The sequence below is a fragment of the Sabethes cyaneus genome, chromosome 3 (genome assembly GCF_943734655.1).
Source record: "Sabethes cyaneus chromosome 3, idSabCyanKW18_F2, whole genome shotgun sequence".
NCBI lineage: Eukaryota > Metazoa > Arthropoda > Insecta > Diptera > Culicidae > Sabethes > Sabethes cyaneus.
The window spans coordinates 78527001-79086282 of NC_071355.1; the positions used below are offsets into that span (position 1 = coordinate 78527001).

Here is a 559282-nt window from a genome sequence, read left to right on the forward strand (position 1 = left end):
AATTTCAAGCAAAATTTCCAATTTAATTTTAGGGCCACTTTAAAATGCATTTGTACGTCCAATTTCATGCCAAGTTTTAAATTTCAAATCTAACTTGAAGTCCAAGTTCAAGTCCAACTTCGAGTTTAAATTAAAGTTCAATTTCTAGTTTAATTTCAAGTGAAGCTTCAAGTCTAAAGTAGTAGTAGTAGTAGTGATAGTATTAGGAGGAGGAGGAGGAGCCTTCCATATATATGATATTAATTGTAATGATATTAATAATATGATATTAAGATGAAATGAAGTGAACAATCTCACTAGCAGTCCTACGAATGGAATAGAGTTACGTCATTTGAGTTACCTACTGACAAGGCCGTGTGGCTCAGCTGTCTGCCCAAAATCACAGTTTTGTGATCAGGCAGCCGGGAACCACCCTGCATTGCACCTCCTAGCCTGGGGTCAGTCCCGGCGTAGTGGTTAGCATTCACGCCTCTCACGCCGAGGACTCGGGTTCAAATCCCAACCCCGCAGAAGTCACGAATGGCCCAAGCTGGTTAAAGTGACTATAATCAAACAAACAAACAAACAACCTCCTAGCCTGGTTACTCATTAGAGGATTATCGGGTATGGCCACGTGGAGGCGTTAGCTTATATATATAATTCTCATCTTTAGAAGAAGTTGAACACTAAAAAATATTTTTGGTAAAAATAAAAAAAACATGAAATTTTCAAAATACAGTGTACTCTCCGAACTATTAACTTTTCCGAGTAGTCCTAAAAATGATAAATACAAAAGCGAAAAGTGCTTTCCGGGATATAGGATACACATTTTTATGTATTTGGAAGTTGTAATGGAAAGAAATATGTAGCAAGATCTTTATGAAATAATACTTAGTTCCTTTCAGTAAGTTTAAAATTTTTTATAATTTATAATTAAAATTACTTTTGTTTTTTCTGCGACTACGTTTTGATTATGTTCGCGCTTATTTTTAGTTCCTTGCTGTTCCTTTTTTTGCATTTTAAATTCATCTGAGTTTGCGCTTTTCCAGTATGTTATCAATAATCCTGAAGTAACTATGTGCTCGTATTGAACTATATATACAAAATACAAATCAATGTATATACATCTATATACATCTATATACAAAAGTTTAATTTAATCCCAGTTATGATGCGACTGTGTATGAAACTGTGGTACGGCGACAATAAACTGAAAAATGAGAAATAAAGATAGAAGGTAAACGCACGTGTGTGGACGAACGCTTGGACAACCAAAAATTCAAACTCTCAGAAAAGTTAAGGCAAAAATTGACTTTTTAGAGCGTTGCACGAGAGCTGATATTCGCTTAACTTTTCTGAACAATTACCTTTTCAGAGAGTTAACTTTTCCGAGAGTCTACTGTATTATAACTTATTTGCACTTCATTCGCCAGCAATGAAACTTTCTGAAAAAGTAGTGTATATTGTTACCTTTAACATGTTAAAAAATAAAATTTTTATAAAATGCACTTTTTTAGATATTTAACTTTATTTAATTTATTAATCAAACTATTATTTTCTTTTTTTTCAGTTTTTTTTGCAGTGCACATATTTTTTTAGAAAGTCAATTTTATTATCTACAACTTTGCTGAAGACACTATTTCGATCAAATAAACCTTTTTTCCAATATAAAATATTTAATGGATTAGCACCATTTTTGGTTAGGCACTTTTGAAAAAGCAGTCTAGATCTTAAAAAAATCCAATCTTTGTTACACGGTTTATTTTTACGATTTTTGTATTACCGCGGTTTTTTATGACGGTTTTAAAATTAACACGGTTTTTTATGACGATTTTTGAATTAACACGGTTTTTTTTACATCATTTTTCGAATTAACGCGGTTTTTTCAGCGATTTTTAAATTCGAGCGATTTTTTTGGTGGTTTTGAATTAACGCGGTTTTTTTACGTCGATTTTTGAATTAATACGGTTTATTTTATTTATTTATTTATTTATTATCTAATACATACAGAGTAAGGATTAATCTTTTATGACGATTTTTGAATTAACGCGGTTTTTTACAACATTTTTCGAATAAACGCGGTTTTTTTAAACGGTTTTATTTTACACGGCACGTATCCCCCGTGTAAAAAAAGACTTGAGTGTAAGTGATATGATAAAATGACAAATTTTCCTAAACATAACAGCTATGCAAAGTTTCAGCTAAAGCAAAAATAACAAATTAAAAGCGATTTGCGAAACTCCGTGGAATCACTCTAATGACTAATGTTTTATGAAAGAGTCTAAAATTTCTCGAGTTCGATTAGTTTTTGAGTTACGCAAAAATTTCTGTTTCATTTGTATGAGAGTCCTTATCCCCCTACCACAGGGGTGAGGGGTCTCAAACCATCATAAAAAATTCCTGCCTCCAAAACGCCCCACACACCAAATTTGGTTCCATTTGCTTGATTAGTTCTCTAGTTATGAGTTATTACGCGAATTTCGGAATTAACGCGGTTTTTTACGCGGATTTCGGAATTTACGCGGTTTTTTACGCGATTTTCGGAATTTACGCGGATGTGCTCAAACGTCTATTTTTTCGCGTTGTGTTGAAATTCACAGTTTTTTTATACGAAATTTTGGTTTTTTTACGCGAATTTCGGAATTTACGCTGTTTTTCTACGCGAATTTCGGAATTTACGCGGTTTTGATTTACGTGGGACGTATCTTTCGCGTAAAAAGCGACTTGAGTGTATTTGTATTTCATTTGTATTGGAGCCCTCCCACTATTGAAGGGGGGAGGGGTCATTTGTTTTTTGTATGCCAGAAGGGCATTGGGTTAAAAGGCCACTGCGACAGTCTTAATGATCGTCTTTTGTGGCAGGCTCCGATTGCTGTACAGGGGAGGGGTCATAATTCCCCTTCTAAAGAGGGGAGGGGTCTCAAGTAGTTTTCGATTCTATAAGGAACATCCCGACAGACAGACAGACAGAAATCCATTTTTATAGGTGTAGATTTAATTGAAATCGGAGATGGTATGATCACTTGAGATTTATTAGACTTTCGCTGTTCACACATTACGAATACTGTCGATTTTTTCATCGTTGTTGGTTACTTTTGGTAATTTGGATTTGAATATGGCTTTAAAAAACAATAGTCGAATTACGCAAAAAGATGCGATTTATGCAAAAATCTCATTTTTGACAAAAATGGTCAATAGACCACAATATTTTGGAACGGCTCAAATAATTGTAAACACTGCTTTCCAATTTTGTTTTAACTTTTTTGTTTTAGGCGAAAAAAATTTGCTGTTTTCAGCAAAAAGATACGATTGGATGATCCGACCACAAGCTAGTACCAAAAAATCTATTTCATAATAGGTAGTAGGGACAATTCCCTACTTTTAAATTCCTTTTGCCGTTTTTCTGATTCAAACTACTTAGTTTATACATTTTAAGAGAATTCTCAGGAGATATTCAAGAGAACTAAATGCTGGACGAGCCAGCTGATGAGCTCATTCATTAGAAGAAGACCACTTGTTATTGTCGGTGACTTTTATGCCTGAGTGGTTGAGTGGGTCAATATTTTTATCAATATTTTTATACATGATCTCTGGTTCGAATGTAAATATATATTTAGACAACGAAGGTATCATCACTGTCTTATGCAGAGATGATTAAAAATTATTTCTGGATTTTATTTTACTGTCTCCCTCTTTACTATTTTTCAAATAACTGAATTGAGTTCCATTTTTCTTCCGATAACTGTGTTTCGCCTATATAAAAATATTATTTATAATTACATATTACAAATACTGTTTTACGCTTTTTTCTAGATGTAATCCCACGTACCAAATTTATATAAAAATGTTTTTTCGTTATGCAATCATAGTTATATATTTGTCTCTTTTTGTAGGTTAATCGCTAAAACGTATTCCTTAGGACTAGGAATATTCCCTAAGCGATGCCAATTTGGTAAATGATATGAATACTGTTAGCTCGGGAGATTGGCTTATTGCGCGTTGATTTGTGTTGCAACATCAGAAGCTGGTGGCAAACCGTTTTAGCAATAGACAGCTCATCGATCAATTAGCTAGCACATAAAAGCACCAGATGAAAGCCGACGGGGGTTGTGGTGGTAATCGTCTGCATCTTCAGATGCATCTCCAGCGGACGGGCAGCAGCCTGCTAATGACTGTCGTCGCTTCGGGCTTGTTGTTCTCCGCAATTCATGGTCAAGTTGTCAGCTCAGGTGAGTACGGAGCAGGTTTTTATAACATTGTTTCGTAGTTCGTAAGTCAATGTTGACAGTTAGTTTATGATGAAATCGTGGACAACCGCCAAAATAAAGACCGCCACTTAAAGATAAACCTGAGTCGCGAGATTAGATAACCAATAATAAGAGTAATTTAAATTTCTGCGCTGTGAGACCGGCAATGAATGATGTCTGGATTAGGTTGCAGAATCGGAAATGAAGGCGCAATTATTCCTCCATCTACTGTGGGATTCCCTGAAATTGAAAACTTTTAAAAGTGTCTTAAATAACGGAAAATCTAAGGCATCATGTGATGACTGTCGTCGTTTCACAAAGCGAACGAATAGTGCGTAAAAGAATAATACACCATCGACCAGTGACGTTGGCAAAAGACCCCACAAGGGACCAGGGACTTCCCATGAAAACGTGTCGGAGCATGACAAAATCCCCGTCCGCTTGCTTAGCGTCCCAAATAATGATCTGGATTAATGTGAATTACGTTCCCCGCCGGATATTCCAAAAATTTGTCACTTGATCTCGTGTGATTTATTTCATTGTTTGTAGTAAGAAAAAATTACACCGCATGACTAAACGCTAATCGGAGTAGGGGGAGTCCGGACAGGAAAATCAACTGTTGCTACCTATCCGTCAGCAACGGTTATTAATGATGCTCCAATATAACTGTGCCGGACAGCTTTGTGTCGATTGCTACCGTACATGCAATGAATAGAATGTTATGATGTATTCTAGTAACGTTTCTTCTCAAACCGATACCCTTCACCTGCGATGATCAACCAGGAAGACAGCTTAGAACTGACTCAGTGAGCTAGTGAACTCATTTAACCATTAACTAGTGTGGAACGTATCGACTTGATGCTTGCTTACATCCGGCTATCGTCGATTATCTAATAAAAAATGCACATCGATTATCATGGCGCGCATACTTGGAAGTAGTATTTCAACTAAATTAGACAACCGGTAAATTATGAGAACAGATTTGGTCTGTAGAACTTATTCAGAAACAAAACGAGTTTAAATTTTCTTCCCAAGCTGCCAGAAGTTGATGTTTTGTGGAGAAAATGACCTTATTCTAGTGCACAGATTCAAACTCCTGTTTCAGTCTTGACGGGAATGGTAGAAGAAACTAATGAAACAAAAGAGTTTCTAGTATTCATACGGCGGGACAATCCTTGAAGGGAACAGAGCGAAAAAACACAACAAAAGTGGAAGTTCGAAGGGGTTCATTTAAGAATTTTGGAATAGTAAGTTGGTAGAAAATTTCCAAAATAGGAACAAGTTTTTACTTATACTAGCTTATACATTCCAAAAGAATCACTTCTTTTTTATTTGCTAACACAATAATGAACTCACTCGTAGAAGTCACACCGTGAGGGGTAAAAAACATTTTAAAACACTACCCACGCCACAAGTGAATAACCTTTTTAGCAATAACGGTGATCCATGCGGAACACTTTTTGTGCGACAAAGTAAAAGTAACAAAAAATCCAAAGGAAATCGGAGTTCATGAATTCGCGTATCATCAAACCGACATTACCTATACAGGTCACCTTACTGCTTCGACGAACTTGGAATAAACAATTTATTTCTAATAAATCTTTCGACCGTTCACCTGGTTAGTGAGTTATCTAATCATATGCAACGATAAAATCAATGGAAATCAGCGACTCGCGGTTATACATGCGGTTTATTGGATAAGAGGCACAAAAGTTATAGAGATGCAATTGTAATCTAACAGTCTCCTGTGATGGCTAGTGCATCGTTGGCATTCAAATATTTAGAAGTAGCACCTGGCTACTCGTGTGGTTACATGTGCTATTCACTAGAAGTGATCTGTGCATACAATTTGCATTTAATTCCACACCGCAGAACTAGCGATTGACCCAGTTTCTTAGTTTGTTTTATTCAGTTCAAGATTCTTAGATAATTAATAGCGCACAATTAAAATAATTCCCAGTATCGAAAGCTGTGCTTAGTTCTATTATAGCAGATGACATTATTTTTAGATCAAGTTTTACATATCAAGTCGCGTTATATACGCTTGACAACCAGCGAGTTTGCAGTGTAATGAAGTGCCGTAAATACAAAAGATACAGCAAAGCCTTGTTCAGCAATATTGTATGTAATAACTAGCTCTACAAATGTCCTAAACGTGGCTTTTTCAAATTCTGCTTAGCTGAGGTGGTATACAGTGAAATGTGAAATGAATCAAAATCGCAGCAAAGCGATCGTGCCATGGCTGGTGGAAGGATTCTTTTCCTCAGGCACAAAATCTATGTTTTTGTTGATCAAGCACTTTAATGTCGTCTAAGCGTAACGAGAGGAGGCTTTGCACAGCCCCAAATAATATATGCAGCATATTTCATATGCAATTTTTCATGTAATTACAGGGTGTACCACATCAAATTGCACCACGGAAGAAATGTTGTTGAAAATTACCTAATTGATCGATCCTTTTCAAACATTCAGACAGTAAAATATAAATGAAATATTTATTTCATTCAACTTCAATACCATAACCGTATGTTCGCACCTTTCGCTTAACTCCACTCATAATGCTTCATAATAGCCCAGTATTTTTCGATGGGCCTTAGTGCCGATGCGTTGGGGGGTTCATGTCCTTGGGGATGAAAGTGACTTCGTTGGCTTCGTGCCACTCTAGGACATCCTTTGAATAGTGGCACGAAGCTCAATCCGACCAGAAGATCGTAGGGCCCTCGTGTTGCTTCGACAGACGAAGCAGACGCTTCTGTAGACACTCCTTGAAGTAGATCTGCCCGTTTACAGTCCCGGTAGTCACGAACGATGTACTCCGTTTGCCACATGAGCAGTTCGCTTGCCAAATCATGTATTTCTTGGCAAACTTTGAAAGTGTCTGCTCCCTTATTTCCTCCGGAATATGAAACTTGTGCTGGGCGGTGAAAAACAGTAGCTTAGGAAACTGCCGGAAGTCCGCCTTCCCTTGACGTAAGTCTCATCATCTATGATGAGCCAATGAGGCTTGGTCAGCATCTGGATGTACAGTTTCCGGGCCGTGACTTTCCCATCGTATTTTGCCGTTCGTCATGATTTGGAGCCTTCTGCGCTTTGTACGTATGCAGTTCCTCCCGGTCCTTGGCTCTCTGAACGCAAGACTTGGACAGATTCAATTTTTTGGCCACATCCCTGACCGAAGCATTGGCATTCAGCTTAAACGCTTTCACGACACGCTTGTGGTCCTGATCACTAATAGAACATCCATTCTGACCACATTTCTCCTTCCGTTCGATGCTCAGAGTTTCATTTAACATTTAACTACATGACTCACCGTTGATCGCACAATTCCGAGTTGTTTTCCGTTGTCCCGATGAGATTGTTGAGGATTTTCCAAGTGCTTGCGCAAAATCAATTCGCGACGTTGCTTTTCGGGTGACGCCATTTTTTCCAATTTTCGAAAAACTGACAGTGATAAAAATACAGGGTACACAATACACTCTATACCATTTCTAGCCAGATTTTTCAAAGAAAATACCCAATGGAAAATGTTCTACAGCGTTTTTTCCGTGATGCAGTTTGATGTGGGACACCCTTTCGAGTAGTTGAATAAGCTACTATTCAACAAAAAAATGTTGGTTGGCATTACACTCTTAGTTAGTTCAGTCAAAGTTTATTCAATTTTTACCCATAAGCTAAAAAGTTACAAACCAATCAATGTGTCTGATTATTTTCAAGCACAGTCTTTAAACGATATATAATTTTCCATTTGCTGCGAACTTTCTGAAGACTTGCCTTGGAGTTAGAAAATCGCGAGCAAAATGTAGAGACTTTACACTATCTTAATTAACAATTTTCATTCCCTTAGAAGTCAACCAGGAGATGAATTACTGAACGATTTTTGCAAAAATTTTGCTGATCGTTTACGAAATAAAAGAGTTGAAAAGTGTTCAAAACTTAATTACTTTTTCTCGTTTTAGATTTCGATTTTAGACTTTTCTTTTCCGTAAGAAGTAATGCTAAGTCAAAAAACCTGATTTAATCCACCTAGTGGTGAAAGGAACCTTTGTTATACGATCTTACTTGCTATTTGAGATAGAAATCGACACGTTTGGCTTACATGAAATTTTTGGAAATTGAATAAGTTTACAAAATTTGAACCAAATAGAAGCACTTATAAATTTTGATAGTTCCTTTTCTCATGAAATTGCTGAGTAAGTTGTTACTAATGAGGGTAAGTGCAAGTAAAAGTAAGTTGTAAGATGAAATATTATTCTTTAACATATACATTGAGTAGTAAAGGTCTAGTTTATAAGTTTTTGAATTATGCGTAATTTCTTGTATTGCCATTCTATTTGATTCACAACAATAAAGTTTTCTTGAATAAATTTCATCAATTTTTATTAACTTTCGGTTACTCACGCTGTTGTATTTTGTACAACATGTGTTTTTGAATGCCATATTGTTATAAAGTTACAAATCGTATATTACGTATATACTAACGTATATTCTTCAGTAAACTTGTTATGAGTAAAATGTCAGCATTATTTAATGCACTAATACTTTAAATTGTTAGGAAACAAGATTAGCATAAACCGACATCACAGAAACGAAGCAAGTAGCATGTGAGGTGTACCGCAATTGACCCAACTGGAATTTGTTCTCGTTTCTTCATATGGAAAAAATTGTGTCTGTATGCAGCAAAACTACCAGCAAATGTAAAATGTTTAAGATGTATCCGTTCTATATTACCTGCCAAATGAAACTAATAGCGTGTAAATCGGTTTGGCCATCTCTGAGAAACAGGCGTTCATTTGTACATAGTCAAAACAGGTTTTTCAAGGCTAACTTTTAAACTGCTTGTCCGTTTTCAATAAAACTTAGCAAAATGTTTAGTAATAGTAAGAGCTTTCGTTTGGTACTAAGATTGTTAAAATTGGTTGCGTGGTTCCGGAGAAAACCGTGTCACGTAGTTTTCACATTTTTGCTTATAACTTTCAAACGAAAAGTCAGACCACGAGACAATTTAAATGTGATATACTAGGTAATAATACCTTTCAAACAAAAGTAATAGCGGTCGAATCGGTTCAGCCATCTCCGAGTAACAGGCGATAGAAAATTCGGAGCGAACACACATACACACATACACACATACACACATACATACACACACACACACAGACATTGCTCAGTTTGCCGAACCCTATCGATTGGTATATGTGACTCGGACCTCCGGGCCTTGGATCAATTTCGTGTTTTTCGACCAATTTCTAAACCTTTGTTATATAGTATAACAAAGGTAAAAATAAAATAAACGGACCTTCTTAAAATTGTTTGAAGTGGCACAACTTGTGCATACTTTTTATCCTTTTGTCATCGGTGTAATAACGGGTGACAACTAAAATTTTGGATTTTTTTTCTCAAACTGTCAAAAAAAGACAAAGATACATAAAGAAGATCTGATTTACCAACTAATAAGAGATAAATTATTAAAGATACATTATCCATTGTTGAAAAAATTAGTGTACTTTTGAAAACGGCCGTAATCGGCTGTTCGGTGAAGCTTCCGTTTGATGTCGGAACAGGAGCGTTGTACGGCCGTCATGTCAACTTTGCGAATGTATCTCTTGATTCTACCAATCAACTGTTTGCAGTTCATGGCTCTCCAGTTATTTTTGTAAATCAAGGAACTCAAAATCCTGAAGAAATCTTCGATTGGACGCAATGAGACAGATTTTTCGGGTCGTGACCAGAGTCAAACCAGAGGGCTTATTGTAGAAGGCACGAGAAAGAGTACGCTGTCTTTCTGTGTCCATAATTTTGACTGGTCTTCCACTACCTTGCTTGCGAATTTAGTTGTTGGGCATCTTGGGATATGGTAAACAGACGAAGCCGCAACATATTCGCTTTTTAAATGTTGTACCGTATACTTTTTGCCAAGATTTCTGTGGCAGTTTGTAGAAGTGTACAACGTGCTCCTGAAATGCTTCTTGGTTCGACGCCATTTTAAGCAACACTGGGTAAGCATAAACAAAACAAATATTGACGAAAAAAGGAGAGAGAGAGAGAGAGAGAGAGAGAGAGAGAGAGAGAGAGAGAGAGAGAGAGAGAGAGAGAGAGAGAGAGAGAGAGAGAGAGAGAGAGAGAGAGAGAGAGAGAGAGAGAGAGCTAACCAATAAAAGCAAAGCAAAGCCTAGGTTCTACATTCCGTTATCGAAACTGACCTTCTGTCTGCATACGACAGACTTCGCAGCCAGCTGTTAGGTGCAGGACAATTGCAGGGCCAGTTGCTAACCCATACGTACCATGCTGCATCAATATCCGGACACTTAAGCAGGTCATATGTTTAATATGTTCCGTAAACAATAATTGTATTATAATCAAATATAAAGCCTAAATTTTCAATAATTGACGTGTTTTACAATAAAAACTCAATAAAATACATTAAAATAAGAGAAATAAACAGGCTTGTCTTGTTCATAAATCCGGACACCTCACATCTCAGTGAATCAATATTATTTATTATTTATTTAATATCCGGACACTTTTGAATCGTTTTCCGGACAGGCAAAAGTTTCCAGTATTTTGTCTAAGAAATGTATGCCTATAAGTCAACAACTTATCACTTGTAAAATGTAGTATTAAATAATCATCTCTCTATACAATTTTTTACTTTTAATGTCACTTTGGTGTCATTAACGGTACGATTTTAGTCAAGTGCTACACTGACCCACTTACCTAACCAGAAAACGAAAGTGATTTAGTACTTCTGCATTAAATGCCTTAAAGTAAGTTGGAATTTCAAATATTTTGACGGTTCCATGGATCGAATCTCCTTCTCTTACTACACCTTCTGCCTGGTTGAACGTGTCCTTTCGCATTTTCTAAGAAAAACATTAGGTAGTTACCATCAATTGTCAAACATGTCCGGATTTAAAAACATGGTTTGAAATCCGGACAGTATTATTATTTATAAAAATACACTTTATTTCACCACATTAATCAATGACACCGTCTCAATTAACTAAAACTGACCTTCTTTGTTGATACTAAGCCTAAGAAGTTGATTTCTTCGTAATAATAAGTTCCCAAAACTTTAAATCGCGAAAGCACTACTTTTTAGTAATCTGAAATAACTCGCAGAAAAAAGACAGCATTTGACACCAAAATTACGTTTGGATTTCTTAAAGTTATTTCGCGCAGCCTACTTAACCACCGATTATGTTTAAACGATCTTATATATATTTGCAAAGTAATCCACATAGCTACACCTCATAAATTGTATATATTATTGCATAATAAGGATAAATTAGTGAAGGTGTCCGGATATTGGTACCGTCCGGATTTTGATGCAGCATGGTACTCTTTTTTTCTCTGAGCTCGTTTATTGTTGAGTATAGGGGCCGGGTAAAAAATCCAGAATTTTGGTTACCACCCGTTAGCTTATTTCCATTCCAGTACCAACCTGTTAAACAGCTCAGCTAAACTAGATAAATAAGTGAAATAAATATTATGAAAGGAGCTACGTATCAAAACTAAGTTCCGGCTGACTCAGCTTGTCAGTCAGCTGAGATAAATTGACAGTTTATTATTGACGTTAATGGCCAATTCGTTGGATAACAGTAAGTTCTTCTGTTTCTATTACATAATAGAGCGGAACGGTTACTAACGAGGTAAGACGATTTCCTTGACATTTGCACATGTCACTTATCCAGACACAATTGTAATTGTTAGACGCCGTTCAAGTTCAAACTTACTTGTTTTTATATTATGAATGATCATACGAGAAATGGTGTCGTGAGATTCTCACCCGGAACAATGAGAAACTGGACCTTGCCTGCGGTTGACGCAGCGGTTTGTTTCAAAAGGTAGATCATACCGGCAGAGGTTGATAGCAGCTCACATACTTAACGATCTGATCTGGAGAGCACTCACTGTACTAGATCAAACTGCACCATTTTGACCGTTAATGTGCTCCTGTACGGTGATAGACGAGAGATGCTGGGAAACGAACGGTTTATCGATATCGCCTATGAACGGTAGCAATCGCGTGCGAAATCAGCTGTGGATAGCACGTGAATAGTTTATTAGTGAAACACATTCCTTTAAAAGATAAGTATGCTTGTCATTCACGTCGGTGTTTGTAAGTCGTCAAAGCTTAAGCCTCGACTGGCGCGTATTTTTGGTGTGATGGCGTGTGGTGTATGGCGATGAAATTTATTGCCAAACACGAATTCTTGGCTCAACAGCGGCCGTGATTACTATGCAACCTCCGTAAGCGTATTTTTATATCGCAATTACTGTTTTATTAGTAATTAGATGGATAGGGCTATCCTATCTAATATATCAGGAGTGTTAAAATTTACATAAATACTCGCGCTTACCTAAAGTGCATTAAGGAGAATATCAGCAAAAAGCAATTTTGCAGTTGGATGTGCTGAGATCATTCTATAATTTAATTTGACTTTATCATTGAAGCATTAACCATCCGCTAGACATACCTAAACTATAATTGGAATTTTACGAAGAAGAAAAATATAACACGCTGAGTTGGGAATTGCTACATATTTTATCAAATATGAGAGTAAGTCTTGCTAGAGCGACTTTGTAGGTAACATTTTTTTGACCTAAATTAACCAGTAAAATGAAAGGAATATAATGGTCTAAATTTTTTTCGCAACTCCTGAAAAAAAGACTGGAGGGTCGGGCTCGACATACGTTCTCTTAAGAATCGGGTTGTTACAGTGGATCATTTTTTGTTGCCAGTTACAAATCGACGTAATAATTTTTGGCATCAATTTGGAAATGGTGGTTTTTGGAAATGTTGGTTTGTGTCACCTCTAGTGCTTACGTGCGTTTGGCACATTTTTTTCTGAGGAGGGTCTCCAATTCTTTGTCTGCAATTTTTTCTTTTGACTTTTGTTTTTGATATTGATTTGATTTTGTCACTTTTAAAGTTGTTTGCAGTTTCATTTCAGTTGCAAAAAATCAAATAATCCTGACTAATTTCTCCCAAGTGCTATTCTTTTTACAAATTTTCCATAATGGTAGAAACTTACTGCCACATGATGTTAATGACACAATGTCTTTGTAGTCTCTGCCAACAAAGAGTACTTCAAAATGATATATAAGACATTGAAATGGTACACTGTGTACAGTTAATGATGTGCTTAGAAACATATCTATACTAATTACAAGAAACCGGCATTGATCCATTGCATTGTTGGACCGGTAGCGGAATTCTGTTCCGGCTTATCCTTTCTGGCACCACAAGCATTACCTGCTTACCAGTTCACTTAAGCACGTGCTCAATACCCGTAGTACTAAGAGTGTCACTGTTAAGGTTGCACAAATGGCAATGTAGCTTGAATATGTACGAAATTCCATCTTACCCGTACGTAACTGGTAGGTATGCTCGCTTATCGAACCGGTGGAATCGGCTCATCATATGACTACATAGAAAGACGTGTTAAACGGCTGATCGATTCCATTGATGCGGTCGAAGTACGCAAGTTGAGGTAGTCGCTGCACTAAGACAGAGCAAACATATTGAAAAATGCAAATTCAATGTTCCTAGCTATACCGGCTAGTTTGCTAAATTGCTACGCGTTAACCGCGTTCCGCTAGCACGTTTCTCAGGCATATGTTAACTCGCATGACTCAAGGTTAGGTGTACCGCTTGCTTGAACTTGAACTACCTGATGTTTCAGGTGCTGGCTAGTTATGAATTAAAAATAGGTCACCGATTTAATATTTGGTTTGTTTTTCTGCTCCTCAACAGATTGTGATCCGGAAAAGTGTCCACCGGCAGTCGAAATACCGGCAAGCTTACTGCAACCAGGTGAACGAACCAGGAAAGAGCTGGTCAATTGTTGTGAAGTAACTCGTATGTACTGTGACTACACTGCGTGTCCGGCCGTTGTTCAGTACTGTGACGCGAACCGGACCGTTCCGGCGAGGGCTGTTAAGGGAAGATGCTGCACACTGTACGAATGTGGTTAGTATTGGCTGTACCTTGGAATTATGCTGTGCTGAGTACTCATTTATATATGTGTTTGTAGAAAATTCTCCACTAGATGAATTTTGCGAAGTAGTTATCAATGGTACCGTCACCAGGAAGCATGTTGGCGAAAGATGGTTTAGTATGATCAACAGCACCACGTGTATGAATTTTGAATGCTTGCACAGTGGGACATCGGAACCGTTTGTGAACTCAATCGGTCTTACATGTAGCACCAGTTGTCCTATGGTAAGCCATTAGATAATATAATAGTTTACTTTATGTGTTCATGATCCTTCTTCGTGTGTTGCGACCAAAGAGAGGATCCAGCTGGGATTGTTTTTGTGCACCGAACTGTCAGCGTAGCGTGAACCGGGTAAGAATTGTCACTGTAAACCTAGCTAGCTGGTTTGAAGAAAACGATGTGATCCAGGAGCTCGGAACATTCAACGTTTCCTGTTATGAGATCAAAGATAAATACCTACTGCTGTTTGACTCGCCTGGCTGAGAGTATCTCCAGGTTAATCAACAGACAACGGTCTGAATAACTTGGAAGATTAACAGAAGGTAGCTGACGCAAGACGAATCGCAAAAATTTCTTTCCCAAACGCTCAATCGCAAGTGATTGCGTTAGGTGAGAAGGCGCCGAAACAGGGGATGCATACTCCAAAATGCTTCGGATAAGCGAGCAAAACAGCGTCCTGAGACAATAAACGCCGGTGAATCCGGAATCATGACGCCACATAAAACCAAGCACTGTGTTAGCTTTGGCAGTAATTAGGCTCATGTGCTCGTTAAGCCTCGGCTTCGAATCGATTGTAACACCAAAATCGGGGATAGGGTTGATACGTTCCAGACAATCGTTGGTTGATATTTGCTCGTAATGCGACGTAGTCGACAGGAATGGTGATCACACGATTTTTTTTAGATCGTCGACAAAGGAAGTTTCGACGATGAATGCAGCTCCAATAAGACAATTCACAGCAACATGCCTACAAAACATGAGCGTAGGTGCCATTGATGCGATTGATGCGTTTTATACCGATTTAAAAGCTGCTTTCGATCGAGTTGACTACAGCATACTATTGGAGAAATTTGGAATTAATTTTGCGCTTGTACGATAGTTTCGATCCAACGTGTTGTATCGTATGCTCTATGTATGTATGAAGATAGGTAATCTGCAATCTGAAGACGACGACCTTATGCTCTTGCTTCCGGATGATTGTCACATGCTGATTGAGGACGATATCAAGCTGTTTATTATTGTCAGGAGTACAGCAGACTCCTTAGAACTCCAGAGCTTAGTAGACATTTTCATGCAGTGGTGTTTAAGAATTCTTCTAAGGCTTGTTCGCGACAAAATTTGGACACCCCTAAACATACACAGCTTCGGAAATACGTTAACAATGAGTGAAATATTTTGCAGAGTGGCAGACGTATGTCTGTTCTTTCTGAAAATATAACACTTGTTTATATTACAAGCGCTCAACGTAAAATGGCGTCGAAAGAAGAGCAGGTGCGAAAAGCAATTGTGTGCGGTCGCAATGAAAATCCGGATCTCTCGTTAAGAAAACTTGCCAAAAAGCTTGGATTTCCTCCAAGCACAGTGTTTTAAAATCGTTCGATACTCGCTTGACAACAGCTAGGAAGAAGGGAAGTGGAACAAAAACGGATCTGAGGAACACCCACAAGGATGCGAAGGTAAAACAAATATTACGGAGGAGACCAGATCTTTCTGTACGTACCATTAAAAATGTCGCCAACATTCGTGCACACTTCTAAGCAACGACAAGGCATGAAGTCTTTCAAGGTGAGGACTGTGCCAAACCGTAATGATAATCAAAATACGACGGCCAAAACACGCGCTCGTAACACGCTTTATCTCGAATATTTAACGAAGTTTCCATGCGTTATAATGGACGATGAAACGTATGTCCTAGAAACTTTAAACAGCTTGCTGGTATGTCTTTTTACACTGCCATGAAACGGAATGGCGTTGCAGAGCATTTTAGGACAAAGAAGAAAGCCAAGTTCTCCCAAAAATATTTAGTATGGCAGGCCATATGCAGCTGTGGTCGAGCAAGCAAAACTTACATCACTACGAGAACGGTTAACAAGGAAATATACCGTGAAGAATGCCTGCAGAAACGATTGTTACCATTCTTACACAGCCATGATGTACCCTCGCTGTTTTGGCCTGATTTGGCATCCTGTCACTACGCCAAAGATGTTTTGGAATGGTATGATGCGTCCAGAGTTACGCCCCATCGAGCGGTATTGGGCTTTGGTGAAGAGAGAGGTGTCCCAGCACAAGCAACAAGCAACAACTATAGATAAATTTCGAAAATCTTGAACAAACGCAGCTAAATTGGTTGCCAACAAGTCTGCACTAACCCTCATGGCAAGGTTAAACTCCAAAGTTCGCCAATTTTTCATGCAAATCAAATAAGTAATGTTAATTTGTTTGATAATTATTAACGATACACACATAAATGATATAAAATTGTATCATGGATTAAACTTCTAGCAAATTTGTTTTATTGCAAAATTAAGGTGTCCAGATTTTGTCGCGAACAAGCCTTTACCGTTAGAGTATCGAGAAGTGTTGTGCAATTTCATTTCATAGAAAGTCCATACCAGATATATTCACCTATACCATGTGTGATCGGACAGTAACTAGAGTAAACCAAGTTTGTGATATGGGTGTAACGTCGGATACTTCGCTTTCACTTAGGACCCACTATAGTTAAGAAAGTGTCAAAGTCATCCGACAGTTTGGGTTTATGTTCAAGATAGCTGAAGAATTTCGTGATCTCATGTGCCCCAGACGACTTGCAGAATATTGTGGAGTGCACGTAATGCACTTTAACGAAGGCTCTACGGTCAGACAAGTATGGGCCTAGTCATTCAGTGAACCATGATGTCCAATTTGTCGATGACGAGATTATGTGGAACAGTATCAAGGGCTTTGACAAAATCAAAATAAATCGAGTCAATCTTACGCCATAGAGCGATGCTTCAGGACGCTGCACTATGGTCCAGAAAGCGATTTTAGACGGACAAAAATGATTGCGCCTTAACGGGATATTCTAGCTCAATGAAGTCTTTGGCAACTTTTTGAATGAAAACATGACGCATCTTTTGAAAGGGTCGTCCAATGTTCAGATGATACCGTAACAACAAGTCAAGTAATAATTTTTTAAAGTAGTTTGTTTTATATTTTTTAGTTTCAAAACATCAAAGATAGATTAATTTCACGTAACTTTTCTAAACATTCCAAATTTCTAACTCTTACGTATTGTCTGCAGTGGACCTTTGTTTGTGGACGACCAGTAAAATCATATTTCCTCTTATAACTCATTCATCTCAACAGATAGCTCAATATGATGTTCTACAAAAATTTGTATACGTAAGAGAAGAATATTTTTGCAGAAGACTATTTTGCTTTATCTTTATGAGTTAATAAGTTATAGCCTAATTCAGGTTAAAAACAGACCAATTTTACTAAAGCATAACTCAAAAAGCGGCAAACGGATCTTGATGAAACTTTGGCGATTTAATATACACATATGCATAAAGTTTTTAGCAAAAAATGGTGAAGGTGTTATTTTTTTAAAAAATTATAAAATTCTTTGAATTTTATGATTTACTATAGCTAAAATTGTCGTTTTCTTCATAGATTCACATTCAAGTAATCATGTATGCGACCATGGAATACTATACGCAACAAATATACTGGCAATGACCATGGTTGATACTAAAATAGTGAATGCATTCAAAGAGTTACATTCGCAATCTTGTTTTTTAAGCGAAAAAGCTAAAAGAATGTTTAATAATAACCTTGAATTAAACGATTTTTACGATCCCTTTAGATACTAACACGGACTTTTACTATTATACGCGTATATTCGCAATATGAAGATGTTTTTGAAAATATTTTATAGACTAAAAATAACTGCGATATGAAAAACGACGAAGATGAAGCAGGGCTGCGGAAAACTTATGATTTGCGCGTAATCGAACTACTTACGAAGGAAATTCCACTAATATAACAAATATTTACCATTGACATTCAAGAAGAATTCTATTATGATTTTTAAATCCATTTAAAACTATAAAATTAACAATGGAAATAAATCGGGATTTTTTTTTTATTTTCAATCTTCGTATTCCACTGAAACGTTCAAAAAACTTCAGTCAATTTCAACATTTATCAAATATTACTAGACACCACGTTGATTTATTTCAGCGAATGCACGTGATGCTAATAATTATTAGCAAACATATAACCAACCCTTCAACGGGTAGACTTATGTAGATAGTTTTTGCTTTGAGAGTCTCAGAGCCATATATGAAATTTATTCTAATTGGATAACATAATATCTGTACTGAGAATAGATTGACATTTTGGCATCAGCATTACAACATTCTGACTATGCGCTTAAGAGTTCTTATGTTTAAAATCAAAAATTCAGGAAAATTGTGACGAAAATAATTGCACGAATTTTGTCAATTTTTACTTTTGAAAGCATAGGACATCTAGAACAAAATGTTCGACCTCAAAAATATTCAGTGATGAACTACGCACTGAGTTTTGTAATATTTGGAAAAAACAAGGATTGGATATGAAACCCAAAATAAAGATTTTATAATATGCCTTAACTGTTGCTAGTCCAGATTATTACTTTTGCATGAATATCAAATCTTGACTTTCTTTTGAGTGTAGGGTAAGAACCCCACAATTCGCCCCCTCCCCAGAATTCGCTCTCCCATTGGTATTCCCGTGATTTAACTCAATATATAGTTGAAATATAAGTTGTTAGTTTAATTTATATTCATTTTAACTCAGTTTTCAGTTATTTGAATAGAATTCGTTGTGTTGTTTTATGTATTTTAATGATTTAATGTGGTTTGAAAAATAGGTAATGTATTTAAGACGCGATTTTTCCATTTTCAAGAACGAGCACGAAAAATAAAATTGAGGAAAAGTAATGGAAAATCGTATCTCTTTGCACTTTTTTCGCATCATTTTGGTTATATCTGTTTCAAATTTCATAATTGTGCTTTTATTTTGATATTTTATCGCAATTCTGCTGAAAATAGAACATAAATGCACTGGGCGAAAACTGGGTATTGTAAATCATATGAGTTCCAAAATTCGCCCGGGTCGAATCTGTATATACTTAGCCGAACTTACTGCGTGAACCAGTTTTCGCCCTCATCTATCAAATATATGCAAATATGCCACACATAAGCAAATGCAAGTCACAATCGATTAGTTTGTTCGCTGATTTATGTTTATCAAAATGGTGAGTAAAAAGTAAAGAATAAATAATATTTTGATGCAGAAAGCACATCATATCTTCATTTGAATTCGTCTAACAAAAGAATTACCTGCTAAACATGGGCTAATGGGGTTTCTACCAAACGAACTGTTGAATTAGCAATAATCGACATCGAAATTGATAATAAGATTAAAACCGCACGAATTAATAAGACGCGCATAATATTCTCAAAAATCACAATTTTTCTTGTCATGAGATTAAATCTGTCATGAATAAAACTTTGAAAAGTATTTAATGTGCAATGCAGACAACAAAGAAATAATCGTGTTGATAAAATAGAATATTTCGATAATATCATGAAAATTCTAATAGCTTAGCATTACAAACCCGGTCTAACCAAAAATGCTAGTTAAGAATTCCAAGTTATGTCAAAAAATATCCTAGTTGAGTAGGTAAGATGGGTATGCTTACCAGTTACCAGGAATATTTAATACTGTAAACCGACATACCCATTTACAGACAGTGATTTACTAAACAATTTTTTTTCTTCATCTTTTTATTGACTATATTAAGCAGTTAAGCTTAGTTATTTCTTGGGGAAGAGGTTAGGTTGTGGACTCGAGTCTCACCTTCGATTAGTCAATATATATAGCCGAATATCAAGATTTTCCAGTTCAACTAATTTTTTATTGTTCACTGTAAACATTTACTCTTTCCCAAAAAATTACTAAACAATGATATAAGTAATCAACAAAGGACCAGAAAAAGCACTATTCATTTTAAATATCTTTGACGAGTGTCAAAAGCCTTATTTTACTGCAATGAAAATAAACATTTAGTAAAAACCCACCTTCTCTGTGTTTTTTAGTTTTACTGAATCAGGTATCAGGAGGTGATGATGATCAGTTTATTTCAATTTAGATTAACATTTAACGAATTCCTGATACAAATTGATTGCCATATTAAGCACTGGATAGACATAATCTTAAAGTTAAATAATAGTAACAACAATTCTAACAAAATAATTGAGGTTATTTGGGAAATTTGCAACAAATAACAAGTGGGCGAAATCTGGGTCACATGGGGGACGAATTTTGGATCGCTATGGGCGAAATGTGGTACTAGAGGTTCCTGCACAAAATTGGCTTTTTTGCTATCAAATTTCAATTTTCGCGATTCCTAATAGCCAAAATAGATAGAATATTAATATATAGTCCTACTTGTCTGAGTTCAGGGCTGATTTTATAATAATATGGCGATTTATTCATTTTACAGCATAAAAACCTGATAAAAGGGGCGAATTCTGGGGTCGTTACCCTACTTTCTTGAAAAATAGTCATTATCTATCGTTCTAAAGAGGAGGTTAAATATGTACAGTTTCGGGAATACACAGAACAATCTATATGTATAGCTCTATGGCTGGTATCCTTTGCCTCCGACAGTGCAAATAGTATTTAGATTTCTTAATTATGTAATTGATCAGCGTATATATCATAGTTTTTCTCTCAATGTAGGCATTGATACTAAACGTATCAAATAAACTTCATGAATATTTTTCACTAACAGATTGAAAAGACCGCGATTGTCGTAAGATAAGCGTTTGTATTTGTCTCGATAAAAAATAAATAGTAAAGCAACAAGCTTTGTATTATGTTTTAAAGACATTTTCTAAAAAATAGTTACACAAAATTGTGTTTTAACGCTTTGAAACTGAGCAAGAAACTGTGCCTGGGCAGTTAGGGATGGATAAAACGAGAACTTTAGCAACAGTAAATCATAAAGTTCAAAGAATTTTATCTTTTTTTTTTTAAAAATAACACCTTCACCATTTTTTGCTAAAAACTTTATACATATGTGTATATTAAATCGCCAAATTTTCATCAAGATCCGTTTGCCGCTTTTTGAGTTATGCTTTAGTAAAATTGGTCTGTTTTTGACCTGAATTCGGCTATAACTTATTAACTCATAAAGATAAAGCAAAATAGTCTTCTGCAAAAATATTCTTCTCTTACGTATACAAATTTTTGTAGAACATCATATTGAGCTATCTGTTGAGATGAATGAGTTATAAGAGGAAATATGATTTTACTGGTCGTCCATAAACAAAGGTCCACTGCTGACAATACGTAACAGTTAGAAATTTGGAATGTTTAGAAAAGTTACGTGAAATTAATCTATCTTTGATGTTTTGAAACTAAAAAATAGAAAACAAACTACTTTAAAAAATTATTACTTGACTTGTTGTTACGGTATCATCTGAACATTGGACGACCTTTTCAAAAGATGCGTCATGTTTTCATTCAAAAAGTTGCCGAAGACTTCATTGAGCTAGAATATCCCGTTAAGGCGCAATCATTTTTGTCCGTTGAAAATCGCTTTCTGGACCATAGTGCGCTGTATTAACTGTTCTTAATGATCGGTACCACTGCTCTGTACAAAGTTCTGTGGATCAGTTTTTCAAATACTTTACTTAGACAGTAAAGGATGAATAAACCTCGATAGTTGGCAACCGAATTATAACAGCCTGACTCGTGAATTGGAACTATGGATGCCATTTTACATATAACTAGAAATATCCTTTTTTGGAGCGAGCAGTTGAAAACGGTGGCACTCGGTGAAGCAAGCGAAACGGCTATGGAAATATTTTTTCAACCTTACTATATTTATACCGTTCATTAGGGTGGTACCTAAAACCCTATAAAGATATACATTTATAGGGCTTTAAAATAATGGAAAGATAAAATAATACCAATACATTTGCCTAATATATTACTATGTGATAATATTATGAAGTGTCTTACCCCTCGGCTGCTTCCGAGTTGGAGTGAGTTGTTTTCTCGCAATTGACAGACGAAGGAACATTCACGGAGTTCAAAATACCGTTATTAAAAAATAAAATAGGCCATTTAAATGGAAAATGCCAGTTGGTTTGCATTGCCATCCTACACCTCTGAGTCAATTTTTAAAAAAATCGATCGACGAATTTTTGAGTTACGCCCTTTTGAAGTTTTAAAGGGCAGATTGCTCATATAAAGTAAATAAAAATCTTCAATAACACTTTCAAAATGAACGTAAATCACGGCCGGTATTGATTTTTTAAGCAACATATGCCCATTGCTGACCATTTTAGGAGTTTTACGCTGTATTGGGACTAACCGGAAATGTTCCGGATTAAGTTACCGCTGTGGAAAATAGCCAGTATCGAACATGAATAAATACTTATCATGCGACACCTCAAATTACGCCAGAATTTAAAAACAAGATCACTGACAATTAGATCAACTACCTAGCACCTCATTGGTTATATCTGGACAAGTTCCGGGGACTTCCGGGAACACCCAGAAGAGTGGCCAATTTCGTCCATGAAAAAAGCTTATCGTGCGGCACCTTAAATCACATTAGAATTCAATAACTAGATCAATTGAAGCCACATCTGCTATCCAGGATCAGATTTGGTCATGTCTGGACATATTTGGGGGGCTCCAGAAACCCCTAGGAAATAACCAATTTCGAACATGAACAAAAACTCATCATACGACACCTTAAATCACACTAAAACTTTTAAAATAGATTCAAGTAAGCCAAATGGAGTACCAAGAACTACAATGGTCAAATCCGAACATGTCTTTATTATCAAAAATGTGCCACATTGTGTTATTGACAATGGGAATTGCCCCCGGAGTCCCCCAAATATGTCCAGATATGACCAAATCTGATCCTGGATAGCAGATTTGGCTTCCATTGATCTAGTTATTGAATTCTAGTGTGATTTAAGGTATCGCACGGTAGGTTTTTGTTCGTTGACGAAATTGGCCACTCTTCTGGGTGTTCCCGGAAGCCCCCGGATCTTCTCCAGATATAAACAACGTGGCGCTAGGCAGTTGATCTGATTGTCAGTGATCTAGTTTTTAAATGCTGGCGTAATTTGAGCTGTCGCGTGATAAGTATTTGTTCATGTTCGCTACTGGCTATTTTCCACAGCGATAACTTAATCCGGAACATTTCCGGTTAGTCCCAATACAGCGTAAAATTCCTAAAAATGGTCGGCAATGGCCTTTGTTGCATAAAAATTCATTGCCGGCTGTGATTTACGTTCATTTTGGAAGCTTCATTGAAGATTTTTATTTATTTATATGAGCAATCTGCCCTTTAAAACTTCAAAAGGGCGTAACTCAAAAATTCGTCGATCGATTTTTTTAAAAATTGGCTCAAAGATGTAGGATGGCAATACAAACCAACTGGCATTTTCCGTTTAAATGGCCTATTTTATTTTTTAATAACGGTATTTTGAACACCGTGACATTGTGACCGACATTCTGTTTCTTATTCCGTTTTCGAGATTATTACTAGTATGTGCAGGGTCTGGCATCTTAAGTATAGCTCGCGAATGCAGCATATTTAGCCGCCCCTAACCTCGGGAACAGTTCACACCCCTAGCCTGGTTGGTCCAGTTTGTATATAAATTATTTCCGATTATTCAATATTGCTTTGGAGGGTGGAATACGAAGAGCAACCGGGAAAAGAAGCGGGACTGTCATCAAAGGCTGTGTGAGATATCGCGAAATTTTGTTTTACTGAAATTTAACGAAATCGTGGGAAATTTACCCTAGATGTTATGATAGATCACCAGTTACCAATTTATGGTGAATTTCGTGTGGTTTCATTCGATTTCGGTAGAGACGAAATTTTGCGAGATCGTCTTACTGTCATTAGGTGGTTTTGATTGCCGTTAGGAAACGCGGGAGTCTGAATGGTGTGCGGGTTGAAGTGAAGCAGGATGGTGAACAATGATATAAAATACTGAAAGAATTCATATACCTTAGGGGCCGTGCACTAATTACGTAAGGCATAATGGGGGGAGGGGGGGTTCCGCGAAATCTTACAAAATCTTATTTAGGGGGGAGGGGGGTTTAATCATTTCTTACGTAAGATTTTTACACACGAAAAAATTTATGTTTTTAATAGCAACTCATGTTACTTGTTACAAAAAATTTTAAATTGATGAGTCAAGTTGTGAAGTTTCGAAATCCTTCATGCTGCAAGGAAATGCGTAGCAACCTGCTGAGTATTTTAGCTTTGCCCCCCTGAGTGGGCAGCACTTGGCCTACTTGTTCCAGAGCCATCTGATGTCATCGGTTTATGCTATTAAGTATTCCTACATATTTTGTTGCAATTGCCTATCCAAATCCCGCAAGGCAGCCACTAAATCCCTTATGATATCATGGGAAACATTTATGTTTAAAAGCAGCTTATTCAACTAATGTATAGCTACGCCAATGGAACAAGTGCTTGATAAGCTTCTATACAACAAAAATGTTTCTGGGGATGTATTGTTCTTCCGTTTCCAAAGATCATGCCTGGCATGTGACCAGAGTGGGGTCAATATTTTGCGTCAAAGGACACCGCGGATGGGCATTATAGATCTGTACATTAAACGCAACGCTGTGCCAATTCCAACTTAAGACCATGTCGCGTGTTATCTAGAACAGGCAAAGAAGTTCTTTGTACGCTACTTGACAAGGACACGTGTTCAGACGATTTAGAGTGCATCAATGTGAATTAAGTGAACGCTAGTGAGTTTCTGAGCATACACCAACATTTATTGACAACCTCAATGCTGAAATACGTTCTGTTAGTGAGTGGGCCATAAAGGGATTTACAACAGATAATTGATATTGTTTGTTTTTTTTTATGAATTTGTTTGAATTTTGGTTTTTATGAACTTGTTTGAACTTTATTGACTGTTTCAATATTTTTTCAATGTTTAACTTTTTAAATAAAACTTGAATTTTGATGTTTCAAAAATCTTACTAAGATTTTTTACGGGGGGGAGGGGGAATCGGCCAAAATCTTACAAAATCTTATATAGGGGGGAGGGGGGGTTCAAAAATGAGGAAAAAGCCCTTACGTAATTATTGCACGACCCCTTAGTACGCTTGTGGCAAATGAAAATGCTGTAAGTCTCGAAGTAAAATGACGAATTGCAGCCGCGAATCGGGCTTTCTACGGATTACGTAGCCAACCGAAGTCCGGTAGTTTGCGAATTCGCACAAATTTGGCACTCTACAGAGTATTAATTCTCCCGGTCACCCAATATGGGCATGAATCATGGACGATGAAGGAAGCTGATCGACGAGTGCTTTGGGCTTTGAGCGTAAAGTTCACACTGCGATGGCACGTAGCCAGGATGCCCGACAAAAGAGTAGCCTAAATTATTGTCAGCAGAGCACCAGGAAGAGGCCGTAGACTCCAGGGTAGACCCGTTTCTGGTGGATGTGAGCTATCGAGGATGATGTACATTCACCTGGTGTTCAAGGTGATTAGGGACCGGCAACCCAAGGCCTACAGAACTGGTGGGCCATAATTTGATCGGCACAGGTCCGTCACTATGAAGGGTACCCACGTTAAAATTGCAACACACTCAAATTGCTCTAACTTTTGAACCTTAGGGTAAAATTAATTGAAACTTTGCATGGAGATAGCTCAAAGTGCATTGTTTATACTGTGTGAGTCTTTTTATCAATTGCACATAGATATGAAAAATGAAGTCGAAAGAATAGCTCGTTTGCGAGAAAAAACTGGCTATTGCACACTTTAACGCAGGCCCATTGTTGCTGTTGAGTTCTGCCAATTGATTGTTTTGAGGGTCGGAATGCTCATTTCTCAATGGAGTCTTCTCTCTCTCTCTCTCTCTCTCTCTCTCTCTCTCTCTCTCTCTCTCTCTCTCTCTCTCTCTCTCTCTCTCTCTCTGCTCGCTTCCCATCGTTGAACGCAAGCGACGCGCAGGCAGGCAACTTCTCTAACTATAATTGAGTCAGATTACATTTTTCTTGACATAAACTCCTTATCCCAGAGGTGGGGCTACAACCTTAGGGAATCACATTTCGAATTTAGCCGCTCGCTCTGAGACTAAAGCCTCAGACACAGTGCATACAGATTTTACTGCGTTGCGGAAATTTGACAGAACACTCATGGAAAAACTGTCAAATTGCCGCAACGTAGCAAAATTCGTATGCATTGTGTCTGGGCCTTAACACTTTGTGACCGGTTCCTAATCTAGGAAACAGACGCTTGAAGTAAATTGTATCATCCAAGATGGACAGCTCTCCTTCCCTGCTTGTTCGCGACCCGGGGTAGAGATATCAATTTAAAGGTTTCATTTTTTTAATTATTTTCGAACAAAATCGAACCTATTGTTCTAGATTTTGAATACTTTGTATAGAGTAAATTGTCTAAAATTCAAAAATATATTTACATTTCGATTTTACTTCTTTAAATTTACAGGGCTTCATACCACAGTACTCCGAGAAGCATTGCTGTCCGCAATGTGTTCAAGCGATGTGCCATTTTAACGATCAGTTTCACCGGGAAGGCGAAGCATGGAATAGCCCTGACGGATGCTTACGATACCGCTGCACGAGAGAAGCAGGACTTCTGTCGATAACCTCTGAACGCAGCCAATGTCCTCCATTAATAGATTGTCCAGTGGAACATATCGTGCAACAAAATTGCTGCAGTATTTGTAACATCACTAAACCGGAACCGGTAGAGCCGGTAGAACCGGTTTCCCAGGACAAAGCAGAGTTTTATACCGAACTTGACTACAGGAATCACATGTGTAAAAGAGAGTGCGTGAGAGGTAGAAAACCATTAACATGTTATTACAAGTTTAGTATTGAATGGTATCAAACTATGAGTAAGGCTTGTTACGATTGTCCTTACAATACAACGGATTGCCTGAGACCGCATTGTATTCCGGGAGACGGTGTCAAAAGAAACGTGCTGGTTATCAATCGAATGATGCCCGGCCCTTCAATTGAGGTATGTGAAAATGACATTATCGTTGTTGATGTAGAAAACCACCTCATGGGAGAAAGTACAACCATTCACTGGCATGGTTTACATCAAAAGCGAACGCCTTATATGGATGGTGTGCCGCATGTTTCTCAATGCCCAATTAGCCCAGAGACAACGTTCCGATATACGTTCAAGGCAGACAATCCCGGGACTCACTTCTGGCATTCGCACACTGGAATGCAAAGAGGTGATGGAGCTTTCGGGGCACTTATCATAAGAAGAGATAATGATCCGCAACAGATACTGTACGACCATGATCTATCCGAGCATGTAATAACTGTTCAAGACTGGGGTCACGTAGGAGGAGTCCAATTGTTCACTGCCCATCACCACTCAACGGGAGATAATAAACCTCCGAATATTTTGATCAATGGTCGAGGGAAATACTTCAAACGATACCCGAAAACTGCCAGCATCGCTACCACAACTAAAACCACTCCATTGAATATTTTAGAAAAGCAAACAACTACATCTCCTGCCATCACAAATAACCTTGATGATACTGAACTGATCCAAAGCTCACGAGATAGTAGCCTGAAACTGGAACTCAACACCGCTGAGCTGAACAATGCTAGGATCTTTAACGTGAGCACATCACGAATTATAGTTCGAAAGAAGCGGCAGTCGCGGACAATTGACTTCAACGCTGTAGTCGTTCCTGAGTCGGAGCACATACCATTGAAGGTATTTCATGTAGAGCAGAAAAAACGCTATCGTTTTAGACTCATCAACGCCGAGTTTTTAAACTGTCCGGTTGAATTATCAGTTGAAGGCCACAACATGACGGTCATTGCCTCAGACAGCTTCGATATCAACCCAATCGAAGATGTAGCTTCATTCGTTAGCTACGCTGGCGAACGTTTCGACTTCATCATTCGGGCTAATCAGCCGATTGGAAATTATCTGTTTAGATTCCGAGGTGTGATGGATTGTGACGAGCGGTTCACTTCAGCCTATCAAGTAGCCGTGCTTCGGTATAAGGGCGCCCCTGAGGTGGAGTATGAGGAATGGCCAAATTACGATTTTCCTCTAGAAGGATTGCAGCTTAACGCTTTGAACAAGGGTACTGGCCACGCAGATACATTATCGATTGCCGAGGCTTCGTCCAGGGAACAGGAAGATCTGCTACTGCTCAAGGAAAAGACTGACTACAAATTTTACGTTTACTACGATTTTTATGCCAAGGACAATCCGCATTTTCACGTTCCCAATCTGTATGGATTTAAAGATGGTAAAATCAATTTGATTCAGTCAATGATAGGTATGATGTCTAAGTATTCTTTTTTTTCATACAGTGATCAATAATACGAATCGGTTATTTACGCCTCAACTGAATCATATTTCTATGCGGATGACACCAATGCCGATGATGCCTGCCAAAGACCAATTGGATGAGAGCCTTTTTTGCAACGCTACCTCGTTGATGGAGCAAGGCATCAACTGCAGGGAAGAGTTTTGCCAATGTAGTCACGTTCTGCAAGTGCCTTTGAATGCAACCGTTGAAATGCTGTTGATCGACGAAGGTTTCACTTTCGATGCCAATCATCCATTTCACCTGCACGGTCACGCATTCCGAGTAGTTGGAATGGAACGACTGGGAGCGAATATAACTGCCGAAGAAGTAAAACGCCTAGATGAAGAGGGAAAAATCAAAAGGCGTCTGCAAAATGCCCCAATCAAGGATACAGTAACCGTCCCTGATGGGGGCTACACCATAATTCGCTTCATTGCCAATAATCCTGGTAGGATCATAAACGAAATGATGGTCAAAAACAGTCAGTTGTAAAAAGTTTGTTTTATTTTGTAATTTCAGGTTATTGGTTATTCCATTGCCACATTGAATTCCACGTGGAAATCGGTATGGCGCTGGTACTGAAAGTGGGTGACAAATCAGAAATGGCTTCCGCTCCGGTGGATTTCCCCACTTGCAACGATTTCAAACCCGATTACAGCAAACAGCAGTATTCGAGTGGATGGCGATTATCTGCTCAACAGTATCCCTTCCAGCAGCTCATTTCAGTGATAGTTTTAGTGATGGTGATAAGGATAGGTGCATGATTGTGATATTTATTTGTAAGGTTGCATGTTGTTTTATGTTTAAGTAATTTTTTAAATATACAAAACAGTACAAATTCCAAAACGGTATGATTAAAGGGGAAATGGTTTCAAATTGAAAGAAAGGATCTGAAAAACTCCACCCACCTTGAATGGCTTCTGTTGGTGACGGAAAATCAATCGACTGCAGAAGGTATGTGTACGCATGCGCCCGAATTACTTGTCTCGGCGGTGATTCCATTCTGTTATACATACTGTTATCGTCGTTCAAAACCCAGTGTTTTCAAAATGAATTAGCTTGGAATTTGCCACTTTTTTCAAATGTGATTTGAACCAAGAGTGTCATTTACTAAGCTACCCAACACTTTTTGCTGTGTAATACTGTTACCGAGTTAAATACTATTATATTTACACCGGACGCAAACTTCGCTTACTGCGAGATAGTGGTCATAGTCGACGTTTGGTCTCCGTAAGGACCGCACATATGTATTTTTTCTGACAGTCAAGCAACGCTTAAAGCACTTAAAGCCTGTACTTGTGATCCAAAGCTAGTATGGGAGTGTATTCTCTCACTGACGCAACTGACGGAAAAGAATCAAGTAACCCTTTACTGGGTTCTCGGCCATTGCGGAGTGGAAGGAAATGAAAAAGCCGATACTTTAGCGAGGCAGGGTTCATCTACGGACTTTATCGGCCCAGATCCGTTCTGTGGTGTGTCACCAAGCGCGCTTAAATCCGAACTTCGTGCATGGGAACACAAAACAATAGAGGAAAATTGGAAATCCTCTAAAGGACTAAGACAGTCTAAGAGCTTTATACAGCCAGACCGTAAAAAGCCTATCATTGCTTAATTTGAAGAAAACCGAACTAAGTATAATAATAGGACTATTTACCGGTCGCTGTCCGAGCAAACGTCATCTCAAAACGATTGGTAGGCTGGACAATGATATTTGCCAACTCTGCGAATTCGAAAGCGAAACCGCAGATCATCTGCTCTGCCAGTGCAGTGCACTAACTCTTCGTAGACTAAGAATTTTCGGTAAAGGAACAATGGAGCTTTTCGAAGTCTGGTCTGCAAACCCCAATCGGGTAATAAACTTCATAACAAGTTCAATGCCGGACTGGAAGAAGAGGTATGAATTGACAATGACAAACACTTCCATCAATAGTGTTATGTCGGCAACTAATACTTAGACAAAAGAAGAAGTATACCACAATAGATCAAAATAATGGTCGCAGTAATCAAATCTTCCGACAAAAAAAAAGGACCGCACCTCTACGACGTCCAAAAAGTTCTGTCCATCAACCAGAATGTAGTCAATCTGAGAGCAGGTTTCTCCATTAGAGTGTTTTCAGATATGTTTCCGAATGTTCCGTCGTACAGAATAAGTACTGCAGATAACCATTCCTCCGACTGCAGCGAAGTTGAGCAATCTCAGGCCGTTTTCGGTAGAAGCGAGACTTTCTCTACCAGAAAATGGGCGAAAGAGCTTATCGTGTACATCCTGTACATTTGCGTCCTCGATGCCCATTTTTATGCCTTGTCCTCGACATTCCCCAAATGTCAAATGTCTTTCTTGAAGTTTATAGAATTTCACGTCATCGGGTTTGTCGTTCGTCCATTCGTACACATTGATCAGGCTGTAGGTAAAGAATTTGCCATAATTCTCAAAACGCATAGGTCCACCTAATGCCTCGCTTAATTTGTTTTCCATGTAATACGAATCCGACTCCATACTTTGCTTTATTGCCGCCACTGTAGTAGATGTGATACTTGAATGTCATGCCTGGTCAGGAGTTTGTGTTTTCTGATGGGAAACTCTTCATCTTGAAACAGCCGCACAATGTCCAAAATGATCGGCTGTGGGCACCGACGTAGGCCAGCATCCCCCCGTCCCACATAAACATCCCGCAGTTCCAGAGCGCCGCGTCGGTGATGGTTTGAGGGGCCGTATCCAAGCGTGGAAAGCTTCCACTTGTGTTTATCGAGAAAACTATAAAAACCAACGCCGTGTACTATAAGACCGAGGTTCTGGAGAAGGTTGTGGCCCTAGCACTTCGTGACCTCTACGGAAAAGATCATTACGTCTTTCAACAGGACGGCGCATCGGCCCACACGCCGAATATCGTCCAAGCGTGGTGTCGGGAGAATTTGACAGATTTTCTCGATAAGACTTTGTGGCCTCCCAGCTCCCCGGATCTTAATCCCCTGGACTTTTATGTATGGTCGTACATGCTGGCCAAGCAGAGCGAACATAAAGTGGGCACTGTGGACCAATTTAAGAAGCTCATTTCCAAGATCTGGGACGAGTTGCCCATGGACCAGGTGCGTGCCGCGTGTGATTCTTTTGAGAAACGTCTCAAGCTCGTCATAAAGCACAAAGGGGAGGGGGGGGGGGGGGTGGGTAGCTAGGGTAAAGGTTCTCAACAAAAACATTGCTTTAATAAAAATTGACTCAGAAAAGAATATCTTGTATTTTCATTTTTTAAACACATTTTTAAAGTGTATTTGAACTTATTGAACACCCTGTATATATAGATGACGGCCTTAGTAAGGGGCTGCAATGCCTAGTCTCGCAGACGGGCCAGCCGTCTTTTTTTTGTATGGACATTATAACTACGATTGTAGTTATAATGTAGTTATTGTGTTGTATTCTGCACTTCGTTGTTTTTGCAGTATCGCTATAGTGAGCCAACTGCCCAATATCCGTTTTTATCCTCTTTTTCCTTTTGTACTAATTTTTACTACTTTCCAACCAAACAACGCTCTTTGGAGCTAGGAAGTGCGGAGACTAGTTATAATTTGGCTTTGGACATGAGGCTTCATTACGCACTTCAAGCAAGTACCACTCTTATGACCTGCGCTAGGCTTCATTTGTTCATTTGTACCAGCAGAGAGCCGAGCTGGCTCTTGCTTGCTGTATCAAGAAGAGGCTTCATTGTGGCTCTAGGGCCCCTCGGTCAGCCGTGTTAGATATACCTGGCGAGACACAGCGTCTCATACGTCAGCCGCCCGCTACGGATAAATCACTAAAGGGTGTCCCACATCAAATTGCACCATGGAAGAAACGCTGAAGAAAATTACCTAATTGACCGATCCTTTTCAAACTTTCAGACAACAAAATATAACCAATTATTAAGCTTTTGGCATATTTGTTTCATTCAACTTCAATATCATAACCGTACGCTCGCACCTTACGCGCTTAACTCCACTCAAAAAGTTTTGTACAACCTAGCTGCAGCTTCATCTGTACGGAAATCCACTTTTTCTTTGTGTCTTCCTCAGACTTGACCTCCTTCCGTGCTTCCGTAGTGCCTGCTTCATAATAGTCTAGTATATTTTGATGAGCCTTAGTTCTGGTGCGTTGGAGGCGTTCATATCCTTGGGTACGAAAGTAACCCCGTTGGCTTCGTACCACTCCAATACATCCTTTGAATATTGGCACGAAGGTAGATCTGGCCAGAAGACTATAGACTCTTGTGTTGCTTCTGTAGACACTGCTTGAGGTAGATCTGCCCGTTTAAAGTCCCGGTAGTCACGAACGGCGCACTCCGTTTGCCACATGATGAATTTCTTATCCAAATCATGTATTTCTTGGTAAACTATGGAAGTTTCTGCATCCTTACTTCCTCAGGAACATCAAACTTGTGCTGAGCGGTGAAGTACAGTAGCCCCGAAAGCTGCCGGAAGTTCGCCTTAACGTAAGTCTCATCATTCATGATGAGAGAGTTGAAGATTTTCCAGGTGGTCGCATAAAATAAATTCGCGACGTTGCTTTTCGGGTGACGCCATTTTGCAAGTTCATTCGAATCACACAGAGAGCTTCATCTAGGTGATGGTCTTTCATGCCTGCTGTTCAACATAGCGCTACAAAGTGTTATGAACCGAGCGGATATCAACACGCGAGGCACGATATTCAACAAATCTAGTCAATTCGTCTGCTTTGCCGATGACATGGATATTATCGGCAGAACATCTGTGGTGGTGGCTGAACAGTACACCAGACTAAAGAACGAAGCAGAAAAGATTGGTTTAAAGCTAAGTACGCCAGAACAAAGTACATGCTGGCCGGCGGAACCGAGGCCGAACGACGCCGCTTCGGCAGTAGTATATTGATCGACGGCGATGAGTTTGAGGTAGTCGACGAATTTGTATACCTTGGCTCACTGGTAACGGCGGACAATGATACCAGCCGTGAGATTCGGAGGCGTATTATCAGCGGAAGTCGTGATTACTATGGGCTTCACAAGCAATTGCGGTCGAGCAGACTAAGTCCCCGTACAAAATGCATCCTGTCCAAGACACATATTAGACCGGTTGTTCTCTACGGTTTCATGCCCGTTTCATGGACAAGGCTTGAGGAGGACCTGCGAGTGCTTGGAGTTTTGGAACGACGAGTGCTAAGAACGATCTTCGGTGGCGTACAGGAGAACGGAGTATAAAGGCGAAGGATGAATAATGAACTCGCACAGCTCTATGATGAACCCAGTATCCAAAAGGTGGCTAAAGCTAGACGGATACGGTGGTCAGTGCATGTTGCAAGAATGGCGGACAACTACCCTGCAAAGATGGTGCTTGGCTCAAATCCGGTAGGAACAAGACCACCAAGAGCGCAGCGAGCAAGATGGTTAGGCCAGGTGGAGCGAGATCTGACGGAGAGTCTCGGTGTCCAAGGACTTGAAGCACACAACCGAGTTAATTGGAGAAACATTATTCAACAGGCTTTGTCCTAGGACGGCAAGCCACCTATAAAAACGTGGTACTAAATAGAAATCATTTTCCAAACCCAATTTAAGATCTTTCTATCATTGTAAGAATAGTTTTATTTCCCTTCTCGAAGGAATATAATCACTTTCTAAATGTGTCACAGTATCTTTCTTTCTAACTTTTCTTCGTCGCTTTAGACAAAATCCAAGCATCGTCACCTTTCGACCGAAAAATTGAACCCATTTCCTTTTGTTGTTGCGGAAAATTAAATGTTGGTACCATTCAATTGAACCGGTGCGGTATGCAGACCGACCGGTTGGATGACACGCGGCTAGCACCCTGTGGCGCATGTCACCCACAGCAAATAACAAACGCGTGCACCACTCCACAAAGGATGCTGCAGAATATCTCAAAAGATCGCTACTACTGCACCGGCACTGGCGATAGTTTCCAAAAACAGCCGGCCACCAGCATATTTCCGGGGTTGGTTTTCACATCTCTTGCTTGAATCGGATGCGCGTGTGGCGTGTGGATGATTAAATGCTATTGACATTGCTAATTTTTGAAGTGCCCTATAATTCATAGCGAGCAATACGACTCGAATACAAATATTTAATGATACAGCAAAGTAAGGGAAGGTTGTAACGCCACCGCCAGCGCTCACGGAAGCGCCCTGTTGAACGCGGTTTAATTGTATAGTTTTCCGCATGCTTTGACTTATGTCCGGTTAGTGGGAACCGAACAGGAACAAATAAAACGAGGGGAACTAAATATGTATTTCGGATTCGTTGCACTCTATTATCGAGGTGGTTGGTTGCGATGACAAATTATGATAAATTTATTTATCTTTCTCAATGGATAATTAGTTGCAGTCTAACGAAACTCTCATGAGAACTTGCATGAGAATATAATACCGAGGAAAGTGAGAGCTTTTTCTCTTACGTTAATTAATAACTGTGTTTTCATTGCTAAATAATGTTTTTCAATGACTGAAATGAAACTTTACCGCGACCGAGGATTGCTCATCTGTAGCACCTACTTTTGACGTTTGAATATTCGAAAGTCCTAATGGATTAAATTGTACTTGAAATTGGAACTCGATTGAACTTCAATTGGCAGGGCCGGGATAATTGCGGGGCTAGTGCTATATCCTATTGATTTTAACAGCCTCACACTATTGGCCCTTCTAGTTGCAGCAACCTAATTATGACTGAAATTGGTCGTATATCGGTTGACATAACTGGATTATAACAACTGCGCTAGCAGGGTGAGATTCGAACACATGACGGCGACCGACTTGTTAGACCAGTGTCGTACCTCGAAGTCATTTTGGAGGTTAGTCTTGGACTTCATATCGGAGTTGTAACAGAAATTAAATTACTACATGAAATTGGATTATAAATGGGATTTTGAGCCAGCAAGGCTGAAGTTTTTCTTCTTTTCTTTATTTTAAGATATTTTGTTGGATTAAGATTGAACTAGAAATCGGGGATGAAAATGGAATTAAATATAAACCCGGAATTGGATTTTAAATAGGCCATTAAAATAAAATCGGACTCAAATTCAGTTTTGAAATTGAACTTGAAATATTGGTTTGAAGTTAGACTTGAAGTTAGACTTTAGAATTGCAATTGACCTTAAAATCGGACATTAAATTGTCGTTGAAATTTGACATGAAATTGAACTTGAATTGGACTGTGAAAATGAACATGAAATTGGATTTTTATAAGACTGCGAATTGGACATGAAATCGAATCTCAAGGGGATTTGAAATTGGACTTGAAATCGATGGTAATAAAATGAAATTAGATTACAAATTGGATTTAGAAAGGGACTTTGAGATTGGACTTCAATAGGTCTTCGAAAACAAACATTAATAAAGCCTGCAAGTCGTAGGCGAAATACGTATTTGTGGAGAAAAAATATAAATAGTAGAATTTAATTTGAAAAGCTTTCGTTTTTTATTTATTTTCAGGTTCAATAGGTCTTCAAATTGCACTTGAAACTAGACTTGAATTTACAATAATTTAGACCTCAAGTCGCAAGCAAAATTCGAATTGAATCAAACTTGAAATTGTTAAATATGGGACATTGAAATTGGACCTCAAATTGCATTTAAAATTAGACTTCAAACCAAACTTAAAATTTGACATTAAATTGTATTTGGAATTTCGACCTGAAATCGCAGGTGAAGTTGGAATTAAATTACTTAAAGTTTATTTGAGCTTTTTAGTGTAATACGAAAATTAAATGGAAAAGGAAACTTTTTTCACAATTAAATTCCATAATCAGTTTTATTTACGTTAAACACGTATTTTGACTACGACTTGCAGGCTTCATCAGTACCTCTCTTTATTTGTCTATTTCGCAACAGCGAAATACATATTTGTCGTAAATAAAACTAATTGCGGAATTTGATTCTGAAAAAAATCATTTAATAATTAAATTACATTTGATATTGGACCTAAAATGGGACATTAAATTGGACTTGAATTTAAACTTCAAATAGTACTTGAAAATTGACTTAAATTGGACTTGAAATTAAAGATAAAACTATACGATCAGAAAATTAATTGCGTCAAAATAGATTCAGCCCAAAGAATCTATTTTGACGCAATTAATTTTCTGATCGTTTTACTCAATACCTGGATATTGAACTGGCAGCTCCGGACTTCTCGGTTGCACGTTAAAAATTATTTTTTTATGTATTATTAATTTGTTATAGAAGGCGGGGCACGTGCCCAATATGCCCCACCTTGGGTACACCAGTGACTGTAAGATAAAACTAAAACTTTAATTCGGTTTCAAACATCAATCGACAGTTGAAATTAATCCAAACAAACAGACTGTAGTATTCAACATCCTTCAAATTTCGCGGACCAGCAATCCTTACGAGTTACGATGACATTACTGTCGATGACAGGAAATAACGGAGGAAATAAATCTAAAGTGGTCACGTGGGAAACACACGACCTTGCGTACGGTTTTTGTGAAATTGTTCTATTTACGCTTCAGGCGATAAAATTTACATTATAATTTTCGTCTCACCCTCCCCTATTTTGCTTGTACTTCCTCGTCAAATTATCGGCAAATGCCTTCCTCCGGTATCCGCGTGGAGGTTGCCACTAGCTTTCGCGGGCTTATGGTAGTGCTAGAGATTATGGGCTAAAAAAATACAACTTTACCGTATTTGCCACTTTTCCTTCAAGTACAGTTTGTAGACGAAATAACAACGATTTTACCCTACTCATTGACCCAATTGGATTAGGATTTGTTTTTATTTGCATTTAATATTATATTTATAATGTTTTCCCAGTGGTGGTAAATCGAGCGCAGCAGCATACGCTACCCGCTGGACGCTACGGTTCCGATCGGCCGTAGGGGTGTGGGCAAATTAGGGTGCATCAGCGTTAGAACCCAGCCTCGCACACGAAAGCATATGTTCCTTTCTACCTAAGGGTTCTTTTCTGTTGTCTATTGGCAAGCGGTTGAATGCGCTTTGATCGTTTTTCAAGTCCAATGATAATGATGTTTGCGTGAAAATGCTATTGAAAGGGACATCCGCCAGGAAGCGTGCGTCCTTTGTGGGTGATGAGATACGCATGTATCTGACGGATTAGCTTTTCTAAACTTTTCAATTGGTTTGACATTTTCTAAAAGGATTTTCTTCTGATAGTTGAGGTTTGTGGGTTAGCTGGTTGCACCGTGTGCGGTTTCGTGAGTGGATTAGGCAGGCCGTTGTAACGGCAAAGTGTAAACATTACATGTTGTTCGTGGGAAATCAAAACAAAACGGATTTCAGGGATTGAGATATGGTGGGAAGTAAAATACAGTACCTCCCAAGCAATTGAAAATTTGTATATTGAACTACCCATGGTTTCATAGTTGTCGTAACTGCCAAAATGAATCCAACCTATATGGTCTCGGCCCCGTAGATGGGTAACTACTTATCCGAAACCGGTCGGCAAGAAGGTAATTTTATACTTATTCTAAGAACAAAAAGTTAAGTGTCCAAAGTTACTTAAGATCCTGCCTCAAATTAACATAAATACTGCTCCACGTGCCCTCCGCAGTGCAGAATTTCTTCGGCCGAATTTCAGAAGAACTTATTACGGACAAAACGATTGGCTCGTTTAGAGCTAGAGCTATGTGTTGTATGTTCAATCGTGTATATAGCCACTTTGATTTTAATTTTTCTGCTAATTGTTTTAGACACTTTAGACACTTGTAAAATTTAATTGCAATCTGGTGGATATGTAAATTTAGGGTGTTATAATCATGTAGACGCTGTTGTGGGTATGAAATGGGGAAGGCAAATGAGGACCGTCCAATATAGCTCTAGCCATCCCAAGCCCCTACCTAGCACCTCCACATGGCCATACCTGGTAATGCTCTATTGAGTAGCCAAGCTAGAAGGTGCGATGTTGGGTGGTTCCCGGTTGCCTGATCTCAAAACCGCGGTTTTGGGCAGACGGCGGAGCCACACGGCCATGTGCTAATACGTAAGCCTAATATAAGTTATTTTAGTTATTTTTTTTTCGTTTTAGTTTATGAAGCATCTCCTGCTATATAGTAAAAACTTTGGCCAAAACGAGTTTTAATACTGCACATGGATACCAGAATGAAAAAATTAAATTAATTATTAGAAGCACTTATGGAGCCTCAAAGGACGCAACTCTATTCCATTCGAAGGACTTCTGTGAGATTGTTCTATTTTTACCATATATACCACATTTCATCGTAATATCATATTATTAATAGTGTTATTATTGATATCATAAATATGGAAGGCTGGATGATGGAGTGGATTGCCAACCTGAATCCTTGAGGTCTGAAGCAAATATAGCTTCTCAACTCAAAACAAACAAATCATCATGTGGGTTAATGTTGGTACAGCGAAATTGATTATTACATGGAAAGATCCTAATGCTGGAAGGCGACTCTTAGGCTGTGAACCATTTCGCGAAATTTTTAACTTTTTGGTTAAAATTTGACAGTTCGATGGTTTTCCGAAAATAACCCTGCTCGGGAGCATGGTTAGTTTTAACCAAGTTCTGAGAGCCAATGAGATATGCACAGGTGAGGAAGAGAGCTTCGACAAGTTTCGCTGATTTTTCGATAGATTTGTTTTACATTGGTATGGATGCTTATCGCATTACAAATTTGTTCAAACAACCCGGATTGAAATGAGATGAATTTTATCTATCAAAAAAAGCAAATGAACATCAAAAATTCCTCCGATTTTAACTCGGACAGAAAAAACAATATTTTCATCCTCACCTTATATGCTCTCATTGAGCAAAAAAAACTATCAATCCGTCAAATATGAAATGGTTCACATTCTGAACTGATTTTAACCACTCAAGGAGAAATAACCATCGAACTGTCAAATTTTAACCAAAAAGTTAAAAATTTCGCGAAATGGTTCACAGCCTTATAACCCCGGAATGCGCACAAGTGCTTCTGCTTGTGGGTCCGCCCAATCTCTTTTGGCCCTTCTATAACAGCATTAGTGTGAAATTCATTTGATAATCAAATTTGGATCTACTGTAATTCTACCTACATACAATGGCAAGTCCTTGAAGTGATGGTGGCTTTCCCCTACTACTACTACTACTATAATGATGTAGACGCTGCTGTTGTCAGATGGATTAATGTTAATAAATGTAAATGTAAATAAATGAATTTAACAATACAATATTCAATTCATTTTGTGCCATAATGAAGTTTTCTGGATCAGGAAATAAACTAATTCTCTTTTTAATCAGCAGAGTTTATAAGACCAAAACTCGAAGCAATTTCCACCAACAAAAACTTGCGGCTATAGAAAATTGACAAACCTACTTCAGAACGTCATTTCATGGCTTAATGCAGATATTAGAAATAAACGTTGTCGGAAATTCCGGTATTTAATCGACTACACCAAATGCTGATCTCCTCAAAAAACTATAAAATTTAACTAATACTTCCAGTACACTTCTATTTCTACGAAGCAGTAGGCTAGTTGATTCAACAGTTGTTGTAGCACCAATAGTTACGGTACTATTCATTATTAATGCATATTTTCGTCACCGTAGCATTGTAAATAAAACAATTACGTTCATTATATGAAACAAGTTCCTGGAAGTATTGGTAGTTAGACTACACCATCAAAAATAAAAGCATTATTTGCAAAAACACCGTTTTTCTAAAATCAAACACATCTATAGATACAGCTGGAAGACGCTCATTTCAATAGTTGCGTTACAATGTTTTTCACCTAGCAACCTTGCAACGTATATGGAATAACACAATTAAAGGAATGCCAAAATCCTTTCAAATAACATTAGCGCAACTATTGGTACAATATAATTGAATCGGATAATTCATTTTTTTCTTTATAAAGCTTCACAACAAGCTGTCTTAATAAAGATTTGATTTGACTGGGAAAAGCCGCCTTGAGCAGCATGTTACTCAAAGCGGCATAAAAACCCAGTATCTTTTGATAGAAGAGAGGAAACACATAGTACCGTTCTGATTCGAAAGCTATGCTGAAACTTTCTTCAAAGAAAAATGTTCGAAAACATCTTTATTCTATTCCCATGGTTTAATAGCATGACAATTTAATTATTTTCGTGTTAAAATTTAAAAAATGAGGATAAAATGCTAATTTACATTGAAAAACACTAAAAAACTGCTGTTCGGTTTTGATTCAAACTTCGAACACTTTCATGGTCGACATTCAAAGCTCGAATATTTCAGTCTCAGACATCGAACACTTGTATTTCTTTGAAAAGTATTAATGTTTTTAGTGTCATTCATCTTAAATAAGTGAAACTTCATCCTTTTTCTAAACACTGTTTTTTAAATCCACCTAACAGTATGATTTAAATTTTTCACACAATAATTATTTTTAATCCGTACTTCTGTAGTCAATTGCTAATATTTTCAAACTCTATGTACCACATCTAAAGCAAGTTAACTTTGTACAGCTTTACAATGCAGATAATTCATTTGCCCGAAGGAAAATCCGGAAAAACCGGATATTATTCGTGGGTGTTCGAAGTTTGAATCACACCGCACAACGTGATTCAAACTTCGAACACTTTTTATTTATCTAATATTTTTGAAATAATGCATGAAATATTGTATTTGAACTATGCGAAGTGGGAAGGTAAATGTTCTAAAATTGGTAAAATAATGGAAACGAAAAAACAGCTACTTTTGCACGAAACGCTGAAAGTATGCGAACGAAGTTAAAATCTGAGTTCTCACTTTTTTTCCAGCGCCTCCTGATTTCTTACAAAGAGTCCTACAGTTCAATGTCATACCTGACCGGATAGAGGACATTCTAACGAACACGGTGGTGTACAATAAGCATAATATTTTATCACGTTAGCGATACTAACGAACATTTTATTCTGAAATGTTCGAAGTTTGAGACTGTTCTAAGTTTGAATCAGAACGGTACATGGCATAATAACATACATTTTTCAAATTACACACAACATTCATTAAAAAGAAAATTCATTTTCACGTCGATTATATTCCAGTGCCATCTGCCGAATAGGTTCAAGAAGGCCATAGTTGATCCGGTGCGAGTTAACACGTAGAAGTCGTTGGTTCCGTTGAGGCCGGAGAGGGCAGGATATAGATGAAGTTGTGACAAAATAGCAGGGCAGTCCAGGTCCGGAACGCCCGACAGAATTTTATAAGCAGTCTTGGCTATAACTTTTCGCCGCTGCTCAAGAGGTAATACGCCAACAAGCATACAGAGTTCGTCGTGTGATGATTTCATATTATTAAAATGGCTTAAATAGCTATAGTTTTGTCAATATATAAGAAAAATTTGCAACTGTTCAGAATTAGGCACTGTTTTGAATATGGTGTTTGCACGGTACTTGATATAACTCGTGGTTTATGCGTCTACGCCTCTCTCCATTTCCCATTTTAGCACCAAGTGCACAGAATTTTACGCTTAAAAACCCCAAACATCCGTCGATTACAGCGACTATTAGCAAATTCATAAATTAACCTGCCTCAGGTCGATTGGCACTCAGTTTTAATCGAAGTGCTGTCAATGCGTTCATAAATTAACCGAGATTGCATTTCGGTTAAACTGACAGCATTCAGTTTGAAGCGCAGGTTAAAACTGTCTAGCATTACGGGTTACGGGTCGATCTGTCAAACTGCCCGTATCGTTCATAAATTTCGGGTTCGAGTTAGCACCAACGGGGTGGCACGCTAGGGTTTCAGCGTAACGAACACCTATTTTCATTCCGCTTTCACCAAAACTGGATAAACTGTTGTCGTATTTTTGCTCATTCTACAGAAAAACATTATATGATGTATAATATGTTACAAAACCGCAAGAATATTTAGCAAATTGTACTAAACTGCATAAATAATCTTAAACTGCCATCATTTGGTACAGCCAGTAACAAGTTTTGTTACCCGATTTAACATTGCTTTAGGGTGAACAGGCCATTTTTCGGGTGCCAGTGCCAGTGATGTCGGTTACGCACCAAATATATGGGAGATGACAACCTTGCCATCCCGTTGGGTACCACGAACCCAGGTTAATTTATGAATTCGCTCTATGATTCATATCTGTTAAGGGCCACTGGTGGCGGTGATATTAGTGTTCTGTAGAGCGCCAGATTTGTACGAATTGGCAAACTACACGACTTTAGCTACACGACTTTAGCACGACTTTTACGTAATCCTGGTCGTTAGTCTGATTGGCAGCTGCAATTCGTCGTTTTAACGGGTGGCAACTAAAATTTTGGAATTTATTTCTCAAGCTGTCAAAAAAGATAAAGATATTTGAAGAAGATCTGATTTAGTGAAATTAAAGATACATTATTCACTGTTGAAAAAAAAATTAGTAAACATTTGAAAACGGGCCGAAATCGGCTGTTCGGCGAATCTTCCGTTCATATCGGAACAGAAGCGTTGTACGGCCGTCAATCAACTGTGTGCAATTCGTGGCTCTCTAGTTATTTTTGTACACCAAGGAGTTCAAAATCCCGAAGAAATCTTCGATTGGGCAACCCTGAGGCAGATTTGTGGTGGTTTTCGGGTTAAAATGGGATCGAATGGGTATTCAGGAACGATTGTGTGTTTTTGGCATAATGCGATGATGCTTTATCCGGCCAATATACGTATTATCCATCTGCATGAAGTTTTTGTAGAAATGGAATCAAAATTTTCTTCAAATATTCGTTCTGATACGCATCTTGGTTGATAGCCAAACTTAAGGGCTTGAACCATGGCTTAGAAATACTTCTCTCGGAAATGGCAACGTACAGGCAATGTGCGTCTTTGGAAAAGGCAAGTATCTTTCGTCGTGCAAAACAAAGCATTTTCTGGAATATTTTTTTATCAGCAGCATTGGAATTTCAGAGTCGAAATCTGTTCCTTAGTGTATTGCTCTTGTCTTCTGTCGGCACTTTATTGCGACTCTTTTCAATGTTTTCCAGGTGTACTGGTGGGAACAGTTATTTTTTTTTGCGTTGGCTCACAGAATACTTGTTGAAGGCACGAGAAAGAGAACGAAGTCTTGCTGCGTCCATAGTTTTGGCTAGTCTTCCACTACCTTGCTTACGAGTAGTTGTTGGGTATCATTAGGATATGGTAAGCAGTCGAAGCCGCAACGTTTTTGCTTTTTTAATACTGTACCGTATACTTTTTGCCGAGATTTTTGTGCAGCTTGTAGAAGTGAACAACGCGATCTCGAAATGCTTCTTGTTTCGACGCCATTTTAAGCAAAACTGGGCAAGCATAAACAAAACAAAAAATACTGGCAAAAAGAAGAGTAATGGGCAGAGTAAATGAAATATGCGTGCGTTTCGTTCAGTAGTCAAAATACAAGTCAAGAGTTTTATTTTATGATCGTACCTTACAGCTAAAGTCATGGGTTGCTTTGTTTATTCTATCACTCCTCCTCAACCCATTGGTTTCAAAATTTCCCATTGCTTCACGACATAGAATTAATTTAGCAACAGGCAATGGTTTTGTTAGACCATCGGCTGTCTGTTGATTCGTATTAACGTAGTTTATACTGATGTCACCTCTTTCAAAAGCATCGCGAATGAAATGGTGACGAATGTCAATGTGTTTAGTTCTAGGATGGTAACCACCGTTCTTAGCTACAGCTATGGCACTTTGATTTTCGCAATGGATCACAATCTGCTGCTCACCTTCAATTAATCCTTGTAATCGTTTCCACCAGAGCGCTTCCTGAACTGCAGCTGCAGTAGTTGACTTTCGGTCCTCGTGATCGGACGCCCAGTCAGCATCGGAAAAACCTTGAATCGTCGAGTCTTCGTTCCGATAATATGTTAAACGATACTGCGATGTGCCTCTCAAATAACGTAACAAATGTTTCACTGCGTTCCAGTGTCTTTCACCGGGATTTGCATTAAAACGACTCAACACATTTACAGCATAACAAATGTCAGGACGAGTACTTTGGGCCAAGTACACGAGACATCCGATAGCTTCACGGTACGGTACACTCTTCATAGCTTCGATCTCCTTATCAGTTGAAGGACACATTTCCTTTGTCAACTTCTCGCTCACGTTCATCGGTGTATTAACTGTCTTACAGTTAGCCATATTGAATCTGCTCAACACTGCCTCTATATACGCCTCCTGGTCTAGTGTAATTCTTGCATCTGTTTTCGTAATCCGAATACCTAAAGCATGCTTCGCCGGACCCATGTCCTTCATCTTGAATTCCTTACATAATTTTCCTTTTATTTCCTTCTTCCAGGATTTGCAATTTGTAAAGATGAGGACATCGTCCACGTACACCGCCACGAACAATACTTTGCCTTCGCTGATTCGATAGTATACACAGGGGTCATACACAGTACAATCGAGTCCGAATTTTCGCAGTGCGGCATTCAGCTTTGTATTCCAGACTCGGCTAGATTGCTTCAAGCCATACAGAGCCTTGTTTAGCAGGCATACTTTGCCTTCATTCTGCTTCTCCATGAAGCACGGGGGCTGCTCCATGTAAATTTCTTCCGACAGATTACCCTGGAGAAATGCTGTGATAGCATCCATTTGATCTATCTGCAGATTCCATCGTGCTGCCAATGCAAAGAGATATCGCAAGGAACTATGACGGACGACTGGGGCGTAAGTTTCCTCATAGTCTATCAGTAAATGAAATATGCGTGCGTTTCGTTCAGTAGTCAAAATACAAGTGAAGAGTTTTATTTCATGATCGTACCTTATAGCTAAAGTCATGGGTTGCTTTGTTTATTCTATCAAAGAGATAGAGAGCTAAAACATACATACTCTCATTTCTCTCTGAGCTCGTCTGTTGTCGAGCATGAGCGCCTTGAGGTCTCATCCACTGTTCTGACGCATGATTTTGATCTAACAGCGTTGCACGAATTTAGCTAATTGACTAAAAGTTGCACACCAGTTAACGCACGGTATATTTACAATAACTGGCTTAAGGAGCTGTTCAAAACATAACTTGTTCATAAACCCATTTTTTAGTTAAACAGAAAACGATAATGAATTAATCTGTGTTGTCATTTACAACATTCGCTTCTACTTTGCATACCGAACGAACCTGTTCTGATCAGAATTAAACCGTATGTGGTAAACCACACGCCGATCGAAATTCAGAATATGGAATCTGATCGGAACGGACCCGATCGGGATGTAGAATCGATGCGTCTCTCGGAGAATCTTTGTTACAAACGTATTTTACGTTCAGGACATCAAATTGGTCCAGGTGCAATGTTCAAACGATTAAATCGATTGAAGTGAAAGGGTGGTTGTACATTTGTACAAAATATTAACTTTCAGGACATCGACTTTGTCAACGTTGAATCGAAAATAATAATCCCTGATCAAGTGGGCGGGTAGCGGGAGACTAACTTACTATTTTTATAAAATCAAGATAGTCGGATTTGCTTGTGCATTAAATTATCGGCTGAGGCCAAAGTGTACTTACATGCGATTGGCTAATTCGTTTACTATTGATGTCCTTTGCTATTTATGCTTATTTCTCTAGTGAAGAGTGACAGTACTGTATTATATCCTCTATATCAGCAAATGCTTTGAATGACTCCTGATCGATTGATGAAAAATATCTCTGAAATCAATTGGAAAATGGCTGAGTTACAAGCGTGAATCGTAACAATTTTTCGTTACATATTCATTTTTCAAACTTTTGAACTGCACCCCAATATAGAAAACAAAAACGTAGTTCTACATTCAAAACTCACCTCGATATTACGGTTTTTGTACCTTTATTAATCCTATATTGGGGACATTTTTCCCATCCTGCTTTGAAGCTTCACGCTTCCTGTGATGTTTATCAGTAAGAGGAACGTTCATTGCGATTAATTGTCATATATATCTCATTTTATACAATACGCTGCGTGAAGCTCCCCCTTCCTGATGCAAGCACAGGAAGCATGCGTGTATAAAACCGCAAAATAGATAAGTACAGTCCATATCACTTAACGATGTATCGATGTGGGAAAATTTCGGCACCAATTCACTATTTCCATTTTTTGGTTCGGTTCTGTTTAGCGTTTTTTTTTTGTTTTATTTTTAGATTTGTTTTCTATGTCACTTAAAATAATGATCTTTTAATCATAAAAACAATTTTTTGGTTCCTTGAATGTATGTTTTCCCGCTCGCAAGTGACAAGCATTGCATGACCGCTGGTAGAAAACAATTTTTATTAGGGGTACTGATCTTTTTCAAAGTTCAAGGAACACTATAGGCAAACAAAAAACAGAATAACAAAAATTAGTTTTCTTTTCTTCCACATGAGTCTTTGCTCGCGAGATGCTGTTGCACTACAGTGATCTCCGATTCGCGGTTTGTTCTTGCTTAAGACTTGTTTTCTGGTGATATAATGACGTTCACAAATGATGCCATGGCGAGAACTTGTTACGTCTTTCTCGTTAGCATTTCTCTTCTAATTTATTTGGCTTTCTTCCTCATCATTTGCGAAAGGAATTTGCGGTTTCGAACAAAAAACAAAACAAAAATTTTCTGATAGAAAGCATTGTTTATCGACTATTGAAGACTATTATCTAATGCAGAGTTTGTTTCCACGCATTCCTCTCTTGGGTGTCTTTTCTTCGTAACGATCAGTTACAATTGAACATTGTTTGTTCGTTGCAATATGTACCTAGGTACGTTCGCAGTACTGCTAGTTCATCATGCGGAGTTGAGTTTTGCTGTTTGGTTGGCATATGTCGGACGTTTTGAAAGGCTGGCGGCTTCCGAGTACAAGTTTAAATGGATTTACAGAAGGAAGCTTTGTATGCGATGAATGCTAATGCTTTGATGCTTACTATTCTTCTTCAATGTGGTTGTGGAAAACGAACAATTCGCTTAGTAATTTAAAAAGCTGGATTTCTACATTCAAATTGACCGACACATGCTTGCCAAATGGATAATGTTTGTCTGTTTTAAGATATTTGTGTTTCTTCCGTCCCGTCGTCTCATTTTAAGTTTACTTTCGTTTGGTTTCCGCTATGCTATCTTTTGATTAACATGTTTAACATGTTTCACGTGTGCTACACCACTTTGTAAGTTGCATTCGCTTCTCTGTTGTCAACTTTTATGTTTCCGTTTTTTTAGCACCGATTACTGTGACATTTTCTTTCTTTCTCTCAATCATTATCTTTGCTCTCATTTCGAGCCACTCGTCATTATCGAGTGTATTGTGTTTGTTAGTAGTTCTTTTGGCTAGTTATCATTTCTTTTAATAAGTTACAATTGTTTTATTGGCTAAAGTAATTCGATTTGCTCGCCTCTTGTTCTGCCTTTATGTTCTCTTTTATTCGCCGTGACTATTTTGACGCATTCATTCGACTGCTACTGGCATTCTTCATTTGTCTGTGCAAATGCCTCATTTTATTTCAATGTATAATAAATTTTCTGAAACTCATTCGTGCCTGCTTTGCTTTTCTTTGGGACCTTTTTACTGAATCGAAAAGTGACCCTACGCGGCTGGCACGCTTTAAACATTCGTACACCTTTTTCTGGTGTCATTCAACGGTACCTGCACGAGTGCACGTTTTATTTTTATTACATAAGCCTTGCTCTGCTAATTAGAGGATATTATCAGCTCAATACAATCCATTTCTTCGGAAATGATAGTTTACAGAGGAAAAAACCCGTTTCGAGTAATTTTGAATTTTGTTGCGCTTACAATTGCGGTGAACGTTGGTAATGTGAACTTAAATTGCTTTGTCGGGATGTAACATCACTGGTCTGTCTGGACCCAGACCTAAACAGAAGGTGAAGCGTTGTTCAAAAACACATTTTGATAATGAAACTATTAGCTTGAATTGATAATTGAACGATTAGCTTAAAGTTCTGGACTACATAAAGAGAAAATTACAAGATTAGTACTACGATCCTGGTGACTCTAGCAGAAACCAGATAGTAGTTTTTTAAAATTTTGGGTTTGAACACGCTACAATGATTAATCTGTTGATGTGCCTTGACAAACTGTAAAAAAAATTAGAAAACGTTATTGTTATCGTCGCAGCTTACATACTGTAATATTGCAGAATATTTCTTCACCGATTATACCGATTAACTCCATTTTCCGATCACCGAATCAAAGAAGTCGATTTTTAGAAGATTGAATCGAAAATCATAGTTAATAGGAAGGCTCACAAAGTATGCTGATCTGACTGTGGCTTTTTATTTAATCTTCTAAAAATCGTTTACTTTAGCTGGGTAATCAGAGAAACGTGTGTTTGTGCGGGCATATTGTAGGTTAAACCGAAGACCAAATATTAATTCTGAAAACCTTTTGGAAACGTTTAATAAGCTAAGGTGATCTTTGAAACTTTAGCTTTTAAAGATATTTAAGCTGATCCACTAACCTTATCAACGCGCATCGCTCGAAAAAAAAGGTTGAAAATTACAAAAGATACGCAGCATTCTTTTCCTAACTTGCGACTGACACCAAATGAATAATTTCGTGAGTTTGGTATCTTTAAATTGTTAAATTAAAGTACCTACTTGTGCTATCTATCAAAACTATCTAACAGGTTTTATAGGTTTTAAAAAAGGGAAGAAATATTTAACCAACAAAACCTAGTTTTCTATACCAACGTTCATTCGTTTGTAACTATTTTAATTTAGAATCCAAATGTTGCTTCGCATAATAAATTAAACAAGTATATTTACTCACAGGTGTAAAAACAAGATAACAAATATGCCTGATTGTAGATTCCTGATCGTTTTTTCCTTTCATTTCATTTCTAACGAACGATTCTAGATATTAGCAGGTTACCATATTCCCGATCTAACCTGACTTGACCTGTTTGCTCTTTTCTTTGAACGGATATTTCGACGATATTGAACGGCCAATATCTTCACTAGTAGTGTTCACTTTATGCTCCTCAATTGTAAACGAATTTTGATTTGATCTACTATTTTCGCATTAACAGCGCGTGCACCTTTACTAACCGGTGCACCCTATCGCGTCACTTTCTTACTGATTTTTCACGTACGGTTTAATTTCTGTTCTTTTGTTTTTTTGTTTCTTTTATACATCGCTCTAACACACTTTTATTTACTGCTTGTTCTTGGTAGTTTAAAATAAAATGCAGCGCGCCTTCCCACATATCACCAGCCCCCACATTCATTCAGTTCTAATGTACATGTCGTTATAGCTACTCTAGTATAGTGTACTAACGTATTTTGCGCCGCAAAACAATCAAACAACTGAAAGTAGTCTAGTAGATAGTAGTGACTCTCTCCCATTCCCTGACCATCGGAATCAGCAGTTATTTACGCATCCCTCATCTCATCCTGCACACCAACTGAACCGTATAGCGGTGTTCGTTCTTCGACCTAAGTCAGTTTCTTTGCTCGCTTCTAACCGGTACAAGTGAAACAGATGACACATCAAAAAACTTAAAATGCAGCTAACTCGATTTTTTTGTTACTTCAGTTCTTAATAGACTTTCCACCGTAGGGTGAGTAGCTGCTCTGGTGGATACTGGTGGTTACTGTGGCCACCGTGCTGTGCTGTGGGTGATGATGGTGCTGTTGCGGATGTTGGTGCTGATAGTGTTGATGATGATGTAGGTGAGGATGGTGGCTATTATTACTGCTGGCAGCGACTGCGGCTGTGGTGGCGTTGAATTTATGCTACTGAGCGGATGGATGCTGCGCAACGTGCATTACGTGTAAGTTTTGCTGGTGGTGGTTCTGCTGCGGGGCTCCCGGGGTCATGTTCGGATAGACCGTCGGCATAATCTGGGGCGGTCCGGCAACGATGGGACACATCATCGGATAGTGTTGGGGCTGCTGCTGGTGGGCAGGAGCGTACGTAGGCGGCCCACCGGCAGCGGGCGATGGCTGCGGTCCCGGATGGTACTGCTGGTGCGGTTGGCCGGGCGAGGGCGTTGTCGACGGTGGCGTTGGCGCCAGATATTGTAGCTGAGTTGGCTGTGGAGTTTCGTGATAGATTCGATAAGACTGGAATGGCGGTGCCTGGAAATGCTGCGGATGAATCGTTGGCGGATAAGGCGGGAACATCTGGATTGGTGCCGGAGCCAGCAGCGGCTGGCCGGTGGCGGCAGCAACTTGAATCTGGGACGCGGCAACTGGAACTGTAAACGAAGAAAGCATATTAGTGTCTGCGTCTAATAATGTGTTAGTTTTGCTTGGATTTCAAATTGAAATAGTCTTCGGTGTTCGCGCCTTTTGCCTTTTGCGCCGATTGCCTTTTCATGGGTGGACGATTGTTTTTGAATTTTTTAGTGCGCTAGCTAGTAAAAAATGGATCGAATCATATTTGCTGACTTCGCTGATTCGAATTAGATTCTCTCGCAAGACGATTCAACGTACCTATTATTAATATACATAGCTGGCAGCTGATTGATTTTCCTGTACTCTAATAACCGACTGCGAAATCTGTCGATAAAGAAGGGCCAAGTTCTTAAGGACGTTTATACCCATGGCTTAGTGACCATGCCAGTAATACACAATTGCATTTGTTGTTTTAAACTGAACAATACTAAACAGGAGATTTTAATGCAAAGCATCTGTATCCTGAGTGCGTTATTACGCACCTGGCTAAAAATAGGAGGTAGCTAAGCTAAAATAGCTTCGGTAGGGCTTGCTTTTTATTGCTCATCTGTTTCTAAAATTTGTGATGACTTTTTCTCCCCTGCATTTTCGACCAATCGCATTAAGGGGGCACAAAATTCACAAAATTGGACCACGGACCTTTTGTGAATTTTTCAGGGTATGAAATCGATAACATTCAAATGTTCTGCTGCTTTTTAAATGAATTGGCGCTATTCGTTTGAGCTTGCTGGTTCGATTTTACGTCAAATTTGACAGCAGCTGTAAGAATTACGCCATCAAACAGTTGTATACTTGAGAAAGTTTGTTGCATGTGGGATGTAGATAGGCAAAGACGTTCGTTTTTTTTTATCTGCAACGGAAGATAGGAAAAGTTCTGACTTTTGATACTTTTATTTTATATGATAAGCAAAAGAGGGGGAACAACACGCTGCATTCGTCATACTGTGCAGCATCAAATACATGTATAGTGTCCCGCGCAAACTTTGCTTAAAAACTTGTCGTCAACCTCTATTACCACCACTATCGCTGGTGGCTTCAGCTGACAGCTGTCGTGGCAAGGATCTGGCTTCAACATGATTTTTGAGGATAATAGGGCCAAATAGAGCTTTTCCCGAGGTTACAAGATGCGACTATTACCTGCAATTCCATTCCCTGCTCTTTTTTTTACAGACGAATAGATATCCTGTGTTGCCTCCCAGTTGGCTTCGAGATATGACGCTGGTCTAATAAGCCAGTCGTCGTATGTTCGAATCTCAACTCGGAGAGGCTGTTAGAGTCAATAGGATCGTAGCAACTGGCCCTGCAATTGTCCTGCACTCTAACAGCTGGTTGCGAAGTCTTTCGTATAAAAAAACACAAGGTCAAGTTTCGATAACAGAATGTAGCACCTAGGCCTTTGCTTTGCTAGATATCCTAATCTATCAAAGACCCAAGGAATCTCGCAAGGGCATTGCATCGGTTATTTGTCAAGATTTGGGATGCGGAACAACTACCGTAAATGCAGCTAATTCCAATCAGTCCCTAACTCCGATCACTCAACCAAAGTAGATTTTTAAAAGTTCGAATTAAAATTCATAGTTCAAGGACATGCTTTAATCATAAGGAGGGGGGCCCTGTAGCCGCAAGGTTACCGAATCTGCCTTGACAAGCGAGTGGTCGTGGGTTCGAATCTTAGTAGAATCAGGCCATTCAATGTTAAGTGACTTTACCATGGTGTTCTGAACTATTCACGGGGAAGCCAATTCAGTGGACTGTAACTTAAAAAAAAAGAGGTTTCTTTTCTTAACAAAAGACCGACACGACCATTTTGTAAGAATCACGTTTCAATTTTAATTTTTCAGGAAGTTCATTTTTGACACATAGCAAAGAACAGTGCGCCCATATATGCACAGAAATAAAAGTATTAGCAAGTTGTTCATCAAAAAAAGTTCATTTAATTTTGCACTGAACATCCTCCCCCCTTGGGCTCAGCCCAACACTTCACCTTATATCCTGTTCTTCATTGTCCGTAATCGGGAGCACGGCTACCTTTGTCGTTGGTCTGCTGTATACACCAGAATTAGTGCGCACCTTAACAACGCGAACTATTCCGTCTTGGCCTGGATTCACACCGACGATTCGCCCAAGATGCCAACTCTGAGGGGGAGTGTTATCCTCCTTTAGAAGAACCATCATACCACTTCGTACAGCTGTAGGCACCTTGTTCCACTTATTACGCCTCTGAAGCTCGGTCAAGTAATCATTCGACCACCTCTTCCAGAATGACTGTTTTCGTTTTTGAATCAATTGATACCTGGAGAGTGCGTTTTCCCTGATGTCGTCATACAAAGGTTCAGCAATAGCAGTCATTTCGCGTCCTATCAAGAAATGTCCAGGACTAAGTGCTCGATAATCGTAAGGATCATTCGACTGTTCACACAACGGGCGTGAGTTCAATACAGCCTCGATTTGTATCAATAACGTGTTCATTTCTTCGTAAGTTAGATAGGATTCATTCAACACGCGGTATAGATGGTATTTTGCACTTTTGACACCTGCCTCCCACAGGCCACCTTGGTGAGGAGCCTTGGGAGGGTTGAAACTCCAAGATATGCCTCGAGCCTGGCAGAAATCGTCGAGTTTTTTCTCCAACACTTGCGACTTAAGCAGCTCTTGTAATTGTGTTAATTGCCGACTCGCACCAATAAAGTTTTTACCATTATCCGAAAACAGTTCAGCTACATGACCTCGTCTTCCCACAAACCGTTGCAAAGCTGCAAGAAACGTGTCACTTGTCATAGACGTCACAAGCTCGATGTGTATCGCCTTTGTGCACATGCAAACGAAAAGTGCAATGTAACCTTTTACTGGTGCCTTCATCCGTCCCTGCTTCAATAGCACTGGCCCTGCGTAATCTATCCCGGTTTTAAGAAACGGATCAGTCACAGTCACTCTTGCTTTAGGAAGATCGCCCATGAACTGACTTGTTTCTGTCGGCTTTGTTCTAAAGCATTTTATGCATTTCCTCAACACTCTACGGATAGCTTGCTTTCCCTTAATCGGCCAAACTCTGCGACGAATAACTGCCAACAATCCATTCTGTCCCAAATGTAATTGTTCACGATGAAGAGTTTCTATTAACATCTCAGTGAAATGATGTTTTTCTGGAATTATCATCGGATGCTTCTGGTCATATGATAGGTTGGAATACCGTAAACGTCCACCAACTCTCAACAATCGATCCTCTCCATAAATAGGATTGAGATTCAGCAATTTTCCCTTGACGAGTTTCCCATTTTTAATACATTTGATCTCACCGTAAAATTCAACATTTTGAACCACTCTGACAAGCATCTTAAAAACATCTCGAAAGTCATATCCGTTCAGTCTACCACTGCGACGTTGTCCGCTCAAGGATCTGCAGTTCATTATAAATCTATTTATGTAACCAGCAATTCTTTCCAATCGACGAAAATTACTAGTACTCAAGATCAATGCCATAATACAGTTATCATCAACAGCATCACTACCATTTATTTCTATTGTGGGAGTATTCGATCCACAACAGCTAATCCCAGCACCACAGAAAACTGTCAAGTCGGTTTCCTGCGACCGCAGGAAAGCGGGGCCCTTCCACCACAGCATGTTGTTTGCTAGCTCCGTCGGATACATGCCACGAGATATCAAGTCGGAAGGATTCAATTTCGTAGGAATATATTTCCACTCGTATTTATTTGTAAGCTCACGTATTCGGGAAACTCGATTCCTAACAAATACCGCCACATCTGGTTTCATATTGTTGATCCATGCGAGCACGATTTGTGAATCCGACCACAGCACGACACGACTAACTTCAAGCTCTAATGCGTCAAGTACAGCACTTACTTGCTCCGCCAACAATTTAGCCGCACACAGTTCCAGTCGCGGCATGGTCATTTCAGCTGGATTTGAGACGGATCCTGGTTCTCGTTTTGTTTCTTTTATTGGAGTTACCCTCGATTTTCCACAGAGTAGATAAAGTTCCGCTGACCCATCCTGCTTTAAATTCCTTAAATATATGCAACTCCCGTAAGCTTTCATCGATGCATCGGAGAAACCGTGTATTTCATATCGAGATGCTGCATGTATATTCACTAACCTTGGAATTCGCATACTGGCAATTTTCGGCAACTCATCCCTCAATCGTTTCCACGCAATTAACTGCTCATTCGATAAATGTTCATCCCAAGCTAAGCCCTCACGCCACAGATCTTGCATAATAACCTTTGCGATAACGATTATCGGTCCAAGAAGACCCAACGGATCGAAAAGTTTCGCTATCTCTGACATCACCTGTCGTTTTGTAACATTATCATATTTACTTTCCACTGGGTTTACTCGAAACGCAAAACTATCATCTACCGGATCCCAGAGAAGGCCAAGAGTCTTTATTGTTTCATTTACTTCATTGGTTTTGAAGTTCAACTGTTTTTCTTGAAGCTCCGCAGGGATATCGTTCAACAGAGCAGCATCATTTGCACACCATTTGTGCAATCCAAAACCGCCTCGTCGAAGCAACTGAATCAAATCCGCTTGCAACTGTTTTGCTTCATCTAATGTGGAAGCTCCCGTAAGCACATCGTCGACGTACACACTTCTTTTTATAGCCAGGCTGGCTACAGGGAAATCATCCTTCTCGTCTTCCGCCAACTGGTTTAGAGCACGCGTCGCCAGAAAAGGGGCAGCCGCTGTCCCGTACGTCACAGTTGTCAATTCAATTTCTTGCAACGGGTCAGTTTTCTTTTCGCGCCACAGGATTTTTTGAAATTTGGTATCTCTCTCATCCATTAATATCATCCGATACATTTTCGGCACATCAGCTGTAAATGCATAGCGATAGAACCGAAATCGCAAGACAATGTCGAACAGGGTATCCTGTGCCGGTGGACCAATCATTAACAAATCATTAAGCGACGTTCCCGATGAGCTTTTCGATGACGCATCAAAAACAATCTTAACTTTGTTGTTGAGCTGTCTGGTCTAATAACACAATGGTGTGGCATATAGTAAGAAATTTCGTTGCTGCCTGCCGTATTCGGTAACAACTTGCAGTGACCTAACTCAATGTACTCCCTAATGAACGCTGAGTAAAGATTTTTTAGTTCTGGATTTTTATCTAATCTTCCTTCTAACTGATAAAAACGCTTCTCAGCTTGTCGTCGCGAATTACCTAATGTTCCAGCATTCGCACGGAATGGCAATCTTACTACATACCGTCCCTCATCATTGCGAGTGAATGTCTCTACAAAATGCTGTTCGAGATCGTCGTCTATCTTTGAATCACAAATCTGATTGTCAACCGTCCAAAACTTTTTTAGGATGCTGACCAATTCTTTGTCTGCGTCACGAACACTCGTTACATGGTACGACCGAACCGCTGGTGTAACGGCTGAAGAGGCAACAGGTCCCGAAACGAGCCATCCTAGTTGGCTCTCTTGTAACGTTGGAAGGTTTTCTGTCATTTTTACCTTACCTGCCAGTAGAATATCGTAAAAGGCTTCAGCACCGACAAGCATGTCGACGCGAGATGGCTCGTAAAACCTTGGGTCTGCTAGGTGTAGGCCTACTGGTATTGGCCAGCCTTGTACATCCACCCTCGACGCAGGCAACGCACCAGTCACACGTGGTACGACTAAATAATCCAAGCAGAATTCTTGATCAGAAATGTTCGATTTGGCTTTGCAGTGCACACTAAACTTCACTACTGTTTTCATTCCGTTTACACCAGTTACAGGAATATTCACATAATTCTTTTTCAATCGCAACATATCAACCAGTCGTTTCGATACGAAATTCGCCATTGCTCCTGAGTCTAAAAGTACACGGCATTTGTGTTCCTCACCATTTACATCAAAAACACTCACTACTGCAGTAGCCAACAACACTTGCTTGGTTGGTTTTGCAGCATCACAAGGAATCAAACAGTTTGTTACCGTCGTATCATTTTTCAATTGTTCATCACTATTTTTTTCAGTTTCTTTTACAGTACACTTTTTCTCTTCCTGAGAAGCTGGCTCTTCTGGATGTAACAATAAGTGATGGCGTCTAGAACATTTTGTACATTTCACACTGTTTTTGCAGTTCATTGTTCTATGCCCTCTTTTTAAACACGCAAAGCATAGTCCAATTTGCCTCGCCTTATCGTAGCGCTCCTTTACGGCCAACCTCTTAAAAGTGTCACATTTTTCCACCAGATGATTATCTTCACAAACTGGGCAGTTGTCAATTTTCTGAATCGCTGCCGTATGGGTCTTCGCTGCAGCTAATTGAACAGGTCGTGCCATCGGAATTCCACCTCTGCCTTTCTGGATGCTTTTGTAGTTTTCACACCGTTCCAAAACGTGCTGTTGATTTCTAAGGACAGAGATCATTTCTTTGTATATCGGTAACTGTCCGCGCTTTACATTCGACTCCCAAATTCTGCGTGTATCTGGGTCTAACTTTGTTGAAACGAGAGTAGTTATAATCGCTTGAGAGAGCTTGTCCATTTTCAAATCATGAAACTCTAGCGAACTAACACACTTTTCCACGTCATCTGTAAGCGATTTCAATTGATGAAACGATTCGTTTGTCATTGACTTCAGGTTTAGCAGCTTCAAAACTGTATCGCTAATCAAGGCTGGCAGATTTTCATATTGCTGTGCGAGACTAACCCAGGCTCCTTCGTAATCGTTGTCTCGAATAATTTGCTGATCAATAGAACCTTGTGCCCGCCCTACCAGAGCCTTATCCAAAAAATGCAGCTTTGTGGCAGCAGAATCACCCGTACACTTATCTGCAATGTCGCGAAACATTTGTTTAAATTTGAACCACTGGTCGTACCGTCCGTCAAAACTGGGCAGCGCAGCCTGCTGTAGCACTATTGTTGGCGTTATTCTTACCGACTGCGAAACACTACTGCTGCTTGGTTGACAGTGGTTGCTATCGGGAAACTTAAGAGCATTCTGAGACTTTTCATGTGATTCAATCATCTCACGAATGGCAATGCTAGTAAACTCGTAAAGTTCTTCAAACTCCACAAACTTTGATTCAAATTCATTTCGCCTGGTCGGATCAGCAAGATAAATCTTGTTTTGGAAATCGTTGTACTCTTGATAGGCTGCGTCAACTGTTTTCATGTACAATTGCAATGCATGCACACGAAAACGCTGATAATCAAGACGCGCATATTCAATGGCGTTCCTTATGCGATTCACTTTATTTTTTGCTGACTCACAACACACACTCAAAGCATCAATATTGGCAACCATAGCACTTTTCATTTTTGCTGCTTCCTGCTCGGCCTTCTGCTCACTGACCGACGACTGTGGTACTCTCGGCGAGGGAGAATCACCTTCAGCAGCATCCAAATTTAGCTTCTTCTTATGTCCAGAACGGTGAACCATTTTTTAATCTATTCATATGGGTCACTTCACGATTCCGCGTATTTCACTATCCGGTTCGAACGCGACCAAGATGTTCTGAACTATTCACGGGGAAGCCAATTCAGTGGACTGTAACTTAAAAAAAAAGAGGTTTCTTTTCTTAACAAAAGACCGACACGACCATTTTGTAAGAATCACGTTTCAATTTTAATTTTTCAGGAAGTTCATTTTTGACACATAGCAAAGAACAGTGCGCCCATATATGCACAGAAATAAAAGTATTAGCAAGTTGTTCATCAAAAAAAGTTCATTTAATTTTGCACTGAACACATGGGTTTATTCTCAGGCCCCTCCACATCCTTCCTACTGCATTCTGCATTTACTAACATGAAAGCCTCCTGCCAGGGCAAGTTTATAAGAGTGGTACTTGCTTGAGGTGCGAATGAAGCCTCTTGTTCAAGGGCAAATTATAGCTTGTTCCGCTTCCTGGTTTTAGGAGCGAGATTGGTAATGCATAAGTAGTAAGGAACACATATATACACACATACACACCCTCACTCTGTGCTGAACTCTGCTTTACCGACCATGATCAAGCCTTTAGCCGGGACTGGTTATAAGAATGATACTTGCTCGAGGTGCGAATGGGAGCCTCTTGTCCAAGGACAAATTGTAACTAGTCTCCGCACTTCCTGGCTCTAGAGCTAGATTGGTTGAAAAGTAGTAAGAAGCGTAGAGGGAAAAAAGGGTGAAAACACACCGACACTTTAAACACGGATAATAAGCAGTTCGCTCACTCTACTGCGATACTGCAATAACAACGAAGTGTGGAACAACACTTGGATAAGATCACAATAGATCAAAATGCTGGTGGTAGTGATAATATCCACACACAAAAAAATCATGAGGATTCTCATTCAATAAAGTTTTTGATTCAATCTTCTAAAAACCGACTACTTTAGTTGAGTGATCGGAATTAGGAGCTGATCGGAATTAGGAGCTAATCGAAATTACCTGCGTTCACGGCGATAAGCTGGATTGTGAGAACAACCGAGCGCCGCCTGAATGTCGCCTACAAACGCCTACTGGTTACTTAAGTCGTCTTCCGTCGACTTTCACTAATAGATTCGTGGGACACAAGAGCCTTGAGCTATGGAAAATTCTGGACGAAAACGGTTTTCCGAATAACCTTACTAGATTTATCATGGCTACGATGGATGGAATTCAGTGCTGTGTGTAAATTTCGGAGGGATTGTCGAACCTATTTGAATCTTGCGGGGAACTTCGACAAGGAGATGGTCTTCCCTACATTGCCCTTGAAGGTATTATAAGACGAGCAGTGATTAAAATGCGGGGTACGATTTTTATAAATTCAGTCAGTCTATCTGCTTTGCACACGACGTGAATGCTGTCGGCAGAATCTTTGATGTTGTAAATCGAGCGAGAAGTTAACGTTGTCTACTCCTACCCGAGTGAGTATGAGAAGCATAGGATCTAACGCTTACGCCGCACACGCAAGCGTAAAACAAACAAGCGTTGCTGTGTGCAGACATTTCTACCTACACTCGCGCACGCACATCCTCACATTGTCTTGCTACATAGCTTATTCGCGAATCAAATAACTCAAATGACAAATTGCTCATTAGCTGCCTGTGAGGCATATAGTGGCGGACTTCATTCTCGCCTTTAATTCTACCCACGGGCGGGTGCGCAAACCCTCGCAAGTACCTAATCGGTTTTAGCAGCTCGGGCTGCAACGAAGAACGAGAGCGACGACCGTAGCTGTTAGCTAAACGAAGCAAAGCCTAGGCGCAACATTCCGTTATCGAAACCTGGCCTTCTGTTTTTATACGACAAACTTCGCAGCCAACTGTTAGATCGCAGGACACTTGTAGGGTTAGTTGCTACGATCCCATTAACTCCAACAGCCTCTCCCCGTCAAGATTCGATCATACGACGGCTGGCTTTAAAAAAAACGGACGGTGTTGGACTACGGGGGGAGAGAGGGTTTACGAGGTTTCGGACGTCCAATCACAAAAATCAAAAACAATTTAAAAAATCCGGCAAATTCAGCTATCATTCAGCTGCAGCTAGATATGAAGATGTCAACAGGAAGGTAAAAGAAATGTGGTAAAGGTAAATGTGCAATGTAAAACGCCTAATTTAAAAAAGAATTGGCACAGGACGTCCGTGGGGGTGAGGGGTTAAGGTTCAAACACGGGTCATCATAAAAGTTTGTTGCTATTATTTTTTCTTTCAAAAGAATCAGTACTCTTTTGTTGTATTTGTGAAAGCTGGTAATAGTATATGTGAGGTTTGCACAACCAAATTTCAGGTTTGAAAATGACGCGCGATCAGGAATACTCCCTACACCCAAAAAAATCGTCACGTCCAGTTTACGTGAAAACATAGGTAATTCTCATCCACCGCACTTTGCATCTAACATTAACGTGAATTCAACCGCTTAATTGGTTTTGAGGTACAATGATGTCCTAACAAGCCAGTCGTCGTATTTTCGAATCTCAGCTAGGCGAAAAGATTCGGGCCTAAACGTCTTTTCTAAGACTTGACCCTTATTTATCGACGGACTTCTCAGCCAGCTATTAGAGTACAAGACAGTTACGGGGCTAGTGCAACAATCCTACAGACTATAAAGCTCTCGACTCAAGATTCGAAAATACGACGACTGGGTTGTTAAACCGGCATCATACCTCGAAACCAGCTAAGCTAAGGTTTACATGAATATTATATGCAAAGCTAGGCGGTGCTGATAGACAGAGTCAGTAGGATTGTTGCACTAGCCCCGTAACTGTTCTGTGCATCAATAGCAGGCTGTGAAGCCTGTCGATAAAAAAGGGTTAAGTCTTAGAAGGACGGTTAAGCCCAAGGCTTCGCTTTTTTCACTTGAATTATTGGTGGCTTGCTCTCATACTAACCGGTGTACGTGCGATCCCGGTAACTATTATCAACTTTCCTCACATCGTTTTCGTAAAGCTTTTTTCATAATTTCTTTACAATCATCATCTCTACCGGTTATCGGACATCAATTCAATTCCCGGATCCGCTTGCTTGAGGCGTTTATTTACCTCTCGTAGTAAAGTTTTAGCCTTAGCTTTCCGCCTACGCATCGTAAAAATTTCAAAAACGTCAGTTGAAAATGCTTCAACAGACTCATACAAAAGCATCGCAACATTGAAACGAGAACGATGGTAACTCGTACTATTTTTATGAAGACGTTTGCTATTGAAAGTACCATGAAAAAGCTAATTAGATTTACTATGATTCTTGAATAAGCAACATGTTCTCAGACAATTTTACAACCTTTCATGGTAATGTCTAGAAATTTTTATTACGAATCTATTATTTTTGTTATACATTGAAATAACGCCGAAAGTAACGTATAATAAATTTGACTAAACAACGCTAGGGCTAAACAGAAATCTTTTTAGCCAATATTTACTGGTGCATTCTTTCATTTTTACGTTCTAATATAGTATACCCTACCATGAAATTTCTTTCTGTGTAGCTTACTCTTGCGAGAAAACCCTGAGAGAGAGTTGCGAAGACGGACCTGTTTTTCTCATGCTGTGGCTGTTCTTGGTTTCATTTTCGGGTTGACAAATCAAACTTGTGCGTGAAATCCTCATTGTGCATGTAAACTGTGCGTTTTAAAATGATATATTTTGGTGCTAGTTGGTCCACGGGTATTTCACATTTTACAAAAAAGTCAATTTCCAGTGGAACAAACAAGACTAAATCAATTTTAAATGTGTGTTTTTCAAAAATCGCCAACTGTGAGTTATCAATACTTTTCCATTTTTGACCAACGATAACGGCTGGCTGCATATGAAGTAATTTGCGGTTTCGTCACTAACCAGAATGACATTAGCTGAGGATCGGTTATGTAGGAGTGAGAGGGGAGCGAAGAGTGGAGGAGAGGATCCGGGAGTTTTATATTTGATGTTTTTGATATTATTCCTACTGCAAACAGCCTCAGCGAGGGCCTCAGCTAATGTCAAAAAATCCTTATATGTGTGCGTGGTGGAATACTTCATGACAGATCGTACTGGCTGCGTGAGTCTCTCTCAGGGAGAAACCAATCCAGCATAGGAGCCAAGTTTATGGCTTTTGTACATCCACATTTATTTTGGATCAAAAAAATAACGGTTTAATGATTGTGTTTTACATGGGTTTTTAAATCAATTTTGATTTTTTGATTTTTCAGTAGTAAAATATTAGATTATAATTACCTAAATGAAGAGTAATTCGAAAAAAAACAGCGATTTGATAAAAACTGTCACAAAAGTATTGGCTCTAAAGTTGGCATCGCTGGTTTAATGATAATTCCGCTCAAGTAGTAGGGTAGAGGATCCATATTTCGCCAGGAGCCATATTTCGCCAGTTGATGAATCCAAAGCCCTTTTGCATATTTTTGATAGAGTTAAAAGAAATTATTTGACGAATTGGTAAAATTGAGGATATAAATTTTACCAATTCGTCAAATAATTTCTTTTAAGTCTACCAAAAATATGCAAAAACGCTTTGGATTCATCAACTGGCGAAATATGGCTCCTGGCGAAATATGGATCCTCTACCCTAGAAGAGAGTACAACGTATTCGTGTATATGTAAACAACACAATCGCGGTGTACAGCAAGCTTTTTAATTTTCACTACTGTTTTTCATTGAGAGGATTATTGGAAGATACAAAATATTTTTCAACAAAAGTGGATATATATTTTCTGTATAAACTGTTTCTTTTTTCAGAAACAAGTTGTAGAAATTACGGTAGGGCTATTCAAAATCGGGAAGAAAAAGTGCTTTAGTGGTGTGTGCATTGTATGCGTATGTACACACTCAACGGAAATCATGAGCATCATGAAAATTAATTGCCTGTGTTTGAACCTTAAGTTGATGTGGACGAAAAATTGCCTCATTACCTCGTTTTAAAAAAAGGGTATCGACTGGATTATAAAAACTACCGAGGCATTACATTGCTTAATTTTCCCAAAACGGTGCTCTTCCGTATCCTGTTCTGTAGACTGAGATCGTTAGCGAAGTCCTTCGTCAGCAAATACCAAGCTGGTTTTCGTGAGGGTCGCTCCACGACGGATCAGATGTTTACCTTGCGTAAGTTGCTAGACAAGTTTCGGGAGTACAACTTGCAGACTCATTATCTGTTTAAGGCAGACTTTAAGACTGCATAGGATTCAATCAAACGAGTTGGAGCAAATTATGTTAGAACATGATTTTCCGACAAAACTCGTTACGTTGTTTCGTGCGACGCTGGATGGGTCAAAATCATGCGTCAGAATAGCGGGTGAGACCCCAGTCGCTTTCGTGACGTTGGATGGACTGAAGCAAGGGGATGCACTCTCTAACTTGCCATTCTACGTTTCCTTGGAACGTACTATACGAAGAGCAAAGGTGGAAATAAACCATACTACCATCACGTAAACTCGCATGCTTCTTCGTTTTGCCGATGATGTCGATATTATTGGAATTAACCGTAAAGCAGTGAAGGTTTTCAGGTCTTTTAGATGAAAGGCAGCCGGAGTGAGACTTACCACCGCCATAAAGAAGTACATGGTTGCTAATGGTGTTGGTGCCGAGGTAGAGCTGGATAAGGAACGATATGAAGTAGTGAAGGAATTCGCATACCTTGGCACACTTGTGACATGTGACAACGATATAAACCACGGAGTAAAACAACGAATTGCCGTCAGGAATACGGCTTTCTATGGATAACATAGCCAGCTGAAGTCCTGTAGTCTGGCCCTTTACGAACATGAATCATGGACACAAAAGGAAGTTGATCGACGAGTGCTTAGAGTTTTAGTGCGTAAAATTCTGTGATTAATATTTGGTGGCAACATGGAAATCAGGGTGTGACGCAGACGCATGAACTACGAGCTGTATCAAGTATACAAATATGCTGATATAGTGAAAATAGTACAATGTGGCAGGTTGCGGTGGTCTGGGCATGTTGCCAGAACGCCCGGTGAAAACTATCCAAACTAGCCAAAACTATCTTTAGTAGAGAATCGTGATTTCGGGGCAGACCTCGCAACCGATAGTTGTGCGTTGTCGAGGACGATGCTGGTGTTTGTGGGGATAGGAGAACGGTAGCCCAGGACTGACAGTACTGGAGGACCATAATTCGTTCGGTGCAAGATCGATAACGGGCCGTCGTCATTAAACTAAAGTATGTAGACATACAAGAAATCTGAGAATCGCTCTTACATTTTCTTTAAAAATTTTTTGACCGTCGAGAAAAACAAGGCTATACAAGCATGATGAAAACGTTTACATTGAATTATTATTGTAAACATAGCCAAAACTGTAAAGTATTCGATGTATAGCTTTACTTCAAGATATCTACAACCTCTACAGATGATCTGAACTTACAAGTCATCTGTGCTACCATGAGATAGAGAGTGTTACTAAATATTTTTCACAGGAAAAAAGTTATGTAGAAACCAACCCAAAGTTCCCGTTAAATAATTTAGATAGTGAAATCAGATTGGAGTTAATTTTTATGACAGATGAACATGGGATCAAATAAGTAAAGAAACATAGTACAGTATAGCAATACCAGATCACAACGCTAATTCACCAAGAACAATAGTTCTTATTGATTTATAGATGTTACATCACATAAGACAACATATAGTTTTTTGTTCTCACAATTGGACGTCAGACATATTTTTTTTGTTTGCAAAGAATACATACGAGCTTCAAAGCATTTGACCCAAATTTGAGGGTTTACCCAACCTTTGCCCTCTGAGGTCCATGATGTTTCCGTTGGTGACAGTGAATCTGGTTGGGTATGAAGAAAATGAATTTGTTTTAATATATCACTTTTTCGGCGGTGATTATGCAGTATTCACGAAAGGTGGATTTGTGCATGCGTGGTTAGAAACTTGTTTTACAGGAACAAAACACCGAGTCTATTAAATGTTTTTAGCAGTCCTCAGGCAAACTTGTAAAATCACCCCGAAGTATGAACAAGTAATTTGATCAATGTGCAGTTCCTTTAGCAGTTGATCGGTTAAAAGATTTCATCAGTATTAGAATTGTTTAGTATCCTGATCATTAGACTGAACTGTAGAATTGGATCCTTGAAAAGATATAAAGATGAGGTAAAGCTACAAATAAGTCACCCATATTAAGCACCTGCTTGCAGTGGTAAAACATCCACAAAAAGTTGACCACATTGAAGAAAATTTGAAGTAGAAGTAGAAAACGGATTGATAACAAAATAATAGAAATTTTCCATCCCATTAGAAGGCAGATTGAACCGCACAAGAAACGCTTACGAAGAAAACCCATAACCACAAATCCAAGCACAACAAAACACGTGCGCTTCACGAGTAGTAGTTTTAGTTGTCATCAGACTGTTGTTACCTTTCCGGATCCGCGTCGGCTGGCCGGCGTGCGGATGTTGCTGTGCCGGTTGGAATGCGGTCTGCGGCGGTTGCATTACGTACGACATAATGATCTGCTGCGGGGCCACATGTTGCTGGCCCGGGTAGGCACTTTGCTGCGGCTGCGGCTGGGGTTGCTGTTGCTGCTGCTGTTGAGCCATCACTGGTCCCGGCGTTTGCGGAGTGTGAGGGCTAGAAGACGTGTGACTTTTAGAAAAACAATTAACGAGAAAATCGATTAGTACTTGGATGAGCTCCCTGTTTGCGTGCGGATGGTATTTTGTTAGTTATAAAAACACAGATGTATGGAACGTGTACAAGCGATGGAAGGCCAACACCATTGGAATGGATATGTAGGTAAGAGTATTGAAATGAAACCTTCACATATATTGAAAAGCACCCATCTCCATAGCTATACCGTAAGCAAATCTGTTCAATACTTACCGAGACGGGTTCGGTGTACTAGGGCTACGGGGGGTAAACGGTTTCGCCGCTGGATTCAGCGTGAAAGTCTTCTTAGGTGCAACCTTCACCGTACCGTCAGCATTGGTAACGCCAGCACCACCACTGCTATCCACCGATGAGCTATTTTGACTGCCTCCATTGCTGGTGTTGTTGCCAGCAACGCTTCCATTGCTACTGCTAGCTGATGTGTTAATCTGATTAGGAACTCCACTATGTACAGTGGATTGAACCGTTTGTGGCGGGGAAGCAGACGTCGATTGATGTTGCTGCTGTTGTTGTTGGGATTGTTGTTGTGGAGGAGGTTGAGATTGAGGCTGTTGCTGCTGCTGCTGTTGGGGCTGCTGAGATTGCATTATGTGCTGTGGAGGTTGATGTTGATGGACCATACTGGATGGTGTTTGGGAGGATTGATTCTGCTGTTGTTGTTGTTGTTGTTGATGTGGCACGTGATCTACAACCGAGTGTTTCGGAACCTGGGAAAGAGGCGGAGAGGACTCCATGGGAGGTTGATTTGGTGGCGAATGATCCGATTGTTGCTGCTGCATTTGTTGAACATTGTGTTGTGGAGGTGGCTGTTGATGAACGTTCTGCATCGGTGGCTGCTGTTGAGGCGGTGCCAATTTAAAGTCCTGGCCAAATTTGCGCAGATTCTCCACGTCCATGTCTCGCGATCGTACCACCACTTGCCTTTGGGGCTGTGGCGGTGGTTGCTGCATTTGCTGTTGCTGCTGGGGCGGTGCAGGTCCTGTTGCAACACCAATGATCGGAGGCGGAAGAACAACATGATGTGGCTGCATTACCACTTGTGGTTGAATTTGTTGTTGCTGCTGATCGGAAGTGACCACTGTTGGAGGTGGCATATGAGTGGCCACAGCATGGTGCGGATGAGTGACATGCATCGGGGGTTTGCCCATGGACTGCATCTGACCCGGAGGCATTTGCTGGGGACCCAGTGAGGGTGGCGGCTCATTATAATTTACCGTTGCAGCATTTGGATATTGCCGCGTACGTTGAGGCAAGGGTTTAGTGTTACTATTTACATTCATGCCACTGCTATTTGACATATCTCCTCTTCCGTCACCGTTCATTTTGTTCATGTTACTGTTACTATTTACAACCGATGACGGGTTGTGTTGCTGCTGCACTGACTGCTGTTGCTGCTGTGGTTGCTGCTGTTGATGGGGTTGATGCTGAACATGGCCATATGGCGATTGATTGGCATGCATTCCATACTGGGAACCATGCGGGGTTGGTTGCTGCATTCCTCCAGCATGCTGATTGCTGGGGGGTTGTTGCTGTTGTGGTTGAGCTTGTGCCTGCTGCATTTGTTGCTGTTGTTGCTGCTGTTGTGAAGTCATTGACATGTTTGGATAACTATTTTTGTGTGGCGGCGCCTGCGGGCTTGGGGGCTGTTGCTGCTGTGGTTGTTGTTGCTGTTGCTGTGGCGGCGGCGGTTGCTGTTGTTGTTGTTGTTGCTGTTGAGGAGGTCCACCGTTATTGGTCAATGGCGGCGGAGTGCTCCGGACAGTCAATTTACCCGCCTGGCCCGGCTTACGCTTTGCGGGCACAATGTATTTAGCATTCGATGGCATCACTGAGCTATTACTGTTGTTTTTATCGTTCATACTATTAGAACTTTGTGCTGGCGAAAGAGTGCTCGCAGACGACGGCTGTGGACTGGAATTAGATGGCCGAGATACAGCCGCGAAGGCCGATTCTTCGTCACCGTTTTCTAAGTCGATACGATCCTTATATATTGGATTGTTTTCTATTTCGTTGGCAATTCGCTCTGCTTCTGTTTCCTGTGCTTTAAAATCGTCGGAATCTTTCTTCTGTATCTGCACTGTGTATCCGGAAAGTGACTGATCAAACGTTGACTGTACACCGTAGATCGTCTCGTTCTTGTGGAACATATCATTCACGTCCCACCCGTTAGCATTGGCGTCGAGTTCCAAGTTGAATTCGCAGTCGCCATTCAGTGTGCCACTTTCGTCCCACGGTTCGAGCTCGCGTTCCTCTGGTCGGCCGTTACCGTTGCAACGGGAGATGGCGGTGTCGGTCTTGAATGTGTCCCTGGTAGCGTAGTCTAAGTCCACATCTTTGGCAGCAATACTGACGATATCACTGGGCTTGAAAATGAGCCGGTCGACAACGGAGTCTACGATAATTTTGCTGTCGTTATCTGGACCGATCTCAATACGATGCGCCATTTCCAGCACAACCTGTGGAAATAGAAACAAAGGAGTTATACAATTGGAATTGATAAAGTGTTTTTGAAAAAGGTAGAGGTAGAAAAACATTTTTTAATTGTTTAAAATTCGCGAAGGACAGACAGTTCCACAAAACTTTATCCTCAAAAAAGGTCATGATTATCATCAATACCGGTAATTATAGTACATGGGCCTAACGCTTATATAACAAAATTTCAAAGGAAATGGAATGAATGAGGTCATACCGGCGGAGACTAAGCAGTCATGTAGGAGTAATGTTCACTCATGATGAGCTCGTTCTTTTTGCAGGAGTCGATAAAGATATTGAGGAGTCACTGCAACTCGATGTGCTTAACAATAAGAAAACTTCCTCAAATGCTATTTTCTATTTACCCAAAAACTGTGCGTCGAATGCCAGTTAGGGAAAGCCGTTCGTTAACTGGTATACGGTATCATGAAAGCAGACTGTATACTGCAAAAGAAGCTATGAGAAGGATGGAGGTTGAGGATGTTTGAATGAACATTATAATTTAACTGAGCCATTATTTCTAATAAGCCGAAAATATGTACAGAACACGGGCATATGGAAAATTTAAGCTTGATTTTTTAAGCGAAGATTTCTTGGTATTAATTACAATACAGTGAATTATAAATTTCCATAACTTCCTACGGCACATTGAACATTGAAAATGAAGTGCCAAAAACTCTATTTTATTCAACATTTGTTTGGATTTAGTTATTAGAAATAAAAACATTTACTCAATCCTAAACATCTAAACCTGGTAATTTTGTTTAGCTTCTGTTTTTTTTTCAAAGCAGCTATAAAGCTCAACAGAGACATTTTCGTGTTTGGTTCGTAATGCAGTCTGTGGTTCGCAATAACGACTTATTAATCCTTCTGTGGATACGTTGATGATAGTAAATGACGTCTATGACGTGAGCTTTCAGAAGCTGCATATTTTGGGTTCTATTTTTTCGACACAAAGAACGTGCAACCACAAGACTTCATTCTAAAACAACTGTCGCGTTTAATGCCAAAAATCTCCCCTCTGTCGTCTGTGCTGTCGTTGTATATAACTGCATCGACACATAAGACGACCTCCTCGATGTGTGTACCTCGATGTAGAAGAACTAGCAAAATTCTATACTCGTTCGTGGTGTTTTTTTTCGCTTCACAAAAAATGGCAAACTGCATAGAGTGTTCGCACAAAGGGAGGCCCCAGCAGCACGCCGATGCGATGCATCGCTGGATGCTAAGACAAGGTTATGTGTATAACACAAACGGACCTTCCGTTCCGAGTCGAGTCGAAACACTGCGAACGAAAGCTGCATTTATGCACTGTAAGACACACTGAAGAAGCATAAAGCAACATACCTTCTACACATATCCTGGCGAATGGAAGCTCGATGGAAAGAAACGACCAGACTTCGCCATTTGACGTTGCAGCTTTGTTGTCGGGGGAAGAGAAAGAAGGGGTTTATAGCCCGCACCATCTTTCACATTGCGCGAAAATCAATAACACACAGGACTACATTTTACCATTTATTCCTTTATGTTCGTAATTAGAGAGAAGGAGCAGCGATTCGCGATTGCAATGCTGGAGAAAATGTAGGCTATCATTCTTTCGTTGGCAAAATAGAGAAACGAAATCAGAATGGAATGATCAGCTCGAAAATTTGCTGTTTAGAGCGTTTAAGTAATTGCTCCGCAGCCAGACGTGATAGCTTTGATGGCCTGGGCACATTTGCATAAAAAATAATGTTTACGAATATAAGCTATTGTGAAAGTTGTTTTCTGTTTTTAAGATATCATTCAAGTGATTTATTTTCTTAACGAATTAAATCCAAAATAAAGTGCTTCTGTCAGCAATATTTCATCTAGAATATATATTTTTTCATTACTATTAATTTTCTGGACGTTAAATAACAAATGAGGTCCATTTCAATTTCGATTTCAGCACAATTAAGGAGTAATAAATATCAATAAACACAAAAACAAAATACACCTTGCACGTACCTGAAACTGTGACGAAAATGTCCGGAATACGCCTTCGAAAATAACACCGGACGCCGTTTGGACCTGCACAACGTTGCCGACGTGTGATGTGGCCGCATGCATGAAAAGCGAGTTGCTGTAGATGCCGTCCGCCGTGATCGAACGCTGCCGTTGGGTCCTGTGTGGAAAATGATATATAGAAGGAACAAGATTTAGGTAAATTCTATACATTAATCCGTGAAATTATTTCAATGAAGTTTGCATATTGAGTATCAAGGATATTTTCTACAGCGTATTTTCGAACCTTACCAATTATCAACTACCTATATAAGCTGCAGCAAAAAAAAATTGCTGATTTTAGTGCATTCATTTAATCCGGATCAACTAAGAACTACCCCCCAAAATCAGTCAAATTCTCAATTTTGAGATGCTATTGCATTAAATAGTTAATGTGATAGTATTTGTCAAACTATATTTAGTGGCCTTTACAGTGTGACACATATGTATTCGAGCAAAAACAAAGTCATCTATTTTTGTAAATAAAGGGTGAATTTCGAATTTCACTTTTAGAAGTTGTTTATCCATAGATACAGAACGCAACAAACAATCATTACTCTATTAAATTGCATTTTGCCTGGATAACACACTTCAAACGCTTTTTAAAGTCGTTACATGCGGCACGCACTACTTGCATCGGAATATCATCCCATATCTTGTTGATAACTAACTTATCTTCATCCAAATTATGATATTCATAATTTGCTGCATGTACCGCCATATACAAAAATCCAGAGGTTCAAATCAGTAGAACTTGGAGGCCATTCCTTTTTCGATATGAAATCCGTCGAAGTGGCTTTGCACTACGTCTTCACACGATTTGCAGCCTGTGTTGGCGTTCCATCCTGTTGAAAGCTGCAATCTTCTTCACCATACATTTCCCGAACGTAAGGTATCAACTTTTGTTCTAAGACCATTTCTAGATAGTATTTTGCATTAACTTTCACACCCTTGTTAATAAATAATAGAGTAAGTTTCCCTTTCTTTGAAATGCCTTCCCATGCGACGACCGCTGATGAGTTTTGGTATAGTGATGCATTCCGTTTGCGCTTTGGAACGTCCTTGATCGAAACCGACCATAACCGATCATTTTGAGCATGATGCGGTGTTTGAAGAACAAACAACTTCTCATCAGAATAGATCACTTTTGAAACACCGTACCGACAGAGTACGGTTTTTGTTTTTAAATGCTTTCATATCCTGATTCTTTTAGAAAAATTCGACGAAGAGATTTCCTTTTGATATGCAGCTGGATTGTCATTTTCCGTCACTCCGAGGTCACGAAAAATAGTACCGCATGTAGCACCGTTTCACAATTTATTTATTATCAACGACCATAACTCAAACTCTGGTACAAGGACACCGAACGAGACACAATACGAAAATAAAACTAACGTCATGTAAGTCTTAAGTCATGATGCCACACACACATGGTCTTCGTTTGATTGTATTAATTGTATATGCCGCTGCAAGCATAAAATGATTTTTGTACGAATATATATGTGTCACACTGTAAACAGTGTTGCTAAATGCAGGAAATAGCAATTTGATTTTATTTCATAGCGAGAAGTATAAAATTTGGCAAGAACTTGCTTAAATGTAGCCGCGCCAATGCTGCTAGGGAACAGCTGTCGTCCCAGTTTAGCGATTGAGACGGAACAGGACTCCCAAATCTCAATGTGCAGGTAAGTGCGATATCTGCTTTAACATTTCTTACGTTGACGCGTGCTCTACTACTAGCTCAATGCTTGATTTAGAAAAACATTTTTTTAATTGTTTAAAATTCGCGAGGGACAGCAGGTTCCACAAAACTTTCTCCTCAAAAAAGGTCATGATTATCATCAATACCGGTAATTACAGTACATGGGCTTATATAACAAGATTTCAAAGTAAATGGAATGACTGAGGTCATAACTGATTACCCGCCGGAGACTAAGCAGTCATGTAGGAGTAATGTGCACTCATGATGAGCTCGTTCTTTTTGCAGGAGTCGATAAAGATATTGAGGAGTCACTGCAACTCGATGGACTTAACAATAAGAAAACTCCCTCAAATGCTATTTTACAAACATATTTTCAACCTGCAGCTGATCTACTACCAGAATGTGCGTGGACTCTGAACCAAAATAGACACTTTTACCGATCTGGCAGATTCTGACTTCGATAAACTCATTTTAACAAAAACCTGGCGTGATGAGATGATCCAATCGTTGTAGTTATTCGGTAACGCTTTTTCTTTAGATGCGCTTGTAAATCGGCAGAATAGTATGAAATTTCACTGAGAAGATATTGTTGATTGCCATTCCGAAGTTATTTAATCGAATTTTCTCCGATTTCCACAACACTGGAGCAACTATGAGTTAAAGCCATAGCGGGCAATCCATAATTGACAACAAGCGTTGTTGTGATTACAACCAGTACAATTTAGCAGCCTAACCTTGTTTACCAAGGCTCTGAACATTTTGCGGTTTGAATTGTGTTCTGAAATGGTGTTTTTACGGACTACGAAAATTAATCCGCTGCTAAAAATAGGAATAATCGCTTGCTAGATCTGGTACTTGCTGATTCTGTTGTACAATTTGCTCGAAGCGACTGAGCATATTTGATTAGTTGTATTATAGAAGGGCTCTGGGTGCAAAAATGCCTTTTGTAGATAACCCCGATAGCTGTCACAGTTTACGAATTGCTGATACCCATTGGAAGAGTGGAGCTAGACTGTGCCGCAATTAGGTAAGGCTTGTTCGTGACAAAATTTGTACACCCTTAACAAACACAGCTTCGGAAATACATTAACAATAAGTGAAATATTTTGCAGAGTGGTAGACGTATGTCTGTTCTTTCTGAAAATATAACACTTGTGTATATTACAAGCGCTCAGCGTAAAATGGCGTCGAAAGATGAGCAGGTGCGAAAAGCAATTGTGTGCGGTCGCAGTGAAAATCCGGATCTCTCGTTAAGAAAACTTGCCAAAACGCTTGGATTTCCTCCAAGCACTGTTCACAGTATTTTAAAATCGTTCGATACTCGCTTGACAACAGCTAGGAAGAAGGGAAGTGGAACAAAAACGGATCTGAGGAACCACCACAAGGATGCGTAGGTAAAATAAATATTACGGAGGAGACCAGATCTTTCTGTACGTACCATTGCTCGTAAAATAAAAATGTCGCCTACATTCGTGCACACTTCTAAGCAACGACAAGGCGTGAAGTCTTTCAAGGTGAGGACTGTGCCAAACCGTAATGATAAGCAAAATACGACGGCCAAAACACGCGCTCGTAACGCGCTTTATCGCGAATAGTTAACGAAGTTTCCATGCGTTATGATGGATGATGAAACGTATGTCCTAGAAGACTTTAAACAGCTTCCTGGCATGTCTTTTTACACTGCCATGAAACGGAATGGCGTTGCAGAGCATTTTAGGACAAAGAAGAAAGCAACGTTCCCCCAAAAATATTTAGTATGGCAGGCCATATGCAGCTGTGGTCGAGCAAGCAAAAGTTACATCACTACGGGAACGGTTAACAAGGAAATATATCGTGAAGAATGCCTGCAGAAACGATTGTTACCGTTCCTACACAGCTATGATGTACCCTCGCTATTTTGGCCTGATTTGGCATCCTGCCACTACGCCAAAGATGTTTTAGAATGGTATAATGCTAATGGAGTGTATATTGTACCGAAGGAGGCGAATCCATCTAATTGTCCAGAGCTACGCCCCATCGAGCGGTCTTTGGCTGGGGTGAATAGAGGGCTGTCCCAGCATAAACAACAAGCAACAACTATAGATAAATTTCGAAAATCTTGGACAAACGCAGCTAAATTGGTTGCCAACAAGTCTGCACTGACCCTCATGGCAAGGGTAAACCCCGAAGTTCTCCAATTTTTCATGCAGACCAAATAAGTAATGTTAATTTGTTGGATAATTATTAACGATACACACATAAATGATATAAAATTGTTTCATGGATTAAACCTCTAGCAAATTTGTTTTATTGTAAAATTGAGGTATCCAGATTTCGTCTCGAACAAGCCTTACTACATAGTTAATAAACCTAACAACCTTTTTGGGATTGAGTTTCCAGAGTATGGCTTTAATAGGTAGCTGTACCTGCAAGACGCAGGAGCTCTACAGGAGCGAAGCAGATGCGTTGAACTTTCTAGCATACCAAGATGGGACTGATCATCTTATTACGCTTAATGTCGATCACCTCTCACTCGACGTTATACTCTGTTTACAGGTCCCTGTCATGTTCGAAAATGTTGTTATAGTTTAGATTTCCGCAGAGCGGATTTCGATGCTCTACTGCGGCGTACTCATGTTGATTTGCAATCCTATCCCTACGGGATAAATACCGTAATTGCGCCATGACGTATAATTTAACTATCGGGCATGAATGCCCATACGGAAAATCATTCTATAGAAACGAGCAGCATCTTCTACCTTGCAGCCTTGAGTATAAACGTCTTTTTAAAACTTGGTCAACTTTATCGCCACAGACTTCGCAGCCGGTTATTAGAGTAAAGGACAATTACGGGGCTCAACGATCCTACTGATTACAGAAACATCACCCAGCCAAGATTCATACATACGACGACTGATTGGTTAGACTAGCACTGTTTCTCGAAGCTAACTGGGCAACTTCTGCTCCACAAGCATTTCGAAAATCTCGCCAATCCGAGCGAACAAAAAAGGTTTAAACGTATTCTATGGAAAGTGGGAATAGTGTAATGAATTTTACCGAATATTCGTATGGATTGATTTGCTTATGAAAATAGGATTTAGGTATGAGAATCCGGCAACTCTCTGAATCCTCAGTATACCTAAAACTCGATAAAGGAATGGTCTTCACTGAGAAACAGGAATTCTTGGGATACTAAAAGCGCGATTCCCAGTGTATAATGGGAGCCATCAAGCAATACAAAAGTGCCTGTAGCGATTCCAGAACGTGCAACAGTTTTCTATATAAACAGCAATAATGCTCTAGGAATCGTAGAAATACGAAGAAGTTCTGGTCTTTTGTCAACTCTAAACATGCTCTAAAGATGCTGATACCAACTCTAAACAAGCAGAAGATGACCAAGAAGAAAGTCAACAGTGAGCGCGAGATATGTGACCTCTTTGCGATACAGTTCAAAGCAGACCTTTAACCATTTTTCTGTATCCGCGAAACAAGTCGTCTCTGCTGCTCGGCTGGTGCTCAAATACCCTCGCTAGATCTCTTTCATTCCTGCTTGATACTTCAATCCAGGAGTGTAAGTTTGCTACCGAATGAAAGCCAGCGATAACAATACTTCTTCTGAATATACTAAGCGCGAGGATCGGAAGAGATCCGAGTGTTCAGAAACATTCTGCAACATTTCTGGCGTACCACAGGGAAGCAACATTGGACCACTGTTTTCTCTCTGTTTTAAAATGAACTAACAGCTCCTTGGTGCAAGTATTTTTGTGCCTGTACAGAACTCCAATGTCTGGTAGACAAATTCGCACACATGCCACTGATAAAACAAACCCATTACTTGGAATTTGAACTACAAAATTTCGGGACATAAGCAGCAAGGCGTCCTGCACATTCGTGATCACGCTATCTTTCTGGAAATAGTGCCCTAATTTTTCATTTACAGTACCAAGATACTAACTCCACAACCAAGAGAGGAGTTGGATTTATTTTCAAAATCGCCAAGGAGTTCCATGACGCTTAGTGTCTTCGGTCACTGTACTGTTTACTGGAACGGTCTAAATTGGATTAGATTTATCTACCGAATTGGTTATCAAGACTCGAAGCAGTTCAGAAAAAAAGTGATGTGACGTCCAACATTTGCCACGATATGAGGAACGTTGTCGCTTGCTCAATTTAGAAACTCTTGGAAGGAGACGCTCAAGCTCTTCACTGACTATCACTGAGTCAACTGTATATGATTTTTTTCTGGACTTTATCCCATCCGTGGAATAATACTTTCAGGAAATATACTAGCAACCATCAGATGCACTATTGTCAATGAAAATAGCCCATTCATCCGTTTCGGTAATTAAGGAACTGCAGGCCATTCACACTTTTATAATCAACGGATCCACTATCATTCCTTGGTTCCTTTTGTTACTAGTTCTAAGCGGTAAACAGTCTAATTTTTAATTTTTTATAATGATTTTTTATAATCGGCAAAGAGAATGGTAAAAGAAAGTATGTACTGAAACAAAGCTGTAGATAGTGTCTCAGGAGAGAAAATGCGTGAGGGACAAAGAGGGAAAAATTAGGAAAGGGAAGATCATTGCAGTAACGCTTATTAAAGTTTGTATAAGGTTCGTCTTTACCCAAGCTGAGGGATCCGCGGATCGAACCAAGCTATAGTGGGAGCCAAATATAACCCTTAACTTCTCTCCCAGCTTTTGTGGATTGCAGATATTGGTAATCATTTGAACCACAGCGGACTGGATGAAAACGAACCTCTGCGGAATAAAACGCTGCTCCTGAAAAACCATGATTTTTAAACTTTATGTACCTTTTTCTCAGAAACTACACAACGTATTGGAACAAACTTTTTTTTGTTTTGTTGGTAGTAGCTTGGCAAAGACTTTTATAACTTTTCAGTTTCGTAAACAAAACACAGCTTGAGAAAAACGAAAAAGAACAAAAATAGAGGCCTGAAAAAATAAAATTTTGTTTTCTTTTTCTTTTTTCTCTGGCTGTGTTTCGTTCACAAACCTCAAAAGTTATAAGTTTTTGCCAAGCTACTACCAACAAAATAAAAAAAAGTTTGTTACAATACGGTGTGTAGTTTCTGAGAAAAAGGTACATAAAGTTTGAAAATCGTGGTTTTTCAGGAGCGGCGTTTTATTCCGCAGAGGTTGTTCCACGCCGCACTGGAATGCTTATGTGTATGATCGTTTTTCGGCCACTTCCCGTGGTCGGATCATTACAAATTTAGTATCAAAATCAGCGGAAAAGACTGCAGAATCAGAGTCTGAAATAAAAAAAATAATGATTTTTTAAAAATTTTTAGTCGTTCATGTCCCCTTAACAATGGCGGGCTGAGTTATTTTTTAGACACAAATTATGCTTCTTTCCCCGTCTGTTGTAGTCAAACCACCGAATGAGAAGTTTTACTGACGGGACGATGAGATTGTACAGGCACTTGCTACTTACAAGGTAATGTACGTGACGTTGTTCGTCCGTTAGTGTCTTAGCCGCGATTCTCAACGCAGGTGTTTAGGGGTCTAGGTCGATGTGGTTCAAATGTTCACCAATACCTGTGATATACAGGGTCTGGGGGAGAAGCTGGATTCGAATCCGGTTATAATTGGCTCCCCTCATAGTTTGCTTCGATTCACGTATCCTCTAGCTTGGGTGAAGAGGAACGCTATACAAACTTAATAAGCGTTGCTTCCATGACCTACTCCCTTACCTAAATTTTCACTCCTTTTCTCCACTGAAATACTATCAACACCTTTGTTTCATTACTTTCTTCTACCGTTCACTCCGTCCATTGTGAAAAACTATCGATATAAAAAATTAATTAAATGCCACGCTGGAAAAAATAATAACTTTTGCGGATAATGTTAACTAACTTAAGCTAAAAGCAAACATCCGTTATATTGATTGCATTTGCATTATATACTGAGTGTGTTTTAAAAAGTTATGTTTCTCTACAGGCATGCTTCGAAGAGGACCTGCAGTCTCTTGCAGTTCCACGGGCTAGTAAATATGACGGCATGTAGATCAGAAGCAGAACAGACACAATGCCAATCTATGGCAAATCGCATAAACTGAAAAATACTGAATATTTTTATCCAGCTCGAATGGTCTCCTTCTGAAAGCTGATGAAGACATGTATAACGAACGTCAAGAAATAACGTGTCTGTCTTTTGCAGTATTCCTTTGCGGAATAGTCTTAGTCTATATGGTAAAGCAAAACCTTTCATTCCACGTGTAATACATATATCGAAAGTGTTAGCTTTCTAAAATAAAAACTCATAAATATTATGCGACACCATCCAGTGTAAGAATCCCACCGCGATATGGCGTCATTTTGCTAGAGTATATCGGCATATAAATATGTATGACAAATCGGTTCCTACCATTGTTGTTGCACTTAACTCAGCCATCTCCAGATCAATGTGGTGTCAAAAATCATGAATATCGTATAACTTCACTAAATTGTATAGTTTCATTTGAGCGAACTTTTGCTTCGTTTTCCGTCCGATTTCCTGTTCAACTTCATAGACGCACTTAAACGCACTCCGGATGCATTGTATTATGCATGTATTCCTTTTCTACTTATAGTTTTTAATTCTATTTTCGCAGAGTGCTGCACTTGTCGTTCACGCTTCATACATATACACGCGGAAATGTTTGTTCTCACGCCACATGTCAGGCTATTGTCAGAAGTAATGTCATAAAACAGTGCCCCACTGCACGAGAGCAGACTCGGAGGTCCTGGTTAGCTCTCGACTGCTCACTATCATTCACAAATGCTCTCACGCTTTTCACTCCTTCATTCGCACGGATCTCTCATTCACTTTTGCAACCGGCTCCCAGTGCCGCTACCTTCCGCCACGCTACTTTTGTCGTGTCGTGGTGGTCGCGGTCTATAGCAATTGCGGCGTTTTCCCTGTCCTCTGATGTGTGTGTATACCACGGCGCCGTCCTCATAAAATCCGCTTTTCCACACGCCACTTGCACTACTTGCGGATCCTTTTCTTGACCACCTGCCACCACACAAGCCACAAAAAGGGTGGATATGCTCTATTTTTTTGTTGGTTAATATATCCACGTTGGCAATTGATAAAGCAGTAATTAGTAATCCTGTTTATAGATCAATCAGGCGAGAATGGCTCCCGTTTTTTTCCCTATCCAATGAAAGCCAACGATGGGCTGCGAAAATTTTCATTCACATGCACGCTCGGCCATAGTGGATTTTCCGTCTCCTGACGAACACATATTCCGCAAACAAGCACCCATTTTGTCACGATATTTCAAGACAGCGATTCATCTATAACTATTTTGCTTAACACTCTATATATAAATGAATTAGTGCCTAGTTAAATGGTAACTATTCGAAATGAAAAACTGCTCGAGTAACAATAATCGCACAATTGTAATGATTTTCCTCCTCTTTCCAACGTCCGACGTGAACACTCTTAGGCGGATAGATGTAATAGGCAGAAGTTAAAACTAAAACTCTAAATATATCGCAGTTTTTCTTCGTCTTCTTCCCGTGTGCGTGCAAATTCCTTTAGTCCCTTCCGTCTCGCTATGTCAAGCCGAACCAAAAAGCATCCAAAAGAACAGCGTTCGATTTTTCCACTTGTTTAATTAGTAAATTCACCTAAATTTATATTATTATCACAATCAAGTTACAGCGTTCAGTACACAATGCACCTAGGATAACGAAAAACAAAAATGGAGGAAAAGGATCTCCGCGACGGTATTGTATTGTCGTTTTCCTCAACAAACGAAATATGCCACGCAGTAGTTTGTCTGATGGCAGGAAAGCCGTGGCGGACTGATTTAGCTTTTTTTCCGGATTCCGATCAACAAACAGACGGGTCCGCGACGAACCGACCGACTGTCCGAGTCCAAGAAACAGACTACGAGTGAACGAGCGAGCGACTGTACCACCGTCTTTCTGATGTGACAACGAGCCAGACAAGACGCTGGCCGACCGGTGGGTGGCGCATGGTAGCAGCAGCAGCAGCAGCGGTATACGGTCGGTCGGAAAATTGGAACACGGGAGAGTCGCATTCATCGGGGCAGGCGAAAAAAACAGATCGATAGCATGCTTCAGCTGTATTATATTGCCATGAATTTAGAATGGTTCTCGCTCTCGCGACATCGAGCGAACTCTGTGCTGTGCCGTTGTAAATCCCGATGGGGTCCATTTGCGACGGGCGTGAGCTGTTTTTCCTCCATTTTGGGTGTGTGTTTGTGAGCGATGAGGAAGGTTATTCTCATTACTGCTGGTTCACTCTGTTGTCGATGCGGCCACCAACCACGTTGGCAAGCGTGTTTAGAGATGGTTGACTGTGACAGTGACATGTGATATATTAGTGCCGGTCAATCGTGAGCTGGCGAGGGCGCTTGGTGCTTGGTGAAGCGAATGTCGGCTTCGGCATTTTTGCAGTGCCGGAACTAGCTATTTTTCTCTTCATTTTTAATTTGTGGTGTTTTCAACGATTTAAGTTCGAAAGACTCCGCGATGCAAAATTTAGCAGTTAACATAGCTAGTTTTTTTTCGAAAAATGTGCTAACGAAAACTTGCAAACACAACACACACACAGTGGGGCACTATGGACCTATACTTGGACAAAACATCATATTTTTTAGATGTTGACTATATTTAAGAAATATGTTAAAAATATTAAATATTATCCTAGTACAGTGGACTCTCGGAAAAGTTAACTATCTGAAAAGTTAATTATTCAGAAAAGTTAGGCGAATATTACCGCTCATGCAATACTCTGTTTAATACAGAGTCGCATCATAACTGGGATTAAATTAAACTCTTGTACCGGACAGTTGCAACAATATTTCAATACGGGCACATAGTTACTTCAGGATAACATACTGGAAAAGCTCAAACTCAGATTAAATTCTGATTACAAAAGAAGGGAGTCTTAGTCGTAGTCTTCGAAAAAACTTGAATAATCGACTATTTTAAACTTACTAAAAGGAACTAAGTATTATTTCATCTAGATCTTGCTGCATATTCCTTTCCAATACAACTTCCAGATAGGGTTTTTTCTAATTCCCGTCGTAATAAGTAAAACCATTCTAATTTTCATCATTTGTTGGATGGATTTAATGAATACTCCAAAAGTTCTTGTGCTGATTTGACTAAAATACACTTACCTTCCGATTCGTGAACTTTGAAATCACTGAAAAGTGACTATTAAAGCCTATTATTGAAATTACGCAACTGACTTTATTTCTAAAATCCGTCGTACCGTTTTAAAATTCGTCCATCAAAATTTTTCATCGTCCGAACTAAAAATCACAACAATATTTACGAAGCTAACGCGCATGAATTTCTGTACAAAATTTCTGCAGGTCAGGCAAGTTTTCCTGGCTGTAGAATAACGACAATGCCTTGCGTGAGTTATTTTCATTTATGAATGACGGAAATTAAAACGATTAGTCGACATTATCTTCTTCGTCGCACGAAAAAACGTAGGAAATTTGGCTGGTACGAATTCTTTAATGATAAAATGTATTTAAATAGATCTCACCCCACTTTGATTGATCGCGTATGACAGACAACTAACTATAATATTAAGGAATAACTAGTTTTGCATTGTGTGTCATAAAAATGCTGATATTTTCAATAATTTGTGTTGGATAGGACGAGAATAAGCAATTACGACGATGTAGCAACATACCCTACATAAAAATGTGTATCCTATATCCGAGAATGTATTTTTCACTTTTGTATTTATTACTTTCAATGACTTTTAAGACTACTCAGAAAAGTTAATACGCGTGCAGGGCGCTATATCTCTGCATATTAGTGTTGATAGGAGGAAATGCTTATCAACTTAGGGACTATATTGGCACACTTTATTGCGCCTGATTTTTAATTTCAGGTATAATAAATTTAACTTTATCCCGAGGTTTTCAAGCCACCGTAAATCTCGCATGGGCATAATATTTATCGATATGAATTTTCAAATTATGGTTCATTATGTAGTACCATTACCATTATATTTTATTTATAAACAAGTTGTATTTTTGATCTTAATTTTCTTAATTTCTGGCTTTACAAGAAAATTTCCGAATATCCAGGTTAGCCTCATACAACCGATGCTTACATACCGAGAATTTTTTCGTATGGTAATTTAGCATTGTATTTGTTGATAGCACATAACTTTCGGTGTGGTAAACTGATTTCAAATAGTTTTTTCCTATATCGGTATGTCGGATCTCCACTACCTGTTTCGCCTTGGCCACGTAACCAAAAACGTCCTCAAATCGTACGCGAGCTCGAATGACAGTGATCGCACTACCTGCCTCGGTGGACCCAGATCAATTCCTTTCTACTAATAACAACTCCTTCCTGTGGCACTTGTGGATAATGCAGAGGATTCCTCGGTCTCTAGTAGCAGCAAGTTTCGGACTAATATTCCATTCCCTCCCAAATTGACCTGCATGGGCGGGGCCAGCTTTGCTATTGATCAACACAAAGAATTAGATCACCAGAAAATGCACACTGAGGATGATTTGCTACACCCAAGCTTCATTCTGATGGTTATTTGTGCAATCTCAGTTGATCTAGATCGATCGCGGGCAACTCTCGGGCGGTCAGACTATGCTATACTATGCTTTTGAGACTACTCAGAAAAGCTAATATTTCGGAAAAGTTAATCAACCCATTCCCCAATCGATTAACTTTTCCGAGAGTCTGCTGAACACATTTCCTAAATGTAGTGCTTATTTCCTTATTTCACAGAAGTACGTCAAAACAGTAAATCCTTTTTAAGATGAAGGAGGTGTATAATAAAAATTAACTGCAAGACTATTTTCAAAAACTTGCCTAAAATTATTTTTAATCGATAAGTGCTTAAAAAGGTAAGGACTGATTAAATCCAATTGTGACTTTTACGTTTTTATTGCACTCACAATATATCGCTAAGATGTTCTAGGTTTTATTTTTGTGTTTTTAGGTAGCGCATCGACAATGTTTTCAGTTGACTTTAAACTGTAAGGTCAGATCAAATCTTTAGATAAAAAAGTATTACCAGATGATTACAATAATTAATAAAAAATAGTAAAATCTTGAAAAACAAGCTGATAATTGTTAGACTTTGGTCTTAATAAAGATATAGTAAAATTACAATGACACCTAATACTTTCGTTTTGTTTTCGTACGCTTATTTAGTAGATTTAACTTAGTGGACCAGAATGGAAATTTAAGTGGAAGCTTAATTGTTCTGTGAGGCAATGCAAATGAAAAAGTTGATAGTTGATAGATGATAGTCTACATTATGAAAGACCGTTCTTTTAATAGTTGACGTAAGACAAGTCTTTTTCGTGTCATTAACGGATAAATAAAGAAAACTTCTAGCAACATATCACTATCTTATCTAACATATCATAATAAGGCAACATATCATCTGAAGCTATTTTGTTCATTGTTTCTGAAGTCATCTGTTTTAAAGCAGTAGGTTGCGCGTTCCAATCTACCACACCTCTCACAAAAAAAGTGTTTCCATACAATGAAGTCCGGAGAGTGGGAACTATAAAGCCCCGCGTTCGAAGTCTTTGGAGAGCTGTCAGTTTGTCGAAGAGGTACGATGGACCCTGGCGCTGAATTCATCTATGCAGATAAATGCTCGTTCTCAATGCACAAAAACTTCGAAAGGGCCATCCAAGAAAGTTTTTCTGGAGTAGGCGAACGGAAGTGTAAAGGTTTACGTTATAGATATAACGAGCACAATCTTTTAGAGCTACTTCCAGTTTGGACATCATAGCTGAGCGCATGCTAAGGTGTATAACATCTCCAAAGATATAGATAATATAACTGGTGCTAAACTTCCAGTATTAAGTTTCTCGAACATCGCAAAACTAATTTTTTTACCCGCTAAAGCTTAATTCCATTCAGAAGAATTATAGAGCATTTCATTACGAACAACTTTGCTGAAAACTGGTACGTATGCTTTATCTTATATATTATCTATGATATACTAACTTAGAACTGAAGATATTTGATTTATAGAGATCCTGAATATAACAGTTTCCTCAATAAAAAACCTTTTCAATTTGGGTTTCTAGTGAACTGTTTTCAGAAAATAGCTAAACCTTATTTGGAAGTATATTTTTTCAGACCTCTACAATGACGTTACTTTTCTATAAAACTACCCTTTTTAAAATGAAATTGATATTTTAATTCATTTACAATACGTGGGAAATATACAAGCATATTGAACACTTTCACTAAACGGGATAACTACCAGTCGTTTCCTTGGTTCTTTTTACGTAGGATACAAAGATAGGTTCAAATAAGAAGAACAGCTTTGTTTCTTTTTCATTAGCAGTTTCCCGACCAACATCACTACACTGAAACAAGAATCATGGTAATTGTTACCATATTAGAGGGTAAAATTAAGAGGACACACCAGTGAATTTTTGCAGAAAAGATTTCTGTTTAGCTTAAGCAGTGTTCTGATCAAAACTACTATGCGTTACTTTCGGCGTTACCCTGATACATAACAAAAATAACAGAATCGTAGTCAAAATTACTAGATATGACCATGAAAGATGGTTAAATTATCTGAGAACATATTACTTGTACAAGAATCATGGTAAATTTGAATAGCTTTTTCATGGTACTGACAAAAAGCATGCGTTTTCTGCAAAATTGTGCGAGATACCATGGTTTTTGTTTCAGAGTATGAGCATGAGTGCTGGTCGCCCCATGATTTTGCATTTCACTCCAAGAAAGCATGACTTCCTTAACACTAAACATACCGACTGCACTCTACCAATATTTTTCGCTAGCAGACCGAAAATGCCGCGATTGTCGACAGATTAGCGTTAATAATTTTCCCGATAAAAAGAGAAATAATAGAGCAGCAAAGTTTGCATTATGTTTTAAATATATTTTCTAATAAAGTTAGTTATGTGGAAAAGCAAGGGGTCAAATGACCCCTCACGGTATATTTACTGTTAATGAACTTAATTTGTAATTTGTTTGTTTATTTGTTTACTTCATTACCTTTTTCAGTTCTGCAGATCATATCTCGTAAGGCGTAAGGACGACCTTCCCGAGAATTCGCAGTCCTCACTGAGTTCGACTGCTGCAATGACACAGTATGTGTTCACACATATACAGTATGCGACATACATATATCATCTGTCAGCTTATCTACATGTTTTAGGTGATATCTATTTGGACAATGTCCGCCCAAATGACCGTACTCAAATGTTCTTAATTCAAACTGAGTTAGCTGTATGTAATGCTCTTGCATGGCGTTATGAACTGCTATGGTTGCCATAATGTTGGATGAGCTTTCCAATTGGCATCAATCATCGATGATTCCCAGTTTTTAACCTGAGTAGTAAAAATTTCATCAAGATTGAAATCTTCGATTGGGTGCATCGGACTAGCGGTTTTTGGGTACAAATGGGATAGAATGGGTATTCCGAAACGATTGTGTTTTTCTGGCGTAATGCGATGATGCTCTCTTCGGCTAAAACACGTGTTGTCCATCTGCATGATGTTTTTGTAGAAACGGGATCAAAATTTTCTTCAAACATTCGTCTGGTACACATCTTAATTGATAGCCAAACCAGAGGGCTTGTTGATAAAGGCACGAGAAAGAGAACGATGTCCTTAATTTTGGCTAGCTTTCCATTACCTAGCTTGTGAATAGTTGTTGGGGTTCTTAGGATATGGTAAACAGTCGAAGCCGCAACGTATTCGTTTTTTAAATGTCGTACCGTATACTTTTTGCCGAGATTTCTGTGGCAATTCGTACAAGTGTACAACGCGCTCCCAAAATGCTCCTTGTTTCGACGCCATTTTAAACAAAACTGGGCAAGCATAATCTAAACAAAAAATATTGACAAAAAGAGGAGATAGAGCTAACACATACATACTCTCATTTCTATCGGGGCTCATTTGTTGTGGAGTAGAGGAGCCTCGAAAAAAATCCAAAATTTGAGTTATCACCCATTAAATACCGTACTCAAACATGACCGGGAGACCCTTATGCTCGATCGGTCGAAACCAATCAGGCGTAGAGGTGGAACATATGACCGTGATCTACGCAAAGCATGATGATTCAAGTGTCCACAACAAGCCTGGGACCTCTGACGAATTTGTATGCGAAAAGGTTTGCGGTCGTATCGTGCCAGCAAACTCCCCAACAGGACACTGAAACAAAACCTGGTTGCTAAAACCCGTGCAAGGAAGCTGTACGAGCGAGTATTGACCAAGTACAAAGGATGCATTTTGATGGACGATGAAACATACGTAAAAATGGATTTTGGACAAATACCCGGTAACAAATTTTACCTCGCCAAGCGTAAAGGGGGTGCTGCGGATGGGTATTTACATAGATTAATTTGCACGTACGTTGAGGATTTGGCAAGAAATCTGTAGTTGTGGAGAGAAGAAAAAGGCAACAGTAAATGCAAAAGTTTACAAGGAGTGTCTTCAGAACAGGATATTGTCATTCATTCGATCGCACAAAGGCTCGGTGAAGTTCTGGTCTGACTTGGCAAGCAGTCTTTACAGCCGAGAAGTCATCAAATGGTGTAAGGAGGATTGTCCAGCCCATCGAGAGATATTGAGCAATTATCAAAGGCAAACTGAAGAGATGTGTTAGAACCATCAAGAAACCAGTCAAATGGATTAGTTTCGAACTCTTTTCGAAAACAGACACTGAGGAAGCCTGCAAGTCGTAGACGAAATATGTATCTGTCAAGAATAAATATACATATTAGAATCAAATTGGATAAGTTTTCTTTCTATTTAATTCCAGATTATACGGTTGTTTAGTATAGAATGTATGTAATTTCCAAATGCACCTATCAAAACCCCGTTTTTCCATGGCTTTATTTAATGAATGGGGGGATGCGTTGTCAAATGCTCCATTAGTATCAAGAAAAGCTGCAAGTGAGATTTCTTTATAGTCAAAAGAGTTCTCAACTTTGGAAACCAACGTTAAAAGTATCATTTCAATTTGCTCAAAGGTCTTTTGTTCAAGTATGATAGTTTAATATGGCGATCAATGATTATTTCCATCCTTTTTAAAATCACAGATGTGATTGAGTCTTGTCTTTACCATGCTTACCACGTTAAATTTCAAACGCTAGGATATAATGGGTTAATTGAGCTTGATTGAAGTTTTTGGAGCGTCTTAGTGGAATACGAAACCTGAAATTAAAGAAAGCTTTTTCCGATGAAATTCCACTAATAATTTTATTCACGAAAAATACGTATTTTGCCTTTGATTTGCAAGCTTCATCAGTTCGAAAACAGACACTGATGAAACTTGCACGTTGAAGGCGAAATACGTAATTGTCGTGAATAAATATTAATAGTAGAATTTATTTTGGAAAAAGTTTTCTTCTTTTCTTTAATTTCAGGTTTCGTATTTTACTAAGACCCTCCAAAAATTTCAGTCGATATATATTCCGTGAGCCCCTTTTTCATCTAAGACACCAGTTTTGAATAAATTCTTACCATATGTGGATACAATTGGGCGACAGATAGGGCTGGTCGCACACTTTTTTAAAACTGTTCACTTTCAGGACATCAAATTGGACTAGGTTTATCGCGGTCCTGAGAAATCTTGTTAAGAAGAGAGGATTTTGTCACTTTTTCTGGCGTACTTGCCAAGCACAGTTATCAAATTAGTATAAGTCTGAAACGTCGTAAATAGCGATAGGCAAAACGGCTCATTCGTGTGAGCGGCTCTGAACAGTTCATTTTCTATTGCGAACCGATTCAAATCAGTGGCTCATGGTTCACGGTTCGTTTGTCCGGTTTGTTCGCTGTTGACAGTTCGGCAGATTACGATCCACGAACCAAACTTCGTGTCACCTTCGGGTCAGGGATGCCACATATAATTCTGTTCCACTGTATAATTCCACATATAATTTTTTGTGGGAAAAATCTGGTCATCTGTATAGCGAGGAAAAATATCTGCGCAAAAATCTGTCCAATGCAAAACATTGAGAGTGAAAGATGTCTCATGTAAAAGATCAAAAATTTGTTTAATCTGTGTAATTGGCGAAAGTCTGTATTCTATGCATACAGAATCTGTACAGGCGATTTCCTTCAAATATCTGTTAAACACAGAATAATCTGTGCATGTGGCAACCCTGGCTACATCTATTATGAGTCGATCGATATCTGAACCATGGAAATCCATTTATAATTTGCAGATATTGGCGGTCAAAATCATTCATATTTTCGTGACGCTCGCATTCTTTGATTTTTTGGAATGACACCCTAACACAAACCTTGTCGTGAGACGTAGTTCTACGTCAAAAAATTCAGAACTAGGTAGATTTCAGAAGTGCAACGCATACTTTTGCGAATTCTACTAGTCTGCTCGTTATCAAGTTATTGCTACCAAATCTCTTATCTTGTCCCAGAAAGATGACCGAAAGAACATTTACAAAATGCCTTTTCCTATTTCCTTTGTTGTTTACTTTCTAATCCGCTCAAATGTATGTTATCAGCTGAATAGCTTACTAGTGATTAAGAAACTATTTAATGTAACAATAGATAACAATGATGTCGAATTGTCGAGTTTTGCAAAATTAAGAAAGAATGCTTGTTACTCACATTTTATTAAGATTATGTCAATGAAACATACTGCGCTACATATTGATTCATCATACTGCGCTCTCAAAATGTTGTCTAGGGCAAGGTTAGTCAAGAGAGGTTTTCTGATGTTCAAATTTGTTTTTCACCCCCGCTGGGTTACCCTTGACGATCACCGAAATTTTCAAAGCGGAAACTGTTGAATGTATAAACAACGTCGATGGTTGCTAACCAATCGTTCCGCGCACTTCTGTTCTGCAAACTGCGAAAACTAGATCACCTATTTTAACTCACCTTGGTCTAGGGAACTCAAGACTAACAATTGGAGAAGGCCTAAGTTCAAAATGCAAGCAATAAGCAAACCGAATGAGATTTCACTTTTCTATGCTGGTCTAGTTATAGAACATCAATCACTCGGTATTTTTACGCCCTTTCATAATCATAATAAATATTATAATGGAAGACCAACATTACAATAGGACTAATGTCCAATATTTAAAACAACGATTGAGAGTTATTTTTACTAAGCCCCGTCACACGTTTTGTTTGTACGTCGGACTTCGATCATCATATCGAATCATTCGTCTTTATCGTGCTACCGTAACAGTGGAAGCATGTCCTGGACTCAAAGCTAGATAGTGGGCTTAAACCGCTGCTGACTATCGAGTGAAAAGGAGGAACAATATGCTATTTCGTTTTTGTGCGCTGGGATCTTGGCCACTGAAACATGATTACCTACCAATTGGGTGCCATAAACCATTTCATAAGGCGTTCCCGATCAGCTGATCGCCCATTTTTCTGATACTTTTTCAAAAGTACGGAAGTTACATTGAGTGTAGTGTCCCTCTCTTTCAATTATTACAGTGACATAAATGTTTTTCATAGAATAACGCAGCTGGTAGGGATGCTAACAACCGATTCACGCAAAGTTAATGTGATAAAGTGCATTTGCAGTCCTGTAATAAGCGGACGAGAGGAGACAAAAAAAGAAGCTATCATTGTTTTTACGTCCTTTTGAAAAAGTATCCGGCATTTTATGAATGACATTTTGACAGAATGCAAAGAATAAACACTATATAGAAAGCAAATGAGAAGATCAACAAAAAGCATATACTTTGTCTCCGGTATGTCCGTAACATGGGTAAAATTCTCTAAACTAAGATTCAGTTGTGTTTTCTAAGCAAATAGCAAACGAGATAAATTTGACAGATAAGGCATGTTGAATTTCCCCAGCGAAGCGAAAACTACAAGCATTAGGTTTGAACTTTTACACTTCACTTCTTAATATGACGCAATCGCACAGATTCTGTGTGTAAGCGCTAAGTATTGCTCGGATACAGTTCTCATTAGGACCGCAAAGTTTTTCTAGAACCACTTAGATTATAAATCATTAGAAATGTGACGATATTTAGCTGCCATATTTTTCGTTGCAAAAACTAATGTACCTATTATGTTCCGGCAAAATGCCGATGCAGTTGAATCAAATATGCAGCTCCATTCGCATGTCGCAATCCAAAGTTAAATAACCGTTCGGTTATCAGGAAGGTACGGATAACAAACAAAACAATGGAACCTACAATTCACCTCACACATGGTAATAACACACAACGAACACTGGCCGCTCGCTACTCTCGTTCGCGGCGGTCTAAAGCGAACTGCCAAAATAATATTGCGAATGATAAAGCAAATTTTGTCTGCACTTTTTGTGAATGCTTCGAAAAGTGCAAATTCACCGCGTGCTTACACAGTGGTTCGATTGATATTGGAAGTAGAATGGTGTTAAATGGCAAAAGGGTAATGCGAGATCAAAACCTACCTTGCCGGACCGGGGCGGGCCTTGCTCCGCTTGTTGTTCATGTCGCTGTCTTCCGTGGCGGACGAGGACGATGAGGAGTGGCCCAGAGAAGAGCCTTCCCTATGGTTTCGCGTCGGGACCGGAATTTTGGCTGACGGCTTGCCGATCGGAGGTCACTGACGACGGGATCACACTCTCAATTCGGTGTGACGCGCAGGTTTTTGTATAAAGGTAAACTATTCTTCTGGTCGCCTTACACTTTTTTATTGTAACGCGTAAAACTTTTTTTGGTTCACCGTAAAAATTAGCAAATAAAAAATGTATTTCGTTACAACGTTTCAAGTTCCTAATGGGTTTCTGAGCGACGAGCTGTTGCTTGCTTTTATGTAATCTTCTTTCGCTGTGTGTCTTTCTCAAGACGAACGATTTCTGGCTGGCAGTAGCGCCAAGTTACTTCAACTTCTTTATGCTACGTTTTTATATTGCTCACTGCTTGCACTCTTCATTTGCAAATTACCTTTTCCCTTTCGCAGGTAGGCAAATTACGAAACAAGATCCAGCCTGATTTCGCTTTCTGACTCACAAAAATAAACCACGACACTTAGCTACGCTGCTTCCTGCTTTTGGGAATACTGACTTTTGACAAGAGACACAAAGTGAAAGCAATTTAAAATTCGCGAATTCAGCAAACAAAGCACTAATCTGTTTCTTGTGTCGTTCCTTATTGGATTTATCCAGAAAATAACTTTCGGAATGGGCGCTCTAACAATTTCCCGCTGATGGTGCGAAGATCCCTTTTTTATTCCTATGCTTATTTTTGCGTGGCTGGCGAACTTCTTCCTTTGCCCAAAGATGACTGCTTTTCACGGCGCGCTCCAAAGCAAAAAAGTGCTTTTTCACTGTCAAATTTACACCGTTTACACGCGTTTTTCCGCAGTACGAACAGTGTTTTTCACTTTTCACGTTTGCTTCCGTTCGAGCGAGCGCTGTCGATCCAATTTGAGTACGTTCAGAAAATGATAAATTTTCGACAATCGAATGCGAGTAGGAGAAAAATGCCTTTTCCACTCGCAGTTTCACTAATAATGAATGACGACGGCCATCGCGCGTGGTAGTATACGTGTGTTTTCCAATTTTTACCTATCTCATTCCATTCGCGATACCTAGAAATAAGGTAGTGTTGGTGCATAAGAAAGGAGATATTCGTCTGATGCCAGGCACAGAGGCCAGATAATTTAAAACTGATCTAATCGATCTGATTTACTCGAATGTCGAAAAAACTGCTCGAAAACTGAGAAAGAGCGTATACTTTCCAATCAGCTATTCCGCAGGAGTGCAAGCAGGGATACCAGATTTGCAGATTTGTCTGCAAATTGCAGATTTTTGGAACGGTCTTGCAGATCATTATAAATTTGCAGATATTTGCAGTTTTTCTGACTTTTATTGATTTGGTGCAGATTTTTGTTCGAAGCTCTTTCAACTTTCACAGACTTCCTAAAAAAGTGTGCAGATTTTCGCAGATTATTTTTAAACCAGAAAATTCGAGTAGCCAGAAAACTGCTCGATTTTTTCGGTTTTCGAGCAGTTGCAGACATTTTTTTTAGAAAATATGGCATCTCTGAGTGCAAGTTTAATGCTGAAATGATATGAGCAGATCCAAGCAGAGTGCCTAATTCATGATACCTGAAAATGTATAAAAGAATATATTAAATACAATGAAGTAATTTGCGGTTTTGTCACTAACGAGAATGACATTATCTGCGGATCATGTATGTAGGAGTGAGAAGGGAGCGAAGAGTGGAGGAGAGGATCCAGGCGTTTGATATTTGATGTTTTTGATATTATTCCTACTGCAAACAGCCTCAGCGAGGGCCCCAGCTGATGTCAAAAATTCTTTATATGTGTGCGTGGTGAAATACTTTATTTACAAAATGTTTCCGTTTTACTAAAATCTGTACGCTCGAAAAATCTATCCAGCTTTTTACGCGCTATAATGGCGGACGCTACAAATTGTGTTCGTAATATGTGAACAATCTTTTTGACAACTCTGCATACATCAAAACTGGGCACTCTTCTCCTGTACGGCAGTATTGCTCTTTCTTTCGTTTACGCAAAAGAAGGAAGGCAATAGTTTTGTTTACATTTCGCACAGCTTTGCTTTCCTTCTTTGACGTAAAGAAAGAAAGAGCACGGTAGTGTTGCAAGAGAAGAGTGCCAGATTTGATGTATGCAGAGTTGTCAAAAAGATTGTTCGCATATTACGAACGCAATTTATAGCGGCCACCATTATAGCGCGTAAAAAGCTGGATAGATTATCCAGCTTTTTACGAGCCATAATGGCGGACAGGTTCGTAATATTTGAACGGCATTTTTGACATTTCCTCAATACATCGCACGTTTTCTTTCCCTACATTCCTTTTGTTTTACCGTGAACGCGCGGAAAGAAAACGTGCGATGTATTGGGGAAATGTCAAAAATGCTGTTCAAATATTACGAACACGTCCGCCATTATGGCTCGTAAAAAGCTGGATAGATTCTCATAATTTATGTGAAACACATTTGGCATCCATGAATGCAGTGCAAGCAGTGCAAGGTTTTTGGCGTCGTTTTTGGCCAGGCTGTCAGCTAGCAGCAGAGCTGCCATAAATACAGATATTTGTGCATGCATAAATTTGGGACTCTACCGTTTTCTCCGGAGTATTTAATTTTCTCGATCTAATCTTTTAAATAACATAAATAGTTCATGAAGTACTTTAAATTTCAGGAACATTGGTAGAGCCAGATATATATCATAGCAACTGAAATAATTGATGGGTCCCAAATTTATGCAACAAAAAATATCTGTATTTGTGGCAGCTCTGGCCAGCAGCCATCAGCCAATAAGCTAATGAGCTAGAAAGAGGTGAGGGAAAAGAATACGTTTGACTAGAGTGACTATATACAGAGTGGCGACAAGTCATCCCAAATGTATGCAATGCGGTTTTTCCAAGGTTTTTCTTTCTCTTTCCTGCATACGCGTTGGATAGGCCGTCTGCTCGATTGGAATGACACTGACAGATAATTATCATTCCAATTTTGACATTGTCGCCACTCTGTATATAGTCACTCTACGTTTGACTACCATTATTTTAATAGGACCGAACTCCGGGGGATCTCCAGTAAGGCGTATAAGTGCGTCAGAGATTACTTTTGTAATCACTTACGAATTAATTAGGTAATCAATGATAATCCGTAGAGTAATCAATGATAATCTTAAGTAATCGCTGGTAATCATGATTAATTTATAGTAATCACAAGAGATTGATTAGTGGTAATCAGTAAAGTAATTATAAGTAACTTTTTTCAAAGGTGCGTGGTAATCATTGCTGTTGGAAACCCCTTGCCGAACTCCAACATCCAAACAAAACGAATAGGTTAACGAATATGTTTTCGCGACGTATATATTTCGGCCAACTGGGTATAAAAAACATTTTGTTCGGTTAAAATAAGCAACAATAAAGCTATTTTTTCTTGTGTGGACTCATTACTGCGACCAAGCTGTAGATCTATTGTAATATCGCCCGTGTGTTTGCTGTAACCTGCACCGCATATCTTTTTTGCTGCTTTTTACGAGCCGTAATGGCGAACGTGTTCGTAATATTTGAACAGCATTTTTGACATTTCCAAAATACTTCGCACGTTTTCTTTCCGCACGTTCACAGTAAAACCACAGACAAACAGACATACCTCTTGGAAGAAAAATCAATAAAAAAAAATCGTACCTCACATTTAGCCTGAACACCAACACCATCTATGATGGACATTCCCAAATATCAAATAGCAACAGGAGTATTCCTCGAAGTAGTAAGTATTTTTTATGGAGAATACCCCTTTTTGCGTCAAAAAGCGCCACTTTGACCAAAACGGAGACATTCCCAACTAAGCCCAAATTTGAAATGACGGTTTAATCGGTACAAAGAAAGGAAAACGAGGGTTATGTCTGTTTGTCTCTGGTAAAACTAAGGCATTGTACAAAAAGAAAACGTGCGATGTATTAGGAAAATGTCATAAATGCTGTTCAAATATTACGAACACGTCCGCCATTATGGCTCGTAAAAGCTGGAAAATGGCGGACGCTATAAATTGTGTTCGTAATATGCGAACAATCTTTTTGACAACTCTGCATCCATCAAAATTGGGCACTCTTCTCCTGTACGGCATGTGTTGCTCTCTCTTTCGTTTACGCAAAAGAAGGAGAGCAATTGTTTTGTTTACATTTCGCACAGTTTTGCTCTCCTTCTTTGGCGTAAACGAAAGAAAGAGCACGGTAGTGTTGCAAGAGAAGAGTGCCAGATTTGATGTATGCAGAGTTGTCAAAAAGATTGTTCGCATATTACGAACACAATTTATAGCGTCCACAATTATGGTGCGTAAAAAGCTGGATACCCTTTTCGTTAATTCCTCAGCTATAATTTTTTATTTTGCTTGTTCGCTATCCAGTTTTTTCCTACTAGCTGAGGTCTGTAAGTGTCCGATACCAGGGGGCTCTCTGTGTGAGCTTTTTGGTAACGGGGGTGTGTGGCGGGTTATTAAAAAAAATTGGCTGTGCAGAACGCAGACAAAATTCTAAAAACTAAACGCGCTTTCAAATTATACTCTTTTCCTCTATTTTTAAATAAATCGTAATTTTTCTGCGAAGTAGAAACCATTGTTGGTTGGTATCATTTGAGTAATTTTGCGTCCTCCATAATAAACAATAATCAGTTGATACAATTAGTGTCATTTTATGAATACAATAATCAGTTGATACAATTAGTGTCATTTTATGAATACATAATAATAAATGGAATACCGTGTACCCCCGCTGGAATGACCTTCCTTAATCTGAACATTTTTAATCTGAACCCCGTTGGTATGAATGCGTTCACATTAAAAACTGATCAAGCGTCATACACAATCGACGGTTAAGTTGACCGGGCAAATTAAAAAAAAGCAATACCGTGGACCCCCGTTCGTTTGACCGTTTTTAATCTGAACACTTTTTAATTTGAACCCCGTTGGTTTGCACGACGTGCAATTTAAAAATGGTTCAAACGTCATACTCAATATGACATCATTTGCTTATGCAGACAATGCTCATAAACACGATATGTTTGTGCTGATCTAGCGTGTTTAATCTGTTTCACATTGCGTTTTCCCAACGATTATGGTAGAAATCCGATCGGAGAATGAATATTCGCTGCTTGCAACTGCCTACTGAATCAAACCAACAAAACAATAACAAAAAGCAGGGCAGCCGGTTCACACAAGTTCCAGCATATTTAGGGTTACCAGTTGTTCAAATTAAAAACTAACCCCGTTAGTTTGCATGATGAATCGTTCAAACGAACGGGGGTCCACTGTAAAACTTAATACGTTTCCTCTTGCTCAGCAGCTTTGGCATATAGCTCAAATGCAACTTATTTCTCTCCAGCACTCAAAATAGACTATTTTAGTTGATACTGTCGAGCCAATTTCCACTTCTACGATCTGGATGTTCAGAATTCGAGCATGTTTTCAAAACGTTTGTTTTCGTCAAATCAAAGCAACAAGGTCATAGGGTGCGCGCCTTGCGCGTATGTGAAAGTGAATGGAGTTACCAAATATTCAGATAAAAAACGAATTCGCCTGATCTGAACGAGGTGTTTTTCATATTAGCGGGGGTTGACTGTATATAAAATGGAATTGAATACAGCCTGAATTCGTTAATTGGGCCACGACTGCACTCCAGCAGATTCGCTAATTGGGCCGACTGACAGTTGTTAGAAATTTCTAAACTCGAAAATTCCATACAATGTTGACATTCAAGTTGTCACATAGCCCAATTAGCGAACACCCAATTAACGAACCGCCCAATTAACGAACCACCAATTAACGAAACTTTGCTGTATCAAGATAATGAAAATAGCATGGCGACGACATGGCGACATGACTTTTCTTCAGCTCTCTTTGTTTTGGCTTTCATAACACCCTTCATAAATCATAAGCACAGAGAACAGATTAACAGGCTCGAAGGAAGTAATCCATTTTTTGTGTGTAAAATCTGCCGGTAGCGCCCTCCAGAAATAGTTTGCCAAACGCAACAAAAAATATCCATGTACCTTCATCAATATTTCTTTGTGCAGGAGTTACACAGCAGCGATGGCAGCGACATCAAGATTTAGTTTGCCACTTCCCGCTTAGGCGCGTCCGGCAGAAATCGAACAAAAATCTGGTAGCGAAAAACTTTTTCTGCCAGGCATTCTGCCGGATTTCTGGCCGCCGTCACCCGTGAAAACTAGCAGAAATGCAACAACCGATTCTGGCAGAAATTTCGCCTAACGGTTTTCTCTGCCAGATTTCTGTTCGATTTCTGTCAGCCATGTCGAACAGAACCGATACCGAAACCGATTCAACCGGTTTGTGTTTTTTGCGTAACTTTTTGATTAAAAAAAGCTATCATCATAAATATTTAAATACAATACAGACATTTGCGCATTTCACAGTACTTTATTGTTCATTCTTACGTTCAGCTTATTTTTGTTAGTTTTCGGTGCATTTCAGAAGCTGAAACCAGATGAGCGGGACCTTTGCTCTGAAAACAAAAAGAATGCACGGAGCACGCACGTTATTGGAATCGACCATTTGAAATGTTTCGTGAGGCTTTAAAAACAGAAACTAAATCCCGCAGAAACAGGTTGAATATTATTTTCTTACCTGTAATGCAGAATGTGAAGCACATATCTCCCGTTTTAAAATGTCATTTTTGACATACAGCGAGCGAAAAACGAAGAAGACGAACCGGTTCTGAATGTGAAATTTTATGTAAAATGTTGATTTTTCTTCCAAGAGTTATGTCTGTTTGCCTGTGCTATAGCTATCCAGCTTTCCACGAGCGCTAATGGCGGATATTGAGCACACGTGGGCACAATCTTTTGACATGCATTGGAGGAGCGTCGAGTTCGCCCTGACGGAGTTACTATGGATACATTCATGATTGTTTGTTGTTCGAATGTAAAAATATAAACATTGTTCAATTTTGCAGATTAGCTAAAGAGGAACATAATTGTACGGACAAGAAGTTTTATGGATTGTGACTTCGCAGTTTTCGAACATTTCAGGGAAAATGTCCAAATACGCAACGGAAAGTTTCTTATCAAGTCGAGACGCTGTTCGAGAGTAAACTTGACAACGGCTCGACCAACATGAAGTTAATGTTTGCGTTAATGTGTAATGTTTCGAATGTTTAATCCGCACGATTGTGAAAAAGTATTCTGAGTCAGTGCCTTCAGTAAATTATGGCCGCAAACCACTATAAAAGTTTGAATCCGTTTAGTTATGTTCCACTTCAGCTTATCTGCAAAATCAACCAATGTTTACATTATTATACTCGAACAACAAACAATTATAAATGTATCCATAGTAACTCCGTCAGGGCGAACTCGACGCTCCTCCAATGCATGTCAAAAAATTGTGCCCACTTGTGCTCAATATCCGCCATTAGCGCTCGTGGAAAGCTGGATAGCTATAGCACAGGCAAACAGACATAACTCTTGGAAGAAAAATCAACAAAAATTATCGTACCTCACATTTAGCTTGAACACTAGCACTGTCTATGATCGACATTCCCAAATATCAAATAGCAACATGGGTGTCCCTCGAAGTAGCAAGTATTTTTTATGGGGAATTCCCCTTCTTTCGTCAAAAAGCGTCACTTTGACCAAAACGAAGACATTCCCAACTAAGCCCAAATTTGAAATGACGGTTTAATCGGTACGAAGAATGGAAAACGAGTGTTATGTCTGTTGGTCTGTGGCAATAGCTTGATTGAACCAGGGGGGATCTATCGGTAAGGAATTGTGAAACTCACATGTGAAGGGGCAGGCAGGTGACCATAATTTTCAATGCCGCTCTTGCTACTTTTTTTCTTACCGATTTGCTGCTCTTGCCTGCATATGTAGCTTTCGAAAAGTTTCTTAGTTTGTTTTATTTACGCTAAAAAGCAGATAAATGCATTATCGGGATCAAAACAATACAAACGACAATTGCGCTGCGTGTTTGGGTTTGAGTTTCTGTCAACTGCAGCAGACAAAAATAGAGTTGCGAGTCCCTTGGCTCGAAATCAATCCACACGCCGTTTGGTCCATGACAGTACAAACGTCATGGACCAAACACCATCTGCGGTAACGCACACATGTATGGAATTTGACAGCAATAGATCCCCCCTGGATTGAACAAAACAGTGAAAGTATTTATTTGCGATGAAATCTCAAACCCCTCGTAAACCCGAGAATGCTGATTTGATTTTAATCTTTCTGTTTTAATTTTCCTCATCAAAAATAAGAAGAAGAAGAAGAAGAAGAAAAGACATTCTCTGCGCTACTTACACATTCTTCATCACTATGAGAATTAAGTTCATGCTGGTTTCCTAGATTTTCACAAAATGGTTCATTTTTCAGATTCACTATCACCCCTATTCTGTATTTCGAACGATCCTTTATTTCGTTCGACTTGTTTCGAACGAGATGTTTTGCCCATTTGATTTTGCTGGCGAAAATTTCGTTCGAAAAAACTTTCGTTCGAAATACCAATTCGTTCGAAATATAGAATAGCCGTGTATGATTAGTAACCATGCTGCTCCGTTGAGTAGAGCTCAAAAGAAAGCTTTGCTTGAACACGCAAAATGGGAAACTTTATTCTTCAAACAATACTTTTACGATTACACCTTGTTCGGATTCTGCCGTAGACCATAAGAGTAAAAAAAGAACGGAAACTCGGTTAAAAGTAACATTTCTTATCTTTATTTTATATAGTATCCGAAAAATTACTGTCGTTACTAAAATGTCTTTTTGTTTTAAGTCTTACTGTTTGTTAATACCCTAGAAATATGATCTACAAACATCTATCGCCTAAGCATATCGCTAAACGTTGAAAACGTACCGCTCAATTTGAGCTACTTTATCACGAGTAAAATCAAATTTTACTGATAATTCCTAGCGCTAGTTGATTCAAAACAACATTATATCTAATATATTTAGATGTAAAATGAAGAACAGAAACGAAATAGTAAAATACACAATTGCTCTATGATTGCGTGTGTCGAGAGTCTTAAGAATTGCATCGTGATCTCCCACCGTAATGGCACAGAATGGATTCTATACGTAGTAACGTGCACTAATCTTTTCTCAATATTTTTGTCATAATCGTCGTTACAGCTCTATAGCAAGCTCCAATTTTTGTTAACACAATTTTTGTTTTGTTAACCCTACAAGGTACTGCTAACTAATTGAGTAAAAAGTTACAAATAAGTAGCGGTTCGTTTTGTAGAAAGTGTTAAGATTATCTTTTCATTTGGTTAAACTTTTGTAGCCCCAGGATCGTCGGTTATCAGCGAAATTAAGCGTTTTCTTTTGCTGCTGCTTAGTTCAAGCTAATATTCACCTAAGTCTAAAGAGTTAGACAACATTTCCTCTTAGTTGCTATTGATAAAGTCTAATTTCATCAGCCTTGCTCTAATCGACTACCTCTACTGCAGGTATTTACGAATTACGAATTACGAAATTGTTCTAGGATGGAAGAAAATGATGATTAGGTTCGTTTCCAATACACTGCAAAGCATTCACGATGGTGCAGAAAACTTGCATACAAGTTTTTCTACTGGCTTCGACCGTTATTAATGCTATCGCTTGATGGACTATCGCAGTTGAATCAAAACAAAAAAAAAAAACGATTAATGAAAATTAACAAACACACTATTCCAGCTTGTAAGTTGTTCCGAATTCCGTCCGATTTCTCACAGGGGATCAATACTTTTCCTCCTCCAGTTCCAGTTGCCGCGCATGGCGGATGTTGTTCAGTCCGTGCGAGTTCCGCTTGATGGTGGCCGTGTCGGTGTCGTTGAACGACTTGGCTAGTACCTTCGGTGTGTTGTTACCGAGAGCCCCGTTGACATTGTTCGACTTGGTCAGGGTGGTGTGGCCGTTGGCAATTTTCGAACCGCTAGCATCGTTCCGGCCATTGAACGAGGACTGCCGCTTCGGTTTGTGACTTTCGGTGTACTGCAGTGAGGGAAGACGACAAAAAAAAAAAGATTATAAGAAATGCTGTTGTTTTATGTTCACAAAATCAAAAGGATATTGTTCATTTATTTTTTGAAAATAGAGTCAATAGAGTCAAAAGTATAAAACCAAAAGTTGATCAACAATCAAAAGATAAAACCCAAAACTTAAAAGGCAAAACTCGAAAGTAAAATGTTAAATTAAGAGTAAAGACGAGAGTCAAAATTAAAGTTTGAAATTCAAAAGATAAAAGTAAAATGTTGCGTGAGAAACATCGAAGAATTCGATAGCCAAAAGTCAATGTTTTATTTAAAGTCAATTGGAAATTAGAATAAAACTTGCACTTGCAATTGGACTTGAAATTGGACATGAAATCAGATACGAAAATTTACTTCAAATTAGACATGAAAGTGAACTTTAAATTGGACTAAAGTTTGACTAGCAATTCTACTTGAAATCGGATAAAAAGTTAGATACGAAACTAAACTTGAAACCGGAGCTGAATTAAGTCTTTAAATTGGATTTAGAATTAGGCTTCAAATTTACGGGCCCTATTATGATAAGTCATGTCGAGCAGCTCGACTCGACTCAGTTACTGTCGAGTGTCGAGTGTGGGAAGAACGGCTAGCATAGCGGCTCAATGCTCGACCAAAATATAGCAAGCTCAGGCGTCATTTGAGCCACTAGCTGATAGCGGTCGACTCAGTCGAGTTACTCGACAAAATGGCGTCACGTGTGACTTTCATAATACCAAAAGTAGGTCAGTCGAGCAAAGTGACACTTAACGAGACTTAGTTATTAGGGCCCGTGAAATCATACTTCAAATAAAATTTTACAGTTTACCTGAAAAATTGACTTTGAATTTGACTTAAAATTAGACTCAAAATTGGGCTTGAAATCCTACCAAAAAAGTGGACCTAAAATTTGGCTCAAAATCGAAGTGGGCTTAAAATTGATCTTGAAATTTTATTTGAAACCGGACTTGAAATTGGACATGAAATTGGATCTGAAATTGGGTTTAAATTGGACTTGAAACTTGGATCTATTTTTACGCAATTAATGTTTTTATCACAAAAGTATTAGGCGAAAAATTAACAGGTGGCAACTAAAATTTTGGAATTTTTTCTCAAGCTGTCAAAAAAAGGACAAAGATACTTATATGAAGAAGATCTGATTTATCGAAATTAAAGATACATTATCCATTGTTGAAAAAAATTAGTGTATATTTGAAAACGGTCCGTAATCGGCTGTTCGGCGAAGCTTTCGTTTGACGTCGAAACAGGAGTGTTGTACGGCCGTCATGTCAACTTTGCGAATGCATCTCTTGATTCTACCAATCAACTGTTTGCAATTCGTGGCTCTCCAGTTATTTTTGCACACCAAGGAACTCAAAATCCCGAAGAAATCTTCGATTGGGTGAACTAAGACAGATTTTTCGGGTGGTGGTTTCAATAACGATTGTGTTTTTTTGGCGTAATGCGATGATGCTCTATCCGGTTCCGGCCAAAACACGTATTGTCCATCTGCATAATATTTTTGTAGAAACGGAATCAAAATTTCCTTGAAACATTCTTCTGGTGGATCTTAATAGATAGCCAAACCAGGGGGCTTGTTGTTGAAGAAACGAGCTAGAGAACGATGCACACGTCCTTCAATTTTGGTTGATCTTCCACTACCTTGCTTGCGAATAGTTGTTGGGCATCTTAGGATATGGTAAACAGTTGAAGCCGCAACATATTTGCTTTTTAAATATTGTACCGTATACTTTTTGCCGAGATTTCTGTGACAGTTCGTGTAAGTGTACAACGCGCTCCCGAAATGCTTCTTGTTTCGACGCCATTTTTAGCAAAACTGGGCAAGCATAAACAAAACAAAAAATATTAACAAAAAGAGCAGAGAGAGAGCTAACACATACATACTTTCATTTCTCTCTGAGCTCGTTTGTTGGTTAGCATAAGGGCCGCGAACAAATTTCAAAATTTTAGTTGCCACCCGTTACATTCCCCGAACTTCCGGGGTCGGACCTAAAGGAGTACTTGCGAAATTTTTATGTTTTGAACACACATAAAACACAAACTGGGACACATGGCCCAATGACCCTTGCTTGGATAGACCAGTGTTGGTATTGATCATTCCTCGCAGGCTGCCTTCGTAAGTTAAAGAACTAATTAAAGAAAGTTCGATGGCTTCGACGGTTACATGTATTCTTGTAGCTCGACCGGAAACTCACAATTTGCGCAATGTCTTTAGTTGAATTATTTTCCTGAGCAGGACCTGGCAACTTATAGAAGGGCGTAGGCAATAGTTCCACGCACGTCATCATTATATCTAGTTGGTGTCGAGACACCGCATGGTACTGTAGCACAGAAGAAAGGTGCCAAAGCGTTTCTCCTCCGCAGGGGTTTCCTCTAGGGAGTGTTTGCATGCGTTGAAAAACCTCTCAGTTATTCCACTGATTTACCGGCGCAGTACGACTCAAACTAGTCACCGGCACCGGTGAGCTGTTTCCCATTATCTGTAACCTGTGTTTCCGATTAACTGTGCCTGGCGAAAGTTCCTCGAATGATTTGCAAGATTGTTATGGTGGTGATTTCCTTGGTTCATGCGACTTAAGGCCATCTGGTGTACGTAATGACCAGTATTTATGAGAAACTAGTTCCCTCTCAAAGGACCGTCGTTGGCAGATGTATACGCTGCAACGGTTTTGCTGGTGTCTGTCATGATTTCACGGTTGTCTCCTGGTTAGTCTAGTCTACGTTGTCGCACTCGTTTCACCAACCGACATGCTTCGCTACCTCGTCATCGATGTTTGGGCAGTACATGTGCTGACGGATAATGGAACGCATTTGTTCAACTCCAGGGTAACTGTTGGAGAACGCACTGCCTGAATATTGACAGAATGAGTAATTTTTCACCGCATAGGAGTTATTCGGCTACGTCGGAGATACACTCCCGTCTTAGAGCCGTTGAACTCTGGGATTAGTGCTGCTGCTTTTTTATAGGCCAACCATCGTCGATGAAGTGAATGACTTGCTACAGTTAAATGAAGCCTTTAGTTCCGCTTTGGATGGTGATTCGTTTACGACAGCGCGAACGCTGTGCTCCAGTTCGATATTGGCTATTACGTAGACCTGGAAAGTACGTGTGAACGAAGCTATCCTTGGAGATGTAATGAGTCTCGAATTCGTAAAAGAGAAGGGTTAGGATCTACCATTGGAACACGATAGTGAGGAACGTGCTGCTCGAGCAATAACTGCTGCTGATGCTAATACCATTGGAGCTCATTGGAGGTGTCAATGGCAATTGGCCTTCTTCGAGTCAAATATCTGAGGGGCAGTTTGTGGTCGAACACCAATGTGAATCGTCGGGACAACAGTACGCTGTGCAGAACTGTGTCACGAGGAATATCGGTGGAGTCAGGCTACGTAACACTTGATGTTGTTGGACCCGTTGAAGAATGTGTTGACACAAAGATATTCATAATGGGATTGCGGGGCGCCAGCAGTACATCAATTGAATAGATTCCCGCAAGCAATCGAATGACATGCTGACAACCTTTCGTGCTTGATCGAAGTTTCATCGGCGCACCCCTGGCGTTCGACCCTCTGCCACAATATCACCAAGAGAGTTCTTGGTACACTTTACAGTGGATACCATGGCATCTATTATTGGTTGAAACACCTCCGGATCTTATTTGACACCGCGCGACCATCGGTATATTGGTAAAGGTCTTTGTGCGTGTTGAGTGCGAAGACTGGTTGGCGTCCGATTCGTCAATGTGGCTAAAGTATCGGAAGTTGGGCATTTTCGTGAAGATGCCTTCGGCTTGGTTTCCACACGACGGCAATCGGTGCATCCCAGTCGGAAAAAATAACTTTTCTGACGATTCCGAGACTTTCGAATCTAGGTTTCTTTTTCATGCTGTACGACACCGGTCGTTCGTAGGATCGTCCTTTAGTACCACATATTTTACTTACTTATGTGTTCCTGTCCGCCGATCCGGCGGAACAAAGGGATGCGATGTTCACCGCCGACGGTTACCTTCCATGGCTTTTATCTGTCGCCAGGACAGGTTCTCGTCTACAGCCCGGATGTCGTTGGCTAAGCGGTGTCGCCGTGAGCAGCCTCTGGGGGCAAAGGCAATGACTTTGTACGAGATATAGCGGAGTTTTATTGCACTGGCCCATTTTCGTACTAAACACAGCGGGGAAATGGACCCGAAGGTCAGCAATGTCGTGAGTCTGTTGCGCATGCGAACAAGGTGATACGTTGATTTCCATCAGATCGATGATCAAAATGTCGATATCATGGTATTAATATCTATACATAATACATACCCTCTTTGGTAATATTATTGAGGGAGATGCCACAGAGAACAGACATCCATTCCGGAACAAATTTTTCGGGAATTCTTGGATAAAATTTCAAATTAAAATCACCTAATATTCTAGCGTCACCACCACTATAGTTTCCCAACTAAATGATTCTTTTGATTTGGACACTGACAAGCTTTGGCTCCTCTGGCGCTAGTATATATGGACTTTTAGCGTTATGCTAGCGCCAGAAGCTAGCTGTTGTGAGTTTAGTGTAGAATTTTATGCGCCTTTAGTGACATCATCACTATAGTTTCCCTACTAATTTGACATAAGTTTTATCCAAGTGGGGACCTTTCGCTTGGATGTCTGTTCTCTGTGGAGATGCTGCACTACAGCGATGAAACAAGTTGTAGAAGCTCTCAGGGCACTGTTCTGGCCCAACAAAATTGGCTGTACTTTTCGTACTGTACTTACTTAATAGTGTACTTTTGGATCAGACGACATAGTTTGACGTATGACTAATGTGAGATAATATGTCCGAACCATTACCAAACTGCATTTGCAGAGGGACACCATTCACCATTCGCACCGTCGACATACAGCTCGACGAATTTCCAACTTCGATGGATGTTTTTGTTAACTACTTATATTTCTTCTTCTTCGGCGGTTGCTTGTCCAAGCGCTCGTCGACGATTGCTTTTTTCCTCCTCCTCTAACAGCATAGACCCGGGGTGGCTCGTGCTGTATCGCGAACTTGTCTTAATTGAACACGGGTTTGGGCTTCTCGTCGCCAATTCATTGAGTGTCTCGAAATCCGCAAGCTTGCTTTAATCTGGTCGAGCCATCTAGCTCGTTGGGCTTCTCTATTTCTGGTGCCGGTGGAGTTCTTGAAGAGAACCGATTCCGCTGCACTGTCGTCCGGCAATTCGTGCCGTGGCCGGCTCCCCGTCGTCTCCCAACTTTCACCAGGTGTACGATGGGAATCTCTTCAAGTAGTGTCTGCAGCTCGTGATGCATACACATGCGCATCTTCGCTTTCTGTTTCTACTCCCATAAGAATAGTAGGCAACACCTTTCATTTAAATAGTGCGTACCTATATACATATTCCGTAAGTAAAGTTATGGTCTCAAGTCCGTAGAGGACTACCGGTACGATTAGCGTTTTACATATCGTCAGCTTTGTGCGGCGGCGTATGCCCCTTGATCAAAGCGTCTTGCGGAGAGAAAAGCAGGCTCGACCTGTAGGTTGAATGCGTCGTTGAATTTCCTTACTCGTATTGCTATCGGCGGCGACCAGAGGTCTAAAATATATGACCTTATTAACCACTGCAAGTGCATTACCATCAATAGTCACCGTCCGTGGAAGACGAATGTTGTTTTCTCTGGTTCCTTGTATTTGGGGTTTGACGCATTCACTTTTATCCCAATCCTCTCGCAGTATCCTTCTTTTGGCATAATGCCGTTGTGACGTCAATAGTGCGTGAACAGAAACCCTTGCTGAAGCCAATTAAATCCACCGAAAGGTCAAAAAGACGTTCTGGCCTCTGGGATCGTGTAAGGGAGTGCCGTTGGTGAATCAATACATGGACTCTCTGCTGGTTGACAGCAGTGAAAAGCACTGCCGAGGAGTTTTCAACCATATCGGTGTTCTCCTTGAAGTTAACGATTTTATTGTCTACGTGCAGGTTGACAGTTTGTCAAGGGGACATAAACGACTAAAACTTTTGAAACATTTCATTATTTTTTTAATTCAGATTTTGATACTGCAGTCTTTTCGCTTATTTTAATACTGATTTTATAATGATCTAACTACGGGAAGTGGTGCACTTAAGCATTCCAGTGCGGCGTGGAACAACATCGACGGAATAAAACGACGTTCCTGGAAAACCACGATTTTCAAACTTTATGTACCTTTTTCTCAGAAACTACACAACGTATTGGAACAAACTTTTTTTTTTGTTTTGTTGGTAGTAGCTTGACAAAGACTTTTATAACTTTTGAGCTTTGTAGAATCCGAAATATAGCTTGAGAAAAACAAAAAAGAAGAAAGATGGTTGAAAAAATAAAATGTTGTCTTCTTTTTCTTTTTCCTCTGGCAGTGTTTCGTTTACAAAGCTTAAAAGTTATAAAAGTCTTTGCCAAGCTTCTACCAACAAAACAAAAACAAAGTTTGTTTTGATACGTTGTGTAGTTTCTGAGAAAAGGTACATTAAGTTTGAAAATCGTGGTTTTTCAGGAGCGGCGTTTTATTCCGACGATGTTGTTCTACGCCGCACTGAAATGCTTATATGTAGGATCTTTTTTAGACCACTTCCCATGGTCGGATCATTACAAAATTAGTATTAAAATAAGCAGAAAAGACTGAAAAATCAAAATTTGAAATAAAAAAATAATGAAATGTTTCAAAAGTTTTAGTCGTTTATGCCCCCTTAAGAAGTGAGATTCGCATCTTCGTTAAGTTTGTTAATTAGCTGCATCACGATATCGCCGTCTTGCCTTCACTCAACGCTTGAAATGTTCTTCGATGAGCTTTGATTTCTTCAGCTTGAATCCTATATAGACTTTATTCACTCTGCATAAGTAGGCGAAAGAGACCTTACCATCCTCCTTGGTTGTCTATAGGCGGTTGTAGCATTGTCGAAAGCTGGCAATAGACGCGCCAAACAACGATATTAGTTTGTCTTCTGTTTCACTGAAGATAAACTCACGAGCGAACTTTGGCAGAATAAAGCTATTGTAGCACTTGTGGTCCGGTCTTATTAGTTTTCATAGAAGGAATCGTGCCTTAGCAGCGTCATCCAGCCTGTTGGAGTCCATCTTAAAGAGATCGTTGTAGCGGGCAAACCTGTTAATACGACATATGAAAAACAACTATTTTCCTTGGAAATCCGCGCTAATTTTTGGAAACTCCTCCATTATCTTGTTGGCACTGTCGCAATATAGGATTTAGAGACAGGTAGCTTATGATTAGTGATTAAAGCTTTATAACTTTATTTATTTTAACGATAACTACAAGTTTTGTATTTTACTGGTTTCGACTGTGAATAGTGTTTGGTTTAGGTATACGGCTTTTGCACTGCCCATAAACACATAACAGTCCCATATGACTTTTCACCATTTTTTAGATAAGCCTGGGAATCATCTTTAACCGTTATGTGTGCGACAAAAAAAACACCTTTAGCAGGGCGACAAGGGTACCCGGGTACCCAAAATTGATATTGTTATAACATCAACAATTTTATACCGATTTCGACGAAATAGGTGTCATTTGATTCGTTAATTTATCTAGTTTTGAATCATTTGGCCATTTGGCCACTAAAAGACATACGGGGCCCGAAAATCCGGAATTCCGACAGAGTGTCCGCTGTGAGGAAGAGAAATGATTGTATTGCAGGAAAATCAGTCATGCGGATATAAAAACTCTAAAAATTCATACAATGTACTATTTCATACAATGAGATGAATCAGGTTGGCCATTCCGGAGTAGGTTCCTGTGGGGTCATGGGTGGCCAGTCCAGGATTGGAGGTAAAACCTAGCAATATGGGTATCAAAGTTCTTGGAATTAGTTCGGTAGGTGATATTTTTTATATTTCGATGTATTTTGATTGGTTATTTCGAAAATGGTTTCTACGGGGTCACAGATGATACCGCAGGATTCAAGATAATGCTTAGCATTATCAGAATCGTTCAAAACGTAGAACCATCCGTTGTACATTTGGAACCAGTTCCGAAATTATCAATCGGTACTAAACTGACCATTTCAGTTCAAAACATCTAAAAGATCCGCTAAACCAATTCTAATATTGGATTAGGCACCCAACTCGCCATCTGTATCCCTACAGGAACCAAATTCTGGAGTGGCCAATGCGATCTAAAGTCACCAATTTATATAATTAGATGAAAAAAGGGTCCACAGTGTCAAGTTCAAAGCTAATGGGTTTACTGAAAGCTGATATTCTTTCAAAACATGCGGCCTTCCACGTTTTACCGGATGATGCTCCGGAATTACCGATTCCCGGAAACTACTTGTCATTTGATGGCCAAATGCTTTATCTAATAAAAACTAGATAAATGTACGAATCAAATGCCACCGGTTTCATCCAAATCGGTTCAACATAACTAAAGTTAAGATAGATAGCAAATCATGGGTACCCAGGTACCCTTGTCGCCCTCCTACGTAATAAAAAAATTCAAGTGACTCTCATTGCTAAACCCCTTTATGGATATGCACCAAAAAAACCTCAATTACTTAAGATCAACGAGTTTTACGATATCGCAAAATTTCAATGACGTATGTTTTAAATTGAATGAGTTATAACTATTTTAAAACTGAAAAGGTACCCGGGTACCCTGTCGCACACATAACGGTTAAATTACCTATTCTTTCAATATTTCAAACAAAAAAGCTATGTTTGTTCCCAAAATGTTGAAAAAAATATTAAACTATGTCAGTCCCATATTACAAATAAACGCATAACAGTCACAGTAGTGAAAATATATGAATAAGCATTTGATTTTGGAAATTCCTGAACCGATTTGACTGCAACAACTACCAAACGAAAGATTTTATGGCCTACAAGAACACTATTGAAGAAAATTTGGAGCGGATACACGGTTCCGAAGCTATAGTCGGAACAAGTTCCGGAATATATGGAACTTGACTCACCTTGAATCACAATAATTCCATTATACGACACCTCTAAGTACTTGAATTTGCAAAACTAGACCATTGATATTTGTATAAAGTGTTCAAGACGTCATTGACCATATCTAACCACATATCAGGAAATGCTCCGGATACCCCTACAGGGATCAGTTTCTGAATAGAACTAAAATACAACATGTGACATCTCTAAGTACGCGAAAGTGCAAAACTAGCTCAGAATAGTTCATTTGTCGTCATATAATATGTCCAGGATCATATTGGTCACACTCGGACACGTTCTGGGAGTGTTCCTGACACAAGAAAGCGACCAGTTTCTGAGGTGAACAAAACCTCTTATGCGACCCCACGATAACAAATTACAAATAAAAGCAGAAAATGCTAGGAACTGGAAATTTATCTTCAGAGTTATCCTTACTCTCGTCAAATTTCAAATAGTTCAGTACAGACATTTGAAACAGTTGAATTAAACGTGCACGTGAATTATCAAAACAACAACCACACGTGGTCGTGAAAATACTCCACCGGCAGTCACCGGTTCACCGGCAATGCAGGGATCAAGGCATGCTGTGAGTGTGACTGTTATGCGTTTATTCTTGCTTATTCAAGCACAAATAAACGCATATCAGTAACTTCGGTAGTTTTTATAAGTTTTGGAACAAATTGTAGGTCACTTGTGAACAAATTGCTTGTAAAAGTATTCTATAATGTACATTCAAGAAATATTATGATGATTTGGACGATTTGTTTCCGAAATTTACACAATATTTAAGAAAAAATTGTAGCGGTTTCAAATGCGTTTTTCGCCGCTGCACGTTTTTGCATATGTGACTGTCTTCCATTTATGGGCAGTGCAGTCCACGAAATGATTTCAAAACGATATTTGTTGTATATCCGACGTTTCGGCCGTTGGTTTCGGCCTTTTTCAAAGGAAATCTAGCAATTGTTTGTTTTATTGACAACATGTAACGTACAAAATTATAATTTTACTCACATAGGTATCGTTTTACGTTAAGCGCACTAGCTCTGCGGTCTATTGTTAGGAGATTTTTAGTCCAAGTTTTAAGCTAATTTAGGAGATATAATTAGAATAAGGTTTTGATAGAGTAGTGCTTGTTTTATAAATTGAGATTATACCATTTCTTTTGCAAATTGTAGAGGATTGTGCATTTGAATGTTTTCTTTTTTCACTTTTTGCTAACTTTGGTTGCGTTTGCGTACACTGTGCTATCTAGCTTATTTAAGCTTTGAGTTATCAGAGCTTTATGTGTTATCTAGAGTGGCTGATTTGTTGTGGTGGGTGTGATTGGTTTACAAAGTTTTGGAGTTTGCTGTGGTGGTTGTAATTTTGGTCTGTGGGGTTGTTGTCGTCTGGCTGTCGCTTTTTTGATTTTGGTTTCGGTTTTTTATAGTCTTGAGTTGGTGTAGGAGCCCCGCGTATATGCAGCTTATTCCATCTACATCTGTGCGGTCCTGGACGATACCAAAATATTAGACCGCACTCTCAACCCACAACTCCTACCACTTTTAGAAAGCTTTCATATCAACAACACAACACATACAGTTAATCACCGCACAGATGTAGATGGAATAAGCTGCATATACGCGGGGCTCCTACACCAACTCAAGACTATAAAAAACCGAAACCAAAATCAAAAAAGCGACAGCCAGACGACAACAACCCCACAGACCAAAATTACAACCACCACAGCAAACTCCAAAACTTTGTAAACCAATCACACCCACCACAACAAATCAGCCACTCTAGATAACACATAAAGCTCTGATAACTCAAAGCTTAAATAAGCTAGATAGCACAGTGTACGCAAACGCAACCAAAGTTAGCAAAAAGTGAAAAAAGAAAACATTCAAATGCACAATCCTCTACAATTTGCAAAAGAAATGGTATAATCTCAATTCATAAAACAAGCACTACTCTATCAAAACCTTATTCTAATTATATCTCCTAAATTAGCTTAAAACTTGGACTAAAAATCTCCTAACAATAGACCGCAGAGCTAGTGCGCTTAACGTAAAACGATACCTATGTGAGTAAAATTATAATTTTGTACGTTACATGTTGTCAATAAAACAAACAATTGCTAGATTTCCTTTGAAAAAGGCTGAAATCAACGGCCGAAACGTCGGATATACAACAAATATCGTTTTGAAATCATTTCGTGGACTGCAAAAGCCGTATACCTAAACCAGATAACTACAAGTATAAAACTTATAATTTTTCGGAAGGTTCCATTGTTTATGGCTTTTTCATTGTATCAGAAGCTATATCAAATGTATTAAGAATTGTATAACATTTCTGATAGCACTATATGTATGTGAGGCACATGCTATGCCGTACCATTATTAAAACTATTACCCTATAATCAATTCGCTGCATACTCGCAACATGCCTTTATTCATGAAACTGAATAGATCGGGTAGCCAGTATTAGGATCTCGTGGTATCAGCCCGCAGGTGAAGTGACCGGAGTTCACACGGCGATTATCAAGGTAAGAAACATTACAAATATCCTACAAGCCAGAATTGGCCGAGCAATTAATTGTGTGCAAAACGCACACTATATGACGTGATTTTATCGCTAAAATTAGATAGATGAATAAACTTACATCTTTTGTCGGCAGCGAAGAGTACTGGTTTGGGTACGATCCGTAGCATGGAGATCCCTGAATCGCCTTAATGCCTTTAGCCTTTCTCTTCATCAGTAGAATAGTTATATAGGCGGTGGCAAAACAGCAAATGATGACAAGTACTACAGCTACTACGACTATTAGCGTTATCGGTGATGAACCGGAGGTCAGGACATGTGGAATTTCTAAAAAAAATTGAGATAATGAAAACCATCTATTGCATGTTAGAATTACATCCGCTTACCGTTACTCATTTCCGGGTGGCACTTGCGGATCTCTCGATCGCTACCCTGACACATTTTTGGATCCGGAACCGATACTAAGCACGACCTGGTTCTAACCCTTTCACCATCTGTGTTGCAAGGCGACCAGTCACTCCATTCGTTCCAACCAAGAAAAGCTACATTCAATGGAAATTGTTAATAATGCAGATTTATTAATTAACAGCTAACTTACAATCACAGCTGGGCATCTCGCACGTTTCATACTGAGTGCTTTGTCCTTCACAATCATTTCCGAAAATCACATTGCCAGACATCGACAAGCACTGACGCGATCGCGTCCTAGTACCAAGTCCACATGATACGGAACAAGGCGACCAATCGCTCCAGCATCCCCATTCACCTGCGAGAAACCAGAAGAAAATTAATATCTATAAAGGAATAACCTAACTCAAATTACCTTTACACGGATGATGATTGCAGGTTCTCACCATCTTGTTCGCTCCATCGCATTCAGGTTTCTCACAGGAGCGTGTTCGGAACTGTTGTCCCGAGCCGCAGGAAGCACTGCAGCTGCTCCACGAGCTCCAATCGCTCCAGCCTTCTTCACCTTCTCCAGCAGCCGATCCGCTATGTGATGAGTCACTCAACGATCGTTGGCAAGATCCATCAGGATGGCAAACTCTGGTTTCCTCCTTCGGTATTATTTTAAGCAACGATGAATCCGCGATCGGCGCTTTACACGTGTATCGGTATCTCTTTTCGATATAGCTACCATTCGGGAGAGTTCCATTCAACTGTGTCAGCCAGGGAGTCCATGTTCCGGCACGTTTTACATCCGGACATGAATTAGTGTTGCATACTTCGTAATCTAAGTGACATCCAGGGCATTCCATTCCGCCGTTCTGTGGAATTGGATCGTCACATTTCCGCCTGCGAATTCGGTAACCACTACCACACGGAGCACTGCATTCTCCCCAAACACCCCAAGGTCCCCAACCTCCGTCGATCGGGGGCTGCTTGGGTGCTGGACATGGCGGCAGATGTGAACAGTATATTTCCGCTCGATCTGGACCGACGCAAACTCTTCCACCATGCGCTGGTTTCGGATTGCCACAAGTCCTTCTGCGCGTTTTGACAGCCATTCCGCACGTTTGCGAACATGCAGACCATGCACTCCAATCCGTCCAGCCTCCGTGCACCGTACAGTTTGATACTGCTATGCTGATTCCGGTACAAGGCTTTCCCCCATTTTTTGGCGATGGATTATCGCATGTTCTTGTACGGCACAGACACGAGTCTGTATTACCGGCTAGTTCTTCGTTATTGTTAGCTGAGTTAGTTTGGCCGCTGCCTATTTGCGCACATTTGTTCCATTCTGACCAAGCAGACCATCCTCCGTCCACTGGAGCGGTTAATACGGGACACTCAGTAGCATTCTGGATCCAATACTTAGCCAAAGGGTCTCCATTGGGAGCGATAGTGCAAGCTTCCTGCAATTCATTCCAGCCACAGTAGGGATCCATCGAATTCAGACAACTTAGCTTCGATAGATGCCTATTGCAGTGGTGCGAAGATATTCGACTGATTGCGGAATCTGTTCCAACGTACAGGGAGTCAGTTTCTTTCACATACTGAATTGTACGGATTTTGGTATCGCTGGCAGGCTCTGGTCTCCAAATTTCCACTACGCAAGTACTCTTCGTACGCGGGAGAACGGAGATCTTTTTAATGAAACCACTATCGGTTGCAACGTAGATGATGTGAACCCGTTCGTGTAGCTTTGTGGGTATGACATCAATCGCAATGTGACTGAATCGTTCGAGTTTGGTGTGATGAAGTGGTTGACCGGTCATTGGTTGTACGGCTTGATCCATCAGTTGGTACTTGGAAGAATCGATTAAGGAAACGTGACGTGCACTTGGGCCGGCATTGCATTCGTAGTGATCCCGATGCTGGGTATCCTGACGGTGCCATGCAGAACCTAGCGATTCCTGGTGCTTGAAGGCACCGGAGAAAGCGGCATGAATGGCAGACATGTTGTAGGCGCAGACGGCTGATCCATGTATGCTATTGCTGCGGGTGAAAAAAAAACGTTTATTAATATAATAATTACATGTTTATTCCTTTATTTACTCTGGTGTGGTGAAGGTAGTATACAGAACACCCTCCTCTTGGCTGTACACCATTCCCTGTACTTCGTTGAAGTAGAATGGATAGTCGCCTGGAATTGAACAATTCAACCTTGCCTTCACGAACGAAGTCCAGTTTTCTTTCAAAATCTGTGTACCTCCTGGATCGTTCTTACAGATCCTAGCAATTCTTGAGTATATGATCTTCCCACAGTTTATGTATTCGACGGCTGCTTCACGGAAAACGAAGTACACAAACTCCCCCTTTTCAAAGCTGCCGACAAACTGCGGATCATTCAGCCACTTGGAGTTGTACTGATTAGTTCGCAGCATTCGGCTGCTTTCTTGTGTTACATCAGCTCGTATGATTGCCGGATCCGAACCGGAGAAGTCGGTTGTAGTACCGACGAACAGCTTCCCGTTGTCGGCCATGTGTGCCGTATTGTTTGCGTGCGGGCTAAAGGGACACTTGGCAACACCTCTGTCAATTCGAGTTGCAGTCAAGTTTTCCATTTGCCGCCACGAACAGGATGGACTAAAGGCATAGGTTCCACAGGCATACACCCGGTTGCCGAAGTTCTCCAGCACCATGATGTAATTGCGACAGGCATCCTCGCTTTGTCCCTTGTCCAGACAGGTATTGCGCATCACCGGGGTCACCTCCCATGGCATCCGCTCCCGCACGTCCAGATGCAACGAGAGCCGGTACAGGTTGTCCCTGGCAAGGTTAAAGAAAAAGGAACACTGTTAGTTGATAATCTGTTATAAATATAAAATTTCATTATTTGTGTAGATGGAGGCGTTTAAAATATTGATTTCTAGTATCCAAATCTTCAAATTCGTTATATAAACACACAAATGACATATGACGGACATAATGACGGAACCAGTTTTACCTAACGTTAGTGCCAAAGGCTCGAGATGCAAAATTTGTATCAAAAGAGTGCTTAATAGCGAAGTGCTTGCGACAGCCAAATTCCAAACAGAAGTTTCCTTTAGGAAGATGTCGGAGACTATCAGCTTGGCGAATATTCGTCCGCTCTACTAAGCGCGGATCGGTTAACGGCTGTCCAAACTGCATTGCAGAACAACCACACGGACAAAATTTAGGAACTGCAAACTCTAAAACAGATGAATGTTCGTCGCTTGTGCCGCTGTGAGTAAATTGCCTGGAGAGTATGATATCGGCCCTCAAACCATAGCGTACTTCCGCTCAGGTATAACACATAAGGGACGATCCGGGATTAATAGTTTAAATTGGATATTTCCAGAACATCATAGATACCACGAGTTAGAGGATCATTCGGCTGCTCCAAAATAAGACCGACAACTTCTCTACACAAGCATGACAGATAAGCCATTGCAAGTGATCAACAACACGGTCGATGGAAGTAAATCAATAATAATTTCCCAGCTAGATTACTGATCTTCTTGTTGAATTTTATGCTCAGTAAGACTCGCATGTGTTAATCGGATAGAAATCCGGCCAATAAACGCTTAGGGAGTTCTATGGCAAAAGCACAGAGCACTCCCGAGGTAGGGTAATCCAAAACCAGAACAGTAATTCTGTTACACGCGGTAGCTTCCAACGCACGGTGGTCCGGATTCGAAAAAATGCGAACATTAGCAATTGGGTAAAAAATGCGTAATTTTTCTAGGGTGGTGTCTTCGGAGAAATTTAATAATAAAATATAGCGCATCTTTCTACACTATTAGAACGAACAAAAAAAAATTTTTTCTCTCATAAAAGTTGCAGAACATACATGCTCAATAACTTTGCACACGATTTTTTCATTGCTTCCGAGTGTTCTACAAATATTATAGATCAAATATTTGCACTGCGGCAGATCCTCCAAAATGGGCGTGAATACAGAGTTCCGATGCACCATTTGTTCGTTGACTTTAAAGCCGCATGTGATACCATCGACCGGAAAGAGCTATGGAAAATCAAGGATGAGAACAGCTTCCCCAGGAAGCGCATCAAACTGATTCAATGGATGGTACACAGTGCTGGGTTCGTATTTCGGGCAAATTGCCGAGTTCATTCGAATCACACAGAGGGCTTCGTCAAGGTGATGGTCTCTCATGCCAGCTGTTCAACATAGCGCTCAAGGTGTTATGAACGGATATCAACAAGTGGAGCACGATATTCAACAAATTTCAAAATAGTTAATTCGCCTGCTTTGCTGATGACATGGATATTATCGGCAGAACATCTGTGGTGGTGGCTGAACAGTACATCAGACTAAAGCGCGAAGCAGAAAAGATAGAGTTAAAGTTAAATACGTCTAAAACAAGGTACATGTTGGGCAGCGGAACCAAGGCCGACCGACGCCGCTTGGGCAGTAGTGTAATGATCGACGGCGAAGAGTTTGAGGTAGGCGACGAATTTGTCTACCTTGGCTCACTGGTAACGGTGGACAATGACACCAACCAACCGTGAGATTCGGAGGCGTATTATCAGCAGAAGTCGTGCTTACTAGTGGGTTTAACAAGCAATTGCGGTCGAGGGAACTAAGCCCCCGTACAAAGTGTACCTTGTACAACCTGCTAATTAGACCGGTTGTTCTCTACGGGCCTGAAACATGGACAGTGCTCGAGAAGGACCTGCGAGTGCTCGGAGTTTTCGAAAGATGAGTACTAAGAATGACCTTCGGCGGCGTAGAGGGGAACGTAGTATGGAGGCGGAGGATGAACCATGAAGTCGCACAGCTCAATTACTCAGTATTCAAAAGGTGTCTAAAGCTGGACGGATAGGATGGGCAGGGTAAGTTGCAAGAATGCCGGACAACTACCCTGCCAAGATGGCGTTTGCCTCAAATTCGGTAGGAACAAGACGACCAGGTGCGCAGCGAACAAGATGGTTAAACCAGGCGGAGCGAGATCTGTCGGAGAGTACTCGATGTCCGAGGAATTGGAGAGCGATAGCCCACAACCGAGTTAACCGGAGAAACCTTGTTCAACAGGTTTTGTCTTGAGGCGGCAATCCACGTAAGTAAGTGTGTAAGTATTATCGGATATTTCAGGGAGAACAGGGCAGATAATGCACGAGTACGGTTTTCCGAATAAACTGATGGGATTGATCAAAGCTACCCTACGTGTTTCGGGGGTAGACAAATGTTGGAACGCTCAATCTAGACAATCTACACCAGACTAAAACGGAATCTAGGAGGATTGAGCTAAAAATGAATACGTGGAAAACAAAATAAATGGCAGGTAGAGGCTTCTGAGGAAACAAACACCACCCATGGACAGTGACTATTCAAGTGGTTGATGAGCCCATATATTTGGGATTGCTGGTCACCGCCGACAGTAATACAAGTAAATCGGGCCTTCCCGTTAGTCCTTTACGGATTTGAGACTGTAGTTAGTCCTTTACGAGCTTGAGATTGTATCCTTACACCGACTTGCCGTATTTGTATGAAAGGCGTTACGACCTATATTTGATTGAGTAAAAACGGAGAGTGGTGTAGACGTATAAATCACGAGCTGCAGGCAATACCTGGAGAGATTTCCATCGTCACTTGGTGGCGAAAGTCGGGAGGTTACGAAGGACTGACCAAGTTTCAAAAGCGACGAAATCTGTTCTTTTTAAGAACCCCTCTAGCACCAGGAATAGAGGGAACCAACGTGCTAGATGACTGATTTGCGAGTTTCGAGACGACCAACGAATTTTGGCCATTTTTTTAACGGGCTCATCACTACGACCAGTATCATTGATCTATTGTGATATCGCCCGGGTGTTTGCTGTATGACCCGCACTGCATTTCTTTGATATAATCGCTATTGAGTGGGCGATATGCTTATTGAATTTTATGCGTGCTTGTAATGCGTGCGTGTAATTGGGTTTTACCCTTCCTTCAATGCTCTCTCTACTTTACCTACTACTACTATCTACTACTTCTCTACTCTACTTTACCTCGACCTAAGCCTAAGATGTAAGCCTCGACCTAAGCTTAAGATCTAAGAGACCTACCTAAGATGTCGACTTGATGTCATTTGTTATTTGTTTACCGCCCGCGATGAAGGAGTACCGCAACGTTGTAGTAAAGTTGTTTGCGAGAGGTAAGCGACCCGGCGACATATTTCGACGGTTGAAATCCCACGGGGTGAAACGCAATTTCATCTATAACACCATCCGTCGGTACCGGGAGACGGGCTCGGCCAAGGACCGTGCTAGATCCGGGCGGCCGCGTTAGGGAAGGACGCCAGCAGCCATCGAGGTGGTGAGGGAGCGGGTTCGTCGAAAAATGAACCGCTCGATCCAGAAGACCGCTGTTGATCTGGATGTGTCGATCGGGATTGCTCACACTATTATGACGAAGGATGCAAGCCGTACAAAAAACGCAAGGTTCACGGGGTAACGGAGGCTACAACGAAGAAGAGGCTAGACAGAGCAAAACTGATACTTTCGCGGTCAGGAGTTCGTGCAACAGCCGCACAATGTCCAAAATGATCGGCTGTGGGCGCCGACGTTGGCCAGCAACCCCCCGTCCCACATAAACATGCCACGGTTCCAGAGCGCCGTGTCGGTAATGGTTTGAGGGGCCGTATCCATTAGCGAAACTAGCGCTCATTTCTAGGGGGGCTAATGCTTCTGGCATTTTTTTTCAACTATTTTATTTGGTCGCCCAGGTCCATTTTCTAGGGGGGGCTAAAACTCTCCTATGGTGGGCTTAACCCCCCCCCCCCCCCCTCTCCTAGTGCCGCCAATGGCTGTATCCAAGCGTGGGAAGCTTCCACTGCACTGGTGTTTATCGAGAAAAAGGTGAAAATCAATACCGCGTACTATAAGACCGAGGTTCTGGAGAAGGTTGTGGCCCCGGCATTTTGTGAACTCTACGGGAAAGATCATTACGTCTTTCAACGGGACAGCGCACCGCCCACAGGGCGAATATCGTCCAAGCGTGGTGTCAGGAGAATTTGACTGATTTTCTCGATAAGACTTTGTGGCCTCCCAGCTCCTCGGATTTTAATCCCCTGGACTTTTATGTATGGTCGTACATGCTGGCCAAGTACTATGGACCAATTTAAGAAGCTCATTTCCAAGATCTGGGACGAGATGCCCAAGGACCAGCTGCGTGCCGCGTGTGATTCTTTTGAGAAAGGTCTCAAGCTCATCATAAAGCACAAAGGAGGGAGGGGAGGGGGGGGGGGGGTTCTTCCACAAAATATGTCGTAAAGGTTCTCAATAAATGCTGCTTTAATAAAAATTGACTCAGAAAAGAATATCTTGTATTTTCATTTTTTAAACACATTTTTAAAGTGTATTCGAACTTATTGAACACCCTGTATAGAATTCAGCATGAAGGAAGGGTGATGAGAGGCCTGAGAATAAACCCATGCAAAAGACGCTTTGACATCGAATGGCCTGGTTCTACTAAGATTCGAAAACACGACCATTTGCTTGTCAAAGCAGACTCGGTAACCTTGCGGTGACGATTTGCCCAGGACCAAGTACTGCGGATGGTGCGGTGCGATGGCCTGGTGGTCCCAAGACAGATGCAGCCGCACGGATCAGGAAGGTCAGGGGTGTCTTTGCAGGCTGCGAAACATATGGCGCTTAAACCAGATTAAACGCTACATACGAAAACCCGAATTTTCATCTCTAACGTTAAATCCGTATTGCTGCGCGCGTACAAAATATATCCTGCGATATATCATTCGTGTCTGGAGACCTGACAACTAGATATCCAACGACGAACTCCATCGTCGATATCATCAACGGCCGATAGCAACAGAAATTCGAGGACGTAGGTGGAGGGGGATCGGACACAGCTTGAGGAGAAGAGCAAACGAGATCTGCAGAGATGCACTATACTGGACATTGTATTGGGGGTTACCCTTCATTCAAAGCTTGATCTACTTTACCCACATATTCCTCGCTGCCAGTACTATCCCATATTATAGCCGTCCCTGGCGAGGACTCATTCGTACCTCTGACCAGTACACTTAACTATAGGAGGGACATTTGCTCTGTCAAGAGGCGTCAAAGGGTAAATATAGAATTCAGCATGAAGGAAGTGTACTATCCGTACTCTACCCTAGCCATGCACATCATCATGTAAATAAATATTCGGCAACAGGTCAAAACAAAACAGATAACTCCGACCGTATTGAGACACACGGCGGGCACCGAACGCAAGCACCAGCGCCATGCATACACTTCACAAGTGCACGCATTCTGCTGAGCTGGCTCTCCGACCCGTCGGTCGGTGGCCTATGTGACCCTGGGTTCAGTATGGATTCGAATTACAATTCCAGAACCAAATGTATCGAACAAAGAATCTTTCTGTCCCAGTAGTCTATCTCTTTTTAGCTTTAAGAATGCATTTAGAATAAGGAAAATATCGATATGCATTACCGATATTTTCCACCAAAATTTAACTATAAAAGCAAACCCTTCAAATAATAAAGCAAGCCATTCTGACTTCAGACTTAGAGTACTCAATGCGACCCCAATCGGGCTATCGCCGACGGAAGAAATAAGTCCCTTGAGCAACCCCGAGATCCGTTGATCTACCACGGGCTATTGCTAAAGTCAAATAGCTATAGTAAATCTCGGTAAACCGTCCAGTGTACTCCAAACAGTGTACTTTATAGAAGGGTACATGGAGGGACCTGAGAATAAACAACAAATTGCTTGATTCTACTAAGATTCGAACCCACGACCACTCGCTTGTCAAAGCAGACTCGATAACCTTGCGGCTACGGAGCCCCCCATGAGATGCCATTACGTTACTGATGTTTGTCTTGAATTCAATCCGGCACAATTTGTTTGTATCCTCCCCTACATAAACTAATTTGCCACTGTCAACTTTCTCTTCTCAAATAAATAAACAAATAAACTGTGGTACTGGATTTTTAGCCAGAATACTGGTACAGGTGGCACATGCGTTAGTTTCAGCTTAAAAGCGTGTAGAGAACGGATTGCAATTATTACCACGAAAATATGGTGTCCTGTTTGGGGCCTGGTTTCGGTTACAAACAAGGCTCTTATATATTAGATTTAGGTTGAAACCCCCTGATGAGGAATATCATCATCAATATGGAATTATTGGATATTAAAAATCGAAATTACACTTTTCATAAAAGTCTATATTATAAAAATTTTCAGATTAAGTTCGGAGATTTAAATTTCAAAACAGTTACCTTCTTTTTAAAAATTTCAAGCATACAATTTTTACTTTTAATAGCCAGTAAAAAAACAACTCTATACCTATAAAAATGGATTTCTGTCTGTCTGTCTGTCTGCCCGAATGTTCCTTATAGAATCGAAAACTACTGAACCGATCGGCGTGAAAATTTGCATATAGGGGTTTTTGGGGCCAGGGAAGGTTCTTATGATGGTTAGAGACCCCTCCCCCCACTAAGAGGGGGGGGGGGCTTTCATACGAATGAAACACAAATTTCTGCATAACTCGAGAACTGATAAAGCAAATGGAACAAAATTTTACAAGTGGGTGTTTTTGGAGACAATAATTTTTTCTATGGTGGGGGGTTTTGGATGCAGGAATTTTTTTAATGATGGGTTGAGACCCCTCACCCCTGTGGTAGGGGGATAAGGACTCTCATAAAATAAAACAGAAATTTTTGTGTAACTCAAAAACTAATCGAACTCGAGAAATTTTAGACTCTTTCTTAAAACATTAATCAATAACAAGACCACCAAAAACTATCAATAGTAACATTAGATAATTCAGCGCGAGACGGCCACAGGCCGCGAGTGTTGCCGGCGACCTGCCGTCGGAAGCGCCGTCCACTGCGGGGGGCAGCCCCCCGTAGAGAGCACCTCTATCTAGGTTTATTTATTTTCCTAGATCTACTGACCTCTATTACTTTCCTTCAGTTGGGTCACCCCAGCGAAATGGTACTTTCTACGAAAAGATTTTTCGTGAAATGGTACATCCCGCGTAAGGTTTTTCGCGAAATGGTGTTCTGTGAAACTCTCTATTCCGCGTTATGGTCAACCGAGAATTGGTGTTCCGCAGAATAGTATTCGACGAAATGGTTTGTAATGATGGCGAATATTTAAATGCTATCCGCTTTATTTTATCAGGCTAAGCAATGGGGGGAGTTGTTTTCTACTTTACTGTGAGGAAAATTTGTATATTAAAACACCCATGAACTCCCGAGAAATTTGCAAAACTCGAGATTGTGACAAAGGTCATCCGAGATTCACGATTTATGTACAACACAGTTTAATTTGTGGCAATACTAAGTTTGTCCGGTCAGCTAGTTTAGTATATTTCTTTTCTTCGCTTCCATTCAAACAAAGAACTAGTCGTTTTATATCGTTGACAAAAATACACGGCGAGTTGCAGCGGTATAATTTATGTTTAGTGATCGTTCAGCGTCAACGACTAAACTTACTGTTAGCTACTAAGGCCGGCTAAACTACGCTACTAAAGACGAACAAAAACGCCTGTAATTTGCTATTATTTTAATCGTCTTGATTAGCATGAAATAATGAAATTTGAAAAAATTACGATTTCAAAATGTCTTGTTAGAAGCAAGCCTAATTTCGCTAGAGTCATTTGGTTCCGGCAATACGTAGTAAGGCACAATCAGAGGATCGAAGAAATTCAGGAGTGATTTATAACATATGCTCTCATGACTCTCGGATGGAACGGAAAATAACTACTGCTCCGTGTTGTTTGACGAATATCGAATATCGTGTTTTTCACAAGCAGTTTTTCAGTCAGCTAACCTTTGGACAGGAGCCATTAACGCCGCTCAACGATAGTCCAGCCAGGCGTGCTTTGTTGGCGGGCGTAGAACCTTCGCGCCACCGTTCTGGTCTGGAATTTATCTATAAAACGAACCAACTTCCCGCTTCAACAACACCTTCAATGCACTATTAACTATCAATTTTAACTATTGACAGGAGCTCAGATATAACCAGATGTAGGCTGACGACTATATTAGTGCTTTTATTGTTTATTTTATGGCGTGCGATTTTTGTGTGTAGGATTTTTCTTATATTTTTATGTTCCTATAATAAGATTTAGGAATAGGTAAACGGAAAGCTTTAAAGGGCTAAAAACAATATTCAAATACAAACACAGATACAAGTGTTATGCATTTGTATTTACTCAATACCTGTTGAAGCATTTGAAATATTCAAATAGTGTCATTCAAAGCAATTTAGAAGCAATTCTGAATTGCCAGACCTCCTCGAATTCGTCATATTTACCAAAATGAAAAGTATTCATAGGATGATGCTAGAATGAGCCTATCACGGTTATAAGGTAGCGAACAGAATCTTCCTCCATAAGCTACATTTGCATGAAAAAGCATCATTGTTGGTGATAAATCGCCATTCTTCGAGGCCTGTTTCATGCGAGTCGTAGTGTTATGACACGTACACGTGCAACGTGTACCGCTCTAAAGTTGTTGCAATCGGCTCGCTTTAAGGTGATGTAGCCGCGCTGTCACGCTAAGCTTCAGATTAATGTAAGAACACTTTATTAACGTCCATTGTCCAGTTGTTGAACCGTAAATTAGTAATCTTTTAATGTGTCTTTTAGCTCACAACGGGTCGTATATTCTCCGAAGCCCATTTCAGTGCACTTTTGCACCGGCGAGTGCACGCTCAGAATGGAGACGCGTGGTGGTCTAGTTCGATTCGTAGGTGGGCTAATTGAATAGGCACCGTAATATACACACACCTTCGGCATCGTTTCAGAACACTTCAGCCGTGTGAGATGATTTTCTACAGAGGCGTTAGATTCATTTTCTACAGAGGCGTTTGGTTTCGATTTGTGAAACAGACTGAAGCTGGTTCGGAGGCGTACCGACGCTACGAAAAATGGATTTTGTGCTACAGGTTGACGTTGCCGGCCGGCGCACCTTGTTGCTGTTTATGATTATGAGCTCCGTCAAAATAGGAGATAGCCTCTCCAATTCTAGAACAAATTTATGTATGGTGGCTGGAACGTAGCTTTGCTAAAACCCACATAAAAATACCCATCTACTGTAAACTCTCACGAAGCAAGCATCTTGTTAGATGGTCCTCAAATAATTCATTAAAATACAGCCATAACTCAACCAGTGAAATGCCCGGAGCCAAATTTCCAAAGCAAAATATTATGTATAGAAAGTCAAATGAAAAATTCATCTCTTTTTTCCCATATGAACCCGGACATTAAACAAATCGCCTTTACTTTCGAACGAGACAAAAAGCAGCACAGCCGCCGCGACCAGTTTCTCATTAATTCAACTATTAGACTCACTTTTCGTTGGGTCGTCGGATCGTCGCCAGGCAGGTCATAGCAGAAAGGATTAGTAATGCAAGAGGTTTATCGCTTGCTCGTGCCGCTTCTATTCCCTACGTCACGCTACCATTGGTGGGAACGCGCGGAGATTCTACGCCCAGAAAGCTTGCAAAGCACCGGAGGTAAACAAACATAAATCACCAACAGCTGTAAGTTCGCCGACTGATTGCCGATTCCGCGGCACACGCGGTGGCTCCGACTAGTGGAGCTCAAGACACGGCGCTCGGTTTATTGTGCCTTCCCAGTAGGGAGCTAACACAGATCTGGCCACGTTCTGCCGTCTGTTCTAGCTTGGGGGCTCATAATGTACCAACCTTTGGTTTGTATGCCTGACAGATTATTGACATAATCAAATCGTTTAGCCATAATATTGCGCCATCTGTATGCAATCATTGGTCGATTATGTCGGTTCGAACAGCGACTGTCTGTGAACTTACCAGCTCGAGAACAAATTACTGGCTATTAAAACGCTACACTAATGATCACGCGTCTCCTTGCCTTGGTAATTACATGCCGAGCAAATGTGTAGTTCGGTGGTAGTACTCGCTTTAACTGGCATTAAAATCTCCCATAGATTGTGGCTCCACTCCGCAGTTCGATGCTAACTAGCTCACGGGACCGAACGGAGTCTGGTGGGTTGGGCGCCACATCGCAACGTATGGACCTGCCAATAAAGTACCGATTTTAGCCTACTCATCTGCTTGAAGCCTTCTGCGAGTTTCCGAGCTGCTGCGGCGCGTACTGTTTGGTTGCTTTGCGGTCTGGGGCACACGCCATTAGTGAAAGACACCACGCGCGCCGACGAACGCCTACACTGCCGACAGGCAGACGGCCGCTGCCGGACAGGCACGATCAGTATTTTGGCGCCGAAATATGTAATTTTTGCTTCCCACTTTAACGTGTCGGTGGGCCTTTTCGATTGTTGTTTTTGTTTTTTTTTCATGGTGGTAGTTTTAAAAAACTGGGCTGGTAACGCTGGGTGTGGGCCAGAACAGCATACTGACACGATGGTTTCGGCGCGTAGGTTGTTGCTGTTTCTACTTGCAGTGGCCTGCACGGCTGCTGTTTGATGGCCATGAACCGTAACGTCTAGAAATCATCGGTTCGGTGGCGCATATTTAGTGGCATTTGAGCCTATTTGATTGTGCTGTCATTTTCTGCTGTTGTGACTGTATAAATTATATTGTTTTGATATGATTTACATTGACTGTATCCGCGACGCCGTATTGGCACTTCATTGTGCAGACAGAGACATATAATTATAATAAAAAATGCTTTGAGACCATGCAGTGACCAATGTTTGTTAGAATGAATTACCGATTTGTTCGATAAGTTCAATAAAGAATGTTACGATGGAAATTTGGTCAAAACAAAGCAATCGCGACCGGTTTCGGTTCCCGACCCACTAAAACCCTACCGGAGTCTCTAGCCTCAATCCTCCCTGGCACCACCTTATCGGTATAATTACAGGGAGAGGTTATTGTGGTTAACGCACCCTCTTAGATAACTACTGGACTATGGTAGTTAAGCTGTTTATTCGCCGTTGATCGGCTCTCCAGCGGTACTTGTAGCTCAAGTACAATCTGGGTAGCAGCCGCATTGACCGCTCCCCAGACGTCCCAGTTTGAACACATCCTTTGGACTAAATTATCCGGAGTAGTGTCCTGTCCGCTCCCTGCCGTTATGTTGCTTCTCGCGCCCACGAATCGAGGGCATATGAAAAAAGTATGTTCTGCTGTTTCCTCTACATCTACGCATTCGGGACACGCGAAGTACTCCGCATGCCCGAAGTTGTGCAGATACTGCCTAAAACAACCATGGCTTGACAGAATATGTGTCAGATGGAAGTTGATTTCGCCGTGGCGCCTGTCGAACAACCCGGATACTTTCGGGATAAGTCGATATGTCCACTGGCCTTTTGTGGAACTAGGCCATGTCCGTCTATACCTATAGGCCTCATACCCGCTAAGACGCAGATTGCGTCTGGTGAAACTGCGATACGTCTTGGCCACTCTCAAGCACATAACACGATAGGTTACTATCCAGCTTACCTAGCTTTTGGTTCCTAACGCCGATGATTACACCGACCCGCCATACCTAAGTATGGACTGGACCACATTGGCTAATAGCCTTCGCTTGCTGCCATATTCGGAAGAGCTATTAGGCATGATACGAGACAATGCCAAAATAGCTGTGGAAGCCTTCTTGCAGGCATAGTTGACGTGGCTCCCGAACTTGAGCTTGTCGTCGACCATGACGCCCAGGAATTTTAAGGACCGCGTTGACGAAATAGTCTCCGACGCTGATCTTTGCTTGCTGCACGGATTGTTGCTTGCTTGCGGTTGTTCCAATTTTCCAGGCATCCATTTATTAGACTAATCTCAAGTTTTTAGTCTTGACCTTGAAATGCGGTCATACATATATATTAATATTTTTTTTTGAAACGATGGTTCTACAATCGATGAAGAGACGGTAGGGGAAAGAAACGATTTTTTTGTGAAGGACGGGGAAGAGCGAAAAGGTGAGGAGAGGGGGGGGGGGGGGTATTGGTAGTTATGCTCAAGTAGTCGTTTTGACTTCTGCCTTTTGTCCAATGCTGGAAGGTGCATGAGTCGAACCAAGCTATAATCTGAGATTATAACCGGATTCGAACCCACAACACCCGCCAAGGCATATGGTTCGCTGGTACTTGTACCTTTGAACCATAGAGGCGCTGGACAAAAGGAGTCTACTATAAAACCAAAAGCAATGTTGCGAATTGAACGAGAAGTCAACAATGCCTACTCACACGCGATAGAGTATGAGAAGCATAGCATTCAATGGTTACATCGCCCACGCAGTCGTAAAAGAAACAGCCCCCGTTGCTGTGTGCAGACATTCTGCTACCCACACACTCGCGGAAGCACAGTCTCACACCGTCTTTCTGCGTAGCTTACTCGCGAGTCGAAAAACTCATGAGCAATCAGTTGCCCGTGAAGCTAATGAAGAACTGTGATACAAATTTTGCATTACTGTTTCTTTTCTTCATCATCTTCGCCTTGGATTCTATTTATGGGCGGGAGTGCGAACCCTCGCGAGTAATTGATATCAGCAGCTCGGGTTTCAACGACGAACGAGAGCGACAACCGTAGCTGTTAGCTAAACACACACTCGCAAAAATTCTTTGCAGTGCATGAATATATAAGAGCGGGGGTCCGAAAGAATGAGTACGCGTCTGTGAGGAAATTAGACCACACTAGTGTGGGCTTCGCAACACCGATCCGAAAGTAAAGCTTGGGTGCTACACTCCGTACACCTTCTGTTTTCATACAACAGACTTCGCAGCCAGCCGATTCTGCAACCTTGCGATTACGGAGCTCCTAATGTTACATTCGGGCTTGTGTTACATTCGTGCTGGTATTACATTCGGGCTCGTGCTGCATTCGGGTTTGTGTTACATTCGGGCTTATGTTACATTCGGGCTAGTGTTACATTCGGGCTAGTGTTATATTCGGGCTAGTGTAGCATTCGGGCTAGTGTTACATTCGGGCATGTGTTACATTCAGGCTTGTGTTATTCGGGCTAGTTGCTTTCGGGCTAGTGGTTTTCGGGCTAATGTTATAGAATCGTATTGATCACCTCAATCTCATTTCATCCCCATCGATTACCACAACTACTGCCTAAGTCGACCTTGTTACAGTCGGTTCCGCTCACCAGCGTATACTTCATTTTAGGCGTAGCTATCTTGAACCCAATCCTCTCTGTTTCGCATTTTAGTTTGGTGTACTAACCTACCACCGCCTCACCGTGGCAAAGCAGATAAATTGATTGGATATATTAAAAATCGTGCCCCGCATGTTGAATTCCGCTGGTCTTATGACACCTTCAAGCGCAATGTTGAATGGCAGACAGGAGAGACAATCCGCTTGTCAAAGTCCCTTGCAAGATTCAAATGGGCCCGACAATCCGCCATCAATTCTAACACAGCACTGTATCCTATCCATTGTAGCCATGATAAGTAAGTAAGCTTCTTCGGAAAGCCGTTTTCGCCTAGGATTTTTCGTAGCTCTTTTCGGTTTACACTATTATATGCGGCTTTGAAATTTAATAACAGGTGATTCGTGGGGACTCGAAATTCACCACACTTTTGGAGGATCTGCTGCAGGGTGAAGATTTGATCCGTTGTAGACCGACCGTCCATGAAGTCGGACTGGTAACGTCCAACGGATCTGTTGGCTATCGGTGAGTAGTCGTTGGAAGATAAATTGGAAGAGCATTTTGTAGGCGGTATTCAGGATACTGATCGCTCGGTAGTTCTCACAATCTTGCCTTTTTTGTAAATATGGTAAATAACCTCGTCTTTCAACTCCTCCAGCAGTCGTTCCGTATCCCGATTCTTACAATCAATTAATGCAAACAGCTGGCCAACTTGTCTGGGTCTATTTTGATAAGTTCCACTCCAATACCATTTTTCCTGCTGCTTTGTTGTTCTTCAGCCACCGAATGACTTCTCTAACTTTGCTTATCGATGGCAGTGGCACATATCTGATGCTTGCTGCACCAATGAAGCCACTTTCTTCACTACCTGCAGGTGAAAGACCGTGGACATTCAGGTGTTCATCATTGTGCTGCTTCCACCTTTTGATCACCGTACTATCCTCTGTAAAAATACCTCGTCAAACCATTCGTTTCGTCGATTCGGTGCCACATGACTTAAGACGATCTAAATCCTCCGCTACGCTGTTAACAGCTGTTTTAACGGCATTTCAACAGTCAAGAAGGGCTTCGTCCAGCTCTCCAGCTCCCTCTTTCGGTAGCACGTCTTCGAGCAATGACGCGTAGCTTTTGGTGACATCCGGTTGTTTCAGTCGCGTTAGATTATGCCTTGACGGGCGCCGGATATCGTATATTGTTTACAACAGATAGTTTTTGACTTATTTTAACCATCACTAGGTAGTGGTCCGATTAAATGTTAGCGTTTTGACAGGTTCTGGAGTCGATAATGTCTGAAAAGTGGCGACTATCTAATGGAAGGTGGTCGATTTGTGATTCCGTCCGGTTAGGTGACCTCAAGGTGTACCGATTAAGTTTTGCGGCAACAATTCACTTATCGAACTAATTCACTGGGCCGAATTTAGGAGTCGTCTCCACGCTTCTTGGTCTTGGGCTGCCACTCTTCAGATGCCCCTAGCACCCGCTGTTCTAGCATCCTTGTTACAACGCCCATCCACCGGATACGGGGCCTGCCTCGAAGTCGGCGGCCTCTTTCGGATTCTCTGCTGAATGTTGTAATCGCTGGTCTGTCGTTTGGCATCCTTACTACGTGGCCAGCCCACTACAGCCTGCCGTGTTTTAGTTGTTTCACAATATCCGCATCTTTGTATAGATGGTATATTTCGTGATTCATGCGCCTACGCCACATTCCTTCTTCTAATATGCCGCCAAGAATTGATCGCAGGTTCTTACGACTAAAAACGCCAAGGGCTCGTCGATCGCCCACTTTTAATGTCCACGTTTCGTGGCCTTAGAATGCCAAAAATTAGCATCTTATAGAACGCGAGCTTCTTACGGAATTGCAGGCTACGGAACCCCTAAAAGCAAGTGAGATTTCATTATAATAGTACCGCTTTTCTGCCCCCTTCAATGCAATATTGAACTACAAATTCGATAGCCCGTCAATTTTCTTCGAACTATCTAAGGTAATAAATAATCATCTAATCCAGTAGTGCCCGGGCATAGGCATGGTGCGGGCCAAATCAGACCGCCCTATGAATGCCGCAATGGCCGCTTGCCATTCCTGCGCATAACAAAACGTAAAATATGCGGCAGCAAAAACTTTTTTCTGGGTATCACCACAAGATTTAAACCGGAAAGCTTGCAGATCCACAATATGCACGAGACATTACGACTAAACTGAGTGACCCGTGTGTCATCCAAAAATTTACTCATAAGTCCACCATGCCTCAAATCAGTCCGCGCGGGCTGCACAAATTAACTCAAAGGGCCGCGGTTTGGCCATCACTGATCTAATCGCACCCACTATTCTGACGCGTGACTTTGGACCATCAAGGGTAGCAAGAATCAGTTTTATTGGAAATTCACGTTCAAGCAAAATCCGCCACAGCCCATTTCGTTTAACTGAATCGTATCCCACCTTGAAGTCTACAAATAAATGGTGAGTCCTGCAAGTTGAGTCCCCGGAATTTTTCGAAGGTTTGTTGTTATTTTTCCTAAATTCATATAGATTTTTGAATAAAATATTAAATGTCGAATAAAAGCAAAATTTGATACCTAATTTTATACCTAATAATTTTACACATTCGTATAACTAGCTTTCTAGGAAAGATAAAAGCGTTTAATCATACCAATCTACCCCAACTGTGCTGCGGCTGTTTGCCAATTCGTAAATTTCCCAACGCAGTCGAGTGACGGAAATAAACTGTTAGCCCAAAATGTTTTAATAACACTAGGGGAATGTCGTCGTGGTTGGGCCGCCTTTTTGACATTCGCCCATAACTTCCGTTTCAAAAAGAATTTTAGAAATCTAAATAGATCGTTGGAAAGGTCTAAGAATAAGCTATATTTTTGGAAAATCTTGAACTGATTGCTTAATAAATAATAAAGTTATAGACATTTACGTGAAGATAAAAAATGTTGTCATACTCGGGCCACGTTGTACAGGTTGGGCCACCGCTCTTAATCTAAGAAATACGTATTGAAATTCTATGTAGAGACATCAAAAGAATGAATTTCGTGAGCAACGGCTCTTATAAGTATAAATATCTTATTTTTAATAACATCTTTGCGAAATTTTTGGTGATCTTGTAAAATCAATATTACTACAATCGCGTTTCCCGAAGTGTACTACTGCAATGAAAAATCAACAACAGTCTAGGTTTTTATTATACTAATTTTGCTTTATTTCATCACATTTCCCGCGACTGACGTTCTCTAGCGAAAATTGCGCTTCTGTACTTAAAATTATGGTGGCCCAACCATGACTACACAAGTGGCCTGACCTTTACAATAAGCGCTTTTGTGGCATTTACCCCCTTACCCTACCCAAACACCTAACTGGACGGGATTTTTCAATAGCCTTCGAATAGAGCACAACACACTTAATAAATTTTCAATATTTATCCCGATAATTGCATTTCATGAATCATTTCTTGAAGAAAAGTTAACTGCACCTGCAAAACTTTTTTTGTATTGATTCAATCAGTGAATTCAGTACGCGTGTTTTGAATACACGATCGAAACTAACAATATTGTGAAAAGTTAGCTGTCACAGTAACAAGTTTTACATTGCTTGTACATACATATCACGAGTTACTAAAACTGAAAAAATCGTGGTGGCCCGACCATAACAGTGGCCCGACGATAACGGCATTACCCTATCTATAGAAAATTATCTATAATGCAGAGACCTTTCACTGTTGAATTTTAATACGACTGAACTCGGGATCCTTCGTTACAATGTTGCTCCGCACTGAGAGGTGAATTAAATCAGAGCATATTTTTTCCGCACCTTATTTGTGGTTCTTCTGTCTGCAGGTTTGTCTGTTCAAGACGAGATGTTCGTAGTCCGGCCCAGCTGGTTTAAACCCGTGTTTTCGAGAGCAGCTAAACGTACACATTGCTGTGCTTCTTTCGCGTGTATCGAGTACGTTCCGTATACAGACTGATCTTTTTTTATCGTGTGTCAAAACAGTTTATCGCAAAAATGATAAGTTACAACGGAAATGCTCTGGCCATCATCATGTTAAAATGGTGCGCAGAGCGGAGGAGCCAAGTGCGAGGAGTGAGGCTCAAAAGTTCACTGCCTTTGAGAGGGTCGATCGCGGTACGCGGGGTTCAGCATAGTACGTCGTTGGACCACTTCTTGAGTGAACGAACTCTGACTATAGGACAGGTTCAAGGATGGCAAAGTTGTATCGTGCCGACATCGGGTAACGGGTCGAACTGAAACGAGACAGAGATCCGACAGCCAATGGTGTGTTGTCACGGAAGTTACAGACCATTAGCCGGTATAATTTCATTGATGATATGACTAATTTGTTGCATCAGCACCACTACTCCGGCTGTATTTGTTATGATCGAGCAAATTGATTGGCTTTATCCTTCCGCTATAAAGCATGTTGATGTCGGTACTTTCTTTTCTCCCATGTCACTGTCCTAACAGCTAACGAGATAGGCAATTTTTAGCTAATTTATCATTGAATTCATCAACCCACTAGTTGGTCTTCACATGACAAACTAGCTTCCAAGTAAGTCTGAAGTGCTTTGTTGTGCTCGGACGGGACTAATTTGTGTCCCGGAATGGTTGGCCATAAATCAGAACTCTGTACAGGAATTGATCATCCGCAAATCGATCGTTCTGTGCGTGGCAATCTAGTCGGTCGGTCTAGTTTTCGACTGTATAGGCGACTGCCTTGAGGCATCCATGATAAATTACTCAGCATATGACATAGAAAAATCAATTCGTTATTGTACAAATTACTATTTAAGTCCCGCACAGCAGACTTCACTCGGCGGCACAGCTTGAATCGGTTTGTGTGACACGCGAAGGCCACTTCTAGAAAACCGGCTGCATTCAACTTTCCATGCCAGAGTGCACTCGTATTGCACAGATGCATTGTGTTCTTTTATTCAATAGTGCAAATTTTCAATTAAAGACATCGATTGATAGTGGCTTTCATATACCTAGATGTCATTTCATTTAATCCAATTATCATATTCACACCGCTCGCTTGAATAGTTTGCTCTTCTGAAAGGAAAATTATTGCAAACGGCGGGTGTTGAGAAACCAGTCCTTACTGAAGCAAGTAGCCAGCCTCCATCCAGCGGGTTCTCATTGGGGATTAATTATAGAATGATCCATTATATTTATTGTTATATTTATGGCACAACGTGTCACTGTTGGCGTTTCAAATGGAATGTTTGCTGATGAGAACTCCAGTTAATGATCATTGCTCAGTCAAAAGATTTATTGCCTATGAGGATTACCAACGTTTCCATTCACCATTGGTTTTCATGCAGTTAACGTGTCTGTTCACGTGACTTTTAGCAGAGGATTGCACTGTGTCGGATTTCTGTTCTATTCTATTCTATTCTAGAATAGAAGTGTGCCTATAATATGAAGAATGTCAAATATATAATTCTATCGTTTATTACTAGTATTGAATGCAAATAGCGTAAATAAATTTTATTATTCATTCGGTGGACAATTTTCCGGTGAACAATTATTTCCTCATTTCAAACTAAAAGTGATAAACGTTGCTCTAAACATCGATCACAGTTTTAAATTAGGATCGGTTCAAACATGAGATATTTGTAAGTATTATTAGTTATTACTAGGTTTTTGATTAGTCGAGGTACACTTCAATAAAAAAGAGACATAAATTTTCTCTTGCGATTACGTTCGAAAAGAAAAGTGAGGCTGACAGCCTCATATTTAAATTATAGTCGTGAATGTTGGATTATTGTTATTCCATTTTATGTCTAAAGGAAGTTAAAAAACACTTTATTGCTCAAATCTTACTTTTACTTTTCTCAATTTCAACAACTATCTATCATGATTGAGCCTTGTCATAGATGTTGAAACGTAGCTACATCAAAGTCAATAAATTAAGAGAATTGAGATTATAAACTTTGAATGTACGCTGATTACCTACTGTTTTTTTTTGCGTGAGGCTATCATATTGACGAGTGCCGTAACGTTACCACACGAATGACTGCCAATATCCTGGCAAAACAAACGATCGGACATGTCGAGAGCCCCGAAACTTTCACTCCAGGCAATTAGTCAACGGGAAAGGTCCGAACTGGCACGTAGACGGGAAACCGAACTCTAGCGGCAACTAACGTTAGGTATTTTTTTTTTGTTCCTGCTCGTGCCAACCGTCACTGGCAATGAGCAATCATCCGTATAATTGACCATCAATGATTTTAATTCTGCTTGGCTGACCTCGATCTTGAACGACCGGGGTAGTGTCAGTGGGCCTGGCCGGGCGGAGGTTAGTGGTTATCGATAATGTGAACATCGGAAGCAGTTTCAGTGATTGACTTTCGCCTCAGCTTGCTGCTCTCTGAGTGAAGTTACGTTACGAGTAAATTTTCGTTTGAAACATGATATATTGATGTTGTCAGTGGTCAAAGTCGTCTTCACTTTCATTTATGGGCTTAAATTTAGGAGGCTTGATGAACATTTATCATTATGTACGACGAACACGTCGTTGACTGTGGCACGGAATGTTACGTAGTCAGTCGGCCGGTTTGCCGGTCTCTAGGTTCAGAACTAATGACACAAGATTGCGCTGGAGGACAAATGGACGGAGAAAACAACGGACAGACATATTCAAACAAGCAAAATATTGGCTGCTATTTGTTAGCGAATTAAAACGCTGCGGTGGGTCCCGCTCGTCGAGTTTGTCCCGTAAGTGCGGATGTAACGTATCCTCCCTCAAGTCGCTCCGGGGGTCTTACCGGTCGCACTCGGCTAACCGCATGTGGTTTATGTACGCGATTGGAGTGAGATCAGGCGCCATGCAAATGGTGATGCAGCTAGTGGGAATGATTGTTCGACGGGTTAATCTATTCTGTGCTCGTCCGTCGGTTGGTTGGTTATAGTTGGTTATATGAGTATGCTCTTCGTCGTACCGTACGAATCGGTAGAATTTACGGCGATGAAATATGTTGGACAAGAATATAGCTTTCGAAATCAACAGATATCATTTGTTAAAAGATTTATTGAAATTTTACCATTTCGCTGTATATTTGTACATGTTCAGTAATCGAAACAGCTTCAGGATACAAATAGTATGTTGAGATTGATATTTTTATGGTAATGGGTGAAGAGAGAAGTGAATATTGAATGGAGTGAAATAATTAGAACAAGGTTATGTAACTACTCCAATTCTGACTGCGGTTTCCTCAGCCAAACAAAATTTCATCTCGTAGTATCAAGGTATTATTTTAGAGAATTCAATATGATTTATTTACGTTGACGTGTTTCTTGAATTTCTCCTTTGAATGTTTGAGGGGAGTGCAAGAACAGATATGGCTAATTCCCACGAATTCCAAGGTCAAAGCCCAGCTAATGGCGTATCATACATTTGAGCGATTACACAGACAAGTATAATCGTACAATTAAACAACAAAACTGCAGATTCTGCAAGACTAACTATATCTTGAGCAGCTTACTATCTGGGAAAGAATTCGTCAATACAGCGAATAGGAGATTTACTCATTTACTTACGCTATGAATTTTAATGCAGCATTATTTTTTGACGCAATACTCTTCTTTTATGTTAACTGACTTTCATTTGAACTTGACGATTTTATTTTATTCACATTTTGAGTCTTCAGACCGTTGTTTAAGGATGTATAACTTTTAAACCACTGAATCGGTTTCTAGTGAAACTGGATACGGCAAATGAAAAATATTTCTCGGGTATTTTTTAATTTCAACCTAAGTGGCAATGCGAGATTATCTACGTGTCTTCTCTCTTCCGCTTATTACAGTATTAACCCACCAGTTTTGCATGAATCGGTTGCAGGCTGGCGTTAAAACGGTAAATTAATTAGTGGATTTTGAACTGGCAACGCCAAACACTCAACAGATGGCATTTTATTTGTGTGTGTGTGTGTGTGTGTGTGTGTGTGTGTGTGTGTGTGTGTGTGTGTGTGTGTGTGTGTGTGTGTGTGTGTGTGTGTGTGTGTGTGTGTGTGTGTGTGTGTGTGTGTGTGTGTGTGTGTGTGTGTGTGTGTGTGTGTGTGTGTGTGTGTGTGTGCAGCTCATTTTCTATCGCCTGTTTCTCGGAGATGGCTGAACCGATTTATGCGTTATTAGTCTCATTTGAAAGGTATTATTGCCTAGTATAACACTATTGAATTGTTTCGTGGTCCAACGTTTCGTTTAAAAGTTATAAGCAAAAATGTGAGAACTATGTGAGACGATTTTCTCCGGAACCACATGAGCAATTTCGATGATCTTAGTACCAAATGAAAGCTCTTGTTATCGTAGAAATTTTCAGAAGGTTTTATTGAAAACAAATGAGTAGTTTAAAAGTTATGCTTAAAAACGTGTTTTGACAAGGTAATAATTATCACCTGTTTCTCAGAGATGGCCAAACCGATTTATGCGCAATTAGTCTCATTTGAAAGGTAAGCCGGACAGAGGTTTTTTTTATTGGACTTTTAGTTTAAAAGTTATGAGCAATTGAAGTTACACGTTAAAAATTTACAATAATTTATAGCGATTTCAACCAAGATAATTTATCTTGATTTAATTATTTTAATATTAAACGAGAGGTCTTAACACTGCAAATGTATCTGCTAAATTTCATAAGGGTTGGTTCTACTGGTCAAAAGATAGTCAGAAATGATTAATGAAATTGATTCAAGAAAACTTTAATGACCAAACCTTTAATGAGACCAAACCTCAAAAACAGAATAATAGAGTAAAAATGTGTAATTTTTCAACGGGTGTTTGCTTGGAGCAGTTAATTAATAAAATATAGCACATTTTCTTACACTTTTAGGGTGACCATGAACCCGCCTAATAGGGTGACACAATTTTTTGTTTTATAAACGCGTCCAAAAAATAGCGTCTTCACAAAAATTGGAAAACACACTAAAATAAGCAACTTTGCTGCATACAGTGAAACTATCTATCTCTTACTGGTTGCGAATTTTAATAATTTGCTTAAAGAAACCCCTAAAATCAAGCAAAGCAAAGCCATGGGTGTAAACGTCCTTCAGAACTTGACCCTTCTTTATAGACAGACTTCGCAGCCGGTTATTAGAGTACAGGAAAATTACGGGGCTAGGGCAAAGATCTTATTAACTCTGTAGCGGCACCGATCAGTCGAGATTCAAACATACGACGACTGGCTTGTTAGGCTAGTATTGTACCCCGATGCTAACTGCGCGGGCCACTTTAAAATCAGTTCTGCTAAAAGAATTGGCACACGATGTTTTTATTGCTTTCCTATGTTCTATAAAGTTATTTAGTAGGTTAAAATATACTCTGAAGATTGTTTATCGCTAGGATGCATATGAATGATAAACTAGCACAGCGTTAACAAACAGTGAAATTAAGTTCCGAAGACGTGTCGATTTCTATATGATCATTTCCAGCGAAAAACTTAGCGTCTCCTCTCTTACGCTTATTACGGCGGCATATGCATGATAAAATTTAATGCGCATATGCTGCACAACTACGGAAACTGCAGAACATTCATTATTTATTCTCTCGGATATTTTATAACGGTCGCAATAAATCAAATTGATCAGGAGGATCTGACAGTAAAACTTTCACTTCCTGCTCATGGCTGTATATTTTCGAGTTGATGAAGCTGTCTGGGTGATTTAGCTTTTCAGCTTTTGCTTAGGCTAACAAAGCGAAAGCTTCACTAAATAATGTCGGTTGCCATCAAGCAGCGGAAAGCATAATCAGATTTATTGCTGCTTTCAGCAGAGCGTTATAAACCTACGTGAGTTTATGGCCTGACTCTTCAAGAGGTTATAAAAACCTTTTGCAGGGTGGGCGTGTAGTTTTATAGCGGTCATCAGAAAATTCTAGAGGAGCTAATAGTTTTATTGGCGGTTTTATGAAATTGGTCATTAAAATCACTAGAGGAACGTATTAAAACAAGTTGCTGCTTGGGCAGCGCCCCAGACAGTAATTTAACTTAAAGAACGGAAGTCTGTGAGATTTGAGTTGTAAAAAATTTTTCCTTCCATCAAGTTAAAAAGCCTCAAGTTTAATTTTTTCTGAAGATTTCCTAGAAATGGTAATACGTTGACAAGTAGAAGAAAATTTCTCCTATTCATAAAGAATAGTAAACTAAATATAACTTTAAACGTAGTAAACGGTGTTACGATCAAAATTTGGTCGACTTAAAAACACTTTAAAAACACAATACTTCCTTCATTTTGTAAGTGTGTGCGAATAGAATGACGGCTATTTTGATTTTGACATTAGTTCTTTAGATTAGGTGAACGTTATCCTGAATGGTTCGACTTGGGTTTAATTAAAATGATGCGCGAGAAAAAATCAATGCACAACCGATTAAAAAAAGATCCAAATCCAAATCTTAAGAAGGAATACAATAGTTTACATAACAGATTTAAAGCAAGATACCGTGCGCTTCGTCTTCAGCATGTTAACAATGTGCAAGTTAATTTGAAAAGTAATTCTAAAAAGTTTTGGAGCTACGTCAATCAGAAAAGAAAGGACAAGGGGACGCCTGTTAATGTTACTTATCAGGGGAGAAACTCGAGCGACAGTCAGCAAGCGACCGATCTTTTCGCTACTTATTTTAAAAATACTTACCGAAACGAGAACTTAGATCATTTCGAACATCTATCAGTTCTTCCAAACAATTTCGAACTGTCAGAATTGTCACTGGAGGAAATTAGTAACAAAATCGATAAACTTGATGCAAAGAAAGGTTCGGGCCCAGACGGAATTCCGAATGAACTACTTAAAATGTGGAAATCAGGAATAATATACCCCCTGCATATTTTATTCAATAAATCCCTGCAACATGGATATTTCCCCGGCTGGTGGAAAATTTCCCATATTGTTCCTATTCACAAAAAGGGCAGTAAATTGAATGTAGAAAACTACCGTGGAATAGCCATTTTATCAGCCATTCCAAAATTATTTGAATCCCTCGTTTATGATCGCCTTTATCTATGGTTGGAAACAAAGATTAAAGATCACCAACACGGTTTCTTAAAGAAAAGATCAATTGCGACCAACCTAGCAGAATTTGTGTCAAGAACTAAGATCTGGATGGCAAACGGTTATCAAGTCGATACGGTATATACTGACATGTCAAAGGCTTTTGACGTTGTGAGTATCAAAGCTTTGCTCGCCTGTTTGAACAAAAATGGAATCGTTGGAAATATGTTGACATGGATTTACACATATCTATCAAATAGGAAACAATTCGTCAAACTTAATAGGTCTTGTTCCGAAACCTTCGATGTAAATTCAGGAGTTCCGCAAGGGAGCCACCTTGGCCCCTTGTTCTTTATTGTTTTAATGAACGATTTACCTGAGTACATTAATGACGCGTTCGTGCTAGTGTACGCCGACGACATGAAATTGTTTTACCCGGTGAAGAACAGTATTGACTGTTGCAAGCTACAGGCTGATTTGGACAACTTCAAAACATTTTGCGTCAGATGTGGTTTGATGATCAACACTTCGAAATGTAGCGTTTTAACTTTCTCGCATAAGCTCTCGCATGTCACACATCACTATTACATAGGAGATTTCGATTTACAACGATCGGACACAGTACGCGACCTGGGGGTGATTATGGACAAGAAACTGTCTTCCAACGCACATATCGATGGAGTGATCTCGAAAGCCTTCTCAATGTTCGGTGTAGTAAAACGCTATGCAAAAGATTTTGATGATCCGTATACAATTGTGACACTGTACACAGCTTTGGTACGATCAAGTGTGGAATACGCAGGAATTGTTTGGACACCTCAGTATAATATCCACAAACAGCGATTGGAACGTGTACAAAAGAAATTTGTTCGATTCGCACTTCGTAACCTGGGTTGGCGTGATGGTTTAGCACCATATGTAGATCTGTGCAGATTAATAAATCTAAATTCGCTGGATTGCAGACGAAAAATAAACGATGTACTGTTCCTGAAGAACCTCCTAACAAAACGGTTCTATTCGCCATATCTTCTTAGTCAAGTAACGTTTAACGAAGGTAACAGAAATTTGAGGAGAGTTCGCCAGTTCCAGTTACCCACGAGAAACACGAACTACAGCATGAACGAACCGGTTCGTCGCATGATGTCTATGGCAAATGACGTACAGAATGTAGCATCGATATTAGATTCTAGACAAACAATTAAAGATAAGTTGAAAGTGCATTTTATGTAATTTATGTTATAAGTTTTTTATGTCTGTGATTTTTTTAATATCCTGTGGATGAAGGGCAAGACCCATATATCCGGATTCCAATAAACAATAAACAATAGACATTAGTTCTTCAATTATCAAAATGGCGTTCAAGTAAGACGGGCAACGCATCTTATTTTGCTCGCTGATTGCAAAAATCCGAAGCTCGCACGTCGATTTAGTGTTATTCAGTGTTATTCAAAATGGCTAAATTAACTGTCACCAACACAATAAAAATATTTGGGGAATGTTTGTCGATAGTCGAAAACCTAAATCAGGGGAAACTTGGAACCAGTGCTTAAGAGTGGGCTCTTAACCTTTCATTGCGCCAAGAAACTATTGACTTATAAGAAGACAGTGACTTCAAATCACGACAATAAATAAAAAAATCGGCCGAGACTCGATCTCCGGGAGCTGAACACAACGATTCTGACGGAGTTCGATTGCATGCTGACGGATGATGAAACCTACGTACAGCCTTCAAACAGTTCCATGGGTAAATGTGTTGTACGGTAACCAAATGGGGAAAAGTACAGACATTTTCAAGCATATGAAACTGTCGAAGTTCGCTAAGATATATCTGGTTCTGCCGGTTATTCATGCTTTTGGACATATACAATGCAGCCGGGACCGTCATTCTCAAAAATTAACATGGACAAGAGTGGAATAACATCTGTAGCCCGATTGTTCCATGCTGTTTTGGCCGGATTTGCCATTACGGATCATAGAGTGGTATGCCGCCAGCAATGTGCTGGTGATGCCAAAGAACAAGAGTTGTCCCAATACGCTAGGGTTGTGCCCAATCGAGAAATATTGATGCCAAAGATCCAAAATGAGTTTATTGTACAGAATATGATGGCAGGAGTTAAACAACAGTCCAGGCTGATTAACCTCTAAAAAGAAATAGATCAATCTCTTGTTTTGTTGTCTTGACCTTTGAAATAATGCCAAACATTAATTTACATTAAGACACTACAATTTTGTAATTAGTTACTTCTTTTATATGAGCTGTTCCGAATTATAGTGGTCTATTGACCATCCAGCAAATTTTACAGGAGATGCAATTGTCTAAAAAACTGTAAAAAATTCCATTCAATTATTTCCTCCAAACCAAGTGTTCTAATGTGCAGGGTATAAAGCGATGCAACCTAAGAATACATAAAAATCTCAAGTTTAGTTAAAAGACGCAATTTATACATATACATGGACCACTATGATTTCATATATAATTTATCTGCAATCCTCAAAACGTTCCGCAACATAGTGGTCTATATCCATACGCTTTGTAACTTTGTTAATTTAAAGTACAAGTTACAACCGTGGGGCAAAAAGGCAACATTGAAGGCAAGGAATCGCGGTTGTCTTCAACCGCCTCTTGCATGCAAACAAATCATCTACCGGTTTTCAGGAATCATCAAAACCCGACGGCTATCTTTGAGCATACGTTCCGACGATCGAACCCTAAACAATATCGAGCACTCAGCTTGTACTCTTTAAACAAATACCGGTTTAAACCAACTAGAGAACTAGGGTATTAACTAGAGAAGTAGGGTATTAACTACATATATCAGATTGTAACGGAGTAATTTGACTCACAAAAATTAATTCAACTTTAACTAATTACTTTAATTACTTTTTTGTAACAAAGAGCGTAGTTTTGAAATATTATTAATTAAATGAAATACGATTTTTCCTGTTTGGCAAACATCGAATAAACGAATTCGATACAAGCTAACAAAGGCTCTGAAGGAAACTTCAAGTAGTTGTCCAAAAATGCGTATTTATAAAAAAAAGTAGGTAAATTAGCATATTTCGGGATTTTTTCACTTAGTCGCAGTTCGTAAGCATCGGCGATTTGACATGCACGTTGTTATTCCTGTCTGCATTTGCATAAAAAAATAATGACAGCATGTGACGGATGCAGTGCCAAAGCTCTGAATTGGACACCTCATAAAGCAGAATAAAGCAATTTTAATGAAAATCAAGGATGTTCAACATTTCACCATCCCACCTGATGAAATCAGTAGGTCAATCTTTCCAAATGCAGAAGAAAATGGTGCGCATGCAAGTGCGATCCTCTTTGGGGTTCACCGGACTACCGTGAATCGCTTATAAATTGTTCGCTCTTTTCATTCATGACAGCCCTCAAGATAGCCTTATTTTTAGGTAGTAATAACAGCTCGGCTTGTATCACAGCTCACGTTGATCCAAAATAAGTTCGGTTGCTGTTAACCAGCATCAGAAAAAAAGTTTAAATAATAAATAACCATTGCAATTTGTGTGCAGCACGGTAAAGTGGGCTATAAAAATATCAATAAAAGGGCACCAAACAACCGAAAACATTAATCATCGGTCTGGTTGAACACGCGTTTTTCCGTTCCTTTGCTGTCGCTGCCGATCATTTCTCTTTTCCCTGGCCAGCAAAAGACAACTTGGAGGAATCTCGGCACTGTGGTCGAGCTACGTGACCAGCCGCAATGGAAACTATCTTTTTTCTTCGTTGTCATGTTGGAGCATTTTTGGAGAACCCTTATCTGATCGATTATCGTTTTCAGCGCGCCTGTTCCTGACGTGGCGGTCATTACTGGTGCATGAGTTATGATCAATAAGGATCGATTAAATTAAGATAATCGTAACTATTGCGTCGCTGATGCGACATGGCCTCAGGAGGACGGGTTGTTTTGATCGGGTGCCGGGATGACATCACCAGTGCAGCGTCGTCGTCGTGACTGAGTAAGACACTTCGTACCGCATTGTCCGGGCAACGTTCCGAGGAAGTCATCAAACTTTTCGCGGAGGGTCTGCACTGAGAATGTTATTTTAATGGTCATCATTCGTAACGGTTAAACACAACGATCAATTAGTAATCAAGCTTTTAAGCAGCACATAAAGTGAATTGTTGTATTCGTTTAGCTGTTGTGGATACAAAACCCGGAACTGCTCACCTTTCAAAGACGTCAGCAGAAGGTGATTTCAATTGACCGAAGAGTTGAAACATCCAACCTAGCAGAAGGTACCCACTTAGAAGGACTATCCACATTAGCTACATTCAGCGGGCACTCGACTTAAAACGAACAATTTGTGCCATTCATTAGCAATTACAGCCGTCGATTGCGTTTTTCAATCTTCTGCGTTTTGAGAGGATTTCTTGATGGGACGCAAACCTGTCAACGGAGCTTCTGGCTCATCGCAGTAGATTGACCGAACCAATTAACTGCCAACCTTTTTGCTCCCCCTCGGGTCGACCGACCACGAGTAAGTATGCGGCAGCGTAGGATGTTTCGGTTGGATGAGAACAATTCACTTGATTATTTTTGCCTACAAGCTGGATGAGTCTGGATGACTCGGTACGGAACCAATCGCTGAATACGAAACAGGATCGTAAAAGTGGATTCAGCGCGTCTGGCAGTAATTAAAGTTGCTGTTGATTGTGGGATTCTGCCCGCGGATGGCTGACTTGAACTGACACCCCGGCCGGATGGTTGTACAAATGCAATCGCAAAAGGTGGGCAGAGAAACTCTCCGGGCTCCAGCGGCACTAATGGTGCAGTGCAGTAAAAGGTTGGAAACTTGTAATTTTCGATTAGCGAGAATCGTATTAGACGACGCTAATGGCCATCTCCTTGAGGACTAGAAATTTAATAGTGCAAACTGGTAGTTGCTATTGTTAGGTTACGGGTAATTTAGGAATTCACCTTCGCTGTTTGAAAGTATTTTTTTATACGGCATTAGATAACTAGGAGAGAGAGAGATAATAAATGCTAGATAACGATGCAAATCGTCATTTATATAAGGCTGCTCATATTGCTTTTTGTTTGTGTTTATTTAGTACTGGCTACTAATGTACCAATCACCGACGCTCGGGGAGAAAATGCCGCTCGAGGCGCTAAATAAATGAACTCTAGCATCAGTGCCAACGACTTCGCTTTAGAAAGCGCAAATTTTAGAAATATTTTACATGAGAAATTTTCCGGTAGCTGCTGGGATTGGATCGAGAGCAGTTGGTGGCCACAGTGTTTTGGCCACAGATACATAAAACAAAAGTAATAATTGAATGAGCTAGAGCAGGAAATAGCTCGAAACGTCCGGGAAAGCTGCAATTTAAACCGGTTTTTACTTTACTTTTGCATCTACGACATTAAACGAAATATTATATTTATAGATGATATTATAGATAATATTTCGAATCCAAAAGTATTTCACGCATTAAAATGTCAAAGAAAAACGCGACTGTATTTTCTGTTGTTTATGAGTTACAGGTAACTTACAGCCGAAAAACTCGATTTCCATGAATATTTACCAGCTCAAAAACTAATATTTCAGGCATTCTGCAACCTAAACCAAATTTTCTTTTATAAAAATCTAAATAAATTTACTTAGCAATTCTGAAAAAATAATTTGGAAATTTGGAAAAAGTTCGCAGACATACAAAATTTAGCCATGACTCTCCAATCACGGTGTAGCTTGAAATACCACTCGGATAAAGCTGCGTACCTCGAAGGTTGATAGGAAGCCGCGGTTAAATTCACGCTTAATATTGGTAGAAATGTTGCCGGTGTTATTTCAAATTGAGTACAAATTTTGCTCCATTATTACCGATGACAGAAGACCCCAATCATTCGAACACTTTTACCCCGGCGGTTGATCTGCTTTGCCATGCACATAATTCCAAATTCAAACATAAGATTCTTTCCCTGGTTGGTCCTGGTTCCTGGTTGGTTGGTTTCCTGGTCTTTCCTGAGTGAATAATGCGTAAAACAAACCCCGTAGTCTCTTATCCAGCAACTCCTATCGCTACCTCCTTGTGGTACCAGTCAGGTTACGAGCGATCTTAGTGGAGTTCGGGTAATTAATATCGGTGGAAACTAAGGTCGTATTCTGACAGGAAAGGGGGAATTATCGTCCTCGTGTCTGTGTGAAACGCTAAACACGATGGTCCTCCCGGTGACACAGGAGGTTGGTGTAGGCTTTACAAGCCATTCGTAAAAAATACAAGTACAGGAAGCATATAATGCAAATACGGACCGGAACAATCGGCATATACCAAGGCAACGAAAAGGGACTCAAGATTGTAAGCTTGGAACAAGGAAATGCAAGTCTTTTAATTTCCTGGGAAGTACTAGCATCGTTTCCGACTTATTGTTCGGCATTGTAAAGGTATGCTGGAAGGGGTCTACGGTACACCATTTACCAGAGCTGCGGCAATACACACGAGCTATGTACAGTTTTGATCATGATGGACGACGTGCAAAAGTGCGTGATTGGGTGGTGGCTAATCGACAGCCATAAATCCCAAGTAACAGTTTGGGTTTTATTACACTCTTATGATGGCATTCAAGACCACAATTGGTCATGAAAACCACCATAAGAATACAATAAAACTCACATTGTTGCTTGGGATGCAAGGTTTAGAGGATTAGAGGCGGTTTATTCAACATTAGCATAATGCTAAGTGCAATAGCCCACATTTAGGAAGTGATGAGGATGATAAGGATGTTTTTACGCGTAGTTTGGACGTGAATGCCTGTCCAAGACATGACGTCAAAGTCATCATGTAAGACGTCAACGCTCAGATTGGCCAGGAGGAGGAATTCAGACCGGTTGTTGGAAAGTTCAGCATACGGCCATTGACTCATTGACTTCGCCGTCTCCAAAAATCAGAGGGGTTGTGTACAAGACACGACCGCATATAGGTGATGCAGGACTACGTAAGTCTCTTTGCAGTGATAGTAGCATGAGCCCATGCTTGTAATCATTCGATTCTTCATGTATACATGCTAAATGCAACATATATACATGCTACATGCGTTGTATGTAACATTTATCAAAGTAGTAGCATTGCATACGTTCAATCCTCAAAAGATTTCAGTGTTATTTCTATGTGCATTTGGAAACAATTTAACAAAATCAAGAACACAAACTATTGCTTTCCTGCTACCTGACAGAAATTAAAGATTGTTTTTATTGCCCATGGTTTCCCACGTTGAAGGGATTTTTCCAATTCAATCCGATTTTATCAACAGCACATCTTTTCACTACACTTTTAATGAAACAGCAAGCATGTGTATTCATACAGAGTCATATTTTTATAACTGAACACTACAGCTGTAGCACATTTTTCCAACACAGATTTAAAATTCGCCCAGGTTTAATCGTCTCGCAGTAAAGAATTTGCGATCTGTTGGGACAACGAGCTTGTGTCATTTTTTCTGGCACACTTCCCTAACACAGACATCAAATTGGACTAGGTTTGGTCGCGTTCGTAAGAAATCTGTTAACACGAGGGGCCTTTGTCACTCTTTCTGGCGTACTTCCCAAGCAAGGACATCAAAATAGTCTAGATTTAATCGCAGTGTTAAGAAATCTTGTTGAAATGAGGAAGCTTTGTCACTTGTTTTGGCTTACTTCCCAAGCACAGATATCAAATTGGTATAGGATTAGATCATCGTAAAGAATCTTCCAACCAATCACGAAGCGAGAATTCTGGTAAAACATAGGTTCATTATTATTTTCAATTTTTCAATAGTTCAACATCAAGAATCCTTACTTTTCTTCATTTGAGCCAATTCTTAGAAGATTTTTCAATCGATTGGTGTAAGAATATTGAAAATAGTTCGGGAAACCACTAAGCTATTAGCGTTCAAAACCTGACCACTTTTCGAGAAAGATTTTTTGGAATGACACCCTATACCTTCCTGAAAGACGTAGTCCTACGTCAAAATAGAGCCATACGAAGTACCCACTTGGAACACCTGGAGATCACCACAACAGACGGACTCGCAAATCGACACCGTTTTTATCGATGGAAAGCCTTCTCGCATAGCATCCACGTTAGAACCTATCGTGACGCAAACACCGATTCTTACAACTACCTTTTGACGATTAAAGTGCGCTTTCGTTAGCTTCCGACTTTTCGAATTAAACGAAGCCTCTTTCGAAGACTGCTGGGATAGCGTTGAAACAGCCATCAACAGTGCAGCGAAAGGCACCATTGGTTTCGATGAGAGGAGTCGACGTAACGAATGGTTCGACAAGGAATTCCTAGAAGAGAAGAATGCAGCGCGGGCGTTCCCGTGAAAACGTGGTACGATATAGACAGAAATGAAGGCAGCAAACCCAGGTATAAGAAGTACCGCCTGGAAGCAATGGAGTGTGAGGACATAGAACAGCTGGATCGTTCTAAGGAAACGCGTAAATTCTAGAGGAAACTGAATGTATCCCACAAAGGTTTTGTGCTGCGAGCAGAAACAAGTCGGGATAAAGACGGAGGGATCTTGTCGGATGAACGTGAGGTGATCGAAAGGTGAAAGCAGCACTACAATGAGCACCGGAATGGCACAGAGATGGAATTCTAAGACAGTAGGGAGAATGATTACATTGGTACAGCGGATGATGGTGATGGTCCGACCTCCACAATATGAAGTGGTCGCAGCCACTAAAGCTTGCTTCATTTAGAATTAGAACAAACTTTTGCTCATATTGTGTCGCTCTTGGTGGACGGATTTGGAAGTTCTTGTCGGAAATTTTGTTAGCTTCACCTATATATCTTTGGCATTCCGCAAAACGACTGTATTTTGTAAACAAACAACATGGAAGCCGAAAGAAAGGGAAAAAATGTGCACAGTTATTTGGCAAATCCATTGTGGTCTGCATCTAGGCTAGCTAAATAGCAGAAATTGCCCCGAAATACCGTATAGCGCGTTATCAAACGGTATAAGGAAACATTGACGCAGATTCGGAAGCCTTAAACTAATCATCGGAGTGGAACTGTCGACCGGAAACTACGTGGGATTCCAGTCTGTCGAACCGTGATTTGGCCGGAAAATTCGGTGCTGCCCATAGTGCCGTGAGGAGAATTCGGCTCCGGGAAGGAATCAAGTCGTATCGAGCTAGCAAACAGCCAAAACGAACCATAAAACAGAATAGTGTGGCCAAAATCCGTGCTCGAAAAATATACGACCTGGTGCTAACCAAGTTCGACCAGTGTCTTCTGATGGACGATGAAGCCTGCGTCAAGGCTGACTTCGGGCAAATGCCCGGTCAAAAATTTTACTTGGCAACGGCTCGGGGGGATGTTCCGAGCAAATTTAAACCTGTTTTGCCGAGAAATTTGCACGAAAATTTATGATTTGACAAGGCATTTGCAGCTGTGGCAGAAAAACGAAAGTTTTCGTTACAAATAATACAATTCCATCGGAACTGTACCAAAAGGAGTATCTCCAAAAACGAATTTTGACGTTCATTCGATCCCACCACCATCCCGTGATGTTTTGGCCAGACTTGGCAAGCTGTCATCACAGGCAAGTCGTTTAAGAATGGTATGCAGAGAAAGGGGTCCAGTTTGTTCCGAAAGTCCTTAACCCAGCCAATTACCCCCAGTTCCGCCCTATTGAGAAATACTAGGCAATTATGAACAAGAGACGCAAGGCAAAGGGAAAAGTTGTCAAATACATCAATCAGATGAAGACCTGGTGGAATAAGATCGCCAAAACGATGAACGAAGAAAGTGTACGTCGCCTAATGAGTCACATTACAGGAAAAGTTCGAGAATTTCTTCGAAACCATGACGAATAATTTTATCCGTATTTTTTCTTAAAAGTATGAAGAAAATGCTACATTTGGGTAAGAAAAGATCTTGAGTTCAATAATAAATAACTGACATACACGGAATTGTTTTTGTTCCAATACTATCTGAAGCAAGCTTTATGTATCTCAAGACTAGATTTGACTAGATTTGTTCTATTCTGTTCAAATCTAGTCAATTCGTCTGCTTTGCCGATGACATGGATATTATCGGCAGAACATCTGTGGCGCTGGCTGAATAGTACACCAGACTAAAGCGCGAAGCAGAAAAGATTGGGTTAAAGGTAAATACGTCTAAAACAAAGTACATGCTGGCCTGCGAAACCGAGGCCGAACGACACCGCTTGGGCAGTAGTATATTAATCGACAGCGATGAGTTTGAGGTAGTCGATGAATTTGTCTACCTTGGCTCACTGCTAACGGCGGACAATGATACCAGCCGTGAGATTCGGAGGCGTATTATCAGCGGAAGGCGTGCTTACTATGGGCTCCACAAGCAATTGCGGTCGAGCAGACTAAGTCCCCGTACAAAGTGCACCCTTTACAAGACGCTTATTAGACGGGCATGAAACATGGACAATGCTCGAGGAGAACCTGCGAGTGCTCGGAGTTCTCGAACGGCGAGTGCTAAGAACGATCTTCGGCGGCGTACAGGAGAACGGAGTATGGAGGCGGAGGATGAACCATGAACTCGCACAGCTCTATGGCGAACCCAGTATCCAAAAGGTGGCTAAAGCTGGACGGATACGATGGGCAGGGCATGTTGCAAGAATGCCGGGCAACTACCCTGCAAAGATGGTGTTCGCCTCAAATCCGGTAGGAACAAGACGACCAGGAGCGCAGCGAGCAAGATGGTTAGACCAGTTGGAGCGAAATCTGGCGGAGAGTACTCGGTGTCCGAGGAATTGGAGAGCGGTAGCCCTCAACCGAGTTACATGGAGAAACTTTGTCCAACAGGCTTTGTCTTAGGACGGCAAGCCACCTAAGTAAGTAAGTATGTATCTCAAGAACAACAAGGCAGCTGGTAAAGATGGCATCGTATCGGAGCTTATCAAGATGGGCCCGGATAGGTTGGCCACCTGTCTGCACCGGCTGATAGTCAGGATCTGGGAAACAGAACAGCTACTGGTGGAGTGGAGGAGGGAGTTATATACAAGAAGGGCAACAAGTTTGAGTGTGAAAACTATCGAGCGATCACAATTCTAAACGCCGCCCATAAAGTGCTTTCTCAGATCATCTTTCACCGACTTTCGCCGCTAACCAGTAGATTCGTGGGAAGTTATCAAGCCGATTTTGTGAACGGGCGATCGATAACGGACCAAATCTTTGAGCTGCGACAGATACTCCAAAATTGTTGCGAATACCAAGTCTCTACACACCACCTATTCATAGATTTCAAGGCCGCCTACGATACTATCGACCGTTTGAAATACGCAGGAGACTTCGACGAGGTGATGATATTTCCTGTCTCCTGTTCAGCATCGCGCTAAAAGGTGTTACGAGACGTACGGGTTTTAACAATCGAGACTCGATTTTCAATAAATCTAATCAATTTATCTGTTCCAGGCGGTTGCTGAGCAGCATATCAAACTGAAACGTGAATACGTCTAAACCCATGTATCTGTTAGCAGGAGGAACCAAGCGTGATCGAGCTCGCATAGGCAATAGTGTGATAGTCGACGGGGAAGAGTTCGAGATGGTGGACGAGTTTGTATATCTCGGGTCGTTGATAACGTCGGATAACAAATGCAGCAGAGAAAAATCAGAGGGGTTGTGCACAAGACACAACCGCATAGGTGACGTACGACCACGTAAGTTTCTTTGTAGCGATAGTAGGATGTATCCATGTATGTAATAATACGATTCTTCATGTATACAAGCTACATACGTAACGTTTATCAAAGTAGTAACATTGTATACATTCAATCTTCAACCGATTTTGGAGTTATATCCATGAATTGATTGAATCTATTTTATTAAAACGAAACCAAGTCACATTAACCCGAACAGTAAATAAATTTATATGATCTGTTTCTACGCTGAATAGTGCTTTTCCTCTGGTAATCGGTAGACGGTACGCGCGAGTTTTCAAAAAGTTGAAAATTTTGCGCAACTTTTCTGCGGCTTACAAAAGAACACTGATAATAAAGCATTTACAACCTGCAGACGTTTTGGAAATCGTCTGTGACCAGAAAACGTATTTCCGTCATTTTGTTGGTCGTCCGCGATGGCGAAAAATTCAACTTTTCCCTCGTTGCCTGTGTTATTATGGTATTAACTGGGTAAGAAATTATAATAAACTCTTCAATCGCTGTGTGGCCCTTAAAAGGACCGATTGTTTGATTGTCACGACTCCAGCTTGCAATAAACTTGCACTAACGCACTTAACGTAATTCTCTGTTCAGTAAATTGGAGTACTGGTAACCGCTAACCAAGCACGGCTTGTTGCAACGGACCAGCCGGAAAGCCTCAGCAGCTATGTGATCAACGAAGCCGTTCGTGTATGATCCTGAATTACGATGATATAACACTCCAAGTGGCCAGCTGCAAGTGACGTGGGATGCTTCTGGTCGTTTTGTTGTCGCGTGCAGCATATTTCCTGCCAATTCCACATATTCCATTACGGCAGCGAAACGATAGCTCCAGCTCCAACACACGCTCAGCATACTTTCCTTTCCTCAGCAGCCGATGAACACGACCAACCAACACGACGATGTGCACCGTAAAGCAAACATTGTGTCAAATACAACCTTTAAAATTATGCCACAGATGTGACTCGAAGACTGTTAGTCCGATCCGATGTATCGCCAACGAAAGCCGCTGACGCTGACCGAATGACGATGCGCAGTAAAAGACATAGCAGCAATAGCTGAAGCTCAACAATTTTCAATCGGATTCTATAGGGCGTAAATAAAATACAATCATAAGGAAGTTTAACCCATAGCTCATAACGTATACATTTCTGTCATCCGTGCTAGGGAAGCACTGACGAGGGAAGGCAAAAATATAAAAATTAATCAATTTTTCAATAACGCGCATTGAAAATCAATAGTTTTCTTTATTTTCAATATTTTCCAAATTGATTTTCCGATCAATTGGTGTAAATATCTTGGAAATCTATTGAAAATTGACTGAATTATAAGCCGAAGCGTGAAAACGCATTTCCACTTTGATGACGTCGTTTCTAACAACCAATCACGAAGCGAGAATTCTGGTAAAACATAGGTTCATTATTTACAATTTTTCAATAGTTCAACATCAAGAATTCATACTTAGCGTTCAAAAACCTGACCACTTTTCGAAAAAGATTTTTTAGAATTACCCCCTATACCAGCTACCTTCCTGAAAGACGTAGTCCTACGTTAATACGCAGACGTATTCTTGCCGGAAGTCGTGCTTACTGTGGACTCCACAAAACCCTATGGTAAGCTTCACCCCCGTACCAAATGTACCAAGTACAAAACGCTAATAAGACCGGTAGTCCAATACGGACACGAAACGTGGACAATACTTGACGGGGATTTGAACGCACTGGCTGTTTTTGAACGTCGTGTGCTTGGGACCATCTTAGACGGTGTATGTGAGAACGGTGTATGGAGGAGAAAGACTTTTTCGGCGAACCCAGTATCCAAAAAGTTGCTAAAGCTGGAAGGGTACAATGGGCAGAACATGTTGCGAGAATGTCGGACAACAATCCCCATAAAATTCTTTTCGCCTCGAATAAGGTGGATACCATACGCAGAAGAGCACTGTGTGCTCTGTGGTTAGACCAAGTGGAGCATGACTTGGAAAGTGTCGGACAGTCAAGAAGTTGAGGACGGACAGTCATGGACCGAGTTTGTTGGTGAAACATTGTTATGCAGGTCAAATCCTGAAGGACATAGCACTAGGATAAGTAAGTAAGTGTCATATTGGGGCCTTCTGAACTTGAACGAACGTAATCAGATTCAGATTTAGTTTTTTTTTACATGGGGCTACATCTTACCGTAAGGTGTCATTCCATACTTTAGATTCTAGGTACCGTCACGACAATATGAAAGATTTTGAGCGCTAATAATTAGGGGAGTGTCATCGTGGTTGGGCCACGTTTTGGAATTCGCCCATAACTTTCGTTTCAAAAGGAATTTTGGAAATCTATATACATCGTTGCAAAGGTCTAAGAATAAGGTATATTTCCGGAAAGTTGAACTGATTGCTTGAAAAATAAAAAAGTTATAGGCATTTACGTGAAGACAAAAAATGTTGTCATAGTCGGGCCATGTTGTACAGGTTGGGCCACCGCAGAAAATCTAAGACATACGTATTGAAATTCTATATAGAGACATGAAAAGAATGAATTCCGTGAACAATGGCTCATATAGGTACAAATACCCTATTTTAATTGCATTTTCGCGAAATTTTGGAGATCTTGTAAAATCAATATTGCTACAATCGCCTTTTCCGAAGTGTACAACTACGATGAAAAAAACAACAAAGATCTAGGTTTTTATCGTATTAATTTTGCTTTATTTCATCACATTTTACGTGACTGACACTCTCGAGCGATTATTACGCTTCTGCGCTTAAAATTATGATGGCCCAACCATGACTACTCAAATGGCCCGACCTTTATAAAGAGCGCTATTCTAGTATGTATTTCACCTTAGCCTTCCCAAACACCTTACTGGAGGGGATTTTTCTATAGTCTTCGTGTGCAGCACAACACACTTCATACATTTTCAAAATTTATCTCGATAATTGCATTTCATGAATCATTTCTGGAAGAAAAGTTCATTGCGCCTGGAAAACTTTTTTTGTAAGATTTAGTAATTGAATTCAGTACGGGTGTTTTAAATACACGATTGAAACTCCCAATATTGTGAAAAGTTAGCTATCACAGTAAGAAGTTTTACAATGGTTGTATCATAGATATCATGAGTTACTAAAACTGTAAAATCGTGATGGCCCGACCATAACAGTGACCCGACGATAACGACAATCTATACCTATAAAGAAGGATTTCTGTCTGTCTGTCTGTCCTGTGTTCCTTATAGAATCAAAAACTACTGAACCAATCGGCGTGAAAATTTGCATGTAGAGGTTTTTGGGGCCAGGAAAGGTTTTAGTGATGGTTAGAGACCCCTCCCCCCACTAAGAGGGGGGGCTCCCATACAAATGAAACACAAATTTCTGCATAACTCGAGAACTAATCAAGCAAATAGAACCAAATTTGGCATGTGGGTGTTTTCGGTGACAAGAATTTATTCTAGGGTAATTTGAGACCCCTCCCCTCTTTATAAGGGGAATTATAACTCCTCTCCCCTTTAAGAGGGGGGGTTTCCATACAAATTTCCTCATAACTCGAGAACTAATCAAGCAAATGGAACCAAATTTGGCATGTGAGAGTTTTAGATGGCAGAATTTTTTTTCTGTGGTGTATTACGACCCCTTTCCCTTTTAAGAGGGTGGGCTCCCATACAAATGAAATACAAATTTCCTTATAATTTGAGTACTAATCAAGCAAATGGAACCAAATTGAGCATGTAGAAGATTTTTGAGTCTTGAATTTATTTTATGATAGTTAGAGACCTCTCACCCCTGTGGTAGGGGGATATGGACTCTCATACAAATAAAACAGAAATTTTTGCGAAACTCAAAAACTAATCCAACTCGAGAAATTCGAGACTCTTCCATAAAACATTAATCAATAACAAGACCACAAAAACTATCTATAGTAACACTAGATCATTCAGGACGAGCCGGTCGCGAGTGTTGCCGGTGACCCGCCGTCGGAAGCGCCGCCCACTGGGGGGCTTGCAAAACTCGAGATAGTGACAAAGATCATCCGAGATTCATGATTTATGTACAACACAGGTTAATTTGTGGCAATACGAAGTTTGTCGGGTCAGCTAGTACCCTATAAATGTCAATTATAAATGGATTTTCATGGTTTAGGTACTGATGGGCTCATAACAGGTGTAGCAATTCTGTGGTTTCTATTATAATTTTCATTTTTAATCATGAATGCGAAAAAATTAATAAATTCAACAAAATCAACGACAGTTTCGTAAAAAAAAAATCCAGCAACAAATGGTCTTCAACTGCGTGGAATTATTTAGTCAAAAATATTCGATTAATCTGTTACGTAACTCGTGGCTTCTCCTTCCCCTATGTAATAAAAAGTAACGCAAGTTCCAGCCGCCTCCTTCTACCCCTGCTGTATGCGATATGACGCTTGATGAATCTTTATAGGTTTTCCAGGTCGTTTGTACATTCGAATTTCCGCGTTTTGTAAATACTGGTGTCTTCCACTTCTTCTCAAGAAAAGTGTGAAAATCTTAATCAGTGAATTTATTTGCAAGTATTTTTCGAACAATGATACCTCCCAAATCTGGCTTTAGTTTTCAAAAGGTCGCATAATGCATGCAAAATGGTTAATTTGGCGACCTTCTGAAAACTAAAGCCAGAAATGACTTTTAGAAATAGATGAGCAAGACTGAAAACCGATGGAGAACGCCATTCTGAAGCCTTCTTAGGTTAGATATCACCAATCCGCTTTCAGTAAAAGGTGTGACGACGCACTCAGAGTACTTTAAAATAACTTTTATGATTCTACTGATTGACTTTGATTTCCTTTCAAATCTCTTACTGACTACTTTTAAAAGAATCTCAGTTGTACACGCAATTCCAGGTCATTAGTGTACATTAGCTTACATCAACTAGCATTAATGTCACGAACATCGAAAAGAATACAGCACGAAAAGAAGTGGGCCCAGCAGTGGATATTGCATTCTAGTGAAACGCTTGAATCGCTGAACAATGTGGAGTAAATGCAGAAATTATTACAGAAGTAAATATGATTAGTGCATAAACGCATGCACGACTAACGCATAAAATAAAATAATAAATGCAGATATTGTAAATAATTATTGCAAATCAACGGAGGTATGGTGTTCTACAACATTAATTAGAACTTGATAACACCTTCAAGGTCTTTGAGATGTCGATACAAAAGTTGATCCAACTGGTACAGTTATTTGTAGCGGAAACTTGCATTCCATTCAGCCTTAAATGATAAGAGCACATTCGATATTTTAAGCGCTTGCCAGTCGCTCTTTCATTATCATTTTCCAATTGTTGCCGCTGTTATATCATGATCGATAGGAACATTTCCGAAAATCTGGTCGACCATGCATGCCATCACCATCATCATCATCGTCGTCGTCACGAATCTGGATACCGTCTGTGGTGACACGGTGAGCCGACAGTCAAGATCACTCAGCAGCAGCGGCGAGACAGCGCCAACATTCACCGCGCACAGCCTTTTAATCGGCGAATGTTGTCCGGCGCACCAACCGCAATAAAGACTGCAATATCCGACGAGGGAGCACTGCAGCAGAGGCGCCATCATCGTCGGCGTCGCAGTTATAGATAGGCGTGCTTCGCTGACACTTCATAAATCATGATTAATAGCATGTGTGACATTTGGCTGTGCCGAGAGTACGAATTTCCAACGTGTGAAATATTAAACTACCGGAGGAGCTGGCGGCCTAACCCATCCAATAACCACTGGTGAATGAATATATGAATGAAAATTGGAGTAAATTAGGCAACGTCGAAGACACTGATTACGACTTTGGGTTCCCAGAAAAGGATGAAATTAATTAGCAAGCCATTCCGGATCGAATTTGCAATGCAGATTTCGTTCTCGAAATTGGCTGAAAAGCTTACCAAGGATTGATCGTTTGTCATTCGAGGTTCACATTGAACTAGTTGGGCACGATATCCTAACGAGACATTTCGGAGAAACGATGTGACTGTTAGTCAGTCAGTGTGTTAATGCTGGGACCATTTCCTTGGTCGGCCCCGTAAGTCAGTTTAACAATACGACACTTTAAAGGGTCTTTTATTTCTCATTCATTACCCTTTATCGTAGAGATTTATTACTCAATTCAATGAAATGGGGAGAATATCAACATGTTCGTCACAGACAAGCGGACTGGTTGTTTAAAGTGCATTATAATGATTTATTCAATTTCAATTATCAACTTGTGGAATGAAGTTAGTATCTTGTACTAAGTCCATGTTCTCTGATTCATGCTTTTTAAATAACACACAGAGCTTACTCGTTATCTTTCGCCTATCTCTGTTTATTTCTCCATGGTCGAAGAAGACGTGTTAAATTGTACAAATGTGATTTTGTCTCGCAGTTGTAAATCAGGACAAGTCCGTTTGGTTTCTCGCCTTACCATTATAAGGCACTCGTGTATGATAATATTATCGTTATTTGTGTTAATTCAGGTGCAGGACAGTTCTGAGTTCTGCCTTCCATTCTCCCAAGCATCAACAAGTGTGTTACACACAAAACCCTGGGAAAAATTTTGTCAAAGTTTCTGATTTTTTTTAATAAATCCAATAATCTATCAATATGTAAGCCGGTTTTCGAGTCACAAACTATTCGAGTTTAGAATGTTAAATTACCGTATAAGAAACCGTTCAGATTTCCACACTGTATGTCGATCCCCTTTGGCGGGGCACACGCTTCTTACCGTATTTTAGTTTAATGGTTATTATTTAAGGCTTAACTTTGGTCATTAAATTTATGATTTACGACTGCGTGGTCAGCCTTGATGCTCTCGTAAAACAAACTACCGGACAAAATTCACAACTCTATCTTGGTAGCAGCTGGTTGCAATTACTCAAGCGCCCCGCCATCTAGTGGTACATACCATACATGACGCAAGGCCATCCGTTTCTATTCTCGACGTCGACATCGACATCGACGCGATGCTTCAAAACTGACAACAATTAGCCATTGCCCGTTTATCGAGAAGGGGGTGTCATTGTTGCGCTACAAAACCGGCGTCAAGAGGCGACACTTGTTCGCAACCAGTTCCGAATCGGGGTCACATTCAACAATAATTAACAAACAAGACCCGGTTGAAGCCTTTTGACGTTCCGTTGTTGGCGTGGCTGTTAGACCTTTGGCCGGATCACGTTCACCACACATCGCAGTGAGGTATTTCTTCTCTCGTCTGAGGTACAGACATTTACATAGCGAGCATGAGTTGAAGTGATTTAATTAGACGTTTATTATCACTTGCGGCTATGAGTTGCTAATATTTGCTAATGGATGCTGGAGGTCACTCAAGGTAGTGTGTAATGTGGAATCACCTGGTGGGACTCGGCGATCGGGTGAACGAAGATCGGCGGTGGAGGGTAGCGGCTATATTTAGTACGTGATGTTTGTAATATACGGCGATTAGCATACCGACCCTAATGAGCCTATATTGTACAATAGATCACCAATTAATTGGTGACAGTTTTATGATTTCTATCACGGTGTCACCGTGTGTGCACCCCGAAAGGTAGGAAAAGTGAAGGGGTATGTGTGTGTGTTGGAACAAATTTCATCAGGCTTTATTGTCAATTAAACCGGTATCGTATAACTATTTTATGTTCTCATTCGTGCTACATTAAAAGTCTCATTATACGCCAATCTTGTACTAGGTTCGCGCTATCTGAAATTATTATCCTAGCGGCGCCAGAGATTTTATTTATCATTGCGATATGCAAAGTTGTCATTCTTGTGTGGTTCTTCGGTTCTGGTCTTTTGGATAACTGTTGTTATGAATTGCCATAAAAATATGATAAATTTAAGCCACAGAAAGAATCCTGTTGTACGAAATTACTTATAAACAGTTTATACCTTTCTTGCGGTAGTTCAACTCATGTTTATAAAAGAAAATGCTTATACTCGAGAAAAATTTACACACTATGAATAATCGAAAAATAGGGGTTTGTTAGTCAAAATAATACCTACTCATGAAAACACAAGTTTTTACTTCAAAAGACCTGATTCTTTGATTAATTTACCTGAAACAATAAAGAAAAATATCTGATTAGACATACTGTGGATTGTCTGATTAATTTGTGATTTCTATTTATATTCAACCTATATCACTGTAAAACCCTTTGAGCTATCCGTGCTTTAATCCTTGTTTTTGTGTTAATAAAAAGCAGACAGGCCCGCAAACCGTCTACTATTTCTGCAGATAGGAAAAATGGTTTAATAGCTAGAAATGTAGCGATAACGAAATGCGTTTGGTGCGGAATAATGTGTCACAGTAGCTGCTTTAATATGTTAACAATGACTTGCATTTTTATTACTACATTCGGTTTGAAATTTTTGTAAGCTTTAGAAAAAAACTTTTTCTGTGATTGGATTAGACATTTAATTCTGTTTTCAGCCCGGCCCTCCTACTGGAGGGCGACCCGGCATTCCTACTGCAACAATTACTATGATTTTTAATTATTCTGGGTAGGGCATAGGGTGGTATTTCTAGCATCTGTCTGATTATTCGGCCTACTGTTTTTGTATTCTACGAGCTTGAAAAACCAATAGGGTAGATGTACCAGTAATAGGTGGTGTACCAGCAATGGTGGGAATTCGAAACATTTCATTATTTTGGGATCTCACACCGGGATCACAAAATAATGAAATATTTTGAATTTTCCTTATTACTGGTACGCTCACTATTACTGGTACATCTACCCTATTTCACTACGAGACGAATTTGTTAATCTCTTGAGATTATCAGTTTATCAGCTACATCCAAGTTATCTGAAATAATTGTAAGCTCTGATATGTCTGATGACATGAGGAGCTACATATCCGACCAGTACGGATTTAACGTTCGCGAGCTTTACAGCAGTTTGTCAGGTGACTAAAATGAAGCGGGTTTATCATCTACATTTACAAATAAATCGGTTGTACTGCAAGGTAGTATGCTTGGCCCTTTTCTTTTCGTCATTATTTTCAACGATGCAGCAAATACCGTAGGAAATGGTGGAAAACTTGATGACTTAAAGATTTATCTGACGATTCGCACTTGCGTGCATCGTAACGTGTGCTGAGACCGTCATTCGTGCTAGTAAATGAATTTCATCGTACCAACTTCGGCTATTTTGTACACGTGGCGATCAACGTAAGGTTAATCACTACTATTGAGCATCTGATTGAATTTAACGAACCTTCTTACATGTTTGAGCGTAAAATCACTAGATGTAATTCACTCGATTCTTATGTCGATTTTTAAAAACAAATTTTGGACAGATAATATGAGTAAATATAATAAAATAGGGTTAGGACCCGCACATATTTACACTGATAATAAAGTATGGCTTATGGTATGAAAACGAACATTCGTTTTACGAATATTTTCGTTGCTGTCTACCGCGAAGTACCTATAGTCGTAAATTCAGCCCTGGATGTTTCGTACACATGAACAAAGCTATATTCGTACGAATTATTGCATTTTAAAAAATGATTCGTGAATTCTAAGAATGTACAAAAAAAAACTCGCGATAAAAATAAAACTAGATCTCGTTATTTTTCGATATGTGTCGATATTATATTGTATTATATCTTTTTTCTCCGAAAAACCCGAATTTATCCACCTAGCGGTGTGACCTAACCTTTCTACTGCAACAATTTAGTTTATGTATTATGAAAATTTCTAACCATATGAGTATATATAATGGGTATGAAATGGAGAAAGCAAAAAAGAAAGCGACCAACATAACTCTTGTCATCTCAAGCCTCTACCTAGCACTTCTACGCGGCCACACCCGGTGAAGCTTTATTGAATAGCTAAGCTAGGACGCCCGTTACTGCGTGGTTCCCGGCTGCCTGATCTCAAAACTGTCATTTTGGGCAGACAGCTGCACCACACGGCCTCGTAGCAGATAAGGCTAATATGTTATTCTAATGATTTATTTCGTTTTAGTTCATCAAACACCTCTTGTATAAGTGAAACTTTGGCCGTAACAAGTTTAAATAATACACATGGATATCAGAAAGAAAAATTATATTAATCATTGGATATTAGATGCATTGATGGAAACTCAAATGTCGCAATTATTATTTCATTCGAATCATATACTTCTATGGTCGTACCGAACCTAATACTGTATTCAACAATGATTGCCTAGAACCATATGTTTGATCAAAAATGATCGTACCAAATGGTTTAATTCCTCTATGGTGATACTGAACCATATATATCACTCAACAATGATCATATGCATATCCAATCATTTAATTTATTTTTATTCGTACCGAATTTAGATTTGGGATTTGAGCCCGGGTGCTCGGCGTGAGAGGCGTGAATGCTAATCACTACACCGGGACTGACCCCGAACATATATTTCAATGGATAACGCAACTTTATTGTATCAAACTGTTATATGATAAAATAAAAGAAAAATATTTTTTCGCTTAAAATTCATTCGGTAAATCTCGGCGTTGGTTGAAAAGAAATTCGTTGAACTACACATTATATTTCTCTGATGTTGAACTACGGAGGAGAGAAAAAATCCAGCCACCAAAACAATCAGTGTTATCCCACTCATACATAAAACATTACAATGCATAAGATATTGCTTACGAACTTCTGTAACACAATGTCTAAAATCCATGGGCTATTTGGAAATTGTGGATTTGGAAAAAAGCATTTGTTAGACATTTTGAGTATCTCATCGAGTACTGTATTGCCCTGTATTGCCGCAGCAATTCCGCACCAACAAATGTTTGTACCTGTTCTTCTTTTTTTGTTTTAATAAACGTTGGGTCATTTGCGTCTAAAAGAAAATGAAATGCGGCTGCATAAGTCAGGTCTTTGAACGCGATCGGAATCTGGGCGACACCGATGATTGCCCGCACGATGACTCACCGAACTTTGCATACAGTTCATCGCAACGGTAGCACAGTGTATCACTGCCGAGACGGTATATTGCACGAGGCATGTTCTGATGTTGGGATAAGCGATACGCTGTACCAGGGATGTTCAACCCCTATAGAAGTATTGATAATAGCTCAGGGGAGACAAGGCGTGAAGGGGAAAGAGCGGAAAATTAGGTAAAGGAGGGTTATCGGAGCAACGCTTATTAAGTTTGTATAACGTTCCTATTTACCCAAGTTGGAGAATCCGTTGATCGAACCAAGCTATAATGGAAGCTAATTATAATCTAATTTGAACTCAACTTTTCCCCCAGGTCCTGGGGATCACAGATATTGGTGATCATTTGAACCATCTGAAGAACGTCATCCACATGAGCGCCCTGGTACAATAGAAATGTGTAGGCTGGTGATAGAGCCTCATAGCCTACACACCGACATGAATAATAACGACTAAGGATGGTCCAAAATATCCTTTTTCCACGTAAAAATATCGCCAAAGCCACAAAGCGCTTTCTACGAGATGCGGATATTGGCCCCGACCATCACTGAGTAGCAGTATATGTGCACTCAAATATGTTAACCATATACTGACTTTAGCAGCCGAGATCTGGGGTGGCTCTTGCTGTATCAAGAATTCCATTTTACTCGGTCCTGGGTTACTCGTCAATTCGTTGCGCGTCTCGACACACGCAAGTCGGCTTCAACCTGGTCGAGCCATTTAGCACATTGCGCCCCTCTATTCCTGGTGCCGGTGGGGTTCTTGAAGAGAACGGATTTCTCTGCACAGTCGTCTGGTATCCTTGCGACGTGGCCGACCCACCGTAGTCTCCCAACATTCGCCAAATGTACGATGGGAATCTCTCCAAGCAGTGCCTGTAGCTCGTGATTCATACGCCTCCGTCACTCTCCGTTTTCCTCCGTTTTGTACTCCGCTAAAAACAGTTCGCGACACCTTTCGTTCAAATACGGCTAGTGCACGAATATCCTCCGTAAGCAAAGTTAATGTCTCAAGTCCATAGAGGACTACCGGTCTCATTAGTGTTTTGTACATCGCCGGCTTTGTGTGGCGGGGCATGCTCCCAGATCGAAGCATCTTGCGGAAGGAAAAGTAGGCTCGATTTCCAGCTTGAATGCGTCGTTGAATCTCCTTACTAGTATTATTGTCGGCGGTGACCAGAGATTCCAAATATACGAACTCATTAACCACTTCCAGTTCATCACCATCAATAGTCACTGTCCGTGGAAGGCAAACGTTGCTTTCTCTGGAGCCTCTTCTTACCATATATTTGGTTTTCGGTGCATTGATTTGTAACCCTATCCTCCTAGCCTCCGTTTTTAGTCTAGTGTAGATTGCCTCCGCCGTCCCAAGGTTTCTAGTAATGATGTTGAGGTCGTCTCGTCATCGAAAGATAGAAGCTGGTTACTCTTGTTGAAGATCGTTCCTCTCGTTTCGATGCCCGCTCGCCGGTTCACACCTTCAATAGCAATATTCAATAACAAACAGGACAGCCCCCTGCCGCAACCCTCTGCACGATTCGAAAGGACTTGAGAGTGTCCTCGAAACGCGCACGTAGCACATCACTCGGTCAAGAGTAGCTTTGATCAGCCGCGTCACTTTTGTCCGAAAAACCGTACTCGTGCATTATCTGCCATAGCTGTTCTCGTTCAACTGTATCGTGTGCTGCCCTGAAATCCACGAAAATATGATGCGTCGGCACGTTGTGCTCTCGACATTTCTGGAGGATTTGTCGGAAAGTAAAAATTTGATCCATAGTAGCATGGGCTCTCATAAAGCCCGCCTGATATAGCCCCACGAATTCTCTTGCTCTTGGGGATAGACGACGCAACAAAATCTAGGAGAGCACCTAGTAGGCGGCGTTGACCAACATGATGCCGCGGTAATTACAGCAATCTAGCCGGTCGCCCTGTTTGTAGATGGGACAGACTACACCTTCCATCTACTCCTCCGGTAGTTTCTCCTCCTCCCAAATCCTAGAAATTATCTAATAAAGTGCCTTTGCTAGTGGTTCTTGGCCATTTTCGTAGAGCTGTGCCGGGAGTCGGTCCTTTATGGCGACTCTATTATTCTTCAGCTGACGAATTTCTCGTCGGATCTCTTCGAGATCGGGAGCCGGTACGCTGTTGTCGTTTGTAGGCACTCCGAGGTTAACTTCCATTGCGTCTCCTGCTGCTATATCGCCGTTGAGGTGCTCATCGAAATACAGCTTCCATCTGTCGACCACCTCGCGCTAGTTTGCGATTAGATCCCCTCCCTCGTCTATACACATGTCAAGTTTAGGTGTGTAGCCCTTGTTAACCATATACACCACACGATAAAGCCGTCTTTCTCGGCTAAACATAAAGCAGCTAGATGACCCGTAATCTGTCGAGAGCCACGCGTGAGTATGAAATGAGGCACTGCCTTCTTCCGAGGAGTACTTCAACCCTCGAAAACGGTGTAAGCAGAATACGCTAGACCATCGAAGAGACTGCAACTGGTTGAGAAATGCTGACAACGGCAACACTGGTTTATTTGCAAGATTTGGGAGGAGAAGAAGCTACCGGAAGAATGAATGGAAGGGGTTGTTTATCTTATCTAGAAAAAGGGCGATCGGATCGACTGCTGCCTGACGACTTCTCGACTATCGTGGCATAAAGCTGGTAAACACTGCCTACAAAGTACTCTGCTAGATTCTGTTACGCCGACGGTCACTAATACTACAAGGATTTGTAGGGGATTATCAGGCGGGCTCGCGCCGCTAAATTTTTACCATCCAACAGATCTTGCAGTAATGTCAAGAGTACAACGTTTCGCCTTTTTATTGACTTCAAAGCAGCATACGATACAGTCGATCGAGACCAGCTACGACGGGTAATGTACAAGTACGGCTTTCCGGACAGCCTGACGCGTCTGATCGGAGCTACATTTGATCGACTGATATGTTTGGTGTATATTACTCTGTATATCCAGCAACCAATAACCCTGGTAAGGAATCGGGCCTACTTTGCGCTTCACAAAACGCTATGATCAAGTAGTATGGGTCGCCGTTCAAAACTCACGACGCATAAAACCCTTATTAGACCGCTAACTCTTTATGGATTTGAAGCAGAGATGCTGCTTACAGAGGACATATGCGCCCATACCGTGTTCGAATGCTGCGTACGATATTTGGCGGAAAACTGAACCCGGAGTGCGGCGGAGGTGCATGAATCACGAGCTACAGGCACTGCTTGGAGAGATTTCCTTAGTACATCTGGCGAAAGTCGGAAGGATGCCGAACTCTCTACAAAGACCCCACCGGCACCAGGTACGGAAGGGCTCAACCTATAAAATGGTTCGACCAGGTCGAAAGTTATTTTCGAGTTCTGCTGAGACGGGTGGGAAATTTGCGATTTGTCTACAATCGACTTGAATGGAGACGACTTCTGGAAATAGACGAGCCTGTCTGGCTTTTTGCTGCTGACGGCCACTTTGATTCTGTTTCATTCTAACGATTCATTCGGAAGGAAAACAGACATACAAGGGGTTGTCGGGGGAACTGAAGAGGGGGTCTCATAATGAGGGAAGAGAAGTGTTCAAATAAAAAAGTATTGTTTTTCGTTTTTTGCAATATGGGAATTTCCGACACGAAAACAGAGTGGCGGAAAAACAAAAGGAAATGGTTTCTGTCAAGAGGGGAAGTGCAACTTTTCTAAATACATACAAGTGAATACATGTCTGTATGTAGCACAACAAGCTCGTAGTCGGGTTACTGCTAATCTAACTGTTCAATTTAACATAAACTAACTTTTCAGGTGACGGTTTTTAATTGGTAAGAATTAAAAAAATCATCATGATTCGAGGCGTGGCAGCAAATTTGACAGCATTAAATGGTCTAAATTGATTTCCTCTGAAATTTGCTGGTGAACTAATGGTGAAAAAACTAATTTGAAGAACATGAATTTTTACTATTATTAAATTGGTATAATGACGCAAATTTCAACTCGCTAGCTAGACTCTCTTCTAACTTACGATTTTTATAATTGACAAGAACCACCACATCCACCAACAAATAAATATTGAGTAAATTTGTTTTCCGAAGTCACTGTTAACTGAAATTAACTGTTTAGCTCAGATATCCCGTAAAAAGACTTTCGCTTGAGAACCACACCGCAAAATGGATAATGCCGGAACTCGGGCACGGTTCGATATCAGATTGAACGCAAATTAGCTGTCAAAATGATTCGATTGGTGAATAATTTCACAGTATTGCTTCTGGAACGGGGCACTGGGGATTGTATTATGACAGTAACCGGCGAAGAACGCGTGACTTCAACTTCAGCAGGGCCGGCCTAAATCATGTTTGCATTCGGTACAGGCAAGTACAGCCTCTCGCAGAAGCAGTGTTTAACAACGAAGCGAAGTGAGCACCAGTGAATCGGGCCGACCAACGAACAGACAAACGGATGGAAATTAAGCGGCTTGTTAAATTGATTTCACGATTACGGTCGAAATTTAGTGCCCACCGGAGGTCATCAGAATACCCTGGGATTTCTGTTTTAGGTAAGGAAGAGCCCAGCGCTGTGTTCTTTTACATTTCCATTTTGGATGGACTACCGAGCGTGAAACATCTTCCAGGTCTGGGTGTCCCTTCCGCTAACAAGCCAAGCCAATAAAGTGGATACAAACATTTTAAAATTAAAATCTGTTTTTCTTTCCACGCTTTCATACCAGCGCAGGCAGCGGCGTAGCGATGAATCCTGCCGATTGGTTATTTTGGGCTTACAAGAACCTCGCACCGATCTGGGACAAGGGAAGATAGGCATAAAGAATTCTCTTAATGAACAGTATTTCACTCCTAATTAAAGATCGCGCCCATTTCGCAGTGCGCTCCGCTGGCTTTCGGGAAGTGGAGGCTAAGCCTTGAACGAGAAAAAAAACACAACCAGCCAGCAGAATGATTTTTTAGGCTGTCTGTGAAATCGTTTAATTTTTTGAACAGCCAATTTGGACGGCGTTTATCGCTTTATAACGGTTGCCGACGTCCCACAATGGAGTCATTCTTCGAAATCGTCGAGAGGAGGGCCGGACAGGTATCGCCGATCGCTATCGGTATGCAATTAGTGACGGTTTTTTTGCTGCTAAATTTAACTGGGCAGTTGCAAAAAATAAAATGCAACTATCGTTACATTCGAAGTTTTGTTATATTGTATTCGTGTGTATTCATATGCATCTCGCTTAAATTTGAAATAGTCAGATAAGTAAGCTTGAATAATTTCGACTCGCAGGTAAATGTTGGCAAAATTTGAATTTATCAGCTACAGCTTACAATAAACTGAATTCGATTAATGATCAGAAGGAAAATCAATAGGTTGCAGTATTAAAGTATATATGCGTAGTAACGAGGTGATAGGCAAATTAATGAACGCCGCGTAGTGGGTAAAGCACCTGTTTTTATCACAAAACAGGATTAATGTTAGGGCATAATCCATCAAGTTCGAATCAAAGTGATAGCAATTTGACACCAGACGTGTGACTAATTAGCCGGTGAGTAAACCAATTAGCTAAAACGAGCTGATGAAGTTTTAATGACTCAGGATGCCCGCATACTCACTTTTTTTGTAATTTAATAAATCAATGTTCTGTTATAAGTCAAGCTGCCGTGAAATGCAACTTGACAGAATAGTATGACAGATATCGGGTTTGCATCGGTTTTACTTATCGTTGGTATCCAAATGATAAGCATTATTGATTACAATCGCTATAAAAAGGTAACCCGAATCAGGAAATTTCGTTAGTCACAATCATTTTATCCAGTGCGTGAGTTTGAAGGCTGCCAGTCGAGCAAATTGAGAGAAAATGAAATTGTTTACAAACCTTCTGATTGTGTTTTTGGTGGCAGTTTCCATCCAGGCTGGCCCAATTGTTGTAACTAGAAATCTAAATCCTGTAACGGATTTGCCATCGGAAGTACAGAATAATCCACTGGCTGATATGACCATCAATGCGGAAACTATCAACAATATGTGGGTTGTCGTCGCAGAAGTTGTCAACATAAACGGCGGCACGATAGATCCGGACCTTCCAATAACTACGGTGACTCCGCCTATAACGACTACAACACCGATTGTTACAGTTCCTGGTCAAACAACCACAACTGTTGCGCCACCTCCGGGTCCTACCGATCCAATCCTCACGCCGCCACCCATTGGAAGAAAGTGAAGAGCTAACATCCCGGAAGCATCTAACTAATCTCAAGTTGTAACGATGCACGAAATAAAATTTTATTCATCGCAAATCTAAAGATGTGTTTAGATTGTACAACTTTTTCTGATTTTTTTCCAATTTAGGCATTAAATAATAGTTGATAGTGAATTCTATGAACTAGTTATTAGAAGTCATAGATGAGTGAATAGTAATATTGTACGGTAATTTTCAACTGCTAAGCAATTAAAATTGACAAAGAGATGAAAAAACTGCCAATACTAAGGCAACATTAATGATTGATGATTAAACAACACTGAAAGAACGGTAGGGTTAAATACAAATCAAACAAAGAAAAGCAAAACAGATATAACATAAAAGTTGGATTTAATTTTTTAAGAATAACAGTATACAATTAGGGTATTATACAAAAAAAGGGCTAATAAAGTCGAGTTCAACCTAATTTAAAGTTAGACAACGAAGGTAAAACATAAGCTGAACATATTTATTGCACTCTAATTGCGATCAATTTTGTTCAGCCGAACCATAAAAAAGATGCAATAAAATCCAAATTGTTACTTAGGATGTCAGTTCTGCCGACGTCGTAGTATTTCAGAACGCAGAAAAATCTAAAACAAAACAGAAACAATCGTAATGCAGTTTTTCGAACTAAAACTGAACACGTACGCTCCTTACGGAATGTGGATATTGACTCGGACCACTACCTAGAACAGTGCACGTGCGCTCAAAACTATCGACGGTTTATACCTCGCGACAAAGTCGCCCTCCTCGGCTGAACATTCGGCAGCTAGATAACCCGCGAACTGCCGAAAACTACGCGCGCGTACTGGATGAAGCTCTGCTTTTCTCTGTCACTCGAAAACGGATGGAGTAGGATACGCTCGGCTGTCAACGAAGCCGCAACCGCGGTGCTAGGTGTCGAAACCTCGAGTGCACGAAATGATTGGTTTGACGGGGAATGCCAAGAAGCGATAGAGAGGAAAAAATAGCTTGGGAAAACTATCTGAGCATATCCACGAGAGAGAATTTGGCCAAGTATCGACGAGCGAGGAATGAGTTGACCACGATGCTGAGGAGGAAAAAGCTCCAGAAGGAAGGCAGAGATCGTGAGGAGCTAGAACAACTATTCCGGGCTAATGACACCCGCAAGTTTTACGAGAAGGTGAACCAAACTCGCAAGGCCCACACACCAAGACCTGTCATGTGTAGGAACGAGGGAGTGGATCTAATCACAAACGAGCGCGAGGTGGTCGACAGGTGGAAGCAGTTCTTCGATGAGCCCCTCAACGGCGATATAGCAGCAGGAGACGCAATGGAAGTTAAGCTCGGAGCACCTACAAACGACAACAGCATACCGGCTCCCGATCTCGAAGAGATCCGGCGAGAAATCGGTCTGCTGAAGAATAATAGAGTCGCCGGAAAAGACCGACTCCCGGCAGAACTCTACAAAAATGACCAAGAACCGCTAGCAACGGCACTTCACTGGCTGATTTCAAGGATTTGGGAAGAAGAGAAACTACCGGAGGAGTGGATGGAGAGCGTAGTCTGTCCCATCTACAAAAAGGGCGACCGGCTAGACTGTTGTAACTACCGCGGCATTACGTTGGTCAACGCCGCCTACAAGGTGCTATCCCATATTTTGTTGCGTCGTCTATCCCCAATAGCAAGAGATTCGTAGGGCAGTATCAGGCGAGCTTTTTGGGGGCCCGTGCTACTACAGATCAAAATTTTACTCTCCGACAAATCCTCCAGAAATGTCGAGAGTATAACGTGCCCACGCATCATCTTTTCGTGGATTTCAGAGCAGCATACGATACCGTTGAACGCGAACAGCTATGGTAGATAATGCACGAGTACGGTTTTCCGGACAAACTGACGCGGCTGATCAAAGCTACTATCGAACGAGTGATGTGCTAGGTGCGCGTTTCGGGGACACTCTCAACTCCTTTCGAATCGCGCAGAGGGTTACGGCAAGGGGATGGACTGTCCTGAATGTTATTCAATATCGCTATTGAAGGTGTGATCCGGCGAGCAGACATCGAAACGAGATGAACGATCTTCAGCAAGAGTAGCCAACTCCTAGCCTTTGCAGACGACCTCGTTATCATTACTAGAGACCGTGGGAAGGCGGAGGCAATCTACGCCAGACTAAAAACGGAGGCTAGGAGGATAGGGCTACAAATTAATGCGTCGAACCCCAAATATATGGTAGGAAGAGGCTCTCGAGAAAGTAATGTTTGCCTCTCACGGACAGTGGCTATTGACGGCGATGAACTGGAAGTGGTTGATGAGTTCGTATATTTGGGATTTCTGGTCACCGCCGACAATAATACGAGTAAGGAGATCCAACGACGCATTCAAGCTGGAAAACGATCCTACTTTTCCCTTCGCAAGACGTTTCGATCAAGGAGCATACGCCGCCACATAAAGCTGACGATGTAGTCGACCGGTAGTCCTCTACGGACTTGAGACAGTAACTTTACTTACGGAAGACATACGTGCACTTGCCGTATTTGAACGAAAGGTGTTGCGGACTATTTTTGGCGAAGTACAAACGGAAAGCGGAGAGTGGCTGAGACGTATGAATCACGAGCTACAGGCACTGCTTGGAGAGATTCCCATCGTACACCTGGCGAAAGTTGGGAGACTACGGTGGGCCGGCCACGTCGCAAGGATGCGGGACGACTGTGTAGTGAAATTCGTTCTCTTCAAGAACTCCACCGGCACCAGGAATAGAGGGGCCCAACGTGCACGATGGCTCGATCAGGTTAAAGCCGACTTGCGTGTGTCGAGACGCGCAACGAATTGGCCTAGGACGAGTAGCCTAGGACCGAGTGCAATGGAGAGGAATTCTTGATACGGCATGAACCACCCCGGCTCTCGGCTGAATAAGTAAGTAAGTAAGTAAGTAAGTGCATCAATCTGTAAAAGTATAGCTTTGGACATCTTTTATAATTTGGGACGAGAACTTTTTCGTTGGGTTTTAATTTTTGAAGCATTATAGTTTTCCTGTTTAATAATCAGAGCCGGCTCCAGCTTCAATTTCGTTGGTATATCTGTAAGTATGTTCGCTAGTTGGGCCCAACTAAAACGAAACTGGATGTCAAAATTGGTTGTCAAGTTAGAACTGACAATCACTCGTCAATTCTTTCAAGGGGTAAGCAAAAGCGTATCAACTTGTAATTCGCTTTAATTTTCAATAATCAATTTTTGAAATTTTCACAGATTATCTAAAAAAGAAAAACATCCGCATATTACCCATTTCGTTTTACCAAACTCCGATTAGTTCAAAGAATTCAAGTCGCGTAGCTTCCGCTACATTGTTCTCAACGTATTGAATGATTAAACTTGGCTAAGTCTACGGCTATGCAAATCCACTTTAATACATCAGCTTACTTAGGTCTTTTTGAAAAAATAGCTTTTGTATACGGCAGACTTCGCAGCTAGAGTACAGAACTATTGCAGTGCTTCTTAGTGCAATCATTATTTAGATATCTGGCGTAGTAATATATTCAACTCAATAATATGTATATGTATGTCCATTTTACACCTGTTCTCAAAACAAACATTATCATTTTATGCTTCAAACAAACAAAAATCCGATATTAGCTCAACATCGATTCAATGTTTTACAAAATTGTAACACCAACAAAAAACGATGCAGGCACCCCTCGTAAAATATTTCCCTTCCCTTCAGTTGGCCCAACTAACGAATCACTTTCAATAGTTGGGTCGAGGTGGTGGCCCAACCAGCGAAAGACGACTGTATATTATATTTTGCTTGCAGTCTAAAAATTTATTACATTTTTGTTTTGCAATTTTGTTAGTTGAATGATATGTACAACTTTATTTTCTGCATAAAAAAACATTGTATTTACTGAGAAACAATGAATGGTGTCCCAAGGGCTTAAGTCTACCTGGTCTCCCCTATAGCAGAAATCCAGAGTTGCGCCCCAATCGCAAATCACTCCGGAAATGCCTTTCCAAGCCTCTTGTTCAGAGCCCATGCTTGTGAAGTTGAATGAAAAAATTAACCTGGTTTTATCTTCCTTAATAGGTATGCCAATGACGAACTGGCTTGATACATAGAAGAAAATCCTTTAAAAACCATCGTCCTACACTTTTCTTGCACACTGTTGCAAGTAGCTTGCATGTTGCGGAGTAGCTTGCATTTGCAGCCCAGCAAACAATTTGGTTTGTATATCTAGGTTTCAACTGAGAGATACGAAATCATATCCACACGAAAAAGTTATATTTCACGCCAAATAAGAATATATAAGTACCCAAGCGGAGATAATATACGTACAAAAATTTTGACAATCATTTGTAATTCTATCTTGCATTCTATACAACAGTTTTTGGAACACGCAACTTAATACTCCTTAATATGCAATCAAGATGTAACTAAATGTTACAATCAACTATATTGCTGTATAATTCACAGCCATAAGTTGTACATGACGACACGCACGACTACAAAACATTTTATTGTACACTTCGCTTTGACATACTCTAATCATTATGTAATTCCAATGTAAAACTAACATGCATACGACTTAATTAGGACTTTCTATTACGATCTTGTGTTATCTGGGAGGGTTTTATACTGTAGAGTTTTTACATTTGTATGGTTTTATATTGAAAACGCGAACACCCAAGCGCCGCGGTGTGGCCATGTTGCGAAACACTCTTTTTCGAAAACTGAGTGGTTTTTGAATGGACGATGGAATTAACGCGAGTGTCTCGTCTGTATGTCTGTGGGTATGCTATGAATGTGTTTCGTTTCAGAACGCAGAAAACCTTTTGTCAAAGTCTGAGCCTACAAGCGTGCAAAGAAGAATGTGATATGAAAAACTTCTAAAGCGTGAACAAAATGTTCATACTCTTTCTGCGAAACTCCGGAATATTATCATACTCGTGTTAGCGCGACAGATTCAACAACTCAGGATCGGTTAATACTATTTGATGTTAATAATATTAGATGCAAATAGATAATTCTAAAATGCAAAATTGAGCAATGGTGTTATTCAGTTGTTTTAATTGATTTAAAATCTTGTTTCATATTTGTTGCTTTGCTATAATACGATGCAATGCACAACAAATAATTCACATAGAATTTTCCTTTTTCAACAAACACCAAGATCTCATTAGTCACTATTATAATGTTCGCTGCACTGTAAATTTCTAAACAAAGTATTTGGACCTATTTGTTTCGGGTAGACATTTCCATTTCTATGGTTGAAATGCTAAATACGAAGGCACGGTTTCCGCTCGGAAAATCATGTATCATGGGAACGGTAAAAGCGGTAGTTTTCGCGATGAAAGAATTTTTTTAGAAAACAGCTTTAATTTCACGCGCGGTGTCATATTGTTCCGTTCCGGTTGCTGTAAGAAACGTAGTCGTTGGTATTCTCTAAATAAATTTAGTTTATAATGTAGCTTATGATGACCTTTTTTTTGTTATTTAATAAAACCATAATTTTGTAACAAATTGATGCGACCTCAATGAGAGGATTAAAATTATAAAAAAATGAGCAATAAACAACTATCCTTCTAACGCAATTTTCAAGTTGAGCTGACTTATGTATGACTGGTTCAAGTCGTTAATAAGTTGCTTCGACTAAAAATATGGTGAATGTGCTACTTGGGCAAGTACGTGACATGACGGTGGAAACTGAGACAAAAAAGATGAGTAAATTTCAGGTAGTAGCTATAGTAATGTGATTCACAAGTTCTAAAATACTGATAGCTTATAATAAACAGAGTGATAATTTATTTGATCGTAATTATTATATAATATTTATTAGCTTATTTTATTTTCATTAAATAGCAGTTTAGTAAATTATTTTTGATTTTGACTACCCTGATGTTATCGGAACCAAGCATCGTTTCATAAATGCTCAAAGCTCGGTGGTAGTAGTGTTCTCCCTCTTCATATTTTCCCTGGTTTTGACAAAGCATTGCTATGCGTTTAAACTGCTTGGCAACGGTTATATGGGTTTCCCCAAATATGATTTCTTGATATTTCAACAAACTCTTGGACAGTGATTCTGCATTTTGATATACACCAAGATGGTTGTGCAGTACTGTGAGTATTTTTAGAGTCGCTTCTACCGCTGTGTGATTCTCGTCTAGTGTCCTTTTTTGTATCTTTAACGTATCATTTATCACCACCAATGCTTCCGCGCAATTGTTCCGTATTATATACTCGGTCGCCAGTGCATATAACATAGTCTCCACTACAAGGTGGGGACATGAACTACTTTTGTTAAAAATTTTCAAAACACTGTAATACACTGGTAATCCCATTTTATCCCATCCTAGAGAAGTATATCGTATAACCAAATCATGCAATATTTGTAGCCGTTTGCAAGGATAGCACATTTTAACAGGCGGCTTTTCAGGTGGGCTCGTGTTGTGCGCTTGTTCCACAACGTTACTAGGAGATAATTCCATCGCGGAAGATTGAACCGCAGTAGGGTTTTCGATGGCGCTGGTAGGATCTTGATTTTCAGCATTTAGTTTCGCTGAGGCTTCAAACTGTTCCAAATGCGATGCCTGAAAAGGAAAGTACATTATACCCTATTGAGTTTTTGCACTGTTTTAAGCCACTTCACCTGCACTTGTTTTGGTTCAAGTTCCGATTCTTTCACCTTACCGCGGCACGGAATAATCCTTGAGAATACTTTGTTTAACTTTTTGAAATGCATCGTTCGTAAATTGAAATTTAAAAAATTCAAAAATTTGCAACAAAAGGCTGCAGTTTCAAACGCCCAGAATTTGTAAAAAAAGCTACTGTTTAACAACTTGTTCAAATAACAAGTGATTCCGTTAGGCCGTTGGTGGTGGACTGCGTAAAAATAATGACAGGTAATACTAACGAGTAAGCCATGCCTCACTATGTAGGTAAGCCGTAAATATGTACCATGGAGACAAAATGGGAAACCCAGTCAAAAGCGGTTGTATTTTTTATTTTGAGGTAGGCAGGCAGGCTTTAACATAGGTAAGCTTTTTAAAAACTCTTATCGTGACACTAACAATAATCAGGTAAAAATGATCACGTTGGTTTCGAATGGTCACCAATACAAATTCTGTCGTAAATTCTTTGGTAAAACACATATGAGCCGTCCCGAATTATAGTGGTCTATTGACCATTCAGCAAATTTTACAGGAGACGCAATTGTCTAAAAAACTCTTTAAAAATTCCATTCTGTTATTTTCTCCAAACCCAGTGTTCTAAGGTGCAGGGTATAAAGTGATTCAACAAGACAATACATAAAAATTTTGTCAAAATATGCGACTTATTCATACATAGACATACATTCGTACATAGACCATTATGATTTCTTCTATGACCATTATATAATTTATTTGCAATCCCCAAAGTCTTCCGCACCATAGTGGTCTATATCCATAGGATTTGTAAATGTTAATAAATGATGCAAAACCTCCATAACACGGGTATTGGTGAAATAGTATGACGACTGGGTGTGGAATATCGTGCTTTGACGTCATTGTGGAATCAAAGATAGCGACTTTCGATTTTCTAAAAATGACCGCGTATGACTAGAAACAACGACAAATCCTCACAATATGGGTGTCAGATGAAAGGGTTTAATGAGCAGAAGTCGAATATTGTATTTCAACGTAGTTATGAATTCAAAAATGGTCATATATCGATTATTAACAAGTCGTATAGGCCACTATAATGCGGAACACAATGGTCATTCTGTTCCATACCAAAAATTCAACATAAAAAAGCAGGTTGCAAAGCTACTTTTTTGAAATTTTTATTGTTTGCAAAGTACATCTATACAAAAGGATACGATTTATGCAAAAATCTCATTTTCGACAAAAATAATCAATAGACCACTATAATTCGAAACGGCTCATATATTCTATATAGGGGGAAGTCGCCTAAAGCCGGACACTAGGATTTCTCAAAAACAAAGCTTTATAAAAATATTCGGAAAGCATGTAACAGTAGTAAACTGCAAGATATCATGGTGTCCCAATTATGACACCTTTGTTTCAAAAGGTAAACAAATGAGAACTGTCGAACGGTTCAACCAATAAAACAAAGAGAATCGAGTAAATTTCATAAAAGTGCAGTTGAAAGTATTTATTATAAATAAAAGTTGTCATATTTCTGAACGTCGGCTTGATGAAGTTGTTTTCTGACATAAAAATACAAGATTTTGATGAAAAAACTTAATTTTATAAAACGTGCCGTGTCCTCTATGGCCGGACACCAACTTGTCCTCCATGACCGGACAGTAAAGTAATCAGCGAAATTTGCTTACTTCGTATAGAATTGCTATTTCTTTGATTCCTATGTGAAATAAAATTAGTTAAACAATACAAAAAATCAGAAAAAAATGCAGCAAAATATCAATTTGATGTCAACCTATCAAGGTGCCTTGTAAATGGAGCTGCCGCGTACGTTTTCACGTGCATTCCGCATTGCAAGTACACTCAACCAAAAAATTATGTGAATAGAAATTTATTCAACTTTTGTACAGCAAACCTGCAAGGACTGGACTCACAAGATTTGTGCCGGAGTTTTAAATTGTTCTAGGATCTCTTTCTTCTATTGATGCAGATCATTTTTTCATGTCCGAGCATAGAGAACAGGTTTCGAATTGAGCTAATTTGTATACAAAATACAGTCTACTTTCGAAATTAACCGTTTTGCTTATAATATTGTTTTTCTCTACATTGAAGTGAAAATAGATGTAATAAACCCGGTATTTTTGAGTTTTATCTGTAAAACCTTAGGTGTCCGAGCATAGATGACATCCCCCTAATAATAATTCAATTTAACGGAAAACGAAATACATGCCACAGTATAAATGTAGAATGGTTAATTTGTAACTTCCTTATTGAGCTCCTCTATTGCTGACATCAAATCTAATTTCAAGTTTCAATTTCAGTCAGGACATTAGACACAGTAATAGACCGTATGAATAAAAGAGTTGGAGCAAACTCTCCCATAAGATTTATACAGGAAAAGCAAAGCAAACTGTTTTATTCATACGGCCTAATGGCACGGGCATCATTGCGACGGACAACTAGATTATCCAAATTTATTAGGATGAACAAATTTAGCAAGATAACCGGGATGGATCCCTCCATTGAAGGGGTCGTCTACTCGATTACATATAAAAAATGCTGCTTGAACGATGCACTATGGGCAAAACCGAGCAAAAAAAAAACGGACCCAATTAAGATACGGCCTGCCGGCTGATAAAATATTGGTGATCTTATGTAAAATTTACCGGAGAATCGCGTGGTGCCAACCCCTTTCCTGTGTGTCATCGGGAAGTGCCTCATTTTGCTCAATTTCCCCTATTTTTAACTTTTTTGGCGCTTTTTGGACTATACCAAGCCAGGCATTGAGAAAACAAAGTTTAAACCCCAATAAATTTGTGTAAAGAAGTCCGCAGAACCGAATTGGGTTTATCCCATTTAGCTTAGAGCATATTAATTTTTTTGGTTAAGTTCCCGTTCCCAAACCGACGATACCAAACGGGAAGTCAACCAATAAAATTGATGTGCTCTTAACTAAAGGGAATAAACCAAATTCGATTCTGTGGACTTCTTTACACAAAATTATTAGGTTTTTAGGTTTTTTTTCTCAAGGCCTTGCTTGGTATAGTCCAATATTAAGTGCAAAAAAATGTTGAAAATGGGAGAAAATGAGCAAAATGGGGCATTTCCCGATGACAAACAAGAAAGGGGTTGGCACCACGCGATTCTCCAGGAAATTTGACATAAGATCACCAATATTGTATCAGCCTGCAGGCCGTATCTTAATTGCGTCCGTTTTTTGCTCGTTTTTGCCCATAGTGCGATGGTTTGCTATCTAGCAGCACACCTATATGTTTGAAACAGTCAATTCTATCAATACTAGTTTCCAAGAGCTAGTAGTTAAAAGAGATAGGTTCTTTTTTTGGTGAAAAAGTGATGATAGTACATTTGATCGGATTAACTTTCATACGGAGCAAAACTGACAAACTGTTGCTGAAGCACACGGGCATCGGGGAAAGAGCTGATTTGATAGAAAATTTTCAACTTTTCGGCGAAACGAGCGAAATTTAAACTTTTAGTTTAAATTTTAATTGTGGAATAAAACGAATATCAACGGTCCCAGATGGCTACCTTGAAGAATATCAGATGAAGTAGAAAATTTACCAGAAATATTATCACCAGTTTTCACTCCAAGCTGACGACTAGTAAGATACAAATGTAATTAATTGATAACTCTGCCGTAGAGTCCTAGCTTTCCGAATTTGGCTATGGCGATTTCGTGGTTAATACTCATTATAACCATTTCATCTGGGAATAAATAAAATAGTGATGTCCACAATATATTTCAGAAGTAGCTGTGTGTCTACATGCACTGCCATGCGTAGAAAATACTTGAGTATTGCGTAATTAATTAAATTTTTGTCTTGCTTCACGGTGCTCTTCTGTTTCTAAAAGTCGTGATAACATTTTATTTCGCTTTAATATTTTTTAGAAACGGTGGTTCTATAATTGATGGAGGGACGGTAGGCGAAAGTAATGAAATTTTTTTTGGAGTGAAGGGGAAAGAGCGAGAAGGTGAGGGAGGGGGGGGGGGGGTTGGTTGCTGTGCTTAACAAGTTGTCGTTAGGACTCCTACAAATGGTTCGAGATTGGAAGATAGATGGTAATGCCTATGGTTAGAGTATTGTTCCAATTAATGCGGGTCCCGGGGACACCAATCAAAATTGATCTCATTGCTGTCGTTTGATAAACCGTAAATTGCTAGTTTTATGGTGCTATGGTGCTGTCAACCACTTCATCAAAGTGAACTGTGCTTTGCAGAAAGGATGCTATTATTAATCGGTTTTCGTTTATCTTGATTAAATAATAGGGTTTCAAAAATTGCAAAACTTTAATAGTGCATTAATTTTAGCCACCTATGATTATTTAATGCGCATTTGCTGCTCAGCTACGGAAAAAGCTGAAGTGTTATATAAGGGTAACCGGGGTAACAACGCCCGCCGGGGTAAAACCGCCCACCATGGTTTTACAGGGCCTTGCTCAAATTGGTGTTAAATGTTGATGACAGTCATATTACTGAATGCGTACGCAATATTTTACAATACCTTGTACAGCAATATCGTATAAACTATCGGAGAAATAAATAAAAATAGATTTTTCGTTATAATCGTTTCGTTTTTTATAACTTTGTTCCCGCAGAACTTAGGGTTTATTTTATTCAAAACGTTAAAACTTTCAGTAAATCCAACCCACATCGCTTCTCTGATCCTGTCTTCATCCGACAGTACCTAAATTAGGTAACTGTTCATGCAGTTTTGTTGAAATAAATAGTGAAATGTGTAAATCGGTCATTTGGGGGTAAAACCGCCCACAACGGACGGCGCAAGACCGTCGTGTATAATGCTAGTGCGATAAGGAGATTTTTAAAATAATTGCATAGTTTGGACCAAAGAATCTCAGATTTACATAAAACAATATAAATGTGCTTAGTTTATAGCTGGTAGACTGTTTGAAAAAATCTAAATTGCCAATTTTCCCTGCGGGCGCTATGGACATTTTCTTGTTTTCTCGGATATAGCTTTTTTTTTTAATAATTCCTCCCTCTTGGAACAAATAACATGGAATAAACATATTTTTTATGAAAATATAGCAAATTATCTTAGCAATGGAACAGTAATATGTATCTGCTTTATCAATCAGAACAATTTGAAATGTCAAAATGACCTACCGGATCAATTGCAGGAACTTTAATACCCATATTGTTATATTTTATCTTAGATCTTCTCTAGTCCTTAAAGATTGACTCCAGGATGCCTAACCCGATCCATCTTGTTGTCTAAGGAAACTACACGGTATCAATTTCAAGACTGTTTGTACCTATATTACTGATATTCTTCCAATACGAGTGGTTGCCGGACACTCTTTCGAACTTGCGAATCTCGGGGAACTATGTATTGTTTGATAGCAAACTGATTCAATTTGTTTAAATTAGATAAATTCATGAATCCAATGCCATCAGTTTCATTCAAATCGGTTGAATATTGTTAAAGTTATACGCTATGGCGGTTTTACCCCGTTAGTGGGCTTGTTTCACCCCGCATGGAAAAAATACTCTATTTTTTGGACGTGTTTCCAAATCGCAATAAAAAATAGAATATCATTACAGATATTTATGTTTTTATTTTTTACATGTAGGTAATAGTTCAATTGTTCATTTAAAGCAGATAAATTAGAAATTGAGCTACAACTTTTTTTATACAGGTGGTTTTGCTTAGGCGGGCGGTCTTGCCCCGCTTACCCTTACTCTGTAGGATATTTTATTTTGGTCGCTGAAAAACAAATTGATCAATCGATTTTTACGTAGTAAGCTTCATGCTTTATAGCTTTGGAAAGTTAAATTTTCAGCCAATTCAGAAAAAGTCATTACGAATCAATTCGCGATTTCGTGTGAAATGTCTGATAGTAAAAATTTCATAGTTTTTTAAATTTACATTCTTGAAATCCTCCTTCAAGTGCGAAAATGTATACCTGTTTGGTCCGCTTATGCTACAATAATATCTTTATTCCTATCAGCAGTTAATGGATCAGAATTTCACACCTTTTCAAAACTGCTGATTTCTTCATAAATGTACGCATCACATAATTTCAATATTGACACGCTGTACTTGGACTCACCCATCTTCAGATGTTACACATGTGAAGTCATATTGCACAAACAATCTGAATCATTTGGTTTGATTCACGTTTCCTTCATATTGGCAAGAATTCTTAGAACAAAGTTGATTTACTCTTGTGCTATCTAAACTTTTGATAGATACTGAAGTGGCGACAAATAATTCCATAGAATTCGCATTGGATTGATTGTTTCCTGGTTCGAAAAAATCAATAAGCTCAACCAAAAGGTACCGCCGCGCCGTCGACTCGACCGACGGCGGTATTCCTCGAAGGAAAACCCCCTTTTGGGTGTTCAAGAGCTTTTTCAATCTAACACTCTATAGCCAACAATCTCGTTCGAATAAATCACTGCGCGTGCAACTACCGGACTTGTAAAACAATTTAGCATGATTCGTTCGAGATAGCATAGAGGTACCGTTTGGAAATGGAAAGCCACCACAAAAGCTCTCATTTACATTACAGATTTCACCGATCTGCACTATGCATACAGGGACGGCGGATAGAAACCGATTTGAACTCAGCTTGATTCGATTCACCCGATTCGTCGCAGCCGTCGTGGTTCAAACCAATGGAGATCGAAATCGTGAGATAAACTGTTATTAATAAAACACACTCCATATTTTATGCTAAATTTGCATGTTTACACGAGCTGCCCGCGCGCGTACGGTCTGTGAGTGAACTACGGCCCCGGCTGCGGCGCTCCTGGAGACAGAGGTTGCCGCCAGATTTGGTTGCGATGTGGCTTATAAATTGGATTAACATGCCAGTGCGATGCGTGACATACCCCTAGAAAGTGACTAACTGGAGTCAATTTAGGGTTATTAGCGGGGTTTATTTATTTGTACGTCGGAAATGATGAGGTACCGGAATGTGTCAAGTTCGGAATCCGTTGCTGGCATAGTTGCGCTATAATTTTCCTCGAAACATGAGCAGTTTCGGAAAGCCTTTAACGATGAAATGATAGCCTTGCGTTTGTGGTGAGAGTAGGTTTTGTGAAATGTTGATAAACCACAGCCACGAAGGCATCACCGATCAAGATCATCGATCCCGTGGCAGTACAAAGTGACTTGAATGATCGAATGAGCACTGCAAAAAGTTGCAATCCACACTGCATCACCACCGAGGCGGAACAGTAAGAACACAACTATTCGAGTGGGAAAGAGTAAGTAGAAAAAAAAAACAACCGCAGTGATCGAGCCTTGCCGAATATGGAAGTGGTCCGCCCATATTTTTACGCGAACCTGAATGCAACGCAATTTCTTCCACTCACTGCTGTAGCAAACACCGACGACGACCACGACGACGACGGTCCCGCTAACTGTGCCGCCCGAGTGCATTGAACAGACCATTGATGTGACAGTTTGACGGTGAGTAAATTGAGCAGCGTTTCAGGAAAAAATGACCTCATCCTAGCAGGTTGGAGAAAATTATTAGCGAAATTGCTACATAACACGTCAAAAGTGGTATAAAGGCGGGTAATCCCAGTTATGACAGAAACAATTGCTATGCTATAAAACCTTTTCAGTAAATTATGTTGTCTTGTAAAATTAATCTAATCTGGTCTAATAAGCCAGCCGTCGTATCCTGACGTACTAGTAATGGAAATCCTGGCTCGAGGATGGTTTGCTGATAAAATACGATTGCGTCGTTATGGATGATGAAATATACAAAACAACAATTTGAAAAAATCTTGAACAAGAATTGTATACCTCGTTATTGGCATGCCCAGACACAAACAAAACGTGGAGCACCCGACCTTTCAGAAGAATGTTTTCGCCTGATGGAAAATCGTGTAATCGTAGAATGACGAATCAATTACCTATTACTTATCCTAAAACTACTGGTCGATTAGGTTGAAAACTCCGAACTTTCGGGTGCATCTGGATCTAAAATCGAAGTTGAAGTTGAACCAGAAACTACACTGAGAAAACGTTTCGTATAGTTTCTATGTGTCCCACACATAGATTTTTGCAATGTGTCCAGTAAATGAATATTATGTGCCAAATAGTTATCATTTATGTGTTTTCAAAAGTTATCATTAAAATTTGCACATACTATTTATATGCGTATAATTTTTATGTGTACTTCTAGGCGGATTGTGTTGATATGTGGCACATGATAATCATATCGATTTTCATATGGAAATTTACCATTAGTTGTGTGCAGATTATTTTGAGTGTAGACTTGGAGCTGGATTAGAATTTAGAATCGAAATTAGAACTGACATAGGATATTAAACAAGATTTGAATTTGGCCCAAGAACTTTACTTCATATTGAACTGGACGTTGGACTTAAAATTGGATTTGAACTTAAATTAAACCTAAAATCAGAGTAATTTTGACTGAAACTTTCACTTGGAATGCGACATGAAATAAATTAAAATTAGAGATAAAAGCAAAGCCTTGGGCTTAAACGTCTTTCTAAGACTTGACTCTATTGTCGGCTATTAGAGTACAGGACAGTTACGACGCTAGTGCAACAATCCTACTGCCTCTATCTAGCAGCACCGCCTAGCCGAGATTCGAACATGCGATGATTGGTTTGTTAGGTTAGTACCTCGAAACCAACTAAATCGGACTTAAAATAGAATTTAAAGTTTTTATTTGAAATTGGATTTGAAATTTTATTTGAAATTGGCGTTAAATTAGGTTTGCAATTGGATTTGAAATTATAGTTGAAAATTAACCTAAAATTGGAATTGTAATTGGACACAAATTGAAATTAAATTGGACTCAAATTAGACTATAGATTGAAAAGCAATAGAACTTGAAATTGAGCCTGATATTAAACATTAAACAAAACTTGAACTATGACTAATTTGGACTTGAAGCTTTACTTTATATTGAACTGGAAATCAAACTTAAAATTGGATTTGAAATTGGTCATAAATTTACAGTAATTTGAACTTGAAGTTATACTGCAAACCACATATAGACATGAAATTTGACACATAGGCTTACTTGAAATTAGGATTGACATTTTTCGTATTATTCTGTCATCCGTTTGACCTCTTTTCTGTTCCGATTTTTCTCTTTTCCAGACCCATTTTTCTGCTTTTTGATTCGTTTTTTCTCCTTTTCTGTGCCATTTTCTTGATTTTAGCACTTTTTTCCCGTTTTTCGTCTTTTATTCTCGTTTTCACTTTTTCCTGTCCCGTGTTTCCTGTTTCATTGTTTCGTTTTTCTTCGTTCCTCTCCCATTTTCTCTTATTGTATCATATCATATTTCTCATATTTTAAACTCGTTTTTGCTTATTTTTCCCCGTTTGCTTTTATTTCTTTACTTTTTTCCTTTCTTTTGATCTAGTTGTGGTATTTTTCAACTCTTTTTCAAGACCCGTTTTCCGTTTTTTGTTTTGTTTTTTGCTCCCTTTTCTCTCGAGCGTTCCATTTTAAACTCCCTTTTAATGTTTCTTTTATTTTACCCTTTTCGTTAGTCAGTTTTTTCGTTCATCTTTTCTGTTTTTTTATTTTCATTGCCCTTTTTTTCCTTTTATATATCGTTTATCCAATAACAAGAAACTCTCTCTCTCTCTCTCTCTCTCTCTCTCTCTCTCTCTCTGCCAACGTCAAAGCATCGCAAATCTTGGCACTACTGCAATGCTGTGCGTGTGTGTCTCGCTCTCTTCTTGCTCGGCTTGTCGCCCTTTTCCCGAGTTCTTATTTTCCTTTTCCGTGTTGCGTCTTTTTTCTTCAGGCTGTGTTTCCCTGTCTTGTTTATTTTCGTCATTTTCTATTCCTTTTCGATTTTGTCTTTTTGTTCAGCCCCGGTTTCGCTTGTTTTGCTTTTCTACCCCGTTTTTCGTTTTCGTCTGTTTCGTTCTTTCTCTTGTTATCTCCTGGTTTTCCTCCTCTTCCTTCACGTTCAGTTTTTATTTTCCGTTTTTATTTATTTCGTCTTCCGTTTTCATTTTTGCCTCGTTTTTCTGTTTTTCTATTCTGTTCTCGTTTCGCATTTTTTCGTATACTGTCCTTTTCTTTTACTCTTTTCTTTTTCTCCGAAAAAAACGAGATAAATTTCTTATTTAAAGTAGTACCTGTGAAGAGGTTATCCTTATTTGCTTTCTCGTGTTTTTCGTACGTTTTTCGTTCGTTTTTCTCATTTTTCCTCTTCCGTTCTTCATCTGTTTTCGTCCACTCGCTTCGTTTTTTATTTCGTTTTTCTTCTTTTCGCCTCCCGTTTTCTAATTTTTTTCTTTTTCTTCTCTTTTTGTGTACCGACCTCTTTTCTGTCACGTTTTGTTTTCGTTTTTCTTTTTTGCACGCCAGTTTTGTATCTTTCGACTTTTTTTCTCTCTCGTTTGATCGGTGTTTGATACGTTTTATTTCGTGTTCTTTTCTGTTTTTCCTCCTTCTGTCTCATTTTTCCTATTTTGGCACTTAATTTCAAATTGGTCTTAATAATGGAAATGAAGTTATTTTAAATTGGACTTGAAATTGGATTTGAAATCGGACTTTAAATTACGCTTGAACAAGTCCAATGTTAAGTTAAGTTAAATTTCAGGTTAAATTTCAAGATGAATTTCAACTATGATTTTCAATTCAAGTCAAATTTCATCCAATTTCTAGTCCGATTTTAAGTCCAATTTCAAGTTAATTTCGATGCGAATTTCTTGTCCAATTTGCTGTTTAATTTTAAGTCTAATTTAAAGTATCATTTACAGTCAGTCTACAACAATTGTGGGTCATTTTAGATTTAGCTGTTAATTTCCGTTTCGAAATCACCTAATGACTATACAATTTATTAGTGCTACTTATGGGTAATAATTTTAGCAATTAATTAGTATAAAATTCACGCATTAATCGGCAGATAAAACTAAAATGATCCATAATTGTGTGTGACCCATGATTGTGGACTGACTGTAATTTCAAATTAAATTTAAAGTCTGATTTCCGTTACAATTTTATGCACAATTTAAAATGCAAATGTAATTTCCAACTTGAAGCCCAGTTTTATTCCAATTTCAAGTTCAATTTCAATTCCGTCAATTTCAAGTTCAATTTCAAATCAATGTACAAGAGCAATTTAAAGCCTAATTTATATTGTTTCAGATCTAATTTCAAGTCCAAATTAAGTACAAGTGCAAATCAGATTTTGTTACACTTTGCAGCTCTTTTGAAATCAAAATTCAGTCTAATCTTAAATCCAGTCTCTAATTTTCTGTCTGTCTATAAAATTTAATGTAAAAAATCCTCATGTTGAAGAAAGGAGGCCCGAGTGTCGAATCTAATTGACCAGAGTTTAGATAGATAGATCTGCCATCCTACGATTACTTGTTTTTTGCTGGCCAAATTGTGCTTATTCCATCTTCTGATTGTAGAAGATTGCAAAATAAATTCAGAGCTTCTGAAAAAGTTTGCAAAGCAATTTCAAGCCGCGGTCTTAAAAGTGATGCTTGCGTATCTTTCGGAACCATGAAACAGATACTTTACCAACAGAAGTACCTTCAGAATAGGTAGCTACCTTTTCAGAAACAGTATGAAGTTAATCACCTCTTTTGTCTCGGCTTGGCCAGCTGCACTATTCAAATTCGACCAAACAGTGGCACAGCGACAATGGCGTCGCTGTGGTTATGCAGCGGCTCGATTGAGAGAGGAATGATTACTGGTCGTTTGTAACATGTAAAATAGAGATGGTCGGGTTTCATATTTTCCATGCCCGAACCCGACCCGAGCCCGAAAATTTTTTTGCTGTCAAACCCGGACCCGACCCGAACCCGAATTTTTATTTTCTGTCAAACCCGAGCCCGACCCGAACCCGAAATTTTATTTTCAGTCAAACCCGAACCCGACCCGAACCCGGATTTATTTTTTTCGCTAAGCCCGAACCCGACTTGAACCCGAATTTTTTTTTCGGCTAAACCAAAACCCGATTCGAACCCGAATTTTTATATTATGTTAAATTTGATCCCGCCCTGAACTTGAAATTTATATTAATTTTTATAAAACTCACACCTCGATTTAAATCTCGGAAGTTTTCTTTTCGTATTCTATATAACGTTCGAGCTCTAATATTCATTTGAAATTATAGGTTTTTATCACCCTTCTATTTCTTTTGGAACTGAATTGAAAATTCTAAAAAATTAAAGTATACACTAGAATCGTTTCTTTTACTTTTTGCGGGAATATCTCTTAAGTTTTCTATGAAACCTGTAAAAAGCGAAAAGAAAAATTTACATGAAATATTATTTTGAAATACTTGGATCTTGTTTCATTATGTTACACCGGTATCTAATAGCCGAAAGCTAGTTCTTAGTCTAAAGCACTAGCACCTTAGTTTAAAGGTAGCAAACATAAAAGGAATTGATTTTAACACTAAACATATCGACTTCACTCTACAAATATTCGCGAGAAGACCGGAAATCCCGCGATCCCCCTTCCCGGCAGAGCTGCCATAAATACAGATATTTGTGCATGCATAAATTTGAGACTACCGTTTTCTCCGGAGTATTTTATTTTCTCGATCTAATTTTTAAAAAACATAAATAGTTTATAAAGTACTTTAAAATTCAGGAACATTAGTTAGAGCCAGAAATCACAGCTACTGAAATAATTGATGGGTACCAAATTTATGCATGCACAAATATCTGTATTTGTGGCAGCTCTGCTTAATGGTATGTTCAGTGTTCCTGAACAGTTCAGACAACTAAACTTACAACTATTCCGAGGCGCGAAACTTTTTGGAAATCGGAGTAGAAACCAATAATTTATGATAGCCGACAATTTTAGTCTTCTGTCAGTCCACCCTATCACTAGTTTGGGCGCAGTTATGACATGATCCAACTAACGAATTCTGGCGAATTCTGGAATATATAACTGTTGGTCTAAACTCGATCTAAAACTGAAAACACTAAACCGTCTAAAATGCAACCAGTCCAGTGTAGCTGATATCTGAGTCATGCTAAATATCATTAAAGTGGAGATGGTTCGGTTTCTCATTACCCAAACCCGAAACCCGGACTTATTTTTTTCGCTAAGCCCGAACCCGACCCGAGCCCGAATATTTTTTTTTGGCCAAACCCGAACCCGACCCGAACCCGACACCTGGTAAAAGTGTCAAACCCGAACCCGACCCGAACCCGACGGGTTCGGGTTTTTTTCGGGTTTCGGGTCTGAAAACCCGAGACCCGACCATCTCTAATGTAAAACTATAGAGCAAGGCTTGAACTGCAAGCGACAAGAAGCATCAAAAGCAAAAATGGGATTTAACTGCCAAATACCCAGGTGTAAAACAATGTGGGCCAAGTGTGGGGAAAATTTCAAGGCCCGGGCTATTGTAAGGCGGAATAGCTAAAGCAATGGTTTAACAATAAATATTAAACCCAGGAGTGTATAATTTTATTTTACCAAGGTTTTCATGGTGGAAGTCTTTTATGTTCAACCTTCACACACAAAATAATTCGATGACCAATATGATGAAAAGAAATCTGCTGATCAGAACACCGCTGACAGAATTATTTACCTTCCTCTGCCAGCCCTTCAAAAGTGAGTGAGGTTTTGCGGTTTTTGTTTCTCGCTCGCAGAAAATCCGGAGGAAAACTGCTTATGCCATACTTCAGGCCACAAGGAAACCCGGTGCGAACTTGAATTGCCTTTTCAGAACTTGTAGTCTTGCACGAATCACCTCGCGTGGTCTCGCTCACACACACAAACACACATACGCACAGCATTGCAGCAGTGTCGAGATTTGCGATGCTTTGCAGTTGGCACTTTTTCTTTTGCTTAGTCTCCAGGCGAGAGAAGATGAAAATTGGTGCAACAACTGTTTGCGCCGATCTCTGTGGTATTGTCCGCTAGGGGCTTTCGACGGAAGCGACATTTCTTCGCCCAGATGAACTCTTGTGAATGATCGATGGCTGGCGGTTTATGGTCAATGGCCTCCTTACCAGAGCTCTATCGAAGAATCGTTTTTTCTCTGACAGTGTCATTGTGGTGTCCTTTCGAGCGCATTGCTAGCAAGGGGATTTGAGCTCAATTGACCCCGATTTTTGCGGTTTATCAATAGCAGTTTTTACGAGCATCCATCCATGTCTGCAGAAAATAATTATTGCACACTCCATTGTGCAGATATGAGATAGCTCGGCTGCTTTTTACGGACATCTGGTCAGAGTAGACAAAACAGGATTTAAGACCCTAGGTTTTTTTTAACTGTAACATCGGCACTTTTTATGGGATTTGTATGGTCTGCAATCAATATTACATCTTTTATTTGGTTAAAATTGATTTTATCGGAACAGGTGTTCGGAGGTCGGACCAGTTAGAGAGTATTTTGCGTTATTGAACATAATGTAATGTAAATAGTAGGAAATATCGAACCAAATTATGATTTAATAGCAGCTTCCACCTCATCATACCCGAAGTGGTTCACTGGTTGATCGCCGAAGGGAAAGTTGTCGAAGCGGAATGGATATTTTTCGGCTTCAAAAGTCGTAAAATCGAAATAGGATGCAGGACGGATTCCGTGCATGGCCCAGCAATGAAGTTGTTACTAAAGGAGTAATAACACTGCGGGATTGGGAACTGACCCGACCCGACGGTGGGCAACTAAATCTCTTTTCGTTTTTACTAATGGAAGATCCTGTTTTCCTTAACAGGCGGTAATAATTTATTTGTAGGTTTTACGTAAATAGTTATTTTACTGCAGACCATCAGCTTTTTTATTAGCCATTATAGGCTTCATTTTTGGGAAAGTGGTGTTCTCACTACACTTAACTGCCGAAAACGTATCATAAGTTTTGAGACATGACCGAAGATATGAAGGATATCGGTTTGGCAGCGAAAATTTAAACTGCCATTCACGTGTTGAACGGAGCAATTAAGTCTACCGTTCGAGCGTATTCGGGTTTAACTGTACATTTAAAAGCACTTTTTAGATACGTTCAAGGAATTTTGGAGTAATTAAATTTAATACAGCTTTAGTTTAAAGGCCTAATTAAGCTTTACACTACACGCATTAAGGGGTCATTTTTATGCGGTTTAGTCCCACCCAACGATACATCGTGCTTCAGTGTTATTAAAAACAAAAAAGCAACCAGAAAAGATCATCGAGGATCTCCAGGCTAACCTACAAAAGAACATATAATATAAATTACGTCTGTACAATCCCGCAAAATATTTTAGTAATTGGCAATACACATTGAAATCATTTTTATGCGATTTTTCACGGGATTATTTTTTACAAAAATTTAGAAATTTACGCGAGTATTTATACAAATTTCAAAATTTATGCGTTTTTTCACACAAATTTTGGGATCTACGCGAATTTAGAAATTCACGCCCCCCCCTAACCTTTCCACTCTTTCCCCACCATTTTTCAAAAAAAAAAATTCATTACTTTCCCCTACCGTCCCTCCATCAATTGTAGAACCATCGTTTCAAAAAAATATTAATAAAATATGTTTGACCGCATTTCAAGGTCAAGACTAATAATTCGAGGTTGGTCTATTTTTATACTAAGCTAGGTTTATCTGCACCGGAAGTGCCATTTCCGGACATTGTACTGCTAACTTTGTCTTAAGCTAGCAGTACATTATTTTTCCCACGAAACTATGGAGCATTAAATTCGTCGTTAGGAGCATTAATTAGCATTAATTGAGCATTAATTAATTGAATAGGTGACGGAGAGCGATAATTTGATCCGTAGTAGCACGATATACTTTATATGCAGATGAAAACAATGGCGGTCCCAGATGACTCCCACGAGGAACACCAGACAAGCTAACGAAGCTGCTGTATGACTCAGTGTTTCCTGATTTGACACATAGTGAACAATAAAGGAAAAAAAGTAAAAGAACCATTCAGTAACGCGAATCGAAGCTCCATTTTTTTGTTAATAAGACACAATGACCCACAACGGGTTCGAAGCCAGTTATAATCTCAGATTATAGCTTAGCTCAACCCATGCACCTTCCAGCATTGGAAAAAAGGTAGGAGTCACAACGACAACTTGTTAAGCAGGCAGGTAGCACTTATTTACAATTCAATGAAACTCCGTGTCTGTAAAGAGCTCATATAAATAAGCGACTTTCCATATTTAATTTTTCCAAAATTGGTCTAGACTAACTTCTCATTTTTTTCTCTTTTTATGAAACATATAACTCGAAAATTTTAGGCCCTACAATGATCTATTGGTGACTTTTAAAAAATATTTTGAATTTACATAGAAAACATATAGAAAAAAAAAAAATAATAGAATAGAAATGAAAACAAAAGCATTTTAAAAGCTAAAAAATGTTTTTTCAAAATAGGTTATCTCAGAAATTGAATAAATTTTCTTTGAAGATAGATAATTATGTGAACCACAAAACTTCCATACATTGCAAAATGGGGAACGTTTTCTAACAATAATCGTGCATCAAATGCATTCTGGTGCAAAATGTGCTACGAATGTGCTCTCGTACCAAATGTGAATTATTTGTAATAACAACTTCCGCGGTTGAAAATAATACTGCGAATATTTTTAAATGGTATGAATTTTTTTATCAGCTACGAATATAGCTATAGGGTAACGGGACCAGTTTTCGCCAGGGCACCAGTTTTCGCCAGGGCACCTGTTTTCGCCAGGGCACCAGTTTTCGCCACCCTAGGGGTTCACAAGTGTTTTATTGATATTTTGAATGCCATAATTAGCATAACATATTCAATAATTTAACCAGTGAACCTGAGAACCAGTGATGCGGTTGTTTCTTAACGAAAATCCATTCTGTTTTCAGTATTCAACTGAAAATTAATTCTATTTTTCGGTAAAAATATAAATATTAATGAATTGTCAGACTAGAACAAGATATAAACGGTTGTTCTGGGGGTGGCGAAAACAGGAGCACAAAAATGGCGAAAACTGGGTCTTGGGGATCGAAAACTGGTGCCTCAACATGCATCACAAATTTTACATTTACAGCGACTTTTTCAAATATTTGAGCTTAATTTTTATGCAAAAATGTTTCTGTTTAATGTAGGTTAAACAAATGTCATCGATATGGAAGTATAAGGCAAAGAATCTCGTTTTTTTTTATTTGCTGTCTGAAAAAGTGGCGATTGCTGGTGTCGTTATCCTACAAATATATTTTTTATACGAAATTATGTTCTTAGTGATAGGAGAAGTGCACGGAAATAATTCATACGCCTAGTTATACCAGCGCTACACGGAACAAAGTTAGTTATAGTATCTTTAAAATGAGACTGGGAGCACTAAAATCAGCCTAAAAAATCGTTCTAATTTGACAAAGATTCGACAAAAACGAAGGCAATTGTTGTGAAACATCTGCGAGCTTTAATTAGGTATATAAAAAGTTAATTTTCGGCGCAAACAACAAACTTTCCCCGGCAAGGAATGCAGAAAATCACGGCTGCAACCCCAACATAGTACACGCCAGCTGGCTCCGCCAGTAATTCACCGATCGTTAGATTAGGTTCCAACGGGTGACAGCTGCAGGTCGGACATTATTGATCTTTACTCTCGCTGCGCGTAACCGTATGCACGAGATAGTAACGAAAGGAGCCCTGCATCCCATCGGAGCTGAAGCCACTGGACCGGTTCTGTAATTACATTAATCATACATTTCTTCAATCACATAAATCTCGATAACGCCTCGTGCGTCCTCCGCAGTGCTCGTGGCCGGACGGACGGACGGTTCGTGGCGAAGCATGCCCATGGATGATGACCAGCAAGACGTGCATATATATGCAATTATACGATTAGGTCGTGTAACTCATGCCGATTGCTGGCAGTAGGGATGTGCAAGTTCTGCACTGCTGGCAATTGAAGTAAATTGCTCCGAAGTTCATCCTGTTCATCCCTGGTGCCACCGGAATACACCGCTGCGTGGCTCTTGAAGGTACCACAGAACTCCTGCCGGACTACTCTAATCGGGCGGAGGTTGAAGCAGATCAAATTTATCAGGCTCGGTTATCTTGCTTGAAACAGACACTCAACTGCCGTGAAATACCGTCTGGAAGCTTGAGGCGCATACTAACCGGGAAACTTTACAACACAGACCGGGTCAAATTGGGAACAATGCGCGCTCATGAGATCATGTATAAAGTCTGATAAAAGAGAGGGAAGGTTTAATTTCCGAGATTTATGTGCGAATTCATTATCATTTTACACTCGAAAGACGAGTTGAAGCGCTGCCTCGTGGGTGCTGCTGCGCTCGAACCAAGTTGAGCAGGTCGGTAGCCTGACTACATGCATAGGTGGGAGGAATTACGGTTATCGCATCTTGTAGATCTCGACAAACTTTCTCGGACCGTGCGCAGACTGCAAGCTGCAGTGAGTTTGTTAATGTAAAAAGATAACGAAAGGGTGCAACATGTCAATCTCGCTTGCATATTGCACACCATTTCAAACCATACAAGATCGAGATTTAGTTTATTTTCAGATCGTATTATGGTCACAGCTAATGCGTCTATTAACCAGAAGGACAACTAGTTTGAGCACGGCTGCTGGACCAATGTTTGATGAAATATGTAAAATTTTAAATCTTCCAGTTTGTGCAGCTTTCACTTTCCTGCTGCAACTGCCGTTTCGAGGGTTCCAAATGTCTTTCATCATCAGAGGCAGAGTCCAAACGAATAGGCAATTTACAAACCGTAGTCAAGTAGTTGATGATCAAACAATGTGTGGTCACAATGAGCACGGGCAAATTGTCCCAACTAGTGAGGCATTAAACAAAATGAGGAAAAAGAAAACATTAAGCAATTTTGCTTAGAAGCCGTGGGCACAAAGTAGCAGGTACTTGCCGGTTTCGCCGGAGTGCTTACCTCGGATAGTAAACAACTTATCGTTCATCAGGAAAGCAGGATCGGTAAGAAGGGGCACACGTGTCGGTTACCTTTAGTCAAAACGGCCTTGACGATCTGCGTGCTGAAGGTTTCTTTTAATAGCTTGCTTACCTGAAAACAGACGTTAGAGAAAAAAGAGGGTGAAAGTTAGTAATTGTTCGGTGGTTAAATAAGCACATTACAGGTAATATCAAAAAACTCCCTTCCGGGAACTTTCACACCACACCACAGCTGGTTGTGGTGAATAAGCAAACGGGTAACGTCCTATTTCCTGAAGGTTTTTTTTTCGAATTGAGATGAATGTGTTTTATAGCTGATACTCAAATGCTGTTCCCGTTCAATGAGTCACGAATGCCGCCTAAGGATTTCCTTAAAGTGAATGGTGCTCAGGTAATAAATGCTGGAAAGCTTTCAATGCCAATTTGGGTTTTCGGTACACTCACCATGGTGGTGTGCCGCGGTGTGTCCCGACTTTTAAGAACGATGGGGTCATAACAATTTTCCAATGAGAACCCTGGTCACGGCGCGCGATGATATTTAGTCTTCACGAATCAATTTAAAAGTTAAACAATTATAACTGTAATATAAGTTTGGCAAACGTTGGCAGAAAACAGAAAATGTGTGAAAGGAAAACATAAATAATATTGGAGATCACAGAGAAGCAGATCTGCACAGAAAAGATCTGCTTTAGATATTGCACCTGGCAGCAATTTTAAGAGTCCTACGTAAATTCGTTTTTTAATAATAATTATCCTGTGCTTACTAAATACATTGAAAATATGCTTGTCAAGTAAGGAGGGATGCAGTGGGGAGGCAATAACAAAAAACTGATGGTTCAAATTGCTAAATTTCAAACATGTGTGGTAAACGCAGAAAATAACCACGCTAATAATTTTCGCGTGGGACTCTGAATAGGTGGAAACTCCGCAATATTCATTTCAGACTTCTTTAGATGACGTTATCTATAGATAACAATAACAATTTATAACTTAACAATTTTCAAAAAGTCATTTGACCATAATTGTTAATGTAATCAAATTTCGTCTCTATCGTTTTACAAGTTGGAATTAATGTTGTGATATATCTAGTAGGTATTATTCAGAAAAAAATTAATACAAGGTATATTTTAATACCCAACTCAAATTTGTAATAGAGTTTTTTTTGTGTTTTTTAATCGTCTCAGTTTGAGTTGCTATAATCAGTGCTTGAATTGTATTTTTTATAACATTTCTTGTAGTTGGGCTGAACAATATCGCTTTTTTCGCTTCACTTTTGTTTTATTGTAAACTTTGTAATTTGTGTTATTTTTTTCCTTAAATTTCATTAAACGCGATTTTCCAATCTCATTTGAGTATTGCGGTTTAATAATTATTAGGACAGCTACGAATTTCGCGTTCAGATTGCAGAGTTGGGGTCAGTGAATATATTGAATCAGTGCTTGACCTTGAAGCTATGCCGCAAATGTATTGCATTGCATTGTATTGCATTGCATATGTACCGCTTGTCCGCATCCGCCCAGAATAGAATATGTTTTACGTGTTTTGCGAACGCTATAAGTTTAACACACGCACACTGTTAAACCAAAAAATGAGTAAATTTAAAGGTCCCTTAACCTTCTACAACACTGTAAGCTTTGAAAACGAAAAGAAAACGATACGTTCGCAGAAAGCTTGATAAAGATTGAAGCAATTAAAAAAAAACTATTAAAACATATGCTTTACGTACTGTACCGTCAAACGGGGTAACTTGCAACAGCGGGGTAACATGCAACAACACTAGATCGATCCAATTTACTATACTTTTTGATCTGTTACTTCAATTTTTAATCTATATCAGTCACTGAATCTTGTTGTTAACAGTTCAAAGAAGCCATAGATGTTGTGCCATAGACTGTTATGTTGATTTTCTGCTGTTTTGGTGATTTTTAAAAAATTCCACAAGATGGTGTCAAATTCATCGTCAATTTTTCGTCAGTAAAACGTTTGTGTCGCCCACAGGCACTTCAAATAAAAGAAGCCTAATATACATTTTTTATAGCCAAATTAACAATAAGGATTGTTTCCTTAATAATCGATTTATGATGACTAGTTTTGTTTATCTTACTTGTTACCACATTATTCGTAAAACAAGTACTTAAACGGGGTAACATGCAACAGCTGGTTGATATAAAAAGCTGTGTTCCGTTAACTTCAAGAGGCAAGTTATCATTTAATTTTGCATCAAACAATACTAAAGCACACCTGAAGAGTGTAAGATACTTTCGGTAAGTCGGAAATATGCCAGTTTTTCTCTGGAAATACTGAAAATGGCCATAGAAGAGGCCAAAAAGAAAATAACCTTACTGGGAGAATCGACCAGCAATATGACTGTGTCTAATTACGATCACTCGTAACGTAATGAACATTTATATATTACGTAACCAAGATATCGATGATTTTTAACTCTCCCGCTCCATTTCATGACGTGATTTTGCATAGTGGATATAGGACGTGTAACACAACTCTCGCTTCCCTAAGTGCGTTACGTAATATGTAAATGGTCCTTAAAGAAGGCAGCTCTAAAGGATGCAGACAAGGAATATCAACTGCATGAATAATATAAAAAGTTAGTTCTGTAATTTCCTTTACGGGGCTCATGAATTTTTTTCACCAACGTGATTTAGGACATTTATGCGTATATTCATAGCAAAAGCATTAAAAATCGCAAGTCGGATTATCATTTGCATATTCAAGTCAAAAGAATTTCATACAAATCTTTAAATTCGTTCAATTTCCAAAAAATATTGCTTGTTGCAAGTTATCCCGTTTAAGGGGTTCGTTACCAGTACCAAATTAGTTGAAAAATTCTACAACAGCCAATATTGATTGCATATTTTTTCTCAATATGTGAAATTGTTCTATACTAGACCTAATAACTTTGTGTTAATTGAATGTCCTCAAATGTACTACAGATAAGTTTTCACTTGCACTCATAGTTGAGAACTGTTGCAAGTTACCCCGTTTGACGGTAATAATGAAGGGTGTGGACCAGAATCCCCTATACAAGTTTAAGATACTCGATCTAAACTTTAAAGTGAAGCACTGATTTTATGGCTCCACTTGCCCTATTTTACCCTATTGACTCGTGAAGTTAGGGAAAAATAAAGCTTAAATAAGCAATAATTTTGACTAGAATAATGTGCTCTTGTAAAATGCAACCAACAAAAGTTAAGTATGAAACACTAATTTTTAAAGAAGGTTTAAGGAATATGCTCTATAGTTCTGCACTGGATAGAGACAGAAATGTAATTTCTTCGGCAAATTCGCTTGGTTTTACATTTTCTAATACTTTACTAAAGAAGCCATGTCTCTAACTATTAACACAAAAAAAGGGCCTCTATGGTTCAAAGGTACATTAGTACCAGCGAGCCACATGCCCTGGCGGGTGTTGTGGGTTCGAATCCGGTTATAATCTCTAATTATAGCCTGGTTCGACCCATGCACACCTTCCAGCATTGGACAAAAGGGAGGAGTCACAATGACTACTTACTAAAAGTAGCTACTAATACCCCCCCCTCTCTCAGTTTTTTGGGGGTATTTATACGATCAAAAGTGCTGAAGACCCGAAATGCTAAAATGAAAGCAAAAGACACTAGGAAAAAAGTTCCACTTTTCGTCCTTTTGGACCACTGTGCAGTGTCGCCAACACTCCCCACTGGATACGCTAACCCCGGGTGTGCCTACTCGCCGTCGGACCGGACGTCTAACTCGGTGTAGGATATGCTTATTACGCATGTAGAGTGATGTGAAACTTCTGCTGTTTCTCGTTGAGGACGGTTTCGTGGTTCGAGTGGTAAGTGGAATTTGTAGTGGTAGATTCAACAACCAGGTTGGTGGTGTGGTGTTTTTGATAAAGAATAATCGGTTGCCTCGCGTCAGCAGTGGTATCCGCTCTTGCACTTGCTTGTGCCAGGTCTCGGAGATTATTCGCATACGATCGTGGCTACATTGGCTGTTGCTTCGCGTCGTTGTGCAGTAGTTCATGGTTCCGGAAGGTGCATCCGTTTTTACCATACAGTTTGATATTACAGGACTCAGTGTGCGTATGTGCGACAGAGTCCGAACTCCCTTACAACAGTCCATCGTGATTCCCTAGAACTTGATACTTCCAGAAAACGTTTGGCATGCAGCAACAAACTTACAGGTTTTCTTGCATACGGAATTTCTTCGACGCAGCTGAAGCCGCCGCAGTATTCGCGTTTCCTTTCGATCCCTGCGCCTCGTTCGTTCCTAGTGGACTTCTCGTCGTTCGTCATCGATGGAGAAACGACGACGCTAACAACCTCCGTCAGAGCATGTATTCATGCGCTGAAGGTAGCCAGGATGACTGATTTCAGCGTTTGACGATGCTGCGATGAGATTGAGCGAGGTTGGTAGTTAGCCGACAAGCTGGTGCTATATTAGACATATACTCCTGCAACCCACAAGCGTCTACGGCGGCGTAGAAGTTTTGGACGTGCATCGTTAAATCAACCAACCATTCCAGCTTGTCTTCCCGGATTGGTGCTACAGAGCTCACCGTGCCGATCAGTGATTGTATAATTACCTCAGGCAAGCCAAAATGCATTTTCAGAGTTGCCAATATCGCAGAAACATTGGCAGAATACTTCAACAGGCTCTTCACGGAATCATATGCTTTGTCATTTAGACTTTCGGCTCTCGGCTAGGCGGTGCTTGCTAGTTAGAGACAATAGGATCGTTGCACTGGCCCCGTAATTTTCCTGTACTCTAACAGCCGGCTGCGAAGTCTGTCGATAAAGAAGGGTAATGTCTAAAGACGGTATAAACCCATGGCTTTGCTTTGCATTTAGGCTTTTCAGCAAACGAATTATATTTTCACCCTCGGTGAATCTGCACATCTAGGTCGTTCGTTTGTATACAATGGTTATGAAAACAACCACTTCTCTACTTCACAATTAAAACGAACTACACTCTCTACTCCAGAAAAGGTTTCCAAATTTTTTGAGACTGCTGGTCGGGCAGCAATCTAGGAATGCGCGACCTGAAACTGGTCGCACTCATCCATTGACGATGAGTTTACTGAGGAACCTCTATGTCCATGGGCCGGAGTCCTACGGGTAAAACCCAGCACCCTTGGATGAAGTTGTGTTGACTGCGATATAGCATCTGGAATTAATTGGCTAGTCTGCACACGTTGTGACACTCGGTACGACTTGTCCTTTTCCGAATCCACATGAAGAATGGGTTGTGCTTCAGGCATGTGGTTGGAAGAATGCGCGAAACCAACTGTTGTTCCAGCAACCGTTCAATAGTCGATCATCGTTCCTGGGTGGTTCCGAAGAAGCACGTTCAACTGTCTCCAGGGGGTTTGGATAAGCGGTCTCGACCCATTCTTCGATCTGATGATTGCGACTCGATCCTTCCCCACTCACTTGGTCCGCTAGGATTTTGTACTTGCTGTCAAGATATTTCTTGTACTTTAGGGCTGCCCTCTTTTCAGTGAGAAGATATAGATATTTCCAGCAGAGTCTCCAGGTCTCCACTGCATTGATTATCGGCAAATTTATTCCTGGCAACCGCTTTGATTGCTGTTACTGCTGCTGGTACTGAATCCATAGCTGCGGATCGCTGAAAATTTGGCGGAAATGTTATCAGTTTAGTTGACTTTTGCGATGCGGTGATTGAAGAAATCACTGGATTGTCGCGGATGTTAGTCACGATTCTCCCGGTTGGCTTTGGCCGGTCAATACCCGGTGACCTGTAGGTACTAAGATCTTCCTTTGTTAGTGTTCCGTTTGAAGCTGTTTTTTTTTCGCAGAACCGATTTCACAGGCACGCAATTAGTGCAATTAGTTTAGCTGTTATTGGCAATATCTTCCAAAACACTAACACAGGAAAAGTGTAACCGTCCATCACATTCTGAACCATTTCCTCGTTATCAGAACTGTGATATGCTTTACCGGCAAAAGCCGGTAGGTGGGCCAGACAGTTTATAAGGATGCCGGACGATATTGTGGCTAAAACGGTTCTCTTCAACAATCAATTTTGAGCAAACTTTGAGATCTGTATCATGTGATATTTCATAAATTTGCCATTAAACAACTAACAAATGACCCGGTTCTGTAAAGAAGAAGAACAGTTTCAAATAAAGTAAAAAAAAATTTTGGCGGTCATCTTGGATTTGGTCGCCATATTGGATTTTATAAAGAAATAGCCGTTTTCACCATGAATCCCTCAACTGATTTACATTTTAAGATCACCATTGGAAAGCTGAGAAAAAATTGCTATAAAACAAACTACAAACGACATGGTTTTATAAAGAGGAGAGATAGGGTTTATAAACTAAGTGAAAAAATCGGCCATGTTGAATTTTATCAATAAATCGTCGTTTTCGTCATGATACCTCCAATTGATTTTAATTTTAAGACCACCATCGGAAAGCTGAGAAAAATGCTATAAGGAACATTCTTATTCTTATTTTTTAACCATTTTCAACCAATTAAGCGTAAAAGTTCCAATATTTGAAGACCTCGTGTCAGTAGTGGCCCCGTTTCAGCGAGAATTACTCACGTAAATTGCCATTCCGTGCAATGTATGCTTCTATGTTCCACCATATCTCCGGAACATCTGAACCGTTCTCCAGCAAGAGCAGATTCTCGGGCATGAACGGCCTTAAGACCTAACTCTTCTATATCGAAAGACCTCGCTGTCGGCAGATAAAGTACAGGGCAATTGTGTGCAACGTGGCCGTGCGAGTATAACGATTCTATGACTCTATAGCAGCACCGTCCAGTCGAGATTCGAAGATACGCCGACAGGCTTGTTAGACCAATGTCATATCTTGAGGTCAACAGGGAGGTTCCGTTCTCCAACAAACTTCAAGCATATATTTTCTTGACATAATGTGTTACGTTGTAACAATTATCGTTGTCAAGTGACGAACTTCAATTGAAGGTGGCCCAATCTAAGTAGTCTTTTTTATGCACAGAATGGATGGTATATGGTTGAATAATGCGCCTCAGAACCACCATAAGGTTCCACAGCCTCTTATTCAGCAACTCCTATCTCTGCCTCCTCGTGGTACCATCTGGGATACGTTCCTTAGTGGAAATCGGACAACCGGTGGAAACTAGGGTCGTATGCGGACAGAGAAGGGGGCACTTCTGCTAAGGCTAAAGTGTAAGCTCTCCGCCTGCAGGACGGTTCTTCTTGACTCCCAAGAACCAAAGCAGAGCGTCCAAAGCCCCTAAAGGAGATGGTTGTAATAGCTGTTATCCATGGCTATTAGGTAAAAACTTGGATGGATAAATCCCTAATTCAAATGTGGCGCGACCCGTGCCGAGGGATAAATGGTGGAGGGGGTTCTATAAATTCTCTCGCCGCAACGGAGCCTGTGGAGTACCAGGGCGCCCTCCACAGTAATTTGCCCTTGCTGCATCAAGCCGGTCACTGATGCAGTGGACGATTTCTTACCGTGTATGCTCTCTCTACCGAAAAACAAAGAAACAAATGCGGTGGAGAGGAGAGTAGTGGAGGAACAGGACTTGAACGATGCGCTAGCAGAGGTTCAGTTCTGATCCTCGTCTATCCTTAACACGCCGACCCGTTGTGAGTCGACAAACGAAGATGTGGCTCTAACTCTCTACTCACGGGTCGACATTCACTCTACTTGATCTCTGACTGGAGGGTGGGCTGAAACAAAAGGAGAGCCGAACAGTTATGGCCAGTAGGATGGCTGTACAATCGCTCAAACAATCTAAAAATATATAATGTCGAGTATCCACCCCTGGGTTACTCAAAAGATGCTGAGTCTCAATAAGAGAGATCTCAGCAAGTTTACCGGTCTTGCGACAAGACATTGTCCGAGTAAATATTATCTTCGGAATCTCAGTATCGTACAAGATGATATTTAACCTCGGAACACTTGCTCTGCAATCGTGGAGCACAAATAGTACGCAGACTGCAGTATCTCAAAAAGGGGAGGTCTAAAATAATGGACGCAGTGGTAAGAGTACCCAAAAGAGGAGGGATGTACATAATGACAACCTGGCCACTAACACCACATCGCTGAAAATTTCCTGGCCTGTAACGAGGAAATCGTATCAGTCAATTGAAGCCACCTTCAGGGTAGATCCAAAATACAAAAAAAAAATTGGTTACACTTAGGAAACTCGTGTAAAGGAGCGCCATTGATAGGCTGACTAAATTTACAAAGAGTGACCACAGGGTATCGAAGATGAAGTTCCAATTCTAGGATGGGGAGTCTCGACTTTAGGTTATTCAAACATAGGCGCAAGTTTGAGCCTGGTTCAAGGTCAGTTGAAGTGCTTTGACCCAAACTCAGATCCGTGGATGTTTACTAGCATAACGCCAGCAGCATTGTCCTAGTTCGGAAAATAAATCAATTAATTATATATTTTATACGTCGGTCACTTCAAGGGTTACGCACAACTTTCGCGTCGTCATAAGGCAAGCTTATGATGAAAAAATTGAAGCTACTTGCAATTGAACAATTAGTAAACAGTGGATTTTGTCCTCTTATCAGTATGTTCGTATCTTGCCTGATGAATGCTCGATACACTTAGTAATTTTAATGATGAAAAAGGCCGTATGTAAATTTTTTAACGATCAGCGCGACATAACGTGTCCCAGTGGCTACTGTAAATCAATCATCGTGTTTTACTGACCCTTATTAAATTCATAATAACAATTACCATATCGCTGTGAAGTCGGTAGAAGTGCGTACAGAATACTTGTTTAAAAACTAGCTTATCCCTTTATGGATGCTGTTTGCTGGGAAGCGACTTGTTTTACAAGTTACCGTGAACTCAACTTTAGCGTACTTTAAACTGAAAGTCCTCCGAAAGATGGGTTTGGTTTCCCGTTCTGAATTCGCAAAAATACAACGAAGAAAGCACAATCCAGTTACGACGTACAATTTATGCCATTGCATGTCTGTGCGACTGCACCATGTAATTATCCCGACAGGGTAATTATTTTGTTAAAAATAATTCCATCCGCCCCCCTGGAGGCACGTGATGCGCATAATATTTTGGAAGTCATTCCTCCGCGCTCGGAAATGTTTTATGCGAGTGCTGCAGCAGAGGGATGCTGGCTGTGAGCGAGCATGATTTACAACTTCATGCTCGAGCGTACTTGCTTAAAAATCCATAAATTACGGCCCCACTTTGTCAAAGTCCGAAGGGACCGACGAAGGTGCCGAATGCGGGCGGGTAGGTACGCTGGCTGCATTGCCACCTTTGCAATTTTCGGTAAGGCGATCCTTCAAAGACAATGCTCACATGGGTAAGTATGTCGTTGTGTGCATATTTGCGGTTGCCGGAGAAAGTTGGACAACATGAAGCATATGTTGATTGTTTTGTTAGTATCGTATTGAAATTACGTTGGAAAGTGGCGCAGAATTGTTCAAATAGTTAGATGGGATAAAGATTTCTATTTTACTATCTGGTATTTATCAATTGGTATTTTATATCAATTTTTTTACACCTACGTTTCGATTCCGATTTGGATCTTCTTTAGGGCTGATAACCTTTGTCTAAATACTTTTAGCCTACAGTATTTTCTTGTGATATGAAGCCAAATATCGTACACTGGTGTAATAGTGATGAAATTAACAACGTTAACAAATGTTAGAATCCGTAGAAGAAAGTAACGAGTTCGTCACCAAAACCATTGAAATCTTTTGTAATGTTAGCCCTTATGTTGAGTTTTTCCGAAACTAGGTTCAAAGCATATTACTCAAAAAATCTTTCTCTGTAATGTGTTAACCCGAAGCAATAAACATTAACTGACATCCTCCGAATGCTTCCAGCATCGTCGGTGATTTATATCCGCCCAAGCAAGAAAAACGGAGGAAATACATTTGCCATTACTACTACCCAGTGTTGTTCCATCAGCTGCAGAAGAATAATTAATTATGCAAGAATTGTTTTTTTGTCATCTCGTGTTACTCAACTGCTTTGAAATGAAATTAATCACACCGCACATTGCAATGCACTGCACTATGATGACGGTATGCACCTTTATCTCGGTAACAAGAACAAAAAAGAACACAACGAACATCACACACAAGAACTGGCGACTTTCAGCCCGGTAAGTGGCAATAAATCCTGAAGTTACCCAACCCGCAATGTAATCCTAGATCGTTCAACTACGCAACCGAAGCAGAGCAGCTGCAGCAGCAGCACTAGGAAATGTCAAGCCTTCAGGCTCAATTACTTTTCAATAAGCGAGAACCAACCGCAAAAATGCTTCATCCCCATCAGACGCTATTAATTATTTCGTGTCTTAAGGATAGCGTTCAGGCGGCAAAACTGTAGCTCGGGACTTAAAGGCAAAACTTGTAAATTAATATTAATAGCTCGGGAGCAAAAAGGCTTTCCATGGACCGGTCAGTGCAAGTTCCGTGCACTGTTTCGCGCGCTTCTAATGAGCAGCGAACTTGAGCGCAAATTTAATGAAGCAGCCAGCATTTTTCGCGTCCATTTTCTCCGCTCCGCTCCGCCGCTGGAGCTGCAAATGGGTGCGAAGTGTAAACGAAAAATCTAAAACTAGCTTTCCGAAGATGAGATAAATAGTGTCGTTTGTATCGATTTCCACTTTTGAGCAGCTGTAATATGTCCCGCGGAGATCGGTATCGATGGCCGTATGTGTTATTGCGGACGCGTGAAACCCGGCCGGACTGGGCGCGATAAGAGACGGCTTTCAGGTAGGTCGTAAAAATAGATGCCCATGCTGCGTGCCAACGCGAGTGGCAAGTCCTCGCCGATGTCGAGGCGAGGCACGAATCGATGGGCGCTGATGATCATGTTCAAACGTTACTGTTAATGGGAAATTTTGCTGCGGGGTGCATTTGGCTAACCGCCAGATTAAAATTAATTCTGTCCGGTGCGATTACAATGTTGCCTGGTACTGAAAACGGGCCAGGCTATTTGCTTCCATTTGATATAAATAGGAAAAAATGTAGTTGTTTTGCCATGTGACTTACTTATAGATATCAGTTAATTTCACAAAAAATTACGGGTAAAAATCATGATTGAAAAAAAAAACTCTGGTTTGTTTCTACTGGATTTATTCAAAAGATCGTTAATTAGAGTCCCTAGGTTCCTAAAGCGTCAACAACACGATTCCGCTTAAAGCCGCTAATAAAATAATTATTTATCAGTTTAATAACAACCGACCATACGAACGGTAGCGTGCGCCGATAAGTCATGCCAGCTAGTATCCATTCCAAACAAAACGGCCGGCTGCGCTCCACCAGCCAATTAATCTATAACTAATCTACTGGATGGACAATTATTTAGCATATTAGCGTGCGGTCGAGGAGGCTTTTCAATACCACGGCAGATCAACGATCGGGTCGGATAATTAATTATCACCATCTGAAGGCACACTTTATCGCATGAATTGTGGCGACCCGATCCAGCGACTGTCAGCTTCCGTTTCGATAATATCTTTCACACCTCCTCCTCCTCGTCGGTCGTTGTGCCTCGCTCAGGTGCCCTGCTATTCTACGACGCGCTCCTGGTTGCGTGACCGAACCGTACCCCCACTCGGTTATCGGCTCCGCGTCGTCGTAAGTAGCATCCGCCGAACGAGGCGGAGTTTTGAAAGCTCTCTACGAATGCGTGCTTTGAAGCTGAAATCAATCTGCGCCGAACAATACCGGCTTCCTAGAATAGACGCATTCGAAATCCATAAGGAGCTTATCGCTGATCGCCGACTTTGGCTGGCTGGTCGGAAGATTCCGAACTTCGTGTGACCTTTGGAACACTTCAAATGCCGCTTATTGATCGTCACCGGGAGATTATAGTGCTTAGGGCATTTTCCATAAACCGATTCAGACCAAAAGAATGTGAACATAAAGTGATAAATCACCATATTACGATGAGAGACAGCTCACGGTTATGGCTTTCCGAACATTATTGGTAAAGAAGCCATTCGAACGGATTACGAACTGTTCGAATGGGTTCGTCTGTTTTGATCCTATCGAAGGCGGGAGTCTCCCGACCGGCTACTGATGCGGCCGATGGGCAATCAATCATGGCTAGAGGATTTGATGTGCGTGTTGCCTTTTCAAACGGTGAATTTAACCTGAAACCATCATCCGTTATCATTTACAAAATGCGAAATAAATGCGAAATTATAGGAATATTATAATTTTGATACATTTTGGAAGCCTAACATTACCAATAGTCATAGTCAATTTGGATTAAACCAGAGCTAGTCTTTTTCTCAGGGAGCAGAACAAGATAAATCCTACTTTATCGAGAATTCAGAACATAAAAAATGCTTATGTCCTTTGGGGGTTATATTGCGGCAGAGCATTTTAACGTTAAATCTTTAATATTTCCGCAATTAAGAATAATATATAAATAATTGAATTACATACTCACGTCGGATGATACGATTTTTGAATAAAATATTCTGAATATGGAACTTAACGATGCGAATATGAGGTATAGCTTGGATCATTCCTAAATCGAGCACTTCATTTTGGTGACAGCGGCGTTCTCAGTGTAACAAAACTAACAAGGAAACATCACTACCGGTCACAGGCTTAGAGCTTAACTATATACACCATAGTGTAGTCCTGTCGATCCAGAACATCACTGCACTGCTCGTATAGGTGTAGCCTATGAAACTTTTTTGAGTAAACTTAACTTGAAATTTGTATGGCAATGTGACTCAATGGAGGCGCATGGTACTTTGTGAATATCCTACACCCTCAAGTAACAGAACAAAAACAAAATGATATTTGCTTTTCCAAAATTAGTTTTTTGTCCATCTAGAAGTGTTATTAAACTTTTCTCCTCGTTACGCTACACTTTTCATGTTATGTTATACCGCACTTTCCGCTAAACGGGACTCCGCAATTGGAAAGTGCGACTGCACAGAACTGTGATCAAATTACGACATACTGAAATCACTATCGTAAGAAAGAGAAAGAGCAACAACGGCAATTGGCATTATGGTTAATAATCTAGATTTGGCTGGCAGGAATATTAATTTAAATAATCTCTGACTTAAAGCATGAGTTGTATTTGTAATAAATCGGAGTTTATCGCCGCAATTTAAACTAGGAAGCTCACGTTTTACAACATCTTCCTATCCCGATGTTCGAGCAAATCGTTGTAGCAGTAGTGTAGCTCACAATTAAAACGTCTCAAAAAGCAAAAATTCGTACAAGACTCTCTTTCCCCAATCACGACGAATCTCCTTCCATTTACTACCTACTTATGTTACGGATACTATGTCAAGGCGTTCCCAAACGGATGCAATCTACACCGACCAGAGGACTTTTGATAAGTTAAATCATGAAATTTCGATTGCCAAACTCGACAGGATGGGACTTGGCGGCACCCTACTGGTCTGGCTGGCTGAAGACCTACTTGGCTGATCGATATCTGGATGTTAAAATCGGAGAATCAATATCCTGCGAGTTTATTGTTACATTCAGTATTCCACAATGCTCATATTCGTGCTATATTTCAACGATTTAAACTTTCTGCTACGAGGACCCAGGCTTTCTTTACTGATGATCTTAAGATCTGTCTCGCGATCAATAAAATAGAAGACGCCGTGTTCCTGCAACAGCAACTAGCTTTTTTAGATGGTGTAACGAAAATAGAAAATTGCCATACAAATTTCAAGTTAAGTTTACTCAAAAAAGTTCCATAGGCTACACCTATACGAGCAGTGCAGTGATGTTCTGGATTGACAGGACTACACTATGGTGTCATGATTAAGCTCTAAGCCTGTGACCGATAATGATGTTTCCTTGTAAGTAAGTAACAAAACCCTTTTTCTTCATTTGAATGTGTCTACTGGCTTTGTCAGCTCCTCCCCCTGTTTTCCATCACCTTTTTTACGTTGTCCCCTTGTCAATGACTACCCTACCCCCCTTTCATAAACCTCCACTAGTCATGCAGCCAGTTGTACAACTGCTATCGGTCCAAATGCAAGGGAAACGCACCCCTTTACCCATATCAAGCTGCTTCCCCAATATAAGAGACCAACTTCCTTTTGTCAACCCCTCTGCGCTGATTCTTTTATGTAAAAGAACATGTGTATCAAGTTTGATGAAGAACTGTTCAAGCCTTCCGGAGTTATGGCGGAGCATACATTCATACTCACATTACTCCCCCTCCCCCTTATTGCCACACTCTCAGTCAGCTCCCTGTCATAACCCAATTCATCTGTTGGCCCTCTGAAAATCTCTCGCAGAACAAAAATAAAGCATTTTATCCATATACCCCTGCTCGGTAACCTCGCCAACTCCATAACACCAGCTTCCTCCTTAATACCCTTGTCTTTTTATCTGGCAGTCACTTGCGCAATTGTAATCAGCCTAAATGCAAGAGAAATGAAACCTCTTTTACTTATTTGGGCCTTCCTCCGTTTATTAGGGACCACCATCTCTTTTTTCAACCCCACTACAAGGTATACAGAGCTAAGGATTGTACGAAAGGGTGACGTAGGACTATATCAGATCATTAGATCATTTCTGGCATATCTGTGAATGCCATTGTTTAAGTGAATAATCTTCTTCATTGAATGCAATGGTGGCTTTGAAAATACGTGGTCGGGGGTTCATAAGTACAACGCCTGCAACCATTGAGACATAGAGGCTTCTTTTAAAAATACTTGTGTGCATCATAAAGGTTGAAATAGTAATGAATGACCAGCCCTCAGATTATTGTATTAAATATGATTATGCGTAGCTTGACATGCTTCAATAATCTTACTTTAACTCGTTTGTGGCCTTTAAAAGGGCCATTGGTTATAAATAACATTAAATCGCAACATCGCAAATATGATGTGCCATTCGAATGTCCTTCTCTTTTGACATGAATGGCAACAGGCACGTCAGTTAGCGGCGTCGTTTTACTGTCTTTTGCTCCGAGAAGGTTCTACTAGTTTACTTTCACAGTTTACCGCTTTTTACATAGCAGAAAATATGGCACATACGCAAAAATTTCTGTTTTAGTTATACGAGAGTCCTTATCTTCTTACCATAGATGAGAGGCGTCTCAAACCATCATAAAATAAATTCATTCCTCCAAAAACCCCCACATGACAAATTTGGTTTCATTTGCTTGATTAGATCTCGAGTTATGAGAAAATTTGAATATTATTTGCATGGGAGCCCTCCTTCCTAAAGAAGAGAGGGGTATCAATTCACCATAGAAAAAAAATTTGCCTTCTGAAACCCCCATATGCCAAATTTGGTTCCATTTGCTTGATTAGTTCGAGATTTATGAGGAAATTTGTATTTCATTTGTATGGGAGCCCCCCCCTCTTAGAAGTGGAAGGGGTCTCAGTACACCATAGAAAAAAATCCTACCTTCAAAAAACCCCCAATGCCAAATTTGGTTCCATTTGTTCCATTTGCTTGATTAGTTTTCGAGTTTTGAGAAAATTTGTGTTTCAATTGTATAGGAGCCAGCTCCCCACCATAAAATTGTTCTCTTACCCGCTCCATAAAATTGCTGATCATTTTATCTATCCAACAACATATAAATTGTACAGTTTCGTTCAGTAGTTTAGTAGTTATTAGCGTTTGAAATCTTTCATTCAAACGTTACACTTCTATTTTCGTTTTCACAAAGTGGTACCCAGTCTCAGTATAGTAAACAAAGACGTAGTCCTACGTCAAAAACATATATGCCAAGTTTAATGAAGAACTTGTGAAACCGAAATCGGTCTAAATGCAAGAGAAACGCAACCCATTTTACTTATTTGGATCTCCCCCCACCTTGTTAGGGACTAGCCCTCCTTTTGTAAACCTCTCTGGTGAAGAACGGTCAAGGCGTTCTGGAGTTATGGCAGAACATATAAACATACGTTAACTGGGTATGAAATGGGGAAGGCAAATGAGGAGCATCCAATATAGCTATAGCTATCCCAAGCCCCTACCTAGCGTCTCCACGTGGCCATACCCGGTAATGCTCTACTGAGTAGCCAAGCTAGGAGGTGCGATATTGAGTGGTTCCCGGCTGCCTGATCTCAAAACCGCGATTCTGGGTAGACGGCGAAGCCACACGACCTTGCTAATAGGTACCGATCAGGAGGCCATAACAAGATTATATCTGTTTTATAACACATTTTGATATTTTTAACATATTATGTTACAAATCGAAAATAAACTAATTAGGAAGCAAATTCAAGTTGTGGTCTTGGGTTCGAATCTTAGTAGAATCAAGCCATTCGATGTCAAGTGACTTTAGCATGGGTTTATTCTCAGGCCTCTCCATTTACCCTTCCTTCGTGCTGAATTCTATATTTACCCTCTGAAGCCTCTTGACAGTGCAAATGTCCCTCCTATTGTTAAGTGTACTGGTCAGAGGTACGAATAAGTCTTCTGTCTCAGTGGCCTTTTAACCCAATGCCCTTCTGGCATACAAAAAAAAGTCCTCGCCAGGGACGGCTATAATATGGGATAGTGCTGGCAGCGAGGAATAAGTGGGTAAAGTAGATCAAGCTGTGAAGGAAGGGTAAACCCCAATACACGCAAGCACGCATAAAATTTAATAAGCATATCGCTCACTCAATAGCGATTATAGCAAAAAGAAATGCAGTGCAGATCATACAGCAAACACCCGGGCGATATTACAATAGATCAACTATACTGGTCGCAGTAATGAGTCCACACATGAAAAAAAAAATTCATTTCAAATTCAATTTGAGGCTGCTCACTCCATAGCGATACTGCAATAACAACAAAGTGCAGAACAATACCTGGATAAAATCACAATAGATCAAAATGCTGGTCGTTGTAATAATATTCACACACAAAAAAATGATTCAATATTACAAAAAAGTAACCACTACATGTGCATGGAAGAAGTCGGTCGGACTCCGTCAAATAAAAAAGAAAAATTATCCTTGCGTCGGACCGACTCCGGGTGACAAACTATTACTGTGAGCAGCCGATTTGGAGACAAAAAGAGAAACGAAAAAATACGTCATCTTACGCTTCCAGTCAGTTTGCAGTTTAGATTCTTTTTATTTTTTTTTTTTTTTAATTCTACATTAGAGAGGTTTTCAGCCTGCGGCTGGTTCGCCTCTTTTAGATTCTTCGATCTGAACGTGCAAAACGGGAGAGCGACTGTTGTCTTCTCCTGAGAGGCCGTATGAATTATAAGACGGCAGCAGCGTAAGCGGCAGATTGACAAGATTCAGCAAACAGTCAAATGATCGTTCAAAAAGCGCAACTTGAATGCGGAAAGCGTACGCATTCACGCAGTCACATTCAACTTACGATCGCTTTTCAAGTCCTGGTTCACAGTGACAGTTCGTACCCGGTTCGCGCTGCCAGTTCGGTGCACAAAAAACAGATCCCAGCTGATTCCTCTCTCTCAGGTTATTATTAATCGGTTGTGGGACATAAACCACAAAGCAACTAGAATATTTTTGCTAGAAATGGAAATTGACTATAATTGAATATGTGTATTTATTTTGTTTAAATCTGGCAATCAAAAATTACTAAATTTACTAAATTTCAATATGCGCAATGAAATTCAATACGAATATATTGCACAACGGTGCTGTAAATATATTATTAATTCTTTCGGATCAAATCAATTAGGATGATCTGACAGTAAAACTTAAACTTTTCTGCCTACAATTATATATTTTAAAGTGGCAACAAATGGTGACATCTTAAATTCGTAAGGCTCCCAAGAAGCTCTTTTGGAGCCACTCTCAAAATAAGAGGTGGATTAGCCGCAGGCTGAAAGCCTCTGAATCAAATGAAAGTATCTCAAAGTTTCAATCCACCTATTACTCGATTTGTAGTTATAACAACCAATAATTCCTGAAAACAGACTAAACTCAACGGGCAAAATTTATTCATAATGTTATAATTATTAGTACGACAGTACGCGCTGTACGACAAACATTACGTGGGGAGTTGTCGAATGGTATTAAATTGCATTTGCAATGACAACATTTTCTGGTTGTATCGAGAGTGGGTTTTTGCATCCCGAAAGCCGCTGTCCGTGTGTGGTTTGGTTAGACAGCACTACCGCGTCGACTTGTCCGCTTAACGTAGCAAATCCTACGTTTCAGCAACGGCAACCTGATTCTTGACTGCTGAGGCTAGGTGGCAATGTAGAATGAGCGAAGCTGTAAAGTATAACAGCATCAAGCGCGATCGATCCACTAGGCAGCAGCGGCACGTAAAACAGGAATCTTCGAGTGCAAAGTGCTGCTTCACACATTGCACTACACGGTGGTGGGTGGCTTGGATTTTGCAAAGTTTCGTTGGTTTCTAAACAAATACTATAAGTCACTGCTGATTTAAGAGACACCTTTTGATCAGAACCCACAGCACAGCAATCGAACCGGTCGTCACCAAGGATTGGACCACTCACTGTGTAATGCATACAGCATCCTAGTCCTAGCCACAAGGTACATTGAGCAGAACCCGAACAGGTACGCCACTCAAACAGCTGATGATTTGTTCGCTTGTGGCTTCGCTTAGAAATATAATAATTTGTCGCATAAATAATCAAATCAAATTGATTAGTGCGGAGCCGGTCCGAATGTAATCGTATCGTATGAATGATTTGCCGCCAATACGATCGCGACTGGTTTCCGCTTGGGTGAGTTTGATAAGCCCGGGCAGGCTGCTCGACTGAAACAGTGAACTGAATAAACTATTCGCTACTGTTTGAAAGATGAATCAATTCGAAAGTTATATTCATCTTTCATTTTACGATGATGGTGAGACGCTGTAATTAGACATAAAAGTGCACAGCTAAGTGATTCGCGAGTTTATTACTAGTCGGCATAGAAAACGTATCGTGTAAAAGTTTAATTTATTTAATTGAAAATATCAGTTACTTCAACACCGATGTCGATCATGAAGGATCGTTACATCAATAAAAGTGTGTATATAAATTTTGATTTCATCCTGTTTGTATCTATAGAAACCGGAAGTCGCCAGTTGCAAATTAAAACTAGAAGAAAGGAAAACACAACGTAGTCGCAGTTAGAAAAAATGTGAGACGCTTTTGAATTTCGATTTGTCTTAACAACGTCCGTGCAAAAGCCGGTCGACTTACTGACAAGAAATCGAGCGCGTGTATTTGACTTATATGCGTTGCTTTAAGGAAACCGAGCTTTAAGATTGATAACCATAGCTTCCTGTAATTTACAGCTCGCTCTGATGATTAATAGGGTAGTTTCTTGGGTCCCAGTAACGTGTTTTTGCTTTAACTCTGCTCGTTAAGCGTTAGTTGATTGCGACTCCCAGCTGCCGCTGAAATAATCTCGCCGACGACGATAGAGTTCCTTGGCGTATCTGGAAACTGGTATCATTTCAATCGTGTTTGTTGATGAAGACGATGAATGATAGCCGTTTCGATGGGATATTGCTTGCAACTGAATGTTGCCTGCCACTAGCATATGACCGTCACAGTAATAAAATGTGATGGCTATGCACACGATGTGCTTCTGTTATTCGATTAACGAATAAACGCTTTACTTTCATTTTCTCCCTTCACAGAGCTTCTACTGGAACCAGCATGTTGCATTGCAGCACTTGCAGCATTATAATTTGCACCAAAATATGCATAAATTCAGCGCCGGAGTCACCTCGATAGCCCCCTACGTGGACTAGATCAAGTTTAAAGTTCTGTCACCATCGGCAGCTAGGCACCCAGTAGATTCAGGGCGGCCACTATTTCACGCCACGCCCACTTGGTAGCAACTGCATCCATGCTGGAACCTGCCATTGCCCAAACAAGCGCGCGGACCAAGCATCGTGAAGGTGCCAATGCAGCGCAACGAATGTTATCCTGCATTTATTTATTATTTTGTTTCTAATTATATCAATCTATCAGACAGACCTAGAACAACCATCCCACGGGTGGCTGTTGGCTGCAAAGTGGTCCCTGGTCGCCGATCAAAGCCACATGAAGTGCACATATTTGTAGTTGGTGTGCACCAATCGATCGAACGTCGCGCGTGGTCTTGAAACAGAAAATGTTGATTCAAGGGGGCGACATTGCGCACATTGCTGAGATAAGCTACATTTGGCGACTGGCCATGCAATGTCTCATATCGCAGTAGAGGCCACACGAAAATAAGTGGGCTTTTCTCATGTGATGTTTGCTGATATTTTTGAGTAATACTACCAGCTTTATCTAGCTAGATGCAGAGACGAATTTGCCTGGGTGTAGTGTCCGACGTACGGCGCGGCGGCGCGTCGTCGTTCGACTACGGAACTGACAGTTAAATGCAGCCGACCGTGCGAAGTTGATAGTTAAAGGAACACTTAATGGTTTATTTTCGACCATTCAGCGTAGATAGGAAACACCGAAGAAGGAGGCAGAACACTTGAGAACGATCGAATAATTTAGCTACTGTCGTGGATCTCCTCTTCTTCATTGTAATTTTGTTAGTTTCTTTGTATGGTGTGAAAAAACATCGAGCTTACAACAATGGCAGCCATAAACATTGAATATAAAAATAAAATAAACATAAGCATGAACTATTTGAGAATTAGGAATGGAAAATACATTGAAATAAATTAGTCTACTTTGAAATTTTTAAATGCAATTTAAGGAAGAATAGTTTACCAGTAAAACACAATACTATAGAATGGGTAGAATATAGAATTAAACAATGTACAATGTTTTGACAGAAACTAAAAAAGGGCATGTAATGGTGTTTCGAATAGAACTTTCGTTCTTATACCGTGTTCTGACAATAATCTTGATTCTCAGTGTTTTACTGCAAAGCTCAGAAGAGGAATTGATTTGCCCCCTCTCTCTGTTACCTTCTCTGAAACACAAGGAGCATGTTTTCTTTTGCAATATACAGTAGGATTTCGATTTTGGCATGATTTGAAAAATCTCCGACCACGATTTTCGTCTGCTGCACTGCCTTTTTCCATGTTGGGTTTTTTAATCACTGCGACCATTTGTTAGATCTATTGTGATATATTCTCCGTTTTATTATAGCTATGCTGTCGAAATGACGCACCACTATCAGAAGCGATCGTCATTGTTTGACTAATAGCGTTTGTCCAGTCCGGTGATACACTTCGGATGAAGTGCACTTCTGTGCTGGGAGTTTTTTCTCCAAATATTAGAGCGTTCTAGCAGCCCTCTTTCGAAGAACCTTAATCTTTTCTTGAAAATTTCCGAACATCGGCATAACAGGTGTTCCGAGTCTTCTTTTTCTATGTCACAGAAGCGACATATGTCATCTTGAAGTTTTCCCATAAACTTCAGATGATAGCGGCTCGGACAACGGCCTGTTATAACACCAGTATAAATGCTTAGATCTGTCTTCGAAAACTCCAGGATATTGCGAGTCATTGAAACGTTTCAAGAGATAAACCATTTCGACTGTCTAGCGTTGAAAGTGTTATTCCAAGCTCTTGTCGCCTTCTAGTAAGCTTGGTCGACGTGACTATCTAAGCTTGATCGGTCGCTGACGACTACGCCCAAATGCTTTACCTCACGCTTCGAGTCGATGAAAAAATCTCCGACCACGATTTGATTTTCGCCTGCTGCAAGCTTATTTTACCGAATCCAGATCTACCAGATCTGGTTTTTGTAGTGAGTATCACATCCTCTCGTGATTCCCCCATTACTAGGTGCACCACATAGTTCGCAAAGCAGAAAATCTTCGCACCCCTGGGTAGGTTCAGCTTCAGTACTCCGTCGTTTATCGCATTCCACAAAATCGGCTTGTAACTCTCCTTTTTCCGCTGTCTGGCTCGTATATCAGTGTTCGGTTCTGAAAATAGCTTTTCATACTCCTGAGATACACAGGAACCTTCATGTTACGCAGCAAGCGGGCGAGTACTTCCCAGCTGGCACTGTTTATAGCATTCATCACAGTCCAAGTTGACCACCGCAAAATGGCGATTTCCTACGGTTGCTGAAGCTTCCACCACCTTTTGGACGAGCCGGTTTCACTCTCTGTGTACTTGGTAAACTTATTCAGGATTAGAAATCTGCCAACCGTATCTAACAGGTATATGGACCCAAACGCTGATGGAGCTTCAGCAAGTTTTTCCGGTTTTGGCGGCAACACCAGCTTCTTTCTCTTCCAGATACAGGAAACTTACCTTCATCTGTGCATTTCTGCAACGTTGTTCTGAGCAGGTGCGTGACGTTAGGCATACGGACATGAGGCATAATGCACGTTACGCATAATGGACGATAGGCAAAATGGACGGTAGGATTAATGGGCGGTAGGCATAATGGATGATAGGCATAATGGACGTTAGGCATAATTTACAAAACTTCACTTTCCTTTGAATACGCATTTGAGCCAATCATCACTCCGCCGCAATACAATGAGAACCGGGACAGCCCTTTAACATAGATTCATTTGGTATAATGGTGTTTAGAATCAGGTGGTTTGGCATAAAAATATTGACATACATATAAGCGACCCTTTCGCAGAAAAATATTTGGCATAGAGACCTCTCGGCATAATGCCGTAAAAATATTTTATAACCTTTCATAGATGATTCAGGGCGAGACGACCGCAGCCCGCGAGTTTTGCTGGCGATCCGTCGTCGGGAATGCCGGGCACCTGGGGGAGGGGGGCAACCTAGCTGTCTAGGTTTATACGCTTTCCCAGGTCTACCGACTCTTGTCCGTTTTCCTATTCCTCGCATCGATGCACCGGGCTGGTGCTAAATGGCCGAATTACAAAACGCCGAACCCCTACTTGGCTGAATCTCGTCGAAAAATATTTTTTCGAATAATATTGATAAAAATAATGTTTAAAGGGCAATGTTAAGCCGGAAGCGGGTGGGCTGCATGAAGCCCCTCTTGAGCAGGGCTTCGACCGATCCTTTTTTTCTACCGCAGTCACACCAACGCGCATTCAAGTTCACACCGTCCGTTTAGAGGTGGAATACGAACGCTATGCATAACACAACTGGCAGTTTGCTCAGTCAAACGTCGATCGCACGCAGCAGAACGACCGCGCTCTAAAATTTGTTGACATTTTTGTTTCGATCAAGTTGCCTTTACCGTTTGGAGCAGCGAATGACTGCAAAACAGTTAAATGATTGGCAATCACCACGCTAACGAAAAGCAACCGCACAATCGTATGATTCAATACTACAAAAAAACAACCACTACATGTGCATGGAAGAAGTCGGTCGGACTCCGTCCAATAGAAACGAATATTTTGCTTGCGTCGGACCGACGTCCGGGTGACAAACTATTATTGTGAGCAGCCGATTTGGAGACAAAAAGAAAAACGAAAAAATACGTCACCGTAGGCTTCCAGTCAGTTTGCAGTTTATATTCTCAAAGCGTAAAGCAAAACGGGAGATCGACTGGTAGCTTTTGCTGAGATGCCGCATGAATTGTAAGACGGCAGCAGCGCAAGCGGGAGATTGACTGGATTCAAAAAACAGTCAAATGATCGTTCAAAAAGCGGAGTTTGAATGCGGAAAGTTCGCATTCACGGCAGTCACATTCAACTTGCGATCCCTTTTCAAGCCCTGCTCTTGAGGACTGTTGGTATGCCGTGAAAACAGCCAATAACAGCGTAGCGGAGAACGTCCTAGGCCGTGTGGCACCGAATCGACGTAACAAATGGTTTGACGAAGAATGCCAGAAGATATTGGCTGAGAAGAACGCAATGCGGGTACAAATGTTGCGTAGAGCCACCCGTCAGAATGTGGAACGATACAAACAGAAGCGGAGACAGCAAACCCGACTCTTCAAGGAGAAGAAGCGCCACCAAGAGGAGAAGGAGTGAGAAGAACTCGAGCAACTGTGCCGCTTTCACGACACACGGAAGAGACTCAACGAATCTCGCAAAGGCTTTGTGCCGCGGGCCGAAATGTGCAGAGATAAAGATGGAGGTATCTTGACTGACGACCGTGCGGTGATCGAAAAGTGGAGGCAGCACTACGATGAACACCTGAATGGCGTACAGGCGGAAGACCATGATAGCGGAGGAAGTGACCACATTGGTGTAGCAAGCAACGAAGATGTGCCACCCGCATCGATAAGGGAAGTTAAACATGCCATCCAGCGGCTGAAAAACAACAAAGCAGCGGGAAAGGATGGCATTGGAGCGGAACTCATTAAAATGGGCCCGGACAAGTTGGCCGGCTGCTTGCGTCCACTGATTGTCAAGATTTGGGATACGGAACGACTACCGGAGGAGTGGCAAGACGGGGTTATCTGCCCTATCTACAAAAAAGGCGATTAGCTGGATTGTGAGAACTACCGAGCGATCACTTTCCTGAATGCCGCCTACAAAGTGCTGTCCCAAGTCATCTTCCATCGACTATCGCTAATAGCCAATAGATTTGTAAGAAGTTACCAGGCCGGCTTCATGGAGGGTCTGTCTACAACGGACCAAATGTTCACCCTGCGACAGATCCTTCAGAAGTGCCGCAAATTCCGAGTCCCACGCATCACCAATTCATCGATTTCAAAGCCGCATATGATAGCGTAAACCGACAAAGCTATGGAAAATTTTAGACGAAAACGGTTTTCCGGGTAAGCTTACTAGACTTATCATGGCTACGATGGATGGGATGCAGTTCTGTGTGAGAATCTCGGGTGGATTGTCGGACCCATTCGAATCTCGCAGGGGACTTCGACAAGGAGATGCTCTTTCCTGCCTGCTATTCAACATTGCGCTTGAAGATGTTATCAAACGAGCGGCGATCGAAATGTAGGGCATGATTTTCAATAAATCCAGTCAATTTATCTGCTTTGCTGACGATGTGGATGCTGTTGGCAGAACATTTGAGGCGGTGGAAGATCAGTACACCAGACTAAAACGCGAAGCAGAGAAGATTGGTTTGAAGATAAATACGTCTAAAACGAAGTATATGCTGGCGGCCGGGACCGAGCGCGACAGGGCCCGCTTGGGCATGGGACCATGGTAATCAACGGGAATGAGTTTGAGGTAATCGATGAGTTCGTATACCTTGGCTCACTGGCAACAGAGGGCAACAATACCAGTCTTGAGATTAAAAGGTATATTGTCAGCGGAAGTCGGGCCTACTACGAACTCCACAAACACTTGCGGTCCAACAATCTGAGCCCCCGTGCAAAGTGCACACTGTACAAAACGCCAACTTGACAGGTTATTCTCTACAGGCACGAAACGTGGACACTGCTGGAAGAGGACCTTCGAGCGCTCGGCGTTTTCGAACGGCGGGTGTTAAGAACCGTCTTTGGCGGAGTGCAAGAGAATGGTGGATGGAGGCGAAGAATAAACCACGAGCTCGCGCGTCTCTATGGCGAACCCAGGATTCAGAAAGTGGTTAAAGCTGGACGGATACGTTGGGCAGGACATGTTGCTAGAATACCGGACAACTATCCTGCAAAAATGGTTTTCGCATCGAATCCGGTAGGAACAAGACGAAGAGGGGCACAGCGAGCGAGGTGGCTAGACGATTCTATAACATTAGCCCGAATACCACTAACCCGAACGTCACAAGCCCGAATACCACCAACCCGAATAGCATATGCCCGAATGTAACACATGGCCGAATGTAACAGTAGCCCGAATGTAACAGTAGCCCGAATGTAACACTAGCCCGAATGTAACACTAGCCCGAAAGTAACAGTAGCCCGAATGTAACACTAGCCCGAATGTAACACTAGCCCGAATGTAACAACAGCCCGAATGCAACACGTAACCGCAATGTTGCAGAATACACTTTGACCAGCGAATCTTAAAATTAAAACCATTCTATTTAAGGATGGGATTATCCTCATCGATTCTCATTTCACACATTACCGAGTCACCGTTTGTGCTTTGAATTTTCTATTACCTCAATCATGCTACTTATAGAGTTTACCGGTATGTACGGTACGTAGTTTACCGTAGTATATACCACTAGAGGTACGAATAGAGTACCACTATATGAAAGGAGTTAGAACGCACCAACCAAGGATTATACAGTTATACAGTTGTTAAGTAGTTGTATATTTATACAGTTCAATTTAATTATTCTATCGAATACAACGTATTTACATTTATTTGTTACAAACAAATTGAAATAATTTATGATAAAATTTATAAATAATAATAAATTAAAGTAACTTATGAGCTAATTAGAATAATTGCAACACCTGTGAGGTAATTTATAATATTACTTTTGTCGTATGTTTCAACAATCTTTGAAAGCTTTTCATCCTTTATAAGGATTTTCTTCGCTTTTTTCGCTACGGGCTCTGCTTGTAATGACCGTATAAACTCCGCATTTGTGTTTTTTTCTTCCAACTGAAACTGCCTGAGTAAATGGTAAAATTTTGGGTGACCTTTTCTGAATAGCGAATTCCACTTGTTGTGCCATCCTTCTAAGTTGTTTGATGTCCTAGGAATATTTTCCTGGACATTTCTGAAGGAGGACCATAATCGCGGGTTCAAAATTGGCCCACGAACCTTCCGCCCATGAACATAATACTCAGAAAAATAATTTAAAAATGGTTCTAAGACCGAATCGCATTCGGCACGCAGCATATCAAACGCATGGGGAACATCCTCAGGTGGAATGAAGGCCAACCCTACGACTTTTTTGTAATCTAATTGAATCTTGTAGTTTCGACCGTACTGAGTTTGTAGTCCAAGCGATTGGATTTTTCTAAACAAATTTTGCGTGAAATGGAAAAAACAACCGTGAAGAATTGCATTAGAAAATGCCTTCTTCGCGGCATTGATTTCGGCGATCTCAAAATCCATCAATATATAATCCGGATCAAGCTCGCAATCGGATTTTCCAGCAATATCCGTTAATGCGGTGAATGCGGCGTCGTAGGTCGCTTCGCTTTTCTTCGGTAGCAAAAAATAGACTAACGGTAGGAATCGTCTAAATTCGCCATCTCCCACACTTGCATGTATCGTAAACAACTGCGCAAAGCTTTGAGGGGCCGTCTGAAACGTCCCATCCATGATCCATATGGATGACTTGGATAGTAAACGGACGTGTTTGGCCGTGCAAAACATAAGAATTACCCCATCAGACGTTTTCACAACACTTTGCAGAAATGTTTCGCCATCTAGTGTGGTGCAGAATCGGTCGTCTATCTCGTCGAAATCTTCACACTCCTCTGGCTCTTGCGCTAATTGAAATTGCCGACGTCGCTGAATTAGTCTTCTTTGAGCATTTTTGCTCATTGAAGCTTGAACCTATTATAATAATGATAATGACAATAATGGTTGTAAAATTTTAAAATAATTTTTTCTCTTTCTTTTAATAGAATTATGCTGTTTTATTTTTTTGTGCAAATTCGTTAACTAGCGTTCATGAATAAAAGAAAGAAAAATTTGTCATGCAGAGCAGTCCCCATACATACCTCGATCGGAACCGCAGACGAAACGAGCCTCATGACTTGTTCTGGTCACTCAGTGGTTTCCAGCGACCGCTTACCAAGCTCTGCTCGAAACTGCGACGATTCTGCTCTGAGCGGACTCAGTTCATGATTATGTTTCCCAGTTGCAGTTACGAATGTATGCCCATTCGCCATCCGAGAAATTGCCCTTCCACAACATGTGCCATTTGGATTGGCGTGGCGTCTGTGCTCGCAATCCCAATATTTCGCTTCATCTGTCTACGAAATTAAAACAAATCTTTTTTACCTTTGTTATACAATATAACAAAGGTTTAGGAATTGGTCGAAAAACACGAAGTCGATCTGAGGCCCGGAGAGCCGTGTCACATATACCAATCGATCAGGTTCGACGAATGAACAATGTCTGTGTGTGTGTGTGTGTGTGTGTGTGTGTGTGTGTGTGTGTGTGTGTGTGTGTGTGTGTGTGTGTGTGTGTGTGTGTGTGTGTATGTGTGTATGTGTGTGCGCTTCAATTTTCAATCGCCTATTTCTCGGAGATGGCTGAACCAATTCGTCTGCTATAACTTTTATTTGAAAAGTATTTTTACCTAGTATATCACTATTAAATGGTTTCGTGGTCTGACTTTTAGTTTAAAAGTTATAAGCAAAAAGGTGAAAATTACGTGACACGATTTTCTCCGGAACCACATGACCGATTTCATCGATCTTAGTACCAAATAAAAGCTCTTACTATTGGTAAACTTCACGCCAATTTTTATTGAAAACAAACAAGTGGTTTAAAAGTTATGCTTAAAAAACCAGTTTTGACAAGGTTCAAATGATCGCTTGTATCTCAGAGATGGCCAAACCGATTTACGTGCTATTAGTTTCATTTGGCAGGTAATATAGCCGGATAGATCACTATTGAATGGTTTTTTGATTGGATGTTTAATTTGAAAGTTATGAGTAATTCAATACACCACACCAAAATTAACAATAATTTATAATGATTTTAACCAAGAAAAATAACCTAATTTCAATTATTTTAATATCAAACGAGAGGTTTCCACACTACGAATATATATGCAAAATTTCATAAGAATTGGTTTTACCGGTCGAAAGATATTAACCCTCGAACACTCGCGCCAACTTTTATAACACAGTTACTCGCGCGCCCAAAACCAAAGAAAACGTGCGCACTAGAGTTTTGACTAGGAAAACTTGGTTTTAAGTTTATCGAACCTTTGGAAGAGTTTCTTGAAATTGAAAGCTCTATCGTCTGGTAGAATTTGAATTTTGATTAATCTCTCTAAAAGTGAAATAAAAAAATTATTTTCCTTCAGTTTCAATATAACACATTGATGTGTTCTGCAAAGTTTTAGAGCATATTATTACAAGAAATTTTGCTGAAGACAGTAACCTTCTATCTCTTCAACGAAGAGATCTTATTTATTGTATATGAATTTGAAAAATCAGTTTTTCTATTTTAGCTCTTTTTGTAATTGTTGTATGACTTTTTCATGTATTACAAAGTTGTATAAATAATAAAAATACACAACTTTGCTGAACATAGTATACCTCTATGTTTCCTTGTTTACGAACTGTAGAACTTTGATTATAAAAAATACCCTGATTTTGACCCCGAATTACTCGACCACCAACAGACGGATACATTTTAAACATTTTACATTTGCTGGTAGTTTTGCTGCACACAGACACCATTTTTCCATATGAAGAAACGAAAGAAAATTACAGTTGGGGCCAATTGCAGTACACCTCACATGCTACTTGCTTCGTTTCTGTGATGTCGGTTTATGCTAATCTATTTTCCTAGCAATTTAAAGTAATAATGCATTCAATAATTCTGACATTTTGCTCATAACAAGTTTATTGAAGAATATACGTTAGTATATACGCAATATACGATTTGTAACTATATAACAATATGGCATTCAAAAACCTACATATGGTGTACAGAATACAACAACGTGAGTAACCGAAGGTTCATAAAAATTGATGAAATTTATTCAAGAAAACTTTATTGTTGTGAATCGTTACAGAAAATTATGCATAGTTCGAAAACCTATTAACTAGACCTTTACTACGCAATGTTAAAGAATAATATTTCATCTTACAACTTACTTTTACTTGCACTTACCCTCATTAGTAACAACTTACTCAGCAATTTCATGAGAAAAGAAACTATCAAAATTTATAAGTGCTTCTATTTGTTTCAAATTTTGTAAACTTATTCAATTTCCAAAAATTTCATGTAAACCAAACGTGTCGATTTCTGTCTCAAATGGCAACTAAGACGGTATAACAAAGGTTCCTTTCACTACTAGGTGGATTAAATCAGGTTTTTGAATACTTCACATAACATAAAATATTGAAATGGAACTTACTGCCTTATTCAAGTAATAAATGAATCCTTCGTAGCACAATTTAGTTTTTCCTTTGCACGTTTGAACAAACTTCGATACTGCAGATTCATTGAAACCAGAGAAATTTTCTGTGTTACTTCCAGACATTTTTGTTTCGAGTCTTGACGGAAGAATTAATAATTTGATATGAAATTCTTTTGTAAAATAACAAAGTGCCACAGATATCCATAGTTACTGAGTCCCATAGATACGGCAATTTTTTAATTTTTGGTTTGACGGTTTTTGACAGCATCAGCTTACTATAACTTTATGTATCCTAAATAACACATCATAGTTTAACTGAGAGAATGAAACTAATAGTTAGTAAATAATAGGAATATGAATAGCAAAAAACAGAAACGATTCCTATAGAAGAATCAAATATTCTATCATGATTCTAAATCATCTAGGAAAAATTGTTATATATATAATGTCACAAATTTTTTGTTGTGCATTTCGCAATTAAGTTAAAATATTTTCCTTTTATAAAAATATATCTGATTTTGTGAATGTAAGAAACGTTATTATTAACTTTTAACTGTTGGCTGCGAAGTATGTTGTATAAAAACAGAAGGTTATATTTTGGCTTTGCTTTCGGCTTTATTGAATCCCAAGAATACTCAAGAATATGATATTCAACAATAGTAATTAGTAATTGTAATATTAATTGTTATGTAACCTTGATTTACCTGATACCTATAAGTACTGAAACAAAAGACCGCCGCTTATTCAGTTTGAAAGTCGCAAAAAGCGGCTTCGCCGCTTTATATTTTACAAAAGTTAAATCGATGCGAGGACTAGGGAAAACTAACTAGAGGTCAGTAGACCTAGGGAAACGAATAGACCTAAACAGATGTGATTTCTGCGGGGGGGCTGCGCCCCCGCAGTGGCCGGCGCTTCCGACGGCGGGTCACCGGCGAACACTCGCCGTTGCCTACGGCCGGCTCGCCCTGAATCATCTAGGAAACGTTTGCTACTAGCATGGTACTAACATGAAACATGAGTTCGAAAACAGACACTGAGGAAGCCTGCAAGTCGTAGACGAAATACGTATCTGTCAAGAATAAAATATACATAGTAGAATTAAATTGGATAAGTTTTCTTTTTATTTAATTTCCATGGTAAAAAGGTCTAATAACTTATCAAAAGCCTAACACACTCAACTGAATTTACTTTCGTCACCTCACTTCCATTGAATGCCATTTTTCTTTGCGATTTATTGGGAAAATTGCCAAACATTCGGGCTAGTGTTACATTCGGGCTACTGTTACATTCGGGCTTGTGACATTCGGGCTACTGTTACATTCGGGCTAGTGCCCTTCGGGCATCTGGTATTCGGGCTTGTGGTATTCGGGCTAGTGTTATAAAACCGACTAGACCAGGTGGAGCAAGATCTGGCGAGCACTGGGTGCCCGCGGAACTGGAGATCAGTTGCCATGGACCGAAACAGATAGAGAAATTATACTGCGCAGGCCTTGTCGTAAGACGTTAGGCCAATTAAGTAAGTAAGTAAGTAAGTAAGTAAGTAAGTAAGTAAGTAAGTAAGTAAGTAAGTAAGTTTAGCTGGTTAAACTATCATCAAAATATACACAAGAGATATTTTTGTGCAGTATTAATCTGAAAGAGAGTAGCCGGCTGGGATTATTTTTGTGCACCAAACTGTCAGCACGAGCCGCTTATAAACTGTCACTGCGAACCGAGTTAGCTTGATTGAATAAAACAGGCGAAATATTTATTTGCGACGACATTTCGATGGTTTGGAAAACACACAATATGATCACGGTTACTTATTCTAGAAACAAAACAGCTGTAAATATGCTATCACAGAACAATTCTACTTCATTTTATCACGGAAGAACACAAAAATTCCCCTCTGGTATGGAAATATAAATTAATTTTCATTCACTAGCAATTTGCAGCATTTTTCTTTTAATTTCAGCATATGGTGCTCTACTTACACGATTTACACTACTACCAATGAGTGAGGCAGTTGCGCCTGAAACTCTGCTATCGTGTTGATATAGCTAGTATTTGAATGACAACCACTTGCTTCTGGTGCTAGTGTATATGAACGATTCAATGATACACTAGCGCCAGTAGCAAGCTGTTGTCACTCAAATACTAGTTATCTTCAATGAGCCGACATGTAACCAATACCGACACGTTATCCATCGGTCTCTCTTTTGATCTGTTTTTGAAAAACATATAATCTCTGTGCAGGCTATTTCGGCCGGTCGGATTTAAAAAACACAGACACCATTATAGAAAACGGGCCCAATTTAGCCGCAGCGACTTCATCATTGCCCGCGACTATAACTCAAATTCAGTAGCGTTTCATTAAGACCAAAATACACGCCGATATTCAGTAAATATTATTCTATCAACTGATATAAAAATCTTGTCTCGAATGAATATAGTTTCAACGTAATTCCTGAATATCGTTTAGGCTACCGCTGAATGGCCGGAAATTCCTCTCCCGTATCCTATTCGGTACAACATACAAAAAGCGAATATGTTGCGGCTTCGACTGTTTACCATATCCTAAGATGCTCAACGACTATTCGCAAGCAAGGTAGTGGAAGACCAGCTAAAATATTGGACGGAGAAGGACATCGTTTTCTTTCTTGTACCAACAACAACAAGCCCTCTGGTTTGGCTATCAATTAAAATGTTCACCAGACAAATGTTTGAAGAAAATTTTGATTCAGTTTCTACAAAAACATTATGCAGATGGGCAATCCCAAGTAACAATTTGAGTTTTATTGCACTCTTATTGCGGTGTTTATGACTAATTTTGGTCACCAGAACCGTCATAATTGTGCAATAAACCCGAAATTGTTACTTGGGATATGTGCTTTGGCCGGATAGAGCATCTTCGCATTACGCCAATAAAACACAGTGGTTCCTGAGTCACTCATGCGATCCCATTTGTACCCAAAAACCACGACCGGAAAAATCTGTCTTACCCAAGTAACCAGTAAGTACTAAACACTAGTGCTTTGACAACATTATATAAGCATACAGAACTATGATTAAAAGCTTATTTTTCTTTATATACTTGTATAGAACTCACATAATGCTAAAAAGGCAAAATAGCAGGTTATTAAAATACTACGCCACAAGCATTCAATAAACATTATTAGTGTTTGTTTGGGGCTTAATCCAAACGTCATTTTGTCTACATTATCGACGTATCGAAAAAGTATCGACGGCATATCGTTTGCTTGCTTGGAAAATAAAAATAGATTCGATCGGGATTTAAAAAACTAAAAAAGCAAGCGATTTTTTTGCTGCATCACAAGGGGAGCAGGATAAACAGAACCATTTTTTGAAATGCTGAATAATGTTACCACCTAGACAGGGTTCGAACCGGGAGTTAGTCATGCAACCTCATTCGTTCCTTGAACCTTTGCTGTCTAAACCATAGCGGACGTGATTGAGTGAGTTGAAATTAGTCGTATTTAAATCTTGGTGATAATCCCTCTCATATCATAGCTACTTGTCCTGCATTACCAATAGGGTACAAAAAGACGGCATCCGTTAGATGGAAGAGGACACGAATAGTGGTCGTAGAATAGCAAAATAAGAAGTCAAGCACAAGCCGTTTATCAACACTTACGGCTCGTTTTAATGCAATTGACTAAATTCATTATATTGTTACGTTATATGCGCATATATTGCTTCCTTTAATGCTGATTTACGTTAATGTTTCTATGCATCAACAATGTTAATATACGTTTTATAAGCATTAAGATGGCTAATATATAAAAGTTTGGCACTAGAGATGCAGAATTATTTCCAATATACGGTTTTGGATTAATGCTTATGGTTACTTGGATAGTGCGCCCAATCAAAGATTTCTTCGGAATTTTGAAAACCCTGGTGTACAAAAATAACTGGAGAGCTACGAATTGCAAACAGTTGATTGGTATAATCAAGAGATGCAATCGCAAAGTTGACATGATGGCCGTGCAACGCATCTGTTCGGACATCAAACGGAAGCTTCGCCGAACAGCCGATTGCGGACCGTTTTCAAATGTACACGATTTTTTTTTCAACAATGGACAATGTAGCTTTAATTTCGGTAAATCAGATCTTCTTCAAGTATCTTTGTCTTTTTTTGACAGCTTGAGTAAAATTTCCAAAATTTTAGTTGCCACCCGTTAACACCGTTACCACCGAATTCAGCAGATTGTTAGTATAACAATATTGTTACAGGTCATTATAATTTCATACACCAACAAACTGTTCATAAAGTTTGTTTAAAATATACCTTTTGTCAATGAGTGCTGCTTATTTACCACAGGTTCACTATCTATGGTAAACAAACATTCGGTCCGAATGACTTCAATTGAAAAGTTTCATTTTAATTCAGCAGCGACTTCCACTGGCACGATACTTGACATCAAATCGAGGACATTGCTTGAGCGTGATAGAAGTATACCTTCCGCACTCGCATCGAAAGTCAGCAATTCCATAATCTGCTTATTAATATAATTACAACGCCATAATGTATGACGATTAAGAAAGAAAAAACTTTCTTCGATAGCTAGCTTAGGATCAAGGAAGCAAACAAACAAATAACAATGTTGTGGCTGGACTAGAACGCCCCTCCACGGTCAGATCAGATGACCGACTTTGTGGGCTGGTTTCGCATTTGCATCGAGCTGGAACTTGGCCATCGGATGGCGCCAGCTAGCCAACCACACAACCAACCGACCAACCTATCGACGGCGACGGACTTCTGATTGTGCCGCCACGCCGTTCGGCCGAGACCGGCCGGACTGTGTTGTGCCTATTGCACTGGTTGCAAAGTGCTCGTGGCAGAAACAGGTTGATCGGCTAGATTTTCGATCGAAAGACTTCGGATTGAGATCCAAACTGTTGCACGCCGGGTGCTATTAAATTGCACTTAGATCAGTCATCACTACGGCTGCTGGGGCAAATTCAAATTGTGAATATTCGATTGACTACACACAAAAAAAAAAACACTTTTTTCGGAACGTAAAATTTGCGCGAAGCGATAAAAAGTGAACATTCAAATATTGAAATATTTTTTTATCAAAAACACCACAGGGGGATGGCACACTCTACAAGCACTGCAATTTTTTTATCCAGCGTGTAAATTTTGGGTGTGCGGCCCGTAGTGGTCTGTTCGGCCTAAAGAAGAGATACAAAACTGCACCACGAACATGCACATACGATCGAAGAGACCGGCCGATCGATGGTGAGCACTCTCGAGGTGTAAGGGTAAACATCTTGAGACTTACTAGTTACTTCACATACGGCAGATAAGCGCTCGAAAACCATTACGCTAATAATAGGCTGGGTGTTACGTTACATAATGGACGTGTGGGATAGCTGCGAGGATACCAACTGCCATGGGGCGGTGGCAGCAGCGAGCGGCGTCATGGAACCAGGTCATGAATTCATATGTGAAGAAATTAGCGCCCATGCAGTCTAGTTTTTTTCGCGCTGTAATTCGAGGACTATTCTGCGATGGTTGCAAATCTGCCTAGCTACTCATAGAGCGGTTTTCATTGTTTTTGTGCAGAAATGAAGAACAATAAGTTAGATATTTTACGGTGTCAAAAGAATTATCGTCTGTTATTTTTTGTAATGCATAGAGGCAAAACAAACTGGCAAAATAATATCATTGCAGGGTTAATATTAGATTACACAGTTTTTTTTAACCTCAACTTGGTTTCAAAAAGAAAATTTTTAATCACAAGGTTACAAGTTTGTTAGAAGCGTGAGCACGAGGATTTGGATCATAGTAGAATTAGATCAACCAAGAGCTAATAACTTAGGAATAAATTAATTCTACAGGTGGCTTAGAGCGCAAAGTCAAAAGTCTTAGTACTACATTTCATTTTTCGAACTTGTCTTTCAGTATTTTTTTAAAATTATTTTGGCAACGGCAAACTATTGCATTTCGGTAGCAAATATTTTCACTAATTTTTGGGTTAAACTTCTCAAACGCTCTTCTTCGTAAATTTTGGTTATTGTGCTGGAAACAAAGGTCACCGGAATTAAAACGTTCCAACAACCTACACAAGCGCGTTGAGTATTTACCGCCGCGAGTCAAGCATATTTAGCAGCCTTTCTTGCCAATAAATAGTGAGCTTTCTTCCAACTTCCCACTACTCCACGTTTGTTAACGGGAAATACGAGAAGTGAGAAACATACTGGATATGGCTATTCCTGCCACAAATATGGGCAGTTTCCTATATGCTGTGCTGGTTGCTCTTGGGGAGGCAAATTTTTGGAAATTATTAACTTAAGCTGTATTAATATAGTGAATGTTATCTTAGAATGCAGTCATCACATAAACCGGCATTATTCCGTATGTCTCTGTTTTGGAATTATCATCTATGACTATATTATGTTAGTATTATCGTATTTCAGACCTTTTTATTCCTTTTCTAGCGATTACCCATGAGTTTTTGTTTTGATTCAGCTTGTCAAGGTTGCAGTGCTCCGTTACGATCACTTATGCTCATTGGACCGTATTGCTTCATAGAAGTAAAATCTGTAAAGGTCGTGTAGGTAACTTTTATAGAGCTGACTATAATCTATTATCTTTCTAAATAGAGTACTGCATTTTCAATTTTTGCTGCTAAAGGTCTGTAAACTTTATTATTGATATATGAACGTTTGTTCATCAATGAAAAAATTATAGCCTTGCTACAGTGTAAATACAGAAAATAATACAGCAGAAAGATCATTGATTTTGCTTCTATGAGGCAATACAAGTGAGTTGCAGCTTGTTTTGTAAAACATGGCTAATTAGGGACGATTTAAATATGATGTCCACCCAACTTTTGCTTTTTTAAACCCTCTCCCCTCTGTATGAGTTTATCACAAACTAAACCTGCCCTACCCTCCGCCTTGTGGACGACATTTTAACTCAAAAAACAAAAAATGAAAAGGCGTATCGAATGTAAAAATAAAATTTTCTTCTCTCTGCAGGTTGATAAAATTCAATTATCTTTAATTGAATGGAAATAGCGCCCCACATCTTACTTTAAACATCAAACCTAAGTCTTCCTTTTCCCTTATATTTGAGTTGATTTAGAAAAAACTAGATGCATATTTTCTTTGTAAATCGAGGGTATCATAAAAAATGGCAAAAAAAATTAATGGAAACCTTTTCGAGCCAATTTTTTTTGTTTTCCTCTAAGTATTGTTTAAGGCTTTTTTATGTATTTGAAAGTTTTGAAGTGCCCTTCAACATCAAAGACTATTTACATAAATACATACATACATACATACATACATACATACATACATACATACATACATACATACATACATACATACATACATACATACATACATACATACATACATACATACATACATACATACATACATACATACATACATACATACATACATACATACATACATACATACATACATACATACATACATACATACATACATACATACATACATACATACATACATACATACATACATACATACATACATACATACATACATACATACATACATACATACATACATACATACATACATACATACATACATACATACATACATACATACATACATACATACATACATACATACATACATACATACATACATACATACATACATTCATATATGTATTGTGATGATATAAAAAATGGTTATGTTAAAATGGCTTGGCAGTGCTGCAGGTTGAGTAATCCGAATTTTTGCAAGCAAAATTTTTTTTTTGCAGCGTTATCTATCTAGCAACCATTTTTTTCGCAAATTTTTGGGGCCTTCACGGAATTTATTTTTCTAAAATCATATATTTCGCTATTTTTTCTGTAAGGCCAGGTTTCATTTTGAGTTTTTTGCTCAGTAGAAGCTCATTTGACTACTGCGCCCCAACGATACAGAATTCGAAAAAGTAGTGTAGAAGACAATTGTAGAGATCCCAAGCAACCATGTGAGTTTTATTGTACTCTTATTGTGGTCTTCAAGGCCTATTTTGATCTTAAATGCCATAATAAGAGTGTAATAAAACCCAAATTGTTACTTGGGATAATCATTATCTACAATATTGCTGAAGAAAGTATAGTTTTATCTTTTGTGTTTACGGCGCTATGAGACCCCGTTGGTAGCAAAAAGAACGCTCATTTGGTTACCAACGGGGTAGCAGCCATATATAACGCCGTAAATGCAAAAGATAAAACTTTAGTTTTTTCAACAATATTGTAGTTAATAATTGACCCTACAACTGTCCTTTACACAACACTACTTGTTCGAATACTGTTTCGCTGTAATCAAATGAGCATCTACTGGGAAAATAACCGAAAATGAAGCCTGGTATAGACAATAGAAATACATTTCCAATGATGTATAACACTCGTAATTAAAACATTCTGACTAAGTTTTATGGACCGAAAACAAAAATGTTCTCAACCTGCAGCCGTCTTCCCTAGATAATAATTCCATTCGATTAAAGCTTGCTTCGATCCGTGGATCCCCCAGCTTGGGTAAAGAAGAACGGTACACAATTTCTTGAGCGTTACTCAATACGGACCAATGAGCTGTACCTTACCTCCTTTACCCAATTTTTCACTCTTTCCCCTTGTCCTGTTCTGTTTGGATAGTAGCAAAATTTTTGTTTGACCTTTTATAAGGCCGAGGCAATTATATTGCCACCAACGAAAAATATTTGTTTTGCGTCTATAATGACATCAATATAATTATAGAAGCAAAATCAAACATTTTTGTTGGTGGCAACATAGTTGCCACTGCCTTATAAAGGGTTAACTACTTTCTTTTACTCTCTTCTCCGTGGATTGTAAAAAACTACTGTAAAATAAAAAATCAGTGAGCTTGTGTACAAGACACGACCGCATATAGGTGACGTAGGACTACGTAAGTCTCTTTGTGGCGATAGTAGCATATATCCTGCATATAATAATACGATTCTTCATGTATACATGCTACATACAGCATATATAGGGTTTGTTGAGACTGCAAGTTGAGAATATTCAATTATTTTCGAATGAATGTTAATAGCGCCTCAAATTTTACTTTAACGTCAAACACTATTTAGTTAGACATATATGTATTTATGTATTTGATTTGATGATACAGGTATACCTCGATAGTACGTACACCTTTCCTTCGTTTAGCGTACGTATTACCGAAATGTACGTACTATCGAATCTTTTTTTTGGTCTATTTTAATCACCGTACGAAAATGCTACAAGTACAAGTACTATCGAATCACAATTTTTGGCTTTAAAGCATTGTTGTATTGTGACGTGCTTAATATTCCATGAAATTTTGCAAATTTGCATACACTTTTGTATAAATATATATTTTAGTGGTATTGATTTAATATAGCAGTTAAATTTTATTTTTTTTTTTAATCAATGATTTTGCACTTTGCGAAGCTTGGAATGGAACAAATAAAGTGTTGCTGGAAAATGTACGTACTATCGAGGCAAAATATACGTATTATCGAGGATACGTACTATCGAGGTAAAATTTACGTATTATGGAGGGTACGTACTATCGAGGTATACCTGTATCAAAAAAATGTTATGTTAAAATGGTTTGGTTGTGCTGCAGGTTGAGAAATCAAAATTTTTGCAAGTCGATAATTCTTTATGGCGTTTTATTCATTCTCATGATCGAAAGCTACTAAAAAAGTTAAAGTTAGCAAAATGTTTGTTAATGTTTCCTAAAAATAAAAAATAAGAAAACTTATCCAATTTAATTCTACTATGTGTATTTTATTCAATGACAGATACGTATTTCGCCTACGACTTGCAGGCTTCCTCAGTGTCTGTTTTCGAACTGTTTGTTTGTTAATGTTTGCAAAATGTATTGTACCTTACTGTCTTATACTGAGTTGACAGTCAAATAAACATTAGCATCACTACGGGTCCCAAGGCAGGAGTCTTGTCTTGTCCATCATTTTCGAAAGAATTAATCTAAATGTAATGTTTGACTATGGAATTCGTACGTAGTCCTACGACAAAAAATATATTTCAAACAAAAAATTATACATTTTTGAGCTTTTGAGATATTTTGCAAAAAATAGTTTCTGTTTTCTAAAATAAAATATAAAAACTGGGAGTCTGTCTGGTATAAACACCATGAAAACACAAAAAATGAATGCTTTCAACATTTTTGCAAACATAGAAACCTTCAAGCTCCAGTTCAACATTTTTTTTCCGAAAAGCTCATTTGATATTAAAATAATTGAAATCGGTTTAGTGGTTCAAAAGTTATGATTTTTAAAGCAGAATGGTAAGCAAAAATGGTTATTTTTGAGACCACCTTGACTTAGAAAAGAGAACCCCAAGTGTCAAATAAAAATGGGGTCAAAAATATATTGAAAAGGAATAAGTACACGAAACTTGAATCAAACCAGTGTAAATTCATTTAATTGATGTCCAAAATGGCTAATGACTGATATGATTAAAATAGACGTATACGTACAACTAATATCAACAATATATTTTTTTTTATTTAACCCATTAAGCCCCACACTTTTTCCAGCAGAGATAACAAGCTGGAACTTTGAGGAAAGTTTTAGAGTAAATCAACTAAGAAAAAACCGCAGACACATGTGTTTTTAATTTTGACCCTATGTCTCGCACCGGCAGGCAGGCGGAGAGGGGGGGGGGGGGGGTAGCAGTTTTAACAAAGCTTTATTGTTCTGGAAAGATTAGAGCATTCGATTCGAATCCAGGAGTACTGGCATTGATGTTTCCGTTATCACCGGTTTTGCCTCCACCTTCCGGAGGCCAAGTTGCTAGATTGAGCTGGATGAAGGTTAACAGCACTTGTTATGTTTACACAGCTGTAATTTTGTTATTTGTAACATCTAAGCTTTGTGCAAAAACAGGTAAATTAGATTTTTGACGTAATATTATGTCTTATTTTGATAGAGTGGCATGCTGCGGAAACAAAAACGATCGTGACAAGAAAATGTGATAGATTTTAAACGAAAATAACTCAGTCAGTTCTGTATAGATTTTTACAGCTAACTGCTGGAAGTTTTACATAAAGTCGAACACATAAGCTTACAGCCAATCACGTTTGAGCATTTTCGGGTCTGAAATCGATATATCCAATGCATTTATTTGGTGGATCTGAGAGTAAAATCCATCGTTGGAAAAAATCAAAAGATTGGAATGAACAATTCTTAGTTTTATTACGTTCCTCTAGTGATTTTCATGGCCAATTTCATAAAACCGCTAATGAAACTATGACCTCTACCGGGACGTTCTGATGACCATTATAAAACTGCCTTCTGACAAAGTGGCCCACTTTTCAACAGGTTTTTATAATCTCAAGTTAAAAGCTCAAGTAGACGTATCACGCTCTGCTGAAAGCAGCAATCAAACCGGATAAGCTTTCGCTGCTTGAAAGCCACCACCATAATTTAATAAAGCTTTTCGCTTTTCACTCTGGTAAACAGCTTAATGAGTTCGCCAGCTTTGTAAATTTGAAAAAACATCCATGTGCAGAAAAGTTAAAGTTTAACTGTTGGATCACCCTAATCGATTAGGTTTATAGCGATCATAATAAAATATAGAATATTTAATCAATGTTAAGGAATCTTCGTTGGTTTGCAACATATGCCCATTAAATCTTATCGTGCATATTGATATGATGGGTGGATAAAAGCAACGCACCATTGAAATTTTGCAATTTGTAAAAGTTGGTTGTTTTAACAGAACAAATATATTCAGTTAGTCAATCTCAATTTCTAGCAAAATTATTTTAGTTGCTTCCTGTAATCGGAAACCTGACTATATGGTATAAAAATATCGCAGAAAAAATGATTTTGGTGTTGAACTCTAATATTCATCATCATAATAGCAGTAATAAATCTGTTTGGTTGGGCCGTTACCGTTTTAAAAGCTCTATAAAACTAACAGATATATTGCGGTTTGACAAGCAACCATAATAAGATCAATTTTGATTGATGCGCCATATTGTACTGCTACACCACACGTATGGTAAGTTTAAAAGATACGTGTGCAGCCAACTAATTTTATCGTGATAATATAAGTAACCACAATAAATTTGCATTATTTACTTCGAAAACAGATACTGAGGAAGCCTGCAAGTCGTAGGCGTAATACGTATCTGTCAAGAATAAATACACATAGTAGAATTAAATTGGATAAGTTTTCTTTTTATTTAATTCTAGGTTTCGTATTCTACTAAGACGCTCCAAAAATTTCAGCCTCCATAAGGACAGTTTTTTATTGATACGCCAATGTATTGGTACGCGTTCTCTGGGGAATACTCAGAATTGTTTTGTAAGAGATGTTACATATCCAACTAGTTTTCTTGTGGTTATATAAGCAACCGCAATAAGATTTGTGATGCGGGTTTACGGATAGCTTTATTCGAGTTAAATAGTCAGCTATAAGTATTAAATATCATTCGTTCTTCTTGGCAATGGGTAGGTCCACTATAAAGCTTTTGGTAATTGTTATTACGCAATAAAATCTTCATGAAACTTAGTAAAACCAATCAGCTGTAGATTTGTTACCTGGGAGCAATACGATTTGCTGGCAGTTTGTTGTCCGTGTCATTGTTTATATTAATACTAGCTGTAAACCGCGCGCGTCGCCTCGCGTCTAATTGAGAGCAAATTGGAGGTTACGTTACTTTTGCTCGTCTTGAATGCATTCTGGTATGATTGGTTTGAGTCTTTGCTTAATGTGGGCGGTTTTGGCTACAGACAAGTTTCTTATATATATATATATATATATATATATATATATATATATATATATATATATATATATATATATATATATAGATGTTATTTTAAAGTAAAGTAAAGTTTATCATTTTCTAGGGCTGCTTAGAAACTGTGAGATTCTAAGAAATTGTTAGACCAATCAGAAACAAAGAATAACAGGAACGTTCTAATTTTATGTACTGTTATACAGTTGACAATTTGACATGCACATCTCATCCTCTGAGTGTGTGACAAGTGCGCTATTAGGTAAACAAGCAAAACTTTCATGAAACAGGTCACAAGAACACAATTCCGTCACGTGTGCCAAGGCCAAAGATTACTGTTCGATTAAGCTAGTATGCTTTCTGCAGTGCACCAGGGTTCTAGCTTCATCAGGACGGCATTCCAGAGAGCACGTGGGTCGTGGAAATCCATTAATCATTACCAGGTTTGGCTAACGCATACTTGCCTACATTAGCATAGTTCCAGCACTTCGGGAATTCCGATGGCGCTCCGCAGATTTCGTAGCACTCGTTCTCGTTGTCGTCGTCGTCGTCGTCGTCGTCGTCGTTGGCGATGTCGTCAAACTCGGTGCTCATGTTCCGATCTTGATAAATCACAGCGTGAACAAGTCCAATGACAAATTTATTATAGCCTCCAGAATAACTGGCGTAGAGTTGTCTCAATTTTGCACAACACCAACGGGACTTGCCGATAGTGGGCGATGAATACTAATGCTTCATTGACCCCTTCCGACGTCGTTGTTATTATTTCACTGGTGGTGCGTTGGACTAATTCCTGACCGTCATCGAATTGCGTTCCTTTGTTTTGTTCCTAATACATCAGGTGGCTTCAAATCTAGGCTCCCGTCTCTTTCACACGCGTACAGGTTGTGAACCGCAAAATTATGAAATATCCGCCGCCAAGTGTCTGTGGTCACCTAGCTTGTAGCTAGGTGACTGGATATACGACTTGACAGTAACCGGTGCTGGGTGAGAAATTACGTACACCCCGCGTTCCATGTGGGGCAAGTGTTGGTCTCGGCTTACCGAATCAGAGCCGTTTATTTAACGGGTAACCTACGCAAAATTTGCAAGCACCGATTTAGTCCACCCAACCAGCGATCGATCCATCGATCGATCGATCGATCGCTGGTTGCAGCGATGCTATCTGCGGTGAATGTTGTATCATAGACATTTAATCTGATCGAATTTATTTATATTACATACACGAAGCTGGTACAATTTGTTAAGGAAATCGTTCAAATACTGTAAATTGCCATAGCTGATAGAAGTGTTCCTAGGGACCTCTTGCATTCAGGGTTGATGTTTTACGGAAAGTTTTATAAATCAATTCATGTATGATTGTTCCAATTTTTTTGAAAAAGAATAGAATGTTCTGTATGAGAGTCTAAGTTCTCCTCCCCAATCAGTATCCCCAGTATCAATGACGAGAAGAAATAAATAATAAAGTGTAATACCTTCACATTTAAAGTAGACATTCAACATTATTTGATAATATATGACCAACCTGAAAGTAGAAGAGAAAGAGAAAAATTCAATTAATATTGTAGTATTTGGCATCGAGCAGGTTTGAAAAGGTGATCGGAAAATAGAAAATTAATAACACAAACAACAATTAATTTAACTTTGCTCCGACATATTGTAGCTCCGCCCATTGAAGCGGTGTTCGAAGTGGTGGCAGCGTGGCTGCGTCACGATGCTTCTAAGCACTATGCATCTCGCGGATACACAAATCATGTTGGGAATAAAAAGATGGATTCAAGGTTCGGATAAAAGTCTACTTTTTACGAGACTGCCTGGGAAAGGTGTAGAAAAAAACCAGAGTGCACCACCAAACGCTAGCAACCAATCATTGGTTGTAAAGCTCCGTCGTCCGGTCACACGTGGAATATAAAGTGGCAAATTACAGCTATCAACTGGCAGGCGGCGATGGAAGGAAAGTGGAGAAAATCCGATCAGGTCGATCATAAATCATTGCACTGTAGTGCGGCCCGTTGTGGTGGCGATCCGTTGAAAAGTGTTTAACACTTTGGGGAATGAATTTCTGTTGGCCTTGAGGTAGGCGGTCTGATTTGGCTATTATTAACACATGGTAATAAAATTGAAAGTTGATTGGTGGTTACAAGCTGCCGGGGCGCAAGGAAGAGGGAAATGATCTACACTCAACGTCCATGTTTATGATTGTATGGCTTGAATTGATTGACCACGTCGAAAATTGAACGTTAAGTACAGGATAATCCCGCCATATATTATCTCGCATTGAATTACAGTTCATTGAGTGGATAGCAACTAGATGCAACATACTATATGAAAGTATTTATAAATATAGTTTGAATGGATACTTTCATTATCAATGTAACAATTGAAAGCAATTGTATCCAAAAATCGAAACTCATGCCATAGAATACCTTTATTTGAATTTCTTTAAGCAGTGTACTCTTTCAGAAAAAAAAGAAATCTGGCATCAATTAGGCCCAGTGGATAAAAATCTGTACCAAAAATTTCTATAAGCTTTTGTTCGTAAAAAGAAACGTTTTGTTTGGAGGATGACTTCCATTAATAGTTTGTTGACCCTTAAACAAAACATGTCTATGTCTACGGAGCAGCCATAGGTAGCAACTTTCAGTATTTAGTATTTTTAGTTTTGAAAAAGGATGAAAAATTGTAACCGAAATTAACGCGAAGAAATCTTTGCTGAAGCTAATCCACTAATCCGCTCGTTGACTTATTTTTAAATTGGTTTAGAAAAAATTAGGTGCATGATTTTTGTTTTTTAAGAACATTAGGTATATCAAATTCGACAAAAAAATATGTTTGGTAATCTTTCACAGTGAATATATTTTTGCTTTTTTCTAACAAGTGGTTAAGCTTTGAAGTGCTATTTGAAGTTTCTATATCTCTATACGTGTTTTAGATGAAACGGCATTTTCAGTTGCTTCTGTTTATAATATGGATGAAACAGGTTGCTCCACAGTTCTGAATAAAATCGGTAAAATTATTTTGTTTAAAAGTGTCAAACGAGTCGTGGTTCGATTGGATGGATGCCACAAGCCGAATTCACAAAATATATGGAGCATTACATTCGCCACAGCCACTCATCAAAAAAAAACATCCATTTTACTTGTATGGGATAATCACACATCACATTTGTAAATCGAAGAAATTGAAATGGCAATAAAAAATGGTGTCACGCTCGAATCCTTTCCCCAACATAGCAGTAATAGAATACAACTTCCTAACGTGTCTGTCTATGGCCTCGTCAATGCTTACTATAAGTCACAATGCAATGCCTAGATGAAAAATAATGCTGGAAAAGTATTAGACATTCGCCAAATACCCGGTTTCATTAATATTGGATGTGTAACTTACCCCGAAAAACATTAAAGCCGGCTTTGCTTCAACTGGAATTTGCCCCTTTAATCCAGATGTGTTCTCTGATGCCGATTTCATACAAAATGACGATTTCATAACGAATTTTCCGCTTTCGAAAATTAAAGTTTACCAGAAGAGCAGCATTGGATTTTTGTTTCGTCTAAACGAACAGAAATTGGTGAAAATAAATCCGCATCGATTTCTTTGCTAACAACATCGACAATTTTTCGTCCTGAAGGTTTGGCATCAGTGCTTTCAAACATTGGACCAGTGCAAAAAGCACCAATTTAAAAGAGGTCAAATCGCAGCCGAAAGCCACTCCAAAGCAGTGTTCTCACGTCACCCGAAAAAATTCCAGCTTTTAAGGAAAAGCACCAATAGCGTAAGACTCCGAAGGCGCAGAAAAAGACAATGGCAACGAAAAATCCAAGGAAAACATCAGAGAGGTTGTGTCCAAGACACGTCCGCGTATAAGTGTCGCAGGACCACGTAAGTCTCTTTGTTGCGATAGTAGCATATATCCATGCATGTAATAATACGATTTTTCATGTATAGAGTAGGCGGGGCATGAGTGCGATGTTTGAAGTGGTCACGAATTTTCGTAAGATATAAAGAAGGACCACAACAAAATATACTTTACAGTGATGCAGTAACACAATGTCTTTACATTCAACTATAAATCATCTGGAATAATAGTGTTATGCAAAATATTCTTCTGAATATTCTTCATTCTTCGGATCAAGGGCCGATCAAGAGGCGAAGCTCTAACCCATGAAATTAGCACAGCAGTAGCTAACAAAACCTGATTATTTTCAATCTGCGGTATGTTTCGGTAAGGAACATTCTCAATTTGCACCTTTCGTATTTTGCGCTGGGGTATTGCAGCCTCCGTCAGATCGAAACTTTTCCAAACGTTGTTTTTTGTTTCATCAGTGGAGAAACATTGTTTTCCTTCGGCCAACATCTGCACACAGTTTTCTGCAGATCTTCCATTTCTAGGACCTGTAATATAGTGCCTTAAGCTGTATATAATTAGCTATACATTTTTACCTCGTCCATGAATCGCACTTTTGCCCCGTTCGTGAATCGCACTTTTACCCCGCTAGGCACTTGACGGGGTTTGATTAAATTATGAAAAAGCGATATATGTTTTATAAATTCTTTTCACCGTATTTTCAAAACAGTTATTGAGTGATGTAAGATGCTGCTACAAATTTTCAACAAGTAATATCCTCCTGTCGATATCGTATTTGCCGTATAACGAAAAATTACATCAAAACCGCCCTAAAATAACATTTGCACATAACTCAGCAATTATGCTTCGTACGCAACCAAAGTTTACGTTAGAATCAAGTTGTCAAAGTAGTCACCCATCCCAATGTAGTCAATTTACTCGGAATCTGCACCGATAAATCATTGAATCGCACTTTTACCCCCATCGCACTTTTACCCCTCCTTACTCTACATACTACATGCAGTATATATAGGGTTTGTTCAGACTGCAGGTTGAGAATATCCAATTATTTTCGAATGAAGCGCCTCAAATCTTACTTCAACATCAAACACTATTTAGTTAGACATATATGTATTTGATTTGATGATATCAAAAAATTGTTATATTAAAATGGTTTGGTTGTGCTACAGGTACAGAAATCCAAATTTTTGCAAGTCGATATTTTTTTACAGCATGTTATTCATTCTCATGATTGAAAGCTACTAAATAAGTTAAAGTTGTTTGCAAAATGTTTCGTACCTTACTGCCTTATACTGAGTTGACAATCAAATAAACCTTGGGGTGGTTTTGCACTCTGAGGTGCTTCCCAAGCACAGATATCAAATAGGTATTGGTTTAAGCGTCGTAAAGAATCTTCGACCTATTAGGACTAGGAGTTTCTGCCACTTTTTTTTGCAAACCATGATGGCGTTTTTTCTTCGACCAATCAGGATACGACGATTTCTAGTTGGACAATGCTTCATTATTTTCAGTTTTTCAATAGTTTACACTTACGAAATAATAGCGTTCTTAATTTGAGCCAATTCTTAGAAGATGTTCCGATCGATTGGTGCAAAAATATTGAAAACCGATCGCGAAACCGCTAAGCTATTAGCGTTCAAAACCTGACCACGCGAGAAATTTCTCAACCTGCAGCAATATTTTTTCCCTCGCGCATCTTTGGGACCTTCAGAAAAATTACTGTAGTTCGTTTGGAAAATAAATTTCAACGTAGAACTACGTTTTTGTTTTCTATATTGGGGTGCACTTTAGAAGTTCGAGAAATTAGCATGTAACGAAAAGTAGTTATGATTCGCACGCTTATAACTCAGCCATTTTTCAATGGATTTCAGAGATATTTGCATCAATCGGTCAGAAATTTTTCTAAAAATTGGTAAATATAACAAATATACAGTAACTTCAGTAACTGACATTCGAACTGGCAGTTTTTCAAAGGTGAAGAACATAGCAAGATATATATTGAATATGGCAACATGGCCGTAGCGCAATAGGCGCACCGTGAGATAGATGTCGCTAGTGTTTCGTTCAAAATTTTACACACAATTTGGATGAAATTTTGTATGAACATAAATGTCTGTTTTCTGTGGTAAAGCAGCGATAGTGGCAGTAGTCGAGCCGATTATTCTTTTTGTAGATGACACAGATAACTAGTTCTATCCATTCCTCCGGTAGTTTCTCTTCTCCCTAAATCTTGGAAATAATGCAGTATAAAGCATTTACAAGCGGCTTTGTTGGTCCTCAGTAACCCGATTTTTCGTTGTCAGGTGGAGGGCCATTACAATCTTCCATGAGCATGCCCAGGTTAACTTCCTCCGTTCAGCCTCCTTCTGCAATTTCGCCGTTGAGGTGTTCATCGAACAACTGCTTCCATCTGTTGACCACCTCATGCTGGTTTGTGATCAAATTCTCTCCCTCGCCCCTCATAGCAGGTTTCGATGTGTAGCCCTTATGGGCTTGGTTCACCTTCCGGTGAGAACTGCGCGACTTATTAGCTCAGTATAGTTGTTGTTGTTGTAATTCTTCACGATTTCATTCTGGTGCTTTTATTTCTCAGGATCGCGGTTAACTGGCTCCTAGCGGCAATGCTCCGCTAGACCAACCTCGTGTTTTTGTCTTGACCATTACAATACGGCCAGGCATCTGTAGTTTTTATAATTGATGGAGAAGCCGGTAGAAGAAAGTAATGAAACAAAGGTGTTTAGCAAGGAGTGGCACAAGACGTGAAGGGGAAAGAGCAGAAAACTAAGAAAGGGAGGATCATTGAAGCGCGCTTATGAAGTATGTATACCATTCCTGTTTACCCAAACTGGAAAATCTGCTGATCGAGCCTATAAAAAAGCAAAGTCTTGAGCTTAAATGTCTTGCTAAGTCTTGACCCTTCTTTATCGACAGACTTCGCAGTCGACTGTACAGCACAATTACGGGACTAGTGCAACAATCGTACTGACAACTTTGGCGCCGCTATGTCCCCTGTCTGGGGTCTATCCAGGGTCTGTTTGGGTCCCTAAGTATGACTCTATATCAATATGTTATAAAGTAATTTCAATCAACTTTAGGATATGGGGACGGAACAAACTAACTTATTTTGGTTCAAATCAAAGATGCAATCAAATGCAGCCAGTATAAGTCACTCAATTTCCATTTATGAATATTTTTTTCCTTTTTATGAAAAAACACGAAAAAATATTTTCAGTGCATACGAAAATATGGGTTTAAAACGTCTCATCCCTTTAAGGTTTAAGTTGTCGTTAGAAAAAATAGGATTTGGATTCGATTTTGAGTAGGGTACGGCCGGGAATTCCCAGCACGCTACTAAATTCAGCATACATTACATTAGCCAAAAAACTACACTTTCCCAAATAAAAACTTTGCCGCTAATAACAATACTGAAACGAATGTAGCACTCATAAGCTTTAATGTGTTATAACTATTTTCATAGAAATATAAGTAATTTGCTAAATTTTGTTCAATAAACATAAAAACCACTGTTTTTCCACTGACACGTAATCAGGCTGAAAAAACCAGCAGCAATCGCTTACGCGTATCCGCTCTCGATGATGGTTTGTAAAACACACAATTATGATCACGTTTACTTATTCTAGAAACTAAACAGCTGCGAATATGGTATCACAGAACAATTCTACTTCTTTTTATCACGGAAGAACACAAAAATTCCCCTCTGATATGAAAATATAAATCAATTCGCATTCACTAGCACTTGCAACATTTTGTTTTTAATTTCAGCATATGGTGCTCTATTTACACTACTACCAATGTGTGAGACAGTTACCCCTGAAACTATTCTATCGTGTTGACATAGCTAGTATTTGAGTGACAACCACTTGCTTCTGGTGCTAATGTATACGCACGATTCAATGATACACTAGCGCCAGCAGCAAGCTGTTGTCGCTGAAAAACTAGTTATCTTCAAAGAGCCGGTATATAGGCTATACCGACACGTTATCCATCTGTCTCTCTTTTGATCTGTTTTTGAAAAACATATAAACTCTGTGCAGGCTATTTCGGCCGGTCGGATTTAGAAAACACAGACACCACTATAGAAAATGGGCTCAATTTAGCCGCAGCGACTTCATCATTTCTCGCGACTATAACTCAAACTCAGCGTTTTATTAAGGCCAAAATACACGCCGATATTACGTAAATATTATTCTATCAACTGGTATAAAAATCTTGTCTCGAATAAATATAGTTTCAACGTAATTCCTGAATATTTTGCAGGCTACCGCTTAATGGGCTGGAAATACCCTCCCGTACCCTATGTTAAGAAGAAAATAAAATTAAAGCTTTTGCATTTCTCGATTTACGACATTCGATACATAACAATAAATACCGTACAACAGTGGGATTTTTTACGGAAAGATTGATTCATTTAACGTTTGTTAGCCGTTCTAAGCGTTTCCAAGTTCTAATGGCAATTTTTGACATTAACCCTCTAACGGGTAAGACCGTCTGTAGACGGCCTTCGCTTTTGGAGCTCCAGAGGCGCATACAAAATTTATTTATAGTTGGCAATACGCAAAAAGTGTTCAGAACAGATTTCTTGACATTTTGATACTAATATCATAACATTCTGACCATGCATTCAAAAGTAATCATCCTTCAAAAACAAAAATTCCGAAAAATTCGGAAAATAATTAATGCGCGAATATTCCCTTTTTTACTTTTGAAGAAAAAGGACATCTAGAACAAAATGATTGACCTAAAAAATGTTTCTATGAGTAAATTTCATGCATTATTTTAATTTTGTAATATATCTGAATTGAAAAAACATCTGGGCAGAGCGTTAGACATGAAAAAAGAAAAAGAGAAATTGGACTTTTTCTTACCTGGCGCTCCTCCAGATAATTATTTTTGTATGAAAATCAGAACTTAAGGTTTTTTTGTGTGTACTTTCATGATAAAATAGTCATTAGCTTGATCGCATCGTTTTTACGGTGTTGCCCGTTAGAGGGTTAACAAACAGTTGAATACGAAAAAATATGAATAAATTGACTAAGCTACGCGCTGTTAGGCGGTAGTTTTTAAAACCAGCAAGGTAATGCAGTTTTTTCCGCTCCTTGAAAGACTACACACAGCGTTGAAAACGTAAAACCCATTATATTGATACTTAAAACTTAATACTCAAACTTATAGCATCAAGCAAAACATCCTGTGCTTTGTACTCCCGCCGGTGGAGCACACCGTTCGCGATCAATATTAATATAAAAAGGAAGGTTAAGCCAACTCAGACGGCAGGCGTGTATTGGTTATTTTTCAAATCAGTCGAGCAGTATTTTAGAGACGCGTTCAATTGCACCATTTAATACCGTCGAACCGTCGAACTCTCGGTAAATGTGAAACAAACCAACATCACGCATTAATGGGCCTACGCACATAAAACTCTACGGCAAACAAGGGTAAGCGAAAATACTGCTCGCCCGTTTATTTGATATAAATATATTTCGAAAGCGAAACAAACGTGAAATAACCATAACTTCAAACCTATATAGATTGTATGTTTGTTTTTACCAGTCAGGCAGTTCAGACGCGGATACAGAAAAGAGCGTAGGCTTACACTGCACTTTCGGGTACGTCGTATATACGAACGGTTTCGCCTTGCAAACCAGCCTTGATTTAATTCTACAGCGCGTAACCCTGTCATTATCAATACTGGGCACATGCGGTTTCTCCTCATCCTCCTCCTCCAAGTGCAGGAGTACTGGAATGAGACGGGTACATCTGCGGTGGCGTCCGATATAAGAAACACATCTCCGGCCACGATCAATGTCGCGTTGCTGCTACCTTCAACAGCCCGTATTTTAGCGAGCCCAGGACAACTATGAACAAACCATCTGACCATCTGTTCAGCTTTCGCTCAACCACGTCATTTGTTATAGGAAATCTCTAACGCAAATAACACCGATCTTATGATCTAGATCAAAGTAACACTCGAGCAGCCACGGAAGGGTAGCAAATTATATGCAGCGTTGCGAATTTCAAGATCGCGCAAACTTGCAATTTACTGCATAAACAGAAGAAAAAAATACACAGACAGCAACGAGAAGAAGAAAGTACGGTTACACCCCATCACTCCCGCGGCTACGTTCCAAGCAGCTGATTGTCCCAGTCAGTGGCAGAAGGAGTTCGAATCTAGGCCGTACAGATCTTTAAATACCACGCCCTCCGCAGTTAAAGATTGGGACCAAAATTGGAACTCGCCTTCCCCTTCGTCCACCTACAATGCAATTATTCATTCCACGTTGCGGGACAAACATTTATCCGGATGTATTTGGAGCACTATCGTCGGTTGTAGATCTTCGTTTGTGCCCCATTCACCGGATGCACGCTGACCGCTGCGCTGCGCTGCTGGTCACTCGAAGTTGGTAAGTATGAATGTAGAATGCGATGTGCATTGGTCGCATTCAAGCGGCACTTGAGCAAGCCGAAATAAAGTAGTTCAACCTTATCACATGACTCAACAGCCTACAAACGGGCTGAACGATTAATCACCACTCAAGTCTCGGACGAGGCCACCGTGGTTGCTAGTCGAAAATAAAAGCGAGCTCTTCGCAATCTCCGGATTTCATCTTCTTATGGACATATGTTCGAATTTAACGATGTGAAGCATTGGGTTAGACTACGAGCGCGGGTGGCAGGGCAGCGGTGCGGTGATGCCAGATTTAATTTCGTGAACAATTTATCCGCTCCGCAATGCTGCTCGAAGTACTCGAAAGTTATGCGATGTCGTCGTCCTCGTCGTCACCGTCGTCGTCGTCGTCGTCGTCGTAACAGTAGTCCTACGGTGGTGACAGTTTGTGGTAGCGAATGATGCGGGACACCAGATAAGCTCATTATGATAATGATAGGCAGCATGATGTAAGTAAGAGGCTGTCTCGCGACGTGACCGGGCGGGTTGCAAACTCGTGCGAGCGGGCGGCGAGTTTTGGCTCAGGTGTTTCACTTTCAATCACGAACCACGAACTGTTGCGTCACGTTCGGAAATATGGAAACTGGAAACTGGAAACAACAGGATTATCAGTTGCCCCACCGCACCGCGACCGGTACATTATTGCCGTTGTGTTAGGCGTCGTACAAACTACTGTTTTCGATAGCATCTTCGTTGAAAAGGTTTCATGTACATACGCCGAAGTGTTCGAAGGAAGGTCGCGCGCGAACTAGGAGTGTCAAGAGCTCAATTTACAACCAGGGGAAACAGTCTTGTCTTGGCAATGTGATCAGGTCCTGGTCCAGACTTGCCAAAAAGGCCAGAATACATTCATTACATTGATTCATTTATGAGCACCTTAGTACCGACCAGGCTGGGCACACTGGGGCACGTGCCCCACTTTCTCTGCAAATTTAATATAAAACAATAATTTCTGTAACCCAGAAGTCCGCAGTTTTTAAATTTCAAGTTTAGTTTCAAGCCTGATTTCAAGCCAAAATACAACTCTAATTACATGCCAGACTTCACCACTAATTTTAAGTCCAGTTTTAAGTTTAATTTCAAATACAATTTAAAGTGCAATTTGAATCCAATTTCAAGTCTAATTTTAAATCCTAAAAGTAGGATTCATTTTCATTTTCTAGTCTAATTTTATGCCCATTTTAAGATTAATTTCAAGTACAATTTCGACTTTGATTTTATATCATGTTTCAAGTATAATTTGCAGTCCGATTTCATATCCAATTTTAAATCTTTTAAAACCAATTTACATTTATTTCCCATTTCAAGTCCTATTATAAAATGATAGTGGAAAACTCTGAAGAAAAGCCGGAAGTTTATGTTCTGTCACATGGAATTTTTTTTCATTGTTTTGTTTTATTTGTTTCTGACTTTGTTGCGGTTCAACGTAAACTTTTTGGTAAAGTGAAGGAGTTTTTGATGCGAATAATGATAAACTGAATGAAACTGGAAAATTTCAATGGCAAGTGGGGTTCCAACCGACACTCTCTCGATTGGTACCCAAGTGTTTTTGCAATTAAACTACAGCCGCATCCTTATATTAGTTAGTTTCATGTCAAATTAACTAATGGTTATTTGAGCGTCTTATTAGAATACCTGAAACGATAAAAAAGAAGAAAAATAAAAGTATAAATAACTTTTGTTTTTCTTCTTTTTTATAGTTTCATGTCTAATTCTGTCCCGCGCTCGATGCGCTGCTCCGCCGATGGTAATTATTTTTGTACTAGCTGAGCCCGAATCTTACGATCCAGAAAATATAAATGTCTGTTCAGAAAACTACAGATACATTTCATTGGTCAGTGTTTGCAAAGATCTTTGTATTAGTTCTTAAAGTTCTTATGTTGCATAATATAGCTCTAAGATGTTGTACATAAAGGAGACCGGAAACTGAAACAAATAGAAACAAATTGGATTTTTTTTAACTGAATAAAAACTGTGCTGATTCTATAGGTGGGTCGCATAGCTCTTTTGTGTGAATGGCTTTGAACCGTCCATTTTCTGTCACGAACCGATTCATATGGTCGGTGTTAAGCCAGGTAGAACCAAGTGACAAAATTCTGACTTCGAAAAAAATGCCAAAAAAGCCTTTGCTACTCTGTATCGTTTATAGCTATCAATCGTTCGAAATCATCTCATAACTCTGGCTGTTTGCAATATTTATGTAGTCTGATTAGAGTAAAATGTTGTTTAGAAAATTCTTGATAGTCATTCTCATCTTCTAAAATTTTGCGACTTGGTCCGGTCTGATTTAACACCGACCATATGACATCTCGACAAGCAATTGCGTTGAGCAGGCTAGTCGAGCAGTCGAACCAAGAAGTCGAGTCAAGCAGTTAGGTCGAGCAGTCCGATCAAGCAGTTGAATCAAGCTGTTCAGTCAAGCAGTCCAGTCGAGCAGTTGAATCGAGCAGTCAAGTTTAATACAGTCTAACAGTTTAATCGAGTAGTCGAGTCGAATAGTCCAGTCGAGTAGTCCAGTCGGGTAGTCCAGTCGAGCAGTTGAATTGAGTAGTCTTGCCGAGCAGTTGAATCGAGCAGCCAATTCGAATAGACCAATCGAGTTGTTGAGTCAAGCAGTTGAGACGAGTAGAGCAGTTGAGTCGAGTATTTCAGTCAAGCATTTGAATCGAGCAGTCGAATAGAACAACTAAATCAACTAGTTGACTCGAGCAGTCAGGTCGAGTGTTTAAGTCGAGCAGTGAAATCAAGCAGCTCAGTCGAGTTAGTTTAGTAGTAAAATCGAGCAGTTGAGTCGAATAGTCCAGTCTAGCAGTTGAACCGAGTAGTTGAGTCAAGCAGTCGAATCGAACAGTTAAATCAAGCAGCTGAGTCGGGCAGTCAGGTCGAGTGTTTAAGTCGAACAGTGAAATAAAGCTGTCCCGTCAAGCAATCCAATCGAGCTGTCAAGTCGAGCAGTCGAATCGAACAGTTCAATCGACCAGTCCAGTCGAGCAGTCCAGTCAACCAGTTGAGCAATCGAGCAGCCCAGTAGTAGACCAGTGAGGTAACTGAGAATAGAACTCATTGCTATGAAAATATGACGTCCTGTCAGAGACCTGTTTTTAATTACCGACAAGCCCTTTATGATGTCTTGTCAGAGGCTTGATTTTGGCTACAGACAAGCCTCTTATATAAATAGATGACTGCCCTTTGCTTCTTCGGAGAATAGCTCTCCCTGACTCTGTCGCGGTCCAACGTAAACTTTTTTGTAAAGTTCTTCTTTCCTCTTCCGTTATCCACCTTTTCCTGTCCAGTCTACTCTTTTTTGCCTTGTTTTCCAATTTATTTCTCCCGTTTTCTTCTTTTCAATTTTTTTCTGTTTTTATGTCCCGGTTTTCCTCCCATTTCGTACGTTTTTTTTCGGTTTTCCTTTTTTCCATGCCAGTTTTTTTTTATTTTTCTCTTGCGTTTTTCCTCTTTTTCTAACCAGTATGTCCAGTTTTCGTCACGTTTTTCCGCTGCACTTTTCCGTTTTTCTCCGAGAGCAACAAGAGACAGACTAATTGAAATTAAAGAATTTTAATTCATTTCACGATTCAAAAAAGGAGGAAAACAAGCACGAGGGAACACGTGACAAACGGGATAGAAAAACAGGAAAAACGCATGAGAAAAATTTAAAAAAACTTGCATTAAAAAACGAAAGAAAATTCGCACGAAACGGGAGGAAAAACAGAACTTAAAAAGAGAAAAAACTGAAAACAGATAACGGGAGAAATAAATGGAAAAATAAGGCAAAAAGAGGAGACTGGACAGAAAAAGAGGGATAAGGGAAGAAGAAAAATAGGAGAAATAAAGAATAAATGGTAAAGAAATCGCGAAAAAAGATAAAGAAAATTAGGTCAAACTGAACAAAATGGAAACAGAGCAACACAAGAGGAGGAAAAAAGGGATAGAAAAAAAAATTGACAACGCGAACAGGAGAAAAATGGAAAGAATAAAATGAAAACGAAAGACAAACGGGATAAAATGATAAAGAAAAACAGAACGTAATTGAAAAGCAGGACTTAACAAGAGGCAGAAGGGAACAGACTAAGACGAAAAAATAGCAAAAGAGTTAACGGGTCAAAAAACAAAAGTTAACGAGATACGAAAACAGGAAAAACGGGCCTGAAAATGAAAAAAAAAGAAAAGAAAGAGAACGAAAAATCGAACAGAAGAAAAAAAACATGTGAAAAATCCGGACAAAAGAGGACGAAAAACGGGACAAAAAACGGAGAAAAAGAAGAAACAGTGAGCAGATAACAGGAGAAAAGAAAGAGAAAAGAAGGGAAGAGACAAGAAAGCAAAAGCGGAAGAGAAAACATGAAAAACCGAAGGAAAAAGGAATAGCGAGCAATAAACAAGTAAACTAATGGAAGAAACGAAGAAAACGGGAATAAAACGTTAAACGGGATGTAAACGAAAAAGATGGGACAAAATGGGAATGGAATGGAAAAAAGGACATACAAACAGAAAAAGAAAAACATGGAAAATGTATTAGATAAAAAAGTACAACGGGAGAGAAAAAAACTAAAAATGAGATACAAAAAAAAGGAAAACGATAGAGAAAAGAAAAAAGGGAGCCAAAAGCAGAATAAACGCAAACAAACGTAAAGAAAAAACGGGGCATATAAAAGAGGAAAAACGGAACAGAAGAAGACGAAAAACGAGAAGTCAAGGAGCTCAAATGAGTTAGGAAACGACGAAAACTGGAAACGAAAAAAGGAAAAAGGAAAGAGAAAAGACGGAAAACGTGAAAGAAAAACACAAAAAGAAGTGAAATGCAAGAGGAATATCTTAACGGTAAATAGGGAAAAATGAGACAGCAAGCGAAAATACGGAACAAGGAAACAGAAAACACGGGACAAAAAAAGAAAAACGAGGGAAAAAGAGGAAAAATGGAAGGAAAAAGACGATAGGGGAAAGCAAACACCAGGACACAAAAAGTGAACAAAAACGTGTTGAAAGTTGTGGGTTCAAATTCCACCAAGACAGACAATTATTTCTTACAGTTTGCATACAATTTTTCTAAGTTCATCCAATGTTCGTTCTTCACCATAAAATACATTTTCCCGTATAAGAAAGTGAAAAATCTAAACTGCGAAAGTGAAAAATGGAACAGAAAAGAGGTAAAACGTGTGGGAAAAGATAAAAAATGCCAATCCTAATTTCAAGTAAAACTTCGTGTCTAATTTCATGCTCAAGCCCAAGTTCAATTCTAATTTAATGCACAATGTCAAGTAACATCTCAAGCCCAATTCCTTGTCCAATTTGAATACAATTACAAGTTTAATTTAATTCTAATTTCAAGTTTAATTTTGAGTTAACAAAACTCTGATTACATGTCCAATTTCTAGTACAATTTGAATTCTGATTTCAAGTCTACTTTCAAAGCCTAATATCAATTTGAATTTAACTTACGTCAGGTTGCAATTCCAATTTTATGTTCTTTTATAAACTTCATATCAAATCCAATTTGATGATGATGATGATCTTGGTTTTAGTTTTGGTCTTGGGTCTTGGGTCTTGGGTCTTGGGTCTTGGGTCTTAGGTCTTGGGTCTTGGGTCTTGGGTCTTGGGTCTTGGGTCTTGGGTCTTGGGTCTTGGGTCTTGGGTCTTGGGTCTTGGGTCTTGGGTCTTGGGTCTTGGGTCTTGGGTCTTGGGTCTTGGGTCTTGGGTCTTGGGTCTTGGGTCTTGGGTCTTGGGTCTTGGGTCTTGGGTCTTGGGTCTTGGGTCTTGGGTCTTGGGTCTTGGGTCTTGGGTCTTGGGTCTTGGGTCTTGGGTCTTGGGTCTTGGGTCTTGGGTCTTGGGTCTTGGGTCTTGGGTCTTGGGTCTTGGGTCTTGGGTCTTGGGTCTTGGGTCTTGGGTCTTGGGTCTTGGGTCTTGGGTCTTGGGTCTTGGGTCTTGGGTCTTGGGTCTTGGGTCTTGGGTCTTGGGTCTTGGGTCTTGGGTCTTGGGTCTTGGGTCTTGGGTCTTGGGTCTTGGGTCTTGGGTCTTGGGTCTTGGGTCTTGGGTCTTGGGTCTTGGGTCTTGGGTCTTGGGTCTTGGGTCTTGGGTCTTGGGTCTTGGGTCTTGGGTCTTGGGTCTTGGGTCTTGGGTCTTGGGTCTTGGGTCTTGGGTCTTGGGTCTTGGGTCTTGGGTCTTGGGTCTTGGGTCTTGGGTCTTGGGTCTTGGGTCTTGGGTCTTGGGTCTTGGGTCTTGGGTCTTGGGTCTTGGGTCTTGGGTCTTGGGTCTTGGGTCTTGGGTCTTGGGTCTTGGGTCTTGGGTCTTGTTCTTGTTCTTATTCTTGTTCTTGTTCTTATTCTTGTTCTTGTTCTTGTTCTTGTTCTTGTTCTTGTTCTTGTTCTTGTTCTTGTTCTTGTTCTTGTTCTTGTTCTTGTTCTTGTTCTTGTTCTTGTTCTTGTTCTTGTTCTTGTTCTTGTTCTTGTTCTTGTTCTTGTTCTTGTTCTTGTTCTTGTTCTTGTTCTTGTTCTTGTTCTTGTTCTTGTTCTTGTTCTTGTTCTTGTTCTTGTTCTTGTTCTTGTTCTTGTTCTTGTTCTTGTTCTTGTTCTTGTTCTTGTTCTTGTTCTTGTTCTTGTTCTTGTTCTTGTTCTTGTTCTTGTTCTTGTTCTTGTTCTTGTTCTTGTTCTTGTTCTTGTTCTTGTTCTTGTTCTTGTTCTTGTTCTTGTTCTTGTTCTTGTTCTTGTTCTTGTTCTTGTTCTTGTTCTTGTTCTTGTTCTTGTTCTTGTTCTTGTTCTTGTTCTTGTTCTTGTTCTTGTTCTTGTTCTTGTTCTTGTTCTTGTTCTTGTTCTTGTTCTTGTTCTTGTTCTTGTTCTTGTTCTTGTTTTTGTTCTTGTTCTTGTTCTTGTTCTTGTTTTTGTTGTTGTTCTCATTTTTATTCTTGTTCAAGTTATTGATAGGTAATAAAAGATTCGCCATCCTACGATTACTCTATTTTATAGGCCATAACATTCTTCCGAAAGGACGGACGTCCCAGCTTTTGTATATGTCTGAGAACACTAGTGCTGGAACAGATTCGCATATCGGCATAGTAACAAGTCGCTTAATAAGTTCGTAAGATAACTTTTATGAAAATTTAACGTTAATGCGACTCATGGTGAAAAAAAAAACAACATAATGAAGTTGTTATTTTACAACACCTGCCGTTCATTTTTTTGTCTCACGAGTAAACGACCAGTTTATTGCATATGAAGTTAATACGGAAAAAAGAATAGATTCAACAAGTGTGGAAACACAATAAAAATAAATCGGAACTGTCAGCCATTTTTCACTGCTGACTAGATTCAATTATAGTACCGCGGAGCCCAAGGTATCTCTCACCGTATGGCAATAGCAATTTCGAATAGAATAAATCGCCAACTATAAATAGGTATATTACTCGCAAGTGATAAAAAATCGCCTCGGTCCGGACGACTGTATGTACGACGGAAATCGACTGTGGCCGCTCTCGTTCATACAGCACGCATCGATTGCAAATTAGAGCTAATGAAATAATAGAGCATTTCGTGGCGGAAAAAATCGCCACTTGGGTAATTTATTGCGCGGGCTGTGCGGCCTCTCGAGGGGACACATGTTCACTAACGGTGGGTACATATCGATACCTATCGCTAGCGGTCACTTCGACAACAACCCGTTCGATGGCGGCAAATCGGGCCGGCCTACGCGTGCAGGTTATCAATTTTCTTGCGAGCAAGCATGACTTTATGACAGTTCGCAGTAAGTTTCGCGGAAAGCCGTCTGGCAGCACAGCGCGGCGGTGCGGTGCGGTGCGCTGTGGTGGCAACGGAGGGCACGCTGTCATGCAACATCCGCAGTGCCGTTCGACAAACAGTGGCCATGTTTCGGCAATAGGCAATTTCTGCACCTGGTCTCAGCTACAACTAGCTTGTTGGTGAAAATTTATGGCAGCCACCTTGCATGCAAGACTGTTTTTGCAGCGGTGGGCAATCACGGTAGAACCGGAATGCGGCGTAGTGTACGTTCGCGATCGAACAACGGAACAGGTGGACACGTTCTACGTTCTGTTTGCAAGAAAAGCACAGGAATTTGACATTTCTAGTATGTCGGAACTTGCGTGGACGGTGTTGACCCCACTGTGGCTCCAGATGGTTACGTGAAGGTGTCTCAGATTTCAGCTGAAAAAATGACGCAGTGCGAAATAATTTTAATGAGACTTTTTTTTGCTGTTGTTCACTTAGCGTCTGCAACAGTAATTGGTTCTCGTTAATATGCCAAGCAATAAGACTGCTACGCACAAATTACCAAAAATAATTGCACCATTACTGTTTAAGCCCAACCCCATTAATAACAGCCCATCAAAAGGACTCGCACTAGCGGCCGCGCGGTTCGTTTCAGTCGGTGCGGGGGTAGCCGAAATGAATTGAATCCAAAACAGTCGTGGAAGTTGAATGGATTTATGAACAAGCCATTATTACTTTACAACAAATTTTTATCCAATCTTAAATTACCCCGGGATCCCCTGGGGCAGCTTCTTAGTACGACTAGTCGCCGCATCCGTGTGTAGAAGGTGGCGGGGAGGGAGGGGGGGGGGCAGCGAAGAAAGGCAAGAAGTCACATACTGTTTTCCACTAATCATAAACCATTAATTTCAAACTTGAAGCGCGCCTTTTATTAGTGCTGTGCTCATACGTAAGCAATGTGCAACATTTGAAGTGCGCTTTTTCGGCAATTCCGACACCAGCGGGGAGGCGCGCTACTTTGTTCGGTTTCGGGCCCGACCGACACGATGGTTGGTCACCGTTGAAAAATTGCCACTCGAAACATTTGCATGCGCCAGTGATGCTCGGATGATGCCAGAGCGACGTGTACCTACTTCAGAGAGCGGGGTAATAAAATACACCGACCGAGCTATTTACGATGTTGAATCGTTGAGCGTTGGGAATCCTCTGAATCTTCAAAAAAGTTTGTTTGAAAACTTGCTTGGTAGCTACTGCGCGTGTGATGGGAAATGTTTTGGGAAGTACGTTACAGATTTTACCAACTTTGCTTAATTTTTTATATCATTTTCTAATTCTAATAATTCTGAAAAAATCATTTCAACTGAAACTTGCTTGCTGGCACAATTATATCTCGTTACTAAAGATAGTGGAGTAAACATAGATAATCGCAGGTTTCAAAAATCATCACAATGCAGAAAGATTTTGTGATTCAGTATGATTCAGTACCTGTATAGTTTCCTTGCGCGAGTGTTGACCACAGTGTTCTGTTTGTCATTCCGGTTCGGTGCCTATTGAAATTTGTACATGTATAGCCCAGGACATCCCATTGGTTTTTGCATAAAACTTACTGAAGCGTTCGCCTTTTTTGCCACATTTCGAATCGAAATGTTGGTTTGTGCACGAATTGGTTAACTACCGCGAGCGCTCAAGCTAAGTGGTCGATATTTGGACAATTTCATCAAATATCCTAGGCAGCGAGAAAGATCTTAAACAAAGCATGCTCATTAATTAGGATTTTGAATAATCGACTACTTTAGTTGAGTGATCGGAATTAGGAGCTGATCGCAATTATATGCGTTCACGGTATCATTTCGGCATTTTCCGGGTGCAACCGCGTTTTCTACCATTACCACACTTCCACTTGGTAATCTGATGCGTTCTAATCAATTGTGATACGGTTGAAAGTGCGATTCAGAGCCGTCCATCCATCCATCGAGCCTTTGGATTTTCGAAGAGAGTGCCAAAATTTGCAATGCCCACTTTTTCTTGTTCCAAAAATATCACTGTAATCGCTTAATTGATTTTGATGACTATCTCGAAAACATCTGCATTTAGAATAGTAATTATAATGACGTTTTTTTTATTGTAACTCACATAAAGAATTGTTATTCAAATTAAAAATTAATCTCTAGTTTGAAAAAAGTCCTGCAAGTCATTGTTTCTCGCAATCCGTTAACAGATGTTGCTTCATTCCAGAATGAGCTTTAAAAGGATGCAAATTACTTTATACACAGAAACGTTATACACTGAAGACGCTTTTCACACCGATTTTTTACGCGGTTTGTTTTTTACGTGACTATTACTCGTAAAACTCGTAATTTACGCAGCTTTTTTACGAGAATTTGAGCGGTTTTCACTTACGCTGAATGTAAATTTACGCTATAGTTTTGGAGCAATTCATAGTTTTCAAGATACGATTCTTCAAACACACTGCCCAATAATTAGAATTATGCCTATATCGCTAAAAGGTGCATGTTTGCTTCTATGAAAAAAACCCGAATTAATCCACCTAGCGGCGTGACCTAGCCTTTCTACTGCCACAATAATCATTATTTAATTTCTCAGGAACATCTATAATTAACTTGACTATATTTTTAAATATCCGTTCCGTATTCCTCAAATTCCTTATTTGCCAGTAAAATTCACAACGTATTGCGTAGAATAATTATATTTTCTTTCCTTGGGTGCGTAAATACTTGTAAGCGTCATTTATGTTATTTGATGAACACCTTATTTAGTTTTATAATCGGTCGGCCTTAACTTTTGGGTTTCAGAGCCACATGCGAAACTTGTTTTGAACTGACAATATGAAATATATGTTCATAGCAGATTTTTTGATATTTTTTTTGAGTGGTTTTAGCCCAAAGGGTAGATTTTTTTTGACCATGCGTCCAAAGTTAGCATCTTTGAAAAACAAGAGTTCAGAAAAATTATTATATACTTCACTTTTGAAGAAAAAGGATTTCGACAACAAAATGATTAATCTCAAAATTTTACTATTAGTTTGCTTGGCTTCAATTGTGCAATATATCTGAATCAAAAAAATAACTGAATAGAGCATTAGATATGAAAAAGAGAAATTGAACTTTTTCTTAGCTGGCGCTCCTTCAGATAATTATTTTTGCATGGAAATCAAAACTTGAGCTTCTTTTGAATGTACTTTCATGAAAAGATAGTCATTAGCTTGATCGCATCGTTTTTACAATGTTAGAGGGTTAGGAAAACAAGATGAGGTCGAAAAATAGTGCAAAAGCTGAACCATAAACATGCTTGAGAATAGGAAATATGATCGATATGATTTCCAGTGCTTGTCATTTTTTATTTATTTATTAAAACATGATACATGACATAAGACATCTGTCCTTTAAAATGTCACTAACGAAAACAAATCTTACAAAGTTACTACCGTGCAACGTTTACTTCCTATTTTTCATATAACATTTCTAAGCTCTAGTATCTATGGATTGAAAAGAGCATATATTGATGCGCAAAATTTGTTTGAAATTTGTATAAATTTATTTGGAAAAATCAACTCACTAGTATTTTGATCCTATACACTAGGGATGGGAAAACTATCATTAACTACTGATAGTTATCAGTAAGCAATAATATCACTAAGCATCAGTAAGCTTTCGCTGTTATTGATGTTTACTGATACAGTTACGTGGTTCTGTTAGAAACCTCAGTAAGATCAAACTTATTGGTCGGTAGTTGCGTACGATAAACGAGAATGACACAATATGTCGTCTCCATTCAAGTGGATCGTGGGCTACTCATCGCCCATTTCCCAGTCATCTAAGAAGTCGCAAATCACCTTCAACCTAGCACGTTGAGCTCCCTGTTCTTGGTGCCCCTGGGGTTGTTGAAGAGAACTGTTTTCATCGTACGCCGTCCGACATCCTTACGACGAGTTCACGCCTCCGTAGCCTACCGACTTTTGCCAGATGTACAATGAAAATCTCTCTAAGTAGTGCAGCGGCTCGTGATGCCTATGCCTTCGCCAATCTCCGCTTTCAGTTTGTACCAAATACCGTCCACAGTACCGTCCGATCGAACACGACGAGGGCGCGTAAATCCTCCGTGAGCAGCGTCACGGCTTCAAGTCTATAAAGAACTATTGGTCTAATAAGGATCTCCTTACTAGTGTTGTTGTCCGCGCTCTTCAGCAATCCCAAATGCACGATCTCATCTAACACTTCTAGTTCGTCGCCGTTAACGGTTGGTTTCCTTTGAGCGTCTTCCTTTCATGTATTTGGTTTTGGACACATTTATTCTTAACCCAATCTTCCTAGACCTCAATCCGTTTTCAGTCTGTCCTAGATTGCCTCCGCCGTCGCAAGGTTTCTAGGTATGATATCAAAGTCATCTGCAAAGGCTTCGATGCCCATTTGTCGGATCACCCCCTCAAGAATGATGTTGAATAGCTTGCAGGATAAACCGTCACCTTGTCTCAACCCTCGCTACATTTCGAAGGAACTCGAGTGTGTCCCAGAGATCCGCACGAAACACATCGCACGATACAATGTAGCTAAAATCAGTTACGTCAGTTCATCTAGAAAACGGTGTTCCTGCATTTTGTGCCATAGCTGGTCTCGATCGACTGTATCGTATGTTGCTTTGAAATCAATAAAGATGTGATGCGCGAGCACGTTGTACTCCCAACATTTCTGCAAGATCTGCAGGATGATAAAAATCTAGTCCGCAGCTGCGCGAGTCACCATCAAGTCCGCCTGGTAAATTATAAAGTAAACTTACAATGCATAACGAAGCTATAACGAAATATAACGATTTCCTTTTTTTTGCTTCAATGCCGTGATGGGTAAAATTACTGATATTTACTGATTGTTATCAGTAACGTACTGGAAACTACTGATAGTGATCAGTAACGATTTTTAATGATAGTTCCCATCCCTACTATACACCACTATACTTATATACTTAAATTAACTGCTTTTCTCCGCTTTTTGCTTTTCGAGTACAATTGTGAGTAACAGCAAGTGAAGAAAATGACAATTGAAATCTAAAATCAAAGAAAAGAAAAAACTTTGCAATTGAATCCCGCTATTTAATATTTATTTGCAACAGATACGTAGTTCGCCTACGACGTGCAGGCTTCATCAGTGTCTTATTTCAAAGCGTATACGTATCTGTCGCGAATAAATATTAAATAGTGGAATTTAGTCGGTAAAAGTTTTTTTCTTTTCTTTTATTTCAGAGTTCATATTCCACTAAGAGGCTTCAAAAACTTCTGACTATTGACATGTTTCTCACTTTTCTTGAATTTCATTGCAAATTGTCATCACATACACATACATACATACATACATACATACATACATACATACATACATACATACATACATACATACATACATACATACATACATACATACATACATACATACATACATACATACATACATACATACATACAGACATACAGACATACATACATACATACATACATACATACATACATATATACATACATACATACATACATACATACATACATACATACATACATACATACAGACATACATACATACATACATACATACATACATACATACATACATACATACATACATACATACATACATACATACATACATACATACATACATACATACATTTATACATGTATGTATGTATGTATGGGGGTAGCCACCATCACCTCAAGGGTTTCCCATTGTATGCAAGTAGAATTACTGCAGAATCGAATTTATCTACCCAGCAACTTTCATGTTAATGCTGTTCGTGAAGGACCAAAATGGGGTTGGGTGGATCTATAAGCAATGTCGCTTATATGATTCCACGGGAATATAAGACACTCCTTCCAGCATAGACCTCCGGTTTCTAGATACATAACTTCGCCGTGCAAACTTATCTTGCGTGATGATTTGTGTGCTAGAAGGGCGCGTCAAAATCCTCTCCGACCTTATATGACTTGGGCTGGTTACCACATCCCTCATCCAGTCTTCGATTCATTTGGTACCCTGATGCTCCCTCCCCTCCCTTTTATTGATGTATATGTAAATGTAATAAATAATGAATAATATGAATATATAATATAAGTAAAGAATATCTATTATAGTGGCAATGATTCTACACTTGTTTATGTATCGCAGTCATATACTAATTATTAAACTATATTTTAAAAGTGCATCCAATTGTAGAAAACTGTACACTGTATTATTAGCCGAGTCAGCCACCCGATATGCCATCAGTCGGCGACTGTGTAAGGTTTAAAACGGACAGCACACAAGAAAATCATCGCCACACATCAGTCTTTAACCTAAAAAACAAACAGTCAAACCACTACTTATCTAAGCACTCGTCGGATCGGAACGTCCTCTGTCCACTCTACACTACACATCAGACCATACACATGCGGAGCATGGTACCCGTACACACTAACTGCATAATGATCTCTTATTCCCACCACTAGCAAGCGAAAACACGAAAAGACGAACGGCAATGATCCGGTTTATTCGTCAGCGGCTTCATCGGCAAGTGAAGTAGCACAGCGACAGAAACTATGTGCTAGCAAAAAAATTAACAAGCCCCAACTGCTTCACTAACACTGATGCACTTTGCATTCTAAATACATTATTACACGAATTGCCGAAACGGAATTTTCTTGCGCTCTGTAAAGACGCACATAACTGAGCGGGCAATGTCATTGCTTGAATACACAGACATGCATAACCGACAAGGAAAAAGCTGAAATAGCTTGCTTTGGAATCGCACTTTTCATCACCTCTCAATTAGCCCAAAACATCACTCATTCCGGTCCGCGGAGTATAAACTCATCGTTAATCACTTCTTGGGTATACGAATTCCAACCAAAGGCACTCGCGTGTATTAAATCACAGCGAAAACTACTGATCTTTCGATTCTGCGACTCACGAAAACGCACAAGCGTCCGATCTCTCTGCTTTCCCATTCCGAACTGTACATACATACATTTATACATACATACACACATACATACATACATACATACATACATACATACATACATACATACATACATACACACATACATACATACATACATCGTACACATTGAATACAATCAACATTTGATTGATACGTTTTGATTTCACACGTTTTAACGGTTTAATATACGGTGCTTAAGTGTTAAAGTTTGAATAACTTTTGAATGAACCGTCCGATTTTAAATAACTCGGTTTCGTTTGATAGATCTCAGCAGTAATTTTCAAATAATAATAAAATGTGTGATGTTTTTCATTGAATTAATTCTTAAATGTTACAAAAATATGTTTTAAATACTATTTTTTCACATTTCTTTATGTAACTTTCAAACTACATGTCCAATCATCATGAAATTTGGAAGTTAAGGGTTTTTAAGGCTCCTCTTTCATATGCAATCAAATCGGTTCAAATCGGTTCAAATCGGTTAAGGGATCTATGAGATAATGAAGTCCCATATTTTTCGTATTTTTATACATAACTTTTGAACTAAAAGTCCGATCAGTATGAAATTCAATAGCGACCAATGGGACATCTAGACCTTTCATTTGATACTAAGAACATTAAAATCGGTCCAGCCATCTCCGAGAAAAATGAGTGAGATTAAAAGCGTTACATACACACACACACACACACACACACACACACACACACACACACACACACACACCCACACACACACACACACACACACACACACACACACACACACACACACACACACACACACACACACACACACACACACACACACACACACACACACACACACACACACACACACACACACACACACACACACACACACACACACACACACACACACACACACACACACACACACACACACACACACACACACACACACACACACACACACACACACACACACACACACACACACACACACACACACACACACACACACACACACACACACACACACACACACACACACACACACACACACACACACACACACACACACACACACACACACACACACACACACACACACACACACACACACACACACACACACACACACACACACACACACACACACACACATACACACACACAGAAAATGCTCAGTTTTCGAAACTGAGTCGAATGGTATATAACATTCGGCCCGCAGGACCTTCTTTCCATTTTCGGTTTTCCAAATGATTTCTATACCTTTATACTATATATTTATATAGTAGAAAGGCAAAACGTATGTAAAGTTTAATCCAAATCAAAGAGGTTCACTTCAGCTTTCAAATTTTTAGGATGATTTCCCGTGGAATTGCTCAATATCTGCCACAGCTCATTTCGTTTGACTGAATCGTGCACAACCTTAAAGTCAACAAATAGTTGATGACTTCTTTTGGGGGTTTTGTCACCGTACCTTGATTATTTCTGATATTTGTTGGTTATTTTCGGTTAAATGATGATTACATTAAAATCTTTTTTTACACGTGACGTTTCAGGCTACTATTCTTCGACTATCATCAGAAACTTATTAAGCGATAGGAATATTCTCCTTTGTCACATAAGGAATGAGTCTCCTTCTGCTGGGCTAGCGGTGCCTGCACTTGTTACTGCCTGCACTACACTGATGTAAGCGTCTGATGATAGTCGAAGAATAGAAGATTGAAACGTCACGCGTAAAAAAGGATTTTAACCTAGACATCATTTCACCGAAAATAATCAGCAAATATCAGAAATAAATAGTTGATGAGTTGGCAAGTTGTCTTCCCAGAACTTGTCCAATAAATGACGCATCTGACTACACAACAGTAGTGACCCTCAAAAAAACCACAGCCTTTTCCGAGGAGTTGCTTTAACTCTCGAAAACGGTTTGGCAGACCACATTTGGTCATCGGAGAGGCCGGTACCGCGGCACTAGGTAATAGATACGGGGTATACGAAATGATTGATTTGATATGGAATGCCAACCAGTAGCGGAGAGGAAAAAACTGGTTTGAAAAAATCAGCGTCTCAGAATTACCATTAGGAAATACTTGGTCAAATACCGACGAGCAAGGAGCGAGTTAACCATGATTCTGAGGAATAAAAAGCGCCAGAAGGGAGACAGAAATCGCGAAGAATTAAAACAACTACTCCGAAGTGAAAACACACGCAAGTTTTGCGAGAAGGTGAACCAAATTCCAAAGGTGGTCGACTGTTGAAAGCAGTTTTTCGGTGAACACCTCAAGGGGGATACAAGGACGAAGTTACAGAAGGAGGCAAAACATAAGTTAACCTAGGAATGCCCATGGATAGTAATGTCCCAGCACCTCCATGATCTCCATGAAGTCATATGAGAAATCGGATTGCTGAAGATCAACAAAGCCACCTTCCAGCAGCAGCTCATCTACAAAAAGAGTGATAGACTTGATTGCTGCAACTATCTTGACGTAACGCTAGTAAACGCGGCCTACAAGGCTTCGCCTAGATCCTGTTACTCCTCGGCTGTTGCCAATAGCATAAGGTTTCGCAAGGAATTATCAGGTAGGCTTCATGGAGGCTCGCACCATTGCAAACCAAATTGTTACCATCCGACAGATGTTGCAGAAATGTCGGGAATACAAGTTGCCCACGCAGCACATCTTTATTGAATTCCAAGCACCATATGATACAGTTGATCGACACCAGCTATGGTAGATAATGCACGAACACGGTTTTCCGAACAAACCGGTCTTTCGTGCGTACCTTGGGGACCCTCTCGAATCCCTTCGACACGCGTCGATGATCGAGACAAGATGACGGTTCAGCTTGCAACATCCCTTTGGAGAGGGTGATCCGACAAGCGGGCATCAAAACGAGAGGCACTACACCAAAGGCAGCCAACTACTAGGCTTCGTAAGTGACTTTGCTGTCACAGCCAGAAGCTTTGCGACGGCGGAAGCAAACTACGCCAGACTGAACGCGAAGTCTAGGAGGATTGGGTTAAAAATAAATGCGTCGAAGATCAGATACATAAAAAAAAGAATAACGCGCGCCTCCCACGGATGTTTATAGGAAGCTAGACCAGAGGGATCAGCATTTAGATCTGTTGTGGTAGGATGGTTGACGGCGACGAACTAGCAGATGTAGATGAGTTCGTATAATTGGGATCGCTGGAGAACGTGGTCAACAATACTAGTAAAGAGATTCAGTGTCGCATTCAAGTAGGAAATCGGGTCTACTTTGACCTTCGAATAACGCTATGATCAAGAAGCATACACGGCCATTCGAAGCTGATAATGGACAAATTCTTCATTAGACCGATAGTCCTTCATAGACTTGAAGTTGTGGTGCAACTCACGGAGGACATACTTCCCGGCGCCATATTCGAACGGAAGGTGCTGCGGATGACGTTTTGCGGAGTACAAGCTGAAAGCGGAGAGTGGCATAGGCGTATGAATCACGAGTTACAGATACTATTTAGAGAGTTTCCCTTCGTACATCTGGCAAAGTCGATAGGCAACGGTGCGCTGGACATGTCGATAGGATGCCAGACGATACTGCGGCGAAAGTGGTTCTCTTCAACAACCCCACAACAGGAACAGAGGAACTCAAAGTGCATGATGGCTCGACCAGATCAAAATTGATTTGCGGCGTTTGTGATGCTTAAAAAATTTGCGACCAGTTCGACAGTCCAAGATCGAATTGAATGGAGACGACTGTTCGAAACAGCTGCCGACGACGACGACGACACTTATAGCCCATACCTTAATGAACAATAATTAAAGTTAAAACAAATTTACAAAAATTTTTTCAAGCGTCTTCATTTGATTTGCTTCCATCTTGGCCGGAACATAGCTCACAACCATGAAATTCACAGGATGTAAACGATACAGTTTGAAGAAGTGTGCCAAATACCTAGTAGAAAAAAAAGTAATGGCCAGTTGTACTATTTGTAATAATTTTGTGTTCATCCTTTAAAACAACACTGATTTGCTAGCTTGATAAAAAGGAGAAAACTACGAACCTAGCAAGTGCTGCTTCAATGATCCTCCACATGTCTATTTTTCCGCTCTTTCACGTCTTGTTCCTTCTGTGGATGCAATATAACACTTATAACTTTCTTCTACCATTTCCTGCGTAGAAGGAAATTCCTTGATAATTTTGAAAAATGATTAAAGACTAGATGCCTATGGATGGAAATTAGATGAAATTCTTCGGATCAATATTCATGCCTGGGGGAAAACAACAAACGATTTATTTTACCCTTAAAACTCACCGGAGCATAAATAAAAGTATGTCAACTCAACTTTAAAATTGTACCTTCAGTTGCTTAATCCAATTTTAGACATACGGCTTCTTTCCATAAACATCCTAGAACACAGCATACCGATACCGAACGGTTGCAGCAGTAAACACGATTGTCTCAGCCTCCTACTGATCTTGGTTCAGCGGGTCCCCGGTTAGATTTTCTGGGGCGATCGGTTTTATGACATACAAATATATGAAGTAAAATATTATTGATTGGTGTAAACTTTTAAGATTTCCAATTTAAGATTTAATAATCGGGATAACAATTTACAGTTTGTGGTTTTCCAATCTTACAAATCTGCAATTGAAGTTGTGCTACCATGCCCAGTGGGTTCAATTCGCGCCGATCGAAAGTGCGCGAGCGCCCGGCCGGGGCCCGAAGATCAAAACCCATTAAAAACCACTTTGCCATAGTGCTGCAGCGGCCGGCGCCTGCGTCATAAGTGTGAACATATTTTTTCAGCATAAAACAGCTCACCCCATATCGTTGCCATTCACTTGTTTAAAATTGTACACAGAGAGTGTGTTTGCGGTGCGATTTGTCACCGCCAAGATTTCGCCAGTTCGGACGCAAAGTAAAAAGTTCATTATTTACAACGCCGAGGTGTCACGCCAAACCTGCCGAAAGGCAATTTTTTAGCCCGAGGCAGTAGGTAGGTAGGTTCGGTTCGAGAACCAACGACTTTGACCATAAATTGTGGCCTTATGGTAATCCGCAGCATCGTTGCCGATGAGGTCTATTGTTAACGCGCCATGTGATAAGTTATCGGATTTACTATTAAGTGTGCATTTGTCCCGAGGGTTGCTGCCGGTCGGTAGCGTTTAATTTTATGTTGTCTTTTATGGAGTGCGTGGCGGGATTTGGATTCGAAAGTCTAAAAATGGATAAGCTACCGATTAACGAAAGCCAACCAGAAAAGTGGTTAGTAATCGGAAAATAAATGCGAATCCCAAAAATGGAAAAAATATTGCAAAACGAAGAGCCTCAATTCAGTTCCATGTATTTCTCTTGTAGCATGAGCACAAAGTTGTCTATAAATTGCACAATCTATACAATTTCTCAATCAATTATACAGCGTTGCTGCAGGGCCCCATGGGCTCTCGAGCGCGCTGAACGTTAAAGTTGTTTTGCTCGAGCGGGGGTGTAACGAGGCTTTTAGTTCGTACGCCTTCGGTGCACTGGGAAACGTGCAAAACACAAAATCTGGATAATGTCGAAAAGAAAAGCTAGTTGATTTCGACTGATTCCCAAGAAGCTCGCGGTTGTATCCTCCCACTATTGACAGACCCATAAGTAACGCAAAGATTTCGCGGCGCCCTCCGGCTGGGATAGTTGTTCAAACATAGCAGCAGGCTCGACTGGCGTATGCCAACTGGCTGATTCGAACAAGGTGATAATTAGAACAAAGTAACATGGCGGTGCACAGACGCTCGAATAATTACTGCATCAGATTGGAGCTGCAATTACCATGCGGTCACTAGATGTTATTTAGACAAAGTACTGAGAGAAGAAAAGAGGCCACTGGCGCAGGTTACTTTGTTCGATAGATCGCAATCGAGAGGGACACCATCGCCACCACCACCGGTCGCTATAACAAGGCGCCAGCAGCCTAGAGCCAAAAGGATGGTGGCGCCCTCTATTGCGTACCAATCTTGTCCACCACACCGTCCGGCTCGATAATTAGACGTTAGATCGAATTCAACAGTAGCGTTTGTACGTGGGTGCAGACAAAATTAGCAACTGCTAGGTAAAATTTTAATGTAGAACAAGCAGAAATAATGATCGGATACTTTTAATTGCTTGATTATAAATCAATGGGTATGAGTATATATTTTAGTAGATAATGGGACAGAGACAGAGGTATCCAATCCATCGGGTTGTTTGTACATCATAATAAACAGTCAGCATAATAAAATAGAGCAATCTACCGCGCGCGCAAGATTAACGATGAGATTTGACCTGCCCGAACTCTGCCTGAACAACTTCCTCGAACGACGGCACGAACGACATAAAAAGGTCATTGCGGTCATTTAAATCGCGATCAACGATCAAGACACCGCGCCACACCAACCACCCTGAAAAACACTTTTGAGTTGAGAACAAGTTAAGCTTCGTACGTGGATCACAGCAGCCAGCGCTTGGAGTGCTCTGTCAGGTCCCAGGCCAGCACGGAAAATGGTCGGTCATGTCGGTTTGGTGATTGTTTAACCATTTTCAACACGTTAATTACACGTTTTCTACTGATCGTCATGTTCTCGGCGAGGGTGAGAGCGTGTCGTTTCCAGACCGGCAGCGAAGAGTTCGCATGACAGTATAGACTACACTGCACTGGGCTGGAGTTCGGTGTAAACGGTATAAACCTACTCCTCGGGTGAAGTCTTGACGGACTGTTGACTGACTGCGGCCAGCAGACTGTCAGGTCACGTCGGTCAACGTTGGACTCACGAGTAATTAAATCAAGCTCGATTGATGCATTCGGCAAGAGATTTTCTGTTTACTGCTTTGACAAGATTGCAGCGCTTATTGCAACGTCTTATTTATAAGTCTACTAATTGAAGTGCTCACTGAAAAGCTAATTTCATTGAACATTGATTGTTCGGTGATTGGAAGTATTTATTTTTAGTGCTGTGACTTTTAAAATTTAATTAGCAAAAACTTAATAATGTCTGAGTGAGTATGTGACTATACTGCTTCCCCCACTGTGGTTGGTGGCTTCGGCGCCAATTCCGACTAGCTGGCTACATCCGCAACCTGTGACCGTCTCATCCAGAATCATCCATAAAGCGTTCACCGCATCTTGGTTGTAAGTTGACGAGCCACTTCGGTTCCTCATCATTTTTTTACCCATTCATTGCATAATTGTGAATAATAATGTACTATTTATCAGATGTTTGCAATCTTGGCCTTTAAGTCATTAAATTTAGTAGATGCACAAATAAGTTTTTTTACGTAAACGTTACGATCCCAATTTCGAACTGCTTCAGCGCTCAAGTTTTTGTCTAAAGCTTAGCCTTTTTTGAAAGAGAAAATCAATACTTTAAACCTTGAAGAAGCCCTAAAGAACTGGGATCGAAACGTCGGCTTGAAAAAAAAAAATTTGCGTCTGCCAATAACAGAACGGCCGAAAATCCTAATTATTTCACGGATCTTTTTTTGAAAATGGACATCAGCATTGCGAGATCAAAATACTGATTCTATTGTGATATTGGTAAGTGTAAGTCCAAATTTCTATTTGCCAAAATATGGGTATAATTGGGAAAGACATTCGCTCACTCAGAAGTACAGTAACAGTTGGCGGTTCGCAAAAATATAATACTTTCAGTAAATTTGATTCTATCTGCGTGGTACAGAGAGTACAGGCCCTGTACTACAGGGCGCTTGGACAGACTCTGAATCCATAAATTTTGAGTAATCGCAAAAGTCAATCAGATGATGCTTTAATTCGATGCAATTAGTTGTCAAATATACAACATGGTAAAGTTTTAGATCGTCAATATAAATTAAAAATCGGTCTGATGATATAACATTTCCGACGTCGATGAAAAACAATAAAAATAGCTGGAACAACTATTCCGGGCTAATGACATGCGCAAGTTTTACGAGAACGTGAACCAAACTCGTAAAGGCTACACACCTAAGCCTGACATGTCCCTATAGGGACGAGGGAGAGGATCTAATCACAAACGAGCGCGAGGTGGTCGACAGGTGGAAGCAGTTCTTCGATGCCCATCTCAACGGCGATATAACAGAAGGAGACGCACGGAAAGTTAACCTTGGAGTGCCTACAAACGATAACAGCGTGCCGGCTCCCTATCTCGAAGAGATCCGGCGAGAAATTCGTCCGCTGAAGAATAATAGAGCCACCGGAAAGGACAGACTCCCGGCAGAGCTCTACAAAAATCGCCAAGAACCGCCAGCAACGGCACTCCAATGGATAATTTCTTGGATTTGGGAGGAGGAGAAATTACCGGATAAGTGGACGGAAGGTGTAGTCTGTCCCGTCTACAAAAAGGGCGACCGCTCTAGATTGCTGTAATTACCGCGGCATTACGTTGGTCTACGCAGATTTTGCTGCGTCGTCCCAATAGCAAGAGCATTCGCAGGGCAGTACCAGGAGGGCTTTATGGGAGCCCGTGCTGTTACGGATCAAATTTTTACTGCCCGACAAATCCTCCAGAAATGTCGAGAGTACAACATGCCCAAGCATCATATTTTCGTGGATTTTAGAGCAGCATATGATACAGTTGAACGAGAACAGTTAGGGCAGATAATGCACGAGTACGGGTTTCCGGACAAACTGACGCGACTGATCATAGCTACTCTGGAGCGAGTGACGTGCTACATGCGCGTTTCGGGGACACTCTCGAGTCCTTTTGAATCGCGCAGAGGGTTGCGGCAAGGGGATGGACTGTCCTGTATGTTATTCAATATCGCTATTGAAGGTGTAGTTCGGCGAGCGGGCATCGAAACGAGAGGAACGATCTTCAGCAAGAGTATCCTTCAGGGACGGCGGAGGCAATCTACACCAGACTAAAAACGAAGGCTAGGAGGATTGGGTTACAAATTAATGCGTCGAAAACCAAATATATGGTAGGAAGAGGCTCCAGAGAAAGCAACGTTTGCCTCCCACGGACAGTGACTATTGACGGCGATGAACTGGAAGTGGTTGATGAGTTTCTATATTGGGGATTTCTGGCCACCGCCACCAATAATCCGAATAAGGAGATCCAAGAACGCATTCAAGCTGGAAATTGAGCCTACTTTTCCCTCCGCAAGATGCTTCGATCTGGGAGCATGCGCCGCCGCGCAAAGCTAACGATGTACAAAACGCTAAATCAGACCGGTAGTCCTCTACGGATTTGAGACAGTAACTTTGCTTACGTGCACTAGCCGTATTTGAACGAAAGGTGTTGCGGACTATTTTTGGCGGAGTACAGATGGAAAGCGAAGAGTGGCGTAGGCGTATGAACCACGAGCTGCAGGCACTACTTGGAGAGATTTCCATTGTACACCTGGCGAAAGTTGGGAGACTGCGGGCCACGGCGCAAAGATGCCGGACGACTGTGCGGTGAAATCCGTTCTCTTCTAGGACCCCACCAGCACCAGCAATGGAGAGGCCCAATGTGCTAGATGTCTCGACCAGGTTGAAGCCGACTTGCGTGTGTCGAGACGCGCAGCGAATTGGCGACGAGTAGCCCGGGACCGAGTACAATGGAGAGGAATTCTTGATACGGTAAGAGCCACCCCGGCTCTCCGTTACTAAAGTCAGTAAGCAACAGTCCCAGATTACCCTCTTGTGGTACGTTCAATTTCGAATTCGTGAAGCATTGTGATTAAGGACCACCTATTTTTACGGATGAGGTGCTTTGAACCCACACAAAGGGGCCAAATTACTTTAAAATTTACTATATATTGATTATAGTCTTTTGTTTTAAATGGGAAAAAGACCCGATTTTTGCCAATGCGTTACGAAAATCGCTAGCACCAAGTTTAATCTAACTTTGTGTTTACTGGCGGGACGACGACACTATGCAGGCCCTTGCGACTTACAAGGTACTGCGGGTGAACTCTGTTGGTCTGTCAGCGTGTTAGCCGCGATTCTCAGCGCTAGGTTTCGGGGGAAGGCCCCGTTCCTGTGAAAAATTGACCAAACCTCGTGATTTTAGCCATGACCTTGAAATGCGGTCAGGCATATATGAAAGTCCCTTAATCAATTGTAGAACCATCGTTTCAAAAAATATTAATATATGCCTGACCGCCTTTCAAGGTCATGACTAAAATCACGAGGTTAGGACAACTTAACTGCTCGATTCGACTACTTGACACATTTGTTCGACTTACTACTCGACCCGACTGCTCGACTTAGCCACTTGATCCGACTGCTCAACTCAAATGCTTGACTTAACTGTTTGATTCGACAGCTCGATTTAACTACTCGACTCAACTGCTCGACTAAACTGCTGGACTGGACTACTCGACACAACTGCTAGATTCAACTGCTCGGCTTTACTGCTTTATTCAACTGCTCGACTGAACTGCTCGACTCAACTTTTCGGCCTAACTGCTCGACTGAGCCGCTTGACCCGACTGTTCGACTAGACTGTTTGGCTAAACTGTTCGATTCAAGTGCTCGATTTTACTACTTGACTAGACTACTCAATTCAACTGCTCGACTGAACTGCTCGACTGGACTGCTTGACTTAACAGCTTGATTCAACTGCTCGACTCACCTGCTTGACTTCTATTTGCATCGACAGCTCGACTTAACTGCTCGTTCAACTGCTCGGCTGGACTACTCGACTCAACTGCTCGACTCAACGATCGACTGGACTACTCGACTCGACTGCTCAACTTAACTGCTCGGCTGGACTACTCGACTCAACTGCTCGACTCAGCTGCTCGATTAAACTGTTCGACTGGACCGCTCGATTTAACTGCTGGATTCAACTGCTCGACTCGACTGCTCGACAGAACTGCTCGACCTAACTGTTCGACTTAACTGCTCGATTGAACCGCTTAACCCGACCCTGACTAAATTGTTCGATTCGAGTGCTTGACTCAACTGTTCGACTTAGCTACTCGACTGGACTACTCGACTCAACGGCTCAACTGGACTGCTCGACTGAACTGCTCGACTCAACTGATTGACTGAACTGCTTGATTTAACTGCTCGATTTGACTGCTCGACTCAATTGTTCGACTCGACTGCTCGACCCAACCGCTTGACTCGATTGCTTGATGTGACTGCTAGACTCGCCTGCTCAACTTGATTGCTCGTCGCGATATCACATGGTCGATGTTAAATCAGACCGAACCAAGTCGCAAAATTCTAAAAAAATGAGTTAAAGATAGCAAACGATCAAGAATTTTCTGACCAATGTTTTATTCTAATCAGTCTACATAAATTTTGCAAACAGCCAGAATTATAAGATGATTTCGAAAGCAGCAAACTTTGAATGCATTTTTCTCGAAGTCAGAATTTTGTCACTCGTTTCCGTCTGACTTAACACCGACCATATGAATCGGTTTGTGGCAGACAATGGACGGTTCAGAGTTACTTACACAAAAGAGCCATTTTGCCCACCTTTAGAATCAGCACAGTGCAGATAATGTTTTTATTCATATAAATATAATCCAATGCGAGCATAAAAACTATTTGTTTCAGTTTCCGGCTGAGTCTTTTATGTACAACATCTTAGAGCTATATTATGCAATATAAGAACTCAAAGAACTAATACAAAGATTAAACTTCTTCACAAACACTAGCCAATGGAATGTATCCGCAGTTTTCTGAATTCTGAATTGATATTTTCCGGATCGGAAGATTCGGGCTCAACTAGTGTATCAAATAATATATCATATCAAGCACAATTCAGTTTTGGCATTCCTTCGACCTTTCATCGCATAGCCAAGGTTATGCCCATGTTTAAGCCTATGTCTAAAACTAAAACTATGTTCAAGTTGAAGTACAATTCCAAGCCCAAACTCAAGTCTAAGTCAAAGTCCTGGTTCAAGTCCAGGTCCACGCCTAGATTGAATCCTAGGTCAAAGTCCAGGTCCATATTTAGGTATTGATCCAAGTCCAAATACACATCTTGGTCCAAGTCCAAGTACAAGTCCAAGCCCAGGTACAGATCCAGATTCAAGTTCAGGTCCAAATCAAACTCCGATCCAAGTGCAATTCTAGGTCCAGGTCCAAGTCTAGGTCCAAAAGTACAAGTCCTAGTCAAAGTTCAAGCTCATGGCCATGTTACAATTTAAGTCCACGTCCATATCCAAATCCATGTCCAAATCCATATTCAAGTGCATGTCCAAGCTCAAGTTCAAGTCCAAGTCTAAGTCCAAATACATGCCCAAGTACAAGTCCAAATCCGAATTCAAGTCCTAGTCCATGTCACAATTTAAGTCTAAGTTAAAGTCCAAGCCCAAGTTTTAGTCCCAGTTCAAGTTTAAGTCCAAATCCAAGACCAAGCTCAAGTCCAGGTCCAGGTCCAAATCCATAAACAAGAACCAGTTCAAGTTCAAGCTTATGTCCAAATCCAAGTCCAAGTTCAAGTTCAAGTCCAGGTTCAAATCCATGTGCAATTCCACGTCCAAATCCAAGTCCATGTCCTGATCTAAGTCTAAATTCCAGTTTATATCCAAGTTTAAGTCAAAGTTTAGGCCCATTCCTGGTTCAAACTCAAGTTCAAGTCCAAGTCCAAGACCAAGTTCAAATCCAAGTCCAAGTACATATCCAAGTCTAAATCTGTATTCAAGTTTAAGTCTAAGTCCAAGCCCAAATCCAAGTCCAAATTTAAGTCCAAGTCCAAGTTTATGTTCAAATCCAAATCCATGTCCAAATTCAATTTCAAGTCCAAGTCCAAGTCCATGTCCAAGTCTAAGTCCATGTCCATGTCCATGTCCAAGTCCAAGTCCAAATCCAAGTACATGTTCAAGTCGATGTCCAAGTCCATGTCCAAGTCCATGTCTAAGCCTAAGTCCAAGTCCAAGTTTAAACCCAAATCCAAGGCCAGGTCCAAGTCCACGTTTAAATCGAAGTCCAAGTCCAAGTCCGAGTGCAAGTTCAAGTATAAGTTCAAGTCGAAGTCCAAATCCTGGTACAAACCCAAATCCAAATACAAGTCCAAGTCCAAATCCATATCCAAGTTCATGTCCAAGTTCAAGTTGAAGTCCAAATCCAAGTCCCAATTTGAGTACAAGTCCACATTTAAGTTAAAGCTCAAGTCCAAGTCCAAGTCCAAGTCCAAGTCCAAGTCCAAGTCCAAGTCCAAGTCCAAGTCCAAGTCCAAGTCCAAGTCCAAGTCCAAGTCCAAGTCCAAGTCCAAGTCCAAGTCCAAGTCCAAGTCCAAGTCCAAGTCCAAGTCCAAGTCCAAGTCCAAGTCCAAGTCCAAGTCCAAGTCCTAGTCCTAGTCCTAGTCCTAGTCCTAGTCCAAGTCCAAGTTCGAGTCCAAGTCCGAGTCCAAGTTCAAGTCCAAGTCCAAGACCAAGTTACATTTTAAGTCCACGTCCACGTCCATGTCCAAATCCATATTCAAGCCCATGTCCAAGCTCAAGATCAAATCCAAGTTTAAGCCAAAATACATGTCCAAGTACAAGTCCAAATCCGAATTCAAGTCCTAGTCCATGTCACAATTTGAGTCCAAGTCAAAATCCAAGTTTAAGTCCAAGTCCAAACTCAAGTTCAGGGTATGAAATGGGGAAGGCAAATGAAGTAGCGTCCAACATAGCTCCAGCCATCCCAAGCCCCTACCTAGCGCCTCCACGTGGCCCTACCCGGTAATGCTCTATTGAGTAGCCAAGCTAAGAGGTGCGATGATGGGTGGTTCCCGGCTACCTGATCTCAAAACTGCGGATTTGGATGACCGCTGAGCCACACGACCTTATTAGTAGGTAAGCTTAACATAAGTTATTTCAATTATTTGTTTCGTTTAAGCTTATGAAGCAAGCACCTCCTACTGTACAGCGAAAACTCGGGCCGAAGAAATAATGCTCATGAATATTAATTAATAATGGAAGTACTCATGTAAACTCAAATGATGCAACTCTATTCTATTCGAAGGACTGCTGGTGAGATTGTTCTATTTTTGGCCATATATTTTCATATAATGTATATTCATATAACACATATTTTATTATACTGCCAAATACAGGCCCAAGTCATACAAGGTCGGAGAGGATTTTAACGCGCCCTTCTAGCACCCAAATCGTTACGCAAGATAAGATTGCACGGCGAAGTTATGTATTAAGAAACCGGAAGTCTATGCTGGAAGGAGTGTCTTATATTCCCGTGGAATCATATAAGCGATATTGCTTCTAGATCCACACAACCCCTGTTGGTCCTTCACGAACAGCATTGACATGAAGTTGCTAGGTAGATAAATTCGATTCTGCAGGAATTCTACTTGCATACAATGGGAAACTCTTGAGGTGATGGTGGCTACCCCCATACATACATACATACAAGTTAAAGTCCAAGTTTAAATCTAAATCCAATGCCACGTTCAAGTCCAAGTCTAGGTCCAAATCCATATCCAACTACAAGTTCAAGTTCATACTTATGTCAAAAACCAAGACCAAGTTCAAGTCCAAGATATTAATTTAATCAGTTAATTAACTCGAATTTGTGAAGAATATTTTGAAAAATCAACCAGTTTTTGCGTTTTTGAATACATAACATTGAACTCCCCGCTTACCCGCTCCCCGCCTCGTCATACATTACCGAAACACATAAGCTTTAGCATACTTGAAATGAAACGAAACAAAAATGTTGATTTAAAATGGATCAATTGAACACAAATTACGAAACGATTACAAAAAGTTATGCAAAGCCTTGTGGTGGGGTTCATTTTATTCGCATCCATATTTGGCTATACCCCATTCGAAGGAAACCTGCAATCAGTGTCACTGTGTAGAGTGAGCTACTGCATTCAGCATTGACGAAGGCAGTTCAATAGTCTGACCTGACCTCTTGACTTATTTTTTACCTCCAAAGTCATACCACGCTACGCCACGCCGGGCCACGCCAAGTTGGTACTGCTGGTCTGATTGAGATAAATAGTAGGATAAGGTCACGCGCTTTATTTACTTGCAGAAGGTGATGATTGTCGCTGACAGGACACGATGAACGAAGGAGCGTCCATGTCGGTCGCAATTTGATCATCGTTGACTGTCATCACTGTCCAGCGTCCAGCGGCGCAACGGAATGAAAACGGTTGACCTACTGACGGTTGCATTCACGAAATGGTTTATTGTTGTGATTTGCAAAGGCGATGGCTCAGGATTGGCGACCTAATAATAGAAATTATTCCTTTTACCAGACAATTAAGCAACAATTTACGTAATCATCTCGTTGGAGAAAAAGAGAGAGTAACCTCGGACCTTTACCGTCTATCAGCTTTTTGTCCAAACGGGCAGATCTTTGAACTAAAGTCGTTTTTTCTGCATAATACACCTGAGAAGGCGTATTATAACGATACGATAACGGTTTCGAAGACAGCAGTGTCTAAGCATGACTTTAAAGCTGACGGGTAAATTCACTCGATTCAATATTGACGGCCCTGTTGTCGGACTGGGGTAAATCACGGTGACATCAAACTATGAACCATGAATAAATCTTTCCATGCCCGATACATAATTCCAAAACGCTCGGAAATAATACCTTTAAAAAAATTTAAAATAGATTACCTACTAGAAACATTTTACTCCCAACCCCGGTGCACACAATTAACTCCAGCTGCAGTAGAAAAAGAGTTTGCATTTTCGCTATTTTCACGCCTCATTCGAACACAGTCTCACCACGAGTAACGTTCCGATTTTGACCGCTGGCCAGTCAGAAAGGCCACTTAGCAAATTATACCGCTCTGCGCTTGCTGGTTAGTTTCGGGAAGTGAAAACCAGCACCAGCCAGCCAACCAGTCAGCCAATCGACCGCGAGAAGCTATTATCATCATCCGATGCTTCCAAACGACGAAGGAGGAAGCAGACTGATGAAGGCGAAAGTGACTCCGTCTGCCAACTCCTTGCCAGTTGTGGACCGAGCGAGGCCCGGAACTGATATCCGGAAGAAAATCAACGGAGCACAAAGGATGGGATGTAATCTTTTGAGACATGTTTTATACTGTACTGAAAACGAAGCTGCGGTATTGAATTCGTGCGATGATAATTTCCAACGAACAAAGCTTATTGTCCTTTAACCGAGAGTGAATATATTACAAATTGTTGCACAACAGTCCTCGTTACAGGGCAGGTACTGGGGTTTGCTTGTGTATTCTCGCCACTGCGGTTGATGGAGAAGCAATTCAAGGTTTAGTTTATCTATAATTTTTCGATTAGCCCTGAATCGCTTGATTGTGCTTAACGGTTAAAACATTCCCCAAGTTGTAATTCCCACTCGAAACAGAACAGACCATCTGAAACGGAATATCATCTCATTTCGCATATTTTCTAAATATCATATTTTTAATTTCTTTTGTTTTTCATCTTTTTGATTCCACGTTTTTCCGTGTTTTCTGTCGTACTTGTGCTCCCAAGCTACAATATGGGTTTTATTGTACTCTTATGGTAGTCTTTAAGACCAATTTTGGTCTTAAATGCCATCATAAGAGTGTAATAAAACACAAATTGTTACTTGGGCTGTTTTGGGTTCCCTTTTTTCGTTTCCTCTCCGGTTTTATTTCCCGTTTTACGTATTTTTCTTTTTCATTATACCTTCTTCCTAAATAAAATCCGTTTCTCCTGTTTTGCTTTTATTCTTTTTTTGTCCCTTTTTACCTTTTATACCCTCTTTTTCCGTTTTTCTTGTTTCCTCCAACGGGTTTTTCTCTCCTGCTAGCCTTCTTTTCCCTTCATTCTTGTTTTCTGTTTCCTTTCTTGTCTCGTCTTCCCTCTTTTTCTTTCTTGGTTTTGTTTTTTTCTTTCGTTGTTTCCTCTTTTACTGTTCCTTTTGTCGTCTTTCTTTATCCCGTTTTTCACCCTTTTCGTGAGCCCTGATTGTTCTTTTCTGTTTTTCCTCGTTTTCAGGCCCAGTTACCCTCTTTTCATATCTCGTTTTTTGGCATTTTCTGTCCCGCTTCGATTTTTTTTCTTTTGTCGATTCCGGTTACCGCTCTGATCCGTTCTTCTTCTTTCGTTTTTCTGTCTCATTTTTCCTCTACTTCGCGCTTTTCGCTTCTCCATTTTCTTTTTAGTATTTAGTATTTATTTATTACCCAGTAGCGTAAAGGTAAACCTTTTTCACATTTGCTACCTGCGGATGTCTTAGTATTGTACATCAAAAACTTAACTCTAACAAAAAAACTTAACTACTAACATTAATTGCGATTCCAATAATCGAGGCAGCCCCTCTTAAAAACTGTTTCAGAAGTTGATCGTTTAACAATCGGGGGTATTGCGTTATAGTTTATTACACCTCTAACGAACAGTGAGCTTGAGTAGCTAGTCGAGTTGTTGGGAGGAGCTATCAGGTTCTGTAGCCGACGCCCTTGGGATGGCAACAATTTCTCAAAGAGTACTGGCGGAGATTGCGTTCTGATCAGCTTGCGTAGGAACACACATGAGCGGTACGCGTAGAAATTCTCAAGTGGGCATCCGATCAGGTTTTCCTGCAGTTGAGTTACATGCGCGAAGCGGTTCAACCCGTAAACAAAACGTACACATGAGTTCAGCGCGACTTTTAGCCTGTCTATGGAGCCCGCACTTGGTTTAACGTGCAGTAATTCGCCAAATGTGAAGTGGGGTAAAATCAACGCTTTGAACAATTTCAGGCGTGTGCTGGTTGGAGCAGCAGAAGCAGAACCGTAGAGCGTTCGAAGGCTTGCGTAGATTTTCCCGCATTGCTGATTTACTAGCCTGTCCCATTTTAGATCCGTCTGGAAGATGAATCTAAGATTCTTCGCACACTCTGTCCACTCAATAGTTTGCCCGTCCATAGTGACAGAAGGCAAAAAGTTGGTCTGATCCGTGTTTCTACGGCGACTCTTCAGAAACATTGCTGTACTCTTCGATTGGTTGACGAACAACTGGTTACGTTGAGACCATTCCATTATTCTCGCTAGATCTTCGTTCACCATCCTAATCAATTCATGAGAACAGGGACCAAGGCGGCGGATATACAGCTGAACGGCATCCGCATACATCTGTATTGAGCAACATCTTAATACGGAGGGTAAATCGTTGACATAACAACAAAAAAGCAGAGGTCCGAGTACTGAGCCTTGGGGAACTCCAGATGTTGAAAACCCCACTTCGGATTGCTGATCTCCACAGAACACGGTTTGGGCTCGTTCCTTCAGATACGACTCTACTAGGTTAACAGCAGAAACGGCAAAGTTTCTGCTTGCTTGCTTCTTTTCTTGCTTTCGTATTTTTGCTTTTCTTCCTCCTTTTGCTTCTTTTTTGCTTCTTTTTCTGAAGAACAGTAGGAGACGGACTTAATAAGATTAGACTTGAAAGTAGATTTAATATCGGGCTTGAAATTGATGTTAAAATTAGGCCATGAAATTCATCACTTAACATCGATTGGCCTGATTCTACTAAGATTCGAACCCACGACCACGTGCTTATCAAGGCAAACTCGGTAACCTTGGGGCTGCAGGGCTTCGCCTTTTCCAAGTGTACATTTAGAAGTCAGCCATTTGTATTATTCGGTAAATATTTATTAAACCTTCAATATCTGCTTAATCATAACCCGCTCGCTCTGCTTATCAATCTAAAATTATTTCATGATCGAAGTTTTGTCCAAATTGTGCCCATGAGTGTCGATTAAAAAGGAACCCACCGTTGCGTTGCTACGTTGTTGCACTCGTATAGCATCAACGCGGCCTGTCCCGGTGCTGTCCGGCCGGTCTCTATGAAGTTCGGAACAACATGATCGAAACAACATTATCATTATCGCGGTGACGATCAATGGGCTCATCATCGACACCATAATGGCTGCCGAAAAATGAGAAAGCATATCATTTTGCAACATTGGACCGCGGTAGGATCGAAGCGATGCGATGGGTTCTGCGTTTTTCATAATTTCGTCACGAATAGTCCCTCTTCGGCCTTCAATCAAAATTTACTCGCTGGTGGCCTATATGAGGTCCCTTGAGATTATTGTTATTACCCATATGGAAATTATGATTGCAGACACCGGGGACGTTGTCGCCACTTCAGGTCAATTATTGTGATTATAATCCAATCCATTTTACGGGGTACATCAGAACCTAAGAAGATAAGTGCCGGGTAGGGTTGCACTTTGTACCCTGTGGAAATTATATTTCAATACATGTTTTTAAAGTTACACGGCATTCATTACACTCGGCATAAATTTTAACTTCAGCAAATGCTACCACGCAAAGGTCCGTACGACCCTTCCAGAGTGGAAGTACCTAAATCATTCCGATAATTTCAGCTGAAATCAAGACTTATGCCCCTCTACGCGTACTGGTGATAAGATCTACCGCTCTGTCACGGACAATTGCAGCTTCGGTGCAGTGAACAAAAACAAAAAAAAAATACGGGGAGGCACTAGATTAACCCTAAAAAGGGGTCAACGAGATATCCGAGATGGCTGCTGCAACTGGCAGACCATTATAAACTTAAGTCCATCCGCGGTCGGCAAACGATAAATTTCCGTTTAATGAATATGATTATCACATATTAAAGCCATTTCTCGGACGTATAATTAGCGAAAATATCACTGCCATTTCGTTGTGGCTTTGTTTCTCTTCTCTTTCTTCATTCCGCAGATGAAAAAAAAATCCTGGCCAAGGTGGATCGACGGCAGCTGACCGATGAGATTGAAACAAAGCAGGATCTCTCTGCATTGAAAAAGAAAGGAAACGTGAACTTTCTATTGGCCAGTCATCAAAGCTCTTGGGTAATAAATTTTAGATTTAGATAATTTCGTCAATCATCATATGTCGAAGAGTGGTGAGCATAATATCCGCCTGTAATGAACCTACAATTGTGTGTGAATATCACTGTCGTGATAAATCTATCATTTCCGTTTGAAATTATGACGGTTTCGGCAATCCAAAAGAAAATAAAAACCACCAATCAGCGCATCGTCGAAGATTCATAAATCTCGCCTTCGAGGAAAAGTTTCTCTTTTGCTGCTTCTGCTACAAGAAAGCCCGCAACCAACGCATATGGTCGGACTGTAGGTATATATTCTCTCTCCTGATCCCTTCGGAACCTTGCCAGTGCGAGTTCCGAGCGCAGAATCAAGCGTGCACATACCTTAATTTGGTGTGCCCTAACGAGGGCCGCTAGCCGCTCAAATTGCAGTTTTACTTCGGTCCTTCGCCGGCATTGCCAGCTGGCTTGCGCGCATTTATGACGATCATCCGGACAAGATTGTCCACGGTTTCGCTGCAGTTTTCACCGACGATTAACTAGCCCGCGGTGGTTGCCGGGAAGTCTCTCGTCGGAGATGTGTTGTTGTCGTATTATTTTTTTTCGCAGCCCGTACGCTGCCCAACTGTTCAATCACGCGCCATGCCAACCCGCGACTTTGTCGTATCCCCCCGTTTGTGGTCGTCATTATTGGAGATCACGAAGCGATGTTAGACGAGGTGCTTTTACTGTGAAAAGTCGATTACCTAAAACATTGTTTCCCGATTCAATCAGGTCCCACGAGGTTAACGGCGTCTTTTGCGACTAGAGCAGAGTGACCGTGCAAGAAGAGAGCGAAATCGTTCATTTTTTTATGAGCTTGACGAGTGAATTTTCATCATTAGCAAGATAAGAGGACACAGAACCGAACCGTAAATACGTGAGCGTTTTACTGTAATTTACAGTGTTAAGTGGCTTAATTCTCCAATCGAATAAATGTTCGTTAAACGGCTTTTCTCAATTCATTTCGAGATCTATTACTATTACTGAGTTGGATTTAATGATGCCAGAAATTTGATATTATGCTCAATGAAAAGCTATTTGAATTTTCAGGAAGATTTATTGGAAACTAGCTGACCCGACAAACTTCGTATTGCCACAAATTAACCTGTGTTGTACATAAATCATGAATCTCGGATGATCTTTGTCACAATCTCGAGTTTTGCAAGCCCCCCAGTGGGCGGCGCTTCCGACGGCGGGTCACCGGCAACACTCGCGACCGTCTCGTCCTGAATGATCTAGTGTTATTATAGATAGTTTTTGTGGTCTTGTGTTGACTAATGTTTTATGGAAGAGTCTCGAATTTCCCGAGTTCGATTAGTTTTTGAGTTTCGCAAAAATTTCTGTTTTATTTGTATGAGAGTCCATATCCCCCTACCACAGGGGTGAGAGGTCTCTAACTATCGTAAAATAAATTCAAGACTCCAAAATCTCCCACATGCCAAATTTGGTTCCATTTGCTTGATTAGTTCTCAAGTTACAAGGAAATTTGAATTTCATGTGTATGGGAGCTCCCCTCTTAAAAGGGGAAGGGGTCGTAATTCACCATAGAAAACATTTCTGCCATCTAAAACTCCCACATGCCAAATTTGGTTCCATTTGATTGATTAGTTCTCGAGATAAGAGGAAATTTGCATTTCATTTGTATAGGAACCCCCTTCCTAAAGTGGGGAGAAGTCCCAATTCATCATAGAAAAAAAATTTGTCTTCAAAAACACCCACGTGCCAAATTTGGTTCCATTTGCTTGATTAGTTCTCGAGTTATGAGGAAATTTGTAATTCGTTTGTATAGGAGCCCCCCCTCTTAAAGTGGGGAGGGGTCCTTATTTACCATAGAAAATATTCTTGCTCTCGAAAACTTTCACATGCCAAATTTTGTTCCATTTGCTTGATTAGTTCTTCAGTTATGAGGAAATTTGTATTTCATGTGTATAGGATCCCCCCCTCGTAAAACGGGGAGGGGTCCCAATTCATCATAGAAAAAAATTTTGTCTTCAAAAACACCCACATGCCAAATTTGGTTTCATTTGCTTAATTACTTCTCGAGTTATGAGGAAAATTGTGTTTCTTTGGTACAGGAGCCCCCCCTCTTAAAGTGGGGAGGGGTCCTAATTTACTATAGAAAATATTCTTGCCCTCGAAAACCTTCACATGCCAAATTTGGTTCCATTTGCTTGATTAGTTCTCGAGTTATGAGGAAATTTGTATGGAAGCCTCCCCTTTTAAAGAGGAGAGGAGTTATAAGTCCCCTTATAAAGAGGAGAGGGGTCTCAATTTACCATAGAATAAATTCTTGTCACCGAAAACACCCACATGCCAAATTTTGGTCTATTTGCTTGATTAGTTGTCGAGTTACGCAGAAATTTGTGTTTCAATTGTATGGGAGCCCCCCCTCTTAGTGGGGGGAGGGGTTTCTAACCATCACTAAAACCTTTCCTGGCTCCAAAAAACCTCTACATGCATATTTTCATGCCGATTGGTTCAGTAATTTTCGATTCTATAATGAACATACGGACAGACAGACAGACAGACAGAAATCCTTCTTTATAGGTATAGATTTTCTGAAGGTTCACTTGTATGAAGGATTGCATGATTTCTCGCCTTTCCATTTTCTGTGTGATTCAATTTCCGTATTTACACGGTTGCAGCTCAAGAATAAGAATCCAACAAGAAAGAACACAGTTCGACTGTACAGAACGGAATTGGATAGCATCATAACAACGAGATTACTTTTCGATCGTTATTACTACGGATAATCGGACGCTTGATACAGAGTAATTTGAATTTTAGTAAAGCTTAAAAAAGCGACGGCTTTTATTATTATTTAAATGTTATTTTATGTCCTAATTCTTGGAAAATTTTCATTTTATTTGGTTCTTTTTTGTCAAGTCATAGTCTTGCTCTGTTTTGCTATATTGTCTGTCAAGTTTTTAATCAAGCTTTAGCCACCAGTCTTGAAATAGCGAAGTATATATGCATAGTTAAAATTCGATAAATAAAATGTAAATGTACTCAACTAATGTTGTAATATTTTGAGCACATAAACGAACTAACTTCTCCTTCCAAGCAAAAAATAAACATCTTATCGTAAACCTAGCGGAGAAGAAAAGATATCAATCGCTTCGCTATTCACTATTTACTATCGCTATTTACTTCTTCCAAATTCTCTGTTTATAGTCCAGTAGTTTCCAGTGGGAAAACAGCCTTCAGTTGATGTTTTTCGAATCACTGCTGTAAAAGATCACAGCATGCAATGAATTTATAGATTTAAATCACGCCGTTTAATCAAGGTTCCGATAAATATTATTCCCCCACGTTGAAATTTTTACTTCGAGCCCTTTTTATCAGTAGCACATATCCTTGATTCTATAACATTAGCCCGAATACCACTAGCCCGAAAACCACTAGCCCGAAAGCAACTAGCCCCAATAACACAAGCCCGAATGTAACACATGCCCGAATGTAACAGTAGCCCGAATGTAACATAAGCCCGAATGTAACACAAGCCCAAAGGTAATACCCCAGCTAGCACCAACTCGTATATCAATGTACGAAAACTATCGTAAATATCTCCTAACAAACTCGAAATCGTATCTAAAGCTGGATAAAGTGGGATCAAGTTGATTTTCTGTCGTAAATAACGATAATGACTGACATACATACGATTTTCAGCACAAAATCGTAGAGTAGTACGGAGTGACTCGCGCTTAATCGGATATTATCGTATATAAATACTTATATAGTCGTAACGCTCAAAATTATTCGTAATCACGTATATCGCCTCCAAAATAGTACGGATATGCCAATTTTGCGCATGAAATACGATTTATTTAGCATGTATATCTGTACGTAATGCTGATTTTTACCTTTTTTATACATATGAAAATGCTAGCTGGGACCAGTACGAATGCAACACAAGCCCGAATGTAACATTAGGAGCTCCATAACCGCAAGGTTGCAGAATCGGCTGGCTGCGAAGTCTGTTGTATAAAAACAGAAGGTGTACGGAGTGTAACACCCAAGATTTGCTTTCGGATCGGTGTTGCGAAGCCCATACTCGTGTGGTCTAATTTCCTCACAGACGCGTACTCATTCCTTCGGACCCTCGCTCTTATTTATTCATGCACTGCAACGAATTTTTGCGAGTGTGTGTTTAGCTAACAGCTATGGTCGTCGCTCTCGTTCGTCGTTGAAGCCCGAGCTGCTGATACAAATTACTCGCGAGGGTTCGCACTCCCGCCCATGAATAGAATTGAGGGCGAAGATGACGAAGAATAGAAAAAGTAATGCAAAATTTGTATCACAGTTTTTCATTAGCTTAACAGGCAACTGATTGCTCGTGAGTTTTTCGACTCGCGAATAAGCTACGCAGAAAGACGGTGTGAGACTGTGCGTTCGCCAGTGTGTGGGTAGCCGAATGTCTGCACACAGCAACGGCGGCTGTTTCTTTCACGACTGCGTGAGCGATGTAACCGTTGAATACTACGCTTCTCATACTCTCTCGCGTGTGAGTAGGCATCGTTGACTTTTCGTTCGATTCGCAACATTGTTTTTGGTTTTATTAAATCCCAAGAATACTCAAGAATAAGACACACAACAATAGTAATTTAACTGCTGTTATTAATTGTTATGTAAATGTTATTTGAAAACTAGCCTCGCTCTAACCTAGCCTATAAATACTGAAACAAAAGACTGCCGCTTATTCAGTTTGAAAGTCGCAAAAAGCGGCTTCGCCGCTTTATATTTTACAAAAGTTAAATCGATGCGAGGCCTAGGGAAAACTAACTAGTGGTCAGTAGACCTAGGAAAACGAATAGACCTAAACAGATGTGATTTCTGAGGGGGGGCTGCCCCCCACAGTGGCCGGCGCTTCCGACGGCGGGTCACCGGCGAACACTCGTCGTTGCCTACGGCCGGCTCGTCCTGAATCATCTAGAAAACGCTTGCTACTAATCTGGTAAAAAGGTCCTAAATCTTATGATAAGCCTAACTCATATCTCGCTTAAGATTTAAAAATTGCTGAGCTCGAAAATCAGCTAACTCTAGTCAAGTGATTGAAATCTTACAGTGTAATAACGACAAAGCAGAAATAATTCGTTACTATATTGAATTAATATCAATTTAATTTTAATTATTGGTGACAAATAATATTGAAGTTATAGTAAATAAATTGTAAACACCGCTTGTTGAGTGTAAAAGCCAAAAAAGCGCTTTCGCCACTTTTTATTTTATAAAAAAGCCTTGGATTTATACCGTCTTTAGACATTATCCTTCTTCATCGACAGACTTCGCAGCCTGCTATTAGAATACAGGAAAATTACGGGGCCAGTGCAACGATCCTACTGACTCTATCTAGCAAGCACCGACAAGGCGAGATTCGAACATACGACGACTGGCTTGTTGGACCAGCATCGTTCCTCGAAGCTAACTGGGCGGCATTATTTTATAAAGGTAACTTGATGCGAGGACTAGGGAAAAATAACTAGAGGTCTACTAGATCTAGGAAAACGAATAGCCCTAGACAGATGTGATTTGTGCGGGGCCCCCCGTTTTCTAGTGTTACATTCGGGCTAATGTGACATTCGGGCTACTGTTACATTCGGGGTAGTGCCCTTCGGGCGTGTGGTATTCAGGCTTTTGGTATTCGGGCTTTTGGTATTCGGGCTAGTGTTATAAAACCCATATCCTTACCACAACACAATAATTTTCATTTTACTAATTTTCTAATGAAATGGCAAACGTGCGCTTACATATAGAATCAATCAACACCGAACACCCGAACAACCCGAACCGAACATTCGGTTGTAGCACACTTTTCTAACACAGATATCAAATTCGCCAAGCTTTAATAAGGACGCCAAGATCACTCTGTCTGGCGTACTTCCCTAACACAGACATCAAATTAGTCTTGGTTTATTCGCGGTGTTAGGAAATATGGTTGGGACAAGGACCCTTTGTCACTTTTGCTGGCGTATTTCCCAAGCAAAGACATCAAACTGGTCTAGGTTTAATCGTCGTAAAGAATCTACGGCCTGTTGGGACTCTATCACTTTTTTCCTAAAAGCAAGTGATTGAAATCACAATGGTGCTGTGATCTGTGGTGCCTGCCTGTAAAGTAAGGCGATTACGAAGAAAATATATGGGGATATCTGACATTGAAACTTTTTATTGATTTTCACTAATTACCTAGTGTTTGAAAAAGAAAAATATAATATAAACCAAATTATTGCATATTATGAGTCGATCGGTGTCTAAAGCTGGCCTACACTTTCGGAAGTAGCTGGCTGAAATTCAATTTTGCCATCTACTTGGTGGTCGATTATAGATACATCATAATATTTTGCATTAGCAGCTATGCATTCTTCTTCTCCCCAGAATCCTGGTCTACTTAGCTGTTTGAGGTATCGGTTAACTTTTTCTCCGATACTAAAATTGCCGGCTACGAGTTCTGATGCGTTGGCTTCAATATGGATAAAATAATTATCCAGATTGTCTCGAATCTCAGTTACCGCTGTCTCACGTAAAAACCGGCTGTAGTCCTGGTAAAGAGGATGTTGTGGGGGGATTCTGAATAGCTGGTGAACTATGGACCCAAACAAACAGTTACCCTTCCCTTGGAACAACGAGAAGCCAGTACAGATTACCGGCATTGACACTTAACTGGTTCATGTGGTTCAGGTCAGAATATCAGAATCAAGAAATGTGGAAACTGTGATGCTTGAATGGCGACAACGTTGTATGTGATATAGGCGAGATTGATAAAACTAACTTTGACAGTACAGCACGATGCTACGGTGTTTTCAGGTTTAAAAGTTTATAAATTGCGTGAAGAAAGATAGGAAGATTTACGCTCATACGCTGTATGGGAGACTCAGATAGATGAGATCCTGGAGCTTCGTCTTCAAGGTGAATATGCCAGGCCATACAGACGTTTGGGAGAAATCTAATAATCAGTGTACCCGTGTGTGGGGGCCGTGGTGGGCATTGGTTTACTTTATGACACATTCACAAACAACGTAGACAATCTTCAATTGACCGTACAACAAGATACAATTTCAGATCGACTGCGTACACTAACTTACAACCGTCACCAAGAACTTCTTCACAGCCGGCTATTAGAGTACAGGGCAGTTACGAGGTTAGTGCAACAATCCTACTAACTCTATATAGCAGCACCGCCTAGCCGAGATTCGAACATACGACGACTGGTTTGTTAGACCAGCATCGTACCTCGAAACCAACTAAGCGATGTTCGATAAAAAATAACAAACATCAATAACCGACCTGCAACACTATTATACAACAATAATTTATTCAATCCCTGTAAATGCTACCCTCTACGTACTAATAATACGGTAACAAATAATTCCATAGCCATGAAAAAGATCAACTAATAGGAACCCCAAATGATTCAAACAATTCGTAAATCATTCAAACTACAAATCGGCTGGGACAGCTACGTACTACAACCGGACAGACGACCTTGACACCTATATCGGCCGTAGGTGCGGCACCTGCTCGCTGCTACTTGCCACTTTAATAATAATAGACAGCAATAATAATCAAACATCTGCATGTCATGTTTATCGTTCGCTGCATAAACTTTATCGGAGAATGGGAGAGCGGGAAGAAAAGGGTGGCGGGTGCACGAAAATCACTAATAATAATTCACACCTGTTCACGGATCGAATCGAAGATGGCACTTTGAAGTGTGTCTATACCCTTTTGTGTTTCCACAGAACGATCAGCGCGCGATGCCGGTTCTTCTAGTAGAGCTCTGTCACTTTGCCACTGTCGCCAGTTTCGCTTTGCTATCGGATCGCTTCATCGTCCGTCGATCGCCGCGCTGCGCTCAGGTTAATTTGACATTTTCTAGCACTGGATACTTCAAGCTTCGGACTCCTCCATAATTGGCATCGAGTGGTACTTGATCACGGTCGGTACAGTACAGGCACACGGAGCGGAGATTGGACCATCTTCAGAGGTAACCGATAGCCGCCATAACCACGTTGACCGACCTTGATCCAGATGCAATAATGCGCGCAGGCTTTTAATTTCCCTTGAAGCCGCCGGCAGCATTTTCACTTTCGATCGCCGAGCCGCGCGCTGCCGTCGCCACCGCCGGGCCTAAGTATTTTGTGTATTAAGTGGTAAATGTTCTGCTATTAACGAGAATGGACTCGACAGTACGGTGCTGGCGAAACGAACCTAAGTATTCAACATGTTGCGCAACATTCGACCGGTGCCGAGTGCCCTATCAGCTGATGGCTATTTTGTGTTTATCTTCCAAGACGGTCCGTCGCTTGATGGGGCATTAAAAGCTTTTGTTATCCGTCGAAATACAGAACGCGCCGGCGCGGGGTTTTGACTCGCACAAGGTTGCCCCGTGCCGCCGACGATGTCGAAGACATCCCGAGAGACGCGAGTGCGTTTGATGTTCCAATGTATGATAGCTGCCAATATTTGTCAGGTTGTGTAGAGACGCAATTATTTATTATAGAAGCGTTTTAAGATGAAAATTGAAACTATGGTTTCTGTTAATTGTGATTGGTCTAATTGTCTTTATTACTAACCAATATTCGACCAACTTTTTATTGAAAGTAATATTTTATAGTTTCCTAGTTTGCCGATGTTGCAGGCGTCATCACTAATTAGGATGGCAACAAACATTAAAAAACATAGAAATTGTATTGATCCGTTGTTCATAAGTGGACAATAGCGACAGTTTTTACTGCACTTATATGTAACGAGTCACACCTCCACCGTGTATGTATCTTTTATGCGATTAGTTTCTCCATTTCTCGACAAATATGAAAGGGTTTTTATACACTAAAATACGGAAGGTCTGAAAATTATCGTGATAAGTTTTCCAATTATCCAGCAGAGAACTACAGAAACTAGCTAATTAGTAGGAAAGAAAACAAATCGTGTCAGTGTAGCCTTATTATGTGCTAGCTTTTATAGGCAGCAGATAGAGAACTATCATTAAACAATTCAGTATCGTACAGACTTTCTAAATCAGTATTGTACAGACTTTCTAAAGCTTGATCTAAATTGAAATTGACTGATACATATGGTAGTTTTCTATAGTCAGGCTTGATTGGATCTTTCTACTTCGTCTTTGCTCTTTTGACTACAACGTCTCAGTCAAATAAAAGTCGAAATAGAAGTTCAAACATTTTTCGTGACCGTGTAAATTTTTTTATAAGTGCTATCCGATCGACGCAAGCAAGTCTTTTGACATCGTGTAATAAATAATACGTAGTCCTACGTTATTAAAAATATTAGCTTTCGAATAATTCTATAACTATAATCTTTTTTTAATGCACGTCAAGGTTGCAGTGCTCAATTACGCTCACTAACGCTCATAGGACCGTACTACTTCTGCCAATGTCGTGTATGTAACTTTTATAGAGCTGAGTGTAATCTATTACCTTTCTGAATAGAATACTGCATGATATTTTCAATTATTGCTGAGGTCTGCAATTTTTATTACTGATAAATGAACGTTCGTTTACCAATGAAAAAATTACAGCCTTAGTACAGCGTAAATACAAAAAATAATTCAGAAGGATTATAGATTAAATCCAGCAGTACACATGTTACATACAGTGAACGTAAATGATCGCTGCACCCTTGCTGCACAAAATGGCGACATCATTTTTTCGTCAGTTAGATCATGTATACGAAATTTGATAGATGTTAAAACATATTTTGGAAAGCGAGTTAATTTGTGTTGCCAGAAACGAATTGATCATTCGATTGATAATTTTAAAATTTTGCACGGTTTTGCTGCTATCATCGGAGCATATGATGAATTTAGCGAATTTAGCTTGATCCACTCCGTGAATGTCATTAAATGTCGACGATAGTAGGTATAATTGAAACAAATTGGATTTCTAATTTTAGTTCTAGCAGAAACGCAATATCACTCATGAACAATGAGAAAATCAAGGTGCCAAGTTGTTACCTTGAGAAACTCCAGGTTTATTGCTTAATATGTACTTAATCCTAGTTTCACATGTAGTAGCGGAACTGTGGGTAAAATGAACAAGGGGGGGGGGGGGGGTAAAATGAAGGGGGCAGCCAAATTCCCAGTAAACCGATTAAAATCAGTTTCAGATCAATAGGTATCTTCTCCTCAAGCTGTTTGAGACAATATGTGGTGATCATAAGCTTTCCAATGTGAAAATAAAGGAAAAAGTAAAAAATATTTGCAGAAATCTGACGCCGATGGTAATTTCCACTATTAGTAAATAAGCTATTTTGGCGAAACAAATTAATTTTCGACTATTGGTATCATTCAGTGTTGTTTGCTTATCACTATCCTGCGGATCTGTCGAAAATTCCAAATATTTTTTATCAACTGTTTGTTTATAATAAACACTTGAAAACAATTGGTGTTTTGGGGGTAAAATGAATACCTCACTATGGGGGCAAAATGAACAGTGTGTATCATGATGTTTTACTTTTCATTTATCAGCAGCTACGAAATAATTGCAATTCAAGCAACAAAAATGATCGAGTCTCTCGAAAAATGACGGAAAATGACCGAGTGCTGGAAAATCCTGCGAGTTAAAAGTCAAGCATTGTATGAACGTGGCGAAGATACATTATGTTAACTTTGTGGAGTCCCCTTTTTTATCTACAGGAGTGTTGAATACCTACGGCTTATGTAGAACAATGATAATGTAAAATAATGTTTGATTTATCCAAACTGCATGTTAACTTAAGTTTTCTATGACATGTTCATTTTGCCCTCACTGCATGGTCATTTTACCCACATGAAAAAAATCAGCCTCGAATGTGACGCGTTCGAAAAAAAGGAATTTTTCATGACAAATAGTCTTTTTTTAAACATCTTTATATATCGCTACGTGGAATATGAATTCAGCTTTCAATTCATATAGTGCGATCAGCATTTGGTTGGTTCCTGGGGGAGAAAATGGCGAAATTGCTAAGGCGCGAAAAGCATTTTCCCCCCAGTACCCCTAGTCTATCGCTAAGATATGAGTGGAGTCAATCAATCATTTTCTGGGCTGCACCAAGTCCAGCGCTTTTGTTTTGGGTCCAAAGACTGCTTCCGAAAAACGAAAAGATACTTACACATACTTATTTTTCCTTAAGCTTTATAAAATAACATGGTCGAACGTTAGCTGCTGCCATTATAATTTGGTCACCGAGCCTAACGTTATCCTACTGACTCTTTTTACCTTTCTACTATATAAATATGTATAGCAATCACTTGAAAAACCGAAAATCGATAGAAGGTCCTGCGGGAAATGTGTGTGTGTGTGTGTGTGTGTGTGTGTGTGTGTGTGTGTGTGTGCGTGCGTGTGTGTGTGTGTGTGTGTGTGTGTGCGTGTGCGTGTGCGTGTGTGTGTGTGTGTGTGTGTGTGTGTGTGTGTGTGTGTGTGTGTGTGTGTGTGTGTGTGTGTGTGTGTGTGTGTGTGTGTGTGTGTGTGTGTGTGTGTGTGTGTGTGTGTGTGTGTGTGTGTGTGTGTGTGTGTGTGTGTGTGTGTGTGTATGTGTGTGTGTGTGTGTGGAACGCTTTTAATGTCACTCACATTTCTCGGAGATGGCTGGACCGATTTGAATGATCTTAATGTCAAATGAAAGGTCTAGGTGTCCCATAAGTCGCTATTGAATTTTATACTGGTCGGACTTTTAGTTCAAAAGTTATGTATAAAAGCACGAAAAATACGGGACTTCATTTTCTCGTAGGTCCCTTAACCGATTTGAACAAAATTGATTGCATATGAAAGGGGAGCCTTTCAAAACCTTAACTTACCAATTTTATGACGAATGGGCTGGTAGTTTGAAAGTTACATAAGGAAATATTGAAAAAAAGTATTTAAAACAAATTTTTGTTGCACATAAGTTATTCAAACTTAAGCATTTAAGTACCTTGTATTAAACCGCTCAAAACGTGTAAAACCAAAATATATCAATCAAGGGTAGATTGTATTGAATGTTTGTATGATGTACGTGTGTATGTATTTATATACGTATTTATTTATGTGTGATGTATGTATGTATGTATGTAATGTATGTAATGTATGCGTGTATGTGTCTATGTATTTGCAGTTTTGCAACTTGCTTGAAATACAAGAAAAAGTGAGAAACATTTTATTATTTCATACCGTTCTGATTCAAACTTAGAACAGTCTCAAACTTCGAACACTTCAGACTAAAACGCTCGTTAGTATCGCTAATATGATAAAATGTTATGCTTATTGTACACCACCGTGTTCGTTAGAATGTCCTCTATCCGCTGAGGTATGACATTGAACTATGGGACTCCTTGTAAGAAATCAGCAGGCGATGGAAAAAAGTGAGAACTCACATTTTAACTTCGTTCGCATACTCTTAGCGTTTCGTGCAAAAGTAGATGTTTTTTCGTTTGCATTATTTTACCAATTTTAGAACATTTACCTTCCCACTTCGCGATTATTAGGTAGGTGCAAGATATATATAGCTTAAAGCATAGTTCAAATACAATATTTCATGCATTATTTCAAAGATATTAGATAAATAAAAAGTTTTCGAAGTTTGAATCACGTTTTGAGGTGTGATTCAAACTTCGAACACCCACGAATAATACCCGGTTTTTCCGGATTTTCCTTCGAGAAAATGAATTATCTGAATTGTAAAGCTGTACAAAGTTAACTTGCTTTAGACGTGGTACATAGAGTTTCAAAATATTAACAATTGACTACAGAAGTACGGATTTAAACTAATTATTGTAAATCATACTGTTAGGTGGATTTAAAAAGATAGTGATTAGAAAAATGATGAAATTTCACTTATTTAAGTTGAATGTCACTAAAAACATTAATACTTTTCAAAGTAATACAAGTGTTCGATGTCTGAGACTGAAATATTCGAGCTTTGAATGTCGACCATGAAATAGTTTGAAGTTTGAATCAAAACGAACGCCAGTTTTTTAGTGTTTTTCAATGTAAATTAACATTTTTTCCTCATTTTTTTAAATTTTAACACGAAAATAATTAAATTGTCATGCTATTGAACCATTTATGGGAGTATAATAAAGATGTTTTCGAACATTTTTCTTTGAAGAAAGTTTCAGCATAGCTTAAGCGTTCGAAGTTTGAATCAAAACGGTAGTCAATTTCTTCACTTGCTGTTACTACCAATCAGACAAGAAAAGCAGAATAGCGAAGAAAACCAGTTGATTTAGGCGTATAGGTATAGTGGTGTATAGGATTGAAAATGTTAATGAGTTGATTTTCCCAATTTTGCGCATGGTTGCATCCGCTTAGTTGGTTTCGAGGTACGATCAGTGATGTTAAAAACTCAAAATCTCAAAACTCATCAAAAATCAAAATCAACTGTGAATCATGTCAACTTGATCCTATGCAGAAAAAACTCACGCGTGAGTTTTTCTGTTTTCATAGCAAGAAGCACAAAACTTACACATATTTCTTCCCGCTTGATTACATTCTGCTTTGCTCCAACTGCTACCCGGAGCTACACACATATACATACAAATTCGTTGTTGAACAGCATAGGCATTCTCTCGTGCGATACGTAACGGGGAGTGAGCGTGAGAGAATGAATCTCTAAATAAATCGTAAAGTTCAACTAAAACACACATTCAAACTACATGTTTATCTAATTCTTATTAGGCTTTTTACTTTCTAGTTAAGAAAATGTCGATTCCCGCGAAGGAAAAATGTGAATTCTGCCAATTTGTTTGCCATCTTAATACATGAATGTGTGCTAGCTTTGTTTGCTGCTGATGTTTTCTTTCTGCTGATTCATATGTGAGTTCGGCGCTTTTGATCAAGGTTGAAATTTCGTGGTGCTTGAAATCTCATTGAGTTTTTTGCTGCTATGAATTTTTAAACACTGGGTACGATGCTGGTCTAACATGCCAGTCGTCGCATGTTTGAATCGCGGCTAGGCAGGGTGCTGGATAGAGTCAGTAGGATTGTTGCACTAGCCCTGTAACCGTTCCGTACTCTAATAGCCGGCTGTGAAGTCTGTCGTTAAAGAAGGGTCAAGTCTTAGAAAGACGTTTAAGCCCAAGGCTTTGTTTTTTTGCATTGAAAAAGACAAGCGCTGAAAAATTATTATATTTCCCAACCTCAAGCATGCTTATAGAGCTGCTTTTGCATTATTTCTTTGACCTCATCTCGTTTTCTTAACCCTCTAACGGGCAACATCGTAAAAACGCTGTGATCAACTGAAGTTTTTGGAGCGTCTTAGTAGAATACGAAATCCGAAATCAAATTTAAAAAAAAATTCTAATTAAATTCTATTATGTACTACTACTAATAAACAGTAGAATTTAATTGGAAAGTTTTCTTTTTAACTTAATTTTATTCTGTGATCAAGCTCATGATTATTTTTTCATGAAAATACATACAAAAGAAGCTGAAGGTTTGATTTTTATGCAAAAATAATAATCGAAGAAGTGCCAGCTAAGGAAAAGCCCAATGTCTCTGTTTCGTTGTTTATATCTAGTGCTCTACCTAGTTATGTTTTCATTTTAGATTGTAACACGGGACGGTTGAGACCAGAGCCTGATACTGGAATCAGCGGGTGGCTTAAGCGCCACTCTCAATAAGAGACCACCCACCTTGTTCGCTTTGCCCAGCTATGAGACCCTCTCCTTACGGGCGGGTATTATTTTGTTTCAGGATTCCGGCTGTGAAACGGTTTCACCGTACCGGGACAACGTCAATAGTAAACCAAAAACCTTAAGGAAAACCTGCCAGGGATGACAAACCGCAACACAAAATATATCGGTTTGGTTCCTTCGACTCTACACAAAATATATATAATTTCTCATCACAGGGACAAGTCTCGCCTGCAATTCATCCGAAAGCGCTTCAAAATAGAGACGGGGGCTGAAAGATTAGGCCAACCCTGCCCGCTTTCAACGTAAAGCATAAAACACGACGAGAAAGTAGAACGGGAATCGTGAAATTCTTCTCTCCAGCAAATCCCAAAAAGCTATTTCTTTAGATCTAAAACAATCGATAGTAACCTATAGGATTTATTAGCAGCGAAAAAAATACATTTGCTTGGTTTCATACGGGGTTCGAACCCAGACCCTCCTTCATCAAAATATATTCATCACTATCTGCCTATCTTCGTTATCACAAATTCTTGCGCGCTTACTGACTAGGCTACGGCCGTTACATACGATCTGCGCTTCCCAGAGATTGTTATAAGCTATACTGTCGACATACTATCTTCTTGCGTGCTGAGTGCGGTGAGTGCGGTAAAACGTGCTTGCAGACTTCAGCGATCATTTCGCTGACCTAGGATTTGATTGTTCATTCGGCAGTGCAAAGAAAAAAGATCGATCGATAACGGTAAAAAAGATTCTGTGCACTGGGTATCATCTTTTAAAGTAACTCGGGCGATGTCTCAAACGGTGAGCAAAAGGAGAACCGTCGACGAATGCGGTTCGAACTCAGGCGATGTTAACTGAGACGGATTTTCATGTGGGTGGCTTTGCCCACTGGCCCAGCTCGGCACTCAGTGGGGGAGGTACGGTACGGTACCACTAATCGATCATGCACATGTCGTTAGAAAGAAGTTTGGAACGTACTCACATAAATTGTAACCATGGATTTTATGCGTTGCTGGATTCCGATGCGATGCTGCGATGTAACTTCCAGCGGAGATTTGGCGATGCTGTTTGATATGCTGCTCCCTGCCTAGCGACGAGTTGACGAACGTCCCTCTACCGGCCACGTGAGGTTGTGCCGGGAAATTTGCCAATAGAAAGTGGAGTGGAATGCGGTTGGTCCGTTGAGTGCGGTGTATCGGGAAACTGCAGCGGATAGAATCTAAAGCCAGAAAAGCACGTATCCAACGGGTCGGAATTAAAATCAGCACTGCACGTGGTCTGAATTAAATTTTTACCTCTTGTTCTAATTCGATTAAGCACGATATCTTCTCAAACTTTTCACGCACTGCGAGCCTATCTAGCGAATCTAATCTGGGAAAGAAAGCTACTTTAAGGTACACTGTGTTAAATAACTTCACGACTCAAAATCTACCTCAAGAAATACACCGCGGCGCTAAACGAAAATTGTAACCGATCCTATCTTTTCCACGATCCAAGACAAAGTGATCGAGTCAAGCTTAGTTTCCCTCAGATAAATGATAATCATAGAAATCTTCGGTTCCGGAACTACGCAATCATTTACGAAGTGTCTTACGAAAGTTCTACCGAACAAGTTGGTTGAAGGAGCCGTCCCCTTAAAGTATCCCCAAAGCATTGATTTCCTACATCCGAAGTTCAGATTCGACCGAACCGTTTCTCTTTGAAATCCCGAAACAAAAATTCTTCCTCATGCTTTCCCCTTTTCCTGGGCCAGTGCCGAACAAGGGTTAACTCATTTACTCCCATATCAAGCTTTCAACCCGTCACCGAGTTCTAGTGGGCGCGTAACTCAACTTTTAGACCGGCGCTCATGCGCAAGGTGCTCAATGGCACTCACTCACTCTCTTGGTACAGCGTGTGAGATTAAATATCTGAAAAGCTTTCATTCGAAGCAAGCCGAGGGGTTGCTCGATGAGATAATCATAGCAGTAGTAATATTCTAAATTAAGTAAACTTTTGTTTTTAAATTAATTTTAAATCGTGGTAATGCTACAAGATATATTACATAATTGAATTCAAGCATTTAAAACACTCATAGAAAATTTTTGAAGTCAATCTTTTTGTTCTAGATAACCTTTTTTCAAACATAAAAAAGGAAATATTCGCGCAATAATTGTTTTCGTAATTATTCAGAATGCTTGTTTTTGAAATATGATCACTCTTGAGCGCATGGTCGGAATGTTGTGGTAAAAATATCAAGAAATCTATACACACATTTTGTAAATAAACAATTCATTCCTATAACTCCAAAAGCTAAGGCTGTCTACAGATCATTTGTGTATGTGCTTACATATATGTTTAAATCACTTAAATTTTATAAACAAGCAGGTGTTGATAAAGTAAATTGTATGACGCTTACAAATATTTACACACCCTAGGAAAGAAAATATAATTATTACACGCAGCACGTTCTTGTGAACTTTAGAATAAGGATTTTGAGGACTAAGGAACTGATATTTAAAAATATAGTCAACTTAATTATACATGTTCCTGAGAATATAAAATATAATTATTGTTGCAGTAGAAAGGCTAAGTCACACCGCTAGGTGGATTAATTCAGGTTTTTATTATTGATTTAACCTAATAACGATCGATTGGATTAGAAACGATCATAAAATCACAGGAAATGAATAAATTGCAAATCAATGGAAGCACCGGAGATCAATTGTAAAGTGTTATCACGACTACGGAAATAGGTTTTCAACTACACTCTGCACAAATTACAAGCTAATTGGGATATTCAACACAAAACGATCGTCATTTAATACACAATCTATTTACCTATATAAGGACAAAAAGCTGTGATCTTTATACTATGATACACTCCTTTCCTAACAACTGATTGTAATTGCATTGTAATCCACCGTCTGCTTCCATTGACTGCGAAAAAATTTCCAACCTGACGGTATAACATTTGCAAACCAAAAAATAAAACAAAAAAACAAAACCACATCCGTTGTCCAATTCTCTCGAAAATGACCGAAAGCACATCACGGCAATTACCGGCCCGTTTCATACCGCTTTTCATTTAACGCCGTAATGACCTTAAAGCAGTACTAAATAATTCACTTAAAAAGGTCGTTTCAAGTATGTTGTACTGCGATTGGTAATAATACGTTTTACGATCGTTAAAACTTATAGCCGTAATTCCTTCGTGTGTTTAACCTTTAATGCCTGTACTGTGTATCGGTAGGTGAGGGTTATTATTTTTGGGTCGAAATTAATTTAGTTGAGGGAGAAAAATTTAATGATTTCTATGCAAAAAGGAAGTCTTCTTCACTGGTATCAAATGAACCAAATTTAAGTTTAAAAATACATCGCATAGAACTGGGTTTAAGATTACTCACATCTAGTTGGCAACTAATCAAGTTTGAACGACTTTTAACTACCTTTCGGTCTTAAGACTGCACATTCTGCAAAATAAGTTACAGTGCGAGTGTCGTCATCTGTAAAACGCACATCGGAATTAAGTGGCTTTTGAACTGAACAAACGTTAATGCAAAGTTCCACAACCTGGTTTTGCTATCTCAATAGAAGCCTTTATGACACAGGATAAACCCATAAAGTTATAAATTTACAATATGATGACACTGGGTAATAGTAGAAAAATCCCCTATTATCTCAAGCAAACTAAAGAGATTCCAGGGCTGCGACTTTGCCAATCCATACTGGATGTAGCCTTGCTGACCTAGTTTATTCTCCAGCACGCGGATCGAAACTTTGTGGGTCTGAGGGGGAAGAGCTCATCATATAATAAACTAAGTGTTAAATAAAATCAGATCACAACGCGGTACCTTTTATCGACGACCCAATATTATGCTGACTCACACAATCCACTCCACACGAGGCAGGAATTCGACCGCTATAGAGTTGATGCGAGAGCATCCTCTCGTGGCCAGTACCTACGAGTATAGTGTCGCTTTAAAGTGGTGGGTCCTAGAGAAGTATCTGATTAGATGGCGTGGTTCATTTCTTCCACTTCGTTGAAGTCTCCAAGTGTTGATTTTCCCGCTCCGATGAATCGGACAGATCAGCGACATTCTGCTGATCGCATGTCGGAGCCGGCAGAGCACAGCTGCGCCGTCTGCTGGAAAGCAAATAAATTAATCGAACCTTCCTTTTTGGTACCTACCACAGCAACCACCACATGCCAAAGAAAGCAAACGTTCGTTGTCCAAGTTCAAGTGGACCGGGCTGGCCAATTGCAAAAGGAATAAATGAAACCATTCCTTGTGATCGTGGTTGACACGAGTTTGATGTTTGATTAGAGGGTAGCTTTCGAGCGTAAATAGTAAAACGAGGAACGGCTGTTCGCGTTAGGTTGGTTCAAGGCGGCTTGAATACACGATTTAGCTCAAATCCTATTTTTGTAAAATTAAAACATGTTGAAAAATAGCGAATTCGCAAAGAAAAATATTTATGGTTGTTGCTAATTCAGCAAAATTAAATAACAAATGTATTTTACGACGTTAGCTAACATGGGATTATTTGGAAGGGTTTGCACTTGTAGGAAGTTGAACCACAGTTGTACACATTGACATTGAATTCGTGCAAATCATCGAGTTCGGGAACATTGATCGGTACAAATTTGCACAGATATCAACGCACAATGGAATGTTTTTATTGTGCCTAATCTAAAAAAGAAAGTTAAGAAGAGATTCGAACTGGGTCGAAAGGGTGGAGGATAAGCTTTTGCACACGGATGGATGGAACTAGTGAGGACCGAAAAAGAAAGCAATCAATTACCTCTTCTGCTTTAAAAAATAATCTTGATTAATTCAGTAACTCTTCTCAACTCGTTCGAATTCTAAAGAAAGAAGAAAACAAAGCAAGAAAACAAATGTAGTTTTTATTTTAGTACACAGTTTTGCTAAGTCGATCTTGCAGTTTTACCCGGCTGTTCGTCGAAATTCAAATAACGCTCATAAATTGCGAGTTCACGTGAACGCGAATCCGAATTAAAATATGTTAGAGGTTTATTTGCACCAGTCCGGAAAACTGATTCGACTGTGAAATCTATAGCCTAAAAAGGCTGTGTCCCGAAACCGGAATGCTGAGCCAATCTATTCCATAACTTATAAATATTGATTTTGATGCAAAAAAAAAACTCAAAAATCATTGTATTGAAATCTGCGTGCATTGTTTGGTGATTTCAGCCAAAGCATGAATCAGTAATATCGTATACATTTCCCAGTATCGTAAAGAACAAAAATGGTTCGATAATGCCCAGGAACGTACGAACCCGTTGGTGGTGCGCCTCGTTGTTCGGAAAAACTGCACCATAATTAACACCTCTTGCGGCTGTCCGATTGAACAATTGCAACCGTGTTTAGCTCCGAGCTACCGTTTTTTTGTTGTTGCAGGTACCTACGTGATATACGATTAGAGGTTCTAAAACTGCCGGCACAATCCCTCGTGGGAAAACTGCACAATAAAGCGTACCTTAATGGGATACAATACCGAAACAGCTGGTATCCTGGCTAAGCCACCGGGCAAGCCGAGCGCGGAGGATTTCGGTTCGATTTTTGCACCACTCGGTGCTGGTACTTCGAAGTTGAATCGATCGATTCGGTTCTACTGTCAGTCGCTCTGTCATTGAGTCATTGAGCCATTGATTGGGCTTAGGTGCAGCGCAACCGTTGCTGGCGGACACGCCCTAAAAACTGCCACTCAAAGCAAACAATCAGATCAAAGCTAATGATCATGTCCATAATTTTGCATTATAAGCGCAAGATTATGGCGACTCCATCGCGATTGCTGTATGCAAAACACTTGTTGGCAAGTTTGCTACGTGCCATGTCAGGTCGGGGGGATTACCCCCGTGTCTGTTGTATGCGCATATTGTTCCTCGTACATCAACAAAAACCCTGCTGCTGTCCCTCACACCCGGGCTGCGCGTCAATCGCAAACATTCATACGGCACTGGCTGGCAGCAGCGTGGCCCAATGTAAATAACAGTCGCGATTTCGGAAACCGGCTCCAGGCGACATGGCCGGAGTCAGACTGACTGACACCAACTGTACCGCACTGCAATTGCAGGCCAACATTTGTTTGTCAAAAGCGAGAGTGACGAGGTGAGATTTTTTGTGGGTTTCGTTTGTTGTTTGCTCGACCGATTGTTTGTTGTGAGTTTTTCTGCTGTTTTCGCCCAGCTGCGGGGAAGTACCTACCTACATTACTAAAGTTCATACTAGAGACAACAACTGTGACAACTTGCGAATGCAATTATACCTTTTTAGCCAGTTTATGTTGAAGTTAGAAACCCCATTTGAATGATCAATACAACTCTGTTCATTATAGCGTTGGAAAGGTTCACTTTAGGCTCAATAATTGTGAATAGTTTACTATAAATTATTTGTACTCAAAACAGATGGTTGACGTTAATCCTCTTGCTTCCGTACTGCTCGTCAGAACACTCGATGTAAAGAATTCTTTAGATTGAATGCCCAAGTAGCACACATTAGGTCCATTTAGTTGAAGCAACCGGATTACGACTGAAATGAGTCATAATTCTGTTATCACAACTAATTTGTAACAACCGTGCTAGTAGGGTGGATATGGCTGAGGTAAAAGCGAAACGGAAAACAGGTTCATGTAGCACTTCACGTTTATCTTACAATGACATATTTTATCAAGTGCTAAACAGTTACACCAAAGTAAGTCAAACTTTCAAATGCACTCACCAAATAACTGTGTCAGTCGACTAGTAAAACGAAACTCAAAGGTAGAAAATTGATGTTTGACGCCCTTTTTGAAATTGAGAACTAACTATCATCTGAATCAGCATGTTAAAGTTTTGAAGACTAAACCTTGTGTTTTTAGTCTTGACCTTGAAATGCGGGCAAACATATATTAATATTTTTTTGAAACGGTGGTTCCACAATTGATGAAGGGACGGTAGGGGAAAGTAATGAAAAGTTTTTTTGAAATGGGGAAAGAGTGGAATGGGGAGATCGTAGCAAACGCGTGCGGATGGACGCGAAAAAATTTACCGTCACGTTTTTCATTGATTTTCGAAAAAAAATTTGCGGTTGAATTTTTTTGAATAGTGTCGTGTTTAAGAAATATTAAATTCAAGTGAATTTCGATGTGAATGTCTTTGCTGTAAAACTTCCGAATATTCAGCGGCTTATGCGAAACCGGACAGAAGTCAAAACTATAGTGAAATATCTTCTCCATACTCGAAGTTGCTATCTGGAACTAACATTTTGAGGATCTGTTCCCGATATTTCTCGAAGAATGTGCCGTCTTGAACTTCCAGTAGAATATAATACCGGTCAATATTACCCACTGAATCGAGATTCGTCGTTTTATTCATAGTATTCCGGAAATATTTAAGGACATGGTCGATTCAACTGACATCGATTGGCAATATAACCTGAGTACCAGATTTGAAATCGGGTGAGGACGTTCCTTGTATTTATTTATTCTTTATATACTCTACTGTGAAATCAAAGTACAATGTATGGCAAGTTTAGAATCTTCTATTTTCCCGGAAGGGAAAGTCTTCGATTTATACCCACAGTTATTGTTAAATTAATTTTTATATATTCCAAAATACTTAATTATCTACTTTTGCGTTTTCAGTGAGCGAAAAAAGGCGCAAAGGTTCAAAGGTACAAGTACCAGCGAGCCATATGCCCTGGCGGGTGTAGTAGGTTCGAATCCGGTTATAATCTCAGATTATAGCTTGGTTCGACCCATGCACCTTCCAGCATTGGACAAAAGGTAGCAGTCACAACAACAACTTGTTAAGCGTAGCTACCAATAACCTCCTCCTCCCGTCACCTTTCTACTCTTTCCCGCCCGCACTTTTTCACTCTTTCCCCTCCATTTCAAAATATCAGAGGGGTTGTGTAGACACGACCGAATATATAGGTGACGCAGGACTACGTAAGTCTCTTTGTAGTGATAGTGGCATGTATTCATGCTATATGCAAAATATATACATGCTACATGCGTTGTACGTAACATTTATCAAAGTAGTAACATTACATACGTTCAATTCTCAAAAGATTGTGCATTTGAAAACAATTTACAAAATCAAGAACACAAACACATTGCTTTCCTGCTACGTTACAGAAATTAAAGATTGTTTTTATTACCCATGGTTCCCCTCGTTGGAGGGATTTTACCAATTCAATCCTATTTTATCAACAGCACATCTTTTCACTACACTTCTAATGAAACGGTAAGCATGCGTATTCATACAGAGTCGTATTATAACCGAACAGTACAGCTGTGGCACATTTTTCCAACACAGATATCAAGTTCGCCGAGGTTTAATCGTCTCGCAGTGTCGCAGTAAAGAATTTGCGATCTGTTGGGACAATGAACTTGTGTCATTTTTTCTGGCACACTTCATCTGTTGGCACGAGGGGGTTTTGATACTCTCTCTGGCGTACTTCCCAAGCAAGGACACCAAAATGGTCTAGGTTGAACCGCGGTGTTAAGAAATCTTGTTAAAATGAGGAAACTTGGTCACTTGCTTTGGCTTACTTTCCAAGCACAGATGTCAAATTGGTATAGGTTTAGATCATCGTAAAGAATCTTCCAACCAATCACGAAGCGAGAATTCTGGTAAAACATAGGTTCATTATTTTCAATTTTTCAATAGTTCAACATCAAGAATCTTTACTTTTCTTCATTTGGGTCAATTCTTAGAAGACTTTCCAATCGATTGGTGTAAGAATATTGAAAATTGATCGGAAAACCGCAGAGCTATTAGCGCTCAAAACCTTTCATTTTTCGTGACGCTCGTATTTTTCGATTTTTTGGAATGCCACCCTATCTCAAAACTTGCCGTAAGACGTAGTCCTAGGTCAAAAAAAAAAACTTCGTTACTTTCCCCTACCGTGCCTTCATCAATTGTAGAACCACCGTTTCAAAAAAATATTAAAGTTTTGTAGGTCGCACGTCGGCGACGAAAGAGTTTACAAATCATTTGCCGCTTGTCATTGGTAGGGTAATGCCGTTATCGTCGGGCCACTGTTATGGTCGGGCCACCACGATTTTTTCAGTTTTTGTAACTCGTGATACGTATATACAAGCAATGTAAAATTTCTTACTGTGACAGCTAACTTTTCACAATATTGTGAGTTTCAATCGTGTATTCAAAACACGCTAAATAGTTACCTCTACAAATCACACGTACTGCGGACGCAATTCAGATTGCGAACTAATCCAAAAAGCTTTTGGACATTCGTAAACACTAAGAGGAAAGGATCTTCTATTCCTTCTAGTGTATTCTTGGGCGGAACGGAATCATCAACTGTTACTGAATCTTGCGAATTGTTTGCTGATCATTTTTCTTCTGTGTTCGCCAGTGGATGTACCACGCAGTCTGATGCTGAAATAGCTACGTCAGGTGTCCCCGACGGTGCTGTTGATCTGGACATTTTTGACATCACTCCCGAAATGGTCATTTCTGGTGCAAAATAATTGAAGAGCTCCTACTCGCCTGGTCCCGATGGTGTTCCGGCTATTATTTTATGTCGCTGCGCTACTGCTCTTGCCGTGCCTTTAAGTCGAATTTTCACCAAATCGTTTGAGCAACGGAAGTTTCCAACGCTGTGGAAACAGTCCCATATGTTTCCCGTATTTAAAAAAGGAGATAAGCGAGATGTAAGGAACTACAGAGGCATTACCAGTCTTTCTGCTGGATCAAAACTCTTTGAAATCATCGTAAGTGGTATAATTCTGAACAGCACCAAAAACTATATATCAGTCGACCAGCATGGTTTTATGCCCGGTCGTTCTGTGGCGACGAACTTGATGGATTTCACTAGTACCTGCATCTCACAGATAGAAACTGGAACTCAAATTGACGCTGTGTACACAGATATTAAGGCCGCTTTCGACACAGTAGATCATCGAATACTCTTGCACAAGCTCTCTAAACTCGGAATATCTGATAGATTGACTTCATGGTTGAGCTCATATCTAACAAACCGTACTTTACGGGTCAAGCTGGATTCCACAGTTTCACGTGCATTCAGTAATACCTCTGGTGTTCCGTAAGGCAGTAACCTGGGGCCTTTGCTATTCGCCTTGTACTTTAACGACATAGCCATTCTGCTTGGTTCCGGATGCTCACTGGTATATGCCGACGATCTAAAAATCTACCTCGTTGTGAAATCTATCGCTAATTGCTACCGATTGCAAGCGCTGTTAGATACCTTTGCTGATTGGTGTAGTAGAAACAAGCTCACAATAAGCATTGCCAAATGTGTGGTTATAACATTCCACCGATGCAATACGCCCATCTCATTTGATTACCGGATAAACGGAGCTATTCTCGGACGCGTCGATCAGATCAGCGATCTTGGAGTTCTGCTGGATAATAAGCTCATGTTCAATCAACATTATAATGCTGTCATCTCTAGAGCTTCGCAACAACTTGGGTTCATCACAAAAATTTCCCGAGACTTCACAGATCCTCATTGCTTGAAGGCATTGTACTGCGCGTTGGTACGGCCAATATTTGAGAATGCCTGTGTCATCTGGAATCCTCATAGCCTGTGTTGGAAAGCCAGAATTGAACGTGTTCAACGAAGATTTGTTCGTATCGCCCTGAGACATCTACCCTGGCGTCTACCTCACAATCTTCCCCGCTACGTAGACCGATGCCAGCTTTTGGATTTGGAGACATTAGAGAGTCGTCGAAGGATTCAACAAGCAACTTTTGTGGCCAAGCTGCTTAATAATGAAATAGATGCCCCGGCTCTGCTGTCCCGTATTGATTTTCGTGCTTCACGTAGACAGCTTCGCTCATCAAATTTACTGACAACCAGATTTCATCGGACTATGTACGGGTTTTATGAACCACTGACGTCATGCATCCGCACCTTCACGCTGGTCGAAGAATTATTTGACTTTGGAGACGTTTCTTCACGCGCCTTTAGTAGAAGACTGACAAGGTCTAGGATGCTTTGTTGTAGATTTAAGTTTATATTCATGTAGATAATATCAAAATTGTCAGATGAATCGACCAAAATACAAATACAAATACAAATACAAATACAAATACAAATACAAATACAAATACGCGTACTGAATTCACTGATTGAATCAATACAAAAAAAGTTTTGCAGGTGCAGTTAACTTTTCTTCAAGAAATGATTCATGAAATGCAATTATCGGGATAAATATTGAAAATTTATTAAGTGTGTTGTGCTCTATTCGAAGGATATTGAAAAATCCCGTCCAGTTAGGACGTAAGGTGGTAAGGGGGTAAATGCTACAAAAGCGCTTATTGTAAAGGTCGGGCCACTTGTGTAGTCACAAGTTGGTGGGACACCATAATTTTAAGCACAGAAGCGCAATTTTCGCTAGAGAACGTCAGTCGCGGGAAATGTGATGAAATAAAGCAAAATTAGTATAATAAAAACCTAGATTGTTGTTGATTTTTCATTACAGTAGTACACATCGGGAAACGCGATTGTAGTAATATTGATTTTACAACATCACCAAAAATTTCGAAAAGGTGTTATTAAAAATAGGATATTTATACTTATAAGCGCCGTTGCTCACGAAATTCATTCTTTTGATGTCTCTACATAGATTTTCAATACATATTTCTTAGATTAAGAGCGGTGGCCCAACCTGTACAACGTGACCCGAGTATGGCAACATTTTTTGTCTTCACGTAAATGTCTATAACTTTATTATTTTTTAAGCAATCAGTTCAAGGTTTTCCAGAAATATAGCTTATTCTTAGACCTTTCCAACGATATATTTAGATTTTAAAAATTCTTTTTGAAACGGAAGTTATGCGAATGTCAAAAAGGTGGCCGACGACGACATTCCCCTAACCAGAACATTTCCGCGGGTTAGTAAGATCAGAACTACACGGTAATACAGATTGACATTCATTTAGATTTACTTATTTCTTCATCTGGCTCAAACTTAGCTCCTTTAGCACATGAAAATTAGCTTCCTTAATAGATTGAAGTTTTTTGACTTCTGTTCAAATTTATGGGCAGGTTCAGGGGCGCACGCTATGTTCGAAGGCACTTACTATTTAAGTTGCATGCACCTCAGATTTCTCTTCACAGTTTGTTAGTATTGGTCAAAACAATTAATTTAAAGAAGGTCTTAAAATATTCTATCTTGGATTTTTTACAAAAATCAATTTTCAAGGTTATTTAGGGGTCATCCCCTCTCAAGTTATCATATCCGTTGTATTCGACTACCTCCGATTTCAGCCGAATGTGGCAAAATGGCTCTCTCCGACCCCACGTGAATTTTCCCAAAGTTTTGAACGGATTGATCAATCCCCGATCGAACATAGCGTGGGGCGAGCTGGGAGCCAAAGGGTCCACCGGATCTTTCAGATTAGGGGCCCCATTTTCCAAAATTCTCATGGCAGCAAATATCTACCAAACTTAGTCTGTTCAGCCACCGCCACAGATATTCTGCCGACAATATCTATATCATCGGCAGACGAATAAATTAGATTGGTTGAAGATTGTGTTCGAGTGTTGATATCCGCTCAGTTTATAACAAGCTCCCTTTGGGATTCGAATAAACACATCAATCCAGTCGAAATCTGTATACGTGTATACAGCACTGCTTACCATTCAACGAAGCTCTTATCAGTTCGATCAGTTTTACGGAAAAGTCGTTCTCGTCCATGATTTTTCATAGCTTCTTACGGTCGATGGTATCATACGCAGCTTTGAAATAATTGGGAAAATTGTGCGTGTAAACTAGTAAGCAGTAAGCCAGTAGAACGAAAAGTCGATTTCAAAGCATGAAAATTTGGTAATAAGCTATATAAGCTGTAAGCTGCCGGATGTCGCCGAAGCAACCGAATGTCACCGAAAACTACGCGTTATCTCTCGAAACCGCGCTGCCAGAAAAGGGTGAGTTGAATGAAGCCCCTCTTGAGGATTGTTGTAACGCCGTGAAAACAACCATGCCAGCAGATATTGGCTGAGAAAAACGCAGCGTGGGTACAAATGCTGCGAAGAGCCACCCGTCAGAATGTGGAGCGATACAAACAGAAGCGGAGACAACAAACCCGACTCTTCAAGGACAAGAAGCGCCACCAAGAGGAGAAGGAGTGCGAAGAACTTGACATGCGGAAGTTCTATCAGAGACTCAACGAATCTCGCAAAGGCTTTGTGCCACGGGCCGAAATGTGCAGAGATAAAGATGGAGGTATCTTGACTGATGACCGTGTGGTGATCGAAAGGTAAAAGCAGCACTACCGATGAACACCATTTGCGGTCGAACAATCTGAGCCCCCGAACAAAGTGCACACGGAACAAAATGCTAATTAGACCGGTTGTCCTCTACAGGCACGAAACGTGGACACTGCTAGAAGAGGACCTACGAGCACTCGGAGTTTTCGAACGGCGGGTGCTAAGAACCATCTATGGCGGAGTGCAAGAAAACGGTTTATGGAGGCGAAGAATGAACCATGAGCTCGCGCATCTCTACGGCGAACCAAGTATTCAGAAAGTGGTTAAAGCTGAACGGATACGTTGGGCAGGGCACGTTGCTAGAATGCCGGACAATTATCCTGCAAAAGTGGTTTTCGCATCGAATCCGGTAGGCACAAGACGAGGAGGTACAGTGAGCGAGGTGGCAAGACCAGGTGGAGCGAGAACTGGCGAGCACTGGGTTCCCGCGGTGCTGGAGACTAGATATGGTCGGGTATGAAAATTTGAATACCCGAACCCGACCCGTACCCGATTAGGAAAAAAATTAAAAACCCGTGCCCGACCCGAAGCCGCAAGTTTATTTTTTTTTGATACGCGAGCCCGACCGCAACCCGTCGGGGACGGGTACGGGTCCGGATACCCGACAATCTTCAGTGTTAAATGAGGTCAATAGATACCCAACCCGACCCGTACCCGGTTTCAAAACCAAAAATTAAGAACCCGTACCCGACCCGAACCCGCAAATTATTTTTTTTAATACCCGAACCCAACTCGTACCCGGCGGGTACGGGTACGAATTTTCCGCTACCCGACCATCTCTAACTGGAGACCAGCTGCCAGGGAAATCGAAATAATTATAAATGCAGTGCTTATCTTGCCACACTGAAGAAGGTAACAAACCATATGCGAAATACGCCTATCCGTAAAATTACTTGGTGAGTTTTTTGAGTGGATCTAGATAAAGTAGATGGCACAGATCCAAGTATGATAGGAGGCTCTTGGGATTACGCCACGGTAGATGTCCCAGAGCAAGCCGGATAAATTTTCTTGGCACTCGTTCGTTTCGATTTCAAGGATTTCAGGCAGTGGAGATCATTGAAATTATGGATATCCAACAGTAGAGTGGCATAACAATGAAAAAAATGAACCCATATTGCTGCCTTGCGGGACAGTACCTCCAACTGGGGAATTGTGAAGAAAACAAGAAATACGATAATTTTGCATGGTCTATCTAGTCAAAAACTGCTTTTAAGTCCATGTAAATGACACCAACTGATAGTGGGTAAGCATGATCGAAGGTGCATTAATTAGCAATTGAAATCGCAGTAGATGCGCTCACTTACCGTTCGTGATTGGGAACTACGTGGTAATACAGATTTACATTTATTTTTTTCTTCTTCTAACTAATTAGACTGGAATTGTACTACTACGGATTAAATATTCACTCTCCGATCCTCCAGAACCCTCCAGAAATGTCGAGAGCACAACTTACCTACGCATCATATTTTGGTAAATTTCAATGCAGCATATGATACAGTTGAACGAGAACAGCTATGGCAGATAATGCATGAGTACGGTTTCCCGGACAAACTAACGCGGCTGATCATAGCTACCCTGGAGCGAGTGATTTGATACGTGTGCGTGTCGGGGACACTCTCGAGTCCTTTCGAATCACGCATAAGGTTGCGGCAAGGAGATGGACTGTCCTGTATGAGGTATGATCTTTAGCAAAAGTAGCCAACTCCTAGGATTCACAGATGACCTCGACATCATTACTAGAAACCTTGGGATGGCGGAGGCACTAAAAACGGAGGCTAGAAGAATAGGGTTACAAATCAATGCGTTGTAAACCAGATATATGGTAGGAAGAGGCTGCAGGCAAAGCAACATTTGCCTACCATGTACAGTGACTATTGACGGCGATGAATTGGAAGTGGTTGATGAACTCGTATATTTGGGATCTCTGGTCACCGCCGACAATAATACGAGTAAGGGGATTCAACGATTCATCCAAGCTGGAAATCGAGCCTACTTTTCCCTCCGCAAGACGCTTCGCTTGAGGAGCTTTCGCAGCTGCATAAAAATAACGATGTACAAAACGCTAAATCAGACCGGTAGTCCTCTACGGACTTGAGACAGTAACTTTGCTTACGGAAGATATACTTGCCGTATTTGAATGAAAGGTATTGCGGAATATGTTTGGCGGAGTACAAATTCAAAGCAGAGAGTGGTGTAGGCGTAAGAACCACGAGCTGCAGACACTACTTGAAGAGATTCCCATCATACACCAGGCGAAAGTTAGGAGACTAGAGTAGGCCGGCCACGTCGCAAGGATGCCGGACGACTGTGTAGTGAAATTCGCTCTCTTCAAGAATAGGCACCAGGAATAGAGGGGTCCAACTTGGCTCGACCAGGTTGAAGCCGACTTGCGTGTATCGAGACGCGCAACGAACTGGCGATGAGTAGCCCTGGACAGTGGAGAGGAATTCTTGACCCCGGTTCTCGGCTCGTGGAAGCTACGAACAATATAAACCACATTTCGAAATTACATCACCATCGGTCTATTCGCGCTGGTTCGAGATCGTTCGAGATCGTTACGAATCGGAAAGCAACTCGTCACGACAACCAGACTTAATCAAGTGCCTTTGGACCAGCCCGATAATGCTAGACAAATAAAACATTATATCACCGAGCAGCGGAGAAAACAACAAGGTTAACAGCACTCCTTGATTTTATTTGCCTTCTGTCTGACGAGACACGAGCATCCGACGGCGGCGCTCCAAAAATGGTAGCTCCGTTCGTCCTTGCGCTAATGGACAGTTATCGACGACCGCTCGAAGGGTGGAGGATCTTCCCCCGGAGCCAGCGCAAATAATGTACAGACATGCTCATAACACCGAGTAAGTATAGCTATAAATGTTTTCGAAAATTTCATTCCTGCGGCTCCGTGGACCTAAGGCAATAATTAATTTAATTAAGAGGATGTACTTCAACTAAGACCTTACTTCCATCGGCCTTCGTCTGCGGCAATGGATGGAAAATGTAAAAAATCTGGTTTTGTCTTTTTAGGAACTATCTGCTTTTCTACCTCCACATGAAAGCGGTAAAATTTACGTTTTTCACACAAAAGATTTATGGCTTCTCGTTCGCATTTCGAAGATTTATATCCCACCAAAGAGACACGGTTGCGGCGGTTGGCCCTGTCCGGAAAACCTGTTCTAGCCGGGATGTTTATTCGAAGGAATTCAGGCTGCCGTTTGCACATCGGTTTTTCGAACCAGGGTGACGCGCAAATCAAGTCGCAAATCAGACTTCGCAAACATTGGTATTAATTTCAACCGCGCAGTCATATTACAGTGTCCCCTCTCGCTCAGTGTTCAACAGAAACTGCGCGGCAGTATAGAAACATGTGTAACAAACAACGGAAACCGCAGTTAAATAAACAAAGACACTGCATAATTACACCACGAACACAATATTTGCACCGTTTGCACTTGCACGAGTGTGGCCTCCAGCCACGGATTGTTGCCCCGAAATCGACCCGGCCCATTACTAGGTGACACGCATCAGCTCTGGCGTGGTTTCCGATTCGCGAAAGATATCGTTTCGTCGTCAAATCGGAGGGATCTTATTGATTTACCACCACTGGCTGTTGTAAGTGAGACAAGCTCTTACTGCAACAGATTGTGGTTACCGCATATGTAGGTTTCTTGGAAAACGTGTTGAGACGCGTGAGATTTGGAAATCAATTTCATGGAAAAATGAATATAATTAGCAAATAAGCTTTACCATCTTTAACCAAGGAAGGCCATATTTGAGCGGAAAGCCAAAGGTGTGATCCGTCAAAATTAAAACCTATCAATTTCATCAACAATCGTAATATACCTAGTTACAATAAGCGCCCAAGCATCGCAGTTTAGCGTTGAGCGTGGCGAGTGTGATCGTTCGTCAATAAATAATCGTTAATTACCGAAAGGCGAATGATCTCAGCAGGTATCGAAAGGCTGTCCACGCAACCCAAGCGCCCAGTGTGCCTAATGGAAGCCGGAGGCATTTGAACTTACCGGGGCTCGGGCTTGGTAAATTGTTTTAGGCGTTTCGCTGACAGCTGCGCTCTGCTCAAATCGGTTGGAATATGTCAGCGGAACGACCGAAATGAACGAGGTTTCGCATTAGTACGTAACATACCCGGCCGCCGCCGGGTCAGTGAGAAGTTCATAAATTTTGCCAGCCGGTGGTGCTGGAGTCATTTGTTTGGCATGCAAATTTTCTCCGCCTGATGACAGTGGCGAAAATGAACGGTTTATATTGCATTCCCGAGGTTTGGTTTCACCAGCTTTTTAGCATTCTTCTCCACATAATGAAAAAAAAAACTAAAACGAATGACGAAAACAACAAGAATCTATAGTGTTGTAAAGTCACATTTTCAGCTAAAACCATTTATTCACGTCAAAATCCGGTAGAAAAGTATGTAAACTTTCACGTTTTATTATTTTTTTCTGCAGTACAGTCACACTTTTCCACCGTGAGGTCTGCCCATGCGAAGATAAATGAAGTTAAGCAGCCACTTTTATGATGTTCCACCTGATTTGGGTCTTTAGCTATTCAAGTCCGTGTTCGCGAATTTCAAATTGAATCCGATGCTGACGGAAAACCAGTTGTCAGCTTTCGTTACTGACACGCTCTTTACGGTGCAGGCAATTTCCAGACTTAATGGAGTATTCACGTGGCCAGGGAGGATCGCTGCTATCTGGATTACATTGGCCCCTAAGCCGGACGTTTTGACTACGTCCGTGTGGAAGGTTATATTGGTTTTCGGAACGCTGCATTTCACGAACGCTCGTTGAGCGATTGCACATTGCACCGTATACAAATGAACTGACTTATGGCAAGCCTCATTGGGGTCTGTTAATCCATATCACGTAGTGTCTTTCAAAATATCACATTGTGTAACTGAACTCCGCTTATATGGATCCACGGTCAACCAGAAATAGTGGCGATTTGCTATCGGTACTCAAATTTTGACAGTCAGCCAACTATCAGCTAAAGGTCAACTGGCCCAGGCCAACCGGTAGCAGCTCCCGTCCAAACAGGTTAGGTACCTCCCGTCTACATTCGAGTGAACCATTTGACGTATATGCTCAGGTTACCCCGATTGTAAATTGGCTCAACCAGCAGCGGCGTCTCGCACACTGGGAGGTGGCCACCCGTCGCCCAAAGATCTAGAGCATACAATGTTGGTTCTTTTTTTTTGCTACCCAGCTCATTCAGGAGGTGGTGGACTTACTTACCTTGCACCGACGATTACTTGATCACGCGCCACATCGAACAGCAGCCGGGAGAATGACGTAACGTTAGCATCCGTGAAGCGATCCGACGTCGGCAGCAGGTCTATGGTTTTGGGAGAAAGCAAACAACAAAAAGAGTTGTTAGTAAGGAATGCTAAAGAAACTTGGTTTTGCACGCAGTATGGAATAATGTTGATAAAGAATGTCTTTTCATTAAATTTGTTATTAGAATATTGGAAAAATTGGTTATTTTCTGAGCTAGATTAAATATTTAGCTTTATCAGAAAGATATTTTTGTAAGAATTTCAACGGAGCAAAAGGTATTTTAATGCCCGTCAATCAACTCCCTGTCATCGGATTCCACCAATAAAAGATTAATTTAATCGTGGCGGGTTTCAGAGATATCAATCTTTCTTTGTAGACCGAGAAAAGTAGAATAAAACGATTTTTATCTGATCAAAACTGCTAGTAACAGGCATAACCAACACTATACCATTATTAGAGTCTAATAAAACCAATTTACACCGAAAAAGTCACCATTTGGAGATAGGCTGCTCGTAGGCTGCTTTAACTGATCGAAAGCTGTTCAACTGTTGAATAAGCTGCTATTTGAATCACATGTACATGTATAGTAAGTATCAATGGGGTTGATGTAGTCACAAAATGCCATAAAAGAAATCTGAAATCTTAGATTTTGGAATGAATTATTTTCTAATGCCGCAATGATGGTTTCGTAGTTGGTCTTGAGGTAACTACAGTCAGGAACTGAAACGGTTACATTTTTTCTTTACATTTACCAGCATGCAATGCCATATCAGACTCTAAATAATACCATCGCTCTGTACTGTTTCTGTATCGATAGTGCCTATTCCTTGCAAATGTCAAGACTAGCCCGAAAACGTACATGATAATAAGCAAACATTTTCGTATGTCAGCCGAACATTCATACAAAATGTCGTGTAGAAATGACATGCATTTGTCGCTTTTTGATTACAGTTGTAGTTGTAATAGTACGGAGCAATGATACACTAAGAAAACTTTTCGTGGAGTTTCTATGTGTCCCACATACAGATTTTTGCAATGTGCCCAAGAAATGATCTTTATAAGCCAAACAGTTATCATTCATGTGCACGCGAAAAATTTGCACACACTATTCATATACGTATAATTTTTATGTGCATTTCTGGGAGGATTGTGTTTATATGCAACACATGATGATCATAAGGAATTTCATATGGAAATTTACTATCAGTTATGTGTAGAATATTTTGAGTGTAGGTGTATTGGGGACCTTCCTATTTAAAACCGTGTTGTTTGGGGAAAGCTGTTTGTTTGGTTTACGTGCGCATCAGCAAAAGAGAATACAAAGTTTCTCCAAGACTGGTGACATTTTCTCCCCGATATCGAAGAGTGTATGACACGTAGACCAAGAGATATTTTCGTTGTTCTTGCATTTCTTTTCGGTGCTTGTGTACCAGTAACATGTCGCAAGACTGGTAGCAAGAAAGAATGGTAAATGTCTTCAAATTTTTGTCACCAACCAGTACATTTTACGTCTTTTGTCTCGTGATAGGGCCGCTATCTTATATGTAGTGTCGAAACTAGAGTTGGGATATCAATATAATGGCGCACATTTTATCGATAAAATTGTCTGAAAAATATTGATAATAATAATGGTTGATCTGGCAACATTTGCTATTAACTGCCAAACATTTTCAATCGCGAACTAAAACAGTTGAAAGATGATGCCCGAAGTTTGGAATTACTTTGTCAAAAGCAGTGCTGCATTCGCAAAATGCAAAATAAGTCAAGTCGATGTACTTTGTAAAGATAATACAACAAATTTAAAAATGCATTTGCAAAAGCATTCAGATAAAGAAAAAGCAATTGAATGTGGTATTTCGAAAAACAAAAGCGAAGCCTCTTGTTCGGGCGGCACAAGAGCTTGGAAGCATTTATTCAAAGAATCGGAGCTGTGGGCAGGTATGCAAATATTGGTTTAAATAAATATAACATTAGTATTTTTAAACTGAAATAAATTTGCAGATAATGAGTCTAAAAGTAACGTTATTGACAATGCCATTGCTTATATGGTTGTAAAGGATTAGCAACCAGTGAGTGTCAACAGTCGAAGATGAAAGCTTCATCAATCTCATTAAAGTTGTTGCCCCAAGATGCCGAATTCCGCAGAACAAACTGATCACTATCATTGACGAAAAATACTGCAAAGATGTTGACAACACTAAAAAATAAAGGAGCATACACTGTGGCTCTTACTGTATACATATGGACAGATAGTCTTACAACTCGCAGTTATTTGGGAATAACATGCCACTTCACTGATAGTTCAATCGTTACTAGTCTTCAAACAACCTTCAAAGCAGTTTCTGATACTTTTAAGGCAAGTAAGCAAATTGGATGTGCAGCACATGCATTTAATCTAGTGGCAATGAAGGCAACTTATTACCCGACCACGAGGTCATAACAAGGTTATATCAGTTTTAACACATTATGATATTTACAGGGAATCAAAATATCATTGTTCATACGCAAAAATAACCAACAAAAACGAAGAGCGCTAAACAAGTTATTCTCTGCCTATAAAACAAACATACATATCAACCAAAATGTATCACGATAACATAATATTAGGAAAAAGGAATGTCCCATAACACCAGTGAGAATGATAACTTTCGGTGAGAATATATTTTGATTCACACTCGCTCTCACAAACGCTTGTTGTTGGTGATGCAGGTATACAATAAAATATGTCTTTGTAGCAAGCCGGCTGGTTAAAGACAAGACTTTATCAGCAACTTGAACAAAAGAGACAAACAGCAAAAACCTTGAGAAAAAAAACCAGCTGCCAGCGTGTTTGCCGCGATCAATCGGGGGCTTTCCCCCGAAACCCCGTGCTGAGAATCGCAGCTAACACGCTGACAAACGAACAGCGTTCACAGGCAGTACCTTGTAAGTCGCAAGGGCCTGCATAGTGCCGTCGTCCCGCCAGTAAACACAAAGTTAGATTAAACTTCTCGCTGGTGCTGGTGGAGGAAGAGGCACAATTTGTGTCTAAAAATAGCCCAACCCATGTCGCTACATTAACCCCTCTAAGGTCTACATCATTTTTAACACCGCAAAATTCACTAAAATGGCCATAGCTTTTTTATCTTTCAATATTTTTACACCAAACTTGAGAATTTTGCCGAAAATATTTTCTATTTTCATAATATCTATAGATAATGGCCATATATCATATGGTCCCAGAGTTATTCCGGAGTTCCTTGGGGGACCGAGACATAGCTTTTTTAGATAAAGCTTCTAAATATTGAATATTTGTTTAAAATCTGTTAATTTTTGTAAACATATCATCGACTGCGGACATATCAATTACTTTGCTGCAATTATGAGCCATGGTGCGCGCCATCCGGATCCGGGGAGATACGTTAAATGCGCAACCGGTTTCCATAAAATGACATTTCAGCATCAGTAAAGTATGTCGCGTCGCCTATCAAAAAACATCAGCACTCGACAAAATAGCGATTGGCGACCACCTCATGTCTCTCAGCGGCCATATGGTTGATTCCACGTCCCGGACAAGTTCCTCCGAAATCCGTTCCGTGCCTGAATCAGAAAAGAAACCCTCCCCGGGCCCGGAACCGGTCATACGGCCTCTGAGAGACATGAGATGATCACCAATCGCTATTTTGTCAAATGCTGATGTTTCTTTATATGCGACACGACATACTTTACTGATGCTGAAATTTTCCTTTATGGGAACCGGTTCCGGATTTATAGTGTCCCCCCGGATCCGGATGGCGCGCACCATGACTCATAACTGCGGCAAAGTAACTGATATGCTCACAGTCGATGATATGTTTACAAAAATCAACAGATTTCAAACAAATTTTAAATATTTGGCGGCAACTTCATCTAAAAAAGCCTTGTCACGGTCCCCCGAGGAACTCCGGAATAACTCCGGGACTATATGACATATGGCCATTATCTATAGACATTATGAAAATAGAAAATATTTTCGGCAAAATTCCCAAATTTGGTGTAAAAATATTGAAAGATAAAAAAATTATGCCCATTTTAGTGAATTTTGCGGTGCTAAAAATGATGCAGACCTTAGAGGGGTTAATAAGGGGAGTTGTGCAGTCTCCTTTTATCCAGCGCCTCTGTGGTTCATAGGTACACGGGGTACCAGCGAGCCACATGCCCTGGCGGGTGTTGTGGGTTCGAATCCGGTTATAATCTCAGATTATAACTTGATTCGACCCATGCACCTTCCAGCATTGGACAAAAGGTAGGAGTTAAAACGACTACTTGTTAAGTGTAGCTACCAATACCCCCCCCCCCCCCCCCCCTCCTCCTCACCATTCAACTATGGTCGAAAAAGCAAAAATTCCAGACTGAAATCAATATCTCGAAAACCATTGGCTCTACATATTTCATGTATTCAGAAGATTTTGTTTATAAAAAAGACCTATCTTTTGGTATAATTAGTCAATAGGGTGCTGCACTTTTACTTGTTATAAATTTATTAACTTTTTAGTCTTGCGATATAGAGCGATACTTTCTACGACAAAGTAATAAATATTTTATTTTTCAGAAACTTTACTGAAGAAACCAAATTTGTATCTCATCTGTGTATCGCTATACAACGAATTTTCTAGGTTAAGTTAGGGTGGGTCTTGAAAAAGCAGTTTTTTGCTCTAACTTTTTTATTTGAAACCCAATTTGGAAACTGTGGTCGGATGACTTTTAGAGCATAAAATGATGCATTTTTTTAAACTTCTTGATAGTTGATATCTATTGTCTGAAGGAAAATATAGAGGTTTTCGATTCAAAATATTATAGTTTTCCATGGCGTCTCAAACTTCCGTTGGCACATATTTTCGAAAACGGAATGAATGGTTTAAAAGGATTTGGATCTACAAAATTCATGTAATGACATTTTTCCACACTTCTCCTGTTCTGTAGAAAAACGAATTTGAAAAGTGAGTATTTTTCCATATTCAGACCGCTGTGGTCCAAAGGTTCAATAATATCTACGAACCGCAGGGCCTGGGGAAAAGGGTCGAATTCTGTTATAATTGACACCCATTATAGCTTGTTTTGTTCCATGGACTCGTAAGCGTTGCTTCAAGGGCCATCCCTTACCTGTTTTTTCGCTCTGTAGACACTTTAAACACGTTTGTTTAACCGTCCCCTCCATCAAACGTGTTTATAAAGGGTGTTCCTCATTAAATTGCACCACGAAAGAAACGCTGTAGAAAAGTAACTAATCGACCGATCCTTTTCAAACTTTCATGCAACAAAATATAACCCATTAGTAACCTTTTGGCCTATTTATTTCATTCAACTTCAATATCACAACCGTATGCTCGCACCTTACGCTTAACTCCACTCAGAAAGTTTTGTACAATCTGCAGCAGGCTTGCCATTTGCACACTCATTGTGCAAAAAGTGCAACTTTTTTCAATCAACACAATGAGTAGAACTGCTGCCACAATGAGAAATACATCCACGCAATGAGAAACAGACCAAAAATAAAGAGAAATATAAACAAACTTTAGATTCTCATTGTGCGAAAAATGAGAAACTTTCGAAATCGCTCGTACTGCAGCAAGTAACGGCACGGGAATTACATTATTGCCATATCTATCATCCACCAAGGTCTAGACTTTTGAAGGTAATTGAAAATGGATTTGATGGCTTGAAAGTTTCTTCAACTTATGCTCCGAATACACTTTTGGGACCGGAAATTTAAAGATTTATACTTCAAAACCATGCAGGAAATCGAATTGACCTATTATTTCATAAACCGGTTATACCAAATTAAGTCGCCAACAGAAAATCGCAGGTACAATACGAAGGCGTTGAAGAGCCTGCTACAAAGTTTTTTATAGGTGGTATAATGGTGCAAACATATAAAAATCGAAATATAACTCACAAGAAATCAACTGCCGGGGTCAGTTCCGGCGTAGTGGTTAGCTTCACGCCTCTCACGCCGAGATCCCGGGTTCAATTCCCAACCCCGCAGAAGTCACGAATGACCCAAAACTGGTTAAAGTGACTATAATTTAAAACAAAAAAAAACCAACTGCCGTGATGGAAGAGTTAATGCAAATATTTCAAGTGTCGATAGAGGACATTTGACGAAAAACATTCTTCTACACACATGATCAAATATCAAACATGACAGAGTTATCAAACATTTTTATTTTAGGCCCTGCTTGCCTTAAATTAACACTAGTATAAAAACTATGCTAGGTAGGTAGGTCGTGTTACTTTCATTTGAAAGCTGAGAAAATTTTGTATTAAAAATTATCCTTAAACCTCCTACTTCATAAAATTTAGTAACTTTTTAAAGGTTGGATTTTTGCTGAAATAAGTGTTGCTCAAGGCGTTTGTGTCAAATTTCTCCTTAAAAGGTGAGATAAAACTGATTGCTTTTATTTACCAATTTAAAGCTCTAGTACCGATCTACCATTTGTTGTATGACGTGAAACGCATATTCCTTTAAATTTCTTTGCTATTTAATTTCAAACGTATCGTGTTGGATGTTGAATTAGTATCTGAAAACAACCTGAATTCATACATCACGCAGAGCACACTAGATCACTGCGTGCGACGGACACGGTCTGACATGTATAAAAAATAACAACAGCAACAACAATGTTTTTCATACATTTAGGGAGCAGATTTGATATGAACTCTAGCAATATGCAATTAAAAGTTCTTTGAATTGGTTTTTTGTCATTTCGAAGTGTTTTGAAACGTGGTATGAGTTCCTACAGGATCACGAATGGTACGACAAAGTTTAATAATTATACGCATCCATTATATCGCTAAAACCAGTTCCAAAATGTTCAATCGAAACTTGAATGCCAAAAAGGTCCACGAAACTAATTTTAATTTTGTCTTGGACTCTTCTCAGACCACCCGCGAGCCTACGGGAGCAGATTTCGAAATGGCTAATCCGATTTGGAGTGACTGATTTACTTTTATACATGAAAAAAGGGTCCAAATTCTTAATTTCAAGACTGTTCTAACTCAATTTCAATTTCAATATGTATTGAGCCTCCCAGTTGGCATCGAGGTATGATGGTGGCCTAATAAGCCATTCGTCGAGTGTTCGAATCTCTACTGGGAGAGGCTGTTAGAGTCAAAGGATCGTAGCAACTGGCCATGCAATTGTCCTGTACTCTAACAGCTGGCTGCGAAGTCTGTCGTATAAAAACAGAAGGACAAGTTTCGATAGCGGAATATAGCACCTAGGCTTTGCTTTGCTTTATGTTTTTGAAAAGTACACTCTAAATAGAGATTAATTATTCAGTTAATTTAAAAATGGTAAAGATCGATATGAGACCCATATGCGGTTAAGGGCAACGTAGAGGCATTCTCATTTTAATAAACTTATGTCTCCTATGAAAATTGTAACAGTGCGACAAAGATTCCTTTCACCTTTATATATAAAAAATTCTCGCCTATTCAATTCATACTTAGGTATTTAAGAAACACTCAAAAATAATTCTTCTAGTTGGGATTACAAATCTTATTACCCTGAAATCGGTTCCATTGGATATAGCACTATAATGGGCCTGCGTTAAAACTGCTGTCATCCCGCAAAACTTTCATTCCGATGAAAGTTAATGAAAAGCCTCCTGTCATCGGCGTTGTTGTTACTACGGTGGCCACCGCTGTTGACCGGTGGTAACGGTATGCTGAAGGTATTCGCAAATCTTCGGAATCCGGAATCAGTTGTAAAAAATTGCGTTGTTTTCTTTCGGCAGCAAAACCGGACCGCGATCGGACTCCCCACATGCGGCCGTTTGCCGCCATCGTCGTTAGCGCAGCCGTTACCGCCACCGCCGCCGCCGTAACCACCACCGCACCGTCGTCGTAAGCCAATACGGTACGGATCATTTGCAATGTAAATTTCTGTCACCATCACGTAAGAAGCCGTATGCAAAAGCAAACCTGTTCGGTTCGGGAGACTTCTTGAAAGCTTCGGCGGCGGCTGGCCTTATTTGCGTAATAAATTAAGACGAGTGAACATTGTTTTGTATTTTTTTTTTTTGCAGTGTTCTTCGCAGTGATGGACAACTGTCTGCGCTGTGTGAGCCTTCGAAGCAAGTCTCGGTGGAAGGCACAACAAGGAGCTCTTCGGTGTTGGAGAGAGTGGGAGAGATCAGATGGCTTAATTTTCACCGAGTGCGTTCCATTCCGGTCCAAGGCGCCGCTGAGTGATGCTTTGCCTTTCGGTGTTTGTCTAACAGACTTTGTTTTAACTTTTTTTTCGTTTCAGTTGTGGAACAAACACTCGATTCTGACCATATGTTTCAAAAAATGTTTCTTTTTACCAAGTAGTAAAGTAAAACCAACGATAAAAAATATTTATAGCCCCAACAATTACCAACACTTTATACTAGATAATATAGATGGACTGCACATGCGGTTCTACGTCGTGCCATGTTAACTCAAGTTGAACGTTTTACGATTATCAAACCCCGGGAAAACTACTCCAGCGGAGCAAAGTCACTGCAGCACAGTGAACCAGAATGGATGTCCCTGACCAAAATGACCGTATAAGGATGCGTACTGAACATGTTAACGTCCTCCCACCGGCAAACGGCAGAACGGTCCGCTGCTGCTGAGCGCCTGAAGAAGTAAATAGTGGCAGCAAACGAAGGCGACCGATGAAAGAAGAACCTCCGGAGGTACCGAATCCGACCCGTGTTGCGTCGCTTCTCATAGCGAAATAAATATGTTCAATGTTCGCATGGATAAAACAAAATAAGTTAATTAATGCCCTGCGTACTGCAAAACGGCGCACGATTGGCGTCCCGTGCACTTATTTGCACAGAGTCGTCGACGGCAGGCAGCAGCGTTGGACTATCCAGCCTCCGCGCGGCAGAGGTGGATATGTGTTTATGGTATTAATTATTGCCGCGGTTGCAGTTGTAAATTACTGCTGCCTCTTCGTAACTTTGACGAAGGTCAAAAGAGGCGCCAGGCGCCCCGGCGAAAATGACTATTATTGACACAGGGGATGGATTGACCGCGATGTATCCTGCCCTTCACTTGTGAACTGCAAACGTGTAAGTATTTCCATCGAACAAAACAAGTTTCTAAAGGACCAATTTTCTGCAATGGCAATTTATCGACTAAAGCTTTGAAAAACATATGACGGATAGTGGGAAAGTAGAAATGGGAACATATAACAGATGTGTTTCCAGTAAAAGAAAAAAGTGGTAGAAGAAAGTACAGAAACAAAGGTGTTTCATAGTATCCCTAGAGCGGGACAAGACGTGCAGGGAAAAGAGCGGTAAAATACCTAAGAGAATCAAATTACTTTTTACCGAACTAGGCGATCCGCGGATTGAATCAGGTTATAAAGGGAGTCAATTATAACTGAATTCGCAGCGAACTTTTCTCCAAAGCCTCCATTAATCGCCGATATTGAGTAACCCTTGAACCTTAGAAGACTTGAAAAGCAATCTTTGAAACGTTTACATAAGTGTGCGACAGGTATTTAGGACCTCTCGTCATTGGAGGTCATTAAATCACAATTATCCGGTTCTTTTTAACTAAAATATATTTCTAAAGCCCGCAAACCTACCACTCCAGAGCAACAATTCTAAAGCCACCACTTGGGTTTACTTAAATTTTATGAAGGTTTTATTGGGGTATTAATCATTATGTACCTTCAGATGTCTGTTTGTGGTCTACCAATCACTTTCATTGATTCGTGATCGTTAGTTTATGCGCTTTAATTTGTTTAAAATACCGTTTATCGTTTTGATATGTCGTTTGATAGATTCTACATTGGCTGTGTCGCTGTGTCTGAAAAGTGGAGTACAACCAGTTCTTTGCAAATATGTCGCATATTTTGTGGTTTCAAACCGGCATCAAACAAAGTACCATGTCACAGGAAGCAACTAAAACAATTTGGCTAGAAACTGAGATTGACTAATTAATTATATTTATTTTGTTAAAACAAACAGTTTTTCGAAAATTGCAGAATTCAAAATCAATGTGCACCATAAAATTTAATGCGCATATGCTGTAAACCAACGAAGACTGCTGAAAATTTATTAACTATTCTATGAGATCTTTTATTATGGTCGCTATAAACCAAATCAATCAGGATGACAGTAAAATTTTAACTTTTATGCATACGGATGTATTTTCAAGCTGGTGGACATATTTAGCTTTTTACTAGGTCAAGCTGTATGGTTTCTAGCTTTCTAGCTTTCTAGCGAAAAGCTTCCTTAAGTTATGGTGGAAGCTGTCAAGCAGCGAAAAGCATAATCGGTTTTATTGCAACAAAATACACAATTTATTTATTTATTTGTCAAGCATTTGTAGACTACATATAATAATATTATTAGGCTTTTTATGCTTTCGGCAGAGTGTGATAAGATTACTTTAGCTAATAACCGGATTCTTAAAGAGTTTATAAAAACCTTCTGCAGGATGGGCCTTCCCTTGGTTGGAAGGCAGTTTCATAGCGATCATCAGGAAGTTCATTAGCTCATAGTTTTATCAGCGGTTTTATGAAATTGATCATGCAAACCACTAGAGGAACGTAATAAAACTTAAAATTGTTACTTGGGTAGTTACTAGCAGGCCTCATCAGTGTCTGTTTCACTAAATGTAGCATGAACATGACTAGTGATACAAAATGACGAATTATGATCTGAGATAATTTTTGCCTTAACTTTTCGGAGAGTTTGAATTTATTGGTTGTCCAAGCGTTCGTTCAAACAGATGTGTTTTCCTACTATTTTTATTTCTCATTTTTCGGTTTATTGTCGTCTTTCCACAGTTTCATGGGCCGATTGCATCAGTAGTTCAATACGGGCACATAACTAGTTACTTCAGGATTTTTGATAACATACTGGAAAAGCGCAAACTCAGATTGCATTTTAAATGCAAAAGAAGCAATAGCATCGGGAACATAACAACAGGGAAGCGCGAACATTTTCAAAACGTAGCCGAAGACTACGAAAAGAACAAAAGTAAACTAGTATAATTGGCTATTTTAAACTTATTGTAAGGAACTAAGCATTATTTCATGAAGATCTTGTTACATATTTCTTTCCATTACAACTTCCAGATACTTAAAAATGTGTATCCAGTATCAGTATTCTTTATCAGGTTCAATCTCAAGTGCAATTTATTGTTTGATCTTAGAACCAAATTTAAATTTAGTTTCAGGCGCATTTTGAAGACCAACTGAGATCCAATTTCAAAGTCCCAGTTTCAAATCAGTTTATAGTCTAATTTAATATCAATTTCACCATCGATTTCAAGAGCAATTTCAAGTTTCATTAAAGTCCAATTCAAGTCCATTTTCAAGTCCCATTTTAAAGCCAATTTCGAATCTAATTTAATTTCAATTTTAACTCCGATTAGGTCCAATTTCAAGTGTATTAAATGACCCCATCATTTTAAGTCCGATTTCAAATCTAATTTAGTTCCAATTTCACCTCCAATTTTAGGTTTAATTTCAAGTGCCATTTAATGTCCGATTTTTAGATCAAATTCAAGCATAGTTTCAAGTGCAATTTGAAGTCCAATCGAGAGCCAATTTTCCTGTTCCATTCTAAAGCCAATTTCGAGTCTTGTTTAATTTCACTAATTTAGTTTCAATTTCACCTCCGATTCCAGATCTAAGTTCAGGTGCAATTTAATGTTCGATTTTAGGGACAAATTCAAGTCTAATTTCAAGCGCACTTTGAAGTTCAATTGAGATACAATTTTAATGTCCCATTTTAAAGTCAGTTTGTAGTCTAAATTAATTTTAATTTCACCATCGATTTCAAGTCTAATTTCAAGTTCTCTTAAGGTTCAATTTAAAGTCCAATTTCATGCCCCATTTTAAGTTCAATTTCAGGTTTAATTTGATTTCACTTTCACCTTCGACCATAGGTCCGATTTTAAATGCAATTTAATGTTCGATTTTAATTTTAAATTCAAGTCTAGTTTTAAGTGGCAGTTTGAAGTTCCGCTGATGTCCAATTTTAGGTCCATTTCGTATCTAATTTAATTTCAATTTCATCCGCGATTTCAAGTCCAATTTCAAGTTCTATTAAGGTTTAATTTCAATTCCGATTTCATGTCCAATTTAATGTCCCGTTTTTATACTAATTTCACCTCTGATTACAGATTCAAGTGCAATTTGATGTCCGATTTTAGGGCCAAATTCAAGTCTAGTTTCAAGTGCAGTTCGAAATCCAATTTAAACGTTCTATTTTCAATTTAACCATCAATTTCAAGGCAAATTTCAGGTGCAATTTCAAGTTTCATTAATTCCAATTCCATTTTCAAGCTTAACTTAACAGCCAATGTTATGTCCCATTTTGGGTCCGTTTTAAAGTCTCATTTAGTTCCATATTAACCTCCAATTTTGGGTAAGGGCTGTTGGAATTGGGCGCTTTTGGTGAAAACCGATATTTCGGTATTGGCGTAGAAAATACCGGTAATACCGGTAAAATACCGGTATTGGCAGATTATTCGAAATCAATAGAAATATCGATGTTTTTCAGTAAATCTTTTTATTTTGAAACATTAGCTTCAGTATTGTTGCTTAGCAAAATAGAATTGGAGCAGATATAATACACTTAGCGATTTAATTCTCTTACTATAGAACGAATTTTATTGCCAACACTTCCAACAATTGAAAAAACTTCCGCTTTCATCGATGTCTAGTAAACGGCTCTAAGCACATCAGGAACTTTCCTTTCATTTCTTCAAATTTATAGTTGGGAGACCCGCCTTTAATTATTTACAAAATATCTTATATTGCTGCTTGCAGCATAATTAATGCCCCGGTCTCCTACAGTCTCTCAACAATTTTTTCTCCATCCCCAAACCGGAACTCCTGCATAACGGCATCCTCTTCATCATCGTTCACAAATACCTTCTCTTCTCTGTTATCAATTCCACTATTCGAAGATAGTGGGATGCAGATTTCATCTCCTTGTGTAATCAATGTATCACTCGAAAGACTTGAAAAATATTCCAAATTCTTTCCTGACAGATCCTTTGCTGGCAAGAACGCTCAAAACGCGCAAAGATCGCCGTATTCTGATCAGAGCCTGGCATCGTCGAAACAAATAAATGAAGCTAACTTTCCCTTACATTCGCTTCATATATGAAGCGACTTGTTTCATTTGTTGAACAGAACGTTTCGAGCAAGCTTCAGCTGAAGCTACTGACTGTGTCAAATGATGACGATTGACAGTCATGCACGATTTGTCGATGTTGAGTAGATTAATGTAGGAAATGTTACTCAAAATCAATTCAATTGCATTCAAAGTCTAGGTTGACCTTTTTCTGAATATTTGATAGAGAAATGCAAATGAAACTTTAGAACCGGTCGTTATGATGAAGTGAAAATCGTTTCAATGAAGCTGATTGGAGCCAGTTTTGAAACGAAGCGGCGCTGCTTCTGTTAAAACTGAAGCTTCATTACTTCATTGTTGAATAACAATTTACCAGTGTTGGGTACCGCTAATTCGCTAACCGAGCAATCGCGAAACGCTAATTAGGCTTCATAATTTATATTCAGACTAGCCGAATTGTTGCTCATCCGTAATTCCAAATGAAGTGCCGCTGTTAATTTTGATATTAATAAACTGTAGAGCATTTTATCCATTATTATAGGTTTTGATCTTAGTTTTATTAAGAAAAGTGATGTAATAAAGATAAATTAGTAATAATTTGTACAGCGATAGATTACAATGCAAGTTGTTGTGATATGTTCAAAAATAAACTGTGACTGTTAATTTGCAGTTTGCGATTAGTGATTAGCGAAATTTCCTCGATTATCGAGCAAATTGAATTGGTTAGCGAATTAGCGGTGTCCAACACAGCAATTTACTATTGTAAGTGACGTTTCTGGGCCCTGATCTTGTTTCCTAAATTCGTTATTTGAGAGCTAAAATAATTTGCCCCACAATTGCACTCTCTTCATTGTTAGTAGTCGAAGAATCCAGTCGGCATTAACACCAAGTTGTTTTTCTAAGAGTTTTATAATCTTTTATCAAATTTAGTTCTTATTCGAATAAGGAGTTGGAAAAAACAAGCAGATTAAAAAATACCGGAAATACCGGTTTTTTGCCTTTCCAAATTTCTGTATTTCGGTATTCAAAAATTGGCCGGTATTACCGGTTTCGGTACTACCGGTACTACCGGTTAGACAGCCCTAGTACAATTTCAAGTACAGGGATACCTCGATATAAGACAACCTCGTTATAAAACAACCTCGATATAAGACAATTCGATATAAGACAATTTTTACCTCGATATAAGACAAATCCCTTTGATATAGTTGGTAACGACACCAGAGCAAATTTTCCATTCCAAAAGCGGCGCCATAAAGATATTCATTATTTCAAAATAATCCAAAAAATTGTAATCAACTAATAGCGGAAACAATATTAAATGGTTCAAAAAACGTAAACACATAACACAGAGCAAAATTGGCTACTGCTAATACCAAATTTTTGTGAAAAAATCATGTTTCGATATAAGACAACTTTTTGAAATTATAAATTGTCTTATATCGAGGTATCCCTGTACCATTTAATGTCTATTTTTAAGGTCAAATTCAAGCAATGTTTCAAGTGCAATTTGAAGTCCAATCGAGATTCAATTTTCATGTCCCATTTCAAGGTCAATTTCAAGTCTAATGTGATTGTAATTTCACCGCCGATTTCAAATCGAATTAAAGGTGCAATTTCAAGTTCCATTAAGGTCCAATTTCATGTCCAATTCAAGCCTATTTTCAATTGCATTTTGAAATTCAATTTAGGTCAATGTCCCATTTTAAAGTTAATTTCCAATCTAGTTAAATTTCGATTTCACCACCGATTTCAAATACAAATTTAATTCCGATTTTCAAGCCAATTCCAAGTCTAATCCAAATCCATTTTCAACTGCGATATAATGTCTAATTTCAAATCTATTTCCTAATTTTAGGGTAAAGAACTAGTTTTAAGCAGTCTAAGCGGGTCACTGATTGTTTTACCTTATTACAAGCGATGGGTTGACTAAGTGTGGGATATCAGCATACCAATCTTCTTGCTATCTTTAGTTCTTCAAGCTGTTACCATTGGAAGACACTATTATTGAGCTAAACTTTTGATTTTTCGCTTTAAAAGTTGGAGCGGCGGAACTAATTTTGAACAGACCGAATCTATTTTCACCCGCAAGGTGCTTTTTTAAGCAATCCTGAAATCTGAATTTTTTTTACGTCCCCTTAAAAAATCCCACGAACTTTTCCCCCTATTCAGTAAGTTCGCGTTCCTATCCGCGACCTATTAATCGGCATCTGATGCGTAATCGGCATACCGTATCGGCATAGATGCGTAAAATGCCATCTGTCTAAATTGTTTATCGGGGCATACACTCACCGGCAAACGGTAATCGTCGTCTCTTTTATTCTCTGGTGTTCTTATGGGAAACTGCGAGTTTGACGTCTCACTCGCTGTTCATAAGGATGGTGGGAGAACAAAAGAGGTAAACATATAGCAGTACAAACGATCCGACTCAGAACAGTGTTGTCAAAGCAAAAAACATTAAAACACATCGTTGCTTTATTAAAACACTGAGAAAATCTTTGAAAATTATTGAAAAAGCTGTCTTTTGTGTTGTTTTTAATAAAGAAAAATTAATTATGAACATACATTTCTCTTGAAAGTATTGAACCACGTTTTCACCATAGGAGGTTTCAGTTAATTTCAAACTTAAAATTCTTATTTCCAGAACCAAAACAGTGTCTTGGCAACACGATAGTTCATCAGTTGTGCTGCAGCTCCTGCTACTGGTGAACAGGTTCCGTCAATTCAGAATTTGTTTTCAGTTTTGTTAGAAAATAATAAAACTTTCGGCTAGTGACAAAGCCTTAGATAATAGAAAAAAGAGACTGAATAATATGGTATGTGACAATTGAGTGCTTGACTTTTAGAGTGGTTGTAATCAGTGCTGAAAAATGTGATGGATTCGTTAGTAGCGAGGTGGCGATTACCTCCAGCAGCTGAAAAATGTACGTTTTTGGACAACAATTTTTAATTCATCATATTTCTTGTCGGAAACCCAATAAATTGTATTTGTGTGAATCAAATGTATGGTTAAGTGATTTGTAAAGATGATCCTATCAAAAGATTTTGAAAATATGAATAAAAAAGTGCATTTTCGGCTCATTTATGTTCAACTGATTAAAATAGGTAACACTGCTTAACTCGCTCCTTACCCTATATCCGATAGCAGATCCAACTTAAGTCAAATTCATTTCTAATTTCAAAGCCTGATTTCAAATCCAATTTTAAATTCAACAGCAAATCCAAATACTACTCTAGTTTAATTCCAATTTATTGTACACTCAAAGTGCCATTACAAGTATACCCAAGCAACCATGTGAGTTTTATTGTACTCTTATGGTGGTCTTCAAGACCAATTTTGGTCTTAAATGCCATCATAAGAGTGTAATAAAACCCAAATTGTTATTTTAGTAATTACTATCTTTTTCAGGTACAGTTTGAAGTTAATTTTTAGATCAATTTGAGTCCAATTTTAAATAACATGGCAAGCCTAAGTTGTTGAACTTTTGTTGTTCGAAGTTGTTCGAATTCCAATTCGAATCCATGTGCTAATCTTATGTCTAATCTAAAGTTCACGGGTAGTTCTACACTAAAACACACTACCCGTTATCTCTAAAAAATTTAATATGAAAAGTCTTAATGGTGGAGCTCCGAACTTTGGAGTTTTTAATAAAATCGGTTAGAATTTTTGCGATAAATCATTTAATTGCATCCCATGATACCGTCCAGTGAGCTTCGAGGTGCGATACTGGTCTAACAAGCCAGTCGTCGTATGTTGGAATCTCGGTGGCGATATGTCAGTAGGATCGTTGCACTTGGCCTGTAATTGTCCTGTACTCTAATAACCGACTGTGAAGTCTCTGTCGATAAAGAAGGGTCAAGTTTTAAAGACTTTTACACCCAAGGTTTTGCTTTTTTTTAATCAATTGTACAAAAAAATTCGCCGCTCTACGATTACTCGACAATTTTCAAGACAAACTGCGGTTTTGAGAGATCGGTGCTCCACCTTCTGTTTAGGTCTGGACATGCCAGTGAGTATAAAGTTCAGTTCATAGTACATGATGTCGATGACTTATTTAGCAAAATGAAAACTAAGTTAAGTGTCCTTTAAATATTGTTTAACAGCATGGCTAGTATTCTGTGTTATATTTTTGATAGCAAAAGTAGTAATTCAACTTACTTCCATGGCGTGGAATTTTTGCAATCATATTGATTAATCGCAAAATTAACCAAAACAGAATCCCACATCAAGGTATCAAATTTTGTTTTCATTTTGTAGTAAAACTCGGGTAGTGGGTGCACGGCTGGAGAAAATTTCAAAATTAACTCCGATTTATGTTTGAATGCTACTTTAACCGATGTTCGAAAATCACGAGGGCAAACGTAACAACTGATTGTGAAAACTCATAGTTTGTATAATATCACCGTCGAGCGCCCTGAACACATCCCACATAAGGATGTAAATTGGAGACGGAATAGTAGGTAATCCGATTTGTCACCCAGCAGAAACCAGCAGCGAGCGTTGGGCAACATCGTTTGTAGGAAGTGATTACCGTCGGTGTTGAAAACCCACTGAAAAAAAAAAACACGAGGAACAAACAAAGCCATCGCGACTTAGGTTAATTGAATTTCGAAACCTGAAGCATGTATATCGCTGCTGGCGACGCGGGCACGACCCTACGTAGAGTCTCCCATTGTGTCCCGCCAGGTCGGGCAGGAAGTGAGAGCATAAACTTACCACACGTGATTTGCTGATGATTGCTGCCTGAAGTCATACGAAGATAGGAGGCAAATGGTGTCAACATATAGCAAGTCAGCCGTAACTCTTTTCCTCAGTCGCATCCAGCAGCATCGGCAGTAGCATCAGTTAGTCGAGCAGCAGAAGTGGTAGTAGCCGACGATTGCTTCTTGACGAGGTGAGTTGATGTGGGTGGCACATTGAACTAGCAACTTTTCAATAACCGGTAATAAACAACCGTGTGCTAGTGAGCTGTTGATGCTGCTGCTGCTGCTGCTGCCGATGTCGTTTGCTGATGGGAATCGAATATGGTGATTAATAAACAAAACGAGCAAAATTGTTGTTGAATTCCAAGATAATCAATTATGAAGAGCTGTCGAAACTTATTCAGGCTACTGTACTAGGTTATCAGTAGGAAATGTAAAAATTTAAGTTTTGAATTAAAACTAATCAATTCAAGACAACATAATCAACGCTGTGGGTATGATGATCTACATTCCGGAGCACTGAAATATTTAACAATAGCGTCAAACAATTGTTTATAGGTTCCTCATAAACAAAACGCAATCCAAAAAGCCTGAACATGAAGAACCGATATAAGTGGGAAATGCAGCGCGGAAATCTTGAAATGATCCCACTTTCAAACTTTTCTCACTCAAACGAACGGATGCTGCTAGTACTGCTGCTGCTGTTTGATAGGATCATAAATTTGACCCGCAATCCAGACTGGCTTTCCCACTACCTACTGCTGCCAGTAGCAGCAGTGGTTCGAGCGACGGACGGGACTAGAAGTGAAGATTTTATCACTTTATTTAAATTGTAAACCCTTCCAATAATGGCCGTGAACGGTACTACAGTGCTGGGTACAATAGAATGGCACTGGACTGGTACCGCTCAGCAGAAGTACTGTTTCATATTATGTGATATGCATAAGTATCGACAATTGTTCCAGGAGCAGTAGCATGCGAGGCTAGGCAGCAGTGCAGCAGCACACGTGATTGCACATTCAGGTCCTAGCCAGTAGGGGTCTGTCGCGATCTCGGAGTAGCGGGCAACCGACCGCCGTGAGTTATGCTCCGCTTTCGGTAGCTCCGTGGTATACAGACTTTTGATCGGGATTTTATTATTAAATGCATGATGAGGGTGGATTTATTTATTGCTCCGGGTTCAGATGGTACACTATGCAGAGTGTATTGAAATTTTGTTGAAATAAAGAGCTGGAATGACGTGAGAAGTCGAAATTGTGACGAAAACTGCAATCAGTTTTTTTACTGTGTTTCAAAGCCAATCCCGTTGGTTCAGTGCCTTCGTTTGGATTGTTTGTTAAACTTGCAAACAATGGCGCATTATTTTCCCGCTCACCCGCTGATTCATAGCGCACGATATAGTAGGATGAAAAATTGCTAACGAACCGTTAAACTTATTGCTGTTTTTTTCGATAACGGACGCTGATTGATGCTTCCGGAATTCGTATTCGACGCCACTGGGGCCAACAATTTTAATATAATCTACATTACTACACATTACTGCAAGTTCCGGAAGTTGAAAACTGTACAATAACCTAAAGCTCTAGATTTATTATCTATCTTCATATTTTGAAGCTCTAATAAAACTCTGTATCGGTTAACATTTATGATTTAAAATTTGTATGGCAAAGGCAATGACGAAACGATTTGCAAGCGAGGCATTAATTTCTACAACATACCAAACCGATCCGAAGCAAATCAACTCGACGGGTAACCCTAGGTCAAGTTGAACTTGACTAGGTACCAGCTCTAAACTATCAATATTGATTCACAGTAGGTCAAAACAAAGAGCTTATCAGCGTAGGTAAATGTATGCAAATGCATTGTTGTTGCTTGTAGTGTGACGAACTGAATCATCTCACGACATAGCAACAATTAGCAGTAATTTATGCTTTATTGCATTCTATTAGCAGCTTATATCACCAATTTCTCAGAATCACCGACGTAACTAAGAGCTCCACGGTAAACTGCTGATGATCGTTGCAAAAGTACATTTTAGTCTGCTGCCTACGTGGCAAAAGCAGTGAGTGTTCCAATCTAGTTAACAATACTGAATACTTTCACTTCGCTGTATCATTCTACCAAAGAGGGATGGTGTGACATAACATTTCTTTTCATATTTGAACCGTAAAAATCAGTTTTTTTGTTTTAGCATCTTAATTTATTAGTAGGGACATCTAATTTTACATACGGGAATTTAATTTTTCTTAATGCTACTATCTGCATTGGTCTTACAAAGACATTTTATAACCAGTTATAGCAATTGGGTTTAAATTCCCATGAGCTACAAATGCTCGTCAGCTCTTCTGAAAGCCCATACATGCTTTATAAATATTTAGCATTTAGACGTTTCAGCTTGAAATTCAAAATTGATTTCTTCAACCGTTTTCTATTACTTACTAGCTGAGTGGCCGATCTTACTCGGGGCACCTTTGTCTCACAGTCACCTGTACGTCAGTTATTGTAACCGAAATGCTTATAATGCAAAAATATAACGCTTGTTCCTCTTTCGGACGTTCCTCCCCATTTGTTAACTCCCCCTCTTTTGCTGATGCTGATGATGCAGTGCTGATTCTCTTATGCCAAGGAACATGTGTGCCAAGTTTGATGAATAACGGTCCAGGCATTTCGGAGTTATGACCTCCTCCTGTTACGAACACTCCCCCTTTATTTCTGAGTTATAGTCCCTCCTATTAGTTTCCCTCCGCCCTTTGTGAACTCCCGTGCTAATTCCCTGATGTCAAGGAACATGTGTGCCAAGTTTGATAAAAAACCGTCAAGGCGTTTCGGAGTTATGGCCTCCCCCTATTAGGGACCCTCCCCCACTCGTTTTTGAACTCCCCAGTGCTGATTCTCTTCTGCCAAGGAACAATTGTGCCAAGTTTGATGAATAACCGTCCAGGTATTTCGGAGTTAAGGCCTCTCCCCTTGTTAAGAATCCCCCCTTTTGTCATCCCCCCAGTGCTGATTCTCTTATATCAAGGAACATGTGTGCCAAGTTTGGCAGAGATCAGTCAAGGTGTTGTGGAGTTATGGTGGAACATACAAACATACAAACATACTCACGCTCACTTTTATATATATATAGATATCAGTATTTATCAAACTGCATATAAGCTTAATATTGAGAAGAAAGTTTTGGTGCATTCTTCAAATGTTTGCAATGTCTCTTAAAAATATTACTCAAATTATTTTGGAAAGGGTGGAAGTGTCTGATGCGAAGAATGATTAATCAGTTCATCCGCATTCTTCGCATCAGATACCTCCTCTTTTCCAAAATAGTTAACGTCATGACCACGTATAGAGTCATATAGGGTGACGGATCCATATTTCGCCACCTTTATCCAAAAAATTTACATGAAACGAAACAGAACAAGGTTCTATAAGTTCAGATATTTCATAACATGAAAAAATTATACTTCTGACATTTCTTTTGCTGATTCAATCATCATATTCATACTAAATTGTGTATTTTTCTCGTTATATTGATTATTTAAATGTGTATTCTGAACCCAAATCTCGCCACCCGGTTGCCAAATTTCGCCAGCCTCTGGACCCAAATTTCGCCACTTCAGAAAAACCCGATTCAAATAGCTGCAAATGTATAAATGAATACTCTATATTCTTAATAAATCTAGTTGGTAAATAGATTTTGCTTCGTTTTCAAGTGATTGTTCATGAAACGTTTTTGAAAACCAATAAAATACCAATAAAACCACAAATAAACTAATGAAAAGCACCAAAATAGTAGAAATATTTTTACATATTGACTAAAATTCACTCATAAAATAACTTAATTTTCTCTGTCTCCGGTAAATATATGCGAATCGAAATTCTAGTCAAATAGCAATTGTATCATATAGGCCTTAGGAAACTCTAAGTAAAGCGACTGCATTTTATTCAAACAATTAAAAAGAATTAAAAATATTTTCTTTTGCATTAACCCCTCTAAGGTCAAACTGTCGCAGTGGCCTTTTAACCCAATGCCCTTCTGGCATACAAAAAAAAAACACGGAATCCGGAATAATTCCGGACATATGGCCATTATCTATAGATATTATGAAAATAGAAAAGATTTTCAGGAAATCCCCCAAATTTGGTGAAAAAATATTGAAAGATATAAAAGTTTTTAAAAGTACCATTTTAGTGAATATTGCGATGCTAAAAATGATGTAGACCTTATGGGGTTAAGACAATTCATAAATTAAAAAATATCAAGAATCAAAGCACCTTGAATCTACTTAAGCATAACTTTCTCCTAATATTTTCTGTCAAATTGTCAAATTGTATTAGGGGGAAGTCCTGTATGGCCGGACAGGCCTCTATACCCGGACACAAGCGATTTCTCAAAAACAAGGAATGATAAAAATATTTGAAAGGAATAGGAAAATACTACCGTTTAAGTACTATTGTTCCATTCTTTTCAAATATTTTTATCATTCCTTGTTTTTGAGAAATTGCCAGTGGCCGACTTCCCCCTAATTATCCTTCGAAAAAATGTTAACTAAATGGTAATATTAATTTGTTTTTATTTTATATTTTGCGGGAAGCATAAAGTGTGTCAAGTGATTCTGGTTAAGAATGGCATACGCACAAAATTACAGCTTCTGCTTTTTGTTATTTCCAATTAAACTACAAATTTCGGGGATCGGCAAACTCTGTAAAATCTCAAATAGCACTTCCTTTTTTAATCACACAAAATCGCCATTAAATTTTCTGTTACAAACTTCGCTGACTTTAATTACACTTTATTGAAACACGATTTCCCTTTGAAACACTTCGTTTAATTTTAAAAATGTGTTTTGTATTCCCGAAGATTCCACAACAATAATTCACTTGTCGTCCCTTTGGCATTGAATAGCAAGGAATTTCGTGGAGTCAATCCACGAAATCCACTTGCTCTTAATCCACTTTTAAAACGGTGTACCGTTAAGGAAACTGTAATATTCAATATAAATGTTCGATATTTAGTTAACTAACTTTTTTTTCATTGATTTTGTTCTAATTTCTGCAATTTTATAAAAGAAATGACATAACTAGAGACCATTCAACGAAAACGGTTTAAAAAAAAATCAAGTGGCGAAATTTGGATCCATGGCTAAAAATGGATACCATATTTCGCCACTTTAATTTTGGTGAATTTTTCAAAATTATCCAAAGTTTAAAGTGAAACCGGTATAAAATTAGCTGAAATATTGTACATAGAATCATATTAGTCAAGAATAATTGAATAATGAAACAGTTTGAGTACATTTTTCCCCAATAGTATTTTCGCCTCTCGTTTTGATTTTGTAAAAAAATATACACTTAGTATGAGATGGTATTTTCAAATTGTAATTAATACATGATAAATTAATAACAAGCGAAAGGCAATAATTATTTGTGGTAGTATATGCCCTTAATTTTACCAATTCGTCAAATAATTTTTTAAGTCGACCAAAAATATACAAAAAAAGATTTGGATTCATCAAACTGGCGAAATATGGCTCCTGGCGAAATATGGATCCTCTACCCTACACGTAAATAAAAAGAAAACCCGGTGGTTGTTTAATCTCGATACTTTGCCAGAGCGCCTGTCAGTAACGCACGGCTTATTTCTATCGCACTGACCGAGTATTGTTTATTAATTAAAAGTCAACAGATTTTTCTATCCTACTGACTACTTAAAAACTAATAGCAAGAGCTCTAAATCGGGTTTTCAGCACGTTGCGGCTGACGTCAAAGTCGAAGTAGGACACAAAACGGTTGAAGTTCCGTTGTAAGCCGGTTATAGTACCGAAAGTACTGTAGTTAGTTCTCCGGTGTAGTATATGCAAGAAGGAATTGTTCCGCGTTAAGTGAGACCGAGTTAAGATGTCTAGTCTTCATAGAATCCAAGGACAGTCAATCCGGGATGTGAGAACATCTGATACGAAGACGGCTCTAGTTACGTCCCGACGTGTTTGCAGGGTGTCCAAGTTGATTAATCTGCAGCGCTGTTCGTAGCTTGGTAGCCGGAACGGATCATTTCATGGTAACCTACGGAGGGCAACGCGGATGAACCTCTGTTGTTCCGACTCTATTCGAATGACGCCGTTTTGGTAATACGGGCTCCATACGGGTGCGCAATACTCGAGGTTGGAGCGAACCAACACACAGAAGAGTGATTTCAAACAATAAATATCGTTGAAGTTTTTGGCGATGCGCATGATGAATCCCAGGTTTCTGCAGGCGTTGTCGACAACGAATGAAACATGCTGTTTGAAAGTCAATTTAGAGTTCAGCAGTACCCCAAGATCCTTGACGCAATCTACACGGCGTAAGGGTACGCTTGATAATCGGCAATCGAATATTATTGGGTTCAGCTTTCTCGAGAACGTTATCACTTCACATTTGTCGGGGTTTAGTACCAAGCGATTGTGTTTGCACCATCCAGCGAATATCAACAGTTGCTCCTGGAGTGCGAGAGTGTCCATAGAATCGTTAACTTTCGAAAACAGTTTCAGGTCGTCGGCGAACACAAGCCGAGGACCTTTGAGCATTAAGTTGACGTCGTTGAAATAAATAAGAAAGACCAACGGTCCGATATGGCTACCTTGTGGGACTCCAGAAAAAGCGGTGAAGGCCGGTGAGGTGAAGCCATTGATAGATACGTTGATAGGACGGTTCGTTAGATACGATTTAAACCACTGAAGCGGCCCTCCAATACCCAGTTTGTCCAGTTTTGCAACGGCGATTTGATGATTTAGCTTGTCGAAGGCGGCGGAGAGGTCAGTGTAGATAACGTCCGTCTGGGATCGGTCGTCAAAGCAGTCCGTTACGTACGTAGTGAGCGTTAGTAGATTGGTAGACTGCTGGATTGGATTTATTGCTGGACGAACGAGGAAATTGGCACGATCACAACGAGCTCGAAGAGTTTCGATAATGCACACAAGGCAGAGATACCTCTGTAGTTGTCTATGTTCCTTTTGTTCCCCTTCTTATGAACTGGAAACATGTAAGCGGATTTCCAAGTAGAAGGAAATATGCCTGAGCTAATCGAGGAGTTAAATAGACGTCGGATTGGAGCAGCCAAGGCATCAATGCAGTTCTTTAAAAATATTGAAGGTACGCCATCCGGTCCACTGGAAGTTGAGCTTTTCAACTTCAAAGCGGCTTGCTTGATCATAGAATCATCAATAGACAGGTTAGTGAGAGAGTCGCTGAGATTTGGAACGCTGACTAAAGCAGTCGATACTTCTGTTTCGGACAGCCTTTCATCGACAAAGACGCTGGAGAATTTCCGCGAGAACAGTTGACAAACCATATCCAATTTAGTCGCAGTGTTACTTCCAAGGAACATGGCTGATGGAAGACCGTCGTCTTTTCGTTGTGTACTAACATATTTCCAGAACGACTGGGGGTTACGCTTCAGTCTTCGCTCAACGTTGTTTAAGGGTCATTCCACGGGAAATTTACAGTCAAAATTTTTTTTCTCTTCGGAATATTTTTTTTACGTTCTTTGTTCAAAAAAAATCGACACGTATTTTTGTATTTCGATGTTACTGTTGGAATTCGCAAGATATGATTTTTTAAAGTATTGTAATCCGAAAAAATCACTATTTTTTAAATACTGATTGTAAACGTAGTTTGTAACATCAAAAAATGACTTTCTACCAGATGTGTTCACTATTCCACAAGCTTTCAAAATTGGTATACAATACCTCCTCTCGATTGTTTTTCAATAGTTAAATAGTGCATTTTTATAAACAATTGCAATTTTTTCAAAGTTGGAACTTTTTTTTCTCGATTTTTTTTACTTTAAAATATTTGTTCATCTTTCTCGAAGAAGCATGCAAAATTTGGAAATGGAGAAATTAAAACTCTAGAAGTTATGAATTTTTATGTCTCAGCGCGTGTGTTAATGTGAAGCGAGCGGTAATGCTCAATCGATGTTCTAACCCACGGGCAGCTTCATAACGAGGCCGCCTTTGATGCTATTAAGTGTAACGTGTCGTTGAAGCACGCGTGTTCGTCCGCTCGTTTGCATTAACGTGCGCGCTTCGATATAAAAATTCATAGCTTCTAGAGTTTTCATTTCTACATTTCCAAATTTTGCATGCTTCTTCGAGAAAGATGAACAAATATTTTAAAGTAAAAAAAATCGAGAAAAAAAAGTTCCAACTTTGAAAAAATTGCAATTGTTTATAAAAATGCACTATTTAACTATTGAAAAACAATCGAGAGGAGGTATGGTATACCAATTTTGTAAGCCTGTGGAATAGTGAACACATCTGGTAGAAAGTCATTTTTTGATATTACAAACTACGTTTACAATCAGTATTTAAAAAATAGTGATTTTTTCGGATTACAATACTTTAAAAAATCATATCTTGCGAATTCCAACAGTAACATCGAAATACAAAAATACGTGTCGATTTTTTTTTAACAAAGAACGTAAAAAAAATATTCCGAAGAGAAAAAAAATTTTGACTGTAAATTTCCCGTGGAATGACCCTTAAGTATTTGCGAAAGCAGTGTCGGCTTAACTTTTTGTAACGCTTGTTGAGAGCCTGATAGTGGTTTCACAGATATTGGGTTTTATACCTTGAAAACCTCCTCAAGGCAGCCTTTCTTTCAGATTTAAGGCGACGTAGCGTGGCGTTTATCCAAGGCAGGTGCGGCTCTATGCGTATCGTCTTTTTCGGCACGTGGCGGTCGATGATATAATTTAAAATGTGCGAGAAGGTCAAGGCGGCAGCATTTACGTTGTTCTCTTCCAAGGCTGCGTTCCAGTCGATACTTTTTAGTATACCCAGGGTTGCCACATGCACAGATTATTCTGTGTTTAACAGATATTTGAAAGAAATCGCCTGTACAGAATCTGCATGCATAGAATACAGATTTTCGCCAAATTACACAGATTAAACAGATTTTTGAGCTTTTACATGAGAGTGAAAGAGATGGAAATAGTCAGCAAAATGGCTCTCTATCTCTTTCACTGTCATTGTTTTGTAGTGGACAGATTTTTGCACAGATATTTTTCCTCGCCGTACAGATTGTCAGATTTTTCCAACAAAAAACAGAGAATTATTTGTGGCATCCCTGAGTATACCTTGGATCGCATCAAAATCGGCACAGTTGAAATCGTAATAGACAGACAACGGTGAGTCGGTCGTTTTGCATGGTGTATGTTGATAGATCGGAACTAATAGCGGTGGATGATGGAGAACATCTTTAACGAGTGCAGCAGGCGCCAACATACATTCTGTAGCTTGACTGCAAACACTAGCGAAGCAGAGATCCAAGCAGCGTCCGTTTTCATTGGTGATTTTGTTAATTTGCTGCACAGTGACTGTACTATAGCAGTCGAACAACTCGGTGGTGATCGGGGGAGGAGTTACAGAGCTGAAGTCGACGAACAGATAGCCGTTGCCGCGTTCCCGCCAATTAATCCCGGGGAGGTTAAAATCTCCCAGAATTAGCAAATCATTAGAGGCAGAGGCTGCCGAAGAAATTGTGGAGACCGATGCCATATGAGCCTTGAGGAGTACGGCGTCCCTTACTCGATCCGGTGGGAAATAGACAGCGCACAGGTATAGAGAGCGATCGGATAAATTTATAGACACCCAAACTTGCTCAACAGGTAACCAGTCGTTGTGTACTAAGACAGAGGCCTTGAGTAGATAACATCTATCTTCTCGACGGTAGAAACAAAGAGCAGTCATACAAAAATAACATCACTGCATAGGAGAGTGCGGGAATGATAGAATTAGGAGAATAAAACAAAAACTAGGTATTAGACTACGTAATATAACGGGTGGCAGTAGTTTAGTGAGTAAAACATTCGGGTACCAACCAAAAGGTTATGCGGTTATGCTTTATCCGACCAAAATACGTATTGTCTATCTGCGTGATGTTTTTGTAGAAACGGGATCAAAATTTTCCTCCTCAATTCGTCCTGATGCACATCTTGATTGATAGCCAAATCAGAAAGCTTGAACCATGGCTTAGAAATACCTCTCTCGGAAATGGTAACCACTTTCTGAGCAAAACAAAGCATTTTCCGAAATATTTTTTTTATCAACCAGCGGCGTTAGGATTTCAGCGTCAAAATCTCTTCTTCAGTGTATTCCGGGGCTCTTGTATTCTTTCGTCATTTTATTCCGACTCTCTTAACTGTTTTGCAGATGTACTGGTGAGAACGGTTGAACTTTTTTACGGTATCCCGTTGGCCCACGGAATCCTTCTTGTTGAAGTCACGAAAAAGAGAACAGTGTTCTTCTGCGTCCATAATTTTGGCTGGCTTTCCACGACCTTGCTTGCCAGTAGTTAGGACATGACAAACAGTCGAAGTAGTTAGGACATGACAAACAGTCGAAGTCGCAAAATTTTTGCTTTTAAAATGCTTTAGCGTATACTTTTTGCCGATATCTTTGTGCAATTCGTGGCATAAACAAAATAAAAAATACTGGCAGAAAGAGGAGACAGTGAGATAACCGCTCACACCGCTCAGCTGTCATCTCTAAAGCGAGCCGCCAATTGGGTTTTATCTCGAAAATTGCAAAAGATTTTACTGATCCGCACTGCCTAAAGGCGCTATATTGTGCGCTTGTACGCCCTCTTTTGGAAACCGCTGCTGTAGTTTGGTGTCCACATCAAGCATCTTGGAGTATTCGAATCGAGCGCATCCAGAAACGTTTCATCCGGTTAGCTTTAAAGCATTTACCATGGCGCAACCCATCTGACCTTCCTCCGTACCCTGACCGATGTCGACTTCTGGGATTAGATACATTACAACGACGACGAACCATTCAACAAGCAATACTGATTGGAAAGCTTCTAAATAGTGAAATCGACTCCCCCTGGCTGCTTTCCGCTTTGAATTTGCGAGCCCCGCAAAGGACGCTACGTAACGATACACTACTTTTGCCTAATTTCCATAGATCATCTTTCGGATATAATGAACCAGTCACGGCATGCATTCGCGCCTTCTCGTTGGTGGAAGAATTGTATATTTTTAACGAACCCAGTTACTGTTTTAAAAATAAGATTTCTAGATCTTCCATGATATGAGTTACTATATTATACCAGTATATTCATTAAGACTTTAAGTGTCAGATGAATCATGAAGACAAATAAACAAATAAACAAAAAGAGTCATAACATATAGGGTATGGGAGGGTATTTTCAACAGATTTCTAAATTCAGCCTATTTGCCTTTACTTTCGCCAATAAAAATATTTTATCGTTATACAATTATAATATGCTATAACTATTTTCTCAAGGCTGTATGTAATCTACTATTTTTTATTCAAAGAACGTCAAAATCAGTTCTTCCACTAGAACTAGGCCATAGGCCGAAAAAATAGATGCCATCGTTTAATGGGCTGAAAATACCCTCCCGTGCCCTACATACTCTCATTTTTCTCTGAGCTCGTTTGTTGTTGAGCATAGAGGCTTCGAAAAAATTCCAAAATTTTAGTTGCCACCCGTTAGAGGAAAATCATGCATTTTCTGGATTATACAGTCTAAAATCGTAGTGATAATCACTCAGAATTCTCAAATCAAAACCAAGTGAGTAAAATTTTGAATCATCAAAATGATCTCACATCGTTTCATAACCAGCTGAACCTTCTCGGTTTCGCAATACTCAACCAGCGGTGTCCAACTGTTCACATGTGACTTGCATATCATTAGTCAGCAAGCAGAAACATAATTATCACTGTTATTTTTTCTGTTTGGTCATTCTCTGAGGTAACACTTTTCTATCCTCATGGTCTCCAACGAACAATCAACACTCAGCTGGTCCGGTATCAGCTGAGAGCCCCTTAAGCCGCATTATTTGAAAAATTGTCATTTAGATACCTAATAACGGACCATCACAGTGGAATACCTATCTCTAACACAGTGACGATTGTCAGGTGTTGCATGACCGTGCATAACCTGCGCACTGGTTGAAGTAAAAACCTCTCATTTACAGTTGAGGTATGTATCAACTCCATTACACTCCGCCCAGGCCAGCTCTGCTGAGCCGCGCAAAATGATACAGAATGCATAGCTTTTTACAAAGTTGCAACATCATCAACAATAATTATAAAACCTACAGATAGTAACTATCCACAATATCTAAAATGGAATCTTGATTTATCAGTTATCGAGATAATCTTTGACACCTATTTGTCGATAAATAGTTAACCGATATGTGATCTCTATAAAAAAGCTTCACTGCATCCTTTACATATTAAAATCAACACTGAAAGCAATGATGTAATAACTTTTAACGAACAAGCGTTGTCCGTCTGAAATGTTATCGCCTCGGGGTCTCAATTTGCCGGAAGATGACATCACTGTCGATTACAATAAAAAAAAATCTCTCTCGCTGTCGAAGCAGCCACTGGGGAGACTTCGTGCCACAGTATCGCGGGCTACGTGACGTTAGTCACAACTCATTGCTCACGCGAATCCGTCCTCTGCACTGGCCCGCTGGCTGGTGGAGGAGCGGACTTCAATTGCAAATTCTTATCGCGCACACAGCAGTAACACGATTAGTCCAAAGCAAATATTCGACCTTGTCGTACGAAATGCACGATGTTTTGGAAAAACCCGTTGTCACGTTGTGGTCTAAAGGCCATTGGACTGCGTTCTGGTTGGAATGAGTCGACGAGAAGTTTTTTTCGATCGATAAACACCCATAAAATCGCAGTGATTAGAAGTCTAGGAAAATTTTGCGTCACTGTTAGAGTAACAGTTAAGGGAACAGTCTTTATTAAATTGTCTTTTTCTGTGATATGAATAATAGAATGGGTTGAGTCTGGGTATATTTTTTGATGTTCTGAAAAAGAATATTTTTTAATGCAGGACCATGGAAAGAAGCCCATATAGAAGCAATTTCCAAAAGGGCGGGCGGTCTGGTGTTTTACTTTGACGTGATACAGATCATATATGAGAGACATGAATAGCCTCGGTTAAAAAAAGCATAAATAGCTGTTGCTCGAGGGTAGATTCCTACGAATGTGCAGAAAGATCAAAAGAAACAATATATCAAAAGTGTGTGAAATTCCTGTTGCAGCAATTTTGTAAAAGAATATTATCTTTTTTGCATATCAACTAGAGTGCAACGAGAAAATTGCAGGTGCATATCTCATTCAACTGTACCTGTATGTTCTTTGGGATAGTTCTTACCCTTTCCTTCGACACAGCTAGTAAAACATCCTTGTTGGCCCCATCTTCATTATGCAAAAGATTCCATGATTGTAATGATTGAGACCGCAGGAATCAGTTTCCATGCTTGGGAAATCCAAAAAAGCGTACTTCTAGTACTTTTTGCACGAAATCTACATGTCTTCTTCGGACTTCTCGTATCATAATGTAGCAGTGAGTGTCTTGATCATTTAAATAATGTTCTAATCTAAATACTACATAAGAGTCGGGGTGTTGGAAAGTAAAAACGCACAGAATAATTATAAAATACAAGAATGGTTGTAGCAGGCCGCGTAAATTATTTCAAAATTGCTTGGACATTGCAAATTGCATTTTTCATCTCATCTTTCATCTTTCACCTTTCATCTTTCATCTTTCATCTTTCACCTTTCATCTTTCATCTTTCATCTTTCATCTTTCATCTTTCATCTTTCATCTTTCATCTTTCATTTTTCATTTTTCATTTTTCATCTTTCATCTTTCATCTTTCATCTTTCATCTTTCATCTTTCATCTTTCATCTTTCATCTTTCATCTTTCATCTTTCATCTTTCATCTTTCATCTTTCATCTTTCATCTTTCATCTTTCATCTTTCACCTTTCATCTTTCATCTTTCATCTTTCATCTTTCATCTTTCATCTTTCATCTTTCATCTTTCATCTTTCATCTTTCATCTTTCATCTTTCATCTTTCATCTTTCATCTTTCATCTTTCATCTTTCATCTTTCATCTTTCATCTTTCATCTTTCATCTTTCATCTTTCATCTTTCATCTTTCATCTTTCATCTTTCATCTTTCATCTTTCATCTTTCATCTTTCATCTTTCATCTTTCATCTTTCATCTTTCATCTTTCATCTTTCATCTTTCATCTTTCATCTTTCATCTTTCATCTTTCATCTTTCATCTTTCATCTTTCATCTTTCATCTTTCATCTTTCATCTTTCATCTTTCATCTTTCATCTTTCATCTTTCATCTTTCATCTTTCATCTTTCATCTTTCATCTTTCATCTTTCATCTTTCATCTTTCATCTTTCATCTTTCATCTTTCATCTTTCATCTTTCATCTTTCATCTTTCATCTTTCATCTTTCATCTTTCATCTTTCATCTTTCATCTGTCATCTTTTATAACTGGTAAATCACTGCGCGAGTACCTTCCCAAGGTAACAATTCTAAAGCCACTTGGTTTTACTTGAATTTTATAAAGGTTTTATTGCGGTATTAATCATTACCTTTGGTTGTCGTATGGTATTATGCAATACCAAGAAAATTCAAGTCAAAGCACACATATAGCTAGTTCTAAAACTATAATAAAACTGTTAATTAAGCAAATTTATTGTGGTTGCTTATATTACCAAGGCCTCCCAGTTGCCCTCGAGGTAAGACGCTGGTCTAAGAAGCCAGTCATCGTAAGCTCGAATCTCGGCTCGGAGAGGCTGTTAGAGTCAATAGGATCGTAGCACTGACCCCGCACTGTCCTGTATTCTAACAGCTGGTTGCGAAGTCTGTCGTATAAAAAACAGAAGGTCAAATTTCGAAAACGGAGTTAGCACCCAGGCTTTGCTTCTTTTATATTACCAAGATAAAACTTGTCGACTGCGCCACTTCTCTTATAAACTTACCATACGTGGAGCGTAGCAATACAATATAGGTAGTGCACCAATCAAAACTGATCTTGTTACGGTTGCTTGTCAAACCGGAATAAATCAGTTAGTTTTATCGAACTATTAAAATGGTAACACCCTGACCAATCAGACTGATGACAGACCCTGACCCCGACGATTTCAATATTCAGCCGCTCCATCTCCTCCAACGATCGCTTCGAGTAGTGGGACGACGCCAGATCCGGCCAGAACATCGCGTCTTCGGCCTCATGTCAACCACAGCAGCACCTTCCTGGGGAACTTGGTGTGTGAAATGAACTTCACCTCGGAACTCACTTCCTTCGTGCGGGAAGTAAAATACGAAGTGCCCTGCCAGTCGTTGCCATCCAAGGCGAGATAGGTCTCGTCGTCCATCACCACCGCCATGTCGCGATTCGCTGGGAAAATCGTCTTGACCATTTTGACCGCTGCCGCTGCGTCATTGCCTGCAGCTCCGAGCACAGTGGACGGGACTGCCACTGCCATATGTAGCCACTTTTTCTTCGGTCTTCCTCTTCAGTACCTTTGGGGCTTCTTGTCGCTCAGGGTCGTCGGCCGTCCGGAACCGGGTTTTCTTTCGATGCTCTGATTGCTGTCCAATAGTGCCAAGAAGTATTAGATACCGGAACGGGCGTATCCGGCATCCACAAAGTGCCGCACGATGTCCGTTTTCGACGCGGCGGGGTACCGTTCGTTGAACGCGCACACTTCTGAACGGAGTAACGGCACTGTTTTCGCCATCACGGTTACAGTTCGACTGATAGAGTGTAGAATTTTTTTGCAAGTAAGCTCATATAATTACCTTCCATGGGAAATTTATCCAGCTCAATTAGCTGTCTTAGTTTTTTTTATCACCATCTTAAAAAAGTCCATTTTTTTAATGCATACATTATTATCAATCGGTCTTCCTGTCACAGGAAGCAACTAAAATGGTTTGGCTAAAAATTGAGATTGACTAACAGAATATATATTTATTTTGTTAAACCAACCAGTTTTCGAAAATTGTAAAATTTCGAAGGCGCGTTGATTTTATGCACCTGTCATATCAATATTCACGATAAATTTCAATGCGCACATGCTACAAACCAACAGAGACTACTGAAAATTTATTAATTATTTTATAATGGTCGGTATAAACCAAACCGATCGGGATAATATGACAGTAAAACTATAAGGGATTTGATGCCGCAGGTTTCGCAAGCTACCATTAAGTAAAATAAACGCGAAACAAGAAAATTCGGACTGAAACAATCGAAATTGTCTCACGCAACAAAAATGGGAAAATGTAGAACTGCCGATTTCTCAAATCCCAAGAGAGCTCTCGAGTGCTCTTCAACGTATTGAAGAGCCGCAAGCTCGGCGTTGCAGCTCCTGAGCAGGGCTTAAAAAGGGATCGCAAGTTGAATGTGACTGCCGTGAATGCGAACTTTCCGCATTCAAACTCCGATTTTTGAACGATCATTTGACCGTTTTTTTTAATCCAGTCCAACTGCCGCTTGCGCTGCTGCCGTCGTACAATTCATGCGGCATCTCAGCAAAAGCAAACAGTCGATCTTCCGTTTTGCTTTGCGCTTTGAGAATATTAACTGCAAACTGACTGGAAGCATACGGTGACGTATTTTTTCGTTTCTCTTTTTGTCTCCAAATCGGTTGCTCACAGTAAAAGTTTGTCACCCAGACGTCGGTCCGACGCAAGCAAAATATTCGTTTGTATTGGACGGAGTCCGACCGACTTCTTCCATGCACATGTAGTGGTTGTTTTTTTGTAGTATTGAATCATACGATTGTGCGGTTGCTTTTCGTAGCGTGGTGATTGCCAGTCATTTGACTGTTTTGCAGTCATTCGCTGCTCCAAACGGTAAAGGCAACTTGATCGAAACGAAAATGTCAAAAAGTTTTAGAAGCCGTTCGGTCTGCAGCGTGCAGTCGGCGTTTGACTGAGCAAAATGCCAGTTGTGTTATGCGTAGCATTCGTATTCCACCTCTAAACGGACGGTGTGAACTTGAATGCGCGTTGGTGTGACTGCGGTAGAAAAAAAGGATTGGTCGAAGCCCTGCTCCTGAGTGCTGCGCTTGAAGGGCAGAATCACGAATGGCCGACTTTCAACAATTTTTATAGAGTATCGTGAACGCAGGTAATTCCGATCAGTTCCTAAATCCGATCACTCAACCAAAGTCCAAAGTAGCCGATTTTTAAAAGGTTGAATTAAAATTCATACTTCAAGGGCAAACTTTGATCATGAGGATTCTTTTTAATTATGGTTTTTGATTCAGTCTTCTAAAAAAAGACAACTTTAGTTAAGTGATCGGAATTAGGAGCTGATCGGAATTACCTGCCTTCACGGTATAGATGGTTGAAAATTCTTTCTTCAAATGATTTACGTTCGTTCTGGAGACTGGACGGATACGATTTGCAAGGCATGTTGGAAGAATGCCTAAAAAGTTGATCTGCGAAGATGGTTTTTACTTCATATCCGATAGAAACAGGACGACCAAGAGCGCAGCGAGCAAGATGGTTGGACCAGGTAGAGAGAGGGTTCTAGCGGCGAGTCCAAGGAAGCAGAAAGCGGTAGCCCACAATTGAATTAATTGGACAAATTTTGTTGATCAGGATTTGTTTTAGGATGGAAAGTGAATTAAATAAGTAAACTTTCATATTTCATCATTCCTTTATAGAAAGCACTACCTAGCTGCCATTTTTCAAGGAAAGCTTGAACCATAGATCTATGACTTTTTGGAGTTGTTGGCATCCAAGAGAATGAAACATTTTTGTAACCATTGTATGTAGACTGTCGCAGTGGCCTTTTAACCCAATGCCCTTCTGGCATATAAAAAAACCCTTGTATGTGAAGAGAATGTTCTCAGAAGTTTAGCTAATTTGAAGCTCATAAGATTTCGAGTCATTCAGAAAGTTTGGTGAAGATTTTGTTAACACTTCAATTTCTTTTTAGGAGAATTTATATGGGCTGGTACCGAATGGCCGAAACACAAATGGCCGAAACACAAATGGCCGAATCACGAATGGCCGAATTCCAACAACAGTCACAGAAGGCCGAATCACGAAAGGCCGAATTTTCCCGGAATGCCCAAATCAACAAAATTTTTATTACACATTTTGTGAGACCTTACACGCGAATTTGAAACATCCTCTCGAAAAACCTTCAAAAATTTTCCCCTCTACTGCCTTTTGTTCCCCTCGCAGCTCTGTGATGATCAGCGTCAATGATAGGTGAAGGAAAAAAGCTTTTCGTAAAATTCTGTACCTTAGGTTTCAGAAAAACAAGACATACTCTGCGTCTTATTTTTTATTTTGATAGATATAGTATAGATGATTGATAGTTGTTTCTTCCCCTAAGCGCGAACGATTTACGTTTATTATAGGGTGCGAAGCCTATTGATCGCGTTAGTAGCAAATATTTACTAGATGATTCAGGGCGAGACGGCCGCAGGCCATGAGTGTACGCCGGTGACCCGCCGTCGGAAGCGCCGGCAGCCCCCCCACAGAAACCACTACTATAGGTGCATGCATTTTCCTAGGTTTGCTGACTAGTAGGGATTATTTCTTAGTTAAGTCCGAACGAGCGGCAGCGAGTAAGGACAGCATATACCCAACATTTGTGCAGGTTGAAGGCCGTGATTATTTTCGGCCGAATATGACGATCGGCCATTTGTGTTTCGGCCATTCGTAGGTAATACATTTATATACAAAGCCTTAATCCTCTGATATCCAAGGTTTTTCTAAAATTTCATGATGTGTTTAACTTTCGCACGAAATAAACGCTTCAAATTAACGTAATATACCAAACTATGTATTTGAATGGAAATATTAGACTATAATAAGAAGGTATCAGTGAATATTAACATAAAACCATTAATTATTACGGATTACGGATACCTCTAACTCTATCGGCCATGGGCACCAGACGGTTAAGTCTTATTTTTTTTTAAATTGTTCTATACTACCGGCGAAGAATTCAATTTTGTCATGAGCACAATATGGAATATATTCGATATGTACATAATAAAGAACAATGGTCCTAATATACAATCTTGCGACACACCATTTTCTAAACAAAATATTTATCGCAAAGTTCGGACAAAATTTGTTTAAAATCTTGCTAAAAGAGTTTAGATCTAGGTTTATCGGCTGTTAAGCAATAATTTTGAAGGGATGGGAAACGAGAGAATCCAAACAATTTTCAGTAAGTATTGCCGCAGAGTTTTGGTTTACGTTCATTAATCAATGGTCTCATTGCATCATAACATTTTGAGACTCTCCGATCCACATTCGTTTGAAAGAAGTAATAAATTATTACACTAATTAGTTTTGCTTTAGTTGTTACAACAGGCCATAAATTTATTACAAGTTTGCAAATATGATAAATTTTCAATACATATAAATACCTCAAGAGAATAAGTGTTCATAAGGCATAACTTCGTATAGCAATAAAAAAATCCTCTACTGCGTTATTAAAAAGCATCAATTGAATAACTGCTACGCTTGCAGCATCTCAGTGAAAGGTAGCATAATAAAGTGACGGCTTGTAAAATGTCTGGTCGTTTGCGTAATTTGAGTTATTTTTTTGTCGAATCACGCAAGAACAACATATCAAGCCGCACGCTTGAGCCCAATGAATGAAAGAAGAAGATAAGACAAACCATGCGAAAAACGATCGCATTGATATGTAAATATTTTGCGATTATCATAATTGCTGCAATTTCTAACGAGTGCTACCGCGCGTACACAGACTTGCCTCGTCGTTCCCGGCCGGACCTCGTAGATTAGCGGATTTTTTGCAACAAGTTTTTGTTGAAACATCGCCAAGCACTATAGTGATGCTATGCGAGCTGCTGTCCACGCAAGGATTGAGTGTATCGCTTTGGCTGCTTGAAAGCTGGGTTTCCGGTGGATCAAGTTAGCGTTTCCAAGGTATTTAGCTTCACATTAAATCGGTATTAAGAGAAGCGTGTGAATAATTCAGATCGGCCTTTTTTCCTAAGAACATGGTATTTAGACCTCGTACTTCCATTGTAGAACAATGATTGCCGACCTTTTTGTTCCTGTGACCTGGCCAACATTTTCTTGTACACGCACGTGAAAAATGTCAAAATGCTGCTAAATCTCCTAAAGCACTAGTGAAATGCCGCAAAACTTGCACCACGTAATTTCTGAACTGGATTTGATGAAATTCCTCGAATTAGTTAAGATCCAGTTAAATGCAACTGTTATCGGCGGAAGCCTTCTTCGTCGGTGCCGATTGCGCACGTGACCATATGAGACATATGCTGCTGCCGCCGGGAGGAATGCACCCCGAGTACGGTATATCGATTTCTTGTTTCAACATTTTTCTCTGTTATGCTGTCCCCTAGATGGATGGCACCTGACAAGTTATGATGCATTACTACTAGGTACAAGCCGGAGACGCTGTCGACGGTGACGATCGTGGTTGAATTTTAAGTGATTACCGGGAAAGCGGTAACCGTGCCGGCAGGAAAACGGTTCTTCTTTTCCGTGATCATTACCACTACCAGCACCGGCGCGCCTGAAATGGGGTCAGTCCGTAAATGGAGTTCGACTCGCAGCAGCCAATTGGAACTGGATTTGGTCCTAAAAATGGTTGACAACAACTCTCGAATCACGAAGATTGCATGCAGTCACGTTCCTCCGAAAAAAGTGTTTTGACTGCGCTACTTACCACGTACTGGGAGCGCAAAATGTGAGATTGAATTTAATGAATAGTAATTAAATCGACTCAAATTACCATAAAAGAAACAACAGCAGCGATCCAGTCTATTGAACACTTCTCGCTCGGTTGTCCGCGAAGCTCGTTCGCGGTGAAGGTCGTCGGACATCCGCGCCGCTGTACCTTTCAACAAGCTAAGGAGCCCTTCTCTTGTGAAGAGGCGTTTGTTAAATTGCTTAAAAATTTCTGCAAAGGACGGTCACTGGCTTCGTATCCCTCAGAATGGGGGCATCCTTGGAGAAAAAAAAGAAAGGCCCAACGAAATGTGCAGCGCGAAGAAAAACGATTACATCTTCATATCCTCGGGACGGTCATAATTTAATTATAGCGGAACGGTGATTGAACTTATTAATCACTACCGTTCGGTGCACCGTACTGGACGCGGTATGGAGAATAAGGAAAAATAAACGAAAATATGAATAAATGATTGAAACCGGAATCGATTCTCACGGTTCAAAGCAAAGGGCCGGGAAAGTCCGAAAGGAAGCCTATCTATTTTAAGTAGCAATAAGTTTGGTTTCGTATGAGAACCATATTGTTATACAAGCTGCTCTGGTCGGCATAAAAGATTACGCAGGTTTGAACGTACCATTTCGATTACCCAGACCATTACAGATAGTTCTTTACTGATTTCTGAAGATTTTTTGGTTCCTATTCACCTTTTGCGATTTACATGAACACGGCATGGGAGCTTACCTTGATAGGAGATATACCGAAAATCGTTTTCGGAAAATCCAGGCATAACTTTTATTGCGACGATGATCAGTATTCGGACCATGGGCCGAATATAATCAACGTATGTAGATCGATGCCTCGGAGACATCCTGAAAAAGAAAATAAAATAAAAATTTATTAATATAACAATTAATTTTAGTAAAAACTATTTTTAAATAGATGAGCAACTGAATCGTAACTTGTTTATATTTGAAAAGTAAAACTTATAGTAGGTATATTTCAAACAAGAAACAATAAATAATTCTAGGTTGAAAAAATTGTGTTATCTTATCATTTCTGAAACTACTTTGCACACTTTATAGAGCTCCAACGTATGATAAATATGATACCATCTTATGTCAGCCTCGATAATAATCGGATGATGATCCGGTTTATTCAACCTACATCCATGAGGTTGCATTTAGCTCTTCCCATCCAGCTTCATCGATACAAAGTGTTTACAGGTTTGCAGCAATCAGCATGGATCAATGTCATGAAGTTAAAAAAAAGTAGGTACAGACTTGCATCGCACAAGACAGCACCAAAGGGACGATCTGTCTATTTACGCACCGTCGTCCGCCGTTGCTTGTCGCTGCCACTGATAAGACGCACTGTTATCAATATTTGTTGTGTTTTCACGCTAGCACAACGCAACCAAACCACTTGATGTCTAATTCCAGGAAAATAGACCGTTTTTTTATTACAGCATGAATTGCGCCATAACTTTTAACGGTTTTATGGACCGGCACAGTCCTTTTTTGTGTTCAACTCTGATTGTACAACATTTGAAACTTCACCGATTTGACATCAAACGGCTGATGATGATGATAAAATTCGATAGATTTAAGCATACACCACTGCCAAAGCATGTCGCGAAAGAAACTCCACACCCTTGACACACCGGTTTGAAGTTAGTTAGGTTAAAAAAGGTGCCTAATGTTGTTGTTGTGGTTGAACGAAACCGATCGATTTATACATCATATTTACTAATCTCTTTTCCTGTTTATGTATTTCTCCACATCATGCTCCTCGTACAAACATACGCCGGCGCAAAATGCCCAATAAAATATTCTCACGATCAGTCAAAGATCACAATCAGCATACCGGTTCGGTTGGGAGGATTGGAAGGAAAAACGGGAATCTTCACTTCTGCGATCGATCCATAGATCAATATTTAAACTGAAAGACCTGATAATAAAACGATGATTTTTGAGTTGAGCTTGATGTTTTGATGCAACTTTGTTAGATTGTCTACCAGTCTCTTGAAGGGCAGCCAATCGAAACGTAAACAAACTTACGGACGATGTTTTACGACGGGTCAATGACATTGTTATGTTGCTGTAGAGAATGCATTTTACAACGGAAGAAAAAGAATTTATGTTGATTGATTAGAATTGACTGCTTTGTTAGTGAAACGAATTGAGTAATCGAAACCAACTGCGGCTCAAAAATATAAGTATTTTTTGATTAAAAAGCATGAAAATAACGAATATTGAAATTATTGTTATTTTAATAAACTTGAACAACTGAACAACAACTTAGTTTGTTAATATATGTTAAAGTTGTATCTAATTGCAGCAGTAACTTAACAAGGATGTCAAACGTTACCAAATGTACTGAATAGAAAAAGTGATTTACACATAGGGCTGTCTAACCGGTAATACCGGCCAATTTTTGGATACCGAAATACCGGTTTTGGAAAGGCAAAAAACCGATATTTCCGGTATTTTCTAATATCCCAGTTTTTTTAAACTCCATATTCGAAGAAGAACTAAGTTTGATAGAAGAATGTAAAATTCATAGAAAAACAATTTGGTGTTAATGCCGACGAGATTCAACAACTGCTAGCAATGGAGAATTTGAAACTGTGAGTTAAATAATTATAGCTCTTGAGCACGTTTAAGGCACAGTAGAGCGCCTTTGCTGTAAAAATGTTTCATTGCATGAGCCATGCTCTCAGATAATGAATTTAGGAAACAAGATTAGGGCCCGGCAACGTCCCTTACAATCATAAATCGTCACTCAACAATGAAGTAATGAAGCACCAGTTTCAACTGAAGCAGCGCCGTTTCGTTTCAAAACTGGCTTCAATCGACGTTAAGGAAACGGTTTTCACTTCATTATGACTACCCCTTAGTTTCATTCGTATTTTTCTATCAAATATTCAGTAGAAGGCCAGCTACTTTGAATGCAATTGGATTAAATTTGAGTAACATTTCCTGCAATTTGACGCATATTACAATAAACCTACTCAACATCGACAATCGTGCCTGACTATCAGTCGTCGTCATTTGAAACAGTCACTAACTTCAGCTGAAGTTTGCTTGAAACGTTCTGTTCAATAAATGAAACAAGTCGCTTCATGTATGAAGCAATCAGTTATTTGCTTCAACCATACCGGACCGTGATCAGACTACGGAAATCTTTGCACTTTTTAAATTCTTGCTATCAAAGGATCGGCCAGGAAAGAATATGGAATATTTTTCAAGTCTTCCGAGTGATACCTTGATTGAATAACCAGATGAAGTCTCCAAGCCACTATCTGCAAATAGTAGGATTGACAACAGAGAAGAGAAGATACCTGTGAACGATGATGAAGAGGATGACACTATCAAGGGTTCCGATTTGGGGATGGAGGAAAAGTTCGTGAAGAGACTGTATAGGAGACCGGGGCATTCATTATAGTGGAACCTACAATCCTGGGATTTTCGAAAATTGTTAAAGGCGTGTTTCCCTACTATTAATTTGAAGAAATGAAAGGAAAATTCGTGATGCACTTAAAGTCGTTCGTTAGACTTCGATGAAAGCGGAAGTTTTTTCAATTGTTGGAAGCGTTGGCAACAAAATCCATTCTAACAAGGGAAATAAATCGCTAAGTGTACTGCTTAAATTCTACTTTACTAAGCAACAATACTGAAGCTAAAGTTTGAAAATAAAGACATTTACTGAAAATCATCAACATTTCTATTGATTCCGAATAATCTGCCAACACTGGTATTTTACCGGTATTACCGGTATTTTCTACGCCAATACCGAAATACCGGTTTTCACCAAAAGGGCCCAATACCGGCAGCCCTATTTACACATGAATATTGAAACGGGGCTACTGATACGAGGTCTTCAAATATCGAATTTTTTGTACTTGATTGGTTAAAAATGGTTAAAAATGAGAATTACACTTTTCATTCCTCGAAACAGTTGACACCTCGTTCACCAATCGGTCCGACACTTGAAAATAAATGAATTTTTAGCAAATCTTAACATCCCCACAATGTGATATTTCCGAAATTTGCAATGAACACATAACATAGTTCTATAAAGAAGTAAAATACAATTTAAAAGATGCCTTCGATCGCATCAATCATCGCATATTGATGGATAAATTATTACGACTGGGTGTATCGCAACAGTTTGTCACATGGTCACAAGTGAAAGTTGGCTCAAAGGTATCGTCCACGTTCACGAATCAATCTGGTGTGCCGCAAGGCAGTAACTTAGGACAATTTTTGTTCATTTGATGCTTTAACGACGCTGCCTCTGTGCTTGAAAGAGACTGCAAACTGGTTTATGCTGACGATTTTAAAATCTACTTGACGATTCGTTGCATCGAGGGTTGTTATTGCCTTCAACTTCTCTTGGATACGTTTGTAGGTAGATTGGTGCAAAGTGAATAATTTAACTATCAGCGTCTTTAAATGCGAGGTTATGACGTTTCACCAAATCAAATCACCTATTGTTTTCGAATACAAAATTGACGACCAGGTACAGAAAAAGGTTGAGCATGCAAATGAAATCGAAAATGCGTACCTAATTTGGACCCACATCTACTCTGTTAGAACCTTCGCATTGAACGAGTGCAGAGGAGGTTCACAAGATTGACCCTGCGTAGTTTACCTTGGCGTGACCCGGAAAATCTACCTCCGTATCCCGATCGTTGTCGCTTGCTTGTTCTAGATACATTAGAACGTCGACTTTCACCGGAATAAACTGATTGCATCGTGTTCTACAATGTTCAGTCGTGTTAAACAATACTATGAATTTGGTGAACCTAAGCGAAGCCATGAGTATAAACGTCCTTTAGTACTTCACCCTTCTTTATCGACAGACTTCGCAGCCGGTTATTAGAGAATCCACAGGAAAATTACGAGGCTAGTGCAAAGATCCTATTAACTCTGTAGCGGCACCGCTCAGTCGAGATTCGAACATACGACGACTGGCTTGTTAGGCCAGCATTAACCCGGAGCTAACTTACCGGTTTTGGTTAACCTTTGCATACATTTAAACGAATGATGACAAGCTCTAGCTTATTAGAGTGTAGTTCATTAAGACTGACATGTAAGATGAATTGTAAAATAATCAATTTTCAAAGTATTGAATCAGTAGAAGCTGCACAATGAAAATGTCATGCTACTCCCAAGCACCATTCAATTGGTTCTCTGTGTAATCTTACTGGTTCGGCCAATCATGGAGTGCAACTACGGAGACGGGCAGTCTACATAAGCTAAGCTTTTGCGTCGTTTATTTTCTAAATTTTCTATATGATACATTTTATTTTTGACTTTTTATTTTCAATGTATTTTTTATTTTGTCATTTGTCGTTTGTCGTTTGTCGTTTGTCGTTTTTTTTTGTTTGTCGTTTGTCGTTTGTTGTTTGTCGTTTGTCGTTTGTCGTTTGTCGTTTGTCGTTTGTCGTTTGTCGTTTGTCGTTTGTCGTTTGTCGTTTGTCGTTTGTCGTTTGTCGTTTGTCGTTTGTCGTTTGTCGTTTGTCGTTTGTCGTTTGTCGTTTGTCGTTTGTCGTTTGTCGTTTGTCGTTTGTCGTTTGTCGTTTGTCGTTTGTCGTTTGTCGTTTGTCGTTTGTCGTTTGTCGTTTGTCGTTTGTCGTTTGTCGTTTGTCGTTTGTCGTTTGTCGTTTGTCGTTTGTCGTTTGTCGTTTGTCGTTTGTCGTTTGTCGTTTGTCGTTTGTCGTTTGTCGTTTGTCGTTTGTCGTTTGTCGTTTGTCGTTTGTCGTTTGTCGTTTGTCGTTTGTCGTTTGTCGTTTGTCGTTTGTCGTTTGTCGTTTGTCGTTTGTCGTTTGTCGTTTGTCGTTTGTCGTTTGTCGTTTGTCGTTTGTCGTTTGTCGTTTGTCGTTTGTCGTTTGTCGTTTGTCGTTTGTCGTTTGTCGTTTGTCGTTTGTCGTTTGTCGTTTGTCGTTTGTCGTTTGTCGTTTGTCGTTTGTCGTTTGTCGTTTGTCGTTTGTCGTTTGTCGTTTGTCGTTTTTCGTTTGTCGTTTGTCGTTTGTCGTTTGTCGTTTGTCGTTTGTCGTTTGTCGTTTGTCGTTTGTCGTTTGTCGTTTGTCGTTTGTCGTTTGTCGTTTGTCGTTTGTCGTTTGTCGTTTGTCGTTTGTCGTTTGTCGTTTGTCGTTTGTCGTTTGTCGTTTGTCGTTTGTCGTTTGTCGTTTGTCGTTTGTCGTTTGTCGTTTGTCGTTTGTCGTTTGTCGTTTGTCGTTTGTCGTTTGTCGTTTGTCGTTTGTCGTTTGTCGTTTGTCGTTTGTCGTTTGTCGTTTGTCGTTTGTCGTTTGTCGTTTGTCGTTTGTCTTTTGTCTTTTGTCTTTTGTCTTTTGTCTTTTGTCTTTTGTCTTTTGTCTTTTGTCTTTTGTCTTTTGTCTTTTGTCTTTTGTCTTTTGTCTTTTGTCTTTTGTCTTTTGTCTTTTGTCTTTTGTCTTTTGTCTTTTGTCTTTTGTCTTTTGTCTTTTGTCTTTTGTCTTTTGTCTTTTGTCTTTTGTCATTTGTCTTTTGTCTTTTGTCTTTTGTCTTTTGTCTTTTGTCTTTTGTCTTTTGTCTTTTGTCTTTTGTCTTTTGTCTTTTGTCTTTTGTCTTTTGTCTTTTGTCTTTTGTCTTTTGTCTTTTGTCTTTTGTCTTTTGTCTTTTGTCTTTTGTCTTTTGTCTTTTGTCTTTTGTCTTTTGTCTTTTGTCTTTTGTCTTTTGTCTTTTGTCTTTTGTCTTTTGTCTTTTGTCTTTTGTCTTTTGTCTTTTGTCTTTTGTCTTTTGTCTTTTGTCTTTTGTCTTTTGTACGAAGGACTACTGGAAAAATTAATTCTCAGAAAAGTTACTAGTTCGGAAAAGTTAAGTGAATATTGGCTCTTATGCAATGCTGTATAAAATTAATTTTTTCCTTAACTTTTCTGAGTTGCTGAATTTATTGGTTATCCAAGCGTTCGTTTATACACATGTATGTATTGTCCTTCTATGTTGATTTTTAGTTTTTTGGGTTCAATGTCGTCTTTCCAAAGTTTCATATATTTTATAAAAATCTTGCCACATATTTCCTTTCATTGGAACTTCCATTGACATTATAATGTGCATCGTATATAGATTTCGCTGTTTATTTAGTATTTTCAATGTTTTTTTCTCACAGTATTTTGTACTTTGTACTTCGTACATTGTACTTTGTACTTTGTATTTAATGTTTTTTGTTTTCTGTTTTCTGTTTTCTGTTTTCTGTTTTCTGTTTTCTGTTTTCTGTTTTCTGTTTTCTGTTTTATGTTTTGTGTTTTCTGTTTTCTGTTTTCTGTTTTCTGTTTTCTGTTTTCTGTTTTCTGTTTTCTGTTTTCTGTTTTCTGTTTTCTGTTTTCTGTTTTCTGTTTTCTGTTTTCTGTTTTCTGTTTTCTGTTTTCTGTTTTCTGTTTTCTGTTTTCTGTTTTCTGTTTTCTGTTTTCTGTTTTCTGTTTTCTGTTTTCTGTTTTCTGTTTTCTGTTTTCTGTTTTCTGTTTTCTGTTTTCTGTTTTCTGTTTTCTGTTTTCTGTTTTCTGTTTTCGGTTTTGTATTTTGTATTTTGTATTTTGTATTTTGTATTTTGTATTTTGTACTTTGTATTTTATATTTTATATTTGGTTTTTTGTTTTGATTTTCGATATTCGATTTGGTTTTCGAGTTTCAATTCTTTTTATTTTCAATTTTCCATTTTCAACTGTCAATTTTCAACAATTTTCAATTTTTCCTATTTCCTATTTTTCTTATTTTCAATTTCCTATTTTTCGATTGTGCCTTTTCAATTTTAAATTTTCTTTTTTTTTCGTTTTTTATTCTGAATTTTTCTATTTGCTATTTTATGGTTGCAGTTTTTTATTTTTTTTTAATTTTACATTTTCCATCTCTTATCCATATGATCGATCATCTATTCAGCTACATCGGAAACCGCAACTTTTGGCTGTGATGCCTTAAATTACCCTAAAAATACACTGTAAGGCAACTCTTCACCAGATCGAGGAGAAGATTGACGCTACTTTTTGGAGGTAGTAAGCTGCATTCTGTACAGGTCCTCGATGATGGTAGCAACAAGACTTATATAGACACGTAGATCCGGAAGGCCGGGATGGACAGGATGAAAAGGATTGAACAAGTTCTGCAGATAAACACTCGAAATGAACACGCAAGGACAAGCGGAGGCTCATCATGACAGCCAATGACATCCAGGCTGTTGACAAGAACGTTTCCTGACGACATGTGAAAGCCATCAAGAAATAAGTAAAGAATCTCTCGCCTTTCTTTCATGGAATTCCTGACCCAACCTCCATCTTATACAGAAGGCGTGACCCAGAGATTTATTGTCTCAGAAAACCTCAGCTGCGTAATGTTACCAGGAATTGAACCTAAACCAGTTGTAATATGAGGCGCCTCTGGCCTATTACTCCACATCCCCCGACACTCACCGGTTTTATGGTTTAGCCCAACCGATTCTGCTGCTCTAGAAATAAATTATACTGTCCTCTGGTACTAATTAACAGACCACAGATTATACGATCGCTAATTACTTAACATTTATTGGTACAACAGTCGTACCAGAGAGCGGAAAAACAGTTTCAATTTGAATGATACTTATTATGAGATTCCACCGGACCGAGCAAAGTTTTACAATTTATTGCACCAGTCTTGTCCGCACGTCCTGCTGTTCGGACATAACCGAATAAGTGGTCTATGTTTAAACCAATTACGGTCTTATTGCCGCCACTGCAAATAAGAATTTCTGCACCACTTCTGGCTTGAACTCATTGCAACGGGTGTCGCGAAATGCGTCGCTGCAAGGTGTTAGTAAGCAGTAATGCTATTCACCTGACACACAGATTACACGGACCAATGAACGCCTTAGCAACAATGGCTACCCTTAGTGACAGTCGTTATGACACTGACCGGTACGGTGATGGAAACTTACATTGCATCCTTAGACCTGCCCGATGTTTTTTATAGATTCCTGGTATAATTAGTGATTCCAGTTAATTGCCAACCTTAACATGGCTTAAGGTTGTAATTCTCAATAGCTGCATTCATCACTTCATACCCATGGTGAATAATTAGCTACCAGGCATAGGTACTGTGCTTCGTTAAGTTACAAGCTTTTTCGAAATGTATTCAACTGTGTTCAACTGTGTTCATCAAACAATACAATGCTTTCAGGTCAAGAAAGTGATCTTCAGCAGAGCATGGATCTTTGATTATTACCTTTCCCCAAACATCGAATATTGCTGAATCAAATTTTCTGGTGGACGCTTGCATTCGTATTTGTAGGGATGCTGGGGTAAATCATTCCTTCTTTTACCTCAGAGTAAAACGTTACGAGTGCATTACATTTGCCCCTTGGTACTCATATGAACTAATATTTATCTTCTACATTAGAGGTATCTTTCGCTCAAGTAGTACTACAATCGATCTCCCTGTAAGCCGCCTGCGGCTTTGCCTCTACTAAAATAAACATAATCCAACCGTTTGTTTGTCTACACGCTTTGCACTTAGATTTCGTTACATATGTATTAATAGCTAGAGGCATTCCCAGCTTTTTTTTCTTGATTTTCCACATGCGACAGCACAATCAGCATGGGATCTGCTGCTGCACTCACTGACACAGTCGGTTATTCCGGAAAGTATGAACGGGTGCTATCAAACCTGCCGTCGCGCCATCAAAAACCAACGGCTACTCGTGACTCGACCGGGATGACTGCAGTAGAAAAACTTCCGCTCCGTTCCGTTCCTAACGGGCAATGGACAATTTGTATTCAAATTTGTTCGAGTTAGCATAGCTTATGCTGTTATCGGTCCGAACCAATCTGCTGGAAGCTGCGGGCAATGATTTAATTAACGACAACCGATCTTCTGCCAACTCCTGTGTGTGCGTGTGTGTGTACTCGATGGATCGATTCACCTCAACAGCAGATGGTAGCAGATGCAGAAGTTCACGTGGATGATTTCTTTTCCAAAAATAGTAATTGATATTTAAAAAAATTGTATTGTAAAGTTGAATCGGGAAAAAGTGTCTATCGAATTTTGACCATAAAAAAACAGATTTATTACCGGAATTGTTTGTCACTAAAGGTAATAAGAAAATAATTGCTCTTGAACCAGGTGTATGATGCATTCACATTGAGTACACGTTCATTACTTGACTATAAATTGCGAAGTAGTACATACGTCGCAATTTACCGAATCCTAATAAGCACTGCAAATGTTTAAACAATATAATCTCCCATTGCTCTCTGTTTTCCTCCAAACAATTTCCATTTGCCTTCTTGTAGTCCGTGGTAAGCTACTGAAATACATCCCAATCAAAATGCTTTGCCGAGTGATTACTGTTTTACGATAGTTTCACAACGGTGACTATAAAAGCAAATCTTCAATCATCTTTTTAACAAAGTTTCCTGATGATCGCCATAAAACCTTCCCCTTTTGAGCTTGATCTTGTGGTATGTCTGGAGAATAGAAACAGTCGCGAGTGCTTTGTAACTCACAACCTCAATGTGTGCCAAGCAATTAGCAAAACCAGTTGTAATCTTTCATTTAGTTTTCTATCAACGTAAAAATTAGTTTGTCATTAAACAACAATTCCGCGCTGACCATTCCGGTGCTTTCGTGTTTTACTATCGCCAGCTTTTACTATTTTCATGTGCCAACCTACAAGGTGCGCTACTAAATCCGGATCTAAAAACCCCGCGGAAATGTGCCTCTAGCAGTTGGTTGGTTTTCTTCCAGGCAAAAACATAGGTGGTGTGCAAGTAAACAATATTAATTTTAAAACCGTTATAATGCAGCAGCAATTTTATAACAGTTGTCCGTCCGACTTTGTTTGTTTTTTTTTTGTTTTTAATTTACCAGCTTGGGTCGCGCATGGGTTCTGCGGGCTTGAGAGTTAAACCCGAGTCCTAGGTGTGAATGTTAAGTACTACTCCGTGAGATGATCCCAGAAATTACCATTTTGCCTTTAGCGATTTTTTCAGAAAATTTATAGTTTTCTATAACGGTAGTTTTTACAAGGAGGTGAAGGAGGAGGAGAAAATAATGAAACAGAGGTGTTTATAGTACCTCCGGGGAGATAACACGTAAAATGGAAAGAGCGGAAAATTAGACAAAGCAGGGCCGTCGAAGTCACGCTTAGAAAGTTGTGTAACGTTCTTCTTTACTCAAGCTGGGGTGGTTCCTCTTTACGTCTTGTCTCCCCTGAGGTACTATAATCACCTTTATTTCATTACTCTCTCCTACCGTCACCTCTGTCGATTGTAAAAACTTCCGTCATAAAAAAATTAATTAACTTAAGTCAAGACAAAAACACGAGGTAAGTCTAAGGATTTATAGGCGGATACGAGCAATACTAATGGCAACCGTTCGCTACCTTGTTGTGATTATTGGAACCGCGAAAAAGTGATGATTGCCAAAATGTTTGCTGGCACCTACAAGATGCTTATCTATAAAAGTTATATTTGCTTGAGTTAATAACGGTGGCAATGATGGAATTTGATGAAAAAGGTAAAAAAAAGAATTTCCTTTCATTTGATATAGATTGCTTCTGTTTCGGGAGATTATTAGAGCTTCGCAAGTATATTTCTGTTTACGAACTGATAGGTTATATGTTTGGTTCTAGGTGCCGATGATGCTAATCACGAAAATAAATCCGATAACATTTGAAAACACAATGTATTACATTGCAAACTGAAAATAATTGGAGATTTTCTATCCAGGATATGTAAACTATATAGCTGATTCTATATACTTTTGTTTCATGTGAATCAAAATCAAACATTTAACATTTTTCTGCCATGAAGTTAAACAGTCAAACGAAGTGTGTTGTGGCAGATAATGGTAGAACATGGTCAACCGTAAAGCAGTAAAAGAGGCAGCGGTATGTTGAGTTTGGGCTAGCAAAGGGTGAACATGTGCATTCCATAACCTCTGTTCAGCTCAGCAAACCATAGATCGTATAATAATGTGTGAAAATCATCTTAAATATCGCTAAACAAACTCGAAATCGTACATAAAGCTTAATAAAGCGCACGCTAGTTTACATTTATTCGTAGAAAATGATAGTAACTGATTCACATACGATTTTCGTCACAGAATTGTAAAGCATTATGGAACTAATCATGCTGCGTCGGATTTCATCGTATACAAATACTTATGAATGTGAATTGTTTTCATATAATTTGCAGCACGTATATCGCCTCCAAAACAATACGCATATGCTGGTTTCGTGCATCGAATGCGATTTTTCTATATGTATACCTGTACATATATCATATTTGTTATTTTGATATACGTACGAAAAGGTTTGCTGGGTTAACTCCTATTCCTACCTCCACGAGGTGCCGGCTGGGGTACGCAACTTCGGTTGTCGTATGCTAACAGGAAAGGGGGCACAGTGGCTCCCGCCCACATTAAGATGGCAGCCCCATCAGCGGGATAAGAACCTTAGGTTAACAGCCTACTGTAGCAGAACATAAAAAAGTTACCGAAAATGAAAGAAGAAATCTCTCTGGATTATTGGCAGCGACCTTTAGCATGAAAACACGGACACGAATCGGAACATGGAATATATTGACCCTTGCCCAGCAGGGCAAACTGGCTCAACTTGCAAGGGAAGCTAGCCGCCTGAAGCTTGAAATCCTGGGGCTGAGCGAGGTGCGCTGGCCGGGTACTGGCAAACACAGGACATCATCCGGGCAAGTCTTGCTCTACTCTGGCATACGAGGTGAAAATGCTACTCGAGAAAGAGGATTTGGATTCCTACTGAGCCCAGGGGCACATGCGGCCCTGATGAAGTGGGAACCAATAAACGAGCGAATAATCGTTGCCAGAGTCAGAACACGGGTTAGGAACCTTACGGCAATCCAGTGCTATGCGCCAACAGATGCTGCCGATCTGCAGGAGAAAGAGAGTTTTTACAGCCAGCTGAACAGCGTGGTTGAGAAAATCCCAAAGGGGGACATCCAAATTCACATGGGCAACTTCAACGCGAAGAGTGGCTCAAACAACGTGGACCTTGAACGTGTCATGGGACGCCATGGCCTAGGAAAGATGAGCGAAAACGGGGAGCTGTTTACAGAATTTTGTGTTAATAACAACAGGGTCATTGGTGGATCGCTCTTCCCCCATAGACCAGTACATAAAGTCCCGTGGGTTTCCCGCGACGGCCGAACAGAAAACCAAATCGACCACATCTGCATCAGTCGGAAATGGAGAAGGAACCTTCTTGATGTACGCAACAAACGCAGCGCTGACATTGCATCCGACCATCATCTTGTTATCGCTGAGATACGTCTGCGCGTCGCACGTGTCCAACGACGGGAGGAGAAAGTTGGCTGCTTCTACGACGTCCGCCGATTAGAGAACCCTGAGGTGAAAAGGGCCTTTGTTGAACAACTTGAATCTCGAGCCTTGGAGTTGCCACCTGGTGGAACCGTCGAAGAGCAATGGACCAGCATCAAGAACGCCTTCATCACGGCCAGTGATGAAACCCTCGGCAAAGCGCGCAGTGGGCGGAGGGAGTGGATTTCGGATGAAACTTGGAGGAAGATCGACGAGCGGAGAGAGGCGAAAGCCGGCATTGAGCGAGCGCGGACCAGATCGGCTAAGACAGTTGCCCGTCAACGATACGCCGAACGGAAGAGGGCTGTTAAACGTGCTTGTAGGTGGGACAAGAGAGCCTGAACTAACTCCCTAGCCGAATAAGGAGAAACCGCCGCCGCCAATGGTGATATCCGTTTGTTGTGCGATATTTCTCGCCACCTTAGTGGTGCCAGGATGAATACAAAGATGCCTCGAAAGGACAGAGCTGGTCAGCTATTGACTGACCGTACAGAACAGCTTAAGCGATGGACTGAACATTTTGAACAACTCTTCCGAGTTTCAAATGTCAGAGACCAACAAAACCGGCAGCGTATGACGCCTACAGTTCGTCGAATAAATCGCGTGAACTCGGAGGCGCCATCGCTGGATGAAATTGTAGCAGCCATTAAGAGTATGAAATCCAATAGAGCACCAGGGATAGATCGTATTTCAGCCGAAATGCTCAAAGCTGACCCATCTTTGTCAGCCCAGATGATACATCAGCTTATCAGAAATATTTGGGAAACCGCAACTTTTCCGGTGGACTGGGATATACAGGGCATATTGGTCAAAGTCCCTAAGAAAGGAGACCTAACGGAATGCGGTAACTGGCGTGGCATCACGTTGCTCTGTATTACTCTCAAAGTACTCTGTAAGGTAATCCTCAACCGGATCCAGGAGAAGATCGACCCTACTCTCCGGCGGCAGCAAGCTGGATTCCGTGCTGGCCGATCATGTGTAGACCATATCACAACGCTCCGCATTATATTGGAGCAGATCAACGAATTCCAGGACTCTCTTCTGCTGGTGTTCATTGACTTCGAAAAGGTGTTCGACCGACTCAATCACGAAAACATCTGGGGCGCACTTAGGCGTAGAGGAGTTCCAGATAAGCTAGTCCATCTCATCGAGGCTCAGTATGAGGCGTTCTCGTGCAAGGTTTTGCACTACGGCGTCTTGTCCGATCCATAAGGGTAACAGCTAGCGTGAGACAGGGCTGCATTTTAGCACTGCTTCTGTTTCTCATCGTTATGGATGAGATATTAGCTGGAGCAATTGACAGTAGACCAAATCGAGGATTGCCTTGGAATCCTCTAACGATGGAGCAGCTAAATGACCTCGACCTAGCCGACGACATTGTCTTGCTCGCATAACGCCGAAACGGTATGCAGAGCAAGTTAGATGACCTCTCCGAGAGCTCCCAGGTAGCAGGTCTCACAGTCAATGTAGCGAAAACTAAGTCTATGGTAGTGAACACTGACAATTCCACCAGCTTCACAGTAGCGGGACAACAAGTTGAGCAGGTAGACGCCTTTCAATATCTTGGTAGCCAAACAACGCCCGATGGTGGTACCAAGACTGATATAGCGACACGGATCAGGAAGGCCAGGGGTGCCTTTGCAGGTCTACGAAACATTTGGCACTCAAACCAGATCACTCTACGTATGAAAACCCGAATCTTTAATTCAAACGTTAAATCCGTACTGCTATATGCCTGCGAAACGTGGTGCGTCTCAGCGGAGACAACGCAAAAACTGCACGTATTCATTAACCGGTACCTGCGATACATCATTCGTGCCTGGTGGCCTGATAACTGGATATCCAATGAGGAACTCCATCGTCGGTGTCATCAACGGCCGATAGCCACAGAAATTCGTGAACGTAGGTGGAAGTTGATCGGACACACCTTGAGGAAAGGAGCGAACGAGGTTTGCAGAGAAGCACTCGACTGGAATCCACAAGGACAGCGTAGAAGAGGCAGATCCAGAGGCTCATGGCGACGGAGCTTAGTCAACGACATCCGGGCTGTAGACGAGAACCTGGCCTCCTGGCGCCAGGTAAAAGCCATGGCGGGTAACCGTCAGCAGTGGAGATCTCTGATTTTATCCCTTTGTTCTGCCGGACCGGCGGACATGAACACATAAGTAAGTAAGTAAGTAAGTAGAGAATTACTGCTTCAAAAAAAGTCATTTTGCTCTAAGTTCTACATTAAAAATGGAGAATTGCTTGATTTAAAACGCTGTATCTCGGGATCGGCAAAGAATACCTCGGGGCGATGAGTGATTGTTATGTAAAAAAATCTGCGGAACACGATGAAGTTGAAATTTTTGAGATAAAATTGTCTTCATTAAGAGAAAAATGTAAATTTAGTTTTCAAATTGAATTTAAAAATGTTTGGCAGCACTGGTGCTCAAAAATAATATCTTTTTCGAATCCCTTAGATGATTTCTTTTGAAATTGTGAAAATAGTGTTTTCTAAACTTAATATTTCCGGAGATATAAGCAAAAGAAAAAAAGAGGTTTTGACAAAATCGGGTATTTTCCTTAAAAATGGAGGCGCTCCCATTAATCGAGGGAATGCTCGATCCGTACCAAATTATAGATTTTTACTTTCTGACCGAAAACGAAGAATCTGGCAAAATTTGGTTCAAATCCGTGAAAGTCGATTACACGTTTGAACTATTTCTCGGTCACTTGGCATGGAATGACCCATATACACATTCAATTATTTGGAACATATTCAATTAATAAGAAATCCGATATTTAAACTATTTTTGCTACACATGCGTAGCTAACTCAGCAAAGCTAAGCCTAGGTTCTACATTCCGTTTTCAAAACTTGACTTTCTCTTTTTGTTTATTGTTTATTGTTTATTGTTTATTAATTAAAAGTCAACAGATTTTTCTATCCTACTGACTACTTAACAACTAATAGCAAGAGCTCTAAATCGGGTTTTCAGCATGTTGCGGCTGACGTCAAAGTCGAAGTAGGACACAAAACGGTTGAAGTTCCGTTGTAAGCCGGTTATAGTACCGAAAGTACTGTAGTTAGTTCTCCGATGTGGTATATGCAAGAAGGAATTGTTCCGCGTTAAGTGAGACCGAGTTAAGATGTCTAGTCTTCCTAGAATCCAAGGACAGTCAATCCGGGATGTCAGAACATCTGATACGAAGACGGCTCTAGTTACGTCCCGACGTGTTTGCAGGGTGTCCAAGTTGATTAATCTGCAGCGCTGTTCGTAGCTTGGTAGCCGGAACGGATCATTCCATGGTAACCTACGGAGGGCAAAGCGGATGAACCTCCGTTGTACCGACTCTATTCGAATGACGCCGTTTTGGTAATACGGGCTCCATACGGGAGCGCAATACTCGAGGTTGGAGCGAACCAACGCATAGAAGAGTGATTTCAAACAATAAATATCGTTGAAGTTTTTGGCGATACGCATGATGAATCCCAGGTTTCTGCAGGCCTTGTCGACAACGAATGAAACATGCTGTTTGAAAGTCAATTTAGAGTCCAGTAGTACCCCAAGATCCTTGACGCAATCTACACGGCGTAAGGGTACGCTTGATAATCGCTAATCGAATATTATAGGGTTCAGCTTTCTCGAGAACGTTATCACTTCACATTTGTCGGGGTTTAGTACCAAGCGATTGTGTTTGCACCATCCAGCGAATATCAACAGTTGCTCCTGGAGCGCGAGAGTGTCCGATGAATCGTTAACTTTCGAAAACAGTTTCAGGTCGTCGGCGAACACAAACCGAGGACCTTTGAGCATTAAGTTGACGTCGATGAAATAAATAAGAAAGACCAACGGTCCGAGATGGCTACCTTGTGGGACTCCAGAAAAAGCGGTGAAAGCCGGTGAGGTGAAGCCATTGATAGACACGTTGATAGGACGGTTCGTCAGATACGATTTAAACCACTGAAGCAGCGGCCCTCCAATACCCAGTTTGTCCAGTTTTGCAACGGCGATTTGATGATTTAGCTTGTCGAAGGCGGCGGAGAGGTCAGTGTAGATAACGTCCGTCTGGGATCGGTCGTCAAAGCAGTCCGTTACGTACGTAGTGAGCGTTAGTAGATTGGTATACGTTGAGCGCCTCCGGGTGAATCCGTGTTGCTCATCAGCGATGTATTGCTGGACGAACGAGGAAATTGGCACGATCACAACGAGCTCGAAGAGTTTCGATAATGCACATAAGACAGAGTTCCAACAGACTTCGCAATCAGTTGGTAGAGTACAGGACAATTGCGGGGCTAGTGGTCCTATATGGTCCTATTGACTCTAACAGCCTCTAGCAGTCGAGATTCAAACATAAGACAACTGGATTGTAAGACCAACGTTGTAGCTCGAGGTCAACTAGGAAGCATAGCATATTCTAACTTATAATAACCTAAATTCTACAAATAAATCCATCGCAAATCAGGCACTGCGACTCAATTGTGACAGCATGTGCTACTTAGGCTGCAGTTACCATAGTAGTAGTTACGGTTCATCGATTCATTTGCCAGTGGCTTCAGGTTCAGTGCGATTTCCCGATTCAGTTTTTACCCACTGTACTATGCACCGTGTGGCAGTTGTCAGACATTCGCCGTGGCTGTGTACTGTATATACAACAAGTACAGCGATGCATTGCCGGCCGGTAAACTTGAAGCGCTGCCGTTTGATTGATATGTGCATAAGCAGCACAGGAAGAAAGCAAAACGTCTAACTGTTCCACGACGGCGACGGCCAGCGACCGAGTAGCTTGGTTCCGCGCACTTCTCTCCTGTCCGCCATCATCGCGTTCTACGCCATCAACAGCCTTCGCAATAATCAGTTTTCTCACAACTGTGATAACCGCACCACTCACTCGCTCACGCGTACCATCCAAAGCGGCCTACGAGTTCGCATGTCTTGGCCGCCGTGTGGCCGCTCGCTGTTTATTATGAATTGTTTTCGTATGCAGTTTGCGCTGCCGGGCACCACCCGACCGACCGAGTCAACTCCGTTTCGAAGATCGGTCTGCTTGATTGGCTCTCCCCTGGCACTTGCGACGCGTCGTGCGTCGTAGGTCTTAAAGTTTCCGCGAAAAGCAGCTACTCCCGGAGGTTGAAGAATTGCCCATAAGTAGAGAAAGAGGAAAGCTGCTGAACGGTACAATATGCGGTCCCGCTTTTGATTGACGTGAAATATGGAAAACCGGCGACCGAATCTTGCGTGCAGCCCTCCCGAGCTGCTTCTGGGTTGAACACAGTTTAGCCTCCGCGTGCGCGCCGAGGGTTCGTGGAGAGCGGAATTGTTTTGATGGGAACCAGACGTGGCTAATGCGAAAAAAAAACCTTTTCCAGGGGTAGCTGGAACAAATGGGGGATTTATGGCCCAACTTTTCACCCGTCTTGCAGTATGCATATAATTCAAAACACGATTGACTGGCCGATTGTGAATTATGAAACTTCCATTAGGTTGGTGCACCAACCAACCTATGTGCACTTTTCGATTACGAACCCTGCAGCGGCACTTCCTGAGTGCTGCAGTCCGCTCCGATGAAAGCCAACGCAGCTTCGATCCCATTAATTAAACACATCAATCAGACGCAGCTGTGATTCCGAAGGCCTGTCAGTCATCTCACCAGCGCAACGCAGCACAGCCCAGTCGGAGAATCGCGCTTCAAAACAATTCACACTCATTGATAGCGATCAGCGACGCATCAGCATTCATTGTCCGTGCCGTTTCTTCGACCGTCGTTTGATGATGGGTCGCAAAGCCGCGCCGCACCGCGGAATATCACTATCAATTAACGAAGAAAAAGTGCTCGATTATTTAGCACGAGTTCGCCGTGAATAGATTAGCTAATGACCTCTGAATGTGTGCAAAAGTAACGGTAAACATCGTTTAAAAAAAGACCAGCTTTCGCTTCGTTTTATTTCGGTTTAGACAGTATGGCGGCGATGGCGGCCGGTAATTTTTCAGCCGCCGTCCGAAACCTGTCTTATCACTGAGTTCGCAAGTGAACACCACAACTGGTGGGTGTGCGATGGGTTAATTATTATCCACCGGTGCATAGAATCGGGACAGTGTCGATGACAAAATAGTTTGGATGATTGAGCGAACGTTACCAGAATTGTGACTTTTGGTTCGGAGCGGCCCGCAGCAATTAAGATAAAGTTGGTTGTCTAGTAAACGCGTGGTGATAACGGGAACACCGCATGCGGTTGTGTAATTGTCAAGATAGCGTTTTTTAACGGGACACGATTTTCTCAGATAAGGAAAATCAACTGATAAGTGTAGGTACTGTGTGCCGTGTGTTGATCGGTTATGTTCAAGATAGCTGGCTAAATGGGTCTTTTATACGAGGACGGCATGGCCTCAAATTGGGTTAGCGCTAGCGCACAACAATTTCGTAATCAACATCGTGGCGTAGACTAATCCACGCTGCTGTAGCAAAAAGGCGGGAATTGCTTCACAAAAGTTTCTTCGACAATCAAAGGTCGTAAGCCAATCACTTAAAATACGATTGATTGTTTATCAGTTGACAAATGATCGTGTCTAACTCGACTGACAAGTGTCGGCAATAACTACCACTTTTCTTCAGTGCCATCTATATTTTCCTACCTGGCCCTGAAAGTATTGCACCGTTGCAATAATAATTTACGTATTTTGCAAAGTGCTTGAAATTGACTCGAACATAAATTTTCTTAGCAACGCAATAAATGTCAATCAGAGCGATGAGAATTTCAATTTTATAGGAAGCAAGAACTCCCCTCTGGAGGAGCTCTTCCCAGATCCATCCATTCCAAGTAATGAATTTCTAAGAAGTTTGCAAATCTAGTTTCAATATGAGTGGATACTTAAAAGCATCTTCGGACTGTTCGAAACGTTTATGTCATCCATGGATGGGTTGGCTGCGTAGGCGATCCTACCGGTTCCCCTACTACTCAAGACGCGAATCCACGATGGGTATTTGCAAACTAACTGGTAGGTAGTGAGCAGACAACCTAACAGGCGGTATGAAATAAACTCCATTTTCGCCCAGTCCATTTCGGGATGAAGGTTTATGCATATCGTAATCGGAATACCCACACTGAATTCAATTTCTCCTCTGTTTACCATATTTGTGACTGCTACTTTTATGAGCCCAACCGAACCTGAAAGGTTTGAAAGATGTTCGATGATGCGATGATAAACTTACCCCAACACGAGCATAACATTATTTCAAAAAGTCATTCTTCGTCAATCGGTTTTAAAGAATGTAATCTCGATGTTAAGACACACATGCATGGCAGCTTTTCAAATTTCTTTAGTATGTTGTCATCCAGATTCAATCCAGATGAAAACTGAGATGATACTCCCACTTTCGAGCGTAGAAGATTATTGCATTCATAACCAATCCAATATCTTTATTAGCACTCATTCGAACTACCGTTACCAACCGCCTATCTGGAGCCACTAATCGAATCAAGCTTATGCGGTTAGCAGATTTTTGATCCCAACTGTCAGCACTGCTCAGATGGGATCGGATGCAAGGCAACCATCAAAATGTATCGAAATCTGTAGCGTCTCGGGTATTTCGACACTCCATCCAAAAAAAGACAGATATAATCATTATAGCTTTAGGGGCTAATCGATCAACCAGACGATGTTGACGCTCCGATTTCGATGCGTTTTCGGCTTCTAATTAAGAACACATGCGATCCACATAGACGAATAAATTTTTTTGAACGATTAAAATAAACAGAAAGAAAGAAAGAACCAGGAACGTGGTTTTATTTTTCACAAGTATGAACATACATAATTTCATATTGATAAATAATAGGCTTTATGTTAATAAAAACCTGCTAGAAACTTTACCAGTAGGGCATTAGGAAGTGTGCTTTAATTTGAAATCTAGCAAATTGATTTGAAAGTTCATAAGGAAGCGAAAATTGGATCAAATAAAAGAAGCATTTTTTTCCCAAAAATGGTTTGAATTGAGTACTATAGGACATTAAAATTTTGGGATCTCAGAATTTTAAACCTTTTAGAATTTAAGGATTTTAAGATTTGCAAATTTTTGTATATAAGGATTATAATATTTAGAGGATTTTAGTACTTAATCATTTTAGAATCTACTGTGTTACCTGACTCACTGCGCATAGCGTTGTATTCGCGGTATCGTGTTGGTTCGAAAGGTTTCGAAAAATATCGCCCTTGTATCGAAAATATCGTTGATTTTGATCACTAAAAATAACGTACTTAAACGTTATATTGCAAGTGCTAGTAGTACGCAATAATTGTATTGTGAAACTGAATTGTTATTTATGCAACTTTTTACAAGTTAAATGCAATAACAAAAGCACAACTTATAAAAAATCGGTTGTTATCGATATTAGCTGCATATGCGTTATAAACGAATAAAACGCATGGTGACGTTTTATTTCAATAACACGCATATTCGCAGTGAGTCAAGTAAAACAGTAGGGATATTTGAATTTGAGTATAGGGTAACCGTGGGTAAAACCGACACCCTAACAATTTTCACAGAAATTCCATATTTGTACGTTAATTATTGTCCAACAAACCTCCCAGAATCTTAGTTTAACTGTAAATCCTTCATTCCATGAGGTCTATTTGATACACATGTTTTTGCATGTTTTTGAAAAGAAAACTCTGTATACATACATAGATATATCTTCAGGCGTAATAAGCAGCAGTGCGGATAAACTCGACACCCTGCCAGGGTAAAACCGACACCAAGTAAATATCAAATGAAATCTTTTCTTTAAAAAAGTTATGATTCTCAGGGAAAGTACCAGGAAGCGAGGAAGAATCAACCCTTTCCCCTCCTTTCCCCCTTATTTTTCATTTATCCTTGAGTTCGTCTTTTTTAATTCGACGATCAATAGCACTTTTGACATTTTTCACTTGTTTTTCGACCCGGTGTTTTTTACCAAAACATAAAAATAAACGCATTAAATTTTAAAAACTTACTATCTAAAAGCCTACAGCGGTTTTACCCTTACTAAAAGCACAGACAAACAGACATAACACTCGTTTTTCATTCTTCTCACCGATTCAACCGTCTTTTCAAATTTGGGCTTAGTTGAGTTGAGTAATCTCCGTTTTGGTGAAAGTGGCGCTTTTTAACGAAAGAAGAAGAATGCCCCATAAAAAATACTTGCTAGTTCGAGGGATACAGCACTCGTGCGCTAATTGCACGTCCTCTAACTGCACCGTCTTTTAATTGCACGTTCGCTAGTTGCACGATCGTGCAACTAAAAAACAGTTATCTGTCAAACTACACGTGGGTTTCCAGGTGGTTGCTATAAACAAAAATGCAGCGTTGCCGAATGCAAACTCTCTATCTCTGCATTACGTAGATACATTACAAATAAATTCATGCAAATTAGGCTAAACTTTGACTAATTGAACACATATTCATTAAGCTTTTAGTTCGTTTGTAAAAATTTAGATGTTCTTCCCAAAATTTAGCGTACGTGTGAATGCATGTGAAGAGTTCTTTACAGTGATAACGCATCACGTTTTACAATAAATATTGGCAACTATCGTGCAATTAAAAAACGAAATTCGCTAATCGCATCGCCTCATTCGTGCAATTAGCGAACGAGTGCTGTACTCCTGTTGCCACTTGATATTTGGGAATGTCGATCATAGATGGTGCTAGTGTTCAGGCTAAATGTGAGGTACAATAATTTTTATTGATTTTTCTTCCAAGAGTTATGTCTGTTTTTCTGTGCTAAAAGTGACGATTTTACCCCGAATTGACTCAAAATTGCAGAATAATCATTTAAAGCAGCAATGAACGAAAAAACTGCCTGTATTTTCACAAAGTAGACTAAAGAATAACCGGTGATAAATCAAGGATGCAAAAAGCATCGAATTCTACAAATTTTTCCTTCTAAAACGCTTAAATTCCACTTGCGAAATTTTACAAAGACTGCTGGTCTTATTTTGCTGTTTGTTTTGACAGTTATGGAACTTCAGCAATGTTAAAATGACTCGAAACGTAAGAAATAACAAGGGTAAACAATTTACAAAAAAAAAAAAACACTAATAAACTTAAAAATCGTGGGGTGTCGGTTTTACCCACAGTGTTGGGTTTACCCGGAAGCCCAAGATTTTGGGGTATTAAAATTTTAAAATTTTATGATTTTCATATTTTAGCTTTTAGAGGTTATAAGAATTTAAAATTTCAGCATTTTATGATCGTAGGATTTTAGGATTCTAGGCTTTTAGAATTTTAGGCTTTTAGTTTTTCAGGTTTTGGACATTTAGAAATTATGGATTTAAGGGTTCTAGAAATTCAAAACTATAGGATTCTCATGGTTTTGGGATTTTAAGGTTTTATGATTCTAGCATCTTAGAATTTAGGATTTTCAGGATTTTAGGAGACAAGGGGTTAAGGATTTCAGAGTTTTAGGATGTAGGAAATTTATGATTTATTTTATGATTATTTTTTTTATTAATTATTTATGATTATATTTTCTTGAGGATTCTAGGATCTTAGGATTTAAAGTTTTTAGGATTTTAGAGTTTTAGAACTTTAGGATTTTGGGATCTTGGGGGTTTAGGCTTTTAAATTTTTAGTTTCTACGATTTCATGGTTTGAAGATTTTAGGATACTGGGATTTTAAAATTTTATATTGCTGGGATTTTAAGATTTCAGTTTTTACATATTTAAAACTTAAGGCTTCAAGGCTTTCAGCAGGTTGGATTAGAGATGTTGGGACTCGACAAGTTTAGGATTTGAAGTATATTAAGAATTTAGGGTTTCAAGACTTCAATATTTTAGGATGCTAGAAGTCTGAGATATATAGAATTTTAAAATCTTCGTATTTATAATCTAAGGATACTGCGATTTTAGGATCTCACGATTTCTGCATTAAAGGATTTTATAGTTAGGATTTTGCGCATTCTATGATTTCAGGAAATTACGATTTTAAAATTTGGAGTTTAAGGATTCAGTATTTTGATATTTTCGGATAACAGAATATAAGGATATTACGATTTTGGGATTTCAAAATTTGTGGATGTTAGGAGTTAAGGATAAAAGGTTTTAGGAATTATGCATTTTAAGATTTTGGGACGTTGGGATTTCAGTATATTAGAATTTAAGGAGTTTAATATTTAAAGTATTTTACGGTTATCAGAGTTTTGGGATTTTATGATTCTTGGACTTCAGGATTTGAATATTTTCGGACATCAGTATTTTCAGATTTAGAGAGTGTAGGTTCTCAGGATTTTAGAATATTCGGATTTCAGGATCTCAAAAAGACAGGAAAAGAAGCATTTTAGGATTTGAGAATTCCAGGATTTTACAATTTTAGTATATAAAGAATTTAAAGTTTTTAAATTTTACGAATTCAAGATTCTATGATTCTAGGATTTCAGCATCTTAGATTTTTTAGATTTCGGGATTCTAGGATCTAAGGTTTAAAGGATTTTAGGATTCTACCATTCCAGGGTTTCAAGATTTTTGGATTTCTGAATTTTAGGGTTTTAGGTTTTCAGGATTTTACAAATTAAGAATTTCACGATTTTTGGATTAAAGAATTGAATGGTAAGGATTTCAGGACACTGGCATTTTAAAATTTTTTATTGTAAGGATTTTGGGATTTAAGTTAATATAGAGTTTAGGGTTTTAAGCCTTAAGGATTTTGGGAATTTAGGATTTTGGGAGGTTGGCTTTAGGATTATACGATTATAGGAATTTAGGATTAAAAGTGTATTAGTATATTTAGGGTTTTAGGATGCTAGAATTTGAGGATTTATAGAATTTTATAATTACAAAATTTCATAATATAAGGATATTATGACTTTGGGATCTCAGGATTTCTGGATTTCAGTACTCTAGACTTAAAATTTTGTGCATTACATTAATGGATATTACGGTACAGTAGACTCTCGGAAAAGTTAACTCTCTGAAAAGTTAATTGTTGAGAAAAGTTAAGCGAATATTAGCTCTCATGCAACGCTCTAAAAAGTTAATTTTTGGCTTAACTTTTCTGAGAGTTTAAATTTATTGGTTGTCCAAAGCGTTCATTCACACACGTGTGTTTTCCTTCTATCTTTATTTCTCATTTTTCGGTTTATTATCGCCTTTCCACAGCTTCTTACAGAGTATCATCATAGCTGGGATTAAATTAAACTCATGTACCGGACAGTTGTAGTAATAGTTCAATACGGGTACATAGTTGCTTCAGGATTTTTGATAACAAACTGGAAAAGCGCAAACTCAGATTGAATTTTAAATGCAAAAGAAGGAACAGTAGGGAACAAAAAATAAAAATTGTCAGAACGTTGTCGTAGACTACGAAAAATCAAAAGTAAACTAGAATAACCGACTATTTTAAATTTATTGAAAGGAACTAAGTTTTATTTCATAAGGATCTTGCTACATATTTCTTTACATTACAACTTCCAGATTCCTAAAAATGTGTATGCTGTATCCGAGAATACATTTTTCGTTTTTGTATTTATCATTTTCGATGACTCCTAGGACTACTCAGAAAAGTTAATATTTCGGAAGAGTTAATCGACCCATTCCCCAATCGATTAACTTTTCCGAGAGTCCACTGTATTAGGACTTCAAAATTTTAAGATTTTAAAATCTAGGGATTTTAGGATTTCCGTGTTTTAAAATTTTTGCATTTTAGGCTCCTAAAAATTCAGGATTTCAGGACTCCAAGATTTAATGGATTTAGGTTTTTCAGATTTTAGAGATTGTAGGAATTTAACAGATTAAAGATTTTAGAAATTTAGCCTCTTAGGGTTTTAGGGCATTGAGATTTTAGTATATCAGAATTTGAGGAGTTTAGGATTATACGATTTAATCTATGTTAGTTAATCAGAGTATTGGGGTTTTAGGACTTTAGGGTATTAAAAATTAAAGAAATTACGGACTTTGGTTTTTCAGATCTAGAGAATTTTAGGAGTCAAAGGATTAAAGATTTTAGAAAAGAAGCATTTTTGGATTTTCGGACGTTGGGATTTTAGTTGGTATATTAGTAATTAAAATATGAAAGATTTTGGATTTAAAGTATAATAGGTAACCAAACCGCCAAGCAGCTTCGAGGTACGATCTAACAACCCAGACGTCGTATGTTCGAATCTCGGCTGGACGGTGCTACTTTTGAGTCAGTAGGATCGTTGCAATAACCCCGTAATTGTCCTGTTCTCTAAAAACCGGTTGCAAAGTCTGTCGATAAATAGGATAATGTCTAAAAGACGGATATACTCAAAGCTTTGCTTTAATAAATCAGGGATCTTAATATTTAAGGATATCAGGATTTAAAGATTTTCGGATCGAAGCATTTCAGGATTTTAGAGTCTTATGATTTTTGGATTTTAAGTTTTAAGGATTTCAATATTTAGGGATTTCAGGGTTTCAGGAGGTTTGGATTTTAGGATCTTAAAAATTCAGGATTTTAGGACTCTAGTATATTATGGATTAAAGATTTTAGGAGTAGAGGCATTTTCAGGTTGTATAATTATTGGATATTTCAGGATTTTAGAATATTAGGACTTTAGCACTTTGGAGTTTAAGGATTCAAAAGATTTTAGGATTTCAAAGTAGTATAATTTTAAGATTTCTGGATTTTAGTATTTCAATATTTCTTATTTAAAAATTTTTTTATTCGAAGATACTAGAATTTTGAGATTACAGGAACTCATGATTTCAAAATTTTAGGATTATAAGTTCTTAGCATTCTATGGTTTCAGGGTTTTCAAGTTAAAGGATTTCAACACGAACAAACAAGACACATCACTTATGGTTCTTACAAAACATTAAAAGTACCTTTATCGCTTACCGCTAACCGGGCAGACAACAAATCACAATACGTATGCAGTCGACCACCGCTCCGTAGATGGGTTGGATCTAACCCGAAACCGGTTAGCGAAAAAGGTACTTTTAATGTTTTGTAAGAACCATAAGTAATGTGTCTTGTTTGTTCGTGTTAAGTTGTTCTTACGTTAAGCAAAAGAGTCAATTTATTAAGTTAAAGTTAAGTTAAATTTAAGTTAAAGTATTTCAAATTGTGCGATTATGGGATTTACCAATTTTAGGATTTCTGAATTTGAGGATTTGACGATTTAAGGTTTTAAAGATTTAAGAATTTTCGGGTTAAAGGATCTCAGATTGTGGAATTATGGGATTTACCAATTTTAGGATTTCTGGATTTGAGGATTTAACGATTTTAAGATTAAACTATTTTAAAATTTTGCAATTAAATAAAGCCGTAAAATCGTTAGATCGTAAAATTCAACAATCCAAAAACGTAAAATCATAAAACGATAATATCTTAAAAAGTTATGAATACCTAATATTTTAAAATCGTACAATCGTAACATCTTGAAATCGTAAAATCACAAAATCGTAAAATCATAAAACCGTAAAATCTTGAAAATCAAGAAATCGTGAATCCATAAAATTGTTAACTCGTAAAATCGTAATATCATGAAATCATTGGTTAAATCATGAAAAGTCATAAAAACTTAAAATCCTAAAATCGCAAAATTACGGTTTAATAGTAAAATCACAAAAATCGTGAAGTCTTAAAATCGTAAAATCAAGATATCGTTACAGCGTAAAAATCAAAAGTTCATAAATCCTCTAAAATCGTCAAATCGAAAACAAAAAATCATAAAACAATAAAATTTTTAAATCGCAAAATCATGAAATGGTGAAATTGGAAAATCGCAAACACTTAAAGTCCTTAAATCCTAAAATTGCATGGTCGCAAAATCGTCAAATGATAAAATCATTAAAATTCCAAAATTGTCAAAATGTAAAACCTCGAAATCGTAAAATCATTGTACCGTAAAGTCTGAAAATCGCAAAATCATCAAACCTTTACGTTTCCCAAAAGCCTAAAACCATAAAACTGTAAAATTTTAAAACCGTTATATTACAAAATCGTTAAATCGTTAAACTCTTAAAATGTTTAAATCGTTAAATCGTTAAATCGTAAAATTGTAATAGCGTAAAAGAGTAAAATCGTAAAATCATGTAACTGTAAAATTGCAACATCATGAAATCGTAAAAGCGTAAAGTCTCTAAATCGCCAAATCATAGAACTGTAAAATCGCAAAATCATGAAATGGTAAAATTGTAAAATCATATAATGGTGAAATCGCCAAATCATAAAATCTTAATTCGTAAAATCCCAAAATCGTAAAATTAAACGATTCCAAAATCGTAAAATCATAAAACCGCAATATCGCAAAATATTACAATTGTAAAATCTTCAAACCATAAGCATTGTAAACTGGAGCTTGAAACGAGAATATAAAAAACATTCAAACATTCTAAACAAATCACTCTGCATCACCCGTATAATTCTCCTTCCGATTAAGTCGTTCACTCGATAGAACCGTTCACTCCCCGGTAGCCGGCACACACACCGCAACCGGTACCACCTAATCTAGATGATGTAAATTGACAGAGTACAGCTTCTTCTCTTTACCTCCTGGCCAATACCTTGGCAGCTAGGCGGTATCCTCACCGTGGTAGTCTTCGTCGTCGTCGTCGTCGTGAGATATCGTATTCCCTCCTAATGGGGTTAAAGCGGAAAGACACAAAGGCCAAGAGTTCGACCGACGACTTGTTAGAGCAAGCAGCCTCCGGTGGCAGAGGGGTTTCGGGAATCGGAGACTTAAAGAGCCTCCGTGTACAAACAAGCATATGCTGCCTCGCATTCGTTTGCATGATGCATTTGTTATGCTGCTTCCATATATGCATGCTCTGCAAAGCAATCTATTGGCGCGCGCGGTGCAGATAAATATGCAAACAGACAGTTAGACAGACAGACGGACAGATAGTGGGACGGGATAGACAAAAGCGTGGAAGCGTGGATGCAACGAGTAATGGCATAAGGTCTGCCGAGTAGGAGCAACTCATTTTGCACATGGTAACGGCGACATAGACATGTAAAAATAAACGCGAGGTTGTACACGACAAAGAGAGCCTAAGGGTGGTTTCGAATCCCGGAGCTGCACTTTGACAATTCGGGAAGCGCGAGCCGCCCTATAACCAGTTTTAACATATGCATCCCAGCTGCATCAAAGAGAAAGAGAGAGAGGTCAACAGACGAGCGGCTTCAGAAGCCTGTGATGTTTTGTAGACGGTCGTATAGGGACAGACCGACCGACGACGGCATCTAGTTATGAGTTAGCATAGCTATATGAGCGAATGACACGTGACAGCTACCAAAGGATCCGGATTGGAAGAATTAGTCGTGCTAACGACTCTGCATTTGTTACTCGATTATTCTGTCATTGAAGTCAATTCTAACATTATTTTTAGGCTCTGAAACGTGATAAGAGCCCTACCAAAGTCTGCCTGATCTCATCAGCATACATACTTGCACGAGGGGGCCAGCTAATGTTCTGGTTATGCGATTGGTAGACCTCTAATTGCGGACTACAACGAGCCGCCATGGGAGCTTTCTGTCTGTCAACTCGGCTGGAACAAGCAGTCTTTAACTTCTCATACACAAAAACATCATCGTTCATCTCGACTAAATAGTCAAGATGAAAGAGTAAAGCTTTCGGCTGCAGATGAATACGAAGTAAGCGCCCCGCTCAGACGAGACCGCTTGAGTGGTGATTAATTATTGAAGGGCATCTCGAAACCCACCGGGGGGAACAACGTGCGGTAACGATGGGATAGTGATTAAGGGCCTGGTGCGTGGTTTTACGCGCGATTGGGAGAATGTATGTGGTACATTGTTTGAAAGATTGAATTTTTCTACGTTTTCAAGGAGATGATGATTTGTCAGGCCAGGGGTTATTGAACTTGTGTTCTACCACAGCCAAATGTCTAATTGAAAACAGAGAAGAGAAAGGTAAGTTTAACGAGATAGGTATAAATGTATCTTTCATCAAACAAGAGTTACGGTTTGAGTCCGTAATGAATTAAATTTCATCTGATTCGTTTTGTAATTTGGTTAGTGAATAGGTTTCTTGTGATTCGAGTAAGGCTTTCGATAATAAACTGTCCCCTCATGAGACGAGTGAAAGCTAGTTAGAAAGAAATTAATTGTAAATAGACAAAGGGTTGTACACTTTCGCAATTAAAACCGGTAGAGATTTAAATTTACATTTTAAGAGAAAATAAAAAATAACAACCTGACTTACGGTCTATAAAAAGTGCTAATCATCGCAGTAGACCGTTGTAACGATTTTTATCGGTAATTTGCAAAAAATTTTGTATGACACAAAGGTGTAATGAGTAAACGGCTCAACTTGACCCTTTCCGCTTTGGCTCTCCGATTGGAACGAAACTTTCAACATGTCTTCAGTATAGGAGACCATTCAAAAGAATGACAGGTCAGTTAACCTTTATGGCTCAAGATTGCGCGTTGTATTTTCGCATATGAATTACATTTGAAAAAAATAAAAGATATCTTAAAATTTTTGATTGTAGCGGAATTGCTCTATGTCTAAGAAGTTGTAGACAATCGATTGGACTTTCCATCTTTAGGTCTCACGTATTGTCAATTGCTTAATGCTCTTATAACAGCTTCATGGCCTCAAAAATGCTCATAGAAGACCACTTGTAAACAATATTAGGAAAGGTTGATGTGCCAATCATCATCAAAATGGGTCCAATACCGTTGATACAGGCAAAATTGATCACCGGTTACCAAGAAACAAAAAACGCATTACTCTAAATTTATGATGTTTCATAAAGCTAAATACGCATATATTCACATAAAAGGTAGTTATTTCGATGATTTTCGAATTAACGCGGGTTTAGGATGATTTTTGAATTAACGCGGATTTTTATTACACGGTATTTATTTACCTCTGTGCAAGAAAGACTTCAGTGTACTCATAAATTTGTAATCATAGGCTTATGCAGCAGCAATGAATAGAACTGAAACATGTTTTGTAAAGTAACTATTTGCTTGTAGACTATCTACATAATCGCGTGATTGTGAGTGTGGTCGGCTACGGGAACTCACGGGAATATGCCGTGCCTATTCTGCGCTCTTACAAAACATGGAAAATTGCACAAAAATTTTCCGTACAACTCACGATCGTTTTGAATATAAGAACTGAAGAAAAAAGTCTCCAATTCTCCTGGCGAGGCTGGCCAGTAAATCCGAATTTTGCACTGCCTAACTTGCCTGTAAATTTTGCAAAGGTTGACTATCAGAATAAATTTGGCACTGCAAAGAGGCTTTCAGCTGGTTAATATAAAATTCAACACGAAAGTAGGGTACTAAGAAATAAGAGCATAAGAATTCTACTGAGATTCGTCTATAGAGCTCTCTAAATATGCGTCTCCCATAGGTAGTGGCAGCGAAATATGAAGAGTTGGAATATATGGATGCAACAGGCAGAATTTGATAGAAAATTCTTTCTATTTTTTCTAAAATATTCAAAGATTTGTAGTGGCCAGAATGGAGTTTTTGATCATTTGAAGACCAACAATTGAAAAGGACCCGAGTCCAAAATGTAATCAAACCGATTGGAGTTATTTCAACAGGCTTTGTCTTAGGACGGCAAGCCACCTAATTAAGTTAGTATTTCTTGCTGACCTAGCATGGGAAAACGAACCCTTACTTGGTTAGTTTACTTTTTAGACTTGGACCCTTTTCAATTGTCGGTCTTCATTTGTTTTTTTTTCTTATTTTATAGTATGAAAATTTATAAGAACAGAGATCCGTTAATTCGATGTATGGTCATTTCCGTGAAATCAGTGCTAATAACGTCTATCATTATGACCATTTTTAGACATGACTCAAGACTGACCTTCCGAGGTTAAACATCAACGACCTACAGAACCTTCAAGCTGCCGAAGACAACACGCAGCCGGTAGAAGAGGCACTACCGGAGGAGTCCCTCGAACATAAATGATGCGATAGGAACCCTCAAGATGAGATTTTATTTAGTAAACGCATAAGGAAAGATGGAAGTGGCACTGCCTTCTTCCAAGAAATTGGGTGTTTTAACCCTCGGAGTCGGTTGGGGTAGACTGCTCTCGGCCATCGGGGAGGAGCCACGGAGTATACGAAATGATTGATTTGAAGAGACTGCAAACAAGCGGTGGAGAGAAAAAACTACAAGGTATACAGCTCTATGGGTTGTACGAAAGGGTGACGTAGGACTATATAAGATAATCAGATTAAAGACTAATGTAAACTGCATTTCTGGCATATGTATGTTTTTAAGAATCTGTGAGTGCCATTATGTTGTAGACCAGGATGAAACTAGCTCACCGTACATGTATGTGAGCCGCGAAAAATGCCCAACGAGAAGAGTGCTCCAACTCACTAACAGATCGGGATTCGGGGCCTAATTTTAATTAAATAACTATGAGTTGGTGGCCACTAATCGAATCCTTGTAATCAGGTCTTTATTCGCTCTAACGGATCATTTATTGTACTACTTAACATTAACTAGCGTGAACATTAAGTAAATGTTTATAAGAAAAGAGCGAAATATTCAGATTCAATCCTTCATTGAATGCAATGGTGGCTTTGAAAGTACGTGCACCGGGTTTCATAAGTACAACGCCTGCAACCTTTGAGACATAGAGATTCCTTTTAAAAATCAGTTGTGTGCATCATAAAATGGTTTGAAATGGTAATGAATAACCAGCCCACAGATTACTGTATTGAATATGATTATGCGTAGCTAGATATATCTATACCTATAAAGAAGGATTTCTGTCTGTCTGTCTGTCTGTCTATCTGTCTGTCTGTCTGTATGTTCCTTATAGAATCGAAAACTACTGAACCAATCGGCATGAAAATATGCATGTAGAGGTTTTTGGGGCCAGGAAAGGTTTTAGTGATGGTTAGAAACCCCTCCCCCCACTAAGAGGGGGGGCTCCCATACAAATGAAACACAAATTTCTGCATAACTCGACAACTAATCAAGCAAATAGAACAAAATTTGGCATGTGGGTGTTTTCGGTGACAAGAATTTATTCTATGGTAAATTGAAACCCCTCCTCTCTTTATAAGGGGAATTATAACTCCTCTCCTCTTTAAAAGGGGGGGCTTCCATACAAATTTCCTCATAACTCGAGAACTAATCAAGCAAATGGAACCAAATTTGGCATGTGAAGGTTTTCGAGGGCAAGAATATTTTCTATAGTAAACTAGGACCCCTCCCCACTTTAAGAGGGGGGGCTCCTGTACCAAAGAAGCCCAATTTTCCTCATAACTCGAGAACTAATTAAGCAAATAGAACCAAATTTGGCATGTGGGTGTTTTTGGAGACAAAAATTTTTTCTATGATGAATTGGGACCCCTCCCCGTTTTAGGAGGGGGGGATCCAATACACATGAAATACAAATTTCCTCATAACTGAAGAACTAATCAAGCAAATGGAACAAAATTTGGCATGTGAAAGTTTTCGAGGGCAAGAATATTTTCTATGGTGAATAAGGACTCCTCCCCACTTTAAGAGTGGGGGCTCCTATACAAACGAAATACAAATTTCCTCATAACTCGAGAACTAATCAAGCAAATGGAACCAAATTTGACACGTGGATGTTTTTGGAGACAAAACTTTTTATATGATGAATTGGGATCCCTCCTCACTTTAGGAGGGGGGCTCCCATACAAATGAACAACAAATTTCCTCATAACTCGAGAGCTAATCAAGCAAATGAAACCAAATTTGTCATGCGAAAGTTTTCGAGGGCAAGAATATTTTCTATGGTGGATTAGGACCCCTCCCAACTTTAAGAGGGGGGGCTCCTATACAAACGAAATACAAATTTCCTCATAACTCTAGAACTAATCAAGCAAATGGAACCAAATTTGGCACGTGGGTGTTTTTGGAGACAAAATTTTTTTCTATGATGAATTGGGACCCCTACCCATTTTAAGAGGGGGGGCTCCTATACAAATGAAATTCAAATTTCCTCATAACTCGAGAACTAATCAAGCAAATGGAACCAAATTTGGCATGTGGAGGTTTCTGGAGGCAAAAATATTTTCTATGGTGAATTAGGACCCCTCCCAACTTTAAGAGGGGGTGCTTCTACACAAATGAAATACAAATTTCCTCATAATTCGAGAACTAATCAAGCAAATGGAACCATATTTGGCATGTGGGTGTTTTTGGAGGCAACCATTTTTTCTATGATGAATTGGGACCCCTTACCTTTTTAAGAGGGGGGGCTCTCATACAAACGAAATACAAATTTCCTCATAACTCTAGAACTAATCAAGCAAATGGAACCAAATTTATCATGTGGGTGTTTTTGTAGGCAAGAATATTTTCTATGGTATATTTTCTATGGATTTCCCCACTTTAAGAGGGGGGGGGGCTCCTATACAAATGAAAAACAAATTTCCTCATAACTCGAGAACTAATCAAGCAAATGCAACCAAATTTGACATGTAAGTGATTTTGGACGCAAGATTTTTTTCTATGGTGAATTGAGACCCCTCGCTTCTTTAGAAAGCGAGTTATGGCCCATCTCCCCTTTAAGAGGGTGGGCTTCCTTACAAATGAAATGCAAATTTCCTCTTATCTCGAGAACTAATCAATCAAATGGAACCAAATTTGGCATGTGGGAGTTTTAGATGGCAGAAATTTTTTCTATGGTGAATTACGACCCCTTCCCCTTTTAAGAGGGGAGCTCCCATAGAAATGAAATTCAAATTTCCTTATAACTTGAGAACTAATCAAGCAAATGGAATCAAATTTGGCATGTGGGAGATTTTGGAGTCTTGAATTTATTTTACGATAGTTAGAGACCTCTCACCTCTGTGGTAGGGGGATATGGACTCTCATACAAATAAAACAGAAATTTTTGCGAAACTCAAAAACTAATCAAACTCGAGAAATTCGAGACTCTTCCATTAAACATTAGTTAATACAAGACCACAAAAACTATCTATAGTAACACTAGATCATTCAGGACGAGACGGTCGCGAGTGTTGCCGGTGACCCGCCGTCGGAAGCGCCGCCCACTGGGGGGCTTGCAAAACTCGAGATTGTGACAAAGATCATCCGATATTCATGATTTATGTACAACACAGGTTAATTTGTGGCAATACGAAGTTTGTCGGGTCAGCTAGTTATATATAAAAATGGATTTCTGTCTGTCTGTCGGGATGTTCCTTATAGAATCAAAAACTACTGACCCAATCGGCGCGAAAATTTTCATCTAGAGGTTTTTGGGGCCAGGAAAGGTTTTAGTGATGGTTAGAGACCCCTCCCCCCACAAAGAGGGGTGGCTCCCATACAAATGAAGCACAAATTTCTACATAACTCGAGAACTAATCAAGCAAATAGAACCAAATTTGGCATGTGGGTGTTATTGGTGACAAGAATTTATTCTATGGTAATTTGGGACCTCTCCGCTCTTTGGAAGAGGAATTATGACTCCTCTCCCCTTTAAGAGGGGGGGGGCTTCCATACAAATGAAATACAAATTTCCTCATAACTCGAGAACTAATCAAGCAAATGGAACCAAATTTGGCATGTGGGGGCTTTTGGAGACAAAAATTTTTTCCATGATGAATTGGGACCCCTCCCCAATTTAGGAGGGGGGGCTCCTATACAAATGAAATACAAATTTCCTCATAACTCGAGAACTAATCAAGCAAATGGAACAAAATTTGGCATGTGAAAGTTTTCGAGGGCAAGAATATTTTCTATGATGAATTAGGACCCCTCCCCACTTTAAAACGGGGGGCTCCTATACAAACGAAATACAAATAACTCGAGAACTAATCAAGCAAATGGAACCAAATTTAGCATGTGGATGTTTTTGTATGCAAGAATATTTTCTATGGTGAATTAGGACCCCTCCCCACTTTAAGAGGGGGCTCCTATACAAATGAAATACAAATAACTTAACTTCCTCATAACTTAAGAATTAATCAAGCAAATGGAAGCAAATTTACATGTAAGTGGTTTTGGAGGCAAGATTTTTTTCTATGGTGAATTGAGACCCCTCGCCTCTTTAGAAAGTGAGTTATGACCCATCTCCCCTTTAAGAGGGTGGGCTTCCATACAAATGAAATGCAAATTTCCTCTTATCTCGAGAACTAATCAAGCAAATGGAACCAAATTTTGCATGTGGGAGATTTTGGAGTCCTGAATTTATTTTATGATAGTTGGAGACCTCGCACCCCTGTGGTAGGGGGATATGAACTCTCATACAAATAAAACAGAAATTTTTGCGAAACTCAAAAAGTAATCGAACTCGAGAAATTCGAGACTCTTCCATAAAACATTAGTCAATAACAAGACCACAAAAACTATCTATAGTAACACTAGATCATTCAGGGCGAGACGGCCGCGAGTGTTGCCGGCGACCGCAGAAATCACTGCTGTCTAGGTTTATTTGTTTTCCTAGGTCTACCTGGGCTTCCTGGAACGAGCGACAGCGAGTAAGGAGGATCGCGAAATGGTACTTTCCACAAAAAAGTTTTCCGTGAAATGGTGAAAAGGTTTTGCACAAAATGATATTCGGCGAAATGTTGTACAATCATGGCGAACATTACTATCCACTTTCTGGCTATGCAATGAGGAGACATGGGAGTTGTTTTCTACTTTACTGTGACGAAAAATTGCAAATTTGTATATTAAACTGCCCATTCCTGGTAACTAATAAGCATTAACATAAGCAGCAAATCAGCGTATCTGGCGTTTTATACTGCACGTTGTTCTATATTAGCTTTTTGACTGCATAGGTGTTGTAAATTGTCATCCAAAATTGTATTCCAATTCTTCGTGTCGGTAATTAGCTGTAAATTAGCATTGTCAGCACTATAAGAAGGTTATCAGTAAAGTAGCTGTATATTTTGCCAAAATAGCTTTTAACTAGCATTTAAGGCGACTTAAATGCTTATTGGCCTGCATTTGAATAGCATTGGTGATGCTTATTAGTTACCTGGGATGCTTTCATAGTTACGTAAGGCCATTGCAAATCATATTTAAAGTTTTTGTCATCCCCCCCTTGGAAATTGGCTTGAAAAATCGGGGGGCAAAAAAATAAATTGAAGGATATGAGTCAAATTTCTTTTTATAAAATCAATTGTCTGTGAGCGCTACATTCTGAGAAGCTCGAAAAATGAGTCTCCGAGTTGAATTAACGCTTCTAGCACGAAACAGAAATGGAAATTCGAGCAATGGAATTTCCGAAAATCGTCCAAAAAAATTTTCCTTCGTTTTTGTCTTTTTTCGTATATTTTTGCATAGAAAATAATAACGTATATATTATAAGCAAGAATAGATTCGGTTTTCACGTTTAAACCTTAAATAAAATTCTTAAAATCCATGTTTTTTTTGCTCGATTAAAAAATTCACTTTGTTTTTTTTGGTCCCCCCTTCAGTGGCCGAACACCGGAAGGACAAAAACTTTATAAAATATTGGTAATGGCCTAACTGCCAAAATGAATCATCTAAGGTTGAACTCCTCAGAAACTTGCAAAACTCGAGATTGTGACAAAGATCATCCGAGATTCATGATTTATGTACAACACAGGTTAATTTGTGGTAATACGAAGTTTGTCGGGTCAGCTAGTAGCTATAAAAACTAACAGATTTCTTGCGGTTTGACAAGCAACCGCGATAACATCAATTTTGATTGGTTCGCCATTTTGTATAGCTACACCACACCTATGGTAAATTTATAAAAGACGTGGTGCAGTCAACAAGTTTTAGTGTGGTAATATTGGTAACAAGAATAAATTTGCTTTATCAAAAGTTTTATGATGGTTTTCTAGCTAGCTAGCTATAAGCGAAGACCCCTGTAACAAGAAGACTGGCAGCTCTGCTAATATTCGGTAGACACTGATTGTAGCTTGCTCTGCCGGCCAAGCTGGTCCCTGGATACAACTGTGTGACTGAGTGCTAATATTCATACCGCCATGTCAACATTGTCGAATAAACACCAATACAGAATCTTGGAGAGCTTACTAAGACTCATGTAGAATTGACCACCTCCGCTAAAAGAAGCGCCGCAAAATGGTTAGACCAGGTGGAACGAGATATAGCGGAGAGTAGGGGAACTGGGGGGAAAATGAACACCCTTAGCAATTTCGCCATTTTCTTCCCCAGGAACCAACCAAATGCTGATCGCACTACATGAATTGAAAGCTGGATTCATATTCCACGTAGCAATATATAAAGATGTTTAAAAAAGGACTATTTGTCATGAAAAATTCCTTTTTTACGAAAGCGTCACATTCGAGCCTGATTTTCTTCATGTGGGTAAAATGAACACGCAGTGAGGGCAAAATGAACATGTCATAGAAAACTAAAGTATACATGCAGTTTGGATAAATTAAACATCATTTTACAGTATCATTGTTCTACGTAAGCCGTAGGTATTCAACAAGGCTGTTGGAATTAAAATGGGAGTCCACAAAGTTAACATAATGTATCTTCGCCACGTTCATACAATGCTAGACTTTTCGCTCGCAGGATTTTCCAGTACTCGGTCATTTTCCGTCATTTTTCGAGAGACTCGATCATTTTTGTTGCTTGAATTGCCATTATTTCGTAGCTGCTGATAAATGGAAAGTAAAACAACATGATACACACTGTTCATTTTGCCCCAATAGTGAGGTGTTCATTTTACCCCCAAAACACCAATTGTTTTCTAGTGTTTATTATAAACAAACAGTTAATAAAAATATTTGGAATTTTCGACAGATCCGTGGGATAGTGATAAGCAAACAACACTGAATGATACCAATAGTCAAAATTTAATTTGTTTCGCCAAAATAGCTTATTTACTAATAGTGGAAATTACCACCCGCGTCAGATTTCTGCAAATATTTTTTACTTTTTCCATTTTTTCACATTAGAAAGCTTATGATCACCGCATATTGTCTCAAACAGCTTGAAATACTTCGAGGAGAAGATACCTATTGATCTGGAACAGATTTTAATTGGTTTACTGGGAATTTGGCTGCCTGTTCATTTTACCTCCCCTGTTCATTTTACCCACAGTTCCCCTACATAGTGTCCAAGGAGTTGAAGACCGATGGCCCACAAGCGAATGAATTGGGGAAATTTTGTTGATCAGCCTGTATCTTAGGATGGCAAACCAATTGAGCAAAGCAGTACAAATAACTGGTTCAACAGAAACGATTTTAGGGAAACAGGAAATTTTTCGAGGCTTTCGATTAAATCAATTTATAAATAAATTAATTATTTAATTAGTTAATGGAATATAATTCACCAAAGGCAAGTGCAGTTATTACCAAGTCATGCATATTGAGTGTTAATAACAGGTAATATTCCAATAAAACGAACTTTATTACTAGGTTACATTAACCAGTTCCATTTGCACTATAATTATAGGATGGAAAGGCATATTGTTAATCGCTTTAACACACTGAATATAATGAAAAAGCGTAGTGTAATCCAGCAAGCAGAGGGTGTTTCTCTTAGAACAAAACGATTAAATCTAGAACATGATTTCCGCATGAGGTTTCGTTTCGTGCCTTCAGATTGAATGCCACGAGTACACAAATAGTTTTGTGTCACTCCGGCGGCAGAATCAAATTAACGTTTTTCATAATCATTAAAAAAATCATTTTTTCAATAATTTTACTGCGCTTCGCCCTCTTTTCTGGGGAGAGGGAAAACAATAAAAAGCTGATATATCCTTCATAATCGGAACGTTCCCGCTCGATTGCTTTCCGCTGATTCTGCTGGATAAACTGGCGCGCAAAAGCGAATGAAGTTCTGCATCGCTTCATTTAACCCTTCCGAGAAACTTGACTCCGCCAAACGTAAATCATAAGCAGACTTTTAAATCGGATTAACGACAGTTGTATGTGTACAGACACATAAACTCGGTGCACTGGCTTTCGTACTGGCAAGTAAAGCATAAAAAGTGGTTGATCGGCAGCAATCGCAACGCAGTAATTGGAGTACTAAAATCCACAAAGGCTTCATCAAAGCCAATCACCTCGAACGAGCTTCACCTTGTCTTGTCTGAAGTCTGATGTTCGTACAGTTGCAAACTGTAGCTACCGAACGGGGTGGAGACATCGGGAAAATTTACGTTTCGAAATTCGACGTGCGGTTTGGCGAAAATTGATACTTTTGCTGTGATTAATCACTGGCAGTTATTTCGGACGAAACGGCTATATTTACTTCAAGCAAGGAATGCTACGAATCTTCGCGGATGTGCGCTCTAGAAGGCGCAGCCTTAGCTCTTCAGTTCTGTCTAAATATTATGTTTGACTTTTCCAGTTCGAAAAATTAAATAATATGTTAAGCTGCAGAATATGCTAAAAATGATTACTTTCAAAAGGGTTCTTTTTACGTGAATCATAAGGCGAGTGTATCAGAAGTTTATCGAAATTTGATAGCTCAAGCTGTTAGTTAACTTCTTCATGAATGAATTTTTGCAGCTGCAAAAAATGATTGTTATTAAACGAAAACGTGTCCATAGCATGGTAAAATTTAATACCCAACACGTGACCAAATCATAACAATTCATCAGTCACAAAGCATAATATGAAAAAAAAAGAGTACCCACATATGGATTCGTCAATACTGCCAATAGTTAGCAGTTTGGCCCACATTCGAGTGCAAAAGCGCAATAAAACTAAGGCATTATGTAATTTGCTAAACTAGTTCGATTAATCATTCTTCCAAAACAAACAACCATAAAGCGAAGGAGAAACAAAAGCCGGGCCAAACAAATCCTCTACCTAGCCGAGATCGGGAAATATTCGCTAATTGGAACAGCATTAGCTCCGTCTTTTTGAAAGTTGCCTGTAGGTACGGACAACAAAAAACGCAATCATATGATCTGTACGATTTGACGGAACACGTTTTCCTATAAAGTTCAGATCCGATGAAATGACACTCGTCCGCAGCGATTATTTAAGCCCAACATTACCGCACATGTTGAGCGCACGCTAATTTTACTTTTCAACAGGAGAGTTACGGCCTTGCCAATCAAATCGAATGTCTAATTTTGGAGTAACAAATGGCCAGTCTATGTATTTTTGGCTGGAAGATCTGCACTGACTCTTAAGACAAGTCGATTTAAGTTGGATCGCGGCGAACTGCAACCATTTTCGGGTTCATTGAAGGTCTTACGCGGATGTATGTATCTGCAAGCGGAGGTTTCGTTCGCTGGAACGGGAAGCCGAATTTGGATTCGGTGCAGCAATCAAACCTTTTTTGATTTGATAATTTCTGCGAAACAATAAAATTACCGCATTAAATCCGACAGGCGACACCGTTCGGACACCAAAGATCTCCGCAATTCGACTTCTTCAAAAATGGCAAAACCGACGCGCACTCTGGCGAGCCACAAAAGCGAACGTCATTTGCATATTTTAGGATGTACGATCTTTCGCAACGAGACACACGCGAGTGGAATTGCTTTTCGAGCGAAATTTGCTTTTCAAGGCTTACCCCCCTCGAAGGGATGACTTGTGTGGTGTGTTGCGTGCAGTGAAGGAGAGACCACTCGTAAAGGAATTGTGCATTGTAAGTACACAATCATAACGACCGGCTCCGAAAAGGTGGTTTCACGCAAAACTTTAGTTGGTCTTTTGTCTAAGTTGTAAGTACTCATGTCAGGGGCCGCGATGATGGGTGGTAACTTCGCCAGTAAATACTTCAGAACTGTGAGAAAAGGGAAATGCGAATAAACCTATGCAATGGTTTACAAAATATCAACTCAACAACCGGACATATGAATTCATTCCGTGCAGGAAGTTTAGCAAAAGAATGTCTTACCAATATTTTACTGCGCTATGATAGTATAGTTTATTATTAAATAGCTTTTAGAAAATTAGTATTAACATGTCTTCTAGGAAAAGTAGTTCTTTCAATGTAACGGGTTTCCAAAATATGCGAAAAACGAGCCATCTTTAAAGGGTTAGAACAGCGGTTCCCAAATGGGGGTTCGCGAACCCCCAGGGGTTCGCCAAAACTTTAATTCGCTGCAGAACAGTATAGGCAAATCCGTCAGGGGGTACGCGAACCGAAAAAAGGTTGGGAACCGCTGGGTTAGAACATAAAAAAGACACAATAGTTACTGGTGCTTTTGGATCACACTTTTGAGAAAATTTCTATTGAGAACATTAAAGAGCTTTGTAATCAGGAATACTGCATTCAAATGGTTGGACAACTAAAAAACCTCTTTTACTGATCTCGTATCTAGTCCAGTGGGTTGCAATCTCGGTGTGCTCCAGAGAAGTATATTAGGGCCCCTTTTGTTTATTATGTATGTAAATGATCGCGACTCGCTCTAGTAACAGTGTTACATCCAGCTGTTTGTTAGACGCATTTAGTACAGCTTGTTTGGGACAGCTGAACAGGATATTCAACGAAAATGGCCGTTTGTTAGATCTCTGTTTTGTAAGCAAGGACGTGACTAATATTAGCTTGACACATGCACCATGTCCGTTGGTCAAAGATTGTAGACACCACCCGCCTTTGCTATTATCTATGCATTATGAAGCTCGAAGTCCAATCATTAGTGCTAGTCCCAATAGTATATTTTATAATTTTAGTAAAGCTGACTACACCGGTATGAATGCCTTTCTCACATCTGTTCCTTGGAATGAATTAATCCGTGATCGTGACGTCAACCTGGCTGCTTCCACTGTTTGCAATGTTTTACTATATGCAATTGATCAGTTTGTTCCAAAGCGAATAAGAAAACGGCCTGCTTACCTTGCCTGGTCAACTCGTTGCCTAAAACGTCTAAAAAAGTTGAAAAAGAAGGCATTGAAAAAATTCAGCTTATTGAAAACTGCAACATCGAAAGCCCTGTACCTTGAAGCCAATAGGAAGTACAAAAGATTAAATAAGCGTCTTTTTCATATTCACCTAAATCGCTTGCAACGGTCACTCAAATCTAAACCAAAAGGATTCTGGCGTTATGTTAACGATCAACGAAAAGAGTCTGGTCTTCCTACATCCATGTATCACGGAGACATAGAGGCGTCGACAATAGATCAAATAGCATCGCTCTTTCGTGAACAGTTCAGCAGTGTTTTCCTTGATACTCCAGCCAGCCCGCTTGTTATCACAGAAGCAGCTGAGAATGTGCCATCCTTACCTGGCGTTGGCCCCCATTACTCGATCACAAGTGATATCGTTATAGCAGCAGCAAAACGTTTGAAATGTTCTTCGAATGCCGGCCCCGATGGAATTCCAGCCGTTACGCTAAAGAACTGCATCAATGCTATTGCATCTCCACTTGCATCAATATTTGACTGCTCATTGGCCACTGGTGTTTTTCCTAGCTGCTGGAAAAATTCTTACGTTTTTCCGGTTCACAAGAAGGGATGCAAGCGATCCGTATCCAACTACCGAGGAATTGCCGCTTTGTGTGCCTCTTCGAAGCTTTTTGAACTAATTGTTCTTGAATTTTTAACGCAGAAATGCTCGCCATATATCTCGCCAGATCAACATGGTTTCATCCCAAAGCGATCGACTACCACCAACCTTGTGGCATTCACTTCTTTTGTCATTCGCCATATAGAGAAAGGCTCGCAAGTAGACGCCATCTATACTGATTTGTCGGCTGCATTTGACAAAATGGATCATGATATTGCATTGGCTAAATTCGAGAGATTGGGAATTTCTGGTAGCCTACACTCCTGGTTGCGTTCGTACCTGACTGGACGGAATATGTCCGTTAAGATAGAAGATTTTGTTTCGCCTTCGTTTCCAGTTAAGTCCGGAGTTCCACAAGGCAGCCATCTTGGCCCGTTTCTTTTCCTGTTATACATGAATGACGCAAACTGGATCCTGGATTGTTATAAAAAATCTTACGCTGATGACCTGAAACTTTATTACGTCATCAACAAACCAAGCGATGCCCTCTCTCTTCAACAACAACTCGTAGCATTTGCAGCATGGTGTAAAACAAATCGGATGGTTTTGAACGCTTCTAAATGCTGTGTTATTTCTTTCGGCCGCAAACGATCACCAATGCTTCACGACTACATTCTCGATGGTACATCTTTAAAACGTGAGAACACTGTGAAAGATCTTGGTGTACTTCTTGATTCCTCACTGACATTCAAAGATCAAGTGTCATATGTTGTCTCCAAGGCCTCGTCGCAGTTGGGATTCATCTTTCGATTCGGCAAGTATTTCCAGGACGCTTACTGCCTCAAAGCCTTATACTGTGCTTTAGTGCGTTCAACTCTCGAATTCCTCCGTCGGTCGTTTGGGCACCGTTCTATCAAAATGGGATCATCAAAGTCGAGGCCGTCCAACGCAAATTTGTACGCTATGCACTACGACACCTGCCATGGAACGACCGGAATAACCTACCTCGTTATGCTGATCGCTGCAAGTTAATCCACCTTGACTCACTCAGCGTTAGGAGAGATGTCGCCAAGGCTTGCTTCATCAGCGACTTACTAACGTCCTACATTGACTGCCCTGAACTTCTAGGCCTCTTGGACGTGAACATCCGCAGACGTGCTCTTCGTTCCCATATGTTCCTCGATATAGGGAGATCCAGGACAAACTATGGGATGCATGAGCCAATAAAAAATATGTGTCGTGTATTTGAGAATTGTTTCGAGTGCTTCGATTTTAATTTGTGTAGACGTGTTATTAAAAGTAATTTTGTAAGAGCGTTATCGGTGTGATGTTAAAAGATGTTTGTATTATTTGTAAGTAAATTTAAGTGGAGTCATTGGGGTTGTTTTTAACCTGTTGACTGTATATAAATAAATAAAAATAAATGACTAAAAAATAAATGATATGTAACGAGTTTTACGTTTTATGACATCAATCATTTTGTAGATGGTACCATGTTGTTCATTGCTGCAACTAAAGTCGTTTTACTCTTGAATGACGATTTACGTTGTCTAAGTAAATGGCTGATGTATATATAATTATAATGAAGTACAACTAAAACAAAATTTGTGGTCATTTCGCGGAATTGATTAAACGAAAATGTCGCAGTGATGATTGATTGATGATGATGATGATGAGACAATTGAACGCGTTTGGGAGATTAAAAATATTTAACCTGTGATTATTGATGACAAACTAAAGCTCAATGCTCACAATGACAATGTCATCAAGAAAATTCTGTGCCGTTTGAAAAACGATATACCTTAACCATTGATAATTTGAGCGTCTTAGTAGCATACCTGAAAAGAAAAGAAAGAAAACAGAAATTAATAGATCAACTACGTGTTGTTGTCTTGGTCTTTATAATGAAATCAGACATTAAATTTTTTTTTATAACGGTAGCTTTCAAAATCAACGGAAGGGACGGTGGGACAAGACGTGTTTGAATACTATAAACACTTTTGTTTCATTACGAACTTTCCATATGTCGATTGTAAAAACACTGTTTTGAAAAATCAAAACTTAACCAATACTTCGACTGTGTTTTTATATTGAAGAACATTTCACATCGGAATGGAAATAGGCCTCCGTTATTAAATTATAACATGGTACTAGAATTAAAGGATAAAATTATTATTTATTTTCTTTCTTGTGATTTAACTGTTGGTGAAAACCAGCTATACAAACTGTCAGCAAGCAACGTCTTGGATAGCTAATATTCATCTTATGACATCAAATTTTAAAAGAAGATTCTTTCAACTTCAAGCACCCAGTTGATTGCTTATTTTGTATTAGCTTGGCGTCTTTTTTTGCGCTCCTTTATTATGGCATTGATCAACTCAAATGGCGAATCAATTAGATAAGAATCCAAAAACTATATCGGATTTAAACGACAAAAGGAACAAAAGAAAGTATTGTAATTCTGACGCTTCTGCACTGCTGCCATTAATAAATTATGTGAAAATTCAGCTTCTGATAAAAAAGTAGAATGGTTTTTGTTTTGGGAAACAAACGTAGGCTTGGCGTAAGACTACGAATGTTTACATCTATAGACACAGTCCCTTCCCTTAATGTTGATACTATGAATCTTTCAATAAATTTCTTATAAAGAGATCACATATGAACATTATTAGGTCGAAGTGTATGCTACAATTCGATACATCATTAATCAATTAATATTCATTAATTTACTATTATCTGTTGCTTAGAAGATTTCTGATGCAGCTTTTTGAATGGTTCTTTGAATCTTTACTTAGAGAATTGCTGGGTCACATCAAATGCATGCCTATTCCTCGTTTTCGTACAAGACTTCAGTGCAAGGCTCACGTGCTTGCGGATGAAGTCGATATCACCAAAATCAAAAGTAGAGCAGGGAAAGAAGCCTTTAGGCCATTTATTGAGAAATTGAGACTTACCATTAACACCGCCAAAACGAAGTACATGGCGTGGAAATCCAAATGGTGTTGGTCCCGAAGACGAACTGAATATATTCTGGTATGCTCGTGACATGTAACAACGATGTAAGTCGCAAAATAAAACGACTAATAATTGCAGCTGCGAATTGGCCTTTACGCAGATATTACATTTTGTAGCCGAAGTCCCGTAGCTTGCAAATTCGCATAAAATTGACGCTCTAGAGAACACTAATCCTCTCGGTGGCTTTTTACGGACTTGAATGGACGCTAAAAGACGCATACTTGGGGTTTTAGCGTACAATTTTGCAAAATCCAAAATGCTGCACTCCAGACGCATGAACCATAAGCTGTATTAGGAATGAAAATATGCTGTTATAATGAAGATAGTATAGTGTGACAGTCTGCGCTAGGCTGGTCACGTGGCTAGAATGCTCGACGAAAGAGTAGCCAAAATTATTTTAAGAAGAGTATCAAGAAAAGGCCGTAGACTTCGGAGTAGACATCGCACTGATAGATGTGCGCTATCGAGAATGATGCACGTTCAGTTGATGTTCGAGGGAGTTGAAGAAAGGTAGCCCAGGATCTGGAGGACCATAAGTCATTCGGCGCAGGATCGATAACGGACCATCGTCACTGAAGTAAACTAAGTATGGAGCCGACAGTGCAATATTTAAGATTGGTCAAATGACTGCGGATGAAATACTAATTCTACTTGTAAATACTCAGAATTGAAGTTAGTAATATTTTCGGAACTTGGGCCCCAACAGCCCTCCTTAAATGATTTCATGAATCATGAGGCCCCAGCAATTGAACATTCGCGAGTCGTAGAAAAAGTTTAATTGAAACAGAAATTTTGGTTTAAAGTTCGGGGCCGTAACAGTCCCATTTGAAGCTGAATTTTCAATCATCACATCGGTTGCTTTCATAGATCATGGGGCCGAGCAGTCCAGTCGAGCAGTTGAATCGAGTAGTCTAGTCGCGCAGTTGAATCGAGCAGTCTAGTCGAGCAGTTGAATCAAACAGTCTAGTCGAGCAGTTGAGCCGAGCAGTCAGATCAAGCGGTTCAGTCGAGCAGTTAAGTCGAACAGTTGAGTCGAGCAGTTCAGTCGAGTAGTCCAGTCGAGCAGTTAAGTTGAGCTGTCGAATCAAACAGTTAAGTCGAGCAGTCGGGTTGAGCGGCTAAGTCGAGCAGTTAAGTCGAGCAGTTTAGTCGAGCTGTTGTATCAAGCTGTGAGTTAAATCGAGAAATCGGGTTGAGCAGTTGAGTCGAGCAGCCGATTCGAAAAGTCCAATCAACTACTCGATTGGACTTGTAGTTCAATCAAGTAGTTCATTCGAGCAGTCGGGTCGAGCAGTTGAATCGAGTAGTCCAGGCGTGCAGTGGAATCAAGCAGTTGAATCGAGCAGTTGAGTCGAGCGTCGAATCGAACAGTTGAGTCGAACAGATGAATCATGCTGTCCAGTCAAGCAGTCCAGTCGAGAAGTCGAAGTCGAGCAGTCGAATCGACCAGTGCAGTCGACCAGTGCAGTTCAATCGTGCGGTTAAGTTGAGCAGTCGGGTCAAGTAGCAAGTCAAGCAAATGTGTCAAACAGTCGAATCGAGTAACTAAGACGAGTAGTCCAATCGAGCAGTTAAATCGAGCTGTTCAGTCAAGCAGTCAAGTCGATCTGTCCAATCAAGCAGTGGAGTCGAGCAGTCGAATCGAACAGTTCAGTCGAGCAGTTCAGTTAAGCAGTCCAGTCGGGTAATCAAATCGAGCAGTTTAACCGACCAGTCCGGTCGAGCAGTCTAATCAACCAGTTGAGCAATCGACCAGTCCAGCAGTCGACCAGTGAGGTAACTGAAAATACAACCCATTGCATTGCTACGAAAGCATGACGTCCTGTTAAGGACCAGTTTTTAATTACCTACCGATAAGCCTCTTATGACGTCCTGTCAGAGTAATGTAAATCTTATCTATACCTATAAAAAAGGATTTCTGTCTGTCTGTCTGTCCCTATGTTCCTTTTAGAATCGAAAACTACTGAACCGATCGGCGTGAAAATTTGCATGTAGGGGTTTTTGGGGCTACGGAAGGTTCTCTCGATGGCAAAAGTCCCCTCCCCCCACTAAGAGGGGGAGCTCCCATACAAATCTATGCCTAAAAAATTAATTTCTGTCTGCTTTATGTTCCTTATAGAATCGAAAACTACTGAACCGATCGGCGCGAAAATTTGCATGTAGGGGTTTTTGGGCCTCCCACTAAGACGGGGGGGCTCCCATACAAATGAAACACAAATTTCTGCATAACTCGAGAATTAATCAAGCAAATGGAACCAAATTTAGCATGTGGGTGTTTTTGTAGGCAATTTTTTTTTCTATGGTGAATTGAGACCCCTCCCTTCTTTAGGAGGGGAATAATTATCCCTCCCCCTTTTAAGACGGGGGGCTTCCATACACATGAAATACAAATTTCCTCATAACTCGAGAACTAATCAAGCAAATGGAACAAAATTTGACATGTGGGTGTTTTTGGAGACAAGAATTTTTTCTATGGTGAATTGAAACCTCTCCCTCTTTCGCGAAATGGTATTCTGCGAAACTCTATATTCCGCGTTATGGTCAACCGAGAATTGGTGTTCCGCAAAATGGTATTTGGCGAAATGGTTTGTAATGATGGCGAATGTTTAAACGCTATACGCTTTATTTTATCAGGCAAAGTAATGGGAGGAGTTATTTTCTATTTCACTGTGAGGAAAATTTGTATATTAAAACACCCATGAACTCCTCAGAAACTTGCAAAACTCGAGATTGTGATAAAGGTCATCCGAGATTCAGGATTTATGTACAACACAGTTTAATTTGTAGCAATACGCAGTTTGTCGGGGCAGCTAGTAGATTATATAAATAGATTATCGATATAATCGGTTGGGAGGAAAATATTTCTATGAACTCATTTTACGTTCAGCGCATCAATTCAATATTCAAATAATAAAATTGATTGAAGAGAAGGGGTAATTTTACAATTTCACAAAAAAAATTCAACAAATTGCTGAAATAGCAATAAAAGCAAAGCCATAGGTATACACGTCCTGTTGAGATCTTGACCCTTCTTTATCGACAGACTTGGCAGCCGGCTATTAGAGAACAGGACAATTACGGGGCTAGTGCAACGATCCTACTGGCTCTATAGCAGCACTTCCCAGCTGAGATTCGAACATACGACGACTTGTTAGGCCAGCATCGTACCCCGAAGCAAAGTGGGCAGTCTGAAATGGTCTTCAACCGTAATAACTGGAAATTTAGTAAGATTATCTTTATCAGCTACAAACCATAATTTTGTATCATAATTTTCATTAGTATAAACCGACTCACTGTTTTCCACCTTCAACAAGTCCTTTCCTCATTTGGCAACTGCCTTTTTGGTATTCATAAATTTAATATTTATGCGATCCCAAATACACGAACGCCTCTACCACTCCTAGTTCGTCGCCGTCAACGGTTACCGTCCGTGGGAGGCGCGCGTTTGTTTCCTTTGAGCCTCTTCCTTTCATGTATTTGGTCTTCGACGCATTTATTTTTAGCCCAATTCTCCTAGACTCCGCGTTCAGTCTGGCGTAGATTGCTTCCGCCGTCGCTAAGTTCCTGGCAATGATATCGAAGTCATCTGCACAGCCTAGAAGTTGGTTACCCTTGGTAAAAATCGTGCCTCTCGTTTCGATGCCCGCTCGTCGTATCACTCCCTCAAGAGTGATGTTGAACAGCATGCAGGATAAACCGTCACCTTGTCTCAACCCTCGCCGCGTCTCGAAGGGACTCGAGAGTGTCCCAGAGATGCGTACGAAACACATCACTCGATCCAATGTAGCTCTGATCAGTCGCGTCAGTTTGTCCGGAAAACCGTGTTCGTGCATTATCTGCCATAGCTTGTCTCGATCGACTGTATCGTATGCTGCTTTGAAATCAATAAAGATGTGATGAGTGGGCACGTTGTTCTCCCGACATTTCTGCAAGATCTGTCGGATAGTAAAAATTTAGTCCGTAGTTGCGCGAGCCCCCATGAAACCCGCCTGATAATTCCCTACGAAACCTTGTACTATCGGTGACAACCGGTGTAACAGGACCTGGGAGAGTACCTTGTAGGCGGCGTTTACCAGCGTAATACCACGATAGTGAAGAGTGATGTTGAACAGCATGCAGGATAAACCGTCACCTTGTCTCAACCCTCGCCGCGTCTCGAAGGGACTCGAGAGTGTCCCAGAGATGCGTACGAAACACATCACTCGATCCAATGTAGCTCTGATCAGTCGCGTCAGTTTGTCCGGAAAACCGTGTTCGTGCATTATCTGCCATAGCTTGTCTCGATCGACTGTATCGTATGCTGCTTTGAAATCAATAAAGATGTGATGAGTGGGCACGTTGTTCTCCCGACATTTCTGCAAGATCTGTCGGATAGTAAAAATTTAGTCCGTAGTTGCGCGAGCCCCCATGAAACCCGCCTGATAATTCCCTACGAAACCTTGTGCTATCGGTGACAACCGGTGTAACAGGACCTGGGAGAGTACCTTGTAGGCGGCGTTTACCAGCGTAATACCACGATAGTTGCAGCAGTCTAGCCGATCACCCTTTTTGTAGATGGGACAAACCACTCCTTCCATCCTCCGGTAGCTTTTCCTCCTCCCAAATCCTCGAAATAGCCCAGCCACTGGGGGAGACTGTTAGAGTCATTAGGATCGTAGCAACTGGCCTTGCAATTATCCTGTATTCTAACAGCTGGCTGCGAAGTCTGTCGTATAAAAATAAAAGGTCAAATTTAACGGTAACGGAATGTAGCACCTAGACCTTGCTTTTCTATACCACATTGTGTTATTGTACTTCCCTAGGGGCTCCCGGAGTCCCTCAACTACTTTAGGACGCATCAGACGATTCTACTTGATAATAACCCAGAATTTCTAGATTGGTCGCAGCTGTGGTGTATTTGGGGGGTTAAGATCTTTCGGCACGAAATCGACGTTATTTCCTTAATACCACTCCAGCGCGTCCTTTGCATAATAACATGAATCCAAATCAGGCCAAAAGATCATGGGACAGTTGTGAGACTTCAGAAGAAGAAGAAATCGCTTTTGGAGGCTCTCTTTTAAATACACCTGTCCATTCAAATTACTGTCTCAAGTCCACAGAGGACTACCGTTCTGATTAGGGTTTTGTACATCGTAAGCTTTGTGCGGCGGCAAAATTAAAGCGAAAAGTGTATGCCAAGCCTGTAGTGTCTCAATATTCAGTGTTCGTTGTCTCACTCTTGCCGCCTATTGGGGAACAGTGAGCTAAAATGGCACCTTCACTGTACTGTGTTGGACTATCCTGTTTTTATATTGTTACCTCATGTATTTTGAGGCTTATACGCTTATAGCTTCTTTTTGTGAAGGTTGATCAATTTCATTTGTATTTCGACATTAGCCTAATGGACTAAAAATTAGTTAAGACTCGACCCGATGATGAGCCAAGGTCGGCATTACGTTTCTCATATCGAACTGAACATTCTCTTCGTCTATATTTTCCATCCATAGGCCATCCATATGTAGGCGCTATTTCAAAAAGAGCGAACAAAGAACCAGAAGAAAATAAGCTTGCACACTACGTGTGCTACAAATTGACCGTGGCGGAGATCTATCTGACAGAATCAACCCACAGAGGAAAGGAAAACAAAACGCCTCAATGATTCAACATAATTGAACCACCGCAGTGAACACTTGTTGCTGCATGGCTGTAGCAAAACGCAGATAAATTGGGCTCACCAATTAGGAAATCCCGCCACTGGAAATCATAAGGCAATCTAGAGTAAATAGAAATCGACAGTAAATAGCAGATCGACTACGAACGGACACCCAAAATCCGTCCAAAGGTAAAACGCAACCAAGCTTCTGGTTTGTAATTTTACAAATTGTTCCAAATTGCTTCAATTACCTCACTGTTCAAATTTATAGCGAATTAGTGTATCGATGGGATTCACCAGTTCCGCACGAAGTGCCGTCAAATAGGTTCAAATCTGTTCATCCAGTTTCAAACCCGGTTGAGTACACTAATTCGGTATTAAACTGAAATTATTATATTGGTACGATCCGAACAGATGATTTCTTCTTTTTGTTTGCGAGAACCTCCATTATTCGTATTCGCTTCTTCACCTCACACACCGAGTTTCTTTTTTCAATCCGAATGTTTCATTTTCTTATGGCTAGTTTCCGCACTTGTTCTAAGCCCTGCAGTCGCTGCAGAGAGCCACTCAAGATCAAAGACGTTCGAAGGGTGAGTCCAACAAATCGAAAACGATTTCCTCATCCGTCTTGCGATACCTCTCTTTCTCGCTATTGATCAGATTTCACGGGTTCAACGAACCTCTCGGCTCTGCGAATTTTAGCTTCGTCTAAAAACTATATCACGTGTAAACCTAGCACCTGCACACATCCATCGGCGTGTATCCCAAGCTTTGATTGAACCATTTCACAGGAAAGCATAATAAAACTATAATAAGAGCATTTAATATGGTTCGGTTCGCTTCTTCATAGATTTTCTCTTTCTTTTTTTTCATTCGTTCAGCCTCCTAATCTCAGGCCATTAATCAATCAACACCTGCAAATGTGAGACAGTCGTGGCGTATATTTGCACGTTTCGGGGAAAGCCCGGAACAAAGAGGCGGCTTGTTCGAGTTCACCGCCATTACCGACAGAGATAGGCGTTTTGTATAACAAATGTCAAGATGTGGCCTTTCGATAGCGTCCACCGGAGAAAGTCATTTGGTTTTATCCCTCCGATTAGTGGACCGTCCCTCCGTCCGGCATCTTCATTGGCATTGGTCACCGACATCCCGTATGATTGGTGACCCCGAAGCGACATTTCGAACGCTTTTGCATGTCAAATGACTCAATTACCACTTGGTCCAGATTAGAAAACGGTACATTTATCAGATTGCTGTTTGGCATCGGGTTCAAATATTTCTGGAATGGAGCAACATTTTTTTCCCTGCTGAAGAACCGGTCATTGGCCACAATTCATGAATTTAGATGCTATCATATACGAATTGTTTGTTGGAAATATTTAAATCTTTGATAAGTGAATAAATCGATGCAGAAAAGAATTTATCGTAGATTCCAAATTGACTTTCTCTGTACAGGGAAGTAAATCTGCAAACAAGGAAATCCTCTTCCTTTCACTCAAAAATAAAACAATTCGAGAGCTGTTGCAGGAAATCTGTAAGCCTACGTTCTCCTTCACCAGACATTCGAAATGGTTCGGAACAAGGAGATTCACCCCAGGTCTGAACTCTGAAATACTGGTAGAAAGAACAATAATCTCCGGTCTTCAGCAATCAAGCAAAGAAACACAGAAACCTCACCGATGCACTTCACTGCGATAATTCCCAATCAGACTGACGTTTCTGCTGTAAGCGTGAGTTCTTCTTTATGTAAATATGTCAAGTGGAGCACGCTGGCTGCTCCGAACGAGTACCGTTGGTTGTTGTTGTTGTTATTGTTGAGACTGACGGAAGAAGCAAAGCCGACGCGATCTCCGAGAAATTCTTCGAATGCGACGCCAATGACCTACGTGAACGCGGTGTGTGGCAAGCATTTCATGGTTTACTTTCGGCTGCGGCTTTCATCGTTCCGAACATGGCAGAAGAAAAAAAGCTTCAAACTCACTACCGTCCGGGTCGAATGAATTTACGGCACACAAAGTGCGTTATCATCGCGCGGAACCGTACGAATGAGAGCTCTAACAAGTGTGGTCATGACCTGATAATCGGAGCGATCGCAGGCAAAAAAAATTCATCTGTTTACTCCATTTCATGTGATCCATGAAATTCTTCAGTAGTTAATTTGATTTTAAACTGTAAGGTTATGAAACCACAAAATTTATTACGCATAAAAACGTTGAAAGCAGAATCCACGCGATAGACGAACCATTCGCCTTTAGGCTGGGTATCGAAACCTTGAACCCCGCTACAACCTTGTCTCGAAATGTATATAATTTTGCGAAAAAAATCATATAAAAAGGCACCAATTATTTTCTGTTGCGTGTACCAAAGGTTCTTCGTTTCGCTCTTAGACAGTTGTTAAGAAAAAAAAATCTTTAGCCAACGAAAAACGTAGTCATTATAAATTTTACTTTTATGCATGTTTGTGTGTGCTAGAACCCTCCCAGTCGTTCACCCGCTGCCGCGCTGCTATATGGTCCGACCAGGACGACCTTGGTTTCGCAGCGTCACGTGTTTTTGTTTTTCATCGCAGGGCAGGGCTTTACAGTTTATATGTACAGATTTTTACCTACTTAACGTACCATCGCCGTACCATCCTAAACGAAACGATTTTTTTTTTTGTGTGAAGAAGAGCTTTGCTGAAACAAGATGAAACACACTGATGGAATTTGCACACTAATTGAGCAGCAAAATTATTGTGGAATGATAAAATCGCTGCCACGTAATGTTAACCTTATAATAGCGCTTTTACAATTTATTTCAGTCACTGTGTAATTTTGTGTATTCACTTAGTGCTAATTTTAGGTAAGAAGTTTCAATTGCAAAATGTTTACTTATCTCCACTAGCGTGCCCACGCCCAGGCTTAAACCAAAGGTGGAGCACCTGACCTTTAAGAAGAATGTTTTAGCCTGAGAAACCGGAATAATCGTAGGATGGCGAATCTATTGTTACTTATCACAAAAATACACAAATAGGTTGAAAACTACGGACTTTTTGGTGCAATTAGATTTAAAATCAAAGTTATAAGTGGATTAGAAAATAAACTTGCAACAGGACTCAGGACTTGAAATCACCAAAAACAAATCAACGAATTCATGTTATAAAAGAAAACGGTGAGAAACTCAAACAATTGAAATCTGAGTTGAAATTTGACTTGCAATCGGACTATCTTCCGTTTTCATCTCTTTCTCTTTCGTTTTACCTTTTTCTTTAGTCTGTTACCCGGGTTTTCTCTTCTTCTATTACTGTCCCATTTTTATCCCCTTTTTCTCCTTTCGTTTTCCTCATTTGCTCGATCAGTTTTATTTTTCTCTTTTCTTTATCTTGTTTTCTATTCGGAATTCCTCACGTTTGTCCGTTCTGCCCATGGTTTCCTCTGTCTCTGTTCCGCCTTTTCCTGTACCGTTTTTCGCTCTTTTCCTGAGTATTGATTTTCCTCTGTTCCGTATTTCACCTTTTTTCTTTCGTTTTTCTTTTTTCCTGTCTAGTTGTGTTATTTTCTGTCCCTTTTCGACTTTTTTCGGTCTTAGTAGCCGGTGGTTTTTTCCGTTTTTAACTACTTTTCCCGTTTGTTGTTTTCGTTTGTTCTGTTCCTTTTTCTGTCTAATCTCCCATTCGTCTCCTCGTTTTCTCTGCCGTTTTCTTTTTTCACTTTTTTATTTCCCGTTTTTCCTCCCATTCTATCACGTTTTTAGTTTTATTTTATTTTTTCATGACAGTTTTTACTCCTTTTCTCTCTCGTGTTTTCATCTTTTTCTTTCAGCAGACGGCGGACTCCTCCTAAATCCATAGGTAGTCCATTTGTAAATCGGCTAAGCATAAATATAGGACTTTATCGAGGCCCGTGCTACTACGGATGAAATTTTTATTCACCGACCAATCCTCCAGAAATGCCGAGAGTACAACGTTCCCACGCATCATATTTTCGTGGATTTCAGGGCAGCTTGCAGGCGAACAGCTGTAGCAGATAATGCACGAGTACGATTTTCTGGATAAATTGACGCGGCTGATCAACGCTACTCTGGAGCGAGAGATGTGCTACGTGCGCATTTCGGGGACACTCTCGAGGCCTTTCGAATCACGCAGAGGGTTGCGGCAAGAGGATGTACTGTCCTGAATGCTATTCAATATCGCTATTGAAGGTGTGATCCGGCTAGCGGGCAACGAAACGAGAGGAACGATCTTCAGCAAGAGTAGCCAACTCAGAGCCTCCGCAGAAGACCTCGACACCATTACTGGAAGAGACTTCAGAGAAAGCAACGTTTGCCTCCCACGGACAGTGACTATTGACGGCGATGATGAACTGAAACTGGGTGACGAGTTCGTATATTTGGGATCTCTGGTCACTTCCGACAATAATACGAGTAAAGAGATCCAATGACGCATTCAAGCTGGAATTCGAGCTAACTTTTCCCTCCGCAAGACGCTTCGATCAAGGAGATTACGCAGCCGCACCAAGCTTACGATGTACAAAACCCTAATCAGAACGGTAGTCCTCTGTGGACTTGAGACAGTAACTTGAATGGACAGGTGTATTTGAAAGAGTGTCTCCAAAAGCGATTTCTTCTTCTTCTGAAGTCTCACATCTGTCCTAAGATCTTTTGGCCTGATTTGGCTTCATGTTATTACGCAAAGGACGCGCTGGAGTGGTATAAAGGAAATAATGTCGATTTCGTGCCGAACCCCCCAAATACATCGCAGCTGCAACCAATCTATAAATTCTGGGTTATTATCAAGTAGAATCGTCTGAAGCGTCCTAAAGTAGTTGAGGGACTCCGGAAACCCCTAGGGAAGTGCAATAACACAATGTGGTATAAAAAAGCAAGGTCTAGGTGCAACATTCTGTTACCGAAATTTGACCTACTGTTTTTATACGATATACTCCGCAGCGAGCTGTTAGAATACAGGACAATTACAGGGCCAGTTGCTACGATCCTATTGACTCTAACAGCCTCTCCCAGTGGCTGGGTTATTTCGAGGATTTGGGAGGAGGAAAAGCTACCGGAGGAATGGATGAAAGGAGTGGTTTGTTCCATCTACAAAAAGGGTGATCGGCTAGACTGCTGCAACTATCGTGGTATTACGCTGGTAAACGCCGTCTACAAGGTACTCTCCCAGATCCTGTTACGCCGGTTGTCACCGATAGCACAAGGTTTCGTAGGGAATTATCAGGCGGGTTTCATGGGGGCTCGCGCAACTACTGTCTAAATTTTTACTATCCGACAGATCTTGCAGAAATGTCGGGAGTACAACGTGCCCACGCATCACATCTTTATTGATTTCAAAGCAGCATACGATACAGTCGATCGAGACAAGCTATGGCAGATAATGCACGAACACAGTTTTCCGGACAAAATGACGCGACTGATCAGAGCTACATTGGATCGAGTGATGTGTTGCGTACGCATCTCTGGGACACTCTCGAGTCCCTTCGAGACGCGGCGAGGGTTGAGATAAGACGACGGTTTATCCTGCATGCTGTTCAACATCGCTCTTGAGGGGGTGATCCGACGAGCGGGCATCGAAACGAGAGGCACGATTTTTACCAAGGGTAGCCAACTTCTAGGCTTTGCAGATGGCTTCGATATCATAGCCAGGAACTTTGCGACGGCGGAGGCAATCTACGCCAGACTGAAAGCGGAGTCTAGGAGAATCGGGCTAAAAAAAATGCGTCGAAGACCAAATACATGAAAGGGAGAGGCTCAAAGGAAACAAACGCTCGCCTCCCACGGACGGTAACCGTTGACGGCGACGAACTAGAAGTGGTAGAGGAGTTCGTGTATTTGGGATCGCTGGTGACCGCGGACAACAACACTAGTAAGGAGATCCAGCGGCGCACCCAAGCGGGAAATCGGGCCTACTTTGCCCTTCGTAAAACGCTACGATCAGGAAGCGTACGCTGCCGCACGAAGCTAACAATGTACAAAACTCTTATTAGACCGGTAGTTCTTTATGGACTTGAAGCCGTGACGCTGCTCACGGAGGACATACGCACCCTTGCTGTGTTCGAGTGGAAAGTGCTGCAGATGATATTTGGCGGAGTACAAACTGAAAGCGGAGAGTGGCGGAGGCGTATGAATCACGAGCTAGAGGCACTGCTTGGGGAGACTCCCATTGTACATTTAGTGAAAGTTAGTAGGCTACGGTAAGCCGGACACGTCGTAATGATGCCGGACGACAGTGCGACGAAAATAGTCATCTTCAACAACCCCACCGGCACCAGGAACAGGGGGGCCCAACGTGCACGATGGCTCGACCAGATCGAAAGCGATTTGCGACTTCTGAGATGACTAGGAAATTGGCGACGAGTGGCCCAAGACCGAGTTGAATGGAGTGCTTGCAACAGCACGAGCCACCCCGGCTCCATACAGCTGAAGCAGAAAAAGCCTCTCCCAGTCGAACATACGACAACTGGCTTATTAGGCCAGCATCATACGACCTCGAGGCCAACTGGGAGGTTATGGCAGCACATTGTAGTATATTTTTGATAATTAAAGCATGTCCGGAATTGGCCATTGTGGTTCTAGGCACCTAATTTGGCTAACATGGATCTATTTTAAAAGTTTTAGTGAGATTTAAGGTGTCGTATGATGAGTTTTGGTTCATGTTTGAAGCTGGTCATTTCATAGGGGTTCCCGGAGTCCCCCAATCATGTCCAGGTATGACTAACGTGTTCCTAGATAGCAGATTTGACTTTCATTGATCCAGTTTTTGAATTGCAGTGTGATTTAAAGGGTCGCACGATAAGTTTTTGTTCAAGGATGAATCTGGCAACTTATTTGGGTGTTCCCGGAGGTCCCCGGAACTTGCCCAGATGTAACCAACGTGCTGCTAGGTAGTTAATCGGACTTCCGTTGATCTAGACCAACCTCGTTTTTTTAGTCTTGACCTTGAAATGCGGTCAACCATATAATTAATTTTGAAATGGTGGTTCTACAATTGATGAAGGGACGGTAGGGGAAAGCAATGAACAATTGTTGGAATGGAGGGGAAAGAGCGGATAGGTGAGAAGGGGGGGGCGGTGATTGGTAGCTACGCTTAACAAGTAGTCGTTGTGACTCCTACCTTTTGTCCAATACTGGAAGGTGCATGGGTCGAATCAATCTAATGGGTTGGAAACACGCGCTGAGAATCGCGGCTAACACGCTGAAAGACGAACAGCGACACGCGCAGTACCTTGAAAGTCGCAAGAGCCTGCATAGTGTCGTCGTTCTGACAGTAAAAACAAGTTAGATTAAAACTTCTCGGTCGGTGGTTTCTACAGTAGACGGAGGAAGAGGCACAATTTGTGTCTAAAAATAACCCAACCAAATACGTCGCTACCTAGATAAGTGGGTTATGCAGTCTCCTTTTGTCCAGCGCTTCTGCGGTTGAAAGGTACATGTGTTGTGCGGGTGTTGTGGGTTCGAATTCGGTTATAATCTCAGATTATAGCTTAGTTCGACCCATGTACCTTGCAGCATTGAACAAAAGGTAGGAGTCACAACGACTACTTGTTAAGCGTAGCTACCAATAACCCCCTCCAACCCCCCTCACCTTTCCGCTGTTTCCCCACCATTCCAAAAAAATCATCACTTTCCCCTACCGTCCCATCATCAAATGTAGCACCACCGTTTCAAAAGATATTAATTCCATTGATCTACATTTTAAATTATAGCTTAATTTCAGGTGTAGCATGATAAGTTTTTGTTCATGTTCGATACTGGCTATTTCCTCCAGCGATAACTTAATTCGGGATTTGATTGACCAAACTCGACCTTGAAATGCGGTCAGGCATATATTAATATTTATTTTGAAACGATGATTCTACAATTGATGAAGGGACGGTAAGGGAAAGTAATGAAGAAGGATTTTTTCGGGAATGAAGGGGAAGGGTGGAAAGGAAGGGGGGGGGGTAATAGGTAGCTATGGTTAACAAGTTGTCGGACAAAAGATAGGAGTCACAACGACAACTTGTTAACCATAGCTACCTATTACCCCCCCCCCCCCCTTCCTTTCCACCCTTCCCCTTCATTCCCGAAAAAATCCTTCTTCATTACTTTCCCTTACCGTCCCTTCATCAATTGTAGAATCATCGTTTCAAAATAAATATTAATTCGGGATATTTGCAGGAGCGCAAAACTTCAAAAAGTGTCGCCGATTAAAAAAAAATAATGTCGGATGTGATTTATACTCATTATGGAAGTGTCATTGAATATATTTTATTTACTTTATATGAGCAATCCGCCGTTTAAATCTTCAAAAGGGTATAAAAATTCGTCCAACGATTTTTTTTAATTAGCTCAGAGGTGTAGAATGGCAATACAAACCAACTGGCATTTGCCGTTTTAATGGCGTGGGTTTGCTTTGATGAATTGTTGTTTATTGACCGCAATCGGAATAAGATCAACTTTAATAGGTGCGCCATATTGTATTGGTACACCCCACTTATTGTAAGTTTATAAGAGATGAGTGTTGCAGCTGACCAGTTTTATCGCGGTCCTAAGTAATTTTTGACTTGTATCGTCCTGATATTGCGCAACACAATGTTAAAGCCAGATAAAACCAAGCGGCTTTGGAATTGTTACTTGAGTCATGAATGCATCGGGTCCTATACACTAAAAAAAAGCACCGAAGTTGGCAAAATTTGGCCGAGATTTGGACAGCCGTAAACGTCGATGTGCACCACCGAAATTTTCACCGAACGCTCGGCTGTCCAAATCTCAGCAAACTTTTAAGTGTGTACTGCGGATATGGTGGAACTAATTGAAAGGTCTCACAAACTGCAGCAGTTAAAGAAATACTTTGTTGGCGAATACTAATGTGGTTTTCGAAAAAGACGTTTCACAATGGAGCAAATGTTGACCTTACGATAGCTCCTTGACAAATTTCGAAAGTTCAACTTGCAGACCAACCGTCTGTCTATAGACTTAGAGGCAGCGTAAGGTTTAGTGAAGCGAAATGAGCTACCAGCGGCCTGAAAGAGCCCTAGCCCCAGCCCTAGCCCTACCCAGAAAACATTTTTGTTAAATAGCAGTTTATTCAACCATTGTACAGCTAATTACCGGGTAACAAGCGATTGATAAGCTGTTATTCAGCAAAAATGTTTGTTGGGTAGTGATGAAGGCTATTTCCGGTTTCAGCATCAGATTGGTACAATTCGCGAAAAATCGCAAAATTATCGCATAAACACCAAATATATCGATCAATCAAAGCCAGAATTTTGCTTATTCATTGTAGACACGATTTTTGCGAAAATCTTTCATTTTTTTTAAACACTTATTTTCGGCTCCTGTCTCTGAGCTGCACACAATAAACTTAAACTTATCGGCAAATTTGATTGCTGGTTGGCTGTCGAAAATTATACTTTTAGGAAGCTGCATCCTGTGTAAGCTACGATTAGGGCAGTTGAAAAGATTTCTCTTTGTATGATCGAATGCATGAATTGAATATCGACTGAGCCCATCAGCTACCTGTGTTCCAGATCCTGAGGTGTCAAATTTTCAGTTTTGAAACAGCACAACTTTTTTCCTTCGAAAACAAAATACACACCAAATCAGCAAGGCAAATCGCCCGGCATAAGCCAGGGAATGAAGTGCAATTGATTGAAGTTCTGATTCGTTTTACCGAGAATGGAAGTAGAATTGCTGACTAACCGTGTATCAACTCCAACTTTTGGGTTGTTAGTTGTTTGACTGTCATGATTTAGTGATATTTGCGTGTAAGCGAATCGTTCTGCTTAGTAACAAGTGTGGAGGGAATAAATAACTCAAACCCAAGTACCATTTTCGGATTTTGTAGATTTTCCCAGATGATAATCTTTTAGCAGCAACGGCAGCAACATCGGAACGCAATCGAATGTAAAAATCGATGCGACTTGATTAACACGACTAAAACCATCGAACGCTACAGAAACATGCAATGCAAATACGATCGATCAATCGACCTTCACGACCTTCTCGTAGTTCCGTCCAGCGACAATCACGACCACCGTCAATCTAATCGATAGGCACTCACTGAGCCGAACATCAACTGCGGTTGTAAATACCGACGATAAAAAAATCAGATAACATCAGCAGCAGGAAGATCATCGAAGATGAAATCATCCCACAATTAACCTTGACCGGGCAAATTAAGCGTACCTGTACAACGTTGGAGCTATCTTGGCTCTTCCATATGGTCTTCTTGAACATTCATTAATTATTATATTCGAAAACTTTCTAAAATTAGCTGAAGAGAACGGATATAAAAATCCAATGCTCAATCTAATTAAATTTAGATTTAATATCCCAGGAAAAACCAATGAGGAAGAGACTAGATCGGAATGGATCGATAAGTACGATTCAAATTATTCAATATGGATGATAATTTGGATATAAATGGGTAATATAAAGCTTAAGTCTGGGTGACGGAAGCGTATGATTCTCACCTTTCTTAGAATATTTGCGTCGTTGAAGCTGACACGAACTGTTCTGTTTACAGCTTTGACCCCTAATCCTGGGCCATCAGGTCAATTTCATGCACGTTGTTAAACTGTACACTTTCCACTACTAACGAACAGCAAATACGTCGTCGTTTCTTCGTGCAAGCGCACAATTCCTAATCCCTCCGGCAATAACCGCGATCTAACCTACAACTTCATCACATGCATTACAGCACTCACACCTCACTTGTTTTACGATTAATCCTATTAGCGACCATAACTCACACGGCTAATTCGATTCGCCGCAGATTTCTTTCCGTAGAAGCACGCCCGATTCCCGAACAAAGCTTGGACCCCAACTAGGGACTTGTTTATTATGCCTATATTTCTTCCTGAAACTAAAATTTCGTCGTTGCAAATCGCTCTGCTTTAACGTAGCTCCGTAGATGTTTCACACAACCGCACATTCGCCCGTCCGGCGCATCGAAACTTGCCTTGAAACTGTTGCGGCGCGGTCAATCGCCGGATTCGATGATTTAATAATTATTTTATGGGCTCCACTTTACATAAGTCCGTCCGGTACTGGCACTGCAAAACCAAACCCGTCTGGAAGGTGCTTATGGTGGTGATGGTGATGGAGGCGGTGACGCGGCGGGGTGGTAATGTGGTAATGTGAGCAGAGCTGTCACTACCAGCTGATTGTCGGTTCGATGGACGACGGATCGAGCTTCGATGGATTGGAAATAGTGCACTCGTGGAAACGTTTTTACCGCTGCAATAAAGAGATGAAAGATGGATTAATATTATAACTCGATTACTTTCAACGTAGGACTACGCTTTTGTTTACTAGACAGTGGAAATAAGAAGGAAGCTGTAATGATGAAATGAGAGATTTCAAAGGCTAATAGTTTTCCTATACCTAGTTAGCGCGGAAGCGGATAGATAAATTTCCTGCAAGTTTATAGCATGATAATGTTTCAATTGCTAATTAGGCAGAATTGATGAAAAATTGAAATGGGAAATTGCTTCATACTTTTACCCCATTACCATTGCAAATTAACATCAGCTAGTCACTATGATATCACTTATTTCTGCTTAAGTAGAAAAGTAATGAAATTTGCTTTTCTTTGAACGTTGATCATTAAAAAACAACGTGTGACCACTTTCCAAGTCGATCATTCGCGATTTCGCTTACTTGAGTTTCGATACGTAAAAATGACAAAATCTGATCGTTTCGGTCTTATGTTAAGTCAAGTTTTATTTCCTTAAAATAATAGTTTAAATCTAAATTGGTATATAAAGTTTGATATTTAAAATCATATAATGTCTCATTACGATGTTAATTTATTTTTATTTACTTGTAAAGTAAATTAAATGTAATATTACTTGTAAAAGTACGAAACCAGCTGTCGATAAAATAGCCCTCAAAGCGTTTTCTGCTACTTTGATTGGCTAGCTCATAAAAAATCAATCTGAACTTGAAGGTTGAAAGAAGTTTGTATGCTTAGCTTGCTCAATTTGAACCGCTAGTATTTTTTTGCAACAATTTACAGACGGAATAATGCCTTCAGGCCACATAAATTCTAAGCCAGATTAGAATATTTATAATAGTTTCTGTTTATTAATTTTTTTTCTTATTTCGTTACTTTGTTCTCTAAAATAGAAACATTTTTCAAAGCTTAACTCAACTGATTCTGTACGAAATTTAGTTGCTGAAAATGCAATCAGCAAATCAGTCATTGCCACGAGAGTATTTGAAACTTACAGTATTTGTGTGCTGCTTGGTTTCTAGTCCTTTACAGAAAAGAAAATAATCTGAATTTGCCTGTTACGACGGCGATATTCAGACCGTTTATGATGCGAACCTCTCTTGGAGGTGACAAGAGAAAACCTTGGCAAGTGGCCGGCGACAGCAACGGAGAAATCTAACTGCATCCTTTTGTTCTGCAGAAGCAGCGACGCACCACATCATGGACATATAAATAGTTAAGTCAGTAAAAGTTGGAAAGCTTGGATGCAAAGTCATTCACTATTTCGAAATAGCATAAAAACCGATTCAAATCAGCTGCTGGCGAAAGAAATCTTTTCTATACTTTCTTATTTGTCATTTCAGATAGAAATCGACACGTCTTCGGAACATAATTCAACTGTTTGTTAACGCTGCGTTAATAGGTGGATATCACTTTCACAGACAGCTATTCACGATTAATAAATACGACGAATAATAATACTTTTTGTTACGCATCAAAATCATTAAAATTGGTTCAGTAGTTTTTATAGTCGTTTTTATAGTCTTTACAATAGAAGGAGGGGAATTTGGAAGAAAGTAGTGAAACAAAGGTGTTTGTAATATCTCCAGGACGACATTGAAGCTATGCTTGATAAGTTTGTATAACGTTTCTCTTGACCCGAGCTGGCGGATCCACGGATCGATCCAAGCTATAATGGGAGCCAATTATAAACGAATTCCAAACCAACTATGTCCCCAGGTTCGAAAGTCGGATCGCAAAACAATTCAATAGCGATCAACGATTTAAGCCTAGCATCCATTATGTCTAGTACAATAGGCATACTGACGTTAGGCATAAATACATTCGGTTAGTGCAATGATCTTACTGACCTGACTCTATCAGCACCACCCAGCCGAGATTCTACCACACGACCACAGGTTTGTTAGACCAACATCGTACTTCGAAACTAACTGGACGGAATATTTCATTATGGCCGGAATAAACCACATCGATCAAGATGATCTGACAGAAAGACTTTAACTTTTCTGCACACGGATGTATTTTCAAGTCTACAAAACTGGCTGAATGATCTAGCTTTTTACCAGAGCAAGTTGTATGCTTCACAACTTGGTAGTGACAAGCTTCATTAAATTTTGGTGGTAGCTGTTAAGTAGCGAAAAGCTTAATAAAAGCTTACTGCTGCTTTCAGAATATCGTGATAAGACTACTTGAGTTTATTAGCTGTTTTAAAGGTTATAAAAACCTTCTGAAGAATGGACTAGTTGGTCGGAAAGCAGTATTATAGCGTCAACAGAAAGTTCTGGTGGTTAGTAGTTTTATTATCGGTTTTATGAAATTGGTCATGAAAACTACTAGTGGAACGTAATAAAACTTAAAATTGTTACTTAAAAAGTGCGTATTCATAGAGAAACGAAGTTTTGTAAATTATGCCCAACGTCCGTTATACTTATCGTCCATTATGCCTATCATTTGTTATGCCTATCATCCATTATGCCTAACGTATATTATGTCTAATATATTTATGCCTAATGCATATCGTCCGTATGTCTCACGTCGCGTACTCGAGTAAAACTGTAAGCAAGTAAAGTTATTATTTAATATAAATAATAGCTGGAATCCTTATTCTAATTGAATTAATTAGCTTTACTCTTCTTACGCGATAATGAAAGACTGTTGTACATCTAAAGCTTCAGAAAAAAACAATGAAAAAGCGATGAAAAAACAACGAACAGACGACGAAAAGAAAACATAAAGACAACAAAAATGTTAAGAAAAAATGACGACCCAAGCAACACCATCGTGTCAGATGAAAGATGTAAATAATCGGGCGGAACCCAGCTAGCATTTTTATCTATACCTATAAAAAAGATTTCTGTCTGTCTGTCTGTCCGTATGTTCCTTATAGAATCGAAAACTACTGAACCGATCGGCGTGAAAATTTGCATATAGGGGTTTTTAGGGCCAGGGAAGGTTCTAATGGTTCCCTCCACTAAGAGGGGGGCTCCCATACAAATGAAATACAAATTTCCTCATAACTCGAAAACCAATCAAGCAAATGGAACCAAATTCGACATGAGGATGTTTTTGGAGACCAGAATTTTTTCTATAGTGAATTGAAACCTCTCCCCACTTAAGGATGGGGGGCTCCTATACAAATGAAATACAAATTTCCTCATAACTCGAGAACTAATTAATCAAATGGAACCATATTTGGCATGTGGATGTTTTTGGAGGCATGAATTTTTTCTATGGTGAATTGAGACCCCTCCTCTCTTTAGGAGGGGAATTACCATCACTCTCTCTTTTAATAGGGGGGGCTTCCATACACATGAAATACAAATTTCCTCATAACTCGAGAACCAATCAAGCAAATGGAACAAAATTTGACATGTGGGTGTTTTTGGAAAAAAGAATTTTTTCTATGGTAAATTCAAACCTCTTCCCACTTTAGGAGGGGGGTCTCCTATACAAATGAAATATAAATTTCCTCATAACTCGAGAACTAATTAATCAAATGGAACCATATTTGGCATGTGGGTGTTTTGGAGGCATGTATTTGTTCTGTGATGAATAATGACCCCTTACCTTTTAAGAGGGGGGGCTTCCACACAAATGAAATACAAATTTCCTCATAACTCTAGAAGTAATCAAGCAAATGGAACCAATTTTGGCATCTGGGGGGTTTTGGAGGCAGGCATTTTTTTAATGATGGTTTGAGACCCCTCACCCCTGTGGTAGGGGGATAAAGACTCTCATACAAATAAAACAGAAATTTTTGCGTAACTCAAAAACTAATCAAACTCGAGAAATTTTGGACTCATAAAACATTAATCAACAACAAGACCACCAAAAACTATCAGAAATAACATTAGATAATTCAGCGCGAGTCGGCCATAGACCGCGAGTGTTGCCGGCAACCTGCCGTCGGAAGCGCCGGCCACTGCGGGGGGCAACCCCCCGTAGAGATCACCTATATCTATGTTTATTTATTTTCCTAGATCTACTGACCTCTATTACTTTCCTTCAGTTGGGTCACCCCTGCGAAATGGTACGAAAGTAGAAATACGAAAAGTTTTTCCGTGAAATGGTACATCCCACGTAAGGTTTCTCGCGAAATGGTATTCTGCGAAACTCTATATTCCGCGTTATGGTCAACCGAGAATTGGTGTTCCGCAAAATGGTATTCGGCGAAATGATTCGTAATGATGGCGAATATTTAAATGCTATCCGCTTTATTTTATCAGGCTGAGCGATGGGAGAGTTGTTTTCTACTTTACTGTGAGGAAAATTTGTACATTAAAATACGCATGAACTCCTCAGAAACTTGCAAAACTCAAGATTGTGACAAAGATCATCCGAGATTCACGATTTATGTACAACATAGTTTAATTTGTGGCAATACCCAGTTTGTCGGGTCAGCTAGTATGTATATAAAAATTAAAAATCAGCATTACGTGCATATATACATGCTAATAAATCGTATTTGATGCGCAAAAATGCGCAGATCCGTGGTATTTTGGAAGCGATATATGTGATGAGGAATAAACATACGCATTTCACCAATATAAGTAATTATGTACGACAATATCCGATTAAACTCGGCCCGCTCCATAGTGCTATACGATTCTGTGCTGAATATCGTATGTATGTCAGCTATTATCATTATATACGACTGAAAATCAACTTAGGCGGACTTTATTAAGCTTTAGTGACGATTCCGAATTTGTTAAGAGTTATTTATTTTCGGTTATTGATGTACGATTTGGTGCTAGCTGGGAAAGTTTATCTATGTACTTTGCAGGGCATCAACCGTTGGCGTATGGCAATGACCTGCCGCTAATTGTTTATATAAAAAGCAACATTCAAATTTTAGGACCACATCGAAAAGAGGACCTCCAACTGAACGATCAAGTTATAGTGACCTATTTGAAAGCAAAGTACCAAACAAAAGCAGCTTACAAGCCAAATGTTATAGTCAACCGTTGAAAATGTTGAAGTGTATATAAAAGCAATCAGTGCGACTTAGCGACAACAGGTAATGCCGTTCCAACGCCGTTTTACCAAAAAATGACCTCGCTAGTCGACTAACGCCTTCAATGTTTCAACTATCCTCTATGGAGCCAAAACCCTTTTTGGTGGAACGGCAAAGTCCGAGTAACGTTCGAGTGACCGGCGCAGAAAGAACGGCAAGAACCGCTGATTGGCGATTTCTACACGGATCCAAGTCAGAAGCGACGATTGGTGGAGAAGACGGAAGGTGGTGCAGGCGGTCTGTATGTGTGTACAGAAAAGGGGTCCTGCAGAAGAAAAGTACAGGCAATTAGGTTAAGAAAGTGGGTTGTAGAAAGTTCAGAAAATGGGTCTGCAGAGGAGTACTGGTCTGATTAGTATTTTGTACATCGTTCGTGCGGCGACGTATGCTCCTTGATCAAAGCGCCTTGCGGAGGAAAAAGGCTAGGCTCGACTTCCAACTTGAAGGCGTCGTTGAATCTCTTGCTCGTATTATTATCAGCGTTGACCAGAGATCTCAAATATATGAACCCATCACCCATTTTCAGTTCATCATCGCCGACAATAGTTACTGTCCGTAGGAGGCAAACGTTCCTTTTTCTGGAGCCTCTTCCTATCATATATTTGGTTTTCGACGCATTAATTTGTAACCCATTCCTCATAGCCTTCGTTTTCGTCTGGCGTAGATTGCATCCTCCTGTGATTTCATCCCCCTACCGCAACCCTGTGCACCTTCGAAGGTACTCAAGAGTACCCCCGAACCACGCACGTAACACACTTGCTTCAGGGTAGCTTTGAGCAGCCGCGTTAGTTTGTCTGGAAACCCGTTTTTGTGCATTATCTGCCATAGCTGTTTGCGCTCGACTGTGTCGTATGCTGGCTTGAAATCCACGATAATATGATGCAAGAATACGTTGTACTCCTAAAATTTCTGGATGTTTCTGAAGAAGTTTGGTTCGGTCAGCGGATCACCCAGCGTTGCTTCAATGACCCTCCCTTTCTTAATGTTCCGCTCTTACCTCTTCTGAATAATATTAACACCTTTGTTTCATTACTTTCTTCTGTCGTCCCATCCGTCAATTGAAAAAACTACCATTATAGAAAAACAGAGGGATTGTAAACATGACCGCATACCTGACGCGAAACTACGTAAGTCTCTTTGCAGTGGCTCTTTGCATTCTTCAGGTATACATGCTATGTGCAACATATATACATGCTGCATGCGTGGTATGAAACATTTATCAAAGTATTAACATTGTATATATCTAATCCTCAATATATTTCAGAGTTATTTCTATGTGAATTTTAAAACAATTTAACAAAATCAAGAACACACACTATTGCGTTCCTGCTATCTTGCAGAAATTAAAGATTGTGTTAATTACCAATCTTTCCCCACATTGAAGGGATTACCAATTCAATCCCACTTTATCAACAGCACATCTTATCACTACACTTCCAATGAAACGGCAAACTTGCGTATCCATACAGAATCATATTATAACCAAACACTACAGCTGTAGCGCACTTTTCCAACACAGATATCAAATTCGCCACAAATATCAAGGTTTGATTGCCTCGTCTTTTGTAATTTTTCTGGCACACTTCCCTAACACAGACATCAATTGTTGAGACGAGGAAGCTTTGTCACTTGTTTTGGTTTGCTTCCCAAGCACAGATATCAAATTGGTATAGATTTAGATCGGCGTAAAGAATCTTCGACCTTCTAGGACGGGGAGATTTTGACACTTTTTTTTTCTAAAATCACATTAAAACTAGGATGGCGACTTTTCCAACAGATCACGAAGCGAGAATTTCCAGCCAGGACAATCACTTCATTACTTTCAATTTTTCAATAGTACGTGCTTAGAAATCAAGTGGACGCGTAAAAGATTTTCTTATCGATTGGTGTAAAAATATTTGAAATTAATCTGAAAACCGCTAAGCTATTAGCGCTCAAAATTTTTTCGTGACGCACGCATTTTTTGAATTTTTTGAATGACACCCTATCCCAAAGTCCAACGTCAAAACTAAATGCATGCCTGGCCTCATCATAAAAGTCAAGACAAAAACACGTGGTTGGTCCAACTCTCTCATGCCAAAAATTAACGGATCAGAAGATTCTAAGAGACGGTACAGAAGATCAGATCAGATCAGAACAGATTGTAGCCTTCCTGGAGATGTTTCTTGTGGAATGAGTTTGGAATTATGAATCAATTACTTTTGCCCCATAATGGGTATTTTATGGACGGACATGGTAAGATAATAACACGGATATAATTCGACTAGCTTGTAAGCTGTTTCAATTCCATACTTTTCAAACCGAACTTGGAAAATGTTTCAGTGGAAATAATGGTTGATTCCCATTCACGTATTCGAAAGTACCGCATTTCTAAAGCTTTATGTGACGCTGTTTCAAAATTTACCAATAAGTCGTATGGCTCTTTCTCGGGCCAAACCAGACAAAAGATCGATCAGGTCAATGTTCTCTGTTGCGTTTATCACATTTTTTCCATTTTCCTATAAAAAAACCCGTTCAGTAATTTTTTATTAGAAGAAGAAAAAAGTCATCAGTAGAAAAACAAACCAATTGCATGCTATCATTATTTATCCGCTAAATACCCAACTCCTCTTGCCGTTCGTTCCTGCCTTCCTCCTGTCATCTGACGCATCCGTCGAACGTTACCGTGCAGCTAGCGCCTCGAATTAATCACCGGGGAAACTTATTAACCCAACAAATCGATTAATTCCTTTGGCACCAGCATCATCTCTGCTGGTAGGTATCTCGTACCTCGTCAGGTCCATATTGGCATTCCACGAGCCGCAAGATGGTCACGGTCGGCACAGTTGCTACTTTACAGCCCCTAATAGTTTGCCGCATCAGCAACAGCAGCACTGGCGAATTCAATAGGCCATAGTTTGCCAGTTTTTCTTCATTTAAGAACATTATAATCATGGAAATCCATCCGTTGCGGATCGTTCATCGCCGAACGAAAAGAGCGAGAAGGAACTATACGCGTCACGATGCGACGAATTGGCATTTAGGGGAGGCTGGGTTGGGACAGTTTACAATCTAGTAAAAAAATTCCACCGTTGTAGTTGCTACTATTTAAAACTATGGTTTAATTACAGGTAAATCGCACTTGTAGCCGAAGAAGTTTCGTCGAACCTCACACCACACACGCCGAGTCTCTTTACTGCACCCAAGGTCCCAAGCAGCCTCACTACGGCCGATCGGTGATGACCTTTCTTCCCGGCCGCATGCTCTCTCTCCACCTCCACCGCACCACCGCATGTAATCACGCGCAAACGACTTGTTCTCAGCACTACTTCATTTGTTATAATTATTACCATTTATTTACAATATTTACTGAATACGGAGTTTCACTCTGACAGGCGCGCAGCGGCAATCCCTTTCTAGCGATCGGCTCTAGCTTCCGCAAGCACTGATTGGCCAGAACGCAGTGCATAGCAAACGGCTTGGTAGAAACGTAACACGAGTGGGTTAATGCGTACCACCACTACAGGCTGAACAAGGCTGTAAGGTCTTCGGGTAAAGATAAGAAAACGAGCTTTAATATTAGCAACCCATTTATTTAGTAATGATGTCAAGAGTCTGTAAGTAAGGAGATTTTTTCCTGTCGAACTCGTAAGTCGTGAGTTCGATTCCTAACCATCGATTTTTGTTTTGTATGAACGAACAGTTGTCAATAGATAACACTTTAAACGGCTGTTGAATAAAATAGCCTGTGGACCTCTATCTCAGCAGTGTGATTGTACTTTATTCGTAACTTTTGCTAATTTTTCCAGTTATTAGCAGTTTTTCAGTTTTAGTTGGATATTTTCACAGGTAATATTAAGTGCTACCCGATCAGACAAACATAACAACATTATATCAAATCATGATATTATGTTATGACGGTTTGTCTAACGCGATTTGCTGTAATCTTGATCTCGTTAGTAGTTAAAATATCAAAAATTCTATCAGAACTTCTTAGCAGTTGTAACGTGTGTCAGGATATTTCTAACAAGTTTTGTTATAATTTTGTTGAAATATAACAAAAACTTCTTTGCCTTCATCTGCTATATCGACATTTTATTTCGACGAAATTTTCAAAAAATAGTACAACTATTTATCGGGAACATTCACAAACAGCACAAAAAAACTTTCATACATTTTCAAAAATCGTTCCTGCTTCAACCGCCCCGAACTCACGACATACCACACAGATTGTAACAGTCTTAACCTCTATACCAGAGCTGCTCTTGAATGAAGGAAGCTTAAATGCTTATATGATTTGGCCGATAGCTTATTCGGGGTTATCCGTTTTTGATTCGAGCTGTCTATAAATAGATCAAAAGCGTTCGGTCCAAAGCCGTAATCAAGAAGAAGAAGAAGAAGAAGAATTGCCATCAAATATGGTCGTTGTTAAATCAGACCGGACTAAGTCACAAATTTAAAGATATGAGTTAATGACAGCTAGCGATCAAGAATTTTCTAAGCTGTAGTTTACTCTAATCAGACTACATAATATTACAAATAGCCATAGTTATCAGATGATTTCGAACGATTGATAGGTATGAACCATAGAGAGCAGCAAACTTTGAACGCGTTTTTCTCGAAATCAGCGTTTTGTCACTTGGTTCGGTCTGACTTAACACCGACCATATATAAGAAAATAAGGCCGTCAAGATTTTTTTTGCAATGAGTCTCATATTTAAGTTTTCGAGTCTATAGACTTTTCTGCTCATTCAACTACAGAAAAGAAACTATTTCTCAGTAACTATGCACCTATTTAGACAGTTTTTTTTATTTTGTTGGTAAAGTTTTGGAGAAAACTTTACAAACGTCTTTGATAGGAAGAAATATACACGTTCCACAGGTTTTGGCGCCATTTTGATTCAAGACTCATTTTTAAAAATTGTTTAAATATATTTTCGTATTTATTTTCATGTGTATTATGTTTGAAAGATTGTATCTCGAAAACTATCGATTTCACAAAAAATATGTCTAAGTAAACGTTGTAGGAAATTGATTTCTGACCATTATAAAAATATGCACTAAAAAAATATTTTACCAATTTTTCAAAAATCTCAAAATAAAATTTAAAATAAAATTTAAAATCAAGATATCAAAAATACAGGTATACCTCGATAGTACGTACCCTCATTAGTACGTACCCTCGATAGTTCGTACCCTCCATAATACGTACATTTTACCTCGATAATACGTACATTTTCCCTCGATAGTACGTACATTTTCCAGCAACATTTTATTTGTTTCATTCCAAGCTTCACAAAGGGCAAAATCTTTGATTTAAAAAATTAAAAATTAACTGTTATATTTGCAAATAAGCAAATTTCTTGCAATATTAAGCATAATACAACAATGTTTCAAAGCATAAAATTTTGATTCGATAGTACGTACATTTCGGTAATACGTAGTCTAAACGAAGCAAAGATGTACGTACTATCGAAGTATACCTGTATACCATTTTTGAAAATTTTTTAATTTTTTCTGGAAAAAATAGAAGTAATTTGCAATTTTTTAAAAGTTATTCTGAGATGGAGCAACTTTCATGAACGAACCTCGTAGAACAACGACTTTCAGATGTTTTTACAACTGGGGATTTTCAAGTAATATATGAATTTGTAATACAAATAACAATTCTTTATGTCATTTACAATTTCCTACAACTTATCCGAATTCACCTTATTGATTCAACCATTCGCTTTTGAGTTGTCGGTATTTTGAAAACTGTATTCTAAAAAACTGCACACGCTGATTAGTTAGTAACTTTTTACCGCGTAAGTAAACATAACAAAAATTTTGACTAAAAATAGTTGAAAGTATGTTGTTTATATCGGTATAAATCAAACGGTTTTCAAACGGTTATTAAAAGAGTAGTCAGATTACGATCACGGATCATCCCGAACCAACGAAACCTATCCTACTAACAAAACGCAACTCCTTCCTGTATTCTTTGCGGGGATGCAGAGATTAACACGGTCCCTAAAGATTACGCTAACATTCCTTCCCCAATTGCAATTGCAATTGCAATGCCGTGGCCGGTGCAGTTATTGATCCTTCAAATATCGAGTCACTGAATTTTGCACAGTGAGAATGATCGGTCACTCCCAACCCCATTCGTTTGATTCATTGTGCAGTTTCACTAATTCGGGTCAATCACAGAGTGCAACCATTGATATGTGCAATCAGTCTAAGCTAACAAGGAAACATCACTATCGGTCACAGGCTTAGAGCTTAACCATATACACCATAGTGTAGTCCTGTCGATCCAGAACTTCACTGCACTGCTCGTATAGGTGTAGCCTATGGAACTGAGAAAACTTAACTTGAAATTTGTATGGGCATTTGACTTAAAGGAGGCACATGGTACATTGTGAATATCAGGAACGTTTAAGTAACAGTTCAAAAAGAAAATGATATGGTTTGGAAAAGGATGATTTGATTACGCAATAAGCATTTCTAAAATGCTTTTTTTTGTTCACCTGGAAGTGTTATTAAACTTTTGTCATACTGATAATACGTTAATTGCGGTTCAAGTTATTCGTTTACGATACAGGACGGTATTTTCTCTCTATTTAACTAAATACGGTGGCATAATTGAGACAAACGTTCAGAGATGTTTACAATAGTTTTACTGCTGGATAACCGAAAAAAGCATTCTTCTTTACCTTTTCTTTGTTACGTATCATGTTGAAGAAAACAGCAATTGGAAATTTTCAAATATACTCCAGCAAATCTGGTTTGACGGACAGCAAAATTGCCAAGCAATGGATGAAGAGGTGGCTAGGTGTTGGGATCAACATTCCGATACATTGTTGAATGGTCAACAAGATGGAACGCTCAACAGAAATTGAAGAACGATTGAAGATGATGGACGAGCCCTGGATCCACTAACTTTGGACGAGGTTATAAAGGCAGCGAGTTAGCTGAAAAATGGCAAAGTAGTTGGAAAGGATGATATCCTTGCTGAACTTTTGAAACTCGGGAGCGAACTTTTGAAAGAACGGATGCAATCCATCAGGTTATACTAAAAGGTATAGACTGAGAAGGAAATTGCTACGGACTGGTTAGAAGGTCTCATGTTCCCTATTTACAAAAAAGACCTTTGACTCGAATGCAGCAATCATCGAGGCATTACTTTCCTCAGTTATGCATACAAAGTTCTCTCCCGTATCCTGTTTCTCAGAACAGACTGATGCCGTTGCAGGAAACCTTTGTTGACGAATACCTGTGTGGTATTCAAGAGGAACGCTCCAAGACGGACCAAATGTTCACCTTGCGACAAATCCTCGATAAATTCCGGGAATTCAACTCGCAGACTCATCATTTGTTTATAGACTTTAAGGCGGCGTACGGTTTAGTTAAACGCAATGAGCTGTGGCAAATTATGCTCGAAAATGGTTTTCCAACAAAACTGGTTGAAACGTTCTATTCAATATCATCGGTGTTAACCGTAGAATTGTGGAAACAGCGAACACGCGTCTTAAATCATGAATCGCATGAATCATGATATCTACCAAGTAAACCAAGATGCGGATATTGTGAAGCGACTGAACCACGGCAGGCTAAAATGGGCTGATCACGTAGCAAGGATGTTGGATGAGAGACCAGCGAAAACAAACCGCGTACCCATTGGATGAGCGTTGTTGACGTAGCTGCTAGAGCAGCAGGTGTTAGGGACACTAGACATGCTTTGGTACCAAGGCTTGAAAGTTTTTAGGGTATCATGGTATTCATGGTATCGGAACGTCTTCATTGATGAACATCCATATAAATTTAATACACCAGCGCAATTTTGTCTTGATTTTTCAAGATACGCAATATGCAAAAAACAATCTTGCACGAATTTTTGCTTTTTCAATTATATTATACTAGCTGACCCGACAAACTTCGTATTGCCACAAATTAACCTGTGTTGTACATAAATCATGAATCTCGAATGATCTTTGTCACTTCTCGAGTTTTGCAAGCCCCCCAGTGGGCGGCGCTTCCGACGGCGAGTCACCGGCAACACTCGCGACCGGCTCGTCCTGAATGATCTAGTGTTACTATAGATAGTTTTTGTGGTCTTGTTATTGATTAATGTTTTATGGAAGAGTCTCGAATTTCTCGAGTTGGATTAGTTTTTGAGTTTCGCAAAAATTTCTGTTTTATTTGTATGAGAGTCCATATCCCCCTACCACAGGGGTGAGAGGTCTCTAACTATCATAAAATAAATTCAAGACTCAAAAATCTCCTACATGCTAAAGTTGGTTCCATTTGCTTGATTAGTACTCAAATTATAAGGAAATTTGTATTTCATTTGTATGGGAGCCCACCCTCTTAAAAGGGAAAGAGGTCGTAATACACCACAGAAAAAAAATTCTGCCATCTAAAACTCTCACATGCCAAATTTGGTTCCATTTGCTTGATTAGTTCTAAAGTTATGAGCAAATTTGTATTTCGTTTGAATGGGAGCCCCCCCTCCTAAAAAGGTAAGAAGTCCTAATTCATCATGGGAAAAATGGTTGCCTCCAAAAACACCCACATGCCAAATATGATTCCATTTGCTTGATTAGTTCTCGAATTATGAGGAAATTTGTATTTCATTTGTGTAGAAGCCCCCCCTCTTGAAGTGTGGAAGGATCCTAATTCACCGTAGAAAATATTTTTGCCTCCAAAAACCTCCACATGCCGAATTTGGTTCTATTTGCTTGATTAGTTCTCGAGTTATGGGGAAATTTGTATTTCATTTGTATTGGAGCCCCCCCTCCTAATGTGGGAAGAGGTCCTAATTCATCACAGAAAAAATTCTTGCCTCCAAAAACACCTACACGCCAAATTTGGTTCCATTTGCTGGATTAGTTCTCGAGTTATGAGGAAATTTGTATTTCGTTTGTATAGGACCCCCCCTCCTAAAGTGGGGAGGGGTCCCAATTCATCATTGAAAAAAAAATTGTCTCCAAAAACACACACATGCCAAATTTGGTTCAATTCGCTTGATTAGTTCTCGAGTTATGAGGAAATTTGTATTTCATTTGTACAGGAGCCCCTCCTCTTAAAGTGGGGAGGGGTCCTAATTCACCATAGAAAATTTTCTTGCTCTCGAAAACCTTCACATGCCAAATTTGGTTGCATTTGCTTGATTAGTTCTCGAGTTATGAGGAAATTTGTATGGAAGTCCCCCCTCTTAAAGGGGAGAGGAGTTATAATTCCTCTTATAAAGAGGGGAGGGGTCTCAATTCACCATAGAATAAATTCTTGTCACCAAAAAAAACACCCACATGCCAAATGTTGTTCTATTTGCTTGATTAGTTCTCGAGTTAGGAGGAAATTTGTATTTCATTTGTACAGGAGCCCCCCCTCTTAGAGTGGGGAGGGGTCCTAATTCACCGTAGAAAATTTTCTTGCCCTCGAAAACCTTCACATGCCAAAGTTGGTTCCATTTGCTTGATTAGTTCTCGAGTTATGAGGAATTTTGTATGGAAGCCCCCCCTCTTAAAGGGGAGAGGAGTTACAATTCCCCTTATAAAGAGGGAGGGGTCTCAATTTACCATAGAATAAATTCTTGTCACCGAAAACACCCACATGCCAAATTTGGTTCTATTTGCTTGATTAGTTCTCGAGTTATGAGGAAATTTGTATTTCATTTGTATAGGAGTCCCCCCTCCTAAAGTGGGGAGAGGTTCTTATTTATCATAGAAAACATTCTTGCCTCCAAAAACACCTACATGCCAAATTTGGTTCCATTTGCTGGATTAGCTCTCGAGTTATAAGGAAATTTGTATTTCGTTTGTATAGGAGCCCCCCCCCCCCTCTTAAAGTGGGGAGGGGTACCAATTCATCATAGAAAAAAATTTTGTCTTCAAAAACACACACATGCCAAATTTGGTTCCATTTGCTTGATTAGTTCTCGAGTTATGAGGAAATTGGTATTTCATTTGTACAGGAGCCCCCCCTCTTAAAGTGAGGAGGGGTCCTAATTCAACATAGAAAATTTTCTTGCCCTTGAAAACCTTCACATGCCAAATTTGGTTCCATTTGCTTGATTAGTTCTCGAGTTATGAGGAAATTTGTATGGAAACCCCCCCTCTTAAAGGGGAGAGGAGTTATAATTCCCCTTATAAAGAGGGGAGGGGTCTCAAATTACCCTAGAATAAATTCTTGTCACCGAAAACACCCACATGCCAAATTTGGTTCTATTTGCTTGATTAGTTCTCGAGTTATGCAGAAATTTGTGTTTCATTTGTATGGGAGCCCCCCCTCTTAGTGGGGGGAGGGGTCTCTAACCATCACTAAAACCTTTCCTGGCCCCAAAAACCTCTACATGCAAATTTTCACGCCGATTGGTTCACTAGTTTTTGATTCTATAAGGAACACGGGACAGACAGACAGACAGACAGACAGACAGACAGACAGAAATCCTTCTTTATAGGTATAGATTTCAATTCACATTTGTAGTTTCAATTCAGAACACCAATCATGCATACCGGAATTAAACAGAAAAAAAGTTTAATAACACTTTCAGGTGAACGAAAAAGGGGTTTTAGAAAAGCTTGTTGCATAATCTAATTATCTTTTTCAAACAATATCATTTTCTTTTTGCTGTTGCTCTGTTGCTTAAACGTTTAGGATAGTCACAATGTACCATGCGCCTCCATAAAGTGAAATGCCCATACAAATTTTAAGTTAAGTTTTCTCAAAAAAGTTCCATAGGCTACACCTATACGAGCAGTGCAGTAAAGTTTTGGATCGACAGGACTACACTATGGTGTATATGGTTAAGCTCTAAGCCTGTGACCGATAGTGATTTTTCCTTGTAAGCTAAGCTATATGATGATTCTAACTTGACAAATATTGATTCACCTCCCTAAAGTTACAAAATTTCTTTCTTATATCTCTTTTATCGGCGAATAAAACAAAAATAAACCCTGCGATAATGAAATAATTTTTTTATTTAAAAAGCATCATCATCATCATCATCATCATCATCATCATCATCATCATCATCATCATCATCATCATCATCATCATCATCATCATCATCATCATCATCATCATCATCATCATCATCATCATCATCATCATCATCATCATCATCATCATCATCATCATCATCATCATCACCATCATCATCATCATCATCATCATCATCATCATCATCATCATCATCATCATCATCATCATTATCATCATCATCATCATCATTATCATCATCATCATCATCATCATCATCATCATCATCACCATCATCATCATCATCATCATCATCATCATCAACATCATTATCATATAATGATGGTTTGGCATTTTTAGTCGCTGTTTTGTCGTCTTTCTTTCGCCTCTTTTGCATCTATTTGTAGTCTTTTTGTCGATTTTTATTGTCACTTCTTTGGTGTTTTTCGGCATCTTCTTATCGTTTTTTGCCATCTTCCATCTGTTTTCCATCGATTTTCGTCCAATTATAATTTCCTTTTTGTCATCGTTTCGTAGCCTTTTTATAGTCTCTTCGTGTTCTTTTTGTCATCTATTCGCTGTCTTTTTGTCGTTTTTTCACCGTAGTATCGTCAGTATTATACAAATTTGTCGGTCTATACTCTAATTGACCAGAAAAAGCAGAAAATGAATCAAATAATTACCATCTTATAATTTCAAGGAAAGGAAGCGTTTCTGTTGTATGAAAACTGAAGTTTTCAGTTTAATAAATGATTTAACGAAAAATTAGCAGTCATTAACGGGAAACTAGCAGTCATTAACTTTTCGTCGGCAAGCCCAATTTCGGAAGCAGTTTTGGACCCAAAAGCTGGGTTCTGGTTGTAAACATGTAAATACTGCCTTCTTCTTGCCAATCTGAACACAGCGAATAGATTTTCATGAACAATTTTTTTGTTTCAAACAAAAAAAACTGCTTTTGAAATTTTCATAATCGATGACGACTAATTTCACCTTAAGACTGTTTAAGCATCGCACCGGAACTCCATCTTAAATTTTCGTTTCGATATCAATCACCAGTGCATTCGTGTGCTGCAAATTTCTATGAATGTAACATGAGTTTTCAGCTTTTCTTAGAAAAGCAAACTCACTTCCATGTTTAGTTTATAAACAGAACCGCACGTCTAATGTCTAACACGAGTTGTTCCAGCAGCAGTTTTCCGTTTGCGTATAGTTCATTCATCAACACAAACATATAAACAGCTACCAGTCCGAAACATCGGACCAGCAGATTTATTCCACAGAAAAAATGCCCATTCATCAAGTGTCATCAACCGAAATGAGTTAACAGACTAACGACAAAAGACTCAGTAAAAACCCACCACAAAACGGAACAAAAGGCTAAAGAAACCAAAACAACATCATTGAATTTCGCGCGCCAAACCTTTCCGGAATAAATTGCACAAAGCGAGACAGAAAAGGAGCGAGAGAGCGAAAAAACCAATTCAGCCACGAAAAAAAATCTGACAATTTAGCGTTTTTTTAATCACCCAGAAGGCCTGCGGGCATCGAACGAACGGCCGGTAGACTTCATTGTTTTTGCCGTTCTCACCAGCAAGGAAAGGTCGTAATTTCGCACTAAAAGTTAACTGTTTCAGGCGAGGTTTGCGGAAGAAAGGTCACATAAATCAACTGACTCACAGTTTCGATCAATGTCTGCGTTCGTTGATTCTCGGGAACGGATAAACCGATTTAACCGCTTAGTTAATTATTCGTGGTAACATAGATATTAATCGTTCGTAATCGGAATGCTTTTAACTACATTTTAAATATATCACATCGAAGACTATAACATTTTTTTTTGGTATTTTAGAATGAAAATCAAATGGTGACATTCTCTGAAGTCACGCCGAAAAACGATACTAGGGTAAGCGTACCAGTAGTGGCGCATTTAGTAGTTGAATTTCAAATTTTTGGTCAAAATACAGTGATATTAGAACAAATATACATGCACACGCGCACGATATGATTGAAACATTCTTAATCTTACTAAAAATGACGGTCAGAATCATTAAAATTTCGAATTTGATTAAAGAGAAAGATTTTTTCTACTATCATTGGTTTGCCTATAGTGGTGGTAGGGTTGCTACCGAGGTCCCTAGTTTGGAGGCATCGCGAGCCCATAATGGAGGCAACACATTAAACATTCAATGACTGCATTAAAAATTTATACAAACTGCTCTGCTTGTTTGCATGAGATTACGTACTCACTTTATATGTTCGTCAAATTTAAATTTCTTGAATTCAATAATAAATAATATCAGAAAAAGATCAAATTCAAAATCTATGTTAGCAGCTATGCAAAATTAAATTTTAATCAGAAAATCTTAACTAAACCAGTGGAATATTTCTACAAATTTCATTTTACCACTAAAAGAAGAGACGATTATTCCAAGTAAACCTGTAAAACCCAGGTGCAGATTATATAAACGTTATTTAGAAGCACAATTGCGTTTTATCTCATAAAGGGCGTATTTTATTCAAGTACCACCACTATTGGTACTACCTCCACTAAGGGTACGCTTACCCTATCTCTATAAAAAAAATCTTACATTTAAATCGATGTGAAATGAGAGGTCTAATTGGGTTGTTATTACATCACTTATTGCAGCAAATGTCTAGTTGAACGAGATATAAAAATACAGTAATACCTCGATATAAAACAACTTTATTTTTATTTTCGTTACGTTATATCGAAGCAAAAACCAAATTTATTCCTATTCGAAGTTCGAATTTCGAACGTAAATGATTGCAAATGAAAGGGAAGCCTTGCAAACCGTTAACTTTTAAATTTCATGATGATAGGTCTTGTAGTTTGAAAGATTCATTAGGAAATGCGAAGAAACGAAGAGTGTGTAAAGATTTGTTAATTGGAATTTCAAAATCTAAATAACGAAATTGTATCATTACTCGCAATATTTAAGAAATAGAAATAATTTTTGCAAAATGACAATGCGAGGTCACACCACAACGAAAGTTAATACAGTTGTTTTTATTGTATTGCGGGTTTTCGGCTTTCCAGTTTTTATATTGAAAACGGCTTTTTTATACTTATACTGTTAGGCAGTATAAAAAAGCCGTTTTCAATATAAAACTGACTGGAAAGCCGAAAATCCGCAATACAATATAGGGTACGGGAGGGTGTTTTCGGCCCATTAAGCCATTGCTTCTATTTATTCGGCCTATGGCTTAGTTCTAGTTGAAAAACAGGTGGTTTTGACGTTCTTTGAATACCAAATAGTAGATGACTTACAGTCTTGAGAAAATAGTTATAACATAATAAAATTGTATGTCGGCAAAGTATTTGTATTGGCGAAAGAAAAGGCAAATAGGCTGAATTTAGAAACCTGCTGAAAATACCCTCCCGTACCCTATGTACCTCAGTCGGTCTTAACAGCGTTGTTTTTATTAATTTGAAAAAAATACATTATATCGAGGTAAAAGTTATCTAATATCGAAGTTGCTTTGAATCGAGGTTGCTTTATATCGGTATTACTGTAACGCACCTAGAACTGGAAATAACAGTTTAGTTCGAGGCCAAATTGTTCAAATTCCCATTTTAATTATGTGCCTAGAAATGAAGTTAAGCTTTCAACGATCCACACACACACACAGTATGTTTATTAATATTTGATCTTACATTAGACTAAGTAAAGAAGGCATACATTCACTGTAAGGGGAATTTACATTGTCTTTTTCATCGTTATGCTGCCGTCGAGTAGCCTTGACAGGAATCTTCCAATCCTTCCAGGCGGTAATAAATTGCGCGTTTTTCGCTAATGTTTTTGAAGGACGACCACAGGAGTACGCGGAAGAGTGTTTTGACGTGTTCTTTTTCCTCCTCTTGTTTCAATCCTGGGAAGCAACGAATCATCAAACGTAATTGACTATGACTACTCTAATGGCAGTGCAGTAAAATTAAGATATAATTTGTTTATTATATCATTAATCTAATCTTATCCGGTTTGGAATTAAATGAGGTGTCTTAAGCCTGACTTGCGATTTTGTGCACTCTACAAGCTGTCCTGCGACTTGCATGTCGAATCGCTGGCACGAAACCATATAAAAAACAGACAAAAGATTGGTACAAAAAATGAACAAAAAACATATGCCAATCGCTAACAACGTAAGGCGATAATATGATGCAAAAAATATGAGTTTAATACCGAATGGCACATATTCAGGAGGAACCATTGCAACAAACAATAACTCGCCCGAAGGCATGAACGGAACAAATACAATGCAATCGCGAGCGGTCAAAATTCGCAAACGTTTGTTTAATTATTGTCAACTAAAATCAGCATTTTTACACCGATTTTAGTTCCAAATCCTGCCACTTTACGTTAACAAGATGGTCAACCTTTAGCGAGAACGAAGCACCAATTGTTTTTGTTTTATTTCATTGGTTTAAAAAAAAACTAAACGAAACACATCTTTATCTCGCGCTCGGTTAACGACGACGTCTTCGTAGCCGGTCGTTATCAGCACGCTGCTGCACTGCACTGCAATCAAACTTGAGTGACGTCGTCGTACGCCCATTCCAACGGGAAGCTGCACTCGAAGATGAAACAGAATGAAAAGGAACGGAGGAAAAACAGCAAAGCCAAGAAAAATGATCAACTGCCACGGAGTGTGAGACGGTCGCCTGGATTGGTGTGGATGGTCATCCGGCTCTCGGCAGCCATCCATGCCCCGGTCGTCGGCCATTGACCTGCGAAGTGCGTCGTGTCGGTGCTGCAAGAGTAAATGCTGTATTGTACCTACGTTGCTAATTTTCAGGATATTCAAACTACGAATACCCATCGGGTTGGTTTTGAAACAAATACCGCGATTGTACGAGGTTCCGATCAAGCATTCTAGATTATTTATCAAATAAATAAATTAATGTATATTCCAAATATGCTTGCCATTGTGAGCGTATGTGAAAAGCATATTGAATAAAATTATTTAAAAAAAGCAGCTCACGATGCGCTGATCTTTCCAAAATAAATTTGAATCGTTTCAGTTGCAAGAAGAATGCTTATCAGCGTAAAGACAACATTCTTTAATGAGTGCTCGATTAGCTTAATTGTTCCTGTTTACTGAGTCTGATGAGCATATCAACAGCAATTTCCCGTTCCTAACGTCTGTATAGTGATACAGGTTCGAATCAATTATTTAAAACGACATATTTCAACAATTACAATTATTTTTAAAATGACATATTTCAGTTCTTACTTTCGATATTGGCCTTATAGGAAAATGGTCAATATTTAGGTTCGTTTCCTGGTAGTTGGTAGGGGCGTTCAGCATCGTGTGTTTTCGTGCCTCGCCCGTAGCAAAAACGTTTATAGAGGGCGATCCCTAGTACCGGATCCCTATAATACTAACAAATTGAAATCTACGTCAAGTATAACTTAAGTTGTTATTCGTTGATAGAAATTTCGAAGGTTCATATCATATCATATCATATCATATCATATCATATCATATCATATCATATCATATCATATCATATCATATCATATCATATCACGTTACATCATATCATATCATATCATATCATATCATATCATATATCATATCATATCATATCATATCATATCATATCATATCATATCATATCATATCATATCATATCATATCATATCATATCATATCATATCATATCATATCATATCATATCATATCATATCATATCATATCATATCATATCATATCACATTACATCATATCATATCATATCATATCACATTACATCATATCATATCATATCATATCATATCATATCATATCATATCATAATGCTAATGCTAATTAAAGGGATGAAAGCGATGGTGTGGGCGTTTTAGTTGGGAGAAGAAATTCAATAAATTAATAATGTTAAAGCACAACTAGGGTAAAGAACTGGTTTTAAGCAGTCTAAGCGGGTCACTGATTGTTTTACCTTATTACAAGTGATGGGTTGACTAAGTGGCGGATATCAGCATACCAATCTTCTTGCTACCGTTAGTTCTTCAAGCTGTTACGACTGGAAGATACTATTGTTGAGCTAAACTTTTGATTTTTCGCTTTAAAAGTTGTAGCGATGGAACTAATTTTGATCAGACCGAACATATTTTCACCCTCAAGGTGCTTTTATAAGCAGTCCTGAAATCTAAATTTTTATACGCCCTCACGTCTCCCGTGGTTGGAATTTCCAGAATCGAATCAGTCTTTTGGCAACACGATAGTTTACAAATTTCACTACCGTTTCTGCTACTGCTGAACAGGTGCCATCGATTCAGAATAGAATTTCAGTTTTGTTAAGAAATAATAAGATTTTCGGCTAGTAACAAAACCTTAGATTATAGAAAAAACTGTTTTGAATAATTTGGTATGTGAATGTTAAGTGCTTGACTTTTAGAATCACTGAAATCAGTGTAGAAAAATGCGATGAATTGCTTAGAAGCGAGCCTGCGATTGTTTTCAGCAGCTGAAAAATGTATGTTTTTGGACAACAATTTTTAATTCATCATATTTCAAAATATGATCAAATCAAAATTAAAACGTGGAAGAAACATATGAGTACGGTTATTTCACGTTCACATCAATGCTGTTTTGCATGATTTGAAATTCACATGCGTTGCCAGATGGAACGACATGTGTAACGCTTTTCACAACAAATATCCTTCGATCAAATGAGTAAAAACTGTGAAATATTTCTAAAAGCTTACAGCATAATTCTTTTGGGACACACGTTGATTTGCAGTGTAAAACATTGACTGCGAGTTTACTTGAAAAATATTATCGTTTCACGCGTATTTCTTATGAAACATTTCATTTCACGATAAACCGAATAGAAAACTTTTAATACTCGAATGGCTTGAGAAGAAAAATTAACAAAATTTAATATTTGAAATCCACGTGTCAGTTCCATGATCCATCCATGGATCAATCACGAATGGAATGTCTATAGACCCTAGTCAAATTATGGGAATACAGCTTGCAAACTCATCATCCGTTTGTGGATTTTAAGGCGGCGCACGATTCAATTAAACAAATTAAGCTGGGCGCGGTTTTATTTATTTATTACATTAATGCCATTGCAAATTATTTTTAAAGTTTTTATCAGCCCCCCCTCTCCTGCCTTTTGAAATTGGCATGAAAGATCAGGTGGTAAAAAAATAATTTGTCGGATATAAGTCAATTTTTTTTATAAATCAATTGCCTGTGGGCTCTACAGCCTAAACAGCTCGAAAAATGAGTATTAACGCTTCTAATATGGAACAGAAATGGAAATTTCAAACAACCGAATTTCCGAAAATCGGCAAAAAAAAATTTATTCGATTTTGTATTTTTTCCTTGGAAGATGATAACGTATATATAAAAAGCAAGAATAGATACAGTTTTCACGTTAAAACTTTGAGTAAAAATGCTAAAAGTATTTTTGTTCGATTAAAAAAATTTCTTTGGTTTTATTACGTCCCCTCCCCCCGCCCCCCTTCAGTTGGCCAACACCGGAAGAACAAAAGCTTTTTTAAATATTTGTAATGGCCCAATTTATCTAAACAAAGTTTTCAATAAATAAATAAGCGCAAAATTTGAAAATAGTAGATCTCTTTAATTCCGTCACAAATTTCTACTATGTTTCGTTAAAATCGAATACTTCTTCAGTCATTTCAAAGGTCATAATGCAGGCGGTGCTCCCGAGCAGAAGCGAATAGCAAAATAATATCAAAATGTGTTAGGGGAAGACGGGGTAAGACGGCCACCCTAAGCGAATAAATTGCTAGCATGAAATGTGTACGAAAATTTACATTTTCTTGTTCCACACATGGAAAAGCATTCATTTATCTACCATTAAAAATTATATAAACAATAAATTAGTTTATTTTTCCGTGATTTTTCATCAATTTTCAAAACGTCTAAAAATTACTCGTTCACAACCAGGCGGGGTAAGAAGGACCACCAAAGGGGTAAGACGGACCATGGCGGAGTAAGGCGGATTGTGGCAGATTTGAAGGTTTCTTTGAGTTGTAAACACAATTTCAATATTATTAACTAAGTAAGAACAAGTTCTTAAGGGGTTTTTAGGTACATGCTAAAAGAAGGTATAGTTTAATTTAGACACCTGCTAAAAGAAGGAACTTTACTACTAGTTCAATTTTGAAAATAAGAGTAGACGTTATTTTACTCCACTGGTTTTTATTTACTCTTTTCTTGGCGTTATTTTTGTTGATTTGTCAGCAGGACGTTTACTCTTCGAATACCATTAACTTTAGGTGAAGGTAAAGAAGGCAACGTTAAGTGAATTGGAATCATCGAATTTTGATTCCGTTAGATCCAAATTTACATTGATTGTGTTATTCGAATGGCACTTGTTGGCTTGTGGCTTCTTTTGACGTGGGAGGCTCTGTGTTAGACAGGATGATCTCAGATTCAGGGATAATTTTTATTACAGGTGTACTCTATTTCGAAAAAGACACTGATGAAGCCTGCAAGTCGTAAACGAAATGCGTATCTGTCAGAATAATAAAATAGTTAGTCAAATTTAACAGGAAAAAGGTTGGTTTTTCATTCAATATTTTTAAAATCTATTAAGACACTAAACAGAAGAACTTTAGGCAGTTATGAGCACTATGACGTATGGCCCTTTTACCCCGTGAAAAATGGCCCGTCTTACCCCTAGCTAACAATTTACATTATTTTGCTTTTATCTCTCAATCCGTACTATTTTATATACATTTTCCGCCACACGCAGAACAAGAATTGCCTAATTAAAGTCAGTGGTAAGAAAAAAGCCAAAATATTTAACTTCTTTTTGCTAAAAACCTTAAATTTGTTGCTGCTGAAATTATATCGCATGAAGACACTGCGAACGAAAAGTTTGTTTTGATTCTAGTTTTGACGTTGGATACGGCCGAGTGCCACAGGTTGTCTCGAAAGTGTTTAGATAGGCTAATAAACAAAACATACTGGGGCATGTGTACAAAATTTAAGGATTTCTTGACGAAATCGATGTGGTCCCTCTTACCCCGCCGGGCCTTCTTACCCCTTGTTCCCCTACTGGAAATCGAATAACTCATATCAAAGTTTGGTCTTGTTTTGGCTGACATAGTTGGTAAAATAACAAAAAATAATATCAAAATTTTACTCCTTTAAGGCTAAAAGGATAACTACTTGTGTTATTTGAATAACAAAGCAATAACATGACTGTATTCAGAGTTTAGAATAACATATTTAAAGTTATTAAGGTTTTGAATAACAAATGTACTAGTATATGAGATATTAAAAAATTCTTTTATAAAATATTTATAATCTAAAATTTCTTTGATCAATAAAAAAAAATGTATGATATATATCGAATGTCATTTTAAGGCCAAAATAAGATACGATAACAAAATCAGTTATTATACTCATTCCACAACCACTGTTTTAAATATCTACTCAATAACAAAATGTGTTATCAATATATCTCCTTATATCTATTCAATAACGAAATATACCATTATAACACAGTTTGATATTGTTTTTGCATTATTTTGCTCTTTGCTCCTGCTCGGGCTGGGTTCTTGATAACTCCTGAATTTAATGATTAATGTTTAAAAATCGACATTTTCAGCAAGTTAGGGTCCATTTTATGGTTAACAATGCGAAATGTCGCGCCGCTCTCTTCATGCAAAATACACTAGAATTCTATAATGGACTCGGTTTCTATCCTATTGTAAACCGCAAGGTCCATTAAAGGAAAATGGACATTCCAGTCTGTTTTAAAATACGTGTAAAATATAGACCATAAATTGATATTTTTAGACTTAATCGAAAGTTACTCGTATTGTAAATGCCATCGGTTGCGTGTTTAGCGTTACCAATTTAAAACAATTCGTGGAAGAAAACTACTCAAGTACTAACGGTTCCACTAAAGGCTAATTTACCCTTTTAGTACGACGCTCGAGCGTATCGATACCATGTAGACGGCAATGGTTGGGATACGGCGATACATAGGTTAAGGGGTTATATACAGTTAGGAGGCTTAAAAAAGTGGATTTTTGAAGAATTTTTCTAGAGAAAACCCTTTAACTCATTAAAATGAAAATTTATATACATAAGATGTAACTTTTTAACATAAGAATTAACTTTTGGCTGTATTTTAACCCTCTAACGGGTAAAACCGTCTGTAGGCGGCCTTCGCTTTTGGAACTCCACAGCCATATACGAAATTTGTCTTGAATTGATAATATGAGAAATATGTTCAGAACAGCTTTCCTGAAATGATGATACTAATACAGTAATGACCCGATTTTGTCATCCCCATGATGAATTTTGGGGTGACAAAAACGGGACAGTGACAAAATCGGGTATTTTTTCAATTTTTATTTTTTTGCAGATAACTTAGAACGAACTACATATATTTCTTTCTGATCACTTTTAGGACATTTCGCACTTCCATCTACCTCTCTGTGGACATTTGTCACCTGTTCACAGCAGTCCCACAGGTATGAAAACACGCGTTTTTTAATTGCGCCGAAATGGTTGATTATACTGGTTAACTATGTTCATAGAAATTTCATAGCGTGAAAAGCTCTTTCTTATGGTATGAACCATTCTTGGATTAATCCTCCTAAAAGTAAGATAGAAAATTTATTTTTCAAGCAGTAAGAGATAGAGCAAAACAATGTTCTACAAAATTTTTGAGAAGATTATTATAAAGAACTTTGCCAAAGAAAGTGACCTTCTAACTATTATAGTTGTGGAGATAAGAAACAACTTTTGTGAAAACTCCACGATAATCAACACAGCTCTTTTCACAGTGTCTTAACACATTTGACATGTTTCAAAATGATTTTCAAACTAAGCTTTTGATAAATCAAAAGCGTGAAAAAATCGGGTAAAAAACGTGACAAAATCGGGGGTGACAAAATCGGGTCAAAAACGTGACAAAATCGGGGAGTGACAAAATCGGGTTACCACTGTATCATAACATTCTGACCATGCGTTCAAAAGTTATCATCTTTGAAAAACAAGAATTCCGAAAAATTCGGAAAAAACTATGGTGCGAATATTCCCTTTTTTACGTTTGAAGAAAAAGGACATCTAGAACAGAATGTTCGATCTCGAATTTTTCCTATGAGTAATTTACATGCTTTTTTTCAATTTTGTGATATATTTGAACTGAAAAAATATTTGGGTAGAGCGTTAGGCATGAAAAACTAAAAAGAGAAATTGGACTATTTCATTCCTAGTGGTCCCCCAGATAAATATTTTCCCATGAAAATCAACACTTGAGCTTCTTTTGAGTGTACTTTCATGATAAAGTAATCATTTTCTCGATCGCATCGTTTTCGCGATGTTCCGGGTGGTGAAGTCATTCGAGAAGACCCAGCGGCGTTCAGATAGCGGCAGAAAATCGGAGATAACTGACCTAGTGAAGGCCAGCAAGGAGCTGAGTTTGTTCAAGCGTTGGCTGAAATGCCTTCAAGAATCGGAAGGCACCGAACCGCAACGACAAATAAAACACGAACACCAAAACCCACGCCAGGAAGCTGTACCGAAAGTGGCTGACAATGCGGAGGTACGCCATGAAGAACGATAACACTTACAGCAAAGCAAAAAAACACAGTTGGTCTTTTCAGAGGAGATTAGGACGAACAAGGCAGACAAATTCGCCAAAAGGTTCTTGGTTTGGAAGGCAATCTATCGGTGCAGCCAGATGAGCCAACCGAACATCACGACACTGGGTACCGTCAACGGGTAAATCTATCATCAGTTGGTGCCCAAGTGTTTCGAGTGAGCGTGGGTTAGAGTCCCACTCAGCAATTGAACTACGCAATATATTTTTGGCACCACATCGAAGTTTCGAAGTATTATCAAGTGAACCATTCTTTCTCACCAAACGCTCCTCCACCTTTAATAAAAACTGACTTACGTTGGACCGCGACAGAGTCAAAAACATGTAAAACAGGAAAAAAGTATGGATTTGTCACCGGAATAGGTGAGTCGCGCATTCAGAGTACGCTCACACTAAAATCCCAGGTCACAAGCGCGTGAGTTAGCGGTGTGTGATTGAAGAACGTCTGACTATCGAAAGGAACCTGAAAATGGTAGAAAAGTGAAGCAATAATCCCAAAACTTATTCCAATGTGATGACTCCTTTCACACGCAACCTGAAGTTGCCATCAAGGGACGCGGCAAAAGTGACAGGAATTTTGCAATTCTATGTTCGAATTCAAAGAAAAGGCTAGATTTGAAAAGTTTCAAGGTACAAGTTATGACACATCGACAGGCAAAGAAATACTCAAAGAAGTTCAAGAATTTTCTAGCAAAATTCGACTATTTCGTTACGTACGACAAAAAGTGCCGCAAGGCCATTTTTAGACAAATTTCTGCAGAACAACATAAGGCTGATAGTTATTTCTGACCCGACTTGGTAAGCTGTCATTTTTAGTACCAGACAGTAAAATAACAACAATGACGTCCCTGTGGTTCACAAGGAGACGAATCCAGCGAATACCCCGGAGCCAAGAATGGTTAGATCACTTTGACTTAATTTTGATTGATTTGACAGTATCGGCTCAACCGAGCAAAATTTGGTAAAGTTAAATTTGGGACATTTGTAGAACTGATTCTTGTCTACAATTTTGGGAACAAAGTTTTGCTGTATCCTTTGTATTTACGGTGCTACAACACTGCTGGCTCATTAGTAGCTCAGTAAACGTTCACTGTGTATAAACGTCTTTAAAACTTGACATTTCTCTATTGACGCAGACTACGGTAATTGTAGTACATGATAATTATCAGACAGGTGCAACAATTTTATTGATTCAGAAGCACCACCTAACCGAGACTCGACTCGGCACGGCTTGTTAAACCACCGTCGTACCTTAAAGCTAACAGGGTGGGTTACTCTAAATATTAAATAATCGAAAATAGAAAACATAAAGTTATTAACACAATTATTATTCAATAGATATTACATCTTTTGTAATGTGCCCATAAATAAATTCAAAGCAAATAATAGCTTATGGGATAAGAATGGTTGTACTTAATAAATCCAGTATGCAAGGAGCATATACTAATTTGAAATATACCAGGATATTGAAATATAATAGATTAACCAACACACCCTAAGTCGATAAATACCCTCAAGTATTTTTTACAAGGTTTGTTTTTTCAATTATTGAGAACGGGGCAACTTAGGGACCATTCATTTATTTCTCAATGCATTTGGGAGAGGCCCGACATTCGTCACGTAGTTTGTAAATGGTCCCTAAGTTGCACCGTTCTTGAGTAATCGAAAAAACAAAGCGCGTAAAAAAAGACTTTAGTGTAAACGCAATCATAGAGAGGCGGATAAGTAATATCAATAAAATTTTAACATCTCTAAATTACATAAGGATAATTACGCCGGGAAGTGAGAGGCACCAACTAGGTATTTGTTTGAAGCAGTTTGCTTAGGAACAGTGAAGTGGTCAATTGCCTAAGGTTAGCCTTGGCCCGGTTAACAACACACAGTGGAAAATGAGTGGCCCCTTCTCTCCACCTGTTGAGATCATTCATGCTTACTTGACGCGATTGATTCTTGCGATCTTGTTCTGGGAAGGAGATTCTCGGACAACCCTGGTACCTACATGTAGGTGATGCTGTTTGCCGACTGATTGCCTTTTGGCCCTTCATACAAGAGTTGGTAAACGTGACCAATCGTTAAGTTTGTACAACTCACTTTGTCAAGATAGGCTCATTGCTATAAACTGTAGTTCGTAGGTGGTAGTTCCATACATATACATATAAAACATTCTTTATTTCTTTTATGGCTAAGGAGAAAATTTACTTCCTAGTCTCTCATCTAGACTTATCTCTTAATAATCTTGCCGATAAGAGTGGGAAACATCATAAATGCTTTCCCCATTTTCATTTTGAACTAGGCTGCAAACAGCATTGAAAATGTTATCATCAAACATTGTCAAAATGCTCAGGTTAACACTATCTGGTTTTATCGGAAGTAAAAATTAGATTAGTCCGTTTTTAAGAGATGGTTACGAAGAGGGCTGTTATGAATATTTCATAGAACAGCTGATTTCGGTTGTTTCAGATACAGTAAACCTCAGTTTATATCGCTTTTTGTTTCATTATTAAACCTTGTAAAATAGCAAAATTACGAATAAAATTGCTTTGAAGAAACTAAGTGGTATATGCAGGAAGATTTAAATTTCTACTTCAATTGGAAATAATGCATTTGAAGCTTATAGAATTGTTCTAAAAGTTTATAGTGACAACACTCCAACTGATAAATCGTGTAATCGACAGTCGACACTTCAAGAGTGCTGATTTCCGTGTTGAAGGGAATCCTCGCACTGGACAGCCAAAATAGTTTGAATAATTGGAGACATTACTCAATAAAAACCCGACCCCCGTCAATCGTAAGAGGGGCTTACTAAGTCTTTGGAAGTGACACAACAAGCAATTTGTTGTGATTGACATCAGTAGGATTGATTTTTTGAAAGGCAATTAGAACCTGTATGAACTAAGAGCGAGAGGATACAATTTGATTTAATTTGATACAAAAGCAGTAAAGGAAGATTTTCTTATTGTAACCTGGTAAGAAAAATGAATATGCAGTGGTAACCTCAAGAGGAAAAACATTGTTCGGTCTCATGTCGCAAAAGTCGTGAAAAAGTATTTGGAAACGCTCAAGTAGATATTCTAGCGCACCCGCCGTATTCTCCGGATATTGGACATTCGGATTGCTAGCCGTTCTGACGGATGCAGCACGACTTAACCCTCCGTTACTCGCGCTGTTGTATTTTGTACACTTCTGAACCGTTAACATTATCTCGGTATATCTCGGGAGTTCAGCAATAAAGAAAATTACTGTTTTCAACAAAGTTGATCCGCAGACCAAGATCTTTCAAACGGTGGAAAAAGTTTCATAAGTTAATTCTCTTCATCATACTTAAAACTGGTAGAAAAACCAAGAGGACTTCTATTTTTTGAACAAATAGTGAAAAATAGTTATTGTCTAACATAATCTTTTCCTCGATAGCGAAAAGAAAATCCATAAATATCAATACCAGGTTAGTTTGAATGTAATTCGCATTCAAATTCGTTATAATGCTGGTTTCTTGTCTAGATGTCTAGAAAGTAGACGAAGACCCGCCGTGCTTTTCGTACATGTTTCGTACAATGACGCAGTATTAATTGGACTCATAGGATGGGGACGAGAGGGGATTTTTTTTTGAGTATTTTCCAAAATTATCGTACAAGTTTGAGCGCACGTCTCAGGCTACTATGTAATTTTGCACGCGAGCAGTTGAAGATCGTTGAACGAAGACACTGCATATTTAAAAATTTGATGTCTCCTTTTTTCCAGGAAAACTCCAAAGCCAATCTTCAGATTTTTCTTGGACATCAAATAAGCTTATCTTATAACTGTTGAGCCCAGTATCGTTGGGAAAAACTTTTGAATGAAAATGAATGCTATCTTGCTCAGCAGTTTAAACAGAATATTTCCCAGAAAAAGTTCTGCGAAGAGCAGAGATTTTTATTAAAATGTAGACATTGCTTAAAAATCTCATATTCAATTTATACAATACGCCTGAATTGATACAATATACTGCTCATTCTGTGCTGTTTCCAGTACAGATGAAATCAACTTAGCATTGCCAACCTGAAAACGATTCGAGCAAATTACTCACGTTCGGGTTCACGATGTTCTCTACATTCATTCATTCTCGACAACCATGAATAAAATCAAATGTGAATCATTAATTCACTATGAACTGCCGACAAAGGCAAACGAAATTACAGTAAACGTAAGCATAGCTCCAAAGTTTTAATTGATTTTTTCAGCCAGGTCTTGGTTGATTTTAATAAGCATACAGTTTAAAAAACTAAAGTTTGAGATCTAAAATATCAGTTATGAGCAAGAATATTGACTGATAGGTTAGTCGAGCAATCATTTAGCACTGCAATTCACGTGAATTGTTTCGAAAGGTCGAAAACTGAGAAAGACAAACACAGTCAGCAATTCAGTAGTTATGTCCATGGGCTGACAAATAAAAGAATACCACCCAGGGTAAAACTGTATGCGCTGAATGCGTTTTATATTCGTTTCCATGCAGGACTGTCAATTGTTTCTAGCACTGAATGCGGGTAACTTTTCTTAGCAACTCAATACCATAAGGTCGCCATTTACCGCTCAGCTCCATTTACCGCCCATTTAAAAAAATGCTTATATCTTTTTAAAATAGTTCATTATTGTAAAAACTTTTGACAAACAATAATTTTGCATGTTTAATAATACGAATTAAACATAAATTTCCACTATATTCATAAAAGCTCATTTCCAAAATAAAGATTATTGGTGAGGAGCGAAAAACGACATTTTGATCGCGTCTTTATTAAGACCGAGTGCAAATGACTAAATTATTTATTAGCTCAAGCGAACTTGTTGCTTTGGTTATTTAGAAACTACTCTACTAAATAACGTGAAATAAGTCAACAGTATTTATATTAGCGTTCTATTCTGCTATGAATACCAAACCCAAAACAAGAGTCAAAACACGGGTTTTATTTATTTGGTAACAGTAAAAAATATGAGCGGTAAATAGCACCCATATGGGCGGTGAATGGATCGTCATATTTCAAGTGAGCGGTAAAAGGGGTTAAGAGATTACATTACTTTTAAAAAAAAGTCACTATAATTAAATATCTAGAAACCAAGCAAATTTTTCTTGTAAACACAATTGTTTTCTCTATTTTATGACACTTAAACTTAAACCCCTTAAACTTAAATATCTAGAAACGAAGTAAATTTTTCTTATAAACACAATTGTTTTCTCTATTTTATGACACAAATTGGGTTTCTATGGACCTCAATTTAGATTTGCTATGGAGATACTAACTTAGAATCGTTTTTAAATGAGCGGTAGATGGCGACCATACGGTATAAATATAATTTGGAAAAAAAATCACTAAATTTTTCATGACAGTGCAAAACTCCCATGAAAAGCATTTCTTAATTTAATTTATTCAATTTGTTTAATTTATTTATTCATATAGCAATTACCTTTTAATTTTTCTAAATCAATGATTTTACCCTTTGTGAAGCTTGGAATAAAATAAATAAAGCGTTACTGGAAAATGTGCGTACTATCGAGGCAAAATGTACGTGTTATGGAAGGCACGTACTATCGTGGCAAAATGTACGTACAGTCGATATTTCTATAACGCGGGTAATTGGGACCGCGTTATAAGAAGCGCGTTATACACGTACACGTAGCATATGGAAAATGAGTTAATTGGGGCTATACCTGAATTTTACGAAATTTTGAATCAACCCGACCATAGTTCCTTTGGGAAAGATGTCAAGTATATATTTTTGCATCTTAAAGATGCTTGATGAGACGAAAAAATCGCCTTTTGGTCTTCCAGAGCTTCCGGAACATCCGGTAAATTTTCATTTCTGTGAAGTCTTCTCATAGCTTCCAAATTCTTTTTAAAGTCCCTATGGCTTATTATTTGGCGTAAAATAAATAAAGTAAACAATCCGTGCTATTGAGAAGCCAACATACGATTCTTCGACAAATACGGAACATCCGTAAAAGTGGTCAACGAGCGAAAATTGTTCTTTGAGTTCGGAATTATGTTCATTCAACCTCGAATTGAACAATGTGAAATAGGAATATAAATTCAGCGGTTTATGACTCAACCTGGCCATTATGAAATGCATCAAACGATACAATAATAAATGATTAAATTTGATGATCAAGGGCATCGAACTGCTTATCGCGTTGACGAAAGCAACAAAGTTAGCCTGTTCGCTCTTACAATAAGCCCCATTCTGAACTGTCCAGGAAAAGGTGAAAACAAAAGCAATAACACTTCTCTCTCACTTTTTCTCAGGCAAAACCCATAAAAATATTAGATACCGTCAACGCGGATTTCGGAATGGCCATGGCTAACTACGATGGTTAGATTTCTGTTAAAATTTTCCCAGAAGAGTACAATACCTGGTGAAGAGCTTATACAAAAGTTGATATATTTGCCATTAGATTTGTAAGTATAGTAAATGTTACCGGTAGTTCAGTTTACTATACCACATCTATCAAATTACACTAGCATTATTGAATTGAATTATTGTTCACTTTGACGGCAAATCCTAATTTTCCAGTAAACGTTTTGGCGGCCATGTCGAGTCGTGAGCGGCCTATTTAGTTGAGGATTGCTGATATTCCATTTCATTTTGATCTGTTACAAATTAAAAACATTTGCATTTCCAGTGACTTGATCTTAACAACATAGCTATAGTAAAATGGGGGATATATCACAATAGATCAAACAAATGGTCGCAGTGATAAAAATACCCAGTGTTGGGCACCGCTAATTCGCTAATTCGCTAACCGATGCAATTTGCTCGATAGTCGTGGAAATTTCGCTAAACACTAATCGCAAACTGCAAATTAACAGTTACTGTTTATTTTTGAACATATCGCAATAACTTGCATTGTAATCTATCGCTGTACAAATTATTTGTAATTTACATTTATTACATGACTTTTCTTAATTTACCTAAGATCCAAACCTCTTATAATGGATAAAATGCTTTACAGTTTGTTAATTTTAAAATAAACAGCGGCACTTCATTTAAAATCATGGCTCAGCAACAATTCGGCTAGTATGAGTATAAATTATAAAGTATAACTAGCGTTTCTCGATTAGTCGGTTAGCGAATTAGCGAATTAGCGGTGCCCAACACTGAAAATACCCAACATGGAAAAAAGCTTTGAACTTTCTCCCGGTAAACCATCCAATGGCCAAATTGAATCACAAATAGTCGAAATATACTTCTAGTGTAGTCAAATTACACTCAAAATATTCACGATATGTTCTGAATTTTCCGGAGGACCACCTTATGGCTTTCTAAGGTCGTTTATTTATTACTTTTTTTTTAATTCGTATTAATTACCCGACTTTAGTTACTTCAAAAATATTTCACCAATTTTAACCAACTTTACCAATACGAAAATTTCAACGGATATTCCGGCCCAGCAGGCCAACCCGTAACTTTGTGGTTTCCGTATATCACTTAGAGAGTCAACTGTTATGTGCCCTACAACTTCTTAAAAGACACCACGGTCGTATCTGTTCAAAATCGCTCAAAATTCGACTTTAGCCCCAATTAACTCAATATCCATATGCTACGTGTATTTGTTATACGCGGAAAACCGCGTTATAGAAATATCATGGTACCCGCGCTATGGAAATCCGCGTTCTACAAATCCGCGTTATACAAATCTCTACTGTATTATGGAGGATACGTACTATCGAGGGTACGTACTATCGAGGTATACCTGTAGTGAAAACAGAAAAAGTATTGTTTCAACAAAGTATGCGCTTTACGTGTCAACATCCACCAGCCTGACATGGACTTTTTATGTCACTTTTCGTACAAAATAAGCAAATTTCTATACACAACTTTTGATCTAAATATCCGATTAATATCAAAGAATCCAAAGGATACAGGGGAACTTCGATTCACCTGGACGTACCGTCGTTATTACGTACCCTCGATAAACGTACAATTTACCTCGAAATAATGTACACATTTTCAAGTGTTGCAAGTCTCTTCTGAAACTATGTTTAAAGTTTCAGTCACAATAATTTAAATACCCTGTCAATCTTACAGATTCACGATGGTCACCTAGTGCTTCGGTAAAGGTTCCTAGGTTCCTATTAGGGCATTACACAGCACAGTGCGCAGTGCTCTAAAAGGGCGTAAAGCGGAACTTTTTTCCTAGTGTCTTTTGCTTTCACTTTATCATTTATGGTCTTTAGCACTTTTGTTCGTATGAATATCTCCCTTAATCTAAAAGTGTCAAAAGTTCGTCATCGCTTACTATAATGAAAATAAAAAAAATACTTTTTTGTGTTAGGAAATACAGACATAGTTTCTTCGGCAAAGTTATAAATATTGTAAAAAATAAGCAACTTTGCTGAAGTAATAAAATTTCTATCTTTATCGAGTGCTGAACTATAGAGCATATTCTTCAAAGCTTCTTTAAAAATTGGTTTTTCATGCTTAGTTTTTGTTAGCTGCATTTTACAAGTATACAATGTGGCAATTATCGAAGCTCTCAAAATACACGTTTTTGCAGAAGACCGCAAATCTTTTGGACCTTTACTTGCTGAGTTATCGCATATTCAACCTTTAAATTTCCATAGCTTCACGAACCCATGTTGTAAAATGGGGCAAGCGGATTTATGAAATCAGCACTTCATCCTAAAGCCGAGTACTATAAACATGAATGAGCTACGCTTGTCCCCAACCATCCAAATGAGAGTACGGCTAGCATACATTTTATGTGTTTCGCGTTCGCGAAAAGCTCGATACACATTCATTTTTTGTGTTAGTAGATAGACACATGCTTTCTTCGGCAAAGTTATGGAAAATATAAAGGTAAACAACTTTGCTAAAGAAATGACATTTCTATCTCTATTGAGTGCAGAGCTGTAGAGCATTTTCCTTGGAAATTCTTTAAAAATAAGTTTTTCATACTCCGCTTATGTTGCTTGCATTCTACAGGAATACAGGTATACCTCGATAGTACGTACACCCGCACATCGTTTAGCGTACGTACCATCGAAACGTACGTACTATCGAATCACAATTTTTAAGGTAAAGTATTATTTTTATTATACTAAATATTGTCTAAAACTTCCCAATTAGGTAGATCAGATCAGATATTATAAAATAAATAATGATCTTAGTAAAATTATTTTGGAAAAAAAACTACAAATGTTAAAAAATAGTTGAAAAGTAAAGCAAAAGGAATCCAAAAATACCTATTTTTTCAAAATTCTCTCTCAAATTGAAAATTTACATATTTTAATCGAATAAATCTAGGTAAAAGTTTGGTACATAGTTGTAAATATATGCTAGAATGAGGAAACATGACAAGAGGAGCTCAATAGCCGTCATTCGGGATATTTCTTTCCAAATCCACTAATATCAATCGAGTGAGCTTCCAGTCTATATGCTGGACACTGAGTGAGTGCTATGAACAGAAAATAGTTAACTACAATAATCGAAGCTTCAGCTGTAGGCTGCGTAAATTGGAGAAGTTCCTATAAGGCTGCTTATCTGCGTAGGAAAGCATACCTATCCCATGTGAATATTGATCGATTTTGAGAAAAATACGGAAGTAGCTTATTTATATCCTAATTTACCTTACAAGCTGTAATTTAGACGGACTTTGTTCGAAAAATTTTCCAAAAAATTTCAAACATGAACAGTTCCATATGAAAAATAAAAGCATAACTGTCCCATAATAATATTGTCCATTATAAACATTTTCTTTTTGCCAATTTAGGTAACAATATTCTTTTAATTTTCGCCTCTATTGAGTGTGATAATATCTTAACAAAAAGACAATATGACAGTAATATTTATTTCTAAGTTTATATCAAAGTTCTACCACGATTTTTTGTTAATCGGCAAAGATTTCACACAGGCACAATTTTCTTCGGCGATGACAGGGAGAAGAGTATTTGATAGAGCGACTTTTCTCTACGTTTCGATTCCACAATGTCCTTTATGGAAATTTTTTTTCATTTGGGAAGTTTTCAAAAAATAGCTCGTGTTGTTTTTTCGACAGCAGAGCATACTTGAAGTTCGAAATTCAAACTTCATCAAGTTTGTATTTAGCAGTGAAGCTGCCCTTTTTGAATATAGTCTTTCGAATGCCTTCGAGATATTGGGATTTATAAATTGCGTATTTCGAAACCAGACCGCGACGTCTTTCTTGGCTTCTTTAATGACGATCTTAAAGTCCTGAAATATTATTGGAGCGTTCCGGTTGCGCATACATTAGTATAGGAACTATCTTCCGCAATGTACTGTTAAAAATTTAAAAAAATACATGTGAGACAGACATGCTTTTATTTAGCAAACGCTTGTAAATAAAAGCATAATTGTCCAATCTTCGAAATTCTGAGAAAAAAATGCATTTGTGTTTAACTTTACAACCAAATTAATGTGGATAGTTTAATTACTAGTGTAACGTAATTTTTTCTCCGAAGAAAATAAAATAATTCTTGTATAATGACGACAACATATATTCTCCCGTCGCAGTTGGGAAGAATGCGAATCGCAGAAAAGGTGAATTCTCTGACCAAAAATCTGCAAAATCTAGTAGCGACCATGAGTCTGCCCGGAATGCTTAAATAACTGTTATTTAGAACGCATATTTGATTAATTTACTATTTAAGAACTGTTTTTAATTTTAAAATAATGTTTTTTTACATTATAGAAATAACTAATATTATTCAAAAATTTATAATTATTGAAAACGCATTTGCTTGTATTGACTCATAAATATTCATAAAAATGTTTCTGCTTTATATAGAAACTAAAAAAAAATCATTGTTGGAAAATGTACGTACTATCGAGGCAAATTGTACGTATTATGGAGGGTACGTATTATCGAGGGTACGTACTAACGAGGGTACGTACTATGGAGGTATACCTGTATATGGTTCCAGGCGATTATTGAAGGACTCGAAATACACGTTTTTGCAGAAGATTGCAAATCTCTAGGACCTTTCCTTACAAGGTTAAAAACAAGAGATACTAAGAAAAAAGTTGCACTTTTCGCCCTTTTGGCGGTGCCGAGTTGCAAAAACGCGACCATTAGGTATTACGTGAAAAATGCGTTATTTTTAAAGGGTGATGTCTTTGGAGAAGTTCATTAATAAATTACAGCGCATCTTATTACACTATGAGTGTGACTGTGCATCTACCTATTAGGGTAATACAAACTTTTGTTTTTTCAAATGTGTCCAAAAAAACTTATTACATTGAAAAAGTTGTAGGATATATTAAAATCAGCAACTTTGCTGAATAAAGTAACCATCTATCTCTTAACATTTGCAGAATATAATGATATTTTTAAAAAGAGTAAGTATACAGGACTGTATACAGGAAAAACCACGAAAAAGGTTGTTACCCTCTTCTAGTTGGATTATATCATCATTATTTATTAAACATAGGCAAGCAGAAATAAAATAAAATAGTTAGCTATATTTTTGAGTTCTTTCAGTGTGCCTCGATATAACGTACAACTTGAATATCGAAATGTACGTTAATCGAAGTTACCTTGTACATATTGATAATGATCAATTAGATTATGAGCCCTTCCTTTTAAAACCAAAATCGATCAAATCAGTTCAACCGTTGGTTGTGGGCGACAGTCGACAGGTCAGTCGCATATTTATGAAATTTGAAATTTCGAAACTCTAGGAAATTTGTCTAAAGCAGATTCGTTGCATGCGAGTAAAAATAACGTGTCATATTCTATTTAATTAGGGCATACCCGAAGGTCTTGAATAAAAAGGTGCCTGACTTTTCCAGGTTGAAACGAATTTTCCTGACATTTTCAGGTTTTCCCTGATTTTCCAGATAATTAACACCCTGTTAAAAACAGAAACAGAAACAGAAACAGAAACAGAAACAGAAACAGAAACAGAAACAGAAACAGAAACAGAAACAGAAACAGAAACAGAAACAGAAACAGAAACAGGAACAGGAACGTAGAAAGGTAGAAAGGCTCTATATCCAATTCTTTTGTTTTCATAAAATGCATCAAAAAAACAGTTTTTATAGCATATTTTTTTAAATTTTGTTTTTACTTAAAATTTTTCCTCAGAGCACATAAAAGCGCATATTTCCATCGAAGTAATGAAATATGATATCTGCAGGTTTTACAAGCGGTAGGGGCTGCTAGACCATTGCAAACTATTTTTGATTTGTTTTTGATTTTTTTTATATAGCCAATATTTGGCCCCTTTAATAAAGGCCCATTTTGAAGATAGTTTGCAATGGCCTTGTATCATAAATTACTTTTATATAAGCAAAAAATTGTGATAACAACAAATATAAAGGGCAATAAATTATATGTAAATAATGTAGTTTTTGGCCCAATTTTAATAAGCACTACCAGTTTGTACAAATTACTCGCACAGATTGTATAAAATCCATGATTTATCTACCATCAGTTTTAAAAACAATCTCTAATGATATGTGAAGGATTATCAGTGTAACTTACTTGTAGTTTGTATTTAAACATACGATTGTTTAACAACAACTTTCTGGTCTTTACGCTTAGTTTGCTTAACGAAAAGCAAAACAAACTGAAAACACATCGCAGTTTGTTTAAAGTTTGGTCACGTCCTGCACCGCTCAGTATTGGTCTGGATTTCAATCTCACAAGACGAACTTATTCTTCATTTCGCATTGAAAACATTCTCTGTAAATAACAAAAAATCCAGACGTGCACACATACTCCCACTCACTCACATATGCGCAGTTTTTGAATTTCGCTTTCCGAAAATTTTGCTCCAGCCGCTATTTCGACACTATATCACATTCGATATGCTGTATTTTTGCATATAAATCGACCCGCCTCACGGAATCCTCGCTGCGCCGTGTATTTGCCTTTTTCTGCCGGCCGTATTTTTCTTCATTCCACTTCTCCTGACTCGGACCAACACTTTTCAGATAACATTAGTACAATGGAGGCTGCCTTTACGATTTGCTTTTTAATATTTTATGCGCGTTCCATTGTTGTTGTTGGCTTTGGCTTAACTGGTATCCTCGACTCGCCAAACGATGCACGATCGACAACAACAAGAAACGACAACGACTGCGGAAGATTGTTTGGGTTATCGAAACACACTTGGCCGGGTCGCTTTCAATCCTTTCCAATCACATGCCAATTCACCACGGAACGATTTTTATGTAAACATTGAAACTAAACACTTTTCACTTGGCTTTTATTTAAATCGGCGATAAATATTGCCCTTTTAGCCCTACGGGGTTTGGTTTGTTTCAGTAAAAAAAATTGCCGCGTTTTCGCTTATCACTGCATCATTATCACCAACGTTTTTTATTATCAAATTTTTCATTAATCAATCAACTTGCTGTCAACATACCGTATAGTATTGCGCGACTGCACGTGATTTCAATTACTTTGCATCTTTGTCTTTTTTTCTCGGATTTCACCTTTAGCCGCACTGCGTATCAGACAAAGATCTCCTGCTGATAGTACCTACCAGTCGTCGTTCCGATTTTTTTAATTTTAAAATTAGTTTGCATTTGGACAACGCATTGATTTGAAACCAATGATGTTGACGACAAGAGCAACGTGATGAACACCGGAAAAAACACACGATTAATTCACACGGTGCACCTTGGTCTGTAATATTTTTATGCTGTGCTCTGTTTTGATGCCACGAAGAACCCGGTTTGTCCCGGTACCCGGCGTGTAAACAAATGCAATCAGTGCACTTTTAACGTTAGGAAAATGCTGCACTGAACGATCAGCGATCGTTCATTCTAGACACAAACGCGCACGGCGACAACCGACGAAAGCGTCAACAGAGGAAAAAAACACACGTAAAACACTGCCACAGAACAAACCAAAAAATGTACGCTCTCGACGGAGAGTGAGCTTCAACTGATGTTGTTGACTGCTGGCCTCTGCGTCGCCATCGGAGAGCCCACCGCATACAGTTCAGCCAGCACACGGACCGGCTCCAGGCACGTTGTGTGTAATGTAAAGCGGTGGCATCGTGAGCGCGAGCGCGAGACGCGTTTGTCCGTTTGTTTACTGCTGGAACGTGGAACCGTAGTGGTGCGGGCACGCTCGCGAACCCGAGAACAATATTATTTGGCAAGTCTATCGAATGTACCGGCAAAAGTCCGGTCGCGGTCGCGGTTTCGCGATGCGAATGACAACTGACGCTAGTAAAATGGTAATGATTATAGCGGATGATGACGGAAGACACAGAAAGTACGTTGACCGATGCTAGGCAAGTAACTGTTCGCCACCTCCATTGTCCGAGCCTAGAACTGAACTATAATACGTGATAATGGTCGAAGTAATAATTAGCGTGTAGAGAAAATAAAATCTCAATTGAGTTTCACTCTGCTGATTGAACAACAGAATCTTCATATTCCATTGTTCAAAATCCGAAACAAAAATTAAAGTTGGCTTGCGTCTTTAAGATTTGACCCTTCTTTGTCGACAAACTTCGCAGCATGCTGTTACAGTACAGGACAATTACGGGGCTGGTGGCACAATCTTGTTGACTCCAAAGTACCATTACCCATCCGAGATTCGAACATACGGTTTGTTGGTATTTATTTTACTAATAACAATCAATTCTCTAGCTCTACAACTCATCTTTAGACATCATTATGGAACAATCCGTAGTTTTAAAGATAAGATTTTTCAAACATAACCATCATGACCATTTAGTGCAAACTCAGAAAAGTCCAACAAAACAAAAGAACAAAAACAATCTTTTTTACAAATAGAAAAGTCTATTTTTACAAGGACACAACCTCTCCCGGAACAGACCGCGGCAAGACGATCATTTGCAATCACATAAACTCGTCTCAGCACACCGCGAAGAACGACAAAGTCGTCGCGACATCGATCGAACCGAAAAGAGCTCACAAAACATGCTATCATAATGGAAACATGAAAACATTGAACCATAAATACATTAATACATACGAACGCCAATGTCGGACAACGGCGCGAAGTCGAAGATGCGAGAGTATCTTCGACACGAACATCGCGCCATCATCCACATGCCGCTCGCTGCCCGACCGTACCAACCACCCGGGCCCATCGACCACCGGGTCCACCGCGTGAAGACGAAAATCATACGAAATACGAGAATAAGGATTATTTTTGATCGAAAGACGAGAGAATGAAAACATAAAAACCGATAAAGAGATAGATGTAAACAAGCGAACAAAAAGAAAGAAAAAAATAAACGAAAATAACCGGTTTTCAGCCGATCGTGGTGGTATTCTTCGCTCAGCACTTGAATCTCAACCGAAGAGGCCTTTGAAAGGTAGCTTGTCTTTCATGGCAGCGCAACGCGCAACCGACTGCGACCGCCGGTGACTCTGTTAGATTGTGTGTAGGAACGCTATAGCGGCCGCACCGCGCGCGGTCGTGATTTAAAGAGCCTCTCGTCGATCACTCGCCAAGTCGCGATCGCCCTCTGCTGCTGGTGGCGTTCGCTCGCGGTAGAGTTCTGGAGAGATGAGCAAAAACAGCAACCAGCGAAACGTGTGTAGGAAGCGAACCCGATCGTGGTCGTGTACGACCACGCGCTCCATACTATTGTGCTGACTGCTGATTGTGCTCTGCTCAGCTCGCCGAGTGGTTGGATTTGGGAGAAGACGATTTCAGTTCAGCTTAGTGTGGGCTTGTTGGTATGTTGGTGTTCGATATTCTGGCTGCGAATGACAGCCAGCTGAAACGATCACGCGTTCGAGCAAGTGATGGTAGAGGTGTACTGTTGCTATGATTTTTTTCCTGAGAAATAACGCGGAATGTAATCTATATTATTGTTCAGGTTTCGCCGGTAGAATGCAGTAGCATATAAAACCATATGGAGCAATATGAGTCGCAAACGGGGTCTCTAATCGCTAATTTGGCAATTATGTGGGATGTATGATGTTAGTAACTTTCTAAAATTTCTCAGTGTCTTCAGAGCTACGCACAAAACATGAAACGAATGAAAATATGCAATAGAAACTAATTAATCAAAGTGTGTAATCATCTATTTGTTTATATAGCACGGAAAGTTTTAAGTTTTGAGTATTTTTCATCATCATTCCTAACTATAATATTTGTCTAATATAAAAAAATCAATGTATGTTTGCTTGCACTACCATACCCGGAACGGCTGAACGGTTCTTCATCTAACGTGACCTACATCACTCTTTCTTGATCTCACAAACATAACTCCAGTTAACTCCGCCAGTGACGGACCTTTGCTGATGAACCGTCACATGTGGCTCCCTAAAAGAGTGAACAAATGAAAGGGAAATTGGATCAGGACCCGAGCTGTCTATCACAAACCGGGATAAAAGTCTTGAGATTTGTCTCTCGGCGTGCAGCTCCGGATTGTTACTACCATCGTTATAGAATCCAAAACATTAATGGAGAATTTTTAATAATGATAGTCTTTACAGTAAAAAATTAATCTCTGACCGCATTATAAAGGTTAAGACAAAAGCATGCGGTTGGTCTATTGATTGTTATTGTCTATTGAAAAACAACAACCCCCAAAAGTATATCGGAAGTGTGTAATCTAATCAATATACGAATGCTTCAGGCGGAGTGATGGACGTGGAGATAGAACAGGACTGGAACCCAGACAGCATGTCATTGGAAGGACTCACGGCTTCATCCTTGATCCTGAACCCGTGGCGATGGCGATGCTACCAGAGGTTAGCGACAACCGGAGACCTTCGGCGACACGGCGAAACAACTCCCCAACTCACAACGACGATAGCAAAAATGGTATCCCAGCAGGGGTTATTCTCACAATGAGGTTCGAAACTCGCCCTTCTACCTACCGACAATTCAAGTCAGCGGAATCTAGTGGCTAATAAGAGGCAGAAACCGGCTGATACGACATCTTTACACAAAATTACACAACCGAATCTGCGCGGGTACTCTGGCACCAAAACCTCCTTTAAGTGCCACAAGGAAAAATGTGCAGGCTTTCAGTGTAGTCATAAATATAGCTGATCCCCTCTCTCTGCTCACTACGGATAACCCGAATCACATAGCTGACCAGAAGACTCCAGACATTAGGAACAAGTTCAGGAGCTGCCAATTCAAGAATGGTTACTTGACGCTGGGCTGCTCGTACTAGAACATGGTCAAATGGCTGATGCAAACGGTATCTGCTCTTGTTCCGTGGGAAGGACGTGCCAACTGCCAACTACGTGCCAACGACCAAAAACGCCAGAACTCAAGACCGGGCATTGAAGCAGGTTCGCATATACACAACAAAGCAGAGCACCAGATTGTACTTGAGCTAAAAAACCGCTGGAGAACCGATCAACGGTGAGTAAATAGCCTAAGTACCGTGAATTCGGGTGAAATTGATCACTTTTTCGAGTATTTTTTAAATATCTTTGAATAGAAACATATTTAGGAAGATGATTCAATTTTAAAATAAGTACTGTAGTGCTGGCTACACGACAGTATCATTTATATCTTATATAAATAGTTTTATTTTAGATAAAACTTAATGTAATCGTGAAATTGAAAATTTACAAATAACGGGTGAAATTGATCACGTAGAAATCAAGACGATATTGCTATTAAACCATACGCTCTGACAGCAATAACCTAACGTGCAGTATAAAATCTGGCGTAATCGAGATATTGCCTATATGTAGGCAACAATGTCGCGTACAGCAACTAGCACAAAAATCAAACAGTCAGCTCTACATTAGCATGGTTGAAGCATCTGCTAAATAAATATGAACGATAGAAGAGATATTAAGCCAATTTTAGCATCGTAATCGTTTGTTTTTGTTTAAACATTGCTGTATATATGTGTAAATGTACGATTTTCGTATACAATCTTCACCAATCTAGTGAAACAAATAATTTAATTCTCCTCATATACGGGAGCTTGACTGTCTCTTTGAATGTGTAGTTGCATTTCGCTATGTAAGCACAAACCGATCTCTTGCACTCTCATGCAACTGCCATATGGAGCGTTTGTAAAATTTGTGCAAAGTATTGTCTGTCTTTTGCACCCTTTTATAAATCTCCATTCTGCTTTACAGAAAGAATAAACTTTCGCAGGTGGCAGCTCCATTTCGCACCCATAGCGATCTAGAAATCTATGTTGCCTCAGTTCATGATGTTATCAATCGTTTTATTTCGTAAAAGGTCAAATCAAACAATTTCTGTCGCATAATTTTATTCATGGAAATTATCAAAGCACAGCCAGATAATTAGAGAATCGAATTAGTTCTATCAAAATTTCCTTCTGCAACGAAATTTGTGTTAACAGCAAGGAGTTTTATCGGGCATGTTGAAAATTGCGATTCGATCAAAATAGTAAATTTTAAAAAATCAAGCCATTTACAAGATCAATCTTGCTGAAAGCCAAGTGACTTTGACCTGTAACTCAATCTTTATATGGATGGGTGCATATTCAGCTTTATGAATCAGTATAAACGAAGAATAAAGAGTTTTTTACTCGTTAGTCCAAGCTGATCAATTTCACCCGACTGATCAATTTCGCCCGAATCGACGGTACCATAGTCCAGTCCAGTTATCTAAGAGGGTGCGTTAAGCACAATAGCCCCTCCCTGAAGTAATACCGATAAGGTAGTGCCAGGGAGGATAGAGGCTGGAGACTCGAGTAGGGTTTTAGTGGGTCGGGATACCAACCCCACACTACCTGAGTTGTCTTCTCAGGTGTCTGATAGCAGATTACTTTACTAGTAAAAAAACTCAACAAAGCACAGCTAATATTACTAACGCCATCTCTTATCCCAGGGAGTTACTACTGCTTACAAGTGTTAGTGATCGCAACCATCTGAAAGACTATATACGTGTGATATTGATGTACGATGTCATACAATGCTGTCAGTGTGGTTGTGATGCTAGAGTGATGGCACATATATAACTTAAAAGCTACCACCGTCATCCGCAGAGGGCGTACTGACCCTGTCCGTCGAGATTTGACAGAATGGCAGGGGGTTTCTACGGTACAAAGAATGTGCCAACCATATATGCTTTCAGAGCGTACTTCCAGGACAGTGTCGGCACCACAGACGTGAGAATTTCGTGATTGTTTCAGAGTCAGAACTACGGCTTTTCAACACAAGCATGGCCGATACACCGAGACAATGTGTTTGTTGAAAAGACCGAAAAACTGGTGATAAAGGTTGACCAAGTCGCTGAGCAGCGCGTCATGCTAAACTGCATACTTAAAAAATTCGGTAAAATTTACGAAATTTCAACAGCTGTACGATTGGTAAAAATGTTGGTATCGACGCTTACGGATCTTTAGTAACTTTTGGTATCATAAAAAATTTTACCGAACGTTCGCCTGTTGAGGTTGCGGTAAAATTTTACAGAATTTGGTGCTTTTTTTTAAAGTATGTACATATTTGGTAAAGCACGCATGCGACAAGTTAGCTGTTCGATCAATACGGACGCAACAGCCTCTGTTGCAAAGTCACGGACGGTACAAGCGGGATTCCCTTCTGAAAGTGTCCCACCATCACTTCAGTCAATGCAATTCTGCAGCGTTAAGGACGGAATGTGCGGAACTTCCCTCCGGGAGTGCCCAATCGTTACCTAAGCAATGCAACCCTGCAAAGACTAGGACGGCGCCGCAGAAACCATGCGAGACGCTATACGTACGCGCCTCCTCACAAACCACGTGTCAATAACAGCCAACCTGAGCTCAATCGGATATCTGTAGCCTGTCGTCCGCAGTCTGCCAACACCTACAGATGCAAGTGACTCGGTTGATCCATTATTGAATCAAGCCAAAAATGGTTATCTTATATTTTTACAGAAGGAAAAGAAGTTTGGAAATGCCGAATCGGCCTTTATCTGGCGAACATGAAGTGCTTCACGATGTCCAACTACTTCGTGCCGGGGTGGAGTTGGCAGTGCGAATATAACATCGAGCGTAGTTGCTGGGCTGTTTCCGCCAGGAATTCGCCTTTTACGGCGGATGTGGTGCTGCCCAGAAACAGAGTCAATAAATTGTCCAGCCAATCCTTGTCTTGCTTGGTTGTCAGCAATTTTATTACCCTCGATTCCGTAGTGACTGTGCACCTTAAGTAGTAAGACTTTGTTTTGGTTCGAGAGCGGCTGTGCTGCACTCCCAAACTAATTTGGACACAAATTTAGAGGGCTAGAGGACGGTAGGTCACTTTCCCAATGAGATGAGATTTCCCTGATACCCTGATGAGGACTACTCACAAGCACGGAGCTCCTAACCGGACACTACCCTGCTCTTTATCATTTAAAGAATATCGGAAAGGTATCACTCGACACCATAGATACCAGAATCATAGAATTTTATGCATGCTTAAATGGCCCTGTCATTTTCTCCGCAATATTTAATTTTGCCAGTATAAATTTTTCTATAATATTAATAATTTATGAAGTATTTTAATCATCAGTTACATTGGTAGAACCAGCACTCACAGGAACTGAAATATTTGGTAGGTTCCAAATTTAAGCATGCACAAAAAGCTGTGTTTCTGGCATCTATGCTCTATGCTGTCTATGCTGTTCTGGAGCGGTTGATTGCTCAACTGCCTAGTTAGCTTCGAGGTATAATGCAGGCCAGTCGTCGTAACAGAGATTCGTACATATCTCGGCTAGTTACTGTTAGACTGTTAGACAGAGTCAGTAGGATTATTGCACCAGACCCACTCTAATAGCCGGTACTCTAATAGCCGACTGCGAGGTCTGTCTTTGAACAAGGGTCAGGCCGAAGACTGTGCTTTTGATTGCTTTTCCTGGTCCAGCTTGGCTAATTCAGTGTACCAAACAGTGATACAACGACAATGGCTTTACTGTGGTTTCCAAGAAGTGAATCAGTGAAATAGCTCGACGCTAAGACCGATTGTGTAATACTATTGTGAATGGAAAACTGAAGAAAAATGATAGAGCTGCTAGCGACGAAAAGAAGTTCAAGCAAATCAAACAAGAGGGCAAACAGCTGAATGCAAACCTGAAAATGAAAGTAACATTTTTGTTGTATAATAGCTTATCAAGCACTGGTTCCACGAGAATTTGCTGTACAATAGTTCAATAGGCTATTCTTAAACAAAAGTGTTTGTTGGGAAGGTTGTCTTCGGGAATATGTTCGAGTAATAATGGGCTACAATAAAAGTATTGCACCACCGAACTCACTGAAATGCCCGTAATTTAGGGTTTCTCCCAATTAATCTGTCGCCATTAACAATCCCCATGTAACAATGTGAGTTTTATTGCACTCTTATTGCGGTATTAACACTTCTAACACGAAACAGAAATGTAAATTCAAATAATGGAATTTCCGAAAATCGGAGAAAAAAAACTTTCGATTTTGTCTTTCTTTACATAGGTTTTTGCTTGCAAAATAATAGTAATAGATTATATAAAAAGCTAGAATAGGTTCAATTTTCATGTTTAAGCTTCAAGTAAAAATGCTTAAAATGCAGTTTTGTTGCTCGAATAATAAAATCTCTTTTTTTCACAACCCCCCCCCCCCCTCTCCCCCTCCCTCTTCAGTTGCCCATCGCCGCAAGGACAAAAACTTCATAAAATAATAAACAAATAATAAAATAATAAAAACAAAGAACTAATTACTGCGGTTCACGTCAGTACGAGATACCAGCGCAAAAAAGCAACAAAATTAAAAAGTAAGGATGTCGCAATAGATCAAATAACTTGTCGCAGTGGAAAATGTACCCAAAAGAAGAAAAGACGCTCTTTGACCTATTCTTTTATCCCTACTTTATATTGTAGGGAAACTGTGGGTAAAATGAGCAGGGGGAGGGTTAAAATCTGTTCCAGATCAATAGGTATCTTCTACTAGAAGTATTTCAAGCTGTTTGAGACAATATGTGGTGATCATAAGCTTTCCAACGTGAAAAAAATTGTGAAAAAAATTCAGCAAATATTTGCTGAAATCTGACGCCGATGGTAATTTCCACTATTAGTAAATAATCTATTTTGACGATACAAATTAATTTTCGACTATTGATATCATTGAGTGTTGTTAACTTGTCACTATCCTGCGGATCTGTCGAAAATTCCAAATATTTTTATCAACTGTTCTTTTATCATAAGTGGAAAGATGGGAAAGACGGGGTTATCTGCCCGATCTACAAAAAGGGCGACAAGTTGGACTGTGAGAACTATCGAGCGATCACCGTTCTCAATGCCGCTTATAAAGTGCTGTCCCAAATTGTCCCAAATTTCCGCCGTCTATCACCAATTGCGAATAGATTTGTAGGAACTTATCAAGCCGGCTTCGTTGAAGGTCGGTCTACAACGGATCAAATATTTACACTGCGGCAAATCCTCCAAAAGGGCCGTGAATACAGAGTTCCCACGCATCATTTATTCGTTGACTTCAAAGTCGCATATGATACCATCGACCGGAAAGAGCTATGGATAATCATGGACGAGAACAGCTTCCCCAGGAAGCTCATCAAACTGATTAAATCTACGATGGATGGTACACAGTGCTGTGTTCGGATTTCGGATGGATTGTCAAGTTCATTCGAATCACACAGAGGGCTTCGTCAAGGTGATGGTCTTTCATGCCTGCAATTCAACATAGCGCTACAAGGTGTTATGAACCGAGCGGATATCAACACGCGGGGCACGATATTCAACAAATCTAGTCAATTCATCTGCTTTGCCGATGACATGGATATTATCGGCAGAACATCTATGGCGGTGGCTGAACAGTACACCAGACTAAAGCGCGAAGCAGAAAAGATTGGGTTAAAGGTAAATACGTCTAAAACAAAGTACATGCTGGCCAGCGGTACTGAGGCCGAACGACACCGCTTGGGCAGTAGTATATTGATCGACGGCGATGAGTTTGAGGTAGTCGATGAATATGTGTCTACCTTGGCTCGCTGGTAACGGCGGACAATGATACCAGCCGTGCGATTCGGAGGCGTATTATCAGCGGAAGTCGTGCTTACTATGGGCTCCACAAGCAATTGCGGTCGAGCAGACTAAGCCCCCGTACAAAGTGCACCCTGTACAAGACGCTTATTAGACCGGTTGTTCTCTACGGGCATGAAACATGGACAATGCTCTAGGAGGACCTGCGAGTGCTGAGAGTCTTCAAACGACGAGTGCTAAGAACGATCTTCGGCGGCGTACAGGAGAACGGAGTATGGAGGCGGAGGATGAACCATGAACTCGCACAGCTCTATGGCGAACCCAGTATCCAGAAGGTAGATAAAGCTGGACGGATGCGATGGGCAGGGCATGTTGCAAGAATGCCGGACAACTACCCTGCAAAGATGGTGTTCGCCTCAAATCCGGTAGGAACAAGACGACCAGGAGCGCAGCGAGCAAGATGGTTAGACCAGGTGGAGCGAGATCTGGCGGAGAGTACTCGGTGTCCGAGGAATTGGAGAGCGGTAGCCCTCAACCGAGTTACATGGAGAAATTTTGCTCAACAGGCTTTGTCTTAGGACGGCAAGCCACCTAAGTAAGTAAGTAAGTAAGTCTTTTATCATAAACACTTGAAAACAATTGGTGTTTTGGGGGTAAAATGAACACCTTACTATGGGGGCAAAATGAACAGTGTGTATAATGATGTTTTATGTTCCATTTATCAGCAGCCACGCCCTAATTACAATTCAAGCAATAAAAATTATCGAGTCTCTCGAAAAACGACGGAAAATGACCGAGTGCTGGAAAATGATGCGAGTTGCAAGTCAAGCATTGTACAAACGGCGAAGATACATTATGTTAACTTTGTGGAGTCCCATTTTAATTTCAACAGCCCTGTTGAATATCTACGGCTTAAGTAGAACAATGATACTGTCAAATAATGTTTAATTTATAGTATCCAAACTGCATGTTAACTTTAGTTTTCTATGGCATGTTCATTTTGCTCTCACTGCATGTTCATTTTACCCACATGAAAAAAAAACCGGCTCGAATGTGACGCTTTCAAAAATAAGGAATTTTTCATGACAAACCGTCCTTTTTCAAACATCTTTACCTTTATATTGCTACGTGAAATATGAATCCAGCTTTCAATTCATGTAGTGCATTCGGCATTTGGTTGGTTCCTGGGGAAGCAAATGGCGAAATTGCTAAGGGTGTTCATTTTACCCCCAGTTCCCCTAGTAAGTACCTCAAATGTAAAAACAGTTAGTCATGTTGCATTTCTTTATTTTTTTGCTTCAATTTATTTTGCCGCTGAAAACGTAAAGAACTTCGATTCAGAGTTCAAATTTATTAGCCCGCCTGAAGATCATTTCGTTTGCCACAGCTCGTTTGTCGTCGTTTTCAAATTGAAAACCAATTTCGAATTAAAAATCTCAATTATCGTACAATCCACGCATCGCCGCCAGCCGGTTTACTGATTCCGGTACGATGTGATTGCCTTTGGGGAATCGAAGATTAATTCAGATATCGTTAAAAGATATGGGCTGCTACTCAGACTCCGAGCCACGACGCGAGTGCGAATAAATGTTTGGCACAAATCCAAAACCCGACTGGGGCGATCTTAAGATAGGAACGATAAAAATTCTGGCGGGATTACGACGAATCTGCAGTTGTGTACGTCTCGTTTCACAAAAAGAGTTGGTATACAAGTTATCTTAATATTAGCAACTCTAACGAAAATTTAAGTTAAGAACTATCTGAACATTACATGTGGTTTAAAAACTTTTGACGTTCTTCACATAAAATTAGAATTCTTTTTATATTGCTAATTTCCCACCCTTTCGAACGCAATGAACTATAAACGTCGCGGGCGAAACCGTTGCCGGAACCTTCGCAGGGCAAATATCGTTTATTTTATCAAGTAAATCAATAGCTTACGTGCTAGACAACAAAATATATACTTGTAACTTACAAAAGTGAGTCAAAAAAGTGAACAGCGTTTTGTAACCAATGAAACGGGCAATATTTAAAAGCAATAGAAAAAATCTTTTTCTGCATGTTGCCAATCTCATTCTAAAACCTAATTATTAAAAAATGCAAAAATTAAATACATATCCGAGTTTCTCATTTCAAGCCAAACGTAATAAAAAATCGTTCAATTCTTCTGGTTCTGGTTGAAATTTTAAAATTACTACTCTTGAATGGCACGAATTTAAACTGCAGTCTCGCGACCGACAGTATAATAACACCCGATGTCACCGCAGTCGGTCGTTATCACTACAAAGTTTTGGCAACCGGAAAGTGGCAACATTTCGCGATTGCAAAAACCGATTGCATCTCGGCACTATCAAAGGAATGCAGCAGTCGACTTCGAAGCACATTGAACACGTCGGCCGGTGGCAACATAAACGCATCTTGTGTTTCACTCGCAATATTAAAATCGAAAAAAAAATTTTTAAAAGGTTTCATAAACTACATTAATCTCGACACTTATTTCATCATTTATGATCGAGCCGGTTGGCATAGGACGGAGTCCGACCGCAAACCGGTCCGGGTTATAATTGAGTTTAATTTCCAGTTTCGTTCCGAAGGATAATCCAATAGATTAAATATGTATAATTTTAATGATAACGCACTAATGAAATGCACACATGCTCTGCTGAAATGCATTTGCAAAACGAACACCTTAACAGAAAAGTTGCAGGTAATTTCCTGTTATTTAATAAAATTGCAAGAAAATTTCGATATTCAAAGGTGCAAATAAAAAAATTGCATCTCGTAACAATAACGTCCGCTAGTCTATGGCGTTTAAATTTACGCTGCATTTATTACGGCATATTAAAATATTACTACCATGGAATATTTTTCGCTTTGCAGTTTTACGTCTTTGAAGATTGACCCGATAACGACCGAAATCTGCTGGTCATCACAGGTAACATCGTTCTACAAACAGTAGATCTGACATCACGCTAATTGCATGGTGCTAAATAACTGCCAGTTCGGCTGCATTTGGAATCACAAAAAACTGCAATAATTTTCTTCACAGTGTGATTCGGTCTTTCTGGAAAATATTTTCTAAATCAATGAATTGCAAAGCTCCGTAGCCGTTCAGTTTATTCTTACTAAAAGCATATGATTTTCATCCCTTTCTGTACAAGAAAGATGAAAACGTTAATTCATGATAAATAATAAGAATGCATTATTTTTCTCGTCCCGTCTCTCAATCTGGTCTCGATTACAACCTGCGCTTGAATAGTCGAGCTGTCGTCGTTTGTCCGGTAATATACGCGTTCTTACTGCGTCGCTTATCGGGCTCATACTCCCCCCCCCCTATGCAGAAAAAGTAAGTAAACCTGCCAAAGCGGGATCAAACGTGGAGTGACTCGGGCGTCGTCGATCGACATCAAAACCTCCTTCAAGAACCGTTCACCCGAGCTGCTTCCTGTCCAAGTATCCAAGCAAGCTCGTTGCCGGTACAAAATTTTCACCTTCAACAGCAAGCGATGCTCAACCACATGTGCTACGTGGCTCTCAATCTGTCAATGTCATCTTCGATCTCGATCCACATGTGGAGCACAGAACCAGTCGGGGCAGGCAGAGCCATGTTGAAAACGCGCGTAATGCAGATTTTGTGCAATTCATGCCTCTGGGGTATACTTGTGCACAGCTTGGAGTTCCTCGCTTCATCCTGACTGACACCGGCGACGGTCCAATCGATTAAGATTATGGTGATAACGATAATAACCCGGTATCTAAGGGTTTTAGCAGCACGTCTTGGCTAGTAGAATCTGGATCGCGGGGATGATGGAATGCCAATTGGTTTTACTTTCTGTCTGTATCTATCCGTGAAACCATTTGCTTAAATTTCAACACGTTTTAAAATATTTAAAATTTGTCTAGTCTAGTCTCCTGACCGTCTCTAGTCTAGTCTAGTCTAGTCACCATCCTCCATCCACCATCCTTCATTCCCGAAAAAAAAAAAAAACCCTTCTTCATTACTTTCCCTTACCGTCCCTTCATCAATTGTAGAATCATCGTTTCAAAAAAAAAATATTAGAACAAGGGCGTCTTACCCTTAATATTTTCAATATGAGGAGATGTAAAAGTCCATATCTCCAGATTCCGCTGGGATAAAACTGGTCGCCACAAATAAGCTATTTCTACGAAGAAGCCGTTGCATAATGAGCAAAAATGAGCTCGTAACGCCAACAATTATAAGCCACTGGTTTGGAATCGGACAAGATTTTTGTTTATTGAAGCTGGAGGAGCGTTTGGTGAGGAAGAATGGTAGACTGGAGATACTGCGAAACTTCGATGTGTGGTCAAAAATATATTACGTAGTTCTATTACTGAGCGGGACTCTAACCCACACTCTCTCGGTTTGCGCCCAAATGTTATGACTATTAAACTATCAGTACACAACACCCTATTTTAGATAATTTTTCATCTCTGTTGTATTCTCATTGATGGTCCGTTTTTTTCGAACATCACCAACGTACGCTCCCTACGGGGTGCAGATATCGTCTCAGAACATTGCCTAGTAGCAGTAAATGTGCACTCAAAACTATCGCGGGGTATATCGCGATAAAGTCGCCCTCGGTTAAACATTCGGCAATCAGATAACCCGCGAGTTCCCGAGAACTACACGCGTGTACTACACGCGTGTACTACACGCCATCCTCTGTGGAGCCAGGTGCTTCAACTTTCAAAGACAGATGGAGCAGGATACGCTCAGCCATCAATGAGGCCGCAAAGCGCCACAAGTAGAGCTAGAAGAACTATTTCAGGTTAGTGAGATGCGCAAATTTTAGGAGAAGGTGAAGCAATCTTGTAGAGGATGCACACCGAAGCCTGACATGTGTAGTAGAAACGAGGAGGGAAACCTGCCACAAACTAGCGCGAGGCGGTTGGTGGGTGGAAGCAGTTCTTTGATAGGTCTCTCAATTGCGATATAGAAAAGGAAATGGAGCAAAAGTTAACGTAGGAGAACCTACAAACGATAACAGCGTGTCGACTCCCGATCTCAAAGAGATCCGGCGAGAAATCGGATAGCTGAAGAATAATAGTACCACCGAAAAGGATCTGCTCTCGACGACACTCTTCAAAAATGGTCAAGAAGCATTAGGAACGGCACATCATTGAATAATTTCATGCATCGGTCTCACCGTTCTCCCGAAATGCTTTATTTTCTTTATAGAAACATCCACCAGTCATTTTGACTGGTGCTGATATAAATGGCAAAAACTAAAATTATATTTAATACTAATACATATAAAATGACATTGAGTTTACAAAATTTATTTTCTACTTATAGCTACAAAAGTCATAATATCGCTTCTGAAGGCAAATGTTTTATGTTGTAGAAATTTTGAATTGAAATTGCACGACCAGTCAAAATGACTGGTCAGGTAAATCTATTGTTAAAAAAAATTGTGTAAGTCATATAAGTTGCGTAAACAGACATACCAGACCTAAGTTGATGACATAAAATTAATATAAGGTAGTCGAAGAAAACGGCAAATAATACTGCTCCGTAGCCGCAAAGTTATGGAGTCTGTTTTAACAAGCGAGTGGTCGTGGGTTTAGCATGGATTTATTCTCAGCACTCTACGAATATTTTTCGCCAGCGGACCGGAAATGTCGCGATTGTCGATAGACTAACGTTAATATTTTTCTCGATAAAAAGAGAAATAGTAGAGCAGCAAACTATGCATTCTTTTGTAAATATATTTTCTTATATAAGTAGTTAAGCGAAACAGTGTTATAACGCTGTCAAAAAGAGCCAGAAAAGCAAGGGGTCAAATGGCCCCTTCACGGTATGTTTAGTGTTAAGTGCTGCACAGAGAAATGCAATCAATCCTCGCCTGGGACAGCCATAATGTGGGATTGAACCATAGATGCCAGATATACAGACATTTGTGCACGCTTAATCGGTCAAACGGTCAATCAGTTCTTGAAGTCTCAGACAATGGTTGGAGTTGCGAACGATCATATAGATTTTGGCATCATCCGCATAAAGCAATCTACTGCCGGACGGTAATAGTCGGGATATATCGTTAATAACCAAACAGAACAGTAGTGGTCCTAACGTGCTACACTGAGATACTCCCGAATTATTTTGGAACCAACAAGATAGAAACGCACCAAGTTTTATTGCCATCCTGCGGTCTCGTAGATAAGTAACGAGCTAGGCTTTTAAACCAGCGGACACACGCAGTTTATCAAGCTTAGGCAGCAGAATTGCATGGTCCACGCGATCAAATGCTGCCTTCAATTCAGTGTAGACTGCATCAACGTGATAACGCTGGTCCATTGCGTGCAAGCATAGAGAGTGCAAGCACTCCAGCAGGTTAGTTGAAATGGAGCTTCCAGGAAAAAAAACCATGCTGTGACGTAGAAATGTAGTTCTTAACATGAAACCATAGATGTTTTATACACAATTGCCTCGAAAATCTTTGAGCAAGCGCACAGTGAGTGAAGTAATTCCTGGGTAGTGTTCGACATTCCGTTTGACGCCTTTCTTGAACACAAGAAACATAGATGAGGACTTCCCAATACGAGGAAATGGATGCCATTGCATGGAGAGATTGAATAATGAAGCGATTGGCGATTTCGAAACTTCACAGCATTTCTTTAACAGCACAGCAGGGATGCCATCTGGTCCATGGCAATAGCACTGTTTCATCCTGCTAACGGCTTCAGCAACTTCAGCACATGTAACGCTGAACGTTTCAGCTACAATCTCATCACTCGGAACAAAACGTAGTGCTGTTGCTGTACTTTCCGATGGAGCGCACTCATTACTGAATAATCCCGAAAAATATTTAGCGAACAGATCGCATTTACGGTTTACGGTAGAAGCTTCGTCGTTACCCAGATAGCCACTAGAAGGTAAATCATCCTCCTTACGCTTTGAGTTTACAAACTTCCAAACACTTTTCGGATTAAGCCGAAGATTGCGCTCTGTTTTTTGTACATAGGTTCGGTGGAGTCTCTTATTTAAGGTTTTATATTTTCGACTGGCCGTTGGAAAGCGTAAACGGTTGGAAGAATTTTTGTTTCTCTGATACGTAATCGGCCCTGATCTCGGATCTCTGATAGAATCGGCAAAAAGAAATGCAGTACAGGTTATACAGCAAGCACCCGGGTGATATCACAATAGATCAGCGATATTGGTCGCAGTGATGAGTCCACACAAGTGAAAAAAGCACACAAGATAGTAAGCAACTTAAAAAAATGTCTCGGAAAAATTGGGACATAATATAACAACACCAAACTGAGTCATAGTAGAGATTGAGAATATGTTGCAGTGCATTGAAATTGACTCCAAACTATGAATGGTTATTTCACAGTGTTTTGCAATACTCAATTCTCATTTTTCTTTAATGGCACTAAAATAACAAAATTAGATGGAGAAATGCAAAAAATGCAAGGAGAAATGGTTCCACTAAACATGATGGTATTACACGTCTTAATGTCAGTGGAAAATTATGTCGAACGTATTGTACGCGAGAGCGCGTACAAGCTCAACTTGAATGCAATTATTCTATGAAACCGCTGCAAGCCTGGCAGACAACATTGTACACCACACTGGCTTGCGTGCAAGCAGTTTCATTAGATGCTAGGGTAATACTAGGGTAATACTTCGGCAGCATATTTCTACTGCAGTTAATTCAGTTTACACCATAATACATACACCTTACATACAGATAAAACCAATAATATAATTTTAATTCAAGGTTTTGGATCATTTGGATCCGTTTCAGCACTAGAGAGTTGGCGCTTCTCTTTAACAGCAGAAAAAATGCAAAATCTTTGACAATTTTTTAATTTAGTATATATCAATGAGGTCGAAAACACAGTAAATTATGTTTGTATAAATTACATCTAAGGTTAAGTGATTCAAGATGATGTTCTAAAGGGTGTCCACGGTAAAATTGCAAGACACTCAAATTGGTATAACTTTTGAACCGTTGGGCAAAATTAATTGAGATTTTGCATGGAGAAAGTTCAAAGTGCATTGCTTACACTTGGTAAGTCTTTTTATCAGGTGTGCAAAGACCTGAAAATAGCGTCGAAAGAGCAGCTCGTTCGCAAAAAAGATCTGCACAAGTACATCGAAAATGGGTTATGGACGACGAGACGAGACCTACGTATAAGCGGACTACAACCAGACTTCGGAGAACCAGTATTTCACACACTGCGATGGATAAGTTTGATGTTCTAGAGAACCTCAGAAAACTAAAGATTTCGAAGTTTGGTAAATTCTTGAAATTCTTGATTTGGGAAGCAATTTGTGCATGTGGAAAACGGAATACACCTTTCGCGACCCCAGGTACCGACAGGTGTGTTTGAATGAGTGTCTCCAAAACCGATTTCTTCCTCTTCTGAAGTCTCACAACTGTCCTACGTTCTTCTGGTAGGATTTGGAGTGGCATAAGGTAAATAATATCGATTTCGTGCTGAAAAATCATGACCCCTCAAATACACAGGTGCTGCGGCCAATCGAGAAATACTGGGCTATTCTTCTTCTTCAGCAGCATAGAGCCGGGGTGGCTCGTGCTGTTTCAAGCACTCGTCTCCATTCAACTCGGTCTTGGGCCACTCGTCGCCAATTTCCTAGTCGTCTCAGAAGTCGCAAATCGCTTTCGACCTGGTCGAGCCATCGTGCACGTTGGGCCCCCCTGTTCCTGGTGCCGGTGGGGTTGTTGAAGAGGACCGTTTTAGTCGCACTGTCGTCCGGCATCCTTACGACGTGTCCGGCCCACCGTAGCCTGCTAACTTTCACAATATGTACTGTGGTGGACGCTCATGATTGAAATGGTTCAGCGCGACGCGGATCGGTTATGCTGTATAAGCGTAAACGGACTGTACCGCGTCGAACGGTGACAATTATACGCTGACACAGCGCATAGCGTAAAACGTACGACACATAGCATAGGAAGAAATATTTCAGTACAATATAGTCGAGAACGACACGTTACGAGGACCACATCTAGTATTCTCACTCCAAACCGAACCGCCATATCCCAAGAATATTGCATGGCGATCCTGCCAGTATGCAGTGAAAGCGAGTTTCGATACGGTTAAATTTTCTGATTCACGCGTTGGAGATGCCCAAGTAAAAAAAAAAAAAGTGGTCGAGTTTTGTTCCGGAAGTTATAGTTTCAGAAATTGTGCAATGAAAAACGTCCTTGTTGGTTGCAAAGCGAAAAAGCACGCTTCGAACAGTGTTCTGGAAGAGACCACGTAATACGTGAATCGTAGAGTGAAAAAAAAAAAAAAAATTACAATGGGATGGTTTAGTGCGGATGAAATCATCGCACCGGCCGCATCAAATAGCGTCATTGAACAGAACCATACCGCACAAACAATTGCACTGTGCGTGATAGCAGCGTTGGCTGTAGGATACACTGTAGTGCGGATAGTAGCAAAACTGCACCGCCAACAGACAGAAAGTGTCGCCCAAAGAGCTATTAGTATGGCAAATTTGCCAAACGTGTAAGAAACTACCAAATGTTGTGATTCAAAATAAAAACAATTAAAACAATAAACAATTGCTTTAAAAAACAAACGTATAAAAAAAAAAAAAAAAAAAAAGTGTAGTGCTGTCCCAAGTAGCTTCCACGTTGCATTCGTACATCGACATACATTCTACGGATAAAAGTGCTGATTCAGTTGTACAACTGGAAATGATTTCAATCAACCAGACGATGACTGCGAGAGAAAATTTCGTTCGATGATTCCAGCTTCGGATGGATGGAAAATTTCACACTAGCGAGATATGGGAAATTTCGGCTGCTGCGGGGAAAAAATGTCAAATGTGATGACCATAGAACATCTTAAATATAACCAGAGAAATAATTGGGAAGTATCCATTAGTAAAAAAAGAAGAATATAAATTACTTTACAAAAAAAAAAAAAAAAATTTTGTTTTAGGCACTATCACTGGAATGGAAGAATTTTTCAAAGCAGGAGATGCGTTAGGGAAATTACATGCTAATTTAAAAAAACATGCCAATTATAAACCAGGCACTAAGGTAAGGAAAATAAAGGAAATCCAAACCATATTAGAAGAGCTAAAAAGGGCCGTAAACAAATGTAAAGCAATAGAGACTAAAGCCCAATTTAAAAGAAGATATCTACAGCTGAAGTCTGTTGCTAGGCAGTGCTATAAGCTGCTTGGCTCAGTACCTGCTAACCTAGACGACACCTTAGCCCCTGAAGGCACTAAAGGGGGTGAGGGTGAAAATTCGAAAATACAAGATAACGAAGAAGACTCAGAGGAATCAAACGACGACGAGGAAGTTCTTCAAGAAGAATTTTCAGACTTCGAAGAAGAAGAACGCTACGAAATGGCGACCAAACTAGACCTTAGCTTGGCCATGAAGGTAGTCGACAGATATAATGGCGAACCATCGAAACTGTCCATATTTATTGAAACCGTCGAATTGCTGGAGGAATACTCCAACGGAGTTCCACCAGCAGACGTCCTGAAATTTTTAAAAACAAGACTAGTAGGCGCAGCCCACGGGGCAATCGATAATGCCCGAACAACCGCCGAGGCGTTTGATGCACTGAAAAGAAAATTTTCGGTGAAAATTACACCGAGAGCGGTGGAAAAGGAGATGGCATTGAAAAAACAACATTCTAAACAAATCGCAGAGTTCGGCGCGGACATAGAAAACCTGTCCGCTAAATTGGCAGCCGCACACGTTTCAATGGGAACTTTCCCAAGTGAGGCGGCAGCCCTAAATATTGTCGAACCTGTAGCGGTTCAGGCATTTGTCGAGGGATTGAAAGATCCCTCAACACAATTTTTCGTAAAAGCACGGAATCCGACATCGCTAAATAAAGCGATATCGGATGCGTTGGAGTGCCAAAGTACTCCAAAAACTGAAAATAGTTTAGAAAATATGATGGCACTATGGTGCACATCAGGAAGAACGCCCTATAGGGGCAACGATCGAAATAATTGGAGAAGCCGAGGAAGCTCTAGAGGTCGTGGTGGTTACCGAGGAAACACTAGGTACCGTGGTAGGGGTACACAACACAATAACAACTATGGTTATAACAATAACCACCAAACCAACCAAACCTACCGAGGAAATAACAGTCGCGGGAGGAACAACGGACATGTGGCACATATGGCCGAACCTCAGCAACGACAACAACAGCAACAACAAACACAACAACAGCAACAACAACAACCTGTAGAAGAGGCACATTTAATCGATCTTTTTCGTTAATTTTAGTGCGAAGAAGGCTCTCAGAGCAAAATTTAAATTATTTGGCAGAGTAATAGAACTCATAATTGACAGTGGAGCATCTTGTTGTATTCTGGACAAAAGATGTCTTCCCGAATTTATCAATATCAATAATTCACACACATTAGAAATCAGTGGTGTAAACGGAGTAACCCGTACTCTGGGATCCGTTGACACTTTTGTGGGGTACAAGTCTGTGGAATATCCCATTAAATTTAATATTATAGAGAGCTTGCCGGATGCAGTTAACGGCTTGATTGGCACAGATTTTTTGAGAGAATTTGGAGCCATTGTTGATTTTGTGGGTATGGAGATGAGATTGCAACAACCAAAAACTGAAACATGCTACATTATACCGGCTCGTACTGAGGTGGTAAGGTACGTTGATACCGGTGTGACGGGTACTTGTGTGGTACTACAACAAGAAATAATGCCACATGTTTTCATAGCAAATTCAATATCAGTTCCAAAAGAAGGGAAATTACCCGTAAGAATTATTAATATAGCAAATAAGGAAATTTGCATTGAAACAAAAAATATTGAAACAAAGGATCTAAGGGATTACAATGTGGTAGGAAAAATTAAACTGCCAAAATACGATACTAATAGAGCAAGTAAACTTTTAAATGAGTTGAACTTGAAACATTTGACAAAACAAGATCAGGCAGAGATGCAGAGGCTATGCTTAAAATACGCTGATGTGTTTTGCTTGAAAGACGATAAATTAACAGTAACGGATAAGTACACATCCAGTATTAAAATAAAGGATGGCACAACTCCAATATTTTCTAAACAATATCGCCTTCCCCTGGCGCAAAAAAGGGAAATAAATGACCAGATTGATAGGATGATGTCAGATGGAGTCATTGAAAAGACTAGTTCCGAATGGAATAGCCCAATTTTACTAGTGCCAAAAAAGTCGGCGAATGACAAAAAGAAATGGAGGTTGGTTGTTGATTATCGGAAACTTAACAATGTTCTTGAGAACGATACATTTCCACTCCCAAATATAGAGGAGGTCATAGACTCATTGGCAGGAGCGAAGTACTTTTCGCATTTAGACTTGTCCCAAGGGTACTACCAATGCAATTTGAAGCAAGAGGATAGGCCACTAACAGCTTTCTCGACGTCGTCTGGACAATATCAGATGACAAGGCTTCCAATGGGACTAAAAATAAGCCCAGCATCATTTTCAAGACTAATGACCATAGCGATGGCAGGTCTTAATGGAGAGAAGTGTTTAGTATATTTGGATGATCTCATCATATTTGGTAGAAATCTAGAAGAGCATAACAAAAATCTCTCGAACGTTTTCCGAAGATTGCGAGAGGTAAATTTAAAACTAAACCCCGAAAAATGCAATTTTTTGCAAGAAAATTTAGTATACCTGGGACATTACATATCTGCTGAAGGCATCAGGCCTGATCCTGCTAAAATCGAAGCAGTGAAAAAATGGCCGATCCCTTCCACTGCGGATGAAGTCAAGCGGTTCGTTGCTTTCGCAAATTACTATCGGAAGCACATAAAAGACTTTGCTAGGCTTTGCACACCGTTAAACAAGTTGACCAGAAAGGGTGTAAAGTTTGAATGGAGTAGCGAATGCCACAACTCATTCGAGAATTTAAAACAATGTTTTATAAATCCACCAGTACTGGATTACCCGGATCTAACGGAGACCAACAAATTCAACTTACATACGGATGCGTCTGGATATGCGATTGGTGCTGTGCTATCTAATAGCAACGGCAAACCGGTTGCATATGCCAGCAAGACTCTGAATAAAGCCGAATCAAATTACAGTACGATAGAAAAGGAGTTATTGGCTATGGTGTGGGCTATCAAGCATTTTCGACCATACCTGTATGGAAGAAGATTTGAAGTCTACAGTGACCATAGACCATTAGTTTACCTTTTTACTTTAGCTGACCCCTCCAGCAGATTAACAAAATTCAGGTTAGCTTTAGAAGAATATGATTTTGAAGTAACTTTCAGGAAAGGAAGCGAGAATGTGATAGCGGACGCGTTGTCACGCATTTCGATTCAAGACCTGAAAACACTTCATGGAAAAACTGTTCTAGTCGTTACCAGAGCTTCGAAACTTAAAGGCGAAAAAGCGAATGACGATAGGACTGATCAACCTTCGTCTAAACAAGACAAATACGTTAAAATGGTAATGAAAGATAACATAAAAAGCATGCAAATCTCCACAGATGTAATTGAAATTCCCCTCAAAAGGACACAAATTGACCTACGGGCAATGTTGTCGAAGGTGGCGGAATATTCAAAAATTAATAATATAAAATATATAATCATCAAAAATAATAAGGAGACATATGACGTCATTAAAAAATATGAAGAACTACAGATATATGGTCGACCATCATCAGTAAAAACATTACCAATTTTAATAAAAATCGGAGAGCAAATAGAAGAAGTAACAGACGAAAGGTCAAAGCTTTTAATACTAAACGACTACCATATATTACCGACAGCGGGACATGCGGGTATTAGACGCACACTTGCAACTATAAGCAAAAGATATTTTTGGAAAAACATGAAATGCGATGTAGAGAATTTCATTAAAAAATGCAAGCAATGCCAGATATCAAAAGTTGGAAGATGCGGAAAAACTCCAATGATCATTACGACAACAGCAAGCACAGCATTTGAAAAAATCTACGTAGATTTGGTTGGTCCTTTGATACCTACCAATGGATACGAATATATACTAACAACGCAATGCGAGTTAACAAAATTTATAACCGCAACACCGATACCTAACAAGTCAACAGAGACAGTAGCTAAAGCATTCGTGGAGCATGTTATTTTAAAATATGGTGTTCCACAACGAATTGCGTCGGATAGAGGAACAGAGTTTATGTCGAGTTTGTTTACATCCATTGCCAAATTATTGAATATTCAAAAACTAAATTCTACAGCTTACCATCATGAAACTATAGGTTCTTTGGAGAACACACACAAATGTTTAGGAAACTTTTTACGCATCTATTGTAACGAAAAATTATTTTCTTGGGTACATTGGATACCATTTTACACATTCGCATATAACAATACCGTTCACACTAACACTGGATACACACCTTTTTATTTAGTATTCGGAAAAAATAGTAACATGCCTTCAAATTTAACAAATGATAATCCAGTGCCTATTTATGACATAGACAACTATAGCAAGCAATTGACGTTAAAGTTACAAGTATGCCATCAAGAAATAAGAGAAAACCTTCTTTCTAGCAAGATGAAAAGAACAATGAAAAATAACTTAAACATTGTACCAAAATGTTATAACAAAGATGACTTAGTCCTAATTAAAAATGAAATAGGTAAAAAATTGGACAATAAATTTATAGGTCCATACAGAGTAGTAGAGGACATAGACTCAAATATAAGGGTAGAGATCAATGGTAAAGAGGATATAATACATAAAAATAGAATAAAAAGTTATAAGGAATGAAAATAATAATACATATAATTTGAAACAATAGGACGTGTGGTGGACGATTGTTTCATAATGAGTTCTTTCAAATTACATGGGAATAATACGCATTATATAAATCCTAGTTCATATTTCCTTGTTTAGTTTAAAAATTCTTAACTATAGATAACAATTTTTAAAAAATGTAAATAGGGCGTGTGGTGGACGCTCATGATTGAAATGGTTCAGCGCGACGCGGATCGGTTATGCTGTATAAGCGTAAACGGACTGTACCGCGTCGAACGGTGACAATTATACGCTGACACAGCGCATAGCGTAAAACGTACGACACATAGCATAGGAAGAAATATTTCAGTACAATATAGTCGAGAACGACACGTTACGAGGACCACATCTAGTATTCTCACTCCAAACCGAACCGCCATATCCCAAGAATATTGCAGTACGATGGGAGTCTCCCCAAGCAGTGCCTGTAGCTCGTGATTCATACGCCTCCGCCACTCTCCGCTTTCAGTTTGTACTCCGCCAAATATCGTCCGCAGCACTTTCCGCTCAAACACGGCAAGGGCGCGTATGTCCTCCGTAAGCAGCGTCACGGCTTCAAGTCCATAAAGAACTACCGGTCTAATAATGGTTTTGTACATTGTTAGCTTCGTGCGGCGGCGTATGCTTCCTGATCGTAGCGTTTTACGAAGGGCAAAGTAGGCCCGATTTCCCGCTTGGATGCGCCGCTGGATCTCCTTACTAGTGTTGTTGTCCGCGGTCACCAGCGATCCCAAATACACGAACTCTTCTACCACTTCTAGTTCGTCGCCGTCAACGGTTACCGTCCGTGGGAGGCGCGCATTTGTTTCCTTTGAGCCTCTTCCTTTCATGTATTTGGTCTTCGACGCATTTATTTTTAGCCCAATTCTCCTAGACTCCGCTTTCAGTCTGGCGTAGATTGCCTCCGCCGAACGAAACACATCACTCGATCCAATGTAGCTCTGATCAGTCGCGTCAGTTTGTCCGGAAAACCGTATTCGTGCATTATCTGCCATAGCTTGTCTCGATCGACTGTATCGTATGCTGCTTTGAAATCGATAAAGATGTAATGCGTGGGCACGTTGTACTCCCGACATTTCTGCAAGATCTGTCGGATAGTAAACATTTGGTCCGTAGTTGCGCGAGCCCCCATGAAACCCGCCTGATAACTCCCTACGAAACTTTGTGCTATACTGGGCTATTATGAACCTGTTTTTTTGAAACGATGGTTCTACAATTGATGAAGGGACGGTAGGGGAGAGTAATGAAAAGTTTTGGGAATGGAAGGGAAAGAGTGGTAAGGAAGGGGGGGGGGGATAATTGGTAGCTACGCTTAACAAGTTGTCGTTGTAACTCCTACGTTTTGTCCAATGCTGGAAGGTGCATGGGTCGAACCAAGCTATAATCAGAGATTATAACCAGATTCGAACCCACAACACCCGCCAGGGCGTGTGGCTCGCTGGTACTTGTACCTTTGAACCATAGAGGCGCTAAACAAAAGGAGACTGCGCAACCCCTTTTAATAATGTAGCGACGTATCTAGTTTTGGGTTATTTTTAAACACACAAATTGTGTTTTCACACACAATCACACAATTGTGATGCATAGTTGACGTAAGAACCATCACCATCGTTGTTGGGAAAACACATTTATATTGTTTTAAGATAAATAACTGTATCTGTTAACATTTTCAACTAAATAATCTGTCATTTCAATGAAGATTAGTCATAAGAAACAGCCGACAAGGTTTTGTTATTCAATGCAAGTTTATTTTATCTGAAAAACGCCTACCCCAGTTTTTGCGAGTAATCAGTCGTTCTGATGAACATTTATTCGCATAGTTTGGCGTAAAAACTAGGCTACTACATTCGTAGCTCATATCAGCTGTATTCCCTGTAACAGTAGCACTCACACGGAAAGCAATCTAATTCCGATACCATGAATAAAATCAGGGCCGGCGCTAGCCAATTTGTTGCTCCACGCAAATCCTCAAAATGGCTCCCCTAGAATTTAGTCGTAAAAATAAGAGAGATTTATTGGGATAGATATTGCTTTTGTAACGACATCAAAATTACAAGATTATTTGATGCATTCTATGTAGTAGTATATCCTCATTTGGAATTAATTTTTACGTCCTATCTAATAAATTTTGCTTTTTATTCCATGTTAATCGCTAATGTTATGTTAGTAATATGTTAATGTTATGGTTAGTAATAAAACAAATAGTAAAAGTATCGCAATCCGTCGAATGCTTAGCATTTGTGCTTATGATTCCTGTAGGTATTCTAAAGATTCTGACGAAAAAGATTATTTTCCATGCTTCCAATATCACAGAGTAATCTGAAAACATTTTCTGATACTTCATTAACTATTCGAATCTACATTTAAAGTATACATTCTGTTCCTAGTACAATTCCTAGTACATCTAACAATTTAAAAAAATGTTTCAATGAAATTGATGGCAGTATCTAAAACAGGTTTAAATTCATCTAGGTACTTTAAATCTCAGAGTAGAATCGGTTCGTCATCTGCTTTAAACGAAAAAAGTTTCTTTTTGTGGCAGGAGCGGATTCAATTCTCGGAAATATACGACGGATCAATCCACCATTTCTCTTGCAGAGTTGTTGGCTTCTTGAAACCCATTATCAGAATGATAAGCCTTCAAAAACAAAAAAGTTCAGTTCAGAATTCATGTTGGTTCAGAAGCTTCGACCTCATACCTTGCTGCTTCATCGAAAGATGATTGCTGATTTTGAAGTGATTCAAAAATCTCTTTTCTAAATAATTTAATAGCGCCAATACTTTTTCTTCACGTTTAACTGAGTATTTCAATTGTTAAGTTACGTTGCAAATAGGTTTTCATCAGAATAATCAAGGTTATAATTTAGTACAACACGGATTTCTATTTTTGGCGGAGTACAAACGGAAAACGGAGAATGGTGTAGCCGTATGACCGATGAACTGCAGGCACAACATGAAGAGATTCTGATAGTACATCTGGTAAAAGTCGGGAGAGTACGCTGGGCTAGTCACGTCGCAATAATGCCGGACGACTGTGCAGTGAAATATTTTCTCTTCAAGATCCCCTTCGGAATTAGGAATAGAGGGACCCAACGTGCTAGATGGCTCAATCGGGTTGAAGTCGATTTGCTTGTGTCGAGACGCTCAACGAATTGGCGTCATGTTGTCCAGGACTGAATACAGCAGAGAGTACATCTAAATACAGCACGAGCCCTCCCGGCTCTTTGTTGTTAAAGGAGAAGGTGAAAAGTATTATATTAACAATGCTGCAGTTTTTTTTTAATTTAGCCGAAACGGCGCTCCAAGCAACTGCTTGTTTTGCTTAAGGGAAGTGTCGGCCCTGAATAAAATTATGAAATGATGAAGTTTGAATTGCTGTCAATTCATGACTAAACTGCCGTATCAGGCAGCACAAAATCATGAGTAAAGGCCGGCGCAGAATACGTACGTTTGCGTTAGCGGCATTTTGACAGCTACTTTAAATGCATGGAATCATATGGAACAACCCACAATGTATCCGGATTGACTTTGCGGCTGAGTACTAAACTGTACTAACGCAACATTTACCGCAAAGTCACCCGCAAGATTTGAAACGTCTCAAATCTTGCCTGTAACATTGCGGCAAAAGTGCTGCCGTTTCTTTTGCTGTTCGTGGTGATTAATGAAACGAAAAAAACGAAATGATGAAGATCATGTTTTTTTATCAAATAATACAAATAATGCATACAACAATAATTATCTAAATATATCACGGTGGTTGTTGGATAAAACTGTTTTTATCTACATATATAAAAGTGAGCGTGAGCATACTGTATATTTGTTTGTATGTTCTACCATAACTCCAGAATGCCCTCATGTTCCTTGACATAAGGGAATCAAAACTGAAGGGGTTGACAAGAGAGGGAGAGGAGTTCTTAACAGGGGGGAGGCCCTAACTCCAAAAACGCCTGGATGGTTCTTCAAGAAACTTGGCACACATATTCAAAAGGTTCAAAAGGTCACCAATTGCTATCTTGTGAAGTGCTGATGTTTTTTGATATGCAACATGACATATTTTACTGATGCTGAAATGTCCCTTGGAATCGGTTCCGGATTCCCAGTGTCCTCCCGGATCCGCATGGCGCACACATGGCTTGTAACTGCAGCAATGTAACTGATATGACCATGAATGAATGAGTCGATGAATTGTTAAAAAAATTTAGCATGTTTCCAACAAATTTCAAATATTTAGCCACATTATCTAAAAAAGCTATGTCGCGGTCCCCAAGGAACACCGGAATAACTCCGGAACCATGTGACATATGGCTATGATTTGTAGATATTATGAAAGTAGAGAAGATTTTCGAGAAGATTCCCAAATTTAATGAAAAAATATTGAAAGATAAAAAAGTTACGGCCATTTTAGCAAGTTTTCGGATGCTGAAAATGATGTAGACCTTCGAAGGGTTAATATTAAGAATTCTAATTCAAAAGTAAACCTGTTGATAGTTATGATAGTTATATTTAACGGTAAATTTGTTCTATTGTGGTTGTTTCTTTGTATGGATTGCAAACTGTAGGGAGAGACGTCATTATTGCATAGAAGTGGCACTTACGTCAAATGGTTTTTCCATTATTGCCGCAATCTTTTCAAACAAAACATGTTTGACTGAAGTTTTTGGAGCGTCTTAGAGTTCGAAAACAGACACTGAGGAAGCCTGCAAGTCGTAGGCGAAATACGTATCTGTCATTGAATAAAATACACATAGTAGAATTAAATTGGATAAGTTTTCTTATTTTTTATTTTTAGGAAAACATGTTTATTTTCATGTGTATTTTGTGTATCATATAGTAAAGCATGTGTTGCAACGAGATAGTAGATTTTGGTGAAATTGGTTTTTACGTCAACTTTGCATCCAAGGGCAGTGTAGAAACCACCAACCGAGGAGTTTTAGGAGGCCTGGTGATCCAAAGCGCAAGGATATCCACAAAGCCACCAGGAGATCACCTGACCAACGTACAATGAACCAAATTGACCACGTTCTCATAGATGACCGGTTTTTCTTTAACATCACGAACGTACGCTCCTGACGGGGTGCGGATATTGATTCTGACCATTACCTAGTAGCAGTACATGTGCGCTCAAAGCTGTCCACCGTATACCGGACACGTCAAACCCGCCCTTCTCGGCTTAACACCTGGCAGCTAGATAACCCGCAAGCTGCTGAGAACTACGCGAGAATACTGAATGAGGCACTGCCTTCTTCCAAGGAGTTAGGTGCTTCAAACCTCGAAGACGGTTGGGGCAGAATACGCTCGCACTAGGTATTGAGCCTGGGAGTACACGAAATGATTGATTTGATGGGAAATGCCAACAAGCGGTGGAGGGGAAAAAACAGCTTGGAAAAATTATCTAAGTATTGCCACTAAAGAGAACCTGGTCCAATACCGACGAGCTAGGAACCAATTGAGCACGATCCTGAGAAGGAAAAAGCGCCAAAAGGAGAACAGAGATCGCTAAGAATTAGAACAACTATTCCGAGCTAATAACACGCGCCAGTTTTACGATAGGGTGAACCAAACTCGGAAGGGCTACACACCAAACCTGACATATGTAGGGACGAGGGAGGGAATCTAATTACAAACGAGCGTGAGGTCGACAGATGGAAGCAGGTCTTCGATGAACACCTCAATGGCGAAGTCGCAGAAGGCGGCGGAACGGAAATTAACCTGGGAGCGCCCATGGAACATAGTTATGTCCTAGCACCTGATCTCCAAGAAGTCAAACGAGAAATCAGGCTGCTGAAGACCAATAAAGCCGCTGGGAAGGACCGCCTACCAGCACAGCTTTATAAACATGGCGGAGAAACGCTAGCAAAGGCTCTACACTGGGTTATTTCGAGAATTTGGCAGGAGGAAAAGCTTCCGGAGGAATAAATGGAAGGAGTGATTTGTCCCATCTACAAAATGGGTGATCGGCTAGACTGCTGCAACTATCGCGGTATTACGCTGGTAAACGCCGCCTACAAGGTACTCTTCCAGATCCTGTTACGCCGGTTGTCACCGATAGCACAAGGTTTCGTAGGGAATTATCAGGCGGATTTCATGGGAGCTCGCGCAACTACGGACCAAATTTTTACTATCCGACAGATCTTGCAGAAATGTCAGGAGTACAACGTGCTCACGCATCGCATCTTTATTGATTTCAAAGCAGCATACGATACAGTCGATCGAAACAAGCTATGGCAGATAATGCACGAACACGGTTTTCTGGACAAACTGACGCGATTGATCAGAGCTACATTGAATCGAGTGATGTGTTTCGTACGCATCTCTGGGACACTCTCGTGTCCCTTCGAGACGCGGCGAGGGTTGAGACAAGATGACGGTTTATCCTGTATGCTGTTCAACATCGCTCTTCAGGGGGTGATCCGACGAGCGGGCATCGAAACGAGAGGCACGATTTTTACCAAGGCTAGCCAACTTCTAGGCTTTGCAGATGACTTTCGATATCATAGCCAGGAACTTTGCGACGGCGGAGGCAATCTACGCCAGAGTGAAAGTGGAGTCTAGGAGAATTGGGCCAAAAATAAATGCGTCGAAGACCAAATACATGAAAGAAAGAGGCTCAAAGGTAACAAATGCGCGCCTCCCACGGACGGTAACCGTTGACGGCGACGAACTAGAAGTGGTAGAGGAGTTCGTGTATTTGGGATCACTGGTGACCGCGGACAACAACACTGGTAAGGAGATCCAGCGGCGCATCCAAGCGGGAAATCCGGCCTACTTTGCCCTTCGTAAAACGTTGCGATCAGGAAGCATACGCCGCCGCACGAAGCTAACAATGTACAAATCTCTTATTAGAACGGTAGTTCTTTATGGACTTGAAGCCGTGACGCTGCTCACGGAGGACATACGCGCCCTTGCCGTCTTCGAGCGGAAAGTGCTGCGGACGATATTTGGCGGACTACAAACTGAAAGCGGAGAGTGGCGGAGGCGTATGAATCACGACCCACAGGCACGGCACTGCTTGGAGAGACTCCCATCGTACATATTGTGAAAGTTAGCAGGCTACGGTGGGCCGGACACGCCGTAAGGATGCCGGACGACAGTGCGACGAAAATAGTCCTCATCAACTACCCCACCGGCACCAGGAACAGGGGGCCCAACGTGCACGATGGCTCGACCAGGTCGAAAGCGATTTGCGACTTCTGAGACGACTAGGAAATTGGCGACGAGTGGCCAAGACCGAGTTGAATGGAGACGAGTGCTTGAAACAACACGAGTCACCCCGGCTCTATGCTGCTGAAGAAGAAGAAGAAGAAGAAGAGGAGTTTTAATCTAACTTGTTTTTACTTTCAGGACGACGACACTATGCAGGCCCTTACGACTTGCATGTACCTTACGCGCAGTACCTTGCAAGTCGTAAGGGCCTGTATAGTGTCGTCGTCCTGAAATAAAAAACAAGTAAAAACATAATTACTAGAATGATTGCTTAGCTAAGAAATTTCTGCTAAAATTAATTTGAATTATTCTTTTAATTAGTTTAATCCTACGTTACCTTACGGTACAACTTAATTATACCAATACCAATAAATAGCATGTAATCAATTAGTAGAGGGAGTATAATTTTAAAAAGTATCGCTAGGAACGTGTTCCCAAGGATACCGATAAACATCGAACTGCTACGGAATAACGTTCTTGCTATACACGTTGGTTTACCAGCCTTGACCGCGCCGTTATGCTAGCCGCTATTGCCAGGACCTGAGTAAATTTCCGGAAAGAGCACACAAATAACAACTTATATGCACAATTTCAATATAGGCCAATCAGCGATCTCATGTGCCACATCCTGGCTGTTGTTAATTTCTTTTCCAACTACTATGGGCAATTCCGGATTCAAGGTTAAGGTGCCACCGAGCGAAGCAATTTATCGTTTCAATCAACTGACGAAACTTTTTATTTTACTTTCCACCGGGAATCAGTTCACAAACAAAACACTTAAAATGTGCATTTTCCTACCGGCTTCAGCAATCATCGTGTCGCCGTTCGTCACCGTCACGAACACCGACAGCGGCAAGTGCCCACTTCCAAGTCGAGTTCATGCTCAGGTCGAATAAAATTCTTTATTTTATTGACACCCGCCACCCTCTGAACAGCCGCAGCGGCAAAACTGCCAGCTGATGGAGTCGGGAGGGTCAGAAGTAGCGTGGAAATTTACACCTATGCAAAGGAGATTGCCTTTTTCCGATTTATTTGAAGCCGACACTGTGTATTCAGATTATCGATATCCTTCCACCAACCACCCACAAGGGAATAACAAGGCACGTTGCATGTTGAGAAGTTTCCTATCACTGGTGGTGGCGTTTGTTTAGACTCAACTTCCACCGGCTGCGCGGCGTGGCGTGGGAAAAGCCACCTCTCGAAGCAATTGCAATACGTGAGTATTGATATCTGTATCTGCAATTGGCTAACAATGACACCATTTCCGAGCTACAGAATGAGCGATTAGCTAGTAAGATTTGCGAGGTGAACGTCAGGAAACTCAACCTTGACACGCAAAGGACGCAAACTGTTTGGAATTCAAACGACATGAACAATGTGCGATTCTTCAAGCATTTTTTTTTCAACCGGATAACCACGTCTATAAACACGGATAATCGAACCCCGAATATTCGAGTTTGACTTGTAATTTGACTTTTGATTACTATCAAAATAAACTTAAACTTTTTATTTTAAATATACTTCTCAGTTAAGCTCGAATGTGCAGCAAAATGCTTAAGTTGAATCGCGATCCTAATGACTCCGAACGATTTGTTAAACTGAAGATCGCATTCACTACTTCAACCAAACATTGAAAACTATTTCACTCCCTCGCTTAGTAAGTGATATGGGTGTGACCTTGAAGCACTAATCAGTCAGTTAGTCATTTTCTGTGCAGCCAGCCCATGGTAGATTATTATTCATTCATTCAAACCAAGCTGCGAATGTGCACCATCTCGTGCGAACTCGACGCAGATATCGTAACAATTAGTAATTTGGCAAGTTTGTCCCCATTTCTGCATCCTCGCTAGCTGGCGAAGGGAAGGTCGCTTTGATATGGGAGAGACGACTTACTGCGGCTGCGGTTGATTGTGCACTCGTTTCGAATGGACTACAGGCGATAAGGCGACTCCATTCGCAGGCCAGGCAGCTAATGATTGTGCCAGAAGTAGTGCAGATCGCGGAATGTGCAAACGTGTTGAAGACTGATCGTGTGTGAATAATTTTGATTATTGGGCAATATGCTTGCAGGAAGATTTATATGGTTGTTTGCCTTAATTACGTGTTTAATACAGATTGCATTTTGCCTAGTTATAGATGATAAGCTTGTGCCTCAAAATGAAGGTAAGTTTTTTTTCTGGAAAAACTTGGATGAATCATTAAAATAGCAACTTCTACGGCTATTCATATAGAAGACAACAACCATGTTGGACTAACAGGCGAATCATCAAATGATGCATCTTCGACCTTGACGACGAAGGCGTCACGCAGGAAACCGTTTCGTGTGATACAAGCCGAGCGTGAGAAGAAACACCTCGATCTAAATTTACTGCGTAAAAAACGCTTTATTGGAGACATGTTAAAACCGGTGAGATCACAAGAATAAGTAACAATTCATGCCAGTAGTCACAATCCATATTCACCCGTAGTTTAAAAAATCGCATCAAAACTGTACAACACCAAGCGGAGCACAAGGACGCTGCAAACGATATCAGCATTGCAAACTTTCGGACTCGAAAGACAATATATGGAAGATACTAGGACAACTATGCATCATTGAAAACATGTAACTATTCACCTTCAAATCTAATCTTTTCAACAAAGAAAAACAAACATGTTTACTACCTCTTCACAGTTCCATCGGTGTGTGCTGCCCAAACAATTTGACCGAAGGTTCAGGGCCAGAGTTCGCTGCGCGATTGCCAGCATTTGCCAACGATATCGAGTACGATTCAGTAGAAGGGCTGGAAGGAAGCAATGCGATCCAGTCACGGGATGGCCTGGAACGGCCGGAGGAGCGAGGCTGTGGAGTATCTACCAAACAAATACCGAAGATCGCCGGTGGGCGCCCCGCAGAACCAGACGAGTGGCCTTGGATGGCTGCACTTATACCGAATAACGGACAGCAATCGTTCTGCGGAGGAGTCCTGATTACCGATCGGCATGTCATGACAGCCGCGCACTGTGTGCTAAATCTTAAAATCACCCAGTTTCTGGTTCGATTGGGCGAGTATGACTTTACGCAGTATAACGAAACACGATCAAGGGACTTTCGGGTGACGGAAATCCGCAGTCACGTCGATTTTGATCCGGTCACTTACGAGAACGATATCGCCGTCTTAAAGCTATTTAGACCTTCCTTTTTCAACTCATATATTTGGCCAATATGTATGCCTCCGTTGGATGATTCGTGGGTTAGCTATCGGGCAATTGTAGTCGGCTGGGGAACTCAGTTCTTCGGTGGACCCCACTCGAAGGTATTGATGGAGGTTGATTTGCCAATTTGGTCCAACAACGAATGTCAGGAGGTGTACATCAATCGAATCTTCGAAACAAGTCTTTGTGCCGGAAACTACGAAGGTGGAAAGGACTCATGCCAGGGGGACAGTGGAGGACCGCTAATGGTGCAGTTGCCCAACAAACGATGGGTCTCCGTTGGAATTGTATCCTGGGGCATCCGCTGTGGAGAGGCAAATCATCCGGGAATTTACACCCGCGTTAGTTCCTACGTGCGCTGGGTCATTGAGAACGCGGTTTTCTAAATAAATATATCACTTCGATTTTTTACGCTTGATACTGATAGGTACCTAACAATGAAAATAACCGTTCGTTGTTTCTCAATGCAATCGATTATCTGGGTTAAACGTAGGTATATTGTGAGCATATGCTTTGCTGAATTAATAATTCTCCTTATACTTAGAAACTATAATTAATTGGCATTATATATATAATAACAAATACATTATTAAAAATATTTTAAGATTTCAAGTCATAGTCAAATCACACTTTAAACGTTAAATTTAGACTAATATCCACATTTATAGAGGAACTAGATGCATGTTTTCTCTGTGAACCGAGTGAGCCATAACAAAATTGACAAACCCGACTTTGCTAAAAACCTACTGAGGATGATGAAATCTATTTGACACAATGACTGACAGGGGACCCGCATGTAGGAGAGAAGAAATGGCTCCATATAAAATACCTGAGCATTATTGCTACTAAGGAGAACTTGACCAAATAACGACGAGCAAGGAACCAATTAACTACTATTTTGAGGAGTAAATAGCACCTGAAGAAGAACGGAGATCGTGATTAATTTGAACATCCATTCCGAGCTAATGACACGCGCAAGTATTACGAGAAGATAAACAAAATTCGTATTACACACCGAAAATTGACATGAGTAAGGACGAGCGAGAGTATCTAATCACAAACGAGTGTGCGAGGTGGTCGACATGTTGAAGCAGTTCTTCCACAGCTGGAACAGCTCAATGGCGAGATTGCGGAATGGAATGTCCTAGCTACACGTAAATGCCATAACGGGTGAACTTCGGCAGTGGAGATCTCCGTTTTCATCCTTTGGTCCGTCGGATCGGCGTACATGGATTACAGAGACTATAGGTTACAGAGGCGACGAGACACTCAAAAACCGCTAAGTATTCAATCCAAACGGTGAGTACCATCAAAAATAAAGGTAACTCTTCGGTTTGATTCAAAATTTAGATGATTTTAAGTGCCTTATCGCCTCTGTAACCTATAGTCTCTGTAACATGGATACATAAGTAAGAGAGTAAAGGTGGAATTGAAGCTAATCTACCAGCTGCAACCATCGCGACGCGGCCTAATGACGGTAAACGCCGCATACTCTCCCAGAATCCTGTTACACCGACTGTTACCGATAGTAAAAGTCTCATGCAAGTACGGACCAAATTTTGACCATTCGAAAGATCTTGCAAAAATGTAGGGAATACAACGAGTCCACGCATCATATATTTTTTGACTTCAAAGCAGCACACGATACAATCGATCGAGACCAGCTATGGCAAATAATCCACGAACATGATTTTCCGGACAAACTGACGCGATCGATCAGAGCTACATTGAATTGTCTGAATTTGTGTTTCGTGCGGTTCGAGTTGAGACAAGCCAACAACATATCCTGTTGGCTGTTCAACATCGTTCTTGCGGAGTGTATGAGACGGTAGGCTAAAATGTAGCGGATGGCTGGCTCAAAGGTCGATTCCTCTCTGGAGCCACCAAAATGTTACGGGATGGCCAGCAAAATGTAACCAATGGCAGGCTCAGAGGTCGGTTCCTTTCTGGAGCTACCAAAATGTTACCGCTAAGGGTAAGGATAGAAAGTAACTGGACCTACTTCTATCAAAAGGTTCTCTTTTTAGAGATTTTCTTTAAACCCTTAAGCCAAGATCCTTCTCTTATTCGGAAGGCTTAGCAAGAGAGTAGAAAATATTCAAAAAGAACGTTAGGATTCAGAAGCGTTTACTGCTTGGTTTGAGTTTGCACTAAATTTATTTCCGTAATACTATTCTATTTATACAAAAGTTACGGGTAGGTTGAATTGTTCGAAATCCTTATGTCTAATTAGTGCGAGAGAGATATCTTAAGTTTTACCTACTTTCCATTAGAAATTCAAGTCTTCCTACTCTCCTACTCATTTACTCTTGTTTAACTTACTTTTCAATAAGAACTTGAGATTTCCCTTCTCTGTTTTCATTTACTTACAAATACATAGAAAAGTGGAAAATTTATTAACTGCCTGGTTCCCTACACTATACCTGGTTGGCAGGGTTGCCACAAAGCAAAGCAAAGCAAAGCCTAGGTGCTACATTTCGTTATCGAAACTTGACCTTCTGTTTTTACACGACAGACGCTGTTAAAGTGCAAGACATTTGCAGGGCCAGTTGCTACGATCCTATTGACTCTAACAGCCTCTTCCAGTCTAGATTCGAACATACGACGACTGGCTTATTAGGCCAGCGTCATACCTCGAAACCAACTGGGAGGCACCACATGCACAGATTATTCTGTGTTTAACAGATATTTGAAAGAAATCGCCTGTACAGAATCTGTATGCATGGAATACAGATTTTCGGCAAATTACACAGATTAAACAGATTTTTGAGCTTATACATGAGAGTGAAAGAGACGGAAATAGTCAGCAAAATGGCTCTCTATCTCTTTCACTCTCATTGTTTTGCATTGGACAGATTTTTGCACAGATATTTTTCCTCGCTGTACAGATTGTCAGATTTTTCCAACAAAAAACACAGAATTATATGTGGCATCCCTGCTGGTTGGTAGGTTTTAACTTGTTCATTCATTCGCGTACATTCGTTCTTAAAGGGCGTAGACGAGAGGAACGATTTTCAGCTAAAGTAGCCAAATCCTAGATTTTGCTGATGACTTTGACATGATAGCCAGGAATTTTGCGACGACGGAGGCAATTTGCGCCAGTCTGAAGGCGGAATCTAGAAAGATTCGGCTAAAAACAAATGCGTCACTTTAGCCCTATTTTCTCAGATAATAAACCTTTGCACGGTGCCTAACCTCAACTCTGGTTTGACGTTTTTGTGTGTTTTGTTTTGATTCCCTTTGTAACCTAATATTATTGCTAGTGGGTTTATTACTTGTAATTCGTACCGCTTGTTTGCGGAAACCGGAAATACCCGACTTTTCCGAAGCAGGAAAATGATAACAGTTCTGTACAACATATATTTTTGTCCTTTTTGCAGTTTTTTGCTTCTGGGTCTTGCGAATAAGTAATCAAAACAAACCCCACAACACTGTCAAACCTGGGAGGAAAAAACGCACTGACATCTGCGTGCAATGCTTTATGTCATAACAATTCTACCCTAAAACTTGTGGTTAAAACTGTAAGTATCAAACAGATGCTGTGAACGAACACCAAACTCGTTATAAGCAAAATATGAGAATTACGTGACACGATTTTTTCCGGAACCGCTCAACCGATTCCAACAATTTTAGTATCAAATGAAAGGTTTTGCTACTGTTAAAGTTTCGGAGGAGTTATGTTGAAAACAAACTATCAGTTCAAAAGTGATGTATAAATATGTGTATTATTAGGTGTCAATTAGTCGAACGTTTCTCAGAGATGGCCGAACCGATCTCAGCACTATTAGTCTTGTTGGAATGGTAATGCAGCCTCGTAAGTCACTATTGATTTGTTTTTAGATTATGCGTTTAATTTGGAATTTATGAGTAATCGCATATAACACAAAAGAATTTACAACAATGTGTAACGATTTTAACCAGATGTATCAAACGAGAGGTCTTAACGCTCTGAATATATCTGCTAAATTTGATATGAAATGGCCTTACCGGTCAAAAGTTATTTGATAATATAATTTGATGAAATTATTTAAGAAACCGTTGTTGATATGAATCAAATAGGATGCACAGCGGGGCCTAAAGTCAAAAAACGCAAGCGTAAAAAATACGTGATTTTTCAAGGGGTGTGTCTTTGAAGAAGTTTAGTGGGCGCATATTTTTAAATTATTAGGGTGACCATGAATCCACCTAATAAAGCGACACAATTTTTTGTTTTATAAATAAAGTATCTTAACAAAAGTTGTAGAACATAGTAAAATAAGCGACTTTTCTGAATAAAAATACTGTCTATCTCTTAGTGGTTGCGAAATAGGGTTTATTTCTAATTCCCGTCGTAGTAAGGAAAGCCACTCTAATTTTCATCATTTTTTTCGGTGGATTTAATGAATACTCCAACAGCTCTGCTGCTGATTTAACTCAAACACACTTACCTTCCAATCCGTGCCCTTTGAATCCACTAAAAAGTGATTCATAAAGCATTTGATTGAAATTACGCAACTGACTAAATTCGTCGTACCGTTTTAAAATCCGCCCATCAAAATTTTTCATCGTCCAAACTAAAAATCGCAATAATGTTTACGAAGCTAACGCGCGTGTATTTGTGTAGGACAGCATCTCAAATGTTATTCTGCAAAATTGCTGTAGGTTATGCAAGTATTCCCGGCTGCAGAATAACAACAATGCGTTGCGTGAGTTATTTTCATTTTATGAATGACGGAAATTGAAACGATTAGTCGACATTTTCTTCTTCGTCGCACGAAAAAACGTTGGAAATTTGGCTGCTAGGAATTCTTTAATGAAAAAAAGCATTTACATAGATCTCAGCTTACTTTGATTGATCGCGTGTGAGAGGCAACAAACTAAAATATTAGGGAATAACTAATTTTGCATTATGTGTCATAAAAATCGGTGATATTTTTAATAATTTGTGTTGGATAGGACGGGAATAGGCAATTACGACGAAGCAGCAACATACCCTACATTTATTTATTAGAAAAAGCACTCGAGATGGAATTCCACTCTGTAAGGTCGTCGAATAATGGAATTTCATGTTTTTTATGGATTTGTTGGTATTAAAGTTGAGTGTTGGGGTAGTGTGTTGTGTTTGAATATGTATTTCGCATTTTTTTAGATGCAAAAATAATGATTATTATACTGTTGGCAACTGGGTGCGTGAATGCTCACTAGAAAACCAACGGCGTATCGGAGAACGTATTTGATTGATGATCTAGAAACATAAGGTCAGTAGGGTTTCAGACCCTCTTCGTCATACGTAAACACGATCCATACTTTATTGAATTTTTATAAGAAATAAGTACTCAAGTTTTTTACACCAGATAAATCTGACACATCTTGCCTGTACATGTATACCCATTTAGCCTGAAACAATATTTCGGAACTTACATTTCTCAGTGGAACAATTTTTCATGCTCCAGCGGGAGTTCGTCATACGAAAATTAATTTCGTCATAAGCAAGATTTCTTTCGTTTATCATAGACAGACAGCAATTTGTACAAAAATCTATGCACGTATTCTTTGAGCCGTGTCCAAGAGCTACCCAACTACTATAAAAAGAGTGGAAATAGTTTGAATCACAGCTCAAAATTTCAAGTAGTTACTCTTCGTCATACTCAAGCTTCTCTTCGTCATACTCAAAACTGGTAGAAAAACCAAGAAGACTACTTTTTTTTGTTCGATTATAGTCACTTTAACAGCTTATGTCATTTGTGACTTCTGCGGGGTTGGGATTTGAACCCGGGTCCTCGGCGTGAGAGGCGAGAATGCCGGGACTGACCCCAAGAAGACTACTATTTTTTGAACAAATATGGAAAAAATAGTAATTTTCTAACACAATCTTTTCCTCGATAGCGAAGAGACAATCCATAAATATCAATACCAGGTTGGTTATAATACTTGTCTCTTGTCGACATGTCTGGAAAGTAGACGAAGACCTGCCGTAGACGAACCCATCCAGCACCCTACCTAAATTATTTCGTAGTGGTTATTAAAAATTCGAAAAATTATCAAAACGGCGGCCATTTAAAAAAAAATTGATTTTCCTTCAACTTTCCAGAGTAGGGTTCCTTCTTAAATATCGGTAACTGCTCACGATTTTTCATTGCTTAGAAAGCCACAGTTTCCGCTAAGCTATTCTGTATATTAAATACATATGCATAGTATACTATATACGTATTGATAATATCAACAGACCGTTAACAAGAGTTATGTTTCGAAGACTTGTCGAATTCTAAGTCAAATGACAAATGAGATTGTATAACAAAAGTTCCTTTCACCAAAAGGTGGATTTAATCGGGTTTATAGATGGGACGGACTACACCTTTCATCCACTCCTGCTGTAGTTTCTCCTTCTCACAAAACGTGGAAATTATCCAGTGAAGTGCCGCTACTAGTGGTTCTTAGTCATTTAGTGGTTCTTAGGCCGGGAGTCGACCCTTTCGGGCGGCTCTATTATTATTCAACACACCGATTTCTCGAGATCGGGAGCCGGCACGCTGTTAACGTTTTTAGGCACTCCTAGGTTAACTTCCGTTGCATTTCCTTCTGTCATATCACCGTTGAGAGGCTCATTGAAGAACTGCTTCCACCTGTCGACCACCTCGCACTCGTTTGGGATTAGATACCCTCACTCGTCCCTCAGGTTTAGATATGTAGCCCTTACGAGTTTGATTCACCTTCTCGTAAAACTTGCGCCTGCCATTAGCCCGGAATAGTTGTTCCAGCTCCTCACGATCTCTGTTCTCCTTCTGGCGCTTTTTCCTCCACAGGATCGTGGTCAACTCATATCGCGCTCTTTAATTCTTGGCTCCCTCGAGGCTATGCTTAGATAGTTTTTCCAAACTCTTTTTTCCTCTCTATTGGTGGTTGGATTTCCCCGAATCCTTATAAAGATATCTTTCTGAGCAAAGGTATAAACATCCTTAAGAACTTAACTCTTCTTTATCGACTGACTTGTTGGTTCGATTTAATCGATGTTTTTCGGCGAAATAATTATAAAAACATAAATACTAGTTGGTCCAAATGCTTCGAGCTACTACTGGTCTTCGCTCATCGTCTCCGGACACATTTTTTCATCCGTTAAGTTCTACTTGGTTTATCGACAGACTTGGCAGCCGGTTATTAGAGTACAGGACAACTGCAGGGTTAGTGCAAAGATCCTATTGACTCTATAGCAGCACCGCACAGTCGAGATTCGAAAATACGACAACTCGCTTGTTAGGCCAGTATCACACTCCGAAGCAAACTGAGTGGACATGAGAATATATCTTTCGATTGACACCAAAAGTTTTGAACATAGGTCATCGGTATTTCGACATGTGCATAGAGAAAAAGGCCTTTTTAAACTCGTGTAATGTATGAAAATTATAATACAATGATTCTTAAAGTGAAGTATAACATTCCAAGATAGGTTATAAGTGTTTCATTTGCTTCATCACACTAGTTAACTACGGGTGACGTTATTTTTATATGCAAATCCGGTACAAATTCCGTTCCTTAACAAATTTCAATCGGAACTAATTTGAAATGCACAGAGTCAAGAAAACGTTAAATGTTCACCAAACGGCATTATATAAAATGCGTGCGCGATATGTCGCGAAGAAAAACGGACACGTTTCATAACGAGAGAAACTAGAACAATTCTTTATTGTATGAGAAACGTATTTGATTTGAGTATTTGACACTTGACACACATTAGAATGTATATGGGGCACAGTAAGAGCGGTTGCATAGAATATACAACAGTGCAGCCGAAAGTTATTGTTTAACATAATTTTGGTCACATGTCAGTGAAAAGCAGATTTTTTTCGAACTCGAAAACAGACACTGAGGAAGCCTGCAAGTCGTAGGCAAAATACGTATCTGTCGTGAATTAGGGATGGGAACTATCATTAAAAATTGTTACTGATAACTATCAGTAATTTCAGTACGTTACTGATAACTATCAGTAAATATCAGTTATGTTACTTATCAGGGCATTGAAGAAAAAAAAAAGGAAATTGTAATATTATAACTGCGTTCTTCATTGTAAGTTTACTTTGTAATTTACCAAGTGGGTTTTGTGGAGGCTCGCGCAACTACGGACCCGATTTTTACCACCCAGCAGATATGTTGGGAGCACATCATGCCTACGCATCACACGAACCAGTCGATCAAGACCAGCAATTGCACTTATTGGATTGGACGTTTCCCAGATAAACTGACGCTACTGATCAGAGCTATTCGATCGAGTGGTGTGTTTTGTGCGCATCTCGGGGAGGGTTGAGACAAGGTGACAAGATGATTGATATCATAGCTAGGAACCTTGAGATGGTGGAGGCAACCTACGCCAGGTTGAAAGCAATAGTCTAGGAAGATTAGATTAATAATAAATACGTAACCCTTGACGGCGACGAACTGTATTTTGGATTTGGATTTTGGATTGCTGGTGATCGCGGACAACATTAGTAAGGAAATCCAGCGGCGCATTCAAGCGGGAAATCGAGCCTACTTTGCCCTTCGCTATACGCTACGATCAAGAAGCATACGCTACCGTACGAAGCTGATAATGCACAAATCTTTTATTAGGTGAGTAGTTCTTTATGGACTCGTAAGGTCGCTCACGGAGGATATACGCACCCTTGCCGTGTCCGAACGAAAGATACTGCGGATATTTGGCGGAGTACAAACTGAAAGCGAAGAGTGGTGGAGACGTATACATCACGAACTACAGGCATTGTTTGGATAGAGTCCCATCGTAAATTTGGCGAAAGTCAGTAGGCTACGGTGGGCCAGACACGTCGCAAGAATGCCAGCCGATAGTGGGACGGAAACAGTTGTCTTCAACAACCTTATCGGCACCAGCAACAGAAGGCTCAACGTGCAAGATGACACGATCACGTCGAAAGTGATTTGTAACTTTTGAGACGACTGGAAAATTGGCGACGAGTTCGTGTTAAATGGAGACGACTGCTTGAATCAGCACGAGCTACCCCCAGTGTTGCCACATGTTCAGATTTATCTGGAAAAGTACAGATTTTTTTGAATTTTTTGGTACAGATTCTGTACTGTACAGATTTTTGCCAAAACGTACAGATAGGTACAGATTTTTCTGGGTACAAAAAACTAATTCCTTTTTCTCAGTGCTGTTTCTTGAAATCAATAGAGAAGCAATTCTTAGTATGAATAAAAACAAAGCAAAACGTATTTATGTCTAAGTTTAGCAGAGAGATGTGCGTTTGTGCAAACATCATCCAACAAATAAATGATGACTCGTGCATTTTTTTAATGCTCATAAACCATTTTTTTCTATACAATAAATATTTTAAATGATACAGATTTTGGTACAGATTTTTAGCAGGAAAAGTACAGATGAAAAAGATTTTGGGCCCTTCCAGTACAGATCACGCATTCATCATTGGCTACTCCGGCTTTAGGCTACTGAAGTTGACTACGATATATTGTGTCATCCACGTTTATCGTACACACCTACCGACCAATAAGTTTAATCTAACTAATTTTTCTAACGGGATAACGTCCCAAGCAACAATGTGAGTTTTATTCTACTCTTATGGTGGTCTTCAAGACTAATGTTGATCTTAAATGCCCTTATAAGAGTATAATAAAACCCAAATTGTTACTTGGGGTAACTATATCAGTAAATATCAATAATAGCGAAACCTTGCTGATACTTAGTGATATTATTGCTTACTGATAACTATCAGTAGTTAATGATAGTTTTCCCATTCCTAGTGAATAAAATACACATAGTAGAAATAAATTGGATAAGTTTTCTTCTTTTTTATTTTTACATGCTTCTTAAGTTTATTTATTTATTTACTTTTACTAACTGGGCTTTCAACTAATAGTTGTTTCGCCCCAAACTTGGCAAATTGAGAAAAACTTATATGTTTGTCATTTGTTCTCATTTAGACAGAAATCATTTATTAATTTTTAATGGCTAAGTGTAAAGAATAAATAAAATAATAAGAAAATAATAAGTTTTCGAGTTCGAAAACAGACACTGAGGATGCCTGCAAGTCGTAGGCGAAATACGTATCTGTCGTGAATAAAATACACATAGTAGAATTAAATTGGATAAGTTTTCTTCTTTTTTATTTTTAGGTTTCGTATTCTACTAAGACGCTCCAAAAACTTCAGTTAAGAAGCATGGGCGACATGGGCGTGGGTTCGAATCTTAGTAGAATCAGGCCATTCGATGTTAAGTAACATTAGCATGGGTTTATTCTCAGGCCCCTCTACATCCTTCCTACTAAATTCTGCATTTAATACTAACAATGAAGCCTCTTGCCAGGGCAAGTTATAAGAGTGGTACTTGCTTGAGGTGAGAATGAAGCCTCTTGTCCAAGGTCTAATTATAACTAGTGTCCGCACTTCCTGACTCTAGAGCTAGATTGATTGAAAAGTAGTAAGAAGCGTAGAAGGAAAAAAAGGTGTGAAAGCACACCGACACTACCAGTTCGATAATAAGCAGTTCACTCACTCTATAGCGATACTGCAATAACAACGAAGTGCGGAACAACACCTGGATAAGATCACAATAGCTCAAAATGTGATCGTAGTGATAATATCCACACACATACAAAATGGGCGACAAAACTGGACGGACTGCGCGGCCGTTTTCACAGTCTCAGTATATCTTTTTAAGTTTTTTTTAGTATATTTTCTTTTTTAGTATATTTCATATTAAATATCTTAATTATACAAAACTTACGGTCAAATGAGATATATCTCCTTCCTGAAATAACTTTCAACTTCTTTTTGTCCAACGTGAAGATGGCCGCTGATGGAGAATTCATAGTTGATTATGGACATTTTTTTCTGTCCCTAACGCAAGCATTGAACATGGCCGATATGTGGTTTCAACAAGATGGTGCTACTTACATGCGAAGCAATTAACCAATTGAGAGGCGAGTTAAGTATCTCGTTCTGGACCTATTACTAGATCGTATGATTCGACACATATAGACTAACTTTTGTGAAACGTATCCTTCACGTAAAAAGAGGCGATAGAAAATCACAGCGCGCACTCACACACAGACATTGCTTATTCGTCGAACCTGATCGATTAGTATATGTGACTCGGGCCTCGGATGAACTTCGTGTTTTTCGACCAATTCCTGAACCTTTATTATATAGTATAACACAGGTAAAAACAAAACAGATATGTATTTCGCCTACGACTGCCTGCAGCTCAGTGACTTCAGTCATTCAAAGCAATTACTATTTGTATTGTGTAGGTAGAGGTGTGGTTAAAAAAATAACTCTTACCTACCTATTTATTGGAAAACGTACCTAAATGATTTTGTGATGTGATTGTGATGCGTACCTGTGTGATTTTGTTAGTGACCTAAATCGGACACTTTCTTCGAAAATCCAAATGCTTGTCATCGATGGAGCGGTACATCAACTCTCGAAATCAACTTGTTTACCTATTTCACGTGGAGCTGCTCTGTACCTACTATGACATGATGGGTAGGTTTAATTTTAACCCATAGGAGAGAGTATTTAAACCATGTGAACCAATGAATGTTACTATTGTTATACGAACTTTCATCGTTTAAGAACTTAGTGAGCTGGCTCACAAGTTTCTTACAATTTATTTGCTGGGGGGTTACCGCTTTCGGACATTTGAAGACTTAAATTCATCATCAATTTCCTGCGCTGTTTTTAGGGTTTTTAGTTTTTAGGCTTTTAGTTATTTCTTCTCAAACTTTATATCGTGTTGCACAAAAATGGATAAATCTGAAGTCCAATCAGAAGAAGCAGAGGTAATTTCTATCTTAAATTCTTAAATTGTTTAAATTAAATTAAATCCATAAAATGAGAAGTATTAAACGGTGAGGAAAAACCTTCGATTAATCTCTATATCCTTAGAACAAAGCAAAGCCTACACATACACACCTTCACTCTGTGCTGAACTCTGCTTTACCGACCATGAAGCCTTTAGCCGGGGCTGGTTATAAGAATGATACTTGCTCCAGGTGCGAATGAAGCCAGCGAATAAATCTTGTCCAAGGACAAATTATAACTGGTCTCCGTACTACCTGACTCTAGAGCTATGGTTGAAAAGTAGTAAGAAGCGTAGAGGGAAAAAAGGTGTGAAAACACACCGACACTTTAAGCACGGATAATAAGCAGTTCGCTCACTCTATAGCACTCTATACTGCAATAACAACGAAATGCGGAACAACACCTGGATAAGACCACAATAGATCAAAATGCTGGTCGTAGTGATAATATCACACACAAAAAAAACCTAGCCTAGGTGCAACATTCCGTTATCGAAACTTGACCTTCTGTTTTTCGACCAAACCTCGTGATTTTAGTCTTGACCTTGAAATGCGGTCAGGCATATATTAATATTTTTTTTAGACGATGGTTTTTAGGACGGCAAGGGAAAGTAATGAAGAAGGATTTTCTCCCTTACTTTACTTTCCCTTACCGTTCCTTCATCAATTGTAGAACCATCGTTTCAAAAAAAATACTTCTGTTTTTATACGACAGACTTCGCAGCCAGCTATTAGAGTGCAGGACAATTGCAGAGCCAGTTGCTACGATCCTGTTGCCTCTCCCAGTCGGGATTCGAACATTTGACGACTGGCTTATTAGGCCAGCATCATACCTCGAGGCCAACTGGGAGGTACTCCTTAGACCATTTGTGTTAAAATTTAAAGTGATTCGGTTTAGACGTTTCCGAGAAATCTTGCTTACCGAATTTGAAAACATGGTTTTGAGAAACACGCGTTCCTTCTTCAATGGCTCTGACATGTCGTTACAAATGTGCGTATACCTTCGTTAATATTTGACGAATTGGCATGAAATTTTCTGGGTGAATACATAAATATATGCACATTACGATCATGATAAGACCAGAAAATCGATTTTTCAAAAATTCTTACCCCTTATAATAAGCAATTATTACTGAGACATCAATAATGTAGTTATGTTTTCTTTTCAGGTATCACAGTTTGAAGTTCAGAGTAAATCGTATAATATTTGTCCAACCCCCGAACATTTCATTATAGTTTGTTATCCCTGCAAACGATTAGAATTTAGCTTTAATTTGATTATGGAGAGTATTTCACATGGATCGGATGACATGGGGTTAGCAATTTATTTCCGAAGCATAAGTGAATTAGAGAAGGATAGTTCCTGTGCACACAAGGAGGTAAGCCGTATAATAAATGCATTGATGCTACAGTACCTAAACCGAAACAATTGTGCGGAAGCAGTAAAACTAGCGAATTATACGTTAGAGATACAGAAAACATCAATGAGTGACCATGATATGACGATGATCAAGACAACTATAGCATCACTACTCAACCTCCTGGAAGTTTACAAACAACTTGAAACGCTATATAAAAGATTTCTGGAAAGTCAGCAACACGTATTAGGGGAAAACCACATCGTGGTAGCGAGGCAGCGCAGACGTTTAGGCATGCTTTCACAAAACCAGGGCAAATATGAAGAAGCCGAATTTTACTATAAACGGGCCTTGAAAACGTACGAGCGAGCTAGCCTTAGAAATACCAATGCTGCTCGTATTGCTCGATTAAAAAACCATTTAATAAATTGCCATTTGATGAAAAAGCGGAAGGGATTAGAATGGTAACCTTAAGAAAATTAATATTATTTTACATGTAAAAAAGTGATATCAAATAAACTGAAACTCTATTTATAAAATCCCGGTATTTTAAATTTACGTTTGACATTGCCAATACATGAATTTTCGATTCGTTTCTCATTGATCCAATTGACAACTTTTAAACCACCTTTAACTTATTTGCATTGCATTAACAAGAGTTAACGTTAACATCGTAACGCGCAGCAAGACTGCATCCAAGTTGGCAGCCCTCCTTCCGCTAGTTTCGCTACAGCGCTACCCAAGGAGCAATTTTTGCTTAATAAACCTCTAACCGGTGTGGGAGATAAGAATAACATAATAAAAAATGATAAACAAAAATGTGGAATTACATTATATTATACGCAATCGCAATTACGTCGCATTCGTTTTTTAGGGGAAATCATTCCCCTACCACGAAGAAAGCAGATTGGCGCCTTTTACATGTTGTTCACTCACACATTTTCGCATTATTATGAAATAGAAATTGCGCAATATTGAAAATAGTACAGCCAATTTATTTTTGTTATATTCTCTCTATCACTACAATAAGTAAGAGAGTAAAGGTGGAATGGAAGTTAACCTAGGATTGACATGAAAGATAGTAATGTCCCAGCATCTGATCTCCAAAAAGTCAAAAGAGATATCGGCTTGCTGAAGACCAATAATGCTACCAGTAACGACAGCCTATTAGTATTTATTTGCGACAGATACGTATTTTGCCTCCGACTTGGAGTATCTGTCACGAATAAATATTAATAGTAGAATTTATTGAAATTTAGTTTCAAGGCCCGTCTACCAGCAGAGCACTATAAACATAGTCGAGAAACGCTGACCACGTCTCTACGCTGGGTTATTTTCAAGATTTGGGAGGAGAAGAATCTACCAGAGAAATAGAAGCTGCAACCATCGCGACGCGAGGTAAACGCCACCTACAAGGTACTCTCCGAGATCCTGTTACACCGGCTGTTACCGATAGCACAAAATTTCACGCAAGTATGGACCAAATTTTGACCATTCGAAAGATCTTGCAAAAATGTAAAGAATACAACGAGTGCACGCATCACATATTTTTTAACTTCAAAGCAGCACACGATAGAATCGATCGAGACCAGCTATGACAGATAATACACGAACATGATTTACCGGACAAACTACCGCGATTAATCAGAACTACATTGAATTTACTGATGTATTTCGTGCGGTGCAGGTTGCAACAAGCCAACAACATGGCACGTTATCAAATTCTAGTTCTTCTATCCATGCTAATCTTGTTCACTGCAAATAAATGCTGGACTAAATGCTTGTTCCAACTTGATCTTCGCATGAAGATTCATCTGCTTCAACCCGTGAATTTCTTTTTCGTGGCGAGCTCCATTTGATTGTAAGGCAAAACACAATGCACATTCAATGCAATCGTTACCTACACCATAGAAAAAATTCATATCTCCAGAAACCCCCACATGCCAAATTTAGGTCCCTTTGTTTGATGAGTTCTCGAGTTCTGAGGAAATTCATGTTTCATTTGTATGGGAGCTCCTAAAGAGGGGAGGGGTATCAATTTACTCAAAAATTCTTGCCTTCTTAAACCCCCACCTGCCGAATTTGGTTCCATTTGCTTGATTAGTTCTCGACTTATGAGGAAATTTGTATTTTATTTGTATGGGAGCCCCCCTCTTATAAGAGAAAGGGGCCTCAGCACTCCATAGGAAAAATTCCTGCCTTCTAAAACCCCCACATGCCAAATTTGGTTCCATTTGCTTGGTTAGTTCTCAAGTTTTGAGAAAATTTGTGTGTCACTTGTATAGGAGCCCCCTCTCACGCCCTTCATAAAATTGCTCTCTAGCCCCCTTGATCCCTTGCTGATCATTTTATCTATCCAACGACATATAAATTTTTCAGTTACGTTAAGAAGTTTAGTGGTTATTAGCATTAATATCTTTCATTCAAAAGTTACACTACTATTTTCGTTTTCACAAAGTGCTACCTAGTCCTAGTATAGTAAACAAAGACGTAGTCCTACGTCAGCAAATTTCATTACTTTCCCCTACCGTCCCTTCATCAATGGTAGAACCGGCGTTTCAAAAAATATTAGTATACATGCTTGACCGCATTTCGAGGTCAAGACTAAAACACGAGGTTTGGTCTATTAATAGTGGAATTTACCCGGAAAAAGTTTTGACGTAGGACTACGTCTTACGGCAAGTTTTGAGATAGGGTGTCATTCCAAAAAATCGAAAAATGCGAGCGTCACGAAAAATGAAAGGTTTCGAGAGCTAATAGCTTAGCGGTTTTCCGATCGATTTTTAATATTCTTACACCAATCGATCGGAAAATCTTCTAAGAATTGACCCAAATGAAGAAAGTATGGATTCTTGATGTTGAACTATTGAAAAATTGAAAATAATGAACCTATGTTTTACCAGAATTCTCGCTTCGTGATTGGTTGGAAGATTCTTTACGATGATCTAAACCTATACCAATTTGATATCTGTGCTTGGGAAGTAAGCCAAAACAAGTGACAAAGCCCCCTCATTTCAACAAGATTTCTTAACACCGCGGTTAAACCTAGACCATTATGATGTCCTTGCTTGGGAAGTACGCCAGAGAGAGTGACAAAGCCCCCTCGTACCAACAGATTTCTTACGAACGCGATCAAACCTAGTCCAATCTAATGTCTGTGTAAGGAAAGTGTGCCAGAAAAAATGACACGAGTACATCGTTCCAACAGATCGCAAATTCTTTACTGCAACTGCGAGACGATTAAACCTCGGCGAATTTGATATCTGTGTTGCAAAAATGTGCTACAGCTGTAGTGTTCGGTTACAATATGACTCTGTATGAATACGCATGCTTGCCGTTTCATTAGAAGTGTAGTGAAAAGATGTGCTGTTGATAAAATGGGATTGAATTGGTAAAATCCCTTCAACCATGGGTAATAAAAACCATGGGTGAGGAACCATGGGTAATAAAAACAATCTTTAATTTCAGTAAGGTAGCAGGAAAGCAATACTTTGTGTTCTTGATTTTGTTAAATTGTTTTCAAATGCACAATCTTTTGAGAATTGAACGTATGCAATGTTACTACTTTGATAAATGTTACATACAACGCATGTAGCATGTATATATGTTGCATATAGCATGTATACATGAAGAATCGAATGATTACAAGCATGAATACATGCTACTATCACTACAAAGAGACTTACGTAGTTCTGCGTCACCTATATATGCGGTCGTGTCTTGTACACAACCCCTCCGATTTTTTTTTCTTTTCTTTAAATTCAGGTTTCCTATTTCACCAGGACGAAGTTATAACTTCAGCTTTATAAAGACTGTCTTAAAAAGTATGGACGTAAAACTCTTAAAAAGAGTGGAAAATGGTGTTTGCCTCGAATCCGGAACATTGCATTGTTATGCCGATGAAATTCTATCGCACCAGGCTAAGTAAGTATTCGTACTGTGAACTGCGAAGTGTGCTACGTATGATAGTTTTCTCCAAACATATCCTGCAGTTGACCAATTGAAGATAGAATTAACAAAAGGGCGAATGTCGCAAGCGTAAACAAACCGAGTAAGGGTTGATTTTCCTATGCTGGTCCAGCAAAAAATAACTCTCACCCGTTTTGTTTACATTTGCGACATTCGCCCTTTTGTTAATTCTATCTAGAATTATTTATCCTCTACCTTAAAACACAGATAACAGATTAACAGGCTCGAAGGAAGTAATCGAATTTTTGTGTGTAAAAGCTGTCGGTGGCGCCCTCCAGAAATAGTTTGCCAAACGTATCAAAAAATATCCATGTCCCTTTATCAATATTACTTTGTGCTGGAGTTACATAGCAGCGATGGTAGCGACATCAAGATTTAGTTTGCTACTTTACTTACTGCTCGCGGGGTGCTCTATTGAAGGATTACTCGTAGATTACATGAAAACCTTTTACACACTTTTTTGTCGATTACCTGGTAGTCTGTTCTCTGTGCTTAAAATGCGTGCCTCAAAATTCAGCAACACTGTATGTCACTCAAAATGTTTCGGCAAATCTATGAAAAAATTACTATTATTATTTGGGTATCACGAATTTCCTGCAGCACTTAAAATAGGGCTGTCGGGCGTTACCCGTGCAATGTTAACTCTTATTACCGCAAAGCAAATAAACTAAAGGTAAATAAGTTAGGCGGTTTGAAAAGTCAACAATTGGATCAATTGGATGTAATACATAAGTTTAAAACACCGGGATTTTATAAACAGAGTTCCAGTTTATTTGATATCACTTTTCTAAATGTAAATTAATACTAATTTTCTTACGCGCTAGGTTACCATTCCAATCCCTCTAATTTCCAATTTTTCATCAAATGACAGTTTATTAAATGCTTTGTTACTCCAGAAATACCACCAGCATTAGTATTTCCAGCGCGAGCCATATTCTCGTATATTTTCAAAGCCCGTTGATAGTAAAATTCGGCTTCTTCATAATTGCCCTGGTTTTGGACACTTAAAGCTAAACTTTCGTATCTCCTTGCTACCCAGTCGTGGTTTCCCAATTCCTGTTGCTCAGTTACCGTCACTCTTTTACATATCGTTTCAAGGTCTTTGTAAACCTTCAGGAACATGTGTCGTGATGCTATATTTGTCTTGATCATCCTTATAAGATGGTCACTCATTGATATTTTCTCTAACGTATAATTCGCTAGTTTCACTGCTTCTGCACAATTGTTTCGGATTGAGTACTGTTCCATCAATGCTTTTATTGTTCGGCCCACTGCCTCGTGTGTACAGGAACTATCCTTATCTAATTCACTTAAGATTCGGAAATAGATTGGCAACCCCATGTCATCGCATCCCACTGAAATATAATCGATAACCAAATTATGGCTTATTTCTAATCGTTTGCAGGGATAGCAAACTATACTGAAATGCTTGGGTGTTGGACAAATGTTATACGATTCATTCTGAACTTCAAAAGAGATACTCAATTCAGGAAGTTCAGCGCAAACTGTATCATCATTGTTGATTTCCATGTTGTCTAACTATGATTCCTGATAGTGCCAGCTAAGTAAGTAAGTTGGTCTCCAAACGATGAAAGTTCGTAGGAAAATAATTACATTCATTAGTTCACAACGGTTTATATACCATCTTCTATAGGTTGAAATTAAACCTACCTAACACACCATAACATAATAGGTATACCAAATAGGTAATACATCATGCTAAAGTGGCTTCAGGTTGATATTAAAAAGAGACATAGTTGGTAAGCTTTTGAAATCATTTAGGTAAGCTTTACAACCAGGGAGGATCTATCGGTAAGGAATTGTGAAACTCACATGTGAAGGGGCAGGAAGGTGACCATAATTTTCAATCCCGCTCTTGCTACTTTTTTTCTCACCGATTTGCTGCTCTTGCCTGCGTATGCAGCTTCCGAAAAGTTTCTTAGTTTGTTTTATTTACGCTAAAAATCAGATGAATGCATTATCGGGATCAAAACAATACAAACGACAATTGCGCTGCGTGTTTGGGTTTGAGTTTCTGTCAACTGCAGCAGACAAAAATAGAGTTGCGAGTCCCTTGGCTCGAAATCAATAACACGTCGTTTGGTCCATGTCAGTACAAACGTAAGGACCAAACACCATCTGCGGTAACGCACACATGTACGGAATTTGACAGCAATAGATCCCCCCTGTTTGCAACAAAGGGGAAGGACAGTATAGTAAACAGTATAGTAAACAAAGACGTAGTCCTACGTCAACAAATTTCATTACTTTCCCCTACCGTCCCTTCATCAATGGTAGAACCGGCGTTTCAAAAAATATTAGTATACATGCTTGACCGCATTTCGAGGTCAAGACTAACAACACGAGGTTTGGTCTATTAATAGTGGAATTTACCCGGAAAAAGTTTTTTTCTTTCTTTTCTTTAAATTCAGGTTTCCTATTTCACCAGGACGAAGTTATAACTTCAGCTTTATAAAGACTGCCTTAAAAAGTATGGACGTAAAACTCTTAAAAAGAGTGGAAAATGGTGTTTGCCTCGAATCCGGAACATTGCATTGTTATGCCGGTGAAATTCTATCGCACCAGGCTAAGTAAGTATTCGTACTGTGAACTGCGAAGTGTGCTACGTATGATAGTTTTCTCCAAACATATCCTGCAGCTGACCAATTATTTATCCTCTACCTTAAAACACAGATAACAGATTAACAGGTTCGAAGGAAGTAATCGAATTTTTGTGTGTAAAAGCTGTCGGTGGCGCCCTCCAGAAATAGTTTGCCAAACGTATCAAAAAATATCCATGTCCCTTTATCAATATTACTTTGTGCTGGAGTTACATAGCAGCGATGGTAGCGACATCAAGATTTAGTTTGCTACTTACTGCTCGAGGGGTGCTCTATTGAAGGATTACTCGTAGATTACATGAAAATCTTTTACACACTTTTTTGTCGATTACCTGGTAGTCTGTTCTCTGTGCTTAAAATGCGTGCCTCAAAATTCAGCAACACTGTATGTCACTCAAAATGTTTCGGGAAATCTATGAAAAAATTACTATTATTATTTGGGTATCACGAATATCCTGCAGCACTTAAAATAGAGCTGTCGGGCGTTACCCGTGCAATGTTAACTCTTATTACCGCAAAGCAAATAAACTAAAGGTAAATAAGTTAGGCGGTTTGAAAAGTCAACAATTGGATCAATTGGATGTAATACGTAAGTTTAAAACACCGGGATTTTATAAACAGAGTTCCAGTTTATTTGATATCACTTTTCTAAATGTAAATTAATACTAATTTTCTTACGCGATAGGTTACCATTCCAATCCCTCTAATTTCCAATTTTTCATCAAATGACAGTTTATTAAATGCTTTGTTACTCCAGAAATACCACCAGCATTAGTATTTCCAGCGCGAGCCATATTCTCGTATATTTTCAAAGCCCGTTGATAGTAAAATTCGGCTTCTTCATAATTGCCCTGGTTTTGGACACTTAAAGCTAAACTTTCGTATCTCCTTGCTACCCAGTCGTAGTTTCCCAATTCCTGTTGCTCAGTTACCGTCACTCTTTTACATATCGTTTCAAGGTCTTTGTAAACCTTCAGGAACCTGTGTCGTGATGCTATATTTGTCTTGATCATCCTTATAAGATGGTCACTCATTGATATTTTCTCTAACGTATAATTCGCTAGTTTCACTGCTTCTGCACAATTGTTTCGGATTGAGTACTGTTCCATCAATGCTTTTATTGTTCGGCCCACTGCCTCGTGTGTACAGGAACTATCCTTATCTAATTCACTTAAGATTCGGAAATAGATTGGCAACCCCATGTCATCGCATCCCACTGAAATATAATGGATAAGCAAATTATGGCTTATTTCTAATCGTTTGCAGGGATAGCAAACTATACTGAAATGCTTGGGTGTTGGACAAATGTTATACGATTCATTCTGAACTTCAAAAGAGATACTCAATTCAGGAAGTTCAGCGCAAACTGTATCATCATTGTTGATTTCCATGTTGTCTAACTATGATTCCTGATAGTGCCAGCTAAGTAAGTAAGTTGGTCTCCAAACGATGAAAGTTCGTAGGAAAATAATTACATTCATTAGTTCACAACGGTTTAAATACCATCTTCTATAGGTTGAAATTAAACCTACCTAACACACCATAACATAATAGGTATACCAAATAGGTAATACATCATGCTAAAGTGGCTTCAGGTTGATATTAAAAAGAGACATAGTTGGTAAGCTTTTGAAATCATTTAGGTAAGCTTTACAACCAGGGAGGATCTATCGGTAAGGAATTGTGAAACTCACATGTGAAGGGGCAGGAAGGTGACCATAATTTTCAATCCCGCTCTTGCTACTTTTTTTCTCACCGATTTGCTGCTCTTGCCTGCGTATGCAGCTTCCGAAAAGTTTCTTAGTTTGTTTTATTTACGCTAAAAATCAGATAAATGCATTATCGGGATCAAAACAATACAAACGACAATTGCGCTGCGTGTTTGGGTTTGAGTTTCTGTCAACTGCAGCAGACAAAAATAGAGTTGCGAGTCCCTTGGCTCGAAATCAATAACACGTCGTTTGGTCCATGTCAGTACAAACGTAAGGACCAAACACCATCTGCGGTAACGCACACATGTACGGAATTTGACAGCAATAGATCCCCCCTGTTTGCAACAAAGGGGAAGGCCATTCATATACCACGTGGTCAGCTTAGAGCAGTTTTTGCCAAAAAAAGGACATTTGTCCCTAGTTTTCTCGATGTGAAGAGCTGTAAAAATCCATAACTCCGGATTCCGCTGGGATAAAATTAATCTGTTTGCGCTATAAATCAGCTCTCTTAATGAGCAATTCGTTAACAGGGTATTTATTTACGACACTTGGTGATTTCTTGATATTTTGATCTTGATACCCTTAGTCTATATCGCTAGATGCTTCAAACTGGCGTGCTCTTGATGCTCATATGAAACAATATACAATGGAAATGGATTGATTTTCTATTTGCTTATGCAACTTTATACCACTTTTTAACCTATAGTATCTCCGGCTAACATTTGCGCTGGGGTGAAAGTTTTACAGGTTGATTTCTAGATTTCTATGTGAAGGGCAAACCGAACTGCAGTTCGGTTTGTAGGCGCTCCATGACCCGATTGAATAATGTTCTAAATTTTGACATGCACATGTGTGCACATTGAAAGCACGAATTGATCGCCAATCAGACAAACAACAATCTATAACGTACACGTACCAGGTATCAGGAAAAATGTGTTGAACGAACTGAGGAAATGGAAAAACCGAAAACGAACATCGATTTGCAAGCGAAGCTCATTGTTGCATATTTTTTGCAAATGCATAAAAGAAAAACTAGCTAGAGCTTTAGTAACCTATCTTTGGAGCAATCTCATAGGAAAAAGTCCTAATCTAAATTTTGTGTATTTCTCTCTTTTCGGAGAAACATAGACCTATAACATTTTTTTCTGTGTTGGGATGGTCAGAAAAATAGTTAATTTTGCCAATTTCTCTTTCCTTAAAAACATTCGAACCACTAAACCAATAGAATGATTTTGATACAATTAATTAAGTTTTTCTGAAAAAAAAACATTAGACTGACAGCTCTAGATTTTTTAATCATCGCAACAACTTCTTACGTAACATCAGAAATTCAAGAGAGTATTATTTTTAGTTTGTCTGATACAATTTTTTATAAGAAATAAAGTTGAGAGAATGGCAAGCAGGCGCATGGTGTTTTATTTTCATTTCCATTGTAACGGATATTTAGCGGACATTTTTAACGAATTTCGGCAATTTTTTCTCCCGTACATACTCGTGAGCTTCAAACTTAGAGGCGGCAACATAGTAGGGGAATTGTGTACAATGTGCCTCCCCCCCTAAGAATAAATGGATATATCTCTGTTATGCTTTCCCAAATTAACGTGACAACCACGAGTATATGTTGGTATTTAAACTGACAACAAATTGCAACTGTTTATTTCATTTAGTTTCGGCCTTCTGGTGCACTTTTTCTTTTCTGCATGGGGCGCATTATACTGCAGCTGTGGCATTTTGTACCGCGTAGTTGAATTACCTGGAATTTGGACGTTGGTAATAAATTATTCCCACCACGGTTACTCTACAATACTAATTGAATTAAATAACGGCAATTGACTTCAACTTAGATCTGTTTACCTATGTTTATAGCCACATTTGCAAGGGGGGCAAATTGTACCACCGCAATTAAATGCTAAGGCAAATCAAGCGTTTCAAACCGTTATTTTTGGCAGGGATGTCTTTTTGAAGTTCACTTTACGCAACCAAATTGCAACAATCGGTATTTACAGATTTTGACAAGAAAATAGCTTATGGCATACTTGCATAGTAGGCTAGTTCCATCAAATACTACGGTTTCTGGGTGATTTTGCATTTTAATTTCGCTTGTTTAGGGAAAAACGAAGGGGGGGGGGCACATTGGCCAGGGGGGCAGGTTATACACAATTCCCCTACTTTTGTCCCCGCATTTGTCCGGCATCGGCCTTGATGTAGGTTTCATCACTCTTCACAATGCAGAAAGATTTTGTGGACCACTTCATGTAGGGTAAGGTGGTGATCAGAATGCACCGCTTAAGCAAAACATCATTTTGGAGAGCAACGGCATGTTTGTTCCACGACTCTTCACAATGCAGAAAGATTTTGTGGACCACTTCATGTAGGGTAAGGTGGTGATCAGAATGCACCGCTTAAGCAAAACATCATTTTGGAGAGCAACGGCATGTTTGTTCCACGTTTTTAAACTTCTAGAAGACTTTGGAATCTTTTTTACACTTTCCTGGTGAAATTTCCTAACAAAAACCAGTATTTTTTGTTATTTTCGACGATTTTTGGCAAGAGTCAAAATCATTATGTGAGGCAGAACGCCAAAGCCCGTGCACAAAACGCTTCAAGTTTGTAAGTAAGAAAAAAAAGCGAATTAACTTGGCTCAATCACTTTAGTAATTCAATTGTTCAAAATAAAACCAATCTGCAGAGTAGGAGCATTTTAAACAGTACCACCTCCTGCAGAATACAATGTAACACGTGAAGTGCGCTAGACATATTTCAAGCAAACAGTTGACAGGTGTTGCAATTGTACAGCGGGTGGTTCCGCCGATGGGTTGTAATATGTTAAAAGGAACAGGTCGCGCTACATTGCTATTGCAAATATGAAACAATTCCGGAGAACTCTTATAGGTTGGTTGGCTTATTGCATATAACCTGTGTAAACAACTACTTATTGGTTTGTTTCATTATTGATGCCGTTACTGTCGAAGCTTGATAAAACTATATACAAAACAAGAAACTATGGACGCTGTCCGTCAGATGTTTTCACATTTTTGTTTTCTAGCCCATCCGAGCTTTTTGATAAAATAATTGCCTATCGTGAACATTATTTATTATTTATTTTTGCTATGTTAACTGACAGATTACATTTTCATTTATACGAAATGTGAAAGCTTTTTTAACAAACATTAAAACCGCAGCAAATCTTTTTCATTAGTTTTACACTCCGACTTATAAAGACTATCTAACGCATAGCTCGTTGAAATTAATTCAAGACCTCTTAAGCACTCTAATCGGTATTCCACCGTCGGGCCTGAGCACCAAGTCCGTCTTAAACCGTATATCCTTCATCGTCGCTCCAGGCAGAATTTGGAAGTTTGCCACCAGCCGAATGATGGTAATTTTCAGTTCCATCAGCGCGTACCGCTGGCCGATGCAATTCCGCGAACCAACACTGAATGGAATGTAATCGTAAGGACCGCGTAGATTAACCGCACTATCAGCAAACCTATCCGGATCGAATCGTTCCGGTTCTGGATACACCTTCGGATTTCGATGAATGACGTAGATGGGCACGGTAACGTCTACTCCCGCGGGTACAGTAACACCGTTGATCTCGGTATCCTCGACTAGACGCCGGCCAATGAATGAAACTGGAGGGAGAAGTCGTAGCGATTCCTTTATAACCAAATCCAAATAGGTGAAGTTCTGCAGGCTATTGTACGTCAATGGAGCAGTCTTGCAGTTTTCCTTTCCCAGGATGGAAACAATTTCTTCGTACACTTTTCGTTGGATGTCCGCATGCTTTGCAAGCTGCATAATTGTAAAAGAAATTCCGGATGTAGTCGTGTCGTGTCCCTCGAACATAAATGTGTCTACCTCCTCTCTAATGTCCAAATTGGACAGAGGTTTTCCATCCACAGTCACATTAAGCAATAAATCTAGAAAAGTTTGTTTACGTTTCGAGTACATATCAATTTCGCTGATATCAAATGCAATCTCGCCTAGCTGTTGTTCTTTTCGAAGTTGTTCGCGACGTTGATTGATCACTGAATCAGTGAACTGATGCAAACGACGAATAAGTTTACGTTGCTCCCACGCACTTGGAACTGCATACCAATAAAGCGCAGGATAGTAGCTGATTGGACTGAATATTCGTAACAGAATCAATTCACTCATTCGCTTCACATCACGCACGTACTGATTTGTTGGATCCTTCTGAGCATTGATCTGAACACCCATCGATGTTTCGCAAATGCTGTCCAGTGCATACAGCGATATGTAATCATAAACATCAAACTCTTCGGCTGAGCCATGCTGGCTCAGCTTACGCATCAAAATGTCTGCCTCTCGATTGAACACTTCGGTGAAACCTTCCAGAATTTTGAAATGAAACGTCGGTGTAATAATCTTTCTTCGATGAAACCACTTTTCACCAGCCGATATCAGCAATCCTTTACCTAGCCATGGTTCAATATTGTCATAAATCGTGGACTTTTGCGTAGCTTTAGCCATAAGCACCCTCTCTACACTGTGCGCACTGCTTACGTTAAGCATTAGGTCATTCCCAACACCCCAAGTAACGATGTCCGATCCGTTTTCGGCGTGCAGCTCCACCATCCGCTTGAAGATACCTGGGATATCCGTTTGAAATTCCTGCAAATTGCCGAGGAAAGCATGCGGAATCGGACCACCGAAGTGTCGAGTAAACCGCAGCAACTTGCGACGCTGATGAAGAAACCGGTAGACGGTTAAAGCAGCCAAAGCGACAAATATCACAACGTAAAACATGTTGTCCGACTGATCTTTACCCACTGACTTACTACCACTTAATCGCAAGTGGGTTTAATAACCAACTGTTATGAATAATACTTTTATCAGCGTACGAACGCGAATTATAAAGCCGGACTGATAACAAATCGCATTGTGCACCGTAAGCATTACATCGTTATTTTTGAACTTCTTATTTTGTTTATATTTTCAAATTACGTTTTCGACAAATCAAAAAATTGTTAATTAAAGAATGTTTTATTTTTCGCAAAAATTAAATACTATTCGTGGCATTTAGATATAAATTTGAGTGCGCAACTTATTTTTCATTGAGTTCAGATCTAATTGTTAATTTTTTATTAAAAAGGACCAATACAGCAGGATTTCGAATTTGGCAACAAATGTGTGTCGCCTATGTTGCCAAAGTCGAAACCGTGCCAAAATCGAGACCCTTTTTGGATATGAAAAAATTAACTGTAGATGTGTTAGAAAAGCTATATATCTATACCTATAAAGAAGGCTTTCTGTCTGTCTGTCTGTCTGTCTGTCTGTCTGTCTGTCTGTCTGTCTGTCTGTCTGTCTGTCTGTCTGTCTGTCTGTCTGTCTGTCTGTCTGTCTGTCTGTCTGTCTGTCTGTCTGTCTGTCTGTCTGTCTGTCTGTCTGTCTGTCTGTCTGTCTGTCTGTCTGTCTGTCTGTCTGTCTGTCTGTCTGTCTGTCTGTCTGTCTGTCTGTCTGTCTGTCTGTCTGTCTGTCTGTCTGTCTGTCTGTCTGTCTGTCTGTCTGTCTGTCTGTCTGTCTGTCTGTCTGTCTGTCTGTCTGTCTGTCTGTCTGTCTGTCTGTCTGTCTGTCTGTCTGTCTGTCTGTCTGTCTGTCTGTCTGTCTGTCTGTCTGTCTGTCTGTCTGTCTGTCTGTCTGTCTGTCTGTCTGTCTGTCTGTCTGTCTGTCTGTCTGTCTGTCTGTCTGTCTGTCTGTCTGTCTGTCTGTCTGTCTGTCTGTCTGTCTGTCTGTCTGTCTGTCTGTCTGTCTGTCTGTCTGTCTGTCTGTCTGTCTGTCTGTCTGTCTGTCTGTCTGTCTGTCTGTCTGTCTGTCTGTCTGTCTGTCTGTCTGTCTGTCTGTCTGTCTGTCTGTCTGTCTGTCTGTCTGTCTGTCTGTCTGTCTGTCTGTCTGTCTGTCTGTCTGTCTGTCTGTCTGTCTGTCTGTCTGTCTGTCTGTCTGTCTGTCTGTCTGTCTGTCTGTCTGTCTGTCTGTCTGTCTGTCTGTCTGTCTGTCTGTCTGTCTGTCTGTCTGTCTGTCTGTCTGTCTGTCTGTCTGTCTGTCTGTCTGTCTGTCTGTCTGTCTGTCTGTCTGTCTGTCTGTCTGTCTGTCTGTCTGTCTGTCTGTCTGTCTGTCTGTCTGTCTGTCTGTCTGTCTGTCTGTCTGTCTGTCTGTCTGTCTGTCTGTCTGTCTGTCTGTCTGTCTGTCTGTCTGTCTGTCTGTCTGTCTGTCTGTCTGTCTGTCTGTCTGTCTGTCTGTCTGTCTGTCTGTCTGTCTGTCTGTCTGTCTGTCTGTCTGTCTGTCTGTCTGTCTGTCTGTCTGTCTGTCTGTCTGTCTGTCTGTCTGTCTGTCTGTCTGTCTGTCTGTCTGTCTGTCTGTCTGTCTGTCTGTCTGTCTGTCTGTCTGTCTGTCTGTCTGTCTGTCTGTCTGTCTGTCTGTCTGTCTGTCTGTCTGTCTGTCTGTCTGTCTGTCTGTCTGTCTGTCTGTCTGTCTGTCTGTCTGTCTGTCTGTCTGTCTGTCTGTCTGTCTGTCTGTCTGTCTGTCTGTCTGTCTGTCTGTCTGTCTGTCTGTCTGTCTGTCTGTCTGTCTGTCTGTCTGTCTGTCTGTCTGTCTGTCTGTCTGTCTGTCTGTCTGTCTGTCTGTCTGTCTGTCTGTCTGTCTGTCTGTCTGTCTGTCTGTCTGTCTGTCTGTCTGTCTGTCTGTCTGTCTGTCTGTCTGTCTGTCTGTCTGTCTGTCTGTCTGTCTGTCTGTCTGTCTGTCTGTCTGTCTGTCTGTCTGTCTGTCTGTCTGTCTGTCTGTCTGTCTGTCTGTCTGTCTGTCTGTCTGTCTGTCTGTCTGTCTGTCTGTCTGTCTGTCTGTCTGTCTGTCTGTCTGTCTGTCTGTCTGTCTGTCTGTCTGTCTGTCTGTCTGTCTGTCTGTCTGTCTGTCTGTCTGTCTGTCTGTCTGTCTGTCTGTCTGTCTGTCTGTCTGTCTGTCTGTCTGTCTGTCTGTCTGTCTGTCTGTCTGTCTGTCTGTCTGTCTGTCTGTCTGTCTGTCTGTCTGTCTGTCTGTCTGTCTGTCTGTCTGTCTGTCTGTCTGTCTGTCTGTCTGTCTGTCTGTCTGTCTGTCTGTCTGTCTGTCTGTCTGTCTGTCTGTCTGTCTGTCTGTCTGTCTGTCTGTCTGTCTGTCTGTCTGTCTGTCTGTCTGTCTGTCTGTCTGTCTGTCTGTCTGTCTGTCTGTCTGTCTGTCTGTCTGTCTGTCTGTCTGTCTGTCTGTCTGTCTGTCTGTCTGTCTGTCTGTCTGTCTGTCTGTCTGTCTGTCTGTCTGTCTGTCTGTCTGTCTGTCTGTCTGTCTGTCTGTCTGTCTGTCTGTCTGTCTGTCTGTCTGTCTGTCTGTCTGTCTGTCTGTCTGTCTGTCTGTCTGTCTGTCTGTCTGTCTGTCTGTCTGTCTGTCTGTCTGTCTGTCTGTCTGTCTGTCTGTCTGTCTGTCTGTCTGTCTGTCTGTCTGTCTGTCTGTCTGTCTGTCTGTCTGTCTGTCTGTCTGTCTGTCTGTCTGTCTGTCTGTCTGTCTGTCTGTCTGTCTGTCTGTCTGTCTGTCTGTCTGTCTGTCTGTCTGTCTGTCTGTCTGTCTGTCTGTCTGTCTGTCTGTCTGTCTGTCTGTCTGTCTGTCTGTCTGTCTGTCTGTCTGTCTGTCTGTCTGTCTGTCTGTCTGTCTGTCTGTCTGTCTGTCTGTCTGTCTGTCTGTCTGTCTGTCTGTCTGTCTGTCTGTCTGTCTGTCTGTCTGTCTGTCTGTCTGTCTGTCTGTCTGTCTGTCTGTCTGTCTGTCTGTCTGTCTGTCTGTCTGTCTGTCTGTCTGTCTGTCTGTCTGTCTGTCTGTCTGTCTGTCTGTCTGTCTGTCTGTCTGTCTGTCTGTCTGTCTGTCTGTCTGTCTGTCTGTCTGTCTGTCTGTCTGTCTGTCTGTCTGTCTGTCTGTCTGTCTGTCTGTCTGTCTGTCTGTCTGTCTGTCTGTCTGTCTGTCTGTCTGTCTGTCTGTCTGTCTGTCTGTCTGTCTGTCTGTCTGTCTGTCTGTCTGTCTGTCTGTCTGTCTGTCTGTCTGTCTGTCTGTCTGTCTGTCTGTCTGTCTGTCTGTCTGTCTGTCTGTCTGTCTGTCTGTCTGTCTGTCTGTCTGTCTGTCTGTCTGTCTGTCTGTCTGTCTGTCTGTCTGTCTGTCTGTCTGTCTGTCTGTCTGTCTGTCTGTCTGTCTGTCTGTCTGTCTGTCTGTCTGTCTGTCTGTCTGTCTGTCTGTCTGTCTGTCTGTCTGTCTGTCTGTCTGTCTGTCTGTCTGTCTGTCTGTCTGTCTGTCTGTCTGTCTGTCTGTCTGTCTGTCTGTCTGTCTGTCTGTCTGTCTGTCTGTCTGTCTGTCTGTCTGTCTGTCTGTCTGTCTGTCTGTCTGTCTGTCTGTCTGTCTGTCTGTCTGTCTGTCTGTCTGTCTGTCTGTCTGTCTGTCTGTCTGTCTGTCTGTCTGTCTGTCTGTCTGTCTGTCTGTCTGTCTGTCTGTCTGTCTGTCTGTCTGTCTGTCTGTCTGTCTGTCTGTCTGTCTGTCTGTCTGTCTGTCTGTCTGTCTGTCTGTCTGTCTGTCTGTCTGTCTGTCTGTCTGTCTGTCTGTCTGTCTGTCTGTCTGTCTGTCTGTCTGTCTGTCTGTCTGTCTGTCTGTCTGTCTGTCTGTCTGTCTGTCTGTCTGTCTGTCTGTCTGTCTGTCTGTCTGTCTGTCTGTCTGTCTGTCTGTCTGTCTGTCTGTCTGTCTGTCTGTCTGTCTGTCTGTCTGTCTGTCTGTCTGTCTGTCTGTCTGTCTGTCTGTCTGTCTGTCTGTCTGTCTGTCTGTCTGTCTGTCTGTCTGTCTGTCTGTCTGTCTGTCTGTCTGTCTGTCTGTCTGTCTGTCTGTCTGTCTGTCTGTCTGTCTGTCTGTCTGTCTGTCTGTCTGTCTGTCTGTCTGTCTGTCTGTCTGTCTGTCTGTCTGTCTGTCTGTCTGTCTGTCTGTCTGTCTGTCTGTCTGTCTGTCTGTCTGTCTGTCTGTCTGTCTGTCTGTCTGTCTGTCTGTCTGTCTGTCTGTCTGTCTGTCTGTCTGTCTGTCTGTCTGTCTGTCCGTATGTTCCTTATAGAATCGAAAACTACTGAACCAATCGGCATGAAAATATGCATGTAGAGGTTTTTTGGGGCCAGAAAAGGTTTTAGTGATGGTTAGAAACCCCTCCCCCCACTAAGAGGGGGGGGCTCCCATACAAATGAAACACAAATTTCTGCATAACTCGACAACTAATCAAGCAAATAGAACAAAATTTGGCATGTGGGTGTTTTCGGTGACAAGAATTTATTCTATGGTAAATTGAGACCCCTCCCCTCTTTATAAGGGGAATTATAACTCCTCTCCTCTTTAAAAGGGGGGCTTCCATACAAATTTCTTCATAACTCGAGAATTAATCAAGCAAATGGAACCAAATTTGGCATGTGAAGGTTTTCGAGGGCAAAAATATTTTCTATAGTAAATTAGGACCACTCCCCACTTTAAGAGGGGGGGGGGCTCCTATACAAACGAAATATAAATTTCCTCATAACTCGAGAACTAATCAAGCAAATGGAACAAAATTTGGCACGTGGGTGTTTTTGGAGACAAAATTTTTTTCTATGATAAATTGGGACCCCTCCCCACTTTAGGAAGGGGGGCTCCTATACAAATGAAATGCAAATTTCCTCATAACTCGAGAATTAATCAAGCAAATGGAACCAAATTTGGCATGTGAAAGTTTTCTAGGGCATGAATAGTTTCTATGGTGAATTAGAACCCCTCCCCACTTTAAGAGTGGGGGGCTCCTATACAAACGAAATACAAATTTCCTCATAACTCGAGAACTAATCAAGCAAATGGAACCAAATTTGACACGTGGGTGTTTTTGGAGACAAAAATTTTTTCTATGATGAACTGGGACCCCTCCTCACTTTAGGAGGGGGGCTCCTATACAAATGAAATACAAATTTCCTCATAACTCGAGAGCTAATCAAGCAAATGAAACCAAATTTGGCATGTGAAAGTTTTCGAGGGCAAGAATATTTTCTATGGTGAATTAGGACCCCTCCCAACTTTAAGAGGGGGGGCTCCTATACAAACGAAATACAAATTTCCTCATAACTCGAGAACTAATCAAGCAAATGGAACCAAATTTGGCACGTGGGTGTTTTTGGAGACAAAAATTTTTTCTATGATGAATTGGGACCCCTACCCACTTTAGGAGGGGGGGCTCCTACACAAATGAAATTCAAATTTCCTCATAACTCGAGAACTAATCAAGCAAATAGAACCAAATTTGGCATGTGGAGGTTTCTGGAGGCAAAAATATTTTCTGTGGTGAATTAGGACCCCTCCCAACTTTAAGAGGGGGTGCTTCTACACAAATGAAATACAAATTTCCTCAAAATTCGAAAACTAATCAAGCAAATGGAACCATATTTGGCATGTGGGTGTTTTTGGAGGCAACCATTTTTTCTATGATGAATTAGGACCCCTTACCTTTTTAAGAGGGGGGGCTCTTATACAAACGAAATACAAATTTCCTCTTAACTCTAGAACTAATCAAGCAAATGGAACCAAATTTATCATGTGGGTGTTTTTGTAGGCAAGAATATTTTCTATGGTATATTTTCTATGGATTTCCCCACTTTAAGAGGGGGGGGGGGCTCCTATACAAATGAAAAACAAATTTTCTCATAACTCGAGAACTAATCAAGCAAATGGAACCAAATTTAGCATAAGCATAGGATACCGCCCGTGTGCTGCTTCTCCGTTATTGACCAGGACCGATGAAAATTGCAAAATGATGGCTGGAAAGAGCATACTTGGGACAGCACGCTATTCCTCATTGTGCAACCTTATCAGGTCCCTGCATGCTGATCAATACCGACGTCGGCCACGTCCGAATGCGGGTCCTGGTGGGATGGGAAGGAATGTTAGTCCAATACTTGTTGCTACTAAAGACCAGGGAATCCTCTGCATCTTCACAAGTATTTCGGGAAAGGAATTGTTGTTAGTAGATGGAAATTTTCTGGTAAAGCCAGTAATTACGAAAATGAAGATACCTTTAAAAAATACCTTTTAATAAATTTAACATAATGCCATTGGTGCTCATATACAACCATAATTTGATAATTTATATCTAAAAATATTATGCACATGCGAGATTTAAAATGACTCGAAAACCTCGTGACAAATTTGAATTTATTATACCTGAAAACAAAAATCAGGCATAATGAAACAAGCCAATATAGTTCCTAAGTTGATAAGCATTTCCTCCTATCAACGCAAATATGCAGAGATATAGCGCCCTACACGCTTAATCAAGCAAATGGAACCAAATTTGACATGTAAGTGGTTTTGGACGCAAGATTTTTTTCTATGGTGAATTGAGACCCCTCTCTTCTTTAGCAAGCGAGTTATGGCCCATCTCCCCTTTAACAGGGTGGGCTTCCATACAAATGAAATGCAAATTTCCTCTTATCTCGAGAACTAATCAATCAAATGGAACCAAATTTGGCATGTGGGAGTTTTAGATAGCAGAATTTTTTTCTATGGTGAATTACGACCCCTTCCCCTTTTAAAAGGGGAGCTCCCATACAAATGAAATTCAAATTTCCTTATAACTTGAGAACTAATCAAACAAATGGAACCAAATTTGGCATGTGGGAGATTTTGGAGTCTTGAATTTATTTTACGATAGTTAGAGACCTCTCACCCCTGTGGTAGGGGGATATGGACTCTCATACAAATAGAACAGAAATTTTTGCGAAACTCAAAAACTAATCGAACTCGAGAAATTCGAGACTCTTCCATAAAACATTAGTCAATACAAGACCACAAAAACTATCTATAGTAACACTAGATCATTCAGGACGAGACGGTCGCGAGTGTTGCCGGTGACCCACCGTCGGAAGCGCCGCCCACTGGGGGGCTTGCAAAACTCGAGATTGTGACAAAGATCATCCGAGATTCATGATTTATGTACGACACAGGTTAATTTGTGGCAATACGAAGTTTGTCGGGTCAGCTAGTATATATATATATATATATATATATATATATATATATATATATATAAAAGGGAGCGTGAGTATGTTTGTATGTTTGTATGTTTGTATGTTTGTATGTTTCACCATAACTCCAGAACGCCTTGACCGATCTCCACTAACATTGGCACACATGTTCCTTGATATAAGAGAATCAGCACTGGGGGTCAACAAAAAGGGGGAGGGTAATTCCCTAATAGGGGGAGGAGGTCATAATTCCGAAACGCCTTGACCGTTCTTCATCAAACTTGGCACACATGTTCCTTGACATCAGGGAATCAGCACTGGTGGGTCAACAAAAGGGGGGGGGGGGGGGCGAAGTTCCCTAATAAGGGGGGAGGCCATACCTCCGAAACGGCTTCACCGTTCTTCATTAAACTTGGCACACATGTTCCTTGACATAAAGGAATCAGAACTGAAGGGGTTGATAACAGGGGGACCGAAATGTTAAGACGGTTCTCCCATAAGTGACGGTAGAACAAAAGGAGGAGCTGATGACCGGAGGCTGCTGACGAGAAGGGAAGTAACGCCCATATGACTATAACAATTTATCCGTACAATAGAAAAAATCCGAATACGAACACTAAACTGCAATGCTCGAAGCTGTAGATTTGTCAAGTGTGATTATGCACCAAATCAAAGTGACCTGTATAAAAAGTGTTAGATCATTAGTGTTAATTGTTGTTGACCGACTCTGTTTGAGTCACAGGGACAATCATTCAAACAGCGTGGATCTGAGAACACTATGTTTTTCCCATGGTAAACTTTATGTGGCATGCTCCAGAGTGGGCTCAGCCAATAATTTGTACATACTTGCTCCTGGTGGTGACACTAAAAACATTATTTTCAAACAAGTTTAATCTTCAAGTGAGATGAAAGGAATAACAGGTTTGTTGTATCCATGGAAGCAACACTGTTGCACCTGATACTTTTTTTGTTAGGATAGCATGTAATACTAAACTAATAAATAAATAAAAAGCTGTGTTTAGAAAAGTACAATAACAAAACTATTCATTTCCTATGGGTGGTCGGCCATTGTTAAAAGCGGAAGGTGCAAATAGGAAAAATGGTTTTGTTTTTCTTTGTTTATAGGGTTTTATAGGGATTTCCGTAAAGAAAACAGATGTGCAGGTGGCCGGGTAGACAAAAGAGGGGGAGCTGACAAATGGGGAGGAACGTCCGAAAAGCGTTGTATTTTTGCATTATAAGCATTTCGGTTACAATAATCGATGTACAAGTGGCTGTGAGATAAAGACTCCCCGAGTAAGATCGGGCACTCAGCTAGTGACTAAATATTATATTATCAATCAACGATTGCAACCATTTTATGTTTAAAAAGTCCGCCAAGAGCTGCAAATAAGTGCAAATGCAAATAAGTTTTTGGCAACCTGCGGTAAGACGTAGTCCAATAAAAATATTATTGTTCCTAACATTCTGTAATAGCAAACTTTTTTTCATGAACACACTGAGGACGTCATTATTTCGTTATTTAAGACATGTTTGCGGAAACTGACTGATATTTAAGCATATTTTCAGAAGTGAAATATTTTGTGTTGTCAAAAACGGATACTTTTGTTGCCAAAATCGAACCATGCCAAATTCGAAATCCCACTGTATTTTGAATGTTTGAAGTTTAATGTACCTTAAGTTACAAAATTAACGTACCGTCATCCGGGGATACTTGCAACACTGGGGTTACTTGCAACACTTCGGCGCATCGCGCTTTTGACAGCTCTAACGCATTTGTTTGTTAACATAACCATTTGTACCCAATGCCATTTTAAAGAAGGACGTTTACCTATTGTTTAGTTAGGTTTAATCCATTACATCAGCGTTTCCCAAATGGGGGTTCGCGAACCCCCGGGGGTACGCCAAAAATTTAGTTCGCTGCAGAATGGTATAGGGAATTCCGCCAAGGGGTTCGCGAAGCAAAATAGGTTGGGAACCGCTGCATTACATCATTGTTTTGCTTGTTCTTATACGATTGGAAAGTAATTTCACTTTCAGAGTAGGAAAAATGGATGTGCAAAGTTGTGTCAGTTCATTGACATGGAATTATTTTTTATTGTTTGGTTCCTGTACACAATAAGTGCATCATATAAGCTAACAAATAGCAACTTTGAGCTTTGTTTATATTTTGAACTTGGAGAAGAAACGATGAATTCGTGTTGTTACTTCCAATATGGCGCGGCTTGCAGCACTTGAAAAAATGAAAATTATCGTAATAGACCGTATGTACAAAGTAAGTTTGCATCTATACGATGTTATTTTATCTACCGCCATCTCCAGAAAAATTCAAATTGTGAAAAATTCCACGTGCCTTGAAACGGCAATTTGGAGTTCGCCGACATGCTGCATTTTCACCGAATATCTTTAAAAAGGCGATAGACGAAATTGGGAAACAACCTGTTGTGCAACCCTGTTGTGTACAAAAAATTGCCAACACTGTCAGTTGATTTGCAACTACGCACGATGCTTTGGTCCATGCCAGCTCCAACCCGAAGCGACGAAGTTGGACATCATGAAGCATTTCGTTTCCGCCGGATATAACTGATCCGGCATTAACAACATCCTTACAGCCTTATGGAGAGTGGCGTGATTGTCGGACGCAAGCCTAGTTCTGGCCGCTTGGGTTGAAATGTCGGAGTGATCAGCCATACGATGAAGAAGCAGCAGGTTAAAAAGGACATTTTAATACGAAAGCGTCAGTCAAGGCCGGCCGTGTCTGGGTAGCAGCTGACTACCCAGAAGAAAATTTTTGGGCGAAGTTTTTTCATCGTTACCTGAAATAAATGCATACGTTATCTTCAACCCAATTTGTTCTGCTTGGTGCTTTAGTCTGATCTATCATTATCTCAAGTCTTCTGCTAGGGGTCAGTCCCGGCGTAGTGGTTAGAATTCACGCCTCTAACGCCGAGGACCTGGGCTCAAATCCCAGGCTACAACGAAGAAGAGGCTGGACAGAGCAAAACTGATACTTTCGCGGCACGCTGGTCAGGATTTCTTGTTTTCTGATGAGAAACTCTTCATCTTGCAACAGCCGCACAATATTCAAAATGATCGGCTGTGGGCGCCGACGTTGGCCAGCATCCCCCCATCTCACATAAACATCCCGCGATTCCCGAGCGCCGCGTGGGTTATGGTTTGGGGGGCCGTATTCAAGCGTGGGAAGCTTCCACTGGTGTTTATCGAGAAAAACGTGATGATCAACGCCGCATACTATAAGACCGAGGTTCTGGCCCGGCACTTCGTGACCTCTACGGGAAAGATCATTACGTCTTTCAACAGGACGGCCCACCGGCCCACACGGCGAATATCGTCCAAGCGTGATGTCGGGAGAATTTGACTGATTTTCTCGATAAGACTTTGTGGCCTCCTAGCTCCCCGGATCAGGACTTTTATGTATGGGCGTACATGCTGGCCAAGCAGAGCGATCATAAAGTGAGCACTATAGACCAATTTAAGAAGGTCATTTCCAAGACCTGGACGAGATGCCCATGGACCAGGTGCGTGCCGCGTGTGATTCTTTTGAGAAACGTCTCAAGCTCGTCATAGAGCACAAAGGGGGGCGGGATGCTTGCAAGAAATATGCCGTAAAGGTTCTCAATAAACACTGCTTTAATAAAAATTGACTCAAAAAACTACAAGGTATACAGCCCTAAGGGTTGTACGAAAGGGTGACGTAGGACTGTGTCATATAATACTCATTACATTGATAACATGTTTTAATCGATGAAGTATAACTTTATGTCTGATCATTAGAGCAAAGACTAATGCAAACTGCATTTATGGCATATGCATATTTGAGTATCTGTGAGTATCATTGTTTGAGTGTTTATTTGTAAAAGAAGAGCGAAATATTCTGATTTAATTCTTCATTGAATCAATGGTGGTTTTGAAAAAAACCGTTTGAAAAGAACTATGTTTGAGCTGATAGCACTTCTTAAAAATCAGTACTATAATTACTGTTGCCAATATATAGATGGATGTCGCTATTCGGTCCTTTAGACACTAGGATGATGGTTGCTCGCTAATACAGGAGTGATAGGAAATACCAAATCACTGTAAAGTAGAAATGGATTAGTTTTACCAAATTACTGACCGTCCGTCAGTGCGATCGTGCGATAAATGAGCAGACGGCGAACCTAGTGTGCTATTTTATAGTCACTGGCACTGCCGTTGCTACTTGTAAGCTAGCGTAGGTGTGGGAGAAACCAGATCGGCTGCTGCTGCTGCTCAAATAATTATCCGAATAGAACGTTAACCATTTAGAAAGTGTAGAAAAATCTTTCCATTCTTCAATTACTATAGCTCTTATAAGAACTGTTTAAGACCACAACGGTCTGCTGCTGAATTTACTGCCAGTTAGTCGTTCCGTTTCCGTTTGCCATCAGTGTTGGTTTGCGATAATTGCGATCGAAGTGTACCATTTTATAGTCCCTGGCACTGCCGCTGCTAGTTGTAAGCTAGTGTAGGTGTTGGGGGAAACCAGATCGACTGCTGCTGCTGCTCAAATGATTATCCGACGCTGAATGAGCAAGCATTTTCCATGTTTACTATGGTATAACGCAAAATGGAACGCTAACCATTTAGAAAGTGTAGAAAAATCTTTTCATTCTTCAATTATTATAGTTCTTATAAGAACTGTTTAAGACCACAATGGCCTGCTGCTGAATTTGCTGCCCGTCAGTCGATCCGTTTCCATTTGCCTTCAGTGTTGGTTTGCGATAATTACCATTGAAACTGCCACCATAATGCCATCGGGTATGCCTCGAATTGCCACCAATTGCCATCCCAAGCCCTTGGATTTGCATCCAATTGCCGGTGTTGCCGAAAAAATGCCATCGTGTTACCTCCAATTGCTGTCGGTGTTGCCGCCAAATGCCGTTGGTTTCGCCACCAATAGCCGTCGATGATAAATACCGACCGTCCGTCAGTGCGATCGTGCGATAAATGAGCAGGCGGCGAACCAAGTGTACCATTTTATAGTCACTGGCACTGCCGCTGCTACTTGTAAGCTAGTGTAGGTGGTGGAGGAAACCATATCTGCTGCTGCTGCTTAAATGATTGTCCGACACTGATTGAGCAAGCTATCGAACAATTTCGCATGTCTGCGATGGGGATAATGCAAAATGTAACGTAAAGTGCATCGTGTGGGATTCACGTTGGCCATTGCCCGCTGATTCCGCTTGTCTTCGGGGTCGGTGTTGCCGTCAATAGCCATCAATGTTGCTAATTGGATTGGAAAAAGGGTGTGGCTTACAAAGTGGTCTCAAAGGTTATCATTTGGATCCAAATTCTAAGTATAGTTCCGTAGTATAGTAGCTATTAGCGTTTAAAATATTTCATTCAAACGTTACACTTCTATTTTTCGTTTTTACAAAGTGCTACCCAGTCCCAGTATAGTAAACAAAGACGTAGTCCTACGTCAAAAGAATATCTTGTATTTTCAATTTTTAAACACATTTTTAAAATGTATTCGAACTTATTGAATACCCTCTAGTTCGCTAACTAAACCCTCATAGTCAGCTTGGCGAAAGTTGAAACGAATACGAGTAAGTGGCTCAGAGTACACCCAGCTAGCACCAACTCGTATATCAATGTACGAAAACTATCGTAAATATCTCCTAACAAACTCGAAATCGTAACTAAAACTGGATAAAGTGGGATCAAGTTGATTTTCTGTCGTATATAATGATAATGACTGACGTACATACGATTTTCAGCACCAAATCGTAGAGTAGTACGGAGCGACTCGCGCTTAATCGGATATTATCGTATATAAATACTTATATAGTCGTAACGCTCAAAATTATTCGTAATCACGTATATCGCCTCCAAAATAGTACGGATATGCCAATTTTGCGCATGAAATACGATTTATTTAGCATGTATATCTGTACGTAATGCTGATTTTTACCTTTTTTATACGTATGAAAATGCTAGCTGGGCACCACACTGTGACGGTTAGCTATCGACAGAAAAAGGATTGGGTGATGAGGAACCAACTTAACGAGTGGCGATTGTGCATACGTCAGCTTGGGAGCGATGACACAAAGACTTCCTGGTTTTCCAGATAACGGTACAGCTGCTCGAGTTGTTCACACTTCTTCTACTTCTGGCAGCGTTTCTTCTGAATGTTTGGAAGAAATCCTGGAAGGTCTGCGGCTATAGTGTTTGTATCGCTTCACATTTCGATGGGGGGCTCTGAAAGCAACATCGGCTAGCACTCCTCGTCAAACCATTCTTTACGTCATCTTGGTACCACTTGGGTGAAGAAATATATCGTAACGCTGGTTTAACGGTGCTTCACTTCATTCAGCCGTCCTCTTCCGGCATTGTGGCTTTGAACGAGATACTGTAGCTTCTGGAGGCATCAGATAGCTGTAGTCGCGTTATAGCATAACGTGGCGGGCGTGTGTTTCGTTTGTTGTATATAACAGATAGTTTTTAACGTATCTTACCAATAGATCCGATATCTTCTGACGTCGGTAACCTCGAAAAAGTGGCGATCTTCTATCAAATCGTGTTCGATTTGTGATCTCCCTTTGGATGGGTGATCTCCAGATGTACCGATGCTGGAAAAAATACTACGTTTCATGTTTTTGAAGATTTAGCCCATTTTTGTTTATTTTCTGGTGTGCCCTGAATCGTCGAATCCCCACCACCGTCCATGAATTTCTCATTCTATCCCCGATGATGATCTTAACATCGCGTCTTGGACAGCAGTCGTATTCACGTTCCAATTGCGCGTAAAGTTCGGGTTTCCCGTCATCGGTACTGACATATGTAGGAACGAGAGAGGGAATCTAATTACAAACGTGCGCTAGGTGGTCGACAGTTGGAAGCAGTTCTTCGATGATCACCTCAATGGCGAGGTTGCAGAAGGAGGCGGAATGGAAGTTAACTTACTGCCCATGGAAGATAGTAATTTCGCTGCACCTGATCTCCAAGAAATCAAATGAGAAATCGGGTTGCTGAAGACCAACAAAGTCCCTGGTAAGGTCCGTTCACCGGCAGAGCTTTGTAAACATGACCGAGAAACGCTGACTTTATATTGAGTTGTTTCCAAGATTTAGGAGAATGAGAACCTACCGGAGAAATGGATGAAAGGTGTGGTTTGTCTCATCTACAATAAGGGTAATCGACTCAACTGCTGCAACTATTGCGACATAACTATCAAGGTACTCTGCCAGATCCTATACGCCGGCTGTCGCCGATAGCACATGGTTTCGTAGGGAATTACCAGGCTGGCTCGCGCAACTGCGTACCATATTATTTCCATCCGACAGATCTTACAGAAATGTAGTGAGTACAACGTACCCACGTTTCAAATCTTTATTGATACAGTCGATAGAGACCAGCTATGGCAGATAATAGATTAGCACGGTTTTCCGGATAAACTAACGCAACAGATCAGAGCTACTACATTGGATTGAGTGATATGCTTCGTGCGCATCTCGGGGACATGGTTTAAACAAAGCGACGACTTGTCCTGTAGGCTTCTCACGTTCGCTCGTGAGGAGGTGATCCAACGAGCGGGCACTGAAGCGAGTGGCACAATTTACACCAAGGGTAGCCAAGTCCTAGGCTTTGCAGATGACTTTGATATCATAACCAGAAGCTTTGCGACGGTGAAGACAATCTTCGCCTGACTGAAAGTGGAGTCTAGAGGGATTGGGCTGAAAATAAATTCGTCGAAGACCAAAGGGACATGAAAGGAAGAGGCTTAAAGGAAACAAACGCGTGCCTTCTACGGACAGTAACCGTTAACGGCGACGAACTAGAAGTTGTAGATGAGTTCGTGTATTTGGGATCCCTGGTGATCACAGGCAACAACACTAGTAAGGAGAAGCAGCGGCATATTCAAGCGGGAAATTTGGCGCCACCGTTGACAATGTACAAAAACCTTATTAAATCGGTAGTTCTTTAAGGACTTGAAGACGTTACGCAGCTCATGGAAGACATACGCGCCCTTACCGTGTTCGAGCGGAAAGTGCTACGGATGAGGCGTATGAGTTACGAGCTACAGGCACTGCTTGAATAGGTTCCCATCGTACATTTGGCGAAAGTCGGTAGGCTACGGTTGGCCGGACACGTCATACAGATGCAAGGCAATAATGCGACGAAAATAGTTCTCTTCAACAAGCCCACCGACACCAGGAACAGGTGGGCTCAATGTGCAGGATGTCTCGACCAAGAATGTGATTTGAAACTTCTAAGACGACTGGAAAATTGGCGACGAGTGGCACAAGATCTTGTTGAATGAAGACGACTGCTTGAAACAACACGAGCCCGGCTCTATTCTCCTGACTACAACAACGATGACGTGAATTTTTTTAAGGCACCTTCTAGGCCCCTCCCAGCGAAATTTCCTAGTAACGCCAATGTCAGGCACAAGTTCATCGCCGATGGATGCATTATCAGAGAGACAGGCGAATAGTGTATGTTTATGAGGGATGTTCATCGATTCAAATGATCATTTTTTCGCGAATTCTCCAACCACTGCAGTGCAGTGGTTATAAGTTACATAAATGATTCAAAATGAAAAATGCTCCTAGATAGGCTATAAAACCTTTTAGAAACAATTGAAAACATACCGACCTTTTCCTAATTTATAAGAAACTAGCTGACCCGACAAACTTCGTATTGCCACAAATTAACCTGTGTTGTACATAAATCATGAACCTCGGATGATCTTTGTCACAATCTCGAGTTTTGCAAGCCCCCCAGTGGGCGGCGCTTCCGACGGCGGGTCACCGGCAACACTCGCGACCGTCTCGTCTTGAATGATCTAGTGTTACTATAGATAGTTTTTGTGGTCTTGTATTGACTAATGTTTTATGGAAGAGTCGCGAATTTCTCGAGTTCGATTAGTTTTTGAGTTTCGCAAAAATTTCTGTTTTATTTGTATGAGAGTCCATATCCCCCTACCACAGGGGTGAGAGGTCTCTAACTATCGTAAAATAAATTCAAGACTCCAAAATCTCCCACATGCCAAATTTGGTTCCATTTGCTTGATTAGTTCTCAAGTTATAAGGAAATTTGAATTTCATTTGTATGGGAGCTCCCCTCTTAAAAGGGGAAGGGGTCGTAATTCACCATAGAAAAAATTTCTGCCATCTAAAACTCCATTTGCTGGATTAGTTCTCGAGTTATGAGGAAATTTGTTTTTCATTTGTATAAGAGCCCCCCCCGCTCTTAAAGTGGGGAAATCCATTGAAATATTCTTGGGATATGGCGGTTCGGTTTGGAGTAAGAATACTAGATGTGGTCCTCGTAACGTGTCGTTCTCGACTATATTGTACTGAAATACTTCTTCCTATGCTATGTGTCGTACGTTTTACGCTATGCGCTGTGTCAGCGTATAATTGTCACCGTTCGACGCGGTACAGTCCGTTTACGCTTATACAGCATAACCGATCCGCGTCGCGCTGAACCATTTCAATCATGAGCGTCCACCACACGCCCTATTTACATTTTTTAAAAATTGTTATCTATAGTTAAGAATTTTTAAACTAAACAAGGAAATATGAACTAGGATTTATATAATGCGTATTATTCCCATGTAATTTGAAAGAACTCATTATGAAACAATCGTCCACCACACGTCCTATTGTTTCAAATTATATGTATTATTATTTTCATTCCTTATAACTTTTTATTCTATTTTTATGTATTATATCCTCTTTACCATTGATCTCTACCCTTATATTTGAGTCTATGTCCTCTACTACTCTGTATGGACCTATAAATTTATTGTCCAATTTTTTACCTATTTCATTTTTAATTAGGACTAAGTCATCTTTGTTATAACATTTTGGTACAATGTTTAAGTTATTTTTCATTGTTCTTTTCATCTTGCTAGAAAGAAGGTTTTCTCTTATTTCTTGATGGCATACTTGTAACTTTAACGTCAATTGCTTGCTATAGTTGTCTATGTCATAAATAGGCACTGGATTATCATTTGTTAAATTTGAAGGCATGTTACTATTTTTTCCGAATACTAAATAAAAAGGTGTGTATCCAGTGTTAGTGTGAACGGTATTGTTATATGCGAATGTGTAAAATGGTATCCAATGTACCCAAGAAAATAATTTTTCGTTACAATAGATGCGTAAAAAGTTTCCTAAACATTTGTGTGTGTTCTCCAAAGAACCTATAGTTTCATGATGGTAAGCTGTAGAATTTAGTTTTTGAATATTCAATAATTTGGCAATGGATGTAAACAAACTCGACATAAACTCTGTTCCTCTATCCGACGCAATTCGTTGTGGAACACCATATTTTAAAATAACATGCTCCACGAATGCTTTAGCTACTGTCTCTGTTGACTTGTTAGGTATCGGTGTTGCGGTTATAAATTTTGTTAACTCGCATTGCGTTGTTAGTATATATTCGTATCCATTGGTAGGTATCAAAGGACCAACCAAATCTACGTAGATTTTTTCAAATGCTGTGCTTGCTGTTGTCGTAATGATCATTGGAGTTTTTCCGCATCTTCCAACTTTTGATATCCGGCATTGCTTGCATTTTTTAATGAAATTCTCTACATCGCATTTCATGTTTTTCCAAAAATATCTTTTGCTTATAGTTGCAAGTGTGCGTCTAATACCCGCATGTCCCGCTGTCGGTAATATATGGTAGTCGTTTAGTATTAAAAGCTTTGACCTTTCGTCTGTTACTTCTTCTATTTGCTCTCCGATTTTTATTAAAATTGGTAATGTTTTTACTGATGATGGTCGACCATATATCTGTAGTTCTTCATATTTTTTAATGACGTCATATGTCTCCTTATTATTTTTGATGATAATATATTTTATATTATTAATTTTTGAATATTCCGCCACCTTCGACAACATTGCCCGTAGGTCAATTTGTGTCCTTTTGAGGGGAATTTCAATTACATCTGTGGAGATTTGCATGCTTTTTATGTTATCTTTCATTACCATTTTAACGTATTTGTCTTGTTTAGACGAAGGTTGATCAGTCCTATCGTCATTCGCTTTTTCGCCTTTAAGTTTCGAAGCTCTGGTAACGACTAGAACAGTTTTTCCATGAAGTGTTTTCAGGTCTTGAATCGAAATGCGTGACAACGCGTCCGCTATCACATTCTCGCTTCCTTTCCTGAAAGTTACTTCAAAATCATATTCTTCTAAAGCTAACCTGAATTTTGTTAATCTGCTGGAGGGGTCAGCTAAAGTAAAAAGGTAAACTAATGGTCTATGGTCACTGTAGACTTCAAATCTTCTTCCATACAGGTATGGTCGAAAATGCTTGATAGCCCACACCATAGCCAATAACTCCTTTTCTATCGTACTGTAATTTGATTCGGCTTTATTCAGAGTCTTGCTGGCATATGCAACCGGTTTGCCGTTGCTATTAGATAGCACAGCACCAATCGCATATCCAGACGCATCCGTATGTAAGTTGAATTTGTTGGTCTCCGTTAGATCCGGGTAATCCAGTACTGGTGGATTTATAAAACATTGTTTTAAATTCTCGAATGAGTTGTGGCATTCGCTACTCCATTCAAACTTTACACCCTTTCTGGTCAACTTGTTTAACGGTGTGCAAAGCCTAGCAAAGTCTTTTATGTGCTTCCGATAGTAATTTGCGAAAGCAACGAATCGCTTGACTTCATCCGCAGTGGAAGGGATCGGCCATTTTTTCACTGCTTCGATTTTAGCAGGATCAGGCCTGATGCCTTCAGCAGATATGTAATGTCCCAGGTATACTAAATTTTCTTGCAAAAAATTGCATTTTTCGGGGTTTAGTTTTAAATTTACCTCTCGCAATCTTCGGAAAACGTTCGAGAGATTTTTGTTATGCTCTTCTAGATTTCTACCAAATATGATGAGATCATCCAAATATACTAAACACTTCTCTCCATTAAGACCTGCCATCGCTATGGTCATTAGTCTTGAAAATGATGCTGGGCTTATTTTTAGTCCCATTGGAAGCCTTGTCATCTGATATTGTCCAGACGACGTCGAGAAAGCTGTTAGTGGCCTATCCTCTTGCTTCAAATTGCATTGGTAGTACCCTTGGGACAAGTCTAAATGCGAAAAGTACTTCGCTCCTGCCAATGAGTCTATGACCTCCTCTATATTTGGGAGTGGAAATGTATCGTTCTCAAGAACATTGTTAAGTTTCCGATAATCAACAACCAACCTCCATTTCTTTTTGTCATTCGCCGACTTTTTTGGCACTAGTAAAATTGGGCTATTCCATTCGGAACTAGTCTTTTCAATGACTCCATCTGACATCATCCTATCAATCTGGTCATTTATTTCCCTTTTTTGCGCCAGGGGAAGGCGATATTGTTTAGAAAATATTGGAGTTGTGCCATCCTTTATTTTAATACTGGATGTGTACTTATCCGTTACTGTTAATTTATCGTCTTTCAAGCAAAACACATCAGCGTATTTTAAGCATAGCCTCTGCATCTCTGCCTGATCTTGTTTTGTCAAATGTTTCAAGTTCAACTCATTTAAAAGTTTACTTGCTCTATTAGTATCGTATTTTGGCAGTTTAATTTTTCCTACCACATTGTAATCCCTTAGATCCTTTGTTTCAATATTTTTTGTTTCAATGCAAATTTCCTTATTTGCTATATTAATAATTCTTACGGGTAATTTCCCTTCTTTTGGAACTGATATTGAATTTGCTATGAAAACATGTGGCATTATTTCTTGTTGTAGTACCACACAAGTACCCGTCGCACCGGTATCAACGTACCTTACCACCTCAGTACGAGCCGGTATAATGTAGCATGTTTCAGTTTTTGGTTGTTGCAATCTCATCTCCATACCCACAAAATCAACAATGGCTCCAAATTCTCTCAAAAAATCTGTGCCAATCAAGCCGTTAACTGCATCCGGCAAGCTCTCTATAATATTAAATTTAATGGGATATTCCACAGACTTGTACCCCACAAAAGTGTCAACGGATCCCAGAGTACGGGTTACTCCGTTTACACCACTGATTTCTAATGTGTGTGAATTATTGATATTGATAAATTCGGGAAGACATCTTTTGTCCAGAATACAACAAGATGCTCCACTGTCAATTATGAGTTCTATTACTCTGCCAAATAATTTAAATTTTGCTCTGAGAGCCTTCTTCGCACTAAAATTAACGAAAAAGATCGATTAAATGTGCCTCTTCTACAGGTTGTTGTTGTTGCTGTTGTTGTGTTTGTTGTTGCTGTTGTTGTCGTTGCTGAGGTTCGGCCATATGTGCCACATGTCCGTTGTTCCTCCCGCGACTGTTATTTCCTCGGTAGGTTTGGTTGGTTTGGTGGTTATTGTTATAACCATAGTTGTTATTGTGTTGTGTACCCCTACCACGGTACCTAGTGTTTCCTCGGTAACCACCACGACCTCTAGAGCTTCCTCGGCTTCTCCAATTATTTCGATCGTTGCCCCTATAGGGCGTTCTTCCTGATGTGCACCATAGTGCCATCATATTTTCTAAACTATTTTCAGTTTTTGGAGTACTTTGGCACTCCAACGCATCCGATATCGCTTTATTTAGCGATGTCGGATTCCGTGCTTTTACGAAAAATTGTGTTGAGGGATCTTTCAATCCCTCGACAAATGCCTGAACCGCTACAGGTTCGACAATATTTAGGGCTGCCGCCTCACTTGGGAAAGTTCCCATTGAAACGTGTGCGGCTGCCAATTTAGCGGACAGGTTTTCTATGTCTGCGCCGAACTCTGCGATTTGTTTAGAATGTTGTTTTTTCAATGCCATCTCCTTTTCCACCGCTCTCGGTGTAATCTTCACCGAAAATTTTCTTTTCAGTGCATCAAACGCCTCGGCGGTTGTTCGGGCATTATCGATTGCCCCGTGGGCTGCGCCTACTAGTCTTGTTTTTAAAAATTTCAGGACGTCTGCTGGTGGAACTCCGTTGGAGTATTCCTCCAGCAATTCGACGGTTTCAATAAATATGGACAGTTTCGATGGTTCGCCATTATATCTGTCGACTACCTTCATGGCCAAGCTAAGGTCTAGTTTGGTCGCCATTTCGTAGCGTTCTTCTTCTTCGAAGTCTGAAAATTCTTCTTGAAGAACTTCCTCGTCGTCGTTTGATTCCTCTGAGTCTTCTTCGTTATCTTGTATTTTCGAATTTTCACCCTCACCCCCTTTAGTGCCTTCAGGGGCTAAGGTGTCGTCTAGGTTAGCAGGTACTGAGCCAAGCAGCTTATAGCACTGCCTAGCAACAGACTTCAGTTGTAGATATCTTCTTTTAAATTGGGCTTTAGTCTCTATTGCTTTACATTTGTTTACGGCCCTTTTTAGCTCTTCTAATATGGTTTGGATTTCCTTTATTTTCCTTACCTTAGTGCCTGGTTTATAATTGGCATGTTTTTTTAAATTAGCATGTAATTTCCCTAACGCATCTCCTGCTTTGAAAAATTCTTCCATTCCAGTGATAGTGCCTAAAACAAAATTTTTTTTTTTTTTTTTTTTTGTAAAGTAATTTATATTCTTCTTTTTTTACTAATGGATACTTCCCAATTATTTCTCTGGTTATATTTAAGATGTTCTATGGTCATCACATTTGACATTTTTTCCCCGCAGCAGCCGAAATTTCCCATATCTCGCTAGTGTGAAATTTTCCATCCATCCGAAGCTGGAATCATCGAACGAAATTTTCTCTCGCAGTCATCGTCTGGTTGATTGAAATCATTTCCAGTTGTACAACTGAATCAGCACTTTTATCCGTAGAATGTATGTCGATCTACGAATGCAACGTGGAAGCTACTTGGGACAGCACTACACTTTTTTTTTTTTTTTTTTTTTTTTTTTTTTTTTATACGTTTGTTTTTTAAAGCAATTGTTTATTGTTTTAATTGTTTTTATTTTGAATCACAACATTTGGTAGTTTCTTACACGTTTGGCAAATTTGCCATACTAATAGCTCTTTGGGCGACACTTTCTGTCTGTTGGCGGTGCAGTTTTGCTACTATCCGCACTACAATGTATCCTACAGCCAACGCTGCTATCACGCACAGTGCAATTGTTTGTGCGGTATGGTTCTGTTCAATGACGCTATTTGATGCGGCCGGTGCGATGATTTCATCCGCACTAAACCATCCCATTGTAATTTTTTTTTTTTTTCACTCTACGATTCACGTATTACGTGGTCTCTTCCAGAACACTGTTCGAAGCGTGCTTTTTCGCTTTGCAACCAACAAGGACGTTTTTCATTGCACAATTTCTGAAACTATAACTTCCGGAACAAAACTCGACCACTTTTTTTTAACTTGGGCATCTCCAACGCGTGAATCAGAAAATTTAACCGTATCGAAACTCGCTTTCACTGCATACTGGCGAGGATCGCCATGAAATATTCTTGGGATATGGCGGTTCGGTTTGGAGTAAGAATACTAGATGTGGTCCTCGTAACGTGTCGTTCTCGACTATATTGTACTGAAATATTTCTTCCTATGCTATGTGTCGTACGTTTTACGCTATGCGCTGTGTCAGCGTATAATTGTCACCGTTCGACGCGGTACAGTCCGTTTACGCTTATACAGCATAACCGATCCGCGTCGCGCTGAACCATTTCAATCATGAGCGTCCACCACACCATAGAAAATATATCATAGAAAATATTCTTGCCTACAAAAACACCCACATGATAAATTTGGTTCCATTTGCCTGATTAGTTCTAGAGTTATGAGGAAATTTGTATTTCGTTTGTATGAGAGCCCCCCCTCTTAAAAAGGTAAGGGGTCCTAATTCATCATAGAAAAAATGGTTGCCTCCAAAAACACCCACATGCCAAATATGGTTCCATTTACTTGATTAGTTCTCGAATTATGAGAAAATTTGTATTTCATTTGTGTAGAAGCACCCCCTCCTAAAGTGGGTAGGGGTCCCAATTCATCATAGAAAAAATTGTTGTCTCCAAAAACACCCACGTGCTAAATTTGGTTCCATTTGCTTGATTAGTTCTCGAGTTATGAGGAAATTTGTATTTCGTTTGTATAGGAGCCCCCCTCTTAAAGTTGGGAGGGGTCCTAATTCACCATAGAAAATATTCATGCCCTAGAAAACTTTCACGTGCCAAATTTGGTTCCATTTGCTTGATTGATTCTCGAGTTATGAGGAAATTTGCATTTCATTTGTATAGGAGCCCCCCTTCCTAAAGTCGGGAGGGGTCCCAATTCATCATATAAAAAACATTTGTCTCCAAAAACACCCACGTGCCAAATTTTATTCCATTTGCTTGGTTAGTTCTCGAGTTATGAGGAAATTTGTATTTAGTTTGTATAGGAGCCCCCCTTCTTAAAGTGGAGAGCGGTCCTTATTTACCATAGAAAATATTCTTGCCCTCGAAAACTTTCACATGCCAAATTTGGTTCCATTTGCTTGATTAGTTCTTCAGTTATGAAGAAATTTGTATTTCATGTGTATAGGATCCCCCCCTCCTAAAACGGGGAGGGGTCCCAATTCATCATATAAAAAATTTTTGTCTCCAAAAACACCCACTTGCCAAATTTGGTTCCATTTGCTTAATTACTTCTCGAGTTATGAGGAAAATTGTGTTTCTTTGGTACAGGAGCCCCCCCTCTTAAAGTGGTGAGGGGTCCTAATTTACTATAGAAAATATTCTTGCCCTCGAAAACCTTCACATGCCAAATTTGGTTCCATTTGCTTGATTAGTTCTCGAGTTATGAGGAAATTTGTATGGAAGCCCCCCCTTTTAAAGAGGAGAGGAGTTATAATTCCCCTTATAAAGAGGGGAGAGGTCTCAATTTACCATAGAATAAATTCTTGTCACCGAAAACACCCACATGCCAAATTTTGTTCTATTTGCTTGATTAGTTGTCGAGTTATGCAGAAATTTGTGTTTCATTTGTATGGGAGCCCCCCCTCTTAGTGGGGAGAGGGGTTTCTAACCATCACTAAAACCTTTCCTGGCCCCAAAAAACCTCTACATGCATATGTTCATGCCGATTGGTTCAGTAGTTTTCGATTCTATAAGGAACATACGGCCAGACAGACAGACAGACAGACAGAAATCCTTCTTTATAGGTATAGATTTGCTACACAAGATTATTTCGCAAGGTTCCCTAATTTGCAATAGTCTGAAATAAGAGATTACGAGTCACTTAAAATGACCAATCAGCCTTTATCAAATATATTCTGATATACCAATTTGTATACTGTTCTATACTGTATGTACTTTCATCCAAATTATAATCGGTGTTGTTCATAAGCACATTCAATGTCAAAGTAACAATTTACTTCTAATTTAAATGCCTAATTGCAAAGCAATAACACCGTATCATCAGATAGAATCAACCGCATCGACCGATGTTCAAATCGTTTGCCAAGTAGGTATGCTGCTCAGTATTTCTACCGTAGTATTTGCACACCGTAGTCCTTTTCCCGCCGCTGCGGCCGCTTCCCGCAATAGTCAGCATGAGCCGTCAAACACTTATAAAATGTTTGTTTCACACCCATTTTCACGCCATTCGGTCGGAAAAACTTGTTTCAATCGCAGGTCGCTCCTGGAAAAGCGCAGTCCTAGTACGGCAAACTACACCCGTTGGCAGCAAGCAGGCCATTTACCATTTCCACCCCCTCCAATAGGACCAGGACGGATAAGTTATACGTTCGCGCCCTTTGTATCGAACAAAAAGGCGCCAGCTCGTGAAAATTCGCGCGTGAGGTGTCGACTATAAAATTGTTTTTGCTGAAGCTATTTAAAGTTTTACCCTCTTTTTTTAAATATTGTGATTAACTGTACGACTTATCGGAAACAAAACGTTTAGTGCCATAACTTAAATGGAAAATTTAATCTTCAAACGGTGAATCGCGAAACCAAGTGTGGAAAACTGTGTCACAAACCATACACCTATTTAACATCAGTTTTAAATTATATTTGATCGAATTATCCCCGGAAACAATGTTCCAAGTTTTAGTGTCGTTTTATACGGTCTACAACTGAAGTCGATTGTTATTATTTAGTTCGACCGGATCGGCACAAGAAGCAGCAGACACCAGCAAAAATAATGTCGAAGCTCAAACTCGTCGGCGGAAGGTCAATCACCATGGATGAGGCCATTGTAAGTGCTACCACCCCAAAGCTAGCGACCGGAAGGTTTTCTGGGGACGAGTCCTTCGGCTTGACAGGTTGTTGACAGTTGAACCTTTTAGTTGAGGTGGGCATACGATGATGGTTTCCTGTTTTTACCCTTATCGCAGAGAAAAGGTGTCGATTTCGCTTCCTAAAGAGAGATATACAATTGTGACTTGCAGAACAGCATTATCGAATCGTTTTTGAAAATGGAAACTATTCGTGCGTGTTTGCATTTGGGGCAAACTTTCAAATCATCTGAATAACATGTAGCGTGTTAAATAATCCACAAGGGAACTTAACTGGAGTGTTTGATGGAACAAACTTGAGTGGTTTTAAATGCATCTAAATTATCATTCAGATTTCGGCGGTGAGACAAATTAAATATATTTTGAATGGATGTTTGGGATGAAGAAACAAACATGACTGTTAGGTGGATTGAGATAGTTCTTAATTTATATTTTTGGCAGAATGAAGGGGTAAATCAATACTTTATGCAGTATGCACGAGAAGCAAAAATAAAATAATCTAAGTGTATTTAGCAAGTGTTTCGGATGCGTTTGGAGTATTACATTCCCAGATTAGATTTTTACCCATGATCAAAACGTTACCAAATGAATGTTTCCATTTTTTAAACAGTGGCACAAACTTTGAAGGAAGAATAAAACCTTATACATAGTATGTATATAATAGGTGTATGCGTGTCATTGCCTTAAAAGTAGTTTAGCACAGTTATTAAGTGCGGAATACACCAAAAAGTGTCAATAATCATAAACAAATCAATCAACATATTGCCAGCAGTGAAGAGTACATGCTAAAATATATGATAACCTATTTCTATTTAATACGATTTCAAACGTAATTTCATACGTGAGTCCATATTGCTCTTATCAAATTCTAGAAAACACACATCTGCGCAGACCTCGACTTTTTTTATTCACTCATAATTCCAGTTTTCAAACGCAGTTAAAACATTAAAACAAAGTAATCTTTAGTACTACAAAAAATAATAAACCAATTTACATTTTTATTTAGAGTATATAACTGGTTGAATATTACGGACCAATTTGATGTTTATAATGAGGTCAGGTATTTATCAATTTTTGTAGCGGTTATCTTTTTCAATAGACAGAGGGGTAGGTACCCAGCCTGCGCCAACTCGTATATCAATGTACGAAAATTATCGTAATATCTCTTAACAAATTCGGAATCGTAAATAAAAGCTTAAAAAACGCGCACAAGTTGACATTCCATCGTTTATAATGATAGTAGCTGACAAACATACGATTTTTAGCACGAAGTTGCATATCTGTATGAAGCTGGTCGGGCTTAATCAGATTTTATCGTATAGAAATGCCTATATAAGTGTATCGTTTAAAACTATTCTTCAGTGCGCATATCGTCTCGAAAGACTTTGCGATTTTATTGGATACACATCGATACGTAATTCTCATTTGTAACTTCACTATATAAGGTGTTTGTAGTATCCAAACAGAGTAGGATAAGGCGTGAAAGGGAAAAAGAGTTAAAGTAGGTAAGGGAGGGTTATTGAAGCAACGCTTATTGCGTTTGTATAACATTCTCTTTTTACCTGAGCTGGGAATATACGGATCGGATCGAAGTAAGCTATAATGGGAGCCAATCTATATAACCGGATTCAAACGCATCTTGTCCCGCATCTTGTCTTGATTCGCTAACTTGTTGTTATAACACGGTTGGGTCAAATTTGAATAGTAAAAAATTGTCAAGAGGCGCCAAAAAAGGCAATCAACCCTATTCTTCTCCGTAAAAGACAGCAAACTCTTCTGGATAAATCTCCTGGTTTACGATTTCAGAAGTTACGGAAGCATTTTTTTTCTTTTAGAAATTAAGAAAGTATATGGCCCGCCCACGAACAATGGCTTTTCTTCAGTGTCTCAAGGCTGACATATATTTTTAGCTTGCTCTCCAAAATGGCCAAGAGAGAAAAATCCATTAGATTTGTGTCTGGGGAATTCGAGAGCCATTATGTGGTCGAAGTGAAATTCGGGACGTTGTTTTTCAGATATTCTTGGTTTACTTACACTTTTTGAGACGGTTCCGAGTCTTGTTGAAACATCAATAGTCTGCGACCGAAATATTTGTCTGCCCCTGGCCTTTAATCGGAGCCTCCAGAATATTTTCCTCTTAATATTTCGCTTTTACTTTGATTCAAAGAAAACTACTGGGGAGCGCCCATCCGCGGTTACAGCGGCCCAAGACCTAATTTGTGGTGGGTGTTGCTTCCTGGTGACCAACCGATTGCTCAGATTCTCGTATGAATGTTCGGTCCAATCAACCCTGTCATTTTGAAAGTTTACGAATTGCTCAAATGAAAAATTTTCCCCCGTCTGAAAACACGATGTTTGGGAATTGACTGCTTTCGGTCAAACAAAGCAACACCTTCCCCTTCGCTCTCTCGAGTGATAAATTGTTGCTGTTTCGGTGTAAGATCATATGCATTTCGGGGCTTATAAGGTTTAACTTTGAACTCAGTTTTCAATACATATCGGATGCTGCGATAGGATATTATCATTTCATAAGCCATTTGATTGGCACCTCGTCGTGGATTTCGCTCAAGTCGCTCGTTCACACAAAGGTATTTGAGCTGACGAACAATCGCTCATTGTGATTTTCCATGCATTCACATGCATTCACATGCCAAATTTGGTTCATGTACATAGCAGCCCCCCCTCCTAAAGTGGGGAGGGGTCCTAATTCACCATAGAAAAAATGTTTGCCTCCAAAAACCTTCACATGCCAAATTTGGTTCCAATTGATTGATTAGTTCTCGAATTATGAGGAAATTTGTATTTCATTTGTATGGAAGCCCCCCCTCTTAAAGGGGAGAGGGGTCATAATTCTCCTCCTAAAGAGGGGAGGTGTCTCAATTCACCATAAAAAAATTGCCTGCAAAAACACCCACATGCTAAATTTGGTTCTATTTGCTTGATTAGTTCTGGAGTTATAGGAAATTTGTATTTCATTTGTATGGGAGGCCCCCTCCTAAAAAGGTAAGGGGTCCTAATTCATCAGAGAAAAAAATCTTGCCTCCGAAAACACCCACATGCCAAATATTGTTCCATTTAATTGATTAGTTCTCGAGTTATAAGGAAATTTGTATTTCATTTGTATAGGAGCCCCTCCTCCTAAAGTTGGGAGGGGTCCTAATTCACCATAGAAAAAATTCTTGCCTACAAAAACCTTCACATACCAAATTTGGTTCCATTTGCTTGATTAGTTCTCGAGTTATGAGGAAATTTGTATATCATTTGTATGGAAGCCCCCCTCTTAAAGGGGAGAGGAGTCATAATTCCCCTTTTAAAGAGGGGGGCTCAATTTACCATAGAAAAAATTCTTGTCACCAAAAACACCCACATGCCAAATTTTGTTCCATTTGCTTGACTAGTTCTCGAATTATGCAGGAATTTGTGTTTCATTTGTATGGGAGCCCCCTCCCCTCTTAAGGCCCAGACACAATGCATACGGATTTTACTACGTTGCGGCAATTTGACAGAAAACCCATGTAAAAACTGCCAAATTGCCGCAACGTAGTAAAATCCGTATGCATAGTGTTTGGGGCTTTAGAGGGGCGATGGGTCTCTGACAATCATAAGAACCTTCCATTGGCTCAAAAACGCCGATTGGTTCAGTAATTTTCGATTCTATAAGGAACATCCCGACAGACAGACAGATAGAAATCCATTTTTATATATAAGACTAGCTGACCCGACAAACTTCGTATTGCCACAAATTAAACTGTGTTGTACATAAATCGTGAATCTCGGATGACCTTTGTCACAATCTCGAATTTTGCAAGTTTCTGAGGAGTTCATGGGAGTTTTAATATACAAATTTTCTCCACAGTAAAGTAGAAAGCAACTCCCCCCATTGCTCAGCCTGATAAAATAAAGCGGATAGCATTTAAATATTTGCCATCATTACGAACCATTTCGCCAAATACCATTTTGTGGAACACCAATTCTCGGTTGACCATAACGCGGAATATAGAGTTTCGCAGAATACCATTTCGCGAAAAACCTTTCGCGGGATGGAAAATCTTTTCGCAAAAAGTACCACTTCGCAGGGGTGACCCAACTGAAGGAAAGTAATAGAGGTCAGTAGATCTAGGAAAATAAATAAACCTAGATAGAGGTGATCTCTACGGGGGGCTGCCCCCCGCAGCGGCCGGCGCTTCCGACGGCAGGTCGCCGGCAACACTCGCGGCCTATGGCCGACTCGCGCTGAATTATCTAATGTTACTATTGATAGTTTTTGGTGGTCTTGTTATTGATTAATGTTTTATGAGTCTAAAATTTCTCGAGTTTGATTAGTTTTTGAGTTACGCAAAAATTTCTGTTTTATTTGTATGAGAGTCCTTTTCCCCCTACCACAGGGGTAAGGGGTCTCAAACCATCATTTAAAAAATTCCTGCCTTCAAAGCCCCCCACATGCCAAATTTGGTTCCATTTGCTTGATTACTTCTAGAGTTATGAGGAAATTTGTATTTCATTTGTATAGGAGCCCCCTCTTAATGCAGGGAGAGGTCTCAATTCACCACAGAAAACATTCTTGTCTCCAAAAACACCCACATGCTAAATATGATTCCATTCCCTTGGTTAGTTCTGGAGTTATGAGGAAATTTATTTTTCTTTTCAAATGGGAGCCCCCCCTCCTAAAAAGGTAAGGAGTCCTAAATCATCATAGAAAAAATTCATATCTCCAAAAACACTCACATGCCAAATATGGTTCCATTTGATTAATTAGTTCTCGAGTTATGAGGAAATTTGTATTTCATTTGTATAGGAGCCCCAGATAACACAAAATCGTAATAGAAAGTTCACAATAAATCGTTTTCATGTCAATTTCACATTGGAATTGTATAATGATTAGAGTATGTCAAATCGAAGTGAACAATAAGTTGTTTTGCAGTCGTGCGTGTCTTCATATACAATTCATGACTGTGAATTATAAAGCAGGATAGATAATTGCAATTTTTGATTATATCTTAATCATATATTCAGGAGTATTTAGTTGCGTGTTATAAAAACTGCGCAAAATAGAATTACAAATAGTTGTCAAAATTTTCGCACGTATATCGCCTCCACTTTGGTACATATATGTTCTTATATGGCGTGAAATATAACTTTTTCGTTCAGATATGATTTCGTATACCTCAGTTGCAATCGAGATATACAAACCAAATGGTTTACTGGCCCCCCCTCTTAATGTGGGGAGATGTTTCAATTTACCATAGAAAAAATTCTTGTTTCCAAAAACATCCACATGTCAAATTTTGTTCCATTTGCTTGATTAGTTCTCGAGTTATGAGGAAATTTGTACCGTGTACCCCCGCTGGAATGACCTTCCCTATCTGAACATTTTTAATCTGAACCCCGTTGGTATGAATGCGTTCACATTGAAAACTGATCAAGCGTCATACACAATTGACGGTTCAGTTGACCGGGCAAATTAAAAAAAAAGCAAAAAAAAACTTAATACGTTTCCTCTTGCTCAGCAACTTTGGCAATATAGCTCATATGCAACTTATTTCTCTCCAGCACTCTAAATAGATTATTTTAGTTGATACTGTCGATCCAATTTCCACTTCTACAATCTGGATGTTCAGAATTCGAGCATATTCGACATGTTTTCAAAACGTTTGTTTTCGTCAAATCAAAACAACATAGGGTGCGCGTCTTGCGCGTATGTGAAAGTGAATAAAGTTACCAAATATTCAGATTAAAAATGAATTCGCCTGATCTGAACGAGGTGTTTTTCATATTAGCGGGGGTTGAGTGTATTTCATGTATATGGAAGCCCCACCTATTAAAAGGGAGAGGGGTCATAATTCCCCTCCTAAAGAGGGGAGGGGTCTCAATTCAATATCAATATTCAAATTCAAGCAATATCAATAAATTGATATTGCTTGATTAGTTCTGGAGTTATGAGGCAATTTGTATTTAATTTGTATGGGAGCCCCCCCTCCCCCCCTCCTAAAGTGTCGTGTCGTCCGGCATCCTTGCGATGCGGCCGGCCCACTGTAGTTTCCCAACTTCCGCCAGGTGTACGATGGGAATCTAGATATTTTACCGTTCCTATCTTTCCACATTCATACTGTTCTCCTGATACGGAGAATTCGTTATCTTAAACTCTGCGTTTCTCAGTCCTAGCCAATTCAAATATTTTTGTCTGCTCCCCTCACTTGATCCCTACCGAAGATATTCGCAATAATTAATCAATAATATTCTATTTCTAGGAGCTTCGCCAAACGGTTTTTGGTTCCGCGGCTAGTCCTCCTCGAGGCGAATGGACCCGCACAGGAATTAGCTTCGGTGCAGTAAATGGGGTGAGTACAAAGCTATCGTTTCCTAGATATCAACTCTAGCTCTGTTTGCTTACTTTTCTCTCCGATCAGGAATATCCGTACGGTCTACGAACACCCCGAAATGCCACCCGTGGAATGCAATCGGTTCTGCAGGCCTTCATCATTAAACATTTTATATTCGATAATAAGCCTAGAGAGAAGTCTGTCCCGCTAGAAGATCTGCTTAAACCAACAGAGGCAGAACAGGCACAGGCTTTGTATCTGGCGATTTCGGACATTCTGTGGAACATTGGTGAGAAGACCAAATCACTGATTGTACTTCCCGGGGAAACATCTCACATTCCGCACAGTCATGTGTACTTCCAGGACAACGTGACCGAGAAATTGTTCTTTTTCGAGTTCACCAAGCTGGACGAAATGCAAATCTTCATGAAACGTTATTTACCTTATGTGAGTATTCGATAACACCTTGAAAACAGTAGTGCAACCACTGAATCTTTTGAATTAGTTCACAGAAAATCCTGGCCCAGGAGCACTGCTGCTGTTGTACAGTGCTGTTCTTACACGCGGGATGGAGAATCTCCGCAATGATTTAGATGCACCGAAAGGAGCACATTTAATGGGACCTCACGAAGAAGGATCATTGAATGTTGTAACGCTTTTACTAACCGGCCGTGCTACACCCTACCTACACAACGGAGTTGTCTACGTAGGCGATGAAGATCATTACGTAAGATGGACGCGGTACCTCCGTAATCCAAAAGACTGATGCATTTCTGTTGTTTGCAGGCCTTACCACAATTCGGAATCCTCGGCCGTGGATCCATTGGTCTTCTAATATGGGAAGGGGAAAATGAAGCAATGCGGTCGGCTTCCCGACAACCCGGATCACGCCTGAAGACCCCTGCCACACCGGTTTGGGTAAGCTGTTGTTGTGGCCACTATGGCGTTCTGTTCAATTCAAACCGTGAGCTGTTGAGAAACTACCACGCGGAAAAGCGATTCGAACTACATTACTACACCTGTGCGGGATGTTACCTCTCAATGACGGTCGACAACCGGCAGCAAGATGAGGGCGGAGATGATGGAGAAGAGGACGGCGAGCGAAAGCAAAATGACATGGTCTCTACTCCGCTGGAGCGGTTGATCCATACCAAATGGATGGAAGCTAAGATTACGTACCATGGGGTGCTACCAGCGTCTTTGAACTTTTAATGGAGCGGCGTAGCGCATATTGGTGGTTAGTAGTTTGCTTCATTAGTTGCTGATTCTACATGGACATATTCTTAATAAATTATACCTGGAGACAGGCTCCAACAATTTAGAGCTATGCGTGCCGATTTGTTGATTACTGGCTTGGCCTTGGAAGCTGTGCAAGAGCATGATTGTCATTAAATTCGTCAGGAGGCTTGTAGTGTAACATTGAAATATTCCAATAAAGCGACAAATAAAATGTATACAGCAGGTCCTAAAGTTGGTTCTTGATATCATATTTTTCTTCGGTCATGACTTTATTCCAGTATTTTCGTACAAATTGCAATTGAGTGCTTTTCTGCAGATTATCAAGTCTTTTTCACTGATCACTGTCCATGTTAGGTTACCGAGAATAACTGAAAAATTGCAATCAATCATCTCCGATGTTAATTGAAATTGACACAATTGTTTATACCGACCCCACATTCGCTTTTCCAAAATATTATAATGATTGACTGATCCTCCAGGTTTTCAAAAACACACAGTTTTCCGTTTAAATTCCTCTAAGCTTAGATTAATAAAGGAACCTGATATGTCAGTTTATCACCGTTTCGCCTCTTTAGACAGTATCCATGGAAATAACCGCATGAAACGTAGCCCCACATTCCAGCGTTACGAGACACCACGAGTTTTGCTTTGTGGTTCTGGTTCAAATGTAGTTCCGCAGAACTGTCTTGCTGAAAAACAAGACAATTTGTAAACTGAACTTTATTCTCTATAAAGTACCATTAATATTTGTAGCAACTTGAAAGTAACCAAGAGTTCGGTTCATGGTATCTAAGGAAGGTTAACAAGCTTTATGTCTATAGATCTATAACTTGCTAAACGAACTTTAAAGTTGCCTTGTGCGCGCTGCATAGAACGCTAAGCAGCTTTTAAAGAAGCTTTGTTGAAAAATAGTAAAATGCAACTTTTTAGCACTTCAAGCCTATTTTTGTACGTTTCTATCTTCTACCTGCTGCTAACTTTTGTAAATTCGTTTCATGGAATTAAGATAGAACATATAAAAAATCAGAAGGGTTATGTACAAGACACGACCGCATATGTAGGTGACGCAGGACTACGTAAAAGTCTCTTTGTAGTAATAGTAGCATGTATCCATGCATGTAATCATTCGATTCTTCATGTATACATACTATATGCAGCATATATACATGCCACATGCGTTATATGAAATATTTATCAAAGTAGTAACATTGTATACGTTCAATCCTCAATGTATATTTCAGAGTTATTTCTATGTGCATTTGGAAACAATTTGACAAAATTAAGAACACACACTCATGTTTTCCTGTTACCTTACAGAAATCAAAGATTTTATTACCAATCGTTTCACCACCACCATCGTTTTTTGAAGAAATTTTCCATCCCATTTTATCAACAGCACATCTTCTCACTACACTTCCAATGAAACGTCAAACATGCGCATCCATACAGAATTAAATTATAACCGAACACTGCAGCTGTAGCGCACTTTTCCAACACAGATATCAAATTCGCCTAGGTTTAATCGACTCGCCGTAAAGAATTTGCAATCTGTTGAAACAATGGATTTTAGTCATTTTTTCTGGCACACTTCCCTAACACAGACATCAAATTGGACAAGGTGTGGCGCACCACCTGCGACGTAGTTGCGACACACAGAACAAGAATAAAACCGAATGTCGCACGTCGATTATTACGGTTTTCAACTGTAACAACAATATGTATATGCATCTAGGACAGGACGTGACAAGTGTCAACCGCGGCGGTGACCCAAAATTGACTTAATTTCTGGTAGACTGAAAGCAACGAGCAACCGTTGACTGGAAAATATAACGCGGTATCGCTTTCAGTGTTGCTGAAATTTATGCATGCACAAATATCTGCACTCTTAAATGATTCTACCTGTAAATTGGTCGGATTTAGTTAAAGCTAGGTTGAAACTACTCAAAATGTCCTTAAAGTGTACAAACTCAGATTTTGAGTAGTTTTTCAACCAAAAAATTGGTAGTAGGAACTTAAAATTGCGTTATTTGTCATAGAGAATAATTCAATTATCGGTAGCAAGTAGCCAAAATTGGTTGAGATTTTTACCCAAAGTTTGAGTTTGTACACTTTAAGGGCATTTTGAGTAGTTTCAACCTAGCTTTAACTAAATCCGACCTATTTACAGGTAGAATCATTTAAGAGTGTGTAATTGCGGCAGAGTTGGTTCTTTGACTCTGGCTTGATGCTGAAAGTTGCTCGCAGATGTCGCTTTCTTGTTGGTAAGTTTCCTGGCTAACGCATTGTTGACAACCCTGAATTTTGGGCGCTGCAATCTCTTTCTCTGGTTTTTCTCTTTGCTTGATGCATAAGCCTCTGCAACGTAAACAACAGTTCCGTCATCAAGTGGGATTTGGTGTTTACATCGTTCACAGCTGTTTTGCCATGCCATCGTTTGCCGGCTAACAGTAATATTTCTAAATTGCTCCCGTGTTGTTTGTTTTACTCCAAAATGAAAATTAAGACATGTTTTTGGCTGTTTCTGATCACTTATTCCGTTGTAACGTGTGTACTGTTTCACTTAATATACCGCATTTCGAAACTGGTTGTGGATGAGGAATTTCACCTCCGACAAGGAGAAAATTACTGTCTTTGGAAATTCGATGTGGTAAGTTTGTGTTAGCTAGAGTGAAGAAATTCTATTTATTGAGCCTATTTTACAGTGGGATCCAAAAATCACTACTTTTCCAGGACTTTATCTGATTTCTGCATTGCTACTCGGCCCGTTTAAATTCTGCACAACCTACGCGCTACGATTAACATCGGTGCTTGCTTCAATTGCCAACGTTTGTTTTATATTCGCAATCCGGAGGAAAGTTACCGGGAACTATGCCGAATCATATGTTCTACTTGAGTCTGCTTCGTTAGCGCTATTGCCTCCGTTGTATTTCTTTTCGCACCTTTATTATACGGATGTTTTATCGGTGACGATGGTATTGGCTATGATTTATTTTGCCATGCAAGCCAAAAACAATTGGGGAGCTTTGATGGCTTCTCTTGCTGTATTGATGCGTCAAACTAACATCGTCTGGGTCGGTTTTGTGTTGGGTTCACAGATGATTGACTTGGCTTTAAGGCTGACACTGTCCAAGAAAAAGAATCGATACCGCTTACCGGTAAGTACAGTTTAATTCTTTGATTAAAAAAAAAAATAATTAGATAAATTAAGGATTTATTCCATGCAATTACTGTTCTGATTCGATCGCCCAGCTTGGCAGTAGAGTTGCTACAAGAGTCATGTGAACTCTTCTACGGCTACATATTGGTGATTATGGCGTTTATTGACTTCCTATATTGGAACGGTTCTATCGTCGTCGGGGACAAAACGGCCCATGTAGCAGCAGCTCATATACCACAAGTAAAACTGCAGGATTTTGTCAAAGCATGAATTTAACTTCTTTCTATTGCAGGTGTTCTATTTTTGTTTGTTTTTTGCAATGTTCAGTTGTTCTCAACTACTAACAGCTTCCAGGCAACTAGTTCGGTTTGCCTTCAAACGATGGTACATTTCTGTAGGTTGCATAGTCTTGTTTGCTTATATTATCAAGCAAAACACAATAGTTCATCCCTATCTATTGGCTGACAATCGCCATTACACGTTCTATGTGTGGAACCGTTTCTATGGTCGCTGGTGGTTCGCTCGGTACTTACCTATTCCGGTGTACTACCTCATTGTGGTGCTTTTCGGATTCAGTTTGTTTGGTGGACGAAAACCAACCGTGGGATATAGTGTGCTATGGATAGCAGCCACCCTCGCATCGGTTGCACTTCAACAACTAATCGAAGTGCGATATTTCTTTTTGCCATTTTTGGTTCTTCGACTGATGCAAACCAATATACGTCCATCAAGCAAGACGTTCGTCTTAGAATTAGCGATAAACGTTATAATTAATGCGGCTGCACTGTATATGTTTTGTACCAAAGAATTCTACTGGAGTGATTACCCACAGCCTCAACGAATTATATGGTAGCAGCACAGTTGCTGGTTTAGATCATTGATCGCTGATACGATGGTATTCGATTCGCAAACTTAGATATGAAACAATCGGGTGTACGGTGGGCGCACCGTAGGCCATATAGCGATAAATTGATCCTCAATAATGGTTAACGATGAAAGATAACGCCATACCAAGCAGGAAAAATATCAACATCCAAAGAATCTGATATTTAAAGGTATGTAAAAGGAGATTGATTAAAAAATGGAAGTCGTAAAGTTGAAATTTACCTTATTAAACTTCGAAATTGTCACAAATATAGATTAACAGAATGAGAGCATGATAAAGCACGGGGACGCTTCTTTAGTCGGCAGGTTAACATTCGTGGGCTTTGCTCAAATTGGGCTTTTCAGACTAAATCGATTCTTACAGCGATTATGATACGAAAATCTAATCTAAAAATTGACAACGTTTTACCACTCTGCACCACTAGATGCATTTCGCCAGGAAAGTGATTTAATTTCTTTCATTTAATCATCCTGCTGAGAACTGAGACGATGAAACCCAAGGCTGAAAGTCTCATAAATAAAGATCCTGCAGAAAATATCTGGTAAGTGTTTTTAAACTACTGCACAGTAGTCATTATGCAATATGTAAATTTTCATCAAAAAAAATATAAAATAAATATTTCGAACATGGAAATTAAATAAAAAAAACCTTATTCAATTTAATTCTACTATGTATCTACTACGTCCCAGTTGGCTTCGAGGTATGACGCTGGTCTAATAAGCCAGTCGTCGTATGTTCGAATCTCAACTGGGAGAAGCTGTTAGAGTCAATAGGATCGTAGCAACTGGCCCTGCAATTGTCCTGCACTCTAACAGCTGGCTGCGAAGTCTGTCGTATAAAAACAGAAGGTCAAGTTTCGATAACGGAATGTAGCACTTAGGCTTTGCTTTATGTATCTACTACAATACATAGTAGAATTAAATTGGATAAGTTATAAGTTTTCTTTTTATTTAATTTCCTGGTTTCGTATTTTACAAAGACGGTCCAAAAACTTCAGTCATTTTTAACATGACAGTTTAACAAAATAAAATTGTGATATAATATAGAAAATAGAGGAAGCTTTAACAAAGGTCTGACAGGGATCATCCATTCGTTCTGCCACTGTTCAACACTGGCATACCTATAGCCATAAGCAGATGGCTGTGACCTTTTGATTTTGAAGCATGTTTGGCCTAGAAAAATCTAGAATGGCGGATCTATTACGCAAACAATTTACTTACCGCAAAAATATCTGCCGATCAAACTAAAATCTTCCGGGTTACACCATCACAATTTTTTACATTAAACTTGATGGAAAGATGGGACACGTGACTCAGACTGGGCATTTCAGTGATCTTGAAACTGGACATACAATGGCATTTGAGGATTTAAATTTGAACGTGAACTTGAACTCGACATTGAACGTGGATTTAGACTTGAAATTGATGCGAAATTGGATATGCCATTTTGACCCAAATTTAGGCCAATTCAGATTCTTAACCTCCAATTACTGGAAATAATCGTTTCAAATTCGAATTGAAATCAGTTATTAAATAAAATTAAGAAATGAAATTCTGTTTCTGTTTGCAGCACAAGGTGGGGCAGTTAGAGCCAAGTCTGTCCAGGGCTGAGATAAGGTGGTTGTGATAATGTTAAAAGAATCCGTGCGGATTACGCTAGCTCCATAATGTGTTGGTGATTATGGATTAATGGGCGGAAGAAGAGTGACAGAACTTGGCTTGATATAATTGTGTGCTTGGTCAATATAGCATAAGATGGCTTGTACTTATCTTGTTTTCTCCTTCCTTTGTTTGTTTCCTCGTCTTGCTCGAACCTTTCTTACAACTTGTTCATTCATGGCATCACGGCGTCCTCATCCATCGTTGTCACCAGTGTGGTCATCTGTGGCTGGTCTCTTGCCCCCCCTCACGACAACATTGTTGTTGCCGTGAGAAAAAGCGATAGAGATCAGGCAGAAAAGGGAGAAAAGAAAAGAAAAGAGAGTTTTTAGTTGCATGCTAATTGTAATTTTCAAGTTAGTAATATCACGAGAATTCTATGTCTGTCCATCACCTATGCTACTACCGACTAACTACTCGCTAGGCTGGACGCTACTCATCTCCCAAATACCCATGTCATCACGATTGACCCAGCGCTGTTCAACAACCTATGCTCATTAAAAGCCACAGCCGCCTCTTTATCTACCATCTTTGCAGTATTGTAGCTGATGGCGTAAATTTTCGAATATTTTGTGCGGAATATTATTCAAGAGCAATATTATCGCTCAGAACTATCGAAAAACTACTTGAACTTCCGAAAAATAGAGCAGATGCGATATAATGGGGACTGGTACTCGCTCGTATTATTCCCGGTGGCATTAATTGCATATTTGTAGCGGTAGTCAACCGATTTGTCGGTATGCTCTTCAGACCGTGGTCAATTGAAATGATTCTGTAACTAAGAAGGGATGAGGTGGATCAAAAAGAACTTCACTTGGAGATATGTATATATGCCGTGTTAGGTCTTAAGTGCAAGCTGTCACTTAAGCAAGACTTAATAAGATGTTAACGACGTTGATAATTCTGTGAGGATGGTATTGAATCGAAAAAAAATCCTCATACCACGGCCATATATTATGTACTATGACCCCATTTTAGGAAGTGGAAATGATTGAGGACAGCCCTTCGCTATCGCTTGAATCAGCCAAAGAATCGAATACCTGTTTTTACTTGAAGAAGTTTTAACTCTAAAAAGATTTAGTTAGAAATGGAATTTCAGTTGAAGTCTGCCAGCATTGGGCAATGGACAGAACAAAATATATATCGAGGCTATAAAGCTTTTCGAGAGATCCACTAAGTCCGACCGCGACGACAGCCGCAAGAATGGAGAGGAGCAGGCCGCCGGTGAGTTGCCACCGTTCGACTTGATGGACTCTCCGACAGAGGCTCATCAGCATTAGGAGGGCCCTTGGGAGACAAACAGCGTCATTCATGATCATTTTATGTTGTTAGTTGAATACCGTTAACGCGGTTAGTCACAAGACATGCAAATCATTCTAATAAAGGAGGGAAATAAGAAAAAAAAAAATTATAATTACATCCAAAACAATACAATAGAGGTGACAGTAACAGCAACGATAGCAATATTAGTAATAATAGTAATAGCATAGGAAACTGACACAGGAAACACAGCTACTGACTATAACTTCCTGCCCATTAATAATTGTAATTTGGCAGCATAGGTATAAGAAGAATTTCCGACTCATCATAGAACACTCAAACATATATTCATTCGTACCTATGCACCCATGCACACTCATACATGCATACACATGTATACATGTACGTGTGTGTATATTTTTCAGTGCTGTGCTGTCCATAATCGCATAACAGCCACAAATTCTATGGCAATCTCATAGAAAATGTCTCGATTACGCAAATAAAGACATCACATCATTTTTGAACACTCGTTCGTTCTAACTAGCGATAAATTTTAATTTTCATGAGTAAGTCAAAATCTCATGAATGGTGGGTAGGATTTGGTTTCAGTTTTCTAGAGAAATTTCTGTGCATACCAGCAATTCATCTAGGGAACTGAGTAAGCCCTCCCGGTGCTTCGGCCCAAACGGATTGAATTTAAAATCAAATCCGTTCGATTTCGCTCCATTCCGCTTTACGAGACACATGCTACACATAAAGCTAAATTATGCAATACTACATACTACACATATATCCAACTTAAACTATAAACATTCTACATGCGGAACTAAGAATTTTTAGGTCGTTTGGCCGAAGTACGCGTCAAACCACCTACCCATGGGAGGGAAATAAAATTAAGAAATGAAATTGGACACAAAATATGGATGATGATAAATACGCTTTTAACCTCAAAACAGTGGACCCCTGTGGAACGAAGAACAAGAAAATTCGGGCTGGAACAATAAGAATAGACCCACGCAATGAAAAAGGACTATAGATTGGAAATTCGGGACGTGGAACTGCTGATTTCTTAACTTCCAAGGGACCACTCGAGTGCTCTCGGACGTATTGCAGAGCCGCAAATTCGACGTCGCGTCGTAGTGCTCCAGTAGGTGTGCTAAAAAAGCTCGTTGGTACATACGGTCATACCATCTACCAGAGCTGCGGTAACACACAGGAGCTTGGTACAGCTTTCATGATGGGCGAGATGCGGAAACATGTGACAATATGGTGACCAATCAATTCTCGAATGTGCAGGTTGAGAATCAAAGGCCAGTTCTTCAACATAAGCATAATCAACGTGCACAGCCCCAAGAACATGACCGTACGTAGTACCTTCTTCCAGCGCCGACTCCTACACGAGTACATCTGGAGATCACCAACTCAGAGCTAATGTTGACTTGGACCATTACCTAGTGATGGTTAAGATGAACCCAAAACTCTCTGTTGTGAACAACATTCGGTACCGACGCCAGCCTTGTTTAGTTCTTGCGCGGCTGAAGCAGCTAGACGTCGCCGCAAATAACATGCATTCACTCGAAGCTGCGCTGCTTGAAGAGGACGAACTGGACGAAGCCCCTCTCGAGGACTGTTGGAACACCATCAAAACAACCATCAGCAGTGTAACGGAGGGCTCTATCGACCATGTGGCCTGGAATCAGCGGAACGATTGGTTTGACGATGAATGTAGGAGGGTGATGGATGAGGAGAACGCTGGCGGGCGGCCAACATGCGCAGTGCCACACGTCAGAATGTGGAAAGACACAAACAGAAAAGGATGCAG

The 559282-nt window shown here is 39.7% G+C and overlaps 7 protein-coding genes across 8 annotated transcripts; 4 read left to right on the forward strand and 3 right to left on the reverse strand.

The window, feature by feature from the left end:
* The first annotated feature begins 4069 nt into the window (after positions 1–4069).
* Positions 4070–38328, forward strand: LOC128739757 (uncharacterized). The gene is given in 8 exon segments (XM_053835257.1): positions 4070–4208; positions 13984–14199; positions 14264–14451; positions 26772–28575; positions 28640–29086; positions 29158–29394; positions 36441–36514; positions 38320–38328. Coding segments are annotated over 8 exon segments (3114 nt in total).
* An 8313-nt stretch (positions 38329–46641) lies between these two features.
* On the reverse strand, positions 46642–91333 carry LOC128741330 (ataxin-2 homolog). Of its 2 annotated transcripts, none has more exons than XM_053837079.1 (5): positions 90313–91333; positions 70192–70348; positions 65944–68186; positions 65480–65691; positions 46642–50714 (listed from the first exon to the last, which is right to left on the reverse strand). In XM_053837079.1, exons 1-5 carry the CDS (start codon positions 90351–90353, stop codon positions 50251–50253), a joined length of 3117 nt encoding a protein of 1038 aa, XP_053693054.1. In that variant the 5' UTR covers positions 90354–91333; the 3' UTR covers positions 46642–50250. The 2 variants fall into 2 exon arrangements, with proteins under 2 accessions (XP_053693054.1, XP_053693055.1); XM_053837080.1 differs by lacking the exon at positions 90313–91333 and adding an exon at positions 78301–79725.
* Positions 91334–99160: 7827 nt separating this feature from the next.
* Positions 99161–457033, reverse strand: LOC128742855 (semaphorin-5A). Its single transcript, XM_053839338.1, has 10 exons — positions 455715–457033; positions 414895–415660; positions 352930–353057; positions 313804–313903; positions 114332–115045; positions 112656–114271; positions 112431–112598; positions 112219–112374; positions 111954–112159; positions 99161–100346 (listed from the first exon to the last, which is right to left on the reverse strand). The coding sequence occupies exons 3-10, from the start codon at positions 353054–353056 to the stop codon at positions 100092–100094; spliced, it is 3342 nt and encodes a 1113-aa protein (XP_053695313.1). The 5' UTR covers position 353057; positions 414895–415660; positions 455715–457033; the 3' UTR covers positions 99161–100091.
* A 33000-nt stretch (positions 457034–490033) lies between these two features.
* LOC128741288 (proclotting enzyme-like) lies at positions 490034–491829 on the forward strand. The gene is made up of 4 exons (XM_053836994.1): positions 490034–490241; positions 490310–490485; positions 490547–490683; positions 490753–491829. The coding sequence occupies exons 1-4, from the start codon at positions 490139–490141 to the stop codon at positions 491657–491659; spliced, it is 1323 nt and encodes a 440-aa protein (XP_053692969.1). The 5' UTR covers positions 490034–490138; the 3' UTR covers positions 491660–491829.
* Positions 491830–515916: 24087 nt separating this feature from the next.
* Positions 515917–517510, reverse strand: LOC128739760 (probable cytochrome P450 4d14). The gene has a single exon (XM_053835261.1). It carries the CDS (start codon positions 517508–517510, stop codon positions 515990–515992), a length of 1521 nt encoding a protein of 506 aa, XP_053691236.1. The 3' UTR covers positions 515917–515989.
* A 25336-nt stretch (positions 517511–542846) lies between these two features.
* LOC128743723 (inactive ubiquitin carboxyl-terminal hydrolase MINDY-4B) lies at positions 542847–550472 on the forward strand. The gene is made up of 5 exons (XM_053840351.1): positions 542847–542900; positions 549189–549278; positions 549348–549707; positions 549766–549987; positions 550047–550472. Exons 1-5 carry the CDS (start codon positions 542847–542849, stop codon positions 550470–550472), a joined length of 1152 nt encoding a protein of 383 aa, XP_053696326.1.
* A 2438-nt stretch (positions 550473–552910) lies between these two features.
* On the forward strand, positions 552911–554738 carry LOC128742722 (putative Dol-P-Glc:Glc(2)Man(9)GlcNAc(2)-PP-Dol alpha-1,2-glucosyltransferase). Its single transcript, XM_053839168.1, has 4 exons — positions 552911–553146; positions 553202–553654; positions 553708–553896; positions 553949–554738. Exons 1-4 carry the CDS (start codon positions 552991–552993, stop codon positions 554507–554509), a joined length of 1359 nt encoding a protein of 452 aa, XP_053695143.1. The 5' UTR covers positions 552911–552990; the 3' UTR covers positions 554510–554738.
* Positions 554739–559282: the final 4544 nt, after the last annotated feature.

Coding starts and splice junctions, on each gene's coding strand:
- LOC128743723 (XM_053840351.1), top strand. CDS start 542,847: ATGTCGAAGCTCAAACTCGTCGGCGGAAGGTCAATCACCATGGATGAG. Junction 549,279..549,347: donor GCTTCGGTGCAGTAAATGGG/GTGAGTACAAAG, acceptor CTCTCCGATCAG/GAATATCCGTACGGTCTACG. Junction 549,988..550,046: donor TAGGCGATGAAGATCATTAC/GTAAGATGGACG, acceptor TGTTGTTTGCAG/GCCTTACCACAATTCGGAAT.
- LOC128742855 (XM_053839338.1), bottom strand. CDS start 353,056: ATGTCTCCGAGGCATCGATCTACATACGTTGATTATATTCGGCCCATG. Junction 313,904..352,929: donor TCGGTATATCTCCTATCAAG/GTAAGCTCCCAT, acceptor CCAAAACCATAG/ACCTGCTGCCGACGTCGGAT. Junction 114,272..114,331: donor ACTACCTTCACCACACCAGA/GTAAATAAAGGA, acceptor TTTCACCCGCAG/CAATAGCATACATGGATCAG.
- LOC128742722 (XM_053839168.1), top strand. CDS start 552,991: ATGAAAATTAAGACATGTTTTTGGCTGTTTCTGATCACTTATTCCGTT. Junction 553,655..553,707: donor AGAATCGATACCGCTTACCG/GTAAGTACAGTT, acceptor AGATAAATTAAG/GATTTATTCCATGCAATTAC. Junction 553,897..553,948: donor CAGCAGCTCATATACCACAA/GTAAAACTGCAG, acceptor TTTCTATTGCAG/GTGTTCTATTTTTGTTTGTT.
- LOC128741330 (XM_053837079.1), bottom strand. CDS start 90,353: ATGAACAACAAGCGGAGCAAGGCCCGCCCCGGTCCGGCAAG. Junction 68,187..70,191: donor CATTTTCGTCACAGTTTCAG/GTACGTGCAAGG, acceptor CTATTTCCACAG/GTTGTGCTGGAAATGGCGCA. Junction 65,692..65,943: donor AGTACACCGAACCCGTCTCG/GTAAGTATTGAA, acceptor CACGTCTTCTAG/CCCTCACACTCCGCAAACGC.
- LOC128739760 (XM_053835261.1), bottom strand. CDS start 517,510: ATGTTTTACGTTGTGATATTTGTCGCTTTGGCTGCTTTAACCGTCTAC.
- LOC128741288 (XM_053836994.1), top strand. CDS start 490,139: ATGCTTGCAGGAAGATTTATATGGTTGTTTGCCTTAATTACGTGTTTA. Junction 490,242..490,309: donor GCTTGTGCCTCAAAATGAAG/GTAAGTTTTTTT, acceptor CTATTCATATAG/AAGACAACAACCATGTTGGA. Junction 490,486..490,546: donor TTGGAGACATGTTAAAACCG/GTGAGATCACAA, acceptor ATTCACCCGTAG/TTTAAAAAATCGCATCAAAA.